At 46.3% G+C, this 525,422-nt stretch overlaps 2 protein-coding genes, 1 long non-coding RNA gene, 3 other non-coding genes and 1 pseudogene across 11 annotated transcripts; 2 read left to right on the top strand and 5 right to left on the bottom strand.

The window, feature by feature from the left end:
- The first annotated feature begins 13,346 nt into the window (after positions 1-13,346).
- On the top strand, positions 13,347-13,505 carry LOC144793184 (U4 spliceosomal RNA; annotated as a pseudogene).
- A 46,164-nt stretch (positions 13,506-59,669) lies between these two features.
- Positions 59,670-59,809, bottom strand: LOC144793560 (U4 spliceosomal RNA). Its single transcript, XR_013603047.1, has one exon. It is a non-coding gene; the product is annotated as a U4 spliceosomal RNA (small nuclear RNA).
- Positions 59,810-68,802: 8,993 nt separating this feature from the next.
- Positions 68,803-68,942, bottom strand: LOC144793575 (U4 spliceosomal RNA). Its single transcript, XR_013603061.1, has one exon. It is a non-coding gene; the product is annotated as a U4 spliceosomal RNA (small nuclear RNA).
- A 29,014-nt stretch (positions 68,943-97,956) lies between these two features.
- LOC144792569 (uncharacterized) lies at positions 97,957-108,516 on the bottom strand. 4 transcript variants are annotated; one of them, XR_013602580.1, is made up of 3 exons: positions 108,428-108,516; positions 105,350-105,551; positions 97,957-102,787 (listed from the first exon to the last, which is right to left on the bottom strand). It is a non-coding gene; the product is annotated as an uncharacterized LOC144792569 (long non-coding RNA). The 4 variants fall into 4 exon arrangements; XR_013602579.1 differs by having other exon boundaries at positions 105,350-105,548; positions 108,428-108,511; XR_013602581.1 differs by having other exon boundaries at positions 108,424-108,508.
- LOC144793112 (U4 spliceosomal RNA) lies at positions 100,155-100,287 on the bottom strand. The gene has a single exon (XR_013602774.1). It is a non-coding gene; the product is annotated as a U4 spliceosomal RNA (small nuclear RNA).
- Positions 108,514-136,705, top strand: SIRT4 (sirtuin 4). 2 transcript variants are annotated; one of them, XM_078667667.1, is made up of 4 exons: positions 108,514-108,648; positions 125,881-126,395; positions 135,895-136,189; positions 136,281-136,594. In XM_078667667.1, exons 2-4 carry the CDS (start codon positions 125,881-125,883, stop codon positions 136,449-136,451), a joined length of 981 nt encoding a protein of 326 aa, XP_078523793.1. In that variant the 5' UTR covers positions 108,514-108,648; the 3' UTR covers positions 136,452-136,594. The 2 variants fall into 2 exon arrangements, with proteins under 2 accessions (XP_078523793.1, XP_078523794.1); XM_078667668.1 differs by having other exon boundaries at positions 108,540-108,644; positions 136,281-136,705.
- Positions 136,706-190,987: 54,282 nt separating this feature from the next.
- On the bottom strand, positions 190,988-474,406 carry LOC144792572 (uncharacterized). Of its 2 annotated transcripts, none has more exons than XM_078667671.1 (8): positions 474,266-474,406; positions 437,758-437,980; positions 426,402-426,525; positions 332,956-334,904; positions 302,808-302,872; positions 225,616-225,738; positions 207,444-207,566; positions 190,988-193,009 (listed from the first exon to the last, which is right to left on the bottom strand). In XM_078667671.1, the coding sequence occupies exons 2-8, from the start codon at positions 437,977-437,979 to the stop codon at positions 192,841-192,843; spliced, it is 2,775 nt and encodes a 924-aa protein (XP_078523797.1). In that variant the 5' UTR covers position 437,980; positions 474,266-474,406; the 3' UTR covers positions 190,988-192,840. The 2 variants fall into 2 exon arrangements, with proteins under 2 accessions (XP_078523797.1, XP_078523796.1); XM_078667670.1 differs by lacking the exon at positions 474,266-474,406 and adding an exon at positions 447,745-447,935.
- Positions 474,407-525,422: the final 51,016 nt, after the last annotated feature.

Here is a 525,422-nt window from a genome sequence, read left to right on the forward strand (position 1 = left end):
TTGAACTACAACATTTACATTTTTAACATTATATAAAGTATATTTTAATGCTCTTCGTGGCACTGAGTAATTGATGTTACCCAGCTGTTTGACAGGGGCGTAGCTTCCGTTGGTGCAGCAGGTGCAGTGGCACCGGCACCCCCAGACCTGAGGTACCCACTGAACCCTGATTATTGCTGTATTTTATATTTCAAACATCAACAAGGGGGCATATTTTCTTCCTTGCACTAAGGCCCATTTTACCACCTGAGAGCCATGAAAGGCCGCGTGGATCCGCCCTGATTTGATTCGCTGACAATGAGGTCACGCAAAGAGCCCTTGCATGTCTGCATCATCCCGACTGGGCTACCAGATCCGGCACATTTGTATGATGTATGCAGATGGAGACACACAACGTACACACAGCCATATACAGGGCATGTATACAAATCTGTATCTAAAGGTAGTTCTTGAGTCCAGAAGAAATACAACCAGTAACGGGTTCAGCACAGAGACCTCCAAATGTACATGGATCAATGCACACTGGCCGACAGCCAGGGGCGGCTTCTGCAATGGGTGAGCTGGGCCCAGGTCCAGGACGCCAGTCATTAGAGGGGCGAAAAGAACTGTCTGCATAAAGGTCCTACAAATAGCGACGCCCCCTACCTTGGCTCCAGTGATTCAGTTTGAAATGCTTTTAATAATTTTTAACATCCTGCAGTCGCTGTTTTTAGTACTCCATGAGCCCCCTACCTTGCCCTCTCATCTACCTCTCACCGCTGCACCACACACCTACACTCCAACCCTCCCCATCAACCAATTTAGGGGCATATTGCCAAGGAATTATCGCAGAGTTATTGGCACTTTATCTCTGCCAAAGTGGTGATAAATGTATCGCCCCATTCACAAGCTGGTGCTAACAGCCGGTATAACCAGTTTTCCTGCGATAGGAGGTGCAAAAACATCGCCACAGATGACACCGGCAACTAATGCTAATGATATGCAGAGTAGGTGTTCCCGTGCAAAAAGCCGCGACAACACCACGTCACAGCATTCTAAACGGCCAGCCAAATCAGCGATAAGATCACAAAACAGGTGATAAGGCGCATTAGAAGCAGGGATTTAACACCTGCTCTTACCTGGACAATAAAAGTGAGCCAAGCCCAGACCCACACCTGAAGAACAACAGATGCCATGGAGCCACTGACCATGCAGCTCGGACACCCGATAGGGCCACAACACCCACCGCCACCACCCCAGGAGCCCCCCCCTCGGGCCCTACCCCGGGCACCCCCCGGACAAAGATATTTCACACCAACTTTTCGAAATCATGAACAAAATAATTCGCCTGATGTCGCACAATTACAACAATTAACATTCATGTGAAGTCAGAAAAAGGAGAATCATCCATTCACCATTGAAATTCCAAACAAAATATCACATTCAAATTTGACTCAAAACAACTAGTCATGGTGGGTCATCCCTGGACAATCTGTAAGTCACAGACTGCAAGACAAAATTCAAGATAAGAAGGTGTGTAATGCGCTCATCAAACGACAGAGAGAGAGAACACCCATGCACCACCCATGGAATGCCTCCCTTGGGGTGAGTAATGCTTCACTTTTGTGACGCAGCTGTGGCGTAAATGTTGCGGCCCATTTACAATGTGACGCATCTAGGGAGATGCGTCACTTTGCAAAGCCCTGTATCACATTATACCTGCATCAGGTATAATGTATGCAGGGTGGGCGTTCCCACGCAAAAAAGCCATGTAGAACTGACACACTGAACAGTGGAAGCTGGTGACATTTGAAAGTTGTGGGCGTAAATTGATTGTCATACTGCACCATAGCGAGCGAGTGAGCCCAAACAACCTCGGGGGGGGGGGGGGGGGGGGGGGAGTTCTCCCCTGAAAAAAGGTTTGAAAAAAGAATGGACAAATGGTGCATTTTCAAGCAAATTTGACAAAGCAGGAAGTTTAATAAAGCAATTGTGAAAGTGCAGTTATTATATTAATAAAGAGATGTCATATTCCATAGGTAGCTGCTTATTCAAGCTTTCTTTCACCCCATAGTCCAGCAGGGTCTTGATACAAGACAGATAAGAGAAAAAGCAGTGTGATCCTCAACCAGGAAGACGCTCATATTTCGTTGGTAAGAAATCAAAAGATTGGTCAAATTAAAAACCTGAAATGCAATACGCAATCCAACAATTTGCAAGTACATCTCCTCTAAGTTCAACAAGCCATGTTTTACCCTTGATTGGCTTTGCTCCCACACAGAGAGTGTGCCTAGAGACAAGCCAAGCTACCAGCAGCGAGCCTGGGCTTCCAACACACCAGAACACGTACAGTAGAGACAGCATCAGTGCAAGCTTCACGTAAACACACAGAGCGATAGTACATGCTTTACTCACAATCACAGAGCAGGAAGATAGGCCTCAGCACTCTGAGCTTCCTAACACACACGCCCGCAACACAAAAGTGCCGCACTGAGACCAGCCAGGCACGTGACACGGATATAGCTATGAGAGCAATAATACAAGCTTCACTCACATCACAAGTGTAAGTCGAGAGCGAAATACAGAAATGGAGAGGATGGAAATGAAGTATGAGATATGCACATGGAGGGACTTCAGAAGGATGTGTGGAGAGAAAAGGCATAAGTGTCTAATGAAGTGAAGGAATATAGGAGCATATTAGCAAGGAATAGCGATATTTATCGCTAAACGTGGTTAGCGAATTTTTTTTAATCGCTGCCTATCGCTGGATATTTTAGCGGAGAAAACATGCTATTAGCAAAGTTTTTCTCCATTGTGCTAAAATATCCAGCGATAGCGGCGCAATGCGAGAATATTGCTGGAAATCCAGCGATATTCTCGCATTAATGCCAATGGGGGCTTAATCTGATAATCCACTCCCCATTGACTATACAGGTAAATCAACTTTTTAGCCGGCATTAGATTATAGCATAATCGCGCTTAGCGCGATTTTTTTTATCGCTTCGCCTGCCTTGCTAAGAGGCGATAGCTGTGTTAGCGACTGTTTTTAGTCGCTAACAGTTTGGGTACGCCCACTTTGCATGTCATTAGCGATAAATATCGCTGACATGCAAAACGGGCCCCAAACCGCTCGTTATCGCCTACAAGCTGTTGCTAACTGCTATTAGCGCAGCTTGCTAATAGGGCGATACAATAATCGCCGCCTTGCGGCCGAAAATGGTTTCCAGCGATATTCTCGCATTTCGCCGCTATCGCTGGATATTTTAGCACAATGGAGAAAAACGTTGCTAATAGCATGTTTTCTCCGCTAACATATCCAGCGATAGGCAGCGATACAAAAATCGTCGCTAAGAATATTTAGCGATAAATATCGCTACTTGTTGGTAATATGCCTCAGAGGGCCATATTATCAAGAAAGGGCGATACATTATCGCCGCTTTTATCGGCAGGAAACTGCAGCTAAAGCGGCGATAATGTGCTTGATAATGTGCCCTTGTGAATTCCCATAGAAGCCCAGGTTCTGGTGTTAACCCGGGCTTCTAAGGGAATTCACAAGGGCATATTATCAAGCTCATTATCGCTGCTTTAGCGGCAGTTTCCTGCCAATAAAAGCGGCGATAATGTATCGCCCTTTCTTGATAATATGGCCCAGAGAGACAGGCCAGTCAACATGAATTGAATAGGTTTGAGCCTGGGACAACAAAGCCATTATTCAGGTAAAACGGACCCTAATAGAAGCTCAAGCTTCAAACAGGAAAAATACCCCCAGGCTACCCATATTGAGGCACAGGCAGTTAGTCAAAGGCTATAATTGTTTTTCACGACGGTTTCTGTCAAACATGTTTGTAGCCTCTTTATTTATTGGCATTGTCTGTTGAAACACCGTATCACTTCCATTGCACATTGCGTTAGGTTTTTACAGCAGTGCAGCTGCATACACATCAATCACCCTTTGCCAAAGCATTCCCAGGAGCATGGCCTTCCTGAGTAAAGCGGCTGCTCATCATTCACAGTGTAGACTTTTAAGCGTGGACTCTGTCATCAGAGGCACCGGTCATTACCCCCTCATGGGTCCTCCCCGTCTCAGTCCTAACAACGTGAGGCAGTCCTGCCTCCACCCAGCCAATCACAGCGCCAGTATTTCTTTAGTACATAAGCCCCGCCCACCTACCGCCATGCCTGTTTTTATTCTGCTCCGACGGCTGTCGGAACGCTGGTGCTCCCGGTTCCGGTCCATGGATCCTGTTTCCTTTGGTGGCGGTTCTGTGAGTTTTTTCTTGTGTATTTCACGGTTGTGTTTCTTGTAAATGCTCGGCTCGGCCGCTCCGGCTTTCCGATCGGCAGAGCTCCTGTTCTGGGGTCAGGTACGCTCCCCGCTCATGTGCTGGGCTGGGGCGGGGAGTTTTGGTGGTGTCCTGGCCTCGGGTCGTTCCGGCGCTGCTGCACTATCGCAGCGTCCGGCCCCCGCGGCCATTCTCTTTTGACCTGTGGCTGTGCGTGGAGACGTCAGGGCTGCCCTCTTTTAATTTCGTTCTTCAAACACACCTTTGCGTGATTGGTTGATTGGGGGCAGTATTTATTGGAGGTTGCTGGGCACTTCCTTTTGTTGTGGTGATTTCCTGTTTGGTTACTACTGGTTTTTTTCACCATGAGTGAGGGGGCTTCTTCTCCTGTGCTGGCTAAGGCTGTTTCCAAACAGCATAATGTTCAGGATCTACAGGAGGACGACGTCTTGCAGATTTCTAGGGCTGATTTACGGGACTTGATTGAGTCTGCGGTCCAGTCTGCGCTGCTGGAGCCTGCGGCTAAGCGGGCTAAGGATGATGAGGAAGAACTGGACAATTCCCCTAAGGGAAAGTACATCCAGGGCAAGATTTTTCGGACATGCTGGTGCATATTCGTGAGGTGCTTGGGTTTGACCCTAAATCCCTGTCTGAAGATGGGTTTTACGCACAGTATAGTTCCTCTGTGGTGGATGACCTCCCCTTCCATGATGTCCTGAAGGATATCCTCACGAAAGAGTGGCTGGAGGTGGATAAGCAGGGTATTCCGCGATTCCTGGGGAAGCGATATCGCCTGGCGGACTTTGATTCCGAGTTTCCTGCAATTCCAAAGGTTAATTCTCTTTTGTCTTCTATGGCTTCCTCCTCTTCCTCTTTATCTTCGGAGGAGGCTTCCCTGTCTGATCCGGTGGAGTGTAAGGTGGAATCTGCTCTCAAGCGTTCTTACGCCGCTTCTCATTTTGGGGTGCGTGCTAGCACTTATGCGGCCTATGCGTCACAGGTCCTGCTCAAGGATTTCGAGAGGCTGTTTGACTGTCTTCAGGATCATGGGGACCCTACTCCTGTGTTGGCTCAAATGGAGGTTTTGGCGCAATTCCTGTCGGATGTCACTTTTAATTCCTTGTGGGCTTTCTCCTCGGCTGCTGGGGCGGCGGTGGCTGGGAGGAGGTCTCTGTGGATGAAGCCATGGCGTCTTGATGCTGCTCAGAAGTCTTTGGTCCATAAACTGCCTTTTGAGGGCCCTCGTCTCTTTGGGGATGCCTTGAATTCGATGGTGCAGCGCTCTGCGGAGGAGAAGAAGTTGTTGAAGCCTTTTCAGCCTGCTCCTAAGAAAAGGTATTTTTTCCAGAAGCAGGGGTTTCAGGGGGTTTTGTCCTCTCAGCCCTTTCGTGGTCGGGCCGTGGTCGGGGGGCCGCGTTCCATTATAAATCCCGGCCTCAGCAGCAACAGCCGCAGCAGCTGCCACAGCCTCCCTCTGGTGCTGGACAAAAGTGACTATGCCGCTGTGGGGGCTCGTCTCCATTTGTTTCTGGACCGTTGGTCAGCTCTGATCTCAGATCAATGGGTCTTGGATATCATAAGGTGGGGTTACCAGATTCCCTTCCGAGGCCCTCCCCCTCTGGATTGTCTTCTGGTTACCCCGTTGTCAAGATACCCCGTGCGGTGGTCTGCCATGTTGTCCGGCGTCACCATGTTGGTCCAGAAAGGGGCGGGGTGCCGGTTCCAGTGGAGGAAGTGGGCCTGGGGTTCTATTCCCGTCTGTTTCTGGTTCCAAAGCCCGATGGTTCCTTCCGCCCCATATTGAATCTCCGTTCCCTGAACAAGTTGGTGCGGTTGGATCATTTTCGGATGGTCATGTTGCAGTCCGTCATTCCCCTCATCCAGGAGGGAGATTTTTTGGCTTCCCTGGACTTGGAGGACGCCTATTTTCACGTTCCGGTCCATCCTGCCAGTCAGCGGTTCCTGATGTTTGTGGTCCAGGGGATGCATTTCCAGTTTCGGGTTCTGCCGTTCGGCCTCTCCACTGCTCCCAGGACTTTTACCAAGGTATTGGCTCCTGCTGTGGGGGTTTTGCAACATCAGGGTTTCTCAGTGTTTCCCTATATTGATGATTGTTTGGTCTCTGCTTCCTCTTTCCCTCAGGCTCTTCTGGCGGTGGAGGCTACGTTGTCCCTGTTCCAGGAGCTGGGGTTCAAGGTGAATTTGGCCAAGTCTCATCTGGATCCTGTTCAGAGACTTCAGTTCATCGGGGGTCTGTTCGACACCTCTCTGGGGCGGTGTTTCTCCCTCCTGTTTGGATCCTTTCCTTACAGACTCTGCTGCCTACTGTTTTGCGTGGTCTGCAGTTGCCCCCTTTTGAGCCTTTGATGAAGGCGGATTTGCTGTGGCTGTCTGCTAAGGTGGCTTTCCTGTTGGCCATTACCTCCGCTCGCAGGTTGGGTGAGTTGGATGCCTTGCTCGTTTCGTTTCCCTATTTGCAGTTCCTCCCGGATCGGGTCGTTTTGCGGCTTGATCCGGCTTTTCTGTCTAAGGTTTCTTCGAGTTTTCATTTGCAGCAGGAGGTGATTCTTCCTGATTTGCCTGCTGAGGGGGATTCCCTTGTTCTCCCTTCTTTGGATGTTCGCAGGGCTCTCCAGATTTACGTCCAACGTTCCCTGGGGTTCCGGAGTTCTCCTGCCCTGTTTGTCTCCTGTGGGGGTGTGGCTAAAGGGAAGAAGGTTTCCACTTCCACGATCAGTCGGTGGGTCCGTTTGGCGGTATGTCAATCTTACAAGTCTTTGGATTTGCCTCCTCCGTCTCATGTACAGGGTCGGTCGACGCGTTCTGTGTCTGCTTCCTGGGCTGAGGCGGCGGGGGTCTCTGTCCAGGAGATTTGTAGGGCGGCCCCTGGCAGTCTCATCACACATTTGTGCGACATTATCGGCTTGATGTTTTACATGCCTCTGCTGACAGTTTTTCTGTTGGCGTCTTGAACGCTGTTGTTCATTGAACTTTTATTGATTAAAGTTTTGTACTCTGCATGGCTCCCTGGTGTCCTGCGTGTTTTCTTTCTTGTTTCTCTGCTTGTGAGTTCCTCACGTTGTTAGGACTGGGACGGGGAGGACCCATGAGGGGGTAATGTCTTATTACTTACCGGTAATCCTCATTACCCCGATTAGGGTCCTCCCCGTCCCAGTCCTCTTCCCTCCCACCCTCCCGCTGTGTTTGTGTCGGAGTCTTGTTGATAACAGGCATGGCGGTAGGTGGGCGGGGCTTATGTACTAAAGAAATACTGGCGTTGTGATTGGCTGGGTGGAGTCAGGACTGCCTCACGTTGTTAGGACTGGGACGGGGAGGACCATAATCAGGGTTATGAGGATTACCGGTAAGTAATAAGACATTTTCTCGTGCTTTCAGTATTAATCGTTTGAGATGAGAAAATGGTTGCTCTGTAATGTATAATCCGCTACGGTAATCAGAGAAAAACCAAAGGGCATATTTACAAGGACTTTATCTCCGTTTCTTTGGCTTAAAAAGCCAAAAAAGCGGAGATAAAACTATCACCCTATTTACAAGAGGGTGCTAGCATGCATAATTGCATGTTAGCACCCTTTTTCCCAACGCCTCCCTTTGCATCTCTAATGAGATGCAAAGTGGGCGTCACTGGGGGTTCCCAGGATGGACAGCCTTGCAAATATCGCTGATGTTCACACACTCGATATTTACAAGGCTGCCCCAACATTTTATCAGATGTTAGTTTTTGGAGAAAACAGTTATTTTCTCCAAAAACTAATTGCTGCTAAAATGCAGACTTACCTATCCCCAACATTGTGGTGGATTATGCTGATACAACCCTGTGGGTCGTATCAGCAAGGTTATCGCGGTTTTGCAAGGAACATTGCTGAAAAACCATCGATGTTCCCTGCAAAACGGTGATAACCTCGCTATCTCTGGAATTTTTATCGCCCTGGAGAAACACGTTGTTAATAACACGCTGCCAGGGTGATAAATTCCAGAGATAGCCAGTGATAATAAAATTATCGCTGAGCACGGCCAGGGATAATTATCGCTGGCCGTTGATAATATGCCCCCAAATATGTGTAACATATAACGTGCTCATGAGTGGGAAAACATTGGGTACAGGGGAGGGCAATTGCATGCCTTTGTATAAGTTATAATTGAAGGCAAACTTAAAGAATAACTGACCGTGCTCATGACGAGCTCAGCTCGTCATGAGCCACGGTGGTCGTGTGCTCATGACTAGCTGAGCTCGTCATGACCAAACCCGTTTCTTTAGAACGCTCGCACAGCAGGGGAATTAGCTCAGCATGCAAGCGTTCTAAAGGTCATGACGAGCTCAGCTCGTCATGAGCACACGAGCACCGTGGCTCATGACGAGCTGAGCTCGTCATGAGACATAAAGGTGTTAAACCAGTATAACTGCTGTCAGTACCAGCGATGCCCATCTGTAAAGATGCCTGGACACCTTACCTATTTTAGTAAATTCCTCAACCTAATTTACTTTCAGTAATGTTCACTGCACGCCCCACCAGAAACAATAATAAACTTTGGGGCATATTAGCAAGGAATATCGATATTTATCGCTAAAAGTGGTTAGCGAATTTGTTTTTTATCGCTGCCTATCGCTGGATATTTTAGTGGAGAAAACATGCTATTAGCAGCGTTTTTCTCCATTGTGCTAAAATATCCAGCAATAGCGTCGAAATTTGAGAATATCGCTGGAAATCTAGCAATATTCTCGCATTAAAGCCAATGGGGTTTAATCTGATAATCCACCACCATTGACTATACAGGTAAATCAACTTTTTAGCAAGCATTAGATTATAGCGATAATCGCGCTTGGCGCGATTTATTTAATCGCTTCGCCTGTCTTGCTAATAGGCGATAGCTGTGTTAGTGACTGTTTTCAGTCGCTAACAGTTTGAGCACGCCCACTTTGCATGTCATTAGCGATAAATATCACTGACATGCAAAGCGGGCCCCAAACCTGTAGCTATCGCCTAAAAGCTGTCGCCAACTGCTGTTAGCGACAGCTTGCTGATAGCGCGATAAAAATATTGCCGCTTTAGCAGCAAAAAGTGCCTCTAATGCGGTGATATGGCCCTTGCTAATATGCCCATTTATTTTCAGTCTCCAAAAATCACATTAGCAGCATGGCACAGACACAAGGCTTTCCTTACAGGCATTCCACCCTCTCGAACAAATGGACTGCCCGAACAATTCATAATGACCATGTACCACCTGATGGTTATAGAGAGATCCAAAATCCCTCTTGTTCTGCATTTCTATCTAATAGGGCCAAGAAGTCACCTGTGAGAGGTCAGGGTCATATTAACGAGCATGGCGATAATGGTCTTGATAATATGCCATAGAGAATTCCCATAGAAGCAGTTTTCTGCCGCTAAAGCAGCGATAATTATAATGCCGTTCCTTGATAATATGTCCCACAATTCGGGATACCTTTAGTCTCCCCATCTTACAGACGGAAAGTAAAACACAAAAAGAAATGACCAATGCAACAGGCTAACTAATACACTGCTATTAGTGCAATACCCGCGACAATAATATATTCGGGTATACCACATGATCTAATAATTTGCCTCAGACCTTCACAACCTTGCGCATTCCATCCAGGATCAGTGACATCAGAATACGTATATATACACAAGCAGAGCACTACTCAGGAGATGATAAAAACATATTCTAAACAATTGCTTGGAGTTCGAAAGCAATCCCCTTGATTGTGGGCATCAGCCCTTTATGTTTTTAAAATGTTGGGACCAGGGTTATGGCACCCTGGTGATTCACAACGATTGCAGTGGAGTAGAGTTTAATAGCAGGCTAGTTTCTTAGTGACACACTTTTCGCAGTCAGGGTGCTAAAAAGTGCTTAAAAATGCAGGAGTCATGAGTTTGGGGGAGATTTTGCACCAGGCTCAATGAAAAAAAAATGTCCATCGTTGCATTTTCATGCACATGCCCCATGACAAGACCAAGGACAGGGACATACATTACAAGACATTATAAACTTTCCGCAAAGAAGCATCGTAAAAGTACTACCTCATGCACTTCTGCATCTAACTCTGGGGCATATTAGCAAGGATTTGCGATATTTATCGCAAAACTCGCTTATCATGTTTTTTTTATCACTGCATATCGCTGGATATGTTAGCGGAGAAAACATGCTATTAGCAAAGTTTTTCTCCATTGTGCTAAAATATCCAGCGATAGAGGCGAAATGCATGAATATCGCTGGAAATCCAGCGATATTCAGGCATTAACGCCAATGGGGGCTTAATTTGACAATCCACCTCCCATTGAATACACAGGTAAGTCATCCTGTTAGCAGGCGTTAGATTCTAGCAATAATCGCGCTTAGCTCAACTTTTTTTATCCCTAAGCCTGCGTTGCTAATAGGCGATAGCTCTGTTAGCGACTGCTTTCAGTCGCTAACAGTTTGGGTACGCCCACTTTGCATGTCATTAGCGATAAATATCGCTGACATGCAAAGCGACACCCAAACCGGTCGCTATCGCCTAAAAACTGATGCTAACTGCTGTTAGCGACAGCTTGCTAATAGGACGATAAAAATATCGCCGCTTTAGTGGGAAAAAGTCCTGCTAAAGCGGCGATATTGCCTTTGCTAATATGCCCTTCTACTTTTTATTATACCTTTGTTGGTCTCGAGGACATGAAATGCAGGGGCAGTAATATCGTCTGGGAGCATGAATCAATGTCATTTTTACGTCCGAATTAACAAGTTTGCCGGTGTGAGAAGTTAGCCTGGCATATGTTGTCCACTATTCTAGTGGGCACCTTGCACCAGTCTAAACGACCCTTAAGATGGTGGTTGTAAAGTCAACCTTATAGATAAGCTATCCTAGTGGTAGCATGGACCAGCAGTTTTAGGCTAAAACTTCAGAGAGCATGTGAAGCCAACTGTTTTACCATATATAATCCCTTGAATACCAAATGAAAGGACACCACACAAGGTATATATCAAACATATATGTATTTATTACTAACACAACCCCTCTGCACTCTTTATGAGGTCAGAGTTTAAGATACGTTACAAGTTAATCATTTAGCATACTATAAGTTGCACAAATACAATTCTGCCCTAGGGGACTCACAAACCATATACTAAGTAAGTGGTATAAGAACCACTTCAGGAATAGTGAGTAGGCCTAGGGCCTAGGGAATCGCTGGGGCTACACTACAGAACCAAAGGTTAGGAAGTAGGAGACCCACTGGAGACGCATGCAGTGTGGGAACACAGTCGCGAGTTACCATAGAGTTATAATGTGAACGTAAAAGTTACAAATTAGTAGATTAAGGACACTTCCAGATGGACTACGGTAAAACCCTGTTAAACTAGGTCACTTCGATAGTCAACACCCACGGGAGCACCGGGAATACTCGAGTTAACTCACCCGGGGAAGCCGGGTGCATAGGTGTCTTTTCGTGTCGGGTTTAGTCGCTGTTTCCTATGGAGAGCTGCAAAGAAGTGCTGCAGGCGACCAGGAGAAAAGTGTCCGGGTGGATCCAAGGGTGGATCGAAGATGAGAAGAACCTGAAAGCAGAGGGGACAGAGTCTGGGTCACTAGCCAGTGACCAGGAAGGAACCAGGAAGGAACCAGGCGATGTCGAGATGCAATCAGGTGAAGAGGTGAAGCTTGTTTCTGTAGCCACGAGGACCAGGAGGCGTCGACGACAACCAGGAGCTGGATTCGAGCTGTCCCATAAAGGTTCTAGATATCTGCGGTGTTGGTATCCCGATTGGACCCAACAAGCCTTGGCAAACACAATCCACGCAAGAAGGGAAAATTGGCTTCAGGTCAGACCAGCAAGGTATGGGGAGCTTCTTCTTCGCAGGGAAGCCGGAGCAAACCCGGATCAACCAGGCAAGCAGTGTAGTTTCACTAAGAAGTCTTCGGAGGGCTCACGGGCCAACGGGCTAGCAACTGGGAAGACGCATTGAACTAAAATGCAGGCGCAGGCCCCACGCAGCACTCGTGGAGTGTGGAGGGCTGAGCTTCAGCGCAAATGCTGTTCGGGTCTGGGGCTTCTCAAACCCCAATGTACAACTTTGAAGGTGCCTCAGAAGCTGTACGGTTAGCAAAGAGCAGGTAGTCCAGGGTGTCCGGTCCCACGTCTCTCGTGTCTGCCATGGGTCTCAGCTGTGCTGTGGATCGGAGTCGGAGAAGTCGGGAAGTCCAGTTCCTGAGTCGCTGAGTCTTCGGGTTCCGGCAGGAGCGTCGACAAAGCAAACCGGCAAGTTACTGGTGGTGCCTGTTTGCACAGGGTGGTCACTCCTTGACCACAAGGGACATGTCTACAGTCTTCTAGTCGATATAGAACGTTGAAGGTCCAGGAGTTCCATTTCAGAGTTTCAGTCCAGGATAATCTAATGTCTCTAGACACAGCTCCTATCTTTATACTAATCTAAGGGGCTGGATTACCTGCTAGGTCCCTCCTATGGGTGGACCCTGGGAAGGGGGTGCTTACACCCCTTTCTCTTTGTTCAGTTTCTCACCAGAGCTGGGGCTGGAGTACCCCAGCAACTGGTTTGAACCGGGCTATGCATGGAGCACCTTGTGTAGTACCATGAAATGGCAGACCGACAGTATGGAATATGGAAAAATTTAGCTATGATTTATTTTCCTTCAAATTATTGCCGTTCCTCCTCTAGTAAACATTTGAAGACAGTGTGCCCTATGAGGATGCTATTATGAATGTGTGCTTCTTATATTTTCCACAACCCATGGCTAGCAGCCTAGATCTCATCTTTGTGTGAAGAGATATCTGCCTGAGCATCAAACCCATATCTCGGGAAGGTGCTGCTTACCTGGACAGCTATTTAGCATACGATTTCTCAGAATTCTCTGCGTGTGGCTAGCGACGGTTTGGACCAGAGAGCTGATGGAAATTAGTAAAACAACGCCAACATATGTCATACTTTGCCTGTCAGATGCAATGGAGTTGTAGTTATGCATAAACAGATAAAATCTTTTTAAAATGGTTCATGTTCTTTGTAACATGAGGTACTAGGGCGAGGGGGCATGAAATTTGCAGTAGATTGTACAGCTTTGCGCAGTGACAATATTGTAGCTAATGAGGGCAGTATCGTAGCTAATGCGGTCTAACCGAGTCGCGATTATTGCTTATAAATCTTTACCCAATACCCCGTCATGGAGACTTGAAATGTAGTTGAAATGGCAATTGTTGACTGTCTCTTCGGAGACTGGAGAATGTTTAATAAAAAAGTAAGATGATTTATTTTGCAATGCGATTTTCTTACATAATTGTTATCTGTGACAAGGATAAAACGATGACTTTATTTTACTTCAGTTTACTCTTTACTGTTCTGTTTTGTTTTCTCAGCTTTTTAAATAAGGCAGTAATTTAGGGATTTTTTCTTCTTGATCAGTTTTCATAATTCTTGTATTTCTTCCTCTTTGTTCCCACCTTCGCTCCCCGGATTTGCTCGGGTCAGTGATGGGCAGAGGACAGGCTTTGTTTCTGCTCTCTGTGGTAACCCGCAGTCCGGTGCAGGGCTGGGCTCTTCCGAGGTCTCGTCTCCCGTTCAAATGTGCACAAACTGCCCAGAAAGTTTATTTCTGGGAGCAAAGGCGTTTGTTAACAGTAGGAAAATGCGGAGAGGGTTCATACAGATTTTATGGAGAGCTTGAACCAGAACAAGAACTGAGAACGCGGTTGTTTTTGACTTTTAACATTATATAAAGTGAATTTCTAAAGCGCTTTGTGGCACTGAGCAACAGATGTTACCCAGCTCAACGACAGGGGCGTAGCTTCGGTTAGTGCAGCAGGTGCAGTGGCACTGGTGTCCACAGACCTGAGGTACCCGCTGAACCCTGATTTTTGCTCTATTTTATATTTCAAACATCAACAAGGGGGCCTATTTCCTTCCTTGCACTAAGGCCCATTTTTTCACCTGAGAGCTATGAAAGGCTGCGTGGATCCGCCCTGATTTGAATCGGTGAAAATGAGGACACGCAAAGAGCTCTTGAATGGCTGCATCAGCATAACTGGGCTACCAGACCCGGCACATTTGTATGCTGCATGCTGCAACGTACACACAGCCATATACAGGGCACGTATAAAAATCTGTATCTAAAGGTAGTTCTTGAGTCCAGAAGAAATAAAACCGGTAACGGGTTCTGCACAGAGTCCTCCAAATGTACATGGGTCAATGCACACTGGACGAGACCCAGGGGTGGTTTTTGCAATGGGCGAGCAGGGCCCAGGTCCAGGGCGCCAGTCATCAGAGGGGCGGAAAGAACTGTCTGCATAAAGTTCCTGCAAATAGCGACGCCCCTACCTTGGCTCCAGTGATTCAGTTTGAAATGCTTTTAATCATTTTTAACATCTTGCAGTCGCTGTTTTTAGTACTCCAGCAGCCTCCTACCTTGCCCTCCCATCTACCTCTCACCACTGCACCACACATCTACACCCCTCCACTCCCCTCCCCAACAAACAATTTAGGGGCACATTTCCAAGAACTTATCGCTGAGTTATAGGCACGTTATCTCAGTCAAAGTGGTGATACATTTATACAGATATAACCAGTTTTCCTGCGATAGCAGGCGCAAAAAACATCGCCACCGATGACACCGCAACTAACGCTAATGATCTGCAGAGTAGGCGTTCCCGTGCAAAAAGCCGCGACAACACCACGTCACAACATTCTCAAAGACCAGCCAGATCTGCGATAAAATCACAAAACAGGCGATAAGGCGCGTTAGCAGCAGGGATTTCACACCTGCTCTTACCTTGTGTCAAGACGGACGACAACCAGCACAATAAAAGTGAGCACAGCCCAGAGCCACACCTGAAGAATAACAGATGCGTTGGAGCCACTGATCATGCAGCTTGGACACCTAAGAGTTCCACAACACCCACCGCCACCTCCCCCAGGACAATTCGCCTGATGTCGCACAATTACAACTATTAACATTCATGTGTGGTCAGAAAAAGGAGAATCATTCATTCACCATTGAAATTCCAAACAAAATATCACATTCAAATATGACTCAAAACAACTATTTGGAAGAGTCATGGAGGGTCATACCTGCCCTGGACAGTCTGTAAGTCACAGACTGCAAGATAAACTTCAAGATAAGAAGGTGTGTCATGCGCTCATCAAAGGACAGAGAGAGAGCGAGAAAGAGAGAGGGAGAGAGAGAAAGAGAGAGGGAGAGCGAGAGAGGGAGAGAAGGAGAAAGAGAAGGAGAAAGAGAAAGAGAGAGAAAGAGAGAGAGGGAGAGAAAGAAAGAGAGAAAGAAAGAGAGAGGGGGAGAGAGAGTGAGAGAGAGGGAGAGAGAGAACGAGAGAGAAAGAGAGGGAGAGAGAGAAAGAGAGAGAGAGATTGTACAAGGAGCGCAAGGCCAATCGGGCTCTTGGCTCATACATTCCAACTGTTGTGTGTGTATCTCTATTGGTGCATCATAAGCCTAAGGCCTGGCCTCAATTGCAGCACGAAGGCTACATCACATTTCAAAAATGCAAGCAGTAGTCAGACTAACATGGATGAAAGCTCCTTTTTCTCAATACATAAGGCGAAAGGACATCTGCACCTCTGACCTTGGTCTTGAATGTGGCTGGCACCCCCTGAGAGAGATACCATAGCAGATGATGACGACTCCCACACCACGAACTGCGCTAATGAAAGACCAACGTATCCACACCCCACACACAGAAGTCCCTGCTTGAGGTACTCCTGCATGGGATGCCCTTGACACTTACATAAACAACCCAAATGTTGCACACACATATGACTCATTGCTCCGACCTGTGGCATATCATCCACATAAGTGCAGCAGGTCAGAAGAGTGCCAGTTCTACGAGACCCACCAACGCAATGGCAGGACATCCCGGGCACATGCACAACCCCTGTCACGTGGAACTGTACCGTGCATGTATGCTGCATTTGGTGGGAGCACTGCCATTGGCAATGTTACGCAACAGTTAACGTCTGAGCTTCCGTCTTGCGTACGTGACCTGTGTCTAGCCCTTGTTCGTGTTGATCATGCACAATCGAGTGGCCCATGGATGGCTGCCTATCCAAAACAACGGTAGCTGAACTGGATTATGACTTGTGTGTGTGCCCCCTGTTGGCCCACGAACAGGAGTGTAACCGTGATACCCGTGCATGGAATGCCTTGATATTTGGTGTATGTGCTGGCAGTTGGGCATGGGAGATTGCACAAGTTCTCATGTGCAGTGACCACATCAAGGCACTCCCCTATTGGGCTGTGTTGCAGATTGGTGAAGCGGTGTGGATGGAGCACATCTGTCCAGACCAGTTAATGGAATGGCTCTCCCTCGTGTTCGTTGAACTAGACAACAACGTACTCCTGGAACTGATTACCCAGGAAGCTGCGCTCGCATTCATGGACGAGTAACTACGTTCCTGCAGCCACAACCGATTGTAACCCAGAGCACAGGTACCAACACCTTGTTGCATCTTGGAGGAATGGTCACATATCCCACCGGGATAGTGGACATGTCTGCATTCGCCTGGACTCAGAATGCATGTGCGTGCACCTACGGGTGTTGACACACACCTGTGCAAGGTGAGGCAGTCCCATGGGCGGAGCTGCAGAGCGTCATTTGGCAACGTTCCTAAATATTACATGCTGATGGAGGGAGAGTACACACATGGCAATGTAGTACTACATGTGACCTTATTGGACCCTTTCACCTGCTCACTGTCAGCAGAGCAGACAGTTTGCACAGTCCGGTGGTACATCACTATGCAGATTCCATGGGCTGCGAGTCGTGTCCCTGCCATGGGGCAATGAGCAGACGCCATACATCACATCCTTAACTATAAAAAAGAATTCTTCAGAAGAGAACTCACTTGAGAACCCCAAGAATAGACCTCGCAAGCTATTTGATTTGGTCAAACACCAATCCAACAAACTAGCAAAAACCTCCAAAGAAACACCTAAACCCCTAATACCATGCGAGGAATTTTGATCCTTCTTCTGCAACAAAATCTCTGCCCTAGGAAACTAACTTAAGTCCGCAACTCACCACCAAAATCTGTTTGCTCTACCTCTTCCCTCCGCGCTGTCCTCCCAAACCTCACCCAAAAACCAAGTGCACTGGTCCAACTTTAAAGTTTATGACGAACACTTTATCTCAAGAATCCTAGCCTCCTTAAACCCGAACAATCACTTCAATGATCCTCTCCCATCTAACTGCCTAGCTGCCACCTCTCAGGCTATCATCCCTTTCTGGACTGCAATAATCAATGTTTCCCTCCTACAGGGTTTGATATCTGATTCTCTTAAGGCTGGCCAAGTCATCCCCATCTTTAAAAAACTTACGTTGGACCTGCGGACCCATATCAAACATTCCACTCCTAGCCAAAGTTCTGGAGAAATGTGGGCAACAGCAGCTGAGCCTACACATCACCAACTTCCACCTTCTAGATGACTTCCAATCTGGGTTCAGACCTGGACACAGCACTGAAACCACCCTCTTCCACATCGTGGATGATGTCCTTCAAGCCCTCAACCAAGGCAAAACATGTCTCCTAATCCTCCTAGACCTATCCTAGGCATTCGATACGGTTAACCACGAAATACTCCTTGAACGCCTCAAACTCAGGATGGGTTTGGATGGCACCGTCCTCGAGTTGTAGTGTAGTTCCTATATTCCCAATAGGCTCTGCGCATTGGAATAGTGTATCCTATAATTTAGATGTAGGACTGAAGTCGACTAGGCCTCTACTGAATATGCCAGACTTAATTGTGTGTGTGCCAGCTAGCTCAGAGGCCACTAGAAACTTTCTCGAATGAACAAGAAGGGATTAGTTTCTGACAACCGTTTAAATCATGACAATTTTGTTTCCCAAGAATAAGAAATATATCTCTAGAGTCGCGGAAACAATAGATAGTTATTTCACTCAGTCAATCATGCATGCTTCGTTTCACCAGAGGTGCAGAGAAATAGAGAGACGGGCGTTTTCAATCAAATATATTTATTGAACAGTCTTCTTTCTTAAGCATAAGAAATGAACTGCTGAATCGTAATACTTGCGGTAAAGTACAAAGCGTACAGTAAGAAGAGTATTATAAAATAATATTGTAAAAGCATGATATGGTTTCTAAGCCATAAAATACCTAAAATGCATAAAATACATACAGTGATAAATAATGACTAAAAGTACTCAACTGGTGCTTCTAAAATACGCCTACCCCGGTGTACCTAACCTAGGTCTAGTACAAGTGAAGATGTTAGTAAGGTGTAGCCTAGTTTTAGTATTCTTTGCCAAGAATCTAATCCAAGAATTCTCCTAGGGTCTAATCAGCTCCGTACCTTGGTTTTTAGAATGTAGGAGGTCTGGTATCTCTCTCTCGACACTCAATTTCCCAGCAGCCCACAAGGGTAGCCTGGAAACACCGGAGCTGGATTTCTCATCTGGAGAAAGTACAGCGCCTCTCAGTGCGTCAGCTGGAGGGTCGGCTTCCTTCGGCACTTGCTGCAGCAGGGCGCGTCGAGCAAGTACATAGTCGAACTGCTCCAAACCACCGTGTGTTTGTTTGGACAAGTGTGGGCATATTTATACCTTGAAGGTGCCGAGTTTGACGTAAGATTGGACATAATTACGACATTAGAGACTTAATTCTCTGAAAACTCCATGAGTTCTTGGATAAATTATTATTCATGCAGGGGAAAGTCCCTGACTGCTGAAGGCGGGTTTTTCCAAGAAATCGTTGTAGATTTTCGGAACTAGTGGAAGAAGCCAAGCCGTATTAGGACTACTTGAGCTATGTCTTAATACGGTTATCATTTCTAAGCCTATATAAGGATACGATATTTTATACCTATATAAGGGCATGAATCGGGAAAATTGCACTAGGGTCCTAAAACGCTATACAACACCCACTCCACGTATTATGTCTAATATTACTAAATCTATAAGCATAAAACATAACTAGAGCATGTGTTCATAATCCCACCCAAAATACATGAAATGCATCAAAACATGGTTTATACACATACATGAGTATTTGTCTTGCACGTATTTTATAAGCAATAGCTGTCATTAAAGAATGCTATCTAAACGATTTATGAAATTACATTTATAAAATGGCTCTAAATTTACAGAAGAAAAAAGTCAGGACAATTCCATAGCATAATATGTAAAATGCCAAATATTGTCTATAGGAAGTATCGAATGAATTTCTTGTTCTTTTACTTTAAGCAGATTACTTTGTGCCAAGTGAAAAAGTTATATTCTGGGATGGAGAGAAAAGATTTCAAATGTAGATTTTTGAAACATAGAGTTCCCAAGTTAGAGGGTTTTGTTTTGAAAAACCGAAGGCCGAATTTCAGAGTTCATGGAACGCTGTGTGCACTTTCAAAAGTTATTCTCTGTGTCGGGAGAAAACATCAAATCATCTAAGCTGGCAAAGAAACCGTTGGTGAAAGTGGAACTACTTCATCAAGTAGATCAAATGTGCATAGATGTGAAGCATCGCCATCAGCGTCATTCGCATTAGCAATGTTCGATGTAGATGGTACCTGTGTGCCTGTTGTTCCACGTACCTCACCAATAGCTGGAATCGCTGGTGAGATCTCAATGAATGCCGTCATCGGGATTGACAGCCGTACTGAAATTGGAGAATCGTCACTGGTATCGTGATGGTGCCATGTACTATCCATTCAACAACAGGTTTCTCAGAAACAATTAATGTAATCTTTCCAGTTTTTCAATGCTCAGCACCGTATAATCTGCTCCTCTTTGTGCCAGAGAGATTTGTTTATCTGTAAGGTTAAAGACAGTAAACAATGACGTGGTATTGATTAGACGCCATGGCACATAGCCTGAACTGAGATTTTGCAACGTCCAGCCCAGTAGCATTATAGAATGCAATTGAGATTGGCCATGTTGTAACATTAGCAAATCCTGTTCTATTATGTCAATGGCAGATGATACATTGCTGTCCAAAGAATACATTCTGGAGGACAGAGTCGTTAACCCATTGTCTACTACAGAGAGTGCTTTCTCTAAATTAATACAATCAATTTCTCGTATTTTTTCTGCAGTTTCCATTTGCATTATTTTCCAAGCTTCATTGTAAGCTGCGTATATACCGGCGTATATGAAACGTTTTTGACGTTGTTTACGAGGCCCAAGTAAGAAGTTTCGTAAGTCAACGCCTTCTTTAAGTAAAGTCAAGTGTTGTTTAGTTTCTGGAAGTGTGGATTTCTGTAGCCAATCAAGGCATAGTTTTCCTACACTCTATGTGGTGACTATCTCTGGATGTTACACTCTAAAGACACGCCTCCAAGAAGCCGGAATCCAAGAGAAGACCCTTGACTGGACCACGTCCTTCCTCTCCAGCAGAACCCAGAGTGTCCGCCTCCCACCCTTCCGATCCGAAGCCACCTACATCATCTGCGGCGTCCCCCAGGGCTCATCCCTCAGCCCGACGCTGATCAACGTCTACATGGCCCCCCTTGCACAAGTGGCCCGCCATCACGACCTCAACATCATCTCCTATGCCGACGACACCCAGTTCATCCTCTCCCTCAACAAGGACCCACACACCGCCAAAACAAACCTCCACGAGGGAATGAAGGCCGTCGCCAACTGGATGAGGAACAGCTGTCTGAAACTGAACTTGGACAAGACGGAGGTCCTCATCCTCGGACCCACCCCCTCAGCCTGGGACGACTCCTGGTGGCCGACCACACTGGGAACAGCACCGACACCCACCGACCATGCGCCAACCTAGGATTCATCCTCGACTCTTCCCTCTCCATGTCTAAGCAGGTCAACGCCGTCTCCTCCTCCTGCTACAATACCCTCTGCATGCTCCACAGGATCTACAAGTGGATCCCGACCGAAACAAGAAGAATGGTGACACAGGCCCTTGTCAGCAGCAGACTGGACTACCGCACCGCACTCTACACAGTAATCCCAGCCAAACACCTACGACGACTACAACGCATCCAAAACGCCTCCGCCTGACTGATCGTCAACATCCCCCGCCGCAGCCACCTCACCCCCTACCTGAAAGACCTACACTGGCTCCCCATCGACAAGAGGATCACCTTCAAGCTCCTCACCCACGCACACAAAGCACTCCAAACTGCCGGACCAGCCTTCCTGAACAGCAGACTCAGCTTCTACACCCCCACCCGCCAGCTCCGCTCCGCCAGCCTCGCCCTTGCCGCTGTCCCCCGCATCCAACGAACGACCTGCGGCGGCAGATCCTTCTCCTACCTCGCCGCAAAGACCTGGAACACCCTCCCTACCCACCTATGGCAGACCCAAGACCTACTCGCCTTCAGAAGACTCCTCAAGACCTGGCTCTTCGAGCAATAGCGGCACCCCCCTCCCCTCAGCGCCTTGAGACCCTCACGGGTGAGTAGCGCGCTTTACAAGTACTCTGATTGATTGATTGATTGATTGATTGATTGGGAGTATCTTGGATCTAGCCTATTTATTTTGAGCCGTTGTGCTCTGTTCATGAATCTATCTTGACAGTTGTTTGTGTCTATGGGCCAGATTAACCATTGTTTCCAACCAGGATTGGTTCTGTTGGGTTTTAAAATCTGTTTCACATCTACCTCCTCATCCGAAGTGTTATTACTGTCAGGCGTGGGATTTGCTATGGACAGTTTGTTTAAATCTTTTCTCTTAGCTAAGCCAAGACAAGATGTTTGTTGTACAGTGTCATTTAAAAACATTATTTGTTCTGGGATAATGCAGGCTCTGAATAAGGCTTCTAAACCTTGCACCTGCCAGTCTTTTGTGCCCCAAACAGTTTTTGTCTCAATGTTGTCTTTCCAAAAGTTAAAACCTAATGTAGACAGCTGAGCATAAAAATTTGCAGAATAAATTTGTTTAGTATTGGTCAGCATGTTTTTCACTCCTTTCTTATTCACATTTCTGAAATAAAAAGTTTCTGGATTTGTGACATTAAACTCTGAGAAGTATGGAAACGTTTCATAAAATGTTTTTGAGCTGCCCTTTGGCGGCGTTGGACAATGTTCCCATTGATTATAAGTAAAAAAAAAAAACTAGGGTTTGCAGATTTGTGCAAATAATGGTGACCATAATGATTAAAACAATACATTTGTTCATAATCTGATGAACCTTCTAAGTATTCATGTTTTGTGAATTTAGCTGACATTTCTAAGTCTGACATCATATTATTAACAGTTTCAAAGTCCCAATCATCAGAAAAAGTGCTTGATGAAACAAAATCACTCAAAGAAACCTTAAACTGGTGTAGAATTTTCAACAATTCCACCGGGCCATAAATGTCATTCTCAGTTGTGTCCCATGCTATACCACCAGGTTTAGGAACAGCTGTTATGTTCACTGATGACAGGTCTCTTCGCTCACGATGAGATGACTTGTAAGGTTGTAGGAGCAAGTTGATGTTCTTACTTGCTGTGTCCATTGTACTGTATTTTCCATCTATCATTTGTCCCAAACTCAAAACAAGAATGAGCCATAGCAGGAAAAAAAGTACACCTAATCCAATCCAAAATTCAACTCATGGCGAAACCAGATATGTTCTCTCAAGTTGGGGTGCCGGCCACAGGGTGCAGGGATGAACTGCACCCCTACCTTCATCAATGCAAGCATGCTTTCCGACCGGAAAGCATGCTTGCATTGTCAGGTATACGAATGCGACCGAACCCTGTTCGGTCGCATCGTACTTGCAGGGCTGTAACCGATGACAGCAGGTCGGTCGGTTACAGCTCTTGCCCGATGTCAGATGGACTTAGGTCCGTCCCACATCGGAATCGGCCCCATAGTAGAATGCAAGTATTTGGCTGTCGTGTTTTGGCAGCTCCTGAGTTAGCGTTTAGCACAGCTACACGGTCTTTTCTGTTAACTTGACCAAAACGAACGGGGGCCATTTTGAATCCTTCTGCCTTCCGTTTCCTATGAACACGCTGCCTCGTGGTCAGTATGCCCTTTTGTCCTTTCTCGATACCCATGGTCACTAGTCTGCTCGGCAACAGGCTATTTTTAGTACTGGTCAAGCGCACATGCGCATTACGCACCAATTGGTCACTCTTCAGGAATGTTCATGCTAACTGACCAGTGCTGTCGAAACTCCTCCCACGTGTTGGCTGTGTTCCAAAAATGACCTTGTATGTACCTAAAATGTGTAAACTTGTAACCGCCTATCTTTTTATTGCTATTAAACTATATAAAAGAGGTCGCACACCGATGTTCGGTGTGCTACTTCTTACATTACCGAAGGGTGCTGTTGGAATGTATCACCACCCCATGGGGTCTTAATAAACTTGTCTTTTACCTTTTCCAGTGTCCGTGCCAACTTCTATACTAAGGTGTTCGAGAGTTTAGCAGAGTATGTAGGCCTGATTTGAACCCAATACCACATGGCGTGCACTTATTCAGGCCACTACCCGGTCAGAATGCAAATAAAACTGAATCAGATATTACCCAGGGCTCCTATGTTGCATTTTTCACACTATTCGCTGCTGGATACAGCATTTAGAGAACAGCTCTCTCAGGAGATAGATCATTACTTTAATAGTATTATTGGTAGCATCCCTAAGATGGCCACTATTTGGGAGGCATTCAAGGTCAATATTCGCTTAGTGGTTATATCCAAACACTAGGGGGTGCTGCGCTCCATTAGGGGTAGATTCCAAAAATTGGAAGCTGAAATAGCCGAATTAGAGAAAGGATTGTATTTTATTGTATTGTAATTGCATTTATATAGCACTTACTACTCCTGACGAGGCGTTGAAGCGCTTTTTCGGCGAGTAGCATGCTACTCTGGGACCCATAGAGGATTAGTGTTGAATTAGTATAGGGAAAAATGCAAGTACATTTTAAGTGGTGGATAGGTTAGTTAGTTATTTGGATTTGGAATGATAGCAGAAGGATAGAGGAGGAAAAAAGGTTTGTATTTACATAGCGCTTGTTACCCCTGATGGGGTATTGAAGCACGCTACACCGGAAGTCCATAAAGGATTAGTGGTGAATTCGTATGGTGAAATATGAAAGTAATCTCAGTGGTGGATATTAGTCAGTTATTTGGAGTGAGAAGGATAGCGGAGGGATAAAAGGGGAAGAAAGGTTTGCATTCATATATCACTTGTTACCCCTGATGGATGTTGAAGCGCTTTTCTGGCGAGTAGCAAGCTACTCCGGAACCCATAAAGGATTAGTGTTGAAAATGAGTATAGTGAAATATGAAGTAATTTGAGTAGTGGATATGTTATTCAGTTATTTGGGTAGAGAAGGGTAGGTGGCGGGATAGAAGAGGGAAAGAGGTTTGTATTTATATAGCGCTTGCTACCCCTGATGAGGTTTTGAAAGCGCAAGTAGCACGCTACTCTGTGACCCATAAGGATTAGTGTTGAATTAGTAAGGTGAAACATGAAAGTAATTTTAGTGGTTGATATGTTAGTCAGTTATTTAGATTGAGAAGGGTTGGGGAGGGGTAGAAAATGGAAAAGGTTTGCATTTATATAGCGCTTGTAACCCTGATGGAGTGTTGAGACACTTTATTGGCGAGTAGCACGCTACTCTGGAACCCATAAAGGATTAGTGGTGAATTAGTATAGTGGAATGTGGAATTTGAGAAGTTAACATATTAGTCTGTTATTTTGATTGAAAAGGATAGTGGAGGGATAAAAGAGTAAAGGATTTTTTGTTTTTTTTTAGGTCATAGCAGTAGGTGGAGGGTTTTGGATGAGTAAAAAGGAATTTTGGAGGGTAGGAGTCAAAGGAAAGAGGTTAGAAAGGTTTGTTTTAGGGGATCGGTATAGTAAAAGAGGCGTCAGATGATGCAATGAGTAGTAGAGTAGGATAGAGTCTAGAAAGGGTTACTTTGGGGATCATAATAGTGCTATGGGGTTTGGGATAAATGAGAGAGTGGATGTAGAGGATATATTGATAGATGTATAGGATGAGAGATAGGGTAGTGCTTTGGAAGGAGTAGTATAAAGAAGTTTGAGATGAGTCAGAAGCTTGGGCTAGAAGATATATTGAGAGAAGTAAAGGCTGAGGAATAGGGTAGTGCATTGGAAATGCTAAATTAAGAAAGTGATAAATATATATATATCTACAAGTACATTTAAAGTATATAGATACATAAAGGAGGTAAGTATATCTATATTAAAGATATTGATAGAGGCACAGGATGAGAAATATGGTAGTGCATTGGATATGCTGTTTCATGAGAAAAGTAGCAGACACACAGATCAAAGTATATGGAAGGTACATAGATGCACAATGGTAGTAATTACATGTAGACCAAAGATGATTTTTATTTATTTATTTTTTCTCAACAACATAATTATTCTACATGTTTATACAAAGCAATACACAAAGATAGGTACATATCTATAGTGAAAACAAATGCTTATATACAGAGGGATATGCTGTAAATTTCTGTTTGCGTATGGTGCTTATGTGGGGAAGAGCCAATTTTGGAGTAGTTTTCTGAAGATAAGGTGGTTGTCGGTGGATCTTATGTTGGGGGTTTAGAGTTCCATAGTTTGGCTGCTTGAACAGAGAAGGAGGTGCCACCTATGGTTCTTTTCTTGTATCTTGGGATTTTGAGCTGAGATGCCCCATTAGAGCGGAGGTTCCTCTGTTGAATGTGTTTGCTAATTTTATTCCTGATGAAGAGCGGTCCCATTCCATATATTGCTTTGTGGGTGATACAAAGCAGCTAGAACATTGATCTTCTGGCAACTGGTAACCAATGGAGGGCTTTCAAGGCAGGGGAGATGTGGTCTTGCGGTTTGATATGCAAGAGTAGTCTGGCAGCCGAGTTCTGAATCCGTTGTAGTCTTTTCATGGTCGTTAAAGGTGATCCGTGGTAGAGGCTATTCGCGTAATCGAGTTTGGACAGAACAAGGGAGGTGGTAGCTTGGACCTTGTGTGGAAATCCCAAAGGAGGGAAAATATGTCACAGTGTTATATAGTGAAAAAGCTTGATCTTGCTAGTTTGTCCACTTGGGCATTCATAGCCAGCTTGAAGTTCATGGTCATTCTTATACTTCCTTTGATACTTTAGGCGGTGATCCCAGTTCATATGGCCCTGCAGCAAGCAGGTTGTAATGTTTCCAATCGCCTGAGATGGCTCCGAGTCATCCACTGATTCACGGCTCTGAGACAGCTGAAAATTGGTGATTTTCCAATGTCTTTGGGGCATTCCAGTTGTAGGAGTATTTGCGTGTCATCTGCATAGTTATAGAATGTGAGGTGAAATTGATTGATCAGTACTGGTAATGGCTTCATGTAGATGTTGAAAAGCATGGGCGAGATGATAGACCGTTGAGGGACCCCTGCTTTTGCGGAGTATGGTTTGGATGAGAAAGGTGGGATATGGATGACATTAGTTCTGTTTCGAAGGTAGGAACCAATCCCGTCTAGAGCAGTTCCCTCTATGTCGGCTTCTTAGAGTCTTTGTGAAAGCCTCCACTCCAGAGGTGCTAGGCCTAATTAGGGAAAAGGTGGATAAATACAATGAAGTAGCACTGTCAGAGATGAATCACTTGGGTAAATAAGCAACTGCTAGGGTATACGGGGAAGGTGAAAGGCCCAGCGCCACCCTAGCTACACTGACTCGGCCGGCAAGAGGCGCAAATGAGGTAACATAAATAAGTGATTGCCATGGAGGGTTGATACATGATGCAACAGAAATAGCTGGCAGATTTTGCTATTATTATTCAGATCTTTATACATCTTGGTCCTCAAGCTCAGTGGAAACAACAGACGAACATTTAGCACATATTAAAATGAGCTGGTTAGCAGATGCTCATATAGAGAGATTACTGGCTCCATTGCGCCCAACTGAAATTATTGCTGTGCTTAAGGATATGCCCAACCAGAAAGCCACTGGCTCGGATGGGCTCATCAATCAATCAATCAATCAATCATTTTTAAAGCGTTCTACAGGCCGCCCTGATGAGGTGGTGGTGGTTGCGGATGGCGACCTTGTGTGCTGCGTGGCTGTCCGGAGTTTGTTCACTGTGCCATTTCTTCTCTAGTTTCCGGCAGGCTTGCTTGGAGGCTAGGAGTTCGGGGGTGAACCAGCTGGCCCTCTTGCTGGTGTCTCTATGGGGGGGGTTTCTTCAGCGGTGCGAGGGTGTTGGCGCAGTCCTCGATCCAGCGTCTGAGGCTGTGGCTGCGTCGCCGGTGTTGGAGGGTTCGGTGAGTGGGCTGAGAGCAAGGTTTGCGTGTAGTTGGTCTTCGGTGATTTTGCCCCAGCAGCGGCGAGGGATCTGTTGGGTGCGGTGGTGTGTGGTGGGTTTCTGGAAGGTGAAGTGGATGCAGCGGTGGTCGGTCCAGAGGAGTTTGATGGTGTGGCTGATGGAGATGTACGGGCTTGAGAAGAAGACGTGGTCGAGCGTGTGGCCGGCGGAGTGGGTGGGCGTTGTGACGAGTTGCTTCAGTCCGAGGTTGGCGAGGTTATCGATCAGGGTTGTGGAGTTGTTGTCGGTGTCGTTCTCAAGGTGAAAGTTCAGTTCTCCGGGGAGGATGTAGTCGGTGGAGGTCAGGGCGTGCGTGCTGATCAAGTCGGCAATGGAGTCGCTGAACTGGGAGCGGGGTCCGGGGGGTCGGTAGACGAGGGTGCCTCTGAGGGTGGAATTAGGGTCTGTGTGGATCTGGAAATGCATGTGTTCGGCGGTGCTGAGCGCGTCGTCGGTGCTGGTCGAGACCCTGATGCTGTTTATGTGGACGATGGCGATTCCTCCTCCGACTCCGTTGGTGCGGTCTCTGTGGGTGATCGTGTAGCTGTCTGGGATGGCTATGGCGATGTCGGGTGCGAAGGAGTCGTTAAACCAGGTCACTGTCAGGAAGGCGACGTCGGGGGATGTTGTGTCGAGCAGGAACCAGAGCTCGACGGCATGCTTGCGTGCGGAGCGGGTGTTCAGTAGTATGCATCGGAGGTGGTTGGGGTCTTTCTTGGCGGGTGGTTTGTCCGCTCTGAGACTGGTGTAGCTACAGTTCTGGCAGGTGAAGGGGCCGTGTGTGCGTTTCGGGGCAGCCTTGAAGCAGGTATGGCTCCATCCGGAGTTGAGTGTGCAGAGTGCTGGCGTCGTAGTGGCGGCAGTTGTCCTGGCGGGTGCGGGGGACAGGGGTTCTGGCGCTAGGCGCGGTCCAGGCGCAGACGGGCTTGCCTTAGGCGCGCCTTTGGCATGCCAGCACCTTGGCCGCGCAGCGGCTGGCATATATGGGGAGGTGGGAGGAAGGTGCAGTTGGGAGGCGGGGGCAGCGAATGGCCGGTGGGCAGTCAGGGGGCGGGGCCGCAGGGGACGCAGCGGTGAGGGCGGTTAGGGACAACGAAGGTAACAGAATGAAAAGAGGCACAAAATCGAGGGAAAAACGAGTGGCACAGAAGGCAAAAGGGCACCAAAAACGAGTGGAACAGAAGGCAAAAGGGACACAGAAATGAGGGAAAAACAAGTGGCACAGAGGGCAGAAGGGCACAAAAAAAACGAGTGGAACGGAGGGCAGAAGGGCACAAAAAACGAGTGGAACAGAAGGCAAAAGGGGCACAAAAACGAGGGAAAAACTATTGGCACAGAAGGCAAAAGGGCACAAAAAAACAAGTAGAACAAAGGGCGGAAGGGCACAAAAAACGAATGGAACAGAAGGCAAAAAGGGCACAAAAACGAGGGAAAAACAAGTGGCACAGAAGGCAAAAAGCGCACAGAAATACCGGAAAAACAAGTGGCACAGAGGCAAAATACAGAATACAGAAATACAGGGGCAGCTAAGAACAGAAGGCAGAACGGGGGGAGAGGCACAAGTTGAGCGAGGGGAACAGAAGGGAAAACCAGGTAGAGACACGGGGGCAGCGAGGGGTACAGAAGCAAAGACCGGGCAGAGAGAGCAAGGGGACAGCGAGGGAAAAAGAGGGATGAAAAAGGGGCACGGACCACATACAGGCAGCGGTGAAGACAGACAACATCAGTCACAGACACAACAATGAAAATACAGGCAATACAATAAAAGCAATAAAGCAGAGGAAGAACAAACCTACCTACGGCCTACCACTGGCCACCAGGGATGAGGCGCAGGTGGTAGCCTGCAGGTGGTGAAGGACCTCGAACTTCCTCAGCAGTGGCAGCTGGGGCAGGGAGGCACAGGTGGTGCCGTGCGGAGGGGGAGCGACCCTTGACCCCACCAGGTAGGTCGCTCCCTCACCGCACATGGATGCCTTCTACAAAGAGTACCAAGACCAACTAATCCCGCATCTGGTAAACCTATTTGAAGACATGGCTAAGGATGATGTCATGCCCCCCACTATGAGAGAAGCAGCAATAATCACATTGCTAAAGCAAGGTGGGCCTGCTGAGCAATGTTCATCGTATATACCATTATCACTACTTAATACGGACACAAAACTGTAAGCAAAAGTGTTAGCAAACAAGCTCACTCCCCTGGTCCCCTTGGTCGTTGCCCCTGAACAATCAGGATTTGTCCTGGGTTGATTGCTTGCTAGCAATTTACGCACAATATTCTGCAGAATTAATCATCTAGACCCATCAGTTAGAGCCGTGGCAGTATTCTTGGATGCCGAAAAGGTTTTTGATTCAGTGAAGTGGGAGTTCCTTTTAGCCATGGTCAGGTGAGTCAGGGCACAGGAAGTGTTCATTCAACTTGTTAAAGTATTATACGCAAAACCTAAGGCACGGATACATGTGAACGGATTGCTCTCTCCCCAATACATATTTCTAAAGGCACCAGACAGGGATGTCCGCTCTCTCCTCTCTTGTGTGCCTTAACAGCAGAGCCACTAGCCTGCACCCTGAGAGAATGCCACGGTCATCGTGGACTGCGGTTTCCCCAATACACATTCATAATATCTGTGTACGCAGACGGTACTTTACTATATGTGCGAAACCCCGAATGCAACCTGACTCCTATATAACAGTAGGTGGAACGATTTGGCCACCATTCAAAACTTAGAATAAATTGGAGTAAGTCGCTAGTGTATCAACTAACTACAAATACCACCCCACACCAGACGGATTACCCCATAACCTGGCCCTCAGATTCCATCCGATACCGGGGAGGGCATATTCATACGGACCTGGAAGTGGTGGTTCGGGAAAATTATGGGTGGGCAATACAGCAACTCACAGATGTGGTTGAGAAATGGATTTGATTGCCATTGTCACTGCTAGGGCACATATCATAGTAGTGGCGTTGCGCAAACACCCCATTGCTTCGTGCCAGTGCCACGCAACTACTTGATAAATAATGCCATACAGCTCTTTTGACTGCTGAGGAGGTATATAGGCCTTTAACACACTATATAAGGGGCTAACATTGGTGTCTTCTTACATCAGTCCATAATTTCCAGAGTTGCCCATTTTACAGATGTTCTCCAGCACATTCTAAAATGTTTTGAAGACTACAAAACCAGTATGCTGTACCTCTTAAAGCTGTAAATGAAATGCAGCAAATGCAACTGTATAGGTCCATGTAAGGCATGCACCTGCAGTAAGTGCTATATTGATATTGGATAAATATGGTGTATTTCTGCCTATTCCTTGCGACGCAGTGTAGCTCAAGGTAACTTGTTGCCCACAGTTCTGGTAAAAATGCCCCTCATTTTGCATTACTATGAAACAACTACGGGTGGGCTCTGATCAGCAAGGCTGAGCCAAATTATCGAAAAACAAAAATAGAATGCCAGTGCTGATATAAGCAATTTAGACAAACAATGTGCTAACCTGAACCTGAACAGAAAATTCAAGGACGGGAATTGCTAGTTAATAGCTTTTTATTTGCAATATTTTTTAGAAAGATAAGTTTATATTTTTTCAAATGATATAAGAAAGGCCTATTTACAAAGAAAGGACAAGTACAATTTAGAAAAAACAAAATATTTGTCATCAATCATTCACTATTACACCCATATCACAGGCATTCAACACACTTTCACACCATTCAGGAGAAAGACTATAGAAGCATACAAGATATTTTTAAAAAATATATATACATTTACAAATTTGCTTCACAAAAGAACAACAGGTTCTTTGTAATGTACAGACGGGATGGAAAAATAAATTAAATAACCAAGCCGTTCTTCGCAGGTATAGTGTGGCCACACTATACCTGCGAAGAACGGCTTGGTTATTTAATTTATTTTTCCATCCCGTCTGTACATTACAAAGAACCTTTAAAAGTTTACTCACATAATCATTTGAGACGAATGTACTCTTGATAAAAAAACGTCTTGTTTATCGATGCAGTATTTTGCCCGCAGGTTGTGGCATTTTGTTCTTTTGTGAAGCAAATTTGTAAATGTATATATATTTTTTAAAAATATCTTGTATGCTTCTATAGTCTTTCTCCTGAATGGTGTGAAAGTGTGTTGAATGCCTGTGATATGGGTGTAATAGTGAATGATTGATGACAAATATTTTGTTTTTTCTAAATTGTACTTGTCCTTTCTTTGTAAATAGGCCTTTCTTATATCATTTGAAAAAATATAAACTTATCTTTCTAAAAAATATTGCAAATAAAAAGCTATTAACTAGCAATTCCCGTCCTTGAACCCTCATTTTGCATGGCACTTTACCTACGTGTCAATTTTCTATATTGTAGATAAAAGAGTGATTTTATATAGCTTTAGTTTCCTCTTTACAGCTCTGTTTTATTCTTGCTTGTTGACTAGGTACGGAAGAAATTTGGGGCTATTTTCTCATTGATCAGTTTTCACAATTCTAGTATTTCTTCCTCTTTGATCTCACCTTCGCTTGCGGGGTTCGCTCTGCTCAGTGATGGGCACAGGACTGGCTTTGTTTTCACTCTCTGAGGTCAGGGAGGGCAGTATTGTGTAGTTTGGGGTTCTTCAGAGTTCTTATTCTCCTGTTCAAATGTGTACAAATTGCTAATTTTTGGTTCCTATGTAGTATTTGAAACAGAACAATAACTGACAAAGGTGTTGATTTTGATTTTTACCAATATATAAAATGTGGGCATTCATCACTGGCGAAACGCTGCTTAGCGTTGCTTCAGAAAAATCTGTGTTGTGTTGTGGCATTTCCCTGTACAGTTGATGGATCTTTAAGGCAGTCATGTGGTCTTGAGTGCCTGATGTCCAGGAGGAGTAGGATCTACTGGAGGAGCAAGTGGCATCCCTCCTTTCAACAGAGCTGGTAGCTGGAGTGTAACGGCAGGATAGTGTTGAAGAAGAGGACCAACAAGAACTACAGGGTGAGTGAAAACTGGTCTAATGGCTAGGGTGGTCGGACTTGAATCTGGGGAAACGCGTTCGAGTCTCGGTAATGACACTGAACATCCTGTGATTCTGGGCAAATCACTTAATTAACTCCTGCCCAACAAAATGATTGTGTCCACATGTAACGCAACTGGTGATATGTAAAGCGCTCTGATACCTGATACCTTTGGATCAAGTTTGCGCTATATAAAACTCTGTAAAAATAAAATAAACATGGGACCATATATTAGTAAACTGTCATGCATGGCAATGCATCAACACACTTTGCTGCTCTGCGTGAACATGGGAATAGGAGGCAGCGTCAGAATCAACGGGTGTTGTGGTGGACCGCCCACAGCAACACCTATTGCCCTCCTCTTTCATGCTAAGCATAGCTTGAAAGGGTGCCTTATTTACAAGGCAGCGTTAACCCTGGACGATACTTCACGCGGCTACCACGCCGGTGTTTGTTGCGGGAGCACCATCACCACAGTATACATTCTTAATACGCCCCAGCCAGGGCCGCCTATATCCCTAATCACTGTTACCCCTTGTTGGCCGACGCTAGTATGTTCTATCAGACCTCATCATCTGATCACCACAGGGCTACTTCCCAGGCATTTCCTCTATTGCTCAGTCCTGATGATGACCCCATAACCTTGTTGGGGTTCGAAACATCGTTGACACTTACATCTTAACTATAAACTGTAATTCATTATATATGTGGAGTACAAGATGTATTTCTGATTGTGATTTCTGCTTATTTACATTTTTCTACCTAAAAGTCACTTGCTTGCTGTAAGGAAATTGGCTGATTTCCCATTACCCTGTCACGTCCAGCTCACTCACCTTTCTTGTATTGTTTTGTCCTCATTAATTGTGAATACATTTCTCAATACTGTCAATTGAGACAAAAACAGAGCCAATCTTTATTGTGATAATTTGGCTACATTAGTTTGACACTACTTCTTCCAGTATACATGCACACGTACAACACACAGGTTGGCACACTACTGCTACTAGCATACATGCACACACACAATGCACAAGATGTCGTGTTTGGGATTCCAGGTTCATCGTGAGCAGTGATGGGGATGGGTCCTGTTGTTTCATGTTTGGGGTATCTGGGAGGGAACGAAATGTGTCTTTCAGTTGCTTGGTAGGAGGGGGAGTTGGGGGGAGGGGGGATTGTTATAGCATGTCACGTTGATCATTCATACTCACGACCTGATGACCCCGCACGCAGAACCTTTGAGATACACGTGCCTCGATGCAGGACAAGCTGACATGTCGTCCTGTAGGGGAGAGTCTGGCCCAAGATGGAATTAAGGGGCATATTACCAAGCAATAGCGATAATTATCGATATTGCTTGGTTAGAGACAAAAATTTACCGCTGAGCTGCGCCGATTTTTATCGCAAATAAACCTTGGTATTACCAAGGTTTATCGCAAATTCGATAAAAATCGGCCGCAATGCATGAATATCGCTGAAAAGTCCGCAATATTCATGCATTACCGAGCTAATGCTCTTAGCCATGTTATCCACCTCCCATTGGATATCATGGCTAAGAACTGCTCAGGGCAGGTGTTAGCTTTGGAGATATTCGCGCTTAGCTCATAAAGTATATTCCCGATTAGATTATATCTTTATGGCCAGACAGGCGTTACATATCAATGACACGGCGGAGTACCAGGCGAGAGGCATATCGGACCACTCACCCCTACTGGCTGTGGTGGGGGGGGCCGCAAGGGGAGGCGCGCGACATGGCGCCTCTCGGCATGGGACCTTCAACACGCGGACATCCTGAGAGGTTTGCGGGCAGATGTGAAGGTGTACGTCGCCGAAAATGAGGGCTCGGTCGCCTCCCGAGTGGTGTTTTGGGAGGCACTCAAAACGGTCCTGCGAGACAGGGTGCAAAATAGGCTGGCAGGGGAAAAGAGGAAAGTGCGAGAGGAGGTCCGATCTCTGGAAGTCCAGATTCTGGCCTTGGAACAGGAGCACCAGATTAATAGGAATCTGGGGACACTCAGAAGACTTGCGGACGTACAGCGCCAATATAGACACTAGGGGCCCAATTCACAGAATGAACTTAAGACTAAATACTAAACTTACTACTATTTGGTATTCACAGAATGCACTTACTACTTTCGGGATTCACAGAGTGAACTTACAACTTTCGGGATTCACAGAATGAATTTACTAATTTTGGTATTCACAGAATAGATTTAAGACTACTAACTTTACGTCCGCACTCGGGCCGGAATTTCTGGCCCAGAGGCGGAGCTTCCGGCTTGGGGGCGGAGCTTGCGGCCCGGAGGTGGAGGTTCCGGGCCAGAGGCAGAGCTTCCGGCCCGGAGGCGGAGCATCCAGCCCAGAGAAGGAGATTTCAGCCATGGCTGAATACCCACCTCTGAGCCGGAAGCTCCGCCTCCAAGCCGCAAGCTCTGCCTCCGGGCCGCAAGCACCGCCCCCAAGCCGCAAGCTCCGCCTCCGGGCCGGAAACTCCGCCTCCGGGCTGGAAATTCCGGCCCGAGTGCGGACGTAAAGTTAGTAGTCTTAAATCTATTCTGTGAATACCGAAAGTAGTAAGTTCATTCTGTGAATCCCGAAAGTAGTAAGTTCACTCTGTGAATCCCGAAAGTAGTAAGTGCATTCTGTGAATACCAAATAGTAGTAAGTTTAGGATTTAGTCTTAAGTTCATTCTGTGAATCGGGCCCTTGGTGACAGGGGAGGCTAAGGCTCAGGCCCTGGCGACCCTACATCGCCTGTACGACGTAGGAGATAAGTCTGGAAGGTTGCTGGCATGGCTCAGTAGGAAAGAGAGAGATGCAAGATGGGTGGAGAAGGTGTGAGATGGTCAGGGGGACTGGGTACAAGCGGACGAGCAGATAGCGGAAACCTTTGCACGGTATTACAGGGCCTTTTATGATGCTAGAGACCTGGGGTCATGGGAGGACGTGCTGTACTACATGGACCATATCGAGCTCCCGGTCCTGGCGGAGGAAGACCAACGAGACCTGGAGGCTGACATTACGATCGACGAAATTAAGGAGGTCCTGGCGAGGCTTCGGGCAGGGAAGTCCCCCGGCCCTAATGGCTTCCCGGCGGAATTTTTTTAAAAGACGGCGGACCTACTGGCCCGTCACTTACTGGGGCTCTTTGTGAATGCAGAGGCAGAGGGAGTGTTGCCGCTGGACCTCCGTCAAGCCACAATCATCCCGATTTACAAGGAGGGTAAGCCGCCCAATGAATGCACGTCCTATCAACCCATTTACCTTTTAAATGTGGAGGTGAAGCTTCTCGCAACGATATTGGCTCTTCGTCTGAGGAGGGTGATATCGGGACTTGTGCACTTTGACCAAACAGGATTCCTCCCTGAGAGGGCGACTAGATACAACCTTAGGAGGACCCATAATTGGTAAATGGATGTGAGCGCTAGAAGTGACCCACATCTGTTCCTATCCCTCGATGCCGAAAAGGCTTTTGACGCAGTCCACTGGCCCTTTCTGGAGGGAGTTCTGGACCAATTTGGCTTCGGGCCCAAATATAGGGAGAAGATACGGCTGCTCTATACCGAAATAAATCAAAAACATAGAAAATAATTACTGACAGTGATATGTTTGCTCGCAGGACCTTTCAAAGTTTAAGGCAACCATCCAGTGCCGCTGACAAAGAGAGACTTTACAAAAAACAGTCTTGAAAAAGATGGCAAGAAAATGAAATAAGCCATCGAAACGCGTCGACGCTATATAACCTGCACAATTGAGTAACCGTGCCAATTCTGAATAGTACAAAAAATATATGTGCCTAAGATTGGTAGTCTGAGATTTAGATACTTGATGTGCTTTATTGCCAATGACAAAACTGTATTGTCTTTATGTGTCTCTCTGTTGTGTTTTAGTATAATCAGACCAGTCATGTGGTACTGTTAATTTGTTTTTTTAAAACTGCCAATTTTTATTGATAAATTTTGTCGTGCTTGATCCTATACTGCAAAGGAAAAAGGTTTCCCCTTTTCCCCCCTTTTTTTATTACTTGTGATATGGTATTGCCATATGTTTTAATATGTGATTTCTCTTTGTTTTTAACAGAACAATAAATTTGAAACTAGTTTTTTATATATTGACTTGTTGGTTTATCTTGTTTGCTGTCGAATGTTCATAATTAACATGTGGGCTTAATTAATGAATTTTGCCAAGGGATAACTCTACTTCACTGCTCTATACCGAACCCAGGGCGAGAGTTAGAGTCAATGGGGTGCTGTCGGAGGATTTCCCTATACGATGGGGTACTAGGCAGGGGTGCCCCCTATCCCCCTTGCTGTTCGCACTCTCAATAGAGGTGATGGCTTGCGCAGTCCGGCAGAATGAGGATATCAGGGGGCTCCGAATAGGACAGGCAGATACAGCGGAGGAGAAAATATCCCTCTATGCGCACGATGTCCTTTTGTACATCACACACCCGGACACTACGATCCCAGCACTGTTCTCGGAATTGGCCCGCTACGGGGCCCGAGCAGGCTAGCAGATAAACTGGCATAAATCGATTCTTTATGACCCTCAGGGAGGGGAGGAGTGGCCTAATTTGCCGGAGAGGTTGCAGACGACAGGGGAGGGTTTTATGTAACTAGGAATATTTGTGACAAACTACAGTACCCTTTCCTATGACAGGAATATTAGGCGAATATTGACTAACTTTACAGAGGATGCGACGCGGTGGAATTAAGTCCCGTTTAAGGCTTATTCAATATAATGTCCTTCATAGGACCTACTTCGATAGAGTGCGACTGCATAGGATAGGTAGGGCTGCTGACCCGTGCTGCCTGCGCTGTGGCCACAAAAAGGTAGACTTCTATCACACCTTCTGGTCCTGCCCGGAAATTCAAATTTTTGGGGGGGAGGTACTGAAAGAGCTGGGAGAGGTGCTAGAGACTACCCTGCAGTTAGACCCCAAACTGGTTCTCCTAGGCATGACGAATGACGTGGATCTGGCCTGCCCACTTCTGATCTTCCTGGTGCTGGCCTTAGTGGCCAAGAGGGATGTGGCCAGGAAATGGGGGCACCTGAGCTGCCGCAACTAGAAGAATGGCGGAGGGGTTTGGACCTATATATGGCAGCCGAAAGAGTCACGTATAAGGCGGGGGGATGCCCCAAGAAATTTGGTAAGGTATGGGGCAAATGGCGCCACTATCACGGTCTGGATGGAGGGGTCTGACCTGGGCGGAGTGCACGAGTTCTTGGGCTCAACTGGACGGGAGTGGGATAGGGAACACAGAACTGTGTTAGTAGGTCTTGGGAGAGAGATGTGATTGTATTAGAGGGAAAAGAAGACTGTGTCCTGGTTTTAGCAGTAAGGGGGCGGGCGGGGGGCTGAGGGGAAGGGTATATTGATCGATAATGACATGCTTGTTATGTGGTTTGACATTGAAAAAGTCAATAAAAAAATATATTTTTTAAAATAAGTATACTTTATATAGAGCTACCACAAGACCATAAACGACAAAAATACACAATACTGTTACTTTCAGATGGTAGATTTAGCTTAGTTCAGTTCAGTTCTTAAGATGCAACACTTTGCGTCAATGTACCTTACGATGCGTTGCGCTTCCACGACAAGCAAAGTCGCAGTGAGGGACATGCAGCAAAGTTCATGTGCAAAGAAATAAAGACGTGAAGATCTTCCAGATGCGGCACGCTTCTCCGGGGATGCGAGAAGTTCTCGGTTCGATGCGTGGACTGCAGTGGCGACACCCTTGTTCAGAAGTGTGACGGCAACAGCTCCAACTGCGACACTCTTCTCCCATGATGCGTGAAGCTTCCGCACAATGCAACAACTACATCGGTGACATCCTTGTTCAGAAATGCGATGGCAGCAGCTCCGACTGCGGCGCGCTTCTCGGGGATGCGAGGCGCTTTCCAAGATGTGGTGCAATGCGACAGTTCCAGCGGTGACACCCTTGTTCAGAAGTGCAACGGAAGGCGACGGCGACACGCTTCTTCCTCGTTGCGAGACTCTTCTCTCGACTGCTGTGCAGTGCGACAACTCCAGCTGCGACACCCTTGTTCAGAAGTGGGAAGGCAGGCAGCAGCAACGGTGACACATTTCCTCTTCATTGCGGCACACTTCTCTCGATGCGGTGCAGTGCGACAACTCCAGCGGCGACACCCTTGTTCAGAAGTGCGACGACGGCGACACACTTCGTTCTTGTTGAGTCGCGCTTCCAGCTCCTTGCGACACGCAGTTTCTCAGAAGGCCCAAAACAGCAGCAGGCACTTCCACAAGAACTCTGGGGAGCTGGGGGTCGAAGTCTGTTGTCCCAGAGACTTCAGCAGGAGGCAAGCTCTTTTCCAAGCCCTTAGAGATCCTTCACATGTTGAAAGCAAAGTACACAGAGTTCCTTTCTCCTTCCTTTGGCAGTAGGCAACCACTGCAGGCCAATCCCCTAAGCAGCACTTCAGCTTAGGAATAGTCTCTCCTCAGTTTCTTCAGGTAGCTCTCCTCAGTAAAGGTTTCTTCTTGTAGTCCAAAAGTGATTTAATTTCATAGGATCAGGGTCCCAATATTTATACCCCAAAATCCTTTGTTGTCTGAGGGAAGAGGGCGCCTTTGCCCAGTCCAAACCTGTTCTGAAGCACTCTGTTTACCAGACTTTTCCTTTCCTTTCACAGTGCAGGGCAGAAACATCAGACGCCCCACAGGAGGTGGAGCCAGCATTGTGGAAGGCAAGTGCAGTCCTGGAGCACTTTGTTGACAGGACTCCTTCTCTTCTTTCAGTGTGCAGGGCAGAGACATCAGCCGTACCCCAGGAGGTGGAGCCAGCATTGTGGAAGGCAGGCACAGTTCTATTCAAGGTTCAGGTGCAACTCCTCGCTCCCATCTAGATGCAGATCTCTCTATTCACCACTGGGCTGACTCATCCTGTCTCTTGGAATCCCCCAGCCCTGTCACTCACAAAACCAGACAAAGGAATGCACAACCTAGCAGAGGCAGGCTTTGGATAGTTAGACAAGAAAATACCTACTTTCTAAAAGTGGTATTTTGAAACACAGAATGTTAAAACCAACTTAACTAAAAGATCTATTTGATCATTCTGAGTCCAGGCATACTAAACTCGAATTTCTACCATGTTCTCGGAGTCAGTTAGGATTATAAAATGTAATAATTCTAACAGCCCATTCTGACCTATGGAGAACATGTAGCCTTGCAATAGTGAAACACTAGAATGGCTGCAATTCACTATTAGGAGGAAGGTCCTTCTCCTACCTGGCCGCCAAGACCTGGAACTCCCTCCCTCCCGACCTGCGCCTGACCCAAGACCACCTCTCCTTCAGGAAGAAGCTGAAGACCTGGCTGTTTGAGCAGTAGCAGCACCCCCCCCCCCCCCCCAAGCGCCTTGAGACCCTCCGGGTAAGTAGTGCGCTCTATAAATGTCCTTGATTGATTGATTGATTGATTGAGGACATGCCACACACACCAGGGCTTGTCCTACCTTATACTTACAATGCACCCTGCCCTTGGGCCTACCATAGGGGTGACTGATATGAAGAAAAGGGAAGGTTTAGGGACTGGCAAGTGGGTGCACTTGCCCAGTCAGCATGACAGTACCAGACTGCACGCAGGCTCTGCAATGGCAGACCTTAGACACATTTTACAAGGCTGCATTTGTGGATGGCACAACCAGTGTTGCAGGCCCACCATCAGCATTTGGATTTACACGCCCTGGGCACACTCAGTGCACTAGACTAGGGTCTGACAAGTAAACCAAATAGCCAAACATGGAACCACTAATCCATACATCAATTTGCAATAGGTAACACTCGCACTGTGGCACTGGACAGCAGTGGCACAGTGCCCAAAGCATCCAACACCAACAAAAATACATGAGACAGCAGCAAAATAATGGAAGGGAGACCCACGCCAATGGTGCCAGGTCTAACAGATATCAATGGCCATTCACTCAGAGGTACTGACAGCCTGCACTTCTTTAAGTTAAAAGGGAGAGTACCTGCACTTATCAGCACAAGTGCAATATGTACAATTGGAGAGTACTGGACTTTCAGCGCAACAGATATTTTACACAGGAAAGTCACCCTTTTTTGAGAACAAAAAAGCACTTTACCCTGCAATATATCAGTTAGGCATTACTGGGGAGTTACTTAAGCAGATCAACGCAGACAACCGTAGATTTTGATGCAAAGTCAGACCTACTAAGATAGCCAGACCAGGGTTTACATTAAAAAAACACCTCCTTGAAAGAGGCATTAACAAGGTGAAATGTGCTAATTTCCACAAAAAAAAACGTGCATTGCATGAGCGCTAGCAGAGGCAGGCTTTGGATAGTTAGACAAGAAAATACCTACTTTCTAAAAGTGGTATTTTGAAACACAGAATGTTAAAACCAACTTAACTAAAAGATCTATTTGATCATTCTGAGTCCAGGCATACTAAACTCGAATTTCTACCATGTTCTCTGAGTCAGTTAGGATTATAAAATGTAATAATTCTAACAGCCCATTCTGACCTATGGAGAACATGTAGCCTTGCAATAGTGAAACACTAAAATGGCTGCAATTCACTATTAGGAGGAAGGTCCTTCTCCTACCTGGCCGCCAAGACCTGGAACTCCCTCCCGACCGACCTGCGCCTGACCCAAGACCACCTCTCCTTCAGGAAGAAGCTGAAGACCTGGCTGTTCGAGCAGTAGCAGCACCCCCCCCCCCCCCCCAAGCGCCTTGAGACCCTCCGGGTAAGTAGTGCGCTCTATAAATGTCCTTGATTGATTGATTGATTGATTGAGGACATGCCACACACACCAGGGCTTGTCCTACCTTATACTTACAATGCACCCTGCCCTTGGGCCTACCATAGGGGTGACTGATATGAAGAAAAGGGAAGGTTTAGGGACTGGCAAGTGGGTGCACTTGCCCAGTCAGCATGACAGTACCAGACTGCACGCAGGCTCTGCAATGGCAGACCTTAGACACATTTTACAAGGCTGCATTTGTGGATGGCACAACCAGTGCTGCAGGCCCACCATCAGCATTTGGATTTACACGCCCTGGGCACACTCAGTGCACTAGACTAGGGTCTGACAAGTAAACCAAATAGCCAAACATGGAACCACTAATCCATACATCAATTTGCAATAGGTAACACTCGCACTGTGGCACTGGACAGCAGTGGCACAGTGCCCAAAGCATCCAACACCAGCAAAAATACATGAGACAGCAGCAAAATAATGGAAGAGAGACCCACGCCAATGGTGCCAGGTCTAACAGATATCAATGGCCATTCACTCAGAGGTACTGACAGCCTGCACTTCTTTAAGTTAAAAGGGAGAGTACCTGCACTTATCAGCACAAGTGCAATATGTACAATTGGAGAGTACTGGACTTTCAGCGCAACAGATATTTTACACAGGAAAGTCACCCTTTTTTGAGAACAAAAAAGCACTTTACCCTGCAATATATCAGTTAGGCATTACTGGGGAGTTACTTAAGCAGATCAACGCAGACAACCGTAGATTTTGATGCAAAGTCAGACCTACTAGGATAGCCAGACCAGGGTTTACATTAAAAAAACACCTCCTTGAAAGAGGCATTAACAAGGTGAAATGTGCTAATTTCCACACAAAAAAACGTGCATTGCATGAGCGCTGAAGTGCACAGCACATATTAAATGTATGGGATCCTTGTCTGATTGGGCATAGGAATTTGTTGCCGGAAGTTAATGCTTCCTGTACAAATCCTATGCTAGACTGCACACTCACCTCTTCTACATGGTGCAAGGCTGTGCATTGCGCAAAGCAGCCTTATTAGAGCACCAGCTCAGACATGAAAGCAGCATTAGGACAATCTTATTAGATGTAGCTCTGCGCTGTTACCCCGCTGAACAGTGTAACACAGCAAATTTGTTTGCTGTGCTGCATTGCATGAAAAAATAATTAATCTGCCCTGAAATGTCTTTCTACCATTAGATAGTTTGCACTGCTTTTTAAAGGTGGGGACTTCTAATGATGTAGGGAACCTAGTCGAGAAAGGACAGGAACTCACAGATGTTTATAGATTACAAGGAGGCTTTATTTATCAAGCTGGTACAAGCAGTAGTACATGTAAGAATGATTTCACCAGATGCAGGATTTACAGAAAGCATGGCCCAGACCTAGCCACTCAGGGAACACTAGCACAGAACCTCCAGAAGGTCACATTCCACGATGTCATGGAGCACAGGGAATGCAAGATACCACACATGCTCCTGCTTCAGAAAAACACCCAAATAAAATAATCAATGAAGGGAAACCCACTAAGAAGTGCTCATACGAACAACCACATAAAACCAAAACACATGGACAAATACCCACTCAAATGCAAAGGAAGGGTGATAAAGTGGATTGCTAGTTTGGGTGGGTGGTAGTCCACCGAATGTAACGATGTCACTTACCTGTTAGGTCCAGTAAAGGTTTTGATAAATTAAACCTGAGCTCTATCCCTGGTAGCTACACCACAGAACAGACATATTTAAATTAAGAAAATGTGTAAATCATTTAGAAGTACCAAAACAGTTTAAAAGTCTAAACCCCAAAACAATAAAAATCCAACTCCAATTGATACAAATAAAGAATATGTTAATTAACAAAGTGAGACAAAGCCGACAAAAATCCAATAAGAGGGGCTGAAGATATGATTTTTATAAAGCTTGAAATAAATGTTACTACCTTCTGATCTATGGCCCAATTTATATGCTGGAAGTAAGCATACTCCATCACAACATCGACGGAATATATGCTTACCGAAAGGGTGGGAGGGATAATGTTAGCCTCCGTGTCTTTAATCAAATCCAGATTCTCTATTTCATTAAAGACACAGAGGCTAACATTATCCCTCCCCCCTTTCCCATGGGAGGTTGATTTTATCATTCAATATACTTTTACACTGTGATATGTTTATTTTTGAATGCATATTTTGCATTTATAATGATTATACTAATTTACAGTATTGTATTTATGCTCTTTTGCATTTTATTTTCTTGGATCATTTATTTCTCCCTCTCTTTTCAGATAATCTCGCGTAACGTCTTGTTACTGACCCATGAACCAGTTTATTCATCTGTCTTCTCACTCTCCTTCGTGATATACTAAGAACTTTTGGAGTTTTACTTGAAGTTTATGGAATCCCGTCATGGAAGTTTATTGGACCTTTCTTTACTCCACATTTAAAAGAGGCTGATTGCCTAGTGCTCATGCTTTTATTTGTTTTATAACGTTCTTATCTGGAACTCTTGCTTTGTGATGTATGCGGCTGCTTGGGTATGCATTAAAAGTTGCATGCATAATGTTTAGCCTCTGTGTCTTTAATGAAATCTAGATTCTCTAGTCATGTTGATAGGAGAATCGCAATTTACACATCTCTGTAAATCTGGGGCAACGTCAAAAAGGGGGAACAATCTTTACAACGCAACTTTTACAACGCACTACCATTACAACGCAGTCATTACAACGCAACATCCCTTACATCGCATGCCATTACAACGCAACCATTATCACGCATGACACTACAACGCATACAATTACAACGCATGCCATTACAACGCAGTCATTAAAACGCATACCATTACAACTCATACCATTACAACGCATAGTACCCTTACACTATCTAACACTTACCCTACTGTTGCACCCCCTTGAGTTAGAATAGTAATTTTTACACCTATACTATCCAACACTTACCCTACTGTTGCACTCACTGGAGTTAGAGTAGTAATTTTTACCCATATACTATCCAACACTTACCCTACTGTTGCACCCCCTGGAGTTAGAATAGTAATTTTACCCCTATACTATCCAACACTTACCCTACTCTTGCACCCCCTGGAGTTAGAATAGTACATTTTACCCCTATACTATCCAATACTTACCATACATGCATTGTAATGGTATGCGTTGTAATGGTATGCGTTGTAATGGTAGTATGCGTTGTAATGAAATGCGTTGTAAAGGTCGTTTTTAGACAATTCGTTGTAATGGGATGCGTTGTAATGGAATGCGTTGTAAAGGATGTTGCGTTGTAAAAAATGTGTTGTAAAGGCATGCGTTGTAAAAGTATGCGTTGTAACGTCATACATCCGTCAGAAAGCAATGGGTTTTGCTGTGGAACACCCACAGCAACACCCATTGCATGCCCCTTTTAGGCAGAGATCTGCACGAAAGGGTACTGTAAGATCCTTAGAATAGATGAGAGGATCACGCAGGAAAAATGTAGAGATGAAGAAATCCAGATTTATTTCTTAGTAGAGGAACCCATACAGTTCTCATCCATCGCTCACATAAATACTAATGTGCTAAAGAGCAGAAACACCCAAAAGTTAATTTGAAAGTCATGAAGGTATTCTTTCACTTCACACGTTCACACGTGACGATATAAATGAAAAGATACCTTAAAATGAAGGAAATGGAGATGACTTTCTTTTGAATGTTAAAAATCCTGGAAGTTGAGATAATTGTTGGGTTCCTCTTTCCTTTTTCTTCCTCTGTCGACTACACCAGTGTAAGATCCTTAGAATAGAAGAAAGGTTCCCAGCAGGAAACATGTAGAGATGAAGAAATCCAGAAGTATTCCTTAGTAGAGGAACCGATCCAGTTCTCATCCATCTCCAACAACAGTCTTCTCCTCAATTGAATGAATACAATTCTATCACCAAGGATACTGGGATGAGGCATGGAATTCCCAGCATCATGGTACAATGACCTCATCGAAAGTTAAGATGCACAGCATACCACAGGTACCATATTTACAAGAAATGTTAAGCCACAAAAAGTGGCTTAACACCACTTTGTAAATATGGAGCAGGGCGTTGTGCCAGTGGAACATCGGTAAAAGTGATGTTTCTGAGGCACAATCCACTTGTAAATGTGCCCCTTCGTTTTTGGAGCGTGGATTACTTCATCTGGGCCAGGCTGTATCCGAACATGACTTAATGGCTTAATGTGTCCCTGTAGTTTAACAGGAGTTCAGCCAACTGACCCTCGGAATCCATTTCTTAGTCCTGTGTACAAGTGGGAACAGGTCTACCATTGGGTGGGTCTCTTCACAGGTGACAACAGCAGGTGCTTTCCTGCTTCTGACTCTCAAAGTTTAAGATGTGTTTTGAAGATGCCACAGGGGGTGCCAGAATAATGCCCCCTGCCAACCGGTGGATGGGTAAACCAATGGGGCATAAGTTCCCAGGGGTGGACCCTACCCACTTTTGCATTTACAGCATTTCCTGTGTCATTAACTTTAAACTACCCTACAGTGCCACTCTTTACCTAAAACCAATATTGCAGAAACTTTCTTACCCTATACAGAGCTCCCTGTGCTAGCCCAGATGTGTGGGTATGATAATGGGAAAACCCTCCCTTGTGGTCACTCAAAACCTGTTCTGGGGTAGGGCCCAATGGGAGTGATGCCTTTGTGGCTGAAGGGAACAGGTTCAGGTGTGAACTACATCTGAATGTGACAAGGTAGGATTACTTTGAAGATAATGAATTTTCTGGGCACAGGCAGGACTAGGATCCTGTCAGGGGAAAAAACATCTCCTCATGCCCAAGCCCTTTGTCCACAGTCTAGCAGCAATAAACATTTCCAAAAATGACTGGTGCTCCATCACGTATGAAGATCAGGCCGCACTGCTATGCAATAATCGCTGAATTTCAACACTCAGTAATCTAAATTCAAACAAGTGATCCATTATTAAACCGTATTTATTTAATTTTGCTCGGAGTCTGTTCTTGCACTATTAAACAGTCAAATTCCCAACTTTTAATTCATGAAAAATTCCCATCCAGGTGTCTTTCTCCGGCACACGGAATGCGCTGTTCATCATACATAATTATACCGCTAACCACCCTATACATTTCGGGCATGAATGGCCTTCGTCAGGGCTAACTAAAACAATGAGAAAGTCCATCAAAAATAGTCTGAAGTGGGAAAAGTTTGAAAGTTACTGTAGCACAGGTTTGGTGCTGGATTGTGACTGTTCCGGTATGAAACTTATGCTAGACTCACGCAGACGTCTTTGCTGCAAAGGTGTGTGCGTAGCTCTCGGCAGCCTGATTAAGCACCAGAACTATAGAGAGAGAGCTGACTAGTGCCATATCTTAGTAGATATGGTGCATTCCTGTGATCATTTTATAAATTTGGGAAAAATTAACATCAGTTGTGCGGTGAGGACACCTAATGCTACTTTATTTTAAGAGAGAGAGCAGAACTTCGCCATATGGACTCTAAAAAATGGTGTAGTTCTGCTCCTTTCCTAGACTGGCAAACTTTTGGCAGCCATGCACCAACACAGGCTCCCTGGTGCCATAGTGCAAGGGTGTCTGTGTTGTGGTCAGCATAGTTTTTGTGAGCGGGAGGGGTAACTTTCTACACAAATATTACACTTTTAAGGCATTTTCTTCTTTGTATGTGTGCTGTGGAATGCAGCATCCATGCAAAGTGGAAAAAGCCAAGGGGAAATGAAAACACTTCTCCTTGTTACGCCTGCCTCAGGGAGGTTCAAAATTTCAGACAAAATCCGTGATTACAATTCTTTGTGGATAGGTTTTTGTGTCAAAATCCAGGGGTGTTTGCAGGGGAAGGCTCATGGACCATCAATGGTACGTCCCGTTGATGCAAACAAGCAGTCGCGTACGGAACAGCTCGTGAGTGGGGCTCATGGGGTTCGCCAGGGGGTTGATTTAATAATTAAAACAAATTCACCGTACCTTCTCGTTGGCCGGGTACAGCGTCTTCTCTGCTCCTGCTCTACTGCTCTCCTGCTGTCCGGCCTCTGGCACAAACAGAAAGCAGGCACCAGGTTCCCTCCCCTAAGCCAATCACAACGTTGTGATTGGTGGGGACGCCACCCAGCCAGGGACTTATGGGTAGGCCATGTTCTCCATGGAGAAGGGCAGAGTGTGCATGACTGGTTTGGGTGGCCCCAGAGCAGATACCCCCACCCACCCCCGCAACCAAACATAGGGACCCATTATGATATTGGGTAGATTGCCACAGCCGGCCTGGCCCGCTAGGCAAATTAGGATGCGCCTGCCACACTGGCGGGCGCATCATCGACATTAACATTGCGGCGGGCGGTGCTGTAAGCAGCACCCATCGCAATGTTAATGCCTATGTTGTGCATTGCCATGCACAACGTGACAGGCACCGCGCGGTGCCTGCCACCTTGTGCATGGCAATAATGGGGGGCACCATGGGTACCCCTCAGTGCAGCCACCCACCCACCCCCTGGGGGCCCGCAATGGGCCCGCGGATATTTACCATATGCCTTTCCATTGCGGTGTCTCCGCCATGGAAAGGCATGCATCCTAATATGGATGGCGGTGCCTGCAATGCGTCACCACCATATTGAGTCCCTTTTCCGCCCGGCCGGCAATCCGACCGGTGAAAAAGCAGCGGACGGTCTTCTCGTCTGCCACGGTGCCCCGCCATACTAATTTGGCGGGGGTGAACCAGGGACATTTGGCGGGCGGATCGCCACTGCTGGGCCGGCGGTGTCCACCGCCCGACCGTCGGTGGTGATCCGCCCGATGGTATGCAGACAAAATATCGAAATTTAAATATCGATATACAATAATATCGATGTTTAAATATCGAAGGGACATAATATAGAAGGTAAGTAATATCGATAGATTTTAATATCGATATTAGTAATATTGATGTTTTAAATATCGATGTTAGTAATATCGATGTTAATAATTTCGATGTTACTAATATCGATTTTTATATTATTTTCTTGTATATTATTATGTGTTTATTACGTTTTTAATTTATTTTTATGTAATTTAATTCATTTTTGTATTTTAGTACTGTAGCGGGTTGTGGGTTTATAGGGGAATAGGGTGGGAAGTAATTTAATTATATTCATTATTAATTATTAATTATTAGGAATTATAAATACATTTTTATTATTTGGTAATTAATTTTAATTAATTGATTAATTGATAATTGTGTTCTGTAGCGGGTTGTGGGTTAATAGGGGAATAGGGTGGGAAGTCATTTAATTATACTAAATTAATTATTCATTAGTAGGAATTATAAATTGATTTTAATTACTTGGTAATTAATTTTAATTAATTGGTAATTCATTTTTATTAATTGATTATTTGATAATTATGTTCTGTAGCGGGTTGTGGGTTTATAGGGGAATAGGGTGGGAAGTAATTTAATTATACTAAATTAATTATTCATTAGTAGGAATTATAAATTGATTTTAATTACTTGGTAATTAATTTTAAATATTTGGTAATTAATTTTTATTAATTGATTAATTGATAAATATGTCCTGTAGTGGGTTGTGGGTTTATAGGAGAATAGGGTGGGAAGTAATTTAAATGTAATTAAGTAATAATGTTTTTTAATTAATTATTTTGTTAATTATTTAATTGTTAATTAATTATTAATTGGTAATTAAATATTATTAAATGATCTTTTTTATTATTATTTTTATTTAATTATTTATTGCTAATCATGTTTTTAATAATTATGTATTGGTATTTGTAAATCGTTTATATTTATTTAATAGTTACGTTTTGTATTATTTAAAAAAAATGTTTTATTTATAAGTATGTTATTTCTACCTCTACGCTATCCAACACTTTCCCTACTGTTGCACTCTCTGGAGTGGAAATAGTAATTTTTACCCCTACGCTATCCAACACTTTCCCTACTGTTGACTCTCTGGAGTTGGAATAGTAATTTTTACCCCTATGCTATCCAACACTTTCCCTACTGTTGCACTCTCTGTAGTGGGAATAGTAATTGTTACCCCTACGCTATTCAACATTTTCCCTACTGTTGCACTCTCTGGAGTGGGAATAGTAATTGTTACCCCTAAGCTATCCAACACTTTCCCTACTGTTGCACTCCCTGGAGTGGGAATAGTAATTGTTACCCCTACGCTATCCAACACTTTCCCTACTGTTGCACTCTCTGGAGTTGGAATATTAATTGTTACCCCTACGCTATCCAACACTTTCCCTACTGTTGCACTCTTTGGAGTGGGAATAGTAATTTTTACCCCTACTCTATCCAACATTTACTTACTTTTTAAAATTTGTTTTACATTTTTATTAATTGTTATTTATATCATTATTTTATGTATATAAATGTAAGTTATTAAAATAATTGTTTAGTTATTATTAATGAAGTATATACTATGTATTATATCATTATTATTATTTGTTTCTATTACATAATTTATTAATTTTAAATGTTATAATATATTTTTAACTATGTGATTACATTTATAAGTATTATTTTATTAATATTACATGTTTTTTAATATTTTTTTAAACAATATTTTTGACATCTATATATTTTTTTCGATATTTTTGTACTTACCTTGTTCGAGATAGGATGTCTATACTGTTGTAATCAATATTTTTGTTGCGATATTTTTGTATGTAAATATTTTTGTATTCGATCTTTTGTCATAGATTCCCGCCCAATATCATAATGGGCCCCATAAATTGGTAATAACTGAAAGTTATTACCGATTTATGTTTCTGCTTCTGGCACTGCGAGTAAGTAATGGGGCGACGCACCTCCGCCCTAGTGGAGGAGCCACCCCTGCAAACAAGATAAAACTTATCTTGTTTGAACTTGTCTTGTTTGTTTGTTTGACAGCACTTGTTTTGTTTTTTTGATTGCAATGTAAATCACAATTTGCATTGCATCGTAAATCCCACCAGCAGACTTTGTGTTGAGTGTGTGCTGAAGAAAAGTAACACAAACATGATGCAAAGTCTTTGCAAATGTGGGTCTTTTTGAGTGGTAATGTGAGGGTTACCAGATGAGATCTGGGTTGCAGCCTTCTGAATAGAAACTTATAAAAAAGATTTGCTTTAAGTGAAGTCTGACTGTGCATTACTAAAATATATATATTTTGGAAGCACTTCTTTTAACAAACGCAAAACATTTTGTACAATTTGCCGCACCCTATCTTATGTTGTGTGTAAACCAATTTTTAAATAATGAGCTGCATATTGATGGTGCTTTCAGTCAAAGGCTGGAACTTCGGGGCATATTAGCAAGAACCCTGTGTAAAATTATCGCAGTTTTATCGGCAGGAGACAGCCGCTAAAGCGGTGATAATGGGCTTGCTAATATGCGTTATAGGATTCCCGTAGAAACCCAGGTTCGATGTGCAGAACCTCTAACCTGGGCTTCTATGGGAATTCACAAGGGCATATTATCAAGCCCATTATCTCCGCTTTAGCGGCAGTTTCCTGCTGTTAAAACGGCGATAATTTTACCTCCTTCCTTGATAATATGCCCCTTCATGTCAAGTAGGATTCGGTTATCTGACTGTCTGGTTAAACACACAGACACCTGCCGTGATCACATTAACAAACTGAGGGGCATATTATCAAGAACGGCGTTAAAATTACCGCCGCTTTAGCGGCAGAAAACTGCCGCTAAAGCGGCGATAATGGGCTTGATAATATGCCCTTGAGAATTCCCATAGATGCACAGGTTCACACCAGAACCTGGGCTTCTATAAGAATTCACAAGGGCATATTATCAAGCCCATTATCGCGTCTTTAATGGGAGTTTCCTGCCGCTAAAGCGCCGCTAATTTTAATGCCATTCTTGATAATATGGCCCTGAGCTTTCATAACGTAATAGAGTGCATTTCTCAATGATTATATTCATAACGTAATAGAATGCATTTCTTAGTGATAACATTACCTTGCATTACATTTGAGGTGTGTGTGTTTTATATGAATTTACCTAAAGGTGAAAGGCCAACAAAACAGTCGTAGAACATTTTGTTATTTTTAGCCGCATCTCTGGCCCTGCCCCACAAACATTGACCCCGACCCCACTGCACTCAGGATCACAGGGGCATATTATCAAGGGGGTTTATCTCCGCTTTTTTGGCTTTAAAAGCCAAGAAAGCGGAGATAAAATTATCTCCCTATTACCTAGCTGTCGCTAACACTAGTTAGCGACAGCTATTAGAAGATAGCGACCATCTTGGGCCCCACTTTGCATGTCAGTGATATTTATCACTAATGACATGCAAAGTGGGCGTGTTAAGATGTTAGCGACTGGAAACAGTCGTTAACATCGCTATCTCCTATTACCAAGTTATGGAGATATTCGCGCTAAGCGCGAATATCTCCAAAAGCTAACACCTGCCCTGAGCAGTTCTTAGCCATGTTATCCAATGGGAAGTGGATAACATGGCTAAGAGCATTAGCTCGGTAATGCATGAATATCGCTGAATTTTCAGTGATATTCATGCATTGCTACATGATTTATATCGCATTTGCGATAAACCTTGGTAATACCAAGGTTTATTTGTGATAAAAATCGCCGCATCTCAGCGGTAAATTTTTGTCTCTAACCAAGCAATAGCGATAATTATCGCTATTGCTTGGTAATATGCCCCACAGTTCTCATACTTAGTTTACACACTTCCATCAGTGCTTCCATACTGTTGGTATAATCACAGGCAAGTACCAGGAATAGAATACAAAATGTAAACAATTTGCCCAAAAATATAGCATTTGCCTTAAATGCAGCGGGCAGTCGGTTGGGTGCTGGTGCACCTTCTGGCCCACTTGTGCTGTTCTGTTTTCTCACTGCACTGGTGCGCTTTAAGTAGCCATGCACGCCAAGCACTAGCATAGACTGCCTTGTCCTATAGTGCAAGGGGTCTGCATTCTAGCTATCATAGTTTTTGTGCAGGAAAGGGTCAAAATCACCGGGTGGTTGCACGGGAAGGCCCATGCACCCATGGGCGTAGGAAGTGTGAGGGACACGGGGGACATATCCCCCCCAGATTTTGTCGTGGGGGAACACAGGGGACACGGGTGGGGGGATGAGGTGATGAAATAATTTCCCCTCTCTCTTCTGTCTGAGGCAGGGCCATTGGTATGTCAAAGCGCTAGCGCTTTGACAGGCTAATGGCCCTGTACTTGACCTGTGACCTTCCCTTTTGTTGTGCTGCAAAAGCTTCAGGAATGTTTTCACACCTCGCTCTCGCCGCCACCTCTGCCTGCAGTCTGCACTTCCAGCACAAAGGAAGAGAGGTAGTTTGTTGATTGCTGACTGCAGGGCTGGCTTTAGAGTGGAGGCTGCCCGTGCGACCATCTCGGTGTGCGCCCGAACACATTTTTTTATTTCAAGTTATGCGGAAAAACAATGCTGGTGCATTGCTTGTTAAGGGGATCAGATGTACGGCGCTCTGAGCGCATGAGATGTAAAATGTGCTATTTTCTGCATTCCTGAAAACAAGAAAGGTATTTCGACTAGAGGCACACAAAGTAAAGGCATAGAAAGAGGTTCCCAGAATGCAATAGGCGCACACTGCTGCAAGGCATTGTGCGGCACACACAGTGACAGGTGCAAGGCTACATGAAGCACAGTTAGTGCACAGTGCTTAAACCAATGAGACTTCTAGAATGAAATGCACAAAAAAAATGACATCTGATGCTCTACAAGACACGCAGACAAAGTATTTGCAGGTTAGGCCCTTGTGTATCAGACCTTCATGAAGAAAAGGACCACAGATGCCCAGAGGTGATATGAATGGAGAGTGGCTACTTGAGTGGGAGGATATGTTCGGTTGCTATGATTACTTAGCAGTAACATTTTGCCTAATGGCCTAACAGTCTGCCTGCTTAGACGACTCTTGACTGGCAGGCCTGGTACTGGTGGCTAGAAAGCCTAGATTGTAGGACAGAGGTCCTGGCTTACGAGGGGAAGTCTGGACACTCAGGCATGTCCCAGGGTGTCCACCCACCATTTTACCCACTTTTTTTGTTTTCATATTGCGCAAACTTGGCCGAAGGGGATGACAGTGCTTCATGTGAACACTAGATTACAGTACACAATGTCAGATTCATGTTTTTTCCAGGTATGGAGAAATTAAGGGGCATATTATCAAGGTGGTTTATCTCCGCTCTCTTGGCTTTAAAAGCCAAGAAAGCGGAGATAAAATTATCTCCCTATTACCTAGCTGTCGCTAACACCAGTTAGCGACAGCTAGTAGGAGATAGCGACCATCTTGGGCCCCGCTTTGCATGTCAGTGAAATTTATCACTAATGACATGCAAAATGGGCGTGCCAAGATGTTAGCGACTGGAAACAGTCGCTAACATCGCTATCTCCTATTACCAACTTTTGGAGATATTCGCGCTAAGCGCCAATATCTCCAAAAGCTAACACCTGCCCTGAGCAGTTCTTAGCCATGTTATCCAATGGTAGGTGGATAACATGGCTAAGAGCATTAGCTCGGTAATGCATGAATATCGCTGACTTTTCAGCGATATTCATGCATTTCGGCCGATTTTTATCGCTTAGGAGATAAACCTTGATAATAGCAAGGTTCCTAAGCGATAAAAATCGCCGCAGCTCGGCGATAAAAATATTGCCGCTAAGCCAACATAGCAATAATTATCGCTAGTTGTTGGTAATATGCCCCTAAATGCTTTGCCCAGAGTCACAGCATTGTGAGCCAACACCGGGGGCCTCATTTATGAAAAGTGACGCATCGCTGCGTGAAAACAGCGATGCGTCACTTTTCACTGAGCTCTCCCTGCGACATGATTGATGCGTCATATTTATACTATGACGCATCATGTCGCAAGGAGTTACAGATACGTCAGTATTTCTGACGTATCTGTAGGCGCAAAAGTGACGCATTGCTGGAGTGTGTCACAAAAGTGACGCAACTCCAGCAATGCTTCCTTTCACATGGGGAAACCCCCATGTGAAAGGGCTTGCGTCAGTCTTACGTCTGCTGTGAGGCAGGCGCAAGATTTTGACGCAACAGAATCCTAAAAGTGACGCAGTGAAATCTCATAGATTTCACTGCGTCACTTTTACGAGGCTTTTTGCGGGTGAACGCTCCCTCTGCATACATTATACCTGACGCAGGTATAATGTAGCGCAGGGGTTTACAAAGTGACGCATCTGCTTAGATGCGTCACTTTGTAAATAGTGTGCATCAGGAGGCATGTTTTACGCCGCCAATGCGTCACAAAAAGTGACGCATCAGAAGCGCAAAACTCAGGCAAGGCCTCATAAATGAGGCCCCGGGACTTTAACCTGAGTGCCCAGTTGCAAAGTCAGAAGCTCTATGCATTAGGCCACATCTGGTATCCTGGCCACTGGAATTCGTCAGATGGCAGACTGTATATGTATAGAAAGCGGCATGAAAAAAAGTCCATACCAGACTGTACACACCATGACAGAAGCGGAAAACTGGTACGGGGCAGACTGTACACACCAGAGCAGCAGTCTAAATGAAGACAAGCCACAGCAGTGCAAAGTGGGTCAAAAAATAGGATGCATATAAGGGATAGCAATTTAGACATACAAGTGAACAACTGAATTTCCAGAAATGCATCACCCTGTACCCCCGATGCACATTATCATATGCGCATAAGCTGTATATCACCCTGTAGCACGTGCTGTACAATCCTGTGTTCGCTCTGATGTCCATCCTCCTGTGGTCACCACCTGTACATCACCCTGTAGCTCGTGCTGCACAATCCTATATTCACTCTGATGTCCATCATCCTATAGTCACCCACTGCACATCACTAATGATCATCACCCGGTGCCCCCTGATGCAAGTTATTGCTCATCGGCTACACATCTCACTGTGCCCCCTGATGCCCGTTATCCTGTGCTTTTAGTGGCACATCACCATGTGCTAGGGTGACCAGGCATCCCGGATTTGCCAGGACGGTCCTCGTTTTCCACCAGCTGTCCGGGCAGATTTCGAGAAATTTAGCTCATGTCTCGGTTTTTGGAGAGGGTCCACTAAAAACGGGGGTAGGTGTTTTTTTTATGTTTTACAAAGCAGGAATAGTTAGCAGTTGTTCCACGAAAGCAATTTAATTCACAGGCAAGCTACTGGGTTTAAAAATTGCATCTTATGGTTGTTCTTACAGCCTGTTTTGTAATTCTCTACTGAGGAGCGCTGTCATTCTGTGCTCTTGCTTGATGTAAAATTATAGGGGCATACTATCAAGGAACGGCGTTAAAATTATCGCCACTTTAGCGGCAGGAAACTGCCGCTAAAGCGGCGATAATGGGCTTGATAATATGCCCTTGTGTATTCCCATAGAAGCCCATGTTCTGGTGTTAACATGGGCTTCTATGGGAATTCTCTACGGCAGTGGTTCCCAAACTTTTGACTCCTGAGGACCCCCATTGAGTCACCACTGGAAGCCGGGGACCCCCAAGCAATTTGTATGAGTTAAATTTCAAATATTAAAACAGTAATTAAAAAAAAAAAACACGTGTTCACACAAAACGAATACTCAAAGTACTAAAGATTTTGGGGCCAGATGTACGACCATTTCATTTAGCGCCTCGCAATTTGCGACACAATGCAAGTGGCAAATTGTGAGTCGCTAAATGAAATGTACAACATTGTGTTTAACACTGTTTGGGATTCCCAATGGGGTCCCAAATTGCGGGGCTCATTAATATTAACGAGCTTCTCGCAATTTGCGAGCCCATTGGAAATGCCCGCCCTCCCAGGGATGGTGGCCTGCTGGCCTCAGCAGGCCACCATGTCTGAGACTGCTTTTAAATAAAGCATTTTTTTTAAAAATGCATCCCGTTTACCATGCATTTACAAAAAAAAAAAAGAAAATGAAACGTTTGTTTCATTTTTTAAGGGCAGGCAGAGGTCCCTGGGACCTCTGCCTGCCTTTAAAAAATAATTTTGCATGCATTTGCAAAGGGGAAGGGGTCCCCTGGGGGGACCTCTTCCCCTTTGCGAATGCATTACCATCTACTTGAAGTAGGTGGTAATTGCAAGTGTTTTGCGACCGAAAAACATTTGTACATGGTTTTGAGACTCGCTATTTGGAAGGGAATGCCCCTTCCAAATAGCAAGTTGCAAAACCTATTTAGCGAGTCGCAAACAAGCTGCGACTCGCGAAATAGGCTATGTACATGGCCCAATAGGTTTTTGCATGCGCAAATGGGTTCACAAACCCATTCGCGCATATAAAAACGGAATGTACATCTGGCCCTTAGTATTTTATATTGAAGGAACAGCCCCTCTGTCACATGTATGTCATTTGTTTTATAGCATCTCTCATACCATTTACATACCATTGTAGGATGTCAGAGCACTTTACATCACACACATATAGAGACATTGAATCATACATGTAAATCAGTGAGTATATAAAATGTTACATAAGGTAAAGGGGACTACAAGGTTCACATGTCAATCATACTGGTAGGCATTTTTAAAGAGTGCTTGGTCTGGAAAAGCACAAACTCAGGATTCAGAACACAACACAGTGGCTAGTAACATTAAAAATGTATTTCCGCCCAATTAAATCTTTTTAGCAGCATCAGGATAATGAATAACTGCGGAAAAACATAAGTTACTAACTGATACCATGCAGTTTGCAAGCAGCTCTTGATGACAGTTTATAGTTCCCTCTGCTAGATTTCGATTGCCACTTATGAAGTGCACAGTAACAAAATAATCTCTGTGACAAAAGCAGTAACCACGAACCTATGCACATAAAATACAGCTTTTCTAAAATGCATGTTACACGTTCTTTGCAGTAGGCACATTCACCCTCTGTGCTACATTAGTTAAGCCAAAGCTGCCACTGAACAAAACTCCCCTTGCTCTCCAGCAGGTACATTAATCACTGCCATTATCTTGACACTTTTATTGTTGCTGTAAAGCTGCTAATTACACAAGAAACTTTTCTGTGCTTTTAAAACTGCTGCCTACGGACCCCCTGGGAATCTGTCACGGACCCCTGGGGGTCCGCGGACCACAGTTTGGGAAACACTGCTCTACGGCATATTATCAAGTCCATTATCGCCGCTAAAGTGGCAATAATTTTAACACCGTCCTTGATAATATGCCCCTTAGTCCTTCTATTTTTGTGAAATGTCCCGGTTTTTCGCTTTAAAATTCTGGTCACCCTACCCTGTGCTCATCAGTTGTACATCAGGGCGCATCCATTCAGCCTTTCACACCTCTCAGGTGAAGAAACGGGCCCTGGTGCAAGGAAGGAAATGCCCCCCACCCTTGTTGCTGTTTGAAATGCAAAATACAGCAATAATCAGGGTTAAGTACCCCCTCCTCGGACCTCTGGGCGCCAGTGCCACTGCACCTGCTGCACCAATGAACTCTACGCCTCTGAGGTTGAACTGGGCAACATCTGTTATTAAGGTCCATTGGGCTTTGGAAATACACTTTATACAATGTTAAAAGTCAGAATCAACAGGTTTGTCAGTTCTTGTTCTTTTTCAAACACTGCATAAAATGTGAACCTACCCACTCCTTGTTTTCCCCTTGATATCATATCCCTTCGCCTCTAAAATCATCTTCCTGGGCGATTTGTACACATGTAAATGGGAGATTGAAAATGCCACCCCTTGGAGGAGACCAGCATGACATGTCACCACAGCGAGCCCTAAGAAAGCCCTTTTTGGGCCCATCACTGAGCAGAACTCACATGCCAATTGACGTAATCCGATTTATCTTTTTTTTTCACGGCAATGTTCACATCTAACATGGGCTTCGATTGGAATTCATAGAGCATATTATCAAGGCCATTATCGCCGCTTTATCGGCAGTTTCCTGCCGATAAAAGCGGCGATAATGTATCGCCTGTCCTTGATAATATGCCCCAATGTTTCTTTATGCTTGTCGATTTCAGTCCCTCTGCAGCACTCCTAGAGACTCGGCAGACTGGCCTCTACTCTGAGTGTACCTGAATAAACAGATATTGGTTTTGTATTCTCTACTGTATGAACGACTCTTTATTTGGTATGGAAGGCTGAGAGGTGGTCATTAGTGACCCGATTCGGTTCATTTCCTTCACCACGAGCTTCAGCTTTCACAAGGCAGCTTCAGATACTAAGATGCTCGGGGAGAATCTCCATACTGCCGGGCAATGCTGCATTTTGCAGCGCTTAAAGGTATACTAAAAGGTGGCAATGCTTCAGCATGTGTTCTGCTCCACTCCTCCCAGCCCATTGCACACACGCTTTAGGCCGCAGTACCTGTGCCGCTGCTGTCCCCTGTAATGCAGACTTGTTCCAGGCACTTCACCTCTGACCTCACCTGGGGGCAGATTTATGAAGGCCTTGTGCCGCCGGTGCGTCACTTTTTCCCATTTTAAAAAAGAGACGCACCGGCGGCGCAATGCCTTCATAAATCTGCCCCCTGGAGCAGGAGAGGGTTGGGGAAGACCCAGGAGTGCTGCGAGAGACGGATATTAACATTATCTGCCTTTAGAAATCTTCAGCTTTCGTGTTGCTTCTCCCTCGGCCTTTCTGTAAGGAAACGGAAGGTCTGCCATAGGTGGTAATAGCATTTGGCACTAAAAATGTAAACATAAAACAGTGGCCACAGCCTGCTGTTCTCCACAGTCATTACTTAGCTAAGAATGCCACAACAGGGTTACTTCAATGATTGAAACCTGGCACTGCACAGTGCTGGTCAAAGGAGGGAAAGGTAAAGCGTGCTCTCTCTGGCAAAAATAAACATTATTTTTCCCTGCAGGCCTTTAACACATGATAAGCCACAAAATATAGTTGGCTTTCTTTTTCTCACAGCTTTTCCACAAAAAGAAATTATTTATTCACACTAACCCAAGTTCCGATGCGGTGCGTTTTGCAACTTTTGTTCACATAAAAATAAGCATATGTTTGTTGTCACCCTGGGAAAAAGGTCAAAGTACTCCGATTTCTCACTTAAAAGTTCCACTGGGGTGCCTTGCTATAACAAGCATTTGCAATGCAATAGATCTCACATTTATACGAGTTTAAGCTATTGGTATTGTAAATGACAATGCCTTTTATTTATGTTTTAAAAACCAAAACATAAATAAAAGGCATTGTCATCTACTATGCCAAATTGCTCAAACTCGCGTAAATGCGAGACCTACCGCATTGCAAACGTTTGTTTCCCATTGACATCAAATCCCTTCACTTCCAGGAATAAACTTTCTGAGAGGTTTGTTTGTACACATGTAAACGGGAGATTGAGAACGCCACCTCTCGGGAGAGCGCATTATTACATGTCTTTATCTGATAGCATGCCCGTTTTAAGATGACGCCTCAGCTGCCCGTAAGCAACATTCCATGTATACTGAGCATCTTTTTTGAACACAGCATTATTCAGTCTCCTTAGAGACTGTCAAAAATTGCAATGGCGATTATATTTCAAATCGCCACAGCGGGGTATTGGGTAAAGTTTTCAATAAGCAATAATCGCGCCTCGGTTAAACCTCATTGGCTACGATACTGCCACTGCGCAAAGCTAACGAAAAATTAGTGAATTACAAGCCCCATCGCCGTAGTACCTCATGTCAAAGAGAGCAAGGAGACTATGTATCAGTGTTGAGAGTGTTGACTTGTGGCAGCCAAAGTAATAAATATGGTAGCGATATATTTCCAATTTCGATCAGCTCTCTGGCCCCAAAGGTTTCCTTGAGACGCGCAGTGAACTCTGGGAAATTGCATGTTAAGTAGCTTGTTTGACGGAGCACTACACTAGTTCCAGAGTTTGCTGTTGGGGCTTGGTGCAGCTGGTGCTTTGTAGAAATGTAAGCAGCAGCATCTGCATAGGCACACTCTGTAACTATATACCGAAGGAGGCGTGGGAATAATTTAACGATTTTATACTGCCATTTTTCGCTTTAGCCCTTATTGTCGGTGTTTAAGTCTCAGTTTAAAAGGTACAATTTTGGCTTCATTGTTTTCAAATCATTACTTCTCCAGATCTAAAATTCAAAGGATCAGTTTTTATTAAAACGGTATATTATTAACTAAGAGAAATAATTGTGGGCTCACATTGAAATTTCTTCTCTCTGGCTGACGGTGGCTGTAATATTTCCCAAGACAAGAGATGCTGCCACAGTTAGGTCTATCAGAAACGTTCCCAGATGCCTGTAATAAGGTCTAGTATAGAGCCACAGAACACAGGGGCATATTACCAACAACTAGCGATAATTATCGCGAAGTTGGCTTAGCGGGAATATTTCTATCGCCGCCCTTCACCTGTTTTTATCGCTGAGATACCTTGCTATTAGCAAGGTTTATCTCAGGAGCGATAAAAAACAGGCGAAATGCGTGAATATCGCTGTCAATACAGCGATATTCAGGCATTACCGTGACAATGCTCTTAGCCATGTTATCCACCTCTCATTGGATAACATGGCTAAGAACTGGTCAAGACAGGCGTTAGCTTTTGGAGATATGTAAATGTAAATGTACATGTATTTATATAGCGCAAATCACCGACACGGTATCTAAGCGCTTGCTTAGGGAACCCGTCCTGGTATTCCCCTGTGAGATACCCCGGCAGGGTATCCACAAGGTGAAAGCCAGGCATCCCGCTGCGAGGGGCCGTAGTGATATTCACGCTTAACGCAAATATTTCCAAAACTACGCCTGTGTTGATCATAGGCGATAGCGATTGCAGCGACTGTTTTCAGTCGCTGACATTTTGGCACGCCCACTTTGCATGTCATTAGCGATAATTATCGCTGACATGCAAAGTGGGCCCCTAAATGCCCGCTATCGCCTACAAGCTGTCGCTACCTGGTGTTAGCGACAGCTTGGTAATAGGGCAATAAAATTATCGCCGCATTAGCGGGAAAAAGTCCTGTTAAAGCGGCGATAATGGCCCTTGGTAATATGCCCACAAATCGCAATGCGCCACATACTAATCATGGTGGCAGTTTCAGAGGGATGCATTGTAATGAACTGTACATCTGAAAATTAGGCTTAAAATCAATGAAGCTCGTTGTGTTGGGTCTCAAGGAGCAATGCACGATTTGCTTGGCCTTTAGTACAGTGGCGGCTCACATAGGGCGTGCTGCGCGGCGGTGAGGCAGGGGAGGGACAGGCAGGGCCGGACTGGGATCCAAAACCGGCCCTGGCAAAGTGCTCAGCCGGCCCCCCTCGGGGGGGGGGGGCGAACGGTTTGCCAGGGCCGCTTTTCGGCCGATTTTGTTACAGGGCCGATTTTGCAGCTATGCTGCAAAAACGGCTCTGTAACAAAAACGGCCCCCAGGGCCCAAAACCGGCCCCCACCCTTGCGGCCGACCGGGGGATTGCCCGGTGCCCGCAATGGCCAGTCCGGGCCTGGGGACAGGGTTGGGGTAGTGAACTCAAACATACGACGGAATGGAGGAACGTAATAATTACTTTCCTCCGTTCTGTCGTATGTCCGTGTTTACTAACCCTCCGCCCGCCCCACCGCCCCACAACATGCCCTATGCGAGCGCCACTGCTTTAGTAGCTCACAAAGAACAATTCCTCCAAAGAAATGTTCAGTATACTTAAGACCCTTAGAACACAGGAATCCAGAGAGGACTTTATTGCCTCTACTAAGAGCTGTAATAAGGTGGCATATTTGTTCGCAAATAAAGTCACTGGTATATATGACACTTTTCCGGCGGAAGCACGATTAGGAACAGGCCTAGCCTGTGACAGCCAGAGCAAGTTTCCAGGACAGACACTGGACGAACTTAAGATTCCGGACATAGAGGAACTTACAGCCATAGCGAAAGGTATCAAATCGGGTTCTCCGCTGGACCCACCTAGCCCAAAAATAATGATGGAGGGTGCTACAGTAATTATACCTTCTGTCTCGGAGCTTATCCTGCGCTCCTTCCGATCCGGCGTCATTCCCATTAAATGGAAACTGGCTATTGTCAAGCCACTCAAAAAAAAAAATCATTGGCTCAAACAGTTCCAGAAAATTTTCGCCCAATCTCTTTACTACCGTTTGTTTCGAAAATAGCAGAAAAGATAACAAACAAACAGCTAGGTGACCATATAAGTAGGAACAATATCCTGCATCCATCTCAATCAGGATTTAGGAGAGCTCATTCCACGGAGTCTGCGTTACTTTTGGCCTCAGAAACCCTAAGAAAGTACGCAGACGGAGGACAAACGGCCACCCTGATCTTATTAGATCTCAGTGCGGCGTTTGATACCGTCTCCCATAAACTGCTCCTTTACAGGCTAGAGATGTGTGCCGTCAAAAAGATGGCACTAAGATGGTTGACCTCTTTCCTTTCAGCACGAAGCTTCCAAGTCACACAACCAAAATGTGTATCTGACAGCATCCCTTTGCCTCAGGGGGTCCCACAGGGCTCCATTCTGAGCCCTACGTTATTCAACATTTATGTGGGTCCATTGGCAGAAAGAGTAGAGAAATATAGGGCCATATTATAGGGCCATATTATCAAGCCTGGGCGATAAAATTATCGCCGCTTTATCGGCAGGAAACTGCCGCCAAAGTGGCGATAATGGGCTTGATAATAGGCTCTATGGAATTCCAATCGAAGCTCATGTTAGATGTCCTTCACATCTAACATGAGCTTCGATTGGTTGAGGTTGAGCGCATGTTGGTCCTGGGGTCAAGAAGAGAAAGCGCGGTTGGTTGATGAAGTCAGTATGAGTGAGTCCAAAGTGTTTATGAGGGGTGATAAATGTATCCCTCCCTGTGCCATCAGGAGGAAAATCATAGCGTTGGGCCATGAAGGTCATCTCGGCCAAACTTTAAAGAAGAAGCGGATCAGAGAAAACTTCTGGTGGCCCGGTATGGATGAAGAGATCAATGAGTGGGTTGTTAAATGTGAGGTATGTGTGCAGAGCGAAAAAAGGCTAAGACTGGTCCCAAGGCAAATGTTGGCCATATGGAAGATCCAGGTTCTGCTTGGGATACTGTTTGTCTGGACTTCATTGGTCCCATGCACGGTGTAACGGAGAACTTAAAAAATGCCTTGGTTATGGTGGATGTGCACTCAAAATGGCTCATAGTGCAGTTCATGTCCGTGATTACAACCAAAAGCACAATAGAGAAACATATGACAATCTTTCAGGAGGAAGGACTTCCTCGTGCCCTTGTCACGGATAATGGGACTCAACTTGTTTCTAAGGAAATGAGAAATTTTCTAGACAAGTGGGGTATCACACACCATCGCACTAGTCTGTACAACCCACAGGCTAATGGTATGGTTGAGAGGGCCAATCTCCTGGTCAAAGGTACTATTTCCATGGCTGTTCAGAACCATAAGGATGTGTGTGGTTTGGTGAACGAAATGGTGTGGGCGCACAGGACAACAGTGCACAGCGTAAATGGGGTCTCTCCTTTTGAGAAAATGAGGGGGCGGAAACCAGGAACCAAGCTCGTACCTGCTTGGCTCATGTCACCCAATTCACCTGTGGAGCGAGAAAAAGGCCTCAATGATCACACTTCGGGTATCTGTGTGGGTGACCTGGTTAAAATCAGACATGGCAGGACCTCACGTGGCCCGTCAAATTTTTGGGGGGCATTCAAGGTAAAGTAAGTTTTTCAGAACTATATTGTCGTCGAAAATGGAAACAAATGGAACAAGCGTAAGGTCGCTTTGTACCGCAAAGGAGGGGAGACAACTCTTAAAGCAGATAGGACTACAAAGAATAAATCTGACACACATTCTAACGAGTTTTGGCTTTTGAGTGATGTGGGTGGTGACACTAATGGAGGGAGCGGAGGGAGTAACAGTGTTTGGGGGCCCATCTCAGGTACAGCGCCCTACGCTATGCAAGGGACCTCTGCACCATCCACAGCACCATCATTTAGGGGGGAGTCCTCTCGCCCATGCCGTGAGCACAGACCTCCTAGCTATTTGTCTAACTATGTACTTACCTGATTACCATGTTTCTCTCCCTCCTCTGTTTTTATTTTTCCCCTTGTTCCGTTCTTTCTTTACCTTCTAGGGTGAAGGGAGGGGGGTGTGTAGTGATGTGACAGGTACCTTTTTGGACTCGCTGCGTCCAGTCCTTTGTGCTCCTTTTGGAATGTTCATTCCTCAGTGTTCCAGAAGCATCAGTTGGTGTCTGGCTGGCGTTACTGCTTGACGCTCGCTCGTTGCTCTGTGGAAACAGTTTGCCTTTGGAATAAACTCTCGGTTTTGTTCACCGCGAGTGTCTGGTGTCATTACTACACATTCGCTGCATTTCATTTACAGCTTTAGGAGGTACAATATTGATTTTGTGGTTTTCAAAACATCTTAGAGTGTGCTGGAAAACATTGATAAAATGAGGAACTTTGGAAATTTTGGACTGATGTAAACAGAAAGGGGGCAGTAGAAAGCCACCAATGTTAGCCCCTAATATAAGTAGTATGTTAATGGCCTCTAGCGCATACTTATCTAGGTATAACACAGCGCGGCAAGTCACCTTGCTGCACTGTGTTACAGGGAAAGGACAGGAATGTGCCGTATTTAACAGAATACAGCGCATTCTTGCCTTTTTCCCGCCACTGCAGGCACCCTTTCACCATATTGCACAGGCTCTAATTATCTTAGTCTAGAAAAAGCCCACTGTAGATCCGTGTGTTTTAAACAATGCAATTTCCACCCAATGTCTTTACTTTCTTTTATAGGGTGAGCCTAGAGGCATGTGCTGCTCTGCGAGGCATGATGTAATCCCTCTGTGGGCTTTGAACAAGCCCACTGCTTTTTGATTGGTTGCTTGGTGTGGCTTTACAAATTGGTTTTGCAACACATATCATACATGCATTCACCACATTGAAGGACTGCATTCTCTGAAAGATATGCACATGCTGTTGAGGTCCTACTGTTTGAGAATACAAGACTGATTTGAAAGGCTGTTTATAGGGCTTTAAGCTCATTGTGCTGTACCAGTTATGGCCTGTGCTCCCCTTACCCATGGTATGGTAGTTGTTAGACGCACTATTTGTGCAGAGTATGTCCTTGAGCGGGTCAGACCATGTTCATATAAGTTCGTGGCAATAGTTAAACTGTTTAACATTTCTCATTTAATGTCGACTTTAAAAAAAGAAGAAAAAAAACATGTATGATTATCCGAAGATGTTGAGTGTGAGCATGCCAGTGGGGGATAATGTGCTGCATGGCTAAATACTTATTGGGTCTCAAAGGCAAAACCTTTTGGCTATGCTAATGCTGGTCTATTAACCTATTGACAAGACCATTAATAAACAACTCATTCACTTCCTTTAATCTCTCTACTAGATTTGAACCAGTTGGGCTTCCACACCTCTGAAAGTACCGAGTATGCATTAGTCTTGGTTCAAGGTGATCTACTGATGCTGGCTGTCCAGGACAGAGCTTCTGCCTTGGTCTTATTGGATTTATCATCTGTATTTGACACTATATCTCACAATCGGCTTCTAGTCTGATTTTCTGAAATGAATTTAGGGCTCTTCCCTAGCTTGGATCACTGATTATGCAGCTAATAGAGCCCAGGCACAATACCTTGTCCCTTTTCGAACTGGATTTAAAACTCTTCCCGCCGGTGTCTCCCAAGTATCTTCCTTCAGTCCCACCCTCTTTAACATGTACACCCTCCAGCTTAATTGCTTCATTCTCAAGGCCTAAAGGTGATTATCTGTGCTGATGATACTCATAGCTTGCTCTCTCTAGCCACCATGGGTCAACTGAATTTCCAGAAATACATGACTGCAGTGGTCAATTGGACGGGCCACAATTTTCCTATAATTGAGCATTGAAAAAACTGAGATTTTGATCATCTCCTGCTTGATGCATTTAGGTTTCACCCGTCTTGCCTCTTTCCTCCTTAACTTGGAAGCCCGTCAGCTCCTGCTACCACTCTACGCAATTTGGAGTTCCTTTTTGACCACATGCTCTCACTTTCTGGCCTGGCTAACAATTTATGTTCAACTTGCTTCCTCTTGTTGAACCCCATATCTCCACATAAGTTACTGCAATTCCCTTCTCCTCACTTCCAGCATATATTGGCCACCGAATGCAACAAAAATGGTGCAGCTCTTCTAGCCTAGCACCTTCCCCATCGATCCTCCGCAAATGCTGCATTATCCAGGCTACACTGGCTGTCAATTACCCAGCATATCTTTTTTAAATCAATGTACTTAACCATCCAGGTCTTTCACAGCCTGAGTCCCATTTACCTGCAAGACAAGTTTCAGCACTGTCATTCGTCCCACGCCCTTTGGTCTTCAGAGGCCCGGCTCCTTGCTTGTCTTAGGTTCTGCCGGTCTAGAGCCATTGGTCAAGCCTTTTCTCTGATGGCAGCTAAGAACTGGAGCTCTGTTCCTCCACAGCTCAGATCTGTCAACCAAACCCTACCTTTTCGCAAAGCTCTAAAATCTTGGGGGCAAATATATGAAAAAGTCATGCAGAGCAGTGCTCAAGTCATCTTCCTGCGCTGCACTGTGCGACAGGGAAAGGACAGGAATGCACCTAAGGCAATACAGCACATTCCTGTCTTTTCCCACTGCACAGGCGCACTTTTGACAGCCTAGCACCAAAATAGGCACCCTTGCACCATGGGGTGCCTGCACTGCATGCAGGATTGTTTTTGTGCAGGAAGGGGCCCCTCCTGCACAAAAACAATCCTGAGAGGCAAATTCCTCTTTCTATGTGTGCTGCAGAATGCAGATTTACAAATCCAGATGTATGGAGCCATTCAGGGCTACACAAAGTGGCCTTACGTGGCTTCATAAACCTAACTTCAGTTTTGTGTCACGCATGTACCATATTACATGCGTGACACAGCGCTATATAAAACTCTTGAATAAATAAATAAATAAATATTGTGTGTGATGCAAACGCAATGCAAACCACTTATAAATAGGCCCCTTGGCTTTTTAATTACCCTTCTTGGGCCTGTTCACTTTTGCCTCTCCCCATTTTCTGTATTTTCTGCATCAATTACTCAGTGCCAGGATACCGTTCATGTAATTGTTGCGCTCTACAAATTATATTACAGTACACTTCGATGACCACTGTTGTATACCACCCTGTGTCCCTTATGCATCTTACACTCATTGGCTTTAATTCACCTTGGGCCCCCTAATGCACATCGGATTTACTTCACCCTTCTCCCTGTGACCCCTGTTGCACATTATCCTATAATCATCGGCTGTACATCACCCTCTACGCCGATGCACTTTATCCTAAAATCAACGGCTGTACATCACCCTGTACGCCGATGCACTTTATCCTAAAATCAACGGCTGTACATCACCGTGTACCCCGATGCAACCTCAATGCAATGTATCATATGGTCTTTAGCTGTCTATTACCCTGTAGCACGTGCTGTACAATCCTATGTTCACTCTGTCAATCCTCCTGTGGCCACCACCTGTACATCGCCCGTTTGTATGTGCTGAACAACCCTGTGTTCACTCTGATGTCCATAATCCTGTGGTCACACATTGTACATAACCGAGCACCCCGCTAATGATCCCTGTGGACCCTGATGCGCATTAACCTATGCTCATCAGCTGTCCACCACCCTCAACCCTCAGATACCCGCTATACTGTGCTCATCGACTGCATGTCACCCTTTACCCCCAACGCATGTTGGGGCATATTACCAAGAATAAGCGATAATTATCGCTAAGCTTGGTTAGAGGCAATAATTGTATCGCCGTGCTTCGCCTATTTTTATCGCTTAGAAACCTTGCAATTATCAAGGTTTATCTCCTAAGCGATAAAAATCGGCCGAAATGCATGAATATCGCTGTAAAGTCAGCGATATTCATGCATTACCGAGCAAATGCTCTTAGCCATGTTATCCACCTACCATTGGATAACATGGCTAAGAACTGCTCTGGGCAGGCGTTAGCTTTTGGAGATAATTGCGCTTAGCGCGATTATTTCCAAAAGTAGGAGATAGCGATGTTAGCGACTGTTTCCAGTCGCTAACATCTTGGCACGCCCACTTTGCATGTCATTAGCGATAAATATCGCTGACATGCAAAGTGGGCCCCAAGATGATCGCTATCTCTTACTAGCTGTTGCTTACTGCTGTTAGCGACAGCTAGGTAATAGGGCGATAAAATTATCGCCGCTTTTGCGGGAAAATTCCCGCTAAAGCGGCGATAAGGCCCTTGGTAATATGCCCCTTTATCCTATGCTCATCAGCGCGGATCCACTCAGCCTTTCATACCTCTGAGGTGAAGAAATGGGCCCCGGGTGCAAGGAAGGAAATGGTCCCCCTTGTTGCTGTTTGAATTATAAAATACAACAATAATCAGGGTTCAGTGGGCCATCCTAAAGACTCTGGGCGCCGGTGCCACTGCACCTGCTGCATCAATGGAAGCTACGCCCTTGTCGCTGAGCTGGGCAACAACTGTTATTCAATGTCACGGTGCGCTTTAGAAATACACTTTATATAATGAGTCCAGCATTACACCTGACTGTAGGTCACCTCAGAGTACGGTAAGAAAGCCCGTAAGCGAACACATTGTCTTCAAACTTCTTCTTATATTCCACAGTAATATTCAGTCTCCTTAGAGACTGTCAAAAATTGCAATGGCGACTATATTTCAAACCGCCACAGCGGGGTATTGGGTAAAGTTTTCAATAAGCAATAATCGCGCCTCGGTTAGACCTCATTGGCTACGATACTGCCACTGCGCAAAGCTAAAGAATCGATCGTGAATTACAAGCCCCCTCGCCATAGTACCTCATGTTAAAGAGAGCGAGGAGACTGTGTATCAGTGTTGAGAGTGTTGAATTGTGGCAGCCAAAGTTTTAAATATGGTAGCGATATATTTCCTATTTCGAGCAGCTCTCGGGCCCCAAAGGTTTCCCTGAGACGCGCAGTGATCTCTGGGAAATTACATGTTAAGTAGCTTGTTTGACGGAGCACTCTGCTAGTTCCGGAGTTTGATGTTGGGGATTGGTGCAGCCGGTGTGGTGTAGAAATGGAAGCAGCAGCATCGTCCTCCGCATCTAGTCTAACTATATACCGAAGGAGGCGTGGAAATAATTTAACGATTTTATACTACCATTTTTCGCTATAGCCCTTATTGCAGGTGTGCAGCATTTAAGTCTCAGTTTAAAAGGTTACATTTTGGCTTTATTGTTTTCAAATCATTTCATCTCCAGGTCTAAAATTGAAGGGATCAGTTTTTATTAAAACGGAATGTGATTTTAAGGAAAGCAAGAAAACTATTTATCAGTTTTGAAGCATTAGTATAGTATTCGTGACTTTCGGCAACCAAACTAATAAATTAGGTAGCGTTATTCCTAATTTCAATCAGCTATCTGGCCCCAAAGGTTTCCCAGAGACGCGCAGAGAACTCTGGGAAATTGCATGGTAAGTAGGTTGTTGGAACGAGCACTACACTAGTTCCGCTGTTTGATGTTGGGGCTTGGTGCTAACCGGTGCTTTGTAGAAATGTAAGCAGCATCATCGTCATAGGCACACTCTCTGCAGTGGCGTCACTAGGGTTGGTGTCACCCAGTGCGGGTAACTCATGGTGTCACCCCCTCATGACTTACATCATGAATCCATGATGCCCCCCAGATACCCTTACACGGCTTTACACAGGGACTAAAATGCACATGGCACCCGCGTGTCATGTGCCGCTACACACATGTCCTGGACAGTACAGGACACACACACTACGCATGGCACCAGTATACCCTTGCCCCAGTTAGACACAGGTTTACTGGCAGCACAAGAACCCTACATGCCCGTTCAGGGCTACACTGTTTCCGGGCATAGCATGTTACGTCTGCACGGACTCAGAAAGATGCGCACAGTAACATATGGAAACATGACACCCACGTGCAACTTATAGTCAGTGGGCAGTACGTTACACTTGCACATAATAGCGCAACTACAGATCAAAGCAGTTTACTGGGTATATCGCACGCTCAGACACAAGGAGCACAGGTTGTAATCGTCAAAGGGCATACTTTCAAACACAGCGAAGGGAAGAATGGGGGTGCCACTTACCAGCTGCAGAGGAAGACAAGCGTGCACCTGGCGCTGCAAAACCCTGGGTCACTTCCATGGGTCGGTTAGCCAGAGTTCAGCCTGCAGGGACTTCTTTTTCCATTGGTTTTCCTGAAATGATTCCTCTTGCCCGCATCGCAATAATCTCAGGGGCGGAATCCATCCTCCCCTTTCTTGGTGTTGGGTCAGGTAAGATTTTTGAGGCCTTGGAGTGTTTAGCACGCCACTTTTCTCTTGTAACACACTGTTTGCTACCTCTCACATTTTGTTTGCTTTAGATACTTGCACAAGTGCCACCATTGCCTACGTAACGTTTGTTCTTGTGCTTGAGTGTCTGCCATATTATGCAGTATTATACCTCTAATTGTACTGTTTTCTCTTGTAACCTGCACATGTCACTTTTTCCTCCTGTATTGCACCGTTTGCTACCAACCTCATGTATTTTGTTTGCTCACAATTGTCACTTTTGCCACAAGTAACTTAATGTTTGCTTTTGTAATTTGTTCACTTGTTATTTTCTAATCATCATGTATCATTAGAGTTCCTATTGTGAAGCGCTCTGACGCCTCTTCGGGTAAAGTCCGCGCTATATAAAAAGCAATAAATAAACTTTTTGGTGCTCGAGGATCGTCTACTGCAGGAAGGGTTGGCGTAGGGGCCCTCTGAATGTCTCCCCCTGGAGCGTTAGGAGAGGCAGGAGAAAGCCATCAATCACTGTGGAGACAGGCATGGGCAGCGCTGCCTCTGCTTCAGCATTCCGCCTCCCAGAATAATATGCTCCTCTGTGCTCCCCTCCGATTGCCAAGGGCAGGAAAGTGAGAGCACGGGCGTTATGTCCCGCAGGGCGGCTGCAGTGTAGAGGGTACGGGAGGATGTGTAGTGAGCTGAGCGCCGAGACAGCACTGTGTGGTGCAGAAACCACGGGGTGATGCCCACTGCATTGTGCGGATGGGAGGCGCGCAATGGGCACACTGGACATAGAGTCAGTACATAGTAAGCGCTCTGATGCCCTGTCAGGGGTAGTAAGCACTATATAAATGCAATTACAATTCCAAAGCCAAAGACCTACGTGCAGTGGGGCCAGCGCTTGATATTGCAGGAGGGTGGCATGCCGTGAGCGCGGAGAACAGAGCCTGGCACCGCCGTGCAAGGGGGCGCTGAAGGAGGGTGTGCAGCAGATGCACCGGTGGGCACGGGGGCATGGGAGGTGTCCTCCTGCAGGGGATGCTGGATAAAGCGTGAGTGACTGTGGTAGTGATATCCAGTGGGGAGGGACGTAAAGTAATGCATTGTGTTTTAATGTTGCCACCCATGTGACCTCTCAGCCACCTCGAAGCCCACTGATGCGCTAGAATTGCACGAGCATAGAAGAAATGCAAGAGTTGAGGGCCAGGGCAAAGGGTGTTCTCCGTGGTACGCACCCTGAAGTGCAGAAGAGGTAAGTTTGAGGCAGGAAAATGAGGGAGTTTCGAGAAGTGAATGGGGTGAGGCAACGAGGAGGCAGGGTGTTGTGCATGACTCGGGATCCAAGGTGAGATGGCGGAGGCACGTGGAGGGCAGGATCAGGAAACAGGAGCCCTCGTTGCCTGGCACGATGAGCCAGGACTCGGCCGGGCTTCTGGAGAGCATTAGCAGCCAGCCCGCGCTGTTACTTGTAAAGAAGCTTTTTAAAACGTCAGGTCTGGGAGCTACGTCACGACGTGAGTGACGTTTCGAACGTCATTGACGTCCGGATGCTGAAAAGTCATAGCCTAATAATCGGGACAATAATTTTGGCCGGCGGCCGGGTAAGGTTCGACAGACAGAAATATTATTTTGCTTTTTGGTGTCACGGACACGGACTCCGTGAAACCAAAATGCAAAATATTATTACTGTCTGTCAAACCTTACCCGGCCGCTGGCCAAGATTATTGTTGACACGGACCATGGTGTCACCCCTTTTGATGGTGACACCCGGTGCGGTCCGCACCCCCAAACCCTCCTAGTGACGCCACTGACTCTCTGTAACTATATACCGAAGGAGGCGTGGAAGTAATTTAACTATTTTATACTGCCATTTTTCGCTATAGCCTTTATTGCGGGTGTGTAATTTCTCGGAGCCATACCGTTGAACTTGCAGCATTTCAGTCTCAGATTTAAGAGGTACAATTTTGGCTTCATTGTTTTCGAATCATTACTCCTACAGATCTAAAATTCAAGTGATTCATTTTATTAAAACGGTATGTTATTAACCACCCAAGAGAAAGAACTGTGGTTTAGACTGCAAGGGGCAAATTTACATGTGATACCACTGGGCTACACAAAATTCCCATCAGCCCACCCATCCGGTGGAGTATCGTCACGTGGGAGATGTATCATAAATCCAAATCTTCAAGCAACTGAGACTGATGCAAAGAAGGATTTTGAGGATTTTGAAAGACCACAGTGATTCACTAGTGATGTCTAATGGGGTGCAGTGCGCGTGAAAAGGTGAAAAGTGTGTAGTAAAATTGACTCAGAAGGACCAAAAATTCACTTTATTCAGTATGGTACTCTGGTCAAGACTAAAACCAGTGCCTCAATAGTTTTAAATAATAACTAGCCCGAGGCATAGTGCATGGTGGTCGACATGTTTCAGCTAGAGGGACAAATGGTCCTAGCTTTCTTCAGGACCTAGTGAAATACTGCGACTGCAAATTTACATATTAAATACAATGTCAAAGGTGTTGAATTTGTACAACAATAATGGATTAATCCTACCAGTTGTTCTGAGCCCAGATGTATACTGGTGGCAATCCAAACATAGCGTCTATCCCAGCATTATGTGGAATGACACCTCACCTCACCCGGTCACCCACTCGGGAAAGGGGAGGCCCCGCTCTGTCCGTCGGTACCTCAGTGTAGACTTCCCTCTCGGAAGTCTACACTCTCGGAAGTCTACACTGAGGTACCGACGGACAGAGCGGGGCCTCCCCTTTCCCGAGTGGGTGACCGGGTGAGGTGAGGTGTCATTCCACATAATGCTGGGATAGACGCTATGTTTGGATTGCCACCAGTATACATCTGGGCTCAGAACAACTGGTAGGATTAATCCATTATTGTTGTACAAATTCAACACCTTTGACATTGTATTTAATATGTAAATTTGCAGTCGCAGTATTTCACTAGGTCCTGAAGAAAGCTAGGACCATTTGTCCATCTAGCTGAAACATGTCGACCACCATGCACTATGCCTCGGGCTAGTTATTATTTAAAACTATTGAGGCACTGGTTTTAGTCTTGACCAGAGTACCATACTGAATAAAGTGAATTTTTGGTCCTTCTGAGTCAATTTTACTACACACTTTTCACCTTTTCACGCGCACTGCACCCCATTAGACATCACTAGTGAATCACTGTGGTCTTTCAAAATCCTCAAAATCCTTCTTTGCATCAGTCTCAGTTGCTTGAATATTTGGATTTATGATACATCTCCCACGTGACGATACTCCACCGGATGGGTGGGCTGATGGGAATTTTGTGTAGCCCAGTGGTATCACTATAGTGTCATTAATGGACTCATGGTCTCAGACTACACATGGCACACTCACAGTGATCTTGACCAGGCTTCTTTTCTTTGTTTTGCTATTGTTAGGGCTCAAGTAGCCTGGGTCATTAAATTATTGCCCTCTTTGACCCTCCCCTACCTCGTTTTTTTCAGCAAATTTACATGTGCCTTTCAACACTTTTGCACCGCCGTTGCGTCCCTTTGTGATGCAGCGGCAGTGTAAACAATGCTCACATTGCAACACATTTGCAAGCCCTGTAAAGCCTGTAAAACCCTGTGCCACATTTCACCTGCGTCAGGTATAATGTATGCAAGGTGGGAGTTCCGATTAAGAAAGCCTCGTAAAAGTGACGCGGTGAAATCTACAAGATTTCACTGCGCCACTTCTACGATGCCACTGCGTCAAAACCTTATGCCTGCTTTATGCAGGGGTAAGGAGTGAAGCAGCACAATAGGTATAGGCCTGGCGGAAAACATGGCGGCCGCCGGCTAGGGCAGGTCGCGTCTCTCCAGCGGAGCTCCCGTATCCCGGAGGAAAACATAGCGGTAATTCGGCAGAATTGGATCACCTCACTGCTTTGATTTTCTTGGATATGCTTTTGGTCTTTCTCCTCTTCTCGTCCGCTTGAACCTCTTGGGCTGTCGAACGCTGCTCGCGGCGCTGTGTTGTGGGGCGGCGCACACCCCCGGACTGTTCTGCCTCGGGCCGCTTGATTCGTTTGTGCTTGGTGGGTCGACGGATTGGTGTGTGGAGCGAACTGCCCGGCGGATGTGCGGCTTCGAGGCCCTACCTTCCACCTCTCTTCCGCGGTGGGCCGAGGCAGCCGTGGAGCTGCGACGGAGCCGCAGGGCGGCGGCTCGCGGAAACCTCGGAGGCAGCAGCAGCTTTCATTTAGTCCAGAAGGGCTCGGCTGCATCGAAGGGTGGCTGCCTCGATCCTCTAAAGTCAACGCGACCGGGGAATGAGCCTCCCCGAGTAGACAAACCAAAGTCACGGACACGTCGCCTTAGACCTAAACCTGAGGTGAGGACTGCAACGGAAGGGGCAGAACGGGCAGTGGGCATCAGCTGTGATTGTGACCCTGACCATCTTTCAAGTAAGGTGACCGGGTGTGGGGGTGCCAAAGGTATTACTGAGGGCGGGCTCGGCGTATCAAGGGTTATAGACACTGTAGATACTTCAGACACCGTTATAGACACTCCTATCGATCGCGAGCCGGGTCTTAGCGCAGGGAGCGTAGTAGAAGCTACTACTAAGGAGGGTACTCCAGGGCGGTCCATTTTTGTTTTCACCAGCAAACATACTGCCATTGTCCCCCGTGTTTCCGACCCTAAGCTTAGGGCCAAAAAAAAAACAGAAACAATTACAATAGCGCTGTGCGACTTACCCCCTCGCTAAGGACATTCTTCAAGGTACTCCCACAGGTCCTAGAAGTCACGTGTAGAGCGGGGGAGAATAGCCCTCAAGATAAGGGGATGAGTGGTTTAGATAAAACCCAAGGGACCGCGTCCCCAATCTTGGCAATCTCGGTCTCGGAATCTGCGGACAATATTTCAGAGGAGCTAGGGCCTCTAAATTCACTTGCCAGTGGGAGTAACGATGCGCCGGTACCCTCAGATTGTGAAACTCGGAAAGAGATATCTCTGGAGATACTCCTACATGAGATTAAGATTGGATTTGCTGAATCTAAACGCAACCAGCACGAGATCAAAGCAGCGTTCGACGCCCTTGACAAGAGGGTAGACCTGCTTGCCGAAAGGACAGATACTCTAGAAAGTGCTGTCGGCGAATTAAAAGCTAAATTGGAACACGCAGAGGAAAAGATACAATGTCTAAGACGCGACGGAGACACAACAAAGGAAAGAGTGGAGTCTTTGGAAAACTACTCACGGAGAAACAATATTAGACTCCTGAAGGTTCCGGAAGGAAAAGAGGGGGGAGAAATGAAAAAATTCATTGCCGCGTTGCTCAAAGAGTCCTTAAATTTGAAGGAATCTGTTGAAGAGTTAGAGAGGGATATTCAGCGAGCCCATAGAGACCCGTTTCGCCTAAACTCGGGGAGATCAAAACCCAGAAAGATTCTAGTGAATTTCCTAACCTACTCTACTAAGGAGAAAATACTAAACTTGGCGCTTAAAGCTTCATCTTTAAAAGCCCCAGATTTCTCATTTGTGGTCAGTTCCGATCTGTCTAAGACAACCCTCGACAGACAGTGGAGAAGTGTGGCTCAGGGGTTAGAGGCAGCAGACCCGGAAGCTGAGATCGGTCCTGGACCAGGGTTCAATTCCCCGCCTCGGCGGGGTCTTGGGCTAAAAATTCCACGGACTCGATAATTCTCGCCCCGGTGCCTCCTCGACTCACGGGTTCACACTCTGGGCAATAGCTTGCTTAATCTCCACAACGGCCCCTCGCGGCGGGATGCCTGACTTTCACCTTGTGGATACCCTGCTATCTCATAGGGGAATACCAGGAAGGGTTCCCTAAGCAAGCGCCGGGAAACCCACTGCGGGTAGCTGTGCGCTATATAAGCTCAACTACATTTACATTTACATTTACAGTGGGAGCTGGGCCAGAGAATGGAGAATTTCAGGGGTTTGGGGGCCACTGTTCAGATGAGGTTTCCTGCCTTCCTGAGGGTCATGTATAATAATAAAATGCATAACATCCGTTCCCCTCTGGAGGCAGACGAACTACTAGCCTCTATAAGAAATCATGAGCAGGGAGCCCGATAGTGACTAACAGACCAAGAGATTAAGAGATCATGGGATTAAGCTCCCTATAACCTCCTTCCCCCTTCCTTCCCCCTTAGTTCATTTGTACTTTATAGTTGCTGCATGCTCGCGTCGATGACAATATCATCGTTTCAGATTACTGAATTCAATTTAGACAACTCTATTTGATAACTCTATTCGGCTGCTTGTATATAGAAGGATAATAAAAAAATAAAAAAACTACGGGAGGGTGTCTCAAAAAAAAAAAAAGGGGAAATATAGCAGAGAAAGAAAAACAAAAACAAAAAAAGGGAGGAAGGAAAGAAGGGGAATAAAAATATATAAAGGATACTTTTCCTATGAAGACTCCTCTAAAAGCATTAACCTTGGTTCTGCCGGATCACACCGCTCACATAAACAACACGTAACATGGTCGGGCGGGGGGGGCTCCCCAGAGAGACAAATCTGGCATCATCGGCCAGGTCAAGCAAGGGAGGGTTTTCCTGGGTGGGGGGGGGGGGGGTTGGGGGGGGTTTGGGGGGTAGGGGTAAAATCGCAAAAAATCTTCATTTGCCAGACAACGTTCTAAATGTACAATCCACACTATACGCAAATCAGTCTCATTCAATTCACTTTGGGAGTAGTATACTCTTTATCGATCTGATGAGTTGGTGGAGGGGGAAAGACATTAGATGTCTAGGATAAAATTGTTGTCCTGGAATGTCAATGGCCTGCGTGTAAGGGGGAGGAGGCTTAGAATTCTGCAGTACTTGAGGGACTCCCCAGCGCAGGTCATTGTCATCCAGGAAACACATCTTCTTCAGCAAGAAGTGAAGGATATGTTGAGGAAGGTTAGATGGGTTGACAGTTTTATATGTACTGACCATAATGCTTATATTCGGGGTATTCTTATCATTTTTAAAAGGCAAGTTAGAGCGCAGATTATAGACCATGAAGAAGATCTCAGCGGTAGGTGGCTCTATGCTAAAGTAAGTTTAGAGGGCAGACCTTACAACTTGGTGGGTTATTATGGCCCCAATCAGGATGACCCCTCATACCTGCATAAAATCCAGAACCACCTATTAACAACCCACGACCCAATAATTTGGATGGGAGAATTTAACTTAGTACTAAATCCTAAACTGGACAAATCCCCCAATTCTAGGGCATTAACTTATGTGAAATCCAGGCAAACGCTTGGGGTGATCATGTCAACGCTTGGATTAGCAGACCCGTGGAGGGAGAGAGAGGGCAATGCACCTGGTATATCTTATCACAACTTCAAATACAACCATAAGTCTAGGATTGATTATGCTCTGTTCAGTTATTCATTAAGAGACTCCCTGGATGAGCTAGTTTACTTGCCCTCACATTTATCAGATCATTCGGCCATCTCCTTTTCTTTAAGATCAGGTCCGCTAACCACACACACGTCCTGGTCATTTGACCGCACTATTCTTTTAGAGGAAGAGGAAACTGACCTCCTTATTCAAGAAACTAAGTTCTTTTTGGACATTAACATAAATTCAGCTAAATTGGATATTGTGTGGGAGGCTTACAAAGCAAATTTACGAGGTTATATTACCAACAGGGCCCCTATCGAGGGAAAGTATACAGGGCAATGATCACCAACATAGAACAGGAAATTGCTCTCTTCGATCAACGTATCGGTTCTGGCACTGGTACTAATGAAGAGAAGAAACAACGGAAGCAATTAAAGGAGAACCTAGAAAATATCCTTCAATAGAGGGTCGCAAAAAGATGGTCAGCAAGTAAACTTTCAAATTTTGAATATGGAGAATCCTCTGGCACAGTCCTAGCCTGGAAAATCAAATCTGACCAGGCCAAAAATCACATCAAACTTATCAGTGTAGGGGGGAGACTAATGGAAGAACTTCCACCATAGACATCGGGGAAGCTTTTCTTGACTTTTTTCAACAAATATATAAAGAGGAGATCTCGGACGACCCGGTGACTAGGATCAGATGGTTAGAGGAGATAATTCTCCCCACTCTTACTCCAGAACAAAGAGACCGGCTCGATAGTCCAATCTCGGAGAAAGAGGTGAGCGAAGCTATTAAAAATGTGAAGCGGGGTAAGGCAGCTGGCCCGACGGTCTCCCTGGTGAGTTATTTCAGTTTTTGGCACCCGAAATTGTCACAACACTTACTAGACTCTTCAATGATATCTTAGTAAAGGGAGCCACACCACCGAAATCTTGGGGGGAGGCAACAATTGTCTTGATTCCAAAACCCGGGAAAGATCCGGCCAAATGTGGCTCTTATAGGCCAATTTCACTTTTGAATAGCGACTACAAGCTCTTTGCGGCGGTGTTGGCGACGCGGCTGGGACACGAAGTTGGCTCAATTATCCACACTGACCAGAAGGGCTTTATTCGAGGTAGACAGCTTTCAGACCTCACCTATGATTTAATCGGGGCAGTGGACATCGCCTCAACTTTCTCCCTTCCCTTGGCCATTATGACTCTTGACGCAACAAAAGCGTTCGATAGAGTAAACTGGTCATATTTAGCTGACGTTATGAGGAAATTCGCAATTGGGCCTAACTTCTGTAGGGCTATAGGTCTTTTGTATACTAATCCTAGTGCGAGTGTTTTGGTGAATGGTACATGTACCCAGTCTTTTCAGATTAGTAGGGGAACGAGACAGGGCTGCCCCCTATCCCCCCTTCTTTTCAATATTTATATTGAACCATTTGCACAATCTCTTAGGGAGGATCCAAGAATCTCCTCATTTGAATATGGAGGTTGGGAAAAAAGAGTAGGGCTCTATGCTGACGACATAGTAATTTACACTAGTGACCCAGCAACTGCCTTTCCCATAGTGGTCGAAATGGCCAAAGAATTTGGACATATATCGGGCTACGATATTAACGCTGAGAAGACAGAGCTCATGACATGGAACATTATTAATCCAAGCGTTGTGGTGACACCCTCAATCCGTTACCTCAGAGTTAAAATCACGCAAGATATAGACACCTTGGCTAAGGCTAACCTAGACCTGGTCTTCCAAGATTGCAGGGCCTTATTGAAATCCTGGGCGGGTTTCAACTGTCAATTTTTGGGAAAGTTAACATTGTGAAAATATCTATCCTTCCGAAACTGACTTTTATTTTTAATTCCATTCCTCTGGCATTTGATTCCAAGCAACTTCATAAATGTCAGCAGGAAATTAATTCCTTCATATGGGGCAATAAGGCTACAAGGTTGGCCTGGAAAAAATTAAGGAGGAGGAGGGAAAAAGGAGGGCTTGCTCTGCCAGACCTACAGTACTATGCGTGGGCATTCCAACTGTCCCACACAAGAATGCTTTTGAAGTCACCAGAAAAATCTTCAAAAGGGAGATTGTTTAAGGCAATGCTGGTGGGGGCAAACCTTCCGTTAGACGGGTTTCTATTTAAGTTTGGGAATCGAAAGTTTTTTAAAAAGGTGAGGCTTAAGACTCTTTTAACAATATTGAAGACCTGGGTGCAAATTAAACTTAGAGTGGGGCTGGCATATTTCTCCAATTATGCTCAGATATGGGATTCTCCTGGGCTCCCACTGTGTTTGCAAGACTGCTTGGCAGCCCCCCTTATCGATGCTGGGCTCTCAAGATGGGGTGAATTGATATTTGGAGGCCTCCTGATAGAGTGGGAGGAGCTTAAGGAGAAAGTAGGGCCAACCTTCTCAAGATTTAAGTACATCCAAATCAGCAGTTGGGCCAGAGAACTAACTAGGAAAAATTCTAATATTGGGAGACCTAGCTCCTTAGAACAGCATTTAGTTGAGAAACAGACAGGAGGCAAGGAGGTTGCTTTTTGGTATTGGTCCATCTTGGAGGAAATAGATGGAGATTTCAACCTGCCAATGGAGCTATGGGGAAGTGAAATCGTGTTATTGGATGAGGATCTGTGGATAAAATCCTTTTCTCTTTTGTATAGTCTTGTCAAACCCGCCTGGCTGAGATGAAACCATTTGTTCACTCTACACCGAGCATACCTCTCCCCTTTACGTCTATCTAAATATCAGTAAGGGAAATGCTGTAACAAATGTCAACTTCCAGCAGCCTCAGATATCCACATGTTTTGGGAATGCCCCCACATTAATGCTTATTGGAAAAAGGTTAAAGTTACCCTAGATTCAATTCTTAAGACCAACATTCCTCTTACGCTATCATTAGTCATATTCGGCTTTGATCAGAACATCACTGGGGTTGCGCGGTCTCTCCTATTCTATGCTATCCTTCTGGCAAGACGGATGATATGCATACACTGGGTAGATACCATTCCTCCCGCACACTCCGCCTGGCTAACGTCTCTCTATGAAACATCCAAGATAGATTTGGCTAGATCCTGCAGTACCCAGTGCCTCACCCTTTGGAAACTCTTGATAGACTGGAAGTGAACCCTTCTTCGGCTCGTTGGGGTTATTTTTTTTTTCCCCCCCCAATGGTCCGATGATTATGCCCATTTACTCCATGGCTCAGTCTAATGGTTTGCCCCGACTCCGATATTTATTTACTGGCCTAACAGGCATGAAGCTGCCTAGAGGAGTATTAACAAGGTGCAACACATCTCCCGCCAATCCGCAATAAGTTCTGCTCAGTCTGTGAAGTGGCTCAATTATCAGGGCCTTGCTCCCGAAGGCAGAAAGGGGTTGGTGTGTTTTCTTTTTCTTTGCATCTATGGAACGTGTGTTGGGCAGATGAGGATTAAAAAAAAAAAAAAATAGGTATAGGCCTTCCTGAGCATTGCTGAAGTTGCGTCGTGCTTGTGACATGACTCCAGCAGTGCGTGACCTTTGCGCCACCAGATGCGTGATGCATCTGTCAATCCTAACGCCATGGTGCGCCTCATTGTAAATGCAACGCATGCATGGTGGCGCAAAGGTTTTTTGCGTGACTCAAGTAAACTGACGCATCTCTGCTATAATGCAGAAATGCAACAGTTTCTTGTAAATCTGCCCTGAAATGTGTTTTTGGCCTGAAATTTATGCTTGATTGAGATACGTAAACTCAGGGATCTCCAATCAGTCGATCACGAGCTACTGCCAGCTTGGTGTCACCCTTTGAGTAGCTTGCAGTCCAACATCTCCCTTTGGGCCCTTTTTAACCCACTTTTATTGTTCGCTTTGCATTGCTTGCCACCCTCGCCCACACCAGCTGCTCCAGATTGGCTGAATCGAGTGTAGCCCGGGACGAAGAGTGGCGAAGCGGGTGATGTCAAAACCAGGCAAGAGCAGCATTAGACTGCCCACCGGAATCCACACTGTCAGGCTTCTGCAGCTCGGCACAGAACTTCCATCCTGCACTACCTGTGTGGCTGGAGCAGCAGAGAGGCGAGGGCAGCTTTGAGCCTGAAGTCTCATTATAAGGCCCAGGACTCTGGTTTGGATACCACAAAAGTGGTGATGCGCTTGGCACAAGAGCACAACCAATGGAAGCACGGGAATACCATAACTTCCAACATGTGAAAAGAACTTCTAGAACGTATAAAAAAAGATCTGCGTAAAACTGAGAAATTTCAAATGGCAGAGGAATTTTATATATTGAAAAAAGTGAAACAGTGATTTGCTTTAATTTATTCACTGTGGGGCATATTATCAAGGACCGGTGTTAAAATTATTTTCGTTTTATCGGCAGGAAACTGCCGATAAAACGGCGATAATGGGCTTGATAATACGCCCTTGTTAATTCCCATAGAAGCCCATGTTAACACCAGAACATGGGCTTCAATGGGAATTAACAAGGGCGTATTATCAAGCCCATTATCGCTATTTTATCTGCAGTTTCCTGCCAATAAAACGGCGATAATTGTAACACCGGTCCTTGATAATATGCCCCGTGACTCCTAGGGTTGAGTCATGAATGCATGGCTTTAAGTAAGCTTAGCTCAGCACCGGCAGTTCTAAAAAGCAGGTGCCGACACGGGTTCCTATCAGGCTCTCCATTTTTGTCCTCACGCACAGGATAAAAAAAATAAATCTTAACTCTGTAGCAGTACCATCCTTCCCTGCCTTTGAGGTAACTTCAAAGAGACTCGTTATAGTTCTTTCACAGTCTCATCATTTCAGAACGGAAGCATTTCAATATACTCTACAACAAAGCCATAGTCGTTGCTTATTTATCTTATGCAACTAACAACCATTACCAAAGCCAATTGTCCTGGCTTGTTGTAGGTTTACTTGGTGTATTATATATCTGGATGCAAGGACAGAAACAGCAAAATACCAGTATGAGGGCACACTTTGGTAAGCACAGATTTTAATTTACATGTTTTTAAGTCATGCTCTTACTGACACAGGCCACACCCATTTGAGAGAATCCCCCACTCCCAGTTATTCCATCCCACTTCCCACTGACTTCCTTGTAAAACAGAAAATTCGGGCGAAATGTACGGAAGCAGGCTCGGTTAGCCGTAAACCGGACTGGAGACATGCCCTTACCCGGCCTGATCTTCTGGAGAAATTGAGAGTTAGTAAACCCGCATTAATAGGTCACACTTTGACAGATAATCAGCATTTCTGTGAGTGGCTGGCAACATTCGGCTCATCTTTGGACCGAACAAAGAATACTAAAAACTCAAGTTGCACTAAAAACAGAAAGAGTGCTCCATGGTTTTTATTAGCTCTAAAAACAGAGTTAGGAGGGGTGAGGTCACTTGAGCGGAGGTGGCGAAGGAATTACGAGGCGGTTGCCCGTGACATATATAAATTGGCACGTAGGAACTACCATGCCGCAATCAAATTGGCAAAAAAAGCATACTACTCGGAGGTCATCTCCTCTTCTGGCAAGGGACAGAAGGAGATTTTTAAGATAGTTAATAGTTTCACCAACCCCACAGCACTTTCCCAGAAAATCCCCCCGTCTCTCCCGCTTTGTAACGCCATAGCTAACTATTTTGAGAAGAAAATCTTAGACATTGTAAGGGATTTCCCTCCTGTGTTACCCTCCCTGACGAATGTAGAAAAAATGAGGATGGGTATTGCGGCAATCAATACCTCCCGTCTTGACGTATTTGCGCCTATTTCTCTGGAGGATTCATATCAGGCCATCTTGGCAATTAAATCTGGATCTCCATTTGATCCCTGTCCACCTATGGTTTTGCGGGCATTGGTGGAGGATGTAAATCCAATCATTAATAGCATCATTAATTCTTCACTAGCTATGGCAGCAATCCCCGATGATTGGAAACGCGCAGCGGTCATGCCACTTCAGAAGAAAGCCCTACCAGATCCAACCACTCTGTCCAACCTGCGTCCTATTTCCCTACTCCCTGCGGTGTTTAAGTTGACGGAGAAATTCATTAATAACCAACTTACGAGTTTTCTCGAGGAGAATGACATCCTCCACGCCAATCAATCAGGGTTTCGATCCAAGCATTCGACTGAATCTGCCCTTTTGTTTACGGCAGAAACTTTACGAATGGCAATGGATCAAGGGAAGAAGGCCGTCTTGATTTTACTCGACCTATCGGCGGCCTTCGATATGGTCTCCCATACAATCTTGGTAGACCGTATGAGTAACGCAGGTATAGGAGGAGTGGTGCTGGCTTGGCTTACAAACTTCCTCACTCAGAGACGTCAGGTTACGGTATTAGGCGACTTCAAATCTGAAGAAAAAGCCATCATCTCAGGGGTCCCACAGGGCTCTAGTTTGAGCCCTGTACTCTTCAATCTCTATATGGTTCCCTTGATTGAGCTGATCGCCTCCTACCAGATTAGTACCATATCGTACGCTGACGACACGCAGCTGATCCTGGTGCTGGACAGAGAGCTGCCTGGTGCAGAGGAAAATCTGGAAAATTGTCTTACGGCTACATTTGAGTGGATGAATAACAATCACCTCAAATGTAACTCAGGGAAGACAGAAATATTACCTTTTGGGTCTCAGAATCTGTTTTCCCCTAAGCAATGGTGGCCTGAGGATGCGGAAGCCCCCCCTAACACTATCTCCTCTGCGCGAAACCTGGGCATTAAGTTTGATGATCAACTATCATATAAGCAGCAAGTGATAGGTGTGGCCAACTCGTGTTTTCATATTATAAAATCACTTAAGAAGTTCTTTGACCTTCTTCCTCTGGCAGCAAGGAAAACAGTGGCTGCAGCACTGATAACATCTAGACTGGACTACTGCAACAGCCTGTATGCAGGTACCAACAAAGCAGTGCTTCACAGGCTGCAGATAGTCCAGCATGCTGCTGCCCGTCTTGTACTTCGCTGGCCAAGAAGATCATCTGCCTCGGCCGCGCTCAAGACCTTACATTGGTTACCCATCCTCAAGCGGGTCCTATTTAAGGTTCTTGTCATCACTTTTAGGGCCTTCCAGTCACAAGGACCGAGATATTTGGTTAATGGCTTCAAGCACTATTTGCCAGCACGCTGCTTGAGGTCTTCTGATCAAAATCTCTTGGTAACCCCCAGATTTAGGCTGGCCACTAAAGGGGGGAAATCTCTTTTTGTACTAGGCTCCAGAGCCTGGAACAAACTGCCACCTCAGCTTCGGCTCATAGCTAAGGAGAGCCTGTTTAGGAAATCCCTGAAGACATGGATCTTCTCCCTTACTGACGCGGCCTGTAGGGCACTGGTGTAAGCCTGCAATATGTTCGAAGTTACCATTTGTCCACCAATTTTTTCCAGCGAGGTTGGGTTTTAAGCGCCAAGATGCTCCCTGGAGTGGTAGTAGCGCTATACAAGTGCGAATTTACATTACATTACATTACACTTACATTATCTGGGGGTGAACTTCTTGTACAACTCAAGAACTAATATAATGCACAGTTTTAGTTGTGCCAGCTGTATATGAATATCGACTCATTGAATTGGCTGACTTGTCTGTGTTTATTAAACATTTTCACACTGGCAGTGTAATTTGATTCGTGTTTATTTCAGTTGTATGTGTTAATGCTTGTCCTGTAACTAGAGAGAGAGGAGTGAGTTTGAAAAGGGGATAAGGCCTTACGGTCGGAGCTACTGAATTCGGAACTGATGAACCGTATTCAAGTCTCAATGTTGGCCCAAATCCTGTGATTCCCGGCCTAAAAAAGAAAGGATTGCCACCTCGTCTAATGTAACTGGTGCTCGTGTAAAGCGTCACAATGCCTTCGGGTCGAGTTCGTGTTATATAAAACTGCAAACAAGTGGTTCAGTTTTTTACTACTGAGATGGAAACATTTTTATTTACTATCTTCAAATGTCCACTTGAAACTTCCTTCATCTTCATTATACATGTTTCAGACTGGGTTCCCGTTACTAGATCAGAGACTGAGCGCCATTTTTACAAGAATACGATGCACCCCTGTGTTTCCCCTAGTACAAATAAAGCTGCCTAGTGCCAGTGCAGGCACTCTGCCACCATGTTGCATGGGTGCCTGCGCTGGAGGGCTGATTGTTTATGTGCAGGAAGGGACACCAGGGTGCCTGGTGGGTATGGGGACGGAGATGCGGCAGTTCAGATATGCTGGTCAAGCGTCGTTGAGGGCTATGTAGGCATGCGTGAGGAGATTGAAAGTGACGCTTTTGTTGACTGGGAGCCAGTGGAGTTCTTGCAGGTGTTCGGTGATGTGTCTGTGGTGAGGTATGTTGATGACCAGTCGAGCTGTAGTGTTTTGAACGTTCTGTGGTTTTCTGAGGAGTTTTAGGAGTAACATCGGTGTAGACTGTGTTGCTGTAGTCGAGTCTGCTGCTAATGAATGCTTGGGTGACCGTCTTTCTGGATTCGATGGGAATCCATCTGAAGGTCTTTCGAAGCAGGAAAAGTGTGTGGAAGCATGATTAAAAGATAGCATTGATCTGGCAGTTCATTGTAAGCGAGGATTCCAGTATGGTGCAGAGGATTTGTAGGTGGTCCGTGGGTCTGGAGGGAGTTCCTACCGTGGCGGGCCACCAGGAGTCCAGGAGGCAATGGCCTTCATCCCATTGTGGAAGTTGTTTCTGGCGGCTGTGGGTTTGTTGGTGAGGGTGAGGATCAACTGGGTGTCATTGGCGTAGGAGGCAATGCTGAGACCAAGGTTCCTGACGATGGCTGGGAGTGGGGCCATGTAGACATTGAAGAGGTTGGGGCACAGGGGTGAACCCTAAGGCACTCCGCAGCTGATCTTAGTAGGTTCTGAGAGGAACAGTGGTTGACTCGCTGTGTTCAACAGTTGAGGAAGGAGTGCATCCTGTCCAGTGCTTTGTCACAGATTCTGGCCTTCTGAGTCTTGTGCTTAGGGTGCAGTGGGGGATGTTGTGGGATGCTGTTTTGACCCGGTCGAGGAGGGGCAGATGTCGTCTGTGGCTGCACGGATGGTGGGCTTGGTGCTGTGGTTGCTTTGGAAGCTGAATTAGGAGATGTCCAGGATGTGGTTGGCTTAAATGAACTTGGAGAGTTGAGCATTGTTGGCCTTCTCAATGACCTTGGCTGGGAAAGGAAGCAGGAAGATGGGTCTGAAGTTCTTGAGGTCTATCGGATCAGCAGATGGCTTTTTCAGCGGGTGATTGATCTCAGCGTGTTTCCAGTCATCGGGGAAGGTGGAGGTCTCGATGGAGCAGTTGATCATGCAGCATAGCTTGGGGGCAATGAAGGTGGCGGCTCTGTGGAAGATGTGGTGCGGGCAGAGTTCCGAGGGGGCTATGGAGTTGATGCTCTTCATGGTCCTGAGCGTGTCGTCGATGGTGAGGGGGTCCAGTTGAGCAGGATCTGTTGGGGGGCGGCTTTGTTGGATGCGGTGGTGGTGGGAGGGTCTTGGGTGTCAAAACTGTCATAGATCTGCCTGATCTTGTGGTGGTAAAAGGTGCAGAGTTTGTTGCAGAGGTCTTGGGATGGTGGGACATCTTTGGTCTTGCTGTTAGGTATGGCAAACTCTTTGACGATGGCAAAGAGTTCTTAGCTGTTGTGTGCGTTGGCGTTGATTCTGACTTGGAGGGCGGCTTTCTTTGTAGTTTTGAGGAGGAGGTGGTTTGCAGTGATGGCGGTTTTGAAGGTTATGTGGGATTCTGGGGTTTTGTTGTTCCTCCATCTCTTCTCGAGCTGTGTACAGGTACAACTGGACTCCTGAAGGGCAGGAGTGAACCAGCTGGCTTTCTTGGAGTGTTGCTTGCCGGGGCCTTTCTTGAGGGGTGCCAGAGTGTCGGAACAGTTGGAGATCCATCGGTATCGGTTACGTGCTAAGGTGTTGTTGTTTGTGGAAGTCAGTGGTGGGGTTGTGCTAAGGGAGGTGGTGAGATGTTCTTTGGTGACCTTGTTCCAGCTTCTGCAGGGAGGCAGTGGGCGTGGTGGTGTACAGTGGGTTTGGTGAAAGCGAAATGGACGCAGTGGTGGTCGGTCCAGAGGAGTTCAGAGGTGTGACTGAAGGTGATGTTTTTGCTGCCGGAGAAGACGGGGTCAAGCGTATGGCCTGCTGAGTGCGTTGGAGAGGTGACTACTGCTTGAGTCCTACACTGGCGAGGTTCTCCAGAAGGGATGCAGTTTTCTGGTTGTTGGGGTTTTCCAGGAGAAAATTGAGGTCGCTGAGTAGAATGTAGTTGGTGGATGCAAGAGCCTGGGGTGCAATGAAGCCAATTATGGTGTTGGTGAAGAGCGGGCAGGGGCCAGGAGGTCTGTGGACGAGGGTGCCATGGAGGGTGGTGTTGGGGTTGGTCTAGATCTGGAAGTGGAGGTGTTCCTTGCTTGTCGTTGGGTAGTCTGAGTGGGTGGTCAGGTGGAGGGTGTTTTTGTGGATGATGGCGATGCTTCCTCCTGGTTGGTTGGTGTGGTCCTTGCGGGTGATCTTGTATCCGTCAGGGATGGCGGTAGCGATGTCCGTGGCTGAGCTGGGGTTCATCCAAGTTTCTGTGAGGAAGGCGATGTTGGGAGAGACGGAGTCGAGGAGGTCCTAGATTTCTGAGGTGTGTTTGTGGAGGGAGCGAGTGTTGAGGGGGATGTAGCAGAGGTGGCCGGTTCCGATGTGGGTTGATTAAGCGGTGGGCAGAGCTGGAGTGTGGAGGTGTGTGAGGGTCCTGCAGCAGTGGCGGCAAGCGAAGGGGCCAGGGATGTTGTTCAGCATCACGAGGTGGCAGGCGGTGTTGTGTCTGGGGTTGAGGGTATGGAGGATACAGGCGTCCAGGGCACTGGGTGCGGTCCAGGCCTGGGCAGGCTCGCCTTTGGCGTGCTTTTTGTGCAAAAGCGCTGCACAGGTCCCCCATTAAGTAGTGTGCGGGGGCTGGACAGCTGTGAGGCGGGAAATGCGGGAAGTGGGAAAGTGGACTGGAGGGGGGCAGGGCTGCAGGGGATCGCAGGGGCAAAGGTGCAAAAAGGACAAAAGAGAAAAGTGCAGAAAAAGTTGAAGAGGTGAAAGGACAGAAAAGATTCAGAGAAAGGCAGAAGAGAGAGACAGAGCGCAGCTCAGCAGCAGAGCAGAGGCGCTCTACAACTAGACCACCAGGGATGAGGCACAGGCAGGAGCCTGTGGGTGGAGAAGGGCCTCAAACCACTGACCAGAGGGTTAAATGGTTAGCAGCAAGGAGCTCGGGGGGAGCAGCTCCCAGGCGGAGCTGTGCAGGTAAGGGAGCAATCCACTGATAAGATCAGCGGCTCAGATAATGAATATATGAGATATAAGGAAAAAGGAGACTACGATGACGTGACGTGATCAGAAAATGCCATTTAAACTTTCTCATGTTGTTAGGCCGAGCCTAGGCAGCGCGTATGCGCTGTCTTGTAGACATGCTGCATCACCTCTGTGGGCATCGAGCACGCCCATCTTTTTTAATTGGCTTTTGTGTGCTGTTCTGAAAACATGGCTTTTCAGTGGTGCATTGACTGTATTTAGGTTTTTGGTTCCCTCCCATGGCTACTAGCCCTATTACATGTGCTCATTCCCTCCTATCTATTTAGGTTCGTTTCGGCGCACTATCTTTTTTTTCTTGGCTTGTGTCCACGAAAGGTGCTCAGCTGACGGCATTCGCCAACCAGAATGTAGCTGTATTTGCGTGTGTAAACAACCTTTAATTCATGATATGCTTTTGGAGCCCACGCTACTGAGCACCATGCTTTAGGTTTCATATTATTGTACTTTTTCTATTAACTGCTCCTTGGATTCAAACTTAAGGTTTCTAGCTTTTTTTAACGCATGGGCAGAGCCGACTCCAAGACTCAAACCCTGCTTCCCAGTTCCAAAGTCAGCAGTTTTGAATGTTATGCAAAAGTTTTGTTAAAGGTTGGATTACTGTTGGGATAAAAGAGGAATAAAGAAGATTAACATATTGTCTGACTTTATTGGGCTGTCTACATTGACGTGCTGTGCACCTTTGATGTGATATTCACGCGCACGGACGGAGCGCGTTCCGGGGTACCATGCCTTACTACATTACCTCCAGCAGCATAAAGAGTTTAATGACATTACATTTAGGGGTGCAGTCTACCGTTTTTGATTGTGATATTCTGCACAGTGCCACGAAGGCCCATGCTCAGTTTTCAGACTCCTGCCCAGGCCAACCTCTTCTCCCCTTCATACTCCCCCCACCCACTACCTTTCACGCCAAAGTACTTGTCATGTCTCAGACTTCTGTGACCTCAGCATAGGAGACACTACCCAAGTGAGGGTGAGTTTACAGAGGTCTGATGGAGACTTTACGATTGAGTGCAAATTGCAAGACACATCTGGGAGGTCAGTCCCATCCTGGGTTTACCGTTTCCCTTCCTTCGTTGTAAATTCTTGTCTGTCAAATTTACAACACTTTATTACGCCCTCCCGGTATATGCAGATATTGGAGCTTCTCTGCACCTGAGTTTACAGCTCAGCTTATTGGCTGGGAAGCCTCCAGAGAAATCTGTGAGAATCTTTAACGACAGAGCTTGCAAAACATCCCCAGAAAGAGGAGTGAAATTGTCGAGATGGGAAGATAAAAGGATCAACTAAACACTTCTTTTCTAAGGCACTTCCATTCTATGTGTTAATGCACCTGTTTGTTTTACACTGTTGAGGCTATTAATAGTTTAAAACTTGATTATAGGTATACACTATGAGTGGGACAATAGACTTTTTTTATCCCTATGTTTCCGCATACAAACCGCTCAACTAAACCTGACTAAATAATCTAGCATTTTATTGCAATGTTAGCAGTTTATTGGAGACAGCTATATTTTTTCTTTAGCCAGAGCAGCTGCGAGAAGCTTGCCAATCACACCCATTTCCTTATCATTTGAAAAATGTGCACCACTTCATTTATTTGCGCATGATTTTGAATGTAATGCCTGTAGCCAATGTTATTGCCTACACTTAATAATTTACCATAAATAAAAAAAATCCCCTGATAGCAAATGTTCTAGAATGTTCTACATTGTTTAAACCGTAGGAGGGAATAAGCATTTTGTTAGATAAGGAATTGGTATGTTTTTCAGGCATGTATTATATTTTTTTGTTTTCCTGCATATTCATATAAGCAAATTTCTGCTACTTGTATGACCTCGTTGAGCTGTCAAAGTGCAGGCGTCATTTCCGTAAAGTTCTCGGCTGTTCCTCCATTAGAGTGCAGCTGCCCCATGACACACCGTGGCTGTGGATGGCGAAGAAAGATCTTGTAGATATCTGGGGCCTCATTTATGAAAAGTGACGCATCGCTGCGTGAAAACAGTGACGCGTCACTTTTCATTGCGTCCTCCTTGCGACATCAATGATGCGTCATATTTACAGTATGACGCATCACTGCACAAGGAGTTACAGATACGTCCGTATTTCTGACGTATCTGTATGGCGCAAAAGTGACACATTGCTGGAGTGTGTCATAAAAGTGACGCAACTCCAGCAATGTGTCCTTCCACATGGGGCAAGCCCCATGTGAAAGGGCCTGCGTCAGTCTTATGCCTGCTGTGTGGCAGGCGTAAGAAATTGACGCATTTGCGTCCTAAGAGTGGCGCAGTGAAATCTTATAGATTTCACTGCGTCACTTCCATGACCCTTACTTGCGTCAAAACGCCCCCTTGCATACATTATACCTGGCGCAGGAATAATGTGGCGCAGGGGTTTACAAAGTGACGCATCTACCTAGATGCGTCACTTTGTAAATATGGCGCAACAAGGCGCATTTTTTTACGCCACTGGTGCGTCACAAAAAGTGACGCACTGGCGACGTAAAAGTGACACACAGCCTCATAAATGAGGCCCTTGGAGTTTTATGTTATTGGACCATGTTTGACATTCGCGAGCCTCTTGGCTCTGGTTTGGAGATGCATATTTATTGCGCTACGAATGTACCATTAAACCAGCAATATACTTTATTCATTTATCAACCAGGGAGATCGCTTTGATTTACAATGATTTCTGACATGACAGAGTTGATTTAGGCTTTCGTCGGTCCCTGTTAAAATGCTTAGAGGAACTGTAACATCTATTATACTTTTTTCACTATATTAAGAAGCTGGAATGCATAACACACTGCACTCAGGTACAGACATCTGCCGCCCTGCTAAGGTAAAGCTCTTCTCGTTTTTCAATGAATGTACTCCAGTACAAATGAAGAAACAAAAATTGCAACTTAAAAAATGAATTGCCATGTTTTGACCTGCAAAAAACAACACCTTTTCTAGTACTTTAATTATGTTGGCTGGCATCTGTGTGCAGCTTTTCTGCTTCTTTCCACAGAAGACTTTTAGAAGCTCCTTAACAAGGGAGTTTTACTGCCTCACTATTCAAAATGGTGTCCCAACCAGTCTTATCTAAAAGGAATGCAAACATTCTCCTGCTCTGTTCAGGGAAAGAAGGCACAGAAACACTTTTATAACAGCATGGGATTCCAAGCTATGCCAGATCAGGACCTCAAGAGCAGTTCAATGGGTGTATGTAAAAATAATTGTGTGGGAAGGCTGAAGGGAATTTGGGTATTTAGACAGTCACCAGTTCATCTGATCTCCTTAGAATGCGCTGTCTTTCCTTTAGTGCTGATTTAGCTCCCGTATACCCCAAACCTTTGCATTATCGACAACTTTCAAAGTGCACTGAAGACGGGGGTATATAGTCATAATTATATTTTCTGTTGTATTTTTTCTCATAGTAATTAATTTAAGATATTACTTTGGGTTACCATAACTATTGTTTACTGCAAGGAGGATGAAGTATATTTTCATAACACATGTTTATTACACAGGATACCTCATTGTCATAAAATAGCATGGAAAGTGGGGGTAGTGGTGCATTCTCCGTTTTTTGTAACATTTATCAAGGAAACAGCTTCAAGATGGCCGTACACAATGTTATAGTGTGGTTGACTTGCATTGAGGCACTTGTCTATGTCTGTGTGTTAAAAAGACTTGAAACGTGTCCATTAAGATTTACTGATGCAAGTTTATATTCCTAAATCTGACTGCATGACCTAATGTGTAGCAACTGTAGGGCTCTTCAATCCCTGGCAGCAGAGCACCCAGGATAATGCGCTGCATGGCTAAACAATTATAAGTAAGGCTCCCTGTTCTCCGTTTTTACTGATTTTTACAGATAATACAGACAGAAAAACATTTATTTTCTTGTCTGTATTTATTTTTGAACGTGGATGAAAACGGAAATTGGATTGCTTTTTGAGTTATTGTAAATACTGTCTGCCATGACTACCAGGCCAATAGCTGTGAAGATTGACAGGTAAGGAGGTTAAATATAAAATAATTTTAGTAAAGAGGCTTAAACAGCAGTAGATATGTGCAAGGTTGATACTGAAAGTGCATTGATTTATCTTTTCTGGGTGTTCATTGCACTGAAACCTGGCAAGCATTGAAACACAAATGATATTTAAATAATTGTGAAAATATACTAATCTCAGTTTAATTTTTTCAGAAAATCCAAAATAAATATGCATAAATACAGATGTAAATGTCAAAAAAATAAATACCCTAAAATTAGGAGCCCTACTTATAAGGTCCCAAAGGTGAGACCTATTGGCTATGCCAATGCTTGTTTTTATTGTGTTTTGGAGTTGCTAACAATTTTGAAAGCCTAAAATATAGTGCTTTCTATTCTCATCCTGTTGGACAACTGGAATCACCATGCTGCTTCTGCTTTCTCTTAGAGATCAGGAAGACTTGTCCGGTACAAAACTGCTTCTCAAGTTGAAATGATAGTTAGTACTGTTTTCTTTCCGAATCCATTTCACTGGGGAACAAATGTAAAAGCAAACAGCTTTAGACAAACCCCTTTCTCAATTCTTTTTCGCTTTCCCAGCAGTAAACCTGAATAAACCCTCTCCACATTATCCTACTGATAGCAAACGCCTTTCCAACCAGAATTAAACTTTCTGGGTATGTTTTGTACACATTTAAACTGGAGAGGAGACCTCGGAAAGACCAAGCCCTGCGCCGGACTGCAGGTCACCTCAGAGAGTGGAAACAAAGCCCGTACTGTGCCCTTCACTCAGCAGAGCGAATCCAGGGAGAGAAGGTGAGAATAAATACTAAGAAATATAAGTAAAATGTAAAATCTTCAGGGGTTTATTTATATTCCCCTTGCGCCGCCGGTGCATCAAGTTGCGTGACGCACTGGCGGCACAACCTGCTGTGTGATCTTTACAAGCACACGTAAAACCACCCTGCGAGGCTGTACGTGTGCTTGTAAATATCACCCCTTTTCACGCAACACTTTGTATGTTAGGGGCTGACATAGGTGTTTCTGCGGGTGTTCCCACGCAACACCCATGTCCACTGATGCATTTCCAGATATGTGAGCAATCGTAAACCTGGAACTGTGCCAGAATGCTACACCATCCATGGGGTGGTGTGGTGAGGCGCACCGAGGAGAAATGTTTTCATGTCCCCTCGTTTTTTTCCTCTTTTAATGCATGCTGCATTTTACAGCACCTATTGGAGGAGGAAATCACCTCAATTGATTGTTTTTGTTTTAGGAAGGTGTCCCTTCCTGCACAAAAACAATCTCCACAAGACGCAGCCCTCCATGCACCATGGTGCAAGGGCGCATGGCAGCAGTTTGTGCTTCAGTGCAGGGAAAAGCCCAAAGATGCGACATATTGTTGTAAATATGTTGCATCCCTGTGCTTCGAAACTAAAGGAGCGGCGCAGCCAAATAACTTGCAGCACCGGGCTGCGTTAGTTTCTCGTTAATAGGGCCCTCAATGAAGAATTACCCTTCTGCCGCACCTAAATGGTCCTGCGAATCAATACAGAATTTTAAGAAATTATTTCAGGCGTTAATTGTTAACCAAAAATGTATTTTACCGCAAGATCAGAACTCAAGTGCTTCTCCTTTTTCACAATAGTATTCAGTCTCCTTGGAGACTGTCAATAATTGACAATGTCGCCTATATATCAAGTCGCCATGTCGGGGTATTGGGTAAAGTTATCCTGTGCTCATTGACTACACTACACACTTTGCTCCCACGCATGTTACCATATGCTCATCAGCTGTACATCAGGGCGGATCTACTCAGCCTTTCTTACCACTCAGGTGAAGAAATGGGCCCTAGTACAAGGAAGGAAATGGCCACGCTTGTTGCTGTTTGAATTATAAAATACAGCAACAGTCAGGGTTCTAGGTCCCCGCCTCTGGTGCCACTGCACTGCTACACCAATGTAAGCCAGGCCCCTGGTGTTGAGCGGGGCAACATCTGTTATTCAGGTCCATGGTGCACTTTATAACTGCGCTTTATATAGTGTTAAAAGGCAAAACCAACACCTTTGAATGAATGAATAAGATATTTATTGAGCGCACTGTGGCCAAGCGGCTTCCTGGCGCTGAGAGCTCTAAACAACAGAGACAGACAGGGCCAAGGGAGTTAACAGGTGTAGGCCTGGGCAAACAAGAAGGTTTTGAGCGCTTTGCGGAAGTGTGAGAAGATGGGAATTGAGCGCATAGATAGAGGGAGGGAGTTCCAGAACCGGGGGGGGCCATCACAGAAAATCTTGTACCACCAGTGCGAGATTTGCGAAAGCGAGGAACAGTGAGGAGGGCGGAAGTAGATGAGCGGAGGGTACGGGCAGGGATATGAGTGGAGATCAAGGTATTGATGAATGCCGGAGCAGAGCGATCAACAGCCCGGAAAACTAGGCACCCTAGTTTAAATAGGGATCTCTGCAAAACTGGTAACCAATGAAGTGATTTAAGGACAGGAGTGATATGGTGGGTTTTGGAAAAATGAAAAATAAGACGGGCAGCCTGATTCTGGATTGCTTGAAGACGGCGAGTTTCGTAGGCGGGGATGCCCACGAACAAGCTATTTCCATAATCAAGGCGGGAGGTGATGAGGGCCGAAATGATGATTTTAAGGGAATCCAGGGGGAAAAAAACGGGAGATCTGGCGGAGGGAGAAGAAACAAGAGGACACTACAGAGCTAACCTGTGCATGCATTGACAGGTCCTGGCTGACCTTGATGCCCAGCGTTTTAACAGAGGAAACCGGGGTAGGAGGGGGGCCAAGGATGGGGGGCCAGAAAGCAGAAGACCATGGACTGGATGAGCCACCAGTCAAGACAAGCTCAGTCTTGTCCGGATTGAGCTTGAGATGATTGGCGCTCATCCAACCAGAAATAAAAACCAGAGTGGAACGAAAAAATGAAAGGGAGTGAGTAGAGGAGGAGAGGTCAAAAACGAGCTGGAGGTCATCTGCGTAATTATACACAGAGACCCCCAGATCAAGAAGATGGCACCGCTTGTTCTGTTTCAAACACTCCAAAAAATCTGAACGAACCCTCTCCTCATTTTTAGGTCGAGCCTAGAGTCAGCACGCATGCGCTGCTCTTGGAGGCATGCAGTATTCTATCTGTGTGATTTGGCCACGCCCACCACTTTTGATTGGTTCCTTTTTGTGCCTTTCCAAGTGCCTTTCTTTTGTATGGTCACTTGGTGTCATTTGTCCTTCCTTTGGGTACATTTCTCACACCCATGGCGACTGGCCCTGTTACACGAGTCAGTTTGCTTCAGGCCATTTCCTACTTGTGGGGCACTCTTTTTTAACATTTGTTTATGCTTGGAACACTAGCGCTTGTGTTCTGAGTCGCTGTGTGCTTGTTTGGTCACCGGTTAAGTAGAGATAGGTTTCTGCGGAGATCTGCCGAGCGCAGGAGGCATCTCAGCCCCATCTCACTAATTGTTGCAGCCCAGCATGCTGAGCTGTATCATGTAATATGAGGAACGTGCATTTATCTTGTTTTCTGTCTAATTATCTTGCTTTAGTTTTACGTTGTGGGATCGTTTAGCTGCGCCAAGCGGATCCAGCTCCTGTTTCTGGCTCTCCAGTGTTAAAATTAAATTGCTTCTGCTTGCACATTACCCTATGTAAGATAGCATTCGCTGCACCATTTTCTGTTAAGACGCCATTTTGAATCATGAGCGAAAGTAATCCATTGCTATTTCTGAGAAAATGCTTCTGCTAAGTTTCACTTCCCAAGGTTGGATTTTGCTTCACTAATGAATAGACTGTTCTTATTAATGCATACCTTTCTCACTAGATACAGGCCTTCTCTCACTTGTCTGGTGACAGACCCGCCTGGAGTAACCTTGGACTTTGTAACCTTGTAAGAAATGAGCTCTGAGATTGGTTCTTTTCTCGTATCTCATTGCTTTGCAGCGCCTGCCAAGAAAATTCCACTATGGGCGTGTTCTAGCCCAGTTACGAAATGTATATAATGTATCTTTATGCTTGTCGATTTCAGTCCCTCTGCAGCACTCATAGAGACTGGGCAGACTGGCCTCCACTCTGAGTGTACCTGAATAAACTGATATTGGTTTTGTATTCTCTACTGTATGAACAACTCTTTATTTGGTATGGAAGGCTGAGAGGTGGTCATTAGTGACCCAGGTAACCCGAATCAGTTAATTTCCTTCACCATGAGCTTCAGCTTTCACGAGGCAGCTTCAGATACTGAGATGCTCAGGAAAATCTCCGTACTGCCGGGCAATGCTGCATTTTGCAGCGCTTAAAGGTATACTAAAAGGCGGCAATGCTTCAACATGTGTTCTGCTCCACTCCTCCCAGCCCATTGCACACACGCTTTAGGCCGCAGTACCTGTGCCGTTGCTGTTCCCTGTAATCCAGACTTGTTCCAGGCACTTCACCTCTGACCTCACCTGGAGCAGGAGAGGGTTGGGGAAGACCGGGAGTGTTGCGAGAGATGGACATTAACATTATCTGTCTTTAGAAATCTTCAGCTTTCGTGTTGCTTCTCCCTCGGCCTGTCTGTAGGGAAACTGAAGGTCTGCCATAGGTGGCGATAGCATTTGGCACTAAAAATGTAAACATATAACAGTGGCCACACCCTGCCGTTCTCCACAGTCATCACTTAGATAAGAATGCCACAACGGGGTTACGTGAATGATTGAAACCTGGCACTGCACAGTGCTGGTCAAATGAGTGAAAGGTAAAGCGTGCTCTCCGGCAAAAATAAACATTACGTTTCCCTGCAGACCTTTAACACATGATAAGCCACAAAATATAGTTGGCTTTCTTTTTCTCACAGCTTTTTCACAAAAATAAATTCTTTATTCACACTAACCCAAGTTCTTTAGTTCAATAAAAGTTTATTGGTCATAATGAAAGGTATAAATACATAATACAGTAAAGGAAGTATGGGGGAAACAAAAAGGGGGAAGGGAAAGGAGAATCTAGGAAGGGAAAGCAAAATACAATGTAAATATGGAAATAACAACAGCAAGCTTGTCAAGAACAGTAAAAGTGAAGGAAAGGGTACATCAAATATAAAATACAAGTAAATGCAAATGAGATTATGCAAGTAAGCATGTTAAAAAAGAAAAAAGGAATGAAAAAAAAGGGCATCAAGGGGGTTTAGAAACTTCCTGCTGGGCAGGTCGTGGGCGATAGGAACGAGTTGTACAATTATCCAAATACATCGTAACAGGGAGCCATAAATCAACACGTTTAGCTGCCAACTGGGCAGGAAAAACAAAAGCTGCATCAAGTCTGTGATTATGACAAACATTGTACCACCATGCTTTGAAAGTAATAGTAGAAGAAGACTTCCAATTAATAGTTATTTGTTGAAATGCAACAGCCAGTAATAAGTCAACAACACGAACATAGAGGTCAGTTTTGTCCCCAACAAGGAGAAAGACTACCCAAAAAAACATGGGTAGGGGAAAAAGGGATACTAGTATGAAAAAGAACATTGATTTGTGCCCAGACCTGCAACCAAAAGGCATGTACATTCTTACAAAGGAACAGCATATAAAAAAAGAGTTGCATTGGGTGAGGAGCAGGACCAGCATATATCGGGTGTGGTAGGGAACCGTTTGTGAAGGGTAAATGGAGTAAGGAGATGTCGATTATATATGAAAAATAGAGATTGAGTCAAGGATGCCGATCTAGAAGTTTTGCGAACCTAAGTCCAAATCTTGTTCCACAAGAATAATGGCCATGATATAGAAAGGTCATTTTCCCAGTGCTCCTCCACCGTGGACTTGGGTCTGGGGAATGTATGTGCATGGAGGTGCTTGTAAATAACAGAGGCTTTAGGAAAAGTTTGCAGAATAGAGTGAAGTTGGATGGAGTGAAGTTGGGGAGTGGGATCAGGTGAAGTAGAGGAGGGGGATGCCAACAAGAGATTCGTATAGGCCTCCATGACCGTTACTTTAAGGAGGAGATACTTGGGAGCAAAGGAGGATGGTAACTGAAAGGCGGAACGCAAAGCGTGGAAAGACATGAAGGTGGAAGGTGAAAAGAGCTGCGATATCCAAATCAGTCCCTTAGACCTCCAAGAACTCCAGTAAATGGGTTTACCTCGAATTAAAAGGTATTTATTGTGCCAGATAGTGGACGAGAGGAAATCGGCAACGTTCGTAGGGGGGGGGGGGGGTTTAGCAGATAAGAGTTTGACAGTGAATTTATGAATAGGAGTAGGGATCGAGAGGGGTTTACGAGAGAAAGAAATATATTCAGCAAAAGAGAAAGGGGAAAGGAAAAGGCGCTCAACCTTGGTCCATAGAGGAGAGGGGGAATCAGGATCCTGCAACCAAAAGGAGGCCTGACGCAACAAAAAAGCCTTATGGTAAGCCGGAAAGTCGGGAAAATTAACACCTCCTTCAGAGGTGGAGCGAATGAGTCTAGCAAGGGACATTCTAGGTTTCGCTTTATGCCACAAAAAGGAGGACAAAACCGAGTTGATTTTCTTAAACTAACCCAAGTTCTGATGCAGTGTGTTTTGCAATTTTTGTTCACATAAAAATAAGCATCTGTTTGTTGTCACCCTGGGAAAAGGTCGAAGTACTCTGGTTTCGGAATGTAGAAATCTGTTTCTCACTTAAGTTTCACTCAGCTGCCTTGCTATAACAAGCATTTGCAATGCAATAGGTGTTGCATTTACACGCGTTTAAGCTATTGGTATTGTAATGACAATGCCTTTTTTATGTTTTAAAAACCAAAACATAAATAAAAGGCATTGTCATTTACAATGCCAAATTGCTGAAACTCGCGAAAACGCGAGACCAAGTGCATTGCTAAACCAAGTGCATTGCTAATGCTTGTTTCCCATTGATATAAAATCCCTCTCAGGAAAAAACTTTGAGAGGTTTGTACACATATAAACGGGAGATTGACAAGGCCACCTCTCGGAAGAGCGCAGTATTACACCTAACTGCCTTTCATACCAGAGAGCATGATGAAAGCCTATTATAAAGCAATTACAGAGCTATTCATACAAGCCATTGGAAGCATGCTATTTATCTTTTTTTTACATAATAATTCAGTCTCCTTAGAGACTGTCAAAAATTGCAATGGCGACTATATTTCAAATCGCCACAGCGGGGTATTGGGTAAAGTTTTCAATAAGCGCGCCTCGGTTAAACCTCATTGGCTACGATACTGCCACTGCGCAAAGCTAGCGAATACATTGTGAACTACAAGGCCGCTTGTCGTATTACCTTATGTTACAGAGAGCAAGTAAACTATGTATCGGTCTTGAGGTATCAGTATAGTACTGTTGACTTTCGGCAGACAAAGTAATAAATGTGGTAGCGTTATATTTCCAATTTCGATCAGCTCTCTGGTCCCAAAGGTTTCCCTGAGATGCGCAGAGGACTCTGGGAAATTGCATGGCAAGTAGCTTGTTGGACCAAGCACTAGACTAGTTCCGGTGTTTGATTTTTTTTTGCTTGTTGCAACTGGTGCGGTGTAGAAATGGAAGCATCAGCATCGTCACGGGCACGCAGTCTGTAACTATTAAAAGGAGGCGTGGAAATAATTTAACGATGATAATGTTGGAATTTTTTCGATATAGCTCTCACTGCAGGTGTGTCGTTTCTCTGAGCTATACTGTTGAATTTGCAGCATTTCAGTCTCAGATTTAAGAGATACAATTTTGGCTTCACTGTTTTCGGATCATTACTCCTCCAGATGTAATATTCAAGAGACTCGTTAAATTAAAACGGTATATATTATTAACCACACTAGAGAAATATCTGTGGTTTTGATTGAGATATGGTAAGTAGCTCGTCAGTTAGCGCAGTACACTAGTTACGGTGCTGGGGCAGATCGGTAAGCCCCCTGGCGCCGCCGGTGCTTCACTTTTAATATGGGGGAAAAGTGACGTACCGGCTACGCAGGAGGCTTGTAAATAAGCCCCATTGTGTTCATCAAGGCACTCAACCGCATCTCGCGCACTACAATCTCCATACAGCAGCGAAGAGGTACAGCTATCAATGTTACATCTTCTTAATATGGCGGCTGTGATGACCCAGAGATACCCTATTCAGTCAGAAAACGGACATCAACACGCGTGCCTTGTTCTGTTTCTCACAAACCCGGCGGCCATCTTGTGGTATCCTACGTGGTACGGTATATGTAGGGTAAATAAACTACAGTTATTCTTGTGTGGTTAATAACGTTCCGTTTTATTATAATTATTATCTTATATATATGTGCTCTGATGTTGGAGTAGTGATCTGAAACCATAACGCTGAAATTATATGCCCTAAACCTGATGCTGAAATGCTGCAAATTCAACTGCCTAGCTCCTTAAAACAGCACATCTGTGGTAAATCCTGTACCGACAACTGTTGCTATTATTTATATTTAGTTAAATTACTGCCTCGTCTCCACTGGTATACAATTAAAGTTAGGGGTGCCCGTGACGACGTAGCTTCTTCTATTTCTACAACACACCGGCGAGCAACCCTGATCACAAGAAGCTCAATGGGGTCTATTTACTGGAGGGGCGCAATGCACCCTGGGAAAGTTTGTGCGTGAGTTGTATAACCCATTTCACACTCAACCGGTTTTATGAGGTACTTACCGTCCCAACTCGTAGAAGACTGCTGTAGAGGTTAGTGACATGCCGGGTTCATAAACGGGCTACTTCTGCTATGCACGGTGGGAATTGTTTCTGCGGGAAAGCAGGTAGTTGCTTGTTAGGGACAAGGGCTCTGCCCTATAGCAGGCATCCCATGTCAAAAAGGAAGATCATCCTGGAGTCATTCTGGACTCATCTGATGATTACAGTCAGGCTATTCCTTCAATTATCTGGGAAAGTCATCCTGAAGTATGCCTGTAGGACAAAAAATGTAAATGTGATGACGAACCTAGACTCATCACAAAAACTACAGTAGGATGGTGTTCTGATGACTTCTACTGGCAGGGAGTGATTACCTTTTATAACTCCACGAATACTAATTGACAACTTCAGGATGAGTGAGAATTACTCCAGGATGGGTTCTAGCTAATTTAAGGATGGCTGTCAATTATTCCAGGATGATCCTATAACCAAGTGGATTACTCTGGAATGATCCCATGACAATTTCTGGATGAGTGTGGCTTATTCCTGGATGATCCTATGACAGCTTCAGGATGGCTATTGATTACATCAGAATGGCCCCATTATATTTTCAAAATGAGTGTTGATTACTCTAAGATGACATGGTGAAAGGGAGGCATCTTTTTGTCCTTGATAGTTGGATTTAAGCGGGGACTCCAAGACAAGTTCATTTTCACGGTCTGATGCGTCATTTTTAGTTGTGGATTTTTGATGAAGGACACTAGCCATCCCTGCTAAAAGGGCCAGGTTTTCAAGTTTCTGCAAACTCATCCACGAACTTGCATCACCAGGGTGAGAAGTTGTGCTTTCAGCATGAGCTTTGTTACCAACTCTTATATAATCCAGTCCACTCTGCTTGGCTTTTTTGTCCTTGCATCTTTTCTCTGCAATTTCTTCCTCTTGTAGTTCGCGTAACCCAAGTCTACCAGCGCTTCCCCGATTGCCACAGTCCATTAACATCTGCTTTTCCTCCAGTGCCCTTTGAAGTAACACCTGTTTTAGACCCTCTGTTGTGCCAGAATAGCTTGCAATTATCTCTTGAAAAATATCCTGAATCATTACGTTTCTTCACTAAAAAAAAGCAAGAGAAAAAAATATATATTTACATATAAACTTCAAAACAGATAACACATTGACCACTTGCAATATATCTTCACGCTCTAGCCAGAATATATAAATAAAGAGGTATTGATAATAAAGGACAAATGTACAATCTATCCATAACCAAGTAAGTAAGTTTTCCTTAATCAGACCCCCCAGGATATAGCGGCATGGATTAGCAAATTTAGCGGCACAAATATGGAAATTTAGCGGCACAAATATGGAAATTTAGCGGCATTTTTGCGGCACTTTATTTTACTCATAATCATTCATTTTCAGCCTCAAATCCTGGAGGGTCTGTACAGTGCATTACACAAGTGGGGGGAGGGGATAGGCAGTGCCTAGGACTGGACTATCAGCGTGTCATCCCCTGTGAGGGTGCTCTTGCAATGTCGCCTTGTGGTACCCGCCAGTGACGCCACCCACAGCATTGTTCAGACGGCCTGTGCTGTCTACCATAGAATTTGTATTCGAACCCCTAACCTGCCAATATATATTTCTATAGCACCAGACTGCCCAAGCTTTTTTTTGGGGGGGGGGGGGATTGGGGGCGGGTTGGGGATTTCACTGCGGTGGGGGCTCATTTTGTGGATGGGGACCTGTATGTACCTCTAAATAAAGTAAGCAAAACAAATGGTTTTAAAGCCTTCTTTAAAACCATTTGGTTTTTCATTGTTTACTTACAAATGCCCGGTAACCAGCCAACCAGGGAGCCCATTGGCACGGTTACCTACCTGCAATCTGACGACGAGGGAGATGGGGCCTCATGTTCGAGCTTCGGTGTCAGCACGATATTTTGTAATTATTTAAAATTAATTATTATCCCCCTTGCCCACACAAATATAATTGAAAGAAAAAAACAGCAATCCTAGCAATTTTGATGGGGTGGTGGGGGGCGCACCTTTGCAAATAGCTCATTTGGTGCATTTTTAGTCTGCAAGCTGTTACTTGTAGTCCCGTTTAACCCTTTATAAATTCACAGCTTCAAGTAGAAAACACCTGTACCAGGTGAGCTATTCAGACATAGACCTGGGAAACTTGACAGCTCTGTAGCAGTCAGAGGACCCACATGTCTGTTTCCTACTGGATAGTTTTGGAACTAATTGAAACAATTACTGGGCTTGGATTTGCTTTTATACATTTTAGGTGAAAATGCTAGGTATTTCTAGAAGCCTGTCTTTACGAGGACAGCCCCCGCAGCAGTTCAGAACATCTTTGCTTTTACACCGTTCACATCTTGCAATTCATTCCTTTATTTGTCAATATAAGGAGATTTAAAAATAGCATCTTTACCGTCAATTGCCAACTTTTTATTGTTACTTCTCTTTAACTATAAGCACGTGTGTCGCCCCAGAGGGTGATTGCTTGTTCCCCCTGGAGCCGGTATTTGAGAGGGTGTTGATGCTTTGTTTGGGGTTCACACGAGCAGCCGTCGAGATGTGTGGATTTATGCGCTGGGCAGGCTCCTATTTCCGGGCACAGGGGGAGGCGCACAGTTGCAAGGCCCTCGCCCCACCGACTGCACCGCTTATTTGCCTTTAAATGAACCACTGTGCACAAACACCCAGCACGGCCCCAAGAGGACACCGCCCGTGGTTTCCTTCTGTTTCTTGCTGCGCCTGAAGCATCTCTGTTTCTGTAGGAGAGGCAAGAAAGGTTTCCCGTTCGACAAGGGTGCGAATCAGAACCAAACCTGGGATGGTGCTGCGGGCGGGCACACCAGAGGAGCGAAGCAGACTTCCAGGCCTGTAAGGCACAGCCCAGCTATCACCAAGATGGTGTAAAACAGTGTATTGTTAATCTATTAGTAGTCTTCGTTTCATCTATCCACGCGTGACCCAAGTTATCAGAAACGCTACACCATGCTCACTATTTGTGCGGAACAGTCACTGTATTCATTCCAAATTTAAATGGCATTTTAAAAGTTGTAAAAGTATATCTTGCACAGTGAAATTCATTCACACAATATAACTACACTAGAATCACTTTACACCAAGTTTTGCAAAGTTTGGCAGCCAGGAAGCAACTCTTTTATGGCTGCACGGCGCCACCTAGTGACGTGTGTGCCACGTGCAACCAATAAGAAGCCTTCTTTATTTCCTTTCTTTAGGGAGACGCTTTTTAGCGGCCAAATCAGCAAATATCGCGGCCATCGCGCTAATCTGCCGATTTCGCGGTTTTTTCGTGAATCGCGAAATCGCGAAATGCTGGAGGGTCTGCTTAATAGACAGTACACACTGTAAGCCTGAACTTGAACCTCCTGAAAAAAAGTTTCCTAAATAAAATAGGTTTATCCAAAAATGGCTGCCTTATAGTAGTGCCACAAGCTAAACGTTTCAGTCCTTTTCATAAGTGTTACATTTGTCTCTGGAGAGCAATCCAAGGCATAAGTGGGGACATGCATGTTCATTTTTACTGTCTATTATTGGATTAATTAATCACAAATGTAGGTTTTTACTGAAACAGGTTGGTAATTCGTACCGTTATCCTGCAGTTGCAAACTTATTATAAAGGTTTACTTATTGTGCTTACCAGATGATTGGAACAGTATCATAGCTTTAAAATCTCTCTCTTCGGTGATCGGCCGACCAGCTTCATCTAGATTTTCGACCAGCCATTTACAAAGAACTTCCCCGGGATTGTCCAAAAGCAGGAAGTCACCATCTTATCAAACACACACAGAATGATCGCAAGTGAAAAACAGGACGTTGAATGAAACCATGATTATGCCCTGCTAGATATAAAAATCAGGAATTAGTTTGTGTGTGGTTTAAGTTTCAGAGGTAAAATACAAAGCATATCAAACTGATTAACAGAATTAATTGGAGAAAAGCACCCCAAAAAGTACACTGACCTGGTGCAATTTCTATCTAATATGCCTAGATTTTGGACTACAAAGCAGTGTTTGGGCATGCACTTAAGGCAATTGAGGAAATTACCTAATAATCAACTTTATTTTTGGAGAGCCAGAGTGTATGCTTAGGTCTTGCTGCTCAGGACAAATAGTAATAGCAAAGTAGAGGCATTATGAGAGAAATAGAAGAACTATCAATAAGTGAACTTTCACACTGGGGTTTGTGACGGGAAATCAAGTTACCTATCCCCACAGATGCATAGAGAGTCAGATGCCTGCTACCCTCTGCCCACCGGCACCCCCAACATGAAAGGACAAGCGTTAAAAATGCAATAGGTTTCACCTTTTATTAACCCCTTCGACGCTCATGACGAGCTGGGCTCGTCATGAGGTAGCCTCCTCGCACGCTCATGACGAGCCCAGCTCGTCATGAATAATGGGTTTTTTTAAAAACGAGCACAGGGGCAGAATTTCGCTAGCGCTCATGTGGTTAAGCAAAAGATATTAGCTTTGCTAGTAGTATTGTACGTTAATTGTGCAATATGTAATATAAATGAAACAAAAAAGGCATTACAATGGCAAATACATAAAGCAAAAGCATTGGCATAGCCAATAGGTCTCCCCTCTGGGACCTCATAAGTGTTTTGTCAGAGGTGTTTGAAAGTTTGGTAAGAGTTGCAATTTAACATAAAGGGATCCCATACCTCGTTGACACATGCAGTACCCGCAGTTCAAACGAGAAGAGGGCATGGGGAAACCTCTTATAATATCTCAATCAATGGCGAAGGCACGCGTTACTGTAACTTGTGCGTGCTTTCACCGCATAAATATTTAACACATGATCCAAGGCAGAGAAGGAGAAAGAGAAAGAGAGCGAAAAAGAGAGAAAGAGAGAAAAACAGAGAGAGAGCGAAAAAGAGAGAGAGAAAAAGAGAGAGAAAAAGAGAGAGAGAGAAAAAGAGAGAGAGAAAAAGAGAGAGAGAAAAAGAGAGAGAGAGAGAAAAAGAGAGAGAGAAAAAGAGAGAGAGAGAGAAAAAGAGAGAGAGAAAAAGAGAGAGAAAGAGAAGAGAGAGAAAGAGAGAGAGAAAAAGAGAAAGAGAGAAAAAGAGAGAAAAACAGAGAGAAAAACGGAGAGAGAGAGAAAAAGAGAGAGAAAAAGCGAGGAAAAACGGAGAGAGAGAGAAAAAGAGAGAGAGAGAAAAAGCGAGAGAGAAAGTGAGAGAGAGAAAGAGAGAGAGAGAAAGAGCAAAAAAGAGAGAGAGAGAGAGAGAGAGAGAAAAAGAGAGAGAAAGAGAGAGAGAAAGAGAGAGAGAAAAAGAGAGAGAAAAAGAGAGAAAAAGAGAGAGAAAAAGAGAGAGAGAGAGAGAAAGAGGCACAGAAAGAGGCACAGAGAGAAAGAGAGAGAAAGGGAGGCACAGAGAGAGAGAGGGAGGCACAGAGAGAAAGAGAGAGAGAGGGAGGCACAGAGAGAAAGAGAGAGAGGGGGAGGCACAGAGAGAAAGAGAGAGAGGGGGAGGCACAGAGAGAGAGGGGGAGGCACAGAGAGAAAGAGAGAGAGGGGGAGGCACAGAGAGAGAGGGGGAGGCACAGAGAGAGAGGGGGAGGCACAGAGAGAGAGAGGGAGGCACAGAGAGAGAGAGGGAGGCACAGAGAGAGAGAGGGAGGCACAGAGAGAGAGAGAGGGAGGCACAGAGAGAGAGAGGGAGGCACAGAGAGAGAGAGGGAGGCACAGAGAGAGAGAGGGGGAGGCACAGAGAGAGAGAGAGAGACACACAAACAGGGAATACGTAATTGGCCTCGTCTCAATAATATATACAAACGAGTTAAAAACATTGCATGCACATGGAACGAAACCAGAATGATAGCCAGTTTTGCAAAAGTAGATATTGCAAGAGGTTGGAATGCGTCGGACTAAGTTTCCTAAATAGGGCGCAAACCTCAATCGCCACAGGCAACCAGCCCTTTCAATTACACAAATAGCCAACAAAATAAGGAACCAGCATTACAACAGCTAAGTTATTTGAAGCATTTATCCTTATGCTTTGAAACGCATCCATGAAAACTGCCAGTGTTTTAGAAGATGTGCAGCTCTGCACACTACACAGCTTGGGGAACGTGACCAGGATTCAACAATAGAGCACACATTCATTTAGTAATGAAAGCTCACTACAAGTTGCAAGGACACAAGTAATGCTCAACAATATACAGTATTCACATAAATAAATGTGTTTAGCCTTCTTTGATTGACCACTTTTCAGTAGATCGAAAAGTGTTCCATTTGGTCGAGAATCTTGAATACACGCAGGTGCTCTTGGAACCAACACGGGACCTACAATACACGGGCAGTCATTTATTTTTCCTTACGCCGAAGAACTTGCTGTAAAACTCATTTTTTAGGCTTTTTGCAATTGTTCACAACTTACACAGGCACGCACTACATCACACATACACAAAAATACACATGCTCAAACACAAAAGGTGCATACTAAACAAGCAGGCAGGCTGATACAGACAAACATTGCACACACATTGCAACGCAGGCGTTCATTAGAACTCGTCCGAAGCACACACATGCAGGGAGCTGCGTCTGAATTTGGCCCCTTAATGAAAACTCGTGCTTTCCGACAAACGGGGCAGCTGGGACCGAGAGCGGAGGATGGATGCTGCTCTTGTTTAAGAAAGGCAGCGCTATGAATGGGGGCTCTGACCCGGGATGGGGGCGTGCAGCTCGCCCCTATGGACTAACATCTACCCACTGGTAGCAGCTGCGCCAATCCATCTGTCCCTTTCATGGCCACTGCACTCACGGCGGCCCTTCGTTCTTGCCGCGGAACAATGACGTCACTTCCGGCGCTCCCGGAAGTGCGCAGGCTTTTGCAAGCGGAATCCTCCGGCTTCAGGTCTATGCGAAGTTGAGAGAACTGCTACTCTCCAGTGAGGGCCTGAGGTTCGAGTCCCGGCCGGCGGTTTACAGTAGGTGATTTTGGCGTTGTGTGCGAGGCAGCTGTGCTTTTTTAAAATGTATTTTAGTGTGGTGATGGAGTGAATTCGGCAGTCACCACGACGACAAAGCTTGTTTTCCTTTGCAAGACCTATTCCTCGGGCCTTGAGCAGGTCTGTCCGCAGTTGTTTCGTGAGTCTAACCATCGGATTCCACTAAACGATGTGTTTATGGAAATACTCCATGAAGGAAGTGCAGCCGGGGGGTACAGAACAGGCGCGCAACACCCGCTGGACTCACCGGGCTTCAGCCCCCCCCCCCCCCCCTCGTGCGCGGCAGCCCGGGATGAACCCGACCGGAAGTTTTTTCTTGACTATTGAAGACGTCGTCCAGACAACTCCTCACAACAAACTTGTCTTAGAGAACGAGTCCTGGAAAAATTTGAACTACTTACTTTAGGACCCTCTTTGGACCGACGAGATATTACCGAGCCCTGACGAAGTTCCAATGGAACGAAACACGTTGGCTGAGGTTTTAAAAGATTGAAAAGAATAAAGGACACTTTTTTGGACAAACTTGGAAGCTATCTTGAATCTTATTATTTGGTGCACCGTCTTTTCTTACATTAACTTTGGCATCTGCTCTGCAGTGGAGCACTTGTGCGGCGAGCTCTGGACGTGTTGTGCACAACCTATGGACTAACAGTTTTACTTTTGAAATTGAGGTGCTCGACCTTGGTCAGCCGCACAGTTTGTTTCAAATAGTACATGCCAGATTACTTGCTTGCTTCTGATAAATTGCAGTACTTTCCAAAAGAATGTATTGCACCTCTGCTGAGAAGTGCAAGTTCTCTCTTTCAAAATGAAGAAGTGCAGGCAATCAGTACCTGACAGTACCCGTCCATTTAAAGCACTGGTCACCGGGGTTAAGATTAGTGGCCTCTGATATCCCACAACCCATCCTCATAGGTGCCAAGTTTTCAGACCGCTTATGTGTGAAATTTCTATTGTTTTCAACTTGTGTGTGAGTGACATTCTGCTGTCAGATGTGTGACACGTCAACACTTTCTTGCAAGTAAATCAAAGCAATGACCAGTGTCTGGGTGCCTTTCAATGAATTTTCTGTTATTGCATTACACAACAGTGAACATACACAAGCCAGACCTAATGGCGTTATCAATGCTTGTTAGCAGTATTAACCAAATGAGCAAAAACAATGTATTTGTTGTGAATAATCTTAATTGAAAATTATTACATCATGAACATATTGGAGTTTGAATGCAATATGACTAGAGTCTGTTAAAGCGGTATCTTCTGAATGTATCTCTCGTTCTCCCCTTCACATCACCCTCTTCTACAGTCACTCACGGTTGGCCACTTATGCCTTTTTTCGCCCCACATCTTTCAGAATCCTCTACCAGGGCTGATTGGCTCAACTGAGTAGGCTTCCCAGGCTCAAGGTGGCAATGCACTCCACTTTCAGACTTTTGTTCTTGTGGTGACAGCTGGGCTGCTTTTAGGTGGTTGTATGGCAGTGCAACACATGCAACTACCATGAATGCCTTTACTACGCCATCAGTACAGCGCATGTATCATTACCACTCATGCATTTACAGCACTCATTTTTACCACGCATATGGTTTTACCACACATATTTCATTGTAATGGCTTGTTTGCTAAACACATATGCATGGTAAAAATTAACACAGTAACAGTTAAACACACTCCACCACGCTGCCGGTACTTACCTTTGTCGTGTTTCAACTTCACTCATCAAAGCGAGGACTGACCAGAAGAGCTCCATGCAAATGGTGACTGTTTCTCAGGCAGCTGGACAGTGGAGAACGGAGCCCCGAGACAAGGCCTGACTGGTTCTCGGAGAGTGGAGGTCGGAGCCTCGAGACTAGGGGTCATAGAGGTGCTTGACACAAAGGCTGGTCTTTCGGACCCTGATGCTTATGATAAGGCAACGCCCTGTAAATACTTTTGAAAATGCCCCCCCCCTGTAAATCCACATCTGGAACAATGAAGTGCGGAGTGGAGCTGGCCAGGGGTAACCCCTTTACAGCCCTCAGAGCTTCTGATTCCTCTTGCCAGACCAGCTGTAATGCTAAAGTAAATAAGAAACAAAGACGACAACCAAAACAACCATTACAACGTGATCATCAACGCATTTTGGGGCATATTATCAACAAACTGCGATAAATATCGCAGAGCGCCCTCCGCGTGTTTTTTTTCTATCGCTGGATTTCATCGCTGAGTTAGCGCAGTATTATCAACACTTATCTCAAAGGCGATTAGCAATCCAGCGACCGCAGGAATAGTGCGGGAAATCCAGCAATATTTTTTGAGCGATAATGAAAACCTAGTTGATACGCCCCTGTGGCCTTAGCCTTCCAAACAACCTCCCATTATTAAGATGGCTAAGTCAACTTTATAGCAGGATTTAAATTCCTGCGATAAAGGGGGCCTAGCGCGATTATTATCATCGCTTCGCTGGTCTGCTGCCGGCTTGATAATATCGCGAAGCCGTGTTAGGAAGTTCTCCCATGCTGTTTTACTCAGGAATGCCTACTTTGCATGTCATTAGGGATGGCATGCAGGGCGATAAAAAAGCGGCAGCAATCGCGCGAAAACATGCGCTAACAAGGGTTAGCGCGAGCTTCCTAATAGTGCAATGAATATCTCACCACTTTTTTTGGCTTTTAAAGCCAAAAAAGCGGTGATATGGCCCTGGATAATATGCTGCTATGTCCTTTACCATGAATCCTTAGAACGAACATGCCTTTACCACGCATATTTGTGTGGTAAAGGCATGTTCGTTGTAAAAGATGTGTGGTAATAGTCATGCGTGGTTATGACCATGTTGTAATGGCTGTTAACCCTTTTAGGTGCTTCACAGTTCAGTGGTGTCATTATAGTCTGATCAGGCGCACTTCCATGTTGTGTCTTGTCCTCTCCTTTCAGTGTCAGGGATGTCGGCAATACACTTCCAGTATGTGGGAAAATAACTTCACTTCTATCTTCTGCACATGAACAGGCCAGTGGCTTTAAAAATGGAACCCACAGGTCTCCTTCACTTTGGTTTACTCGGACACCAACTGTGTGTGAAGAGGCAAACCACACACATACATATAACTACGTATGCACTGGGATGTTAATGCAAGGGGCTGGGTTGGCATGTAGCAGCGGAACTTTGCTCAAGTGGAGGGTAGTCCACAACTCATGCGAACCAGGTAATATGGTCTGGTTACACTATAGGATTAGTAAAACATGGTATGATGCCTCCACTGCTTTACATGCTAGAACCCATGACAGGAACAGTAGTCCATTCCGCTGCCAATACAGAGAGCATGATTGATGCACCTCACCAGGACCATCCTCACATCAAGGGACAGGATGGGCCTAGGCCTTCATGCACATACTAGATCAGCATAATGCTGGTGCCAGAAATCCAGAAACCAGATACCAGGCACTCGCCGTTGCTCACTCAGGGCGATGGACATAGCTGTATCTGTATAACATGCATATTTCCATACCTAAAATCCCATTATGTCTGTTCTGGTACTAGTGAGATGTAGGAATATATTCCAGGACCACTCTTTTGTAGATTTATTTTCATTGTTTGGACTGATTAAGTTACCTAATGGTGACTTTGTTACTCTCAGATTATAAACTCTTTCCCTTTATCAGTTTATCAGGTGGAATCTTAAATACTTGAAAGCTGTTCATTCAGAGCTTTTGCAACCTGATACAGCACACACATGCTTGCTTCATACACTGCTCCCCCTCTTTCATAGGTGAATGCATTTCCTCACTAATTCCTTTTTTGAAAGACGGAACCAATTGTGTGTTGGCCTGTGGCTGAGCTGTCAGTAAGAGGGTGTTGATATTAGGTAAGCCCCTCTATACAAAGAGTAACAGAGCTACCATAAAGACTTCTTTAGTCTACTCTTACACCCTGGTTCTTTTTCGCTTTCTCAACCTTGTGGGTAAATGTCACGGTAAGAGGGGATTAGAAAGCTGCATGACACAGCTTAAATCTGTGGAAAGAGATTGTTGAGAACATTTTGGCCAAACCCAGTGCCGCCCTGTTAGAAAGCTATAGGATCATAGTGGGTGCATTATGTAACTCATGTACCTGCAAGTCTTATATCTCAGTAAGTTAGAAACTTGTAGAGTATCAGCAACACCACCGTAAAACTTTCTGGAGTGTGCTTTGACAATGCATTGCTCCAGGCATAGTGTACCATATGATGTGTGCCATATCAGCCATTCAGCTACTATCATTGCTTCAAGAAATCACAAACAGATTTTCAGTAGATTGCATGTTCCTGGGTTATCAATGTACAAGTGCAAAGTGACCCTGACATCTAAAAGTTGTGCAGTGTCTCTCCAGTTGACAAGGCTTGGAGACATGGAAATAAAGCTGAAAGAATAATCTGCATAGTATAAGACCGCTGTACTCTTGGAACAAAGGTGGAAAAAGTTAGTAGGTTCCTGTTAAATACTTTAAATACTTTCTTGAGTTTAATGGCTTTCAGATCGCTTATGCTTCTGGTCATTGTTACGGCCATCAAAACAGAAGTCTTCCTTCAGGTCACATGAATCCAATTGTTCAAACTACTTCTGTATCAGACTGGCCAGGACCAGGCTAAGGTCCCTAAGCAGTGTAAATTAACCTGGCATATCATTTGTCTTTTGATGGCCTCGATTGCTGTGGAAAACGGCACCTCAGGGCTGTTTCAGTAGGCCCCCATTGCCTGAAAATCAGGAATTTTGGGGGTCTTTGTCTTGTACATCCATAAAGCAGCAGAGCTGCTGCCTGCTTTAAATTAGATGGGTTAGACAAGAGGTTATTTCTGTGTACTACACATAAAATGTTCCACTGAGCATAGTTAGTAAGACAATGTTCTTTGCAAGTGCACAGTGTCAGAATTTCAGTCATCTGCTTCTCTGCTAACAGTTGGTGAATGACTTCCTGGAAACCATCAGCATGTTTAGCTTCTCTAAGAAGCAGCCTAAGTATGAAAAGGTTAAGCCCCCAGGAATTAAGTGCTCATGGTGAGTGATGATGTTGATGAGTGTAGTTCTTCTGCTTCTATGAACTGAAGATCTATTCTTCTGGGTAATGGACGTGGTCTGTCTGAAGTAGATAGTTCAGGTCTTTAAATTAGATTGGGAGAAGTCAAATAGCAGTGGGAACGATAATTTAGCATCTGGTCTGTACCTGACCTTCTAAAGAAATTATAGGGTCAGATTAGGTAGAGAAATGACGCTATCCAGTCCAGTATTAGGGTGTCACTTTGGGACCTAGGCCCTCTGCTTTTCCAGTAGCCAAACTGCTTGCATCTGGTTTTCAGGGGTGTGACCAATACTTTTGTAGTTGGATGTCACCAAGCCGGATGTATGACGTTACAACGCATGCTTTTACCACACATGCTGTTACAACGCGGTTTTTACAACGCAAACCTTTACAACGCATAGCGCTTTAGGGTGCTGGATAGTGAATAGTTTAATTTACTATTCCAACTCCAGTCCCCGTGGACACTAGGGAAGGTGTTGGATAGTAAATTAAATCTATTCCCCATCCTAGAGCGCCCCCCAGCGCAATGCGTTGTAATGGTTTTCGTTGTAAAACCTGCGTTGTAAAATCACTGCGTTGTCAAAGTTTCGTTGTAAAGGATGTTTCCCCACCAAGCCCCCTCCGGGTGGCCACGCCCACTTCTTGCCAAATCATATAAAAGCGCGCTCTGACCACTAGAGCTGCACTTTACCCTAATCTCCTGAGGCGGAAAGCCGGGAGCGACGCTTAGCACTGAAATTGAATTTGTATTTTAAAAAATTGTGTGAAACCTGTGTTTTTAACCCACTTTGCGCCCTTCCCCCTGCACTGAACTGTATCACTTGAAACAGCCGATCTGAACGCTGTGTGACACAGGACCCACTCGCACGCCGCCATCACCGGCCGCGAGGAGACTAGGACACGCCCCCTCCGTGTGGCCACGCCCACTTCTTGCCAAATCATATAAAAGCGCGCTCTGACCACTAGAGCTGCACTCTACCCTAATCTCCTGAGGCGGAAAGCCGGGAGCGACGCTTAGCACTGAAGTTGAATTTGTATTTTAAAAAATTGTGTGAAACCTGTGTTTTTAACCCACTTTGCGCCCTTCCCCCTGCACTGACCTGTATCACTTGAAACAGCCGATCTGAACGCTGTGTGACACAGGACCCACTCGCACGCCGCCATCACCGGCCGCGAGGAGACTAGGACACGCCCCCTCCGAGTGGCCACGCCCACTTCTTGCCAAATCATATAAAAGCGCGCTCTGACCACTAGAGCTGCACTTTACCCTAATCTCCTGAGGCGGAAAGCCGGGAGCGACGCTTAGCACTGAAATTGAATTTGTATTTAAAAAAATTGTGTGAAACCTGTGTTTTTAACCCACTTTGTGCCCTTCCCCCTGCACTGACCTGTATCACTTGAAACAGCCGATCTGAACGCTGTGTGACACAGGACCCACTCGCACGCCGCCATCACCGGCCGCGAGGAGACTAGGACACGCCACCTCCGGGTGGCCACGCCCACTTCTTGCCAACTCCCCTTTTTCGCCCATAAATAATGTGTCAGTTCAGGGAGCGCAGCGGACGGGCGCGCCAAAGGCAAGCCCGTCTGGGCCCAGACGGACCCAGGCCCAGTGACTCTGCCAGATGGCCCTCATGACCGTGTGGTGTATACTGGAGACGCGCTCCGCGCACTCCAACCTAAGAAAGTCCTTGCCTGCTACCACACGCATATTGATGGTAAACCCTTCTCTAATTGTATGCGCTGCAATCCGACTCCCTTGAGCTCGACAAAACCCGGATTGAAGATAGGACTTCTTAACTGCCGCTCCCTTCCTAAACATGCTCTGGAAACCAACCTGTTAATCCAAGATCAGGATTTCGATCTACTGTTTTTAACGGAAACATGGCTATCAGATAGCTCCGACTCGGACATCGTCACGGCCCTTCCCACAGGGTACCTCTGCCAAGCCTTACATAGACCCAAAGGGAGGGGAGGGGGGGTAGCCATAATCTTCAGGGATCAATTTACTTGTAGAACCTCCAACGCCCATATCGAGGATTGCGAAAGCTGTCAATTCTCCATCCAAACCTCCCCAGCTCACTCCCTGTCAGGGCTACTGATCTACCGCCCCCCAGGTGCTCCTGGCAATTTCATTAATGCCGTCATCGAATCAGTGTCACAACTAGCATCTTCTACCTCCAACTTCCTTATGCTAGGTGACCTAAACCTCCACTTCATGGACCCTACGGACCGGATAGCCTCTGACCTCCGGCAAGACCTAATGTCACTCAATATCCGACTGGTCAACAACGAGCCTACCCATGAGTAGGGACACCTACTGGATCCCATCCTCACTAATGTAGCAACTATCACCACCAGACCACCCGTGACCCTCCCATGGACAGACCATTTTCTGGTCCCTATCTCCTGGGAAATATCCACCACGAACCCCCTAACCACTAAAATTCAGGTAACCGACAGACGGTGGCATAAACTCACACCCAGGGAATGGGCCGCCGTCCTTGCAGACTCCATCCCCGAGCTCTCCACCGATCCTGCCACGGCTGACAAGCAGTTTAATGAGTGGATTACCTCTTCTCTAGATACACTTCTCCCCAAAACTGCGACCTTCAAACATCCCAAAAGACTATCCTCTGCTCTATGGTACACCCCAGAGCTTAAAGCCCTGCGCCAAGAGTGCAAGAGAACGGAACGCTCTTGGAGAAAAAACAAATCGGAAACTAACAAAGACATCTATTCTACCTCCCTTTTAATCTATAAAACCGCTATTCGAAAAACTAAAAGCGCTTTTTTCCAGGAGAGAATAGAGAAAGCGGGATGCTCCAGTAAGGAATCCTACGCCATCCTTAAAGAGCTTCTGAAAACCCCAGAACAGGGACCGAGATACCCCACGGATCCTAAAGCTGATCAGGAAAAATGCCAACAATTGGCTAATTTCTTCCATGATAAAATCCAAACAATTCTTGATTCAATCCCCCTCGCGAATCCGTGTGAAGAAAACGATCTCCCGTACTCCTCAACACCTACTTGTCTCTCTTCTTGGGGTCAAGTTACAACTGAAGAAGTAGGAAACACGCTGAAATCCATAAAGAGCGGATCTCCCAGGGACCCCGCCCCACTCCGGATCCTTAAGGAGGTAGCCCCCACGATCATTCCCCCTCTGACATATCTGATCAACGCCTCACTCCAACAGGGAGTTGTACCCCCGAGCTGGAAGACGGCCGTCGTAAAAGCTCTACTAAAGAAACCTTCCCTCGACCCCGAAAATCTGGCTAATTACAGGCCCATCTCCCTACTCCCGGGAGTCAGCAAGATTGCTGAAAAATTGGTTAATAGGAAACTCTCTCAGTTCTTGGAGAGCAACAATAAGCTAAAAAGTTCCCAGGCGGGCTTTCGTCCAGGGCAGGGCACTGACATCGCCCTCCTGGCAGCGGTAGAGGAAGCCAGAGCACTACTGGACGGAGGAGGATCAGTGGCAGTGATCCTCCTCGACCTAAGTGGGGCATTCGATACCGTCAACCACCAACTTCTCATCAAAAGACTTAAGAGAGTTGGTGTGGAAGGCTCGGCCCTTTCCTGGCTCTCATCCTTCTTAGCTCAACGGACCTATCAGATCTGGGAGAAGAACGCCTGCTCCTCCGAAATTCCCCTCCAATGTGGTGTGCCTCAGGGCTCCTCTCTGAGCCCCACACTATTTAATATCTATATGTCCACATTGGAGGAGGTTATCACCCCATTCGGAGTGAGCGTCGTCAGCTATGCTGACGACACACAACTAGTAGTGTCTCTATCTCACCCCAGACAACAATCAGCAGACCTATTTAACTGCCTTACACAGGTCCACTGCTGGATGAACAATTCAGCCCTAAAACTAAACGGGACAAAAACTGAAGTTCTGCTCCTCGGCCCGAAAGGGCTCACACTCTCCCCGAACACCTGGCCAGCTTGTATGGGCCCCCCCCCTGATCCAAAAGAAGAGGTAAAAAGTCTGGGTGTGTGGCTCGACGCTAACCTCTCATTCACTGTGCAGGCAAAGAAAGTAGCCGGGACCTGCTTCGGGCTCCTGAAATCGCTGAGGAAAGTCCTGCCCCGCCTGCCCTTTAACTCCCAAAAATTGCTAATTCAAGGCCTAATACTTTCGAGGCTCGATTATAGCAATGTGATCTATCTAGGCGCCCCTGAAGCGACCTTTAACAAGCTTCAGAGAATCCAGAATACTGCGGCCCGGATTATCACAAATACCCCTGCCAGAACTTCCGCTAAACCTGCTCTAAAACTCCTCCACTGGCTTCCCATAAGGGAGCGGGTCAAATTCAAGGCCTTGTGCCTAGCCCACAAACTACTACAAAATCAAGGCCCCCCTGTTCTCAGTAAACTCATCACACCCTATAAATCCACAAGATCCCTCCGTTCGGACACAGAAAATTTCATCACCACCTCCAGATTCAAGAAAGCCCGCTCGGGAGGAAGACGTTTCTCAGTCCAAACTGCACGCCTTTGGAACTCGCTCCCCCGCGACCTGCGACTCGAACCACAATACCTTCGCTTCAGGAAGCGGCTCAAGACTCATCTTTTTCCCCAATGATTCATGCTTACTCTTAACACAGATCTTCTGTCCCCCCCCCCTTTTTGCTTGCCCTCGGCCCGCTGGACTGAAGAGATAGGGTTCCTAGCGCTGGGATACCTCAGGGTGACTACGCGCTCTACAAAAATTAATAATAATAAAAAAAAAAAGCCTCATCAGGGTTCTGACCAAGTTTAAGGAGGTGTAAATTACTCTAGGTAGAGACAGGTGTAAATCTTTCTCTAACTCAATAGATTATTAGGGTCACTCCATTTACTCCTTTGGTATTAAACCCAAATTATCCCTTTCACAAGCTGTCTCCAAAGTTGCAATTCGTAAAGACAAAGATTTCTTGAAGTCATTTTTGGATATGACAGAGTATTATTCCAGGTTCATTGCGGAGTATGCTCAAGTTATACAACCTTTACGTGCTCTTCTAAAAAATAACTCTTTGTCAAGTTTTGTCTGGACTCAAGATGTACACCATGCTTTTGATCTGGTAAAAAAATTGATTACAGAGGCACTTGCTCTGTCATCTTTTGGCATTGGTAAAAAATGATCAATTTCTGGAGATGCAAGTCAATTCGGTTTAGGAGCTGTACCATGTCAATGGATGGTGGGAAGGAACATACAATACGCTTTGCATCAAGAGCACTATCTCGTTCAGAATCCAAATATAGTACAATAGAAAGAGAAGCTCTTGCACGTACCTGGGCTGGTGAAAAGTTTAAGACATTTATTTGGGGAACACAATTTGACCTATATTCTGACCATAAGCCATTACTTCACTTATTAAATGGAAATAGTACTGGGAAAGCTTCCGCCATATAGGTCCGCATTCTGTCACGATTACACAAATACAATTTTGTAATGAAATACATTCCTGGTGGACGCGATGTCGAAGCCGATTGTCTTTCAAGATTATCTTTGGAAGACAGTCGCTCTGATTCAAAATTTGATGACATTGAATGCGTTGTTGCTTCTATTGAAGACATGTTCAGTTCCCCATCCTTGTTCACTTACAATGACTGGATTCAGGCGTCTAAAGAGGACTCTGTTCTTCAGGATGTAAAGAACATGGTAGTTTCAGGTTGGCCCAAAGAGTGTTCCTTACCTGCTTCACTTAAATCCTTTGCTCAAGTGTGAGATGATCTCTCTGTTGTTATTGACATTCTCATGCAGGGAAATCAATGAGTTCCACCTGTTTCTCTTCTCTCTAAAAAATTTCAGAAGGCCCTTGAGGGTCATTTAGGCATAGGAGCTACTTCCAGAAACTTAAAAGAGCATTTTTGGTGGCCAGCCTTAGATAAAGAAGTCTCACAATGGATAGACCACTGCCATAATTGTCTAGTCTTGGATAAACATTGGAAAACTATCACATTTCCCCTTGTGTTTCTGTTCCTGAGGATGCATGGTCAAAACTAGCCCTTGATTTTGCTGGCCCCTTTGATTTGCTTCCCCCTGACAAATGTTATATTATTGTGCTAATTGACTTTTTCTCAAAATGAGTTGAATTTGAATTCTGTAACACACCCAATACTTTGTCAGTGATTAATTTTTTGAGCAGAGTTTTTAATTCAGAAGGTTTTTCAAAAGAAATAGTCACTGACAAAGTCCCACATTTAACCTCTGTGTTAATGCAAGATTTCTTAAGGTCTCATGATATAAAGCACCTAAAAGTTGCTTTGTATTCCACTTCTTCCAACGGCCTTGTTGAAAGAATGAATCGGTTCATAAAAGAGAGAATACAATCCACTTTGGCCTGCAATTTTCCAGTAGATGACTTTCTTAAAAAGAAAATTTGATCTGATATCATCACTCCTCATTCAACAACAGGGATTTCTCCCTTTAGACTCAAGAAAAGAGATCCAAATGGAAATTTGTGTCCTAACTGGACAAAAGTGTTGAAAAAGAATGATGAGCCATGTTTAGCTTGTCGAGACAAACAAAACATGCAAAAAATGTTTTGACTCAACAACGTATACAAAAAAAGCATTTGACTCCGTATATGGCAACGTTTCACATGATTTTCAAGTTGGTGATTGGGTCATGTTAAAATTATCCAAACAGGATAAAAAAAGGTACCTAAAAATTCTTGCCAATACAAATTCTCAAAACTGCCAAGGGATCACTCTTTTTGGACAAAAGGGGTTGGTGGAACAAGAGGATTGTGGTCAAATTGTCTCTTGAACAGGCATCTAAAATTCTCACTGCTAAGAATACTCGTATTGAGGATAACCTGAACTTATCACATTTCCCTTTAGAAGCCTCTTCTGATGAAGTTTCAAACAGTTCTGTAAACAGTCAAATTGTTCATGATGTTTTTCCTCTTGTCAGCTCACCCACTTACTCACACCCTATTGAATCAACCTCCCAACGATTTGTGTGTCATCAACAAAGGGAAGTGGGTGTAGCTGCCACATTTGCATCTGCTGTATATAGACCGCTTCGCAATTGTTCTGTTTCCTCTAGGTGTAGAGATTTTTATGTGTTAAGTTTTATTTAATTATACCATACTTTTCAGGACATGTTATTTCATTTCCTTTATGGGAGGGAGATGATGGAATGGGCAGCTCCCAAGTACCGCGGAGGGTTGGAGCGGTCCTGCTTGGGGCACGGTGTGGTGTCTGTCTCTTGTGATTGGCGGATTTACTGTCTGCCAAGTGGAGCGATGGAACGTTGGTGCCCTTGTGTGAAAAGGCCGATGCCTAGAGGCCTCTGTGAGGTGGGTCAGGCCATCACCATGTGACCTGGAGGTCATCAAATTCTTAAGCTCATTGACTTTGTGACACATTGTAATGGTGCTGATGTTTACCTCTTTCATTAGTCCTTTCATTATGTTCATGCGTACCTGTCATTTTGTTCCATGTTCTGTATTCCACATTGTCGTGCACTTTCTCTAACATGTGTATGTTTGAAAGTGCATCCCTCGTGCCGCTCTTCATCAACGAAGTACGAGTGCCACCAACAGCCATTGGCAACCTGTGCTTTGTTGAGGATGGACACACTCCAGTGGTCTTGCTGTCTTGAACAATAAACCTACTTTGCTTACTCCATCTGTCTGGCTCATCTGTTCCTGCGCCCGCTTACCGGCACTTTACATACATGCACATTTACATGCAGTAAATAGATACACTGTGCACGCACAGCTAAGCATGCAAGGTGTATCTGTTTACTTTCACTTTCTCCTTTGTCGGCGAACTGGAGCTTTAGAAGACTGGCTGAGCCTCCGGCTGGTAAGTCGTCCTGATCCAGGGCTCTCACCAAAATTTTGCATAAATGACTCTATCTACTAACACCAAACTTACATTACAACACTAGGCCCATATCAACAACAGAGCGACTGAACCATGAGGCGATAAGATCTAAATATGTTGTTTTAACTATCCACAATAATCAAGACCAGCTTGTCATTTAGAAAGTTTATTTAAACACATCTAGAAAACCTCAGGTTTTGGAATTTTATTAAGCAAGCATTAGAAAATGTCATAAAGAGAGGTTTATTCAGAATTAATAAAAAGAGCATAAATTCAAGAATTATTATTCATTAGCAGAAATAAGTAAAATTAAGCATTTCCAAACCCTAACTATCTTTCTGTTTCTATCCTCATCACCTAGAAATAAAGCATATAATAAAGACTCCTTTCCTTACGATTGTAGTCCATCAGCATATCACGTTCCTCAGGAATCTCGAGCGCAAGCCAAATGTCTGCTGTCTGAGCCCATTCTTATACCCTAAAACTATGCTGAGCTAACTATTTTTCACATTCCATCAGACGAATTCTAACTCTCCATTGGCTGAGCCACCTCATGCCACAGTAAATTGTGACATCTCCTTCCACATGTCCGGGCATAATTCACTGGTTCATTGTTCATGTAGAAGTCTTGGCAGCATTTCCCCAGGCTGCTACAATTTGTAGCGTAAAGAGTTCAAGCAATGCAAATCTATCACGTCTCTTCCTTCCAACCTTGAGCCTGTCCGTTCTGAGCTCCCGTGGCACGTTAGAAAATTTCTCCACAGAGTCATCTTTTAGCAGTTCTTTCCAAAACCGTTCAAAATAAAAGCTCATAGGCCTTTCATCCTTTTCAGAATTATTTTCTCTTGTAGTAATTTCATCAATAGGCCTCATTTCAGAAAGCGTCATTTTTCTGCGCCACCTCTCTTGCGTCACTTTTTTTTAAAGTGTACTATTTTTCTGCAGCCATCTCTAAGCTTCATTTGTAAAACTATTATATAAACAAACACAAAAGAGTAATTAATGAAAGAAATACAGTTTGTTCTGTTGCCACCCTCCATTGCTAATGATTAACCCATTAATCTAAATTACCTAGCAGAAGCAAACAAATAAAGCAGCATTTATATCTACCAGTCTTCATTTAATCCAGCAGGATTCTTTATGCACCTGTAAGAATATAGTGACACTACATAGACAAGAAAGCAAAATAAGCACATGCCATTATTTAAAAACAGCTGCTATTAGTTATGACACAACAATAGAACGATTAATTTATTATTTTCCACATACATGAGAATGCAACATAATGCACATTTATGAGCACACATGTTAGTTTCCCGCGTGTTCTGTTGAAAATGCAACTTTTTAAAACTAGGTTGAATTAATACACACAGCACAAATTGTTAGCATAATTAATTAAATTATGGAAATGTGACTTCACGAGTTGAAATAAAATTATTTCTGAATCTCGCTCCATCAGTCCCTCCCTTACTGACTGCCACTATAAACTCTACTACGTCCTGGAGACAATCTGCCTCAGTAGAGGTTAGAGAGCCACTGAGAACTCGAGCCAGAGGCCTGACGCATGCCCAGCTCGTGGTATTCTTGATCCGTCATTGAAAATAAAAAGAACTGCAGACAACTCATTAACCTATGATGTAAAATTGAGAACAGAAAAAGATACCCACTTAGTGACTGAACTACAGAACGTGAAGCCAGAAAGCCTGTAATCAGTTCCAGATGTCCAGCTCTCAAAATGTTTGATCTTAGGCAAATATTTTATTTCACAGAGCCTGTGTGTATATATATATATATATATAAATATATATAACAGCTGACTTGCCTCTTAGATCAGCAATGGCATTGTTGTCCCCGAGAGAGGGTGATGAAATATTTTTTAAGCTTTTGTTTAAAAACTGTCCCTTACAAAAATACCTCTAAATGCGGTGATATAATCTGATGTATTAAGGTGAAACGCTTCAATGTGCTAATTAAATGCTATTTTTTTTTTTTACTTTGAAGACTGTCATATTTTTGAATGACATTTGTCGGGTGATTCACACGTCAAATATTTTAAGAGCTTGGCTTGTATATAGAATACAGACCCTTGGCTCAGCTAATTTGTTTGCTTACCCACCCCTATGCCTTAGCCCTTTTTTTGCCCGGCCCCTGCCATAAGCCGAGCACGCTTTGGTACATGGAATGGTCTGATGGCACACACTTTATTTGGCATGAGTCTTGCCTAGAGCATGCTGTAATGCATCACCAGGGTTTAAGTGGCCTTACATTAAAGTGATAATGAACCAGTCCCCTGATTTCACCACAGTATGTGGAAAAGGTATTCCTTGTGAGCGATGATGTCCCTATTCTAATTTTACTCATTGCATAAAAAGAGAGTATTTGCTTTTTCTAAATGTTGTGCTGCTGTAGGTTTGTTTCATGAAACATGACTCTTGTATGGTGCTTACTGTGAAATTACTTGCCTACTTAGTTTCTGGGTGAGTTCGGGTTGTGGGTAGGTGTTCATGATAGGACACTTGAGAGCTCTAGAATTGAGGCTAAAGGCAGTTTGAGATTCTCACAATGCCTGCCAGTGGGTCCTAAAGGTGTGCAGACTAAATGCTCATCCAGTCCATCGTACGGCCACACAGAAAGATGCTTGTGTACGGGCCAATTGCAATTGCCTTTTTATATGAAAGTGGAAAGGAGTTGTTACGATATTGACATGAGCAAAGGAAAAGAAAATTATTTGACGACAGGAGAATATTTGCATATGTGAAGAGCATGTGAGTGAGTAATGGGTTATGAGTGAAAATAAGCATGAGTTATTGAGAATGAGTGCAGTGAGTGATGGGAAGTGAGTGAGAATACACGTGAAAGAGAATAAGAGCCCAGATTAATTTAGGCTCTCTCGCTTCGTTTTCTGAAATTCAGTGCATGTATTACACCCCACCAGTTTCGAAGATCAACATCTGTCACTGCTGTCATGACCCTTTTTTGTTACTACAGTGGTTGTGGCGGCTTGTTGGGGCCTTACCACATTGACACATGCAGATTGCAGACATGAACTGGATGAATGATCACGAAAAGAGGCCCAGACATTATGCAGATCAGCTGTTGCAAACAGTCATGACAAGAAGTGTGTGGCCTAAAGACTGAGAGTTGTGCAATAAGTAACTCATGCTGGAGGAAGATGATGATGGAGGGGGAAATAGCAAAACATGTAAAAAGATCCAAATGCTCCCTGCTTTAGGAAATTGTTGAACGTGAAAAAAGCTGTATCGTATATATGTCGTTCTTTAGAAATAGGGGAATTGTGCCAAGGAAGGGGAACCTTGCTACACAAGAAGCATGTATACCCATGTGTGTATGTTACCAACAAGCAAGAGCTGTGCAGTAGCAGTTAGCTTTGAGCTTGCGGATCTTGTACTTTGAGGATTCGGTTATAGATTTCTCTGTCGTAAGCATACAACTGTGGAATAATTCCCCTTGTTAGTATGAGAGCAAAGAGGTATTAGTGGAACATCTCTCTCCAGTTTTTCATATAGGTGGATGCAAACCAGGTGTTAGTATTGAGTCAGATCAGTTGACTACTGTTTTAGGGCAATCTGATATAGGTTAGTGGTTGAGCAGATCAAAGGATACCTTTTTGCCGAGTAGTAGGATTATAGAAATGACTTTTTGGATTGGTAATCTCTTATTCTTAGATTTCAAATAAGATTGAATTTTTTGCAGTATCTAGGGCGGAGACCTGAATCAGTTGCAGTCTTTTAACCCTCATTGAATGAGGTGTTTTTGAAGTTGCGCTGTGAGGCGACTTAATTGTGTAGTCTATTAGCTTTGGTAGGGATCCCCAATCTCTTAAATTTCGTGTGAAAAACCTTTCTCTGTTTTAGATAGATCCTTGGACCCACTGTCTACTGTGCATTTGTCCTAACACTGCCCTTCCCACTATATTTAGTGCTTGGGATGTTGTGCTTAATGTGCTAGCCCCTAACATCTGATGTTTCTTGATCACATTTCTCCGCACCCTATGCTGTTCGATAAGTTCTATATCAGATAGTCTAATTTACAATCCTCCCGCACCCCAAGTTAGTGCAGGTGGGTGATATATTAGCTTTGTGATCCTCAATATCACCAGCAAAACCCATTATCAACACCTTTCCATCCTCCTATTTCCAGTTCAACCATTTAAAACTCTTTGTTTACCAGGAAAGTGTTATTTTCCCTAGCTTAACTGGAAGGGGTGAAGCATCCTCACTGTGAATGCGGAAAAGTGATGTTTCTATAGTTTGCATTTTATTTCACACGTATCTGATGTGTTGAATGTTATTGGCTATTTGTTTTCTGTGCCTCATCTCTGCAATTCTGTTTTGCCAGATGTCACCAGATGTTGCTTGGAAAGCAGTGGCAGTCTGCAAAAAATGGAAGATGGCCTCTTACCGATCATGGTCCGGTATGGTAGCTGTGGCAGATAATCTTAATCTAACCTATGTTCCTACCAGCACACCCGTGGATTCTCTGGTGCTAGAGCGGCTGCAAGAGTTCATCCACAATTCCCAGAGGCTGTTTGTCATGACAGGAGCTGGAATCTCCACAGAATCCGGAATTCCCGACTACCGCTCTGAAGGGGTGGGCTTGTATGCCAGGACTACCAGGCGACCTATTCAGCATTCTGAATTTGTCCGTAGTGCTAGTTCAAGACAACGGTACTGGGCTCGCAACTTTGTGGGATGGCCTAAATTTTCTACCCACCAACCAAATGCGGCCCATTTAGCACTATGTAACTGGGAGAAACAGAAAAGACTACACTGGTTGGTGACACAGAACGTAGACGCATTGCATTCGAAGGCAGGCAGCCAACACCTGACGGAGCTCCATGGCTGCATACACAGGTACACAAATATTGTTGGAAATAGTGCACAAAGGCGGCGATTCTCAGGTTTTCGGCCACACAAGACATGATATCTTGTGTTGACCTAGCAACTAGGTTGATGGAGGTGCGTAGATGTCTCCCTTAGTTGCAGCAGGTGGCTCCTTCCACTTTCACCAGGCTCCACCGTACTCTGCGATTCGTGCTTACTGTAGCTGGCACTAAATCATACTCCCTACTCACAGTACAACCACCCTTTTTACTCACTTTTCTGCCAAGGAAGCACCAAAGTGAAGGCAAGGATTGAGCTCCAGTCTCGTGACAGAGGATGCTGCTTAGCAGGCAGCAAAGAAGACCTCTGTCCTCGCAGATGAGCCAGGGAGAGATAAAAAGAGCGGGAGGTTGAGAGAGGAGACTTCCCTCGGGCAGAATACTACATTCATCAAAAAGTAAATTCGTCATATGGCCCCTTATAATTTATGAAAATAATAGAACTTTTATTACCTTTCTGAATTTATGATGGGCACCATCAGGAAAGGAGCTAGTGCTTCCACAAAACTAAACAATTAGAGGCTTTGAGGCATATGTCCTTTTGCTCCTCAACTCTAGACAACACTAAAATGCAATGTACACCCTGTAGTGCCTATTCCTAACTACAGGGTGTATCATGTTTTATTCCTTTACTGCAGCACTTTGCACAGTAAATAAATAGCTTGTCTATGCCAGCATAGAGCAGGAGCATTCATATAAAATCACTCTGACCCCCACCTAAAATGAGCTGTTTTTGTTACCTGCAACACTTTCAGGTTACTTGTCCTTGTACCTAAGATGAGACCAGCATTGTACGTAAAATAAAAGTATAGCAGTTGTGTTTGTTAATAAATATAGTAGCAAGAATTTCTCGACAAGATGCTTTTAGTCCTTATCCAGATAAGTTAATAGCAAGATGGGCTCCAGGGAGGCCAAGTAAATTACGTTTAAAGGTCTAGAATGTCAGAAGTTAGATTCGAATAAACAGCTGCAAGGAGAGGTGATGCCCAAAAAGAAGCAAAATCAGTAACTTGTAAAGTACATTTCGGGCAATACTTGTTTCTCAAAAGTTCGTATGCTTAGTCGACACAGAAGTGACACCCGACATTGTACTTGAAATTAATTCTGTATTGTACCTGAAGTGACTATCAACTATACATTTATGCTCAGAGGTATATAGTAGATACAGGCTTTATTTAAGCAAAACAGGTACTCTGCAAGTTCCTTTGACCCATTCTAACACTGATTAGATGGGCTCTGAATTACTTTAAGTTGAACGTTTTTCTTTCTCTCTCTCTCTTTTCTCTCCCTTTCTCCCCACCCCACCACCCCCCAATGCTTGAGGGGGCATCCCATCAATTACAAACAGCAGCAATACTAATGGAAACCAAAAACAAAAAAAGGGCAATATGCATTCTAATTATATATCACTGATAAAACTAAAGGTTACAGGGTCGTTATAGTTAGGCTGATGTTTTACCCATACAAGACCATATAAATTCAGCATTTATAGTTATACTTATAGTTAGACTTATCTGAAGAAACTATAACTCCAGCCATTAAGTGATTTAAGGCAACAAGTTATAGTTTCTTAACTATAAGTATAACTGCTGAATTTCCATGGTTTTGTGTGGGTAAAATATAATACTGAGAAGAAATAAGAGCATCTGGCAGCATAATCTCTTAGGACGGCTTGTTTTATTCATACATGGAATTGATTCTCCGAGGTGGCCAATGCAATTGGGAAAATGACCAGTAACAAGGCCCCCGGACCGGATGGTGTTCCTTCCGATCTTTTTAAATCAAATATAGCATTCTGGTCCAAGATCTTAACTAATGTTTTTAACAGAATTTCGAGTATTGGCATTCCGGAGACATGGTCTCAGTCAGTGATTGTGCTGATCTATAAGAAGGGCGACAGAGGTGACCCGGGAAATTATCGCCCCATTTCCCTTATTGACTCCGCCGTAAAGGTTCTTGGGAGAGTAGTACTGTGCAAGCTGACTGATTGGTTAGAAGAAACTAATACTCTTTCTTCCCTCCAGTATGGCTTTAGAAAAGGGCGAGGTACCATAGATCAGAGCCTGAACCTGCAACTACTTATAGGGAAGTACACACAAGCCAAGAAAGGTAACCTATATATAGCGTTTATGGACCTATCCTCGGCGTTTGACCGAGTCAATAGGTCCAAGCTCTGGGGCCAACTTCTTAGAATTGGTATAGACGCTAATATTGTATACTTCCTGGCTGACCTCCACAGGGATCTTACTGCCTTCGTGAGGTATGACCGCAAAGGCAATAGCACTGGTAAGATGTTAGACAAGGGTGCATCCTAGCGCCCTTATTATTTACTCTGTACATCAACGACCTGGGGATAACCTTAAACACATCAAGTAGAGATATCCCCATGGTCGGGGATCTCCACTTGCCAGCATTATTATACGCAGATGATGCTGCTTTGCTGGCTCGTACTGCAGTGGGTCTCCAACGCCTATTAAATTCTTTTTATACTTTTATGTCTTCCTTAGATCTTAGTGTGAATCATGGTAAATCACATGTAATGGTTGTGAGCTATAAAAGCAGGCCAGAGAGAAACATGAAGGTTCTACATTGTAATGGGCATGGACTGTCAAGGGTGTCCAGATTTCCCTACCTGGGGGTTGTTTTTGATCAATGTTCAACCTGGATCCCCCAGCTGCATGAGAAGAAAAAAGTCTTCTTACGTTCAATTTTTGCGGTTTTGGGGTTTTCTCGTAAATTAGGGGTTAAACCCTTGGAGGCGGTATTGCAGGTGTACAACGCTAAATGTATTTCCATCGCAATGTACGGGGCAGACCTGTGGGGATATAAACCAGCCAAGACCCTCCAGGTAGTAGAGGACAATTTCCTTAAATCAATCTTGTCCTTACCGAGATCTACTGCTGGTTATATAGTGCACCAGGAATGTGGTATAGATTACCTGGAGGACCGCATTGCTATGGCCCCCTTATTGAAGTGGATTTCTGTATGGTTGAACCCAGAACTGACAGTAAATCATAAAATCCTTAACGACTGCATAGCACTGGACCATTGGGACCATATTCCTTGGTTGAAATATGTCCACCTTTTATCAATCAAGTTGGGTCGCCCAGAGATGTTCACTAATCCATCCGATCTGGTTAAGGGTGATGTTAATTGGGTAAAAAATGCCTTTCTGGAAATGAGAAGAATGGACAGAGAATATTTAGAACTGGTAAAGCCCACAGTTAGAACGCACCAGTTGATTGTGACGTCAGGGTGTCAGCTGGAACTCTACTTAAAAGTGGTAAACATCTCAAACCACAGATTCCTTCCAACTAAATTCCGGCTGAATAAGATTCACCTACTGATCAGTGGCCGCCCTGGCTGGACAAACTCAAATGATCTGGGGCTATGTAGTTGTGATGGGCTTTCCCTTATGGACACTGCCCATTTTGTTATTTTGTAAACACTTCACTGTCCTTAGGAAAAAGTTCATTGTACCTTTATTATAGGGAAAAGGGTTCTACCAAGTGAAACCTGCGTTGTTATTACCAAGTGTCTGGGAAATGTACAATATTGCTAAATTTTTGACAATTGTAACGAGATTGAGCAAAAAAATTTACTGGGCAAAGTAAAATCCTAATGACCGCAGCTTTATGTTTATATTCAGGTGGTATAGATATGATTGCATAGATATGATTGTTATTAAAATTTAATTATGAATCTTTTAATATTTCTTTTTAACTTTATATCACTTTTAACTTGACCCTGTGTATTGTTTATTATCAATCATCGGTCCTTTTTAATTATATAATTTGTTGTTTACTTGGACCAATTTGCATGTCTTTTGTATACTTTTGTGGTTTATGTCTGAAACCGAATAAAGTAATTTTTTGACTTGACTTGACTTGATTCTCAAGCAGTCAACCTGAGATAGAGATATATTTATATATATATATATATCTCCATATCCATCCGCACAGAAAAATGTAGTGTTTTAGATGACTACTTCTAACCCCCCGATTCCTCACCTTAGACTACTACCAATGTGCCAGATTGGATCTGCAAAATTGTCTTCAGCAGTGTTCCCATGCGCCGCTAGGTAGCACCGCGTGGCCCCATATCGCCCTGCAAGTGACGAATCTGAACTGCTTATAAGCACCAACCCTGTATGCTGATGTTAGTTAATTTGTTTTTGCACCTTCTGATGTAGATCTGTAGCTCCACTCCTGATCTCGTCCGTCTTCCGTGACTTCTAAAAGGAATTCCTAGTGTGCTAAGGTGCGAGGGTCCCACCCAAAATGACAAGATTTAAACCAAGCTGCTACTTCAGGAAATAGATGTTGGTCACAGATCTGCATGACGTGTGTGTTTGTTATCAGGGCTTGTGCCACGACTCAGTTATGCGATAAATGTGCCTTAATGCCCCCAAAGGCAATCCGGGACTCGAAGGTGAAGCTATAAGTCACTGAACACAAGTAGAAGATACTGCCTTCTCTAGAGTTCTGCTCCAAGTTGTTAACATGGACTCTGTCCTGCTTGTGAGCTCATTCCTGCGAGCGGTCAACTTTGCGCTCAAAACTCTCCTGTAAGTCAAAATCAAAGTCCTAGAGCAGACATCAAAAAGTGAAACAGGTCTCCACGCCTTCCAACCACTTTGAACCTAACGAGAAGATGCAAGTGCGTCAGAATGTCAGTCATTCACCTTTCAAGTCTCTGGGTCACCCTCAATGCCACAGTAGATTGAAGCTTTCAAGGAGGCCAGGCTGCAGATTTTTGGTGCACTGCTGGGTCCCTCTGCATTCCTTAAGGCCTCAAGGAAGGACAGTGGTTCCCTAGTCAGATTACCGCCAGTAGATCCTTCATGCGCAACGCCTGACTTCTTGGAATCCTCTTAGAGCCTCCTAAGGACACTGGTACAGACTTCCGGTTCCCGGGGCGTATTTGAAGATGAGGAATCTGCAGTTAGGGAATCCACTGAAAAGAGCATTAAGCAGGGTTATTAACTTGTTCGTTACAGTTAATACATTGAAAAAAGAGGGGTTAGGAGGGTTTAACCCCTATTTAAAAAAAGACTACAGAAAATAAAAAAATAGGGGATCAACCCAGCTTTAAAAAAACGAAGGGGCATATTATCAACACGTAGCGATGTTTATCGCTAAAGAAGCATAGCGAAATTTTTTTTATCGCCAAGCAAGGCCGGATTTTATCGCAGAGATAACGTGCTATTAGCAATGTTTATCTCCAATGCGATGAAATATCCGGCGATAGCGGCGAAATGCGTGAATATTGCTGGAAAACCAGCGTCATTCAGGCATTAACGCCAATAGGGTCTTAATCTGAATATCAACCTCCCATTGGATATACAGGTTAAGAACTGGTCTGAGCAGGCGTTAGTTTTTAGCGATATTTGCGCATAGCGCAATTTTTTTTACCGCTACGCCTGCCTTGCTAATAGGCGATAGCGACGTTAGCGACTGCTTTCAGTCGGTAACAGGTTGAGTACCCCCACTTTGCATGTCATTAGCGATAAATATCGCTGACATGCAAAGCGGGCCCCAAACCGCTCGCTATCACCTAAAATCTGTCGCTAACTAATGTTAGCGACAGCTTGCTGATAGGGTGATGAAATTATCGCTGCTTTGCGGCCGAAAACGGACGCAAAAGCGGCTATAATTTCATTTCGCCTGCCTTGATAATATGCCCCGAAGTTAAAAAAAATATGTATGAGCATATATGCAAATAAATATATACACAAATGTAGGTATGCACAAACATTTTTACAAAATAAATATTAAATATGTATTATACTTAGAGGATTAGGAAATAATTATTAAAAATTTTAAACATCTAAAGCAATCTGAAATAATTCTAACGTTATCATGCCAAATATATGCTAATTCTCAATAAAAGTTCCCAAATAATGCTAATCCGAAATTGTGGAGTTTGAAATAGTGACATACAACATATAACCGGGCCAAACATATTGAATCATAATTTGCCCTGTATGTGGTTACAGACCCTCACCCTTGGTAGCCTATCTCATCTCTCAAGCTCTCAGCTCATGAATTTGGCTACTTGTTTCTTCTCTAATGAAGATGGGACCCAGTGCCTTTTCAGTGACCTGTTGCTTAAACCAATGGCAGATATAAACCACACAAGATATACTTACAGTAAGCTCCATAAATCCTTATGGCACAGAGTCTGGCTCATAGACCAACCTAAAAATGAAGGGATGAAATAAAAACCCTGTGTACATCAGATGTGTGCCTTGACTTAGATTGCCAGGAAAACGGGATGAATGTGCAGTAAATGACTGCCAAGATTTTACTGCATTTGCCCGTTTTTTAGAGATGGGGAGCGATATTGCATTACCTAAATGCTGGAACTTGGGAAGGTTAACAAAGCTAAAGGCGAGGAGGAGCCTAGCTCGCGGCCGTAATGGTCGCCCTTTAGCTCGGCTCCCGCAGCCCTCCGTCCTGATTGCCTATCCTGTCTTTTATCCTGTCCGGGGACGACACAATTTTGGGGACCTGGAAACATAACGGCTTGTTCGAACTTACCATCTGACCCCCGGGTGTCGACGTGCGGTGGCTCCGGAGTTGTGTTCTCCGAGAGATCGGGGCCTCTGCGAGACTTGAACCGGGACCTGGCCGGTGGGATCCGACGACTCTCGGCCCCTGCCGAGAGCGAGAACCAGTGTTGGGAGCCGATGTGCGAAGATCCCGACGATCCTGACCCGGGCCTGCCCTGGTGGCCACGCGGCCGATGTGGGTGAGAAGTCCCGGGACCTGATTCTGTGAAGGGATCTCCCCCCGCCGCTGCTTAGTCCGGCGGCCCTGGTCCTCGGGGCCCGGACTCCGCTTGTTCGGGGCACCGGTGCTGGTGCTGGCGGAGACCCGTCTTGGGCGGACATCCTTTTGGCATTGTGGCCGCCCTTGCTGAGACCCCCGGAGCTTGTAAAGTCCTACATTTGAGAACTGTTCTTTCCGGGGGTCTTGGTGGGCGGCGAGTGGGCTGCTTCACGAAATGGCGGCCGGCCCTCTAGAATGGGAGTCACCCGGTGGCGGCGGGCCCGTGTTGCCTCATTGTGCGGGGATCGGATCTGGTGAGCGTGAGCCGACGGTCAGAGATATCCTGGAAGCCCTGAGATCCCTGCACGCATCCCTGGCCCTGGCCGTCTCGGTGGGTCCGCCACGATCCGCCGCCATTTTGGGCAGCCACTTCTTCTTGTCGCCCTCTTGTTTCGAGGACTTCATTGCCTCGCCCCCTTCGATTGACTTGAGTGTCTCCTCCACGGATCGAAGATCGTGTAGTGTGCCGGTGACTTCGAGGCGCCCTGCTTTTCAAGGTCCGGACCCCGGGGACTTGGATGCTGTGCCGCGGCCCTGTTCGACATTGTTACCTGGAACTATTGGTAGACTGCCTCCTGTGCCTGCTTCGATGACTTTGCCTGTGTCTGTAATCGGGACCACCTCGCCCGCTCCAGTGGCGCAACTGAACTCCTGTTCTTCATTGTGCGTGCTGCGATTGTTGATGCATCTATACTTTCCGTTTGGACTTCTGTTCCCTTGCGGATCTCTCTACCCCCCCGCGTAGCTATGCTAGTCACCATTCCACTCGATTATATGCTGATCTCGTATTAACTGTGGTTTTCCATTGCCATGTGGTGGGTAGGGTTTGTCGCTCGAAAGGGTTGGGGGTGAAATGTACGACTTCTGTTTGATTCCCGGTATACGATTCAGTAGCACAATTGTTTCTACTCGTAGAAAGGTGGGTGGTCCCCTTCTCATAATGTTTTGTGGTACGTGATGGGATGTCGTCCTGGTCTGTTTTCGACTATGCTTGTCTGGTTGGGCGGAGGGCTGCGGCCGATTGTTCTGATTATAATTATTCTGCTCCTCCCTCCTGTCTCCCCCCCTTTTTTCTGTTTTTGTTGCCTATTTGTCTCGTTCTTCTTTCTTACTTCTCGCTATATTTCGGGTTCTGGTTTAGGGCGACAGGCACGCTGTTTGAAGGGTGGGCCATAGCCTTCTACAGGGGTGCAGGGTGGGACGGGTGGGTTGGGTTCTACTTTTGTTTGTCTTCTGGTTCTATGGCCCTTTTGTATCTCTTTTTCGTGAGGCCGCGTCTGTCCCGACCTCAAATGGTGTGTCTCGGGTGGGGGGTGTGGTGTCGTTAATCCTCCTGCTATGTTTCGGCTGCCTTTCTCCCCGATCGCCATACCCCCACTTGGGCCGCTACTCCTTTTGTTTCCTGTCTTCCCGCCACGGGGGGCCGGTGTCGGCGTGTCCTCTTTCTTTTGTTTTTCATATTTCCTTAATTTCATTATATGGTTTATTTTGTCTTCCCTCCCTTTTCCTTTCCCTTCCTCTTCCCCTTCCCTACTTCGTCCCCCTCCCTTTTTCCTTCCTGTGTCCCAGAGGTTATTATGATGGGCTGGTTTTGATGCATTGTCTTTCCGATCCCTCTGTTCTGGTTTGGTAGTGTCTTGGGTGGTGGGCATGTTGCGAGGATATTGCTTAGGGGCGGATTGTGTTTCGCATATCCTGATTTCTTGAATGCATTGTATTGTCCCCACTATATTTTGGCCCCATGCCCCTGTATGATTATTGAGGTTGTTTATGGGATATCGGATGCCTCCGTATTGAAGATGAGCCTGTCGTAAGTCTTCTCCCCATACTATAAAATTAAGCCTTATTTACTCCTGTGTTTTAGCCCTTTGGTTCCTGTATTTCTCTCCTTCACGATTGTCCGGCCTCTGCTTTGTATTGATTGAATGTGTAATATTTGCCTTGAGACTCCTGACTGTTTTGCACATTGCGGCCAGCCGGCTTGGTTGTGGGCCCCGACCTGTCTCTCCTTTTGATGTCAATAAAGGTTTTCAAAAAACAAACAAAAAAAAAACAAAGCTAAAGGCCCGCTGAACCGGTGTTAATACCTCCACGCATGAGTGCAGAAAACTAGCAGTAAACATGAGTATACATAGTCGACAGGACGTACATGCCATGTGACATTTAATCATGCCCTTAAAATTAAATCAACTGTAAAAAAAAAACGTACAGCTTTTCATTTTGCTTGTCCAGCTTTGTTTTCTTGGGCATATCATTTCAGTGACCATGAACTTATTGCATCCGGAGGACACTGCATGAAGCACATCACCTGCTGTACAGATACAATAAAGTACAGTCACAGATCTAGAGATAGTTCTTTACCGTGGAACTAGATAATCCAGATCTTTTGACATGTGCAGCACCATGGCTGAACAGCAAAGAGAGGAGAGGTTTGGCAAGAAGGAACTTGATTTACCTAAAATAAAACCACTTTAAGCATTTGCCAGATAGGAATGTGTTGTAGTCAGAATTTTAACATTGGTGTTAAGTGAATAAAGACACATAACTCTTTTATGGAAGAAGAAAAACGCTGTATATTTTGGGCAGTAATGTATATTTGTCTCATATAATTGACTGTATTTTTTTCCAACCATGTAGGGTTATCTGCCTGGGTTGTGGCACCTGCACCCCTCGGTCAGAATTGCAGGAAAGGTTCATAGCTAATAATCCGGCCTGGACGGCAGAGGCTCGTGGCATAGCCCCTGATGGTGATGTCTTCCTCACAGACGAGCAAGTAAAGAATTTCCGAGTCCCTTCTTGTACCACGTGCGGAGGGATCCTAAAGCCAGATGTAACATTCTTTGGCGACAGTGTGAACCGGGACAAAGTCCTTTTCGTGCATGAGCGCCTGGCAGAATCTGACGCAGTTCTGGTTGTTGGATCCACATTGCAGGTAACCCAACTGGAACCCCCACCAAGTGCTCCCTAAATGCGAATCTTCAAACTACTGCGTTTTGCTCACAACCTTTTTTTGTGAATTGCAGGTGTATTCCGGATATAGATTTCTTCTAGCTGCCCATGAGAAGAAGCTTCCAACCGCAATACTCAACATTGGACCAACAAGAGCAGACCATCTGGCATCCATAAAGGCCAGTTCCCGCTGTGGCACACTGCTGCCAATTCTCCTTACAAGAAAAATATCCACAGCACAATGATGGAACTAAGGACTGCGAGAGTGGCCCGGCTGCAAAAAACTGTCATTGTTAACAAATCGGCCTTCTGGGAAGACCTGTGCAACACTGACAACAAAATATTGACACAAGAATATGACAGCAGATAGTACTGCTGCTGAACTTTTTCCATGATCCTTGAAGAGGGACAGTGTGGATGAGATGGTCTAGTTCTGTTGCATAGTATGTAATATAAAATAGAGAATTCTGAATGAATAAACTAAAGGAATTAAACTTGAGTTACCTTTTGGATGCTGCGTTTTGTAGCACTGTATATTTCCTGCACTCTGAATGCATACTGCAAGACCAGAGCCTCACCAGGCGGGAAAAATGTTGTGCACCATCATACCACCCCTAAAGTGGGCAATGTGTGTTTTATTTGCATTTTTTAAAAGAATGTATTTCTGTAGTGTGAAACTTAAACCTTTAGGTATATTAACGCAAGACCGGTTAATTAAATGTTTCTTTTATAACGTTTTCAGCGTTGGATCTCTAATAGAGTCATGTGCTTGAAAAACAGTAACAATTATGATCAAGCACATATAGGAAGATAGGAATGAGGTGCACCTTTTACTGAGAGATTCTGCAACACTGCCTGTCCCACCACTGTTTCTGCCGCTGTCTTTCTCTCAATGCACTATTGTTTGGGAAGAACATGATTTGACTTGTATGTCGCAACATCACATATGTATTTAAGATTGATACAAGCAGCCACCGTAACTGCCATTTCGTCTGTAGAAATATCTCAGACTTTGCCATTGATAGGTGTTCTCCTATTCATTGTCTTATATGCTAGTATACACTTCGAAGCAGTCCATTTTGCAAGCTGTTGTTTCAGTTAGGGTGTTTAAAAATGTATTTAATTAAGAGTTAGAAAGAGTTTTAGTTTTGTTTAATGTCTGGTCTGTTGAGATGACATTTAAAGCATTTGGGGAATGGAATGGCACCTCTGCCATTTTTCTAGGCTATGGAAAAGAAGGATGGTAATACAATCTGTTGTCTCAAATGAAAAGAAAATGGTGCCTTCTGGTTGTATCTGGGGTTCTGGGAAAAACTTTGCCATTGCAAACATGTAAAAACATTACTACCAAAGAGAGCATGAACCTCACCAGCCTAATGTTCTGAAGTAATAGCCACTAAAAAGGCTATCTTCCAGTATAAATGTTGGCTTTGAGGATAGGCTCAAACGGAAGAGTCAATGTAGCAGAACTACATTTAATTCCTATAATGGTGACATTCTACCCACTTGCGGGAAAGATCTAAACAGACCTTTTATGAACTCCTTATCCTCGTGGAGACTAGTGAAGACTGATCTAGTCTTCTTCAATGGGGGGGGGGGGGGGGGGCAGGAATGCTGCTAAATGTCAACAGTTTTGAATGAATCACATGCAGGTGATAAGGTACAAAATTGGTGCTGAGGCATGTTAAGTGAATCTGGATTCTAGGAAAGGGTCCTGTAGTAAAACCTTTTCTTTTTCATTTCATTGGATTTCAGACTGAAAAGTACTCTTGCCACCTCTAGTGTCTCACAACAATCATCGGGAAGAATATGTTACTATGGGTTGATGTTTTTGCTATCCTCAGATGGCTGACCCTCAGAGTATTGCCAAGCAGCAGACAGGATCTGGCTATTTTTTTGGGGCAATACGTATGGCTTGCTGGTAGGTGGAGCCGCATGACTTCACACCGCTCTGGAATTAAGAGTGGAGCTGCATATTAGCACCATCCCTGCACGCTAATTTTCTTACTATTTCTCTTTCTGCACCATCATATGCAGAGAAATTTGAACAAATTACAGGTGACAGCATGCAGAGAACTATCTTGGAATCTTATTATGATGGTCGGGATCTACTTCACAGAATGTGGGGCTTTGGGAGGGCAGTGAGCAATCTACATTTAGATAGTGTATCATCAGAAAGAGAGTTGCCGAATATTAGAAACCTGTTTTTTCCAATGGGCTCTTCTAGCTGTACACACACTTCTTATCTTAGAATAGATACCAAAGTAGTATCTTCCGGAGTTGGAGTGGTCTCCGATAATGGAGTGTGCAGGAATGAGAGTGCAGAATGGCCCTCTAGCTGTACCTGACTTTCAGGACAGTACTGTTTCATGAACATTTATACTGCAGCCCACGTTGCAGCCTCGCAAATGTCCAGAACCAGCACTCCGCTTGCCAGTGTCATCATAGTGGCCATGGCAGAATGAACCCACAGGCCTTTTTCCTTATTTGACAATGCATAGCAGATTTTAATGTAAAGGACCTTTCACCTGAACACAATTCTCTTTAGCACTGCCTTATCTTTCCTAGTCCTAGTGGAACCTATAAATTGCTGATCATCAACTTGATGGTCTCGTACAGTCAAGAGAGAAGCTCAAAATCCCTCCTAGGGTCATGGACCCGCTGTCCCCGTTTGCGGGTGTGGTGGAGCAAATCATGTTGGTAGAGTAATCAATTGACTGACATGGAAGCCAAGTTGCTCCCTTCCTGCCAGTGGATACCACCATCTCATGTAGGAATGGAGCCCATGTCCTCATCAATTTGTCTGGGAAGAAATACACATAGAGAGGATGTAGTTCCCTTACGTGGCACGCAGAAGTATTGTTGACAAAAGACTGCCTTTATCCACAGAAGCCACAACAAGAAACTGTGGCTCAGCTCAGGCTGTGCTCACATGAGGAACATCAGGACAAAATTAAGTCCCACAGAGCCATGATTAATGTCTTTGGAGGAAACGTGCATCAAACCCTTCACTGCATTACAACCACTGACTCAAAGAGAAAGGGGTAATCAGGAAAATATAAAACACTTATAGGGCCAACAAGTAACACTTAACTATGCCCACTGTGAGGTCATGCACCACCATGTCATAAACTTTTCTCTCCCGGCATAGATGGATTTTTAAGCGTTAATCTGGCTGCAAGAATGGTATTTACTCCTTCGGTTGGAGTGTCAAACAGAGTCAAAGTCGCAGCTTAAGCTCCAAGCATGGAAGTGAAGTTTGTGGAGATTTGGGTGAAAGACCCTCCCCGGGTTGTTGAGACAGGAGTTCCTTCCAAAGAGGTAGCTTGATAGAATGTAAATGCTAGGGCACAGGCGCTCAGGGAAGCATATTCTGGTCCAGCGCGACGTGGGCCCAGGTTGTCATGAATTTTCTCAAAACTCGAAGCAGGAGAGATAGTGGCAGGAAGATGTACAAGAGACCCGTGTCCAATCGCAGACAAAGGCAAAGTGAGCAAGGGACCCACGTCTTGTTTCCAGTCCAGAGAGGACCGGAACTGGCAGTTCGGGCTGGACTGTTTCCCAGGGAACACAGGGTCAAGACTGATTTGCTTATGACTGGGTCCAAACTGGAATGGCATGGTGAGCAAAACAACGATGGATTTAGGCCCAGATCTCTGTACTGGGGTGAATGTATGACATTGTTCTGCATTCTGTCCATCAATTGTTCTTTTTGCATTTGTCACCCCGAATGGGACGGGTATGCCCAGACGTTGGTCCCTTGCTCTCCATGCCACGGGAGTTAAAAAAATCCTGGCTTATCAGGGCTGAAAGCCCGAAACCGGTCCTAGGATAATTGTTTCCAATCCAGGAAGGACCTGGCCTGGCAGTTCGGGTTGGACTGTTCCCATTGGGAGCAGGGTCAAGACTGATTTGCATATGGCTGGGTTCAAACTGGAATGGCATGGTGAGCAGAGCAAAGATGGATTTAGGCCCAGATCTCTGTACTGGGGTGAATGTATGACATTGTTCTGCATTCTGGCCATCAATTGTTCTTTTTCCATTTGTCACCCCGAGTGGGACGGGTATGCCCAAACGTGGGTCCCGTGCTCTCCATGCCACTGGAGTCAAGCTATCCTGGCTGATATGGGGTGAAAGCCCGAAACCGGTTCTAGGATGCTTGTTTCCAGTCCAGGAAGGACCTGGCCTGGGAGTTCGGGCTGGACTGTTCCCATTGGGAGCAGGGTCAAGACTGATTTGCATATGGCTGGGTCCAAACTGGAATGGCATGGTGAGAAAATCAATGATGGATTTAGAGCCAGATCTCTGTACTGGGGTGAATGTATGACATTGTTCTGCATTCTGTCCATCAATTGGTCTTTTTGGATGGAGAGTTTGACCATGAACAATAAAGGTGTAGATGGTGGTTAAATTGGTGTATGGATGGATGACCAGGGGGTGGGTGGGTGTAAGTCAAGTCAAGTCAAGTCAGAGAATTTATATAGCGCACTACATACCCAGAGGGTCTCAAGGCGCTTAAGGAGGGGTGGGGGATTACTTGTCAAATATCCACGTTTTAAGTTGCTTTCTCAATGCTAGGTGGTTCTGGGTAAGGCGAAGGTGAGTGGGAAGTGAGTTCCAGGTTTTAGCTGCCAGGTAGGAGAAGGATCTACCTCCCATGGTGGTTTTGTTGATGCGAGGTACAATGGCAAGGGCTTGGTTGGAAGATCGTAGCTGGCGGGAGGGGGTGTAGAAGGACAGTCGTGTATTGAGGCATTCTGGTCCGATTTCGTAGAGTGCTTTGTGTGCGTGGGTTAGGAGCCGGAAAGTGATCCTCTTATTGACGGGGAGCCAGTGGAGGTTTTTCAGGTGACCAGAGATGTGTTCTTTACGCGGGATGTCCAATATGAGCCTGGCTGAGGCGTTTTGGATTCGTTGGAGTTTTTCCTGGAGTTTAGCGGTAGTACCGGCGTAGAGGGTGTTTCCATAGTCCAGTCGGCTCGTGACCAGAGCGTGGGTGACCGTTTTCCTAGTTTCGGTAGGGATCCAACGAAATGTTTTTTTGAGCATGCGAAGAATGTTGAAGCAGGATGAGGAGACGGCGTTGACTTGTCTGTTCATTGAAAGTGAGGAATCCAGGATGACGCCTAGGTTCCGTGCGTGGTCTGTCGGGATGGGTGCTTTTCCAAGGGCTTCTGGCCACCAAGAGTCGTCCCATGCGGAGGGGGAGGTACCTAAGATGAGGACTTCTGTTTTATCTGAGTTCAGTTTCAGACGACTGTGTTTCATCCATTCGGCTACTTCTTTCATTCCTTCGTGTAGGTTAGTTTTGGCGGTGCTAGGCTCATTGGTGAGTGATAGGATCAGTTGAGTGTCATCCGCGTAGGAGATGATGTTGAGGTTGTGTTGGCGGGCGATGGCCGCGAGGGGGCTCATGTATACGTTGAAAAGGGTGGGGCTGAGTGAAGATCCTTGTGGTACGCCGCAGATGACTTCAGTGGCCTCTGACTTGAATGGTGGAAGGCGGACTCTCTGGGTTCTTCCGGTGAGGAACGAGGTGATCCATTCTAGTGCTTTTCCTTGGATTCCGATGTTTCTGAGGCGCTGTAGAAGGGTGCTATGACAGACTGTGTCGAAGGCTGCGGAGAGGTTGAGGAGGATGAGTGCGACTGTTTCTCCATTGTCCAGTAGAGTTCGAATGTCGTCTGTTGCTGCGATGAGGGCGTTCTCAGTGCTGTGTTTTGCTCGGAAGCCGGACTGTGAGGAGTCGAGGGATTTGTTGGCTTCGAGGAAGGCGGCGAGCTGGTTGTTGACAGCTTTTTCTATGACTTTGGCCGGGAATGGAAGGAGCGAGATGGGGCGGTAATTTTTGAGTTCGGTGGGGTCCGCTGTGGGTTTTTTCAGAAGGGCACTGAGTTCAGCGTGTTTCCAGCTTTCCGGGAAGGTGGCGGAGTTGAAGGAGCAGTTGATGACGTCTCGGAGGTGCGGTGCTATGATGGAGTCTGCTTTGTTGAAGATGTGGTGAGGGCATGGGTCTGTGGGGGATCCTGAGTGGATGGAGTTCATCAGGCAGATGGTGTCCTCAGTGGAGATTGGGTTCCAGTCGTTGAGGATGTTCAAGGGGGGTGAAGGTTCAGCAGATGGTTGGGTGGGTTGGACTCCGGGTTGGTTGTCGAAGCTGTTGTGGATGTCTGCAATTTTGTTGTGGAAGAATGAAGCTAGGGAGTCGCAGAGGGCTTGAGAGGGATTGGTAAATTCCTTGACGATGTTGAAAAGTTCCTTGCTGTTGTGGGCGTTGTTATCTAGTCGGTCCTTGAAGGCGGTTTTCTTGGCCTTTCGGATCAGTTGGTGGTGTATGCGGGTGGCGTTTTTGAAGGCGTCCTTGGTGCTGGTGGTTGGGTCTTTTTTCCAGGCCTTCTCAAGGGAGCGGCAGAGTTTCTTGGATTTCTTAAGATCGTCGTTGAACCATGAGGCCTTCTTGCTGCCAAGTTTGCTTTGTCGTTTTTTCAGTGGTGCTAGGATGTCGGCGCTGTTGGATAACCATAGGGTGAGGTTGGTGGCGGCTTGGTCGGGGTTTGAGGAGTGGGCTGGGGGGTTTAGAAGAAGCGATGAGGAGATCTGGTCGATGGTGATTTTGTTCCAGTTTCTTTGCAGAGTTGGTTGGGGGTGGATGTTGGGTTTGGGCTTGTTGTAGGTAAAGTGAACGCAGCTGTGGTCAGTCCAAAGGAGAGCCGTAGTGTGGCTGAAGGAGACATGATTGCTGGAGGTGAAGATAGGGTCGAGAGTGTGACCTGCGATGTGGGTGGGGGAAGTGACCAGTTGTTTAAGTCCGAGGTTGGCGAGGTTGTCCAAAAGGGTGGTGGAGTTGCGGTCGTTGTTCTTTTCAAGGTGAAAATTGAGGTCTCCCAGAAGGATGTAATTTTTGGAGGGGAGCGCGTGTGGAGTGATGAAGTCCGTGATGTCCTCACTAAATTGTGCGCGGGGTCCTGGTGGCCTGTAAAGGAGGGTGCCTCTGAGTGTGGTCTTGGGGTCGATGTGGATCTGGAAGTGAAGGTGTTCAGAGTTGGTGAGATTGACGTCAGAGCTGGTTGAGATGTGGATGGATTTTTTATGGACGATAGCGATTCCTCCTCCTGTGTGGCCGGTACGGTCCTTGCGTATGATCTTATAATCTTCTGGGATGGCAATGGTGATGTCTGGGGCGGAGGAGGCGTTCATCCATGTTTCCGTTAGGAAGGCGACATCCGGAGAGATGGTGTCTAGTAGATTCCATAGGTCAATGGCGTGCCTGTGGACCGATCGGGTGTTGAGCAAGATGCATTGTAGGTGGTTGGGGTCGGGAATCTGAGGTGTGATCGTATCGGAGTTGGTGACGGTGCCGATGAATTTGCAGGAGTGGCATGAGAAAGGTCCATGGGTGTGTCCAGGAGCGGCTTGGACGCAGTTGGGGGATCGGCCGGGGTTAAGGGCTAGGAGGGTGGTGGCATCGTAAGTAATGCGGGAGGGCTGGGCAATGCGAGGGCCAGGGGGTCTGGCGCGGACGGGCGTAGACGGGCTTACCTTTGGCGCACCTTCGGCGCGGCCGTAGCGCGTGGAACCATCTGACTAACAAGTAAGTGGAAGGGGTGAGTGGATGAATCTGGGTGGTTGGATGGATGCACGCATTCATAGATGCATCTTCGTAAACACATGGATGGACAAAAGTGTTCAAACGAATGGGTGTCAGGATCAATACATATGAACCATCCCTTGATGCGCACTGTCCACTTTCTGAACCTTGGAGTAGTAACCTCTCTGTTGAGTGTCAGTATTATATGAGCTGCAGCATGCTGTATTTGCCGGAGGCAGAGGGATTCTGGTTTGGACGTTGATACTGTAAATTCAGTGCATCCATGGCGTCGTTGGAGCATTTGCAGCAGGCGCAAGAAATCTGACACATCGATGCTGATGCATCAGTTCTTGTAAATATGCCCCTTCCCGTGCTCTCTTGGTGCAATCTAAATGAGCATCTGACAAGCCTTGGATCCTGTAAGTGGTAAGGTAATTTTGTACTACCACATCATTTCAATTACATTGACTGTCTTTAAATTGAGACTAATGTCCATTGTTTTGTGGTAGTTGTGCCTATTGTGGTGTTTTGCTCGCTATGTCATTAGCAGGAGTACATTACTCCGTGGGCAATAGTGCACTTTGCTGCAGGTGGTAGTGCACAGTTTTGAGGATGAATGTGCAGTGTGTCTCAGGTAATAGTAGAATATGCTATACGTGGTGCAGCACTGCTCTGTTAGTTGTAGTGCCCTGTGGTACATGTGGTGTAAGCCATTTTGTTAATGGAGATACACTGTGCATTGGCTAATGATGCATGGCAAACAGCATATTATGGTGCACTAGTTGGCATAACTCTGGTATAATGATCGAGGATTGTATGTGTGGGATTTTTCGAATTGTTGCTTGCTCTTTCCTAGCTCTCATTCGTGTTTTTAGGTTTGAGTGTAATTGTTCCTGCATCCTTCTTGGTGCACATATTGTATTCTATGCTTAATCAAATGGGCTTAGTTACATTAATACACACACTATCTCCATCAAATAAGCTGTAACCAGTTACTCTACAATTTTCTCCCTCTCTGGACATACGACCCATGAGGGGGAAATACAGGTTTACCAACAGCAAGGGGGCAGAATCGTGTGGTAACTATCCCTTACGTTGGATGTCAAAGTTTACTTTGTTTTTAATCTGTAAATACATCCAGTTAAATATGATGCTCAATAGTGCTGTGTCTAATACCAACCAAATAACATAAATCAACTTTGATTTGTACTTGTGTCAGCCATCTGGTTACTGCTTGACTTACTCAGAGCCATGTGAGCCCTTGTCCAGGGGAAGGCACAGAGCCACAAGCCATCTTCGAGCCTTTAGTTTAAGTGCCATGAATCTTCACTCTACTAAATACATGTGTCTACTCTGGTGGTAGGGTATATCACCACAGGAGAATCCTCAACAGAAGTTTACCATCAGTGAGTTTCTGAATATAAGAATGCCGCTTCACAGGTCCTTGTCCTTGCCTGATCTTCATTCGTTCAGTACTGCCCTTCCCCAGTAGTTTTTTACTTGTTCCAGTGCGTTATGAACACTAATGGACCCTAATAAAGGCCTAGGTAGCAATACAACCTTTTAACTACATTCGTCCTACCTTGCTCTACAAAACGGTCCTGGCACTCACCTTTTACCTAGTTAGGCGTTGAATAAATGTCGATCAGGTTTCTTCGAAACTGGCCTAATTTATTATGCATGAGGATTCCTAATATCGTTTCTTAATACCCTGCCCAGGACGTACTCCGCAGGATTACCATCTTCTGTATAATAACTCTGCACAACTGCTAATGTCATCCTTGAACGACAGGTCCACTATACATAATGGCAAGCCATTGCATATCTAGGTAGAACACCTGAGGGCATTTTGTGGGTATAAAAGAACCACATCTTCGCTGGGCAACCGAAGGAGAAGCTTTCACGCTGACACTAGACACCAAGGTCCCGCCTGCAAAAGCCCCAGCACGCAGTGGTCTGAATGTCCCTTGCTGGGTGTCTAACTCGAGACCAGGACGTGGTCCATACTCTACCCTCAGGTAATAGGGCTGGCTCTTTCCTGGCGGATTCTTGGCTTTACACCCACATACATGCCAGGTACAGCTAGGGACACTTAGCTAGGCTTTGCATGGTAGGAGTACGCTTGATTATGGCCATGTATCAATATGTCTGCATATATTTCCTGTTTTAGCACCATGGTAGAATTCTACCTTTTATTTACTCTGTCGGTGCCTGTAATCTTGTATATATGTTTCTGTCTAAGGATTGTCGCAGCAAACATGTTTTATACTAGAATGACGCTGGTTCAATAAATGCTTATTTAAAATGTCCCCATCATTTATTCTGTGTATATCTCAGAGACCAAGGGGCATATTCACAAAGAAGTGACTGAGTAGGCTTTAGCCTTCCTGGCTTGACGCTGCACTCCCCCACTTCAGAAACGCAGGGCTGCACCAAATTTACAAGAATATGGTGCAGCCCTGAGTTTCCCCCTGCCCTGGGCTAAACTTAGCAGCCTAGCACCAACACTATGTTTAACTCTAAAAATGTATTGTTTGAAGTTAGTATTTAGGACATGAATATATGAAAATAGTATGAAAATTTAGAAATACACCAATTCCCTTGCAGGCACATTTACTTATTTTAGCACCAATGCAGGCACCCTTGCACCATAGTGCAAGGGTGTCTGCCTTGAGGAGAAGATTGTTTATGTGCAGGAAGGTCCCCCTTCTTTCACATATACAATCTTTAAATGCTGCATTGTAACTTCTATATGTGCTGCCTAAGGCAGCACACATAGAAGTTGCAAAACAGCATTTTTAATAAATGATTGTTTATGTGCAGGAAGGGACACCTTCCTGTACATAAACAATCATTGGCATTTTGCTGTTTCCATGTGTGTTGCACAACGCAGCACACATGAAAACAGCACAAAGAGAAGTTAAACATTTTCCGCGTTTGGGCCAGAGTAAGACCAGGTTATCCCTTGTCTTAATTTTGGCGCTGCCCCATATTTCCACTGCCCTTGTAAATATGGGGCAGTGTCAAAATCAATGGGTGTTGCGGTGGAATGCCCACAGCTACACCCATTGCTCTCCTCTTTTACACTAAGCTTAGCGTGAAAGGGAGCCTTATTTACAAGTGAGCGTTAAGCCATGTTAAGTAGCTTATCGCTGCCTTGTAAATAAGGTGAAGCCCCTATCGCCACCGGAATGTCGTAAAAAGTGACGTTCTCGTGGTGATAGGAGCTTGTAATTATGCCCCCAAGTGAGTAGGAGTGACAGAGCAAAAAGTAGAGTATTGTTTCCATTATCCCCAAAGGATCCTGCGTTGTCATGTTCGAAAGTTGACAGAAATTATTCGCTCCTTGGTAAGTTTGGGGGCTTACGGTGGCATTGTGCGCTAGCTATTCCAAAGGATAACATAACCTTTGGGTAAATTGTTCGCTGCCGTTTACATTAGAACACATGGTACCCCCTCAATAGCGGTTATACCAGAAGTATGGAACCAATATAGAATGAGTCCGGGATAGAACCTGCCCTAGACTTAGGGATGAAATTGATAGGCAATTTTGCCCAGGTATTGACAATTATGTTATTTAATATAAAAGGGGAGGCAGCAACAGAGGCTATATGCCATCCCCTGAGGGAATGCACTCTTGCACAGCAGGAGCGAGAACTGCCTAAAATTATCAAAGATACCTATGCTTTGCTGGGTAGAGATACCTTGGGAGCTAGCCCTGTGAAACTACAATTGACAAGTAATCTGAGAAAGGACAACTCAATGCAAGCACCCAATTCTTCTAAAAAGAAATAGAACAACAAACAAATAACAAATAATAAGCAGAATGCATCACAAGCACAGGGTGGTCTCCTCAACAGGAGTCCTTCGAGAGAAAATATAATCTTAGGAACCGTGATAATATAAAAAAACCTGACAGGTATCTCGTTCTTTTCAGGTTTCATCTAAAAAAAAACTCTGAGAGGGAAGAACGGTCCGAACGCGGATTAGACGAGCAAGCAAAGCCAAGGGACACACATCGCACTTCAGACTACAATATCAAACAATAAGATAAATCCAAAAGCAAACCTCAATTTACAAAGAAGAAAGTAGCTGGCCTTAAAATATGAACTGCCCAGGCTATTGAGGACTCTACTACTGAAAGGGAAATGGGCTCTGACAATACTAGACAGCGCAGCAGAAGTAACAATAGCTCGCAAGAACCTGATGGAATTTCTGGTGACAGCTGCGTTGAATTAACATATCGCAGTGGAAACACCTGATACAAGGGTAAGTGTCCCAAATCAGTTAGCTAAAATAACACTCCAAATTGGGGGGGGGATTTGGGACATACCCAGAAAAGTGAAGGGTCTCTTTTGCGAGAACCTGACTTTTGGATACAATATACTTTTGGCTGAAAGAGATTGGCCACCTGGGTTCGTCATAGATTGCCCAAAAGGGAAGAGGTCATTTTTCTGGCTTCCTCCAACCTCAATCCAGCGTAATTCAAACATACATACGCACAGGAGTGGGCGTTAGCCCTAGCTCCTGCACTTTACAGCAATCATGTAGGGTGGGATGCTGAGTCACCTCACCATGAAATTCCGGTTACAACAACTACTACACTGCAAAGGCAGTATCCAATAAAACATGACGCAAAGAAACAAGTCAGGGAGATCTTACATCAACCAAGGTGTGATTGAAATTGCACTTCCTCCATGAATAATCCTTTGATTCTCGTAATGAAGCCAGACAATTCATACCGTCTTGTTTTAGACCATAGGCATTTGAACACATGCACAAAAACATTTGCAGTACAGAATGCACACAGTACTGCATTAATTAATAACATTGTGCAGAAGAAATATAAAACAACACTAGACATCTCATGAACAACAAAATTGTGGGGATCGCCACCGTGGGCTGGAAATTTAATTTAAAAAAAATCAAAAATTGCTCACCTCAATGTTCTATTTTTGGTATATGAGTTATTGAGTGAAGGGAAACGCCTTGCAGCTACTTTTTGTAAGCTACAACCTCCAAAGACACTGAAAGGCTTACAATATATTAGGATTCCTACATTTTGGCAGAACATACATTTTGGACTAGGCAGAAAAAGTAAAACCTTTTTATGACCTGATCAGACATCATTTTTCAATTCGACATTGGACACAGGAACACACAGAAAATCCAGTTCCATACAAGTTGACATGATAGCTTCCAAACACTTACACACGTGTAAACACCAAAAATTTGGTGATCCGTGTAGTCCTGGGTCTATCAGGGTACACTTACTTAACCTTCAATGAAGGCAAAACGGTACCCATTGCATATAAATCACAATTTTATATAAACGCTGAGATATCCTTTGCTTCCATTGAAAAGATACTAACAGCAGTACAGACTGCTAATGAGAGAAAGAGCACTAGCTCAGGGGAAACGAATAATTTATGTGGCTCCGGTACCAACCTTGGAAGCTGTTACCAAAGCAGGCATTCCAAAAGCGAAAGAATTGCATCCATGATGGATACAGTGGGCTAATTCTCTAACTGCAACAAATGTAGACTACAAGTTTGACTCTACATTACAAACACAACCATTTCTGCAGTACGAACTAGAATATCCTCTCTCGAGTGAAAAAATGCCTCTAGATCAGTCTGAATACATTATTTACACTGATGGTTCTGCCCACCCTCCTGTAGGAAGTAAACAGCAATACAGCACTGCATGTGTGATTGTGAAGGGACGTATGCGGTATGGTTAGTTCTGTCCCAGCAATACATGGACGCAGTCTCCAGGCGATTGCACGGCACAGCTGCCAGAAGCAAAAACCTCGATACTGACACTAAAAATACAGATTGGGAATTCTCAGACTCCCCCAACCTCGCACTAGCCGAAACCCCGCGCATCCACAGAGCTAGGGCAGGAGGAAGATCCTTCTCTCACATTGTGGCAAAAACCTGGAACAAGCTTCCTGCAGACACCTTCAGGAAGACCCTCAAGAACTGGCTCTTCGGCTAACGGATCTGCAGACCACCCGCCCCCTCAGCACCTTAAGACCCTCATGGGTCAAGTGCGCTTACAATTCCCTGATTGATTGATCTTTGTGTGCCATTAGTTTTATTGTCTCTAGTCATACAATACATTTCTTCACTATTGGAGACAGAATGAGTTTTGAGATTCCAAAGATTGCACAATAAAGCACTAGTTGCTTTGGGAACAAGTGGCAGAGCTGAAAAAAGGCTTGCCACAAGCTCAAGTAATTCACACATTGAGTCATCAGCGTGTTGGCATACACGTTGAAGGGAATTCATTGGCTGATGAATCCGCCAAGGCAACAGTGCGAACTGCTGCCGTTGCTGCAATCCGCTTGGCTCCGTCCTGACGTCGTACACAGAAGTGACATCAATGGAGCCATATAAGACCCCCTAGCATGCTGACATCAGTTTTGTACAGTGAAACTTTTCCGCACCACAACGCGGAACCACTGCAAAAACTGTGAGAGTATAGAAACAGTGTGTTGAACATAATCCTTGAAACAATGGTAAGAAATCATAGAGCGAGAAACAACACAATGTTGAAAAAGTACTCAACACTGGAAGGGACTGAAGGTACCCGTCCCAGCAAAAGTCCCATCAAAGCGAAGAACTGAGCCCCTTAAAAGGCAACGGTAGTGAAAACGAATAGCATGACAACCGAAGGATAGTATGCCACCACAGGATGAAACAGTATGAAAAACAACCTGTAATCGCAGTATGTAATTGTAAGGGATCACAAGACTGGAACAACAATGTACAATGTGCACCCCACACCCCCACAGTGACCTACGAACTGTAGCATAGTCAAGTAGAACCGCAGCCCAATCCAGATAAACGAGAGTGGAGGGAGGGTAGAGGAACATGAGAATCTCCACACCGAAAGAAAAACACATTACTAAGCCCCCCAAGAACAAGAATGAGTGGAAAGCTAAAGTGCCAACACAGAATGACACGTCCTGCCCCAAAGGCAGGGACATGAGAGCACCCCTCAGGAAGACCAAGGCAGCCTGTAGGGTTGCAAAGTGGTAAAACCACACCTAGAAAGGTCCTGGCAGAACGGGAGGAGGGGTGGGCGTTAAGGAATCTGCGGCTGGACTGTCTCTACCAGATACATTGTTACCGAAGGTAAGTAACTCGTTCATCTGATAGACATCTAGCCGCAGATTCCTTAACTTTAAATAGATACTGAAGTCATACCTCTTGGGAGGAGGGTCTGCGAGAGAAACCCACCAAGTTCTAAGAGAACTTATCTGCCAAAAAAGTTGACTAAACATGGTGGGAACAGCAATACCAGCGCAGACACTGGACTCAGGAAACTTTGTAAAGGAGCAGGAACAAGGGGTGGCAAAGGCACCATAATCCGTCAGAGGACGGTACGACACCTCCCTCAGCCATACAAGGGCGAAAGGAAACACAGAACCAGAAAGGTCAGTGCAAAATGGAAGAAAATGCAGGAGCTTCTGCAAAAAGGGTGTAGCTAAGCACCGAATCCCACAGATCGCAAGGAACGAAGTCCCAAAAAAGGGACAAGACAGTATGACCACATCAGAGCATACCGCCTGAACATATGCCAGAGTGGATGTTAAAAGTTGAAAAAGCAAACAGAACTTTGACTACCAGGAAAAACAGGTCTGTGCATGACAGGATACACACAAGAAAATAGTGAGAACCACACCACACCACACCGATGCAAAGCCCAAGAATAGGAGCATCCACAGCTCGCTTGCGCCAGCAGGAAAAAGGGGCAGGAGTATCGCCAGGTAGTCCACCAGCCAACCGCACCCAGAGGTACAACGGCAAAGGGAAAATCGGCACAGCCCGGACCACACAGAAGGCTCGATCCCATAGGAGAGAGAGAGAGAGAGAGAGACCCTGGAGTAAAAATCCCTACTACTAGGGCAAGGAAGAACCTAGTTGGCGGGCACTCTCACTTTGTGTATAAGTCACGACACATACACAGAGAGACTAGGAAGTATATATATAGGAATTAATGCAACCCTAGAAAAGGGAGGTCTCACAATCGGTATCATGGCACCTGTGTGCAGCATAGCAGGGCACTACAATGTGAAAACACCCAAAAAGCGACAGCAGCTCCCAGACGGGAAAGGAACCTGGTTTGCCGTGAGACAGGCGGGAACACCGACCATAGCACTCACAAGAAATGAGTGAGAAATGCACAGACCGATGCCTGTGGAAAAAACCTGTACACCTGCGCAGCAAGAAGGAAGGGACTGGAGATCTTGCTAGGGAAGAGCCCACGGAAATAGAGTACTAGGCAACGCACAGCCAAGACAGAGCTGGCGGAAAACTTCACTTGCCCTAGGCAAGAACCCCGACAGGGCCTGAGCCATAAAAGAGGACGTAAGCCCTTCCCCACCCCAGTAAGATAGCTAGAAGAGGACATAGCCAAGATAGGGGTGTAAGGAACACTACTGCCACTCTTTGACAGGCAGCATATCCTGTGTGTACCCATATGCCGAATGCACACAGAACATAGAAGAAACAGTTTTGGAATGGAACAGAGCAACATATCCAGTCAGGCAACGCAGGCCGAAAAGGCACAGCGAAAGCTGCAAGAACACACCTGGAAAGCCAAGTGTGGCCGAATCCCAATGATACTTCGGGGAAGTATGCCACCACAGAGACAGGAGAGAACTACGGACCAACCATAGACAACCAAATCGAACCTCAAGAAAGAACCACACCAACTCCATGGTTCTTACAAAGGGAACGTCCTACAACAGTAGGAAGAGACAAACTAGAACTGGCAAAACTTCCTGGGCAAGAAAGAGCAGCTATACAATAGCCAACAATTACCCCACATAGGGTAAGGCACATCCCTATAAAAACAACGGACCCTCTTGAGACAAACTCATAGGCAGAGGCTCTAAAAGAAAGGGATAAACAGCTGATCCAGCTGTACCAGAGTAAGGGAAAGAAACACGACTAATCAGCCAAACAACCGAAAACGACTGGGACCCAGCTACGGGCACCAGAAGACAGTGACAACACCGTCACAAATTCAAAATCCACCATGAGTATCAAACCCAGGGAAGTCATGGGAACATAGACATGAGGCGCCGGACCGCAGAAGCAGCATGGCCATCATATAGATTGGCTCCATCAAATGGCAGATCCCTGAGTCGCACCTGAACATTCTCTGGAAAAGCGCCATTGCGTAGCCATGCATGGCGATGCAAGGCAACTGACCTGGCCATAGCCAGACTTACAGAGTCAGTGGTGTCCATGGCCAACCGAATGGAAAACGGCACCATGTCGTGGCCATCACGAAGCATCCAGTCCTGACCTGCATGAGGGCTCTCTGGCATGGAGGGTAGGAGTTGCCCGACAGGGCAAAAGTAGCCCGGGCAAACACGCAGGACGTGTTCGGGTAACGGAGTCCCGAGCTGGTGGACACAAACACATCGCGGCCACATGACTCCAACCACCTAAACTCCTGAGTAGGAGGATGCAACAGAGTAGGGGAGGAAGAGAGCTGTCTGGATTACGAGTCCTTGAGCCCCAGCCAGGTGGAGGGACAAACAGGCAGTGTCATCAGGAGCCGGGTGATGGCGATGTGCAATAGCACAAACCACGGGGTCCCCCGAAGAGGGCCTCGCCCAAGTCCCCAGAAGGATGTCATGTAATGACCCTGCAAAAGGCAACAAAGGCTCCACTTCCAAAGTGTCCTGGTGGAGAAGATCCAGCAAGGAATATGAAGGCCTAGAGACAGAGGGCGGTTGCATGTGGAAAATATCCGCAGCCCTGCAAACTGCCCTTGCAAACGTCTCACTAGTTTCCGTGGCCCTGAGGCGGTGCAAGCAAATCATCAGGGGATGGATATAAGCTAATCCGTCCACCAAACGGGCTCAGCAGAATGAGGAGCCGGCCAATGCCCCATACTTGCTCGCTCCGGAGAGCGAGGAAGTGACTCAGGGGGTGGGGAATCCCTGGGCCCACGCCCGCCGCCAATAAAGGTAGAGGCAGGGACGGTCTCGACGTCGATGACCTCCGAAGGAGGATCGCCAGTCCAGTGTTGGACCGGCGTTGCCCAATATCTCCTGTGGCGGAGAGATGGTGCCAACTCGGAGTCGAGCTCTGTGCTGCAGCCGCATCCAGCGACGCCACAGGGAACCCCGCATGGCTATGCGAAGGCGCTATAGGTGGGCTAGACGTCTGGGTGGGATGCCCCTCCAGGCCGCATCCCGACTTCGCAGCGACTCCGGAATCGGAGTCAGGGCACTGTGTCGGCACCGAGGGTAAACCTGAGTCCCTACCCCCTGTGGGCCCGAAAGCACGCCAGGGAGATGGGGTAACCCAAAGATGGCCTGCATGGCCCTGCAGTAGGCCTCCATCTGGGTCCGAGTCACCCCAGCATCAAGAAATGGTGTATATGGGGGGGGGGTCGACTCATGGGACCCCGTGTCCGGTAAAGACTGGGAGCAGCAGCCCCGACGTCATGTCGACGTGAAGCCTATGGCTTCGGGGACTTTCTCCCTGTGCTTACCTGAGGTAGGTGAATGACGGTCACGACTCCGCGACTTGCCCCTAAAAGGAACCTCCTCATGGGAAGACTGGCGCCTCTTGGGCTCCTTTGCTGGAGAGGGAGACTAGCGCCGCGAGTGTTCCGATCGGGACGTCCAGGCAGACAGCAACTTCATTTGTCGTTCCCTCAGGGACTTCAGTCTCAGCCGCTGGCAGGTGTCGCGCTCCACGGAGTTATGGTGCTCGCCCAGCACCTCATACAGAATTTGTGTGGGTCCGTCGCTGTCATATGCCGCGAACAGGACCGGCACAATTTGAAGCCCGCAGGCATCGACACACTGTTCCCAATGTGAAAAAAGCATTGAGAAGTGTTTAAAGAACAAAACAGGCCAGAGGTACCGCTTCTCCCAGATCCGCGTTAGGACGCGGAAAAGAAGAATAAAACTGATGTCAGCATGCCAGGTGAGAGGAGGGTCTTATATGGCTCCATTGACGTCACTTCCGCGGACGATGTCAGGATGGAGCTAGGCGGCGCCTCCCTTGGCATGCAGAGGTACTTCTGGGGGAAAGGTTTTCCAGATCCAGTCTTATGCCTCGGGATATTCTAAGTTAAGGAATCTGTGGCTAGATGTCTCTATCAGATACAGGCATCTAAGTTAACATATCTCGACAGGAGACATCTGCCAATTCTACAAAACCTGCTGAGCTTCTTCATTGATTTTGATACTTTCTCATTGGATCCAAGTGAACCTGAGTTACCATCGTTGCCTATTTCACAGAAACAACGAAATTGTAATTTCTACCTTTGGCTGAAAAAGACATCATGTTTCACCCTGGCTACAGCTCCAGATTTCTATAGGTCTACTGTTCCTAAGCCTCTAGATAGGTGTAGTGAATGTCTTTTCCCTGCTCCTGAATGGACATTACATCCCTGAACACATGTGAACTTTGGTCCTGAAACCACATGCATCATCACACTGTAAACAGAGAGACCTGTCCTTTGTGAACATTACAAGAGTTCCAGATCCTGAAGGAATAGTTTGGGACAGGGTTTTGTATGATGTATATGGTCCAACAGAACTTTTACAAACACTACACTTGTTTAAATTTCATTAAGTGATATCACCTCCAGTACTTTCTCTGATGATTTGGACTTTTAAACTATAAATACTATGCTGCCTGCTTTAAAACAAACAGCTGCATTTTCTAGTGATGAATTGTATGATGATACATCTAATTTTGACACCATGCTTTGTTATCAACACTATGGTCATCACTTCTTCACTACGTTAGTATTCCAGTAGTTCAGCTTCGTTTGCACAAAAGTTTGCTTATTTTTCTGGGTTTAACATATCAGACCCGACCACTTTTTATTATAAGGTTGCACAGAAAAATATGCTCACTAACACAAAACAGATATACTCTGCTTCTTTTCTTTCCCCTCTGTCCATACAGGGGTTTGACTTTTGGGAGGACATAAAATCTTTTTTTGTTGTTGTTTTTTTTGTTTTTTTTTTGTAATCCTCATATACCATTATTGGAAGTCTTGATGGGAAACTGGTAACCTTTGCGCAATTTGGTCGTCCTGATCCGGCCCTTGTTGTTATGTATGACCAAAAGCGGGATAGGTGAACCTACTCCCTCAAGTAGCCACTGCTTTCCCATCCATACTCCATTTCACAGTTTCACTGGTGCCCCGTGCTACTTTGGAGTCAAGGGAACCGGCAAGGCTCCAGATAAATCATTGGAAAACCAATCAACTGTGTTGCCATGCCTCGAGGGCCGCCCAGATTTTAACCAAACTTGTGGAATCGCATGCCAGGTCGGACTTACTGGTAAGGATGATTTGTCGTAGGCAGCATGGGAAGGTGGGGGGGCTATGTCCTTCCAGGCTCTACATATTTCTCGCCTTCTTGCAAGGAGGATGACATAAAAGACAAGTTTTGTAGAGGGATCATTGATGTTATAGCCCATACTTAGCCCCGTCAGGATGGTAGTTGTAGTTATTACCAAGGGGACCCCTAGAACCTCTCCCAGGAAATCGGTGATTTTCTCCCAGTAACCTTTCAATTCGCGACAGTCCGCAAACATATGAACATCGTCAGCTTCCGGATGGCTACATCTCGGACAACAATGCTCTAGCTTGGTGATCTTCACTAATTTCTTAGGAGTTATATAAACCCGATACATAGTATATAGATGATTTCTTTTTAACGTTGCGGGTTTAACTACTGAATGTAGGATAGCAAAGGAGTCAAGCCACCAGTCCCTAATGTTAATAATATCTGTGCTTAACGTATTCATCCAGAGTTTTTTCAGTTCAGGTTCAGTTACATCCTCCTCCTCAAGCATCGATGTATACCAGTATGCAATTTGACTCTTCCACCTTCCTCTTCTAGTTACGGCGTCGAATCTTAGGTTTGGTATTTTGTTGCCCTCCCTTCTGGTTCACCACCAACCAGACAGCTGGTAGTACTTGAACCTTGTGAGTGATCCCTCTGTCAAATTGGAGAGGGCGTCCCATGTCAGGAGCTGGGTTCCTTCCTGTAGGTCCCCCCAGTGTTCCAGTCCCGCTGCCTTCAATGGTCGAGACAGTTGGTCATCAAGACAGGCTGGTGTCCCAGGGGAATCCCATATCGGGGCCTGCGCTGCATAGTAGGGGATGTTAAGCCTCTTCCTGACAAATACCCAGTTTCTAACCGCGGCCCCCAGAATCTTAAGCCTGACCTTCTTAAAGAATTTTGGGTCCCCGAACTTAAACAAGAAAGAGTCCTGTCCTTGGGGGATATCCTGCAATAGTGCTAGAAATAATAAACCCATGGAAGTTTGGTCAGTTTTACCGGCCATAAGTCTAAAGTGTTTGAAGTGAAAGGCATGGCAGTAGATGTGTAGGTCAGGGAAGGCTAATCCTCCAGTTTTTAGGCTTCTCCTGAGCTTTTTCCAAGCTATTCGAGGGGCTTTCGTATTCCAGATAAAGGATCCCAATTTCCCTTGTAGCTTCTTGATTGTTATCAGGGGAAAGGATAAGGGTATTGAATTAAATAGAAAGGTAATCTTAGGGAGGATAATCATTTTGAGTAGGTTCACCCGCCCAAAGATATTTAATGGGAGAGATGACCAGCGATGGAGTAGGGCTGTAGTATCTTTTATAACCCTATCCAGATTGACTTTTGGAATGTCCTCTATTTTTTTGACTAGATGTACTCCCAGATACCTCATCTTTGACCTACAACCTGCCGTGGCTACCCCTGATTCCATTCCATGATCTCAGTTTTATCCTTGTTGATTGAATACCCAGAGACCTCACCAAAACTTTCTGCTAGTTGTATTAGTCTAGGAATGGCAACTCCCGGGTTTGAGGTGTACATCAACAGGTCGTCGGCATAAAGTGCAAATTTTAATTCTAGGTCAGCGATCTTAAATGATTTGATAAGAGCGTCCGATCTAAGTAAGCAGACAAAAGGCTCAATATACAAGTCAAATAAAAGAGGGGATAAGAGACAGCCCTGTCTGGTTCCTCGAGCTATAAATATGTGATCTGTGAGAGAGCCATTGACTAAAATTTTAGCTAGTGGTGCATGGTATAGGGATTTGATCGCGGTTATAAAATTAACGGGAAACCCAAATTTTGCCAGAGCCAGCCATAGATATTCCCACTCTACCTGGTCGAATGCTTTAGCAGCATCAACAGCTACGATGGTCAGGGGCAGCTTTTTCTCAATGGCGACATCTATTGCAGCAATGACTTGGAAGGTTAATTCATTGAGTTGCCGCTCAGGGATAAACCCCCTTTGGTCAAAGTGGACAATGGATTTGATTGCCTTGGCCAGTCCTGTTGCTAATACACCTGCGAAGATCTTATAATCTACATTTAGTAGAGAGATAGGTCTATACGACTCTACCTTGCGGGGATCTTTATTCTGTTTCAGTATTAGAGTGACTGTGGCCTCCGCCCAAGACTTGGGAGCCAGCTCTCCTCGTAGCAGGATTTCGTTGAATAATATTGTTAAGCTTATAACAATTTGGTCTATAACGGTCCTATATAGTTCTACTGGAAGCCCATCGGGACCTGCCGCTTTGCCATTAACCATTTTTAAAATCTGAGCCCTTACCTCTCCTTCCCTTATCTCGGAGCTAAGGAAAGATCTATCAGCCTCTGATAATTCGGGGAGCTGGACTTTACTTAACCAGTTTCCAGCTTGCCGTCCACTCTGGGGCAGAGTAGTACTATACAGGGATTGCATATGGGTTTTGACTTCCTCTCTAATAAGATCATCATCGTATGTGGTTTCCCCTGTACTGGCCTTGGATAAACTGTCTATCTGATTCCTAGTGCGAAACAGACCATTCAGGGAGATGGTTGGTGGCTTCGTTAACAGTAGGACAAACTCCCCTCACTTGTGCAGTATATTATGGGCCTAATCAGGACGTGCCAGGGGCCCTCACGAAACTAAAAAACAGCCTAGTAGAGACTGACGGACCGATAATTATAGGGGGTGATTTTAATCTGATATTTGATAAAGATCTTGATCGCACCTCTAAAGTTAGATTCACTCCTCCCCAAAAGTCCAGACTGGAACTCAAGAACATCATGAGGGATTTCAACCTCATAGATATCTGGAGGCTCAAAAACACAGGGAAAAGGGAATATTCTTTTTATAGCAGAAGACATGGTCATCACTCAAGGATTGATTTCTTTCTACTCGATAAAACCCTTTTTTCGGCAGTAGACACCATATCTTACGCCCCGGCTATCCTGTCCGATCACTCTGCTGTTCAGATAGTAATTCGACTCAAACAGCAGATCCAGCAGAGAAGGTGGACCTTAGACAGAACACTCCTTCTGGAAGAGGCAGTTAAGCAAGATCTGGCAACTCAGTCAGAAGAGTTCTTTAGGATCAATGTTGGGTCAGCAAGCAAACAGATAGTCTGGGAGACTTATAAAGTCTTCATAAGAGGCTGGTTGAGCACTCTGACGATTAGGAGGAATAAGCTTTCAAGAGAAAAGAAGGAAGACCAACTTCTGAGACTTAAATTAAAGGAACAGGAACTCCAGAAGGCATCTTTAGACCAGTTAGAGACTAGACTCACCCTGCAAAAAGAACTCGATATCCTACGGGCGGAATATCAAGCAGAGCTAGACAGAATCTTGAAGCACAGGTGGGATGCGAGTAAACTCCAATCCTTCTCATACGGGGAGAAATGTGGTCGCCTCCTGGCGTGGAAGGCCAGAGTGGATAAAACTGGGAGGACATAAAATCTGTCTGGGGAACTAAAGATTGGCAGGGTCAAGGAACTTAGGCCTTATTTAAAGTATGCCGCATACCACATAAGATAATATTCCTTAATGACATAGTGCAATAGACTTCCTGTCTTGGGTTAGCCAAGATCAAGAACTTGAACACCTCACGGATTCCCTCACTTACACGCTTTGAGGGATGGCAAAATTATACACAACAAAGTAAGGATACATTAGATGACATTCTACATGATGGCTCATACAATTCATCTGACCCCAATTAGAACGGATGGTTGGTCTGGCCTATCAACAAAAATAGGTGACGGTGTCAGTAAAGATTCAGGGGTAACACCGAATGGTTTAGTGCCCATAAGCCTGACCAGCGCTATGTACAAACATAACACTCAGGGTGGTGACATCTTAAGTTTAAGTTTAAGTTTAAAATATTTATTAAGCGCAACATACACCTGGGCGGTTTCTTGGCGCTAAAGTAGAAGGCAACCAACTGAGCGAGAACGGTAACTAAGACGGCAGCTGGAAAAATAGTCAGATTACTAGGGATGAGCCTGAGGAAATAAAAAAGTCTTCAGGGCTTTGCGGAAGACGGAGTAGTCAGTGAGGGACCTAAGATAAAAAGGGAGAGAGTTCCAGAACATGGGGGCAAGAGTGGAAAATTTTGTGCCACCCTGTTTTTTTTTCCGGTAACGGGGCACAGCTAGAAGAAGTTGTGCCGAAGAGCGGAGGTCTCTGCCAGGGACATAGGCCTTGATGGCCGAAGATATTAATAGAGGGGCCAGGCCAGTCATGGCCTGGAACACCATGCAGCCCAGTTTAAATAGGGCACGTTCCCGCACCGGGAGCCAGTGAAGGGTTTTCAGGAGGGGGGAGGTGTGGTGGAATCTAGGAAGACCGAAGGCAAGGCGGGCAGCCTGGTTTTGCACTAATTGCAATTTACGGAGGCTGTACTGAGGGATGCCATTGTACAGAATGTTCCCGTAGTCCAGGCGGGACAGGACCAGTGCGGACAGAATGAGCTTAAGTGCAGGAAAGGAAAAGAAACGGGAAATAGAACGAATGGTGCGGAGAGTAAGAAAGCAAGAAGAAACCACAGAGCCAATCTGGGAGTGCATAGTAAGTTGATTGTTTAACTTAATACCAAGAGTCTTAACAGAGGAAACAGGGATAGGAGAAGAACCAAAAGAGGGGGGCCAGAAAAGAGAGTTCCAGGGACTGGAGCAACCACCCGTCACCACAAGCTCCGTTTTATCGGGATTGAGTTTCAGGTGGTTGAAGTTCATCCAGTCCCTGATGAAAGATAGAGTAGATTGGAAATTAGAGATAGAGTCAGGAGTAGAAGAAAGATTAAAGATGAGCTGGAGGTCATCGGCATAGTTATATACCGAGACCTCCAGTTGCTGTAGAGCAAAGATGAGAGGAGCGATATAAAGATTAAAGAGTAAAGGAGAGAGAGAAGAACCCTGGGGAACACCGCACTGGACCTGGCAGGGGGTAGCTGAAAACTCCCCAAGATGGACACCTGGGTCCGGTCCCTCAGAAAGGACGAGAGCCAGATGAGGGCTGATCCTCCTATGCCCGCCGCCTTGACACGAGAAAGCAAGATGGAATGATCCACCGTGTCAAAAGCGGCGGACAAGTCGAGAAGGACCAGCGCCTGAGATCTGCCGGCGTCCATACCCTCTCTGAGGGTGTCTGATACTGACACCACCACTGACTCTGTCGAGTGCCTAGGCCGAAATCCCGCCTGGCATGGAGCCAACCTCCCATTCTCCTCGGCAAAGGAGCTGAGTGCAGATGTAACGTGCCGCTCCAGCACCTTCGCCAGAAAAGGGAGAAGGGAGATGGGGCGATAGTTAGCCATCACAGAGGGGTCGGCTCCCGGCTTCTTCAGTATAGGGACGATAGAAGCGTCTTTTAGCGATGGAGTGACAACCCCTCGTGCCAGGGAATCATTAAGGAAGCCCAGGGGGGGCGACGGGCAGGCAGTATAAATCTGCCGTAAGATGTGAGCCGGGCATATATCAAGTGGGGAGCCGGACTTGATTTTAGAGAGGAGGGACAAAAAGAGTTCTTCGGAAAGAAGAGGAAAAGAATTAAAAGTAGCTGGGAACAGGTGAGGGAGGGAGTCGACAAAAGAAGGAGAGGAGGGGGGAATATTAGATTTAATTGTCGTGATTTTATCAACAAAATAGAGATTCAGTGAATCGCAGAGTTTCTGGGAGGGAGGGGGCTTGAGTGTGGTCCGGTCCGAGAACGCCAAGTCATGGGTAATGGCGAAGATCTCCTTAGGTTGATTCACGGCAGCTAGAATTTTCGCAGAGAAATATGCTTTCTTGGCCTCCGTAATTTTTTGTTTATAGGTCCCCAGGAGGTGAACGTAGCGGGCCCTGGTATTCGGGGAGTAATCCAGTCTCCATTTGCGTTCAGCCCTTCGCAGCGTAAGCTTCAATTCCTTCAGCTCGGTGTTGAACCACCGATTGGCGTCTTTAGGGCGCCTAATCGAGGTACGCCGAAGAGGAGCTAAACGATCGCTTCCTTCCGTGAGCCATGAGTCGATGGCTTTTGCTTGGGCTGCGGAATCTAGTCCCGATAGAGGGGGAAGAGAGGCCCGGAGTGCGGTCGAGAGATCGGACAGGTTGACCTTACCCCAGTTGCGGGCCCAAGAGTTTTTAGTGTGAATGGGGGTCTTAACCAATGAAAGACTAAGGGAAAACGAAATTATAAAGTGATCAGACCAAGTGCAAGGGACGACAACCAGCGTGGAGAGGGAGCAGTTAAGAGACCAGACCTGGTCAAGGATGTGCCCGTGAATGTGAGTGGGGGAGTGGACAAAGGAAATAAAATTAAGGGAAAGAAGGGTTTCTGAAAATTCCTTAGATGACACACACTCCTTAGGGTCCGAAGGCCAATAATTAAAGTCCCCGAGGACTAAAACCGAGGCATAGTTGACCGCCAGGGTGCCAAGTAAGTCTTGAAAGGCAGGGAGAAAGGAAGGAGTTGGTTGAGGAGGACGATAAACTAGCACTATGGCTAAATGGGAGGAAAGGGAGGAAGAGCGGACCACCAGATAGTCGATTCCGCCCAGGGAGGGAGAAGGGAGGACTTGAAACTGGAGGTCAGAGCGGGCAATAAGAGCAACGCCTCCACCCGCTTTCCCGCCAGGGCGGTCTACGCGGATGGCATAATAAGTCGAGGGAAGGGTAGCAAGTAGGGAAGGGAGGGAAGATTCGGTAAACCACGTTTCCTTCAGCAGTAGAAGGTCGGGTTTGGCAGTGTCTAGGAGAGTGGAAAGTTCATGGTAATGTTTGACGGCAGATCTCGTATTGAGTAGTATGATAGATAGTGGGGGAGGATACGAGTCACAGGTGGTAGGTGGGGCGGGGGACGGCGGTGACAGGTGAGGGGGAGGGCAACCAGATGGGCAGGCATGACAGGGGGAGTTACAGCCCAGCAGTGCGATCCGGTGGGTGGAACGGGGATCGAGGGGCCAATGGCCCCGCAATCGGAGCAAGGCCGCGGAAGTATATTGGATGCAAGAGCCAGGGGTAGTGGCCCCTTGCCCCGGTCAGCCGCGGACGGGCGCAGACGGGCTTAACTCTGGCGCAACTCCGGCGCGCCTACGTCGCGCCCGCTGCGCTGACGCATGAGGAGCGTCTATATAGGCAGTGACGCGGTAGGGGAGGAGTCAGGGGGCGGGGTGGGGTAAAGTTAAAAACAAGTATGCCGTTCGCCGCTCTGAATCAGCGGGACGGTGAAGGGAGCCAGGCGAGCTGCTAGCAATCAGCAGAGAAGTAGTTTTAAAAAGTAGCCAAAGTGTAAATCCAGCGCTCAGCGCGATGCCCTCCGCCCTCTGCCACAGGGCTTGGACCTTACTGTGTTGGGAAGTTATGCCCAGAGTGACTAAGAACCTAAATACTGTCCAAGGTGAAGCCATACTTGTCCTTATTGTCAGATGACATGGATCGCAGGGATTTTTGTTAGGGGCCCCAGAAACTCTTCTTATACACTATTCACAAAAAGGTTTGGAAAATCTCTCAACAGGAAGCTGTTGAGAGACTACGTGAAATTGATAGGGTTAACCTAGAAAAGGCTTTGGCAGTGATTGACAATGGCATTATTCAGTGGGCAACATTGTGTCTTCTGCAATAAATATGATGGAATAAGATTTGTCTATTCTTCAAGATGGACAAATGTGATCCATTCTATTATTAAGCTGGACGCTACAGTCATTGCGCTCTGGTCATGAGCCCTGGCAGTATATCAAATGTATGACTCTGTTTTCTGCATATAATCTAACAGTAAGACAGACAACAATGGAATGAAGAGAATGCAAAGTATACAATGCTGCACATTGAAATATTGAACCAATTACTTTTTACCATGGGTGAGTCGCCTTCCACTGAATGGTTAATCCATGGCCATATTACACTGCTGGTCACAACATACCAATTTCAATACTGTCTACAATATCACCGGGTAGGCAGGTATGAAGCGTTGGGACAGGGATACATACACGATTCTTGGGATTTGCCGTACAGATTTAGATGCAGGAATGGGGACACTGAAGTTTTTCTCAGCGGTTCAGACTGCGAGAGTTCTTTAAGTGGTTCTCTAATTTGTCAGGATCATTTGCTTCACGGAGCCTGTAATGATTCAGTTGGAAACCTGTCATGACATTTGAAAGGATACCCAGCTGCCGTGATTCATCGGGTGTTCAAACTGCCCTTGAACTGGAGATATTTGATGTTGAATGAACAAGGTTGTTGATGGATGGTATCAGGCATCGCAAATCTGGTCACAGTAAGTTCCAGGGTTACTTGTTGTATGAGAGTATTGTTTCCACCGACCCACACAGTTAGGGAGGCAATGCTGTGGCCTTCATTGGATGTTTCCTTTATATGGTTTGATTCTCCGAGCAGACTGAAAGCCATGCTGCTACAGAAGGATGTGTCAGTCAGTCAAGATACTTTTATTCAATTTTGATAAAATCATAAAAAGACAAACATTTCATACACATTAATATACGATGATACCTTTACAGAAATTGCTTCAAATACATTGGTTTTTGTAAAATTGATAAAAATATTTTCGAAAGTATTTACAAGTTCATTCAACAAAACAATTAATGAGGGCGAATTGTGCAAAAAGGCAAAGTGCGGGGCGGAATGTCATTGTGGGCCTCGGGAGGTGAACATTCATTGAATGCTAGCTGATGTATCATGGCTCAATTTGATACGTGAAGCTGCTGCCAAGTAATTTCCCATGCAAAACATGTTACGAATATTAGTCATGGACAGAAGATAAAGAAGTGCCGGACTGACTTGTGTGAAGCCAGCCTCCCTCAGCATTGGTAACAAATATTTATTACGGGGAACTGAAAATAATGAGCAGAACATAACAAAATGCATAGTGTCCTGGGTTGAAAAATTGTCACAGGAACAGGGGGGGGGGCTGACTCTGGTCTTGCCCAGGATTGATAATTACCCAAATGATAATGAATCAAATTAAATCTAAATTTGGTCAAAAGAAATCTGTGGAAGGGTTTAGTGACAATGCTGAGGTAAGGTTCCATAGAAATGGAATTAGTTAAGATGTAATGAGACCTCACCATCGGCTTCTGCAGTTCTTTTTCCTCACGAGCTAGTCTGGCCAGGGTCAGAAACTGCCTCTTAACTAAGGCTACATCCATATTGCGAATGCGTGAGGGAAATTGAAAAAGTTCAAATCTCCCCATTTGCTCAAAGGACTTCCTCAGGTAATCCAGCCAGGGGATCTTTTTATAGTGATCTAAGGACATAACATCCTCCATAATTAAATGATTCAGAGATAACTCCTTGTTGAGCCATGTCCTTAGCCAAAAGATCAACGGGGCCAAGCTAAGCCTGTCTGTGATATAGTCCAAGCCCACCTCCGCATGAATGGAATATGTTGGGGTAGAAGTAGGGACTGTCAGTAGTGAGCGTAAAAACCTGTTTTCTGCCCTCTGTATGGACTCTAGCTGAACATATCCCCAAATTGGAGCACTGTACATAGCAACAGGGATGCATTTAGTGCTATAGACCTTCAGAAGGGCCTCCATTGGCCTGGCCCCAAATCTTTTTGAGAAGGCCATGAGGGCCCCCGCTGACCTGGCCACTGATAGGCTTTTTGCCCTCACCTGGGGGCCCCACGAACCCCTCTCGTCAAAGAGCACCCCCAGGTATGGGAAGGTTGCCGTTCTAGAAACTACTTGCCCCTTACACCTAAATGTTTTTTGCTTCCCTTTACGTCTATGGGCTCCGGTCACCATCGTGTGGGATTTGCCAGCGTTAACCTTCATGTCCAAATCGTCCATGAAGGCGCCAAATGCATGCAACAAATTCTGCAGTCCATTACCAGTGCGGGCAATGAAGACTGCGTCATCCGCGTATAGGAGAGCAGGAATCTTAGCTTCTCCTACACGCGGGACATCCCTCTCTGTCTCCTCAAGGTGGCTCCCCAATCCGTTAATGTATATAGTAAACAGTAAGGGGGCCAGTATGCAGCCCTGCCGTACCCCACACATGGACTTGTACTGGGGACTGCATCTTCCCTCCCTGGTAACCCTGACCATAGCGGAAAGGTCCTGGTGAAGGGAGGCCATGAACCTAACCTTGACCCCATCTATCCCAATCCTCAATAGGGAGGCCCACAGCTTTGACCTGTTCACCAGTTCGAAGGCCGAGGAGAGGTCCATAAACGCTAGGAATAAGGACCCCTACTTGGCCACCGTGTACTTAGCGATCAGGAGGTGCAAGTTTGAGCACTGCTCCATTGTCCCCCTCTTCTCCCTAAACCCATATTGAATGTTAGCCAGCCCACCACATTTCTCCATACTCTCCCTCAGCTTGGTTAACAGGACTCTGCCCAGGATCTTAATGGCAGAGTCCAAGAGGGATATAGGCCTGTAACATCCAGGATCATCGCGGTGGCCTTTCTTAAAGATTGGGACTATGATGGAAGTTGCCCATGAGGTTGGAAGGGAGTTACCGGTAGCTGCATTAAATACATTTGTCAGGACTTCCGCCCATAGGCCTGGGGAGTGTTTATAGAAGTCGGCCGGCACCCCATCAGGGCCTGGTGCTTTATTCTTCGTAGTTTCGTGAATGGCTTTTACCACCTCTCCCTTATTAAAAATCATGGGGGTCGTCTCGCGGGCTGCAGGCAAGCTTAAAGTGCAGTCCGCGGGCCCTCCCTCATATACAGCGCTAAAGTGGGTAATCCATTTTTCATCCGAGATCACACAATCCATGTCTGAATTGGTCGAATCGGAGAAAAAGGGCTGGTTTATTATGGACCAAAACTGGATACTGTCCCTCAGGACATCCATGCTAAGCAAGTTCTCCCAAGCTGTCTTCTTGATCCCCTCTCTACTTGTTTTAAGGGCCAGCTTGTATAGCTTCCTCTGGGAGGCAATGTTCTTTTTGTCCCTCGGTATGTGCTTTAGTGCCAGCATCAAGGATTTGTGTGCTTTGGAACAATTTGAGTCAAACCAACGGCAGTGCTTGGGGGCTCCTGCCCTCGCGCTGGCCGTAAGGTCGTGCGAGATTTGGCTACAAATTGCTTCAAAAGCCCCCGTTATTTCCTGGGCCGGAGCCATGGTGTTTTGACACACCTCTAGGTGTCCTTTAATTTTGGGTAGAATTTCTACATAAAAATTATCGGGCATCACGCTTGACCACTTTAGCCTTCTCCCCTGGTCCACTGGGCGTAATAAGGGCCGGGCCTCTGGTGAACGGGGCTTAGGCCCCATGTACTGCCCCCAAGCCACCTCCAATACTACAGGGTTATGGTTGCTCTGGGCGGAGACCATTGTATAGTACGAAATTACCCTATTCAGAATCCCTGGGGTCGTAAAAATATAATCAATAATGGACCCCGGGACAGGAGCTACGCTAGCAAGCAAGATGGCCGCTTAAGCTCCCGGCTCCTCCGACCTCCGCCAGCAGCTCGTATATCCTGCAAGTTATCCTGATTTCACACCGGACTCCCGTATGTGTGAGGAGTAGCTGACTCTGAAGGCGCAATCCCGTACTTTTTATCGTACCGGGTGACAGAGATATGCCGTGTTTCATTCTTGGCCTACCCCGGAGCTGAAGCCGGGGCCTCGATTTCCAACCCGTCCGGGCTGGAATTGAACAACATCGGCTGGAACCTTGGGCTTTTTCCGGTCTCCCGAACGGAGATATAATCTTCCTGTTTTTTTGACGGCGATTTCGTATCCTGCCTGCAACACACACGCTACGGCGTGTCACGTCATTTGCTGGCCCCGTATCCGATGCCTGGAGACACAGTAAGCTTGCCGTGGGGGTGCGGACGGGAGCCCTGATCAGCGGCGAAGGAGTAACATCGTGAGGTGAGAGCGCCCGTTGTTGGTGTCCGCTCCAGTTTTGCCTGCTACCCCGGAGAAGCCGGCCTCCGGGGGTTTGCATCCTGATCTGTTGCTTGCGAGAGGAGATGGAGGGGACGAAAGACAAGCCATCGCTGCACGCCGTAATGGCGGCCATTAGAGCGTTCCACTCACAGATCATCGTCAACTACCGGGCACTGTCGGTAACGATGGATGGTCTTTGCCGGAGACCGGACAGTGGCTTTTTGCCATCATCGCAGCCAGCGGTGCTACCAACGGAACATCGTATATCCGACTTCGAGGTACCTGTGCAGGAGCCGGATTCCTTTGGCGCTGCGGATTCCTATAATACAGATCGCGAGCCCGTGAACATTGTCAGCGTTCCCTGCTTGAGCCCTATCTCGCCGAACATCACTATGGACAACCTTGACTGCCTCCAGAAGATCACCTGTGACTATTGGAGAGTTTTATCATCCTGTTACGCTTTTCCTCGCTTGCTTTGTGTAGACTGTGAACTTTTATCCTTTAATTGGCCTGTTCGTACTGACTTGAATTTCCATGAAAGCTTTACCGCTCTCACTGCTGCTGTGGCCTGGGTTACAATTGCTCCAGTGAACACTCGTACTGGCCAGGGTTAACTTGTGGGGCTTTTCAGGATACGGGACAATAATGTAATCGGTTGCTGGGATTGTGACCTGTGAACTGCGGGAGTCGGGTGGTATGTTTGGTACTTCCCCGGATTGATTGTGTATTTCGCTGCCCTTTCTTTTGAATTTGTTTCCGGGGGGTCGCATCTGGTGGGGGGAGGGGAGTCCGGGAGTGTGTGTTTTTGTTTCTCCTCCTCCGCTGCTTTCTTCTTTTAGGGATGCTTCTGGGCGACAGGCACGCTGCTAGTGGGTTAGGCCGTAGCCATTGCAGGGGTGCAGGGTGGTGGGGGGGTTTGTTATTTTGCCTTTGTTTTGTTCTATGGCCCCCTTTTTTCTTCTCTTCTCTCTTTCGGGTATTCCTCTGGGCGACAGGCGCGCTGCTAGTGGGGTAGGCCGTAGCCATTGCAGGGCAGCAGGGTGGGGGGAGTGAGGGGGGTTTGTTATTTTGCCTTTGTTGTGTTCTATGGCCCCTTTTCTTTTTCTTTTATCGCAGGGTCCGGTCGCGATAACTTTCGGTTTCATCCTGATGTATATGAGTGGGCGGGGTATGGAGTGGGTGGCTGTGATGATAGATAGGTAGCTTAGTTCTTTACCCTTAGTGAACTTACTGGCGCTTGCGTTTTTACTGTTGGCCTATTTTGATCCACGACTGCTTTTACCACCTACCCACATATTTTATACCTTCGAATGTGTAGCTCCGGCTATCCTGTATCTTCTTCTTCATTTCGTTCCGGGGGGGTTAAATATAAAAGGAAACCTTATTCATATCCTTGATTCGAAATGTTTCCGATACATCGTCTATCCTTTACCGCTGCCGGACCCATGGGTTGTCGGCTGAAGGGCTGTGTTATTGGCATTACTGATCCGTGTTACATGCATGTGGTACCGGCCCCTGCCGCTGCAGGGTTACTTTTGTGTCTTGTGTTGAATGCTATAATAAAGGTTTTAAAAAAATAAAAAAAAATAATGGACCCCGGAAATGATCCTTTATAGGTATGGGATCTGTGTTTCCCTTCAGGGGAGTTAGGTTCGTAAAAGTTATAGAAGGCCAACAGGTCTTCTATCTCTTCTCCAGCCGGGGAATGTTCAAAGTGTGACCCACTAGCTCTGTTTGCCCCTCATTATAACTTATGCCACAAAGATCTTTGCACGCGTGAATATTAAAATCCCCCAATAGGATAAATTCATGATTAAGACGTGTATTTTGACTGACTGAGAATAAAAAGAAGTCCAATGTAGCTATGCTATTATTTACAGAATCCTTGTTCCTTGAATTATAAAAATTAATATAAAAGGTACTCTTAGTAGGGGAGATTGACCGTTCGACTATTAATATGTTTGGGGAGGGGTTTTTAACCAAGTTCAGGGAACCTTTAAGATTTAAGGAGAAAAGGGTTATGAGGCCTCCCATAGCTCTGCCCGCTCTACTTGGGGAAGCAGCTAGGACAAAACTAGTGAAACCATCCAACCAGAATCTGTCTGCAGTGTCCCATGTCTCTTGGAGGGCAATAACTTCATACTTAGAGACCAGACTCACCCAATCCTCATCCTTAACTTTGGTTTTGATCCCTGCCACATTCCAACTAAGGAGTTTACATGCTGTGGCCTCCTCCCGATCAAGGGGTCCAGTGAGTGGGGTCTGATCGTGGGCTAATGGTCAATCAATGCCCTCCATGCCCTCCTCACCTCCTCACATGATAGGAGTGCAAAACGGTTACTAGTGACTAACCCACTACCCACTACTACACCGCCCGCCGCCTGGGTGTGGGTTGGCGATGAGGCGACCTCTGCCCTCTGGACACACGATTGAAGAGGACCCACAATACTGCCCCCCCTCGGTAGTTGGTTCTGTGATGAACCCGTGATGGAATGGCGATGACTGAGGTAAACTCGCTCTGGGGGGGGGGGGTAAAAGAAACCCAAGGGGACAGGTCTCACGTGATCCTTTGCTGTTATAGCTGAGCCATCCCCAAAAAGTTTGTCTGCCACATTAGCCCTGTTGAAATTTATGATCACAGTCCCCCTGAGTAGTCTTTGGTTGTTTTCCGACCCAACCCACCCTCCTTGCAAAGATAAGTGAGCCTGAAATGTTCTTCCCACTGCATGAGTCGGCACACCAAGACTTTGTTTAGATAGTAGGGCGGTGGTAGATTCCCTCTCACCCTCGTTGAGCGGTGGCACACCTATAAACACTGCGACCAGTGGAGCGGCTGCCGGTGGCAAGCTTAAGTTGAACTTGCTCGGTAGTGGTTTCCTGCTGTGTGGCGTGGTAGAATGCAACAAAGGGGGGGGGATGCAGTACTTTCCGGACATAAGGAGGGAGCACCCGACGGGTACTGCCCACCAGGGACTGTGCCCTCGCCCCTCTTCCCAGGGGCTGAAGAGCTTAAACTTGGCCCTTCTGTCTTGCCAAGGCTGTGTGTCACTGGACATGTCTTGGGCATCTCCAGAAGTGACGAATAAGAGTTAATTAATTTGTCCAACAGTGAACATTTCTTGAGAAGACCGGACAAACATGTGTTCAGTGTGTCGACAATGTCCTTTGCTATTCCAGCTAGCATTGGCTCGATTCTGGCCACGAAGAGGGCCTCCAGTTGGTCACCCAGGGGGTCAGGGGGTGCCATAAAATCGCTTACATTATTGTTTTTTTCCCCCCTAGCCCGCTTCGGAGGTTGGGCGGCCGGCTAGGGACGCTGCGCTGGATCGTCAGCAGAATAACTGAGGGTGATCAATGGGGCCGCGGGGGTGGGGTTAGTTAAGATTGTCACCTCGGGTTCCAGGGGTATGGGGGGTGCATCGCATGAAAGACCCTGGGTGCTTGTGCATGTAGCCTCAATGGAGGGAGACTCTACGAAGCAAGGGGCTGAAAGACCCAGTTCTTGTTCAGCATTTTCAATTTCTTTGCTAAGAACCCCCACCGCAGATGATAAATATGACAGTATAGACGAATGTCTAGGCATTTTGGCATTTTTCCCCTCCTCCTCGCAGTTAATTGCTTTCTTGCGCTTACCCATATGTGATGGTTGTTAGAGGGTAAGCCCCGCCCCGCCTCCTTCTGCCTCGGACTGCCAAAGACTGCCCCGCCCTTGTCCCAGGCTTGTCCCGGGCAGCTCCCCCTCGCGACTCGCGGGGCGAGAGGCGTTCCGCTGATTTCACGCGCCTCTGGGCATGTCTGCCGCGTCACAGGCTAGCCGGTGCAGCTGGGAGTTGTGGTTCTCCCTCTGCTGCTGGTGGGTCCGGCGTGCAGTGTGAGCCGTTTCCCTCACGGCGGTCCTGGGAGCAAAGTGATGGCCGTTGCCCTCACGGTGTGCTGGCAGGTGAGTGCCTGTGTGTCCCCCTGAGCGCTTCGGCGCTCCGCTGATTTCAAGCGCCTCCAGGCGCGTCTGCCGCGTCACAGGCTAGCCGGGGCAGCTGGGAGTTGTGGTTCTCCCGCTGCTGCTGGTGGGTCCGGCTTGCAGTGTGAGCCGTTTCCCTCACGGCGGTCCTAGGAGCAAAGTGATGGCTGTTGCCCTCACGGCGTGCTGGCAGGTGAGTGCCTGTGTGTGCTGAACCTCAGCCTGAGAGACTTTTGATCTCCAGATTGCAAGGTCTTTGGCAGAGCTACAGGGGCTAATCCGAACTAATTTCCTGCTCCATTTCGGAGAAATGGTACATCATATCTTTAACATGTCTGATACGAAAAGGGATTATGCACCTATTTAAGATCATAGGTTATGGATTATTAGGCACCTTTCAGAAAATCTTCTGAGTTATTCCAGCATTTATCCACTCTGTATGGGAAACGTTTTTGGAGTGCTTCCGCTGGTCCTACTACTTCTGGGTGCACCTTGGCTTTGAGAGCTAAGCGAACATTGGTTCAGATCGTTCAGATCAGTCTGGGTTGATTGCATCTTGTCTGTGCACCGCAGCCTATTCTGCAGATATGAATGCATGTTAGACATATGTCTAACACTTCTATCAGTTGTGCTACTGGACATGGATACACTACTAGACCCCTTAAAGGCCCGCGTATTACACTGTCCTCAGCGTATATTCCCATGTTGATAACGGCATTCTTAGAGCCTCCACTGGATGCTTCAACTCCTGTCGGACCAGATCCCAGCTCTACAACAAGCACACGGGTACAGAGTATTTAACGGCTGCTGCAGGAACTGAAGATGATCACGTTTGCCCTGTTGACCTGATACAAGAGGTGTTACAGGGACCGTCGTCTGCAAATGCAAGTGGCAGTGATGTTGCGTCTCCCACACAGGACACACAAACATTTCACTCTCCATGTGCTGGGAACAATTTGCCCTTTTTTCAAAACAGGCCAAATTTGAATTCAAAAACATTGTTTGGTTTAATTTTTTTCTCACTCGTCACCAGGCCTTTTGATGAGCTCAGTTGGTCTAACAATATATTGACTATTTTAGTGGACTTCTAGAGCTTTTTAATTTCTATACATAATTTTTACATATCCCACGTTTACACTGATTTTTATGACAATGTTTTCATGCTTTTTAGACAGGCATATTTTCGCATTAGTTGACCTTAACGATGAGGAGTGGGTGTTATGAACCCCCATGTACCTCAATATAGGCCTAGGTAGAAATACGACCTTTTATCTACATTCGTCTTACCTTGCTCTACATAACGGTTCTGGCACTGACCTTTTACCTAGTTAGGTGCCGAATAAATGTCGATCAGTTTCCTCAGAAACTGGCCTAATTTATTATGAATGAGGATTCCTAGTATCATATCTTAATCCCCTGCCCAGGACATACACAGCAGGATTACCATCTTGCCCAGGACATACACAGCAGGATTACCATTGTCTGTATAATAACTCTGTACAAAACTTACTGCTAACATAATCCTTAAACAACAGTTCCCCTATACATAATGGCAACCCATTACATTTCTAGGTAGAACCCCAGAGGGCATTTTGTGGGTATAAAAGAACCACATCTTTGCTGTGGAACCGGAGGAGAAGCTTTCCCGCTGACACTAGATGCAGAAGTCCCGGCCTGCGGTAGCTCCAGTACACAGTGGTCTGACATCCTTGCTGGATGTCTAACTTGAGACCAAGACGTGATCCTTTGTTCTCTTCAATCAAGTAATGGGGTTAGCTCTTTCCAAGGGGATTCTTGGCTTTATACCCACATACATACCAGGTATGCTTGATTACTGCCATGTATAGATATGCCTGCATAGATTTACTGTTTTAGCACCATGGTAGAATTCTACCTCTTATTTACTCTGTTGGTGCCTGTAATCTTATATATCTGTTTCTTTTTAATGATTGTTGCAGCAAACGTGTTATACTAGAATGACGCTGGTTCAAAAAATGCTTATTGAAAATATCCCCATTGTTTATTCTGTGTATATCTCTGAGACGAAGTGAGCATGAGTGACTGAGCAAAAAGTACTGTACTGTTTCCACGATCCCTGAAGGATCCATGGTTGCCATGTTAGATAGTTGTCCGACACCTCCTTGGTAATGTTAGGGGGCACTGCGAGCTAGCTAGTCTAAAGGCTAACATATCCTTTGGGGGTGTCTGGAATCAGTCTAGACACCAAACCCTTAGTTTAAGTTGTCTAAATGTGAAGATCTTTTTTATTTAGTTTCTTTGTTTTTACCCCTTCACCATGGGGCTAATTCCCCCTTGGCGCGGGGTGAGGGGGGCCGCACGCGGCACCGCGTTGCTTGTGACGAGCTTGGCTCGTCATGCAGCACGGTGGCGCTGTGCTCATGACGAGCTGAGCTCGTCATGACTTTGCCCAGAACAATGGAACACCCACCACAGCAGGGGAATTATCCCCGCGTGGGCCGTCAGCAGCAGTCATGACGAGCTCAGTTTGTCATGAGCACAGCGCCACTGTGCCTCAAGATGAGCTGAGCTTTTCATGAGCACCAAAAGAGTTAAGGGAGAGGAAAGGTGCCCCCAAATGCCTCCACTTTTATTTTTATTACCCGCCTGCTGAAATTGCACTCTTTCATTACACATTGAAGAGCAGGCAGGGAGTTATCTAGTAGCATGCTAAACTCACAAAAAAAGCTGTTTACTCTCCTTGGATGAGGAACAGTGGAGGAAGAAGCAACACTAGGTTATTTCCTGGCTGCAGAAAGTTAAGTTAAGTTAAAAACTTTATAGAGAGCGACAGCTGCCCCAGCAAAGGGGCGTCCCGGCGCTGACAAGAAAAGTCTGACAAACAGCAAAGTTAGACAGCAACTAATTTAAGGGGAATAAAAAAGTTTTGATGGCCTTCCTAAATTCAGAATAGTTGTTAAGACCACGAATCTGTACAGGGAGTGTATTCCATAAAGTGCCAGCTTTATAACGAAAAGAGCGGCCACCGGCCCGAACTCTTCGTATCCGTGGAACCACTACCAAATGCTGCCCCTGCGAACGGAGGGGCCGTGAAGGAACATATAGTGAAAGGAGGATGGCCAGAATAGGGGGAGTACCAGATTTCAGAATTTTAAAAGAGGTACATAGGGCCTTACATTCAATACGCCTAGCCAATGGTAGCCAGTGGAGACGGCGGATGGCGCCGGACACAGGGCAGAACTTGCGCAAGCCTAGAAGTGTTCTGGCTGCAGCATTTTGTGTCCTTTGCAATCTCTGGACCTCTGCTTTATTAGACCCTAAATAAAGGGAACAGGCATAATCGAGTCTGGACAAAACCATCGCCTGAATGAAGAGCTGACGTGTGGAGGCATAAAAAAAACCAGCAATGGTCTGAGCCCCCGTAAAAGTCCAAAGCAGACCCCTGCTGTTTTTTTGGTTTAGACTCGATAGTTTAGAGAAGAGTCTAACCAAACCCCTAAATTCTTTACCGCCTGTTTCGGGGAAGGGGGCATGCCCAAACTAGGTGGCCACCAGAGATCACTCCACAGACCATGATCCCTACCCACCAACAATACCTCCGACTTGTTGGAGATCAGTTGGAGGCAGTTAGCAGTCATCCACTCGGCCAGTGCCGCAAGGTTGCCCTGAAACTTAAGGGCGCCCTGCTTGGTGTTATTAGAGAGTGCCACCAGTAGCTGGGTATCGTCAGCATATGACACCATGGTCAAGCCCCTACTCATGGCTACAGCAGCTAAAGGTTAAACATAAATGTTAAATAATAGGGGGCCAAGGGAGGAACCCTGTGGCACCCCTTGTTTGATGTAATATCCACCAGAAACAAACGGAGGGGCAGATACCGAGGATGACCTCTCATGAAGCAATGAGGCAAGCCACTCCCATGCCAGACCCGTAATTCCTATCTCTACAAGTCGACTCAACAAAATCTCATGAGACACCGTGTCAAACGTGGCGCTCAGATCCAGCAGGATCAGCGCCGACGTTTGCCCCTCATCCATGGTCGACCAAAGGTGTTCTGTCACAGCCAGGAGAGCTGACTCCGTGCTGTGACCTGGCCTGAAGCCATTTTGAGAGGGATCCAGTATGTTATTAAGAGTAAGAAAGTCTGACAGGAGGGAATTCACATATGCCTCTGTGATCTTTGCTGCCCAAGGAAGCAGCGAGATGGGACGATAGCTTTCTGGTTTTATTGACTCTAGTGCAGGTTTTTTAAGTAACGGAATTACCTTAGCCTGTTTTCAAGCCCTGGGCACCGTAGCTGCGCTAAGGGAGCAATTGATCACCTGATTCAAAGAGGGTCAAACAGTCGGCAGTACCATCTTAAATTGGTCAGGTTTGAGAGGGTCAGCTGGAGAACCTGACATAATCCTATTACACAGTACTAGCAGCTGATCTTCCGAGATCGGTGGAAAAGTATGGAGGGTATTTGTCAGTTGACAGCATGGTGTCGCTGGCATGTTACTGTGAATAATAGGAAAAGATCTACAAATATCATCCACCTTTTTCACAAAGAAGGTGGCCAGCTCCTCACACTGCTAGTTGGACTTAATGGTAGACCCAGCATTAATTTGATGGGATTGTAAACTAGCAAGTATAGCAAACATACTCTTAGAGGGATTGGTACTTTCGCGGATTTGGTTGGAAAGAAATAGCTGCCTGTGCCTGATATATAGCTTTATGATATCTTTTAATTGCAGCCCGATAAATATATCTTTGGCAACTAAGCTAAAATCTATTCTCCAAATCCTCTCAAGTCTCTTGCATCCCTTACGCATATCCATGAGTTCAGCCTTAAACCAAAGTCTTGTTTTGGTTTTACGGCTGGTTGACTTTTTTATGGGGATTAAATGGTCTAGTGGGTGCTTTATCTATTCTGAGAATAACCTATATGCCTCATTGGTGTCCTCTGGTAAACTTGGCTGGGTAGCCAAGAGACAGACCTCAAATTGACCCCAATCCAATTTATACCAGGGACGTTTCAATAAGGTCAACCGACCCTCAGACTGGATAGGGATAACTCCGTGAAGGACCATAGAGATCAAAAAATGATCAGACCATCCCATCCTAATGGGTGTGCACATTGTGACTTGAGATATTTTAGTAAAGACCGGATCTAAAAATGACCCGCACTGCGTGGGGCCTAGGACCAACTGCAGCAGTTGACATGCTGCAAAGTCAGTGACAAAAACTCACTATATCAGTGTCCTCCGTATTATCAAGATGGAGATTGAGATCACCCAGAACTGTAAAGTTAGCAGTATTGGCTGCCAGTGTGTTGACCGTGTCTACAAGGGCCTCCCTAAAACCTAGAGAAGGCCCTGGGGGTCGGTACACAAGTAGCCTAGATAGAGTAAAATTCGGGCTCAGGGTGACCTTAAAAAGTGCACTCTTACAGCCGATGACCGACTGCTTAATAAAGGAGCATGGATAGCAGGAAACTATAACCGAGTCAGGAAGTAGGTCCATCCTTGAGAAGAGTGGATCCTGGTCTGGACCTGTGTATTTTTTTTTTAAGTCCAGTGAGGCAGAATTCACCGAAACTGGAACTAGGTACATATTTTATGAGGACAGGTACCAAAGCCAAGAGAGGTCTGGATGATGTTCTGTGGTACAACTATCACCAACGTAGAAGTCGTTAGTGTTGGTATTAGTATATTCAGCTTGGCTACACTCCTTACCAGGACGTCACTAAAATAATTAATGCCATCCACTGGAACGACTTGAGCAAGAGGCGAGTCAGCCAGCGTTGGAGAATAATACCTGATGGCGGAATGGGCAGAAGAATGCAGCAATCAGAAAGTAGCTCGTGTGGGCCTCAGATAGCTTCCATGCGACTTAGATCCTCTGTTAGATTGCCAAGACCTGCTTTGAGATCGTGTTCTGGTATGAGGTCCTCTATTCCATTGTGGACTCTTTGACTTTGTCAATTTAAAAGGTGCAGGTGGAGGTTATGGCAACACTAGCAACTTTGTGAGGTGCGGAGATGACTAAAGCACTGGTGACATAGGAGGTGCTGGTGAAAAAAAAAAGTAAGCATGACCTCAGATGGAGCAGAGTAAGTGAAAGGATGGCCACTTGAGTGACCTCTTTGGTTAGAGTATATTGTGTATCAAAGGGCCTAATGACCCTTTTTGGTTTAAAATGGCAGAGCCATTCTGAGGATAATCTAAGCCTTCGGCCACGGCGGGTTCCAGATGATGACTGTCCTCTAGGCTTTGATGCTAAAGGTCACAACACTGCAACATTTAACATGGAAGGCTGTTTTCTTAGTAAACCAAAGTTTTTATTGGGGCGATAGTGTAATCAACGAGTCGGCCACTAGCACCACCGCCCAAGCAATACATACATTTATCACCAAAAACGCTGGGGGGGCTCTCTTGTACCATCAGTTGAAAAAAAATATTCCAGATTGTTTCTGTATCTTATACTCTCCTGTGCCAGCAGGTAATAAGACATTCATATTTGTCTTCTTTCCAGTTTTAATCATAATTAAATAAAAAAAGGAACATTACACCACACTCATACTTGGTGACATTCTTCATCATAGGAGCCTACTTTACCAGCACCTTATTAGTGCAAGTGGGCTATTTGCAAGAACATGGTCCTAGAGGAGTTTGTATAACGAGGGTAAAATCTGATAAAATTGTATTAGGGCAAGGGAATCAAATCAACTTTATTTAACGTGCTGTTGAGATACAGAAAGAATCAGGAATATTGGTCCAAGAGACCTCCCAGTCTCTTTGTTGATATGTTGCTTTCTTAGGAGGCATCACCTACACTCTCAGAAAGAGTACATTTCAGAATTTGTGTTCACAAGAACCTTACGCAGTTTTTAATAAGAACAGATTTTCTCCATGAAGTAATCTCAGACCTACATGCATATCAGTAAATCTCTTTACTGACTGTCTTTCTGAACGCTTTTACTCAAGCAGAAAGAGCTCTTCACACGTCAGTTGTAAAGAGTACTGAAGTTCTGTTTTGCTAGACAGAATTTAAAGCATTCCAATAATTTTTATTTATATACTGTGGGCCTGCTTAAACCGGCTTGCCTAGGACAAGACAATTCATTTCAAGGTGGATAGTTTCTTACATTAAGCAATGTTACCAGTTGGCAAATAAAGCCCCACCTTGTAGACCTAAGGTAAAATCAACCATGGGAAATGCTGCAAATTGAGCTTTTAAGAAATGTCCCTATTTTGGGCGTGGCCATGCCGGAGACCAAGATGGCCGCATATCATTGAAGATCTGGAATTTTATGCCCCAAAATGAAGAGGTTCCACCCTAATCTGCCACATAATGCCGGCATCGGGAATGTAGTAACCTGTGGGATGCCTCCACCATTCCTGGATGGGTGATCTCTTCAGGGACTGCCTTGCAGTGCCAGTGCATCACCAGTCTGTCGCTGCCTGATGGAGCCCCTATTGCCCCGCTGTGACAGGGGCTGCAGATGGGCCTGGGGCAGGGCCACTGCCATTACACCCCCATCATCCAGATGTGTCTTGCTCAACAGTTGTGGTGAGGAGAGCAGAAGACTCGGGGGCTTGTCTGGCGGACTGGCTCCGGGAGCACTGCCATCTGCGCTCAGTGGCTGCCAACGTGGTGACTGGGCCCTACCTGCGGCTGTTGGGCTTTGCGTTGGTGCTCGGGCCATGTGGCGTGCCTGACTTGGTGCCCAGACTCCCCCCTCCTTCATTCCCCCCTTTAAAGCTTTGCTGGCGGCCACCATCCCTCGGGCTTCTGCCTACTGGATGTGGTTCCCTCCCACCTAGCCTCCTCACCAGGGTCCGCCTACTATGGAAATCGGGCGGTCGTGCCTGGGCGGGCCCCATTTGGATCTGTGCTGCGGTCTGCAAGGGTGTCAACTGGCCCTCCATGGACTGCAGATTTATCACTGCCTCTGGGTGGTGGGTCACCCTCTGCCCTGAGACCACTGCTCGCCACCCATCCGGCATCTACTTTATAAACCCTAATCCCAGAGAATGCCCGCATGATTGCATGTGCAGCTCCACGCTTGAACACCCTGCAAAATGAGGTGCAAAAACAACTTCTTTCCTCACGTTCTGCCAGTGGGGGGTGGGGGGCAATGCTGACATCCACCTGCTCCCATTTGCCTCCTGGGGTTTGCCTCTAATCCGAGAATGGTACATTGTACACACTGCTCTCTACCCAAAGTCTTTGTGATATCAAGTCAAGGCCTCGCATTGCTCTTTTCGGCTCCCCTTTACAGCTCGTCACCCAGCTGGTGTGGAGGTGCTCTCACTCAATAGGCCTACACCGCCAACACTCCCTGGCAGCGATATTAATACCTCCTAGACTCTCATTAGCAAAAAGGGGGCATGGGGATCCCAAGCAGAGAAAACTGGCATTTGATTCCGTAAGGGGCCCGAGGCAACATTACTCACTCTCGGATACAGAGGAGCCTCCAACTAGGTCTTTCACTAAACTATCAACCGGTGGCACGACCACCATCATGGCAGGATTACGAGCTGGGTCCTAGGCGATCGATACCCGCTTTGATACATTCAACAGCTGTCTAGACCGCATGAGGGATCATCTGGTTCGCCACACAACATGCCTTGAGGGAGCAGAACGCAGAATCTCTGAAATGGAGGATGATTCCTCCAACAACACAAAGTGTCTAGAAAAATAGGAGGGCCTCTTCAAATCTGCCATGATGAAAAATGAAGACCTTGAAGCTAGGTCACGGCGGAACAATCCTCACATTATTGGAGTTGCTGAAACAAACAATATGTGCCCGGATACCTCTGTTGAGAAAATTACTTACAAAACTTTAGTTGCCAATCTTTCACAGATACTTTCGTAGTGTAAAGAGTCCATGGGTCCTTGTCTGCCTGCTGGGGCCTCCATGCCCAATTTTAGCTCATCTCTGCAATTTCCTGGATAGAGACAATGCACTGCTCCTGGCCAGGGAGAATGGCCCTCTTCAGTATCATGGCTCATTGCTGTCATTGTTCCAGGTGTCACCCCTTGCTATATAAGAGGCCAGTCATAAATTGACTGAAGTGAAAAACACCCTCCGTAAGCAAGGACTTAAGTATAACATGCTATAACTGGCGTGTCTCTGAGTTGAGGTAGATGGATGACACTTGATCTTCAACAACCCTGCAGAGGTGGTCCAGGTCTTTAAACGGCGTGGCAGGGTCAATGCCTCTCTGGAAATGCGACGCCGGAGCAATCACCCACTTCTTCAGTCTCTGCACCTTTGCACGACCCACTTGACTAAAATGTCTGGCGCCACAGCCTCCTGCTACGTTACTGCCTAAGAGTCATCCTGCTTGAGTCTCCTCTGCTGATGCACTTACCGTAGCCAACCTGCCAGCCCTACCAGCATTCCAGCTAAGGTACGCTGACCTGAATGATCGTTGAACCTTGTTGAAGGCATTGCTTTCTTGAGGAATTGTCACCCCTCCAAAAGTGTACACCTGAATGTTCGCTTCCTTGATTTCTTAACTGTTTTACAGGGATTTGTGAGATGTTATTTCTGGTGTGGGTGAGAAGGGCTTCTGTTTATGATTGTTTCAATGTGTTATTTTTGCTGCCCATTACTACACCACATCCCAACGCTCTACAGTCTTTACACCCTCATGTTGAAATTCCATTGCGTTATACGCTGACCAGCGCCCTGCGGCTGCTTGAGATCTAGACTTAACATACCTTACCTGGAACATCCATGGCCTAAATATCCCCAGGAAAGGGAAAAAGGTATTATCCTATCTCAACAGACATCACATAAAATTTGCATTTCTTCAAGAAACCCACCTGTGTCCCCAAGATAGTTGCCAGAACGCTCACACATGGGGCGCTAACTGATACTTCTCCTACTACAGCTCTTACTCCTGTGTGGTCTGTATCCTCATACATAAAACCCTCCCATTCATATACCCTGATTACTTGCAGACAGCAGGTTATGTGCTGGCCTCCGGTACTATGGCTTGCAGGGAAATGCTTCCAGTAAATTTTGTCTGCCTCTAACACTGACACCGCTGATTTCTACCACAATCTCTCTGTAATGATAGGTCACCTGCATATTGACTTGATTCTGCTGGGAGGGTATTTTAATATTACCCATTGCCCTTCTTTGGACTGTACTTGACCACATTCCTGTTCAGCTCACACAGGCTCTTACGCACCCTGGAAATGCACCGAGACAATGGCACTTCCTAGAAAGAACTAGTTACTTACCTGTGCACTATGGTTCTCCAGTATTATCTTTCATAGATTCACATGCTTGTATCTTCCCCGTCGTCATGATGGGAGTCTCCCGGTAAATGATAACCATAGCAGTAGAAGAAAAAACTGCCTGGAAGCCATAGAGCAGTGAAACCACTAGGGAACCTCTCCTTCTCATTATGTGGCCCAAACTACAGCCAATCATCTGCCAGCACCAGCCTACACCATTCCCAGCAGAGCCACCATACCTCAGATTTCCAACAGCCCAAGAGTGAGCTATGCAGGAAACCAGAGATAAAAAGGTGGTCTACCTAATAGAAACGGGGAGGTGGGCGGGCGCATGTGAATCTATGAAAGATAGTACTGGAGAACTATAGTGTACAGGTAAGTAACTAGTTCTTTCTCCAGTATTCAATCTTTCAAAGATTCACATGCTTGTATCAGAGTAGATAGCAGTCCTTGTAGTTAGAGCGTTTCTAGGCTAGACCCCTCTCTTTTCTCGGGGCTGTGTGCCATAAATTCATTTAGAAAAAATAACTCATTACGAATCAAAAGGTACGAACAATCAAACTTTGCTATTACAGTTATTAGCATAAAGAGAAAACCACATTATATAGAAAAAACAGCAGAATAAAATTCATAAACATGTACCTTAGTTAAAGAGATGTCGCAGAACTGCCTGTCCCACTGCCGCATCTGCTTTCCATTCCGTGTCCAGACAGTAATGTTTGGTGAATTTATGAACATTCGACCAGGTTGCTGCTCAGCATATGTCTGGAAGGGGTACTCCTGCTAGAAGACATCGCCATCTTCCGTGTATCATGGGCACGGACTTTCATGTCAAGAGGCCTTCCTGCTTTCTCTTGACAGAAGACAATGGCGGATGCAATCCATCTGGAGATGGAGGAACGTGAAAGGGCCAGACCTTTTCTGGGCCCCGAGTAAGCGACAAACAGTTGGTTTGATTTGCGAAAGTTTTTAGTCTTCTCAATGTAGAACTTTAGGCATCTGCCAATGTCTAAAGTATGTAGAGCTTTTTCAGCTGCTGTAGAAGGATTTTTAAAATATGTAGGCAGGATCACTGGTTCGTTTAAATGAAAAGAAGAGGGTATTTTAGGCACAAATTTTGGATTAGTCCTTAGCATCACCTTATCTGGCCTGAATTGTATGAAGGGATTCTGTATAGAAAAAGCTTGGATCTCGCTGACTCTCCTGGCTGATGTGAGTGCCAGAAGTAACGCTACTTTCCATGACACGAATTGCAGCTCAGATTTGTGGATCGGCTCGAACGGAGCTTTCATAAGTTGTGACAAGACTGTGTTAAGCTGCCATGGAGGTGGAGGACGCTTAACTGGAGGAAACTTTCTGAAAAGCCCTTTTAAGCACTCCTTGATTAATCTGTTAGACCACAGAGATGGGCATCTGGAGATCTTCTGTGTCTGGATATTGGTGCTAGATGGACTTTAATAGATGAGTGCGCAAGACCTGATCTGGCTAAATGCAGTAAATAAGGAAGAATTTGCTCAGGACAAGACGTCAAGGGATGCACTGTATGAGCAAGGCACCAATTACAGAATCGTTTCCATTTTGCAGTATATGTCTTGTTGGTAGACAGCGCTGCATAACTTTGCAATATTTCACGACATTCCAGAGTGATATCTAATAACTGGAATTCGTGCTCAAAAGGTTCCAAGCCGACAATTTTAGAGAGGTCAATTGCGGATGAAGTACCTGGCCTCTGTTCATGGAAATCAAATCCCTGGTTATTGGGAGCTGTATTCTTGGCTCCACCGACAGTTGTAGAAGCTCTGAATACCAAAACTGCCTCGGCCAGGCTGGGGCTATTAGTATTATTTGGCAAGGTTCTGATCTCATTTTCCTCAGTAATCTGGGCATTAGGGGAAAAGGAGGGAAGGCATAGGCAAACATCCCTGTCCATCGGAGGTGAAGAGCATTCCCTCTCGAACCCTGCTGAGGGAACCTGCTGGCATAATGTCTGCACTTTTTGTTGCTCTGAGTTGCAAACAGGTCCAGACTTGGCTTGCCCCACACGTTGAAAATCCGATTCAGCTGGACTTGACATAGTTCCCACTCATGGCAAATGTCGGATGACTTGCTTAACAGATCCGCTTGCAGCGTTATGTTTTGACGCAGTAGCCAGTTCCAGATCCTTTGTGCTTGAATTGACAGGGGTTTTGATCTCGTGCCGCCCTGCTTGTGCAGGTAAAACATTGTTGTAGTGCTGTCTGTTCGCACTAAGACCGATGAACCTTGGATTCTGGGAAGAAAAGCCTGAAGGCCCAGGAAGACGGCTTTCAATTCCAAGAGATTGATGTGAAGTTTTGTCTCTTGAGGAGACCAAGGTCCTTGAATCTCCAGGTCTTGCAGATGTGCTCCCCAACTTCGTAATGAAGCGTCTGATGTCATGAAGTAGCTCGGTAATTGAGGTTCGAATAATAGGCCCTTTGTTAGGTTGCTCCTGATACCCACCATGACATTGCACGTTTGATCTGACAGGTTATGACCAGCTTGTCGTCGAAGGAACCCAGGGCTTGGACCCATTGTTTGTCAAGGGCTTCTTGCAGCGGTCTCATCTGCAAACGGCACTTGGGAATCAATGGGATACAAGAGGACATCATTCCCAATAATGACTTGAATATTCTGATGGAAGTGAACTTTTTTGATGCCAGAGATGCAGTCAGATTCAAGATTTTTGTTACTCGTTCCTCTGATGGGTACGCTTTTACTTCCTTTTACTTCCTGTGTTTTTAAAATTGCTCCTAGGAATTGTAGAGAACAAGTCGGAAGAAAAAATTATTTTTCTCTGTTTATCCGAAGGCCTAATCTTTGGAAGAGATCCGTGCACATCCGTAGAGATCTCTGTGTTGCTTGGAACGATGGACCTTTTATTAACCAGTCGTCCAAGTATGGGAAAACCTGGAGACCTTGCTGCCTTAAATGTGCCGCTATTGGAGCCATGCATTTTGTGAAAACTCTGGGGGCAGACTTCAGGCCGAAAGGCAAAACTTTGAACTGGTAATGGCACCCCGCCACCATGAATCGCAGATACTTCTTGTGTTTTTTGTGTATCGGAATGTGGAAGTATGCATCCAACACGTCTAGAGAGACCATGTAGTCTCCCTTGCGGAGCAGCAGAAGAATTTCCTGTAAGGACAGCATACGGAAAGAAATTTTCTTTATGTATTTGTTCAGATCTCTGAGGTCCAGTACCTGCCTCCATTTTGATGATTGCCTTTTCCTTATAAGGAAGAAGTGTGAATAAAAACCTGTTCCCCGCTGGTCTGATGGGACTTCCTCTATCGCTCCTTTCAGTATGAGGGATAAGATCCCTGCTTTTAGAGCTGGCAGATGCTGGTGAACTCTGCAGAGAGGTGGACGGTCTGGAGGCCTTTGTGAGAATTCCAGGGTGTGACCCTGTGTAATGATGTCTAATACCCATCTGTCCGATGTTATGGACTGCCAATGCGGGAGAAACTGAGAGAGGTAGTGGAACTGGTCGATCTGAAGCGGTATTGGAGGCGCCGGAGAAACATCACTGTCTGCGACCAGAGTCTTGCTTCCCTCTGGCGGCGGACTTTCTTCTTCCTTGTTGTTGGAAAGAAGTGTTCGAGGACCGATATTGCTGGTTGGAGGAGTACTGACGGTATACCTGTTGATTTTAAGGTTGGTACCGATTAGATTGGTAAGAGGAACGTTGCTGTTGAAAGTGTCCTCTGGATCCTCGGCCGCGAAAGGACTGATAACGGCTTTGCTGTAATGATCCCAAGGATCTAGCAGTATCAGTATCTGCTTTTATCCCTTGCAACGCCTCGTCAATCTGCTTACCAAAGAGGCTTTCACCATCAAATGGCATGTCCAAGATTTTAGACTGGACCTCCGGTCGAAAGGATGTAGCTTTGAGCCATCCTTGCCTCCGTAGGGCTACCGCCCCAGCCATCTGGCGGAAAGCTATAGCCGCTATATCCATTGCCACGTCTATGGACTCGACGCTGCTCTGGCTCCATCCTGTAGGATGGTAGTCGCCTCCTCTTTCTTGTCCTCCGGAAGGTGCGACAGAATTGGTGCGATGTCAGACCACATCTGTCTATTAAACCGGCTCAGAAGTGCCATTGCATTGGTTGCTTTGATTGAAGCTGCTGCCATGACTGCAAAGTGTTTACCTATGCCCTCCATCTTCTTGCCCTCCTTATCGGGGGGTGCCATGCATGTAGCCATTGGGTTCTTGGAGCGCTTCTGCGCTGCTTGAGTCACAACCGAGTCCGGTCGAGGATGACCAATAGGACATGCTGGAGCCGTCTCTGTAGCGCGATACTTTTTATCCAGCTTGGGTATAGATGCTGGGACTGAGGCTGGATTCTTCATCAGTTTGAGTCCTTCATCACAGATATGTTGAATAATTGGAATGGCTCTTACCGACTTCCTGGAGGACTTCTTGAAGTCGTAAAGGAAACATTCGCTTTCCTTGACTGGCATAGTAAGCTGGAATCTTTTAGCCGCTTTTTCCATCAAATCGTGAAAACTGGCTATGTCCTCTGGTGGAGAGCTTGATTGAGGCAATGGTGACACCGGGAACGTTGGAACAATATATTGGTCCCATTCATCCCCAACCACCTCATCCTGAGGAATTTCCCCTTCCTCCTCTTGATCGTCCTGATCTGAATCATTTAAGTCATCACGAATTGTAATAACCTTTTGGACCTCCGTCCGAGGAGGAGGAGGTGGCTGAATCAGGGGTGTTTCTTTTGTAGGTTGAGAGACTTTCCCAGTGGTCGCGGAAGGGGTTGGAGCATTATCTTCTGGAAAGCGACGGTAATAGCTGTCAATCATGCTTCTTAGGTCTGATATTAAAGAGGCGGGCACTGACATAGCCTCTTCCCGCACAGGCGTATCAACTTCCTCTTCGTCCTCATAGTGATAAGCCTGGTGAAATGATTCATATCTCATCTGGCCTTTGACCGGCCGATCTGTAAAAGTGAAATGCTCCTGGGCCCCTTGAAGGTCTTCCTCATCGGAATCCTGATGTTTAATATGGAGCTGCGAAGGACTGTAAGCAACACCATAGGGTCCTTCCTCCTCAGATTACTGGCAATCCAGAATAGTAGAGGGCAGTAGAGGTGAAATCTTCGGAATGGAAACCTCTCCTTTTTTGCTCGTCGACGCTCCCGTCGACGGATCAATCCTCTTTATGGAAATATAGGTTGAAGTTATCTTTGTGGGAGATAGCATCGTCGACGATTTTTTCGTCGTCGATGGGGCCGTCGACGGAACAATCATCCGCATCGTCGACGAAGATCTTGCCGTCAACGAAGGTCTGGCACTCACCGTCGACGGAGTCGTCGTCGTCGACAAAGCTGTCGTCGTCAAGATTGTCGTCGTCGTCGACGAGATGGTCGTCGTCGAGGTTGTCGACGATCTGACTGGAATTTCAGTAGATTTCGTTGACGGAAGCGACGACGGAGCCTTCTTTTCTGAGGAAGGAATGAGAGGAGTTGGAGGGAGAGAAGTAGAAGGTTCACCTGCCTTAGATTTTCCACCTTTTTGTTTCCTCACATCTACCTTTTCCTCAGAGGACCCTCTTTTTTGTTTCTTAAAGGTGTGTCCCTTGGCTTCTCCCTCAGACTCCGAGTCTGGAGATTTCCTTTTCTGAAGCCATAATAAGAGGCGCGCCACTCTATCCTTCAGGGTTTTGGCAGAGAAGGTCCGGCAATACTTGCAGTCCTTAGGAATATGCTTAGGGTACAGACAGTACAAGCACTCCTTGTGTGGATCCTCAGAAAATAATCTGGCCTTGCCACAGGACCTGCAAGCTCTGAAAAGACTCTTCTTGGAGCTTTCAGACATTCTGAATGAAATAATGCTTGACAAGAAAAGAACAGTACCTGACTTCCAACTGTGAAGGTCAAAAGTTCAGTGAAGAGAGAAAAAACTGAGCAGAGCTCAGGGAGACTCCTTCTCACACGAAGGTGGTTGGAAATCTGAGGTATGGTGGCTCTGCTGGGAATGGTGTAGGCTGGTGCTGGCAGCTGATTGGCTGTAGTTTGGGCCACATAATGAGGAGGAGAGGTTGCCTAGTGGTTTCACTACTCTATGGCTTCCAGGCAGTTTTTTCTTCTACTGCTATGGTTATCATTTACCGGGAGACTCCCACCATCACGACGGGGAAGATACAAGCATGTGAATCCATGAAAGATTGAATACTGGAGAACACATGCTTCATGATGCAGTCTTCGAATCCCCCAGGGGCCATTAACAAGTATTTTGCCCTGAACTCTTGATCAGTTCCCAAACATGTTACATTATGGGAGGCTTTTAAAGCCTATATCAGAGGGGTCTGTATAACTAAACACTTGGGTCTTGATGAGTAGCCGTGATGACCTAACCCGAGAATAGAGGGAATTGCAGGCCATTGACTCCGCTACCACCGCTGGTGCCCAGACCACTCAATTTCTCAAGCGCTCGACTCTGCTGCAGGAATTTCGATACCTGGCTTACCCAGAGTTAACCTGCCTTGATTAATAGGCCGCACCCTAGCACAGATATTGTGACTCGACTATCGAAACACATACATTACAAGTCTTCTCACAGATTATAGCATGACTTTAACAGATGACACCCAAACACTGCTTGCTTACCACCTATCACTGTATATCACATAATCCGTGGGCAGTTCTGATGAGATTGGCACCTACCGGTCTGAGATAGTCATGGTCTGGCTGACGGACAGGCAGCAACAATTTTTGGCAGGTCCCATCACACGAGAGGAGATTTCGCAGGCCGCTGACGCCACAGAAGGGTCCTAGGCTCCTGGCAAAGGCTGTATTACAGGACACTTCTATAAGGCTTTTAAACGTGTGCTAGTCTCTCACCTCTCCGAGGTCTATGCAGAGGCACTTGAGAACTGCATTTTTCCCCCACCATACGGGAGGCAGTTATTACTCTCCTGCTCAAACTTGACAAGCCCGCCCATCTCTGCACCTCATAAAGGTCCCTGTTACTTCTTAAATATAACAACAAAATACTTGCCAAGGTCGTTGCAACTTGCATGGGCTCCTCATGATACAAAATCTCTCCTTCCCAGTGCTACATCGCTCCACCACTACTAATCTACATACTATATTTTCAGTCTGGATAAAATCTCCCTAACCCTTCCAGCTGCAGTCACTCTCCTCGATGCCGAAAAGGCGTTTGACGCCTTGGAGTGGCCATTCTTAACCTCAAGTTATTATATGCTGACCCCATGGGCCCCCTTCGGGTAAGCGATCAACTCACTGACGCCTTTCCTATCTGTAGAGGCACTCATAAGATCTGTCCCCTCTCTTCTATACTCTTTTTATAACCCTAGACCCCCTAATCCAATGTTTATAAGAGCGACATATTCACAGGGGCCTTACCTTCTGAAGGAATTTGCTCCTGTCGTCTGTATATACCGATGATTTATCTTGTTTGTCCAGGACTCTTGCACATACCCTCCCCCCCCCATTATTAGGGAAATCAGAAGTTACGGGGACCTTTCCAGTCTTTTGATAAACTGGAATAGGTCAAAACTAGTTCCACTCGTAGATGCCACCTTCCCTTATGCCCTAAGTATCCACTGCGCTGGTGTGATGATTGCCCTAAGTACCTTGGTGTTATTCTTTAAAGACAAAGAGATGAGGTGATATGTCATAACTATGGGCCCGCAGTCGACAAACTCACCACCCAAATTTACAGGTGGATTAGGCAACCACTATCTATTTCTGGGCGCATCACTATCATTAAAATGGTGGTGTTTCCACGCTTCTTTGATCTGTTCCCAAACATTCTGATTGCATTAAACAATTCATTTTTTGACACGATACGCAGCCTTCTGACAAGTCTCATATTGGCGGGCTGCCGCCCCAGAATTAGATGGTAGAGCCTGACTCTCCCATATGCTAAGAGTAGTTTAGGAGTGCTAGATCTCCGCTCATACTATTTGGTCTCACAGTGCCACTTCTCTTACTACTGGTATGACCCAGACACCAGACTCCCCTACCCGAAACCTAATCAAGATCAAGCAGAACAATTTCCCCGATCCTCTAATCGCCCTAAAAGGCTACAGCGTGAACCCCTTGCCATTCCCCTTAAAAACAATCCATGGGAATTTCCATATCGCTAAGTGTGTGAATCAAGACAAGGCTAGTCATCTGTTCAAGTTCCACTAATTCTTAATGTCAAGACTTTTAATGAAGTTTCTGTGGGTGTTCCACAATTATGAGAAAAAGACAGGGCTACATAAGGTTACTGCGGCCAAAGATGGTCCAGAGCATTTAGTACTCTGGCAAAAAAGCTAGCAAAATAAGTGGAATCCTTACATTTGTAGCTAAAGACATTAAGTAAAAAGAAAAAGTGCTTAACTGTCACAACAGTTTTACAACAGTAATTGGTTACAAATCCAGATTATTTGCTTATCTTTCCTGTTACCTCTGGAATATATTTACAAAACCACCCTGTGAATAATGGCATACACACATGACCATAACCAGACCTCCTCTGTTGTGGATAAGAACCTCCATTGATTTAAAATCACCTTTTGATTTGTTTTGCGAGATGTAAAAGCAAATAAGGTGAAAGGAGGAGGGTGCAATGACAAAAATGGAGGTACTGGTCCCGCAGCCAACAGTGCTTTCCACGGTCTTCTGGGTCTGGAAGCTGCCATCGTTAGGAGAGCCTCGAAGAATGACTAATTAATTACACCTGGCCATGCTTCCAAAATTTTTATAATCCAAGTTTCAAGTGCTCAGACGCAACTTGGTTGCAGGTAGAATTAATGTAACGTAAGGACCATCAGTCATTCATCCATTCAGAATTTTTAAAAAAGCAATGAGCAAACAGGTCATATAAAAGTATTTATTTTGTACATGTCGTTGGAATGTTGCAAACTTTATATATGTTTTAGGTATAAGACAACATGTATAAGACAACATGTTAAAACATGTAAAAAGACTGAACGAAGCACATGGAAAGTTACATCCTGCTAGCACATCAAACTTTCGAAGCAACCAGTAAGGACATATAAAAACTGAATGTAGAGAACACATCAATACAGAATACATTAAGTGCATTGAGAAATCACAAATGAGAGGAAATGTAACCGTGGAACTGGATGCCCGTTTTTTCCAAGCGTGCTTTGAGAAATCTTGCTCATGATTTCATTGGCTCATTCCACCGGGACTACTGAGCCAGGTAAGGCCCACATCACATTCTGCATATCCTGCGCTAAATGCATATATTATTGAGGAAACTGGTCAGCACTACTTTCCGGCAATGGATTGCCACTTAAACCGGGCATATTGACAGCATACCAAATCTACAGAATCTGCTGTGTGGGTACACTATCCTTCCACAGAATAGATCTTCAAAAATCAAGTCAATGAATTAAGGTTCAAGATGAAAGGGATTGTGAAAGATGCCCATGACTTGCAAGTTTCAGGAATATGCCTGTCTTTGGAGTATCATATAATGCTGATAGAGAAAGTAGAGCTAATGTAATCCTCTGAGTGGTTGAAATTCACATATGAAAAAGATTCATTGGGCTTTACCAGAACAGCTAATACATAAGGTACGAGAAAAGTGCTATTTTGCATTAGGCTACGCATGTTGAATAACAATCATTGAGAAGAACTAAGATGCTATTGCTGAGATTCTGCGCTTGTTCAGATAAACAGCAGGTGACAGAACAACGGCAATTTCTATATTAGGACTGAGCTGATTGTGATAACCTGAATTCATTACCTATGTATTAGGTTATTCTATACATTACCTATTAGTAGTAGAGGGTACTGTTTCATAAGCAATTCCTATGACATACCTTTAGGTAGTAGACTGTGAAAACAAATCGGTCATTAGTATGTTACGAATTTGTACATATGGCCTGAATATTTTTTTTTAAAGAACAAGGGTCCCTTACAAATAATTATCTTAGACCATATTTCAAAGAAGTATGATAACATTTATGTCCTGATGATGGTCCCAATACTCCAATGGGCTCGAAAACATCGTTGACAAACTGTACTATGACCCCTAAAATTGATATAGAAGTAAAAATGCAAACATTGGTACTTATTGCAATATGTGACATGATTTCCTTGTCTTTATTATAGTCATGTGTAAAATGTCTGAGTCCTAAAAGTTGTTCACCCCCTTTTTTGTTGCATCTCCCACTTTATTTATATGTTATACGTTCTAATAAATCATTTGCTATTCCATTTGGACAGTTAACATGGATATTATCATACTTCTATGTAACATTGTTTAAATATTTTATAGTAAGGCCTGAATAAGACACAGCTGCGTCCAGCTGCAGGTGAAGAATATACGGGCATAACCAAATGTGAAAAATGGATAAGAACAGCATTCCAAAACAATAAAAAATATAAAACAGTCTATTTACAAAAAGCCTACACTGTGATTAAGGGATTTAGGTAATACTTCTAGCACTCAATTTTCATAATTTTTCTAGCAAAGTGATGCCTTCAAGAAATGATTCAAAATAGTCTTTTCATTACGTACACCACACCTGTGGGTTGAATCAACAGAGTAGCCACACATCTCAACATGCAACTTTCATTTTATACTACACGTGGCGCATTCGCCATATTAACCCAGCAGTCTCAGTCTTTACTTTTAACACATAACTCGCATCTGTATTTTTTATTGGTTTCTTATAGAGAGCAGAAAAGTGAACTGTTATGGTGTTCCTGTGGGTGTTCCCGATGGTGTTTCGAACCCCGAGTTATCACTGTCTGATGTTTCTGGGCTGTTTACATTCTGAAACTTGGCCAAAAGAGATGTATTGAAGCTGAGCGAGGGAGTGGTTGTCGAACTAGAGTCCACCATAGGAGTGCCTCCTGGAGACCTGCACAGGATCAAAAAAAGAACCACAATTAAGCAAATGTTAGTTACATATAGTAAAGCAAGCCCTTAAGCTTCTTCACATATCCACAATTGAGAAAAGAATTGTGCCAAATGGTAGTTGGCTATTAAACCATAAGACATTTTAAGGACAAAGTGAGGTAGGCGGATTATGCATGCGGGCTATTCCAAGCATCCTGCATCATGTCTTGTGAATCTCAACCTTTGTTTAGAAAGCTATGCTGAGTAGAAGCTAAATTGGAGTAACTACTGGAAAGTTAATATTTCAATACTCTTACTTTCTGGCTCGTCTGTATTATAACTTTATGTGACAGATCACAAAATCATGCAGGTAGGAAGGCACTGCTAGCAAAGATGCAAATGGGTTCAGCCGAACAAGTTGTGAAAAACAGTGTATCGGCACTGGAAATGCGATTTAGAGATTTACAGAACATAATTCTACAGCATGCCACAACATATTATTCGTTGAATTTTTCACAAGGGGGAACTTTGCCTATCACTTGGTTTATTTCATAATTTCTTACCATTATCTAATTTACCAAACAAGTGAACTTTCCCACACCTCAATAGTTCAATTACATTTATGATACCCCCTACCTATCTGATTTTTCAGTCAGTGAAAATATATGGTGAATTGAATGATTACTCCAGATTCCTGTGTAAGAACCTACATGACAGCACTACAGATCTGCTTACGGAAAGTCACAGATCTTCGGCTTGCATCCGTGGAATGGTCCAAGTCAATGTGATGTACACGAGCCAGCGAAATATGGAAGACCAGCTGCCAGGTATGCTCCTTCCATTGACAAAAGCCCCTGAGTCTTCATCAGAAGAATGGCTGATGCCTTGTCTCAGAATCCTTCATACCCAACTGTCAAAGATTTCATTTGGCTTCAAAAATAAAACTGTGTAAGCAGTTTCTGGAATCAAATTAAAGTCTACAACATCCTTAACACTTATGGTGGTTGGGTTTGTGGTTAGCGGCACTTGGTTTCACAGAAGAAACACACAAGCTTCTGAAGTACAAATAGTCTGTACATTACTCAAAAGGCTACTAATAAGGACATTTTTAAATCAATTGAAAACTCAGCTTGATGCTAAGTTACTATGAACATGAATAAAACAACAATCTGATAACACAGATGACAGTGAACCCACATTGCAGGAGGGACGACAGTACAGGCATGCTGTCATTGACAAAATAAATTAGGTTTATGTAAGCTCTCAAAATGGGGAAAAGTGAAAAATTCACAATACGGAGTCTCCCAACACTTTTGATGTAAGTACTTTTATCATGTAGTTACTCTAAAAGAACTTGTGATATCATTGCTGTGAAGTACAAGTCACTTACCTTTGGTAACGCTCTTTCTGGTACAGACTATCTAGTTGCAGACTCTTCACCTTTAGAATATCCCCCAGGCGTTAAACTGGATTCAGAAACTTTTGCATAGAACCCAGGGTGCTGGAAAGTGGCACCAAAAACTTCCGCATGGATGCCGCTCTGCTTCGTGAGTGACATATGGGGCCTATTATAGGTGCCATTCCCACGCGCCTACATGAGTATCTTTCGAGAATGTCTGTGCCTCTAGACAAAGTGCCCCAAATGTGAATTTATAGAGCAGTGTGCAGATTCCTACTCTTGGGATCTTATTAACGGGCAGAGTCCAATCACAGAATGGGTAGGATGTGAGGGTCGGTAAGGAATCTGTGGCTAGATTGAGTGTGTACTTGTAAAGAACTGACACATGAAAACAACTTTTAAAACCATTTCTTAATCAAAGAGGCATTTGCATGCGGAGACAAGCTGTGTTGGCCTCTTTTGCACCTGAGGACCCGAAGCTGAATTGTCACCTGGTGAAGTTCTTGAGGCAGGTGTAGCTTCATCCCCTTTTAAATAGATATCAAAGCAGTACCCAACAGGAGGAGGGCTGTGGATGTGCTCAAACCAAGAAGTCCTGCAAGACCGGGTGGGCAGAGTGCTCTTTCCGGCAGACTTGGCTATTGAGACAACAGTGCTTGGTATGGAGGGACAACCATATAACTGCCTTCAAGATGTCTAGGACAGGGATCCACATACTAACGGAGTGGTGACCACATTGGCCGATGGGCATGCAGTCCTCTGGAGACTGCTCCTTTGCTATTGCTAAGCAGATCTTAATGCAGAGCACGCTCTAGCGTGAGAAGGTACTCTTCTGCACTGCCCTGCTTTTTTCGCTCCAGGGAACCCCACAAAGAGCTGATCGTTCACCCGATGGTCTTTGGTACGATCAATGTAGAAGCGGAGTGCTCTTTTTGGGTCCAAGCAATGGACTGTCTTCTTATTAGAGAAGTGAGGTGGAGCATAGAATACAGGGAGGTCGATGGTTTGCTTGACACGGAACAGCACCACAACTTTTACTAGTAAAGATGCCCTAGTTCGCAGAACCAGCTTATTAGGGAAGAAGGTGGTGTATAGTATAAGAACAAAGAGCCTGAAGCTCGCCACACGCTGTGTTGAGGTGATGGCAATGAGGAACACGGTTTTGATGTGGAGCGGCTCAAGTGTAGTACTCACTAAATAAGTAAGGACAAGACTGAGGTCCCATTGCGGAATCACAAAGAGAGAAGTAGAAAACATGTTGCAACTGTTTCAAGAAGCACATCACAACTGGTGATTTAAACACAAAGCGTTGATTGAGCATCCGTAAGAAGGGATAGAGGGCCAAAAGATTACCGTAAGCTGTGCCCAGAACAAAGCCTTGCCGGACGTGAGGCAAACAAAATAACAAAACATCAGACAGGTTGGCCTGGAGGTAGTAAATCTGTTGAGTGTCGCACCAAACCAGAAATTTGTCCCAACAACAGGTGTATGCAGTTTTTGTCAAGAGACTCCTGGCTGCCAAGATGACATGAACTACCTCCGGAGGAAGGTCTGAGATGTCCCTGCTGAATCTGAATGCATGAAGGTGGAGGATGTGGAGGCTGGGGTGGTGAACCAGACCCTCCTGTTGCAATAGAAGATCCTCCCGTAGGGACAGCCTGATTGGAAGACAGATGCTCTAGCCCAGGAGTTCTTGATATCACACTCTCCTTCGCCCAGTCCAGAGCCACTAGGATGAATTGGGCCTGATCTGTCCTGCTTTTGAGAACACAGGGCTGGAGTGGAGTGGTATCAATGGGAAGGCGTACTAGAGTCCTGAAATCCACCCTAGGCGGAACGTGCCTTCGAGCAAGAGACTCCTTCAAATCTCCAACACACAGAAATACGGACATTTCAAGTTCTAGGCGAACAGAGACTGTGAGCCACTTCTGGGTGTAACTGCCTCTTGAGATGCACCAGGCAAAGTTGTCCGCATTTGTCCACCCTCACGTTCAATAAGCCTTCCAGGTGGTTCATCACCATGGAAGATGACTTGACGGTCTAGCAATTTCCAGAGCCGCAAAGCCTCCTGGAACAGGTTTTGTGACCCCCCCACCTCGCATTATTTATTGTAGTACCACATGGCAATGACAATGTTCACAAGCATCTGTAACAGACCACCCTTGATGAATGCCAGTAAGTGCCAAGCAGATGAGGAGCCAGGACTCTGACAGAGACCAGAGGCCTCTGATCTCCACCTCTCCCAGGTTGAAGCCCCATCAGAAAAGTGACATGATGGTCACTACTATTAGCTCTGAGTGAGTGCTGAGCCAATTGCGGTCCACCACTGCAGATCTTTCACAGTCTCCTCAGAATTCTAGATGTGGCCGAAGAGGCCCCCTTTATGTTGGCCCCACTGGGACTTCAGATACCACTGCAGAGCCCTCATATGCCACTGGCATGCTCAACCAGCAGAATACAGGAGACCATCAGTCCCCAGCAGCCTCAGAACTGACCTCACTGAAATTCAGGACTGAGGCTGAAGAACAAGTTACTTACCTTCGGTAATACCTTATCTGGTAGAAACTATATCCAAGTGTTCTCAACAATAAAACCTGGGCCTTCTAAAACATCACCTGCCTCCTACTGTGTGGAGGTATTTCTAGTCTGCAAAACATTTGCGTAACTAAACAAGGTGTGCGCCTCTATTCTTACTAAAAAGCTTCTGCGTGGCTGTGTCTACATGTATTCCTATCTCCCAAACAATTCTCAGAGTGTAGTGAAAAAATGTGTGTAGGGAAGGAAGGAACCTCACGGAAGCAACCACCAAGGAACTGCGGACTGGTACTCGTCAGTGTGTTCCGCTTATCATCATTGGCTCCTTCCAACCACAAACGAAAATATAGTGAAAAAATGTGTAAGTGATACGTAAGAACTCAAATGTGATCCTAACTGCTTACATCTATAATCGCCCAGCCCCCTGGGTAAGAGTACCGCTATTCAATGCTCCACTCGGCTAAAACTGAGCTAGTTACCACTAGCTAAATGATATACTTTATTTGCTGCTGGGTATCTGCTCATCTTAAAACCAACTCTGTCCTGTTGAGCCTCGTTCTAACCTATATGAAGCCAACATGTTTTGTTGCCTATCTTACATGGTCGGCAACTTCTCAAAGGGCTAGGGGTCAGTGCCACACTTTGCTGCAGTTATCCAGCATTCAAACCTGGTGGTTGCCACTAAATGGCATACCTGCAGCCACCAATTTGACGTTATATTGAGAGACGTAAGACCTTGGCCTTGCCCACGTGGTAATATTTTGTATTGAAGTTTGGTGTGCTTTACATCTTGTGACTTCTCCCTTTATCTAGTATTCGCCTTTACCCCCTCAACTCTCCTGGTTGACTGTACACGCTAGTTTGCATCCACTGGACAGATATTTTGCATGCCTCTGTAGAGGGTATACTTGCCCTAGCTCTCTTCATTTCTCGTGACGCATCTTTACTGTTGTTCTTCTCTTTACTCCTACAGCTCATATTTGTATTCTGAAAAGCAAACGTTCCGCCTAGATTTAACCTACTCTGCCGGGTTGGAATTATCACCGATTTTGGGGTAAGGATATGCGGCATTCCTTTAGTCGCTCCCACTACTTACCTTGACTTTAGTATGTGAATTCGCTTGTTGCTTGATTGGTCAGCTATTATATAATACTCTCCCTATTTCTTGATCTTTTACTTCTCTATCAGATGTTACTGAATTTGGATTCAGCCATAGAGGTACACCCTTTATTCCTGCACTCATTTGATCTTATGACTAAATTAGTACGACACAAGCTATGGCTTTGAATATACAGTGTACACCTACATTCATTCGTCTTGCCTTATTTTATTCGCAATTTCACTGTCATGATTTTTACGCATAGATTGCAATAGTGTTGTTGCTGAGGGGCTATCATTTAATTTTACATTATCTGCTCATATTTGAATATTATCCTCTTGTGTAAAACTGTAATGGTCTCTTTACTGCACCAATTGTTGGGCTTTTTATTACAAAATGTTTTATTTATTGGTTTCCACGCGTGTTGGATGACGTTATACTCTACACAAATGTGGGAAGATGTGCTTTGCAGACATTGTAATTTTTATGCCATGTTCTTAGGTCATCCTTTGTTTAATTCCCAGCCCTGAAGAGTTGGAGAACACTGTTTCTCTGATGAAACACATGTTGGCTAGCTGGCTGTTTTCGGTTTGATGACCGATTAGAGAAATCAAAGACTTCAACTTTGGATTGGTTCCGACATGATGTATTTTTATTCTATAGGAGTGCGCGGGATTGTTGCTATATGTATTTGTGTTTGGTTCTCCTTCACAGATTAAGGGGTTTTAGGGTTCACAGATTAAGGGGGTATAGGGTCTTCCCTTCCCTGTCAGCACCATACCAAACTTTTTCCACGTAAAAACTTAATGTAAATATTGGCTGAGCACCACTACTTCCTGTATACGAAAACCCTGCCTGATTTACCCACGTCATCTGTGATGCATCCCACTACCACGGCAGTCTTGTTGTCTCGCCCCTGCAGTTTTATCCTGCAGATCAGACAGGAGACTGCAAGAGGGGGCCTGTTTGCGCGGCTCATAGAAAGGCGCCTCAGAACAACCTTGTTCAAGTTGGAGTTTGTACCACGGGCCAAGAACCGGTACAGCTTAACCAAGTGCCTTAGGTAGATATCCTGACTTTTGGGATCCTTTCTTTGCACCTTGCGATCTTTGTTGTTGCGGATATCCACTCCCATGATGGCAGCTATAGGTGTCTCTGCTCCTAAAGCAGGAAAGGCAAGATTTGGATGCTTCTAACTAAAATGTACATGCATTTGCTTTTTCGTGAACCAACGTGAGGGGCTGAAAGACATTTTTTTCAAATGATTTAGGTGTGAGTTTTGGTGCCCCTTTGCCTGCAGGACTGTCTCTGGCCACCCTGTTACTTCCATTTACATGCTCACCATTTTGTGATGGGCTGCTCTCTTCCCTCACACTTCCCTTCAGCTCCTGTTCCATGCCAGGGCCCAGGCCTAATTCCAAGTGCTCTGCCTCGTATCATGTTTGTCGAGCCATATCCTTGGGATCACCTCTTGCCAGGACCTCCTCTACTTTCCCAGGTCACAATTGCTGCCTCTTAAGCTGCCATTACTGGATGGGAGATTGTTGCAACCACTAAAGGCAGATGCCATCCAGAGACATTTTAAGGCATGGGCAAAATGGGCTCTGGCACCTTTATGCACAAATTAAAAGGGGCATTGTTTGACTGGACGGGTTTTATGTTTATGCTGCTAAATTGTATTGCTTTATCAGATACCTTGAAATATTTATGCGTTTATGCACAAACAGAAGGGGAATTAGTTTTACTAAATAGGTTTGACTTGGGTATGCTGCTGCTTGCTGTACTTGTTCTTGATTTATAGAGAGGAGTGGCGCCGCGGCCAGGGCAACTGACGCTGGGGATTACCGTTCGATCCCCAGCTCCGGCGGCAGGGGTCTGCCCAGCACCATGTGACTTTGGGCAATAGCCCCCAGCGCCGATCTACCCCTTCGGGGGTGATTCGTGTGCTATAAGTACTGTATTTACATTTTTTTTATTTACCAGTCACTTTGAAATATTTGCACTTTCGTGTACAAACTAAAAGGGCATTTGTTGACCAAAGTGGTTTGATTTTTGTATGCTGCTGTACTTGCTACTGTTTTGCCAGTCACTTTGAAATATTTGAGCCTTCAAAAAGGGAATTGTTAGTCTAAACCAGTTTGATTATTGTATGGCGCTGTAGTTGTTCTTGTTTACCAGTTGCTTTGAAATATATGTGCCTTTATGCACATACCAAATGGAGAATTATTTGACTAACCTGGCTTCAATTTTGCATACTGCTGGACTTACTTTCATCATGCGATTTGAAAGTATTTTCACCTTGGTGCAAGAAAGTTGGCATGTTTGACAAAACATACTTAATTTTTGTATATTGCTGGACTGGTGATTGCTTTATTATGCACTTTTGGAAGTATTTGCACTTTTCTTTTCTTTTGGTTTAACAACTAGTTTGTATAGATTCTGTCATTAGGTACTTGCTGATATGGTTTGATTTTATTCTACATGCGGTGTTATTTATGGTGTTGCTTGCACTTGTCTGTAATACGTGTGTCTCAAATCTTGTATGTAGCATTGTTTATACTACATAAATAATAAATTCAAACAGACAAACATCTGCATCAATGTTCTGAAGCATCCAAACAGTTTTCATCCTCAGCCTCGTTTGCCTGCCTGTTTTGTTCTGCTTACTAATAAAGACATGATGGTATAAATTGAAATTGCTTCCTCAGTTGACGTTATTATCATGGACAGACCTAGACAGTCGCAAGGGTGTGGCATTTTGATAATTTACTAGTGTATTTCTCTTGGAATTTGGAGGATACTGAGTTATATCTTGTGTTCTTCTCATGTATATTGTCAGTCAGTCAAGTCTATGGAATTGCAGGTTTGGGTTTGTCTTTCAAAGTTTCAAGTTATTGTCCATCAATGTCAATTCTAATTCAGATCCTTCATAGTTGTTCTTTGATCTTCAGCAAGAGGCAGTTCCAAAGACAATAGAATATCACTCCTTGGCATTGTTCTGATTGCTACTGTTCCTGGGACAATAGAACCTCTCCTTGGCATTGTTCTGATTACTATCTCAGTTAAATAATCTGCTCTTGACAGTATTGTTACAAATGGCGTAGCTTATAAGTTGCGGGTTTTCCACTTTCTCATTAGAAGTTTGAGTCAAGACAATATAGAAGCATTGTATTAAATGTTGGAGGTTTCAAATCAAAATATACCAGATTTGTGGGTGGTGGTGCAAAGTGGTAGGTGGTGGGCCGGGCTGCCGAGGGGGGCCCTCCATGTGCTTTGCAGGGGGGCCAACTCAAGTTCTCGTTACACCCCTGGAAAACATAAGAAACCTAAGAACAAGTTTGAGGTCCCATTGAGGCATTTTAAAGGGAATTGGTGGACACTTGTTTGTGAACCTCTTTAAGAACCTCATACAATGGGCGATTTAGGCAAGCATAGGAGGCTGAAAAGGCCGAAATGTAGCCCTTAACATTTTCCACTGAGCACTTCTACTGGGCTAGCGAGAGGGCGAAATGTTGACAGGAGAGTCTACTGAGTTTTCTGCAGACCATTTAACAAACTTGTTCCATCTGCCTGAGTAAACCATGTTGGCAGTGTGTGTACAGGAGCACAAGATAACATCCACCCCTTTACGAGGCAAGAAAAATGATCTCCGAGTACCCCGCTGAATCTCCATGCATTAAGGTGAAAGCTCTGGAAGTTGGGTAATTACTTGACCCCAGTCAAGAAGTATTTTTCTCAAAACACGAGGAATCATATGGGTGTTGGAGAAAATGCGTAACGAAGTGGAAAGTTCCACTTCCAAGTAAATGAGTCCCCTAAAGCTCCCTGCACATGATACTGGAGGGTACAGAATTTCGGGCAGAGGACTCTTGTGAGTGGAAACAAGATCCACTGGAGTAGCACCCTAAAGCTTGAAGATGTACAGGACTATCTCTGGCTGTATTAGCCACTCAACATCAGCAAAATGACGCCAAATGAGACTGTCCACTCGTACATGTAGTACTACAGCCAGATTATTTGCTACCAGGCGGATCTAATGGTCCTGAGCCCAGGAATAGAGCATCTGAGAAGGGATGATACAACCCTACTCCCCCCAGCTTTTTGATGTACCACATTGTGGTCGTAATGTCCGTCAAGATCTGGTCAGATTGGCCGCTAAAAAGCCTTGAAAGCCAGATGTACTGTCTGTAATTTCTAAAAATTGCTCTTCTGGAGACCAGAGGCCTCTGATTGCCAATTTCTCCAGATGAGCTCCCTAACTTAGGGAGGAGACATCAGTGATAACTGCTTCCCTTGGGACTGGTTGCCTTCTACACTCCACCATCGTGGTCCGCCGCAGTGTCCCTGGAGATTTTGATACAGCTTTGGAGGCTTCCACAATGTTGGAAACAAATCCTGCAGAGGCAGCCTTAGAGGGCCCTCGTGTGCCAGCGTGCACAGATGACCAACAGAAGGCTAGTAGATGTAAGACAGCCAGGACTAGAACGATCGCTCCATTCTGAAACCTCTGAATCATCACTTGGATGTCCTGAACTCTCTGAAGAGGAGGAAAGGCTTGATTCATTGCGGTGTCCAGTAATGTCCCTATGAACAGGATGCGCTGAGAAGGACCCGGTGAGACTTGAGTTTGTTGGGGGAAAAGCCAGGATCGAACAGTAATCTTTATAGTGCGGACTTTGATGAGTCAGTCATCCAGGTGAGGGAATATTTTTATTGCCATGCGCATAAGACAGGCCCTATCACCATCGTCAACTTCGTGAGACTCGAGGAGCGGTAGCCAGCCAACACAGGAGGACCCCAAACTGGTAGTATTTGGGTCCTACTGTAAAGAAAATATACTTCATGTGTGACCACAGGATAGGAATGTGGAAATAGGCATCCTTCAGTTTGACTGACACCATCCAGTCTCTCAATCCTAGCTCCAGCATATTGTAAGCCAAGTATAGCATTTTCAACTTTTACTGCTTGAGGAACCAGTTCAGAACGCTGAGGTCTAGGACTATCAGAGGAGTATCCCTGATAATCCCATTCCTTCTCTGGAACAAACTCCATTTCACCCTTTTGGAACAAGGCTGGAGGAAATGTGTTGGGACATGGAAGAAGAGGAGGAAGGTTTTGTTGAAAGGGTAGAGCAAGGTCTGAAGTGATGGCCCTCCATACCTGCGGAATGTTGGATATCTGTCCTCCAAAAAGTTGCCTGTCTTCTGACAAGGAGGAACTAGGGCTGCTTTCCTGCTAAGGTTTGGGGGGGAGGAGAAATTGAAGGGCGTGTGTTTGTCCTTTGTCCTGAACTCTGTACTGCCTATAGAAAGGGTTTAACTGTTGCTGCTGTTACCCTGAAAAGAAAAGCCTTGAAGTTTCCAAAATGTACAATAGTCTCTGGTTTGGGTCTGAGGCAGAGTGATCTGACAGGGGCATTGTTGTCCTCAAAGCAATCCAAGGCTGAGTTGGCCTTTGCCCACAAGATGCGGGAGCCATAGAACGGGAGGTCTATTAGAGTCATCTGGTTATCCTGGCAGAATCTAGAATTTCGTAGCCATGCAACACGACGTAGGGAAATAGAGGTCTCCATGACTCTTGCAGCAGAGTCCGATGTATCCTGGACCAGCTGCATGACTTGCTTGGCTGCGGGCTGACTATTCCCCACCAGCCCCAAAAAATTGACTACAGGAGATCTGGCAGGTTTGGGCGTACTGCCTAAGCTGTGTCCGAGAAAGCATGTAGATATTTTCTGAGAAGACAGATGGAACTGAGGGTTGTAAGGGCCATCCTTCCTGCAGACAACACCCTCTTTGCAAACTGTTCCATCTTTTTAGATTCCCTGTCTGAGGGCACGGTGGTGAAAGGCACCTGGTAACAGTTTGAAGGAACAAGGGGCTTGTACTACACCGCTCTACGATGGCTGGTGTGAAGACAGGATACTGGATCACCAGGGGCCCACTGTAGCACCTTGCTAGTGACGTGTGTACTATGGTGAAAGATGATAGCTTTTCCCAAACCATAAGTATGTATAGGCTATATCAAAGCCTCATGAAGGTTGGTAAGGGCTCCGACGATGGGTAGTTGTACTGAGTACCTCAGTGAGGATGTTGTCTTTCATCTCTGTGGATGGTAGCTGAAGTCCAACATCTCTGCTGCTTTCTTGATTACCAAGTGGTAGGATGTGACCTCAGGAGGGAATACAGTTCACACTCCCGAGAGAGGTATCAAGACAACTGAGACAATAAGTCCTACAAAATCGAGGTCCAAGGGAAAGGACTGTCCATACCCATCTTTATCTGGACTAAGGTCTCCATGAGGATCTGAGTCACCAGAAAAGTACTTGCCCTCTTTCATGAGTCGTTGAGCCTCTTTTCTTGAGTGGCGACGTGGGAATTCCATCAGAGGCAACCACAACCGAAGCCACAACCGATAATGTTCCAGTCATCTTCGCCTTCAGCTCCAGACCCCACCATCACTTCACCACTTCAGTTGACTTCACCGGCGCTACAGATGATGCCAGCGATTCTGCCAGAGGAATAGCCTGTATCTCCTGCTCCTTAACAGACTCAAACGGCATCACAATCTTCTTCCCTAGATTCTTTCAATATTACATACTCCTTTTCAAACAGAGTCAAATCCAGTGCTTTCACTAAAGTCTTAGGGGCATATGTAGGTAATTTCCATTTTGCAATTCTCAAATAGCGATTTTTAAGGAATCGCTATTTGAGAATTGCAAAATGGAATGTAGGTAATAATTCGCAATTTTTTTGCGAATCTCTAACATTCCTTAATTGCGATTAGCAAATTGCGAATCGCAATTAAGGAATGAGTGTCCCATTCATTCCTATGGGCCAAGGGGCCCATAGGAATGAATATGAATGGGGATACATTCTCAAATTGCGATTTTCTATGAGAAAATCGCAATTTGAGAATCGCAATTCCAAGGGTGCCAGGGTGTCCAAAGGACACCTGTTGCACCCCTGTAATGTGCCTATAAGTACATGTTGGTGAAACAACGGGCCAGCAAGGGAATTCATTCAACATTCACAGTGTCAGCACAAAGGGACTCAACATAAATAAAGTACCCAATTACCATTGGTTAGTGGCTGAGTGTAAATCGGTTCAAAAACAAATCAACAATGTTACCACACTAACATGATGATGAAAAGAAATACTAAACCAGGTGATTTATTTCAAAGGGTTATTATTTTCTTTGAAGGAATTCAGTTGGAAAAGTAAAAACAGGGTACAAAACGATGCATTTGAGACAAAGAAGGAGAAATTTGGTTGCTCCAAACTAAAGTCACAAAAAGAGTCTAAACTGCTAATCAATAATACTACATTGATTACACTTCAGTCTGAGGAAATCAACGATGACTGATGAGTAGTAAGCAGAATTAGGCTTAGCGGTCGACGTTTCGGTCTTTTGGGAAATGGATTCATAAGACCATCATCAGGACAAAAACTTTCTGCATTGCAGTTGATGACCCTGGGAGAACATCGATGAAGATGACCCAACGTGCACCTCCGCAGTTGGTCTGGGATACTTGAGAAAATTGTGACGAGGCAATAAGAAAACTTTTGCCAATTGGCTGATCAGACGTCAACAACAGCAATATTGCTTATTTGTTTGGTGTCTGCAGCGTAATCAGGTTTAAAATAACTGAAAGTCTTGCTTGATACGTCAGACTCGTAGTTCTTAATCAGTATGCATTTTTCGGCAAACGGGCAGAGCGTAAAAAGTACGTCCTCGGCAGCAGCACTTCTTTAGAAAAACAGCTGTTACTTTAATTCGGTGATCTAAATCTTCACAGTTTAAGTTAAAATGACAAGATTGTCAACACGCTGTCGTGAAAGCCTAGAAATGTTTACGTTACTCAACTCAGCGCGAGCTTTTCTCTAATTGACGAGTCTCGGTGAGCCCGCCCAGCAGAGCCCCAGACAGACAGCGCCTGGTGCGGGTGACCTCTGGCTTCAGGGCACTTTGGCGAAATGAAGTGCTCTGCAGTCTGCACAGTGCATATGAAAACAACACTTCGAAAGAAGGCGCTGGCGAAATATGTAAAAAGGCCGACGTAATTCACTTGCTAGCTGGCGTTTTGCATTACGCTTTTTACACAGAATTCTGTAAAATTACGCGGCGTGGTATCACTGGGGTTGATTCAATTACACCTCAGACAGCGAGAACGCCAAACAAGCATTGGCATTGCCAATAGGTCTCGCTTGGTGCAACAAGGATATTGTGCTGCAAAACTAAATACTTATAAGGTCCCACAAGCGAGACCTATTGGCAATGCCAATGCTTGTTTTGTGTGGTGCCTAACACATTAAAAAGCTGCCTTTTCCATCTCAACCGGAGCATACACTTGAGCAGGAACAGTGATCAACCACAGGGTACGGATGAGAGTCAGGGAGCAGAACAACCGATAGAAGAACCAGACAAAGGCTGTTATATCGGACTGCAGGATACTCATAGGAGTAAGTTGGCACCACTCCCCACGGCATCCGACCTGCACCCAATACTGAGTAAGACTTTGACGCATTAAAAGTGCCTACGGAAGTAGTTGTATTTGACTTCTTGATGCAACATACCAATATACCCATGACAGACAGGCACAAGCATAACCTGCTTCTTAAACAGAAACGTCCGCATAAAACTGATTAAAGTGCAGTGCTGGCAAGTATCAACAGTAGACAATTTTAACGTCAAGTCCATGAGTCGGAATTAGGCATTTACCTCATTCAGCTGCATCACTGGTCAAAACTGGAAATTATATACCTACATCTATGCCATTAATGTGTAAAAACAAAGCTTAAGTGGACAACCCACCCATAATACCCTCAGTAATAAGCTCACTATGATAGCTCATAAGTAGCTCATTGATAAAATGCACACAGCTGAAGGATCTGCAAACACACACTTCTGCAGCACCCAAAGAAAACACTGTTCTGCAGCACCCAAAGAAAACATATTCAGAAGGAACACTGGTGGTGTTCAAATACTTGACAGTATTAGCGTGTCCTCATACTGTAAGGAAAGGAAGAAAAAGGAGCGTCAAGGCACTCATAAGATATTCATAAAAGCCAGGAAAGTGAAAGCAATTCTTTTATTTGTATGCTTTTAGTATAGAAGGAGCCTACTTTAGGGACCTAGATCATCCTGTTCTTGTTAAGATTGTGAAAAGGAAGAGTAGGACTCTGTGTTACCAAGGTTTTTCATCTGCAAATTTGATTTTCAAAGGAAAGAGGTACGCTCTGCTTTCATTTATCCTCTGCATATCTCACAACTTCACTTTAAAGAGAAACTTCACTAGCCACCATTATAAGACTCTTGAACATGTAACACTGAACATGGACAATGACATTGAGCGTGTGGTGTTCTTGCTGATTAAAACACAATTCTTTAGAAAGAGGGCAAACATGTGGGCAGATGAGATGTACCTGACAATGCCTGTGCTCCTCAGTCGATTTGTGTGGTTCCCAGCCTGGAGCTCAGACTGGAGGCTGCTTAGACTGTTTCTGCTGCAGTTGACGAGAGAAGTGTCTGGGCTCTGGTCCAAAAGACTGAAAACAAACCAGGGGATATGTCAAGAAAGAGAGAACACTATTAAATGAGACACTATTGATATGGTCTTCCTGTTCAAACAAATGAATGCAGTAGGACTCAAGGAACTAATCTTATTAAAAAAGTAGCACAAACTTCACGTAACAGAAGGAGAAATTAATAATGGTGTGGAACAATATATTTTTTTAAAGCAGTCCAAAATAGCATAAAAAGCGACGAAAGAGCAGTATACGACGTATATCATAACAATATTTAACTACCTAGGAATTACCATGAAAACCCTTTGGGAGTGCAGAAAAGCAAAGGGCTGATTAACAGAGCATGTCAATATGATTGCATGTAAGAATATTGTATACAAATATCGAGTGATGTAAATGTTGTTTACCAAATATAATTTACAAAAATATTGTCCCTTTGGGTGTAGATATTTTGCTATTAATTCCAATTGGGCGATATTTTTGTTGATACTATTTAGGCCAAAACATTGATGTCAGACAATGTTCTGGTACCAAAACTTACAATGCTAGAGGGATGGCTCAGCATTGTAATTTTCTCCGTCCGCAGTCCTTTTCCAAAGGATGGGTTTGGTCTACCAGTGCACTTTGACGCAAAGCAGGTGGGAGTTAAATCAGAGGTATGTGTCATAAGAGGATGACAGTAGGTCATGGCCAGGAATGGTGTGACCAAGAAGCCTAACCCTCACTTCACCTGCAGTCACAATCAAATTGTGTGTGCTCAACTTGTCCTCATACTGAGACAGAATATAACAGTTACAAAAGCTTTCTGCGGCAGCCCTACCTGCACTTCCAATAGCAAGGACACCTGGACCAAAGCTAACATCATTCCATCAGCCAGAGGGACGGAGAATATACTTTAAATATCCAAGTACGGGCCATGGCCAAGATGGCGGACAAGTAGGACGTCCTGATCCTATCTCTCCATCCCTGTAGCCGACCTGGCCGCCAAATAGCTCATATCCTTCTCAACGGGACTTGTGAAACTATTCAGGATGTACCGGGGACACCAGAAATGGTATCAGAGGAGGAATAAAAACGGACGTCCTAAGCAGACCGGAGAGTGCACACGGTGGGGAAGGAGTGAGGCCCGCAAGCACGGCTGTGACCAAGGCTGAGCCTGAACTAATAGACCCTCCCCCTGCCACCTGATAGAGACCGGTGAGAGGAGGAAATCGAATGAGAGACGGCCTGACGCTGCAGCTAAACACTGGAGGGTTGCAACGCAAAAGCTGCCGGAGCCTACGAGGTGAGGCCTGCCATCGTTGGGCTGAGTTTGCTTTTGAGGCGGAGCCCGGCCCCCTCTGCCGGGCTGAATGTAAAGAAACATGGGGAAGGTGGAGATGCCAGCCTCCCTCACCGACGAGACTTCTTTACCACCGGAGAATAGCACCAGGGTGAAGGAGATGTGGCCAGTGGAGTGGGGCGTACGTTCGCCCGGGACCTGGCACTGTTCCTGAGCCGCAATCGGAGCGAAGCGAGTGGTGAGGTGGGGGGAACAGACGGCCACCAGCCCAATTAACCCAGACACAGCACGCAACAATACATCGCAAACTGGGCAACTGAGGGGCCCGGTGGCAGAGAAACCCGCGAAAGTGCAGATATTGCTGAACCTGCCCCAGAGGAAGAGAGGGGATAGACGAGAAGGCCCAGGACAAGCAGGTCCTTTAGAACGGAATATAACCCCGGGCTCCAGGAGTAGAACCAACCGACAGTTAGGGGAGGCCAGTTGTAAAACACACTAGTGTCGAGCTACTCTTTCTAAGAGATCCGATTCCTCATTCTAAGACGCCATCAGGCAAGTGCTCTTTACCAGCGGTGGCCCACAACATACTAGAGTTGGGGAAATAGCCCAAATTAAACTGAACTGTGGCCCCACAGGATTAGGACCCCTGCACACCACTCCCATCCGCCGGCCCCTGTGAGCAAACTGCTGATGAAGTCAATGGCTGCAACGGTTCGGCCAGAAATCTTGGGATAAGGACACAGCCTCTTAATGTGACGGGAGTTGATCCGAACACAAGGAGTAAGATAGGCAGCCCAGTAGAAACGATCATACCACATTAGGTTCTTCACAGCAAAACGGGCCAGCCCGACTGGCAACAGAGATGACACCCGCCCACTCCAAAACAGATCGCACAATTAGAGGCATGCTCGTAGGGCCCACGGGAGCAGCCACGGGAGACCGGAACTGTTATGATCTTGAGATGAAGCCATACCTGAGGAGCCGGTGACTTGGTCCTTTTTAGAATCTTTGTTCTGCTCCCTCAGGGATGATCTACAGGAGGTTAAAAGGGAACTATTGCAGGACATGGAGAAGTCCGTAGGGATATGGATTCACTAGGGGAACGAGTTGCAACACTGGAGGAACGTGGAGACAGTCACCAGGAAAAAATTAACACCTACAGCAGGAGGTCCTTAGACTTCGGGAGGAGCACCTCGAGCTACAAGCCCACACTGAAGACCTCGAAAACAGGTCAAGGTGCCACAACATACGCATATGGGGAGCGGCTTCTAAAACCGAAGGAGATGATATGTTGGCCTTTGTAGGGGGATCTCTTTCGCCATATTCTAGGGCCACCTCCTGAGACTGTAATAAAAATAGATCTCGCCCACCAAGCCGGGAGAACACGACCTGGAAGGACATCCCCAGCGGACATCTTGGTCTGTTTACATTATTTCCCCATGAAGGAGGAAATACTCCGTAAAGCTTGTGAGAAACACCCCCTCAGCTTCTGAGGCCAGACACCTGTACTATTTCAAGACCTGGCAGCCATTACACTACAAAGACGGCACAAGTTTAGGTTTGTCACACAGCACTTATTGGACAAGGGAGTGGCTTACTCCAGGGGCCACCCTATCAGTATTATCTTTCACCTAGAGGGCAAGCTCCACCAGCTACGTTCCAAGACTGGGATCTGCCAAATCCTCAGTAAAGAACCTGAGCAAAAAGACAGCTGTCAAACTCCTCTCCTGCACACAAGAGAGCTCGCAGAAACCGAGAGAGCAACAAGGAGTGAATATGGGACCAACATGGCCGTACCCAGCCAAGATAGCAGAGGGGCAGCAAGCGGCCCTTAGATCTATATCAAATGTTTTCTATCTTAATCTACACATTGCTCGGGTTTTTGGGATTGGGGACTATTTTCATGTTCACCATGGTCACACGTTGCACCTCATACAACACCTCTATCCCGAGGGTTAGTCCACTTCACGGTAATGCACAGGCTCACAGGAAAGCCACTCGCCTCTTTCTTACAACTACATGCCAGACACGACCCTCAAAATATTAACTCTGAATGTCAAAAGTTTCAAAAGTCCAGTCAAACGCAAGGCTGTTTTGTCCTACCTTGAGAACTCTGGGGCAGATATTTGCCTGCTCCAGGAAACACAACTCCTGTCCAGGGATTATCATAGACTTGGTTCACGGGCATTCCCACATCAAGTCTTCTCCTCCACCCCCTCTAAGGGAGCAGGTGTGGCTATACTGGTGGCGCGCTCCTCCAAGGGGACAATTGGACGTAGGGAGACTGAGTTAAGGGGCAGGCTATTCACATATCAGCTCACATTAGGAAACAGGACTTTCATTGTGGGATCACTGGATACGCCAAATGAAGGCCAAGAAACCTTCGTTTTTAAAACAGACCTAGATAGATCGACAAAACGACACGGACAAACCGGGGCATTATCAAAGAGCTGTTATAAGTGGGTTAGAGACATAGGGCTTCGTGACATATGCATATATTTCCAACCAGAGGTACAGGAATACACCTTCTACTCTTCAGAGCACTAAACATATGCAAGACTAGATCATTTCTTGGGCACAAGAAACATACATGGCTCCACCATAGACATAGAAATTCTCCCAATAGTGCTCTCTAACCAATCAGCGGTAACACTCATTATCTTTGTCTCCAATACAGCCCATCACTGGACATGATGCCTGCGTGAAATTATGCTAAAAGATTCCGCAGTGAAATCCCAAATCCAAACAGCTATCTTAAACTATCTAGCATTCAACAACACGCCTGAGGTATCTATTGCGACACTGTGGGAGGCATTGAAAGCAGTAAGCAGGGGGCACTACTCTACTCCTGCTGCTGATAAAGCACTGCAAAGAAGAAAAAGAGACATTTCCCCTTCGCAGTGAGACAATCTCTCTATTCAGGTTAAGGAATTAGAACACATTCTCCAACGCATTGGTGAGCCAAAGGTGCGGCACCAGTTAACTGCTCTATGTGCTCAACTGGCAGGCCTAAATCTCGATTGAGCCGAGTATGCGGTGCTCTGCCTACGACACTCATATTATGTTGGGGGGACAGGTGTGGCTGAATCCTGGTCAACAAACTGTGCATCAAGCAACAGGAATAGCCGCGCTGCAATCTCAGGAGAAAGGGCTCATTACTGGCAACAGAGATATAGCGGACTCATTTAAGAAGTTCTACACACTTTATATACAAGACAAGACCTAGACCCCCTATATAGCACTATCTATCTCCAAGGAGCAAACACATCCTGTCTCACCCAGGTGCAGCTAGAGACACTAGAGGAGGACATACGACCTGAGGAGGTAATCTCAGCCATTTCTCGCTTAAAACTCTCCAAGTCACCAGGTCCAGAAAGGTACCTTCCTATTTTCTACAACAGATTCTGCAATGTTTTAGCTCCCGTATTAACGCAGCTGTTTTTTTTTTTTTTTTTTTTTAAACCTTTATTGTGCATCATAAGCATAAAGGTACGGGCCCACAACCAGTCTGGCCGGCCTCGAAGTCGATTAATAATACAAAAAGCAAGGTGAAAACATCCCAACAGTCTCAGAGACGAAAAGCAGCAACCGAAACATGACGTATGGAAAAGGGGACCGCTGGGTACAGGATAAATTAGGTTAATTTTTAAAAGTTTTTAGATGAAGAGGATCAGATGCATTCAATCCACCGAAAGCACATAGCGGGCAATGATCACAGCAAATTATCAACAAAACGAAGGGTGGCAATCGAGAAATCGGCATAAAAGGATACGTATCAGGATGATAGCATATATTCACAGTACTTACAGGTCATTGCCCGCCCCATGGACGTGGAACATCCTAACCAATGTTAGTAGTAAAACGAAGAACAGAAACAATAAGCGGCGCTACACCTAGCCACCATACTGACCCAAGAGAAGAAGGAAAAAGTAAAAAGAACCAAGAGAAAGAGAAGAAAAATAAGGCCCATAGAAACGTAAACGAAACAAAAAAACCCACCCCCCACCCCCCCACCCTACACGCATGCTGAGGCTACGGCCTACTCCCCCCCCTAGCAGTGTGCCTATCGCCCGAAAAACCGAAACCCGAAATTTAGAGTCAGAAAAGGGAAAAAGAGAAAAGAAAAAGAGTTAATATAATACCGGAGGAGGGCAAACCCAACAGGCTCCCGGTCTCCCCTGCCATTAGTGTAATCGCCACCCCAGAAGAAACAATCAACTACTACAGTTTCTCAGTACAATAAAAATGGGGGCGAAACATCACGTAGTGCGCCATGAAGCATGTCGTAGGAATTCGCCAATCCGCTTCTCCTCCAGCCCCACAGACATCAAAAACTAGCGGAAAACACTTAGCCCTGGCCTTTTTTTGTAAGTCCCCCGTGCCATGCCCGCAAAGGAGATGCCGTCTCAGCAGACAAAAGAAGACAAAATGTCCACGCCTGGCCGGGGTGCAGCTCGCCAGCACAAAATGGACGCCGCCGGGCACGGACAGAGTCTCCTCCATTGTAGATGGTCACTCCCAGTTCCAAGTCTGAAAAAGCATACCACCGCAAAGATACAGGGCGAGGGAAGAGGCGGCAGTCATAAGAGGCAATAGTAGCTGAACCAGTGTCTGAGTCATCAGCGGAGCTGTAGCGGACGGGGCCACCGTCAAATGCTGGGAAAGGCGTCCTCCATAACAATGGAGACATGTAGGCAATCTGTCCCAGACACCCACACTATCCGGGATCGTCCATTCCCCTCCGCATCCAAGCAAAACCACAGGATCCTCGTCAAACATAGGTGGGGGCAACTCCTCGCGAATCTGGAGGGCATCCGAACGCAGTTGCCCCAGTGTGATCGCAATATCGTCAAGCCGTTCACCAAGCGCCCGGTAGCCATCTCTCCAAGCAGACTGAAAGTCATTCAGAGCGGCAAGGATGTCGCTGCAGGACAGCACAGGCTGGAGCCCCCACATCGAAGAGTCACTCGGTGCCTCACACTCGCCCTCACACATCACTTCAGTGGACAAGGTGTAATACCCCATCTTATGCAGGCACCCGTCGGGCGTATCCAGCTGGACAGGAGAACAAAGGCTGGGCGGGGATAAGACCGGTCCAGGCAGACTGCTGCTGGAGTCTCGAGGGCTTCCAAAGTGTGGACCCAGAAAGCAATCAGTGGCAGTGGCCATCTCCTTTCCGACTCAACCACATGCTTAAGTATGGGAGCGGCCAGTGATAACCGGGCAGAGTAGTAAACAAAGCCGATAGGCTCACCTCTCGAACTCCGCAGTCAGGATCAGTTCCACCGAGCCAACATGCCGAGGACGCACTCCAGCCGCACCATGCGACGGCCGGGGCACCCTCAGAGAGGACCGCTCTGGAATTGCCGCTTCCCGGTGGGCCGACTCCGCCCAGGTCCCGCTGGCTGAGTCAGTGCCCGGCCATGTTTAGCAGTCTAGGGCTAGGCTCAGGGTCGTTTAAGGCCATCGGTGAACTCCACCAATATGTCCGTCTGCGAGGCCGGTAGGGACATCGAAATCGTGCACTCAGCATCTGCGCACATTCACCTTCGCCCCGCTGCCATTTAATACCGAAATCGTGCTCAGGATCGTCTTGCGGGGCTCAAAGGCATACGGAGCCGGGAGCTTACACGTCCGTGTCGATCGCCATCTTGGCTCCTCCCCCAACGCAGCTGTTTAACTCCTTCACACAACCTGGTGCAATCCCTGCATCAATGCTAGCTGCCTCTATTGAGGTAGTGCCCAAACCAGGGAAAGACAAACAGTAGTGTAGTTCTTATCGACCCATTTCTCTACTGAATGTAGATTTTAAACTATTCACTGGCATTTTAGCACACAGAATAGATGCCGAAAAAGCCTTTGATAGGGCACATTGGCCTTACCTAGAGCAGGTTATAGTGCACTTTGGTCTAGGTGACAAATTAAAGACGTGAATTATGAATTGTTACTATCTCCTTATGGCATCAGTGCGGGTGAATGGCCAAAGAGTGAGGGACAACCCCTGGATTATTGGTGCCATCTATGGGGGCAGGAGGGGGGGCTTCACAAACTGAGTATGTATGCAGACAACATTCTGCTCACTTTGGATAATCCTGTCTGCACAATGCCGTTATCTCTATAGGAACTGGAAGCGTTTGGATGGACATCGGGCTTTAAAGTTAATGTCGAGAAATCACAGGCAATAGACCTCTCAATGCCCCAGGAGTAAGTGACACGCTTACAAGCACAATACCCTATCAAATGGCAACCTGCTGCACTCCCATATCTGGGAATTGAACTAGCACCTACCATCCAATAGACCTCTTCAATAAATTATCAAACCCCACTAAGACAGATTAGGAGCGAGGTAACCAATCAGATATTCTGGTTATGCTGTATTGCTGCGGTCAAAATGACCATACTCCCCAAGATCGTCTCTGTATTCCAAACTCTGCCTTTAGCCCCACCCAAAGGAATGCCTAATACATTACAGGCTGAAATCATTCAATGCATCTGGTTCGGAAAGAAACCAAGCATGTGGAGGAAGTTGTGTTACATCCCACCCAAGGATGGAGGCACGGGCATTCCTGATCTCCACCTGTATTACCCGGCGGCGCAGCTACGGTACCTGATGGAATGGCACCAGTCTGAGTCAGGGAAGCATGGGCTTTTCCAAGACAAAGCAGTGGCGGGTACTTCTCTGTACAAGATTCCCTTCCTCAAGAAAACCGATAGACCAAGGAACCGATACCTTCGCCCATCACACAAGTGATAATGGATGCATGGGATCAAACAAACATCAAATGTGGTCTTACCTCATTGCCCTTCCCGCTAACGCCACTATTCGATAATCCCGACTTTACCCAAGGCTTGACCCCGGGGCTTTCATGGAATGGAGATGCTGAGTGTCGTTCAATGGGGCATATGATAGACGAGACGGGGTGATTCCTTTTGGGTAACAGAGTGTGGACTTTACCCTTCCCGAATCTGAAAGATTACACTATCTAGAACTCCGCCACTGGTTAACACACCCTGGTAATAAACACTCCATTCAGAGACCTCTTACAGCATACAAGTATTGGTTGTCTCCCATACTTCAGGTAAATATCTCATCTCTGAGATTTATGAGTTTTTGATCCAGCGCCGCAAGCATACGTACAAAGCCAGTCAACATAGGTGGGAGCAGGAACTGGGGCAACAGCTAAACAAGAAAGAGTGGAGTGATATATACTTTAAGACAAGACACACCGCCACAAATACCTCCCTCACCAAAACCTTTGTCAAAATAACCACATAGAGGTACCTCAATCAATCTATATTGCACAAAATGTTTCCAAATAGCAGTGATGTGTGTTGGAGGGGCTGCGGAGCACCGGAGACCTTGATGCATGTGTTGTGGGACTGCCCCCAACTCCAGCCATAGTGGACTCAAATACTTGATGAGATGGACACTCACTTAGAGACACAAATACCTAGATTCCCCGCTTACACGTTGTTAGGGTTACCAAACCCCTTATCATATCCCTTAAAGTTCAGGAGGGGCAGACAGATAGGTCTGGTGCTGGGGCAGCGATACAGAATGTCCTAACGAACTGAGGCACGTCACAACTATCAACTCACACAGGATGGCTACATAAGCTATGGAATATTCTAGACACGGAAAGAATATCCTTGACACTAACAAACCAAGGCAAGGCCTTCTGGAAATTGTGGCGCCCTTATATATCCCTTCTAACACAAGACTTTAGAGAATTGACATGCCCCAAATATTTACGACTTCTACGGCTCCCAGAATTGAACTCTGACGAATAAGTGGCTATGACTATTTGAGGTGCGGCCTATTCATTCTCAACTCCAAGAGCAAAAGTGAACCTGGGTTTTGTGGGTGGGGGAGGGTGCAGGAAGGGAAAGTTTTCTTTGTTCCGTTTTTGAATAGAAACGTCTTCTCTCTCTCCTTTCTTTTACAATTGCTCTTTTGACCAATACCATATACTCTAGCACTAGTGATTAAAGGTGACACCTGCAATGATACATCATCTTTGTTCTTTGCATCTCTTTCAATAATAAAAAGATTTCAACCATAAATATCTAAGTACCTAAGTAAAGGCTTGCGGTGGAATAAATTTAGCTCCCTTGAAAAATGGGGTAAAACAACACTAAGCTTGTTATCAAACTTTGAGCAGGACAAGTGAAAGTAAAGTAGTGATAGTGGACTTAATATCATGAAGATCACAAATTAAGTGGAAAAACCCAAAAATCAGAGTATTTCCTTTTGTGAAGCTACATTTCAGGTCACTGAAATGTAGAGGAAGAGGTGTGGCGCCGCGGCCAGGGCGACTGACGCTGGAATCTGGGGACCACGGTTCGATCCCCGGCTCCGGCGGCAGGTTAGCCCAGCACCATGTGACTTTGGGCAATAGCTCGCTTAATCTTCCCGACGGCCCCCAGCGCCTAGAGACCCTTACGGGTGATTGTGCGCTTTACAAATGTGGACTTTACTGTCTATAATCTAGTTTGAAACAAGAGGTAGCCTCTCAGAACGGGTGGTAAATTTACTGGGGATGTCAGGCATCTGAAGTGAGTTTTGGGAGTCATCCTGGTAACATTTTTAGCCCATAGGTGTTCAGAGATCCACTTGAGTTTATGAAGACTGAGCTCATTCACAGGTATGCGAAAACATATGCCTTCCTCTGCTTATAAAGAGACCACTAACAGACAGGGCAGAGCATTACAGAGCCTTGTGGGAGTGTGGGGTAGCGGGGAGGGGGGGCAGGGGAGAAGAGGGGGGATGTCGACTGGCGGTCACAGTGTTTTTTGAATTAGGATAAAACATGTGAAGAGCAGTAACACGGGCTATGTTCTGTTAAAGTGACTTTTGAAGCACACTATTACCTGGAGGTGTCCTGGTGCTAGCTCTGCTGAAAAGGATCAGAGAAAAGCTAGTTCTAGAAAAGCTGAGTTTTTAATTCTTTCTTGAAGGATAACAGATTGGGCATGGATCAAATGTGACAGGGTAGGAGGTTCCATGCTTTGGATGTACATATTACAAAGCTTCTTCCTCCCCAGTTGACTCTTTTGAACCTAGGCACTATCAGTTTCTTAGCCCCAGAAGAGCGCAAATTCATGTTTGGTTCATGACACTTGAATTTCTGTTTCAAGTAATCAGGACCAGCATCGTGCAATGCCTTGTAGGCAGTACAAAATGCCTTGAACCGGATTTTTTTCCTGACTGGGAGCCAGTGTAATTAACGACAAGCTTGTGAAACAGATTTAAATTTAGGGGTCCTTGAAAGCAGTTGAGCAAAAGCGTTTTGTAAGGTTTGAAGTTTGTTCAAGTGTTGTTGCTGCATATTTAAATATAGACCATTACAAAAATCTAATTTGATAGAGGGCAAGAGCTGTTACAACCATTTTTTGTGCGTACCGGGAAAGAAGGGGATATTTTTTTTATCATACTATTGTGTGTAGAAAAAGGAGGCGATAATTGCATTTACGTGGTCTACAAAAGCGAGTTGTTATTCATTAGTACTCCTTCGTTTCTTGCTTTACTTACAGGAATAGGGAGAGTTCCTAATTCCTCCGGCTACCAAGATTGGGACAAAAAAGAAGTCTGGTTGCCAAAAAGAATGACCTCTGTCTTCTCAGAATTTAGCTTCAATCAATTCTTGCTCATCCAATTGCTGATAGCAAACAGAGTCATAGAACCTGGAACCGGCGTTATTATCCTTGTCAGAAAGTGACACAATAATTTGCAGGTAATTGGCATAAAGTGTTAGAGCAAAAGAAAGATATAATCAAGGTTGCCAGTGAAATTACATAAACGTTGAACAATGTTGGACTAAGCGAGGACCCCTGAGGGACACCCCACAATGCAAGGAGAAGGGTTCAGGAACAAATTGTTCAAACGCTACTGTTTGCTCTCCCACCAAAAGGATCCTAATGGGTCAAATGCAAGCCTTTTGATCCCGATGTCATGGACATTGTCAATCAGCAGATCATGATGGACTGTATCAAAGGCTGCCGATAGATCGAGTAGGACAAGGGCTGCACTCCCTCCTTTATCTAGGGCGGCACTTATCGCCTCTGTGCGTTTAATCAGGGTAGTTCCAATGCTGTGGCCACTTCTGAATCCGAACTGAGTGGTATCCAGAGGATGGTTATTCTGTATTAACTGTGCCAGCTGTTGATTCATGGCCTTTTCTACAATTTGTGCAGGTAATAGAAGGCGAGAGATTGGGCGGTAGCTGTTGGGATCCGATGGATTCAAACTAGTATTTTTTTTTTATTAGTGGAAGTATTGAATCTGCCTTCCATTGTTTAGGAAAGTAGCACGCCATGAACATTGAATTAAAAATAATTGTGAGAATAGAAGCCATGATCTCTGGAGATAATTTGATCACTGAGGAACGGCCTGGGTCAAGTGGAGAACCAGATTTCCAGGATTGCATTTGAATCATTACCTGGTTAGTAAGAATTGCAGTAAATTCCGTGACCGTAGTTTGTTCAGGACCTGAAGAGAAAAGCTTACTTTCTTGAGGGATGATTTCTATATTAAAGTCTAACTTGTTGTATACCTGTTCCACTTTGTTTAGGACATAATTTGCAAGAGTATGGCAAAAAGATTGTTTACTGCTTGCCAGATTATTACACAGGACAGAGGTAAACTTTTTCACTATCTGGAATATTTATTTTGAGGATTGGTTATAAGATTCAATTTGTTGTTCAAAATAAGCAGACTTTTCTTTAGTCAGTAAGGACTTATAAACAGCTATACAATGTTTATATTTTTCTTTTTCTTCCCTACTGTAATCCTTTCTCCACTTTTGTTGTTCTCTTCTGCAGCCTTCTTTTTGCATTCTAAGAATGGTACGGACACATTATTTCTATGAGAGTAACAGGTCTTAACAGGAGCTAGGAGGGAAGTGGCTGAGTTTAACCAGTTGGAATAATTTAGAGTGGCCTGATCTAGGTCTATTGAATATTCGGGCTGAGAATGTTCCAGCATCTGGTTAAATTGATCAGTATTAATTCTATTCCCGGTACGTGACCTATGAGAACTCTGAGAGGAAATATCGGGCAGCGCTCTGTGAGGTAAGTTCATCTCAAACTTCACAGTATGATGATCTGTCCATGTCTCTGAGCCTTTTTCAGTTAATAGTGTGTTGTTGATGAAAAGCCCATCTAGCAGGTGGCCAGCAAGTTATGTGGGATCGCGCACTACTTGGGAAAAGCCTAAGCTGGCCTTGGTATCAATGAGAGCCTCAGTGCCTTTATCATTTGAAGCTTCTAGATAGAAGTTGAAATCTCCTAGAACCAGGAGATCTTTAGCACATAAACTGGCCTCCAATAAGGAGCCCACCGTCGGGGTAAAGATGTTCCTCAGCCTGGGAGGGCGATAAATATACAATCCATTAAAGGATTGAATGTTACAAAGGTCTATGTTAAAGGAGAGTGCTTTGCATTCTAGCAATAATACAGGGCAGAAAATGGCTGGCACATTGTCAAGGTAGATGGTAGCTAGTCCATCACCCTGTTTAAGGGGTCAATCTAATCAATAGATCGAATAGCCAGGAGAGATTGCTGCCACAAAGTCAGGGCCAGAGGAGGGATCAGCCCAAGTTTCAGAGACAAACTATGTAAGGATGGTGATTAGCTACCTTGTCTTGCGTTGGCTCCCCAGTGCATCCTGTGTGCCCACTTGGAAACTCCGCCCAAAATTACTTGATGATCCGGTGTTTAAGGGAGCATTGAAAGAGCATGTCACGCAATACTTTGCAGATAATGCCGGTACGACCGAGGCGCGAGCGACAGAGTGGGATGCCTTCAAGGTGGTCCTGAGGGGGTTTTGTATAGGAGCGCGAGCAGGGGTGCGTAGGGTCCTTCTGGATGACCTGGATAAAGCAGACAAGGCGCTTCGTGAGGCGGAGCTCTCCAGGCCCGGCCATCCGGAACTACAAGATATTGTCGCCGGGGCCAAAGAACTGGTGGCGGTTGAAACAGAGCGCTTGCGGAGTTACGACTACAAGGCATATACGGCCAGGACGCATGCAGAGGGCGATCGAGCCGGGACTTTACTGGCCTGGCTAGCTAATCCCACAAAAAGGAGCACCCCCATAGTGTTGATCCGTACACCTGACGATAGGGAAGTTTACGCTCAGGCAGAAGTGCTGCAGTGCTTCGAGAACTATTACGCGTCCCTCTATAGAAGCAGGTTGGAGGTGGGGGCCCCGGCAGTGGAAGCCTTTCTGGAGGGACGTTTCCGGAGTCGGGACCAGGCCAAGGCGTTGGGCAGGGATATAACAGCGGAGGAAATTCGGGGCACCATTAAAAGCATGGCGCGCAACAAAACCCCAGGGTTGGCTGGCATACCAATAGAATTCTACAGCCAGCATGTCGACCTCTTGACACCACGGTTACTCGAGGTCTACAAAGAGGCGAAATGCCTGGGACGGCTACCACCTTCCATGCGGGAAGCGTTAATAATACCCCTACTGAAACCGGGTAGGGAGAGCGGGAACACAGCCTCTTACAGGCCGCTTTCAATGCTAACCACTGACTATAAAATACTGAGCAGTATTTTAGCAACTCGCCTATTGAGCCACATGACCACATTGGTGCACACGGACCAAGCTGGGTTTATCCCGTCGCGAAACACGACCTCGAACGTGCGCCGATTGATCCGAATATTGGGGGAGAACCACCCAGAGGCCCGTCACCCAGTGATCTTATCAATAGACATTGAGAAGGCCTTTGACAGTCTCGAGTGGGAATACCTTTACGCAGTGATGGAGTAGCCGAAGACTTTCTGAAATGGACCTCAGTACTCTACACATCGGCGGTAGCCAGGGTTAAAACGGGCGCCCTAATATCACAGCAATGCCCAGTCGACAGGGGCACGAGGCAGGGATGCTCGTTGTCACCGTTACTATTCGCCCTGGCGATAGAGCCGTTGGAGATATCGGTTAGAACAGGAGCTCATTATGCCGGATTGAGGGACAGGACTGGGCACCACTATATTTCACTATACGCGGACGATCTCCTTCTTTTTCTTGAGGACACCGAGCGGGCGCTGGAGGGCGCAGACGGCTTGCTACAGAGGTTTGCCAGAATATCGGGACTCAGAGTAAATTGGGACAAGACATGCTTATTCCCGGTCTGCCACGGCGATCCGCAGACGCTCACGGCCAGACCAGTGCGTTGGGAGCCCACCTGTTTAAAATACCTGGGTGTGCATATATACCACTCACCGGCCGATATATTGGAAGGAAACATAGGACGCGGAATAAGAGCTCTGAAGAGCAGCATGGCCTTTTGGGCCACACTGCCATTATCAGTAGCGGGCCGGGTAGCACTACTGAAAATGGTGGCGCTACCACGCTTCCTGTATTACTTTAGAACACTCCCTGTGTGGATCCCGGCTGCCACCTTTCGACACCTGAGATCCATGATTGGGTCCTTTCTCTGGGGGACGGGCCGGCGAAGAGTGGCGTTGACGACTCTAGTAAGACCCAAACTGGAGGGGGGGATGGCGGCCCCTGACCTGGAATCATATTACTTAGCAGCGCAGCTTCAGATTTACACACAAGAGGTGGCTCGAGAATTCAGAGGCCCAGACCAATCTAGAGGCCGAGGCATCCTTCGACACGTTCTCTCCTTGATAGCGCTACAGCAGAAATTAGTGCTAAACACACTAACCCTTGAGGAACGAAAGATAAGACTGTGCTGGAACCGCACTCAGCGCAAGGCGGGGGTGCTACATCCGTACGCCACTGAGATGCCATTGGGGATGCTGACTGCACTCCCACATGGCGGAGACTGGTCCAGACTACAGATCTGGGAAGAAGCGGGAATACAGATGGTGGGTGACCTATATGAGGAGGGAGCCATGATGCCCTACCCGACGCTACTAGAACGGTACGACATACCCAGGGGGGACTTCTTACTCCATGCTGCATTAACACAAGCGATACAAATGCACTGGAAGGAAGGCCTCATTGAACCAAAAACAACCATGGTTTGTCAATATGCCATGAGTTCTGCTGGAACTTACAAGGCAATCACTTGTCTTTACACCAGAATGGTTAACGAGAATCTACCGCCTTTAGCGACGCTCAAAGAGAAGTGGGAAACAGAGATAGAACGACCTATACCTGAGACAACCGTGGCGCAGATTGTGAGGAGAGCCCAGAAAAGCACACGCAACACTAGATTCCAGCTGGTACACTTTTTTGTCCTTCACCGGGCGTACCTCACGCCGGGAAGGGTCCAAAAATATTTCAATGTAGATGAGGCGGCCTGCCCCAGATGCGCACTAGTCGGAGCGGAACTGGGCCACATGCTATGATCGTGCCTGGCACTAGACCTATATTGGAGAGAGGTGGGAGACACACTGAATTCGGTCACAGACCAGGGTTTATCGTTTAACATAGCAGTAGGTATACTACATTGGTTCCCCCACACTCCTAAAAATAAGGTTACCAGCAAATTTATAGACATGGGACTAGTATTAGCCAAGCGAGAAATTACACGACACTGGAAGGCGGCAATAGGCCCGAATAGCATGAGATGGAGAAACGAGTTTATTAAGTGGGCAAATGGAGAGAGCAAGGTCAGATTCCAAACTGCGCTGCGCCAACGTAACGAGAAGGCATTCGAATCTGCCCAGGCATGGGACGCACTAACGCATGCGTTGTGAGACTATACTAGACAGGGCAATCAGGGAGACCTGCAAACAGGAGATGAGGCTTCCCCGTAACAAACCAGGAACATTGCATCACTTGACACACATTCCAGAGACTCCTGCCCATCCGCACCATTTGAGTTGATGTCTCCTGCACCTAGAGGATGAGGACCCGGGGAGGAGGGAGAGATAAGGGACAACCTGTTAGCCACCTAGGGTAATGCATACCGTAATTAGCATGTGGGGATGCATATAGAAAGGAATGAGTAAGGCTGGATATGATCCACCGCGTTATGATTGCACTGACAATTCGCCACTACCCCTTAGGGATTGTCTCAGCTTTGCGATGGGGATGGGACAGGAGGGAGAACATAAAAAGCAGATGCAAAACTCTTTGCTGTACAGTTGCTACTGCTTGGTACATTTAAGCTTTTAATGTTTTTCTGATTACCGCCGCCCGACCTCCGGGTTGTGGGCTAAATGGCCGTGTAAAGTTTGGATTAGTGACCTGAGCACTGCAACTGTCGGAAGTAGGATTGTTGAACAGAAAGATTATATATCTCATCTATCTGCAATAAAAATATATTAATTTTTTTTTAAAAAGGATGGTGATTAGCTAAAATGTCAGCAAATTCAGTATTCTGTTTTACGAGCGATCTAGCGTTTATAAGGGCGCAGAGGATTTTGCCATTCTGGTAATCTTGCCCAACAATTTGGTTGAAAGCATAGTTTTTGCTAGCACTAACATGTGACTCGAGGTTAACTATATGAACACTGCATTCCTGACAGATCATGTTGGTAACAAGAGGGAGAGAGACAGGGTCCAAATAAACACATCTAGCTGCATTGACCATATTATTAAGTGCACAAAGCTCTTTCCCTGTGTAGCATCTCCTCAGTGGGAGGTTTAAGTGAAAACTGGCCGGGGGACGGGAGCTCGGCACAATCCAGGGACAGACTGGCTTGCCTTTGGCATGCCAGCGGTGCGGATGTGCTATCTGCCAATTTAAATATCCTTCCATGTAAGGGGGGGACCTCAGGCAACCAGCGCTTTGCAGAGCGTGAGTCCAAAACAGGTGGGAGAAAATAAATGAATCAAACCAGGGTCCCGCATCCCCGCAGTTCTCTCACAGGCTCCCTTGTGAGGGAAAGTTAATGGTAAAACAAATTGTTGATAAATAAAAAGTGAAAAACATAACACATAAAATCATTAAAACGGGGAATAAATCATTTCAATATGGTGCACAATTTTGTAGGAGCGAGGCACCTCATAAAACCAGCACAGAACGTGCCTACAAAGAAAGCAAATGTGGGAAGATCCAAATCTGATTAGCATAAGCTGCTTCATAAACAGAAACGTCAGCACACAACTATTTAAAGTGCAGTGCTGGCAAGCATCAACAATAGACATTTTTACGGTGAAGTCTATGAGTCTGAGTAAGGCATTCACATCAAAACACTGCACACCAGTCAACACAGAAAATGACATACCTACATCTAGGCCTTTGGCAGGTAAAAACAAAGCTTCAGTGGACACCCCACCCATAATACCCTCAGTAGTAAGCTCACTATGATAGCTCGTATAGTAGCTCATCGCTAAAATGCACACAGCTGAAGGAAGTGCAACCACACATAATCAGAAGGAACACTGATGGTGATCACATATTTGCCAGTTTTAGAGTGTCCTGAGACTGTAAGGAAAGGAAGAACGAGGAGCGACAAGGCACTAAATGAAGGACAGATATTCGTATACGCCATGAAAGTGAAAGCAGTACTTTTATTTATTATTTTTTTGTAGAAGGGCCTACTTTAGAGACCCAGATCATCCTCTTCTTGTAAAGATTGTTAAAAGGAAGAGTAGGACTCTGTGTAACTAAGGTTTTTCCTTTGCGAGTTGGATCTTCTAAGGAAAGTGGCAAGCTCTGCTTGAAATTATCCTGTGCATATCACACAACACACTACACTTCACTTCACTTCCAAGAGGAACTTCTCCAGCCAGCCTTCAAAGACTCTTGAAAAGTCTGATGCAACACTGAACATGGACAAAGACATTGAGCCTAAGGTGTGTAGCTGATTAGAAATACCATTCTTCAGAAAGAGGGTAAACATGTGGGGCGGGCTAGATGTACCTGACAATGCTTGTGCTCCTCAGTCGATTTATGTGGTTCCCAGCCTGAAGCTCGGCCTGGAGGCTGCTTAGATTGTCGATGCTGCCGTTGAAGAGAGAAGTGTCTGGGCACGGGTCCAAAAGACTGAAAACAAACCAGGGGATATGGCAAGAAAGAGAGAAAAAGTAAATCAGACAATATTTTTTTTAACAAATCTTTTTATTGAATATAAAAGTAGGCAGTGTGCAGTAGAGTAACCAAAGGAAATGGATGACGAAGACATTGTATAATACAGTTCCACTTCACAAACAATTAGTTCCTTGGATCGCAGGACTTTCATCACTAACCGCTCTCACTCAAGAGTTCTTGCACAATCCGGTGAACACCCCTCCCCCCCCCCACCATCCCCCCTCCCACCCAACCCTCCCCACTGCTTTACGGACCCAAATAAGCGACCCGTTGGTGCCACACTTTCTCCCATTTCTTAGGGCAGTCCCTGCCTTTGTACACAACATTTTCTGCTGTGCAACACCAGTCTTAGCTAGTCTTCCATTGACCCATGCTCTGTGACAGGGCAGCCTTCCCCATGCCCGGGGAATATTTAATTTGGCCACCAGTGCAGCCACCATGAGCCAGTGTTTCTGGTATTTCGTCCAGGTCTGCTCCTTCGTTACACACAGTATATGCCATCTGGCGTCTATGGAAATGTTCTTGTCCCAAGACCTCTGACATCACCTGTGTTACGTTCTCCCAGCAGTGGTGTATAAGAGGGCATTCCCATAGGATAAGAAAAAAGGTACCTTTACTGTCACAGAAATGAATACAGGTGTCTGTATGTATGTGTCCTTGTTTGTTAATGAGGGTGCTCGTGGAGTAGGACCTATGGAGGATCCGCAACTGTACTAGTCTGAATCTTGTTCTGATTGCCACCTCCCTCAGGCTTTGTACGGTTTCTACCCAATAATCATCTCCTAGCAACCCAAAGGCAGTTTCCCAGGCCTCCCTCAGCGCCCCCAAGGGATTCGGTGAATTATTAACGATCTTCTTGTATGTTAGGGATCATGCTTTTTCGGAGATAGGATCCAATAGAAGCTGATCTTCCAAGGGGCTGTACTCCGGAATATGTTCTCCCTCACGGATATGTGTACGGAGTGCATGCCCCAGCTGCATATACTTATATCGTTCTGTTTCTGCGAGCTGAAACTCAGGCTGTAAGTTTTCAAACTATATGATCACCGGGCCCTGTCATACATCCCCTAAGTGGACAATGTTCAGTAGTTTCCATTTGCCAAAGCCCTGAAATTTCCTGACCTCCTCTAGCATATCACTTCCCACAGTGGGATTTGTTCCATTAATCTGTTGACCCACCCAAGGAATCTATTATCTCCATTCCACGCATCCAACACTGCTTTTATATGGAGGGGCATGGACTTCCCAGCTCGTTTACGAGACAAGCAGGCAGGATAGCCGCCAGTGCTCATCACTAGATGGTCAACACGATATGCCGGGTCGTTCCTAGCCCCAAAGACCCAGACATTTATCACTAACAGTTGTGATGCCCAATGGGATTTCGTAAGGTCTGACACTGTCAGGTCCCCCTCATATATGCCATGCTGTAGTTTGACTAGTGCTATTCTCGCACCACCCCCTTCCCACAGTAGCTTCCGGAGTTAACCATCGACCTCTTTGAAGAATCTGTCAGGTATCTTATACAGGGTGTTCTGGAGTATGGAGACCATTCGAGGTAGCAACTTTAATTTTAAACAGGACGGCTCTGCCCATCAGGGAGATTGGCAACGTCGCCGGTGCGCCACGTCTCTTTTCAGGCCTTCAAGTTGGGGTAACAAATTACGAGCCATGAATTCTGCCTCGGTCTTGGTTACTACAATGCCCAGATATTTAAAATGGTCATGCACTTGAAGCTGGATCCCCTCGGGGGGAACAGGTTGTGGGCAGCCCAAGAGCATGAATAGAAGGGACTTATCCCAATTCATTTGATAACCGGAGTATCCCACGAATGAGGGAAAGATTTGTAGGACCCTGCTGATTGTAAAGCGGGGTCTGGTCACGTATAGAAGAACATCGGCAGCGTATAGGGAGATTTTCTCTTCCCATTGTCCACCTCCAATAATTCCAGAGGCCACTAGGTCTGCCTACACCCATGCCCAAAGCAACTCCAGATCCAGTGCGAATAGCACAAGGGACAGTGGACATCCCTGCCTCATCCGCCTATGCAAGGCGAAGGAGCGGGAGATGGAGCCAATCACAAGTACTCTGGCGGAAGGGCAGTTATAAAGCCTGATCCAGGATTGATATCAGGGGCCAACCCCAAATCTATCTAAGACGGCGAAAAGGTAGTGCCACTCGATGCTGTCGAACACCATACATGCATCTAAGGACAGGAGTGCAGTGTCCTCTGTCGGCTGGGATTCAGTCAGGTGCATCACGACGTACAAACAACGTAGATTTAATCTGATGCTCCAGTTTGGCATAAAACTAGACTGGTCGGGTGTATTAATGGTGTAATCACTCCTGTAAGGCAACTCATCAAGGCCTTAGCGAGGACCTTGACTTCCATATTCAATTAAGATATGGGCCTGTGGGAGCTGCAGTGGTTTGGCGGCTAACCTGCCTTCGGTATAACCCAGATAGTGGCTGTATGTTGGTCAACTGATAAGCAGCCCGCATCCCTGGCCTCTTCTAACATAGATAGGATATACGACGCCAAAATGCTCGTCATATTTTTGAATAGCTCTGCTGGCAGGCCATTCAGCCATGGGGCCTTCCCGGACTTTTAAGTCTTGGATTGCCCCTTTAATTTCCTCCATCGTAAAATCCATACTTTTCCTATCTTCACTGGACAGCGTAGGCAGAGGGGCGCCAGCCAGCAGTTCTCGGCATTCAGTCTCCGTTCTAATGGGGTCTGAGGTATAAACCTCCTCGTAGTGTTTCGCAAATTCTTTTGCCATCCCCTCACCCACTACTTGTACCATCCCCCACAAGTCACAAATCTCTGCCACCCAATTACGGTCTCTATCTCTACTCTCTAGCCAAGCGATCATTTTGTTGGCTTTATCGCCAAGGTCATATACCCGCCGCTGTGTTGCCAGGGCGGCTGCTCTCACAGAGTGATCTGCGAGGTTTTTCATCTCTTGCCTTTTAAGCTAAATTGATATGGTCTCCCTGCTAAAACAAATTAATGCAGTAGCACTCAAGGAACCACTGTATAAAACGAAGCACAAAAACCACGCAACAAAGGGATGAATGAACAACAGAGACAAATAATATTTTTTTAATAAACAGTCCTAAATAGCATAAAAAAAGAGAAGCGAACAGTACACGAGGTATATCCTAACAATATTCAACTATCTAGGAATTACCTGGAAAGCCCATGAAAAACCTTTCGGACTGCAGAAAAGCAAAGGGCTGAGTAACAGAGCAAGTCAATATGATTGCAGAAGGCATTCTATTGTCCCCCTAAAGTAACCACCTTCCAATCCAAGGCTGGATCAGTGACATAAAGGTCCTAAACTGTTCGCTCACTATATCCCACTCGGCAAAGTCCTTAGGCTTCACCCTGGACAAAAATTTGATACTGAAGGATCATATCAATAACTCAACGGAAGGAGTGCTTAACACACTTAAACACCTCACAAATGTAAACCTTTCATTCCAACGATTTCAAAGGGGTCGTGCAATCTCTAGTCCTCTCGAAACTGGATTACGGGAATGCTATCCTAACGGGGACCCCGAAAACTCACCTTGTCTCCCTCAGATCAGCACTTAACATGGCGGCTCGGCTTATTACAGACTTCAAGTGGTATGACCACATCAGACAGGCCCTCAAGTCCTTAAACTGGCTACCCATCGAAGGAAGATGCATCTACAAGACTGCCTGCATCACCCATAAAGCACTTAATTCTCCTTCCCCCAACTATTTAGACAAAAAAACTCACTAAAGCTGGAAGGTCAAGGCCTTTGAGAAGCTCCACCACTCTTCTTCTCGTGCCACCAAAACTAAAAAGGAAAATTACCCAGACTCGCTCTGTTTCAGGTAATGCTCCCAGCATTTGGAACTCCCTCCCTAGGGACCTTCGTTGCAACCCCTCCTTCCCTCGCTTCAAAAAAGACCTGAAACGCCATCCCCTCAATAAATACTGGAGCTCATGAATCAATCTAAATCTGGTTCAACTAGGTTCAAGTGTTCAGTTCATACCTCTGCTGCTCTGTTTGCTATGTTCATTCTCTGTGTTCACCCTTTTTAGGTCTCGCGACCTATCGATGCGCGCAAGCGCATTGAGGGAGCGAGAATTCAAGTGCTCAAAAAACTCGTGAAACCAAGGGGTTCGTTCGTGTGGTTTTCTATAAGTTCACGTGAATCACGTGAGCAAACAAGCACGCGCATTCACGGCCGCACAGCACATCAAAGGGCTCCGCCCAGCGTGCGCTCTGCGGCTTCTCCTCCCCTAACACGCTATCTCAGCTCTCCTGCCCCCGGCCGCACAGCACATCAAAGGGCTTCGCCCAGCGTGCGCTCTGCGGCTTCTCCTCCCCTAACACGCTATCTCAGCTCTCCTGCCCCCATCCGGCTTCCCTCTGGCCATTTGCCACACTCCTTGATTTTCTGCCTCCGACCCCAGCACTTCTGGGCTCGTCCAGGCAGTGAGGGAATGGAATAAAAAAAACGTCTGAATGCGCATATTGTAAAATCCTGTTGAACTGTAAGCAGGCATGTGCTGGTCGGAGAATTAGGTTACCAGAGGGGATGACTGATTGCAAAACTATGTAAGTAACGTAAATACGACACATATTGCATAACAAATGCTATAGGTGTCACATTTGCAAAAGTTAAAACTATTGGCATGTAAATGACAAAGCTATTAATTTTGCTATTTTCAAAACCAACACATAAATACAAAATTTGTCATTTACAATACCAATAGGTTAAACTTTCCTAATGCGAGACCTATTGGCAATGCCAGTGCTTGTTGCTTATGATGTCCCTCTCCCCTTTGGCCCCAAGTATTTTTAGGTCTCGCGACCTATCAATGCACGCAAGCGCATTGAGGGAGCGAGAATTCAAGTGCTCAAAAAACTCGTGAAACCAAGGGTTTCGTTCGTGCGGTTTTCATTAAGTTCACGTGAATCACGTGAGCAAACAAGCACGCGCATTCACGGCCGCACAGCACATCAAAGGGCTTCGCCCAGCGTGCGCTCTGCGGCTTCTCCTCCCCTAATTAATAGCTTCTCCCATGTCTCTCCGGCTTCCCTCCGGCCATTTGCCACACTCCTTGCCTCTGTCTTGCCTCCCCCTCCATTCTCCTCCCCTCGCTCGCATTCCCGCCCCCCACCAGGCTCTGCTTACAACAGGCAATCCCCCTTGTTTTTAATTGTTTCCTGCTTTCTTTGGCGCTTGTTTTTTTTTTAACCCACGAATTGTAGGAGACTGCTCTCGTCTTGCAGATATAATCCACATCTTGTCACTGTTGTAGGTTATAATATTTACCCAGCTGGGTCAGAGCGTTCTGTCACATTGTAACCTCCACATAGTTGCACCAACAACATCTCAATTGACATTGCAGTAAGTCAGCATAGTCATAGGCATACATCATGGCCATCTTAAGTACTCGCTCATCTCGGAGGTAAAGCGCACTCCTACCAACGACTGATAACACCATAAAGAAGCCAGAAACAAAAAGCATTTGCAATGCAATAGGTCTCGCAATTGCGAGATTTAGATCTATTGGCATTGTAAATGACAAGGTCTTTTATTTACGTTTTAAAAACAAAAACATAAATAAAAAAATTGTCATTTACAATGCCAATAGCTCAAACTCGCGTAAATGCGAGACCTATTGGCAACGCCAGTGCTTGTTTTAATGGATCACATTTTAGTTATTTTCATTCTTAATTGACCTTACATTTGTTTTGATGTCTACTTCATTGTGTGCTCCTCTGTAAAATTCTTCTTCTCTTGTTTTAATATTTTATGTATTTTCTGGTATCTTTGATGTTTACCTTGCTCTTGAGTTTGTAAAGCGCTCTGATACCTCAGGGTCCTAGCGCTATATAAAACGTTTAAAATAAAATAAATAATTAAATTGCATATAGGCATATTGTATACAAATATCACCTGACATAAATGTTGTGTCCCAAATATAATTTACCAAAGTATTGTCACTTTGGGTGTAGATTATTTGCTATTAATTCCAATTGGGGGATAATTTTGCTAATGATATTTAGGCCAAAATATTGATATCATACAATGTTCTGGTACCAAAACTTCCAAGGCTAGAGGGAAGGCTCAGCATTGTATTTTTCTCTGTCTGCAGTCCTGTTCCAAAGGATGGATTTGGTCTACCAGTGCATTTTGGGAAAAACAGGTGGAAGTTAAATCAGTGGTGTCATAGAAGAATGACAGTAGGTTCATGGCCAGGAATGGTGTGACCAAGAAGCCTTGCCCTCCCTTCATCTGCAGTCACAATCACATTTTGTGTGCTCAACATGTCCTGATACTGAGACAGACTATCCTGGAAGAACTGTACCAACAGCTTTCTGTGGCAGCCCTACCTGCACTTTCAACCGTGAAGAGACCTGGACCTAAGCTAAAATCATTCCATCAACCAGAGAGACGGAAAATATACTTTAAATATCAAAGCACCAAATTAAAAGCTAGCAGCTGAGCTAAAGGTAGCTCCCCGGATAAAAGCGAACACTAAGCTTTTTATTAAACTTCGAGAAAGAAAAGTGAAAGCAAAGTAGTGATAGTGGACTTAATATTATGTTGATCACAGTTAAAGTGGCAACCCCAAAAATCAGTGTCCTGCCTTTGGTGAAGCATCATTTGGGTCACTGTCTCTCAGTTAGCCTGAAACAAGAGTTAGCCTATCAGAACAGGTGGTACATTTATTGGGGATGTCAGGCATCTGAAGCGAGTCATCTTGGTAACTTTGTTAGCCCAAAGGTGTTCAGAGATCCACTTGAGCTTATAAGCACTGAATTCATTCGAAGGTATGTGAAAACATATGCCGTCCTCTGCTTAGAAAGAGACCACTAACTGAGTCAAGGCAGAGCATTTCAAAGCCTGGGGGGGGGGGGTGGGGGGGGGGGGTTGTTCAGGGTGCGACTGGAGGTCACAGGGGTTTTGCAGGAGGCAAAAAATTTGAAGATCAGTAGCATGGGCTATGTTGTGTTATGTTAAAGTGACTTTTAAAGCACACAACACAGAGGGGGTGTCCTGGAGCTAGCTCTGCTGAAAAAGGATCGGAGAAATGCTAGTTACAGAAAGGCCACATTTTTTATTCTTTCTGGAAGGATAACAGATTGGGCATAGATCAAATGTGAGAGGGTAGGAGGTTCCATGCTTTGGCAGCACATTTTTCAAAGCTTCTTTCTCCCCAGTTGGAATGTTTGGACCTAGGGACTATCAGTTTCTTAGCCCCAGAAGAGCACAAATTAATGTTTGGTTCTTACCACTTGAATTTCTGTTTTAAGTAATCATGGCCAGCATTGTGCAATGCCTTGTAGGCAGTACACAAGACCTTGAACCCGATTCCCTGCCTAACTGGGAGGGAGTGCAATTTTTGAATGGCTCGAGAAACAGATTACAATTTAGGGGTCCTTGAAAAAAGCTGAGCGGCAGCGTTTTGTATGGTTTGAAGTTTGTTAAAGTGTTGTTGATGCATATTGAAAAACAGACAATAACAATAATCTAATTTTAATAGGGCCAGAGCTGTTACAACAGTTTCTTTGTGCGTCCGAGGGAATGAAGGGGAGAATCTTTATCATCCTCAATGTGTAAAAAAAGGACGAGATAACTGCATTTACGCGGTCTCTAAAAGCGAGTTGTTATTATCAATTAATACTCCTGAGTTTCTTGCCTTCCTTACAGCAATAGGGAGGGTTTCTAATTTCTTCGGCCACAAAGATGGGGAGCAAATAGTAGTCTTGTTGCCAAAAAAAATGACCTCGGACCTCGGTCTTCTCAGAATTTAGTTTCAAGCAATTCTTGCTCATATAGTTGCTGAAAGACAACATACAGTCATGGAATCCGGAACTGGTAATATTATCCTTGTCAGACAGTGACACAATAATTTGCAGGTCATAGGCATAAGATGTTAGAGCAAAAAGAAAGATAATCAAGGTTGCCAGTGATGTTACATAAACATTGAACAATGTTGGACTAAGCGAGGACCCCACAACGCAAGGGGGAGGGTTCAGGAACAGATTCTTCAAGCACCACCGTTTGCTCTTGGCTGGGGAGAAAGGATCTTAGCTGGGCAAATGCAGCCCCCTTGATCCCGATGTCAATCAGCAGATCGTGATCGACCTTATCTCCTATGTGGCTTTGATCAGGGCAGTTCCGGTGCAGTAACCACTCCTGAATCGGAACTGAGTGGTATCCAGAAGATGGTATTTTGTATGAACTGTGCCAGCTTTGAGTCATGGCCTTTTCTATATTTTTTGAAAGGAAAGAGATTGGTCGGTAGCTATTGGGATACGTCGGATTCAAACTAGTTACTTTTTGGGGAAGTATAGAGGCTACCTTCCATTGTTTGGGACAGTAGCCCATACTGAACACTGAATTAAAAATACGTATGAGATTTGGAAGCAATGATCTCTGGTGCTAATTTGATCACTAATGAGCAGCCTGGGTCCAGTGGAGAAGCGGACTTTGAGGAATGAATTTGAATCATTACCTGGTTAGTGGTAATTGAAGGAAATTCCATGAAGGTAGCCTGTTCAGGACATGAAGAGGAGTGCTTAGCTCCTTCAGGGATGATTTATTTAAGTCAAAGTTGCTGTATATCTGTTCCACTTTGGCTAGGAAACAATTTGCAAGAGAATGGCAAAAAAAGGTTCACTACTGCTTGCCAGATTATTACACGGGACAGAGGTCAATTTCGTCACTATCTGGACTATTTTTGTTGAGGATTTCTTTTAGAAGATTCAATTTGTTGTGTAAAATAAGCAGACTTTTCTTTAGTCAGTAAGGACTTATAATCAGTCATACATTGTTTATACTTTTATTTTTCTTCCCTATTGTAATCCTTGCTCCACTTTCGTTCTTGTCTTCTGCAGCATTGTGCCTGCATTCGAAGAATGTTCGTATACCATGGCACAGACACTTTATTTCTATGAGGGCGAGAGGTCTTGACAGGAGCTAGGAGGGAAATTGCTGAGATTAACCAGTTAGAATAATTTAGAGTGGCCTGATCTAGGTCCACTGAATATTCGGCTGAGAATATGCCAACATCTGCTTAAATTGATCAGTATTAATTCTATTCCAGTCATGTGACCGATGAGGACTATGAGAGGAAATATCGGGCAGCGCTCTGTGAGGTAAGTTTATCTCAAACATCACAGTGTGATGATCTGACCATGTCACAGAGCCTTTTTGTCAATGAATAGGGCGTTGTTATTAAAAATCCCGTCCAGCGTGTGGCCAGTAAGTTGTGTGGGATCGTGCACTACTTGGGAAAGGTCTAAGCTGGCCATGGTAACAATTAAAGCCTCAGTATCTTTATCAGTTGAAGCTTTTAGATAGAAGTTGAAATCTTTTAGAACCATGAGATCTTTAGCACATAAACTGGCCTCCAATAAGGAACCCACCGTCGGGTTGAAGATGTTCGTCGGGCCGGGAGGGCGATAAATGAACAATTCATTAAAAGATTGAGTGTTAGAAAGTTCTATGGTAAAGTAGAGCGCTTTGCATTCTAGCAATAATGCATGGCAGAAAATGGCTGGCCTATTGTCCGGGTGGATGGTAGCTAGTCCATCTGCCTGTTTAAGGGGTCTATCTAATTAATAGATAGAATAGCCAGGAGGGATTCCTGCCACCAGGTCAGGGCCAGAGGAGGGATCAGCCCAAGTTTCAGAGACAAACTATGTAAGGATGGTGGGAGGGGGGTGGGCGCACACTACCTCACACTCCAGCACTGTTTGCCCTGATGCATCATAATCAATGCAGTGCATGATAACACTTTCTATGGCGCAGGCTTTAGCTTTTCACCCTTGTTGGTGCAGCCAGTGCTGTGTATCTGTAGACTCGTGTTTCAGGATAATTGTCCTTCTTCAGTAGAGAGCAACACTTTTTTTGGGGGGGGGAGGGGGGTGCTGTAGATGCTGCCCAAGGTCTTCTTAGGTCTCAGCACACTATGATAGCTTTATAGTAGCTCATCGCTAAAATACACACAGCTGAATGAGGTGCAAACACACTCTTCCGCAGCAGCCAAAGAAAACGTAATCAGAAGGAACACTGGTGGTGATCAAATATTTGACAGTATTAGCGTATTTTCATACTGTAAGGAAAGGAAGAACAAGGAGCGTCAAGGCACTATATGATGGACAGATTTTCATATACGCCATTAAAGTGAAAGCAATACTTTTATTTTTACGTTTTTTGCGTGGAAGGGGCCTACTTCATGGACATAGATCATCCGGTTCTTGTAAAGATTGTGAAAATGAAGAGTAGGACTCCATGTAACCAAGGTTTTTCATCTGCAAGTTAGATCTTCAAAGGAAAGTGGCAGGCTCTGCTTTAACTTATCCTCTGCATATTTCAGTCACAACACACTTCACTTCGAAGAGGAACTTCTCCAGCCACCATTCAGACTCTAGAAAAGAACGATGCAACACTGAACATGGACTAAGACATTGAGCGTATGGTGTTCTAGCTGACTAAAAATACCATTCAGAAAGAGGGCAAACATGTGGGGCTGCTGAGATGTACTTCACAATGCCTGTGCTCTTCAGGCGATTCGTGTGGTTCCCAGCCTGGAGCTCGGCCTGGAGGCTGCTTAGACTGTCTTTGCTGCAGTTGACAAGAGAAGTGACTGAGCTCTGGTGCAAAAGACTGAAAACAAACCAGGGGATATGGCAAGAAAGAGAGAACACTATTAAATCAGACAATATTGAGAAGAGACATAACAATATTTAACTATCTAGGAATTATCAGGAAAGAGCATGAAAAACCTTTGGGGGAGCAGAAAAGCAAAGGGCTGATTAACAGAGCATGTCAATATGATTGCATGTAAGAATATTGTATACAAATATCGCCTGACGTACATTGGGTCCCAAATATAATTTACAAAATGATTGTCCCTTTGGGTCTAGTTTTTTTGCTATTAATTCCAATTGGGTGATATTTTTGCAGATGATATTTATGCCCAAATATATATGTCAGACGATGTTCTGCTACCAAAACTTCCAATGCTAGGGGGATGGCTCAGCATAGTCATTTTCTCCATCTGCAGTTCTTTTCCAAAGGATGTGTTTGGTCTACCAGTGCACTTTGGGGCAAAACAGGTGGGGGTAAATCAGAGGTATATGTCATAGAACAATGACAGTAGGTTCATGGCCTGGAGTGGTGTTATCAAGAAGCCTAACCCTCACTTCACCTGTAGTCACAATCAAATTATGTGTGTACAATTTGTCCTGATACTGAGACAGAATATCCTGGAATAACTGTAACAAAAGCTTTCTCTGGTAGCCCTACCTGCACTTTCAACCAAGAAGAGACCTGGATATAATCTAACATAATTCCATCAGACAGAGAGAAGGAGAATATACTTTAAATATCCAAGCACCAAAGTAAAAGCTTGCAGCTGAGCTAAGTTAGCTCCCTGGATAAAAGCCAACACTAAGGGGGTCATTAGGATGGCGGGCGGACTTAGTCCGCCCGCCATCCTATCGGTCTTTGGGACCGCCCGCCATAAGGGCGGGGGTCCCGTGGGGGGCATTAGGGGGCATTAGGATGCGCCCGCCACTGTGGCAGGCGCATCCTGCATGTTTAGCATTGTGGCGGGCGGTGGTGAGAGCCCCGCCCGCCACAATGCTAAACATGCACAAATGCATTTGCATTAACAAAGCGGCAGGCACCGCGCGGCAAATGCAGGGGGATACCACAGGTACCCCCTGTGCACCCCCCACCTCTCCTTCACTCCAGGGGGCCCGCAAAGTGAAGACCGCATGCCTGGAAAGGCATCTATCCTGGGCCATCCAAATATGGCTGGCGGTGTCAAATAGACAAAGCAACCATGTTAGACCTTTTCCGCCCCGCCAGCCTGGCGGGGGCAATCCGCCCGCCATCCTAATGGGCATGTTACTGAATAGGCCCCCAGGGGCCAAAAACTCGTTCGCCGCTCCTCTGGGGAACATGCTGGAAGAAGGCCTTTGTTGTAACACTTATACCATCTTGGGAGATTTTAACTTTTATTTAGAACTCCCGAATTACCCTGACACAGCTATGTTGATGGACATGATGGACAGTGCTGATCTTAAACAACTTGTTAGAGGGCCAACTCATGTAGCAGGACATACCCTGGATGGTATATTTTCAAACCATCCAGGCTTGTCGTGTACAGGCCTACTACCACTTGTGTGGTCCGACCACGCTGCTGTTCAATTTGATCTCAGCGTGGCGGATCAACATAGATCAACATACAAGGAGTATGTATTACAAAGGACTGATAGAGACTAGAGCCTGGAATAGAGTCGACAGGACTGCTTTTCAGGAGCTCCTAACTTGGACAGCAGGTCATTTAACAGACGGGGTAGAGGAGGCTTCTGCCTCCTACACCAATTGGCTTGCACAGGCGTGTGATGAATTAGCTCCACTTAAAACTATCCTCCCAAAAAGACTACATCCCATGGTCCATGGTATACAGAGGAGATAAAAATTCTTAAATGTAATTGTAAATGCCTAGAACGTAATTGGAGGAAAGGCTACATGGACGCAGAGAAGAAATTGTATAAATCTAGCTTTCAAATTTATAAACAAGCCATCTTCTCCGCTCGACAAAAATTTTATTCAACCCAAATCGAACTGGCAAAGAATTCGCCCCAAGAGCTCTTCTGAACGGTCTCCAAATTAGCTTCCCCGAGGTCAGCTTGTTGTATAGCATTTTAGGACCCTAGTGTAATTTTCCCGATTCATGCCCTTATATAGGTATAACTTACCTTGTCCTTATATAGGCATAGAAGTCATAACCATATTTAGACATAGCCCATGCAGTCCAAATACGGCATGGCTACTTCCACTAGTTCCGAAAAGCCACAACGATTTATTGGAAAACTCGGCTTCAGCAGTTAGGGACTTCCCCTTGCTTGAAAATTGATTTGTCCAAGAACTCATGGAGTTTTCAAAGAACTGAGACTCTTTGATGACGTTTTGTCCACCTTTACGTCAAACTCTGCACCTTCAAGGTATAAATATGCCCACACTTACCCAAGCAAACACACTGTGGTTTGGACCAGTTCGTCTATCTACTTGCCCGACGCATCTCGCTACAGCAAGTGCCGAAGGAAGCCGACCCTCCAGCTGACGCACCGAGAGAGACGCTGTCTTTTCTCTTGCAGAGAAATCCAGCTCCAGTGTTTCCAAGCTCCCTTTGCGGGGTGTTGGGAAATCGAGTCCTGAGACAGAGAGATACCAGACCTCCTTCATTCTAAACCAAGGTATGGAGCTGATTAGACCCCAAGAGAAATCTTGGATAGATTCTTGGCAAGAGCATACTAAACTTATGCTACACCACACTTACTTCTTCCCTCGTACTAGACTTAGGTTAGGTACATCAGGGTAGGCGTATTTTAGAAGCACCAGTTGAGTACTTTTAGTCTTTATTTATTTATGTATGTATTTTATGGCTTAGAAACCATACCATGATTTTACAGGATTATTTTATAATACTCTTCCTGCTGTACGCATTATACTTTACAGCCAGTCTTACGATTGTAGCAGTTCATTTCTTCTGCATGAGAAAGAATTCTGTTCAGTAAATACTTTTATTGAAAACGCCTGTCTCTCTATTTCTCTGCACCTCTGGTGAAACGAAGCATGCACGAATGACTGAGTGAAATATCTATCTATTGTTATCTTGGGGAAACAAAGTTGTCATGTTTATGCGGTTGTCAGAAACTAATCCCTTCTTGTTTATTCGAGAAAGTTTCTAGTGACCAATGAGCTAGCTGGAACTCGCAATTAAGTTTAATATATTTGATAGCGACTTAGTAGACATAAGTCCTACGTCACATCAATAGGATATATTATTCCAATGCGCAAAGCCTATTGGGAATATAGGAACTACACTACAAGCTACTGTCCAACTTAGTCTAGACCTATGTGAGGAGATTGCCAAATTCTTCCTTAATAAAGTGGTGAGCATATTTTCAGTCTTCAGTGGATCTAATGATGATGGTTTAAATACGGCGAAGGAGGCCTCCGAATACACAAGGTTCTCCCCCCATGCCTTGGACAAATTTAGACCACTGACTGGGCAAGACACGTTGGAGCTCCTAACAGTAGCCAAATCGGGCTCAACTTTCGACCCTTGTCCAGTAATGATCACAAAATTGCACCCTGGTCCAATTGCCTTATCTCCCGCAGCCATTTTTAATGGTATGTCTGAAACTGGACTGTTTCCTAAGATGTGAAAGGTGGCCTGAATACTCCCCCTTTTAAAGAAGCCACGCCTGGACCCTAATGACCCTAACTATTTTTGCCCAAGCTCTCATCTTCCTCTCCCTATCAAAATGGTTGAGAAAAATATGAATCGTCAACTCAATGCTTTTTTGAAGGAAGTCCAAGCTTTGGATCCCTCCCAATATGGTTTTAGAGAGTCCAGCACAGCGTCGGCTCTCATCAAGGCTACAGAAGAGATCAGAGTAGCAGAGGATCAGGGAGGTAGAGCAGCTCTGATCCTACTAGATCTTTTCGCCGCATTTGATACGGTCCATCATCTGATTCTTATGGACCGTCTCAGGGAATGTGGGGTACGGGGTAAAGCCTGGGATCTGCTCAAGTCCTTTATATCAGACAGAGGTCAGATTATATACCTGGGGTAATTTCAGTCAAATTTCTTTACAGTGCCATGCAGGGTAACGCAGGGGTCATCTTTGAGCCCAACACCCTTTAATGTGTATGTCTCATCTCTGGCTCCTGTTATCAGAGCTAATTGGATTTGGGACCACATCTTATGCGGGTGACAAACACATTGTGGTGTCTCTATTACCATGCCAAGAACTGAGAATAGATAATTGTTTTCAGTCCTGAATGGAAGCAGTAGGAAGATGGATGGCAAACAACTACCTAAAATTGAATTCAGATAAAACTAAAGTGATGTTGTTCGGGAACTACCCTAATTTTTGGACTCCCAACCGGGATCCCTCCCTTCACCCTCTAAACAGGTGAAAAATCTGGGAGTTTACGGGCACATCCAAAGTCTCCCCAATTTCAAAAGAGATACAAAATTTGCACAGGCTCCCGGTGAGGAACCGGGTGCAGTTTAAGTCCCTTTTTTATAGTTTTTAAAGCTTTGCAAGGTTGGGGACCTGATCATTTAAGACGCCGGTTTCAGTGGTATAGACCGACTAGAACTCTGAGATCATCAGAAGGTAAACTGGTCGTAGTCCCACCCATAAAAAAAGCCCAGTGGAGTGGCAGAAGCTTCTCCTTATGTGCAGCCAAGGCCTGGAATGGCCTCCCAGTCCACTTGAGAAACGCCACCAATCTTCTAGCTTTTAGGCAGGGGCTGAAGACCTCGCTTTTTGACAAATAATCCTCCTTTTCCTAGCTCTCCTACATGAGATGTAACCAGCGCCAGGACACCTCCAGGTAATCGCGTGCTTTAGAAATCTCCATTATTGAGAATATAGGATCTAATGTATGGCCTTTCTCGTGTGTTGGGCCGGCGACTAATTGAAGGGCTTGCAGGTCTTTGATCAGAGATAAGACTGATAGGCAGTCTTGAAATTCAAAATGAAGGTTAAGATCCCCTAGTATGATCAGTTTTTTGTGCCTCACAGCTAGTTCTGTGGAAAATTCCGTTAATTTTGAGATAAAATTCGCAGCAGGACCTGGGCACGGTACAGTAGTAGATCTGTAAGATATTGTTGTTTTTTAAAACACATTTTATTGGGTTTTACAATTTGCATAGTATACAAACAGCACGTTATGTAGACGCAATTTCACAAAATAATTAGAGCAATGAGACATATAATAATTGTACATAGTCATCTGTGCAACTTTGGAATCTCTACAATAAAATAAGGGTGTTGCATTATATACCTTTAAGAAGTGGTTTGTCTGTCATTGCTCCCAAATGATTAGATACATATGCAATTTTATTAACACATTTTTAAACCTTTAACTAACCCATCCAGCCCTCCCATCCCTCCCACTGGACTTGCCTACAATTCTACATTTGCTCTTCCCATTGCTCCCAGCAGCCCTATCATGAGCAGTCAACCACATATGCAAGGCAGTGCAATAATACCTCAGTCAGGTTAGCGTATGTCTACAATGCATGGTCTAGGTAAGGTCGACTGTTGTCAGCTATTCTTCCTGAACTATGGGGAAGGGGTCAGGCACAAGCGATTTAAATGCCTTCGTCATTAGCTCCCACTACATTGAGATAGGTCTTTTACGCAGGCCCCAAGCTTCTTCCCTTCGTATGGGCACCCCATCGTGTCATTTCTTGGTGCCAGGTGTATTTAGTTGGGGGTCTGGCGGATTTCCAATGCATCGTTATGCAGCGTTTTGCAATGAGTAGCGCCAAGTCAGAAAAACGTGTTTGTACTTTTTGTGTTTTCGGGCATCGTGACATACCAACTAAACAGCTGCCGGCAGTGTCACTAATAGATTGGCCTGTTGCTGCTCTGATTCTAGTTATTATCTTGTTCGAGAATTCTGTGAGCATGGGGCAGGACCATAGCATATGGAGAAGATCAGCTTCTTCCACCTTACACCTAGGTTGCAGGCGGTGGGGGGTAAGGTAGGCTCTGTGAAGTATCATATATTGAATGCATTTAAATTTTGCATTTAGGGACACCGTTCTCGGGTACTCTAACATTCCAGACCATTCTTTGTCTGTCAGTTCTTTCTCAAAGTCTTCCACCCATTTGTTGCGCACATTAAGAAGAAGGGCCCCAATACGTTCTCGGATACCTCTATATAACCACTTAATAAGGTGGTATCCTGTTCCCATCCGATACATTGCCTGGACCAAAGCGTGCGGTGGTCGTTCCACCCGCTGTGGTGCCCGATGTTTTTTAGTGTAGCTGTGTATAGTAGCATGGGTTAGGTATAGGTTGCCAGGTAATCCATTTTCTCTAGTAAAGTTTTCATGTTCTAATAAGGCTCCATTACTAAACAGTGCTTCCATTGTAGAGACCCCCCCTTCGATCCACGTGTGTATCCTGCGTCTAGTGATGAGACCCGTTGGCGTTGGAATCCCGATTAACAGGATATTTTCTGCATATGGGGAATAGCGATGTGTATATTGTAGTATCCTTCTCCAGTATTTAAGTGCCGTTCGTAATAAAGTCGGAGCATGTTGAGGCATCGGGGCAGCAGTAAAGTGTGCAGCGTACCTTGTTTGATATCCCGCGCTGTATAACCTATTTCATGTAGATTGCGGCCCGCAAGCCAATATGACAGCCATTGAAGTTGACTCGCATAGCAGTATCCACGGAGATCAGGTGCACCCAGCCCTCCGTTATCTAGTTGAAGTTTTGACAGTCCGATCCGTCTACAGCCAGTTCCCCAAATCAAGTCAGATAGTAGCGTGTCCATCAATTTAAAAATGGGGGTGGGAATTACTATTGGTAAATTAGCAAAGAAATATAAGAGTCGAGGGAGGACCACCATTTTAGATATGGCCACTATACCCATCACAGACAGAGGTAATGACGTCCAGAAGGCTGTCTGCAAGCATAACACTCTTAAGGCTTTGGATAAATTGCCATCAAGAATGTCCAGTGGGCACCTGTAAATTTGTATTCCTAGATATTTGAATGTGTGTTGTGCTACGGTCAGGGACAGATATCCAAATCTTATCACATCTGGGCGTGGGCCAGGATGGAAGAAAAAGGCTTGAGACTTCGTTTCATTTATAGCTAGACCCGAAATATGGGCAGATTGTTTCTCCGAAACAGGATAGATAAGGCGGCAAACTCTTGTATGGAGCTCTCCAAATCCTAAAAGAATTTACAACACCTCTCACTCAGTCACTAACCTCTAACTCTTAAGAATGGACTGATTTGCTCTCCAAATTCTTTGATGACAAAGTTATTACCATCCCTAACTCCTTTCCATCTCAAGTTAGTAACAACCACTCAGAAAATACGTCCAGTGTGTCTCCAGCCCCCTTTTATATCTTGGTAGAATTTTCTGAATGCAACATCGAAGGAGTGGAAAAAGCTATGCAGAAAATAAAATCAGGTTCACCTACCGATTCTGTGCCACCAAAATTTTTCCCAACCATCGCACCGGTACTATTGGATAGGCTAACTGATCTATTTAACAGATCATTATCACAGGCTGAGTTCCCGAAATTGTGGAAAGCTGCCAGGGTCAGACCAATTTTAAAAAAACCCTCAGCCGATCCCAAACTCCTCTTGAACTATCGTACCATTTCTTGCTCCGCTATTTTAGGAAGATGTTGGCTTCACTAGTAAACCAACAGCTCGTTACCCATCTTGAGATCCATGGGCTACTGGATCCTTCTCAGTTGGGCTTCATGGCTGCCCACAGCACAGAGACAGTACTGGTCGAGGTAACAGATAATATCAGGCTAGCTCTGGACAGAGGTTAGTCGTCAATCCTGGTCCTGCCTGATTTATCTGCTGCCTTTGACACCCTCTCCCACAGCATTCTAGAACATCGGCTCTGGTAGATTGGTGTCAGGGGGAACGCCCTAAAAGGGCTCAAGAGCTACCTAACAGACCGAACTACAACGGTACAGGTGGGAAACACAGTCTTTTGTAACAGACCAGTAACGATGGGAGTGCCACAGGGCCCCATTCTAAGCCCTACTGTTTTTAATCTTTACGTAACACCGTTGGCCAAGGTGATCAGATCTTACGGCTTTGGTGTTGTATCATACGCTGATGATACACAGATCTTGGTCACTCTTGGCCCAGATCCAGTGGAAACAAAGCTGCGTTTCAAAGAATGCATGTCCCATGTTGATAGGTGGATGAGCACAAATCACCTTCATTTAAACAGAGGCAAGTCCGAGATTGTGCTCTTTGGCAGGGCTCAAGAACACTGGTCTCATGACTGGTGGCCCCCTGACCGGTGTCCCTGTCTAATCCCAAAACAGACGGTTCGGAATCTAGGATTCCACATGGACAACAAACTATCAATGCAAAGTCAGATTAACCAGATAATTGGCTCCTGCTTTGGAATGATGCATAGTCTGCGAAAGGTTTTTAAATTGATCCCTACCGAGGCCAGGAAACCCTTAGTCCAGGGACTAATAATAAACCGCATGGACTATGGCAACACCTTGTTGTATTCAATCAATGAAGGTCTTCTCACAAGGCTTCAGATATTGCAGAATACCAGTCAGGATGGTTCTCAATCTCCCCCCTAGATTCCCTTCGGCCCCCAGGCTAAGATCGCTACACTGGCTTCCAGTCAGAAAGCGGATTCAATTTAAGATACTTTGTTTAGTACACAAAAACATGTACGGAATCGGCCCGGTATATTGGTCCAAAAAACTAAGATGGTACCAGCCTTGTAGGACCCTGAGATCCAGCAGTGAATCATTACTCACACCCCTCAGAATTTGCGCCGCCAGAAGTAGAGGAAGGTCCTTTTCTTACCTTGCCCCCGCTACCTGGAACAAACTACCCATAAATCTTTGTACAATCACTGATCACAATTGCTTTCGCAAGAAGCTAAAATCATGGCTGTTTGACAACTAATAAAGCAATTGTTTCAGAGCTGTCCGCAAGCGCCATGAGACTTCAGAGTGATATGTGCACAGAACAAATGTCCCTGATTTGATTTGAAGTGCGAGAATATCTCCGGAACTGGCTCCAGGGCCTCAATCAGGTCTTCCGCATAAATAATTATGTTGTCTGCACAAGCAGACATCACATGTGTGTCTTTACCTAGCCGAATGCCCATCTGTGCAGCCGAGGATATCAATTTTATGGCCAGGGGTTCCAAAGCCAGTACATATAACAGTGAACGTGTGCCCCTGACAACCGAATAGGCACGTGAAATATGACTACCTTGCTGTGGGGGTGGAGTACAAGAGCTGTACCCACTTCATGTATATTGGGGGTATTCAAGATTTTTCCAAGGCCTTGGTCATATAATCCCAGCTAAGGGTGTCAAACGCTAGTCGCAAATCTGGTGTGATGCAGCCGGCATTGTGATTGTCGAGTAAGTAGACGTCATGACCTGATGGAGTCGTCTAATATTCAGTGATGTACTACGTGCTGGTACAAACCCGCACTGATCTAAATGAATTTGTTTATTTAGGTACGGTAAGAGACGTAGTGCCAGAATTGTACTTAATATTTTGTATTCAGTATTAAGGAGTGAAAGGGGTCTGTACCCTGCAATATCAGTAGCCGTGCGACCCAGCTTTGGGAGGGAGACTACTAGGGCCTGCATTGTAGTGGAGGGTAATGATCCCGTAGCTATTACTGCTTTATATAAAACTGTTCTAGCTGCGGGGTCAGAGCAGAGGAGAAAGTATCAAACAATTATATGGGTAGACCTTCTAGGCCAGGGGCCTTATTTTGCCGCAGGGCCCGTATAGCCTCTTTTATTTCTGTTCTAGTGATGGGGCCAGACAGAATCTCTTGTTCCGCATGGTTCAATCAAGGGAATGTTAGGTCATCAAAAAGTGTAGTGTAGGAGTCTTCTGCTACCTGTTGGGGGGAGTGGTATGGTGTTTCATAATATTCACAAAACGCCTCATTGATTTCCTGCTCTGTGTGTACTGTGGCCCCATTTATCGTTTTTACTCATGTATTTGTACCGACGGTGGTGCGTCGCCTAGTTTGCGTGCAAGGAGCGTGCCTGCCCGCTTTGTCCTACTCAGTATTATTTTGTTGGGTATAAGCTTTATAGTCTATTTGCCTAAGGGTTTCAAGTAACTCTGCATGTTGTATATGGGCCTCCTGCAGCATCGTCTCCTTCGTGGGGTTTCCTATCGCTTCCGGCTCAAGTTTGGACATGTTGTTTTCTACCCCCTTGAGTTTATTATGTATTTCCTGACGGGCTCCAGTCGTGTGGACGCCGTACCCATATTATCAGCGAAGTAGTTTGTGATACCCTCTACCAATGTAGTGCGAAATACGGAGTCTTCCAGCATGTGGGGCCATAGTTTCCAAGTAGGAACTGAGGTGGGGATCCAACCCCAAGATAGTTTGATCTCCAGGGGTTTGTGATCCGAAAAGGTCTTACACAAATATGTGGAGTAAGATGGGTCGAGCAGAGTATCTATCTATTCGGGTATGAAGCTGGTACGTAGGAGAAAAGAATGAGTATTTCCTACTTGTTGGGTGTTTCAGGCATCATGAATCCCCCAGTGTCCAGTGGTCTACTCAATCTCGCAATGATTCTGCCTCTACTATGACCCAGTGCCTTGAAGTGGTGGATGGGATCGGTCTAAGGGTATGTCCATAACAGCGTTGTGATCCCAGCCTAATATCCATGGGTATTCTGCCCCTCTGGCCAACTCCAAATTAAGGCTACCGAGGAATTTATCCTGATCAAAGTTCGGGGAGTATATACTACGCACCAGTGTTTACCTCCCAGATGGGTCCACCTGCTGTTCTATCATTTTAAAAGGGACTCCATTCATGTTCCAGATTGTTGCCACACTGGCAAATGCTGAATATAAAGTAGAAAATATTTGTCCTCTTCACTTTTCCTGCAACTTAGTTATTTCCGCCTCAACAAGGGGGGACTCCTGTAGGACCACCACCTGTGCCTTGCGGTGATTCAATTGCGCATATATTTTATGGCGTTTATGTATTGATCTCAAGCCTCTTACATTCCAAGTAATTATATTATAGGTGCCCTGCATTTGGTCTTGGTGTCGTGTTCGTGGCGCAGTTGCTCTGGGTATGGCAAAGTGGGAGAGGTACAGTGTGGTGTGCAAGGCAGTCCATTGTCCTAAAGCACAAGTTACTTACTTATAATATATCTGTAAGAGACATTAGTTAGTGATAGATTCCTTACCTTAGAATATTCCCAGGCATCAGACTGGATCTGGAAATCTTTCGTCAGCAGTACCCCTGTGCGTCGATAGGCGTTGTTGTAGGGCTCCGCGTGTGTCGTATTCGCAGAGATAACATCACTGGAGCTACTTAGACGCGCTAACAGTTCTGTACACAACTTTCTGCGACATGAACGCAGAGCCACGTAAGAGACGGACCACTGGTGCATATAAACTAGGACCCGAAAGGATGACCTTAACCCTAGAAATCAGTTCGCAGAGCTGGGAAGATGGGTTGGGCGGTAAGGAATCTATCACTAACTAACGTATCGTTACAAAAGTAAGTAACTTGTGCATCTCAAAGAGACACGTTAGTGATAGATTCCTTACCTTAGAAGAGATACCCCAGCAATACCAACCCCGGTGGTGAGTCTGCGAACCAAGATCACACCAGAAAGTCACAGAGAACAGAACGACCAAAGAAGCCGTCTCTACGGACTTGACTGTCAAGGCAATATTGCTTGGTAAAATTGTGCAGCCAGGCCCACGTGGCTGCCTGACAGGTGTCTTGCAGGGGGACACCACGTCCCAATGCAGTAGTAGCTGCTATCGCCTTGATAGAATGGGCACACAGGCCCACCGGAGGTTCCTTTTTAGCCATAGAATAACAGGCCTTGATACACAAGAAGACCCAGTGGGAGATAGTCCTCTTGTGAACAGCCCGGCCTTTCTTGGCGCCTGCGTAGCCAACAAAGAGCTGGTCATCCACCCAGAATGCCTGTGTGCAATTCAGGTAAAAGGAGAGCGCACGTTTTGGGTCCAGATGGTGGAGCCTCTCTTCCTCTCTGGAAGGGTGCAGAGGCAGAAAGAAAGTGGGCAAGGTGATAGTCTGCCCGATATGGAAGGCAGTGGCAACCTTTGGCAAGAAGGAAGGACGAGTGTGAAGCACAACCTTGTCTGGATGAACCGACAGAAAAGGAGGCTTACAAGAAAGAGCCTGAAGCTCACTCACTCTCCTGGCAGAGGTGATAGCCACCAGGAAGGCAGTTTTCAAAGTCAGAAGACGTAAAGGTCAATAGTGAAGCGGCTCAAAGGGAGCACACATGAGATAAGTTAAAACAATATTCAAGTCCCACTGAGGCATTATGAAAGGAACAGGTGGGAACATATGCGTAAGGCCTTTTAAGAATCTCTGTACAACAGGGGACTTGAAAAGAGAAGGCTGATCTGAAAGTCTCAGAAAGGCTGAAATGGCCGAAAGATAGCCCTTGGTAGTGCCCAGAGCAGAGCCTTTCCGGACCAGAGACAGAAGGAACAAAAGGACAGCAGAAAGAGAGACAGAAAGGGGATCCACAGCCTTGGCTGTGCACCATGCCACAAATTTGTTCCACCTATAGGCGTATACCGATTTAGTGGAGGGACGCCTGGCTGCCAGAATGACATCACAGACTTTGGGAGGCAAGTCAAATGGAATCAACGGTCGCCGATCAATCTTCACGCATGTAGGTGGAGGCTGGACAGGTTCGAGAGGAGAACCGTCCCCTGCTGCTGCGACAGAAGATCCTCCTGCAGAGGCAGTCAGATCGGGGGATCCAGGCTCATACTGAATAGCTCGGGATACCAAACTCTTCGAGCCCAGTCCAGAGCCACAAGGATGACTTAGGCCCGGTCGTGCCTGATTTTCTTCAGCACTTTGGGTAGAAGAGGTATAGGTGGAAAGGCGTACAACAGACCGCAGCTCCACTCGCGTCGAAATGCGTCGCCGAGCGAGTGCCGCCTTGGAAATTCCAGAACTACAGACATTGCACGTTCTCTTCTGCGGTGAATAGATCTAACCAAGGCTCTCACCACTGTTAAGAGACCTTGCGTCACTTCCGAGTGAAGACGCCATTCGTGATCCATCAGACACCGAGGCTGAGTTTGTCCGCCCTGGCGTTTAAAGTACCCGCCAGGTGTTGAACGTCAAGGAAATGCCTTGACGTTCCAGCCATGTCCAGAGGCGCAGAGCCTCCTGACATAGGGTCCACGACCCCACCCTGCTCTGTTTGTTGCAATACCACACGGTGGTGGTGGTGTCCGTGAACACCTGCACCACCTTCCCCCTGACAGAGGGAAGGAATGCCTTTAGTGCAAGAAGGATCATCCGAAGCTCCAGAAGGTTGATATAGAGCCGGGACTTCGCCGGAGACCAGATTCCTATGATCACCGACTCTCCCATGTGGACATCCCATCCTAGGATGGACGCATCTATCACCACTGTGTGCTCCGGTTGGAGAAGGGAGAGGGATCTGCAGCTGACCCAATGTTGATTCGTGAGCCACCACTGCAATTGCTGAGTAGTGCCCTCAGAGATCTGGACGTAGTCGGACAGGTTCCCTGGTGCTGCGTCCACTGGAACTTCAGGTCCCACTGCAGAGCCCGCATATGCCACCTGGCATAGTTGGTCAGCAGGATGCAGGATGCCATCAGTCCCAGCAGCCTCAAGGTTGTCCTGACGGAAACCCAGGACAAGGGCTGAATGATAGAATCATAGCCTGAATGTCCTGGACTCGCTGTCTGGGAGGATAAAATTGAAACTGCGCCATGTCTAGAGCCGCTCCGGTAAAGAGGAGCTTCTGGGAGGGGCTCAGGTGCGACTTTAGCACGTTGATGGAGAACCCCTGCAAATGCAGGAGGTCATCCGTAGTCTGGAGGTGGGAGACTAATGTCTGGGGCGAGCCCGCCTTGAACAACCAGTTGTCAAGATAGGGGAAGACTGAAACCCTTGATCTGCGCAGATGAGCTGCGACCACCAGCATCACTTTTGTGAACACCCTTGGGGCGCTTGTAAGGCCAAAGGGGAGCACAGCAAACTGAACATGCTCCTGGCCCACCGTGAATCGCAGGTAACACCGATGGGCCAGCAGGACAGGGATATGAAAATAAGCGTTCTGTAGATCCAGTCCTACCATCCAGTCTTGTGGGTCGAGAGCAGACAAGACCTGAGCCAGAGTGAGCATCTTGAACTTCTCCTTCCGGAGGAAGCGATTTACGTTCCGAAGGTCGAAGATGGGAAGTAGACCCTTGTCCTTCTTCGGAACCAAGAAGTAGTGGGAGTAACAACCACGACCTACTTCTGGCGTCAGAACGCGCTCGATGGCCCCCTTGGCCAAGAGGGCCGTAACGTCCTGCTGGAGAAGTGCCAAATGATCCCCCGACATTCTGTGGAAGGAGTAGTTTCTGTCCTGTAACTCCAGTTCTGTAGTAGGGGTATCTCTGTTATAGTCATAATCTAGTGAAAAGTCCCGCTCACGTGAGCAGACCCCGGAGCAATCAAAAATAATCTCTTAAGTTGTCAAAACATGCAGAACTGCACAGACACTTAAGAGAGAATTGAAAGACAGATAATGCAGCCTATATCCACAGGCTACACTGTCCAGTACTTCAACTAGAAATTCCACCAAAATCCACAAACAGCACAGCCTGTCCAGGGTTTTCTACAGAGAAAACCTTGCCTGTGACAGCAAACCCTCTGGAATGAGAGAGAGGAAGAAGTGGACAGACAAGCCCCATAGGCTGCCATTATGTGGCTCAAAACAGGATACTGTGCCTTTAAGAGAACTTTCCAGAAGCCTCACAGTATCCCAGAATGCACTGCAGATCCCTTTTACTTTCAGTTCTTTTTGAAGGCGTAACACGCCAGACCTGTAGCATTTCTTACATGAATATCTCTCTCCACCGGGGAGGAGAGCGGGCGCTTATGACTATAACAGAGATACCCCTACTACAGAACTGGAGTTACAGGACAGAAACTACTCCTTCTGTAGTAGGGGATCTCTGTGTATAGTCATAATCTAGTGAATAGAATGGCAAGCCCATCCCCACACCAAAGCGGCAGTGGAGAAAAGAGAAATAACACCACTACTGTGCGAACAGATTTCGCAGCGAAGCCTGCTTAACCCGAGCATCTGCCCTGGCATCAGTGTCCAGACAGTAATGCTTAACAAAGGTATGGACCGACTTTCAAGTGGCCGCCTTGCAGATTTCTGCAATTGGAACATTACGGAGCAAAGCAGTCGTGGCAGCTTTGCCCCTGGTGGAATGAGCCTTAGGTTTATCCCCTAAGGTCTTATCAGCCTTTTGGTAACACAATTGTATACAGGACACAATCCACCTCGAGATGGACTGTTTAGAGGTAGCAAGACCGGTCCTGAATGATCCATAATTGATAAACAATTGGTCTGACCTACGAATATCTTCGGTTTTATCCAGATAAAATTTCAACACCTTCCTAACATCCAGGGAATGCAGAGACCTTTCCGCTGGAGATGTAGGATTCTGAAAAAACGTAGGCAAAGTTATAATCTGGTTAACATGGAAATCAGATATAACCTTTGGAAGAAATTTAGAGTGAGTACGCATAACAACCTTAGCAGCATGAAATGCAGTATAAGGTTCTTGGCAACACAACGCCTGAATTTCCTTCACCCTGCGGGCCGATGTAATGGCCACGAGGAACGCCGCCTTCCAGGACAGGTGCTGCAATGAAGCCTTATGAATAGGTTCAAAAGGCTCCTTCACCAATCTGGACAGCACCACGTTCAATTCCCATGAAGGCGAAGGAAGCCGGACAGGAGGGAACACTTTCTTCAAGCCTTCCAAAAAATCTTTGATCACGGGGATCTGAAAGAAGGAAGTCTGTGAAGGAAAATTTCCTGTAGGCAGTCAATGCAGCCAAATGAACCTTAATGGAATGGACATTAAGGCCAGACTGCGCCAGATGTGGAAAGATGACATCTTCCTTACATGTCGTCGGGTCATAGTTCTTGGACTTGCACTAGATGCAAAACCTCTTCCACTTGTAAGCATAAGAAGTCCTACTGGAAGGTCGCTTAGCCTCCTTCAGTATGTCCATGCAATCTTCTGGGAGATTCAGATGGCCATATTGCACTATCTCAGGAGCCATGCCGCCAAACTCAAAGACGAGAGGTTGGGGTGCAACATCTGCCCCCCGAACTTCGTGAGAAGGTCCAGCTTGCACAGCAGCCGCATGTGAGGAAGGAGAGACCGGTGAAGCAGGTCCGTGAACCACCACTGCCTGGGCCATTCCGGGGCAATCAGGATCATCCGCGCCCTGGACTGGGACAGTTTGATGAGCACCGCTGGAATCAGGGGAATGGGTGGAAAAGCGTACAGAAAGCTGTTAGACCAGTTGATCCATAGCGCATTCCCCAGCGTCCCTGGCTGGTAGTACCTGGAGGCGAAGTCTCGGCATTTGCTGTTTTCGGGGTTGGCGAACAGCTCTACGTCTGGAGTCCCCCACCTTGCGAAGACTTCTCCTAGTACTTCGTCGTTTATGACCCATTCGTGGTTTTCCTGAATCAGCCTGCTCAGTGCGTCTGCCTGAACATTCTGCACACCTGGCAGAAGGGTAGCAGTTATCGTCAGTCCTCTGGCCAGAAGCCAGTGCCAGATCGCCTGCGCCTCCTGCGACCGAGTGCGCGATCTCGACCCCCCTTGCTTGTTGAGGTAGTACATCGTGGTCGTATTGTCCGTCTGAACAAGCAGAGAGTTAGTCCGGAAGGACGGATGAAAGGCCTTCAGTGCCAAGGGAACAGCTCTGAGTTACAGGAAATTGATGTGGTACGTGGACTCCGTCGGGGACCACGTCCCTTAAATCTGTAAGTCTCCGGAGTGCGCCCCCCAGCTGTGGAGCGACGCATCCGTCACGATAGTCTGCGTGTGAATGTCCTTGTGGAAGGGAACCCCTCTGAGGAGATTCTCCGCTGAACACCACCACTTCAGAGACTGAAGAGCATGCAGAGACAGTCGTATCTTGTCGTCCAAGATCCTTTCCTCCAAGCACTCCTGCAAAGGTCTCGTGTGCAGCCGTGCGTGTGGCGTGAGGAAGAAATAAGAGGCCATCCACCTCAGTAGAGAAGACACCGTCCTCACTGTTGTAGATGGAGCGGTCATAAGAGTCTAAGTCTTCCTAAGGAGTGATAATCGTCTCTCCTCCGAAGGAGACACGCTTGCTGACAGCGTATTGATGGAGGCTCCCAAGTACTGTATGCACTGGACCGGAATCGGGACAGCCTTGGACATGTTGATGTGCAACCCCAGCTTGTTCAAAAGAACGCACGTCTTCTGGAAGTGTGCTTGAGCTTCCGAGAAAAGGAGGCCTTGATCAACCAATCGTCCAGGTACGGGTAGACAAACACCTCGTTTATCCTCAGGTGTGCAGCTACCACTGCCATGGACTTCGAGAATGTTCTGGGCGCAGACGTCAGCCCGACTGGCAGTACTGTGTACTGATAATGATTGGCGCCGACTTGGAATCGCAGGAACTTCCTGTGTTTGTGTGCAAAGGGCACATGGAAGTACGCATCCTGTAGATCTATGGCACAGAGCCAATCTCCCTGTTGCAGCTGAGGATAAACCTGATGCAACGACAGCATGCAAAATTCCTCTCTCTGCGAATCCACTTGTTTGCTTGTCGCAAATCCAGAACGGGCCTGAACTCGTTCTTGTCCTTCTTGCAAACCAGAAAGAACCGGGAGTACAGACCTCTTCCCCTTTGAGACAGAGGTACGTCTTCTATCGCCCTTTTCCTTAACAGGATATCGGCCTCCGCCTGGAGCTCGCGCAGCTGAAACCGCGAGGTGACCGGAGGAATTGCTGGAGGAGGGCTGATGAACCGAAGACTTACTTAGACCCGGCCGGCCTTTGTTCGCCGAGGAGCATCAAGCTCTCCCGCGTATGCGCACAATATACTTGTGAAGTATTAAAGGCGGCCCGGGACTACAGACAAATCCTGTGAGGAAAAACGCCGCTAGAAAGGGAAGAAGGCCTCAAGCCGTTCTCCACGCCCCAAACCTACAGCCTTCCAAAAGTCTCCGAGTCAGACTTCATGCGGGCCACTCACTACCCTCATGGCAGCCCAAGGGTTGCCCAAAGAACGGGAGAGTAGAAGCACACTGCTGAGCCGCAGGCTGCAAAGACGTCAGACGAATACAAGTATGGCAACGTAGGATAAACCCACAATACCTGGGGGTCGGCAGGAGAGAAAACTCCGCTCCGACACCGATGCTTAGATCTGAAACTATCAGGCCCATAGACTATCTCTTGTAAGGCTTCCCTCCTCTCTCTCGGCAGGGGATCCATAAATCGGTGAAGAAAACAACCCCACACAGGGATCTTACCACAACGGCCCAGCAACAACGGGCCACAGCATGACGTCTACATGCCGCCACCCCTGCGACCAAGTCAGGAGTACGTTCGACGCCAGAACCTCCTGGCAGGTGGTAGTGGACGAAAGTTAAGTACCGCCAACCATTTAAGAGTCGGAGAGAGACTCCCCGTACTAATGGAAGACGCATCCCTGGCATCAAGGCACGGGGATTCGCAGACTATGGGGCCAAAGGCCCCTGGGGTGGTGGGTGGGAGAGGGAACCGAGAGAAATCCGAAACATCCCCGGTGGTCTCACCAGTGGTGACAGAGTAGGAGGTGACCTAGCCGATGAGTAGGTATGCGAATACTCAAAACTAAGCAAAAGGACCAACATCCCTCGCTTACACGTGGTGAGTAGCCACAGACTCCCCATCAGAAGGGTTTCTCAACGCTGATCAACTGCTCGGCGTCGTGAGTGGACGGTGCCGGGAACACAAAGTCCCCTCCTACGAAGAGAGGCTCACCACGGAGCGAGGCCTGGAACAAGACCCAGGCCGCAAGCGCCGGCAAGTATTCCGCGGCTGTAACCCATGACGTCGACCTCACTACGACGTCACCATCACTAAGACAGTGACTGTCTCTACGACAACCAACACTCCGACGTCAAAATGTCACTACGGTGTCAAACACCGAGACGCCGAGCCATCCATAACGGTGACGTCTGGACCCAACGGAAGATAGCGGAGCCCAAGCGACCAACGCTCCAAAAGGAGTATCACTGGTCCATGACGTCGAGCCTCACTGCTCCATGACGTCGAGACTCACCGCTCCATGACGTCGAGCCTCACCGCTCCATGACGTCGAGCCTCACTGCTTCATGACGTCTAGCATCACTGCTCCATGACGTCGAGCATCACTGCTCCATGACGTCGAGCATCACTGCTCCATGACGTCGAGCATCACTGCTCCATGACGTCGAGCATCACTGCTCCATGACGTCGAGCATCACCGCCCCATGACGTCGAGCATCACCGCCCCATGACGTCGAGCATCACCCCCCCATGACGTCGAGCATCACTGCTCCATGACGTCGAGCATCACTGCTCCATGACGTCGAGCATCACTGCTCCATGACGTGGAGGCACTCTATGACGTCGAGGCACTCCATGACGTCGAGGCAATCCATGACGTCCTCGATGCTGACCGGAACCGTGTCATAGCTCAGACGTGCCCTTACTGGGGAGAACCCCAGAGGTCACAGCATGGGACTCGGTAGAGGACCTACCCGCTCCTTACCCAGAGGCTGAAGATGCCTTTAAACTCCTCTGTTCCAAACCTGGGAGCCGAAGCCTCCTAGAAAAGAAGTTACAGAGAAGACAGGTGTCAAAAGACACAGGCAAGCACAGAATACAAACCCTGTGAGCTTCAGCTTTGGTCTTTAGTACAGCTGCAGACAAAGCACTTGTCAGACTAGAAATAGTATAAAGACAAGAAGACTGCAGAAATTCTGCCAAAAAAATACAGCAGAATGTAGATAAAGGCCAAAGACGTCGAGTGAAGCTGCAAAAATCCAAAATTATCATAAAAATTGTATAGAAAAAGCTCAAAAAAGAAGAGCTAATGCTCCAGGGTCCTGCTAGCAGGAGTCGAAAAAAAGAACTGAAAGTAAAAGGGACCTGCAGTGCATTCTGGGATACTGTGAGGCTTCTGGAAAGTTCTCTTGAATGCACAGTATCCTGTTTTGAGCCACATAATGACAGCCTATGGGGCTTGTCTGTCCACTTCTTCCTCTCTATCATTCCAGAGGGTTTTGCTGTCAAAGGCAAGGTTTTCTCTGTAGAAATCCCTGGACAGGCTGTGCTGTTTGTGGATTTTGGTGGACTTTCTAGTTGAAGTACTGGACAGTGTAGCCTGTGGATATAGGCTGAATTATCTGTCTTTAAATTGTCTCTTAAGTGTCTGTGCAGTTCTGCATGTTTTGACAATTTAAGAGATTATTTTTGATTGCTCCGGGGTCCGCGCACATGGGCGGGACAATTCACTAGATTATGACTATACACAGAGATCCCCTACAACTGTGATGGCATGGGGGGGCTGGGGGGGGGGAGGTAGACTCGAAGGGAAGGGGTTAGCCCCTTCGAACAATTTCCAGAACCCACCTGTCTGATGTAATGGTGAGCCAGTGGGGGTGAGGTGATGACAAATCCTGTCACCCACGTCTGGCTTCTGGTGGGTCTGAAACACAGGACTAGGAAGGTGAGGAGGCACTGGCAGCGGGGGTGGTGGTGGACTGACCCGCACGCTGGCCCCGTGACCCGCCTCTGCACGTTTCATGTCCGCGACTGCGCTGGGACTAAAGCTGCACAGGCCTTGTTAGAACCGGGAGTCTCTGGTTGGCAAAGGTAAGTACCGTGGCCCAAGTAGGGACCCCTAGTTCCGGTCAGGGCGACGGAATAACCCTCTGAGATAACCCCTGCTCACCCTCTAGGTAGCATGGCGCGAGCAGTCTAGGCTAAACTCGGAGGCAATGTGGATAACATTTGCACTTAACACAACAGCAATTCCCAATCCACCACAAACTGAGACCACACAGGTAAGTATATATAAAATATAACTTTATCTAGTTTCAGCATGTAAATGAAGCAGTTGCATGATAATCACTTCTTTAGAACAGATAGCATTTCTAACTTACAGGTTGCACGTTAAACACTTCATTTAGAACAAGGTTGCACTTAATTCTTAGTAGGTCTTGTAAATAGGCAGTTCTTAGCATAACAATAAAAATAGTCTCTAGTCTCTCAAATCAGCACTTAAAAGAATATGGCCACTGATTTATACTGTGATGCTCCCAGCATGCGCAAAGAAAACAAGGCCCACGTGTACTTATATCCGTGGGCTTCATGCGCTGTTGCAACTCCCTCGCGAGGCCCAGGGACTCTTTCTCGTCCCCGGGGCAGCCTCGCGTCTTCCTGAGATACAGGCGCACCACTGCGCACCAGCCGTGCAGACTGCACGCGTCCCCGCCCCGGCCGGTCCCCTTTCCTCTCCCGCCCGCTCTCGACAATCCAACGAGCGGCGGGGGAGGCGGTGAAGCTCACCTGATGGAGGGACGGCGGGCCAGGGGTGCGGGACGCTTCCAGGTCCCTCGGCGGGGTCGGAGCTCTTCCCCGGTCCCGGCGGTGATTCTGGGCAATTCTTCGGCACCTCCCGCAGCTTCAGCGGAGGCAGCCAATCCGGTTGCGGCCCTCAGTCGAGCCCCTCTGAGCGCGAGGCCGCCAACCAATGGCAGCGCGGCCTCGCCGATGACGCTCCGCAGGCTCAGCCAATCACGGCACACCACAGCTGATGACGCTGCGCCGCGCGGGCCAATCCCGTCGCGGCGTTAGTGAGGGGGCTCGGCTCCCTCAGCCAATGGGGTCGCGGCGGCTTCGTTCTTCGCCGCGGCCGCTCCTGGTCACGAACAGCAACTTCCAGGGGTGATCCTGGCCCCGGGCTGCGACGGTGATTTGGCGGCAAAGGGTTTTAAAGGGCGCTGGTCAGAACTAGACCCCCCTCTCGACCTTGCCACCACCTGGGAGCAGATTTCACGAGGGGAGGCTCCACAAGCCTCCAACCCTCACGATTAATGTGCCGATGAGCACACCGATCTCCTCCTCACGCTCCGCAGTCCAGCACCACGCGTCCCGGGTCCCAACAGCACGATTTTGCAGCTGTTTCCTGGGATAGCTTTAGGAACCTTTAGCCCTGGGTTCCAAGCAGGAGGCCAGCTCTTCTCAGGCCCTTGGAGATTCAGTTGTAGACACAGCACACAGCAGAGTCTTGGCAGTTTCAAGTAGGCAGGGTCACAGCACACAGCAAAGTCCCTTTCTTCTCCTTAGCTTCCAGGTGGACAGCAGAACAAGTCAGCCCTTAGAGCACACAGCAAGGCAGTCTTCCTTCAGTTCTCTAGCTGTCCTCCTTCCAGCGAGGGTTCCTTCTTGCTTGCAGAATTTCAGAATCTAATTCTCTGCAGACAGGGGTCCTTTCCTTATACCCCCCAATGTCTTTGAAGTTCTTTGTGCAGGGAGGCCCTGGGTCCAGTCTAAACCAGTTCTGGGGGTTGCGGAGCACTGAGGTGTCTCTGGTTTTCTTCTTCCTGTCAGCTTCAGGGCCAGTGGGGTCAGTTGACCACCAGGAGAGAGCTAATGTGGGGGAGGTAGGCAGGCACAGCCCAGCACTTATCTGGCATTCCTTCCTCCCTCCTCCCAGGCAGGCAGATGTGCCCTTTCATCCCCGGGATGGCTCCGACCCTCTCCTCTGGGGCTCTGCAGCCCCTTCCTGTCACATCCAGACCAGGCAGACATCCCACAAACCCAGGCACACAGAAAGGTTTAGACAAGAGAACAGCCACTTTCTAAAAGGGCTATTCTCCAACCCAGGATTTAAAAACACCCTTCACTAAAAGATGTGTCATTAAATTCTGAGTCCAGGGATATCTTTCACTTATGTCCCATCTTGTTCCTATGGGGAGATAGGCTGGTATCACATGGGCCCAGCCCCCCTCCATGTTACTCTATGGAGCAAGATAGCCTTACAGCAGTGAGCACACAACATGGCTGTAGCCCACGACCAGAGCATAGTACCTGCACTAGCACATGCTCTACCTTATCCATACACTGCACCCTGCCCAGGGGGGTACCTTGAGCCTTCCATAGGGGTGACTGATGTGCACAGACAGGGAAGGATTAGGCCTAGCCAGTGGGGACACTGGCCAGGCTGACATGGCAGTCACTGACTGCACACAGGCCCTGCGCTGGCAGGCCTGAGTCACCTTTTAAAAGCTACTCATGTGGGTGGCGCAATCTGCGCTGCAGGCCCACTAGTAGCATTTGTCATCACCAGCCCTGGCACACACAGTGCCCTCTACTAGGGACTTCGTGGTGATACAAATATGCCAATTAGGTATACTCAATCAATATCACAATTTACAGAAGGAGCACTTACACTCTGACACTGATCAGCAGTGGCAGAGTGTCCAAAACATCTAAATCAGCAAAAACGAAATCCAGCACAGCATCAAAACACATGAGTCAGAGGCAAAAAGATGGGGGAAGAACCACGCCAAAAAGGTGTTAGGTCTAACACGTGTCCCCTCCAGCTGAAAGTGGGGAGAACTACCCAACCTCTTGGGAGTCCTCATCACTAAGGCGGAAGAATCTGGACAGACCGTCAGCGTTGGCGTGTTCTGTACCAGGGCGGTGCTCCACCATAAAGTCCATCCCCTGTAGGGAAATGGACCACCTCAACAATTTTGGATTCTCACCCCTCATCTGCATTAACCATCTGAGGGGCCTGTGGTCGGTCTGAACACGGAAGTGAGTCCCAAACAGGTAGGGCCTCAGCTTCTTCAGAGCCCAGACCACAGCGAAAGCTTCTCTTTCAATGGCACTCCATTTTTGTTCCCTGGGGATCAGCCTCCGGCTAATGAAAGCCACAGGTTGGTCTCCTCCCTCATCATTGATCTGTGAGAGCACTGCTCCCACGCCTTGCTCTGAAGCGTCAGTTTGCACAATGAACTCACTTGAAAAGTCAGGTGCCTTAAGCACCGGTGCTGTGCACATGGCAGTTATGAGGGTGTCAAAAGCAGTTTGACAGGCCTCAGTCCAATTCACTTTCCTGGGCTGATTCCTAGATGTCAGCTCTGTCAAAGGGGCCACAATGGTGCCATAGCCTTTGACAAACCGTCTGTAATACCCGGTGAGACCTAGAAAGGCTCTCACCTCAGTCTGGGTCTTGGGGGGTTCCCAAGCCAGAATGGTATCAATTTTTGCCTGTAGGGGCGCCACCTTGCCGCTTCCCACCTGGTGTCCCAAGTACACCACAGATCCCTGCCCTATCTGGCATTTACTGGCCTTGATAGTGAGGCCTGCCTTCTGCAGAGCCTTCAACACTTCAGTGAGGTGTTGCAGGTGTTCCTCCCAAGTGGAGCTGAACACCGCAATGTCATCCAGGTAGGCTGCGCTGAATTGCTCCAGCCCTGCCAGTACCTGGTTGACCAATCTCTGAAATGTGGCGGGGGCATTTTTCAACCCAAAGGGCATGACCCGAAACTGGAAGTGTCCTTCGGGCGTTGAAAATGCTGACCTCTCCTTTGCCCCGTCAGTTAAGGCAATCTGCCAGTACCCTGAAGTCAAATCAAAAGTACTCAGGTACTGGGCAGCTCCCAACCGATCCACCAGCTCATCAGCTCTGGGGATGGGGTGCGCGTCAGTCTTCGTGACCGCATTGAGCCCACAGTAGTCCACGCAGAACCGAAGTTCTGGGGGGCCACCGGGGGTAGCAGCTTTCTTAGGCACTAAGACCACTGGGCTAGCCCAGGGGCTGCTGGAGGGCTCAATAACCCCAAGCGCCAACATCTTGGAAACTTCTTCCTTGATGCTAGCTCTGACCTTGTCAGCCACCCTGTAAAACTTCTGTTTCACAGGCATGCTGTCTCCAGTGTCCACGTCGTGGACGCACCACTTGGTGACACCTGGGGTCAGGGAGAACAGTGGGGCGAACTGACCCAACACTTGGCGACAGTCCTCCCGCTGTTTTGGGGTCAGGGTGGGGGAGAGGACCACACCATCCACTGACCCATCTTGCTCCTTGACTGCCAGGAGGTCAGGGAGAGGATCACTATCCTCCTCCCCTCCAACATCTGTAGCCATGAGCATAGTCACTTCAGTTCTTTCAAAGTGGGGTTTGAGGCGGTTAACATGTAGCACTCTCAGGGGCTGCCTGGGAGTCTTCAGGTTAACCAAATAGGTAACCTCGCTCTTGCGCTCCACCACCTCATATGGGCCAGACCACTTGTCACGGAGCGCACAAGGCTCCACTGGCGCCATCACCCACACCTTCTGACCAGGTTGGAACTCAACCAGAGAAGTGTTCTGGTCATACCACCTCTTCATTTCCTCCTGGCTAGCCTCCAGGTTCTCTTGAGCGAGCTTCCTGAAGCGCTTGGTCTGGTTGCGAATGGCCAGCACATAGCTGAACACATCCTGAGGGGTTTCCCACGGGATTTCTCCCACCCCTCCTTCACCAGAGCCAGAGGCCCTCTGACAGGGTGGCCATACAGCAACTCAAAGGGACTGAACCCTAAGGATTTCTGAGGCACCTCCCTGTAGGCAAACAACAGGCATGGCAACAAGACATCCCATTTCCGCCTCATGGGCTCTTCCAGGCCCATAATCATGTCCTTCAATGTGCGGTTGAATCTCTCAACCAAACCATTTCCTTGAGGGTGGTAAGGAGTGGTGAATTTGTATGTCACCCCACACTCACTCCACAGGGACTTCATATATTTAGAAATGAAGTTTGTCCCGCGGTCCGAAACGACCTCCTTCGGAAATCCCACCCGGGAAAAGATCCCCATCAGGGCACGGCCCACCACTGGGGCGGTGACTGTCCTGAGCGGAAGGGCTTCCAGGTACCGAGTGGCATGGTCCACCAAGACCAGGATAAACCTGTTGCCTAGGGCTGTCTTGGGATCCAGGGGCCCCACGATGTCAATGCCCACCCGCTCAAAAGGGGTGCTCACCACGGGAAAGGGTTGGAGGGGTGCCACGCGCTTCCCTCCACTCTTGCCACTGGCCTGACAAGTCTGACAAGACTTACAAAAGGCAGAGACGTGCGTCTTCATCTGGGGCCAGTAGAAATGGGTGACAAGCCTGTGATAGGTCTTGTCTTGCCCCAGATGTCCTGCGAGAGGCACGTCATGAGCCAGACCCAGTAGGAAGTTCCTGAAGCGCTCCGGTACCACCAGCACACGGGCTGCGCCGGGCTCAGCGAACTTAGGCTCACTATAAAGTAAGTCATCCTCCCAATAGATCAAATGCTCCTTGGACCCCAGGCCTGCGGCCTGGTCGGCAGCCTGCTGCCGCACACCAATGAGAGAAGGGCACTCCTTCTGAGCCTGGCAGAATTCCTCCCTGGAGGGACCACCCTCTTGCTGCCACTGGGACAGCTCAGGCAATTCCCCTAGTTCGGCCACCTGCTCCCCTGTAGGTTCCAGGGCATCCCCTTCCGGGTCTGCCTCCTCCTGGACCGTGGGAACAGTGGGGGCTGGTTTCCCGCGCCCTCTACCCCGTCCTCTCTTGGCAGGTCCCTGGGCCATTGTTCCAGGCTCCAGTTCTGCTAGACCGCCCTCTCTTGCTGTCATTGCACGGGTGGACACACAGATCCACGCAGGCAAACCCAACATCTCCAAGTGAGTCCGGTGCTCCACCTCTTTCCATGGGGAGCTCTCCAGGTCATTACCTAATAGACAATCTACAGGCAAGGCATCACTTACTACAATCTCCAAAATACCGGAGACTCCTCCCCATTCAAATGGAACTTTCGCCAGCCTGCAGTAGCGCACTGAACTGTCAGCTGCCACCACAGGCCGGAGTACCTGGGGAACAATTTGCTCTTCAGACACCCACTGACACCTAACAGATGTCACGCTGGCCCCTGTGTCTCTCAGAGCCTCCACCACCTGTCCATTGATGGTCACCTTCTGCCCGTATTTCTTAGTGTTTTGGGGCAGCAAGGTTTCCTGGGCCATCTCTTGGTCTCCTAGAGAGACAAGGGTCATCAATGCTAACCCCTCCTCCCCACTAGAAATCAAATCCCCTCCCAAAGCTACACTGGCTATCGCCGGAGCTGGAGCTGGAGCACCAGTGGGTGCAGATTTCTTCTTTGGACAGTTTGGAGCAATGTGCCCCACCTCCCTACATGCATAGCAAGTGAGGGTCTTCTTGTCCTGCGGGCCCTTATGGGGCCAGGACTTCTTAGACTTGGGGGGTTGAGACACCTTCTCTTGGGAACTACTTTGGGGCCCTTTAGAAGACTCCTTTTGATTACCCGTGTCCCCCCCACTCTTCTGCTGGGGACCCTGTCCACCTTTGGCTGGGGTACCTACCACCCCCTTGTGGACCCTGGTGCTAGTCCACCGGTCCGCCTCTTTAGCAAGCTCACTGGGATCAGTTAACTTACTATCCAAAAGATGCTGGCGCAGCTCTGGGACACATAAACTACTTAAGTGCTCCCTACTAATTAAGTGACACAACCCCACATAATCAGTAACTTTGCTGCCCTTCATCCAACCTTCCAGTGCACGCGTGTACATACTCACACACTCCACCCAAGTACTTGAATCAAGCTTCTTGAAGTTCCTAAACTTCTGGCGGTACTGTTCAGCAGGGAGCCCATACCTGAGGCACAAAGCCTCCTTCATGGCGGAGTAGGACAAAGCATCCTTTGCTTCCAAGGGTGCCAAAACATCCCTCCCAGAGGCCTCAAAATGCTTCCACAATCCTGCTCCCCAATTCTTCTCAGGCACCTCATTCATCTTTAAGGCAAGTTCATACGCTCTGAACCACGCATAAATATCCTCACCCCTCTGATAATTCTGTACCAGATCCTTTGGTATGTATACCTTACCCGCCTGTACTGGTTGTGCGCTGCCACCATTAGAACTGGACCCCCTCTCTTTATATTTGAAATCCAATTCCTTCATGCTCCTCTCATGAGCCAATTGGAGCTTCTTCTCCTCTAGAGCGAGCGCCTGCCTTCTCTCCTGCGCCGCTCTCTCCTGCGCCTCTTTCTCAACTTCCAGGCGCAGTCTCTTCTCATCGGCTTCCGCTCTGAGCTTCAAAAGCTCAATCTCATGGGCCCTGACTCGCTGATTCTCCTCTATTTCCTCTGGAGACATAACCCTACTGGAGTGGTCGCTGCCGGTCCTAGACCCTGGCTTCGCCACTGGCAATTCACTGGGCAAAAACCCGTTTTCCGGTGTGTCTCCCTCTCCAGTAGCAGCTTCCAGGTCACCATGTTTGGCCTCCCACCAGGCCCTCAGAGCGGTCTGTAGCTCTTCCTTATTTGCGCCGCCCCTTACTGGGCATTCAAGCTGTCTGCAGAATTTTCTCAGTTGCTCCTTGTTATAGGTGAGCAACTCCTGGATTTCAAATTCCACTTCCCCTTCTGCATTCATGCTTTGCGCGTTCTGAGACACGTTACCTCCTACCCTTTTCAACTAAAAAGGTTTCACCAAAAAGAAAAAATCCTGCGCAACCTGTTCCGCTAAACTAGACTAGTGATGTACAAGAAATCACTGCAGGTCAAGTGCAATTATTAGTTCAAAATCCGCACCGCGAGCCACCAATGTTAGAACCGGGAGTCTCTGGTTGGCAAAGGTAAGTACCTTGGCCCAAGTAGGGACCCCTAGTTCCGGTCAGGGCGACGGAATAACCCTCTGAGATAACCCCTGCTCACCCTCTAGGTAGCATGGCGCGAGCAGTCTAGGCTAAACTCGGAGGCAATGTGGATAACATTTGCACTTAACACAACAGCAATTCCCAATCCACCACAAACTGAGACCACACAGGTAAGTATATATAAAATATAACTGTATCTAGTTTCAGCATGTAAATGAAGCAGTTGCATGATAATCACTTCTTTAGAACATATAGCATTTCTAACTTACAGGTTGCACGTTAAACACTTCATTTAGAACAAGGTTGCACTTAATTCTTAGTAGGTCTTGTAAATAGGCAGTTCTTAGCATAACAATAAAAATAGTCTCTAGTCTCTCAAATCAGCACTTAAAAGAATATGGCCACTGATTTATACTGTGATGCTCCCAGCATGCGCAAAGAAAACAAGGCCCACGTGTACTTATATCCGTGGGCTTCATGCGCTGTTGCAACTCCCTCGCGAGGCCCAGGGACTCTTTCTCGTCCCCGGGGCAGCCTCGCGTCTTCCTGAGATACAGGCGCACCACTGCGCACCAGCCGTGCAGACTGCACGCGTCCCCGCCCCGGCCGGTCCCCTTTCCTCTCCCGCCCGCTCTCGACAATCCAACGAGCGGCGGGGGAGGCGGTGAAGCTCACCTGATGGAGGGACGGCGGGCCAGGGGTGCGGGACGCTTCCAGGTCCCTCAGCGGGGTCGGAGCTCTTCCCCGGTCCCGGCGGTGATTCTGGGCAATTCTTCTGCACCTCCCGCAGCTTCAGCGGAGGCAGCCAATCCGGTCGCGGCCCTCAGTCGAGCCCCTCTGAGCGCGAGGCCGCCAACCAATGGCAGCGCGGCCTCGCCGATGACGCTCCGCAGGCTCAGCCAATCACGGCACACCACAGCTGATGACGCTGCGCCGCGCGGGCCAATCCCGTCGCGGCGTTAGTGAGGGGGCTTGGCTCCCTCAGCCAATGGGGTCGCGGCGGCTTCGTTCTTCGCCTCGGCCGCTCCTGGTCACGAACAGCAACTTCCAGGGGTGATCCTGGCCCCGGGCTGCGACGGTGATTTGGCGGCAAAGGGTTTTAAATGGCGCTGGTCAGAACTAGACCCCCCTCTCGACCTTGCCACCACCTGGGAGCAGATTTCACGAGGGGAGGCTCCACAAGCCTCCAACCCTCACGATTAATGTGCCGATGAGCACACCGATCTCCTCCTCACGCTCCGCAGTCCAGCACCACGCGTCCCGGGTCTCAACAGCACGATTTTGCAGCTGTTTCCTGGGATAGCTTTAGGAACCTTTAGCCCTGGGTTCCAAGCAGGAGGCCAGCTCTTCTCAGGCCCTTGGAGATTCAGTTGTAGACACAGCACACAGCAGAGTCTTGGCAGTTTCAAGTAGGCAGGGTCACAGCACACAGCAAAGTCCCTTTCTTCTCCTTAGCTTCCAGGTGGACAGCAGAACAAGTCAGCCCTTAGAGCACACAGCAAGGCAGTCTTCCTTCAGTTCTCTAGCTGTCCTCCTTCCAGCGAGGGTTCCTTCTTGCTTGCAGAATTTCAGAATCTAATTCTCTGCAGACAGGGGTCCTTTCCTTATACCCCCCAATGTCTTTGAAGTTCTTTGTGCAGGGAGGCCCTGGGTCCAGTCTAAACCAGTTCTGGGGGTTGCGGAGCACTGAGGTGTCTCTGGTTTTCTTCTTCCTGTCAGCTTCAGGGCCAGTGGGGTCAGTTGACCACCAGGAGAGAGCTAATGTGGGGGAGGTAGGCAGGCACAGCCCAGCACTTATCTGGCATTCCTTCCTCCCTCCTCCCAGGCAGGCAGATGTGCCCTTTCATCCCCGGGATGGCTCCGACCCTCTCCTCTGGGGCTCTGCAGCCCCTTCCTGTCACATCCAGACCAGGCAGACATTCCACAAACCCAGGCACACAGAAAGGTTTAGACAAGAGAACAGCCACTTTCTAAAAGGGCTATTCTCCAACCCAGGATTTAAAAACACCCTTCACTAAAAGATGTGTCATTAAATTCTGAGTCCAGGGATATCTTTCACTTATGTCCCATCTTGTTCCTATGGGGAGATAGGCTGGTATCACATGGGCCCAGCCCCCCTCCATGTTACTCTATGGAGCAAGATAGCCTTACAGCAGTGAGCACACAACATGGCTGTAGCCCACGACCAGAGCATAGTACCTGCACTAGCACATGCTCTACCTTATCCATACACTGCACCCTGCCCAGGGGGGTACCTTGAGCCTTCCATAGGGGTGACTGATGTGCACAGACAGGGAAGGATTAGGCCTAGCCAGTGGGGACACTGGCCAGGCTGACATGGCAGTCACTGACTGCACACAGGCCCTGCGCTGGCAGGCCTGAGTCACCTTTTAAAAGCTACTCATGTGGGTGGCGCAATCTGCGCTGCAGGCCCACTAGTAGCATTTGTCATCACCAGCCCTGGCACACACAGTGCCCTCTACTAGGGACTTCGTGGTGATACAAATATGCCAATTAGGTATACTCAATCAATATCACAATTTACAGAAGGAGCACTTACACTCTGACACTGATCAGCAGTGGCAGAGTGTCCAAAACATCTAAATCAGCAAAAACGAAATCCAGCACAGCATCAAAACACATGAGTCAGAGGCAAAAAGATGGGGGAAGAACCACGCCAAAAAGGTGTCAGGTCTAACAGGCCTGTTTTGAAACTAACGTGTTTGGACGCCCCTACCGGAGCTACGAAAGGAACGAAAGGTAGAAGCGGAAGGAGTACGTGTGGCCAAAAGGCCTAAGGACTTGGTCGTGGCTCGAGTGTCCTCGATACGCTCCTATGTGGAATACGCCTGATCACCAAAAAGGCGAGTGCCATTGAAAGGCATGTCCATCAAAGTATTTTGGACATCCGCAGAAAAACTAGTCGTCCTCAACCAGGCAGGACGGCGTAGCGCCACAGTTGTGGAAATCGCCTTACCCAGTGAATCAGCGGTATCAGGACCACAACGTATCATGAACTTAGCCGCATTTCTCCCCTCCACAATAGAGCGGGAGATAACTATCTGGGCCCTCTCCGGACACTGAGGCAGCACCTGCGCAACCGCATCCCATACAGAATGGGAATAGCGGCCCAAGAGACAGGCAGTGTTCACAGATCACAGTCTGGAACTTGTGGAAGAATAAATCTTCTTCCCAAAGTGCTCAAGTTTCTTGGATTCCTTGTCTGGCGGAGCAGAAGGAAATGCGCTCGGGGACGTCGAGGTTTGAACCACCAAACTCTCAGGTGTAGGGTGAGGAAGGCGGGGTCGCCCCGGCGATGGCGTCGGCCCACACCCTTGTCCAAAGGGGCCCCTGTGTTGGGCCTGGACCAAGTGCCGAGAAGCATATCAGTGAGTGCATCATTAAACGCCAACAGCGTTTCTGTAGAAGTAGCAGCTGGCCGAAGCACTTCTGTCAGTAGGTTGGCCCTGACAGCCACTGTAGGGAGCTCGAGGTTAAGAGCCTCGGTCGCCCTACGCAGCACCGTTGAAAAGGTACCACTCTCCTAGTAGAAGAAGGAGATGGTGAACCAGGCCCAGTCGGGACAGACTCGCACTGTGCCGCTAGAGGGTCTTCAAACCCTTTCCATCCAGTCCTCACCTTCCTCTACAAGTGGACGAGGATGTGGGTGAATGAAATGGTAAAAATCCCCATCGGCGTCTGGATCGGCATCGGGAGACACTCCTCCGGCACCGTGCCGGCGTCGGAAAAGAAGTTGGCGCCAGCGTCGGTCGCCGCCAGCATCATCATCATCATTGGCGATGTCGGTGGGGGCCGTACGGTGTCCACCAGCAAGAACGGGGAGCCATGGCCGGAGCCATGGAGGCCTTTGGGCGTCGACAACGTCAGGCTGGAGCCGGCGACGTTAAGGAACGCGGAACAGAGGGGCCCGGGGGGCCCCAAGGGGTGCAGATGGGGCGGCACGGGCCGAACATAAGTGCCATAGCAGACACAAACTCTTGCAATTCGATAGGAGTCACCAATGGACCCGGAAAAGGTGGGTAAGCCAACAGTAACTGCTCAGGCTCTGCCGGAGCCGCAGGGGTGGTGACACCTGCCCCCTCAGCCGTGTCCAGAGACCGGCGAGGGGAGGACGAAGAGCGGCGACGCTTCTTCAACTTTTTTGCTTCGCCTTACCCGACTCTGAGTGCGAAGACTTCGAATGATGGTGCTTGCTCCGCGACCGGGTCCTCGACCTCCCATGGGACCTGGAACAACGTGGGGCCGACTCCCGGGCTTCCAGGCACTTTCGGGACCGCTCCTGCAAAGTTTTCGGGCTCATGGCCCAGCAGTGGGAGCACGAATCATTGTCGTGGTCGCGCCCCAGGCAGAAGGGAGACTCACGGTGCGGGTTCGTCAGCGACATAGTGCACGGACAGGCCTCGCACAGCTTGAAACCGGACATCCCTATGCAACAGGGGTACAGTGTACTCACATATTATAACCAAAAAATACTTAGTCAACAAGTGACGGGGTACCGCTCTCTCCGGATCTGCGCTTGCTGGCGCGGAAAAAGAAAGAACTGACATGGGCGCGTCTAAGTAGCTCCAGTGAATACGATGCCAACTACGCACGCGGAGCCATACGACGACGCCTATCGACGAGCAGGGGCACTGCTGACGAAAGCTTTCCGGATCCAGTCTGACGCCTGGGAATATTCTAAGGTACGGAATCTATCACTAACGTGTCTCTTTCAGATTCCCTTAGCATTAACAAACAATACCCGGTCCAGCAGCAAACCTGTGCTGGTCCAAACTAAATACACAGCTTTGTAAACATAAATCAAGACCGTTTGTGCATTGACCGTAGTGGGGGGTGCGTATACCACCACTCTGGCTTTTGAGAGAAATGTCCCAGGGGCTCAGGCCAGCTCAGACCATAGGTGCTTACCAATATGTCCACAGTTCATACTGTCAATCTTAGAGTACCTGATACGACGGTCCGGATATACTTATCGGATCAGTCCATCTAGCGGTGTCTCAGCCCATGAAACCATCAGCCGTCTGTGGTGTGACGGATCGGAATAGTGCCAGGCTACCCTTAGAGTCAGAGTGAACAGTGTTCTAATCCAAGGAGTCCGAGGTTGTAGGACGGTTACAGTCACGAAAGGTGGATGCCGCCGCTATCGCCTCCGTACGTCCATCTTGAGCTTGTTCTGGCGTGGGATTCCCGGTCTGCTGCTTGCTGGGTGACTTGTTACGGCGAGACCTACGATTTCGGGTACTTCTTGGTGTCCGGGAATGCTTTGTGAGGATAATCCAGAATTCGATGGGGGGAAACATTATCTCCAGCCATTCCTCCGCCTCTTCCAGTGTATCAAAAAATTACCTTTTCTGATCATGGATAATCTTCAATCTCGCTGGGAAAAGGAGGGCATATTTAATGTCCAGGGCCCTAAGCTTCTTTTTTATGTCTTGATACAGGGACTGCCTGCGCTGCAGCATCATGGTGTAATCCGGGTACAAAACACTCAGTGATTCTCATAGGAGATTTGAGATTTTTCCCTTGCTGCTTGCAATAGCATGTCTCGGTCCCTGAAGTTCAGTATTCTTGCGATCATGGGGCGCTGCGGAGCTCCAGCCGTGGGCCTGCCTGTGGGGATTCTGTTTGCTCTCGCCACGCAGAAGAGCGCCGATAGGCCCTCCATTGCCACATGGTCTCGGAACCATTGTTCCATACATTTAGTTGCGTCAGGACCTTCAGATCGCGCTGGTAAACCTATGGCAGGGACATTGTTCCTTCGGGCCCTCCATTCCGCATCATCCACTCTGTCTTAAGAGTCCGGACACCTGACTGATGTAATGGTGCGCCAGATTTGTATTGTGTGTTCTTTGTGTTGTGGCACGATCTCTGTGAGGTCAAGCTTGTGGTCCTTGACAGTGTCCGCTAGCTTGGCATGATCCGCCTTTAGAAGAGTGAATCCAGTATTTACGGTGCATATTTGTTGCTCTATAGATTTTCTTCTGTCTCTCACTTTTTGTAGGATTAAGCCCAGTTTATCTGGGGTTCTTCCAGGTTAGTTGGTGGGATACAGTTAGTAAATTAAGTGGGCTTCCACATCGTCCAATAGTTGCGTACTGGAAGTGGCTGCCATCCGCTACTTTCCCTCTTGGACACTCCATCCTACCCTGCCGTCTGATTAAACTTCCGTAGGTTTTTCTCTGAGTTAAGCCAGCGGTGCCAGTACCGGGCGGTGTCCCTCTGGTCCCTCCAACTTCTCAGAACCACACCGGTGAGCCTGCAGGTGCCAGAGCCGCAGCAGAGCAATGGGCGGCCTCAACTACACCCAGCGCCCACGTGCTAATCTTGGCGCAGTAGTGTGACTATTGTAAAGCAACCAGGGTTCATCTACACAACAGAGTCCGCCAGCCGACAGACCAGTGAGAAAGACGGCATAGATGGGGTGATTGGGTCTCCACAATCCAGGCATCCAGTGATATATATCTTTATTACATGAGGAGTGGAGTGTTTTATAGGATCTTCAGGCGTTTCCCCTCGTAGTGATGTATTTTTAGCAGGGTACACAGGTGCTCAGGCACATATATTAACAATAATGGCACCGTAGGCTGCCACCATCTTCTATCAGGCGTATTGTGCACTATCCGCCCCAAGCTGCACCCATCAGACAGTGGCCGAGCTCTTCGTTGCAGCAGTGCGCTCAGGTTAAGGGAGGTATCACAGCCCCGTGACAGTTGCAGGGGCAAGAGTGTCTACTCGCTAAAAATTATTGATTACTGGATATATTAATTGAGAATTGTGCCGCCTCACTATCCAGAGAGTCTATTTTATCAAGGGAGCAGTTCCAGACTGGTTTCAAAATAATTGTGAATCCACCTGATTTTTTGACCCACATGGTCACACATCTCACAATGTTGAAACCCAGAGGTAGAGCCTCCAAAACGTCAGGCTCCGAGCAATCCCCCAGCCATGTTTCCACTAGGAGAAATACAATTATTCAAACTAGGGCCCAGCAACCCTGTAGTCCTCCAGCAGGCTCCCCTGTGAGGAAAAGTTACTGGTAAAACAAATGTAAGCTAAATAAAAAGTGAAAATCATAACACACAAACTCATTAAAACAGGGAACACACCCTTTCAGTATGGCATCTGATTTTGTAGGAGACAGGTACTTTCTAAAACAAGCACGGAACGTGCCTAGAAGGCAAGCAAAAGTGGGCAGATTGAAATCCGATTAGCAGAGCTGCACGAATGCACTACCTGGCGATTCAAATATCCCTCCATGCGAGCAAGATTTGTCAGGCAACTGGCACTTTGCAGCGCATGAGTCCAAAACAGGTGGGAGAAATAAAATTGACCAAACCAGCATCCAGCAACCCCGCACTCTTCTCACAGGGTCCCCTGTGAGGGAAAATTACTGGTAAAACAAATTTAGGCTAAATAAAAAGTGAAAAACATAACACTATGGGCCCGATGTAGGTAATCCCAGATTGCCGATTCTTAAATACCGAATCATACCGATTCGGTATTTAAGAACGGGCAAATGGGATGTAGGTAATTTTTCTTTAAAAATTACCGAATCGGTAAGTTTCGGTAATTACTGAATCGGTATTTACCGATTCAGTAATTGCCATTCATTCCTATGGGCCTGAAGGCCCATAGGAATGAATGGCAATTACCGAATCGGTAAATACCGATTCGGTAATTGGGGAAACATTGAAGGGTGGCAGGGTGTCACTTTGACACACTGTTACACCCCTCAATTGTGTATGGGTGCACATGTTGCAGACATACATGCCCTAAGGGCATGTGTGTCTACAACATGGCACTGTTGGAAAAGCAAAAAAAATGCTTTTTCAAAGGTTTTCATTATTTACCGCCAACTTGTAGTTGATGGTAAAGAACGAATCCTAAAATGGGAAAATCACTCATTTGAGTGCTCCGTACATATCAGGATTCGGTAATTTACAGAATCGGTATTTAAGAATTCGGTAATTTACTGATTCCTTAAATGACCGATCCGGTAAAATACCGAATCCTTAAAAAGTGCCACCTATATCTCAAAAACCCAATACCGGTCGGTAAGGGCCGAAATTACCGAATTTCGGCCGTTACCGACCGGTATTTAGCTACCTACATCGGGCCCTAAATCATTAAAACAAGAAATACACCCTTTCAACATGGCACCCAATTTTGTAGGAGCCATGTACCCCCTAAAACCGGCACGGACCATGCCTACAAAGAAAGCAAAAGTCGGCAGATTCAAACCAGATTAGCAGAGCTGAGAGTGAGTGTCAGTGGTTAAGTGTGTCAGAGGCTACAGAGTGTGAGTGTCAGTGGTTTTCCGGAAGAGCTTTAAGCAAGCAAAGTCCAAAAGCAATTTGCCAAGATGACTGTGCCTGAATCAAAGGCAACCACTACACCATAATAAGTAAGAAGGACTGTATAGCAATGGAACTGGGGGCAGAAAGTATAGGATCAACCACAGCCAGCAAGTCACATCTGCTTAGGGTCAGCCAAGGGAAAAGATTCCAGGAGAGAAGTGATTCCCTCTTCTGTTCCTTCTTGCCCTCCCCAGTCCCCACTCAGCAATATCTCCCCTGCCCTCTTCCTAATACATCTTCTGCACACTCTCCCACTTCCTGCCGATCAGATGGTTACGGCCAGCTGTTCAAATCCTCCTTTCTGGTGAGATATCAATGCTCTGGGAAAGGCCATTCCGTCTGCAAGGTTTCTTCCCTCTACCATGAGCAAGGAGGGACTAAAACTACTCACAATACTCCATTAGATGTTTTGGTGGGTTATCAATGCTTTTGGAAAGGCCATTACATCAGCAGGCTCCTTCCTCATTCTGTCCATTATCCCCCCTTTCCTCTCAAAGCAAGTCTTTTTTCCAATCACATCTGCACCCTTCATTGTTTTGAAGTTACCTTTGTGATGGGATGTGCTATACAGAGTACCAAGATTGAGCATTCCCTTAATCACACCCCCTCCCAAACAGCCCTGTTCATTAAACGGAAGAGAGGACTACTAGATGGCCTGGACCTAGACCGTCAGGAACCGGGAGACACACCCGTAGGGCTTTTTCCTCTGTTTTTACTAGCGCAATGGCTAGACCTACAGAGGCAAGCAGGCCACTCACTACACACACTACAGACTGGCTTAAATAAATTGGTCACTGGTATTCAAGATAGACAATTGTCTAAGAGACCCTCCGGAAACACAATAGAGAACAGCAAACCTCGGGTTCTCCTCTGTGCTCCAAATTAACAGAAGTGTAGCCGGGTCGCACTTTTACTTTATGTCCCTAGTTTGGCTTAAAAACTGAGGCAGAAACATACAGTATTTGACCTCTTCTGCTTTCTTTCATATACCAAAGGAAGGATCTCGGCAATCAATAGCTGACAGCTGTCCCAGGCCTACAGTGTACATCTTCATTGTAAGATATAAGACAACCAAAGCCAAGATGAAAAAAAAAAGCAAAACACACTAACCAGCGACAAATTGCAACCATAAGTTCAACATCCAAGAACCTCTCAATTAACAACAGCAGTGAAAACAGAAAACAGATCCCTTTGTTGTAGCAGAGAGCAAAATGTGCCAACGGACAGCAAAACTGTATAGCTACTCTGCTTTTGGAGAAAAACCACAACTGAAATTAAAAAGATAAACTGAGCAAGCATTCTAATTTTATCAAAAAGGATAAGTAAACAAAACGACCAGCTAAAAGATACACGTAAACAAAATGACCCGCTAAAAGATACACCTTCCACAATGGTGGTTTAAAACAACTGAGTCACACTAGCAACTGGAAGATAAAATACAGGGAGTCAGTGAGGGGGTAGGGTAAGAGTTGGAATACCAGAAGAAATGGACATATATTATTTTAGGAGGGTTTGGGGCAATCTCTAGTTACTTGTGGGGACGCACCTCTGTTTCAGGGAGACAAAAAATACTCTGTATGGCGAAAGGGATCATCCACTTGGAAAGAACATTTCCACCAAATAAGACATTTCAATGTTTTTCACAGGAAATCTGGTTTCTGAGATCACCCTCCACTCAAGAAGCACTACTCATGTTTGATCTTTAACTTTGTTTCACCTTGGAATAATACGTCATCAAGTTGAAGAAGTGTAGAACAGCCTCAACAAGAGGCACAAATAAAGCCTGTATGAGAAGGATTTCTCTAGGAATAAAGCCTCCTTAAGGACTCTGAATGGCAGCACCTCTCATCTGGAGAAAGGCCCAATCACGTTGTACAGCCTCTTCTATAACCACAGTTCCTTTTGCTTAACCACGGAAAAGAAAGGAGGTTGAATTTGAAGGTGGACTGGAGATGGCAGGGTTAAAAGAATCTGCTATATCTTATGGGTTTGGATTCCAGATGTTAATGACAAATAATCTGCTCATTCTTAATGAGATAATGTCACACTTTCCTCTTCCTTTAACAAGCAAAAGAGAATTAAACATCTGTATCGACAGATACCAGCTTAAGACTCTATCACGGTCTCCAAGTGCTTAAAAGATCTTTGTCATCTTCTGCTCTCCTCATCGATTGTTACAGAAGAGAATACAATAGTGGGTACCTCAAAATGCAACCATAAACTTCTTACCAGAACTCATCCTTTCCTGTACGACAGTTCTTGATATAAAACAAGAAAACCTATTACACTAATCATTAGAGGCTTACAATATTTTCAGTTGCAGAACAAATACAATTCAAGACACTAACCCTAACACATAAGGCCTTATACTGCTAGGAACCTCATTATCAGGTGACTAGACAAACCCGACATCCTCCTTAGGACAATACAATTTAGTGCCAAACTACCGATTGAGTCGCCCCCACCTTAGAAAGTTTGTGTGGGTAAATGTGTATACTGTACATGCTGGTTAAGCATGAACACTCAAAGAGCTTGGACACCTGGCTGCGTTTGTGCAATACAGCTGCCTTGGTGATGGGTCATTCCACGCAACTGCTGGTAGGTGAAGGTCTGATTTGTAAATGGCCCTTTAACTCTATTCAAAAATCTTTCAAAGGGGAATACTGGTTGGGGTATCTTGAGTCCCTCAATAAGGCATCTAGCATAATCATCAACTATGCCAAATGACCAGAACGTAATGCATTAGTGGAAATGATTCATGAATAAAAGGCAAACCTCGCAAGGTATGACTCTGCAGACAGTCATCCAACATGCATGATTCATACCGGGTTCAGGAAAACATTCAGGCTCAGCCAAGAAAGGTACGACATGAGAGACTTTTACTTCAATATGGGGCCTTCCTGCTGAAGTAGGCCACCATCCATGTGGCAACTGCTCTGCATGCTATCGAACAAAGACCACAAAAGCTTCAGGGAGATTTCAAGTGGACCTTAAGGAAACATACCAACTGCAATAGCTCACATGTTATCATATATAGAACATGTCCATGAAAACTACTCTATATCAGAATGGCCTGCAGGAAGGTAAACACTTGCATCTGTGAACATAGAATCAACATCAGTTGCAAGAAGGGGACTACTAAAATGAGTAATCATTTTTTCACTGTGGCCATTGCGCAAACAACATGTTCTTGAGGGCTTTAACTATGCCGGCACCAATGCAGAGAGGAATCTTTTTCAAAACGAGCAAAGATGGATTTACCGTCTGGGGACATTCAACAACGGGCTTAAGGACCACATCCCCTGGAACCAAGTAACTAGATAGAGAATAGCTTTATGAAAGGGCCACAAGCCTCCAAAACTGATTGAACTAATCAAAGAAACATCTGGAGATCAGACTGTGGGTCTACCTTAGAGATAATAATCAGAGATATAAGACAGTGACAAGTAGCAAACAAACCAACGGCCAGTTCCGATAAACAATCAGCATGCTTCGAATTTTTGGGATTACCCTGGATCTAGATAAACAAAGACATATGAAGACCTTCAAGGAAAATTGGGAGTACCAGCTGGAAGACAACTGAATGCCCACATGGAATTAATAAGTCAGCGTTGTACAAAAACAAGCTGAAAGTGTAAGGATCTTTCGAACTATGAGAACACCAACTTGTTTTACAGATAAACAAACACAATGATGGGAAATAGCCCACCGACAACGCCATGTATCAACATCGTAGGAACGGCAATAATCGCTATAGTGACAAAGATACTCGTTCTCAAAATATTAATAATGCACAGAAGCTACTAAGATTAATTCCAGCAGAAAAGAGCTCCTACTCACTCCAATGGCATGTCGAAAGAATTATGGAACAGAACACAAACTATTACCACACAGACTCAAAAAATGTTAGATACGAAAAAACAACTTTGTGAATAAATAAAAAATACATGAGACACTTGATGGTCACGTTTATTAACCCATCGGCAAAGAGGAAGTGTCTTTTCACCCCCTTGTCCAAATAAGGCACGCTTATATATGAATAACTCTCTAATGCAAATTTTCCAAATTGATTTGGTATCAAGACTGATGTAAATATCTCTCCAGTGGCTTAAATACTGCATTTTCTGACAATGTATTTTATTACTATGGATGGTTACCTAGAATAAGAAGAAAGACTCACGTCTATCCTAGAGTAGTATCCTTTCTATGCTTATACTGCCGTCCGAGGCCAACCGCTGCAACACTTCTGTTAAGAGGGGATGTCGACGAATGAGCCAAGTAACGTCCAGGACAGGAGGAACAATGTTGAATGGGAGGTGCTGCGCAAAAAGTAAGTGGGGCCACATGAAGACAGTATGCTGGGCCCCCTAATCCCTAGCGGGTGTTGGTCAGTCGGGACAGCTGTGCATCCAAGACCGATCCAACGAGGCACTTAACCGCATGCGTGCTAGCGGTTTTCGCGCTGCGATTTAAAAAATCCCGCGTTACGTGACAAGGTCAGCTCGTCATGCGCGTAGCGCAGGTAACGCTCATGACGAGCTGACCTTGTCATGAGCGTAGAAGGGGTTAATCATTTTACCCTTTTCTCTTTCAAGGAGGGCGGTAGCCACATCTTCCTCCTGTTCCTATGGGGTTCGAATAGAAAATAACGAAGGTATTGGGGAGAGCAGTTGGCCAAAAGGCTAGGGTGGTTGACCTCGAATCTGGGGAACCGGGTTTGAGTCTCGGCAATGACACTGAACATCCTGTGATTCTGGGCAAATCTCTTAATCTCCCCGTGCCTAACAAAAATGAATGTGTCCTCATGTAACGCAACTGGTGCTATGTAAAGCGTTCTGATACCCGATACCTTCGGGTCAAGTTTGCGCTATATAATACTCCGTAAAAAAAAAAAAAATTGGGAAAGGAAATGCTACAGACGGTTAGTTTTGCACCGCACCACCTCCCAGATGAGTTTCCCAGGAGGATAGAAACAGCAACCTATGACAAAGATCGCACTAATGGTCAACCACGGGGATAATGTTCATGATCCGATAGACAACAATTGAGAAACACCACATGCATAGACCAATTACATCTGCCTAGTGATATTCACTTTTGGCTAATGACAAATTCCACACCACCAAACGAATACCTGTAAAAGTATGGGTGTGTACATACGAAACACCACAACAAAGTATTGAAATATCACCCTGATAAAACCAATGTAAAGGATATAGAACCCAGAAACAGCTCTTCTCTTTAGAAGAGAAATTCAGAGAAAGAATGTTTTAATACATACACTATTCGCTCTCAAGCGGTATTGAAAAGAGATTACTAACCTGGCAAGATCAGCAAGTATAGTTACGTATACAAGACACATTTAAGAGACAGCTTTTAACAAGAACCCATGACAAAGCTGGGAAGCGAAGTAGAACATTTCTCGCTATTCCGCATAAGATGTACATGTTACAAATAGTGACAATGATGGAAATCCGTAGATGAACGCACGGTTAAACATATACACTTGCAATTGATTCTGCATTCTTTCACTGGACCAATGTCTGATTTTTCATTCTTTCTTTCTCTTCCATTTCTAGATGGGAACATTGTTCTCTCCATGTAGGAAGCAAATAGCTGTACTATACATAACATAATTTAGGGGACAGTACTCTTCAGTAACTACTCAGGGGACAGTGTTCCACCTGTCCTTATTAAAATTAAGGGATCCTCCGAAAACAATTTTTTGAACAGTCCTGCCGAAAGCTGCCGACCCTCCATGGGCCCAGAGAGGTTGAAACATGTAGACCTGGACCTCACTACAGGATGCGATGTGTACATTACACATCCATTACACACATCCACTCTTTCTTTTATCCTTACACTTATCTAACCTTTATTACATTTTGAACAATAGATAAGAGGTCAATTTACAGCACTTAATTTGTTGTGGATCCACACAAAAAATCTCTTTGATTACAAGAGATCCCCTCTTGGTTGGAGGAAGGAAGACCCAATGATGACACAATCAACTACTAGTACGTTAGTCGTAAAGCATATACCACTGACCAAAAGTAGTTGTTGAGGGTCCCACAGACTTTTTTCATAGGGATCCTCTGAACTATAGATCCTACTCACACTTGATTTTTGGAAACACTCAGCCTCACCAACAACAAATCTGTACTCCACCCCCAGACGGTATGCTGAACACCAGGTGGAATATTTTGTTTAATTTTGCTGTAAGCTCAAGCATAGCCGCCTGCTGTTTTGTGATGCAAGTTTACGGACATTCGACTACTGACTCTTTTTGGTATTTACTTGGCATAATGAAAGTGAAAGGACTTTCCCAATTCAAAGGCACTTGTTAATAGTTCCATTAGTCTACCTGCAGAAATAAAAGTCTCGTAATGCAAAGTGTTTATTGGTAAATCATATAATCATTTACAGTCTCATATCGTTAAAAGACTCTTTCAACCAACCAACCTTTTTTCAACCAATAGTAGACAATGTCAGTACCTGCTTTACGGTTCAAATGTGTTTGCTATTAAAAACTCTACAAAGCTAATAAAAATTGCCATCCTTGTCATTACATACCATTTATAGATGCTGGTAGTGACAAACTCTGCATTGACACGTGCAGCACCAAAGTACATCCACAGCTGCTGCTCAACACATAAAATGACCCACTGGGAAAACAGCAAAGGCCTAGCCACCGTAAAAGCATTCCCATCCACCCTACCGGTTGGCCCCTCCCCAAAGGTCCTGAAACTGGCCTTCTTGGGCAAGTACCCAGGTAGCTGACAGTTTACTCGGAGGTGAAGACATATCATATCACCGGGATGTCACTGGCAACAGGTTGCTTTTGAGTTTCACAATGGTCTGTAGACAAACAAATCCACAGTTGGCACCATATGTTTTGAAGAACAAGTTCCTTACATTCGGTAACGCATTATCTGGTAGACACTATCTAGATGCAGATTCCTTACCTTGAATTTCACAGGCGGCAGGCTGGACCCAGAAACGTTTGCTTGAGCAATACCTCTTGCACGTGCCGTCGGGTGGCTCCATTCGGCCATGCGGGACATTGTTAGAGTCGGTTATGACGTCGCTGTCACCTATATAGGCGCCACCTAGGAGCACGGACGTCAGTACTTTTCGCTTTTACCACACCAGAAGCGCAGAGCTACGAAGTAACTGACGGAAACCTGGCAAACTAGGGATCTGAAAAAAGGAGTAACCCTAGCCCTAACAACGTCAGTCCGCAAAGCGGGGAGGCATAGGTGGGCATGTAAGGAATCTGCAGCTAGACAAAGTCTCTACCAGATAATGTGTTACCAAAGGTAAGTACCTTGTTTATCTGACAGAGACTTCTAGCTGCAGATTCCATACCTTTGAATTAGATACCCAAGCCATACTCTCCGGGTGGTGGGCTGCTGACACAATTCCTCACACTAGGATGTACTGCAGTACCGAACAAGCAAAATACCAGTCTCTGCGGACCTAACTGTCCAGCCAGTAGTGCTTGCAAATGTGTGCAAAGATGCCCACATTGCTGCCTGACAGATGTCCAGGACTGGGACACCCAGAGCCAAGGCCTTAGTTGCAGCCTTTCCCCTGGTGGAATGGGCTCTCAATCCCTCTGGGTGCTGCTTCCTAGCAAGGGCATAGCAGATCTTAATACAGAGAACGGCTTCTGCACTGCCCGACCCTTCTTAGCTTCCACATACCACACAAAAAGTTGGTTGTCCACCTGGAATACTTTTGTGCGGTCAAGGTAGATTGACAATGCTCTTTTTGGGTCCAGTGAGTGGAGACAGTCCTCTTACTTTAGGAATGCGGGGGAGCAAAGAAGGTGGACAGCGTGATAGACTGACCCAGAAGGAATGGGGTCATCACCTCCTGCAAGAATAAAGCACAGTTGCGAAGCACCACTTTATCTGCAAAATACATCATATAGGGAGGCGTAAACCTAGAGCCTTCAACTCACTCATCCTCCAGGCAGATCTTATAGCCACTAGTAAGGCTGTCCTGTTGGTAAGCAGCCGGAGGGGACAACTCTGAAGAGGCTCAAAGGGAGCATACATAAGGAAAGTGAGGACCAAATTACGGTCCCACTATGGCATAATAAAGGGCGTGAGTGTTAACAAGTGAACCAGCTCCTTCAAAACCCTATTCACAATTGGAGACCTAAAGAAAGAGGGTTGGTCTGGCAGCCACAAAAAAGTGAATAGAGCACAAAGATAACCCTAAAGAGTGCCCGAAGCAAAGCCCTGCTGGGCAAGGATTAGAATGAACAGAAGAACAGTGGAAAGAGAAGCAATAAGAGGGTCAATAGACCTTTCTGTAGAGTATAATAAAAAACGTTTGCTAACGGCAGCCATATACCGCCTTAGTTAAGGGGCGCCTGACCGCCAAAATAAAGTTGCATACTTCAGGAAGAAGTTCAAAAGCCATCACCTGCAGCCACTCAATCTCCACGCATAGTGGCGAAGAGTTGACAGGTTCGGCTGTAGGATCCTCCCCTGCTGCTGTGACTGAAGATCCTCCCAAAGGGGCAGCCTGATGGGAGGATCGATACACATTTTCAGAAGCTCTGGATACCAGAATCTTCTCACCCAGTCCGGAGCCACAAGAATTACTTGGGCCCGGTCGTGCATGATCTTCTTCAGGAACCTGGGCAGGAGTGGTATGGGTGGAAAGGCGTACAGCAGGCCTGAGTTCCACTCGTGACGAAAGGTGTCGCCAAGCGATAGTCGCCTTGGGAACTCCAGTTCTCAGTATTGCTGAAACTGCGCGTTCTCTTCTGAAGCAAACAGATCCAACCAAGGATCTCCCTAGTGCTGAAAGAGACCTTGCGCCACCTCCGACTGGAGACGCCATTCGTGATCTACTAGGCATCGAAGGCTGAGTTTGTCCGACTTGCCAGGTGTTGAACCACCAGGGTTATGCCGTGCTGTTACAGCCATGTTCAGAGATGCAGGGCCTTTCGATAAAGGGTCCACGACCCCACCCCACCCTGCTTATTGCCGTGCTACATGGAGGTGGTGTTGTCCATGAACACTTGCCCTAACTTCCTCTTGACCGTGAGAAGAAATGCCTTCAATGCAACCAGTGTCCCCTGATCTCCACCTTTCCCAGATGGCAGCCCCATCCCAGAAGTGACGCATCTGTCACGACTGTGAGATCTGGTAGGAGAAAGGAAAGGGGTATGCCGTTGACCCAATCGCGGTTCGTTAAGCACCACTGCAGATCTCACAGTTCCTTTCAAGATCTGGACCACGTAGGTAAGATTTTCCCAATGATGCACCCACTAAAACGTTAGGTCCCACTGCAGAGCCCGCATACGCCACCTGCCATGCTTTGCCAACAGGATGCAGGAGGCCATGAGGCCGTGAGGCCCAATAGCCTCAGAGTGAGTTTCAACAAAATCCAGGATAGAGGCTGAAACATCAGAATAACCTGAATATCCTGGACTCGCTGCTCAGACGGATAGGCCCGAAACTGTACTGTGTCCAGACCAGCCCCCATGAAAGAGAGAGCCTGAGAAAGAGTTTGGTGTGACTTCGGCACGTCTATAGAGAACCCAAGCAAATGCAGGAGGTTCGCCATAGTCTGGAGGTGAGGGACGACAGCATGGGTCGAGGACGCCTTCAACAGCCAGTCGTCGAGGTATGGGAAGACTGACAACCGTAACCTGCACAGATAAACTGCGATCACTGCCATCACCATGATGAACACCCGAGGGACACTGGTAAGGCAGAAAGGGAGCAAGGTAAACTGAAAGTGCTCATAGTCTACCTTGAACCGTAGGTAACGCCTGTGGCCCGGCAGGATGGGGATGTGAAGTACGAGTTACTTGGGATAATTCTACGTGAAGCAATCTGCGGCTAGAATCGTCTCTACCAGATACATTGTTACCGAAAGTAAGTATCTCGTACATCTGATAGAGACTACCAGCCGCAGATTCCTTCATGTAGAATAGATACCCTAGCAATACACCCTGGGAAGGAGGGTCTGCGAAAGGACCCCACCAGCCAATACAGAACAGAAGCCCCCCCCCAGGGGACCAGATCTGTGGACCAGGAAGAACCTCATCCCTGCCAGGTAAGGGGAACCCCCACAAGCAGAAACCTACCGACCCCAAGGGGATGTAGGAGGAAAAGAAGACTGAAGAGGCTCGTACACTCACAGAGGAGGAACCAAGGACAAGGGCGGAATGGCCGAAGCATCCCATTCTTCCACCAGGCAACATAACATCCATTGAAGACCAAGACAGGAAAGAAGTAGAAGCCTAGAGGGCCCAAGGAAACGAGGGAAGGAAGGTGAACCCACTCCAGAAGGAGAGAAGCCTGCCAGCCAGAACAGCACCGGAAGACAGCCGCCAGAAGGAAGAACAACACCCCAAGGCCCCAGGACATACCCAGACGTGGGTCCCGGGCTCACTACGCCACTGAAGTCAAGCTATCCTGGCTTTAGACGGCTGATAGCCAGCAACCGGTCCCAGGATGCTTGTTTCCGGTCCAGGGAAGACATGGCTTGGCAGTACGGGCTGGACTGTTCCCATGAGGCACAGGGTCAGACTGATTTGCATATGGCCATGTCTGAACTGGGGTGGTGGAGTGAGCTAAAGTATGGTGATGGATTAAACCCAGATCAGTTGACTGGGGGTGAATGTTTGATTTGCTCAAACGCTCCGTCCATCACCCCTTTTGGTATCGCTTTGTTCGCCCTAAGTTGGCAGGGTATGCCCAGACGTGGGTCCCTTGCTCACTCTACCACTGGATTCAAGATATGTTATGTTATGTTAAGTGCTATTTGTAAAGCGCACTGACGCCGAAGCTTCCTGGCGCTGCTAGACAGGTGAAGGAGACAGAAATACACAGAACCTAACACAAGGATGGGAACAGATGGGTCTTTAAGAGTTTCCTGAAGGAGAGAAGAGAGAGGGAGGATTTGATGGACAGGGGGAGGGAATTCCAGAAAGTGGGGGCTAAATAAGAGAAACGGCGGCCACCGAATTTCTTGGTTTTATTTTTTGGGGTGATTAGTAGGTCATTACGGGCAGAACGTAGATTAAGTGTAGGGCGGTAGGGGCGGATGAGGGACTTGAGAAACCCAGGACTAGGGCAGTGAAGACATTTGAAAGTGAGGCAAGCCACCTTAAAGGCGACCCTTTGATTCACAGGGAGCCAGTGAAGGCTATGAAGCAGAGGTTTAGCGGATTGCCAACGAGGTAGTCCATGGATCAGGCGAGCTGCCTGGTTTTGGACGACCTGGAGGCGATTTAGCAGATAAAGTGGAAGGCCGTGATAAATAGAGTTTGAAAAATCAAGACGTGAAAGTACCAGTGAAGTAACAGATTGGGTGAGTGCCGCAGGGGGGAGGAAGTGACGAACTTTGCGGATCCTTCGAAGCTGGAACATGCATGATGAAATTACCGCTCCGACTTGGGCTTTGAGGGTAAGTTCGGTGTCAATAATTACGCCCAGACTTTTTATTGTTTTAGCTGGGGTGGGGGGGGGACCAAGCTCCGACGGCCAGAACTGAGGGCCCCAGTGGATATGGCTGAGGCCGGGAAGGAGAAGCTCAGTTTTTCCTGGGTTGAGTTTTAATTGGTTCTGGTCCATCCAGAGTTGTATGTGAGTCATTACAGCATGGAACGTGTTGATGGCCAGAGGGGAATTGAGTGAAAAAACAAGCTGCAAATCATCAGCATAATTAAAGGTTGTGATGTCCCATTTGAGGAGGGATTGAATCAGTGGCCGGAGATACAAATTAAATAGGAGCGGGGAAAGAGAGGAGCCCTGGGGGACTCCGCAGGCCGTGGGAGATTTTTTTGCCGTAAAAGGACCCAAGCGGACTGCCTGTGTTCTACCAGTGAGAAAGGACCTGACCCAATCAAGTGCCACGCCTCGGATGCCGGCCTGTTCGACACGGTGGAGAAGGATGTTATGATCCACCGTGTCGAACGCAGCAGACAGATCCAAGAGGACAAGGGCTTGGGGGTTCCCGATATCAGCGTTGTGCCTGAGTATATCGAGAACTGCTAAGATAACCGCCTCAGTCGAGTGGGCGGGTCGGAAGCCCGCCTGATTGGGCTCAAGGTACTGGGAGGATTCGACAAAGTTTGATAAGCTGCGGGTGACATGAGCCTCCAGGATTTTAGAGAGGTAGGGAAGGAGGGAAATAGGACGGTAGTTTGATGGCTCAATGGGGTCTGCATCAGGCTTCTTAAGAAGGGGCACCAAGATGGCCTCCTTAAAAGAGGTGGGGACACTGCCACTAGTAAGTGAACTATTGAGCAAGTGTAAAATGTTGTCTGGTAGATTGAGGCAGACACTGCGCAGCACAAAGGGAGGGCAGCAGTCATTGGGAGAGCCTGATTTCACACGGGTGGCAAGTTCCACTAAGGAAGTCGTGTCTATAACAGGAAAGGTAGTGAAAGTCGACGAATTATCAAGGGAGGGATCAAGAGGGGGAAGCTGGGTGGGGGGAGGGATAGAGTTTTTAATTTTGATGACTTTTTCCAGGAAAAAGGAGTTCAGAGTATCACAAGTGTCCTGGGTAGGGGTCTGAGCTGGGAGTGATCTGTCATCCGTGGTTAGCTCGTTTAGAACTCTAAACACTTCCTTGGATTTATTAGTGGCTGACACAATCCTGCTGGAGAAGTGTTCCATTTTTGCTGACCTAATAGCGGATTTGTAATTATTACGAGTGATCAGGTAGACCTGTCTGGCAGGCTCAGAGTAGTCGTGCCTCCAAATACGTTCTGATTGACGTGTTTTTAATTTCAAGGTCTTGAGATCGTCGGAAAACCACCTGTGAGCGTACCGGTGCCTAGTACGAGGGAAGGTAACCAAGGGGGCAAACTGGTCGCTGGCCGACTCCAGCCAGGAGCCGATTTCTTGTTCCAGGTGATCGATATTACTGGACGGAAGAGGGTCGGGGCAGGATGCGGCGAGGGCAGAGAGAAAGCCCTGGGCATCGTAGGTGTTCCATTTCCGTGATTGTCCCCCGGCCATTAAAGGGGTAAAAGTTTGGCCACTAACTGTAATGGTAGTATCCACCAAGTAGTGGTCAGACCAGGTACAAGGAAGAGTGACTGGTGGAGACAGGGCCAGATTACAGGACCAGATCTGGTCTAAAATATGGCCCTTAATGTGGGTGGGGTGAGAGACATGCTGGGTGAGGTTCAGATTCTCAAGAGTCTCGAATAGCTCGATGGCGTGAGGGCCAGCATTGGGGTCGTTAAACCAATAATTTAGGTCGCCGAAAATGGCGAAGTCAGAGTGTGTAGTTAATAGCGCGGAAAGCTGTTCACTCAGGATGGAAGAGAAGTGAGGCATGGAGTGAGGAGGCCGATATAGTAGGAGAAAGGTGAGGGGGCCGGTGTTAGTTTGTACACTGAAGAGTAAATTCTCGACCCCCGATAAAGGAAGGGGGTTAGAGGAAACAGAGGTCAGGCGTTTTGATACAATGGCTGCCACCCCACCCCCGGGCCGGTCGTCAGGGCGGTTGGTATGGAGAATGTAATAGTCAGGGGGGAGGGCGGCCAGAATATCAGGGAGAGACTCGGATGTCAGCCAGGTCTCCGTAAGCAGGAGCAAATCGGGGTTGGAGTTAGAAAGGAGGACAAAAATGTCCTCAGAGTGTTTTACTAACGAGCGAGTGTTTAAATAAAGTACCCTGATCGAAGTGGAACGTTTGCTAGGCGTGCTTGAAGGTAGAGATCTGTCTGAGCAAGACTGTTTATGGCGCGAGATGCCGAGGGCGGTGGTGCGGCGAATGGCGGTGGGAGAAACAGAGAATGCGGGATATTGAAGATCCCTGAGGGCATGGGCTGAGTAGGTAATGGAAGGAACAGAGTGCCATGTCCCATGGCCCGGTCTGGCGCGGACGGGCGCAGACGGGCTTGCCTTAAGCGCGCCTTCGGCGCGCAAACGGCGCTCCCGCTGCGCTCGTCCGCTGCGCTTCCGGTGTGTGCACATTTTTATATTGGATGAAAGAGTTCTATGGGCGTGGCCTAAAAAGGGGCGTGGCCTGTCTCGTGGCCGGGAATGGCGGTTCTGTGAGGCAGCGCGTCAGCGCTACAATCCGCTGAGCGCGTTTCCAATGCTTCACACAGAGTAAGAGGTAAGAACACAACACAGAATAAAGGTGACACTCAAAGTTTAAAATCAGGTGTGTGCAGAAAGCGTCTCCCGGCTTTTCGCCTCAGGAGTGAAATTGTCTAGCAACCACGCTCGTAGTCAGCGGGTGCTTTTAAGCGCGGCGGGTGGGCGTGGCCTAAAAAGGGGCGTGGCCTGTCTCGTGGCCGGGAATGGCGGTTCTGTGAGGCAGCGCGTCAGCGCTACAATCCGCTGAGCGCGTTTCCAATGCTTCACACAGAGTAAGAGGTAAGAACACAACACAGAATAAAGGTGACACTCAAAGTTTAAAATCAGGTGTGTGCAGAAAGCGTCTCCCGGCTTTTCGCCTCAGGAGTGAAATTGTCTAGCAACCACGCTCGTAGTCAGCGGGTGCTTTTAAGCGCGGCGGGTGGGCGTGGCCTAAAAAGGGGCGTGGCCTGTCTCGTGGCCGGGAATGGCGGTTCTGTGAGGCAGCGCGTCAGCGCTACAATCCGCTGAGCGCGTTTCCAATGCTTCACACAGAGTAAGAGGTAAGAACACAACACAGAATAAAGGTGACACTCAAAGTTTAAAATCAGGTGTGTGCAGAAAGCGTCTCCCGGCTTTTCGCCTCAGGAGTGACGACCAGGAGCCGGATACGAGCTGTCCCACGAAGGATGTCGAGTGAAGAGGGGTCGGTGTCCGGCGGGAGCACTAACAAACCTTGGCAGCGGCAACTTAAAAAGAAGGTCTAAGAAGGTTATGGTCTGGTCCAACAAGGACCAGGAGACTCACCACAACAAGGGGAGTCAGGGCAGGCCTGGAGCAACCAGGGGAGCCCAAGAAAAGCAGTGTTGTCCTTCAAGTGGACCCACAGGCTGGATGCACAGGAGTCGCGAGGGGATATCTAGCAGTGTCACAAAGTCAAAGCTTGGAGGGCACAGAGTGCGAGGAGGCCGAAGTACTTTGTACGAAATGTGCGCAGAGGTTGGGGCTAACAATAGACCAATGCACTTAGTTGGGGAACGCCAACAAGCATATGCACTCCTGAGGAGTGAAATTGTCAGATAGCCTGGCTGATGAGGATTATGAATCCGAAACCGGTCCCAGGATGCTTGTTTCCGGTCCAGGGAAGACATGGCATAGCAGTTCAGGCTGGACTGTTCCCATGAGACACAGGGTCAGACTGATTTGCATATGGCCATGTCTGAACTGGGCCGTTGGAGTGAGCTAAAGAATGGTGATGGATTAAACCCAGATCAGTTGACTTGGGGTGAGTGTTTGATTTGCTCAAACACTACGTCCATCATCCCCTTTGGTATCGCTTTGTTCGCCCTAAGTTGGCAGGGTATGCCCAGACGTGGGTCCCTTGCTCACTCTACCACTGGATTCAAGATAGCCTGGCTGATGAGAATTATGAATCCGAAACCGGTCCCAGGATGCTTGTTTACTGTTCAGGGAAGACATGGCTTGGCAGTTCGGGCTGGACTGTTCCCATGAGGCACAGGGTCAGACTGATTTGCATATGGCCATGTCTGAACTAGGGTGGTGGAGTGAGCTAAAGAATGGTGATAGATTAAACCCAGATCAGTTGACTGGGGGTGAGTGTTTGATTTGCTCAAACGCTGCGTCCATCATCCCCTTTGGTATCACGTACAATACAACGGAAGAGTCGCGGTTGCAGTTTTACCGTTTAAGGACCCTTCCCAGTGGATTACGAGGAAACCCGTTAGAACATAGAAGGTTGGAGAGCCAGTCTACCCGTGGATACCAAAGTACCAGAGTTACCTATCCCAGAAACCGCTGTAATTCTCAATGGGAATCTTCAAAGAAATGCCACTGCTGGAAAGAAGAAAAGTGTCAGGTGGAACCCACAGGTGTATTCTTGATGGAAGGAAACTGAAAGCAGAGGGGACAGAGTCTGGGTCACTCAGGAGTGACCAGGGGCTCAGTAGATGAATGCCCTCCGCTGTCGGGTGCTTCAGGTGTGAAGATGGAGACCTTGACTCCACAGCTGCAGGGACCAGGAGAAGTTGAGGACGACCAGGAGCCGGATACGAGCTGTCCCACGAAGGATGTCGAGTGAAGAGGGGTCGGTGTCCGGCGGGAGCACTAACAAACCTTGGCAGCGGCAACTTAAAAAGAAGGTCTAAGAAGGTTATGGTCTGGTCCAACAAGGACCAGGAGACTCACCACAACAAGGGGAGTCAGGGCAGGCCTGGAGCAACCAGGGGAGCCCAAGAAAAGCAGTGTTGTCCTTCAAGTGGACCCACAGGCTGGATGCACAGGAGTCGCGAGGGGATATCTAGCAGTGTCACAAAGTCAAAGCTTGGAGGGCACAGAGTGCGAGGAGGCCGAAGTACTTTGTACGAAATGTGCGCAGAGGTTGGGGCTAACAATAGACCAATGCACTTAGTTGGGGAACGCCAACAAGCATATGCACTTGCAAAAGTACGCCGTGCATAGGGGTTCAGGTTATGCGGTCCCCACGAGGGCTACAGGGCCTCAAACTCTGAGAGGGCAGCTTGACCTCAAGGAACGTAGGAACCCACCTCCTGTGTTGCTGGAGCCTTTGGAGTCCGCAGGAGCTCAGGATCAGGAGACCGGTCAGTTTCGTTAAGGTACCTGCAAATGCAGGAGTGTGACTCCTTCACCCCAAGGGAGATACTTCAGTTGTCCTTGATACTCCACAGGTCCTGCACGGTATGGTGCACGGGCACAGACGATGCTTTGGACGGAGAGGGAGACTAAGTCGGGCCCAGTCGAAGTCCAGCGAAGTCCAGACGGTCGAAGGTCAGAGGTTTCTTGATCAGAATCTTGTCCACGTCGACTCTAGGGTCCTACAGCCAGGTAAGCCCTTTTGTACCCATAGGAGAGGGTTGAACAGATTCAGGCGACCCTCCCAGGAGAGGGTCCGGACAGTGGGGAGGTTACTCCCATATCCTTTGTCCAGTTTCACGCCAGAGCAGGAGCCAATTGCTCCTAGGACTGGTTTAAACTGGACTATTAACAGGGACACCAAATGTGCCCCTCGTGCACTTTGGAAATGCACCCTCCCAGCTCCAATACACTAAATCCTGTCTAGGAGGTGGTCACACATCCCTGTAACAGGATGCCTACTGTGCTGCCTTACTCTGCTCGAGTTTGGCTCAGCAGCAGGAGGGCAGAAATGTGTCTCTGGTCGGCAGCAACCATTTTGTGCTGGCCGTGTCGAGAAGGCTGGTACCGGGAAGAACAGGGACCCCACGAAGCTTGGTTCTGAAGGGTGGAATCATAACTCCCACACCGGTTAGCAGTGTGGAGGTACGATTCCAAGGTGTTTCATACCAAACACAACATGGTTTGTTGCAGCCGTTTTTGAGATAGCATTATATGTATGGCTGCGTAACCAGCAACCCGGGAGAATGGTCTCTGAAGGCTGCCAGAGTGCTTTGCAGGGGCACCCTCTCACGTAAAACCCTGCACCCTGCCTTCAGGATTGTCAAGGCCTGCTCTATGGGTGCCTTACAGGTTTTAAGTGTAGTGACTTATAGATATAGTAAAACTATATCTAAAGTAAGTGGTGCATGCACCATCTTACACAGGCTGCAATGGCAGGTCTGTAGTTCCATTTTGCATGGCCTCTCATGGGTGGCATAATACATGCTTCGGCCCATGGGAGACCTCTGCGGTACCTATGCCATGGGTACCATATACTAGAGACTGACAAGGATACCCCAGTGTCCAATCTGTAGTGTACCTAAGTACATGACCTAACATTTTAGGGAGAAAGAAGATAGATTGGCGCAGGATCCCAGTCAGACTAGTCAAAAATTGTGAAAAAATTGTGAAACATCAAGCAAAAAGTGGGGGTAACCATAAGAAGCAGATCCTACTTTCCTACAAAGCACGGCCCGGGCCTCCTCCTGTTAACTTGTGGCAGCTCTTGCGCAACCGTCTACCATAGGGAGTGGGAGAAACAGCCCAATAAGCATGCAGTCTTCACCGACTATCCCACGAGGTAGCAGACGCCACGCCGTTACGGTTATCACCACGCTGAGTTCTCGACAGGTATCCGACCTGTGTTTCTTACGTTTTTATCAGTTTCACACTCTATTACCATATAAGCCCCTCTGTGCGTTATATCAGCAACTGAAGATACTTGAAGCCCCCGCTTGGCCTATTAAGTTATTTTTCGGCCCCATTCACCCGCACAGCGCAGTGCCTATCCATCGGTAACGAAAGACTACCCGCATAGAGATAAAAAGGCCTGGTGCAGTCACCCCGTTTGGACCCGTTTTTCTACATTGTTCCTTCGTTAAACATCCTAAGAACTTTCTAACTATATGCTACAAGATGGTAGCGTCCTGAGGAAGACACTCTCAACGTGTCGAAACGCGTAGACGAAAACCATCTTTCCTTCATATTATTGGGAATATTTGTACATACAATATTTTGCATATATCGAATCTTAATTGAAAGAATTTTTATTGTTATTTTTAGTTGTCTTTACGTCATTGATTATCCTCATGACACCTTTTATCAAACTTATGACATTAAATTCTCATATGCTAACTTTGTGCCTGATTATCTTTTACTAATTTTTCGTGACTTGAATTTCGCCAGTATTTGTGTTTTGCCTGGGTATTTTATTTTTTCATAAATTCACCGACCATAATGCCAGGCTTGTGGAAGAAAAAAAGGAATATGCTACTTACCAGTATGCATCTGTTCTTGGCATGTAGGGCTGCTGACATTTATATCTGTGCATAGATCGCCGCCTAGTGTTGGGTCCGGATGATTGCACATTGTTGTCCTGGAAGAGTCTTCGAAGTATCACGAGATAGGTGGTTCCTCCCCTGGACTACAGTGCGCATGGGCATCCCCTCCATCCTCAGATTGTTTTTCGCCATTGTGGCAGAGATGGAGTATGATAAAGTAAGTGATGACCATGTCTGAGAATAATTCTGAGTGCTACAGCTGCGACAGGCACCGGGGAGGAGGGCGGGCGATATAAATGTCAGCAGCCCTACATGCCAAGAACAGATGCATACTGGTAAGTAGCATATTCCGTTCGAGGCATGTGGGCTGCTGAATTTATATCTGTGCATAGAATAAATAGCAGTATCCTCATTAGCGGCGGTTGCCCGTGCCAGCTGCAGCAGTCTGAAAAAGAGTTCTGAGAACAGCCTGACCTGCCGCAGCTTGCTGTTTGGAGTGTACATCCACGCAGTAGTGTTTGGTGAATGTGTGTATGGTGGTCCATGTGGCTACTCTACATATAGGAATGGAATGTTACCCAGGAATGCCATGGATGCTCCTAACTTGCGTGTGGAATGCGCTCTTGGGGGAACTGTTAATGTGCGTTTAGCCTTTTGATAACAGATCTGTATGCACTTAACAATCCATCTGGCTATACCTGATTTTGAAATTGGGTTGCCTTTGTGCTGTGGAGAGAAGGCAACAAACAGTTGCTTAATTTTCCTGAAATCTTTAGTTCTGTCTATGTATTACAGGAGAGCCCTCCTAACATCCAGTGTGTGCAGTGCTCTGTCTGCCACCGAATCAGGATTTGGGAAGAATACTGGCAGTGCAATTGTTTGGTTAATGTGGAACTGTGACACCACTTTAGGCATAAATTTAGGGTTGGTATGCAGCACTACTCTATTAGCATAAATCTGAATGAAAGGCTCCTGAATAGTGAGGGCTTGCAGCTCACTAACCCTTCTGAGCGACGTGATCGCTAATAGAAAGGCCACTTTCCATGTTAGAAATTGTATTTCACAAGAATGAAGAGGTTCAAAGGGTGGTCCCATTAGTCTGGTGAGAACTACGTTTAGATTCCAGACAGGCGAATGTGGGTGCCTTGGAGGAATTACCCTTTTGAGTCCTTCCATAAAAGCTTGAATGGCAGGCACTTTGAAAAGCGAAAGGTGCTGTCTGTTCTGAAGATAAGCTGCCATTGCAGCTAAATGTATCCTGATGGAACTATAGGCCAGATTGCATCTGTATAGGTGCAATAAATAACATATGATGTTTTGCGTTGATGCATCTAGTGGATTTACGTTATTGTTGGAACAATAAATGACAAAACGCTTCCATTTTGCCGCATAGCACGCCCTGGTTGTAGGCCGCCTAGCCTCCTTGATGATGTCCATACAGTCAGGGGGCAGGTTCAGGTAGCCAAACTCTATGACCTCAGGAGCCATATTGCAAGGCTCAACTGTTGCGGATCTGGGTGCTGAATGTCTCCATGGCTCTGAGTGAGGAGACTGGGTGTGAGTCGCAGTCGTTGGTGGGGCACCACAGAAAGTTCTAGGAACGTGGTGTACCATGCTTGCCTTGCCCACGTTGGAGCAACTAGGATGAGTGTCATGGAGTGCTGCCGCAGTTTGCGCGCTACCAGCGGTATGAGCGGTGCTGGAGGAAAAGCGTACGCAAATCTGTTTGACCAGTTCATCCATATCGCATTGCCCTGAGACTGCGGGTGTGGGAACCTGGCGGCGAAGGTTTGGCATTTTGCGTTTTCTTGTGTGGCGAATAGGTCTATCTCTGGATGACCTCACTGCTGGAAGTACGGTTGTAGCACTGAGGGATGTATCTCCCACTCGTGCATTTGATGGCTGTGCCTGCTGAGCAGGTCCGCCATCTGGTTGTCCTTGCCTGGGAGGTGTTCCACCATGAGGAACATGTTCCTTTGAATGGCCCACTTCCACATGCTTTGTGCTAGGTGTGACAATTGTGGAGAGTGTGTCCCTCCCTGCTTCTGGATGTAATACATTGCAGTCATGTTGTCCGTTCGGATCTGCACGACTTTGTTGCACAAATGCAATTTGAACGCCTTCATTGCCATGAAGATTGCCATCAGTTCCAGTAGGTTGATGTGCATCTTCTGCTGCTGCGTCGTCCATAGGCCCTGCACTGTGTAATGGAGGACATGCGCTCCCCAGCCCTGGAGAGATGCGTCCGCTGTCAGCACTATCTGTGGCACAGGCTCTTGGAACGGTCGTCCCCTGCAAAGGTTTTGTGTGTTCCACCAATGCAGAGAGTTGTATGCACGACCGGTCACCAACACTAGGTCCTGCAGTTGTCCCTGAGCCTGGTTCCACTGTCGCGCTAAGCACTCCTGAAGCGGACGCATGTGCAGCCTCGCGTGTGGGACTATAAAGATGCAGGAGGCCATCATGCCTATCAGCTGCATAAACACTTGCGCTGGGAGTGAGTGTTGGGGCGTGAATTTTCGAATCAGCACCTGCATGCTGTTGACTCTCGCTGAGTTTGGCTGTGCTGTTGCTGTCAGAGTTTTTATTTGTGCGCCTAAGTACTGTTGTACATGTGCGGGTTGAAGATAAGATTTTTGGTAATTTAGTGAAAATCCTAGACTGTGTAGGAGGTGAATTGTGCGGGACATGTGGCTGGCACATTGCTGGGCCGACTTTGCTTGGATAAGCCAGTCGTCCAGATAAGGATAGACATGGATGTGTTGTCTCCGAAGGTGCGCAGCTACTGTCGCTAAGCACTTGGTAAACACTCTGGGGGCTGTAGTGACCCCGAAAGGCAGGACCTTGAACTGGTAATGCTGGTTGTTTATGGTGAACCTGAGATATTTCCTGTGACTGGGGTGAATGGGAATGTGGAAATATGCATCCTTCAGGTCTAGGGTTGCCAGGAAATCCCCCTGACTGAGCAGTGGTAGGACTTGCTGCAAAGTGAGCATGTGAAAATGTTCTGACAGGATGTATTGGTTCAAGGGTCTGAGGTCTAGAATGGGCCTGAGAGACCCGTCCTTTTTTGGGATTAAGAAGTAGACAGAGTACACCCCGGAACCAGAAGACCACAACTTGATGCTCCTGTATGTTCCAGCCCCTTGACTTTTCTGTGGGCGTACTTTTGCTTCTGTGTTGACAGCGACCGTGACTAGGATCTGTGACCTTGCTTACAACTCTCCAAGCAACAAAAGAAACTCCATGAAAGCCTGACAAAGACGGATGTGAAACTTGATATCAGACAGTTTGTTTCAAGCCCTGAAGAAGTCCGGCAACGGACGAAACGCGTCGGCTATCTGCAACTATCAAAAAAAGAAAATAAAGAATAAAAATTGAATAAAAGAAAGAAAATCCAAGTCACTACTTTTGTGTGTCTTATCTGAATAGTTGGGAAAACTAATAACTCTGTTTATTTATGTTTTTAATAACTGTTCTGCAACAATGTATAACTTTTGAAGGGTGCTGTCCAACTATCATAATCAGAGTACACCCCTGTACCCTGTTGTTCTAAAGGCACGAGTTCTATGGGCCCTTTTTGAAGCATGGAGATGACTTCTTGCTGCAATAAGTGCATGTGCTCTGCGGACATAGGACATTGCCTTGGGGGTATGTTGGGTGGTGTGGAGGTTAGTTCTAGACAATATCCGTATTGTATAAGCTGTCACACCCACCTGTCTGTGGTAATGCCTTCCCAGACTGGCAGGAACTGCTGAAGTCTTCCCCCGACTGGTGTTATATGGTCCGGGGGCAGTGACAAGACGTCACTGTTTATTGGTGGCGGAGGATCTGGCATTATTATTTCCTCGTCCTCTGCCTTTGGTGCTGTTCCCACGGTATCCACCCCTATTGCTTTTGTTATAGGTGGTTTGTGTGCCTCCTTTAGTGTATTGGGCTTGCTGCGATGCTTGGCCCCTAGAAGCTCCCGTTACCGGTGCGACGAAAGGAACTGCCCCTGAACTGTTGTGACTGTAGAGCTCCCATGGACTTTGCAGTTTCCGTGTCTTTTTTATTAATTTTTTCTAGGGTTGTGTCTACATCAGGACCAAATAGAAAGTCAGGGTTAACTGGCTGATTAAGCAGAGTTGTTTGGATTTCTGACTTGAAACCAGATATGCGGAGCCAGGCAGGTCTTCTGAGCATCACACTAGTGTTGATGGCCCTAGCTGCTGTGTCCGCTGCATCCAACGCACACTTAATGGATTTGGTTGAGATTAGCTTCCCCTCCTGTATTAGCATTTCCGCTCCTTCCTTATAAGCATCAGGCAGGTGTTGCAGTAGCTGCTCTAACGTGTCGTAATGAGCCCTATCATATCTGGCTAATAAGGCTTGTGTATTTGAGATTCTCCAAATATTAGCCGCTTCAGCTGCTACCCGTTTGCCAGAAGCTTCCAAGATCTTGGATTCTTTGTCCGGAGGAGGAGCATCACCACTTGTCTGAGAGTTTGCTCTCTTACGAGCATTAGCCACCACCAAGGAGTCTAACGGGAGCTGGCCTTTGATATACGTAGGGTCTACAGGCGCAGGCCGGTACTTCTTTTCAATCCTGGGGTTCACAACCCTTGCCTTTGTTGGTTCTTTGAAAATGTAACCAGCGTGTTTGAGCACACCTTTAAGCATAGGCAACGTCTTCACTGATCTTTCTGAAGTTGAGAAGGTATCAAACAGAAAGTCTTCCTCTACTGGGTCAGCGTGCATATCCACATCATGGTTAAGGGCTGCCCTCTCAATCAATGCGTTAAACGCAGCAGTATCCTCATTAGGTGATGTTTTGACTGCATAGGATAGAGTGTCAGGCGTGGTGTGTGGCTCATCAGGGTCAACAGGGTCAGTCCATGGTTGGGACTCCTCTTGATCCGTGTCCATGGGATAATTAAACTGTTCTTCATTGTACCCTTCCTGTACCTCCTCAGTGGCATGTGTGGGAGAATAGGCACATTCCTGTCCATAGGACTGTAAAGGCTCAAAAAGAGTAGGTGAGGTGGCAGAGTCCCTCTTCTTTTTGAGTGGTATTTTGTAGGACTCCATAGGAGTTTCCGGTCTGATTTTCCTTTTATAAATTGTGAGTCTTCCGGAATCGGAGTCGATGAATAATTTCAACTGATTATCATAGGATGGCGGCTGGAACAGAACGTCCTCCTCCATGGGTCGAGTGTTTGAAGCTACCGACAATGATTTGGATGTGTCGGTGCCCTTTTGGAGCTGGACCGCCTTAGGTCGTGCGGTTGGGGGCAGTCCGTACTTTATCGGCGCCGTAAGCATTGAAGACGGACCGACCTGCTTTGAGGGAGGCGTTGATTTCGATCCGACCGACTTCGACTGTTCAGCATGTTGTTTAGGGCCATGCGTCGACTCGAGCCGTTGTTGCGCAGCAGGTACGCTCCGTTGCTTCGACTTGATATGTTCTTTCGGGTCGAATGTGGTTTTTGACTCGAAGGCCTTGACCGTTAGCGGCTTCCGAATCTTCAGATCGAGGGTCTTTTGAGTCTTGAGTCCTTTGGTAGCGTCGCCATCTTTGGACCCGGACGTCGACGACATGAGCGTGACGTGCTTGACTTTAGAGATGGGCTCACTCGCTCCGATCTTCGGGTCGACACCCCCTTGCGGCCCCGAGGTTTCGATTTAGTGTCTTTAGGTTTCGGTTTCGATTTCTCCACTGATTGTGGTCGATGGACCGATGGCTCTTTCGAAATGTCCTTAGCCAGGCCTGGAAGCGGTGCTATAGAACGTAGATGAAGATCTTGGCTAAGGCCTTCCGGCGATGCCTCGACCTGAGCCTTGGAAGGTACAGAGTCTTTATTGGGCCCCGCTACTGCGGTTGGGCCTTGCTCATCGCTTGAGTCGTCATCGACGGCTCCGATGGCTTGTGCGTCGTCTCCTACCTCGACGATGTCTTCATCATGGATGTAGATTTCCTCTTCATCCTCATCATAGTTCGAGTTCTGTTTCGACGCGGGATCCGACTGTTGATTAGGATCCTCCTCTTCCACACCCTCTTCGTCGTCAGCCCCGAAGATGTTCTCTGGGTCGGGCGCTGACTCTCGTGCCGACTGTCTTGCGGCACGTCGAAGCCGAAGAGTCTTTTTTGACCTGAATCTTGAACAGGCCATACAGCTGGCCTCGTCGTGGTCCGGTGATAGACATTTATTGCACACCGGGTGCACATCAATGTGAGGGTATTTGGAGTTGCAAACGGGGCATCGTTTGAACGGACTCCGTTCCATCGTCGATCGTGGATGGTGCCTTAGGTGTCGAAAAGGCAAGCGGCCTTCAACGTCCGTCTCGAAGAACTGGAACAAGTACGAGGCACCGAACGAAAGACTATACCGACGCCCGAGGCCTTTTGGCCCTGTGCTATTCCGAACGGGAGTAAAGAAAGTACATCCGAACCCAATGGCGGAAAAAAACAATCTGAGGATGGAGGGGATGCCCATGCGCACTGTAGTCCAGGGGAGGAGCCACCTATCTCGTGATACTTCGAAGACTCTTCCAGGACAACAATGTGCAATCATCCGGACCCAACACTAGGCGGAGATCTATGCACAGATATAAATTCAGCAGCCCACATGCCTCGAACATATTCTTCCCAAGTGATTCCAGCCTCTTGGATACCCTATCCAGTGGGTTGGAAGGGAACGCGCCCTGGGAGGTAGAAGCCTGCACCACCAACTCTGGATCGCCGGACGATGGCTGCATGCAATTGTCCTTTTCACAGATGCCACTGTGCTAAGCTTGGAGCACGTGCCTAGAAGGTAAGTGCCTCATTGAAGGGCTAAAGGGGTGCAGAGGTGGAAGCCCCAGGCTGAAGTACTTCAATCAGGAGATTAGTCCTGACCTGCACAGAGGGCAACTCCAGTTCAAGGACCTCGGTTGCTCTCATGACCACCACGGCATAAGATGCTCCCTCATCTGTAGCCCCAGTTGGCGGCCAGAGTATGCCAGTATCTGGGGACGTGTCCAGTTCACTGGCATCCCCAAGTTCGTCATACCAGTCCATCTGCTCTGCAGAAACATCCTTGTGTTCTAAAGGATTCATAGATCCATCCCAATCCTCACCTGTATTTAAAACATAATCAAAATGTTCAGGTGAAAACATCGAAACCCTGGGCTCTATCGACATTGGAATCAGCGTTGAACAATGCCGTTCCGACTGTGTTGTCAGAGAAGGATGGGGCTGGAACTGTCAGTGGGCAGTGACAGCCTCGAAGGCAACAACTTCGGTTTCGATGCTGGAGAAGGTAGGCAACTGCACAACCGGCACCATCCGGGATCAGATCCCTGAGGCCCCACCGGCGCCCTGGCCAAAGCCGACGACGTAGAATCTGATGGGTCACCTTCTAACCCAGCCGAGCCCGAGGGCTCACCAGAGGAGTAGCCCCACTCAAACATGCAGCACATGGTCTCGTAAAAATCTTACATTTGAGCGGGGGTCGCTCTCGCTTCCGGATAGGGAGGGAGGCGCAAAGTTGACTTTAGGTCCGCAGAACTGTGCCTAGAGCGTTGGTGCACCTTACCTCGTTGGTCGACAGACAACAGTCAAGGCGAAGCCCGCTTGGACTTCTTTTTCTTATGCCTCTACCCAGAGTATCCCGATGACCTTGAGTGTCCGAAGAGGACTTGGGGCTTCGGGAGCGGTATTGCAACCTCCTCTTCTTTGAACGAGGCTGGGACCTCTGCGAAGTCTTGCTGGATGGTGTCAACTGCCGGGCAGCAAGGAGCTTTATAGCCCGCTCCCGCAAGGCCTTCTGAGCCATAGCCTGACATTCTGAGCACGACTTAGAGTTGTGTTCGCGCTCGAGACACTAAAGACAGATTAGATGGGGGTCAGTTACCAACATCATGCGGTGACAGGCACTGCATGGTTTAAACCCTGTATTTCCCAGAGGACATCCTTTGCACAAGTAGTAAAAAGTCAAAAAAGGCCTGTCAAAAAGCGATAGAGGGATAGCTCTCCTACAGATCGGCACTTAACTGGCGCAGAAAGAAAAGAACTGACACCGCGCGCCTGGGTGGCACCTACCTAGGTGACGTCATAACCGATGCCAACGACTGTGGCATCATGCGGAGTCGAATGGAGCCACCCGACAACACGCGCAAGGGGTATTGCTCGAGAAAAAGTTTCAGGATCCAGCCTGATGCCTGGGAAATTCAAAGATAAGGAATCTGCAGTTAAAAGTCTCTATTAAAAGGGCAGAAATGCTGGTCATGAAACCACATCAGAGGTCTCACTCAATGCATGTTGGAAAGCTACATCCAACAGGGGATACGGAAACGTCTTTAAAAATGGAGAGACAGGGGAGGAGCTACGATAGCAACTAAGATGGCCGCGTAAGCTCCCGGCTCCGTCGACCTCCGTCGCCGGCGGACCTATCCTGCAATTAATCCTGACCTCCCGCCCGACTCCCGGGTGTCTGAATCGTTGCTGAGCCCAGGGGGGCAATCCCGGAGTTTTTCTCGCTCTGATTGACGAAGTTACACCGTCTTTCATTTTTGGGCCTACTCCAGTGTGTAAGCCGGGGCCTCGAGTACTGACCCAGCCGGGTTTCAGTTGAAAAACATCGGCCGCGGGTACCTGGCGGAGTCCGGTCTCATCGGAGGGAAATTTATTCTTCGATCCTGGTGATGGTTTCTAGTCCCAGCGAATACTAGACAGACGGCGACGAGACGTGTTTGCCGAGGTGGGTGGGGGGGCCAGGTCCCGGGGACCCTGTAGCGTCCCGCTGGGTCCGCGGGTGGGGCCCCTGCTCGCGGCAACAGTGTAAAGAGCGCCAAGCCTACAAGTCGCCAGTCGCTTCCGTCCATCCCGCTCCTGTTTGTTTCCCCGGAGTAGCCGGCCTCCAGGGTTAAGGACCTGCTCTGTTATCGTGCAAGCAGCGATGGATCGGACGATGTGTGGACCATCACTGGGGACCGTAATGGCCGCCATCGGGGCTCTTCACTTGCAAATGGAGGCCATCTTCTACAAATTGGCCGTAAGCATCGAGACTGTGTGTTTGAGACCGGACTTCAGCCCTGTGTCAGACCTGCAACATACGGTGACCCCCGCGATGCTTGATCTAACTCGAGAGGAGAACCCCGAACATAATCGAGGCCTGGTGCCATTTGTCTATGCACGAGTGCAGCGGAACGTTGCCGGAGCCCTTGAACAACCAGCACGATCGGCAGAGTCATCGCCCGCGCAGGACTCATCTTTTCCTTCGCTTCTGGAGGCTTCCTTTCATACTTTTTTGACTGACTTTTGTGTATCTGGGAGACTTCGAGACTTAACATTTTTGGCCCTTTCCGGCAGTATAGGTCTTCTTTTTTTACAACGTTTTGACTGTTTTGCTACTATGTCGGTCCTACCGGATGGGGTTTGTGCGATGGATCGTAAGGGCCAGGGCTGAATTTGACTGTCTGAGTTCGGTACAGTGACTATCTTTTGGCTCTGCTGGGTGGTGTCCGTGAGCGTAGGGGCCAGATGGAAGTCTGATTGTCGGGGTTTGGTACAATGGCTATGTTTGATAAGGGATTTGCTGCCTCTGTTGTGCCGGGGGTTGGGCGGGAAGGTCTTCTCTTTTTCTGTGACTCCCCTATCTGTTTGCTTATTAGTCTGCTTTACTTCGCTTTGTACGATGGTAGGGGCTGTCTGCTTTTGGCGGGGGGCGGGGGGGTGAGTCCGGGAGCTCGTATTGTATTGTTTGACATTTCCTCCTCCATCTTTTCCCTTCCTTGGGGTTTAGTTTAGAGGGCGACAGGCACGCTGCTAGTGGGGTTAGGTCGTAGCCATCTGCAGGGGTGCAGGGCAGGGTGGGGGGCTTTTTTTTTTTTTTTTCCTTTATTATGTTCTATGGCCTTTCTTTTCCCTTCTTCACAAGAGATGTGGCATCTTATCCTGAGCCGCTTAGTTCCCCATATCTGGGTGTCGAATGTTAGAATTTACTATCCTTTCTTCTGGGCGGGCGGGTTCCGATGCGGTTTGCTTAAGGTTATCTGTACTGTATTGCTTAGCCCCAGCTCTAAGCTGGCATTGTTGACTTTCAGATGTCTATAACTGCAGTGTATTTCCTCAAATCATTTGCCCGTTCGCCATCACAATATGTGCCTCCAAATGACACCCGATATGTACATTTCTTCTCTTGTGTTATAACTAATAAAAATAAATATTAAAAAAAAAAAAATTGAGACACTATTAAAAAAGCAAACATTGGGCCCCAAATGAAACCTTCAGAAAGGAGAGTGTAAAACAAAAAGGCACTGTTGTTAAGATACTAATCCTAAAGGATAACTTCTAATGAATAAAGCTGCAAAAGAATTTCCAACATTTCAGATACAAAGAAAACAAAACTTCAATTCACTTAACCACAATTACAATCCAGGACCCATCTGGTAATGATAAAGAGGCAACTGAGTGGCAGTCGTGCAAAGAGCACTGAAGCAGAAAAAAAGAGGACCGGAATCTATTAGCCTACAGTACAGTGCCTGAAGGTCCACCCCTCCCCGCAATTAATTACTCATACACCCCCCCCCTTTCTGTCTTGTACTTATATGGCACATTGCAAGTCTTTAGAGTGCACACAGAACGGTCGTTCAAGTATATAAAACAGGATCCATCTCCAAAGAACCACACCCTAAGCCAACGCAGGCAACAAGCAGCACAAGCCATACCGAAATTAAAAAAGAAAAACAAACCTTTTACTGTTAGGCTTTCCAAGGCCATTTTTTATCAATAGGTCGGGCGTTGCCGGGCCTGGTGTCTGTCAAAAAAACACAAGACAGTTTGTTTTAACAAATATTGTAATCCCCTGAAGCTGGTACAGAATAAATCCTCTACCCAATGACGCCACAGTTTATGTTCCAACACACTGTGACCACGACCTGCCCCCAGTTGTTGCTTGTGCAGTCTGAGGTCCCCCCTCCAACAACCAATGTTTCAAAAACATTGATTGTTCACACATTTAGTGTGTGGAAACAGACAAGCACACATTGTATTTCACATCCCCACTTCAAGCCCTCTAATATGCCTCACTGCCCTCCTACGTTTTCCTCCTTTTGTCCCAATTCAATAGACTTACTCAGTCAGCACCACAATGTTGATCTTCCTCCAAAGCACCCAAACCAGTGGCTCTACAACCACATACACAACAACACAATCTGTTAAACAATAACCCAAACGCCACGGACTTCTTTTGTCTCATTTAAGCCCTGCCTAGACTGGTATTGGAATACTTGGTACTGGCACACATGTCATGTTAGACCTGAAAGACTTCGGGCCAGATGTAGGTAAATACTATTTATCTATTCTTAAATACCGAATCATACCGATTCGGTATTTAAAAATAGGTAAATAGTATGTAGGTAATTTTTCGGTAAATTTGACAGAATCTGTAAAATTCGGTATTTACCACATCGGTATTTACTGATTCGGTAATTGCCATTCACTCCTATGGGCCAGGAGGCCCATAGGAATGAATGTCAATTACCGAATCGGTAAATACCGATTCGGTAAAAGGGGGAAAACATTGAAGTTTGGCAAGGTGTCACTTTGACATCCTGTTGCACCCCTCAATAGTGTATGGGTGCACATGTTGCAGACATACATGCCCTAAGGTCATGTATGTCTGCAACATGGCATTGTTGGAAAAGCAAAAAAAATGCTTTTTAAAGGTTTTTATTATTTACCACCAACTTGTAGTTGGTGGTAAATAACGAATCCTTAACTGAGGAATGCACTAACTTGAGTGCTTCCTACATCCTGGATTCGGTAATTTACCAAATCGGTATGTTAAGAATTCGGTATTTTACCGAATCCTAAAATTAACGATTCGGTAAAATACTGAATCCTACAAAAATGCCACCTACATCTAAAAAGCCCAATACCGGTCGGTAACAGCCGAAATTAGGTAATTTCGGCCATTACCGACCGGTATTGGGCGACCTACATCTGGCACAATGGGTGGTCTCCTCCTCCACCCCCCCCCCCCAACATTTTTGCCTTCCTCCTCCACTTTTGTGACCTTGTTTGTGCTGGAATTAGAACTCTGCTCATTTTACAACTGCTAACCATGCTAAAGTGCTTGTGCTCTCTCACATAAACAAGGTAATATCCGCTCATCCCCAACTGGTATTTTTAAATGACTTATAAGTACCCAGTAAAGTGCACTACATGTTGCTAGGGTCTGTATATTAAATGCTACTAATGGGCCTGCAGCACTGATTGTGCCAGCCACTTAAGTAGCCCTTCTAAGCAAGTCTCAGGCCTGCCACTGCACAGCCTGTGTTTAGTTTACATTGCCTTTTCAACCAGGCAAAAAGAACTAGTTACTTACCTGTACACTATGGTTCTCCAGTATTATTTTTCATAGATTCACATGCTTGTATCTTCCCCGTCGTCATGGTGGGAGTCTCCGGGTATATAATAACCATAGCAGTAGAAGAAAAAACTGCCTGGAAGCCATAGAGTAGTGAAACCACTAGGTAACCTCTCCTCCTCATTATGTGGCCCAAACTACAGCCAATCAGCAGCCAGCACCAGCCTACACCATTCCCAGCAGAGCCACCATACCTCAGATTTCCTACCGCCCAAGAGTGAGCTATGCAGGAAACCAGAGATAAAAAAGGTGGTCTACCTAATGGAAACGGGGAGGCGGGCGGGCGCATGTGAATCTATGAAAGATAATACTGGAGAACCATAGTGTACAGGTAAGTAACTAGTTCTTTCTCCAGTATTCAATCTTTCATAGATTCACATGCTTGTATCAGAGTAGATAGCAGTATTTGTAGTTAGAGCGTTTCTAGGCTAGACCCCTTTCTTTTCTCGGGGCTGCGTGCCATAAATTCCTTTCAGAAAAAGAACTCATTACAAATTAAAAAATACTAACAATAAAACTTTGCTATTTCAGATATTAGCACAGATGGAAAAAACCACATTATATAGAAAAAACATTTGAATAACATTCATAAACATGTACCTTATTTAAAAAGATGTCGTAGAACTGCCTGTCCCACTGCCGCATCTGTTTTCCATTCCGTGTCCAGACAGTAATGTTTCGTGAATGTATGAACATTCGACCAAGTCGCTGCTCTGCATATGTCTGGAAGTGATACTCCTGCTAGCAATGCAGAAGACGTCGCCATCTTCCTTGTATCATGGGCCCGGACTTTCATGTCGAGAGGCCTTCCTGCTTTCTCTTGACAAAAGACAATGGCGGATGCAATCCATCTGGAGATGGAGGAACGTGATAGGGCCAGACCTTTTCTGGGCCCCGAGTAGGAGACAAACAGTTGGTTTGATTTGCGAAAGCTTTTAGTCTTTTCAATGTAGAACTTTAGGCATCTGCCAATGTCTAAAGTATGAAGAGCTTTCTCAGCCGCTGTAGAAGGATTTTTAAAATATGTAGGTAGGATCACTGGTTCGTTTAGATGAAAAGACGGAGGTATTTTAGGTACAAACTTCGGATTAGTCCTTAGCATCACCTTATCTGGCCTGAATTGTATGAAGGGATCCTGTATAGAAAAAGCTTGGATCTCGCTGACCCTTCTGGCTGATGTGAGTGCCAGCAGTAATGCAACTTTCCATGACAGAAATTGCAGTTCAGATTTGTGGATCGGCTCGAACGGAGCTTTCATAAGTTGTGACAAGACTGTGTTAAGTTGCCATGTGGGTGGAGGACGCTTAATTGGAGGGAACCTTCTGAATAGTCCTTTTAAAAACTCCTTGATCAGTCTGTTAGACCACAGAGATGGACATCCTGGAGATCTTCTGTATCTAGATATTGCTGCCAAGTGGACTTTAATAGACGAGTGTGCAAGCCCTGATCTGGCTAAATGCAACAAATAAGGAAGAATTTGCTCTGGAGAAGACGTCAAAGGATGTACTGCATGAGCAAGGCCCCAAATACAGAATCGCTTCCATTTAGCGGAATATGTTTTGTTGGTAGACAGCGCTGCGGAACTTTGCAAGATTTCACTACATTCCGGGGTGATATTTAATGACTGGAACTCGTGCTCAAAAGGTTCCAAGCCGACAATTTTAGAGATGTCAACTGCGGATGAAGTACTTGGCCTCTGTTCATGGAAATCAAATCCCTGGTTGATGGTAGCTGAATTCTTGGCTCCACCGACAACTGGAGAAGCTCTGTATACCAAAACTGCCTCGGCCAGGCTGGGGCTATCAGTATTATTTGGCAAGGTTCTGATCTCATTTTCCTCAATAATAAGGGAATTAGGGGAAAGGGAGGGAAGGCATAAGCAAACATCCCTGTCCATCGGAGGTGAAGAGCATTCCCTCTCGAACCCTGTTGGGGGAACCTGCTGGCATAATGTCTGCACTTCTTGTTGTCTCGAGTTGCAAACAGGTCCAGACTTGGCTTGCCCCACACATTGAAAATCCGATTCAGCTGGACTTGACATAGTTCCCATTCGTGGCAAATGTCGGATGACCTGCTTAACAGATCCGCTTTTGAGTTGTCTACTCCTGGAACATGTTCCACTTGCAGCGATATGTTTTGACACAGTAGCCATTTCCAGATTCTTTGTGCCTGAATCGACAGAGGTTTTCATCTCGTTCCACCTTGCTTGCGCAGGTAAAACATTGTTGTCGTGCTGTCCGTTCGCACTAAGACCGATGAACCTTGGCTCCTGGGAAGGAATGCCTGAAGGCCCAGGAAGACGGCTTTCAATTCCAAGAGATTGATGTGAAGTTTTGTCTCCTGAGGAGACCAAAGGCCTTGAACCTCTAGGTCTTGTAGATGTGCCCCCCAACCTCGTAATGAAGCATCTGATGTCATGACGTAGCTTGGAGATTGAGTTTCGAATACCAGGCCCTTTGTTAGATTGCTCCTGATACCCCACCATGACATTGCACATTTGATCTGATGGGTTATGACCAGCTTGTCGTCGAAGGAACCCAGGGCTTGGACCCATTGTTTGTCCAGGGCTTCTTGCAACGGTCTCATCTGTAAACGGCAATTGGGAATCAATGGGATACAAGAGGACATCATTCCCAGTAATGACTTGAATATTCTGATGGAAGTGAACTTTTTTGTTGCTAGAGATGCAGTCAGATTCAAGATTTTTGTTACCTGTTCTTCTGATGGGTAAGCTTTCATTTCCTGTGTTTTCAAGATTGCTCCTAGGAATTGCAGAGTACAAGTCGGAAGAAAAAATTATTTTTCTTTGTTTATCCGAAGGCCTAATTTGTGGAAGAGATCTGTGCACATCCGAAGGGATCTCTGTGTTGCCTGAAACGATGGTCCTTTTATTAACCAGTCGTCCAGGTATGGAAACACCTGGAGACTTTGTTGCCTTAAATGCGCCGCTATTGGAGCCATGCATTTTGTGAATATTCTGGGGGCAGACTTCAGGCCGAAAGGCAAAACTCTGAACTGGTAAGGGCGCCCCGCCACCATGAATCGCAGATACTTCTTGTGTTTTTGTGTGTATCGGAATGTGGAAGTATGCGTCCAACAGGTCTAGAGAGACCATGTAGTCTCCCTTGCGGAGCAGTAGAAGAATTTTCTGCAAGGACAGCATACGGAAAGAAATTTTCTTTATGTATGTGTTCAGATCTCTGAGATCCAGTACCTGCCTCCATTTTGATGATTGCTTTTTCCTTATAAGGAAGAAGTGTGAATAAAACCCTGTTCCTCGCTGGTCTGATGGGACTTCCTCTATCGCTCCTTTCAGAATGAGTGATGAGATCTCTGCTTTGAGAGCTGCCATATGTTGATGAACTCTGCAGAGAGGAGGACGATCTGGAGGTCTTTGCGAAAATTCCAGGGTGTGACCCTGTGTAATGATGTCTAATACCCATCTGTCCGATGTTATGGACTGCCAATGCGGAAGAAACTGAGAGAGGTAGTGGAACTGGTCGATCTGAAGAGGAATTGGAGGCGCCTGATAAATATCACTGTCTGCGACCAGAGTCTTGTTTCCCTCTGACGGCGGACTTTCTTCTTCCTTGTTGTTGGAAAGAAGTGTTCGAGGACCGGTATTGTTGGTTGGAGGAGTATTGGCGGTATCCCTGTTGGTTGTAAGGTTGGTACCGATTAGATTGGTAAGAGGAACGTTGCTGTTGAAAGCGTCCTCTGGATCCTCGTCCACGAAAGGACTGATAACGACCTTGCTGTAAAGATCCCAAGGATCTAGCAGTATCAGTATCTGCTTTTATCCCCTGTAACGTTTCATCAATCCGTTTACCGAAGAGACTTTCGCCATCGAATGGCATGTCCAATATTTTAGCTGGACCTCCGGCCGAAAGGATGTAGCCTTGAGCCATCCTTGTCTCCGTAGGGTTACCGCCCCCGCCATCTGGCGGAAAGCTATAGACACTATGTCCATTGCCACGTCTATGGACTCCGACGCCGCTCTAGCTCCATCCTGCAGGATGGTAGTCGCCTCCTCTTTCTTGTCCTCCGGAAGGTGCGACAGGAATGGAGCGATGTCAGACCACATCTGTCGGCTCAGAAGGGCCATCGCGTTGGTAGCCTTGATGGAAGCTGCTGCCATGACTGCAAAACGTTTACCTATGCCGTCCATCTTCTTGCCCTCCTTATCGGGGGGCACCAGACATGTTGCCATAGGGTTCTTGGAGCGCTTTTGCGCTGCTTGAGTCACAACTGAGTCCGGTCGAGGATGACCAATAAGAAATGCTGGAGCCGTCTCTATAGCACGATACTTTTTGTCCAGCTTGGGTATGGATGCTGGGACTGATGCAGGATTCTTCATTAGTTTGAGCCCTTCATCCCAGATATGTTCAATAATAGGAATGGCTCTTACCGACTTCCTGGAGGACTCCTTGAAATCATAAAGGAAGCATTCGCTTTCCTTGATTGGCATATCCAGCTTAAATCTCTTTGCCGCTTTTCCCATCAAATCATGAAAGCTTGCTATGTCCTCTGGAGGAGAGCTTGATTGAGGCAAAGGTGAAGCCGGGGACGTTGGAGCAATATATTGATCCCACTCATCTCCAACTTCCTCATCCTGAGGAAGTTCCCCTTCCTCCTCTTTATCGTCCTGATCGGAATCATTTAAGTCATCACGAATTGTAATAACGTTTTGGACCTCCTTCTGAGGAGGAGGAGGCGGCGGCTGAGCCAGTGGTATTTCCTTTGCAGGTTGAGAGATTTTTCCAGCGGCCGCAGGAGCATTATCTTCAGGAAAGCGACGATAATAGCTATCTATCATGCTTCTAAGGTCTGATATTAAAGAAATAGGCACCGACATGGCCTCTTCCCGCACAGGCGTATCCACTTCCTCTTCATCATCATAGTGGTAGGCCTGGTGAAATGACTTGTATCTCATCTGGCCTTTGACCGGCCGATCCGTAAAAGAGAAGTGTTCCTGTGCCTCCTGGTGGTCTTCCTCCTCGGAATCCTGATGTTTAATATGGAGTTGCGAAGGACTGTAAGCAACACCAAAAGAACCTTCCTCCTCTGATTCCTGACAGTCCAGAATGGTAGAGGGCAGCAAGGGTGAAATTTTAGGCGTAGAAAATTCCCCTTTTTTGCTCGTCAAGGCTCCCATCGACGGAGCAATGCTCTTTATAGAAATATATGTTGATGTTATTCTTGTTGGAGATGGCATCGCCAACGATTTTTTCATCGTCGACGCCGTCGACGGGACAATCATTCGCATCGTCGGCGGGATACTCGTCGACGAAGATCTTGCCGTCGACGAAGGTCTGGCACTCACCGTCGACGGAGTCGTCGTCGACGAAGCTGTCGTCGTCGAGATTGTCGTCGTCGTTGTTGACGAGACGGTCGTCGTCGAGGTCGTCGACGGCCTCGTCGACGGTCTGACTGGAATTTCAGTAGATTTCGTCGACGGAAGCGACGACGGATCCTTCTTTTCTGAGGAAGGCTTGAGAGGAGTTGGAGGGAGTGAAGTAGAAGGTTCACCTTCCTTAGATTTTCCTGATTTTTGTTTCTTCACCTCACCATTTTCCTCAGAGGACCCTCTTTTCAATTTCTTAGAGGTGTGTCCCTTGGCTTCTCCCTCAGACTCCGAGTCATGAGTTTTCCTTTTCTGAAGCCATAATAAGAGGCGCGCTTCTCTATCCTTCAGTGTTTTAGCAGAGAAGGTCCGGCAATATTTGCAGTCCTCTAGGAATATGCTTAGGGTACAAACAGTACAAGCATTCCTTGTGAGGATCTTCAGAATACAGTCTGGCCTTGCCACAGGACCTGCAAGCTCTGAAAAGGCTCTTCTTGGAGCTTTCAGACATATTGAATGAAATAATGTTTGATAATAAAGAACAGTACCTGACTTCCAACTGTGAAAGGTCAAAAGTTCAGTGAAGAGAGAATAAACTGAGCAGAGCTCAGGGAGACTCCTTCTCACACGAAGGCGGTTGGAAATCTGAGGTATGGTGGCTCTGCTGGGAATGGTGTAGGCTGGTGCTGGCTGCTGATTGGCTGTAGTTTGGGCCACATAATGAGGAGGAGAGGTTACCTAGTGGTTTCACTACTCTATGGCTTCCAGGCAGTTTTTTCTTCTACTGCTATGGTTATTATATACCGGGAGACTCCCACCATGACGACGGGGAAGATACAAGCATGTGAATCTATGAAAGATTGAATACTGGAGAATAACCCTTTTGCCTGGCCCAAACCTTCCCTTTTTATACATATAAGTCACCCCAAAGGTAGACCGCGGAAAACCCAGAGGGCAGGAAGCAGTGTATTTAAAAGGTAGGACATGCACTTTTAAGTTTTACATGTCCTGGTAGTGAAAACCTCTCAAATTCATTTTCACTGCTATAAGGCCGTTCTCGTCCGTAGGATAACATTGAGATTACCATACTACATTTTAGAAGTGTAATTCCCAATTGGGAAGAGATAAACCCTTCAAGTCTAGGGTCTCTGGAATTACAATTTAAAATCCAAACTTATGGTGAAGTCAGATTTTAAATTGCAATTCTGAAAATACCACTTTTAAAAAGTTGGTATTTTCTTTCTTTAATGAGTAGGCCGAGGGTGCACAGCTGATTGATGTAGATTTTTATCAAAGTTCTCAATGGTTGGGTGCTCTCACAGGTAGCGTCTCCGTCCGGTGGCGCATATATAAAGATAAGTTGTGCACGCATGAATTGCAAATGCATCCCTGTAAAGGAGGCACTCCTTAGGGTTCATAAAAAGACTCCAAAATGGTCCATGAATCTTTTTTTCTTTATTCATGATAGTGTAGAAAGTTTATGATATTCGAAGCATATCAAAAGTAAATGATTTCAGATTCGATTTATAATAAATTCCATCCAATGAAAACTCCGATGCATTTCGGACAAGAACAGTCCTTTATCAAGGAGTTCTGAAACGAAGAAGATATAACACGCTATCAGGCTTATATAAATGAACGTCAAACAAAATGACAAGAGTGTGATGTGCTCATAGTTAAAGAGTCCGAAAAGTGAAACAAGCATTTACAATGCAACGGTTTTGCCTTTGTAAAAGTTAGAGCTATTGGCATTGTAAATGACAAATTTTGTATTTATGTGTTGGTTTTGAAAACAGATAAATAAATGGCAGTCATTTACAATGCCAATAGCTTAATCTCTCACAAATGCGAGAACAATTCGAGTAAATATTGCAGAGGCGAGGGACAGGAGTAAAGGTTGAAGAGCGTGGGGGTTGAAGTAAACACCAGGAAAGTAGAGGTGGTGGTTGTAAAGAACGGGAGGTAAGAGAGGGTGGGAGTAAAGACTGAGAGTAGAGGCAGAGTAGCATTATGAGGCCAGAGGATGGAAGTAAAGAGTAAAAGAGCAGAGGGTCCCGGGGCAGAGACTGGGGGTAAAGTTTAGGGGGTAGAATGAGTGCAAGTCAACATTGGAAGAGCAAAGAGGCCCGAAGAAAGATTGGGAGGACGGAGGGGTTGGGCGTAAAAAAGAAGAAATGTGAGTAGGGAATGGAAGTAAGCATCATGTGAACAGGAGGTGAACATAAATATTGAGAAGCGAAGGGGTGGAATGAAGTCATGATTGGGAGGGTATGGGGTGGAATCAAAGATTGTTAGGGAGCAGCTGGTGGAAGTGAACAGGAAGAGCGGGTGGAATGGAAGTAAAAATTACGAGAGCAGCAGGGGTGGAAGAAAACGACGGGTGTACAAGGCACGATAAAAGAGTCTTGGGGGGCACTGATGGTTAGAAGTGATGAGGTGAGTGCCAGGACAGATGGGACGAGCACAGAGTTGAGCCCCGGGACAGGTTTCTAATCTTAGGAGGGTGTCCTGTCAAACTAGTTTTCATAGATATTGGAATTGTCTTTGCAATGCCCTTCCTAAGCTCCATTGTGATATTGCTTAATAATTTACCTCTGCCGTTGCTAAATAAGAGGGGAGCCATTGCACAGCTGATGTCAGCGCCGAGCGTCTAAACTCTAATAAGTACAGATTCGATCTAGCAGGAACCATTGGGTGTGGCGTTCTGGGCTGCCCGCTGGGTAAAATGCACGTGCCAATGCCTTGGTGGCTTCCTCGCGACAATGGCCTCACATTAGCTCCTGTAAGGGAGGGCGGGGGGAGTCCAGGGCCCACCCTCCAGCACTGTTGACGGGCTGACTGGGTCCCCGGGGGCCGGCCCCTCTAGGTACTTTGCAGGGGGCCCCCTCAGGTTCCGGAGCCACTGCCTCGCGGCGGATACAGGAGCTCGCTTCATGTCCCTCAGATTCTGCTTTTATGAACCCCCATAGCTCCTCTATAAATATACACATGCTGATACTCCCTTGTTCCTGCACCCTCTCACCTTTCAAGGAAGAAAGGGAAACACTTTTCTCAGGTATGAACTACAGGATGACCTGCTGGTCCTTATCCAAGCACTACATACAGAAAATTGGGCACAGATAATATTGGACACGGACGGAGGACTGACTGGGAGAATCCCTATTGGGAACGGCTTAAGGCAGGGGTGCGTCCTAGCCCCCCTGCTGTTCGCCCTGTTCTTAGCTGACCTACCCCAAGTATTAAGAGATGTCAGAGGGGCGAACCCGAAGTTGGGAGGTAAGCACATATCGTGCCTACTTTATGCCGATGACCTAGTCATTATGGACCAAACGGAGATAGGCCTCCAGAGAAAACTAAATAGGTTTAAAGAATACTGTACGAGTTAAAAATTAGTGGTAAATATGGATAAGACCAAAATTGTATGTTTTGGGAGAAGGAAAGCGAAGTTCTCGTGGTATCTTGGCACAGTTTTGCTTGAGAGGGTGACCAATTACAGATACTTGGGAATGTGGTTCTCAGGTAACTTGAAATGGCACACACACCTGCAAGCATTAAAAATAAGGGCATTGGCGTCGGTCAAAGGCCTAAAAAGATTTAATAATACCCATGGTGAAAGGTCAGATAGGCCGGTCTTAAAAGCCTATCAAGCAATGGTCCCCCCACAATTTTTGTATGGAGCCGAGGTTCTTTACCTTAGTGGCAAGACCTCCTGGGATAGAGAGGAGGGAAATATATTAAAATGCCTATTCGCGCTGCCTAAATCATCTATGGTGCAGGCAGCACGATTGGAGTTGGTAATAACCTCCTGGGCTATAACAGCTTGTATGAGCCTCGTACGCTTCTGGCAGCGGTTGGGAGTAGGGGAACTTACTAAAATCTCCCAATGGGCTAAGGAGGAAATTACCATCAGTGAGCTACCCTGGGCAAAAGAGGTGAGAGCTTCAATAAGTAAGACTTATGGGGTATTAGATTTGAAGGTATGCTTGCCGCAAGACCCCATAATATTTGGGAAAAAAGAATTAAAGATTCATGGGGTCAATATGTCCCGTAACTACGATCAGGACTACCTTGTTCAAAAGTCCTCGGTAGCACACATGAAAGTGGCTTGGGAGAGTAGCCAACACTTCCCCTACGTGGATCGGCTACCCAGCCAAAGTCTGAGGCGAGAAGTCTTGAAAATGCGAATTGGCATAAACCCAGGTTATGCGAATAACGGGGTTCGAAACCTAATGATAGGATGTAATGGGAAATGCACTTGCACTTTAGGAACCACCTGTGATATTTTACATATTTTATTAGATTGCACGAGATTTTTAGATTTTCGAAAGGAGTTTTTATGTCCGATTTTTAAAAAATATGAGATTACGCACAGAATGCAAGCTGCTACTCTTTTGGTGGAAATGGAGAATTTAGATATAGCCTCTGCGCTGGGGAAATATACGAATAAAGTTAAGTTGTTCCTCAAATGCGCAGAAGAACACGTATAGTGCAGCCCCTACCGCCGAATAAAGGTAGAGATACTTAGGTATAATAGTAGTAAAAACTGCATTCTGAAGAAGTTATGTATAGGTAAGATTTTAGCGATTTTAACAAATAAATGTTATAATACCAACGTTTTAAAAGGAACAAGAGAAGTTCAATTACACGTATTTTGAGGTGTAATTGGGTTTTAATACTGTCATGTTATGCTGCTGTTCTCTCTTTTGCTGTATATTGTTATGTAATGCTGCTGTTCTTATTCTTTTCGCGGAATGTGGACTTGTACTTTTAAGGTTTTAACAAACCAAATAAAGTTTTGTTTGACTGACTGACTGACTTTTCTCATATGCCTGAATCCAAAAACTAATCTTCTTAACTTCGCTGGAAATGTGTGCCATTGTTTTTTATCTGTGAAGCTAACACTTCTTCCGGCTTCCACTGCTACAAGGAGTTTAAATACCCTGGGGTCAGGAGGGCACTGCTCTACGTCACACATTGCTGAGTCAACACCTGCGGATCATCAGGCTTTCTGTAATTTGCAATCATTTGATCACAGTGTCCTCATAAACTGAAATGATTCCATACTTGTGACTCTGGGAGGGGCTAATCCTGGTCACAAAACTGTCCTTTGGGATTTGTAGTGGTGAGTCTGCCGCTGGTACTTTACCGTGACACTATGAGGGTCCGCACAGCTCTCTGCAGCAGGCACGCAGGCTGCTGAGCTATCTTTCCGTCCAGAGTGCACCACGCTGTGAAACAGAATGTCTTCTTGGTGCACGATCTTACGTGACAAGAGTGTCCGTCCAGGAGTCATCTGCACCCTGACTGTCTGCCTGCAGGAGGCCAGTTCACGCGGACGCACATCCATTCGCCGGCCTCTTGGCAGTGTGGAGGAGACAGGCTTCCCTAGTGGTGTTGTACAGTGTGACAGACGTGGTGCAGCTTACACCGACTGTCCTGGGGCCAGATCATCTGCCTCCTTCCCAGACTGAAAGAATAAAATACAATAAAAGCCTACCTCGAGCTTCTATGGAGTACGGATACCACAGGTGCACCAGCAGTGCAAGCGTCTGTCTCACAAACTCAACACACGCGCAGGCGCACCACCCTGCCTCCTCGCATCGACACGATACTACGTAGGCATCAGTAGTGCAGTGGTTAATTTTAAAATAAAAAGTGCCGGGGCTCTCTTCAAGAGGCAGCGCTAAGAGGAGAAATGTGCTGGTGCAAACTGCCTCCTGACTAGAGCCCCGCACTTATTATTCTGGAGAGGACTTGGCCTAATGGCTAGAGCTGCCCATTTCGGAGCTGGGGAGTGGGTTGGAGTCTCGGCGTGGCTCAACGTCATGTGATTCTGGGGGAAATCATGTGCCATCCAAATGAGTGTGTCCTTAATTGGTGCCATAAGCGCCACTGGTGAGAATTAGGTGCCAGTGCTCAGGACAGAAAGCACTGGCTCAAATTAAGCACTGCAGTAGTGGAGCCACGGGTGTGCATCAGCGGTGCAATCTTTCTCGGACAACAGACGCCTCTTACACAGGAATCCATAGTGCGGCAGCGCAAGCCAGAAGCACGCAGAGAGTTCACCACTTTTGTTTTTTTTAGGGTGCCCGGGCCTATTTTTGACCCCAATCCAACCCTGTGTACACCATCTGCAGTGCAAGCTTCCTTTACACGTGTTGTCTTTTCTCTCAGCCCTCAGTAGCAAATATGGTATCGAAGGGCTAAAGGTGGGTCAATGGGTCAAATGTATAATGTCTTTGGGGATCAAATGGCGCGTGCTGTCAGTTCTGCTACCCCTGGCATTGCGGTGCCTCACATCCGTGGTGGTGGCAGTGCAAGCGTCCCTCGGGCACAGAGTTAGAGTCGAGGCATCAGCAGTGCAGTGGTGGGGGGCACTCCTTGGGGGCGCCGCCTGCCACGCTTAGAGGCGAGCTCTCATAGCGCCCATGGAGGCAGGTGTGGTGTCCTGTAGGGGCAGGAGAGAGGCCAGGCAGGCGAGAGATTCGGGTGTCGGCCTCGGTTGTGGACACGGAAGCACGGCAGGGGTGGGGGTGGGAGGAGGGACATGGGACCTGAAGGCAAAGGAGCAGCGAAAGATGGGGGCTGAAGTTGGCCGGGTGCACTCCAAACGGAGGCAAATGTCGGACTGCGTAACTTCCGATACCGGACCAAGCTCTTAGAAGCGCCTGCAGGCGGACGTTAACAACATTACACAAACTAACTTTACAGCACACGCCGCCACTGACATCTCACTCAGCGAATTCATGCATATTATGGAAACATTTCAAAGCGGCACTAAAGGAGACAACAGAATCACAAAACACATTTATTTTTTAATAATTGCATCAGTAATGCCACAGCAAGCGGAAACCTGAAGATAGGCGCTGTAGTTCTCTGTTGTGATTTCTACAGAGCCGGCCTTCGCTAAGACGGCGGGAGACGGCAGCCAATCACAGCGCGGCCCAGGCAACAAAGGGCGGGACTTAAAAAAAGACACAGAAACGCCCCCGAATCGCGTTCTGACGGGAAAGAGTGATTGACAGCCAATCTCTTCCAATGGCTAGCCTCCATTTATGGAGCTAGCCAATGGAAGAGAAGGCGGGATAAAGCCCCACACTGTAGGATCATAAGATTTCGCCCTGGCGAGCACTGCTACGCAGTGCTACGGCCAGGGCGAAACCTAAAAACAATAGTCCATGCGTAAAGGTTAAACCATAGCGTGGGCGAATCCAGTAGTGTTAGAAAAGTACGGTGGTAGTAGATTAACCGGGTGATGTTAAAGGGCTATTTCACCAAAGACGTGGCTGACCGTGCGATTAAAGGGGACGAAGTGATGGTATCGCTAGTGCGTTACGTTAATCAGAATATTTCTAGGCGGCGCGAATCGTCACCGCGTGTGAAGAACTTACTTGAAAGTGCTCGAGAGTTCAAGCGCCAGATGAATGGGGTAGCGCCGGTATACGAATTTTCTGGGCAGCGTTGCGTGTATTAATGCGATGGGGATTAATGGCGGGTGCCGTCATTAGTGTGTGCCGAGGTGAAGGGAACTCTAGAAATAAAAATAAACGGAGGACTATAGTGGTGGCCATGTTGGGTGAGGGAAGGGGTCGTTTAGCATAAGGGCTAAAAAAGTGAATGATAATTACAATGCATGAGGGCGCACAAAGAGAATGCATTAATAAACAACATTTATAGATAACAGCTAAATTCAGTGCGGTCCAAGTCCATATGGTTTCATGGATTGAAGACAATAAATCCATTCCATTTCACGCTGTAAAAGAAATTTACGATTGTTTCTTCCTTCAATTTTAGAAATGGTTTCCAAAACAATAAACTTCAATTGAGCAATACTGTGTTTGAGTTCGACAAAATGGGTGGCAACGTTAGATTTTTCATTCTTGGTGCGAATGTTCGATTTATGCTCATTAACGCACACTTTAATTTTTCTTTCAGTTTTGCCTACTTAGATTTTCCCGCAGGGACATTTCAATGCATATATTAAGTTTGAGGTATCACAGGTGGCATTAACATTGAATTTAATAGTGTTTCCTTTCATAGGGTGTGTAATGTTGTTGCCTTTTATGACACAGTTACAATTGTTACAGTTCATACATGGGCGAGTCCCTTTGTTTTCTTTGACCGTATCTATTCTTTTGGTTAAAATTTCCTTAATATTGTTGCTACGTGTGTAGGCGAATAAAGGTTGAGTTTTGAAGATGTCTTTGAAATCAGGTTCCATTTGTAAAATGGGCCAGTGTTTAAGTATGATTTTCTTGAAGATGGTGCTAGATGTGGAAAATGTTGATACTATAACCATGCGCTGGTTCTTTACCATGTTTGTTTGTTTCAAGGCATCTTGTCTGTTGATAGATTCAACTCGTTTCGTGGCTTCCTCAAGAATGGTTTCAGGGTATCCTCTTTCTTCAAAGCGGTCGTGCATTTCTTTGATTCTTTGTTTGAATGTAGTTTCATCAGACACAATACGTTTTAAGCGCAACATTTGTGAATATGGGAGATGTTTTTTCAGCGATCCCTGGTGGAAACTAGTGCAATGTAAGGTATTGTTTCGGTGAGTAGGTTTCCGATGTAGATCTGTAATAAATCCTTGTTCATTTCTCGTGATATTAACATCCTAAAAAGAAAGGTTGGTTTCACTCATTTGCCATGTTAGTTGTATCCTTTCATTTTTAGTGTTTAATGAACATAATGTGTTTTGCAAGGACTCTTGAGTATCATTCCAAAGCATAAATAAGTCATCAATATACCTAGCGTATGGTATAATCTTGTCGTTGAAGTACTTATTGCCATAGATGTGCGTTTCTTCAAATTCTTGCATGTAAATGTTGGCGTAGGTCGGAGCCGCACAATTCCCCATCGACATACCCGATAGTTGGAGGAACCAGTTGTTGTCATGTTGGAAGTAACTGTGATATAGTGTGTATATCATGAGTTCCATAAGCAATTCTTGAATTTGAAGAAACGCACATCTATGGCAATAAGTACTTCAACGACAGGATTATACTATACGCTAGGTATATTGATGACTTATTTATGCTTTGGAATGATACTCAAGAGTCCTTGCAAAACACATTATGCTCATTAAACACTAAAAATGAAAGGATACAACTAACATGGCAAATGAGTGAAACCAACCTTTCTTTTTTGGATGTTAATATCACGAGAAATGAACAAGGATTTATTACAGATCTACATCGGAAACCTCCTGACCGAAACAATACCTTACATTTCACTAGTTTCCACCAGGGATCGCTGAAAAAACATCTCCCATATTCACAAATGTTGCGCTTAAAACGTATTGTGTCTGATGAAATTACATTCAAACAAAGAATCAAAGAAATGCACGACCGCTTTGAAGAAAGAGGATACCCTGAAACCATTCTTGAGGAAGCCACGAAACGAGTTGAATCTATCAACAGACAAGATGCCTTGGAACAAACAAACATGGTGAAGAACCAGCGCATGGTTTTGTATCAAATTTTTCAACATCTAGCACCATCTTCAAGAAAATCATACTTAAACACTGGCCCATTTTACAAATGGAACCTGATTTCAAAGACATCTTCAAAACTCAACCTTTATTCGCCTACACACGTAGCAACAATATTAAGGAAATTTTAACCAAAAGAATAGATACGGTCAAAGAAAACAAAGGGACTCGCCCATGTATGAACTGTAACAATTGTAACTGTGTCATAAAAGTTAACAACATTACACACCCTATGAAAGGAAACACTATTAAATTCAATGTTAATGCCACCTGTGATACCTCAAACTTAATATATGCATTGAAATGTCCCTGCGGGAAAATCTACGTAGGCAAAACTGAAAGAAAAATGAAAGTGCGCGTTAATGAGCATAAATCGAACATTCGCACCAAGAATGAAAAATCTAACGTTGCCACCCATTTTGTCGAACTCAAACACAGTATTGCTCAATTGAAGTTTATTGCTTTGGAAACCATTTCTAAAATTGAAGGAAGAAACAATCGTAAATTTCTTTTACAGCGTGAAATGGAATGGATTTATCGTCTTCAATCCATGAAACCATATGGACTCAATGACCGCACTGAATTTAGCTGTTATCTATAAATGTTGTTTATTAATGCATTCTCTTTGTGCGCCCTCATGCATTGTAACCATCATTCACTTTTTTAGCCCTTATGCTAAACGACCCTTTCCGTCACCCAACATGGCCACCACTATAGTCCTCCGTTTATTTTTATTTCTAGAGTTCCCTTCACCTCGGCACAGACTAATGACGTCACCCGCCATTAATCCCCATCGCATTAATACACGCACCGCTGCCCAGAAAATTCGTATACCGGCGCTACCCCATTCATCTGCGCTTGAACTCCCGAGCACTTTCAAGTAAGTTCTTCACACGCGGTGACGATTCGCGCCGCCTAGAAATATTCTGATTAAAGTAATGCACAAGCAATACCATCACTTCGTCCCCTTTAATCGCCTGGTCAGCCACGTCTTTGGTGAAATAGCCCTTTAACATCACCCGGTTAATCTACTACCACCGCACTTTTCTAACACTACTGGATTCGCCCACACTATGGTTTAACCTTTACGCATGGACTATTGTTTTTTCACTTTTCGGACTCTTTAACTATGAGCACATCACACTCTTGTCATTTTGTTTGACGTTCATTTATATAAGCCTGATAGCGTGTTATATCTTCTTCGTTTCAGAACTCCTTGATAAAGGAATGTTCTTGCCCGAAATGCATCGGAGTTTTCATTGGATGGATTTTCTTTCTTTAGCCATTTGATGTCAGCAACCTGTCTCTGATCACATGTCTGGGGTGGGTGACAGCTGGGATTTGTGTATTCCCCTCTGGACAGCAACACACAATGGGAGCTTAAGTGTGACTTGATGGGCCATCCAGGCAGGATGGGAGGGAGGAGCTGAACCCAGCCTCACTAACACCTGAATAGGATGTGTCCTGTCATAACACAAAAGGCTGCATACCCCCCTATAGTGAGACTGGAACCAGTACATGATGGGAAGACCTCTTTGCTCTCCAAAGGCGTGTCTTTAAAGTCTCACTCACTTCAAAGGAACCACTGGGTATAAGTACTAGACATCAGACACCACCAATTCAGTGCACTTCTGGACCTATAGATACTTTACCGAGAAGAACAGCTGTGCTGCTGAAGAACTGCTACTCTGCTGGACTGGTGCTTTGTTGGACGCCTGCTTTTTTGTGCAGACTTACCTGTTGGGCTGCTGCCCTACTGCCTGAATGAGAAGAACTGGACCGGCATCGCTTCACCCGAGAACGACTCTAAACGCTAGCTGGCTGGCCTCCCGATCTGAAGTCTCAAGGACATAAAAGATTTCCAACCCCTGTACCTGGACTCTGCCATCTGTGATCCTACCCTGCCTAGTACTGCCGCCCCAATCCTGGACCCTTGGAAGTGGGCCTAAGGTGCCTGACAGAGGAGCTGCTGCATCTTCTCCGCTGAGTGATGCTTCCCGGAGCAGAACGCTGTATCGCCTTGGCTGAGTGGCGCATCCCCAAACAAATCCGCAGCTGGTACATTGATTGGACCAGTTGCAAAAGACTTGCATCCCCGCAGTCTCCTGCAGCTGAGACTGATGCATCGCCTTTGGAACCGCTGCTGCGTGACGCTTTACACAGCACAAGCTCCTTGCATCCCTCGTAGACAGCAGACTAGACACCGCCACCAGAACTCGGCATCGCAGCTTTTCCGCTCATCGGAAGTGACGCATTGCCTCTGCTGTGCATTGCCTCGCTGTGCCTCGCCTCCTCGACACCAAATTTCTTATTGCAAGCCCAGTCAACAGGATCCTCGACGTCGAAGCATCAGGACCTCACACCACAGCCTCATCGCATCTCATGAGCAACGCTTTTTTGAAGTGGATTAGCAGGTCTAACTGGTTCCCTACATCCGGCCCATGCTCCATCACAGTTGGCCTGTTTGCGAATTTGACCCAGTCCGGCGCAACCAGATTTACCAATAGCTCTTTTTGCGTCTAGGAGCTATTTTACTTAAAATGTGAAATTCAATATCTCTAGTTCTACTCATTGTATTTTTGTTGTTTTGGTCTTCTTTTATGAAATAAATTACGTTCTATTTTTCTAATCTGTTGTGGATTTATTTTGTACCGTGTTTTCACTGTTTTGCTGTTTGATGTGATGCCTGTCTGCTCTGTGCTAAGCTACTAGAGGGTGAGCACAGTTTAATTTAGGGTTTGCCTGCTTCTTACCATAAACAGGACAGTGGTTGCCGCTTGAGTAGGGCTAATCAACAACTTAACTTCTAACACATAGTGTTTGTTATCTAGAATTAAAGCTTGAACACTACCCATGGGTTGCAGCTCATTTCTTGGTTAGTGTGCATTCTACCTTTGATCCTAACAGCAGTTGTCCACTAGTGCCTTCTTCCCCCATCTACTTGTGTATTAACCGGTCATGTCCCCACAACCTGGCACCATAACGGTTTACTTTCAGTTTAAATCGTATTAGAATGGAACCTGGTTCCCTCCCTAAAGCTAGCGCCATGGTACTCCACTTCCAGCCAGAAATGGTGAACCACACAACTTTTGCTGGGCACTATTTGAGAATAATACCACAACTGATCGGGAACATTGCTAAAAAGTCAAGCATTACTGACTTACAGAGATGTTATGTTGCCATCAATGAACCACTTAACATCTTGCATACATTTACATTGGTCTCCTTAGGCTGATCATTTTTGTCTTCTCCATTACTCTAGGCCTGGGATAAACTAGGTCATTAACCTAAAGGAGTCTTATAGAAGAGCACCAAGCGGTTGTGTGCTAATGCTAAACTACCAGGTGGCGTTGGCATTCAGACTACAATGTGACTTGCAAGGCACACTTTACCCGAAATGTGTCTTTTAACTCTTGCTGTACTCTCAAATGAGAGACTTTTGGTAAAGCTAGGCTTTCATCTACTGCCTAGAAAATGAAAGAAATGTTGCTTGTCTAAGTTCTTGATGAAATGAAATACACACGTTAGCCACCTGATAAGTGAATTTTCAACCACCTGTTTTTTTTTAACCAGCTTTTTAACTCTTAGTAATCATGTCTTTGTCTTGTGTTCACTCTTTTTCTTAGAGGTCGGCAAATGCAACACACAATGCAAATAAATCCTACAAAAATGTAGTAACACCCCTCCACACAAAAACGTATGATATTTCTTATTTTGCCTAACACTTTTACATTTATATGTCTCCCTGCTTGCCAAGTTAAGGAAGAGTATGTTGGATATCAAAATGGCTTTTCTTAGCATCTGAATATGTGAAATAATTCCACAAATCACTTTTAAGATTGCATTTTCAACACAACACCTTTTCAACAAGTCATGAAGAACAAGTCCCTTATCTTCGGTAACGCTTTTTCTGGTGGATACAGTATCTGACTGTGGATTGCTCACCTTTTGAATCACCCCATGTGCAGCATTCCACATATACTTTCCTCCATAGTTCTCCCAAGTCGACAAGGACGTCACAATAGAATGGCTCCGCACGCGACGTCATCGGAGTCATAAGAAGACCTCATCAGAGTGCGGACGTCAGTTCCACCCATTTGTTCCATGGCTTCGAGGCGAACGGGTGAACCGACAACATTTTCACAAGTGTACATAGTATACAAAACCAATTAAAGCTGCAAATTCTAAAATTTCGACATTTCCTAGTGTCAAGTATCACACTATTCCAATTATTCCAACAATAAAATACAAAAAATTACATGTCAACCATTTTTCAGTATAAAAAAGCAGGCAGCAGGGAGGCAGTGGGTCAGAGAGAAATTCAAAGACAGATACTGTATCCACCAGAAAAAGCGTTACTGAAGGTAAGTAAATTGTTCTTCTGATGGATACACCTGCCTTTTGAATTGAATCCCCAATCAGTCCCACTCCTGGAGGAGGTGCCTGCCTACCTATGCCAAAAAATCTTTTTGCACAGAGCGTGCACAGATGTCGTCCCTCCTCACCTCCGAGTCTAAGCAATACTGCTTCGCAAAAGTGTGGAGGGAGGCCCAAGTTTCCACCTTGCAGATGTCTACAACAGGGGCATCTTTAGCTAAGGCTGAAGAAGACGACTTAGCTCTGGTGGAATGAGCACGAATACCTTCAGGAGACTCCTTCTAGCCAAGGCTTAGCAGATCCTGATACAGAGGATGATCCACCTGGACAGCGTTCTTTTGTGAACAGCCTTGCCCTTCATCTTGCCCACACATCCAATGAAAAGTTGGTCGTCCAACCCGAAGTCCTTGAAGTTGACCCCCCTATTAGGGTCCAGGCGGTGAAGTCTCTCCTCCTCCTTAGAAGGGTGAGGGGGAGGATAGAATGTAGGTAAAGTGATAGATTGCCCTAGGTGGAATGGAGTGACCACCTTAGGCAGGAAAACAGCTCTGGTCCTAAAAAAATCTTATCCGCAAGAAATGAAATGAATGGAGGCTTGGTGCTAAGAGCCTGCAGCTCACTCACTCTCCTAGCGGAAGTGATTACAATTAGAAATATTGTCTTAAACGCTAAGAATCTCAAGGGACAACTATGCAAGGGTTCAAAGGGAGACCCCATCAAGAAAGTGAGAACCAAATTCAAATCCCACTGAGGCATGATAAAGGGAGTTGGGGGAAACCTATTGGTGAGACCCTTAATGAACCTCATAACTATGGGAGAGTTGACTAGAGAGGATTGGTCTGGTAAACAGAGAAAAGCCGACAATGCAGACAAGTAGCCTTTGACAGTAGCTCCTGCACGAACCTGTTGCGCTAGGGAAAGAGAAACTCAGAATGTAAGACAATGGGGCTCGCAAGGGATCAACCGATCTCTCTCCACACCATTTAAAAAACTTGGCCCAACAACCAGAATAAACAGATTTGACGGAGTGTATTCTGGATGATAAAATAACATCCACCATATCCGGCGGGAGAGAGAAGGAGCTCAGGTTGCCTTGCTCAATCTTCAGACATGAAGGTGCAGGCTCTGGATGTTGGGGTGTAGAACATACCCCTGCGACTGCGAGAGGAGGGCTGCCCTAAGAGGGAGACGGAGAGGAGGGTACGATGAGAAGTAAATGAGGTCGGAGTACCAAACCCTTGTTGACTAATCAGGGGTGATCAATATGATTAGGGCCCGGTCTTGGCAAATCTTCCTCAGAACTCCAGGAATCAAGGGTATGGGAGGAAACACGCAGAGAAGCTGTGAGCCCCAATTTAACAGAAATGCGTCCCCCCAACGCTCCCCACATCGGATCCTGGAGACTGCAGAACAATGGGCAGTGAGTGGCAAACCGGTCCTACCGAGGAAACCCCTACATCCTGAAAGTATGACGGACCACCTTGGGATGAAGACGCCACTCATGATTGGGCGAGTACTGACGACTGAGACTGTCCGCACACACATTCAGCACTCCGGCCAGATAATTGTCAGTCCAGCAAATCTGATGCCCCTGAGCCCAGGACCAGAGTCGCAGAGCCTATTTGCAGAGGCGATACAAGCACACTCCTCCCTGTTTATTGATGTACCACATCGCTGTAGTGTTTTTCAATCAGGAACTGAATCGACTGACCGCGAAGGGCGGAAAGAAAGGCTTTGAGTTAAACATATTGGCTGCAATTCCAGAAGATTGATGTGAAACAATCTTTCCTCTGGAGACCAAAGGCCTTTGACCTCCAGATCCCCCAGATGAGCTCTCCACCCTACATTGGAGGCATCACTTATTACTGTGGACACCAGTGGAGGAGGTTGAAACAGCTTCCCTTGAGACAGGTTGTCCGAGACACTCCACCATAAAAGTGCCGCTGCAGTGTCTCTGGTCTACATTGCAAGGAGATGATGGATGAAGTGCTGGAAAAAACTATGGCTTTAGGCCCAGATCGCTGTACTTGGTTGCATGTATGACATTGTTCTGTATTCTGTCCATCAATTGTTTTTTGCATTTGTCACCCCGAGAGGGACGGGAATGCCCAGACATGGGTCTTGTGCTCTCCATGCCACTGGAGTCAAGCTATCCTGACTGATATGGGGTAAAACCCCAAAACTGGTCCTAGGATTCTTGTTTCCAGTCCAGGGAGGACCTGGCCTGGAAGTTTGGTCTGGACTGTTCAATTTGGGACAGCGTCAAGGCTGATTTGTATATGGCTGGGTTGAAACTGGACTTTGCATGGGGAGCTAAAACAACAATGGGTTTAGGCCCACATCTCTGTACTGGGGTGAATTCATGACATTGTTCTGCATTCTGTCCATCAATTGTTCTTTTTGCATCTGGAAATTCTGATCACCTCCTTGAGATTTCCGTTGTGTTGAAACCACTGCCTGCGGAGGCACCACTGGAAGTCCCTCATGTGCAAGTGTGCATTGCTGAACAACAGTATGCAGGAAGCGAACAGACCGAACAGGTGTAAAACCTTCACGACTGGAACAACTGCTCTATTGTGAAAAAGCAGAATCATAGAATGGATGCCGGACTCCTCTGCGGAGGTGAAAAGGCACGACTCACAGTAGTATCCAGTACTGCCCCTATGAACAGGATGCGCTGAGAGGGCACCAGGTGAGACTTGGGTATGTTTATTGAAAACCCCAAATCGAACAACAAAATGTCTCTTACAAATGATGCAGCACCGTCTCTGTCGACTTTGCTTTGAGCAGCCAGTCGTCCACATAGGGGAAAACAGGAATCCCGGACCTTCTGAGATGTGCTGCTATCACCGCTATCACCTTTGTGAAGACCCGAGGTGCTGAAGTAAGACCGAACAGAAGGACGGCAAACTGGTAGTGTTGGGACCCTACTGTAAAAAGGAGATACTTCCGATGCAACCTCAGGATGGGAATGTGAAAGTATGCTCCTGGAAATTGATCGACACCATCCAGTCTTCCTGCTGCATCGCCAGAAGAACCTGAGTTAGGGTCAACATCTTGAGCTTCCCGGGAGGTGAAAATTCAAGATCCTGAGGCCTAGGAATGCGTCAACCGGCTGTCCTTTTTGGGGATCAGAATGTACCAAGAGTAGCACCCCTGACCCATTTCCTGCTCCGGAACCACCTAGGGTCAACATCTTGAACTTCTCCTGCGGGAGGTGATAATTCAAGATCCTGAGGCCTAGGATTGGCATCAACCGGCTGTCCTTTTTCGAATCAGAAAGTACCAAGAGTAGCATCCCCATTTCCTGCTCCGGAACCACCTCTATTGCACTTTTCTGTAGCAAAGATATAATCTCCTGTTGCACTAGCAACAGGTGCTCCTCTGAGCACCAACCCTAGCAAGTGGGGAAATAAGGGGAAAACTCTCGGAAGAGCATACCCATTTTCCACAAGACCCAAAACCCAGAGATCTGAATTAACAGACCTCCAATTTCGTAGAAAATGGGAAACCTGTTCTCCCACCGGATCAACATGCTCTAGGATTGGGTAGCTGGAGCTGCTTCCTTACTATACAAGTTGCAGTGCTAGGAGAAGAGGAGGAGGAGACTGTGCCTCACAGACGACCTCTACCTTCTCCTCTGTATGACCTATACAGAGTGTTTGACTGTTGCTGCTGTTGCGACTGCTGTTGTTGTTTGGCTCGAAAGGGTTACGTTCTGCCAAAACCACAAAATCTGCACTACCCAAAGCCCCTGGGCTGGGACTGGAGACCCAACGATCTTGCTGTGGCTCTACTATCTTTAAAGCGTTGTAGCCCTAAGTCCGCTTTGGCATCTAAAAAAATGAGAGCCGTCAAAAGGCAAGTCGAATCGGGTAGCCTGTACATCTAGTAAAAATCCAGACCACCATAGGCAGGCGTGTCTCCTAGTTGCAACCGAGGAACCCATTACTCTGGCGACAGAGTCCACAGTATCAGGACCTGATTGAATGACCTGACGGGCCGCAGCTTGGGTATCAGTTAGTAGTTCCGCAAAATGGCCCTGAATGTCCCCTGGAAGCTTAAGGAGCACCTCCGTTGCTGAGTCGATCAGAACATGGATATAGCACCTAGCAGGCATGTGGCATTTGTTGATTTCAGAACCATACTGGCAGAAGAAAACACTTTCTTTGCCGATTGCTCCATCCTTTTAGATACTCTATCTGTAGGAGTGATTGGGAAACAGCCTGCAGACTGCTTAGAGGAGCATGATGCCAGACTACTAAACTGTCAGGAGACTGGTGTATGGAAAGGAAAGCATGATCTCCCGGAGCCACCTTATACTTCCTGGCCACCGATCTGGACTCTGCAGGGGCAGTCATTGGCTTATGCCACACTTCCAAGATTAGCTAAGTCAAAGTCTCATTAAAAGGAAGCAGAGGTTCCAAAACAGAGGACGGGGAATGAAGCACCTCCGTTTAAATGTTAGAGTTAAGCTCTGCGGTAGGCAATGGCAAATCCAGCAGATCAGTTGCCTTCCTTATTACTGAGTCATATGCGGAAACCTCCTGTGTTGGAAGGCCCAGGTCCACTAGCCTCCTGTAGGCCCTCAAACTCTTGGACAAAGTCAACAATCTCACCCTCTTCAGACCCCTTCTGCTGCTCCTGATATTCTTCCTCTTCCAGCAGCCTGTGTGCTTCCCTTCTGGATCTCACCCTTGGGACCAGCCACGGTGATGCCAGATGCGGCCCTGTTGACTTCGGGACCGGCACTGATGGAAGCTCCACAGGAATAGTAGAGGACGCCGGATGAGGCAGAGTTGGCGCCTGACTGGAGTAAGACGGCACCGGAGAAGAACCATCCAACGGCACTCTTCCCTCCAAGGATTGCACTGGTGTCAAGAACCTCGGCGTCGGGAGAGGACAAATCCCTGGAGCCATTGGCATAAAAGACATGAAATTTGCCTGAGAGAAGTGCAGTGGCAAACCTCCAAGGGAGTATGTAAGCAGGGCCAATCGGCGCACCAGCAGGATTAGCCACTCTGTTAAATATGCCAAACATCACATTTAGGAAATGCGATGGATCCATACCTGGAGCCGGAAAGGCTGGATATATTGGATCCGGTACCACTGGTTCTGAGACTGCTCGAGGAGGCAGTCTAATTGGCTCTGGTTTCAGCGCCGGAGACCCTGGAGCAGGGGCGGAGTGGCCGGAGGTGAAGGTGTCATTTCTCATGCCGTTGGTGAGACTTTCAGACCTGGAGACTGATCCGGAGTCACCTGAGGAGAAGGGGAAAGAGACACTTCATCCTTGAAGTAACGTCAGAGAACCAGAGATCCCGACTTCGGTGTTTCATCCTTAGATGACTGACATCTATGCTTCCTCAACGACTTCGAGGTATACGGAGTCGACGACTTGGATCTCAACCTCCTTTGGTCCCTTTTCTGCTTTTTCACCTTGGCCATAAACAGCTTGGCCTCCCTTTCCTTAAGGTCTTTTGGATTACTGCGCCTGCATGACAAACACCCCTGGACGCCGTGGTCTGACGAAAAGCACCATAAACAATCCTCATGAGGGTCAGTAATCGACATATGACCCACACATTCCCTGTATGGCTTAAATCTGGACTTCTAGGTAGCCATGATCACTGCTACAATTACAGGTAGATCCTGCAACAAAGAAACTCCCAGAAATGGAGAGCCCTGGGAAAAACTGTTACACGCCGATGGTGCGGAAAAAAGGGAACGGACATCAGCACACTTGACGAGGTCTTCTTATTGCTCTGTTGATGTCACGCTTGGAGCCGTTCCATTGTGACGTCCTCATCGACGTTGGAGAGTTATGGAGAAAAGTTTCCATGGAATGCTGCACATGGGGGAATTCAAAAGGTGAGAAATTCACAGGCAGATGTAGCCATCAGATTGTCTTCCATAAGAGGCGCTATGATATATTAATAGGGAATTAGAGGTACCCTTGCATTGCATTGTCAGCACTTGATAGGATTAAAACACATGTAAAGATTAAGAAGTTATCATCTAACTAGCATGAATTAGAGGCTCTTTGTACAAACATCACAATGTCGAGATTTGTTTTACTCTCAAATAGTTAAATTTTTTCTCTAAGCGAGTGGTACCATTTCTTTTACGGCTGACCTACCTTTCTGGCTGCCGAAGGTCAACGTGCTCATGTGTAATGAAGGACAGCAAGAGTCATTTAGCCTCTTACAGAGGTAACTTAGTCAGTAAAGAAGGCAAAAATGTCGGGGTCAGGAATGATGCACAAAAAAACCTCTTTGCAATTTACTGTAAGGTTATTGTAAAGTGCCCTCAGAATGTCTTTATTTAGATATAACACAGATATCTTTAAAAGAAGAATACAAAATTCACATTATAATACAAGTATTAAAAAAAGTATAAAGACGCGGTTGATTATTTGACGGTTGTATAAAAAGTGGAAATTATCCACAACTTGATCCTTCTTATTAAATAACATTATAAGCTGAACACAACCAATAGTATCTTATGTATAAAAACAGACCAATACTCTTACAATACATTTTATAATCGTTTCATTTTTACTTCCTTAGAAGTTAATAGATGTTGTACGGTATATTAGTAGTTAAAAAGATCTCGGCAGGGCTCAGTGTGGACTCAATTGGTTAAGATTACGGTATGCTTGCTGTATAAAAATGGCTAGCCTTATATTTAAAACTGTGTTTTCTGGGTTCAAGGCCATAATGATGGCTTGCCTGCAGGTCCGGGCACCCAACCTGTTCCATTCAGCTTTTAGTTTGCACCTACGTTGGGAATTATAAAAAGGGCAAAGGCAGACCACATGCAGCAAAGTTTCCTCCGTTTTGCCACACCCTCTGCAGGTTGTATCTTCCACCGTACGTTGCCGGGAGGGCCGGTCTTGCAAGAAACGCCAGTCACCCATTCTGATAGCTATAAGACTACGTTTAAGATACAGAGAGTATGTACAAGACAGATACGTTGCGGGGGCTAGCCGTCTGTATGAGTTTATAAGTGCCCAGGAGTGGCTACGTTTTGCAAAAAGTGCTTTATCCATGTCTAGCGATCTCATTCTCACACATTTTTTAATAGCCATTTTAAAAGCTGACTGACTGGGGTTCAGGACCCATAGATCACTCACTGACATTTGATCAATGGCGTCCTTAAGGAGGCGACCATACGTTCCGCATGGGTTGGTCTGAGTGATTTCTAGCCAGACTAAGGCTTCTAGTGTGCATGGGTCCGCCTGTCTTAATTTATGGAAGAGCTTTAGGTAAGTGCCCACGTTTAAAGCCTCATAGTTCAAAAGCCCCATCTCTAGTCTTATCTGCGCTGGGGATGCAGACTTTGGCAGTCGGAGAACTCTTTTATAAATTCTGGTTGTGTGCTGGTTTAAGGCAGTGTTCAGTTTCCCCCTGAGTATCTCAATGCCGTAAGAAAGAGTGGGGCCAATTTTAGCTCTCATCACTTCCAAGAGTGGTGCCAGTTTTGGGCCTGATAGGTTTTTGGAGAGCTTACTTAGTGACACTGCCAGGGAGTAAAGTGGAAAGTCACTTAATCATGGAAAAGAGAGGAGCCAGTACCGAGCATTGGCAAAGTCAATAGGTGTCACGTTAGTACCCTTGCCAAATGTTTTTTAGTTACACTGCACAGCCTCCTCAGCGACTGTATACACCTTAGCTAAAGTAAATAAAGAAATTTTAAAAAAGCTTAGCAAACCACCATGGAGACATTCCACCATGTTGGCTGTTCAACTTAAAATGGTCTAAATGTGGCATGGTTTTTAATTATGAGTATGGCCACTACAAACTAAAGACAAGTGCAGCATGCTGTTCCGTAACCCATTTTTAAGTTTAGCAGTGCTTGTGAGGTAGAAGCTCTCCTCTCCTGATGAGGATCCATAGGGAACACATATGTTTAGATGTGCAGCATATGCAGTTAGTATTTCATCACTCCTTGGTGGTCGCTTACAGGAGGCACACCCTTAACACACAGTTTTTACTTAGCTTAACACTTGTGAGAACCAATCTTTACTATAGGACCGGTTTCCATCTTCAAAAATACACATGGGTGGGTTTATAAGTAGGTACGAGACCCTTCCCCAACTAAACAGAAGTAGTGGGGAGTCCCTACAAATTCTGACGTGATGTGTAATGTGCAACAAGGGCTTTTCTGTACATGGTACTGTTGTTGAGTGCAGAGCACCCTTGATGCCTGTTCTTCCCTCTAAGGCTCCTCCTAGATGAATAATTGTATATTTGAGCCCAATCAACAGTTTGTCGGTAAACTTTGCAGTATACAGGGTGTATGTAACCTGTTTCTTTGTGTGTGTCCTCACATTTACTTGGGACAGTCAGAATTCTGTCACCAAGGCGACTGCACATTCTCCTTCATTTACCTGTAAGTCTGCACACAAAGCTATAGTATTCAGTATGCCAAGTGATCAATTTAGAAACCTGTCACGAATAGTTATTTTCTTTTTCTAATGTAGGGACTGATATGAACTGATCTTCGTGTGGTGTCACCCTCTTTAGGTAGTAGTCACTTTTTATAAATCCACTGAGTACCATTCATTCATCTGCATTCGTCTGTAACCCTGTGGAAAAAGTCAGTATTATTTAGTGCCTTTTAATACAACTAAATTTAAAAACTACCCCTAATAGTTTTAAAGGGTCTACAGCATGTTGTTATGGCAAAGAACCATTCATACAAGCAGACACTCTAAATCCCTCTGTCCGAAGCAAACATGATTGTTTTGGGCTTTTTTCATTAGAAAGTGTATTTTTTCTGCTACAACTCAGAACCGGAAACATGCAATAAATCTTATAGAGTGCTGGTAAGCAGTGTGTTCCTAACAACAAAGTTTTCTTGCAAGAAAGTTTGGCTCCTCCACATTACTATTTTCCTGACACTAGTCTTGAATCAATGAAGACTTTACAAATATCCCTGTATGAAAAACATCACCTGCATAGGGAAGGGCAATCCATCCTCGCACCTATCCGTAACCCAAGAGTCTGCTTTAGCGGACTATGCCAATTTCCCTTGGATTCCTTTACCCTCACCTACTGCTGCACATTCCACGTTTTCTATTACATACACATCCTTCAGCCTTCTTATGCCATGCTTTTAATATTGGCTGGTTAGCCCTCTTTTTACCCTTTAACAGTAAGACCGATACCCCGTTCACTAAAACGCCCATTTGAAAGCTGTGCTACTGCGTTGTAATAATTATATAAAAAGTATGCTACATATCACATTGAAACATACCTTGCAGCTGTTGATCTGTTCCCGATGAGGCGTGAAGAATAAATGTGGACGCAGAGGAGGGAGAGGAGGAGCCGGAGGCGGTACACAAACAGGGGAAGGAGGGACTGTGTCTGAACGAGAACTAGGCTGCATCTGATGGACTTGGTTCGAAGGAGAAGGAGGAGGAGGAGGTGGAGAAATAAGTTGCATCTCAGTATCCAGATTAATGGGAGGTGGAGTTGTCGTCACCTGGTCTGGGTGAGAGGAAAGAGATGTAGGGATACTAGAAGGAATCTCCAATGATGTAGAGGACGGACGAGTACACAGAGAAGGCACAGGAATACCAGCTGGCAAGGGGGGAACAAGAGAGGAAGGAATCTCTGAGTTTGGAGAAGGCAGAGATTCATTAACAGTAGGAACCAGGAGGCCTGGATTAGATATGCAAAGAGCCGGAGCCACTGAGGGGGGCACAGGGTTTGTGCGAGTAGAAGGGGCTTGGGAAACAATGGAAGCGGGCACAGGATCAGCACTGGAGCAAGGAAGTGTAGGAACACATGAAAGGACTACAGTATTAGGCTGAGAGGAAGGACATGTAGGACCACAGGGAGGGGTCTTTGGGTTTAGTTGAGATGATTGATTTGTAAAAGCACTGCAAGAAGTAACAAGAACTGAAGAAGGTGCAGGAACACTAGAAGTAATTGGATCTGTGTGAGGGACAGAAGGTGGAGCAATACTAGAAAACGTCTCAGGGTCTGTGTGAGATGAAGAACGTCCACAGATACCAGAAGGATCTGGATGAGGGTGAGAAGGAGCAGAAACACTGGAAGGAGTGGGAGGATTTGGGCAAGAGAACGGAGGTGCACGTGCACTGGAAGGATTCACAGGGTCAGGGTGATCAGGAGGAGGCACAGGAGCAATGGGAGGTGTCATGGTACCTGAATAAGTGGAAGGAGGATGAGGAATACTGGAAGGAATCACAGAATCCAGATGAGAAACCGGAAGTGCACAAATACTAAAATGAGTCCCAAGATCTGTATGAGAGTGAGAGGCTTTAGGTATGCTGGAGAGAGTCACACGATCTGGGCAAGAGGCTGGAGGTGCAGGAACACTGGAAGCAGTTACAGGAACAATGGTTAGGGTAGCAGGAACAATGGATGATGTCAACGAATCTGGATGATTGGACTGAGGTCCAAGGATACTGGGAGGAATCGCAGTATCTGGATGAGAGGGAGGAGATGCAGGAATAATGAAAGAAGACATATGGGATGAATCAAAAGGAGTTACAATTGGAGTAACAAAATTGGCTGAAAGAGATGAAATAAAGAGTGGGCTGCCAGAGGGTGGTTGAGAAGAATGAGTTGTTGTGGAAGGAAAAAGACAAGAAGGAACAGACGATTTCAAAGCAGGTCCAGGAACAGAGGAAGGACTGGCATGAGGCAGCGTAGAAACAAAGTATGAAGTCAGTGGAAGAGAAGAAGGAAACCTAGGATCACATAAAGCATTGACAGGAGGTTGATGGGAGGGCACAACAGTTGGAACAAACATATGATCCTTAAGAGCAGGATGAGATTGTGCAGGAGCTACGGAAGGAATAAGGGAAGAAGATGCAGGAACAGAGCTAGGTGTCACAGCAGATGGTTTTGTGATAGGAGGAACTGGAACTAATGCATCAGGTATGGGTGGAATTGGTACTAATGAATCCGGTATGGGTGGATGAAGAGAGGAAGGGGTCACACAAAGAGTATTGGAGGTAAGATGTGCTGGAAAAGATTGAGGAGTCACAGGAGGTAGGCTAGAGGTAGGTGGTTCAGGAATGCATGGAGGGGTCAAGGGAGATGGAATGCAAGAAAGAAGTGATAGAGGATGGTGAACTAGAGCTGTTGTGGAGCCACATGATTGAGGCATTATTTTTCGAGTGGAGTGTCCACTGTCCAGTCTTTCAGACATGCTGGTTCTCATGCATTTTGCTTCTGCAGGGGGGAACAAAACATAATATGTTGAAACAACTTCTAACTGAATAGTTAATTGACAAGGCATGATGTGTTCAGTACATTCTCGTTACTAACTGCAGAAACCTTTGTAGTGAGTCAACCCTCCCCTCATCTTCCTTCGTATGGATATAGCATATATTCATGGTGCAGACATGGACGCTAGTGTTGTGTCAAAGCCTATGGAAAACCCAGAATATCTATGGGTGACTCCACAAAGACCTATGTCTCCACAACAAATATATGTAGCTACACCTTCAGTGCTTTCTATCCGGCCAACATGTGGATTACGGCAAAAAATTAGGACAGATTTGTTTTTTGAATAACAAGGGGATAGAGCAGATGGAGCAAGAGTACAAGTAACTACGAGATATAACCTGGACATAATCAGTACCTCTCTAACTTGGAGCATGGACATATTCCCAAACATGTAATTCATATAAGTGAGGAATATTACACCGTATTATGAACTCAAGTAGAAAGGAGAAGACCTGTAACATTACCCGACCGAACATGGCATTGAATGGCATTTGCAGCCAATGCCTGAAGCTTGTTGAAAGCATGAAGGGTACCAGACATGGTTGCCGAAATATTTCACTTTGAAACAAATACACATTCCACACACTAATGATGCTACCATGCTCACAACTGAAAGCGTATAGCTTCCCACAAGTCATCATCAAAATCTTTATTCGTCTTTTGCATAAAACAGATCAAAAGAAAATTCACATATAAAATACCTACATATCAGCATTATACCAATAATAAAATATTTGGGGGTAAAATAGAGAGACTCTACAAAATGTATGCTGAATATTATGAGCTCCTCGTAAATATTACACCTAACAATACACATTAACAACAATACATAAGAATAGAGAATCAATATTTGTTACGTGTCTTTAGGTGCTTAAAATATCATTCAAAGCAGCCTGTATGACTTCTGGGGTGCCCAATTCATAAAGGCAGCCCACGGCCTGTTCATGAGAACTTGTACCCAATGTTAACAAGCATTGGCATAGCCAATAGGTCTCGCCTTTGGGACCTTATAAGTGTTTAGCCATGCAACAGTTGATGTTGTTGCACCAAGGATATTGTGTTGCATAACTAAATACTTATAAGGTCCCAAAAGCGAGACCTAATGGCTATGCCAATGCTTGTTTTTCAGGATGCTGGGGCAGAGTCCCTGCTCCCTGTATTGGTGGTGGCAACATTTTTATTGACATTGCAGCCAGCTAATATTCCTAAAGTAATTAAAATGGGAAATTATACTTTAGGACTCCATTCTCACTAGGTTTTGGGCTCTGCTTGATCGATCCATATATTGCCATGCCAAACCCACAGTGGAGAAACGTTTTTTATTGGAATGCGTCATGCAGATTCGAACGGCTCTAAAGGTATTAAGAATATAAGAAATGCCCTTTCAGTGAAAATGCAGACATAGCCATAACTGCACAGGTGCTATTGCTGCTCGAGTAAAAAGCATACATTTTCTACATTACATCACACACACACAAGATAAATGCAGCATTCTCCAAAACAGGGCATACAAGGATAACTGTGATACAGGGTGACCATCCTAAATGTTTGCTTATTCAGAAACTAGTTTGGTTTGCAGAAGCACTTAAGGAAATAGAAATATTTCAAGTAAAATCCTTTCCTTTACTCTGAGAGTTGGGGACATTTTCTTTTGCTCTCTGTAGCGACATGACCACTTTTTTGTTCTCCCTTTTAGATGGGGGAAGTAATCCTTGTGAATGGTCAAAGAAAAGAAGGCCCTACTCCCATGTTTGGAAGTATGGGCTGCCATGTAGGCAGGTAATTTGCAATCCTGCATCCATCCCACTGGCATTGCAAGGTATGAGCAGAGTGACTTTTTATCAGATTCTACTAACATGATTTTGCAAACCTACTCTGCGTTATGCCTCATCTTTTTGCGGTGACTAGGTTTACAACCTGTTTGAAGCAGCTGGTGGAATTTCTGCTAGGTCTGACACGAGGATAATATAATAGGTCTGGTACTTGGAAGCTGCCTAGGTAGGACTGTCTCCTTCTTGGATATTATCATGGATAGACTTCTTAGCTGCATAGATAAGGACTAGGCAGTTCATGGCATTCTTGATGGTCTGCAGCGTCTATTAGATATGCTGGTGGGAAAAGGACTATCTTTAAAAATGAATGTCTAGAATTTCAGCTTCTTTTGGGAGAAAAGAGGTGCTACATAATAACCATTGTTACCAGAGAAGGGTAATCAGTAACCTAGTGAATTAAATATTTGTATTAAAGACTTCCAAAACAGATATTACAGAATCGTCAAGATTACCAATTAGCAACGTGAGACAGGGCAGTACCCCAAAATATAAACCTTCCCCAGTCCCACAGGTAAACTGTTGTTTATGCCGTGAAACGTACCAGTGACACATCAGCAAATTACATTTACCAGCTAGTTAAAGTGTAAAATATTTATAAAACAAAATCGGTTTCTATTGATTGTATCAACTCTAGAAACATAAATAGCAGGGTGTTATCAATGCCTCATAGTGAGATACGAAAGCACATTAGAACAAGAAAAGCAATGGTCGCGCGGCTGCGAAAGTGACACGGCCGCACAGCCGTGAAAGTGAAAGTAATAGCAAGAGATGCGGAGGAAAAGATAAGAAACGCAGATGGCGGCTGCGCGTGTGCACGCAAGCTTGAGGCCAGCAAAAGCTTGTGGGTAGCACTTTGGAAACCCCCTTACTAAAAGTCGAGCACGCAGAGCATCCGCTGCTCTAGGCTCAACCTAAAAACAGGGGGCAAAGGAACTGTCTTCTCTATGCAGTGAAAGAGAACAGAATAGAATAAAGTACTTGGTGCATTGTTGTGCAAATCCATCTCAGGGGCATTGAGTAAGAGAAGAAAACCAAGTGCCCTGATCTGGGAAACTACCAGGAAATGTAAGTCAATGGGGTGGAAGGTGAGACTGGGCACCAAGTAGCATTTGACACCAACGTTTTACAATACTGTGTTTGAGGAACAAGACCATTGTAAGTAAATATCCAAGTGCTTCAAGAGTAAAAATCTCTATTAAAGTAGAGCTTTAGTGACTATCATAAATCAAGTGTAGGGGAAGAATGATTTGGTGGGAAAGCACTAGAATGAAGATGGTGTGGTTAATAAGAAAAGTAAATATTTAAGAGAAAAAAATAATATGCAATCAGCACAAACGTATCCTAGTAAAATCTTTTATAAGGCTACTGAGGCGAATAGCCTAAAGTTTATTTATAGATATACACATGTTGTCATAAGTTCATAGGACTTATGAGGGAGCAAAGTATCAATCCTGCAAATTCCAGTTTGCAGCCAAATCATGACTGTGCAGGCAAAAACAACTTGATGCATAATCTACAGGCAAGAGAGGTGTGGCGCCGCGGCCAGGGCGACTGACGCTGGAATCTGGGGATCAGGGTTCGATCCCCGGCTCCAGCGGCAGGTCAGCCCAGCACCATGTGACTCTGGGCAATAGCTTGCTTAATCTTCCCGACGGCCCCCAGCGCCTAGAGACCCTTACGGGTGATTGTGCGCTTTACAAATGTGGATTATTATTATTATTGTGCGCTGTTTATGCACCTCAGAATGGAGATTGACACATGCTACTAGGGAATTTACACCACTCCAATGTAAATAAATTGGATAAAGGCACAAATTGAACACCTAGTGAATGCAGTACCCTGCAGAATAAGAATGTACTGTTTAAATTGGAATAAGGGCCAAAGACAACAAAAAGTAAGTATGACCGCAGAGGGTGTGTAGGGGTTCTTGCTTTCTAGTTGGGATGGCACTAGTGAAGGAGCTATAGAATGACCATTTAAATCTGAGTAGCTATCATGCTCAGAAATTGTGGGGAGGGGTACCACACGTAAAGTTTGGAGTTATCTTATTGGTTATGTTTTTTGTAAACATTTTAAACTATTGGTCTGTAATTTTGTAAAATTCACTGCAAGTTTCATATTAGTCACTCAAAGCATCCTTATATAAGAGCCCAGTTAATATAAGACATGAAAGAGATTTCAAAACACTGGAAAAGTCTCAAAGCACTTTGTTTAGTTGTTTAACACAAAAGTCTAATACAACATGCTTATTATAGGCACAATCTTTTTTATCCTGTCACTGTTGAAACATTTAAAATTACAAAATGTTACCAGATGAAATGTATTATTAATTAAAGATACATCTTGGCATGGCATTTCCAAGGCAGTGGCTGTTCTACAGGGTGCCACTGGTCATTAGACTGAGCCTTGCAACTTAGGTTCTCCTGTTGCCACCTCCATTGTACTCTATTGTGTATTAAATCATTTTTGCTAAACTATCAGGCGCCTGTCTGAACATTCACACTCAATTGTCCTCCTCCCCTTTTGCTGTGCCCTCCGATTGCTGAATCTCCTCGGAAACCAGGCAACAGAAAGCTATCCAGTCCCTACCTAAATTCTTACACATCCCTTCCTAATTGGGTTATGGTCAAACCTTCCTCTCTTAGACTGAGGGCCTCATTTACAAGGGGCCTGCGCCGCTGGAGCGTCACTTTTAATGACGCTACGGTGATGCCAGGTACGAGGCCATGCAAAGACAACCTGCATAGACTTTTAATGGCTTTGTAAATATGGTGTAAGGCAACACAGCACAAGTCTCTGTGTTGCCTCACCCCGCGTCAGGGGACTTAAAGGCTATGTATTTGGATACATCCTAGATTCCCAACTTAAAACAATCTGGGAATGCGTCAAAACCATGCGCCTCCCCGGGGGTGATGTAATGTGAAGAAATTTATTTTTCCTTGCTTTTTCCTCCTTCCGTGCATGCTGCAGTACACAACGAGAGGAAAAAGCCTACATTGATTGATTGATTTTGTGCAGGAAGGTGTCGCTTCCTGCACAATAATAATAATTTCAACAGCAAGGGTGCCTGCTTTGGCGCAAGGCAGCCATTTGTGCACCAGCGAAGTGAAAGAGGACTGGCAAGCCTATCTCCGAAATACAGCACATTCCTGCCCTTTTCTTCTGAAGCAGGTCAGCACAGCAAAGTAACTTACTATGAAGCCCTGCGTCAAAATCTTGAAAGAGGCCCTGAGTTTACTACTTGCTTCTCTAAATGACTCTTCTTGATGCAAAAGGCTCTACTGATGGTCTCCTCACTCCTCCACACTACGGTAGGCATGTATCAGGCGCTTGTTCGCTGGAGCATCATGGTGCTAAGCAACTGCTTTTGAACCACAAGAACTACCTAGACATCATCAGGTTACATCCAAAGAAATAGAAGTTTTTTACAGTTTCCTGAAACGAAGGGTGTAGGAGGCTGGCTTATTATATGGTGCACACATATTTATGTGAAGCGCCTTGCACTAATCCAGACAACCCTTATGGTGATTTTAGTGGTCTTAAACAACCATAGAACGCTCTCTAAGTGGTAGCTGTGTAAAGAAGCCTTCAGGTTTAGTCCAGAAGGAGTGTAAAGCAGCTTGTTTCACCAGTTCTAATCCTATAGTGTAGGTTAAGTGAAAAAGAACCACACAGTGTAGTTATAAAAATATGTATTTAGTATAAACACTCCGTAGATATAATCACAATACACACAATACTTCGGTAGTAGAACAGGTAAGTAGCACAAATACACAGTGGTCGGCAGTGGCAGTCCAAACGATATACTAATAAATTGGAATGCAAGCTGTGACCGAAGTCGGGCACCCCACGGAGGTCGTGTGCAGAGTGGAAACATGACGGCCGACTCAACACAAGTCAAGGGGTAAGTCGAGGTTGCAGTTTTCAAGAAGAAGGACCCTTCCCAGAGGACCCAGAAGAAACCCCGTGGAAGATGGAAGGTTGGAGAGTCCCCTCACCCATGGATGCCTAAGTAACCAGGATACCTAAACCAGGGAAGCCGGGTGCATAGGTGTGAAGTGACTTTGGAAACCGCCGTAGACCACAATGGAGGACTTCAGTGTAGAAGCCACTGGCGAAGAAGGTGAAAGAGTCTGGTTGAATCCAAGGGTGGATTCTTGAAGAGGAGTACCTGCAAGCAGTGGGGACAGAGTCTATGCCTCTCAGAAGTGACCAGGAGGCACGGAAGATCAATGACCACTGATGAACGAAGATGCAGGAGAGGCGATGGCTGTCGCTTCAGCTGTGAGGACCAGGCGACACTGGGGAAGACCAGGAGCCATTCACGAGATGTCCCACATTGGAAGTCGATAGCCAGGGGGTCGGTGTCCTGCGGGAGCACCGACAAGCTTTGGCAGAAGCGACAGTTGAGGAAAGTAAAGAAGGTGCATTGTCAAGACCAGCAAGGTCCAAGGGACTCACCAAGTGCAGGAGAGTCAGAGCAGGCCCCGAGCAAGCAGGGGATCCCACTGGAGTCAAAGAAGACCCTCAAGAGGAACCACAGGCCGAAGGCACAGGAGTCGCCGGAGGACCTTGAGCAGCTCACCAGAATGCAGAGGATGTCGTGAGACAGAAGACCTTGGTAGCAGGAGATGCTGGAGGTTGGAGCTTCTTGGAGCCCGAAGATCTCTGGAGAAGAGTGTCAACAAGCCTTGGCAACGGCATGTCGGCATGGTGCACAGGGGTACTGCTCCAGCAGTTACTATGAGGGATACTGGTTTCAAACATGCTGAGAAAACAGTGCAGGCCCCAAGTGAGTTGCAGAAGCACCACCTTTGTTGCTTTTCATTTCAGAGTCCGTAGGACATCCGGAGCAGCAGACTGGTCAGCTTAGTTGCGCTGTCTGTGGATGCAGGGGAATGACTTCTTCATTCCAAGGGAGATCCTTCGGGTCTCTTTGATGCCCACAGGCCTGGAAAAGAACCTGGATGGAGCACAGACACAGATGACGAATAAGACAGGCATGATGAAGAAACCAGGAGCAGCAGGAGTCTTCCAGATGCAGTCTTGCTTCCCAAAGAGAAGTCTAACGTGCTCAGACGGTTAAAGATGAGGTGTTTTCGGATCTGAATCTTGTCCCATGATAAATCTGAAGAGCCACCCACGGGTAAGCCCTTAAGTACCCAAAGTAAAGGGTTGGGACGATTCAGGGGTCCCTCCCAGAGGAGGGGCTGGACAGAGGGGAGTAAACTCCCATGTCCTTTGTCCAGATCCACGGCTTCTGATCGCACGCACCAACTAAAGAAGTTTTCGAGCAATGTTTACTAGCGAAGGGGAGGAGTGCACTCACATCTCGACATGATTGGCTTCTGCATATTTATCGCCTCAAAGTGTCTGCACCCCACTGTTGGATTGAAATTTTACGAATGGAATACTTATGAAGGAACTTGTCACCTCGGAGATGGATAAAAACATGGAGAGGAGTTCATGCAATATCGACAAACTCATCTAAAGGACAATTTTCAGTTGATGGATGGAATTAGAATGCTATCTCATGCAGAATTCATGTAAACGTTTAATTTAATTCATGTAATTCATTTAATTTATGACACCGTACACTGCATGTAATTCATTTAATTTTGTGACACTGAACGTTCTTGGTACACTTATTTCATTCAGTTGTTAAACATTGCATTTCGATAATTGTTCACTGACACTGGGAAAATACAGAATCTGCAAGAATGACTTCGGGTATTTGGGTGGGGCATCGAAAGAGCATTGTGGGAGGTGTAGTTGCTGATTAGGGCTAGAGGGCACGAAGAGTTTAGTTAGCGCGGGATTAAGTTTTAGTGGTTTGTTATCGCGAGAATCGGGCACAGGGAAAAGGTGTACTTAAAGGTGCAGAGGGATGGTTTTGAGACATAGGCGGAGCTATGGAATGATGAATAAGAGCAGGAACCGCTTATGGCGGAGCTGATGAGGTATGGGTTGCAACAAAGAGGAAGGGATTTGAAGAGCGAGGGGGGTTTAGGTAGTACACGGGTAGTAACTACGTTAAGGGTGGAACAATATGGGTTGGTTAAGGAATGATTAGGAGTTTGCATACGGGCACTTTTGGAGATTTTGATTACATAGTTTACTTCGATTTGCTGTAGCGGGGGAGGAGGGAGCACCTAATTTACAGAGCAGCGCGTTTGTGGGTTTTTGAATCGGAATCAGCCATATGGGCATTTGTTTTGCACATTTGGGTTAGAATGCTTACATGGATTGGTCAGCTGAGTTGTTTCTTTTATCTATTTTTTAGAGAAACCCCTGACGAAGAGCCTTATGGGCTCGAAATGCATTGGGTCAATTTACATCGTGTTCACTCTATTTGACTTACCTGTATAAAACGTACAGTTGTACAAAGCTCCCAAAGGCATACAGCTGGAAAATGAAAAGTTTAATAAAAGATACAGGCGCAAGTACACCGTCTCCGATGTGATGATTTGAAAAAGGTCAAGTTAACAAAATGAACTGGATAAGTGTAGAGAATCATTATTTAACTGAGGAGTACTGAGATAAATTGGTTACTACGGGGAAGAACCCCATCCATTGCAGTGCGACAGTGATGAGCACGAGATGCGTGCTCTACTTTGTTCTATAGAAGCAAAGGTTGGCCATGTTGATCTGGATAGTTAGGCATAAATCAGCATTACTTTGCCTCCTCCTTGTTGCGTTATCCTCTCAATAAATCCCTGCAACAAAAAAGGCTAAACTGCTTGCACCCACACAGGATCCATTCAAAGCACACATTCTTCCTAAGGGAATGCTAATAACTGACTTCTTCCTAAGTTACTTCCTGATTAATTAATAGAATGTTTTCTTTCCCTGGGTTGCCCAATGACCTGAATCTCTTCCAGTGGTATCATATGGCTTGCTTATTTTCCTCTCTCTCCCCCTTACCTGCCCCATTTTGATTACCTGTCACCCAACCGCGAAGTCTAGACTGCCCACTTCAAGAGGTCCCTTTTTCTAGTGGCTCCTCAACATGTCAGCTGTTTCTGCTGTGTAACGGACTTACTTGCTGGTGACATACTGTTGTGGTCCCTTCCCTCTCCGCTCATTCCTCCAGTACCTTCATCCACCTCTTCTATTCTGTCTCCCACCAAAAGGGACTTCATCTGTAGTCCAACCATATAGGCTCAAACATACTTTTCGACTCCAGACTAACCAAACTATGGTAAGAGCTACTCAAGACTCTCCTAGACTTAATAGACCTACTGCAGTATTTCATGTTTGTGGTAAGGCTATCACCTTGATGGTGGACTCTGGTTCCATGTACACGGTTATTCCTGAATCTCTTTTTTTAGCCACCTGAGAAGGAGTGTCTCTATCGGACACGGATTTTAACCCGGTACGTTATCAGGGCCAGTCAATAGATGTTTTGGGGTACATTTCCGGTCAGATGATTTTCAACTCACGCACTACTCATGGTAAGATTTATGTTGCCAAAGAGGGTCTACCAATCCTGGGTTGGATGCACCAATATGACCTACACATTGTCATCAATCCCAAAGCCAGAAATCAAATCATGGTAGTAGAAGACGAAGTACAGGTTGAAGATATCCTTCAAGATGCTCACAAAGTGTTTGAGGACAGACTTGGTTGTGTCAAAGGTATCCATCTTTGCAAACTTAGAATAGCAACAGATTGAGTAAAAAACTCAAGCAAATAGAGTGACAGACAGACCTGTTTGTGAAACAACAGAGGCCTTTTATTCATGCCCTGCCAGGGGACTCCGCCCACACGGGCACTGGCTGGGTGATTGCCTCAAATTGTAAAGCGCTCGGATATCCTTCGGGATCAAGTTCGCGCTATATAAAACCTTATAAATAAATAAAAAATCTCTATTTCCCCAGACTTGGTACAATACCTGAAAAGAATCCACTAAATCTGGAATAGATTGCAACTTTAAATCTCTTGGCCCTACACTTTCGAGAATGTGCATGCTCTGAATCTGTATTACACTTTGAAAAATAAGACTCCATCAGAGTATTTTATGAGCACTGCATGTGCAGTCCAATGCTGGTATCACTTTCAGAGCAAGACTAGATAAGCGACTGGCCTCTTATCTCACTCTGATGCACTGTTGCTTCAGAATAATCTAAATACTAAGCAGTAACCAAATGAGATGCAATCCAGATGATGTATTGAACGAATTACTTACCTCTGGTAACGCATTAACTAGTAGGGACTCTATCTAGCTGCAGATTACTTACCTTTAAATTTCCCAGATGTTACGCTGGATCGGGAAATTCTGCTGAGCAACACCCTTTGCGTGGGTGGATCTATTCGGCTCTGCGTGACGTCACCGGTTAGGACGTCGCTGTACCTATATAGGCGCCATCCAGTCGAGTAGACGTCAGTTGTTTTCTTTCCGCGCCAGTGGTGCACCGATCTGGGTTGGAATTTTCCCAACTTCGTGTGCGAGGATATTTTCGAGAAAGACAGGGTTCAAGCAATGCGGTGCCTGCCGCTGCATGATATTGGTTATCGACCCCTACCTCATCTGTCTCTGGTGTCTCGAGCGTGACCTCGATTCGAAGTCGCGCTCGGACTGTCGAGCTATGGCTCTGAAGGCCTTGCAGGAGCGGGCTATGAATCTCCATGCCTGCCTGACAGTCAACACCGTCCATTGGGACTCTGCGAAGGGCCCGTTCCTGATCGAAAAAGAGGAGGTCCCTGGACTGCTCCTGGTGGGAAGAGGCACAAGAAGAAATCCAAGCAGACTTCATCTTTGCCTAGACTGACGTCCGTCAAAGAAAGAGGTAAGGAGCACAGACGCTCTAGATATGGTTCTGAGGAGCCGGAGCCAGGTTCGACTAAGAGTCTCTATCACATATTTAAACTGACCCTAGAGTAATTCACCACTGACCACCATCCATCTCTCTCTCTCTCTCTCTATATATATATATATAAGAAAGAGGTGACTCAAACAGATATATTCATCAAAGAACAAAAATATATTTCCACTACAACGTTTCAGCTTCCTCATCTTCAAGTATATATATATATGATCGTTTTTACTTGCAAATTAAGACCCTTGATTTGAATCCCACGGAGTCGGTGCCTGTTTTTCGAAAGGATTGTGAACACAGGATTGGGTGTATATATGTATATATATATATATATATATATATATATATATATATATATATATATATATATATATATATATATATATATATATATATATATCCAAAGCTGCATATCCTGTTGTCAATCTCATTTGCACTCTCCTTAATGTTAATGTTTCTCTTACATTTGTACCCTATCCCTGATGTTAATACACCTTACCTGTATTTTCTGATTGAGTCTATTATTATATTACTCCTTCTTCTATACCAACTTACCTTATTACCTTACCCACCCTAAATCTGTAATCAACCTTACGGCATAATTACTATAATTCAACATGTGCTATATTTGACCAGTGGCCATTATAAACTGAAGTGAGAGTTATTCACAAGTAAATATGTATACTCCATCTCCCTAACCTTTTTCATTTACAATCATTCTACATGTATGTATGAACTGTGTCAAAATTAATTTCAAAGCCACCTGCACACTTCCTGAATTGAACTGCAAATTGTTTTGCCTTCCACCTATGGTTCTATTGGTATTGGAGGCCTCGAAAAATCTACTTGGCTACTTACTATGGTGAGTCAGTTTTTATGAGGATGACAAGAAAAGAACAGGTGTTCTGTTCATTTAGAAAGTGAATGCGCAATTAAGACGCCTTTAAATCTTGTTTTCATCCTGACACATTTGTTGTCTGTTCGAGGACTGAGGTCAATGTCAATTAGTTTTTTCTATATTTATATCTAAAATTAGAGGTTTTTGTCAAGTGATCTAGCTCACAATCATGGTGAAACAAAAGACTGCAAGATTTTTTTTCTAACATATTTAAACGGCTTGAAAGTGACTAGTACAAATAGTTCAAAATATATTAGGAATTACGAAAGCAAATTTTTTCTGTAATTGAGATGTGGGATGCAAAGATTTATATAGGAGCAAACCAAATAGAACACTTTACTTGCTGATGTGCAAATGACAAATATTTGTAGAAACTCCATTTTTAAACATTCTACACTATACAGTTTCATCAGTAAAACCACGTCAGTGGGAAATATGCAGTCCATTTAAATGGAAAATGATTGCAAATGAGAGTGCTACCACTTCATGCGTTAGGTATGTATTTATTTAAAAGTGATCGTTTTTCAAAATGATTTGTATTGTATTGTATTGTATTGGCATTTGTATAGCTCATGGCTACCTGGAGGGAAACATCCTTTACAACGAAACTTTTACAACGCAGTGCTTTTACAACGCAGGTTTTACAACGAAAACCATTACAACGCATTGCACTGGGGGGCGCTCTAGGATAGGGAATATTTTTATTTTACTATCCAACACCTTCCCTACTATCCACGGGGACTGGAGTTGGAATAGTAAATTAAACTATTCACTATCTAGCACCCCAAAGCGCTATGCGTTGTAACAGCATGCGTTGTAAAAACTGCGTTGTAACAGCATGCGTGGTAAAAGCATGCGTTGTAATGTCATACATCCCTACCTGGAAGCATCCCAGCGCTGCAGACGTAACTTAGAGGGCTGATCTCTTTATGGGAAAAGCCAGGTCTTTAATTGTTTTTGGAACTTCAGATGGTTCATCTCGCTCCGTAGATGTAGTGGGAGGGCATTCCAGAGTCTGGAGGCATTGAGTGAAAAAAGCCTTCAGCCACTTCTGGCCTTCTTGATCCTAGGGACCACAGCAAGATGGAGTTAATTTGATCTGAGTTTCCCGTTTGCCCTGTAAGGGCGAATCATAGCATTTGTAATTAAGGGTCCACTTCCATTTAGCGCCTTGTCGGCTATGCAGAGAGCTTTGAAGTTTATTCTCTCCTGTACTGGAAACCAGTGGAGAGAGCGCAGAGCAGGTCTTGCTGAGCAGCGGTTGGGGGTGTCAATGAGCAGCCTCGCCGCACAATTCTGTATGACCTGCAATTATTAAATCACCTCCTTTGGGGCACCTAAATAAAGAGCATTTCCATAGTCCAATCTGGACAGAATTAGGGCCTGGGTCACTAGTCTTTTTGCTAGCAGGGGTAGGAGAGGGAGGATTTTACGAATAATTCTCAGTAGGCCATAGCATGAAGCGCCCGTCAGCCTCGCCTGTGCTTTGAAGGTGAGGTTCTGGTCGAGCCAGATTCCATGGTTTTTAATCTCTGTTTTGGGAGTCGGCAACCGGCCCATGGAGGAAGGCCACAAAGTTTTTTGAAAGGAACTTAGTGATTTGCCAAGGATCATGAGCTCTGTCTTCTCACCGTTGAGTTTCAAGTGGGAGAGACTCATCCATTTTGTGACTTCCCCCAGGCAGAAAAGGAGACCATTATACTGTTGGCTAGGATGGCTCAGGGATATAACCAACTGTGTATCGTCGCAGTATGTCACCATTTGGATCCCACTTCTGCCAATGGGGCCATGTAGGCATTAAAAAGGGTGAGACTCAGTGAGGAGCCCTGTGGGACTCCGCACTTTAAGGGCATGGGCCGTGAGTTGGTATTGCCCTGGAAGAACTGGAAGGATCTCCCCTCTAGGAAGGTCTGAAGCCATAATAAGGCTGTTCCCATCACTCCTACACGCCTGAGGCGGTGAATCAAGACACAGTGGTTTGAGAATCCTTCCAGCGATAATGCTGTTAATGAACTAAGAGGCAAGTCAGCGGTCATGTGCATCCTGTGTGTCTAAATTTGTAATATAAATGGAACAAAAGTTTAGTTTATTAAATTAAACAAAAGTGTTTTCGTACAGCAGACATTCTGAACTTGCACATTTGAAGGTGATCTCATATGTGATAAATAAGAAAACAGCGGCTCAGTAAAATAAATATTTGTCCAGGATAACATAATTTGAAAACAGTTTATGGGTCAACAGCATTAATGAGAAGATTATTTAAGTCACTTGAAATGCATGTCTGGTAACAAGCCTATAATTGTGTGATATATATATATATATATATATATATATATATATAGAGAGAGAGAGAGAGAGAGAGAGAGAATATGAATACATAACAGGTAACAGTGTAATATTATCCAATATCACCGTTGATGGCTTCTGGCAACTCCATAAATCACACGGTCGAAGGCAGTGAGTTATAGGTTTTAAGTGCAGTGACCTTAGATATAAGGAAACGTATATCTGTTGTAAGTTGTGCTAGCACCAGCTCACATATGCTGCAATGGCAGGCTTGTAATCACTATTTGAGTGGTCTCTAATGGGTGGCATAATAAATAATTCAGCCCATGGGAGACCCCTGGTGTACCTACGCCCTGGGTACCTTAGTACCATTTACTAGGGACTTATAAGGGTACAGCAGTACCCAATCTGGAGTCTACTTAAGTACTCACAAGATCCAATTTAGGGAGGAAGCACAGAGAATGGGGTTTTGATTAGCAGGATCTCAGTCAGACTAGTCAGTAAAACATAATGGCACCAGCCAAAGTGGGGGTGACCATGAAAGCAGATCCTAATTTCCTACACCGTGACAATGTGAAGGCGCTGTTGAGTGGTTTTGGGGTTGTTGATGATGCTATGCGTATTTAATAAGCAAAAACAACAGTTGATGGACAGAATGCAGAACAATGTCATACATTCACCCCAGTACAAAGATCTGGGCCTAAATCCATTGTTTTTTTGCTCACCATGCCATTCCAGTTTGAACCCAACCATTTGCAAATCAGTCTTGACCCCGTGCCTCATGGGAACAGTCCAGCCTGAACTGGGTCAGACTGATTTGCATATGGCCATGTCTGAACTGGGGTGGTGGAGTGAGCTAAAGAATGATGATGGATTAAACCCAGATCAGTTGACTGGGGTGAGTGTTTGATTTGCTCAAGCGCTCCGTCCGTTATCCCCCTTTGGTATTGATGCATATTTCATAGGCATACATGAAATATTTTACATATTTCACAGTTTCTTGCGATATATAGGTTTATACCACTGCATTTTGTACAACAAAGCACTAAAACATGTAAAAGAAGAAGTAAGTTCCCTTCGGTAACGCCTTATGTGGTAGAGACAAGATTTAGCTGCAGATTCCGGATCTTGGAATTCTCCCCAGGGACCAGAATGGATCAGAAATTGTTGTACAGCAGTACCACTGCACTTTGGTAGAGGGCATTGAGCAACTCTGTAGTGACCTTGTCCTTTGAATGCGACATCGAAAGAGTCCATATAAACAAACTGCTGTTTGTAACGACTGGTGTCTCTATTAATTGGAGCAATGTTTTCTGCTCAAAGTTTCAACCACACATCTTGAGGTTGTTGTCCTTGTGAATTCAGCTTTCTTTTCCTGTAATTTGTATCTGTATTCTCCATTCTGGTTCCAGGTTGCAAACAGCACAGAGTCATCGACTGTGCTATGCAGTGATATTGTCAAGATACGAAAGCCATCTAGTAGTCACCTTGTTCTTGTACATCAAGTTTTCACGGTTGTCTCCTTTGCTATTTAACATCTTTATAAATACTATAAAATCTTGCAGAAAGCAATTCAACCGATGTGTCAGTGAGAAAGTGGACAACAGTCCTCATTTAGTCCACAAGTCAACGAAGTGGAGTTAGTAGCAAACTGGATAAACCTCAGTCGACTAAAACAGATGTCTTAAAGATGGAGGTATTAGTTTGAAAACCTAACCTTGTTTCCCACCAATCACACTAATTTCACCAATGACATTGCCTTAGCTGTGAAAAGGAAAAAAATCTCATGATGCTTTGTGATCTTAAATAAAACTCCCAAACTGGAGCAGGGGAGTAAGGGGTTTTCTACTGCCTGTGGCAGTTCAGGCCATTGTTGTTGCCATCCATTTCACAGTACCAAAAGATGGTAGCTAGAGGCCTTATCAACGCCAAATTGATTTACTTAAGGAATGTATAGCGCAAACAATGACCTAAACAGGTGTACTTGCTGAAGTACAGAGCAGCAAACCTAACACAGACAGGACCCAACATAAAGGATAAAAAAAGACAACAAAATCAAGCACAAAACAGCCAAGTTTTAACAGCGTTCTAAAAAGCTAGATGTTTGATGGCTCAAAGGGGCTATGGTATGGCATTCCAACGTTTGGCTGCCAGAACTGAGAAAGGTCGGTCCATGGTGCAAGAGTGGGTAAAATGAGGAACAGCAGTCAGATTAAATTAATAGGATCTCCTGGTGTGGACAGGTAGTGAACAAATTTGTGTTGAAGATCAAGAGGGCAGGTGCAGAACTAAGCCTTGTGGACCAGACACAAGAGCTCTAAGATTAAACTTTACGAAACTGGCATCCAGTAAAAAAAAAAAATAATAATAAGTAGGGTGAGATGGGAGAATGAGATAGGAGATTGACGATAAGGCAAGAAGCAGCATTCTGATTGTGCTGGATGCACAGCAGAAGATAAGCAGGAGATGCAATATATAAGAAGAACAATAGTTACTTACCTGTAATCTGTGGTTCTCCAGTATTGGTGTCTTTCATAGATTCACATGCCTGAATCATTCCCTGTCGTCGGAGTGGGAGTCCCACGGTACATAAAAAAGAAATAATATGCTATAATAACATTGGAAAAACCAGTAATTCCCAACCAGGAAGTAAAGTAGCCCAAGCTACAGTAGAAAAAACTTCCACACTCATGACTATCCTAGTCATTTTGTATAGTCCAAACTACAGCCAATCAGGCGACAGCACCCACCAGAAGGTTCTCCCCAGAGGATCAGGCTGTCAGATTTTCTCACAAGGAGTGATGGTAAACCAAAGTAGCCTGAGAGCCTCTGAGGGGAGGTGGGCGGTTGCATGTGAATCTATGAAAGACACCAATACTGGAGAACCACAGATTACAGGTAAGTAACTATTGTTCTTCTCCAGTATTAAGTGTGTCTTTCATAGATTCACATGCCTGAATCAGAGTAGATAGCAGTACATATTCGTGCTTGGCAGACGCTACAGGTAGCTTAAGCTTGTCAACATTAACAGCACATAGAAATGCAATATGTGAATAAACACATCATTAAACACATAATAGAATGCAATTATTTAAGCATGTGCAGCATAGAGACTTAATAAGCATCTAACAGCAGTAATAGGAGGTGGGAAACAGAGGCTCACCTTAGTTGAAAAGATTTCGTAGAACTTCTCGACCCACTGAAGCATCGGCCTCACTGGCTGCATCCAAACAATTGTGTTTGGTGAAAGTATGGCGACTGGCCCAGGTTGCCGCTCTGCAGATGTGCTGAAGAGGGACTCCAGCGAATAGGGCCGTAGAGGAAGACACTGCCCTCGTAGAATGCGCTCTAGGAGCTGCTTGTAATGGTCTTCCTGCTTGTGCGTGGCAAAAGGCAATAGCTGCAGATATCCATCTTGCGATTGTTTGCTTGGAAACTGCCTGTCCTTTACGAATTGCACCATAGGTGATAAACAGTTGATCAGATCTGCACAATGAAGATATTCTTTGCAAATAGAACTTCAGACATCTCTTAATGTCCAGAGTATGCAATGCCCTTTCCGCAGGCGTTTGTGGGTTAGGAAAGAATGTCTTTAAGATCACAGGTTTGTTTAAATGAAAGTCCGAAGGCACCTTGAGAATGAATTTCGGATTACTGCGGAGCACTACAGAGTCATTTGTGCATTGTAAGAAAGGATGCTGAACAGTGAACGCTTGGATATCACTGACTCTCCTAGAAGAGGTCAGGGCCAATAACAGTGACACCTTCCATGTTAGAAATTTCAGATCGGCTCGATGGATAGGTTTGAATGGGTGACGCATGAGTTGCGCCAACACTACGTTGAGATGCCACGCTGGAGGTGGACGACGTACCGGAGGGAAGATTCTAAAAAGGCCTTTAAAGAATTGTTGTATAATTCTCGTAGAATAAAGAGAATTTGTCCCATCTTGCCGGTATCTCGAAATCGCTGCTAGGAATACCTTAAGGGTTGCATGAGACAATCCAGATCTCGTTAGATGGAGGAAAAAAAGGCAGGATTTCTTCTGGTTTAGCTGAAAAAGGATGAATGCCAGCTGAGCGACACCAGACACAAAAGCGTTTCCATTTAAGACTGTACGTCTTTATAGTAGCAGGTGCTCTTGCCTTGGCCAGAATTTCCTTGCAGTCCGCAGGAATGTTCAGATGGGCGAACTCACGGTACTCAGGCGCCAGGCCGCTAATCTCAGTGACGTTGGATCTGGATGGTAAATCGGGCCATCCTGAATGGAGAGCAAGTCCGGAATTGGGTTCAACTGAATCGGTTTGCAATCTGACAGGAGAAGGAGCTCGGTGAACCAGTACTGGCGAGGCCATCTGGGAGCAATGAGAATCAACCGACATGGTTCCTTGTTCATCTTCCGCAGGACTCTGGGAACTAGCGGGATTGGTGGAAAAGCGTACGCATATATCAGAGACCAGTTGATCGAAAACGCATTCCCCTGAGAGTCTTTGTGGGGATGCCAACTTGCAAAGAATCGGTACAAAAGGGGGTGGTGGGGGTGGGGGGTGGTGATGGACGGAGCATCTGAACCAATCAAACACCCATACCCAGTCAAAAGATCTGGGTTTAATCCATCACCGTTCTTTAGCCCACTCTGCCACCCCAGTTCAGACATGGCCATATGCAAATCAGTCTGACCCTGTGCCTCATGGGAACAGTCCAGCCCGAACTGCCAAGCCATGCCTTCCCTGGACCGGAAACAAGCTTCCGAGGACCGGTTTCTGGCATTTCAGCCGTCTTCAGCCTGGCTTGCTTGAATCCAGTGGCAAAGTGAGCAAGGGACTCACGTCTGAGCATACCCTGCCACACTTATGGCGGCCAAAGCGGTACAAAAGGGGGTGGTGATGGACGGAGCATCTGAACCAATCAAACACCCACACCCAGTCAAAAGATCTGGGTTTAATCCATCACCGTTCTTTAGCCCACTCTGCCACCCCAGTTCTGACATGGCCATATGTACCGCTTTGGCCGCCATAAGTGTGGCAGGGTATGCTCAGACGTGAGTCCCTTGCTCACTTTGCCACTGGAACATGAACCGCCTGAAGATTTATCTTGTGTCGTATTGACCATGCCCACAGCTCCAGGGCTTCCTGCGACAAGAGAGCTGATCTTGCCCCTCCTTGTTTGTTGACATAGTGCATGCTTGTAGTGTTGTCTGTGTGCACCAACACATTGGCACCCTGGATGATTGCACGAAATGCTTTGAGTGCAAGGAAGATGGCTCTCAGTTCTAAGAGGTTGATGTGCCAACACCTTTGCTGAGGGCTTCACTTGCCGCTGATTGTCAGGCCCTGAAGATACGCTCCCCAGCCTTCGAGGGATGCGTCCGTGGTGAGTGTAAAGTTCGGCGTATCCTGAAGGAATGCGCAACCCTGTCGTAGATTTTTTCTTTGTGCCCACCAGCGGAGGGAATCCCGCATGCGAGGTGTAATCTGGATGAGATCCTCGAAGGAGCCGGAGACCTGTAGCCATTGTAAGCTGAGCTCCTCCTGAAGAGGCCTCATTCTGAGTCGGCAATTTGGTATTAGCGGAATGCACGACGATACCATCCCCAAAAAAGACTTGAACAGTCGGACTGAAACTGACTTTTTTGAAAGCAGAGACCGGGCCATATTCTGTATCTTGTTTTGCCTTTCGTCCGAGACGAAGGCTTGGAGTAGCTGGGTGTCTAATGTTGCTCCCAGGAAAGCCCGTCTTTGTGATGGCACCAACTGGGATTTGTTGATGTTGATGGATAGACCCAGAGACCGAAAGAGGTTTAGACACTGTTGTAGATGGTTGTCTGTGTCTTCGTAAGAACTAGCCTTGATAAGGCAGTCGTCTAGATATGGGAATATTTGTATCCCCTCCAGCCGGAGGTGAGCCGCTACTGGGGCCAAGACTTTTGTAAACACTCTGGGTGCCGAGCGCAGCCCAAATGGAAGTACTGGTAATCCCTGCCAGCCACTCTGAATCGCAGGAACTTTCTGTGACGAGGTAAGATGGGGATGTGGAAATACGCATCCTGGAGATCCAAGGTGGCCATATAGTCCCCCGGTGCCAAAAGATGCAATATTTCCTGTAGTGATAACATTATGAATGTTAGTTTCTTCAGATATTTGTTTAGGGCACGGAAATCCAGAATTGGACGCCATTCTCCGGATTTCTTCTTTATTAGGAAAAATCTGGAGTAGAATCCTGTTCCCCTCATAGGTTGAGGTACTTTCTCAATTGCTCCCTTCTTTAGCATCAAATTTATCTGGGCAAAGAGCTCTCTTAAGTGAGCTGGAGGCGGGCCCTTTGGGGGAACATTCGGAGGGAATTGTTCGAATTCTAGGGCATGGCCCTTGGCCACAATGTCCAGGACCCACCTGTCCGATGTTATCGATGACCATCTTGAGTATAATTTTGATATTTGTCCTCCAATTTTTTCCTGATAGTGGGGCAGTAGCGGTGGCAGGTGACAAGTCTCATTGACTTTTATCTTTTCCGCGGTAGGCCGGTTTCCCCCTGTTCTGGGAATAATTATTTCTCCGTTGGCCGTAAGATTGATAGCGCTGTGTTTGGAATATCCAATACCCTTGTTTGAATTTCCTGACGGAATGACGTAGATCGTAGCCACCCCTGTCTACGTAAGACAGCAGCACCTGCTAATTGCCTGAAACCAGTGGAGGCAACGTCCACCACCGAATCGATAATCTCAGTCGAGATTTTTTCCCCTTCCTGTAAGATCTTCTGCGCTTCAGATCTAGCGGGCTCCGGAAGCTGGTCTATGTATGGCGCAATATCCGACCACATCTGCTGGTCATATCTGCCCAAGATGGCCAATGAATTAGCAGCCCAGACTGTGGTAGCTGCCATCGTTGAAACACGTTTACCAATGGCGTCAAGGCGCCTGCCATCTCTGTCCGGTGGGGCTGCAATTGGAGATGAGGGGTTCCTAGACCTCTTCTGAGCAGCTTGAACAATAACTGAATACAGTTTTGGTTGCCCTATAAGGCACGCAGGTGACTTTGCCGGTGCCTTATATTTCTTGTCAATCCGTGGCAGGACCGGGGGTATGGAAGCTGGAGTAGACATCACCTTAATACCCTCCTGCCATATAAAGTCTATAATAGGTATAGATTTGACTTGTTTTCTAGGCTGACCCTTAAAATCCAAGAGAAAACATTCCTGCTCCGTATGTTCCATATCCATATGGAATCGCTTAGTAGCCCGTTCCATTAAAAGGTGAAAACCACCTACGTCTACTGGTGGGGAGTCCGAAGCAGCCGGAGGTGACGGAGAAGGAGTCTGCACCTGATATTCATCCCATTTCTAATTGACTTGACTGACGCAGTAAGGATGAAGCGTCAACCAGGATTGTTCCGCAAGAGAATGAATTTAGAGAAACTAGCAAAAGAGCGGTGTGCGAGGCAACTAATTCTATTCATCCCACTCCGACATGTCATCAACCTCTCCTTCTTCTCTTTGTTCTTCCTCGTCAGAAGACTGTTGTCCCTCTGGCTGATTAGACGGTGCTGGTGGAGGAGACCTTGGAGGTCTAAAGTCAGGTAAAGGCGCTTCCACCGCCGGAGTAGGAGGCTGAGAGCCTTTAGATTCAGATGGTGGAAACCGCCTGTAATAATCATCAAGCATGCATTGGAGGTTGGTGAGCAATGCAATTGGCATCTGAGTGGCAGGGACACCTGCTACAGGGGACGTAATTCGTTCAGATGACTGTTGTTCCTCTAGGTCGTCTTCCTGAAGCTTAATATTTAGTTCGGAAGGACTGGTAGCCGTACCAATGGTTTCCCCAAGTACAGAATCCTCCTCACTGTCTTCAAAGTCAAGAAGTTTGTCTGGGAGCTGTAGAGGTACCCTTTGAGGTGAAATATGCAGAGGTGATAACGCCAATGTTGAACTACGCCTCGGAAGAAAAGATGGTTTTTGCGTCTGAAAAACCGTAGTCGGTGACCACACTTGCAAGGTAGTACAAGAGGATAGTTGCGGCATCGACGGTGGGTCCACTGTAGAACTTGTGGCACTGGATTTGGCTTTAGACGAAGACGAACTCGTCGTCGACGGTGCGGTTATCGTCGTCGACAGTGATGGTGCCGTCGACAATGCCGGCTTCGTCGACGGTATGGACTTCGTCGACGGTATGGACTTCGTCGACGGAATTGACTTCGTCAACGGAATTGACTTCCACGACGGAATTGACTTCCACGACGGAATTGACTTCGTCGACGGAATTGACTTCGCCGACGGTGGTATCTTCGTCGACGCCTTCGTCGACGATGGAGCCTTCGTGGTCGACGGAGTGGAACTCGTCGACGAGCCCGTCGACGGTAGCTTCTTCGTCGACGGTAGAGCCAACGTCGACGATGATGTCGCCGACTGAATTTTCTTCAGAGAGGCCATCGACGAGGCGCCGACGATGGCAGAAGATGAAGATTCTGCAGTCGACGAAAGGGGTCTAACAGTGACATAGACCATCGTAGGCGATGAAGACGCCGTCGACATGATCATCTGTGGCTTAGGAGATGAAAAAATTACCGTTGATGTAGATGTAGCGTCGACGGAGATCTTCGACGACGGCGTCGACGACGACAGGGGCTGAATCTGAGGTAAAATCTTCTCAGATGTCTGAGGTAACTTCTTGGTGGATCTTCTCGGGGGCGTAGATGGACCACCTTTATCTTTAACAGGGGGAGTAGCCTTGGAAGAGGAAGGCCTCTCAGACCCCTTAACTGGAAGTTGTTTTTTAGCAACTTTAGCCCCAGGAGAAGTTAACTCCTCAGTAGCAGCTCTCTTCCTAGAGGCTGAAGTAGAACCAGAAGCAATACTGCCTACCTCAAACGCAGGATAATCCGAATCCTTAAAGCTTTTGTAGCCACAAAAGCAGGCGGCCCTATCTGTCTCGGAGGGTCTTCTGAGGGAAGGTTCTACAGATCTTGCAGTCCTATACTTGATGTTCAGGATAAAGGCAATAAATGCACTTCTTGTGGGGATCTTCTTTAAAAAGTCGGAGCTTCCCACAAGATTCACAAGGTCTGAATAAAGATTTCTTTGAAGACATCTTGAAAAAACACTAGATTCCAGAAGGAAAATAGAGAAGAACTGAGCAGAGCTCAGGGAGACTCCCTTCACACGACGTGCGGTAGAAATCTGACAGCCTGAACCTCTGGGGAGAACCTTCTGGTGGGTGCTGTCGCCTGATTGGCTGTAGTTTGGACTATACAAAATGACTAGGATAGTCATGAGTGTGGAAGTTTTTTCTACTGTAGCTTGGGCTACTTTACTTCCTGGTTGGGAATTACTGGTTTTCCAATGTTATTATAGCATATTATTGCTTTTTGATGTACCGTGGGACTCCCACTCCGATGACGGGGAATGATTCAGGCATGTGAATCTATGAAAGACACCCTTAATACTGGAGAAGTTGCAATATTCAACCAGGCTAAGTATCATCACTTCAACTACTAGGCGACAAGAATCAGAAGTAATGGGATGGAAGACTTACAAAGTACGTTTAGGTGGAAGAAACAGGATGAAGATGTCCTATTGACTGATGTGGAAAGAGAGAATTCCTTATCAAAGTAAAGCCAAAGACTGCAGACTGAAGAAGTCAAGAGGGAAGATGTTCTTATTTGGGTGGGTCAAAATCCCGATGCTCTTGATTTATTCAGATTACAAGGAACTCCGATTTGTAAGTATTTAATTTGAGGGGATTTTTTTCTAGGGGTGGGAGGCATTTGCGTAGTCGAGCTACGCAAAGTTCAGCGAAATGGTAAAAAATCTCAGCGAGCGCGCGCAGAGTTCCGCAGACACGCGGAATTGCTTGTTCCGCCCGTTCGTGATGCTTTTTCCTGTTCGCGAACGCTGTTTGTGTGCTCTGGGAGAAATATCTTGTGAACACGCATTTTGAGAATGTGCAAACAAGCAAAGAATTCAGCAAAGACGCGGATTGCAGAATTTTTGGCAATTCCACGTTCTCCGCAGAACACAAAATTACACAAATTCCGCAAGCTGAACAAAACTTATCACCCAGGCTTAATTTTTTCCCATCCATGCAACTACATCGAAAATGCATTTTTTTGAAGTTATTCCGGCCAGCTGTAGATGGAACATCAAGGGTAATCAGAAAATGTGTGTCATCTGCAAAACAAATGAAGCGAAAGTCAGTGCACCAAATAAGTTGAGTCAGGGGTAGGGCTGAATATTGAAAAGGGTGGGACTTAACGAGTAGGTTGGTGGGGCCACCATGTAAAAGTGGTTTGAGCTTGGACCAGTAGAGAGGAAGGTTTACTGTTTGCACCAGGTCAGGCACAGAGAACTTAATCCAAGCCAGATCACTGCCCGAATTCCCGACTCAGAAAAGTGATTGGTAAGATTGTCATGAAGTATATATAGCTAAAGAAGTGGAGCTCTCAAAAGTACCAGGGCATAAAACTGGTCTGGTTAGCCAAAGTAAGTAAGTAAAAGGATTACAAAGCCACGTATGCCGAGGAGTCTTGGCACTGTAGGAAGCAAGAAGGTGCAGCAGTTAGGAGGAGGCGCTTGGTCGCTATTGTGGAGAGAAAAGTCAGGTTTTAACCTGGCTCCTAAACTGGGACCTGGATGATGAAAGGATATTATTGAGAGGACGTTTATTCTTGAGCTTAGATGCATAAAAGAGAGACATCTGCCTCCGGATCTGGTCTTCTTAACTCTAGGGACATGGACCAGAGCTTTATTGGCAGATCATAAGATCCAGCGGGGGGCATGCCACTGGAATATTTTATGGTAGTTAGTGCCCTAAAGTCAGTTCGCTGCTTAACAGGGAGCCAATGTAGATTTCTAATGGCATCAAAAATATGACTGTATTTTGGAATATTTAGCAGGGTACGTGCAGCCACAAGGGGAGGATAGCCAAAGAAAGAAATCAGGGCAAACTCTTACATAGGGGACTACAGTTCAAGACCGACGACACCATTCTTTACGTTCGAAAGCCGCACATCAACCTGTCCCCGCTTATCTGGGAAATCATTTGCTTTGGCCGATATTCAGGGCTTAGCATAAATTGGCACAAATCGATTATACTCCCGCTTACAACAACCACTACCCAATGGGAATGTGAGTTCCCCCTAGAGTGGTGCCAGGATTCGGTAAAGTATCTTGGCATACATGTACATCTGGACACCACTCAGATCATAAGACTTAACTATGGGCAAACTTTTTAAAAGTTGGAGGAACAGGTCGAAAGATGGCTGAGGTTGCCTTTGTCGTTGGCTGGTCGAGTAGCCATTTTAAAAATGGTGGTCCTCCCAAATTTTTATACCTTTTTAATAACAACCCAATCCCCCTGTCTGAAGGATTCTTCCGCACCTTGCAGACACTTCTGACCAGACTGGTGTGGGAGGAGACCGCGCGTTCCTGGCAAATTATGCAAGGTACTTCCCACGGGCTTTCCACGTGACAAACATGACATACAGACTGTGTCCACAACTGCTTGGGTGTGGAATAGGCTAAAACACGGACGGGGCCCTATATCTCTACTCCTCTGCTTTGCCCTCACCCAATGCCAGATGGTTCCTAATTATGGGGAGAGACTAGTGCAGAATACATTGACTACACTAGACATCACAAAGGTGGGAGATCTATTCCCAGGGGGACATGTGTTCTCGTTAGACGAAGACGCTAGGTTAGCTGATTGCAGCTTCATGATGAGTTTTCTACTGAGCCGCATGAAGTCTGCACTGCGCGCTTCCGTTCCCACATACCTGACTGAGCCTGATTTCTTCCCTCCGCTTACACTGGTATTGGAGAATCCCGGCGGTGCACACCTCATTTCTAAAATGTATAGGACCTGTGCCGAATTGTTGCCGCTGGACGGTTCCAGCCTTAGACAGGCTTGGGAAGCAGACACTGGGTGCACTATTACGGACGAACAGTGGGCCAAATGCTGTGAAGCCACCAAGGACATTTCACTTAATAGTCGCCATAAGCAGTTACATTTTAAATTTCTCCGTCGCACTTACTTCACCCCAGCATTGGCACACAGGATAGACGCTGAATGCCCGCCCACTTGCTTGAAATGTGTGGCGGTGTGAGCTGGAATAACTTTTAATGTGTATAAAATAAAGAATTTGAAGAACAACATCGAGTTTTGGTTTCGTACTTTTGCATTTTGCGTTTTGAAAATGAACATTACTCCTATGAAATAATTTTGGCACTATTATCTAAATAACAATGTGTTCCAGTGCTCTCATAACTTGTGAAACATAATGACTAACGCTCGGAAGATGTAAAAGTTTGGAGAGTGCCTGAGAAACCTGTTTCTTCTTAGATAACTTGCTTGAAATGTAACGCACTGCATGCCGAGTTTATACATTTGGCATGCACTTGCCCCCGCTTGAAGCCTTTCTGGTCGGAGGTGCACGTGATCCTGGGTAAGATAATTTTTTTTTCTTTTTTTTTGTAAGACCTTTATTGATACCAAGCAGAGTACACAGCATGAGCCTACAACCCTGAGGCCGGCTCGCCATCTCCATGCAAGTAGTGTGTAGTTATCATGCGTTATCTGAAGCAGGGCGTGTAAACTGTAGGTTCTACTGCCCACAATATCTCATATAGGGCTCATTCTGCCAAGTTACGTGAGTCTTACATTTTAACCTTTTATACGGAAAAAACAACATACCCCAACTTAAGACCTGACAGTATCATTGCATACGACCTGGATGTACATTCAAACAAAGCTCCAGTGCCCACCCTGTGTGCACCTGTATCCAATCTGTACCCGTGCACTAAACAACCCACCCGGGAGGATGAAACAGAAGATGAACTAATCCTCCTCACTGTCCTGCAGTGATGCAAGGTGGTTAGTCAAAAAACACCACATATCCTTCGGTCTGGACCTCGCCGGTAATTGCTCCTCATATGTCTGTAGTCTATCACGGCAGATGGCCATATCATGCAGCCATGATTTCTTCGTCGGTACCTTCCGGCTATGCCAACATTGCGCTACCTGTCTCTTTGCCAACAATAAAGCAAGTGCACAAAACTTGCGCTTCAACGCTCGGAATTGAGGAACTATTCCCAGTAGACAGATCTTGGGTGTGCACTGTACCTCCTCCTCCAACATGCCAGTTAGTGCGGCGGTGACCTCCCCCCAATACCCCGCCACCCTCTCGCAGTCCCAAGCCAGATGTGCGAAATCCGCCCCCTCCCTATTGCACCTCTTGCATCTGTCTTCCTCCTGTAGGCCAAATCTGCGCATCTTGGTCGGCGTGTAGTAGATCTGGTGCATAAATTTAAAATGTATGATTCTTAAGTTGCCGTTAGGCGTCAAAATCTGCGTTAACGCGCAAGTGCTATTCCACTCCTCATCCGTTAACGGATCCTCTAATAGTGCATCCCACCGCCCCTTAGCCTTCTGAGTGTGTCCCCCCAGTTCCGTTTGTGCAGCTGAGTATAATCTGGACACTAGATGGGAAAGATCAGTAGTGGTGATCAGGAGTTGTAGTGGTGTAAGGCAGTCAGGCTCTGTTGGGAATGTAGGGTAATGTTCCCTCAATGCTCTAGTCAACCTATAGTACGTGAAGCGGAACATGGGGGTCTGGTTTTGGATATAATTCAATTGGTCTAGGCCCACGAACGTGCCGGCTTGAAACACATCTCCTAGCTTGTCAATACCAGCTTTGCTCAGCAAGGACATACCGACCTTTTCACCAGTGACTGACCGTGCCTGGTGATGTTGCAAAGGCATGTCTGGTGCATATAGCGGGGTCTTGTGGGCCAGCTGGCCAAGCCTGTGCCACGCTCTTACCGTGGTGTCCACTGTGTTGATGTCCATAGCATGCAGTGGCGGCCTCGAGTGGGATATGATCGCAGAGAGGGGTATGGGATGAGCATCACCCTCTTCGACGGCCGTATGCGCAAGATATGGGACCCTGTGGTACCAATACGCCGCATACTGTGCCTGCGCGCAGAGGTAGTAGAGGAGGAAATCAGGCACACCGAAGCCGCCCCTCGCGAACGGAAGCGTTAGAGTCTGCAGATCAATCCGAGCCTGTTTACCCGCCCAAATTAAAGTCCGCACCATGGATTTTATGCGGCGGAATATCTCACGCGTCGGCGTGATTGGGACATTATTAAACAGGTATAACAGTTTGGGCAATACGTTCATCTTGACGATTGCGATTCTGTCGGCTAGCGAGAGTGGCAAGCGAATCCAACGTTGGACCTTATCCTCAAGCTTAGAGAGGATCACCCCATAGTTTGCTCGCAGGACCTCTTCCGGATTTCTGTGGAACATGACCCCTAGGTATCGAATCGGTTCACGTTGCCAGTCCAATGGGAACTCCACCTCAAAGGGTAAAGTGGTGTCAGTCAGAGGTATTATTGAGGATTTGGACCAATTAATCGCTAGCCCCGAATGTCCGCCGAAGCGGATGTATTCACGGAGCAGCGGGTTTAGATGGATTTCAGGGTCACGGACGTATAATAACATGTCGTCCGCGTAGAGCGATATGTGAAGTGGCCTGGCTGCAAATTGCAATGTCGACTCTCTGTATTTCTGGCGTGCTATGCACGCAAGTGGCTCTAGCGCCAGCGCAAATAACAGAGGGGATAGTGGGCAGCCCTGTCTAGTACCACGCTGAATGTCGAACGGGTCTGAAATATAGCCGTTGATCCGAACCCTAGCGCTTGGTTCTGTGTAGAGTAAGGTGATCCACTGCACAAACCGTTTAGGGAACCCCATTCGGTTCAGGACGAGGAGCATATATCGCCATTCAATGGAATCGAACGCTTTCGCGGCGTCAAGCATGACAGCCGCAGCTTTAACCGAAGGTTGGAGGTAATGGGAAAGAGCAAACAAAGATCTAGTGTTGTGTGAAGTGGATCTAGTGGGTATAAATCCCGATTGATCCGGAAGGACCAGGCGGGTCATCAAGGGGGACAGGCGATTCTAACGGTTTTGCGAGGATTTTTGAGTCAACGTTAATCAATCAATCAATCAATCAGGTCATTTATAGAGCGCACTACTCACCCGTAGGGTCTCAAGGCGCTGGGTGGGGGGGGGGGGGGGGTGCCGTTACTGCTCGAACAGCCAGGTCTTGAGCTTCTTCCTGAAGGAGAGGTGGTCTTGGGTCAGGCGCAGGTCAGTCGGGAGTGAGTTCCAGGTCTTGGCGGCCAGGTAGGAGAAGGACCTTCCTCCTGTTGTCGCTCTTCGGATGCGGGGGACGGCGGCGAGGGCGAGGCTGGTTGATCTGAGGAGGCGCTTGGGAGTGTAGAAGTTGATCCGGTTGTTGAGGTAGCTCGGGCCTTGGTCGTGTAGGGCTTTGTGTGCGTGGGTGAGGAGCCGGAAGGTGATTCTCTTGTTGATCGGGAGCCAGTGCAGATCTCTCAGGTGTCCGGAGATGTGGCTGCGTCGGGGGATGTCGAGGATGAGTCTGGCCGAGGCGTTCTGGATCCGCTGGAGTCTCTTCTGGAGCTTGGCGGTGGTTCCGGCGTAGAGGGCGTTGCCGTAGTCCAGTCGGCTGGTGACGAGGGCCTGGGTGACCGTCTGCCTTGTCTCGGTGGGGATCCACCGGAAGATCTTACGTAGCATGCGCAGGATGTTGAAGCAAGACGAGGAGACGGCGTTTACTTGTCTGGTCATGGAGAGGGAGGAGTCCAGGATGAAGCCCAGGTTGCGTGCGTGGTCCGTCGGTTTGGGTGCGGTGCCCAGGGCGGGGGGCCACCAGGAGTCGTCCCAGGCGGAGGGCGAGGAGCCCAGGATGAGGACCTCCGTCTTGTCCGAGTTCAGTTTCAGGCGGCTGGTCGTCATCCATTCGGCTACATCTCTCATCCCTTCGTGCAGGTTGGCTCTGGCGGTGGCGGGGTCGTTGGTCAGGGAGAGGATCAGCTGGGTGTCGTCGGCGTAGGAGATTATGTTGAGGTTGTGTTGGCGTGCGATGGCCGCGAGGGGGCTCATGTAGACGTTGAAGAGGGTGGGGCTCAGTGAGGATCCTTGAGGGACGCCGCAGATGACTTTGGTGGCGTCTGACTTGTACGGTGGTAGGCGGACTCTCTGTGTTCTTCCGTCGAGGAAGGAGGTGATCCATTCCAGTGCCTTGTCCTGGATTCCGATGTTGCCGAGGCGCTGTACTAGGGTGCGGTGGCAGACAGTGTCGAAGGCCGCGGAGAGGTCCAGGAGGATGAGGGCCGCTGTTTCTCCGTTGTCCATCAGAGTTCGAATGTCATCTGTGGCAGCGATGAGGGCGGTCTCGGTGCTGTGGTTCGCTCGGAAGCCCGACTGTGAGGGGTCGAGGGATCCATTCGTCTCGAGGAAGGCGGCCAGCTGTTTGCTGACGGTCTTCTCGATGACTTTGGCCGGGAACGGGAGGAGCGAGATGGGACGGTAGTTCTTGAGTTCGGTGGGGTCTGCTGTGGGTTTCTTGAGAAGAGCGCTGAGTTCGGCGTGCTTCCAGCTCTCAGGGAAGGTGGCGGTGTCGAAGGAGGTGTTGATGATGTCCCGCAGGTGGGGTGCGATGATAGCGTCGGCCTTGTTGAAGACGTGGTGAGGGCAGAGATAGAGGTCTATAGGAATCACATTCCTCCTGGTCTTTGGATGGCTTTAGAAGAGCAATGATCATGGCTTCTCGCAGAGTGGGGGGGAGCAATGATTTTTCGAAGGCAGCGCCATACATGTCTACTAAATAGGGAGCGAGGATATCCGCAAATTGCTTATAGAATTCAGAGGTGTACCCGTCAGAGCCGGGCGCCTTGCCGTTCGGAAGTGAAGTGATCACTGCTGTTACTTCCTCAACTGTAATGGGCCTAGCCAAGTATTCCCTGTGTGCATCTGATAGCCAGCCAATCGCCACGTCGTGTAAATAATCATACGTGTCCTTCGCTGGGGCTGTGGGCTGTGACTGGTATAGCGTGCCAAAGGTGTCAACAAAACATCTCAGAATATCTTCAGAGTGCGTTTGCGGTACACCCTCCTTAGAGTTTACTCTGAGTATCGCTTTCTGTCCTCGTCCCTCACAAATTTTACGCGCCAGTACACCTCCTGGTCTACCCCCCTTCCCGAAGGCTCTAGCCACTTGTGGGCGATCTAAGTACTTTATCTCGGACTCTAAAAAGTCTGCATGCTCCGTATGCAAAGCACGCAAGCCTGGTAAATGTGTATCGCCCTGTGTTGCCTCATACACCAATTCCAAGTCCCTCATTTGTTCCTCACAACGACGAATTTGGCCCCTTATGTCCCTGAGTATCCCTATAGTGGTGCTTAAGCAGACTCCCCTGATCGTAGCTTTGAACGCCTCCCAGAGGAGGCACGGGTCTTCAGTTGTTTGCGCATTATTAGCAAAGTAGTCTTCGATAGCTTTTTTTAATGTGTCTACATAGACTGTGTCTGAGAGGGCACGGGCATTGAATAGCCACTGGAAGGGGGGGGGGTGTAACGAGGCAGCTCTACCCGCAGCATGACAGGGTTGTGGTCTGATAGTGTGCGGGGCAGCACCTGTATCTTACGAACCCACAGGGCCATGTCCCTAGAACCTAACCAGTAATCCAGCCTGGACCAACTATTGTGAGACGCGGTGATGTGCGTAGCGCCTGCCTGATCAGTGTGTTGCAGCCTCCATAGATCCGCTAAAGCCAAATCCTCCATCATGTGACCCACCATCTGTCGCGATTGCTTGTGCTGTTCTAGTGAATGGGGGGAGCGGTCCAGCCCATCCTGTAATGTGACGTTCCAGTCCCCCCCGCAGAATATGTGCGCGCTAGCATGTGTTTGTAAGTGTCCCCATACTTCCCGGAAAAATTCGGGAGCATCCGTGTTTGGTCCATAGACGTTCAAGAGTGTCACCCGCTGGCCTCTCAGTGTACCTGTCACCAACACGTATCTGCCAGCGGGATCACTCATAACGTGCTTCTCTTCAAAGTTGATCCCTTTCCTGATCAAAATAATCACCCCGCGGGAGTAGGAGGAATAAGATGCCCTATACACTGACTCAGCCCACCTCTCACCCAAATGTGCGTGAGTGTGTGGTGCGAGGTGTGTTTCCTGTATGAAAGCTATATCTACTTTCCACCTGTTAAGACTAGCAAAGACCTGCCTGACCTTCTGAGGTCTAGAGAACCCTCTGATATTCCAAGTAAGAACGTTCAAACATAATCTACCTTCCACCCTAGAACCCATTTACAGCTGTAACTGTGACATGCTCCATCCCTTTATAAACCCATCCTTCATGTGGTGTCCCCCCGCCCTCAGTGCAAGGGGCAAGCACAACAATGACAGCACAGTGCGGTTTAGAACCCACAAAACAATACATATGCAAGGTTGTCGGTCTCTGTAAACTTTCAGTCATCCTCCCACCCCTAATCCCACCCACTCCAGCAACCCCAACCTGCCGAAGCCATATACCCTCAGAGCACAATTCCCCCAAACATTTAACCATCAACACAGTGCCCATATTGAGAACACTTAGTGGGTAATACCCTTACGGAGGTCCGCTAGGAGCACAACTCTACACCCGGTGGTCGGGTTCCGGCGATACTATAACAACTGTAAATATGCATAATACAAGAGATCAACCTCCCGCCCCCCCCTCCACCCCCACAGCATCTCTACAGGATTATCCAAGCAGTAGCAGTGCCGTAAGGGCACCACCGCGACAGCCCGACACCATCAGATTTACGTTGCAATCTGTATTTAGTGCGATGCAGCCAGTGGGCAACACCATTAACATACAAGCAAATGGACTGACCACAGCTGGAGTCCGCACCCCAAGTCGGTGAACCACAGTATGTGAGAGTCATGCACGCACATCGCGGCCTGGTGACTCCGAAATCTAAATAACCATCGCTATCGCCAGGGGTGGGGGCCCGTTAACCGCCTCCGGTATCCGTTACTGCAGCAGTCCGTTTCGGCCTCATGGACCAAGTGCTGAGAGGCAGATAGTGTAGCAAGGGCCAGCCACAGGGAAGAGCAAAAAAAAATCAAGAGAAAAAACAGAGTCGTACTGTAGCCTCTATCGTTGCATTGGACGGCAGCCCCAGTGTCTTACTGCGAGTGTCTGATAGCGACATTGACCCCCCCCAGGAGGACGACCTTGTACGGAGCCATCTAGTACAGTCAACAGTGGTCACGTGGCCACCCAGGGCGAGAAATAGTACAACAAAACTCACCGCTGTAGGACGAGGGATAACAGCAACGGCTTCAGTCCGATTCTCCGTGCTGGTCATTTTGCGAGTTCTCTCTTGACTCACGCTGTGTCCTTTTAACAAAGTCCTGCGCAGCCTTCGGTGTTGCCAGAATGATTGCTTTTCCCTTCCACATCACTCGAAGCCGCGCTGGATATAACATGGAGTAGACAATGTTCAAATCCCGCAACTTGGCCTTCACGGAGGAGTATTCTTTACGTGCCTGTTGGACTGCAACCGTGTGGTCCGGGTAAAACTCAAGGGAGTTGCCTTGATGGGTGATTTTGCCCTTTTCCCGCGCAAGCCGAAGGATCGTGTCCCTGTCTCGGTAGTTGAGAATTCTCGCCACAATAGGCCTAGGTGCGGCGCCAGGTGGTGGCTTGGGAGCTAGCGATCTATGGGCCCGCTCCACTATGAAGACCGATGATAGGGCCTCCGCGCCAAAGAGATCTTTACACAGGTTCTCGACAAATTGCTCCATCCGCCCAGTGTTGGTCGTCTCCGGCAGGCCCGCTATTCTGACGTTATTGCGCCTCGAGCGCGCTTCTAAATCCTCCTCCTTCGCTCTGATCACCTCCAAGAGACGTTCCATTCCTGTGCATTTTGTAGTGGAGGTCCGCGCTTCATCCTCAACGGCGGAAATCCTGGTCTCCGCTTTATCCAGACGTTCGCCATGTTTTTCCTGACGGGCGGTCATACTATCCATCCTGCACGTTAGATTATCAAGCTTACCATTAATGTCTTGTAGATTCGACTGGATCGCCAGCAGGATCTTCTCCATGTTGGTACTGGGTAGTGGTTCGGCCGCACCGCCATCCTCCGCCGTCCCATCCACTGGTCTCGTCGCCTTTTTGGTGTCGAAGGATATCTTAGGCTGTTGTTTATCAGGTTTACCCATGGTGGTGGAGGGGGAAGCCGCCTTCCTGAGTACGGGCCCTGAAGCCCTCGTTGCTCGTACTGCTGCCGCCGTGGTGCCTCAGTATAGATAGTGAGCACGCTCGTGTGACACTGTTCTGGCGTCTGGGCTCACCTCATCAGACTGCGCAGTTCACGAGGGGGAGGACGCGGTCTGTGCTATCTCACCTCAGTCTGGCGTGGCGCAGTCAATAATCGCCTGTATCCCTGTCCGGGACCCCTCTACAGGTAGCAAGATGCGGGGTCGCCCTCCACCACGTGTGACCCACCGTCGCTGGATCGTGTAGCCTGGTCTGCTGTACTTGCACCAAAGCGGCAGTGCGGTCTACGACAGCAATTTGGCCAGGGCAGTTCGCACTGGTGTGTGCACAGTGGTCCGCTGTGTGACGGCGATCTCCTCTGAGCCCCCAGATCAGTGCGGCAGTTACAGCGCGTTTTGGCGCGAAGGCGGCTATCTCGGTGCTCCGGAGTCCTCCGCCGCCATATTGTCAGGCATTTGGGTCTGGGCGCCTATGAAGTCCTCCGGCCATGAACTGGGGGGAAATGACCAAGTCATGCATGCACACAGACCCTGAGCGCAGATTCTCTCCCCGGCTTGCCGAAGTTAGTGCAGGAGGTCGAGGTTAAGACGAGTCGCCTTGCATGTCCGGGGTTCGCGTCCTGACGGCGGCCATATTGTCAGGCAAGCGATCGCGCTCCACAGTAAACACGGTCAAAAGTCATTTTTACCGGAGTGTTAGTTGAATTACACCCCTGCCGCCAACACACCGCATCTTCCCATGTTGATTGCTGTACTCGTAGCGTGGATCAGTGGGGTGAGGGCGGAAATCGACCTCCCAGATAGTGATCGCCCGGCGGAGCTGCGGTTCAGGCAGCCATTCCGCTGTGCGCCCCCTAGCGCCTCCCCTCCTGGGTAAGATAATTGGACATCCAGTGGCTCCTGTTCCTGAGATAGCCCTGTTAGGATACACTGTACAGATTCCAAAGAAAGTCAGGAAGCTTGCATAGTTGGGGCTGTTAGCCAAGCGGGAAGTGGCCTTACACTGGGGTAGGAAATCATCTCCTAAACTGCAGGACTGGTTGGTGCGCCTGACACACTGCAACACCAATGCTGAAATATACGCTGGCCTTATGCCGGCAACGTCACGGCCACGGGACATTTGGGGCGGCAGAGTTCCTCCTTTGAGAAGGCCAGTCAGTCCTCGGACTCATAGGTGGAGGCAGGGGTGGTTCCTGAAGGGGTGGGTTGAGAGGTGGTTGTTTCCCTTCTTTGTGCCAGGGCCTGTCTTTTAGACTCAGTGGGTTCACCTATGCTATGTTTAATTGCTATTTATGGGAGGTGTCATTAGCGGGTATCCTTATTCTGAGACGGTGGTCTACGATATTGCTTTTGACCATGATGTAAGAATACTATAACGATAAATAACTGTGTATATACCTGTCGGATATGACTTGATTGATATACAAGTTTACGGTTTGTAATGCAATCTGACTATATCTTTATAATTTGAAAAAGAAAGTATTAAAAAAAATCAGGGCAAACTCAGTGCTTTAGGATGGAAGGAATCCGGACTGAGCTAGATCGAAAATGCATTCGGCCTCCAGAAATGAGGACAACTGGTTATTGATGACCTTTTAAAATAATTTTCATGGGGTTTGGGACGAGAAATATTGCTCAAACGTTGCTGAATATAGAGAGTTTGGCCAAAAGTATGTTCGACCACAACAACCTATTTCCAGAAAGGTAGGACATAGGATGAAGCAGCATATTTAATGCAGATGAATTGGAAAACAGGGTCAATGGAAAATTTGCCTGGCAGAATAAAACCAGGAGAGCAGGGTTCAAACGGAGAGCTGAACAAGATGGAGGACTAGAGTTTATTGATGGAAGCAGGATAAAGCAAGGAGAGAACTTGTGTAAAATAGGAGGAGACATTGGATCAATGGATACCAGACCAGCTGTGTTCAGGAGAGGGAGAAGAAAACTATTTGCAGATGACCTGGAAAGAAGTCAGAATGTTTATCATATAACAATTGTGAGGATTCACAAAAGGAAGAACAACACACTGGGAGGCAGGTGAGTGAAATAGCTCTTTGGAGGAAATATGTGAATTGGCTATGCCAGTGGCAAAAGATTTTGACTATGTGGGGTAGGCCAGAATCTTATAGGGTTAAAATAATCAAGCAGTATTAAACAAATATCATTGGCTATAAGGGCCATAGGCCAAGTTATTGCTAGCCTATCTATGTCTTTTTTTAAAAAAAGGACCTAATATTGAAACACGGCCAAACAGTGTAGGAGAGTAGGGTCTGCTATCCTATGGTCACCCCAAATTTTTGCTTTTTGCTTCACTGGTTTATGACTTAATGTGGCTGTGGGCCTGCTAATCAGACCCACAGCCTGCTGTTCTCTCTCTAAATTAATACCAATGCACTTTAGGTGCATTACGAAATTGGAACTGGTTCACCTTATTGGCCCCTGTAACAGTGTACCCCAGGTACCCAGGGCATAGGTGCTTTCAAGGCCTACCAGGGGCTGCAGCACGTATTGTGCCACCCCTGGCCTGGCCTCCATATTTGACACAACTGGCTGATCACTCAGCTGGGGTAAGTCGGTGTAATCACCCCTTACTTAGGTATAGTATGCCTATATCTAACCTAAAATGGACACATATGTTCCTATCAGCCACTCCTATGGAAGGCCTCATCAATCCTGGAGGCAGAGTGCTTGGAAATATGTGAGATGGTGCTCTGGCATGAGCTGAGCTTGTCTGCAGCTTTCGGAACCAAGTCCTTTAGCTGTTCCATGATACTGCCATACCATATACTCTTAAGTGCATTATGAACCTCGCGGTTACATGCTATCTTTGGTTTGGTTTTATCAAAACATGTCGAGTAAGGTGTCATACGAATTGGGTTTCCTGCCTTGGGAGGTGCTAGCACCACGCCAGACAGGATTTTGTGTATTGGGTAGGACAGGGCTGAAAAGAATCAGACATGCCTGGGGCACACAAGGTGTCCCTGTGCATATGCCAGTTCAAACCGGTGCTGGGGCTCTCCAGCCCCAGTCTTGGCGCGAAGCTGGACAAAGGAAAGGGGGTGTCACCACCCCCCTTCCTGGTCCCACCCAGAGGAGGGACCTAGCAGGTAATCTGGCCCCTAGATTTCGAATAAGAGTAGGAGCTGTGTCCCAAGACTTCAGATCATCCTGAACTCGACTTAAAACTAAGAAGAAGACTGGACTTCGACATTCTGCTGCACAGAAGACGGAAGAGAATCTCCCTTGTGGCCAAGGAGTGACCACCCTGTGAATACAGGCACCAACCAGCAACTCGACGTCTGCTTTGCTGCCGCCTCCTGCGGAGCCCGAGCCCAGAGCACGACGAGACCCAGACTCCCAGACATCTCAGAGCCCGATCCACAGTCCCTGCAAAGAAGAGACCCGTGGAGGCACCGAGAGACGTGGGACCGGACATCTCGAAAGACCCCCGAGAAGCTGACTGCGCAGCACCCGAGGCACCCTCGACGCTGTGCTTTGGGGTTTGAGAAGCCCCACCACCGAGCAGCATCTGCACCGACGATCAGCCCCCCAGCATCTCCACGATCTGCGTGGGGCCCTTTTGCACTTTGCCACTCGACGCGCCATCCCGGCCACTTGCCACGTGGCTAGCGGCCATCTTGGCGACGAAACCTACAATTTACACCGCTGGTCTGGTTGCTCCAGACTGGCCCTTGCTCCCCTGAGAAGGAGCACCCGCTCTGACCTTGCTGGTCCGAGTAACAAGCTTTTTCCACTTCCTGCGTGGCTTGCATTAGCCAAGGCCTGTTTGCTCCAATTAAGTTGCCGACACCGCCATCAGCTAGAGCCTTCGTGGGACAGCTCGTGATCGACTCCTGGACGTCCTTGACCTCTTCGTGTCCACGTGGCTGCGGAGACAAGCTGCACCTCTTCACCTGTTTGCACCCGACATCGCCTGGTTCCATCCTGGTTCCACGGTAGTCACTGGCTAGTGACTTTGAACATTGTCCCCTCTGCTTTCAGGTCTTCAACTCTTCAGATCCATCCTTGGATCCACCGGAACTCTCCTCGACGACCCGCCTGCAGCATCTTCATCTCCAGGCACCATCGACCTGCGTGACGAAACCAGACACATCTTCGCACCTGTGCACCCGCTTCCTGTGGGTGAGGTAACTCAGCAACGCCGGTGTTCCTACACTGGTACACACCTCTAGTGCCTAGATATAAAGTTTTGTCCTCCTAGGTCAGTCGGAAGGTTCCTAAAACACTAACTTTGTAACTTTTACGCACCATTGACATTGCATTGGTGCATGCGTGTGCTTTAAGCGCTGCACCCGAGTCCCGCGGGCCTTTTCCGACTTCTTCACTGTTAGTCCCGAACAGCTCCAGCGATTCCCCAGGCCCTAGGCCTACTTCCTTTCAGGGTGGTGGTTCTTATACCACTATTTTAATATATGGTTTAGGTGGCCCCTAGGGCTCATCCATATTGTGCAACTTTTGTGTATTTAAACTGTGTTTTGTTTTAACGCATTTGCTTCTGTGCTCATAAAGAGTATAGGGGATTTTGTAGTAAATAAATATATATATATATTCAATATATATCTGTGTGGTGTCCTTTCATTTGGTATTCAAGGCGATTGTGTATGGTAAAACAGCTTGCTTCACATGCCTTTACAGAGTTTAGCCTAAGACTGCTTTGTCCACGCTACTAGGATAGCTGGTCTATCCAGGTTGACTTACAACCAATCATCATAAGGGTTGCTTGGCATGGTACAAGGTGATCACTAGAACTAGTGAGCATCATATACCAGGCCAACTTCTCACATTGGTGAGCAGCGGTTGGGATTTGAGCTTGCTGTTGTTTTGCCATTACAATCTTTGAGAGTATCATTTGAAAGATCATACAGGTACCTGTTAGGTACATATAAAACAAGACTAGTATACTTAAGTTCTACTGAACTTAGTTGTTGTAGAGGATAGGGAGTAGCACACCCTGACTACAACTACTAGATAGGTTTAGTAGGTAAACACCAGTGTAGGTAGATTGCAACATATCCACCCACACTAGAGCAATGTCTGGAGCAGAGGGGTCCACTGGACCTATCCCTGTTGAGAGTGACCCTCCAAAGGCACCATCCAAATTTGCTATGCTTAATTTTAAAGAAATGAGGCAGCTGTGTACCTTAAGAGGTCTCAAGACGGGTCAAGCCCCTACTACAGCACACCTCAGAGAGCTTTTAGACCAGTCTGAAGCTTTAAAGACCTCCCATCCTAACCCCAAAGGGTCTGGAGAAGGAGGCTCTCCCTCTGAAGATGATAACACTGATGCCCCTGTCCCTGTCATCCAGATAGATGAGGAAAACCAGAGCACTGGGGATACTCAGCCTGAGGATGAGTAGGAGGATGAGGAGGAGGAAGAGGAGGAAGAAGAAAGTGATTCTGATGATGGTAGAAATAGCCAGGTGCTAGTCAGCAGGCTTAACCAGGCTAACTTAAGCCTATTTGGGGCTGAAAGTGGGTCCAACCCATTCAGACCCCCAGGTGGACTTAACCAGGAGCAAAGGAGGAGGAGGAATCACTCAGGTGAATCCAATACTTCCCAAGCTTCTAGAGGTTCTCATGGTCACTCCAGAAGGGGGTTGACTACCCCTCAGAGAAGGGAACATGAGGCCAAAATTAGAGAGGCTGAGCTTAGGATCCAGAAGCAAGAACTAGAAGTTGCCCTGGCCAAAGAGAAACTTGCTAGAGCAAGACAGCCTAGAGAGAGTGGATTAGGATCCACTGGTGGCAGCACTATCCCTAAGGATAAAGACAGGTCCTATGACAATAGAAACCTGAGTAAGATTGTGCCCCCCTACAAGACTGGGGATGACATCCACAAATGGATGACTGCACTTGAGAGAGCCTGCAGAGTACAGCAGATCCTTCAGGAGCAGCGGGCAGCAATCTTGTGGCTCTCCTTTGAAGGTAGAGGCCGAGACAGACTCCTCACAGTTAGTGATGGGGATTCTAGAAACTACCTGGTCCTGAAGAGTGCTCTGATTGATGGGTTAGGCTTAACTACTGAACAGTACAGGTTAATGTTCAGAGAAACACAGAAGACACAGACTCAGGACTGGTCTGAATTTGTTGAATGTGCCACTAAGGATCTGGAGGGCTGGTTGCTGGGAAGTAAGGTTACAGACTATGAAGGATTGTACCATTTACTGATGAGAGAACAGATTTTAAATAACTGTCAGAACCAGCAGTTGCATCAACATTTGGTTGACTCAGATCTGACCTCTCCCCAAGAATTGGGAAAGAGGGCAGACAAATGGGTTAGAACCAGAGTTAAGCAAAAGAACCAGAACCAGAACCAGGGTGGTGACCAAAAGAAAACAGACCAGAAGGGTGGGGAGCAGAAAGCTAAAGACCAGAAGTCTTCAACAGGGCCCCAAACTAATACTGAGGGTGGGTCCCAAACTTCCAAGAAGAAGAAGAAAGAAGGTCAAAGAAAACCCTGGTGTAGTACTTGTAAAAACACCTCTCACTGGACCAGTGAGTGTAAAAAGGGTGGAGCCCCCAACACTGCAGCCCCTAAGGCACCTGCACCCAATAGTACAGTCAGCAGTGTTGGTCCACAAACTAAGGGGGTAGTAGGTATCACCTTGGGAACTGAGGGAGAGTCTGGCCTAGACAGAACCCCTACACAGGCTGTTCTGATTTGTGATGTGGAAATTGATTTTTCCACTACTGTCAGTCCCAGTAATCTGGGCAAGAACAGGCAGACGCCTTTGATTAATGAAAAAGTGGCTCAAGCATACAGGGACACATGTGCCAGTGTCACTGTGGTGACACCTAGCTTTGTGGACCCTGGACAATACATACCAGGTGATAATTACCTGGTGACCAATGCCAGCAATGTCACTACTACACATAGTGTGGCAATTGTTAACTTTTCCTGGGGAGGGGTAACTGGCCTAAAAAGAGTTGTGGTTAGTGCTGATCTCCCAGTTGAATGTTTGTTAGGCAATGACCTGGAGAGCTCTCTATGGTCAGAAGTTGAGTACAGGACTCATGCAGAGATGTTAGGGATATGGTCACATGTCCTTGCTGTGACCAGGTCACAGGCCAAAAAGTGCCTCTCTGAACCTCAGGTCTTGGATCCTGGAACAATGGACCAAGCACCTCCCAAGAAGAAGAACAGGAGGGTAAAGGCAGTGCCTTCCCAACTGCCTACAAGTGAGGATCAGCCTTCACAGGAAGATGATCTTGAGACCCCTGAAGGAACTGTCCCTGAAAAGCTCGAACCTGATCAGGTGGAGTTTCTGGGGACGGGGGTACCTTCTAGGGCAAACTTGGGGCAGGCTCAGTTAACCTGTCCTTCTCTTGAACCCCTCAGACAGCAGGCTGCTGCTGAGGCTGCTGGGCATGCGCAAGGTACCCATAAAGTATATTGGGATGATGGTCTCCTTTATTCAGAGGGTAGAGACCCCAAGCCTAGTACAACCAGGAGGTTGGTCTTACCTCTGCAATTTAGGGGATTCCTTCTTACCTTGGCCCATGATATTCCCCTAGCAGGACACCTAGGCCAGAATAAGACTTGGGACAAGCTTGTCTCTCACTTTCACTGGCCTCACACGTCTGAAGATACCAAGGAGTTTCGTCGCTCCTGTGTAACCTGCCAAGCCAGTGGCAAAGCAGGTGGTACCACAAAGGCCCCCCTGATACCACTACCTGTGGTGGGGGTGCCCTTTGAAAGAGTGGGGATTGACATTGTAGGTCCAATGGATCCCCCTACAGCATCTGGGCACAGATTCATACTGGTGGTGGTGGACCATGCCACCAGGTACCCAGAGGCAATTCCACTTAGGACCACAACGGCTCCTGTTGTGGCCAGGGCCTTACTTGGAGTTTTCTCCAAAGTGGGGTTTCCTAAGGAGGTAGTATCTGATAGAGATGCCAACTTCATGTCAGGATACTTAACAGCTATGTGGAAGGAATGTGGTGTCAACTACAAGTTCACCACTCCCTATCATCCACAATGCAATGGGCTTGTTGAAAGATTTAACAAGACCCTAAAGGGTATGATCAAAGGATTACCAGAAAAGCTCCGGCGAAGATGGGACATCCTTCTACCCTGCCTTCTGTTTGCTTACAGAGAGGTTCCACAAAAGGGGGTTGGCTTCAGCCCCTTTGAATTGTTGTTTGGGCACCCTGTAAGAGGACCCCTGTGTTTGGTGAGGGAAGGATGGGAGTTACCTCTCAAAAAGCCCAAACAAGATATAGTGGACTATGTACTTGGTCTCCGTTCCAGGATGGCGGAGTACATGGAGAAGGCGTCAAAAAACCTTGAGGCTAGCCAAGAATTACAGAAAGCTTGGCATGACCAAAAGGCTGTCTTGACTGAGTACCAGCCTGGACATAAAGTATGGGTGTTGGAGCCAGTGGCCCCAGCAGCACTCCAAGACAAATGGTCTGGACCCCATACTATCATTGAAAAGAAGGGAGAGGTTACCTACTTGGTGGACCTAGGAACTCACAGGAGCCCCCACAGGGTGCTCCATGTTAACAGGCTGAAAGCATATGTTGACAGGGAAGACATGGGCTTGCTCATGGCTACAGATGAGGGGCAGGAGGAAGAGAGTGACCCTCTCCAAGACCTGCTGACTCAGAACCCTGAGGATGGCTCAGTTGAAGGTGTGGCCTTAGATGGCAGCCTCACTGAACATCAGCAAAATGACTGTAGACAAGTTTTGCAGTCATATCGACATATGTTCTCCCTGACACCCAGTCAGACTAACTGGTGTACCCATGTGGTGGACACTGGTGACAGTCTTCCTGTGAAAAACAAGATTTACAGGCAACCTGACCATGTCAGAGATTGTATCAAGATGAGGTGCAAAAGATGCTGGAATTAGGTGTTATTGAGCCTTCAGAGAGGCCCTGGGCTAGCCCAGTGGTTCTGGTCCCCAAACCTCACACCAAAGATGGCAAGAGAGAGATGAGGTTCTGTGTGGATTACAGAGGACTCGATGCTGTCACCAGGACAGATGCACACCCTATTCCAAGGGCAGATGAGCTCATAGACAAATTGGCTTCTGCCAAGTATTTGAGCACATTTGACTTGACAGCTGGCTATTGGCAAATCAGGTTAGCTGAGGAGTCTGAAGCCAAAACTGCATTTTCTACCCCAGGTGGGCATTATCAATTTGTGGTGATGCCCTTTGGTTTGAAAAATGCACCTGCCACCTTCCAAAGGTTGGTGAATCAAGTCCTTACTGGGTTGGATGACTTTTGCGCAGCATATCTGGATGATATTGCGGTCTTCAGCTCCACCTGGGAGGATCACCTGGTCCACCTGAAGGAAGTGCTAGAGGCTCTGCAAAAGGCAGGCCTCGCTATCAAGGCAACCAAGTGCCAGATAGGGCAGAGTAAAGTTGTATACTTGGGCCACCTTGTAGGTGGAGGCCAAGTTTAACCACTGGAGAGTAAGATCCAGACCATTAAGGACTGGTCCCCTCCAACTACCCAGACTCAGGTCAGAGCTTTCTTGGGCCTGACTGGGTACTACAGGAAGTTTGTTAAGAACTATGGGTCCATTGTGAATCCTCTTAATGATCTGACATCCAAGAAGATGCCCAAAAAGGTTCAGTGGACAGTAAGCTGTCAAAAGGCATTTGATGACCTGAAGAATGCCATGTGCTCTGCACCTATCCTGAAGAGTCCTGACTACTCAAGAGAGTTCATTGTCCAAACAGATGCTTTTGAGTTGGGAGTGGGAGCTGTGCTTTCACAACTTAATGTAGATGGTCAAGACCAGCCCATTGCTTTTATTAGCAGAAGGCTGACCCCCGGAGAGAAACGTTGGTCAGCCATTGAGAGGGAGGCCTTTGCTGTGGTGTGGGCCCTGAAGAAGTTGAGACCATACTTGTTTGGCACTCACTTCAAGATTCAGACCGACCATAAGCACCTCTTATGGCTTAATCAGATGAAGGGTGAAAACCCCAAACTGCTCAGGTGGTCCATTGCCCTACAGGGGATGGACTTTACAGTGGAGCACCACCCAGGGACTGACCATGGTAATGCAGATGGTCTCTCCAGGTACTTCCACTTAGAACATGAAGACACAACTGGTCAAGGTTAGTCTAATGTCCCTGCGTTTGGGGGGGGGGGTTGTGTAGGAGAGTAGGGTCTGCTATCCTATGGTCACCCCAAATTTTTGCTTTTTGCTTCACTGGTTTATAACTTAATGTGGCTGTGGGCCTGCTAATCAGACCCACAGCCTGCTGTTCTCTTTCTAAATTAATACCAATGCACATTAGGTGCATTACGAAATTGGAACTGGTTCACCTTATTGGCCCCTGTAACAGTGTACCCCAGGTACCCAGGGCATAGGTGCTTCCAAGGCCTACCAGGGGCTGCAGCACGTATTGTGCCACCCCTGGCCTGGCCTCCATATTTGACACAACTGGCAGATCACTCAGCTGGGGTAAGTCGGTGTAATCACCCCTTACTTAGGTATAGTATGCCTATATCTAACCTAAAATGGACACATATGTTCCTATCAGCCACTCCTATGGAAGGCCTCATCAATCCTGGAGGCAGAGTGCTTGGAAATATGTGAGATGGTGCTCTGGCATGAGCTGAGCTTGTCTGCAGCTTTCGGAACCAAGTCCTTTAGCTGTTCCATGATACTGCCATACAATATACTCTTAAGTGCATTATGAACCTCACGGTTAATGCTATCTTTGGTTTGGTTTTATCAAAACATGTCGAGTAAGGTGTCATACGAATTGGAATACTACCCCCTCGCCAGTTCTGGCGACGGGGGTAGCATTCCACCCTTCTAGAGGGACACGACATGTACCTAACCTGAACCCCGGTTAAAGTTAAACGTGAGCCTTAGCATCACAAAATGGATGCTGCCACCACAGACACAAGTCTGACCTCCTGCTGCTGGGAGTCCTTCTAGCGAGGGAGGCTTTGACAAAGGGTTTCCTGCCTTGGGAGGTGCTAGCACAACCCCAGACAGGATTTTGTGTATTGGGTAGGACAGGGCTGAAAATAATCAGACATGCCTGGGGCACACAAGGTGTCCCTGTGCATATGCCAGTTCAAACCGGTGCTGGGGCTCTCCAGGCCCAGTCTTGGCGCGAAGCTGGACAAAGGAAAGGGGGTGTAACCACCCCCCTTCCTGGTCCCACCCAGAGGAGGGACCTAGCAGGTAATCCGGCCCCTAGATTTCGAATAAGAGTAGCAGCTGTGTCCCAAGACTTCAGATCATCCTGAACTCGACTTAAAACTAAGAAGAAGACTGGACTTCGACATTCTGCTGCACAGAAGACGGAAGAGAATCTCCCTTGTGGCCAAGGAGTGAACACCCTGTGAATACAGGCACCAACCAGCAACTCGACGTCTGCTTTGCCGCCGCCTCCTGCCGGAGCCCGAGCCCAGAGCCCGACGAGACCCAGACTCCCAGACATCTCAGAGCCCGATCCACAGTCCCTGCAAAGAAGAGACCCGTGGAGGCACCGAGAGACGTGGGACCGGACATCTCGAAAGACCCCCGAGAAGCTGACTGCGCAGCACCCGAGGCACCCTCGACGCTGTGCTTTGGGGTTTGAGAAGCCCCACCACCGAGCAGCATCTGCACCGAAGATCAGCCACCCAGCATCTCCACGATCTGCGTGGGGCCCTTTTGCACTTTGCCACTTGACGCGCCATCCCGGCCACTTGCCACGTGGCTAGCGGCCATCTTGGCGACGAAACCTACAATTTACACCGCTGGTCTGGTTGCTCCAGACTGGCCCTTGCTCCCCTGAGAAGGAGCACCCGCTCTGACCTTGCTGGTCCGAGTAAGAAGCTTTTTCCACTTCCTGCGTGGCTTGCATTAGCCAAGGCCTGTTTGCTCCAATCAAGTTGCCGACACCGCCATCAGCTAGAGCCTTCGTGGGACAGCTCGTGATCGACTCCTGGACGTCCTTGACCTCTTCGTGTCCACGTGGCTGCGGAGACAAGCTGCACCTCTTCACCTGTTTGCACCCGACATCGCCTGGTTCCATCCTGGTTCCACGGTAGTCACTGGCTAGTGGCTTTGAACATTGTCCCCTCTGCTTTCAGGTCTTCAACTCTTCAGATCCATCCTTGGATCCACCGGAACTCTCCTCGACGACCCGCCTGCAGCATCTTCATCTCCAGGCACCATCGACCTGCGTGACGAAACCCGACACATCTTCGCACCTGTGCACCCGCTTCCTGTGGGTGAGGTAACTCAGCAACGCCAGTGTTCCTACACTGGTACACACCTCTAGTGCCTAGATCTAAAGTTTTGTCCTCCTAGGTCAGTCGGAAGGTTCCTAAAACACTAGGGCCCCGATGTAGGTAAAATAGATTTACCGATTTTTAATTACCGAATTTTACCGATTCGGTAATTTAAAAAATCGGTAAATTTAAGGGGTGGATATGTAGGAACATCCAGATGTTCCTTTTACCGAATCGGTAAATATCTGTATTTACCGATTCGGTAAATACCGACCGGTAATGCCCCATTCATTCCTATGGGCTTTGAAGCCCATACGAAAGAATGGGGCATTACCGGTCGGTATTTACTGAATCGGTAAATACAGATTTTGACAAGGGTGCAGGGGGTGTCACTTTGACACCCTCTAGCACCCCCAAAAAAGATTCGGGGGCCATGTGACAGGCATACCTGCCCTAAGGGCAGGTCTGCCTGTCATATGGCACAGGTGTGCATGCACACATGTGCATGCACACCGGAATCGGTATTTTACCATCAAATATATTTGATGGTAAAATACAGATTCGGTAAGGGTTGTGGGACTCAGAAGAGTCCCACCTACATATCAAAATTACCGATTAGGTATAAATTCCGATTCGGTATTTTACAGAATCGGTAAATTTACCGATCGGAAAATTTACAGATTCTGTAAAATATGCGGCCCTACATACCATTTACTGAATACCGGTCGGTAACGGCTGAAAATACCGATTTTCGGCCGTTACCGACCGACCTACATCGGGCCCTAGCTTTGTAACTTTTGCGCACCATTGACATTGCATTGGTGCATGCGTGTGCTTTAAGCGCTGCACCCGAGTCCCGCGGGCCTTTCCCGACTTCTTCACTGTTAGTCCCGAACAGCTCCAGCGATTCCCCAGGCCTACTTCCTTTCAGGGTGGTGGTTCTCATACCACTATTTTAATATATGGTTTAGGTGGCCCCTAGGGCTCATCCATATTGTGCAACTTTTGTGTATTTAAACTGTGTTTTGTTTTAACGCATTTGCTTCTGTGCTCATAAAGAGTATAGGGGATTTTGTAGTAAATAAATATATATATATTTTCAATATATATCTGTGTGGTGTCCTTTCATTTGGTATTCAAGGGGATTGTGTATGGTAAAACAGCTTGCTTCACATGCCTTTCCAGAGTTTAGCCTAAGACTGCTTTGTCCACGCTACTAGGATAGCTGGTCTATCAAGGTTGACTTACAACCAATCATCATAAGGGTTGCTTGGCATGGTACAAGGTGATCACTAGAACTAGTGAGCATCATATACCAGGCCAACTTCTCACAAACAGCAATCGGCATCTTCCCTCAGATTTTCAAAGCACAAGTGGGAGGTAAGGATCCCATAAAACCAAAGAGAGGAACCCCTACGGGGAGAAGGGTGGGTTGCATGTGAATCCATGAAAGATACCATTAGCGGATAACCTCAGTTACAGGTAAGTTACTTATTTTCTTATGCAGTATTGGGATATCTTTCATGGATTCACCTGCTTGAATCAGAAGAACAAGCAGTATCCTAAAAATTGTACTGTTGGTAGTGGATGGAAGGAGACATGCAAATCATAAATACATCAAGTCAGTGCATTAACACAGTAACATATGTACGTATGCAAATGCCCTTCCAATCCTAGAAACTTTAACACATGTATACAGCAAAACATGAATCATTTTCATATCTGCTATGACCATGAAGCAATGAAATAAGTGTTTTTTCTTATTCGTGGTTTTTCTCGGCTTGTTATTTATTTATTTTTCAGAGCGCTTTGAAATAACATTAGCACAGAATATGAAGCAATGCTATACAATTTCAATTAAGTATAAAAATCCTCTGTACCAGAAAGAGGCCCACCTTAATTGAAGAGATGGTGCAGTACCGCTTGACCCACAGCTGTATCTTTACACTGTGTAGTTTGCAGACAGTAGTGCAGCGTTAGTAGGGGCGCTTTTCCAGTTGCAGCACAGCAAATGCTCTCAAGTGTCACTCCAGCAAAAAGAGATGTCGACGTAGACACTGCCCAGGTGGAATGTGCTTCAGTTTTTCTTGTCAAGGGCGGGTTAGCCTTGTCATGGCAGAATTGCATTCCCAAGAGACTCATCTGGCGACAGTGGCCTTAGTCACTGCTTTTCTTTCCTGGCCCTGTCCGTAAGCCACCAGCAGTTGATCAGTCTTTCTTATGTCTATTGTCTTACGCAGGTACAATTTTAAACATCTTTTTACTTCTAGTGTGTGCAATGCTTGCTCTGATAGAGTGGAGGGATTTGGGAGAAAAGATTGAAGTATTAATGGTTCGTTAAGATGGAACCGCGTTGGGACTTTTGGAATAAAAGTTGGGTTTGTCTGCAGGGCCACATAATGCTCTGTGAAATGCATGAATGGTTCCTTGACTGTAAATGCCGGATTTCGCTAACTCTCCTAGTGGAAGTGAGAGCCAGTAAGAAAGCTACTTTCCTAGTTAGAAACTTTAGTTCAGCTTTGTGAATTAGTTCAAAGGGCTGCCTCATCAGTTGTGCGAGGACCAAGTTGAGCTTTCATTCCGGAAGGGGTGCAAGCACTGGGGGAAAGGCGAGGAAGAGGCTCCTCATAAACTTTTTTACAAGACTAGAAGCACAGAGAGATGGAGTTTGAGGCAAACTTTTTGTGCAAAGTTGGCCTGGCATATGGTGTCCACTATTCTAGTGGGCACCTTGCACCAGTCCAAACGACCCATATTGATGGTAGGTTTAAGACAACCTTTATAGAAAGCTATCCTAGTGGTAGCTGTGGAGAGCAGCCTTCAGGCTAAGTCTTGAAGGAATGAAAAGCAGCTTGTTTTACTAGTCTTTAATCTCATGAATGATCAAATGAAAGGAGAACCACACCAGGTATATATAAAAATAGATGTATTTATTCTAAACACAATCCTCTAGTCTCTTTATGAGGCTAGAGGCAAAAGTACAATACAGGAACTTAATTAGCACACAGTAAATTAGCACAGTATACGTTTTGCCCTAGGGGCCTCACAAACCATATACTAAGAAAGTGGTATAAGTACCACTCAGAGCTTAGAGACAAGGCCTAGGGCCTGTAGAACCGCTGGGGCAACCACCCAAGGTAGGGACGCAGGAGAACCACGTGGGACGCGTGCAGTGTCTAAACACAGACGCGAATCACCATTGACTTCTATGGAGAAAGTTACAGTTAGAAGTGGGCTACGGTAAAACCCCTTCAGTACTGGACACTTCAAGAGTCAAGACCCACGGGAGCACCGAAGTACTCGTGTTACCTCACCCAGGGAAGCCGGGTGCATAGGTGTCTTTTCGTGTCAGGTTTCGTCGTCGTTTCCTATGGAGAGCTGCAAAGAAGTGCTGCAGGCGACCAGGTGAAAAGTGTCCAGATGGATCCACGGGTGGATCGGAGATCTGAAGAATCTGAAAGCAGAGGGGACAGAGTCTGGGTCACTAGCCAGTGACGAGGAAGGCGACAAGAAGATGCCAGCCGATGTCGGGTGATTTCAGGTGACCTAGGTGAAGCTGGACTCTTCAGCCACGAGGACCAGGTGGCGTTGATGACAACCAGGAGTTGGATTTGAGCTGTCTCACGTCGAATGTCGAGTGCTGCAGCGTCGGTACCCGGATAGGACCCAACAAGCCTTGACAACAGCAACCCACGCAAGATGCAAAGATTGGCTTTGGAGCAGACCAACAAGGTCTGAGGGACTCACCCCTTGGAGGGGTGTCAGGGCACGTCTGGAGCAACCAGGAAAGCCCAAGAAACAAAAGAGATTACTTTGTGGGGACCCACCAGTCGACAGACCAGGGATCGCGAAGGGGCCTCGAGCATGAACGTAGGAAACAGGCCCGCGGAACACTCGTGGAGTGCAGGCCCACAAGCTTCGGTGCAAAAGGTGGTCAGGGCTTGGACTTCAAGTAGCCCAATGCTAAACTACGGGAAAGCTCGGGAAGTCGATGCACTAGCAAATGTGCTGAATGTCCAGTGGTTTCGGTCCCACGTCTCACGTGATGGCTACAGGTCTCAGCTTTGCTGGGGACTTGTGTCGGCCTCAGAGATGTCTGGAAGTCCGTGTCCTGTATCGCAGATTCTTCGGGATCCGGCGGGAGCCTCGGAAATGCAGACCGGCAAGATGCTGCTTTGGTGCCTGTTTGAACAGGGGAGTCACTCCTTGACCCCAAGGGAGATTTCTTCCTTCTTTCAGTCGAAATGGAATGTTTAAGGTCCAAGATATATGTTTCAGAGTTTCGTCCAGGGTAATCTAAAGTCCTAGGGACTGGGTTCCTATACTTATACTAAGTTTAGGGGTTGGACTAACTCTAAGGTCCCACCTGGGGAGTTGTCCAGTTTCGCGCCAGAGCTGGGGCTGAGTGCCCCAGCAACCGGTTTGAACTGGGGTATGCACAGGAACACCTTGCGTGCCCCAGGAAGTGTCTGAAAAGCATTCTGTGAATGCACCCACCCTGCCCCAATACACTAAATCCTGTCTGAGGAGGTGCTGGCACCTCCCTGGACAGGAAACCTATTGTCCAGGCCTCCCCTGCCGGAGTTTCGTACAGCAGCAGGAGGTCAGACTCGTGTCTGTGGCAGCAGAATCTATTTAGTGATGCTGGGGCTCTTTAAAACTATTACCCGGTAAGTAAGTGTGTACATGTCTTCTCCCTCTAGGGGGGAATTCTACCCCCACCGCCATAACTGGCGGGGGGTAGGATTCCAAAGTGTTTGATACCAAACAAAACATGTTTTGATGCAGCCATTCTAAAGTTAGCATTTACTGTGAGGTTATAATGCACTTAAGAGTATATGGTATGGCTGTATCATAGAACAGCTATAAGGAACGGATTCCGAAAGCTGCAGAGGGGCTCAGCTCATGCTTGGGCACCCTCTCACACAAAACCAAGCACTCTGCCTTCAGGATTGTCAAGGCCTGCCAGGGGGGGAGGGCAGGGGGGAAGTGTGTGTGTCTGTCTGTCTGTCTGTCTATGTAAGGGGTCCAAGTACCACCTTACCCAGGCTGCAGTAGCAGACCTGGGGTGTCATTTTGGAAGGCTTCCCAGGGGTGGCATAATACATGCTTCCCCATATACTAGGGACTCACAAGGGTAACCCAGTAACCAATTTGGAGTGTACCTAATGTACATGCAATCAGTTTAGAGAGGAAGCAGCTAGGCTGAGGTCCTGGTTAGCAGGGCCCCAGCCAGACTAAAGTCCATAAATCAGTGAAACACAGCAAAAAGTGGGGGTAACCATAGTAAGCAGATCCTACTCTCCTACACAACCCCCCCTCCCCCACCCACCCACCAAAACGCAAGGACATTAAACTAACCTTGACCAGTTGAGTCTTCATGTTCTAAGTGAAAATATATGGAGACTCCATCTGCATTGGCATGGTTACTACCAGGTCTATGTTCCACTGTATAGTCCATCCCCTGTAGGGAAATGGACCACCTTATCTGTTTTAGCCATAAGAGGGGCTTATGGTCTGTCTGAACACTGAAGTGAGTGCCAAACAAGTATGGCCTCAGCTTCTTCAGATCCCAAACCACAGCAAAGGCCTCCCTCCTCAATAGCTGACAAACGTTTCTCTCTAGGGTCAGCCTTCTGCTAATAAAAGCTACTGGCTGGTCCTGACCTTCATTCTTCAATTGTGACAGCACAGCCCGTAACCCCAACTCAGATGCACCTGTTTGGACAATGAATTCTTTGGAGTAGTTAGGACTTTGCAGAATTGGTGAAGTGCACATGGCCTGCTTCAGGTCATCAAATGCCTTTTTTTTTTTAAAACAAAATTTTTTATTGTCAGTCGCAGATTCAGCACAGGGCCCCGACTCCCAGGGGATCCTGTCACAATAAACATCCCAATATCATTAGCATTTGACTTTTCCACTATATGAGCAAACACTACAGAGAAAACATAAATCACCCCCCAACCCACCCAACAGTACCCCCACCCACTCCCCCCTCCCAACCCCCTTCCCTCCCTTGCCCCCCCCCCCCCGCAGTCGCACAGCTTCAAATAGGACCAGGGAAGAATAGCTAGGAAAAGAAAACCACACCGAACATGTATTACGCCAGACATATAATTGTACACATGTAGTCCATGCGTCCCGTCCCCACCATACTCCAGACTCTCTTATACTGCCCCCCTCACCCCTCCTGAGGGAGATCATCCTGCTCCACTGGAGGCTCCAACCACACTCCCCTGAAATCTGCCCAGCGTTTCCAGATTTTAAAATGCTTCCGAGGGCAAACCCTAGCTATAAAGATCGGGCGCTCCAGACCCATATAGAAATCTAGGCCCCTCTTCCAGACCGTCATTCTTAGGGGCACGGGGATCTGATTGGGCGCTCCAGACCCATATAGAAATCTAGGCCCCTCTTCCAGACCGTCATTCTTAGGGGCACGGGGATCTTTCCACCCTTTGGCTATGTCTCTCTTAGCAGTGGTAAGGCCTAGTAACATCAAGTGCCTCTTGTATAGGTTTCCCCCACTCCATCCATGACATGCAATAACACAAACTGTGGCGTGGTCGGGAGCTCCCACCCCAACACCTCCGCTAAACAGGCCAAAACCCCCCTCCAGAAACGCGCTACGCTCTCGCAACTCCATACGGTATGAAGGAATGTCCCCTCCTCACTCCGGCAGCGAAGACAAGCCGGCGAGGCAATCAGGCCCGCCCGAAACAGACGTACTCTTGTATAATAGACCCTATGCAGATATTTGAACTGGACCAAACGGAGGCGCAACGAAATAGCAGCGCCCCTAGGCGAAGCTAGCGCCTCCCTCCAGTCCTCCTCCTCCAACTCCCCCACATCTCCCTCCCAGTGTTCCCTGAGTTTCTGAAGAGTAGGAGAACTATGAATGACCAGTGTTTGGTATATGCGCAAGATTTTTTTTGTTATCAGGTCCCCCATAAATACTTTTGCCTCCAGGGGTTGAAGTCCGGCGACGTCTCCAGACCCACCAAACTGGGGGATAGGGCGTGGCGAAACTGAAGGTAGCGAAAAAATTGGGAGTTGGGCATATCAAATTCATCTCGGAGTTCTTGGAAAGATTTCAGTGTGTTGTCATGCATCACATCCCTTAAGGTCGAGATACCCACCCTGTCCCACCCCGCAAAACCTTGTAGGGAGACTAGAGCTGGGAAACGGTCATTGTGCCATCAAGGCGTCTCCGCTGTCGGGACATTCCACCACCCCACGCGGCGCAGGGCCTGCTTCCAGATGAGAAAAACCGCCCGAGTAACTGTGGGCAGGGCACTGCGCAGGGGCGCAGAGTAAAGGACAGTATGAAGCGTATTGGAGCCCATCAAGAAGCGCTCCATGGCATAAGCCGGATCCGCACGATCACCATACCACCATTCATTCAACACCAATAAATTAGAGGCTTGATAGTAGGAGAGAACGTCCGACGTAGCCAGTCCTCCACTAAGTGGAGAGGAAGCATGTGCGCAGCGCCACTCTAACCGCACCCCCCTCGCATAAGAACTGTCCCAGGTGAGAATTGACCTGACGAAACCAGCTCGGAGGAATCGGATAGGGGTGGTTCTGGAGTTGGTAAAGCACCCGATCCCATACTGGCACTAAGTTCCGTTCCGAAGACACAGCCGGGGGGGGCATCCGACAGGAAGGCCCCCAAATATTGGAGCCCTCCAACTGCTACCTGAAGCGAAGTGGCCCAGCTACCGACCACCGACGTCTGCTCGCCCAAGACCCACAGGGTAGATTTGCGGGGATTCATATATAAGCCCGAGTTCTCGCCAAAGATATGCAGAATTTCTAGAAGACGCGCCCCTGATCTACGGAGATCTGTAAGGAAGAAGAGAACGTCATCCGCGTAAATCGCTATTCTATCGGACGGACCCCCCACCCAGTCAAACCCACTCAGCTGAGCGTCTATCCGCACCCATGCAGCAAGGGGCTCCATGGCCAGGGCAAACAGGTAGGGCGACACCAGACACCACTGTCGGGGGCCGCGCGGAATGTGGAGGACACCGCTCCCGCTACCCGAACCGAAGCGGTCAGGTCGGTATACAAGAGACGTACATAAGAGAGGAAGCGAGGGCCCAAGTTAAGCCGCGGGAGCAATGAAAACAGGTATACCCAACTCAGGGAATCAAATGCTCTGTCCATATCGGCTAGGAGAAGCCCCGCCTGCTGCCCCGTGACCCTAATCGCCTCCATCGCCACGTGGGCCCGTCTAATGTTGTGTCTGGTCGCCCTTCGCGGCATAAAGTCAGCCTGATCGGGATGTACCAGGTTCAATATATGCAGAAGGAGCCTATTGGCCAGAGCCTTGGCCAGCACTTTGGCCTCCACATTAAGAAGCGAGATGGGGCGATAGGCGGAGTGCTGCTCTGGAGGCCGCCCCGTCTTATGGAAGACCACCACCTCCGCGTGTCTCCAGTCTGGGGGAAGCCTACCCTGATCCCTAGCCTCCTCCAGGGCCGCCCGATAGTGAGGAGCCAGTTGGGTATTATGCTGCTTAAAAATTTCACTGGGGAAGCCATTTGGACCGGGGGGCCTTCCCCGAGTTCAGCTCTCCCAGTGCAGTGCCTAGTTCCTCAGCTGACAGGGGAAGATCCAACTTGTCGTGCACTTCATCCGTCACCGCCTTGGGAGGCAGGTCCGCCAGAAACTTATCAATCTGAGCCGGCCGGAGACACTCCCGCGGGGCATAGAGCTCCGCATAATACCGTGCGAAGCTGTCGGCCAGACTACCTGGGTCCGTCAGTGGTTCCCCTGCATCATTCAGTAGCCCTGGCAACTGCTGCGCATAAAAGACCCCTTGACAGAGCCTATGCAACATTTTGCTGGACGTATCTCCCCACTGGCAGATCCTACTATGCGTGGCAAGCCACATCTGACGAGCCTCGTCCATAAGTAACGCAGCATAAGACTGTTGCGCCAGCAGGAGTTGACTCACAGCACCAGCCTCACCCGACTGTCTACTTCCACTCTCCAAGGCCCTAACCTCAGCCTCCGCACGCACCAATGCCTCTCGTTTGTGCTTCCGCGCTTCCACACACCAGGCGATATCCACTCCCCTCAGCGTAGGCTTCAGGGCTTCCCATAACGTAGTGGCCCCCTCACCAGAGCCCACGTTAGAGGTAAGGTAGGCAGACAGCGCCTCCCGCACATGTCGCCTATAGTCCTCCTGCTGAAGATGCCACACCGACATGCGCCACCGAAACGGCTGTCTCCCCCAACCTAGCTGCAGCTCAACAGACACCGGGGAATGATCCGAGAGACCCGGGGATAGATCGTCGCCTACTCCAGGCAGCCCACCCTTGCCCTGGGAATGAAGATGTAGTCAAGCCTCGAGAACGACCCATGCACCGCTGAAAAGTATGTATATTTGCGCGCAGCGCCATGGGTATGCCTCCATGAATCAATCCAGTCCATACTGGTCACCAAGCCCTGCAGTTTTGTGGGGCGGCCCACCAGCACCTCGCCCCCCCGCCGGAACCTGTCCCTAGCAGCATCCATCACATCATTCCAGTCACCACCAATCGCCATCAGCACAACCGGGATATCAGCCCAAACAGTGTATAGCTTCTCTATAAGAGACCATTGCAAAGGCGGCAGGGCATATATAGAACCCAAGACTATGGGAGTCCCGCCCACTACCCCCTGCACCACTACATATCTCCCCCTCGTGCCCTGCCAAAGCTTCGTGTGGGTGTAAGGGACCCTACGATGAACCAGGATAGCAACGCCCCTGGACCCCCGCACAAACCCAGTATGGTACACCTGTTGGTAGCCAAATCTCTGCAGGCACAATACCTTAGTGCCCAACAGGTGTGTTTCCTGGAGCAGAAGGATGTCGGCCCCTAGACGCTTCGCCTGCCGCAGCACAGCCCCACGCTTGATTTTATCCAAAAAAAAACTAACGTTCCAGCTAAGGACACGCAGGGTGCCCGGGGCCACCCTGGGCGTATCAACGCAAGGCATCATCTGGGATTCGCTTCAAGGAATACATGAACATGTGGACAAAAGAACAGAACAAGAATTGAAATTCCGGGCCCCCCAAGCTGTGCGACCCCCCCATCCCCAACCAGACCCCCCCAACTAGAAACTCCCAACCCCCACCCCATACCTCAAAACTGTTGAAGTATCTGTTGCGGCTAGGTGGGTACCCCAGCTCCAATGCTGGTCCCTAGGCCCCCCACGCCAATAGATCCCCTCCCAACAACCCATATCTCCTAGACCTACCCCCTCCCACCACCAGACCCTAAGAAAGGGGGGGGAAAGAGAGCGGCCCACATCAGAAACCCTTCCCCACAGATAACAACTCCAAATCAGAGCCAAACCATGTCAAAAGAATGGCCGAAGCAGAGCAGCACAGAGCATATATAGCAAGCCAAGCCCAAAGTCACTGCTCAATGTTCGGATGCCGGGGGTTCGGAATCAGCCGCCCCACCAGGGCCGGAGCACTGCCGCGATCTGGACCACCAGTTCCCTTCTCGGCGGGAGCTCCGAGCAGTCCCAGATGGAGCTCCCCTAGCTGAAGAGTCAGCATGCAGTCCAGGAGGTGTGTGTGGCCGCAACCGCACAGTTTCGTCAGTCCACTGAAAAACCTCCTCCGGTGTATCATAGAAATGCGTGCGCGATTGGAACACCACTCTCAGTCGGGCCGGGAAGAGGAGAGCATAGGGGAGCTTAAGTTCACGTAGACGGGCCTTAGCTGCCTGGAAGGACTGGCGCCGCTGCTGAACTAGACGTGTGTAGTCCGGGAAGACCATAATGCGAGTGTTCTCAAATAACATCGGTTCCCGAAGCCTAGCCTGCTTCAAAATGACATCTCGGTTATGGTAGTTCAGCAGCTTCGCAATGACCGGTCGTGGGCGGGACCCCTCCGGTGGTTTCTGGATGAGAGCCCGGTGAGCCCGCTCCACAACAAAGCAACGGGACAGAGCATCCGGGGGAAGCCAACCCTCCAACCAGCGGGTCAAGAAGGCTTCTATGTCACCCTTCTCGCAGCCCTCCGGAAAGCCAACAAAACGCAGATTATTGCGCCGCGCGCGCCCTTCGGCATCCTCGACCCGCAGGGCCAGCCCCCTCTAGACCCCCTCCATCTTGGCCACCTGCCGTTTCAGGGCAGCGACATAGTCCTCAACTCCTGTGATTCTCCCCTCCGCGATGCGGGAAACAGCATTGCGCAGGTCTTGCCGCAGGAGCGACACATCAGCCCCCACTACTTCGATCTCCGCCTGAAGCATGTCCCGGGACTGCGTGATCGCCGCCATTAGAGCCGCATTGTCTGGCCCGGGCCCCTGCCGTCCCCCAGGTGCCCCAGCCCCCCCACCAGGCTCAGTGTATTTGTCAATGGGCCCATGGAGCGCCGCGCCACCCTTCCCTCTCGTCATGGCCGCCGGTCTCAGGCCGACCACTCCACTAGGCACTGTCCCAGCCGACACTCACGTGGAGAGGGGGCAACCACTCGACCGCTATCACCACCACCAGTGTCCACGCGGCAGGTGCAACCGAATGCCTAGCCGAGACGGGGAGGGGCCCACCACCGCCAGGCACCAACGCACCACCCGCCAGGGAATGAAAGGCCACCCAGGGACGGCCCCAGGTATCGTCTGGAGAGTCAATGGGCCCCGGCCCGCTGTCCCACGACGCTCCTGGCTTCACTGCAAGTCCACCAAAAGGCCCCCCCGGCGTCATGTTGCGGCGTTTGCCGTTCCTTTGGGGGCCGCTAGACACATGCGGGAGATCGAGATACTCACTTCAGGGTGGAAGTCGAGTCCCGGTCCAGTCTTTTACTGACCTGGCAACACCGAAGCACTTCCGGGGAAAACGCATAAACACCGCGTTTCACGCCGGCTCTACGCTTCGGATTCTTTTCCGAATCCCCGGATACGAGACTTTGGCATCCAGAGCCCAGAGACGTACTCCAGACGTCCTCACTGCGCAGGGGCGCTAGTCCACTTTCCCTTGCCTTCGCCGCACCGGAACACTGCGCCAACACTGTTGTCGGGAACCTTCGCTGCGCAGGAGCGCTGTACTGGGAATAAGTTGTACCGCGCTGGAGCGTTAGTTTGTTTACTTTTGCCTTTCGGCGCAGGAGCGATGTACTGGTCAGGCCTCACCGCGCTGGAGCGCTGTTTGTTTTTCCTTTGCCTTCACCGCGCAGAAGCGCTATTCTGGGTTTTTTCTTTCCCCTGCCTTCAACCCCACTGCGTAGGAACGCTGCCCTAAGGGTTAGGCTCCACAGCACAGGAGTGCTAATCTAGCTTTCACGTTTGCCATACAGGAACGCCACGTTCATTGAGCGCTGCACTTTGTTTTATGCACTATCGCGCAGGAGCGCTGTATTTTGTTTCCTCTTCTTCTTGGAGCATCACTGTATTCTTGGGTACAGAAGTCTGTATGAGCACTGGTGAGTTCGTGGACGTAAACGATCCTTCTGTATGTGTTTAGAGGTCTGCTTTGGAAGTGGGAGGTGTGGTCTTTCCCTGATCAGGTTTTATTTCTCTCCCCAGTTGGCACCAAGACCCTACCCAAGCTCCACTCACGCCAAGCCTCTTTGTTCCTTTTCTGGCTCCCTTCCCTGCTGGGTACTCCAGTCCGCACGGGTCAGGTGGGTACAGGGGCGGTAGCTCTTGTCGTCTCTGCAGAATTGCTTCACAAGCAGAGGTAAGTCTTGTGGGGCGCCCGACAGATCAGATCCGCCACATACCGTGTCCGTGGTCTCCTCAAGGTGGCAGCACTCCCAGCGAGACCGCCGCGGGGGCGAAGATCAGGGTAGGCTGCTCAGACACACCGCTTCACCCGGTGCACCGGTGTCACCATCCACCAAGTGGCCCCAGGGACTCGTCACACCCCGTGTCTGTGGTCTCCGCAAGGCGGCGGCGGCGCTCCCAGCGCGACCGCCGCATGGGCCGATGAACAGGGCAGGCCGCTCCGCAACACCTCACCAGGCGGACAGGTGCCGCAGCTCTCGACTCCCGGGCCTCCACCGGCCCGACCCCCACGCTGCCCACTCCCAACAGGATCAGGGGAGCTGGGGGGGTCCCAACACGCGCCGCTATCGAAGCGGGGGCCTCTGCTCACTGGGCCTCAGCTGCCAGCCACTCCTCTCTAGGCCCAGTCGCCACCGCCGTCCGCGGGGCGTCCAAACTCCTCCGGCCGCCTACACCTCGACGGGGCAGCCTCACCGCTCACCGTCACCGCCAGTCAGCAGCGGCAGAGCCGAGGCCTCCTCTCTCCGCCAGGATAATTCGGGCCCCGGAAGGCGCCCCGAGGCCAGGTCCGCCCTCTCACCAGGCCAGGAAGCCGCAATACTCCAGGCCCCGGCGTCACCAGCCGCGAAAGGCCCCTCCGCACCCGGGTCGCCAGGCTCCAGGAATCAAGTATGGGGCACCGATAAACACCACCGGAGCCCCAGGCCGGAAGACAGCAAGGGTTTGGCAACACGTCGAGCCCCAAATGGCTGTGGGGACCAGGATAATCGGCGGATAGTCGGCGGGCCGGACGGAGCTCGTCTAGAGCACGTCCGCCATGCTGGCTCTCCAAGCCACGCCTCCCCCCCCCCCAGGTCATCAAATGCCTTTTGACAGCTGACTGTCCACTGAACTATTTTAGGCATCCTTTTAGGAGTTAAGTCATTCAGCGGTGTCAAAATGGATTCATACTCCTTGACAAATCTTCTTTAGTACCAAGTCGGGCCCAAGAAAGCTCTGACCTTAGTCTGGGTAGTGGCAGCAACCCAGTCCATGGTTTGGATTTTGCTCTGCAATGGTTGAACCTGGCCCCCACCTAGAAGGTGGCCCAGGTACATAACCTGAATCTGCCCTATCTGGTGCTTAGTAGCCTTGATGATTAGGTCTGCCTTTTGCAGGGCCTCCAAAATATTTTTCAGGTGGATCAGGTGATCTTCCCAGGTGGAGCTAAAGACAGCAATATCATCTAGATAAGTTTCACTGTAGTCTTCGAGGTCTGTTAAGACCTTGTTCACCAACCTTTGAAATGTGGCAGGTGCATTATTCAGACCAAAGGGCATTACCACAAATTGATAATGTCCACTATGGGATGCGAATGCTGTTTTTGGCTTTGCATCATCAGCTAGCCTGATCTGCCAGTAGCCAGCTGTTAGATCAAATGTGCTCAGAAATTTGGCAGAGGCCAACATATCTATGAGCTCATCTGCTCTGGGTATTGGATAGGCATCAGTCCTAGTCACTGCATTGAGACCCCTGTAGTCAACACAAAATCTCATCTTTCTCTTACCACCCTGGGTGTGAGGTTTTGGTACCAAGACTACTGGACTAGCCCAAGGGCTATCTGAGGGTTCAATCACTCCCAAATCCAACATTTTCTGGACTTCAGTCCTGATACAGTCCCTGACATGATCAGGTTGCCTGTAAATCTTATTTTTAACAGGCAGACTGTCTCCAGTGTGCACTTCATGAGTGCACCAGGTAGTCTGACTTGGAGTCAGTGAAAACATATGTCTAAACTGATTTAGAACTTGTCTGCAATCAGTTTGCTGCTGATCAGTGAGGCTGCCTGCCAGGGCTACACCATCAACTGATCCATCATCAAGGTTCTGAGAGAGCAGGTCTGGGAGAGGGTCACTCTCTTCTTAAAGTCCTTCATCAGTAGCCATGAGCAAGCCCATGCCTGCCCTGTCAACATATGGTTTCAATCTGTTGACATGAAGCACCCTATGGGGGCTCCTGGGAGTTCCAAGATCTACCAAATAGGTAACCTCTCCTTTTTGTTCAACAAAAGTGTAGGGTCCACTCCATTTGTCTTGGAGAGCTGCTGAGGCCACAGGCTCCAACACCCAGATTTTCTGTCCTGGCTGGTAAACAGTGAGTACAGTCTTTTGGTCATGCCAGGCTTTCTGTAATTCCTGGCTAGTCTTAAGGTTTTTAGTGGCCTTTTTCCTGTACTCAGCCATCCTGGAGCAGAGACCAAGTACAAAGTCCACAATATCCTGTTTAGGGAGTTTGAGAGGTAACTCCCATCCCTCCTTCATCAGACAAAGTGGTCCACTGACAGGGTGTCCAAACAGAAGTTCAAATGGGCTGTGGCCAACCCCCTTGCGAAGAACCTCCCTGTATGCAAACAAAAGGCAGGGTAGCAGGATATCCCATCTCCGCCTAAGCTTTTCTGGGAGACCCTTAATCATACCCTTTATGGTTTTGTTGAACCTTTCAACTAAACCATTGCACTGTGGATAATAGTGTGTGGTGAATTTATAGTTCACTCCACATTCCTTCCACATTACAGTCAAGTAGCAGGACATAAAGTTTGCACCTCTGTCAGATACTACCTCCTTAGGAAACCCCACTCTTGAGAATACTCCCAAGAGGGCTGTTGCCACAACAGGTGCTGTAGTGGTCCTAAGGGGAATAGCTTCTGGGTACCTAGTGGCATGATCCACCATCACTAGGATAAACGTGTGTCCAGATGCTGTCTGAGGATCCATTGGTCCAACAATGTCACTCCCCACTCTTTCAAAGGGAACCCCCACCACAGGTAGTGGTATCAGGGGTGCCTTTGTAGTGCCATCTGCCTTACCACTGGCTTGACAGGTTACACAAGAGTGACAACATTTCTTTGTGCCTTCAGACATGTGGGGCCAGTGAAAGTGAGGGACAATTCTGTCCCAAGTCTTGTTCTGGCCTAGGTGTCCTGCTAGGGGAATATCATGGGCTAGTGTCAATAGGAATCCCCCGAACTTCAGATGTATAACCAACCTCCTGGCTGCACCAGGCTTGGGGTCTCTACTTTCTGAGTACAAGAGTCCATCATCCCAATAAATCGTATGGGTGCCACTAGCATTCCCAGCAGCCTGCTGTCTGAGGAGTTCAAGAGAAGGGCAGCTCAGCTGCTCCTGACTCAGATCTGCCCTGGAAGGGCCCCCTGTCTCCAAGAACCCAACCTGCTCAGGCTCAAGCTCCTCTGGGACAGTTCCTTCTTCAGGCTCACAATCATATCCCTCAAGAGACTGATCATCACACTGAGTCAGGGGGAAGGCACTGCCTTAACCCTACTGCTTCTTTTCTTGGAAGGCACCTGGTCCATTATTCCAGAATCCAGTGTTAGACTTGTTGACCTGTGACCTAGTCACAGCAAACAGATGGCATGAATTCCTAACATTTCTGCATGGGTCCTCAACTACACTTCAGACCAGGCTGAAGTCTCTAAGTCATTTCCAAGCAAGCATTCTACAGGGAGGTCTGCACTTATCACAACCTTCTTAAGGCCAGTTACCCCTCCCCAGGAGAAATTAACAACTGCCAGGGCATGGGTGGTCCTGCCATTGCTAGCATTGATCACTTGGCAAGTCTCACCAAGTATGGCTTGTCCAGGGTCTACAAAGTCTGGTGTCACCATTGTAACACTTGTCCCTGTGTCCTTGTAGGCCAAAGCCTCTTTCTCATTTATCAAACGTGTTTGTCTGTACTTGCCCAGGTTACTGGGACTCACAGAGGAGGACATATCCATGCCTCTATCACAGACTAAAACAGCTTGAGTTGGAACTCTGACTAGGCCAGAGCTGAACTAGGGGGAACAGTTGCCTTAGGAGCAATGGTGGCTGGAGTTGTCTCCTTCTTGCTGCAGTCACTGGTCCAGTGACTATTATAATTACAGACTTTGCACCACAGTTTTCTTGGGCCTTCTTTCTTTTTTTAAGATTGGGAATTCCCAAAATTAGAAGCTTTTTGGGGACCTTGTGAAGACTTCTGGTCTTTACCCTTCTCCCCACCTTTTTGATCTAGCTTCTTTTGGTCACCACCTTGGTTCTGTACCTTCTGCTTCACCCTGGTTCTGACCCATTTCTCTGCCTTCTTTCCCAATTCTTGGGGAGAGGTCAGATCAGAGTCTACCAGATGCTGATGCAACAGCTGATTTTGACAGTTATTAAGGATCTGCTCCATCATGATCAGATTATACAATCCTGTATAGTCACACACTTTACTGTCCAATAACCAGTCCTCCAAAGCCTTAGTAGCACAATCTACAAAGTCAACCCAGTCTTGAGTCTGTGTCTTCTGGGTGTTTCTGAACTGTATTCTATACTGCTCAGGGGTTAAGCCGAACCCATCTATTAGAGAACTCTTCAGGGCCTTGTAATCATCAGCATCCTCTTCTCTTACAGTGAGGAGCTTATCTCTACCTTTGTATGCAAAGGAGAGCCACAAGATTGCTGCCCACTGCTCCTGGGGTACCTTCTATACTTTGCAGGCCCTCTCCAGTGCAGTTATACATTTGTAGATGTCATCCCCATTCTGATAGGGAGGGACAATCTTGTTAAGGTTTCTTTGGTCATAAGACCTATTACCATTAGGGAAATTGCTGCCACCATGGGGCGCCAGCCCCATCTTTTTTCTTTCTCTTTCAAGCTCTAGGGTCTCCTTTTCTAAGGCTACCTGTTGTCTCCTTATTCTCAGTTGAACTACTCTCATTCTCACCTGATGCTCCCTCTTCTCCTGGAGGTGCCCCTCCTATTAGAAAAAGCAGAGGGCCCTATAGATGTGCCAGAATTATTAGATTCCACTGAAGGTGATCTTGGTCTTCTGGGCACACCACCAACTCTTCCTTGGGGGACAAAGAGAGGGCCACCTTGGTCTTCCTCATCTCCAGTAGGAGCTGGGTTCCCCAGGTCTAGGTCATTGTCACCTGCCTGGTTTTCATCAGAGTCCTGGTGGGGCAACCCACTATGATTCTCTTCCTCAGATGTACCCACCCCATTGCCTACCCTTACAGACTCTGAGGCCTGCCTAAAGTCATCAAGCAATAATGCCTCTATGAGGCATTGGATATTGGGATTCTGTCCAGTCTTTAATTTTCTCATGCAAAAACAACAGTTGATGGACAGAATGCAGAACGTCATACATTCCCCCCAGTACAGAGATCTGGGCCTAAATCCATTGTTTTTTTGCTCACCATGCCATTCCAGTTTGAACCCAGTCATATGCAAATCAGTCTTGACCTGTGCCCCATGGCAACAGTCCAGCCCGAACTGCCAAGCCAGGTCCTCCCTGGACTGGAAACAAGCATCTTAGGACCGGTTTCGGGCTTTCAGCCCTCATCAGCCAGGATAGCTTGATTCCAGTGGCATGGAGAGCACGGGACTCACGTCTGAGCATACCCGTCCCGCTCGGGGTGACAAATGCAAAACAACAGTTGAAGGACATGAATGCAGAACAATGTCATACATCCCCCCCAGTACAGAGATCTGGGCCTAAATCCATCGCTTTTTGCTCACCATGCCATTCCAGTTTGAACCCAGTCATATGCAAATCAGTCTTGACCCTTTGCCCCATGGGAACAGTCCAGCCCGAACTGCCAAGCCAGGTCCTCCCTGGACTGGAAACAAGCATCCTAGGACCGGTTTCGGGCTTTCAGCCCTCATCAGCCAGGATAGCTCACCACACCACCCCAGTGCCATTCCAAGAACTGGGGTGGTGTGGTGAGCAAAAAAACGACGGATTTAGGCCCAGATCTATGTACTGGGGTGAATGTATGACAGTGTTCTGCATTCTGTCCATCAACTGTTGTTTTTGCATTTGTCACCCCGAGTGGGACTGGTATGCTCAGACGTGAGTCCCGTGCTCTCCATGCCACTGAGTCACGCTATCCTGGCTGAAGGCGGCTGATAGCCAGAAACTGGTCCTAGGATGCTTGATTCCGGTCCTGGGAAGACATGGCTTGGCAGTTCGGGCTGGACTATTCCCATGAGGCACAGGGTCAAGGCTGATTTGCATAGGCCATGTCTGAACTGGGGTGGTGTTGTGAGCAAAAAAACAATGGTTTTAGGCCCAGATCTCTATACTGGGGTGAATGTATGACATTGTTCTGCATTCTGCCCATCAACGGTTGTTTTTACATTTAATTTTCTCATGGCACACATAGCCCTTAACTCTTGAAAAGGGAATGTGTCATACTTAGATGTCTGTACTTGACTGACATCTGGCAGAGACCCACTAGGTCCTGCTCTTAAAGACATGACTAGTGAGGTGGGGTGTATGCACTACCTACACTATTTGTTTACCTACTAAACCGCTCTTGAGTTGTAGAAAGGGTGTGCTAATCCCGTGACACACAACTCTAAGTTCAGTAGAATAAACTGTATTATAAGCTTGTATTATATGTATCTATGGTACCTTTAGTGGTTTTTCTAATGATCAACTCTTGAGAATATCTGGTAAAACAATGCACGCTGGAATCCCACACGCTGCACACCAATGTGAGAAGTTGGCCTGGCATATGGTGTCCACTATTCTAGTGGGCACCTTGCACCAGTCCAAACAACCCTTATTGATGGTAGGTTTATGACAACCTTCATAGAAAGTTATAATGTGGTAGCTGTGGAGAGCAGCCTTCAGGCCAAGTCTTGAAGGAATGTAAAGCAGCTTGTTTTACCAGTCTATAACCGCATGAATGATCAAATGAAAGGAGAACCACACCAGGTATATATACAAATAGATATATTCATTCTAAACACAATCCTCTAGTCTCTTTATGAGACTAGAGGCAAAAGTACAATACAGGAACTTAATTAGCACACAGTAAATAAGCACAGTATACGTTTTGCCCTAGGGGCCTCACAAACCATATAATAAGAAAGTGGTACAAGTACCGCTCAGATCATAGAGACAAGGCCTAGGGTCTGTAGAATCGCTGGAGCAACCAGGAACCACCCGAAGTTGGGACGCAGGAGACCCACTGGGGACGTATGCAGTGTCTAAACACAGCCGCGAATCAACATTGACTTCTATCGAGAAAGTTAATTAGGTTTTTAAATTAACAATTTTTATTGTCATTAACATCGAGTATCCAGGAGGCGATACAGGCAATTTGCAGATTTGTTTCACCACGTTGCTAAAGTTGGGTTCTCTGTCGCCCACCATTTCTGTGCTATATCCTTTTTAGCTATCATGAGCCCTAATGTAACCCAAGTTTGTCTGTGTCGTGTGACGTCATTAGGTTCCCACACATTCAGTAGACATCGTCGTGGTTCATTGTTTGTGATATGGTGCGTAGGACCTGACGCCAATAGGCCATTATCTCCCGGCAGTCCCATATTGTGTGAAAAAAGGTGCCCTCTTCGCCGCAGCACCGAAGGCAATATGGGTGTTGCGGCCTCTGTAGTTTAAATAAGGTGGTTCTAGTGTAGTATATACGATGCAGGATTTTAAGCTGCACTAGCCGAAGTTTGGCAGAGCTTCTAGCCATTCTGATTCATCCAGTTCTCCCACTTCTGCCACCCATTTTTCTCGCAACTGAACTGTGGGGTCTGCTAGGTTATTCAGCAGCTTCCTATAGGTGAGTGATGTGGCGCTTTTCTGCATGTGATCAGTGAGTAAACGATCTTCCAGTGGGGCAGCCTCCGGGACCTCAGTGTCTGGTGGAATGACTGTCAGTAATGCGTGTCGTATCTGTATGTATTTGTATAGTTCATTCGGGCCCAGGTCATATTGCTGTTGAAGTTGGGTGAAAGGTATCACTGTTCCTTTGTCCCATAAGTCTTCCAGCCTGGAGATGCCTATATTATCCCATAGCGTAAAGCCCTTACTATGCCGTAATAGCCCTAATTCCGTAGTGTCCCAGAGTGGGGTAAGTTCAGTTATTTTTCCTTTCCACCCCAGTTTTGCCTGTGCCTTGTACCATAACATGGTCGTGAGTTTTGTTGGCCCCCTCAGTGTCGAAAGTAGCCTTCTGTCATAGAGCACTGCTAACATGTTATTCGTTCCCATTTGCACTCTATCCACCCTATATGCTGGGTCATCATGGGGCACGTGGATCCACTGATTAATAACTTTAAGTTGTGTCGCCCAATAATACAATAGTAAATTCGGGAGCGCAATCCCACCCTCGTACCAACGTTTGTATAATTTCACCTGCGCTATACGCGCCGGGCGGTGTCCCTAAAGAAGAGTTGAAACCTGTGCTGCTACTTGTGTGAAATAGCGGGGCGGAACTGGATAGGGTATGTTGTCCAGTATGTAAAGAAACCTAGGCAGGGCCTTCATTTTGTATAAGGCTGCTCTTCCCAAAAGTGTTAGAGGTAGGGACGCCCAATGTGCGACATCGCACTTTAAACGCTCCAAGGGGGGCATCAAGTTTTTGGTTATGAAATCCGACGGGTCCTTAGTGATATGGATTCCCAGATATTTAAAGGAGTCTTTTGCTAATGTTAATGGGCAATTGGCTGGGAGTACCGGTTCAGGTCCCCGCAGAACATAAATAACTGATTTTAACCAGTTAATCATGTAACCCTATGCCTTCCGAGGGTATCACATATATGAAGCAGCGCTGGTATGCTGCGCTCAGGTTCTGTAAGATAAACTAACATGTCGTCAGCATAAAGCGAAAGGCGGTCTTCCCACCCCTCTTTCCAACAGATACCTTTCAGCAGCGGGGTCTTCCTAATTACTGTCGCCAGAGGTTCCAACACCAGTGCAAACAATATGGGCGATAAAGGGCAACCCTGGCGGGTCCCTCTTGCTAAGGATATTTCTTCTGATATGTGGCCATTGGCCGTTACGCGGGCCAACGGGTTAGTGTATAGGAGTCTTATCCATGCTCTGAACTTGGGACCAAATCCCATAAACTTTAGTACTGCAAAGAGGTATTGCAATGATACCATATCAAATGCCATTGTTGCGTCTAGCGACAATATCACCGCTGGCTCTGACAAAGTGGGGGCCATTGCTAGCGCTCCTTGCAGGCGTCAGAGATTTAGGGCCGTGTTTCTGTTGGGCATGAAACCCGATTCATCTGGGTGTATCAATTGCGGGAGGTGGGCCGTCAGTCTAGTCGCTAACAGTTTAGCCAGAATTTTAGCTTCTGCATTGAGCAGCGAATTTGGGCGGTATGACGTGTATTCTGTTGGGGGCTTGCCTGGTTTAGGGATTGCTACTATCGTTGCTATACGTTGGTGTAGTGGAAGTTCTGCCTTTGCTAGACTCTCGTTATACATTGCTAATAGAGGTGCACTTACTGTCTTCAGCCATTTGTTTGTACCATTCTATGGGGATGCCGTTGGGTCCTACCGCTTTCCCTGATTGTATCGAGCGGATTGCTATTTGCACCTCCTCCAGCGTGAGGTCTTGTTCTAATTCCATCGCTGTTTCCGACTCAAGGGTCGGCATCACGATGTGTTTCAGAGACTCCTCTGCCTCGGTCTCTGTCAATTCTGACACCGGAGTGTAGACTTCCCGGAAATGTTCCGCCATCGTATGTTCTATTTCCTCCGGGTGCGTCTGGAGTTGTCCCGCCCGCGTCTGAAGCTGTTGTATGCCCTTGACACCGTCCCCTCGTCTATCTAACCAGGCCAGCATTTTACTAGCTTTGTCCCCTATGTCATAAATTTTGTGCCTGCTCGCTGTGATGTTCTCAACCGTCCGTCTTCGCAAATAATCCCTATACTGCTGTTGTCGGAGGCTTAGTGTGTGTGGAGATGGGTTCGCCTCGTGTGTTGCCTCTGCCGTTTGCAGAGCCGTTTCCAGGTCCGTCAGTTCTTTCTGCTGTGTCCGTTTATGCCCGGTGATGGAGGCAATTGCTTGACCCCTAAGGACCGTCTTATATGCCTCCCATATAATTATCGGGGATTCCACTGCTGCCGTATTTTCCTCAAAATAATGCTTTGTTGCTTTTACTAGATCTTTTTTAATGCCGGGAATCGCGAGGTAGTTTGGGTAAATAGGATATATCCGATGGCGAGACCTTTCCCGTTAAGAGAGGGTAAGTATTATCATGGAGTGATCGGAAATGCCTCTGGGCTTTATCTCCACTTCCTCAACGTTACGTAGTCTATTTTCCACCGTTAGGAAGTAGTCTATGCGGGACAGACTATTATGTACTGTGGAGTGGAACGTGTATTGTCGCGTTGAAAGGTGCGTGTGCCTCCATACAGCTATTAACCCCATAGCCTCTAGAAAGCCGCTGAATCGGGAGGAGTTTGATGATTGCCGACGCGTAGGGAATCTATCCATGGTGGTGTTTACTGTAGAATTTAAATCTCCCCCTATAATGAGTTCTCCCTCAGGGAGGGTTAAAAGGAAGTCACCCAATGCCGGAAGCGCCACCGAGTGGAGTGCTGGTGGTATATAGACTGACACTACGACCAGGAGTCTACCCTCCCACTGTCCCTGTACTGCTGCAAATCGCCCTTGGTCGTCTACCTTAGTTTGCAGAACTATAAAGGGAGATGTTTTTCTTACCAGTATCCCCGTACCTCTTGAGCCTGATGAAAATTCTGAGTGTGTTATCAATTTGTACCCCCATCTGTCCATTGCCTTACATGCTGCTCCTGTGAGGTGTGTTTCTTGTAGGGGCGCTAGTGCCGGACCATTGCGCTTCAAGGCCTGTAGTACCAGACCACTTTTAATCTTATCTCCTAATCCTCGCACATTCCATGACACAATTTTTAAGGGGGCTACTTGGGTCATCCGTAGGGTATCGGCACAATGATTAGGTTGCGAGTCTAGTGCCATGAGTGTGATGTGCTTGTGTGGGGGGTTTTTGCTCCCTGTCCTCCCCACTATGTCTGCCAGTTAGATGGATTCCAGACTTATTAATCCAGTCATGAATCTTGTCGTCAGAGATAAACCTGCTTGTTTTGAGTGGGTGCCCTTTGAGTACCCGTGACGATCTGCCACTTGAATGCTGCGCTGCCATGCCTCCAATACCACCAATAATCACAAATAAACCCAACAAAATAACAACTTCCCCTCCCTGGTTCCCACCCACCCTCCCTGCCTCCCTGCTCAACGGACCTTCAATTGCCCGCCTCCCCAACTCAGCAGAGTGCTTCTTCCCCTCCCAAACCATAGTACTTGCTTATCCGGGGTCGAGGGTCCGCTGGTAGCGCTAACCCTCCTTGCCCTCCAAGGCCCACCTTAGTCCAGTGTCCTTAGCCGGTACAACCTCAGTCTTGTGTTACTGTATGTGCAGCCAGGGTCCATTTAGATGTCTTTGTCGTCTCTAGCCTTCCCCCTCCGTTGCCGGTTCCGTCGAGTGTCCTTGATCGGGACTTCTTGCTGCTTGACTTCCTGGAGCGTCTCTCTCCCCATGCCGGCGGTTATTTCTGCTCCCACGATCAGCGTTGCCCACTGTCCGCCATCCTTCGAGCCAGTCATATGCCGCTTCAGGTGTCTCAAAGAACCATGTCCGGTCCTCAGCTACCACTCCAAGTCTTGCTGGAAAGAGCATGGAGTAAGGCAGTTCCTGTTCCCGGAATGCTTTCTTAACTTCCAGAAAACTGCGTCTATGTCTGGACACTGCTGCTGTGTAGTCCGGGAAGAAGGTGATCGTGGAGTTTTGGACTTTAATTGACGGGGAGGCTCTCTCTGTTTGCAGTATTACGTCCCTGTCTCTGAAGTTGAATAGGCGAGCAATTATTGGTCGCGGGGGTGCCCTGGCTTTGGGACGGCCGCCTGGCACCCTATGAGCTCTCTCCACCGAAAAAAAACTGGAGAGTCCCTTGGGTTGCAGTCTGGTTTTGACTAAATCTTCCACGTATAGGTCCATGGCTTGTGCACCTTCATTCTCCGGAACACCAAAAATGCGTATATTATTTCGTCTTGAGCGTCCTTCCTGGTCATCAAGCTTTTCCGATAGTAGTTTGTTCTCCGTCTCCAGGCGGGATATGGTGGTTTGCAAGTCCGATGTATCTGCCACTAGAGATTTGGTGACGATTTCTACTTCTTTGACCCTGTCCGCCATTTTGTGGAAATCTGCCCGTAGTAGGGAGACATCTGTAGAGATCGTGCCCACTGTGGTTTGGACACTCACCAGCGCCTTCATAATGTCCTCCAGCGTGACCTTCTTCGTTGTACCTTCATTGTCAGCTCCTTTGCCTGAGGAGGTGCGCCCTTCAGTTAGTGGCGGTGAGTTTTTGTCATATGCAAATTTGTCCAACTTTGCCTGCGCGGATTGATGTTTCGGGCCTCTACCCATCATGGCGTTGGGCGGATGTGTCATGTAGGTAATGATGTTTTCTCTCCCAAGTATAAGGCCTCTGTGGTAGTGCACACTGGTCCGCTTTTGCGTCTTAGTTGGGCGTGCAGGTGGCTGTTGGCGTGGATCTCTCCCTATATCCAACTTTTAGAATTGCTACTGGTCCAAGTGTGTGTCCGCTCCTTGTCTCCTGGTGCGGCCGTGTATTCCGGACCCAGCCGGCACGTTCCGGTAGTGTCCTTGTGTTAGGTCTCAATCCACAATGTTATGGCTGCCGGTTTATTCCTTCTCGAGCGGGGGTGGGGGCGGGGGGGTTTCACTTGTCTTCAGTCCCCCGTAGTTTAGCGCCTTCTCGCAGTCAGCGCGGTTGTTGTGTACCAGTGCCTCCGCAATGTTCAATCCCACCGATCGTGTAGGGCTTTACCCAGCAGCTGGAGTTGGTCTTCCAAGCCTCCTCACTGTGTGCGGTGCCTCTCGTCGTTACCCCCACACGGTAAGCTGTCCTCACTTTATTCATTTTTAGTTTGGTTTTATGGTATGTATGGATTGCATGATGCAATTGGGCACAGTGGATATTGTCTTTTTTTTTTAACAATCTTTATTCACAGCTTCATTGATCAGAGTTACAGTACCATTGTTCCTGTGATACATCAGCTGGCATTTTATCTTTTCCACCCCCTCATGAGATCGTCCCTTCACATACGTATGCTGTGTCAGGCAACGACAGGGGTAACGTACCTCGCTTCTCCAAAACGACATCGTGAACATTCGCTGTGTAAAAGAGAAGAACATAACCAAACAAACTGCAACCCCCCCCTCCCTACCACCCCCCTCCCTCATGTGGTCCCCACCCCCCACCCCATGTCTCCAGGTAGGCGAACATTTCCATATGACTACATGTGTCCCTCCTGGCTCCCGTGGGTACCAGTGCGCGGTAAGCTGTCCTCATGTTCCATTCCGCCCTTGCCACTAGCGGGTGTCGACCCTTTCTCTGCGTGCGTCTGGAGGAGGGGGCGGTAAATGTCGCTGCCTACTCACTGCGCCCAAGTTGCTCCCCGTATCTCGTGTTCCACTCCGCCGTCGCCTCTAGCAGGTGTTGGCCCGTTCTCTGCGTGCGCCTGGAGGATGGGGTGTTAAATGTCGCCGCTCACTCACTGCGCCACAAGTTGCTCCCCGTATCTGGCCACCGATTGTGAGGCTCAGCAGGCGGTTGGGGGGGGAAGATTCTGGCACGTAGTCTTTGCCCCGTATTCGATTTCACTCGTCCCCGGTCTCAGCCGCGTAATCTGCCCGGTAGTTCGGCCGTTCGGGTGTCTCAGTGCCGTTGTGTATGACGTATCTGCGGTGACGCTTTCCCCTTGGTCTTTTCCTCCTGGTGCTCAGTTTCACTCTGTCGTAGTCACCGTTGCGACCGCTGCTTGTTCTTTACGGGGTGTCTCGCCCGTTGCTCCTCAGTGTCCTCCCGCTGCCACTTTCCCACCGCATGCCTTTCCCTGCTGCACTTGATTTTTCTTTCCGGGCTGCCACTTACTCGAGGCCCCGGTCTCAGCAGTTGGAGCAGGCCGCTGCCAGTCGCTCGCTGGGTCTACCACTTCCCGGCTTCCTTTTTTTTATCTGAGTTCCTCCGGTCGTCGCCGCTCGGACCCGGACGTCCGTCATAGCCTTTGGAGCGCCGTACTATTATGGATTAGTTATCGGATAGATGGGAAGAGTTGCGTTACCCTTGGAGCCTCACTACTAGGCAGCCATCTTGCTCGGCTGCCAGCCACGCCCTATTCAATTAGGTTTTTAAAGAATAAGGACACTTAGGAGTGTACTACGGTAAAACCCCTTCAGTACTGGACACTTTGAGAGTCAAGACCCACGGGAGCACGAAGTACTCGTGTTACCTCACCCAGTTAGGTCTCTTTTCGTGTCGGGTTTCGTCATCATTAACTATGGAGAGCTGCAAAGAAGTGCTGCAGGCGACCAGGTGAAAAGTGTACGGATGGATCCAAGGGTGGATCGGAGATCTGAAGAACCTGAAAGCCGAGGGGACACAGTCTGGGTCACTAGCCAATGACCAGGAAGGCTACAAGAAGATGTCAGACGATGTTGGGTGATTTCAGGTGATGTAGGTGAAGCTTGACTCTTCAGCCACGAGAACTAAGAGGCGTCAACGACAATCAGGAGCTGGATTCGAGCTGTCCCACGTCGGATGTCGAGTGCTGCAGCGTCGGTATCCGGATTGGACCCAACAAGCTTTGGCAACAGCAACCCACGCAAGATACAAAGATTGGCTTCGGAGAACACCAGCAGGGTCTGAGGGACTCACCCTTTGGAGGGGAGTCAGGGCACGTCTGGAGCAACCAGGAAAGCCCAAGGAACAAATGAGATTCCTTCGTCCTACCAGTCCACGGACCAGGGATCGCGAAGGGGCCTCGAGTAGGAATGCAGGAAGCGGGCCCACGGAACACTTGTGGAGTGTAGGCCCACACGCTTCGGTGCAAAAGGTGCTCAGGGCTTGACTACAAGTACCCCAATGCACAGCTTCAGGAAAGCTTTGGAAGTCAATGCACTAGCAAATGTGCTAGATGTCCAGGAGTTCCGGTCTCACATCTCTCATGATGGCTACAGGTCTCAGGTTTGCTAGGGACTCGTGTCGGCCTCAGAGATTTCTGGAAGTCTGTGTCCTGTGTCGCAGATTCTTCGGGATCCGGCGGGAGCCTCGAAAATGCAGACCGGCAAGATGCTTCTTTGGTGCCTGTTTGAACAAGGGAGTCACTCCTTGACCCCAAGGGAGATTGCTTCAGTCTTCCAGTCGAAATGGGATGTCGGAGGTCCAAGATATATGTTTCAGAGTTTCGTCCAGGGTAATCTAAAGTCCTAGGGACTGGGTTCCTATACTTATACTAAGTTTAGGGGTTGGACTAACTCTAAGATCCCACCTGGGGATGGGGTGGTTACACCCCTTCCCCTTGGTCCAGTTTTGCGCCAGAGCTGGGGCTGAGTGCCCCAGCAACCGGTTTGAACTGGGGTATGCACAGGGACACCTTGTGTGCGCCAGGCAGTTTCTGAAAAGCATTCTGTGAATGCACCCACCCTGCCCCAATACACTAAAGCCGGTCTGGGGAGGTGCTGGCACCTCCCTGGACAGGAAACCTATTGTCCAGCCTCCCCTGCCGGAGTTTCGTCCAGCAGCAGGAGGTCCGACTCGTGTCTGGGACAGCAGCATCCATTTTGTGATGCTGAGGCTCTCTAAAACTATTACCGGGTAAGTAAGTGTGTACATGTCTTTTCCCTCCAGAAGGGTGGAATTTTACCCCCGACGCCAGATGCAGAGGGGTTCAGCTCATGCTTGGGAACCCTCTCACACAAAATCAAGCACTCTGCCTTCAGGATTGTCAAGGCCTGCCTTAGGAGTGACTTTGGAAGGCTTCCCAGGGGGGGCATAATACATACTTCAGCCCCTGGTAGGCTTCTGCGGTACCTATGCCCTTGGTACCTAAGACCTAAGATACCATATACTAGGGACTCACAAGGGTAACCCAGCAACCAATTTGGAGTGCACCTAATGTACATGCAATTAGTTTAGAGAGGAAGCAGCTAGGCTGGGGTCCTGGTTAGCAGGGCCCCAGCCAGACTAAAGTCGATAAATCAGTGAAACACAGCAAAAAGTGAGGGTAACCATAGTGAGCAGATCCTACTCTCCTACACTTTTGTATCGGGAAATCGAGGTGAGGTACACTTTCACTGGAGAGAATGTAAGACATGATGTTGCCAAAGAGGAGCTATGGCAAAATCTGTTTCGAAGGCACTTGAAGCGGGTGTAAGTTGTTCCTTTGGAACCAGCAGCAAAACCTCTTCCACTTTAAGCAGTACGTTTTGTTAGTGATTTCGGTTCTGGATTTTGTAATTATATCTCTGCACTACTGTGATATTCAAGTCTTCAAATTCCAAGAATTCAGGAGCCATGCATGCAAATGAAGAGATTTCGAGTATGGGTGACATACTTGGCCCTTGTTCCTGGTCAGAAGACGGTTGTAGGTGTATGGGTGTCGATTTCGACAACAGGAGACGTTCTGGAAACTAGTGTTACCTGGGCCATCATGGTGCTATGAAAATGAGATGGCACATTCCATTTTCATCTTGGTCAGCACCCTGGGAATGAATGTGATGGGGGAAAGGCGTAAGCATGTATCCCTGACCATCACATTAAAAGGGCATAACCCACAACCCTGGAAGAGGAAACCTGCTGGCATAAGACTGGCATTTTGGCATAGTCTCCTTGTGACAAACAGGTCTAAAGCTGGATTTCACCACATCTGAAACACCTTGTTGAGCTGGCACCTTTCTAATTCCCATTCGTGACAACTGGATTGCGTACAGCTTAGCCTATCCGCCAGCGTGTTAAGCAGCCCTCGGACAAGGTCAGCTCTGAGAAGGATCCCATGTTGTGTCTTCCATTCCCACAGCTCTTGAGTTTCCTGTGAAGCTTGATGGACCTGGTTTCTCCTTGCTTCTTGGCCTAGTACATGCTGGTTGTATTGTCCGCACGAACTAGCACGGAGGAACCTGCTATTCTTGGCAAGAAAGCTTGAAGAAATAGAAAGATGGCCTTGAGCTCCAAGCTGTTGATGGGTTGCAGCTTTTGTACCCTGGACCAATTACCCTGGATTTGTAACTTCTGTAGCTGGTATCCCCAGCCATCCATAGCAGAGTCTGTGGTTAAGATGAAATCTGGTATGGAATGAAGAAAAGTAAGTCCCTTTGAGATATTTGGCTTGTGAAACCACCATTGCAGGGCTTCTTTCAAGTGTAATGTGATCTGTATTGTATCGTCGAAGGATCCAGAAGTCTGCAGCCATTGCTTGTGTAGCTCTTCCTGAATTGGAATCACGCTGGATATGGAATTAAACATGTGTGCCCACATCAACACAATGGCAAGAAATGCCTGCTTCCATCTGAGCTACCTTAGAAAGCTGAACCCTTTATGAAAATATAACTTGAAAAGGGCAGTCAAGGCGCTGTTCATTACTAGAATTGAGTAGGGTTGCTCAACATTCTCTGGTCTTCCTAAGAGTTGAACCGCTCCCCTAAAAGCTTGTCTCAATGCAGCAGCTAGACTTTTAACGGCCTCCAAAAAATTTGACCATATCACCCCTCACCTGAAAGCCTTCAATTGGCTACCGTTTGAGGCAAGAATACAGCTAAAGATTTCATGTATAACACACAGGGCACTACACCACACAACTCCACATTACCTTGCCCAGAAAATCCAATTTTCTGGAGTTAGTAAATCCTCTAGGGGGGCTGGTGATTTTTTATTGAAACCCTCATTCTTCCGGAAGAAGAGAACATAGGGTATAGCGTTCGCTGGAGCTGCACCTTTGGAATTCACTCCCTCCGAATATTACGAGGATTACCTACGCTCCTCGATTCAAGAAGGAGACTAAGTCCTTTCTGATGAGTAAATACCTCACATAACAATTCAGTGGTTATTGGCAATTCCGAAGACTAATGTCTGGTTCCTTGACCAATCCACGATGTTTTCTGGTCTTGTCATACAATACTTCATCTAATGTGGTCTCCACGTAATGTTTAGTAGTTGTTATGGTGGGAAATTAAGTTTGAAGTGAATTGCATTATTAACTGTGTACTATTGCAACTTTTAGAATACGCCACTGGGATAAGTTACCTATCCACTGAAGTATATGTTAAAGAATGAGATATCATATGAACTTGTATGTGGTTAAATTGTAAAGCGCTCTGACACGCAAGTTTTTGAGTCATGTTCGCTCTATAGAAAACACCGATTAAATAAATAAATTAGTAGTGGGTACCAGCTACCGTGAATCTCAGAAATCTCCGATGTTTTGGAAGGATAGGGATATGGAAATATGCATCTTCCATGTCGAGCGAAGTCATGCAGTCTCTTTTGTTGAGGGAACGTAGAATCTCAGAGAGTGTTAATGTTATGAACGTCTGTTTCCTGAGGAAATTGTTGAGACCCCTGAGATTCAGTATTGGTCTCCATTACCCTGATTTCTTTTTCATCAATAAAAAACTGGAATAGAAACCTTTTCCTCTTTGTGACAAAGGGACCTTTTCGAACGCTCTTTTGGAGAGCATGACCTGAGCTTCCTTGCGCAATAAGTGAAGACAAGGGGGTGGGGCTCCTTTGGGAGGAGTATTCAGCAGGCGCTGAGTGAATTTCAGGGTGTGTCCAAACATGATGGGGTCTAACACACACGGAAATGTTTGCACCCACAAGTTGGGAGGGATGGGAAGCTGGTATCCGGACAAGATCATGGTTTCCTGTTGGGAGTCACGACCTTGCAAAGACGGTCTTTTGCAGGCCCCTTGGAGAGAGAAACCAGATGTCGAAGACTAGCGGTAAGCTGGGGGTTTGTAACTCTGCCGATATTGCGTCTGATAAGGCTGGTAATGCAAGTTTCTCAGGTAACCTCCTTTATACGAGGTAAAACCTCATTCTCTAGCCCCACTGAATGGCACTTTATGATATTGCACTGCGTCTAATGATTTCGCTGAGTCCGTATCCGTCTTGATTGCCAAAAGCGCCTTGTCCATATGCTTTCCAAACAAGGAATCCCTGTCGAAAGTCATATCCAAGATTTTGACTGCACCTCTGGCCAAAAGGTGGTCGCCTTCAGCCACACCCTTCTTGTGAGCATGGCGGCATCTGCCAACTGTCAAAAGCCAGTGTTGGCTACGTCAAGGGCGCAGTCGATGATTTCAGACACTGCGCTTTCTCCTTCTAGCAGAATTTTTCTTGCCTCCGGTCTTCTATCCTCTGGTATAGATGCACCAAAGCTCCCATGTCAGACTACATCAGGCGGTCATGGCGGACGATGATTGCTAATGAATTAGCCGCCCTGATAGTAAATTCGGCCTTAGCGGAAAAACGCTTTCCAAGAATGTCCATCCTGCGTCCCTCCTTATTAGGTGGAGTAGTGTTTGGGGTCGCAGGGTACTTCGATCTCCTCTGCGCTGCTTGGGAGATAATCAGATTTGCCTCTGGATGTCCTATAAGGAGAATCCTCCTGAGCTCTGTGCTACTTTTCAATACAAGGAAGAACCGGAGGTATGGTGGCTGGTGTTCTCATTATCTTGATTCCTTCCTGCCATATGTAGTCTATGATGGGTATGAAGAGCACAGACTTCCTGGTATCCTCCTTAAATTCATACAGGATGCAATCAGTCTGTTTAACAGTCATTGGTAAATGAAACCTGGTAGATGCTCTCTCCATCAGATTATGAAATCCTCCAATGTCCTCTGGGGGAGAATCTGATGGTAAGTGTGGAAAAGGGGAGAGTGTAGACCTCCCAAGGGTCTGGTGTTGAAGTAGGATCTGGGAGCTCCCTCTCTTCTCGGTCTTAATTCGAACAAGAAATATCCCCTTCGACAGGGCCTATCGGTAAGAGGCGAGGACAACTCACAGGTGTGACTGGAGGTGGCAACACTGGCATACCTGGCGGATCCGGCAGAGGTATTGGTCTGTCAGTCTCCACTCCTTGCGGCAGGAACCTCTGTCTGTAGTCCGCCTGCAGGTCTTGTATCAGAGAAGGCAGTAGGCGGGCCATGTCTCAGGGACGTGGCTCTGGTTGAAAACCATATTGACGATAATGATGAGGTGGAACCACATAACTCATTCTGATAGTACTGACTTTCGTCATGGTAATCTTCAAATTCCTCTTCCTCGTCTTGATGACATTTTACATACAGCTCTGATGGAAAACGAGCTACACCGAAAACACCATCATTATTGTCTTCAGAGTCCTGTATGTCTAGGAGAAGTGATGGGATCAATGGTGACACTTTACGGTGTTCAGCCATGGTGGGTCATGAAAGGATTTGGCCACTTTTGTTACCCGAGTAACCCTCGTCGACGGTATTGTTGACGGAACAGTTATAGCATGAAGGGCAGATTCCCTCCTCAACAGTGTATTTGGCGGTGTCATCGATGGCGTTGCTGTGACCGCCTCTGACGTAGAGGTCTCCGGCGGGGTGCTAGTCGACCGGACACCCGCTGACGAATCCCTCATTGATGGTATCTTCATTGATGATATCTTTATCGATGGCATCTTGGTGGATAAATTCTTCGTTGACGGCCATCGAGGAAGATACCAATGTCGACGGGCTCTTAGGATGTGAAATTCTTGCCAACGATATAGGAGCCAGTATCGTCACAGTTGCCGTAGTCGATGGTGCCAACATCGCTACACTTATCTCCATTGACGAGTGTGGAAACGTCGTTGACAATGGGTTTTTGTGAAATTTCTGCCTCACAGGGTCGGAGGAGGAGGCTCTTGGGTGTCCCTTGTACTTTCTGGATGGCATGGAGCGCACAGACAATGTAGGTTCTGAGTAGTGCTTTCCTTCTTTCTCCTTAGAGCCTTTGGAGTCATGAGGTCTATGGTGTTTCTTACCTTCTCCAGAGGAACTGTCTCTTGACCTGCCCCTTTTGTGAGATGTGGAGGGTTTCTCACTCTCTTCATCAGACATACGTATCTGGTGCTTAGTGGTTTGGAGCCACAGCAGCAACCTGCCCTCTCTCTCCTTGAGTGTTTTAGGTGGAAAGATGCGGCAGATCTTGCATTCCTTCAACTCATGCTTTGAATGGAGACAATATATGCACTCTTTATATGAATCATCCACATGGACTCTTTTCCTGCCACAGGGTTTACATGGGTGGAAAAGGCCCCTCTTGTCAGACATGGTGTCAAGACTGTACAAAATTCCAGAAGTTGATAAAAAAAAAAAGAGCAACTTTCAGGAAGACTCCCTTCCACATGACGTGCAGTGAAAATCTGAGGGAACCTGCCTCTGCTGGGAGTCTTCTGGAGGGTGCTGATAGCCGATTGCTGCGTTTCAACTTTAGGTCCTTTTTTGGAAAGGACATAGATAGGCTATCAATAAAATGGCCTAGGGACATTATAGCCTATGATATTTGTTAAAAACTGCTTGATTATTTTACCGTGGGACTCCCATCTTGACAACGGGGAATGATTTAAGCATGTGAATCCATGAAAGATATCCCAATACTGGATAATATGTAAGAATTTTAAAAAGCTCTCTCAAAATAACAGCAAGACCAGAGCATTTCTTACCGGGGCTGGGGGGTGCAAGGCTTTAAAATCTGGGAAGCAGGCAAATGGCAGCTAGTCCTGCATAGTTGAATCTTCCGTAATAAATAAGATATCAATCTTGGTATTAAGTAGTAGATCTTGAACTTCGCAAAAATATTTTACAATGAAGAATGCATTAAGAAGAGCACATTGGACAATGGGGAATTGGGAAAAGCAGGAATGGAAGTAGCCAATAACAAATGTGAGTCGATGGAATTAGTGTTTGATGAGCCATGGTTAAGATATATAAGAGTGTCCCATAAATGTGTGATGGGATCAGAATTCACAGTGGTACGGCGGTTCTTGGCAAAAGAATGATGACAGGAGAATGGGTGCTGACGGCATGTCTTTGGAAAGCTTTTGGCGCACCTGTTGTGCTGATCTGCTGTGCATCTGTGTGCACATCAACTTTAAATGGCTGTCTGTCCTCGGCGTCAAGGAAGAAGGTGGTTTACAACAGTAGCTAGGCTACACAACGTGCGTTGGCCGAGCATGGAGAACACCACAATTGGCAAAAAAAATTGAACACTAACTGGTTCCCAGAAAATCCTGGGTCTGGCACATTGCTACCTAGGCACCACAACTACCGATAAAGAAAAGTTCGAAATACATGAAAGTAAAACTCACAAAAGGAATAAAAATGGTCCAGATAATGAGCCAGCCAACTTGAGACTGGGTAGCGCTGCCAAGTGATGTAAAGCGCCTCGTGCACTCACTCTGAACTATTCTAAGGAAAAGTTACTTACATGTAACACAAGTTCACCAGTGAAATATGCTTTCTAGATTCATAACCAAGGAATCTTATCCTGGGGGCATGGAATAATTTTAATGGTCCGAACATGGGGACCAGTGGCAGACAGCCGTTGAAGGCCTCAGTGTGTGTCCTGAGCTCAGTGGGCATGGCGAAAGGCTGTGCTCTTTGGGCAGAGGGGAGGAGCACTGGGCACAGGGCTTGGACAAAGCCAAACCCTGTGGAAAGTGCTTACTGGATATGATTGTAAAGGGCTAATGCATATTATGATAAAATCAAATCTCTTCAATTTAAAAAAATCATTATTAATGGGACTTTATGGTGTGTATATGTAGATTGTTAAATCTCATCAAACCATATAATATTTATGGTATTTATAGATTGTGAAATCATATCAAAGAAAACCTGAGTGAACAGTACATTGTGGGCAGGGTCCAAAATCTGAAAACAATGAAATTCAACAGTTAGATTGATCTAAGCAAACCAATGCCAATATCACACAAGTGATATCACAATTAGCATAATCAACTAAATCACTGGTCACATTTCATCACGGCTGACATAGTCACTACCATTACTGCTACTGCAAATTGTGTTCCCTGGCAGTGGAAGTAGTCTTGTTTTTTTATAGCAGGCAGATTTTGGTAATTACATGAATTTCTGTATTAATTGCAGAGTTGGGTGTTCTTCCGGGAAACTGTGTTTACTACACAGTCATTACATCGCGTTCATTTACAAAGCGGTTGTTACAACAAACGCGTTGTTAGAACGCAATGCCTTTACAACGCAAGTCATTAGATCGACTTGCTGTAGGGGGAGCTCTGAACTAAGGAATAGTATTTTTTACTATTCCAACACCTTCTCTCCTGTTGTGCAGGCTGCAGTTGGAATAGTAAATTATACTATTCCTAAGTCCAGTGCGGCCCCTAAAGCATGTCAATCTAATGAATTGCGTAGTAAAGGTATCGCGTTCTAACAAAGCGTCGTTGTAACGACCGCGTTGTATAGGAACGCAATGTATTTGCATGCAATGTAACATGCTCTATTCATTATGCAATATAAAAAGGTTCGCTCTACTTATGAAATCTGTTAGGTATTTATTGCAATGAATTACAGTTTTACATTTGAAGATGTAAATTTAATAATGGAATTGGTTTAGAAAAAGTGCAGGTCTTAGATACTGTGGCTATCGTGTTAAATTAATATAATTAGCAGGACGCTTGATGAATTTGGGTATTTACTGTTTCATGGATATTATGTATGCTTTTTATTGTTACTTTATAAGTGTCTATTTCTATAAGATGTACTTTTGGAACTAAATTATTACTACTACTCCTACTGCCTTGCATCTATAGATTTGCCTTGCACGGATATCTAAATGTTGAAAGTATTACTACAGGCTTCCGCAAAAAGTAATGTTTAGGAGGATGTGTATAGTTACTGGCTGTAATTGCAGGAGCCTTAAATTGTTTGATAAGCAGTCTGTAGTTGTGATTGTTTCTCTCTTTCCATTAAAAGGTCTTTTTTTCCTTATTATCCTGGTGTTTTTTTCGACAACCTGCTTAAGTTTACAGATGTCAGATTTCTTGTAGACTACTCATAGAGGAAAAATTAAAGCGGGGCAAAAAATAAACGTTTTCCACTTTAGCATCCATCGAATATTTGATCTTTGCCACAGGAGAATTGGTTAAATGGAATTACACCCAATGTGCCATGAAATTGTAATTTTAGATAGAAGGAGGCCTTGTTGTTGTATGGTATGAATCAATAATTTTAGTGGTTTTCAAGATATTTGCATTAAAAACAGTATTGGGTGGAGGGAGGAGCCAAGCGCGGAACCAAGATGGCCGTGTGAGTGCCCAGCTCCGTCAACCCCTTCCTCCAGCAGAAACATCCTGACACTCATCCTGAATTTTGACCCCACCACCTGACGGCTGAGGGAAAGCAGTGCTCCCCGCTGCGACTCCGAGCCGCCTGGGGCCAAAGTTACGCCGTCTGGTAGTGGGCGGCCTGTGCACCTCTGAAGCCGGGAGCTGGTGTAGCGGCGGTGCCCACCACCTACGTCGACGACGACGGGGCCGAAAACCGGAAGTTGCCGGCCCGGCCCCAGAACCTGTTAACTGGCGACCGACGGCTGCGGGGGGCCTTGGTGAAGTGTCAGAGGGTGACCGCATCGCTCCGGTGGGTCCTCCTGCCCCGTGCGGTGCACCTGATCTGCCCAGTACTTGAAAGGAGTGCAAGGGGGGAGCGCTGCTCCATGCCCTGAGTGGTGCGGGCGTGCTACCCTTGGAAGGTGGCGGAGGTGAGGAGCCGGGGAGCAGAGTGGGGGAGAACTATCAGCTGCAGCCTCTGCGAGCCGCGGATCGGCTGTGGCGGCCCTTGAGGCTGGGGAAATAGAGCTGCACTCCCCATACATGCAAAGAGGCCAGTGCTGAAGCAGGCTGAAGCCCATTGACTGGGGACATGGGGGCCCGAAATCCCCAGTGGTGAAACTCGATTAACCGCAACTGGTTGCAGCCGAGGCACCTGGCTCCTGGGAGCAGACCTGCGGTGCGCTTGAGCGACTGGACCCAGTGATGACCCTGATCAAGTGTGCCTGGCCCCTGCAGCGGTGATGAGGCTCAGTGGTGAGGCTTTCTGATAGCAGCGGTAGCGCAGGAGCGTGCACATATTGTCGACACCACGGCGCTGGTGGTACTGCTCCTGGGCCCTCAAATACCGAGCCCCAGATGTGGAGGGCAGGAGGTCGCGCGGAACACTTGAGAGCGTGGCAAATACTGCGGAGCCTCCGGTGAGTGGCCCTGTACAGCTCATTATTTCGCCCACCCGCATTGTAGACTGTAGACAACACTGAGGCACTCCTGAGATTGGCGTTGTGGCCCCTCATGGTGTCGGACCGACTGTCAACGTGTTGAAAGGGACCTGACTTGGCGCTGGGGTCACCGGGGTGCCCGCCTATATCCCTGCTGGCTGATTTAGGGGCGATGAAGCTTACTGGCCTTGGCTATCTAGATCGCAACGAAGCTGCGGAGGGGCGCGGGGCTGCCGGAAGACGTACGGTAAGCCCTGGGGTCCCGGACCCCAGGAGAATAATGAGATCAGTGGCTCGGAGTGGCCAATAGCCGACGTTTGGATGGCGACCAAGCCAGATGCTGATAAGGCCTTGCCCAGATCCTCTAAGGGGTCGAAACATATCCAGTCTAACAAATTGGACAGCTACACAATGCCAAAAGGCACCCCTACGGACCTGAAGAGGGACCAATTGGCGGGGGGAGACCCCTTGGGCTCTCCCGCTGAGCCAACACTCACAGATGTAATGGCGGCCATAAATGGAGTCCAGATATCGCTGAGACAAAAGATGGAAGCTTTGGGCAACAAATTGGACACTGTCACGATTGAGGTCAACTTGCTACGGACAGATATTACGAAGGCAAGTGAAGAAGTAAAATCGCTTGATATTAAGACTGCTAGCCTTATCGATGATGTGGCGTTGCTGCAGCAGGAGGTGCGTGATCTCAAGACCTCACGTGACGTGACGGACCGGAAGCTCGACGAATACAAGGGAAGGGCTAGGAGTAACAACATACGCATCCTTGGGGAGCCCGAAAAATCAGAGGGCCCTGCACAGGACCTATTTGTGGAGGACATAGTCCTTAATCATCTCAAGCCCAAGTGACTGAGCAACCTTTTCACAATCGAGCGCGCCCACAGGGTGCCAGGCCCAGGCCTGGGCTTCCCCTTCGCCCGATAATTGCGAGAGTTTTGAACTTCCGAGACAGAGATGTGATTTTACAGGCGGCACGTGCAGGGACTCCTCTGAGATACCAATATGCAATGCTAGTTGGGGATGGGCAACAGCCATATGCATGGGTGAATGGAGGGGGGACGGGGTTGGGGGCAGGTGGGGATTTTTGAGTCCGGAAACATATTGTGTTCAGAATTGTTTGAAATGTGTTATTTTTTATTCTTTTCTTTTTTCGCATCAGGAGACAAAGCTATGATTGTATCGCATCCATACCGTTTAAATGTCAAGTGTTAGAAGGGGATCGGTGATAACTGTGATTAGTTGGAATGTGAACGGCCTTGGGGACAAAATTAAGAGGGGAATGGTGAACCAGTTAATTAGACGGCACTCCCCAGATGTAGTGCTACTACAGGAGACTCATCTTATTGGTAATCGCTGCATGGCCCTGCACAGAGGGGGTTATAAGTTGGTAGCACATGCTGAGTTTACCGTGTGGTCTAGGGGAGTCGGTATTATGGTGAAAAACTTTTTTCCCCTCAGCATTCAGGCCACATGGTCAGACCAGCGAGGCTGCTACATCGGTATATCAGGACAGTGGTAGAGGAAGACAGTTACTTTTATGTCCATTTATGTCCCGCCCGGCCTTCAATCTGACACTTTTCGAGACCTGGGCACAATTTTCCTGACTTTGCCGTTGGGCCTCCTAGTGATGGGGGTGGGGGGGGACTTTAATGCAGCGGTGGATGGAGAGGTAGACAGACACCCAGCCCGAACACTGAGGACAGCGCAGAGGTGGCTCCCCGACTTCTATGAAACGACAGGGCTTGTCGATGGTTGGAGGATACGTAACCCGATTGGGGTACACTATATGCATGTGTCCGCCGCACATCACAGCCAGTCTAGAATAGATTATGTACAGTTACCGGCGGCTCTAGCTGCGAAGGTTCGGGAGGTGCGACACCTGGGAAGGGGAGTTCCCGACCACTCGCCGATCTGGCTCCAGTTGGAAACCGGCCAACCTGATGTAGGTAGGGTAGCCCCAATTAACGCATGGCACTGGAGGGACCCTGCCACCAAGAAGGAAGTCATTAAGATCTCGGAAAGATATTTCCAAGAAAATAGAGATACAGTGGATTCGGCACAGACCTTGTGGGAGGCATATAAAACTGTTATTTGGGGGGAGGTTTTGTCTCTGGTCACAGGAAAAAGAAGAAATGACAGGCGGAAATGGAGAGGGCGGAGGGGACGAGGCTGGAAGTAGAGGTATCTAGGACAGCAACTCCAGAAGGTGCACACCGGTTAAAGTTGTACCAGGACGAATATTGGGACCTTGCTAGGGATAGGTCTAGAGCACAGAACGATGACACTCAAAGCCGGATTTACAAGCATGGAGATAAAGCTGGCAAACTAATAGCGTGGCTTGAGAAGGGAGAGTGGGCGTCGCGGCTGGTACCAGAGTTACAGGGAGGAAACTCCAGTACGATTAAGGACCCGCAAGCCGTAGCGGATGAATTCCCGGAATATTATGGGGGGGTGGTACACATTTCAGCCAGGATATACTCGGAAGCAGACCACATAGCAATGATCATGGATATCAAGATGCGCGCCCTATCAGATGACAACCGGGAATATTTAGATTCCCCACTTACGAACGACAAGGTGGCACTGGCCATCAGAGAATGTATGACGTTACAACGAATTCCGTTGCAACGCATGCCTTTACCACGCATGCGTTACAACGGAATTCGTTTTCCACGCATAACCTTTACCTCGAATACATGCGTGGTGACGTCATACGTCGTTAAGAGAAAGCGGAAGTTTATTTTCCGATTTCTCTTAAACGACGCTGATTTTCTGCATATCCCGACGTGACTTCAGGTGCGTTGTACTGCATGCGTGGTTAAGGATTTCGTGGAAACGGCTACGTTGTAGTGGCCGTTTCCCGCCATCAGATGAGTACACTCGGGGAAGGCCACGGGCCCGAACGGAATTCCTATAGAAATGTATGAACTGAGTGCTAACAAACTTGCTCCATATATTCGCTCCATGTTTGTAGAGAGAGGAGTCCGCTCCCGAACGACCAGCGGGTGGCAAATACTGTGGTCATCCACAAAGCGGGTAAGCCCAAGACACTCTGCTCATCATATAGACCGATCTCGTTGCTAAATGCTGAACCTAAAGTCCTGGCGAAGCTGCTGGCGACAATACTTGTCAAAGTCATTAATACCTTGATACATCGGACTAATCCGGCTTCATGCCGCACCGAAATACAGCTCTTAACCTGCGCAGGTTACATGGGGTAATGGACAGGACCCAAACGATCCAGGAACCAGTGGTACCGGTGTCCCTAGATGCCACTATGGCATTTGATAGGGTTGAGTGGCCCTACCTATTTGCAGTATTGGGGAAGATGGGCTTTGGACCGGAGTTCATTAACTGGGTGCGCATATCGTATGCTAATCCCCAGAGTGGTGGTAAATAATCGAAAGTCCGCTAACTTTCTCCTTGGCAGGGGCACGAGACAGGGGTGCTCCTTGTCCCCGCTCCTGTTTGCTCTGGCGTTAGAGCCCTTGGCGGCATGGGTTCGGTGGGACCGGTCGATCCGAGGACTGCGGTGGATGTTGGAGTGGGAGAACAAAATCTCACTATACGCTGAAAATATCTTGCTTTACCTTACCAATCCAAGGGGATCCCTGATTGGTTTTCCGGATGTGCTTGCTATATTCGGGAGGTACTCTGGGTTTGCGATCACCTGGTCGAAATCAGTGCTCTTTGTCCTTAGAGGTGATCCGCCGGCGATCCCGGAAACCGGCCCGAAACAAATTGAACTGATAGGGTTTCCATACCTCGGTATCTATGTCACACTCGACCCGAAGTTAAGATATGCTAACAACTTAGGGCCCCCCCTATGGCTCGATTTAAGGGGGACGTGGTGCGATGGGGGGCACTTCGCTCTCCCTTCTGGGTAGAGCAGTGCTTTTCAAGATGATGGCTCTTCCCCGATTCTTATACGCTCTCCAGAACGCAATGGACCCTGTACCGGCGTCCCATTTTAGAGAAATAGAGGCCCTCCAGGGACAGCTTCTTTGGGACGGTAAGCCCCGTATAGCTTTCTCCAAGCTCACTCTTGCCTGGTATTATGGGGGAGAGGATTGCGGGACCTACGGAAATATTATTGGGCCTCCCAGTTGGCGGTGATGAATGATGTCATATACGGGCCCCTCGTGGACCCGGGGGCATGCTAGGGACCGCTGGCAGGTGCCAGGGGGTGACTTCACTAGGGCACTGTATGCTAGACCTGGTCAGTTCCCCTCGCGGGACCTACTGCTCATGCAGTACAGGTGTGGCATGCGGCCAATAGGCATCTCAAGTGGGAGGGGAAGCTCACACTCGCCACCCCATTATGGAGCTAGGAGAGGCTGGGATGTTTATGGAAGTCTAAGGGATTTGACAAGTGGGAACTCATCGGGATCACGCAGATCAAAGATATCTGGGGGAAGGAAGCAGATCAAAGATATCTGGGGAAAGGACACAGTTCAAACATTCAATTCCCTCAAGCAGCAATACCACCTTCATGACAGGGAGCACTACCGTTACCTTCAGATTAGGCATGCTCTGCTTACACACATCCCCAAAGGCACGACTCTCCCTGGCGCTTCCCTCCTTGAAGACCGGGTGTTAGACGGTCACCTCCCAGAGAAGACCATCTCATTAATATATAAAAAACTCATCAATAATATGGAGGACCTCCTGGTACTTATTAGGACACAATGGAGTGCAGATGGGGTGGAGCTAGACGACGAGGCCTGGCAGGAGGCAGTCTCCTCTCCACGGGTGGTGGCTATAGATTAGTGCAGCTAAAGATTCTTCACGGGTCGTATGTCACGGGGCCTCGTCTGGTTCGAATGGGTAGACCGGAGAATGTGGAGTGTCGTGGGGGTGCGGAGAACTTGAAACTTTCATGCATATATTTTGGCACTGTACGGAGGTGCAGGATTATTGGGTAAAGATCCATGAAAGGCTGCGAGATGTCCTGGGGGTGGAGTTACAGCCGGAGGCCCGCAGGTGTCTTTTAAACGTTTGGGAACCCACGGATTTGTTTGTGTATAAGAGACAATGGGTAACGTTAGCATGTATGGTAGCCAAGCGTAATATTGCTCAGCTGTGGGGAGCTAGACAGCCACCCCGGCTTGAAAAGAGGGTGGAAGACATGGATTGGTGCATGTTCAGAGAGAGGTCAGTCTACGTTGCAAGAGGTTGTCCCCAAAAGTGGGGCAATGTCTGGGAGGATTGGAATCGATACCGTGGAGACATCTATACGCCCCCGATATGTCTGGAAGACGCGGAGGCGCATGAGTCCCTGTGATCCCTTTATCAATATCTTCTATGTATTATTTTGAAGTATGGAAATGTATATATGACAAATGTGCGATTGGCTAAAGTCACCTGATGTCTTTCTTTGTTGACTTGTTAATAAAAAGATTCTTTAAAAAAAAAAATTAAAACAGTATTGGGCTGTTGTGGTCTTGACAACGTTCATTTGCCACATTTATTTAATCATTTAGAGTTTTATATAGCGCGAACGTGACCCATGGGTATCAGAGCGCTTCACAGTTACATGAGGTACAGTTTAGAGTAAAGCAGCATTAATATGTATAAGATTCCGGTACATGTCTTCCTTAGTAGTTTCAACAATAACAATTTTAGGAACTGTTTAGTGTACAAGGTGTAACAGTATTCCTATACAAAAGATTCCGATGTGTCTTTTCTGTAAGTTCTACATCAAAACAATTCCCGAGTAGTACTGTACAGTTAAAGAGCAGTTAATCACGATGCTGATGGTGAAGTCTTGCCTAATGCAGGAACTTTCTCATTAGGAAGATCTATGCTTCCCTCTTGAATGGTGCCGTGTTTGGAAATTTTCTAATGTTTGGAGAGAGTGGGTTCCAGATTTTGGGGGCTGCTCCGGAGAAAGCTCTCTCATACGTTTTCTTCTTCCGAAAGATGGGTGGTTTCAGCAACAGCTCTCTGGCACTCCTGGCTGGTCTGCTTCCCCCTGATAGCTCAATTTTCTGGGCTAGGTACCTTGGTGTTTTGTAGTGGAGCGCTTTGTGGCTAATACATGCCAGCTCAAGTTGAATTCTGGCTTCATATGGTAACCAGTTTAATGCTTTCAGGTGTGGAGAGATATGGTCGTATTTTCTAGACCCAGTAATGAGTCTTGCGGCTGCATTGAGACATGCTTTTAGTAGTGCTGTGGAAATTTTTGATAGACCTGCAAGAGTTGTACATCCATATTCAATCCTTGAAATAAATAGGGACTGGGCTGACAATTTGAGGTCCGCTGTAGTAATGAGTGGCTTCACTTTTCTAATATAGTTCAGGTGGAACCGGGCACTTTTTGCCATTGATTTGATGTGGGCTTTCATGTCAAGGTTAGCAAGCGTGATTCCCCCTGATTTAGTTTACTCAACTAGAGTAGGGATGATGTTTAGCGACGTGATCAGTTTGGTCCATTCCTTCACATCTGTGGGGTTCTTTGGTGGCGATAATAGGAATTCCGTTTTTTGTGCATTTAGTTGTGGGGTTCTTTGTGCATCTAGTTTCAAATTATTGCTAGTCAAATGATTTGCGGTCTGTGCCAATCCAACCTAGATGGAGAAAGAAATATCTGAAATTTGTGTTTTTTACTAGAAGGAATGGCCTATTTTTCTTGTAGGCATCGATAATCGAGGTTGTTTTGAAGTTGTCACTTTTTTTAATTAATGGCTAAGTAGTTGTACACTTAATGATATTGTATGGCTTGAGTGGGAGAAAAATTATGGTCTTTGTAACTAATTTGGATTTTCTTTCTCTGTTGAGTTGTGCCAGGGTACCGTATGTTGTTTTGGGAATATGTACAATCCTGTTCTTATGTTGAAATGATGATAAATTGTGAAACTAGCGCTATGGCATAAGTTGTATTCGCTAGTAACTCATAATTGACGAATGTCAGTGGTTTTATGCGACTGGGCCAGAACTATAACTCCCTTGACGCACGCACACACACACCCACACCCACTATATACATATATAGTCATTGAAAAAAGCAACGGTTAACAAGATGTTACAGTTAGGTGAAAATCTCAGTAAAAACATACCATTTTAAAAGAAAAAAACAAATTCCCCAGTTATAATTATCTCAACTAACTATAACTTGTGCCCACCATGCTCAATGTTGTCATCAATGATGTCATTTCAGATATTGCAGTGATGTTATCAATCATGTCATAGAGCATTTAATGAGTGATGTGTAATGTGGGGCAATTAACAATGCAGATTTGAAGTCCGAAAAGGGAATCACTGGTCTGACTTCATGAAGAAAGGACGAAAATGCTAGAAGGCAGCTTTCCTGGATATGGGTTTCTGTAAAGATATATTTAAAACTCCACTTTTTCATTTTACTTCACAATTATATATCATGGAGCTGGGATCCTCAAGTTATGCAGCATGCTCTTCTATCTGTGGGAAGGGCACCAATGGTAGAAGAAGGGAACAGGGTTGTTTCCCAGGAAAGTGGACCGCCACAATAACTACTTTCTCTTTAGCCAGATATGACACCTCAGCAGCTTGGACACACCTGCACCCCCCCCTGGCAAGCTAAGTAGAATGTGTGCATTTACCTCGGGAGTAGCTGCTCACTTTCTGCATCTCCTCCTTCAGTTGCTCCACTCTTCGCTTTAGCTCTGCTGTCCCCATGGCATTACAACGATTCAAGTCTCCTTGCACGGTTGAAAAAAACTTGGCCTGCAACAAGGAAATAGTTACTTAATTCAGAGTAGCAAGGCACCGATTGTCACAGTACAAGGCAGCAAAGACTCTGACAAAGTAAAACAACTGCTGGCATATTTACTTGTGACTGATAGAACTGTGCATTTACACATGTGAAATGGCATAGGAGCCACAACAAATAACAGCATTGTTTAATTGCTTTACTGTATATCGCCCCAAGTGCATCTAGCGCTGCTCGCTTCCTCCATGGTGCTCTCATGAACGTCTCTGGCGCTACAAACATTGCACATGCAACACGGATGCCTGGATCCACAGTGCTTTGTACTGTTGGTTCATAGGTTCTCTAGTAACGCCCAGTCGTACTGGCTGGTGCTATTTTACTTTTGAGCAGTCAGAGCTGTCATCTGCCTCTTCAGTGCTCCCTAGTGTAAGCCAGTGGCTCTGCAATCCTGAATTGCCATTGACATTTCAAGGTTAGGCACTGCTCAAACTATAGGAAACTGCGCTGTTCAGATATCCAGTGGTGATGCCTGGTTCGATAGAGCTCTCCAATAATGGGCTGCTGTACTGCACTTCAGTGCAGTTACACATTTATTTTTTTACTACTAATAAATTGTTAATTTATTATTGCAAAAGGAGTCTTTTTCAATCATGAGAACTAATTTATATTACATTACTTCAATAGTTTATTAGTTCTTCAATGCAATATTTGAACACAATTGGTCTTCTTAACCACAATCAATAGACTGACATCTGAATTGAATTTACTTTTTTGAATAGTTGATACAAAGTCAAAAAATTAAGCCTTGAGTAAGCAGGATGACCTATGAAACACGTTGACTGTCGAAGACTCAGGAGGTGATTCGAGGGCCACCTGTTCTGTGTGCTCACCAGAATTTCTGGAATTCCTCAACACTATGATGAGTGTCCCCAGGCACTGACTTGATAGTTTGACGTCAAGTCCTTCAGCAAATCTCGAGCTCCATGCTCTCACCTCTGCAGGTAAGTAGTCACTCAGTTCTGCTGCTCCTGAATAGGAGGGACTAGACACGCTCAACACCAAAGATTACTGGGTCCAATTTTCTGACCGAGGGGTAACCCTGATGCATTGTCCGCCAGCCTCAGAGATCCTACTACAGTTGTACCAGCAACATCATGGTGCACAAAGCACTTTCTCCCTCCTCCAACACACATTCGAGGACTTTCCATGTTCTCAGGAAGCTGCGCCAAAAAACAGCAAACAGAGGGAGCCGCTATTAGGTGGCCAAAAGAGGAGCTGCTATTATAGATTCCTGTTGACTCCAGCTCTAAACCATAATTTCAATGTTGGTAGGTTCATTTTGGATTGTGGGCTTTAATAGATTAAATTTTTCTGTATCTGACAGATCTTGGCAGGGGTGCAGATGGCTATGCTAAAAATGCATTGCACATTCTTGCACCTAGGTCACTGAGTAACTAGGACAAAGGGTAGGTCTCAAAACATACTAGAGACTGACTGCAGCTTTAGTTACTTTGCTTTGAGAGGAAATCATCAAATGTCATGCCTAACATTTTAAACTTCATTCACATTTTTTTGTGAATGAGTTTTTTATTGATCAATTAATTCAAAAACGTTTACAGTTAAAATCATGATAGCCCCGAAGAATTGGGTACAAATACAATTTGTGCAAAAAGCAAGAACACCAAGTTCTATTAAAAGAAATTGTAAACAGTTGATTACAACGTTTAGAATTAAAATCTGGGCAATTACTCCTGAAAACTAAGTCGATCCTTGTCATTTAACAACATTTTAAAGGATTCCTAGTCATTTTAAAATGCTATTTATGCAAAGAGGTGGCAACACCAAATATTTTTGAGACAAATTATAAACATACATAAAACGATGAAGCGATAATTATAACAACAATATTGGTAATTCCCTGCTAATGACAGTCTTTGAGGTTTTACATATTTTCTACATGATGCTAAAAGTCCCCTGGTTGCAAAAGCTATTTCGCTTGGTCAGGCCTGACTGGGGGTTGTAACGTTGGTAGTTTCTTCTCAGCAGACAACACAATTTTTCATAAATCTTCCACCAAGTACGGCATCTCTCCTTGGAGGAAGGCTATTATTGCATGCTTACAAGTTTGGATACCTTTGCTTAAGAAGGGAATTCTTAGCAACCGTCTTCATTCCTCTACCAATGCTGGGCATATGCATAAAATATTAATTAAATCCTCCCGCATTGTGTTGTACAGCGACATAGTCTTTAAAGAAGGTCTTTTCCAGTGGGGTAATTATGTAGGATGGTGAAGTTGCCCAGTCTGTAGCCCATTAGTTTCAATTTTACTATATATCCATGGGATTACCCCAGATAACCTTGCAGTTTCAAGATCTTGTATGTGCCAATTGTCACCCATGCACAAGATCTTTGTGAAAACAGTGCCTTATTTACCAGCATGGAGGTCTTTTTAATCACAGAGTTCATCACTTTGTTAAATGCTCCCTGGCTGAGAGATGGCAAACCTAACAGTTCAAGTTGTAGCCTTTATATTTCTACGTTTGAATATTCTTTTGCTTGGCTCTTTTCTGCATCAGGTAGGGATTTCCACAGAGTGTTGCTTAGAGTGCCTTTTTGCGCTCTTTTTGGGCCATTTAGGACATTCCTTAGTATACTAAATGCAGCTACCAAGCTGTAGCTCTTTAGGTCTCACTGAACCAACGCGCATGTGTTGTTCTGCAAGAGTATAGTAGGCAAAACAGCTCTTGAAACCAGCGAGGATTGTCCCCAATGCATGTGAGGTACTCAAGCGCGACGCTTCCCCAGCGCGCGCTTGAGCTCACTTCTCAATCACACCCCATATGGTGTTCCCTCCCACTCGCTCGCACATCAAAGGCTGCTGCTCCCCCGCCAATGCGCTACGCCCAGCCCCCCCCCCCCACAGCAATGCCAAGAGCTTTTTTTTTTATTGCCACGCGGCGTCATTTTTACAGCCGCGCGGCGCCAATGCTTGTTTTCTGAGCGCCTTTCTCTCATATAAGTTAAGAGTTCACTTCTGCAGCAACCGGTTACTGGTGTATTTCCCTGCTGCAGCCCAACTCTCTGGTGCCCTTTAGTGTTAGCGTTTTGAAGCCCAGCATAACAAAGAAAGAAACGTGCGCGCCGCACCGATACCGAAAGATGGCATTTTATTTCCCCTTTGTTTGTTATATTTGTCTTGCACAATGCAGCTGCCGTGACTGCGACTGTGAACAGTGTCCCGCTCCCGCACCCTACCGGGAGCTCTGGTCAGAGGCTTCACTTCACTGCGTGCGACGACATCACACCAGCTACCCAGCCTCTCAACCAGAGGACTGCAGCGCGTATTCAAACTCATCCCTACGTAGTTACCTGTATACCAGAAAAGCCAGTACGACGCAGCCGCCACCAGAACCGATGCATTGTTACATTTGTCGTTCTTCGCAATGTTCTGCTATAATGCAACTTGTTACATGTCCTTTTATGTATTAGTACGACAAAATGTATACGCTACTGTTGGGACCGAGGCTTTCATGGTAAAGAGTCGTTAAACAGTTTAAAGCTGTTGTGGCTGTTTGGCTAGAATTGCACCACTCAGCACCACCACAGCACCACCATAGCACCACAGCACCACCACTCAGCACAACCACAGCACCACTCAGCACCACCACAGCACCACCTCCACAGCACCACTAGCTCCACCACAGCACCACTCAGCACCACCACAGCACCACTCAGCACCACCACAGCACCAGCACAGCACCACCACAGCACCACTCAGCACCACCACAGCACCACTCTGCACCACAACTCAGCACCACCACAGCACCACTCAGCACCACCACAGCACCACTCAGCACCACCACAGCACCACCACATTATCACTCAGCAGCACCACCACATTATCACTCAGTACCACCACATTATCACTCAGCACCACCACAGCACCACTCAGCACCACAACTCAGCACCACTCTGCACCACAACTCAGCACCACCTCAGCACCACCACAGCACCACTCAGCACCACCACAGCACCACCACATTATCACTCAGCAGCACCACCACATTATCACTCAGCACCACCACAGCACCACTCAGCACCACCACAGCACCACTCAGCACCACCACAGCATCACTCAGCACCACCACAGCATCACTCAGCACCACCACAGCACCACCACAGCACCACTCAGCACCACCACAGCACCACCACCACAGCACCACTCAGCACCACCACAGCACCACCACATTATCACTCAGCACCACCCCAGCACCACTCAGCACCACCACAGCATCACTCAGCACCACCACAGCATCACTCAGCACCACCACAGCATCACTCAGCACCACCACAGCATCACTCAGCACCACCACAGCACCACCACAGCATCACTCAGCGTCACCACAGCATCACTCAGCGTCACCACAACATCACTCAGCGCCACCACAACATCACTCAGCGCCACCACAACATCACTCAGCGCAACCACAACATCACTCAGCGCAACCACAACATCACTCAGCGCAACCACAACATCACTCAGCGCAACCACAACATCACTCCGCGCCATCACAGCATCAATCTGTGCAACCATTCAACAACAACTGGTTCAAATATGTTCTCTCAATGTTTCAAGCTTTATTACAAATGTCACAAAAAGATGTTAATATTTCACTTCTGTTCTTGGATTTTTATCACAATAAAATACACTGAACATAATCTTCACAAAAGTTATTTACAAAAGTTTAAGCTATTGTAATATAAATTACAATCACTTTTATTTAAGTATTAATTATTTAAAAAAATTAAAAGCCATTGTTATTTGTAATATCAATACATCTAATGTTATAAGAAAAGGGGTGGTCGATTACAAAACAGTTAAACATATCATTACTTAAACATAAAGGTACATCCACCAAGTAAATGTGATTTAAATTGCATTTAATCCAACTATTCGCAGTGATTTTCTGCAGTTACGCATATACTATATTTCATATTCATACAGTACATGGTTAATTACATTATAATTCTTCAAACAGTGCTCGGTGATTGTCAGATAAGAAAAGGGATTTTAAAGGAGGGTAGGGTGTGTTTGGAAAAGAATGAGGGACAAAGAAAAGGAATTGTGTCCTATAAACAATTCTGTCTTAATTCAACAGAACATTTCCAGTCATATTACAGATCACAGTTGTTCCCAAGAGGTACACTATACACAGGAGTTGAGTTTATCAAGTTTTCGGCAGGGCGTGTATGTGTTGGTGGTGATGTCGACGTTTCGACCCCTAGAGTACAGCGTGTAGATAAGTTACACAATCTGCATGACTGCTGCCGATCTGTAATATGACTGGAAATGTTCTGTTCACTGCGAATAGTTGGATTAAATGCAATTTAAATCACATTTACTTGGTGGATGTACCTTTATGTTTAAGTAATGATATGTTTAACTGTTTTGTAATCGACCACCCCTTTTCTTATAACATTGTAGTGACCCAGGTCGATGAGGTAAGGGTTTACCCCATTATTACCTACCAATCAATACATCTAAGTCACGTAAATACAAAACATGTTGATTACAAATGCTATAGGTGTCACATTTGCGAAAGTTATAACTATTGGCATTGTAAATGACAAAGCTATTAATTTAGCTATTTTCAAAACCAACACATAAATAAAAAAATTGTAATTACAAGATCAATAGCTCAAACTTTCATAATGCGAGACCTATTGCATTGCAAATGCTTGTTTTATTATCGACCATTTGTACGCAAAAAGTTTGCCTCTTGCGTCAAATATTACAACCAGGTATTTGTGCTCCGGTACTGATTTCAGTGTGTTGCTATTGAATCTGAATGTGGGCACCATAGACCTCCTTGTGCTGATAGACACCGTTTTAGTTTTAATAAGGTTGACTTACAGGGATTGTTTCTGAATACTCCACGAAGAGTTTATTAACCTCGGTAGACCTACCTTTGTGTGACTGAACAGAACAACGTCATCAGCATATATCCTATTCGAAGCATATAAACCTGCTACCTTTGAAGAATGAGAGTTAACCTTGTTGAGTGTTGTTGTTAATTCTTCCAAGAGCAGATTAAAAAGAAACGGAGTAAAGACACAACCTTGTTTCAGTCCATTGTTGGTAAATATTTTCTGTGAAAGTGACGTTCCGGTCCAAAGCATAAATCTTATTCATGTATTGGAATATAAAAGCTGTATGGTCTTTAAGTGCACTGGTGAAATGCCGCATTGCTGGAGTTTGCGCCAGAATAAATTACGCTGGACCGCATCAAAAGTGGACCGAAAATCCACCAATCATAGGTGCAGGTTCTGACATTAGTTTCTTGTTCCGTTGATTATTAAGGAGAATATTAGAATATTAGTTACTGTTCCCGATTCCCTAATGAAGCCAATTTGATTTGATGGAACTAACAAGTTTTTCACTGCACAGCAGGACACTTAATACATTTAAGACAGCACCAAGGTTCCCAAAGGCACCATGCATTGCCATAATTATTATAACTGCCCTGTATTTCCTAGCTGTACACACAAATTATATACTTAAAGTCCTAGAAGCAGCCTCCATGAGAAAACCTACTCCTTATTTTAATGTCCTTATTCCCATCATTCGTCCTGGCTGTATGTAGAGGCAGAATGCACTTGGGTAACGGGTAAGCATCCCATAAACTTGTAGGCATGTCCTAGGGGTTATTGGGAGTCATAACTAGACACCTCCTATCTCCCTGTCTGTCCTTGTAGGCTGCTCCTTAGATTCACCCTCCTGCTCATTGTGTACTGCCTGGCTTGAATCATCACTGGGATGAAATCAAATCACTTCAAGCGAGTCAGAGTGTGACCTAGCCCAAAGCACCACCAGTGAAATAATTGTAGAATGGAAGTAAAGCCAAGGTGCACATCACTTACACATGGACATGGGTTGTATGCCTATCCCCAACATTCTGAGTGTGTGCTGAAAAGCAGACACTGTCCAAGAGGAATCCACAACATGAGGAGGCACCTGCAGCAGTTGGTCTGAGGGGACTTGACTTACTGCTGAGTAATGCCAACAATACAGCATACTAATGAGGGGTCCCCTGGTGGGGCGTGAGCCCTTGGGTGAGTACCAGCAGCCAAGGGCTTCTACTTATCGACTGCTGCAGCTGTGGCCAGGAAAATGGAGATGGACCAACACTACAGAAGCAATGTTAGAGTATGGCCTGCAGGGCAACGCCCTACTACTAAATGAAGATCAGTCATCAGTATTATTGAGAATGTGTGCTCACTGCCATGCCACCAAAAGAACAGAGATTGAATACAAAGAAAAATAAAAAATGTTTTGAACAAAGTTGCCTTCCCCATTGTCACACCATCAATATAAAAATGATTGCCTAGTGGTGGGAGATGCCTACTTGACTCGGGGAAATACCCTACATGAGGACCCTGAAAGAAATGCAAAGCACTACAAACCACTTTGATTGGAGGTTCTCAGGATAACCTCAATGGAGAGGACACAGGAGGCACTCATGGGCCACATCTCACAAGAGAGACCAGGAAGTGAGACACCTGGATCCGAAGGAGGCAGTTATTTGTGGATTGTGCAATTAACATTAGTGATCTCCTAGAGCTTCAGTTAGAGCACCTGGTAAATGAGATGTGCATTGCAAAGATCAGATATCTATGCATGCCAGTATCATCTAGCAATGAAGCATTGCAGGGATAAATCCAATGGCTTTTACACACAACCATCCTAACAGAATCGGAGCAAGACATTGTCACGGAGGATAAGACAGTATGTCTGTTGACCAGAGGTCCAGCAGAAATGGCATCCACAATAGGTACGGAGTTGTGAAATGCAAACTAATAAGGCTTAAAAGAGATATCTAAAAGCAGGTGATTCCAGGGCCAACATATTCCCAGATTTAAGTCATACAACTTAGTAAATAGGCAAGATTTGCAACCCTGGGAAAAAAAGACTACTTGATCTTCGGCAAGGAGGCATCATTTTGATATCCTGGAGAGCTACTCGTCAAGGATGGAAGAACCTCAGCGCTGCAAGCAAATATCTAAATTCTGTGAAGAGGCTTCATGGTGGTGCGAAAAGCAGAGATGTGCCCTTAAATAAGGGTTTATTAAAATATTGTTGTTGCCCTTTTCAGATATGATTTGATCTGAATACACCTTGTGGTGGAAGAGGTGTGGCGCCGCGGCCAAGGTGCCTGACTCCAGACAACGGGGTTCACGGTTCGATCCCCGACTCCAGGTTAGCCCAGCACAATGTGACTCTGGGCAATAGCTCAATCAACCTTCCTGAGTGCCCCCAGCGCCGGGACACCACTTCGGAGGTAGCTGTGGCTTTACAAATATTGGTATTTCTACTACAAGGAAGAGGGAATGAGGAGCTGAGGGTATAATACTGACCAGTTTGCATTTGAGCTTTGTGCAAAATCTTTGTATCGTTACACAGGAAGCAGAATGTCTTACATTTTTCTGTTCAGGCTTTCATCAATAAAAAGTTGTGAACCATGCTTGGGGAATTCATAAACGTGCTCGGAGTTAACACAGTGTTGAAGAAAGTCACACAATTCATTTCAAGGAAGCAGAAAAGATTTGGGGAAAGATTTTAAACCTCTCCCTTAAGGTGTCAAGTGCAGCAGGTGGTGGTGGTGATGTGAGGGGTAATAGAAGCAGTCGGTTCAAGGTGCATGCTGCAAGAAAATGGAGAAAACTGCAAATTACCAGGCTGCCCACCTAGCGAAATTTACGTTAGCCGAAGCAGATGAATGTCCAAGTCGCCCTTTGAGCAATGAGTTCAAAGGTGGTTCACAACAGAGGGCCCTTCCTGGAGCTTATCAGATAACCAACAGCATCATATTACATAGAATAATTATGCAATAAATAGATATGTGCTGAACCTGGCAGAAGGATTAACAATTACTAGACTGCCTTCCTGTGTCTCAAAGCTGAACAGGCTCACTAGATGGTGATAAGACCGAGGCCATCCTCTACCAACCACACTGCTTTTCCACTGGCCTCATAACTTTGGTCACCAACTACCTCATAAAGCCTTCATCTCATCTTGCAGACCCTTTTATCTCAGTGTCTCGTCTCACAATCACCAAACAGAGAATCCAGAATATCTTTCATATGAGTCCTAACAATCATACCAAACATCGATTTTTAAAGTCTACACTGGCTGCTAGGGCGACTCAAATTGAGGCTTGTGTCAACCACAAAGACCTGCACAGCAAAGGTTAAAACCCCAAGCTTAAATGACAATCAGCTACAACAAAAACACCAAGCGTTCAGATTCTGCCATCCTCTCTATGCCAGGATTCCTCATACATCAAAGTGGTCAAAGCTCAGGGCCCAGTTATGGGAAACTCTCGCCTATCCGCCTTGCTTGAAAAGCATGTATAACTCCACCCATAACATGAAAAGGTTATGTTTTGCCATGCCTTATAAGTCGGCAGCTTTTTCTGCATTCCTTCCTCAATGCAGCACTATTTGCTTTCTAAATCCATCTTCCCCATGTCTACTCTTTCTGTATTTTTTCAATTTCAAAGTCCTCTCAGTTTTCCCTTCCCCTGGCACCCTGCAGCATTCTACCATGAGCACGTTATAAATGTATGACGAGCCAACATAAGGATAGCTGTAAAGGTGAAAGATAATTCATCATTACAAATTGAAATCATCATTATACCTTAATTTTAGTCATAGTAGTGTTTGCACTGTTCTGTTCATTGAGTATTAACACACTTTGAAAATGGAGACAAAATGCATGCAGATGCACATCTACAAAAGACCTAGTGAAGGTGTGCAGCAACTCTACAATGTAAAAGTTGTTACATACCAGTCACCTCTTTTTCACTCCCCATCATACTTTCGCTCGCTTGATCAGTGAGAGAATCTTGCACCCTGCTTTTCAGTAACTGTACTCGTATTCCCACTGGCAATGGCCCTCAGAAATACTCTTTTCCTCCTTCTCCTGCCATTGCAACTTTCCTCACTGAACTTTCCATTACCTTTTCAACTACCTTTGGAAAGGTTCTCGATGCCTTCCCCTTTCTTCTCTTTTATCTGCACAGAGCCGATCTACTGTCCTTTCCTGCCAGTTCCCACTGCTCTAATCACTTTCCTAAAGCTGGTCTCCTTTGCTCTAGCCCTTCTCGTTCTGGACTGTGTCTGGTTTCACACTTACCCGCTAACATCTCTCCTTTCTGCTTCCACCTCAATGTCACTCTTTAAAAGACTCTCAAGGTCATTACGATGGCGGACGGACCGCCACATACAGGCCGTCAGTGGTGGTGGTCCCCCCAACATCCTGGGCATAGGTCCGACCGCTGCTGGGAATAGGTCTGACTGCTGAATTACAATACCGGCGTTCGAAACGCAGAGGTCTGTGGTAGGAACGTCGCATCCAACAGGATCCAAGATCCCGTCGGGGCGGCGGTCGACTCCTATCCCTACAATGGAGGTGGTGGGGATTAGGATGTTTCTTTGTAACTGCCTTTCATGACGGTCCCAGTCTTCAGTGGCCCTGGGGGCACATGCAGTGCCCCCCACATCCATATGCCAGGCACCACATTGTGCCTGGCACAAGGGGCACGGATGTGCACAAAGTACCTTTTTCTACTGTGCAGTGTGCTGCAGCCATTTTCCTAGGCACATTACAACTGTTTGCACGGCGGTCTTATCCTAATAGGGCAGGTGGGACCGCCGACTCATTGTCTGGCGGTCATCTGCCCAATACGATGGCGGTCCGTGGTCTAGCCAACCGCCATTGTAATGAGGACCTCTGTGTCATCATGTGTTTAAAAGCAATACAAGTTATGTATAATACAAGTTATGTATAATGGCACTGAAACAAAAATTTACAATAAGGTTGTACACTTACTTTAACCACATGCGTGCGGGCGGAATTCCGCTCGTACGCTGAGATTTTTCAAAGCGCATGTTACGTGACGAGCTGGGCTCGTCATCAGCGTGCGAGGAGGCTACCCCATGACGAGCCCAGCTCGTCATCAGCGTGGAATGGGTTAAGGATGTTGCACAAATCAGCCACACTAACTATTACGCTGTTGCACAAATCAGCTACACGAACTATAACACTGATAAGACAGTTGCACAAATCAGCTACACTAACTATAACGCTGATACCACAAAATACCTTTCCCACAAATACTTATGAAAGCGCAAGGCTTCAAATACCCATGAAAGAGCAAGGCTTCAAAAGCAAATAGATGGGTTACCTCAATGAACGATGCAATGCTGGCCTTCTCCAGCTCGCGTTGCTTTCTCTTGCGGATCACCCGCTCATACAGCCTCGGGGTCTGATCCATGGATTTATAAAGTTCTCGGAGGGCTTGTTCTGTGTATGCTATAGACTGTTCTTCAAACTCTTCTGTCGATATCAGCTGGCAAAACGTGGCCGTGAGTGGGCATTCCTTATCGAACTCTTCCAGTGTCTCCATCCTACCAGCAGAAACAGTCAACATTTCATCATCATCAAACAAGTGCCTTTTAACTTGACTGAACACCAAGGGCCATCACACTTTGAAATATGGTTTCGAACCTGAAACATATGCACACAACCATTACTGCATTTCAGGCCAGGACTTGCAATTCTTTAATATGATCCATTTTGAATTTTGATTACCAGGATACTATTAACTATGAAAAAAAGGTGTTCCGTAGTTCTCAAATCCACATGTCTGCAATGTGATGCACAATAATATATTGATCAAAGCATTTGTTGGTTCTTGAATTTTGAGCAATGCATTTAGAATGAAACTTTATTTGACCGATAGCCTCCTTGTTAAACTGTTTACATTTTGCATTTACTTTTAATTAAAAAAACATTTAAACAAAAATTAAAAGCGAACTAAAACACAATTACTAAAACAATAAAAAAAATAAACAAAAAGGCATCATAAAATGGGAATGCAGCCATTTAGAAAATGAAAGGGCTGCTCATGCCATGAAAGCCACGAAGACTGTGGGACAACTGATTTTTAAAAAAAAGGGAATAAATACACCTATGTCAGCCTGCCAATATGCCAGCTTATGAAATGCAGAGCACAGACTGGCAGAAACAGTAGAAAATACATAGACTAGCAGTATATCAGGTATTGCAATAGTCCACATCTTGCTCACACTCAGTTCTCAGTTCTTAGACTCTGAAGTCTTCCTTTATTCCCTGCACCACAAGTCACCATTATGTGTTCAAGATATTTTACCTGGCTCCCATGGGAGGGGAGCTCTCTTCCCTTGTCACCACACCAGTCATCTACTTTTGGGGTAGGGTGGGGGTTTGGGGGTTTTATATCTTGTTTTCCTTACTTTACTTATCTTTATTCGCTGTTTTTGCCACATTTGCCTTTTTTTTCCTCTAAAGTGCCTTGCCTCTTTCCTTTTGTCATGTTTCTTGTAGTAACTGTCGCAGTGTTAGCCCTTCATATACAGGTGATACTACTTTGGAAGGTACTACTCTGGAAGGTATGTCCTGTATACAGGAAGCAAATGATGTATCCTCTTATCCAAGTTCCAGGATAAATTATTCAAGTACATGGTGCAACTTTATAGTATATAATGCTACTCTTAATTTTCTATGCAAGCAATTAAAAACGTGGCTGTTCATTCAACAATCTAATTTCAGATCTCTAGTGTTTTTCTGGCCTGCGCTGGGAAACCCTTGGTTGGGTAGCTGTGCACATTAAAAAAAAAAAAAAAAAAAAAACAATGTACCTATTAATCCTGTATGCGATGTGCCGCTACGATTATCCTGTTTGCAGAAAATATAACAAAGAGAACAGCGCTCTGAATGGTAGACCAAGTAACATGTTACATGAAGCGAATCAACTCAGTGCAGCTGTGTCCACTAACTTCACGGCAAGCACAATTGAATAATGTATTCTGTTCCCACATAGTGAGTAAATTTCATACACCGCATAAACCGCACAAACCTTACTCAAGAGTTAAAAATCAATAGCAATCTTTTTATTAGGATTAAGATGTCGCAAAATGTTCCAGTTACTTCAAGCCATAATAGCCTAAAGATAGTCTCACTGAATGTTAAGGGCTTAAACCACCCTATCAAAAGGAGAAAGATCCTAGATTACATCAACAAACAAAAGGGAGACTTTTTCCTACTACAGGAAACGAAGATTGATCCCAAACAGTTTAATCCACCTAGAAATGGGTATTATAGTGACGTTGCTAGCTCGGAGGCAATGGGGAGAAAAAACGGTGTCCTGGCTTTAGTAGATAAAAAATCAAACACTGATATAGTGACAAACACATCCGATACTAAAGAGAGGTGGATCACAACAAAATTGAATTGACCAAGGACAATACAGTACTTTACATTACTAATATTTATGCACCCAACAGAGATGGTTCAGACTTCTGGGAGGACCCAAGTAAAGAAATTGACACAATCCCAGACACTGCTATGCACATACTAGCCAGAGATTTTAACCTGCCCATGGACCCGGCTTTAGATAGGGACTCACATTGTCCTTTTCGCGCCAATTACTCCCACAAAGCCCTTATAAATCTCTGCACCCGCCTCAATTTGATAGACAGATGGAGGCTACAAAACCCCACTGGGAGAGAATATACTTTCTACTCATCCCCACATAACTACTACTCACGCATTGATTACCTACTTATATCAAATAACGCCATAAACAGGATTGAACACACCTTGATCGAACCAAGGGTGATCTCATACCACTCATGCATTAGCCTATCCATTTCTGACCCAAAGCCTTCCATAAAACAAATTCTTTGAGACTCAACAACGAAGTGCTAGAAAACAAATCTCATAGGCAATTAATTGATAGTCCAATACAGAAGTTTCTTAAATTGAACAAAATAGGAGACACGTCGGACCTAACGCGGTGGGAGGCATTGAAGAGCGTCATCAGAGGGGAGATCATTAAAATTAGATCTGCCATGAATAGGGACACCAACAGTAATCTTGAGAAGCTGGAAAAAGAGATTGCTATTTTAGAGGAAAAACATGTAATGTCCAGAGATTCACTAGTCTTGAACAAAATAGTGAGGAAGTAATACGAGTATAATAAAATAGTCAGAGATAGAGCGGGAATTTGGTTCACTAAACAATAGAGCATCAGGTTATGTGAATCCAACAAAGCAGGAAAGAGCTTACCCTCATACTTAAAGTATAAAATGCAAAAGTACACGATTAAAAATCTATTAGGCAAAAATGGTGTGGCTCACTCTGACCCTGACAAAATTGCAGAAACCTTTAAGGCTTTCTATAAAGATCTGTATATTAAGAACCAGGATATAGATAACACAAAAACACAGGAATGATTAGATAAATGTATATTACCTGCCCTCTCTGAAGATGAAAAACCTGAAATAAACAGCCCCATTACTACATCAGAAATTGAAAGCTCAATAAGGACGCTGAAAGTAGGGAAAGCTCCGGGACCTGATGGGTTTGGTGCCAAATTCTACAAGTGCTTCTCCTCTACATTGACTCCTCTACTGTTAAATCTGTTTAACGATTTAGGTAACTCTGGACAGATGAATGGGACACCAGCAGAGGCCATCATAGCCGTAATTCCCTAAGAGGGGAAGGACCCTACGATACCAAAAAACTACAGACCGATTTCACTAATCAACCCAGATTGCAAAATGTACGCTATGATCCTCGCCAAACACCTTCAACATTTTTTACCCAAACTCATTCAAAAGTCACAAGTTGGGTTCCTAAAAAACAGACTATCTAGTGACAATATTCGCATCCTCGCTCATGTCCTAGAGAAAGCCAAACTCACTGACTCACCAACAGTCGCTATTACATTGGCCGCAGAGAAGGCTTTCAACAAAGTTGACTGGGCCTACTTGGAAGCAACACTAGACAAATTTAATTTGGGTGAACATTTTAAACGCATGGTAATGGCACTATATTTTAACCCCTCGGCCAGGGTAAGAGCGGGAGGATGTCTCTCATCCTCCTTCAAACTACATCAGGGCACAAGGCAAGGCTCCCCTCTCTCTCCCTCTCTATTCCTCCTTGCAATTGAACCTTTCCTTTTCCACCTTAGGAACAATCAAGAAATCTCAGGAAAATTGCTTCAACGAATGTACGGTTAAAATTACTGCTTATGCCGATGACGTGTTGGTTGCCTCTAAGAATGCGGAAGCTGCTATCCCCGCACTTATGTCCTCAATCGATGACTTTCCTAGAGTATCTGGGTATAATTGTATAAAGATAAGACGGAGGTGAAACTTCTGAACAACCTTGAAGGAAAAGAAATTATGGGTAACTCTGGTCTCTTATAGCAGCCTAAGTGCTTTAAATACCTAGGCTTGGATTTCACGAAGGACTTGACCACAACCCTTCAGCTCAATGAGAATGCCATCTTCAAAAAAATCTCTTCGTTGTTAGATGGCTGGTCACCTACATTTTTAACATGGTGGGGAAGAGCGGAGACATTAAAAATTATGATTTTTCCTCTTGTCAACTATCTAGCCAGCATGTTACATATGATGTTCTCAAATGATTTCCTATGTAAAATCTATAAGCTTTTTAACACATTCATGTGGCAAGGTAAGAGACCCAGAATATCTATGAAAAAACTTCAATTACCAAAAGGCAAAGGTGGTCTGGGCCTTTCGAACTTCAGGAACTATCGGACCGCGTATCTCTGTAAACAGGGATCTAACTGGCTGCTTCCGCCGACTGATTACACACCAGTCTGGTTGGACATAAAAAGATCAATCATCAACGATATGCCCTTGCCTGCTCTCCTCACCATGGATATATCCTCCCTTCCTAACTCAAAGTATATTTTGCTCAATACTAAAAGAGCCATACTATGACTGGAACACCTCTCCACATAAAAACTAATAAATCAAACCTGTCCTCTCTCTGGCGCAACCCGAGTTTGAAGATCGAAGGAGGGTCCAAAAACAAAAATCTAGTCAAAGACCTATATGAGGGAACCCTTCCCTTATCTTTCTACACACTTCAGTCTCGCCACAGACTACATCCGATAGATTTTGATAAATTTTTAATATTAAAATCGCTCCTCATGGCGCACTCTATCAAACCCTCCGACCGGTAAATACTCTCAAAGATGTCACAGCTGCTAAAGTCAGGACACACAGTTTCTAAATTATATAAACTCCTTAATCTCAGTGAGAGTACCACCTGGTGGAACTTCAACTCTCACGTCGGTATGCTGGCCCATATGCTCTTCAATTGTCCTACACTAAAAGTATACTGGGATAAAATGTATAGGCAGGACTTTCAATGTAACCCCTCCTAGGGAATTTTCCTACGTTATACTAGGTGCTTTGGACCCTAGGATCACAGACGTAAATGACAGTTACTTGTTGGATCTTATGCTCACTTTAGCGTGTACATTTTTTTAAATAAGTGGAAAAACTCCAAAGAAGTCTCATTTAAGATGTGGCAAGAATGGTTATCCTTCCTAAGAGGAGCAGATAACGTTGCTCTTCAAGCCTCTCCATGGCGTAAACCACACAGGAAAATGTGGAAGTCCATTGATGCCTTCTCTTTCCCATATGACACTCTGTGAAAACTTATTTCCACACATCGTAATTCTTAATGTAGACTTTATTCATGATGATACTCCTGTACTGTGTTATACCTATCACTAATACAATTGTACTGAGGTATACTCACATCCCTTCATATGTAATAACAGATGCTTGTCCAACACTGACTCTCTTTTACACTGGGCAATTCTTAATGTTTGCGTTATTTATAATCATATTCCTGTACTATATCGTACTTTCCCCTACTGCAGCCGTACAACCTATACTTGCTTATAATTGTACTGCAAAGTGTTCGTACTACCACTTGTGTGATACCCATGCTTGTTTAACCGCTTGTATATCACTGCGACATCAATGGACACACCATTGCAAGGCACTTGAGGAACCTACCTATTTACTTATTTATTATTATTTTCTTTATAAACTTTGTATTCTTTGTACTCTTTGTAATTCTTTGTAATTGTGCTTATCAATTTGTTAACTTTAATAAAAAGATTTGAGATAAAAAATACACCAATTGAGTTTAGTGGATGAAGATGAAAAACCAATTACATTTTTTAAAGAGCCAGGAAACCTAAAGCCTTTCAGATGGAAACAGCTGAGGGCAAGAGAGTCTTTGTTGAGAACCACATGAAACAGCAGATCCCTGATGAAAAATGTGATTTGATGAATTCTTAATGTCAAACAAATTAAACCAAGTGTATCCGATATGGAAAAGGAGAGCCGGGGCCTTATTAGGATGTCGGACGGACCACCGCCGACAAGCCATCGGTGGCGGTTCATCCGACATCCAAGGCATCGGTCCGACTGCCCGATTACAATGCCGGCGGTCAGAGCAATGTCGCCAAAGGGACCAACCACTGGCTTCGGCAGGATCAAGGATCCGATATGGGCATCCGTCAGAGGCCTAATCCATACAATGGAGACAGTGCCTGCAGAGGCACCACCGTAGGGATTAGGATGTCCCTTTCCATGTCGGCCTTTCTGACATGGAAAGGCCGTTGGAAAGTGACTTTGGGGGGGCCTAGCAGGGCCCCCGTTCCCCTAGGCCACCACTGTGTGGCCTAGGGGCACATGTGGTGCCACCTCCAAACATCTATGCACCGTGTGCCAGGCACCATGTGGTGCCTGGCACGCGGTGCATAGATGTTTAGAAAGATGCCCTTTACCTTTGCAGCTTGTGCTGCGGCCCTTTTCCGGGCCGCAGCACAAGCTGAAATGGTAAAGGCTATGTTTTCGACCATTGTGTTGGAGGCCACATCATAATATCGAGAGTGGAACCGCCCGACTATTTGTCAGGCAGTTCCACTCTCGAAACGATGTCAGTTGGACACTCATCCGACTGGCATCGTAATAAGGCCCTAGGAGTCTGGTTTCAAGTTTAAAAGAAGTTTATCAGACAAATAAATGCCCATATAAACACAACAGTTATAAACACAGATCAACATTAACAATAGTAAATACCTTATTTCCATTAAAAGGTCTAGATGAAAACTAAACACCTGTACAGGTTAGGTCATGGGGAAAATGAAAAGTAATAATATCACCTTATTCCATATTTAAAGATACCGAATACCTGGTTTATTAAACTTTGGTCATATGATAGGTGAAATAAATCAAAAGACATGTTTTCACAAGTACATACCTCAGAGTTTGAGTCATCAAAAGTTTATAAATCATAACGGGAGCAATTAAAGTCGCATCATCAATAGCTATCTAAAATAATCTGGAACTTTAATCAGATAATTGATTCATCTTTCAGGCTGTACTAACTTCAACAACAAGGTCTTTATACTGACACCATGGGCATAGTTTACATACATGCAAGTCTCCGTTACTTGTAATCGTAGATTATCCCACTCAATAAAAGATGGAAAATTAGTTAGAGCACCAGAAATGGAGCACAACTCACCTTTTCCCTGAAGTGCAAGCAAAAAATATATTTTTGGACATTTCCCAAGGATGCTCACTTAAACAAAAATTCTGCAAGGTCATGATGCCAAGGTCAATCAGTGCTTGTTAAGTAAAAGGTTTGCGCAAGAACTGTAACCCCAGCAGCTCCACTACTGAGGTCAGACTGCAAAAGTCTAATTGTATTAAAATAAATATATAAATAAACATTTTCCGTCAAAGTTTTGATAGTTTTCTTGCTAACCATAAATAATTTAAAACATACCACACAAAGTGACAGGAAGAATATTTTGTTTTGATCTTTTAAGCTGCAGCCTTAAACAAAAAACATTACATACCATCAAATCTTCAGCTGACATTCATTGCCACTAGTGCTCTCCCTCTCACAATGTCCCAATAACCATTCCCTGCGAAGTTACGTTTAACTAAAATCCCAAGATACTTATACTGGGACACAGCTTTCAATTTAACCACCTCCAAAATCCATGTAAAGGAATGTTTCTTCCTAATAAAAACATGTGTTTTCATAGTTGTGGTATTGAACAATTTGCTTCATAGTAGTTGGAAAGGTCATTAATTTGACGTGAAACCTACTGCGGCACTATCTAATAAGACAATGTGGTCTACATATTCAAATACGTCTCTGGAACCTCATGTGGAAATGAACAGACACTCAACAAAGCCACAAGAAGATCCGCCCAAAAAAATACCACAAACAAGAGTGGCATTAAAACACAGCCTTGTTTAAGTTCGTAAAAATGTCTATGTCATCAGAACCAGTATCATCCTTACCAAGCATAACTCTTGTTGATCTAAACAGCAGTTTAAATAAACTTAACAAGGTTTGCCTAATTTCCAATTCTAGCAAGCTTGGACCATCGAAAAATATGTTCCACCGTGCTGAATGCTGTCCAGAAATCTACAAAGCATGTATACAATTTACCATCACACGTCAATATTCGAACAATAGGACAGAGGGAAAAAACACAATGAGGAGTATTAAGATCAGGGTGAAAGTCAGGCAGGTCCATCTGTATTAAATTTAATTGATCAACTAACACACAGCATGCAAAAATAACTTTACAAAAAATACCGTAGAACAATTAAGCAACAGTAAAATTAATCTGTACAGAGCAGCATTCTTTCCATCTCCCTTTTTAAAAATGTATTCTTTCCGTCTCCCTTTTTAAAAATGTGTTTAATCAGTGACCTGAGCTAGGTAACTCTTCTGTAAGGGCTAAGTGACGAACGAGAGGTAAGTATAACAAAGCCTAAAGTAAACATATTAAAACATTCAGACCACCACCCAGGGTGGACACTCAACTGATTTTTAGGGATTTTTTACACTGATCTGGTCGGATTCCATACTAATATTATAAAGAGACAGCCCAAACCTTTGAGGCGGGTAATCTCAGTAACCACAGCACCAATCACAACACCTAATACAGCGTTGGGAAGGGCAGTTGCAGCAGAAGGACATAGGCTATGCAGACGGCCACCATATTTATTTATTTATTTTTGCAGAGTTTTATATAGCGCAAACTTGACCCGAACTGAATCAGGTATCAGAGCGCTTTACATAGCACCAGTTACGTTACATGAGGACACACATTAATTTTTGTTAGGCACGGGGAGATTAAGTGATTTGTCCAGAATCACAGGATGTTTGGCGTTGTTACCAAGACTCGAACTCAGATCCCCAGGTCCGAGGTCGAGCCCCTTAGCCTTAGGCCAACTTCTCTATACATTTAAAAGGTAAAAGAACCGTGCCAGCAAAGTAGTCCCTTGTGGGCGTGTCTGCGTTGTGCTGTGGCGTGGGCTGGGGGCGTGTGGTACGACCATCACATCGTGGGCTGTGGGCGTGACAAACGCTGGGGGCGTGACAAACGCTTGGGGGCCTGTGTCCGCCCTTCATGCCATGTGAGTCGTACATACAAGCGCCAATTACGCTGCTGCGCAGCATCAAGGGGCACGCTGGGGGCGTGAGAAACACTGGGGGCGTGTGTCCGGGCTTCATGCCATGTGAACGCAATTGCGCCGCATCAAGGGGCACGCTGAGGCGTGACACGCTGGGGGCGTGAGAAACGCTGGGGGCGTGAGAAACGCTGGGGGCGTGTGTCCGGGCTTCATGCCATGTGAACGCAATTGCGCCGCATCAAGGGGCACGCTGGGGGTGTGAGAAACGCTGGGAACGTGTGCTACGTTCCGCCCTTCATGCCATGTGGATCGTACATTAATCAGAAGATCGTCTGCTGTGGCTGGGGGCGTGGCAAACGCGTTCACCTGGAGGCCTGGTAAGTAACGTTACTGCAGCCTCTCCTGCGCGCTGTTACTGAACTCTCTCATTCAACGAAATTACACGCGCCTGCAACCATCAACCAGGGCTCTAGCCGGGCCCAGGCGGCGGATCAGTACACTAATTACACGCGCCTGATAATATCAACCAGGGCTGCAGCTTGGCCTCAAGCGGGGGAACACGCGCCTGCTAACATCAAACAGTCCTGCATCTGGGCCTCAAGCGGGGGAACACGCAAATGAGCGTGTCTGCGGAGACAATCACTGCAGCCTCTCCCACTCGCTGTCACTCAACTCTCTCATTAAACGGATTTACCCGCGGCTGATAACTCTCTCATTCAACGACATTACACACGCCTGCTAACATCAACCAGGGCTGCAGTTGGGCCTTCTCCGTCCCTATTCTAATGAAACAAAAAATGTTGTCTACCGCGCGATTTTAAACTAAATTGCCCTTGCCAAATACTCACATTACACACAGGAGTTGGCCTAACGGCTAAGGCGGTCGACCTCGGATCTGGGTTCGAGTCTCAGTAACGACGCCAAAAACACCTCCTGCAGGGCTCGACAAATGTACTCGCCCGCTCGCAAATGCGAGTCAATTTCTTTCAGGGCGAGACAGCTTTCAGGCCTACTCGACCGGCCTGGCGAGTGAGCTTTGTCGCTGTGCTAAAGTGCAGTGCCGGTAGAAGTCTTTAGAGGGCAGCTGGGTGAAATGTTCAGGAACTGCCGTGACAAAATGCGGGAAAAGCAAAGGTGTTGATTGGCTGATTGCAACGCGGGCTCGGTCGGCTGAGGCCTAGTTGCATCAGCCAATCAGATGGTTGCTAATCTCCGCACAGTAAAGTTTACAGACTTCTCGTTGGCTGATTACAGCCGCAGCAGGATAAGCGTATAAACTGCTTTTGCCAACCTCTGTTCCCAATACACTTGACCGGAGGAAGGCTATGAACAACACTAGTGCCCTAGCGAAGCAGAAGTTCTCCTCCTGCACCTTGGATGTTTTATCATGAGCCTGGGAGCCCTGCGAGTGGAGCTTGGCCTGTGATGTAAGCCTGCGCCTGCCGAGGACGGCTCGATCTCTCTGCGGGGAACCCTAAGGTATGAGTGCTTGGATGGGAACACCGCCGCGGGTCAGGGGCTCTTGCTCCGATTGTTGGGGAGGGTGGCTTTGAAGGGGATTGATGCCCAGCGGGAGCTATTGTTACGCTTTTTATTGTTTCAGACGTCAAGTCTTCTGGAAAAGCACAAACTTACCGGCATCGTAAATAAACCGAGGTGACTAGAAATTAGCATTAGACATAATTATAATTAACGTGTGCATTAACATTAGCACTGCTAACTGCCTGTGATCAGAAGGTTGATAGTGCTGAGAGAAACACAGCTACATGAGGCACATGAGAAAGGTTTGAGATTTTGAAACTGCGAAGCATTCATGATATCTAATTAAAGGCGGCACAGGCAGCCAGAGGGCACTTTCTGCACGTGCCTCGTCCAATGGTAGCACACGAGATGCCAACAAGCTGCCTGTGTTGCCCATTAAGGTGCCAGATGCAGGAAAGTTTGTGTTTTCTCACAGCTTAGAAGTTGGTTTACTCAGCTCTACAAGGCGGGAGCAGTCAGGGGTGCACCAGCGGGATGCAGAGGGTAAACGGCGCCCCTCGATTCCCTCCGTTCTTTTAATTACAAAAATATTTAGCTGCATAATACGATCTATGGTAAGGTACACCCAATCACGTTAAACGCATCTCTTTTATTTCCCTGGGTATTTGTAATTAACTGTATATGAAGCATGGCCGTTTACAAGGAGGACCTGGCTGGCGCCGACTTCATTAAGTTGAAAGGCCAGGCCGTGAAGCACACCAGGAAGTAAAACCTATGTAAAGGGCAAATTGTACAATCTATGGTGTGTAATCGCACTGAAAGGCTTCACCGTCGCTTGACAGACAGGTCCCCATGTCAGCGACCTGGAAAGGAGAGTGATGGAAAATGACAATATCATGTCATGAGCAAGCACGGCAGTATTGTTTATGTGGCCTGGGATGTGAAGACACAGCATGCCTGGTCGGATCGCTGGGACATAAAATACAATGCAAGACTCCGTAAAAACGTTCCAGTCATACAGTTACTTCTGTCCCAAGCCATGGCGCGATCTGCCCTTTCCTAGGCTGTGCTCTGGTATGTTTAAGGTACAGTAGTGTACCGAGTACTGGGAAGAGTGTTTATCCGGGGCTGTACTACTCTAATATGTTTAAGGTACATCGGTGAACCCAAGTATTGCTAAGAGGTTTTTTTTTGCAGATTCATATAGCGCTTACTCGACCTGAAGGTATTAGAGTGCTTTACATGAGCACCAGTTACGTTACAGGACACACTCATTTTTGTTATGCACGGGGAGATTAAGTGATTTGCCCAGAATCACAGGATGCTTAGCCACTGGAGCCAAACTCTAGTATGTTTCAGGTTCAGCGGTGAACCTGAGTTCTGCAAAGAGTATTCATTATGTACCACCCTCCCCCATTATTCAATACAGTTGACATTAGAAACTCTCTTTACCCTCACCCCTTGGGCAGCAGCGCAGGTCCAATCCTCTCCCCTGAATGAAAAGTTAGAACTGTCCGTTGCCAGCCCATTCCCCAACAAACCCATAACCTGTACAACATCAGTATCCAGTACACCATACTCTTCATTTTGTTGTGTTTGTTTTGTAGCTTAGGTTGGTCCATAGTATCCCATACTCCCTTGTTTAATGCCATGCAAGTGGTCGAGCAGACAGAAGAGTACGAGGCTAAGGCCTCCAGCTCTCTTCCTGTGTCTCTGCCTCTTAGGAGGGAAGAGCGAGGCCTCCCACAGACAGGGAATTGTTTAACACCGTAGTTCCCACTCTACCCCCATCAGTAGTTTGTATACTGCGGGCCACGCTCTAGTGTGTGTTATGTACAGTAGTGTACCCGAGTACTGCTAAGAGTGTTTATCTGAGGCCGTGCTCTAGTATGTTTAAGGTTCAGTGGTGTACCAGAGTACTGCTGAGAGTGTTTATCCAAGGCTGTGCTCGTAACTTTCAAAACATTGCAGTGAGAATAGTAATGAGGCAAAAAAAATCGATCAAGTCTTACTGGTCATAGACCAACTGCGCTGCAAATGTTTTGAAGAAAATGTGAATACAACCAATTTGTGGGTCAAGTGCATTGATGTTGGGTCGAGTAGAAAATTCTAGTCACTAGACCTGCAGGTCAAGTGCGATTTTTAAGATTTGTCGAGCCCTGTCCTGTGATCCTGGGCAAATCACTTAATCTCCCCGTGCCTAAAATGAATGTGTGTCCTCATGTAACGTAACTGGTGCTATGTAAAGCGCTCTAATACCTGATTCAGTTCGGGTCTAGTTCCCGCTATATAAAACTCTGCAAAAAAAATAAAAAATTCTATTTCATACCCAGACAACGTCGGGACGGGCTGCTAGTCTGTTATATTATTGATAAAAACTCATTATAAAAAAGTTGATTATTCTGCAGAGCGGTAAGGTCTTCCAAGAAAGATGAGAATACTTGCTGAGATATGCTCAAATTCATTCCTGCCTGACGTGGCTGAGATCCACTGCATCCAGGGGCCAAAAGGTCTGTCAAACATCATGTGCAGTAGCTGATTTCAGAAATTAGAAGTTCCTAATCTTTTAGTTTTATTATGTGACTTCTACAGCTTTAACTGCACCTTACATTTTTTCCAGGTTTCTGAAGTTGTTCAATCCTAGAAAATCCCTAAGTTCTTTCAGTAATTTACTTTGTGCTATCCAATTGATTATTATAACTATTAATGGGGGGGGTTTATTTCCAAAGGTGGCACTTAATAATCAACCCAAAAAATACTAGGTCTCAGTAAGCTTCCATGTTGCATTTGATTTTAGTTTTCTAGTGAACTGTAAGTGCCTGCTCATTTAATGAAGTAGATTAAGCTGTGTACCAAACTTAACAATTTAGAACACCTATAGGAAAATGGTCACTGGCAGTCCAAGGTAATACCTGAAAGGTTTGACATTAAACTCACAGAGCTCAATTTGGGAAAATTCTGAAATTAACAGTATTAGTACTATTACCAATAGTGCTATTTGTATAACAACTAGTGCCAACATGGTGCTCCTACTCCTGAAAGTAGTGCACCATGTCCAATTACCAGAACTAGTATTTTACCAGCTCCTATGGCTATTTCTACTTTTGCGATTGCTCCTGGCACTGCTACAACCAATAAAAGTGCCTTTAATGCTGTAACTAGACCTCAAACTACATCAACTGTTTCTAGTGTATGTATGTATGTATATGGTAGTTCAATATTGCAAACATAACCAAGAGGCTGCAAAGTGCTGTACATGGCTGAAGACGAGCATAAAGTTAACAAGTAATAGGAGAGGAAAATATGTCGTGGACAGTTAATGCATTCTGATATAGTGTTCTTTAAAGAGGAGAGTCTTCAACTCTTTGCCAAATCGAAACAGCTTTCGGGAAGTCCTGGTGGATAAGGGGATGATGTTTGAGATCCTGGATGCATAGACAGAAGTGTAAAGAAAGATAAAAATAAGACTGCACCTCTTTTCTTAGTCTGGTGTGCTTAGAACCACCAAAAATGGTAACCTTGTCTGTAAGTGTTATTTCTCATGCTAAAATAACAACTGTTACAAATACCTCTACTTCTGGAATCAGCTAACACATTATCCCTCCTCCTTGTTTTTACAATTATCTTAAATCTAACTTATTTTACACCCTAGTTCTTTGAAACAGTAACTATGAATAATTAAATCGATGTTCAGTTTAACCTATAAACCTGACTCAAAGTAATGTGAGCTTTTACTTGAGGAGTACACCAAATACGTCACCAACTGGATAAGCAAGACCAGCTCTTGATCACAGAGGAATACCACACTTGACTAGCAGTCCCAAGAGTTATATAGGATCTACTATCATCTTATGAGGCTCCCGCAATTCACTATGTCACGCGTTCCTTAACAGAAGATGTGCCGAACCAAATTTCAAAGACAAAACATGCATCTTACGCTTCAACATACTAATCATTGACCCCTACAAAGCAAGAACTACAAAAGTCATAGTCCATCAAACCACTACATTTCAGACAATCATAGTGGCAAATACCTCATTGGCTTTCACTATAAAGGGAGTTTGCTCCTGATCTAGATGAAGAAGAGACCACCATCCTATTCACTTCAAGCTCTAATGAAATAAGCACCGCTAATGCTGCTGACTAGGTCCTAGTAATCCTTGTAACATCCATCACCTTTTTTAGAATTGCTTTACTTGCCTTGGGAACAGTGTGATGCTGTTGAAACATGATAACATCACACCCATGATGAAGAAACCAAAATGGAGATCAGTACACACAAATCAATTCAGACTCATTTCTGATCTTCACTACACACCTATGGTCCTTGTCAAGTAATGGCGATCCTTCATATGAACGCAGTTTTAAAAAACAATTTTTAAGGGATAAAGGTCAGGACTCTGCACTGATACTACTAGGCCTTTCTGCAGGCTTCAACACAATTAGCCACAACATATTCCTCAAAGATCTTCCTGAACAAGTTGAGGTGGGTCGAACCATTCACATCATTCCTGGAGAACAGGGCCCATAGGTCATGATCAGCTTCTCCATCTACAAAATATCCACCACCACCTGCAAATTATTGTTATCCCTCAGCTTCTTTAACTTATTATCTCCACCTTGGTACAATGCATGTTCAGGAACAAATGCACCAGAAAACACTGGTCCTCATAGCAAAATTTACAGAAAACATCATTCGGTTGAATTGGTGCGCCAAGTTGCTCATGAGTCTGGCATTTGACAGTTTATTTCCCCATGCATATTTTACCAGGAAAAACATTGATAATTGTGCATGGGGAATTGACCTGGAATGAGAGAAAATTTGCAGAAATTGTGTGTGTAAACACAGATTACCACTGCCGTACCTTTCTTAATAATGGTTACTTTGCCTCAACACAACAGCGACGGAGATTCTACCTCTTTGTCTTCCGGCCCTCATTGTTTTCAAATTAAGCAAGCCACCATCACTTGGTCTTCACCTTAATCAATCAGCCCAAAAAGTACAAAACCTCTTTGTACTCTTCAACTCTGAACCGACTCATCTCTCAAGTCAAAACTTTCACTAGAAACACCATCACTATATGGGACTTTCCCTTGTAACCTACTTGCATGCTAACACACCGGTCCTTGCAGATGTAATGTCAGTCTAGACTACTTCAAAGGCATTTATACGGATCTCCCAGGTAGGACGACCTGCAGACTCCAATGCTGTGCTGTCCTCATCACCTGCAGACATCATCCAAACAACTTTGCACTGACTATCACGCAAGGAACTATCCCACTGTAAGACACCGGACTTGAATCTAATGCACTTCTTGGAAGGGTACCAAACTACCTCAATGCAGTTCGTCTGCACTCACCAGCCAGCGACTGAAGACTGGCATCCATGAACTCATGGCCATCTGTTCTGCTGAGGTAAAGATGAGCAAAACAAATAAATAATAATAAATCCCTCTCATTATTAGAAAGGTGAATGTAACAGGTTCTAATTTTTCAAATTTTGCTGAATTACTAATGTTTGTTGAAAACTAAATGCAGCCCCCTCACTCCCTTGCATGATGTATGCAACCCGAAGCTTAGCAACTTCTGCTTTATCCTGACCATCTTCCTCGATCGTCCTCCCTTACTAGGCCATCCTATAAAACATTCAGAGGCAAATAGTATGACAAATGTACCCAACAGTGTTTGTTTCCTCTAAGACCGCCATCTTAGTGTTATGGAATCTCAGGAAGTAATCATTTTTCATAAATGATTCCTCAGAGTTATAACTTTTCCGGTAGTGTCAGTTCCTAAAAAAAGTGCTTTTTAACCAGGATAGCATGACAGGAATGTGAGGTTTCTCATCAATGCATTCTCAGTGCTGCAGGACTTCAGTAGTTGTAGATACAAAAAGCCTGGCACGGTTAGTAATAGCCCTATATTTAAATTCATTGACAGGAGTCCAAAGGTATCTATAACAGGCAGGGAAATTAAGGTTCATCATATACTTTCAGATTGGGACCAGCCTCAAGCCACATGCAAAACAGTGTGTTAAAAGGAAAAAAAAGACAATGTGGCATGGACTGATTGAAGGGCTGCTGGTTAATTTCCAACACAGTTCCATAGAAGTACTACACAGCCCCATTAGTAGGATTTTCCTTCAGCATTGCCTCACCAGTCGAGCAGTTAACACACAAAAAGGTGATGGAGGGATGTTTGCAATAAGCCTAACCGCTGGCAATCGCTTGGGGTAACATTTCAACTGATCGTTCTTTTACCCACCATGCCTCCTAAGATTTGACCCAACCATATGCAAATCAGTCTTGACCCTGTTACAACACAACAACACAACAGTCCAGTCCTCTCTGAACTGTAACACATGCAACCCAAGACCAGTTTTGCCTCGATTGGGGCTCTTCAGTCGGGTGTGGTTTGGTTCCTGTGGCACTGTGAGGAGGGGACCCACATCTGGAAATACACTTGGCCACTTATGGCGTTACAACAAACACACAAAAGTTAATGGGAGGATGCTTGTATTAAGTCTAACCACTGGAAATTGCTTGGGGTAGCATTGCAACCCATTGTTCTTTTTCCTACAATGCCACCTCAGATTGGACCCTGCAATATGCACATCAGTGTTGCCCCTGCTCCAATATGAACAGTTTAGCTGCATTGTCAAGCCAGGACCTCCCTGAACTGGAATCCAAGCAACTCAAGAGCGGTTTCTGAATGCAGCCCTGAAGTAGGACAGACAGATTAACTAAGCTCTGAAGCGCGCTGCTTGGGACGAGAATTTAGAATCCCCACTTACGCACACTTAAAGGAGGAAGACACGGTCACAGGTACCTGAGGTGGCTAGTAATGCTAGTTTTTTTTTTATATATTTCTTTTTATTGAACAGTTTGACCAAAGCACATCAATTGATTACAAGCAGGCAACTTCACCTTTTTACTGCAACATTGTATACTATACAAAATACGTTACAGTCATCATAATGATTAGATCAAGGGGTATCAAGAGTGTCAGTGTCGATCTGCTGACCAGGCTGGAGACAGATGTAGCCTCTGTATCGGTTCCAGGCTCCCCACACCTTAATCAATTTTCCCGGGCATCCTCTAGCTATTAAGACTGACTTTCCCTATACATGCACCAGTCTAGGTTCCAGGCTCCCCACACCTTAATCAATTTCCCCGGGCATCCTCTAGCTATGAAGACTGACTTTTCCCTATACATGCACCAGTCTAGATCTTCCTTCCACTTCCTCAATTGGGGCGGCTGACTAGCACCCCACTGCTGTGCGAGGTTTCATTTTGCTATCATATATGCTAACGTTGCCCATTGCGTAGTGTATGTGTTAAGACCTGTGGGCTCCCAAACATTTAGTATGCACCTCCGAGCTTCTGGCTGAATGTCAACCCCCAATACTGACCGCAGTGTGTGGTTGATGTCTCTCCAATACAGTTGCATCTGTTAACAATTCCACAGTATGTGGATGAATGTTCCCAATTCCCCGCATCCCCTCCTGCACTCTCAGTTTTCCGCCCGTCTCATTCGAACCAGGCCGGGTCCCGTTACATAGGTTCTATGCAATATTTTGAGATGCACTAGTCTCAGCCTGGCCTTGATTGCAACTACTCGTGGGGAGGAAATCACCTCTTGCCAGTCTTCATCATCATCAAGTTCTAAACCATCCCCGCTCCACTTCCGTTTGAGGGAGGGTAAGCAATGGATCTTCCATTTTGTTAATCAATTTCCTGTATATTAGGGATATGCCTTCTCTGGGAGGTGTCCGTCCAGTACTCTATCCTCCATGGGGGAGGCTTTCGAAGTGTCGTGCCACAGGGGATTTGAGTAAGTAATGCATGGCGGAGTTGGAGGTAACGGTAATGCTCAGTGTCTGTCACGCTGTATTGAGTTTTAAGTGACGCAAATTGTTGAACCGTTCCTTCCCCCAGATGTCTTTGATTCGTGAGATCCCTATAAGGTCCCATTTATCGAATCCCTTGGATTTCCAGAGGTTTCACAGTTTCTCCGAGCTCCACACTGGTGTGGCTAGCGTGAATTTGTTCTCCCATTTCAGGTGTTTAGTGACTGTGTGCCATACCTGGACGGCGTGTGCTGTAGGTCCAGTTAGTGGGAATCTACGAGGTTTGGCGGATAACGCTCTAGTATAGTCTCCTACTGGGAGCAGCCAACTGTCCATGGAATAGCCGGGATCATCTGGGTGTCCATAGTTCCCGTGGTTGATAGCTGCCAGTTGAGACGCCCAATAGTATTTCTTTAAGTCTGGAAGACTAACTCCCTCATCATACCAGTTACGAGTCAATTTGGAAAAGGATATGCAGGGCCTGCCAGCCCATAAAAGTTGCCTCTGGAGAACGAGGCAGAGCCATCATTTTAAAAAGGATTGCTCTGCCCAGCATGAACAGGGGAAGGGACCTCCAATGTGCAACATCATTATAAAGTCTCTGCATGGGTGGGTCTAGATTACGGGCATAGCGGAGTTTTGAATTCAGCATCACATAGATCCCAAGGTATCGGAAAAATTCAGATGCAATCTGGATCGGGCAATTTAGTGGTATTACAGGAGGGTCACCCTGAAGGACGTAAACCACTGATTTGGACCAATTTACAGTGAATCTAGAGTATCTTCCGAATATTGCCAGTACATCTAGGAGGCAGATTAATGATGCTCTTGGATTTGTGAAGTAAAGAAGGATGTCATCTGCATATAGGGATATCTTGTCCTCCCAATCCAGTGACCATCTCATGCCGCGGATGGATCGGTCCTGCCTGATCCAGGCCACCAGTGGTTCTAACGCCAGCGCAAAGAGGAGCGGAGACAGAGTGCCTCTGCTCAGCTGGAAGTTTGGGGACTTATGGTTATTTACCACCACTCGGGCTATCGGACCAGAGTATAGGAGGCGAATCCAGCCTATAAATTCCTGGCCGAATCCCCATTTGCCTAGATCCGCAAACCGTGAGGGCCACTCAAACATATCAAACGCCATGGTGGTGTCTAATGATACTAGCGCGGACGGCTCCAGTATGGTAGACGTTCTACTCAGTACTCCATGTTGCCGACGTAGGTTAAGGGAAGTATTGCGATGCGGTTTAAAGCCCGACTGATCCGGGTGGACCAGAGTGGTATTAACTTTAATCAGACGTGTCACAAGTAGTTTTGCAAGGACTTTGGGTTCCACATTTAGAAGTGATATCGACCGATAAGAAACGCAGCTGGTTTTGGGTTTGCCTTCCTTGTATATGACCACTATGTCAGCCACTCGTTGGTCATAGGGGAGCATTCCCTTCTCTCTACTCTCCGTTAACATAGAGCGGATATATGGGGCAATTGTATTAGATCTCAGTTTATACAATTCAATGGGTATACCATTGGGCCCAGTAGCTTTACCGGAATTCACACCCCTTATTGCCTGTGCCACCTCATCATCCGTCAGCGGGGAATCCAGGTAGACCCTGTTTTCATCTGAAAGGGTGGGAAGTCTTATATCCCTTATCATTTCCGGCTTCAGAGAACCTGCTGGTTGTACTATATAAAGTACGATAACAGTCCGCAAACGTGTCTGCTATTGCCTGCGGGTCTGTTATAGGACTGGAGTCTTTTCCCTGTACCTCGGGCACCAGTCGCGACGCCCACTCACGTCTGTCGAGCCACGCTATCAGCTTTCCTGCTTTGTCTCTAAGCTCATAAACTCTGCCCTGGACCTCTCTACTCTGCGCCCTTGCTCTATCTCTAGCAACGCTGTGAAACTCATCTTGCCGCAGCCTCAGGAGGTGAAGGCCTTCAGGGAATACCGTCCGGGTTAGTTCCTCTTCTGACTTCAACACGTCTTCTTCTGCTCTTCCAAGATCAGCCTGCCTCTCCCTCTTTTTCCCCGCTATCAGGGAGAGCGCTTCTCCTCAGATGACAGTTTTGTATGCCTCCCATAGGGTCTGTGAGTAGTCGACCGTATCCTTGTTGTCCTGAAAGTAGTTATCTGTGGCTTTGACAATGCTTTTCCGAGTATTCGAATCCTTCAAATACCATGGATTAATGGGGGCTACTCTACCTGCGCTTACGTAGTCCCACTCCATTCTCAGCCACACAGGGGAGTGATCTGAAATGCCCCATCCCAGATGACGGACTTCAAGAAAAGCATGGGTCTGTGCTGCCGGGACAAAGACATAGTCTATACGTGACAAACTGGGGCGTGCCCCTGACATGTGCGTGAATTGTGTTCTGTCTGGGTTGTGTGTTCTCTAGCCATCCACCAGTCCTACTGTGTCCACGAACTCAGGCAGCCACCTCTGAACGGGTCTGATTGCACGAGGGGGATAACGGTCTAGGTCCCCGGCCATCACTGCATTGAAGTCACCTCCCAATATCAGGACTCCCAGTGGATGTGTCGAGAAAATCAAACCCAGGTCTGTAAACGTTTCCGCCTGTAGGCTGGGTGGGACATATATTGAGACGAATGTAGCCGTCTTCCCTTCCCATTGGCCCGAAACCCCTATGTATCTACCCCGTTTTTCTGTCCATGTGGCCTGTATTGTGAAAGGGAATGAATTTTTGATTAGTAAGCCTACCCCTCGTGACCCTGAGGTAAATACTGCGTGTGTTACCAGCTTATACCCTCCCCTGTTGCAAGGCCATGCATTTGTTTCCGATCAGGTGAATTTCCTGTAAAAGGACCACCTCTGCGGCATGTATTCTGAAAAATTGGATGACCACGCCCAGCTTTATTTTATCCCCCAATCCGTTCACATCCCAACTGAGCACTCTGACCCCTGACCCCTGTCTATGGCTCTGTGGAAGTCGCTCTAGCACTGCTTTCCTCTTTGATGGTGTCAAAGAACTCAAGGTTACAAATGATTCAAATTCAAAGTTAAGAAACAATTCACACCCCTCCCAACTCCCCCTCCCTCCCTGCACCCCTGCTCGCGGCGTTTTCCCATCCCAAACTGGCAGAGTGCCTGTCGCCCTACACACTAAAACTAATATATAACTAAAGGTAGTAAAGAGGAGGAAGACCCGCATTCCGTCCCTCCCACACCAAACCCATGTCAACACAAATAAATTGTCCCTTGAAGATCACAATATAAATCTCAGAACTGCATTAGTGTGGAGAGAGTCTTATGTCCAACTGTGGGGTCTTTTACCCTTGTACCTGATAATGTTCATTTAGTCTGTGAACACATTCGCCGGATCTCAATCTTGTTCCTGTGCCGCCTGATCTCCACCTCGGTCTCGTGTCCCATAGCCTCCGGGGGACGACTGTCCAGCCAGTCAGACGCCACTTCAGGATTGTCGAAAAACCACGCTCTTCCTTCAACCTCTACCCGCAGATGTGCCGGGAACATTATAGCGTACTTAATTCCTTTGTCCCTAAGTTTTTTCTTGACTGCGAGGAGGTTTCTGCGTTGTCTCTGTACCAACCGAGTGAAATCGGGAAAGAAAGAGAGGGTGGCATTCTCATAGAGCACGGGGGTTCCTGTTTGGGCAGCCTGTAGGATAGCGTCTGTCCCTAAAGTTTAGGACCCGTGCAATCATCTGCCGCGGGGGCGCCCCAGGCTTTGGTCGCCCACCTGCGCCCCTGTGTGCACGTTGGAGGGTGAAGAATTTACCCAGTCCCTTGGGCTTAAGGTGTGCTAGAATAAGTTCCTCTATGAACAGATCAGGGGCTTACGATTCATAGAAAGACTTGAGATCGCGTACTTCCTGCTGGAGCTGCGACACATCGTCCGGCAGACTGGCCGTCTTTATGTCTAGGGAATTGACTTTTTCCTTGACCTTGGTAAGATCCGCTCGAATGAGGTTCAATTCTATGGATACCGTGACTAGTTTATGCTCCAGTAATTCAATTTTTTGCCCAAGGGATGACTTGACCCAGTCTATGAACGCCAGAACATCGTGCAAGGTCAGGTCCGAAGCGGGGCACGTGGAATCCCCCCCCCCACCATAAGGGCGTGTCGTGGATCTGTCGGTGAGCCTTTGGGGAGGGTAAATCGATCTAATTTGTTGGTCTGCACTTGCCTCATTCCTTTGGTCGTCCTGGGCTGGTGTTTTTCAGCGTCTGGTTTGGTTGCCATTTTTCCGCCGGTTAACAAGGTACTTCAGTGGTGCCTTCCCCCGGGACCCTGTTGCATAGGTAAGATGCCGGCGAGAACACTGGGGGCAGTCTGCGTGATCGCAGTCCAGCGGAAGTAGTCAGTCCAGTAATCCTCGGGGAGCACTAAGCAAGCTGCAGTACTGGCGCGGGGCAGGGGTGCCCCCAACCTCTCCAGTCCGCCCTTCAGCGCCAGGAGCTAAAGCTCATGTTAATCCGACAACAGCCCTCAAAGTATTGTCCCCACTTCAGCGGAGACCTATTGGGCGGGAGAGGGGGTTGTTCTTCCCGAACCAAGAAAGGCACCCTCCAGCAGAAAATTCCAGGTCCACTTCTCTGCCTCCGGCCAGGAACCGCTGCCTCTCGGCCTATGTGATGCTATTTCTGCCCTTCGTGTCAAAAAACGGCCTCAAGGGGTCACCTCCACCTCAAGGCGCCATTGCCGGTTCACAGCTCCGAGTAGGCCTGTTCAATGGCCACCAGACGCCCGGTTTGGTGCTGTGGAAAACGGCAGCCTCCGGTGTCGGCCTCAGCTGCACCTTCTCTGTTCCGTAGTCTAGGGAGGGGGGGGAAGCCGAGAGCCACTCACCCCAACTCCCTATGCGGATCCGCCGAGCTCCGGTCCTCGCCAAAGCGTCAGAGCAAGCACCGGTGCTGCTGCGCCACCAGATTTTTTACAAACAGTGGTCCTTAGACAAAAAAGGGGGGATTTCAGGAAAATGAATAGACCAAATGGAACTATATTTTTATAAGAAATGTCCAGCCGGACAATTTATTATCTTAATAGAAACAATCATGAGACAATAAAACACAGAGTGTGATAGAAGCAGGACACCAGCCGATGTCAGACTAACACACTGGGGGAACACAAACAAGGGGAAAAAATAGTAGGCAATAACAGGTCATCTGAAAATCGTAAATCATAAAACAGATAATCCACAATATACACATATGCATGTAAGATTAGTGTCAGCTATGCATTTAGTGCATCTCAAGTCGACGACGTTTCGAACATTAAACAATATCGGTTCATCCTCAGGACACAGAATAATTGCCTAAAGAATTAACAATCAGAATTCCCCCACAGTGGAGGAAGGCTGAAGGAAGTTTCAGCACCGGCCACAATTAGGGGCTGTCAATTAGATGAGTCCAAGTCTACATACTATTCGATCGGTCGGGACGATGCCCTCGTTTAGATTTCGAAGAGTAGAAGAGGCAGGACCGCAATGGGGGTCCTTGCAGGCGTGCACGATCAACACGACCACCTATTTCCTCGCCCGGTCTCTGAGAGGAGCGGTCGCAAGGAGGGGGCGGGTCCGAGGACTGCCTATGCACCGCCACGGGGGCCAAATGTATTAATGCGCAGCGATTCCAGCTCGACCGGCGACTTTCAGTCTGGGACGCCGATATCCTCTCTCCCTGAGGCGGCTACAAATCCAATTCAGTCCATGGCTCTACAGCTATGGAAAGGCCTCAAATCACGGAGTATGTAGCTCCGGTTTCCGATGTCGTCGGAAAGCCGGGTTTTCAGCCAGCGACACCGCTCTTTCTTCTCTCTCAGTTGCTGAGCTTGAAGGGCAGGGTAATTGGCATGATGCTGGGCTTAGGGGACAGCAGAGGCGGAGCCGAGGTTTCACACGACCATCTTGGTCCGGCGCTTGGCTCCTCCCCTCCGTAATGCAGGTTTAAGCGGATTATATATCTATCTTACCTGACACAGCAATGCCTGCACACGGTCTACCCTGAGAGGCCTGCAGGATGAATTAGCTATAATGTAATTGTTACTAATTTTGGACATGTCATATGGACCTGTCCTTGATTCGCCATATTTGGGATGCGGTGCTGTGTGAAATGCACACACATGTGAATGCAGACCTTATGATCCGTCACTGCCTGTTGGGGTTGTTGTCTCTCCCTAAGAAGGGAAACAAAATACAGTACAAATTTGCCGACTTGGGTTTCGTATTAGCCCGGAGGCATATGGTAAGTAAGTAAGTACGTAAATTTATGTGCATAGTTGATAAAAACCATTGCAATACAAAAACTTAAAGGTTTAAAAGCAATTCATAGTGTGCATCTTTTTTTTTTATCATTTCTAAAAATTAATAATTTTAAAAGTACATAAATAGAAATGCTGTTGTATTAGGATGCTATCTTATAACAAATTTTGAATCTGGTGTTGGCATTTTCTTTTCCACCACCCTCATGAACTTCACCAGGCTGCAGTTCAGCTGTGGGTCATTAGTGGCAAAGCAGGCAAGAACTGCTTGTCTTTGTGAGCGTAACCCAGGCCGATTAAAATGGTGTTTTAACAAACGCTTTCGTTCTTCCAAGAGTTAATTACAGGAACATAACAGATGCAGCAGATCCTCTGGCGCTGAGCGGCATAGACGGCAGGAGGAGCCCACCTTATCCTTTAGCCAATGCGGAAAATGCTGAATGTAGGATAACAAGCCCAGTCTGTCCTTCAGAAACTTCAGTTTAGTAGTGTTATGTATCGATTTAGATTCCGTATGAATTTCCTGATTCATGCCCTTGTATAGGTACAATTCACATTGCCCTTATATAGGCATAGAAATCCAGCCCTTATTTAGGCATTGTCCATGCTAACCAAATACAGGCATGGCTACTTGTATCCGTTCATCTACGTCACAACGAGTTCTTGGAAAACCAGACTCTTAAGCCTTTAAGACTTCCCCTTGCTTGGATATTGATTTGTCCAAGAACTCATCTGTTATGCATGAACATCTTTTCCTTAGGGGTTCATTCATGACATTCTTATGCCTGACTTTTACGTCAATACTGGCATTCTTAAACACCTTCAAGGTATAAATATACCTTCACTTGATATGGCAGGCCACGGTGCGGTTCAACTACCTACTTGCACGACACGGCTCGCCACAGCAAGTCCTGAAGGAAGTCAACTGACGCACTGACCAGACGCTGCCATCCTCCTCGCCGAGAATCCAGCTCCAGTGTTTCTGATTCTCCTTGTGGGGCGTTAGATATTGAGTCCCGGGAAAGAGATACCAACCTCTCTCATTCTAAAGGTATGGAGCGGATTAGAACCTAGAGAAACTTTTGCCAATTCTTGGCACAACTAAACTACACAAGACTATAGCTAAAACAGCACCTACTTCTTCCCTCGTTCTAGACTTAGGTTAGGTACACTGGGGTAGGATTATTTTAGAAGCACCAGTTGCTTTAGCCAGTGTTATACAAGTATGTATTTTTATATATATATAGCTACAGACCATGCTATCACAATATTATTTTATATTAGTGTTAACGCTGTACGCATTATACTTCGCATCCGGTCTTACAATTGTAGCAGTTCATATCTCTTGCATGAGGAAGAAGACTGTTCAAAAAAACCCTTTTTATAGAAACGCACGTCTCTCTATTTCTGTGCAAACTCTGTAGAAACAAAGCATGCACGATTGACTGAGTGAAACTGTAATCTATTGTTTTCACGACTCTGAAGATGTTGTTACGACTCTAAGGGAAACAAAGTTGTCATGTTTATGTGGTTGTCAGAAACGAATCCCGTCTTGTTCATTCGAGAAAGCTTCTAGTGACCTCTGAGTTAGGTGGCACACACACAATTAAGTTTAATGTACTCGATAGAGACTTACTGACCTCAGTCCTGTCAAATCTATAGTGTATATTATTCCAAAGCGCAGAGCCTATCAGGGATATAGGAACTACACTACAGTCGTTTTAGCATACCCCAAATCAAGGTAGTTCGGTGGTGCTGGTTCTGTGGTGCTGGTATGGAGTACATGTTCAGGGTCATCCAGCCATGTGAACTTTTCGAGAGGGATGCCTTGTCCTCGACCCACGAAAGTTGTTTAACTGTCTTCCTGACCAGTTTTTTAAGCGTTGAGTGGTTTGTAGGAGTATCGCAAAGGTGGTTTAGGCCGGTATTCGCCAGACTGTTGTTGAGGTATTTGGCAGCTGGTGAGGCAGAGTGTTGCTCTAACTTCTTCCACAGATATTCGTTTAGAGTTCCTTGGTTGGATTTCTGCACTTTGTCTCAGGTAGTTATGTATGCCCCCTGACTTGCCAAGAGCTGTTTCTGAACACCAAACTCTAGCCTGATTTGTGCTGGTGAAGTTTGTTTGGGCAAACCAAGAATAATCCTGTATGCAGCTATGACTGTGTTGTCAAGAGTTTTTGCATCTTTTCCTCTCTGTACTTCTCTACCATAAGCAATTGTTGGCAGATGTTTGGCTCGTATCACTTGAGCCAGAGGCAGGAGCGACAGACTGCTTTTCTGAACAGTGAAGTGGCGGCCTTTATCGATTTTTACTCCTAGATATTTATATACTGATGTATCCTCAATACGAGTACTTCCCCAAAACCAGGTAGCTGATTATGTCCTATTTTTGCTGATCGTCATTGTCCTCGCTTTCTCAAGGTTTATGGTCAGTTCATTTGCTTAAGAATAGCCCTGTGTAGCGTTCACAGATGTTGCAAGCCTACCTGTGTATGGCTGATTAGGACTATATCATCCGTATAGAAGAGACACAGTAGTGATAACCCACCTAACCTGGGAGCATGAGAATTACAGTTATTTAATATCGGGACGAGGTCCACTAAAAACAAGTTGAATAATGTGGGGGCTAAGACACAACCCTGTTTGAGCCCTTTAACATACAGTACAAATTTTCCCAGTTGGGTTTCATATTAGCCTCAGAGGCGCATAGCTACACATTGGGCGAGCCCAACTCCACCGATATGGACTAACTGGCTGTCTGATCTCCTGGAGTAAACAGTGGCTGTGTAACGTAGACTCCGGAGAGTCCGTACAGACAACGATGTAGAACAGGGCCTTGACATCTGGAATAGTATGATTACTAAACTACACAGTCATGATATTTAAGGGGAAGATGATTCTGATGACAGTTTATTGGAGGAAAGATCTACTGATCTGCCCTTGCTGGCTGCTGGCCAACTGCCCCCTGACCAGTTCACGAGAATCACTGGCACATCCTCACCCCAAGGTCACCTGCGATCTGAGGGACCAAGTGGAAGGTGCCAGAGTCTGCAGCCCATGAGCTGAGACACTTCTGCAAAGATTGTACATTCAGCATTTGAATGGTTTGGTGTCACCCCCCCCCCCTTTCCCGTGGTCGCGCCTTTCTCTTTATTATTCTTCCCGCCTCCTACCCCACATATAGGAAATGCAATGGCCTTTATTATTGCTGGAGATGTATTGTTTCTTCTTCTATTTTTCTATTTCTTCATTTAAGTTATGGTCTTGGACTGATTGTGGCAGGTTAGCCCCTCATGGAGTTTCTGCTCCTGTGTATTGCATCCTTGTATACCAGTAAACTATATGACCTGTGTTATTCTGAAAAATTTAATAAAAACATTAAACAAACTTTACTATAATAATAAACTGTGTTATTTAATGTGCAAAAAGTTGGATAATATGAGAAACGGTATAAGAGTAGTCTGATTGAGGTAACAAAGTCAGTATACAGGAAACATCTGGTTCCTAGATTCTTCTTAGATGCCAGCGTTGCGTATTATTCTTTACAATTCTACTCCACATAAATCTATTAACTAACTTCACCATTCCCTCGTGAGTAGGGGACTGCTCTCTAACCATAGAGTTGCAGTATGTAATCTTGCCAGGACAGCAACAACAAAAATAATACTCATATATTTAGAGGGAATTGCTGGAGATAAGCAAAGTAATATCAATTTAGAAGAGGTACAAAAACACAGTAGTTTGATAATCTCCTGATATATAGTCCAGCAAGTCTAGATCTTAGTACAGTTAATAAATAGAAAAATGGGTTGTGTCATCGGCTGAAGTAAAGCAGCGATAACAGAGAGCCATTGAGACACACCCAGGCATTAACCTGTTTAGGCCTATAATATAGGTAATAATGTGGAATCAGCACCCATCAAAAAGTATCTTGCATAATGTCTGTTGTTCCTCAATCAAGAATAAAGTTGTTTCCAAATGAACTTGAGTGTGGTTTATTTTCAGTTATTTATTTTAATGTTCAACAATAGATAAAAACGTTCCAATATTACAGCCAGTTTGCTTCTTTTTTTAGCCAACGCGTTTCGTCTCATGAAAGAGACTTCTTCAGGGCTCATAGAAGTATTTTAAAGAAATGTGGTATAAATGGAAGATCCCTCAGTTCAGATACAATTCTAGAGAATCTGTCAATTCAGATTTTTCTCCTGAAGAGACAATAAGGCATGGTAGCCTAAGAGTATGTGGTCATATTGGAACGTTTTTATCTATTGTTGAACATTAAAATAAAGAACTGAAAATAAACCACACTCAAGTACGGACCTGTTCATTTGGAAACAACTTTATTCTTGATTGAGGAACAACAGACATTATGCAAGATACTTTTTGATGGGTGCTGATTCCACATTATGTCTTTGGATTCTGGGCTGTGCCTTGAAAGGAACAGACAGGGTTGTGTTCCTTGGTTTCTGCTGCACCATCACAATACTTAAAAGTCACAGACTGTAACAGGTGCAGGTCTATTGCCTCAACCCTTGTATGTATAAGTGTATCCCTATAATATAGGTCATGAAATGCTTTTAAATGGTGAACCCTAAGTTGTGAGACGTTAAGAATTTCATGACTTAAAATTATACACCTACATATTTCAGCTCTTGCAACCAATTCACCAAGTTTATTGATCCACCTGCGAGCTATATGCTGCAGATTGTCCATCTGTCACTCCTGTAATAAGTGATATACCCAGCCTATAGTATCTTTACGGTTTGAAGTGGCAAATAAATCAATAAAGGTGAATGGACCCAAATTCAAGCTCCTGTTCAGATACTTACAGAACCCTGTATTAGAAACGAGACCAGAGATAAAACAGAATGAAGGACAGAACCTTCATACAACGGTCTTAAAATGTTTTAGCAAAGGGTTGGCCCACTATATAATTTTAATTCTACAGCACTACTGACTTAATCTTGAATTAAATATTTCAATAAATGTAAATATGTTACATTAAAATTATTTTTACCCAGTTTCATTTAAAACAAAATAGATTACCAACTTAAGGCATCAGCTGACTTGGACCGGTCTGTTGGGGAATGCCAACAATGTCCTGTCAGCAAAACTGTGCAAGTCAGTACTCATGAGGATAGATCCCAATTTGGCATAACTGGTAGAGGTGGAAGCTGCCCCATAGCCAATGGTCCTTTGTTTGTGGATCCTTTCGTGAAGGACCTCGGCAAATTCGTAAATACCTTCACCACAGTTGGCAAGGCTCGAAGCGCCATGAAAGACGTTTTTCAACATGACCTTTCACAAGGGCAGAGCAATCTACAGAACAAATGTGCGGCCAGTCCTTATACCAAGGTCCTCCAAGAGCATTTGCCAATAAGAGAAAGGGAATTGGAATGACAATGGCAGAGGCACCTTCTTCCCTGACTGTTCACCCTATGGCTGAGCCAGATACAGCAAATGTGGCTTCAGATGTGGGAGCAAGTTCCGAGCAGGTTGAAATATTACAGGTAAAGCTTATTCAGGTTTCAGAAGTTATTCTGGGGGAGCCACATTCAGTACTTTCTGCACAACTGGGGTTGAATTACACAGGATGTGTGGGTGTTGGAAACCATTCAAGGTTTCAATTTTTATGGGTCCTCATGCAACAAACCCCTCCAAGCCAGTTACTATTTTCCATCATAAAATTCTACACACAGAAATTCAGGCTTTACTAAACAAGTCGGCGAAATATCCAACAACACCTCATGACAGTGTTTTAAGCAGTACTCTTTTTTTTATTGGTAAACTAAACTTAAAGGGAAATCAGTAGTTGGGTCCTTTACAGACATTTCAAGATGGAGAGAATCCATCTTCTAAGACATCTTCTGCATGAGAACGATTGGATGTTTTGTTTAGATTTCAAAGATGCCTATTGAACCATTCCAATCTTCGCCCCTCACACAAGATTTCTACAGTTTCAGTGGTGAAACCTCTGGTAAGAGTCTACCAGGAGAGAGCAATGTGGTGGAATTGGAACTACAGATACTTGCGAAACAGCAATGATTTTAAGTTACAGCTGTGTGTGTTTCGCTATTTTCACAACCTATGGGTGTCAGTGTAAGATCAACCTCTTTGCGTTCCGCCTCGTCCGTCTAAACAGTTAACTGGAGAAGTTTTTAAGCTGGAGGCCAAACCCACTGGCTCTAACAACTTTTACTTTTCTTTAGGCCTGGAGTGAAGCTCTTCAGTATACCTCCATTCATGATGATTCCAAGGAGTAGCTGCTCAAGTGAGGAGGCCGAATGTGGATCCAGTATTAGCGGTTCTGTTACAGAAAATGCAGCCTTTAAGACCAACTCTTCTGGAGATGCTGTGCAAGCCTTTGGTGTGCATTCTTTGGTTTCCGGAAATGTTATCTGATCCAATGGAAGGCTTACAGCCTTTAGTTCCAGCAGGGAATCCACACCTTCTGGCCCAGAGACTTTCAGGAGTCGTTGGCCAATGCCTAGCATTTCAAAGCAAGCAGAATTCTTTGTCCAGCATTCTTGTTCAGACGGAACCCATCAGCATTAAACTTCAGCCTGGAGGAGATGGGTAGATTGGTATGACGAACACCAGGTGGATCCTGTAGGGGCAGATTTACAGTTTGTGAAGAACTTTTTATCATCATTTGCTTCTGAGGGTTTTGCTGATAGGTTTGTGAATAATTTCGAATCTGTCATATCAGCTTGTTATTTACTGATTGAAGGTAAACCAGTAGTGGAACATTCCCTGGTAAGGAAGCTTATGAAGGGGTATTCAGTTGTCTAATCAATCCAAACCACAATATTTTGTTTAATGAATGTTTCCTCTTAAAAGATGTATGGTCGTATACAAAGTTCAGTCGGAGGCAAAAGGTTATGTTTGGAGGTGCAATGGAATCGGCTAATGATGCTTTTAAGGAGTGTTTCAGGACCAAAGAGGCTCTGGATTGTTGGAATAGTATGGCATAGTATGAAGTGCAACGACTTTGGATTTATTTGTCGTTTTAAGCTATGAATAGATTTTGATAACTCATTACTTGCATTCATCATTTGTCAAACCTGGCAACGAAAGAGAATGGATCATGGTGTCTCCAGCAGATATATTGCAAATTGTGTGCTGATTGGTTGGAAGGTTTCAAGGGAAGCATAGTTTATTTTAACTGTTTTCAATGGCTGCTGTAAATTTGTCAGAAAAAAATTTATGAGCATAATACCTGCCTCTGTGCCCTTAATAGGATTGAAGATTCTTGACAAAATAGCTAGAAACTTTTTTCACTACTGCAAAGGCCTGAACTGTGCCACAACTGATAAGGGAATCAAGATATTTAAAGTCTCTAGCAGCCGCTGCCTCTGCAGGTAAGTGCGGTGGGGGGAAGTTGGGCCGGGTGGAGGGATTTTGACAGACGATGACTAGGGAAAATTTATTATTAAATTTTCCCTTGTCATCATACGTCGAAATCCCACCCCCAACCAGCCCCACTGCTCTCACATGAACGGGTCGCGGCTGGTCTCTTGGTTATTCTCAAGGAAATAGAAGCGCTACTCGACACAATCCTATCACTGTGCATTTCTGTCAAAAAAAAGTCAAAGGGTCACAGCCAAAAGACAGCATGCAACTGCATGCACTGACAACGCCACAGACCTCAAGAGAATCAATTTACTCCAGTGAAACAGCCCACCGCATTGCATCATCATCCAAGCTGTGTAATGGCACAACAGCACAGACCAACAGAGCAAGGAAATGGACCAAAATCAGACAAAGTGTCAGTAAGTGATTAAGAATGCAGCTTTCAATACAATATTCTCCATATTGGGACCCACTGAGGCAATATTATTCACAGTCAAAGTGCTGCCAAGCAGATATGTTTAATGGACTTTGGAATGGTATGCACCTACTTTGGCGAGCATAGTACTGCAGACGGTAATGGCCAGTTCCCTTAGGCTGGGTGCGGAGAGGCTGATCCGGATGTTCAATGCCAACGACCCTCCTCCCTCAGGCTGTGGCATAGTCTTCAACCCCTGCCTCCAGCATCTGGAGCTTAATAGGAGGCTGTCTGGCAGTCACCCCAGAAGGATGCTGGCCCGCAGGTCATTCACCATGCATGCCACCAGGACACAGCACTCAGAGTTCTCTTGATCCCTCTCACTTAACATGCAGATCATTCACCTTATCAGAATGGCATGGTCTCTGCTGGCCACCTCCTAGAACGGTCTCATTCTCGGTCTACCAATCTATACATCACCATATTAGCGCTGATCTTTGACTTCATGAAGGCCAGAATCAGTGGAGCTCCTAACCTCCCCTCAGCCCAGATTCACCTTGTAGGCTTTCCTCATGAGGCAAGCCAATTTCAACAATCCTCTGGGTCGGTTTTAGGCGCAGTGGGTGGACCTTTGTCTAGAGTGACACAGTAGGCAAAAAACTATAGGTTGGAATGCTACCCAGAGCATTTGACACTGGTTAGACTATTTGCAAGCCTTCATCCCATCACCTTTTGGGGTCTGATTGCCAGTAGTATGCCTGGAAGCTTGAGACTGGCACAGCTTTCCAAGCCTACTACTGCCAATGATTGTGAATTCCAAAAAGTAGTAACTTTGCTCCCATTCAATGTGATCTACTATGGGTCCAGATTTACTACATTGTTGGTAAGCTGGTCACTATATATATATTTAAAATCCTAATACAAAAAATGAACAAGTTAAAGGCTCATAGTGAAATGAGAACAATGAGAATAACTAACAAAGACTTAGCAGACCCAACTACCAAACCAAGAATACATTTGAGCAGGGTCATGCCCCAAATAATCCTGCTTAAGCTATACCCCTTTCCATCACACCTGAGCCGGGTAGTTCTCCTTGGGAACTCCTGACAAAGGTCTCGTAGAGCACATAGGCCTGGAGTCCCTGTCCATGGATAACCTATTTTTGTATGTATTCTAACTGCATGCACTTTTCTCCATCTCTGTTACAAGAGGCCTTGGTTGTAGAGTTGTCAAATCAGTGAATGAGGATAGAGTTCCATGTTTCTAGTCCTTGCTTTTTACAAATCATCTTATCGAGTGACTGACGGCCCTATATACTAAGTCCGGATTGCAGCTAGAGAAGGGCGTGCAGGCAAAATAATACAGTGAGCCGAGCCATGGGTTTGGTTTCAGTCTAAGAGTCAGTGCATAAGCTGAGCCCTGAAAACTTTTGCCAGGTATATCATGCAACAAACATTAGTGTAAAAATATGAAACAATTTGTTCAAAATTCAGAAAAGTATTACTTGCACATGCAGTAGTTTCACCACAGATAGCCAGAAACCGGTCCTTGGATGCTTGATTCCGGTCTGGGAAAGACATGGCTTGGTAGTTCGGACTGGACTGTTCCCATGAGGCACAGGGTCAGAGCTGATTTGCATATAGCCAGTGTCTAACCCAGGGTGGTGTGGAGTGCAAAAAAAACGATGGATTTAGGCCCAGATCCTTGTACTGGGGTGAATGTATGACATTGTTCTACATTCTGTCCATCAACTGTGTTTTTTGCAAGTTTCACCACAGTACAACAGGATATATCACCGTAGAGCCAGACTTTTAATAAAATGTGCAGTTTTTAGAAACATTCATGGCTCGCTCACCAACAAAAATTCCTTTAGTGAACTAAGAGGTAAGTCAGTAGTCATAAAAATCCTAAATGCGGCTTAGATTCTAGGCTATCTGGTTTTACATTTTGAAATTCAGCCGTCAGATGGGTATCTGTACCTCTCCCGTTTGCATTAAAAGTCACAGAAAAAGTCCAACTCAGATAGCTAACCCGGCTCGAGGCCCCAGACCCAAATAACCAGATGATGCATTTAGTTGTGGGGTGTCACACCCCAAACACCTCCAATTAAGCTACGCCCCGGGGGAGAGGTTAAAGAATTGTGAAGTAAATGCTCTCTATTGCACATGGGACAAGTACACGACTATCACAAGTACCACTTCAGACTTCCTTTAACATAAGAAAAGTATATATATATATGATTTTTAGGATATGACATTCTTGTGAACGCTTCTCACTTAACTATTTTTCAAAATGGAAATAAATACATATTTTTTCGGTCAAGTTTTTGGCTTAAAAACACTGGTTTACAACTAATTGTATTTACAAGTTATGTTTTAATTCACATATATTTTATTGTAGTTTCCGTCCTTAGGGAGAAAAGTGTTGTATTCATTTAGGGGTATATTACCAAGCAATAGCGATAATTATCCCTATTGCTTGGTTAGAGACAAACTTTTACCGCTGAGCTGCGGCGATTTTTATCACAGATAAACCTTGGTATTACCAAGGTTTATCGCAAATGCGATAAAAAACGGCCGCAATGCATGAATATCGCTGAAAAGTCAGCGATATTCATGCATTACCGAGCTAATGCTCTTAGCCATGTTATCCACCTACCATTGGATAACATGGCTAAGAACTGCTCAGGGGCAGGTGTTAGCTTTTGGAGATATTCGCACTTAGCGCGAATATCTCCAAAAGTTGGTAATAGGAGATAGCGATGTTAGCAACTGTTTCCAGTCGCTAACATCTTGGCACGCCCACTTTGCATGTCATTAGTGATAAATGCAAACAAAGTGACATGCAAAGTGGGGCCCAAGATGGTCGCTATCTTCTACTAGCTGTCGCTAATTGGTGTTAGCGACAGCTAGGTAATAGGGAGATAATTTTATCTCCGCTTTCTTGGCTTTTAAAGCCAAAAAAGCGGAGATAAACCCCCTTGATAATATGCCCCTTAATCCGTCTCCTGAGAGATTAAGGGGCATATTACCAACGATTAGCGATATTTAACGCTAACGAGGCTTAGCAACGAATTTTTTAACGCTAAGCATCGCTGGAAATTATCGCAGAGATAACTTGCTATTAGCAAGGTTTATCTCAGAGGTGATAAAAATCCTCGCGCTAACTGCCAAATGAGAGATTATCACTGGAAAACCAACGATAATCTCTCGAAGTTTGGCGTTAGCTTGATGATAGGGGCTCACAACTTAGCCATGATATCCACCTTCCATAGGATATCATGGCTAAGTCAGGAAAATAGCAGGTGTAAAAAAAGCAGTGCTAACCGCGGTTAGCACTGCTTTTTTTATCACTAAACGGGTTGGCGAAATCCTTGATAATAGGAGAAATGTCGCTTAACAACATTTCTCCTATTATTTTTCTCTGGAACGCCCCCTTTGCATCTCATTAGAGATGCAAGGGGAAGCGTAGAGAAAAAGGGTGCTAACATGCGAATTTGCGTGTTAGCACCCTGTTGCTGATAGGGAGATAATTTTATCTCCGCTTTCTTGGCTTTTAAAGCCAAAAAAGCGGAGATAAATCCCTTGATAATATGCCCCTGAGTTATCCTAGTGGTGTTAAGCACGCCTAAAAGTAAGACAGCAGAGCACGTCTAAGAGAAAGACAGCAGAGCAATCAATGAGGTTTGCAAAAGCCCCCAGTCTCTGTGCAAGACGCTCATGCAAAAACTTCAACGAGCCAATTAAAGAACACTTCCGGGGGTCTACCTGAGAGGCGCAATTTAAGCTATGCATGTCAGTCTTCAACTGCCTATCTAACTTTTGCTCTTCGACTGTCTATCTCACTTTTGAAACGTCAAAAGAGGGTTAACAGAGAGAGAACGCGCATATTTCGCCTCTGAGAACTTAACTTCAGCTACCCCTATCGAGCCCAAAGTGGGTGGGGTCAAGCACCTTTACCCAGTGTATCCCTCACGTGGTTCCCACGGACCTTGATATCATTGGCCTGTAGTCCCCGGTTCCCACTGCCCTCACCTGTAAACTGGAGTGGCTCTCCTCTCGGCCCGCGCCGGCTCGCGCTGCCGGGATTACTGGATTCAATAGTACACGGTTCCCAACTCAAATTTTTTGACAATTCCAGAATGTAGCCAATCATCGCACAGGAGGAAGGCGACGCAACAATCATTGGCCCCGCGTAAACCAATCAAAGTGCAGTCTTTCAACAAACACCGACGCCACGTGACAATGGATAGGCAGATCACTAGACTACTACTATCACGGGATGAGCGTTCTGTTTTGCAAAACGACGACGGCATAAAAGAAGGACTAAAGCATAAAATCAGCTGTCCCCTCTAACAAATGAAGCGGCCCTTTTGGAGTGTTATGTGTGTGGCCGATAGTGACATACAGACTATAACTGAACAAACACGTGATGAACGAGTTTCATGTATTTGGTAGATATATGTAGCGCGAACACCAGGTGAAGGTTTTGGAGCGATTTACTCGAGCACCAGTTACACTACACAAGAGCAAGTTCTCCTGTGTTTTTAGGCGCCATATATGTGGCAGTAAAGTGATTCGCCCAGAAAGTTGAGCTGACTCCCCAATTCCAAAGACAGCAGATTTGGCCATAATGCGACATTCCCTGAACAACCCAGCCATGGGTCAGCTCTGACACCGAGCCATGGGTCATCTCTGTCACAAAGGGGCAGATTTACAAGCCTCTTGCGCCTATTTTACGCCGTTGTTGCGTCACTTTTGTGACTCAGCGACAACGCAAAAGATGTGCCATGGTGCGGGGTATTTACAACGTGATGCATCTGGGAGATGCGTCACGTTGTAAAGCCCTGCGCCAGAAGGAGGCGTTCCTGCGTAGGGGGGGCGTTCTGGCGCAGGAATGCCTCCTAAAAGTGGCTGAGTGAAATCTACAAGATTTCACTCAGTCACTCTGGGGCCCATGCTGCGTCAAAACACTGCGCCTGCTTGAAGCAGGCGTAAGGATTGACGCAGCATTAACAAGATAGGGCGCTTCAGAGCACTCCTGGAGCTGCGTCGCACTTGCGACGCAACTCCAGCAATGCGCCACTTTTACGGCACAAATGCGTGACGCATCTGTGCCGTTTTTGCCCCATGGTGCGCCGCATTCTAAATGCGGCGCATCCATGGTGGCGGAGGCATGGCGCACAATAAGTGGCGCATCCCTGCTGATATGCAGGGATGCACCACTTATTGTAAATATGCCCCTAAGAGCCCATATGCACTACCCGAACCTTGAACATTTTTGGCATCTAAATCCTGTAACAAACTTGTTAGAATATGATCTTTATTGAGAGATAAACAAGGACCCCCTGGGTATCACAAATACACAGATTCCTAGGGCAGGGTAAAAACCAATGTGAATACAAAATCCTAGGACATCCACAGAATAAGTGACCATACACGCTGGAACCAATAGAGAAAAAGAATTGTCGGGAGATAATGTGTATATTAAAAAGTATATATATTTAATTAAACATAAAGTAAAAATCATATAGAGACTAGAGTAATAAGTCAAACTATATGATGCAATAAGACATTAACATATTAAAATCTTAAACACAATACATCAAATACATTCATTGAAAAGCAAATACATCATAATAAAAGCGTAAATCCTGGCTAATTTAAACAATTATATACAAGAGGAAGTGTTTACTGAAACAACAATTGCATCTATTACAAATTAATTCAATAGACTCGACGCGCGTTTCGGCAGTAGGAGAACTGCCTTCTTCAGGAGTCGTTGATTAAACTCTGCAAAAAATATTATAGGGAACAATGTTATACATAACCGTACGTATATCTTTTTACAATTTTATTACATTTATCTACTCACATACCTAGTAGTTCATCACAAAATGAAGACTTTTTAACAATTCTATATCTCACCTAGAGGTCCAGACATTTTGATTGGTCACTTAACGTCATATAATAGACTGATATATGTACAACAGTAGTGCAAACCTCAGCTCGACATAAAGAAACGTGTTATAGGTACACTTAATTGTCACAAGCACCATTCCTAGATGATTTCATGATTAGAGACTCAAATATTAGGCTGTTCATACATGATGCATTGTGATCTCACTCCTGGATACATACATATTAAATCACTTACATGTATTCGTGATTTTTGGCATTCCGTTCTAATTTACCAAGGAAGTTATCATCGATTCTTGTGCCATGTAAGTGATTTAATATGTATGTATCCAGGAGTGAGATCACAATGCATCATGTATGAACAGCCTAATATTTGAGTCTCTAATCATGAAATCATCTAGGAATGGTGCTTGTGACAATTAAGTGTACCTATAACACGTTTCTTTATGTCGAGCTGAGGTTTGCACTACTGTTGTACATATATCAGTCTATTATATGACGTTAAGTGACCAATCAAAATGTCTGGACCTCTAGGTGAGATATAGAATTGTTAAAAAGTCTTCATTTTGTGATGAACTACTAGGTATGTGAGTAGATAAATGTAATAAAATTGTAAAAAGATATACGTACGGTTATGTATAACATTGTTCCCTATAATATTTTTTGCAGAGTTTAATCAACGACTCCTGAAGAAGGCAGTTCTCCTACTGCCGAAACGCGCGTCGAGTCTATTGAATTAATTTGTAATAGATGCAATTGTTGTTTCAGTAAACACTTCCTCTTGTATATAATTGTTTAAATTAGCCAGGATTTACGCTTTTATTATGATGTATTTGCTTTTCAATGAATGTATTTGATGTATTGTGTTTAAGATTTTAATATGTTAATGTCTTATTGCATCATATAGTTTGACTTATTACTCTAGTCTCTATATGATTTTTACTTTATGTTTAATTAAATATATATACTTTTTAATATACACATTATCTCCCGACAATTCTTTTTCTCTATTGGTTCCAGCGTGTATGGTCACTTATTCTGTGGATGTCCTAGGATTTTGTATTCACATTAGAATATGATCTTTATACATGACAACATTTTAGAACAGGAAGATGGGAGATTTCGAAAATAAAATCTAGCTCACCTCTCCCCCCAATAATGAGTGCAACCAACCACTATTACTTTAGTCCACCATAAACAAACATTTGCAACTAAATAGGTCTCGCATTTGCGAGAGTTTACGGTATTGGCATTGTAAATGACAAGTCTTTTATTTATCTGTTTTGATAATCAACACATAAATAAAAGGCATTGTCATTTACAATGCCTATAGCTGGAACTCTTGTAAATGCGAGGTCTATTTAATTTCAAAGAAGCGGCTGCTTGACAGTGAAAGCGAGCATGGCACGCTGAATGTTACAGGAAAGCATGTTGTGTCTGCAGTAGGAGAAGCTCATTACAGAAAATAGTGCTTACAGAGTAAAGAAGACATACTGCGTAACAACAGAAGTAAAAGGGCCTGTCCTCATGGGAAGACAAGGCAGTACTAAGGAGGGACTAACAAGCCAATTAACAAATCTGAAGCCAGCATTTACAAAGAACAATGACACAAGCCAATGAAAAATATAGGCGGAGAGTGGGCGGAGCTTCAGCTCCATTATCGAATACAGCATGCCTCGCAGAGCAGCGCATGCTCTGCCAAGGCTCAACCTAATAACTGAAATGACTGCATGGAATGGTTTACTTTGAGCACACAAAACTAACTCCAATAACAAACAGTAATAAATAACACTGAACTAAACATTGACCTTGAGCTGCCCAGCATACATTGCTTTAACACCTCGTCAGGGATAGTAGGCGCTATATAAATATAATTACAATACAATATTTCCCCCATTGACTTCTACTGGAGCAGAGGCGATTTCAGGCATGAGACAGATAAAATAACTCAATTTCTGGCTTTAAAAATCAGCAGTCTCCCTCCTGAATCGGTTCCGTAGGAATGCACTGATCAAATTTCACCTCAATACTTTATATTATATCATTGTGTTGAGAGTATTTATTAAAAGTGAGAGTTTTTAAACATAAACTGAGACACATTCCTGCCTCCCCTTATTGACAACACTATTACTGAACATCAGTTGTCATGTGTACCCTACGTTTGGCCTAGATTCTTATTAGATAAAGCAGCATTTTAAGCTATTAAATAGAAGAGAGGTTTATGTAAGAGCACACATTTAAAACTCATATGCTATAATGAACAAAAAGGAGATTTCGTGACATAAGTACATGCGGCTCACACAATTTGGTCAAGCAGGAAAGCCAATATTGGTCCCAGATTTTCCAGTTTCCCACTATGCGATTCAGCCACTAAATGGGTATTTGTTTTTGACATCAAAAGTTAACGCTTTGTTATTCTCGGATGATGACATAAGATCCTGAGTGATCACAAAAAACACAGTTTATTTTTGGCAGCTTTACATAGAGTAAATCTTGCCCAAAGACATAAGAGCCCTTCATAGCAGATACAGACTATATCAGGGGCTATTTTTCCAGCACAAGGAAATTTGCCAGGACTCACAGGATGCTAAGCCAGGACCAGCATTTGAACCTGTTTCACTTATATTACAGGTGTCAGCAGTTGTAGATACTAGAAGGACATATCAGCTCTGTGAATGCTTGGCTTGTTTTGGCCCTGTGAGGGTGTTTTTAACAATTAGAAAATATTGGTTAATTTAGATGTGTTTAAGTTAGCATGACCAGGCTCCAACCACCTTGCTTTGACATCATTTCATATTTGCAGGAAGTGCACTTCTTTAAAAATGTGAATGAGCACTCTCCACCTGCATGTATTTCTCAGTGGGCTTTTCCATTTCAGAAATTCAGCAAAACAGAAGCTTGGTTTGTAGTGTTGTTTACTGTATTGATAAATTGTATTAATGTGACTTTCACACAAGGAAGCCATGTCCAGGATTTTCCTCTATTTTGCAATTTTCAAGGCCCTTTTTACCTAGGCTTGAGCTAAAGAGCATGCAAACGTCGACAAACTTACCATTTCTTCCTGAATCAAATTGGACCGAATTAAGCTCAGACAGTCTCTAGAGACCTTATGTTCTCGACCTTAGCGTGGTGTTCTCGTGGACTATGTTGCTTTGATAATGCTTTTATATATAAAATAATTGTGAACTCTGGTTTGAATTGTTCCTATTTATTGTTCTCATTTATAGTTTACACATCACCATGGCACTGCACGAGCACTATTGCACTTACCCTGGAGCACCTCATTGTAAATAAAATTGGTGCTGCTGTCCACAAGTAAAACTTAAGTTACAGTCCCTGGGTACACTGTGTCCCATATAGGAAGGACTTATCGGTAAATATGCCAATTAGGGTAATACCAATTTCTCCATGATGAAAGGGGGAGCACAGTCGGTTTATCACAGGTTAGCAGGGGTAAAAATGCACAGAGCTCTATTGCCAGAATAAATATAGGGTCCTGTAAAAGAAAGAAAATCCAGGGTGACCCTGCAGAAAGTGCACATTCCCAACACAGAGACTCCAGTTGGTGCACCTGTCCATGAAATACTGGTGGACCACGTGTTTGTCGCTTAAAGAATGGCATAAAATTACTGCAAATGATAAAAAGTTGCAAAATCCTATGAATGGTACAAATGATGTGAGAAAGATTGAGAGTTTAAGGCTTGTCATGTTTGAGCTCAAGCCACAGCTAACACCTGCACAGTTCGAAGCACTGAATGAGGGGGAGTATGTGGCGAATGAAAAAAAGACATAAGAAAATGCTGAAGGTTCAGATTGAAAAAGTTGTTAACCATTGGTTGGATGTGAGATTGAGTTTGCAGAAGTAGGTGCGGAGAGAGAATGTGGTGGAGTCTGAGGGGTGTTTATCACAATTGCCAGTGATTTAGGCAAAAAGAAAACAAAAGACAATAGCAAATAAAAATAAAGATGACAAAAAGAATGTAAAGAAAGAGAATGATAGTGATTTTGAGAGAGACAATGAGCCCATCAATTGTCTTATTCTGCCCCTCTTTGGAAAATAAGTCCAAGTTGTAGGCATATCAAATAAACAAGTGACTAAAAAACTTGTCAGCAACCGTCCCAGTTAAAACTGGTTCAACTGTTAGTAATTGTGAGTTAATAATTAGCAAGATAAGTACATTTAATTTGTTGGAATGTGATTTTGTGCAATTTAAATTGCGTTATTTACTGCACAAGGGATGGTGTTGGTATTCAAATAAAGGACAATGACATGGACTTTAAAATAAAACCACAAGAGACAAAGGTTGGATAGTTTCCAGTTCTCACAACAGAAGATTTATCTCCAGATTTAGGACGCACAGTGAAAAAAAAAGGCTTGACATTTTACAGGAAAAAAAATCGGTTGATCAAAGGTGCAGAGCCAGTACAAATTACTAAAACTGAATGCAGTCTGTCCCTTCACTCCAATGTAGGCTTACTTCTGATGCTGAGGAATGGGATTGCGCCTGTCATTGATAAAGTGAGCAGTGCATTCTGTTTTTGGAATATTTATGCGTTTTATAATTTCTATGGCAACAAGATAATAAACAGACATAATACAACAGCCACAATTCCTTGGTTCTGTAATATTAGATACGGTTACCGCTGGATCTCCCTTTGCTCCGGATTCTCCATTCAGTTCACCAGTGTCCATCATCATTGTTCCATTTTCTCACTTCTGAAGTTAATTCCCTTCCCATCCTCCCAATATTTTCTCCAGTTTTTTCATACACCCTCGCCCTTTATATATTTCCTTTTCCATCACTTTACAGAATTAAATTCCGGTTTCCCAATTATGGTAAGTTGGGGGGTCCCAGAACACCACCCCTGCACTTGTTTTGCAACCGTGCATTTCATAAATATCAGTTGTTTTTGGTATCGTGAGTGGTCAGTTGGGCCCCACACCCCCAAGAGTGCCAGCTTTGGCATCAATTCCAATGGTAACCCTGTTGCTTCATCCAGTGATGTTACTATTGCCCCGCAGTTTGTTTGAATGCGGGGGCAGCTCTAGATTGTGTGTAAGAAGGTGCCCTCTAGACCACTTCCTCTAAGGCAATCACCTTTATCTGCTCTTCCTATCTTGTGCAGCAGGGTGTATGTATAATACACCCTGTGTAGAATCTTTATCTGAATCAAACTAAAACGTGCCTTTATTGCTACTTGTGCAGGGATTTCCTGCGCCTCCCGCCTGTCTTCCTCATCTAGGTCTCCAAGATCCTGTTCCGATTTATCTTGAAATGCCATTAGGGTTGGCTGGGTGTTTTTCATTATTGTACCTTATGTCAGTCAAATCAATTTCTTATCGACTAGCTCATCTATGAGTTTAGCGCACAAGGGGGAGTCCTCTTGTGTTTCCTCTTCTATTGACACACATTCCTTTAGAGCATGTCATAATTGAGCATAATTTAACCACTGTTTCTTTGACATTTGGTATCTTGCCTTAAGTGAGAGAATGGGACCACCCCATTTGGGTCCCACACATCCGCCAAATTAGATCAAACAATGGTATCCCAGCCATAAAACTCCTGCAGTTCTGCCACTGAACGAAGTCTGGAGCCTTCCCATAGTGGTGTTTTGGGAGTTCGTTGGGGCTGTCAGCCATTTCCTTAGTAACATTTTTCCTTGTGTCTACTACCATTCTTGTCGCCGGGCACATTTTTGGTGATAGGTTACCTCTGTACACTGCGTTTAAGTAACTTTCCCCTCCCATTTCCTCCCTTTCACATTTAAATGCCGGGGCTTCCCAATCGATGTATGCCCAGTCATACACTACACTAATATTTCCAAACATTTGGCAGGGCGATACCCCCTTCCTATTTTGAAGAACTCTCAGGGCTATCCAAGGCTGTCCTCCCGCCCAGCGCAGAGACCGGACTAGTGTATCTAGCTTGGTAAAACATTTCTCCTGGATCTTGTATGGCTATTTTGGGGAATATATAGAAACCTTGGGAGTACCACCATCTTGAACATTACTACAGCCAATGCTTCACGTCCTGTTCTAATCTTTTTAGTTGGGGTTTGAGTTTGGCCACTAGAATGTATTTGGTTTCTGTGTTATGCAGAGCCCCAGGTATTTGAATTGTGATGTTTCCACCCTTAATGGTATGGGAAGCATGCCCTCCCACCAGTGCCCACCAGTGGTAACAACAGTGACTTGTCCTAATTGATGGCGAAACCTGAGTGTTCCTCAAATATGCAAAATAAATCTCCCAATCTGATCAGCGTTTGGTTGGCTTTAGTCAGATATAGTAAAATATCATTGGCGTACAGTGAGATGACTTCATCCTCACTGCCTCCTCCTGGCCATCCCCATACCTGCGTATCCACATGCACCGTCACCGCTATGACCTTTATAGCTAACTCAAACAGCATTGGCTAGAGCAGGCAACCCTGCCTTGTACCACTGTGTATGGTGAATTCCCTTGACATGTGGCCTCTAACCCTCACTCGTGCCTTAGGGCGATCATATAGGAGTGATAGAGCGCGCGGGGTCACCCGACCAATAATTTCGCCACTTCTGGCTTCGGGCCCATATATTTCAAATCACCATATACATTGATCAGATGACCTCGCGGGCTGCTATCAGATATGTGTGAGTTCCTTTCGTTATTCCTCAGAGTACCCGACTTACCATCCACCGACACGGGTACCTATGACCACAATGGATCAGAGAGCTAGCTGTAAAAGGAAAGGCAGCAAAATACAAACCCAAAATGACATTCAATACTTTTGTAAAATGACCACGGACAACTGGAAGTTTTAAAGTCTTTATCTAATTTAGTAAAATTCAGAAAACATCAAATTCACAGTAAGTAAGCAATCGATAATCAGAATAACATAAAGTACGTAGCTAAATAGCAAATAAGTCAGAGCAACCATTTATAATCTAAAGGAATCAGGACACATTTCAAATGAAGGATCAGGAATTTAGAACGTTTAAGATGAATCACTAGAGATGGGACAGGCTTCGATTAGGACTGGTATTCTAGAATTATCTCAGAACAATGAGACAGGAGTTTGGGACATTTGTATAACTAGAGGAGAGTCTATGAAGAGAGACACGCTATGCTTTAAGGTAAAAGTTCTTTAGACAATTTAAGTAAGGAGGATCTAGACCATATCAGGAAATGACAAACTGCAATGCAAAATATGATTTCTACCAGGTAGGGTAACATAGGAACACGTTATGAATATATGCAATAGACTTTATGATTCAATGGTTGCGGCAAAAGCATGGAAAATTAACATGTGCAAAGGTATGTCTTTATTAAAGCAAAAGACAGAAAAATAGAAAGGTGCAAGATTTCAAGAGATTCGGAGTGATATTTACCTAGACTGGTGTGGAAACCAAACCCTGGCCACGGGTCAGTTAAGAACAGGAAACCCTCAAGGAAGGATACCCCTCAATGGACAGCAGGTGCAGAATGGACACCCAGGACAGGACAGGAAACCAGATTAGGATCAGGATAGGACCCTCAGGACAGGAACCCCTCAGGACAGGACCGCTCAGGACAGGACCGCACCCGCAGTTTGGAAGCAACGCCTGCGCTCCACCCTCTCTGCAGCTATCGCTCACGACCCCGATTGGGTCAGCGAACTCCCAGCAAAGTGCTCCGCCAGCACTTTAAGGTTTAGTAAAACCTTAGTCTATGGTCAATTTCGGACAGAGTACTCCGCAGTGCTCTGTATCTTCAGTCACCTATTGAGTGCGTTGGGTCAGTGACAGGTCAGCTAAACCAGACAAGTCAGACAAATTCCCTAGGTGAACCCAGGGTAGTTATACTGTTTTGGGACGGTGTACCACCCCCCAATGTTGCAAAGTGTCAGAATCCCTCAATTTGGATTGGTCCTAAGGTAGGCTTTGGGTAACACACCAATCAGAATAGACTATTTGGAGGCCTAATTTACATCTCTGGGTACCGCCTAGCGAGATTGGGGTTCCCATGAGAAACTGCACGGCAAACAGTAGCGCAACACACATTGTATCATATAAGGAGCAACTTTCTCCGTTCTCGTAGGGCAGAGGTGGCTTTCCCATGAGCATCTTGACGGTGGCTGCCAGCTGGCTGAGTTCCACTGTCCAATGTTGCCACCTTTCAGGGCACCACGAGTCTGCGCAGAAGGGACCTTCAATATGGCTCCCAACCGGTTCGGACCCCCATTTCCCGCAGTACATGAAAAGTAAGCGAGAACAAATTAAAACATAGAAATAAACGTACGTAAACACATCATTGGGTTTGTACTTTCAACTTATCATTATAAAAATATACTATGCAATTGAAATGTTAGCAACACATACACGTTCACAAGAGCATTACCACGTTATTCACGCAAGCTGTGTATTACGCATGCGCACCCTTTCCCTCCAAACTTATAACTACGTCAGGACACGTGAGTGTGACTGACGCATGCGCAGAAGCCATTTACTAAGCGGCGGCCATTTTAGAGACATGGATTAATCGTATTAGAAAACACATAGACAAGCTTCATCTACCTCGTTCAAATATAAAAATAAAGATTAGTAAGACGTACAAATTATTAATCGATTACACACGGGCGAGGTTCATGACTCGAGCAAGTCGCGATGCGATGCTTGCTCTATCAATCCCCTCTTTGGTGATATTTACTATCATCACGAAAATATAATGGAACCAGATGCCAACTTCTCACACCTTATACAACTCTATCTCTTCCAACAAGCGATTCAGCTTTTCCTTTTCATTTTTGGTAGGGTGAGAATTCTTCACCCTTTTGTATATCTGATTATTCATTTCCTCTAATTCGAGCTCATCCACACTTCGTTTCACTCCTCTGGCATTCACTTGATGCTTTCTGGTGTGCTTACGACATTTGCAACAGACAAATATGAAAAATAGGATAAGACCTATAATTCCAATTGGCATCAGTACCTTGAACAATAAGCTTTTACCTAAACTAGCAAGCCAATGACCTACATTTGAGAGACCATCTACCAGTCTCTTCCAGGCACTGTCAACCTCGAGTGGTTTGAGTTCCTTTTCCAAATTAGTAATGTTTTTCACGTATCTTTTGAGCTGTACACTTTTGTCCGGAATATAAGTGCAACAATGTTGCGCCTTCAACATCCGGCAGACTCCGCCCTCTTTTGCTAATAAGGTGTCAAGAGCAAGTCTGTTCTGCAAAACCATTGATCTGATCGCAACCATTTCGGTATTGACCAGCAGAAATCCATGAGCTGTGTCAGTAGACAACACATCCACTATAGTGGACAATTTGCAAATTCTGTGAGTGTTCAGAACCACTCCCACTCCAGGTATCAGTGCACTGAAAATACTACCCATTATTTCACCTACGCTTTTTCTTTTACTACGCACTAAGCCATTAGTATTTTCACTGCTTCCAGCAACTTTGTTCACATGGTATATTTTCGGGAAGACAATGCCAAAGTAGCAGCTTCCATACCAGTGATCCGGCAATTTGAAATAAGCCTTGTCCCCACAAATATAATAAATTCCAGGAAACACAGGCTCTGACCCATTTTTGAAACCCCATCCTCCAATTACCTTGTAATTATGTTCACATTCACTGGAACCAAAGAAAATGTTATTATAATAGCTAGTCTTCTCGCGGTGAAGACATAGCTTGCCTTTCTTTTCAAAATCCAGCAACAGAGCAGGACCCGCCCCACCATTTGAGGTGCCTTCCATGTTCTCAGCCCATTTTGGCGTTTTCTGTCTCTCGTCATCTGCCTTTCTTTGTATTTTTATTCTCCTTTTCTCTGCCATGTTCAGGAACATCTTTTCCTGCTCACGCAAAGAACAAGTCAAATTATCTCTGTGTGCATCACCTATGTCGATATTACCTATAGTCAGAAAGTATTCGCCCATGTAGCGAGTAACTTCACTTTTGGTATGTACAGGATTCAAGTTCCCACGTATAGGAAGTTCAGAAAAGATCACGTCATTATTAGAGTAATAGTACTGTAACGGTCCTCTTTTGTAAAATAAGCTTGCTAAAATGCTACAGGAGATTCCATATGTCAGGGGCAGGTGATGATATGTCACGCCTTCAGCTACAGAGGTAGGTAGCTTCATGCAGACATAGCAATCTTCAATTTCCATAGTCTCTACATAGTGTATTAACAAGTTTGCGAAAACATTTAAATGTGTCTTATTCTTAACTCCATGATAATGTAGTCCTCCCTCATCTGATGCTTCTAAGTCTCGTTTTGTTTGTCTAAGTGCTCTCTCATGTCTTGCTACACTCTGTGTTGTCAGCTCCTCACTGTCAGTATTTACAATTTCAGTAGGGTCAACGTTAGTATTTTTGCTCACCGCAAAGGGAATGAACACTGTTAGTCCTATCCAAACTAATATCACTATAATTATACTACATACACATACCTTGCAGCATGTTTTACAACAACTGCGACTAGGCCTACCACTCACGCTTGAATCAGACATTTTGGCTCAGAAGAAGTTTCTCGACCCCTCTTTGTGACTTTACACGAGTAGCTTACTTTGTGCAAATTCACGGTGGCTCGTCTTCTTCTTCGGCAGAGTACTCAGGGACGGGTTCTCCGTCGCTTTCGTCAGTTATATCAAGATCTTCAAATTCTTCCAAAACGAGCGTCCATTCAGGAGACTTGTACTTTTTGTTTTGTCTTTTAATTCGATCGCTCCTTCTTCTGGAAGTGTCTTCTGGTTGCTCTGCTATGCGAGCACTTCTCCTTTCTTCTGCACGTTTTTCTTCCACTGTTTTTATCCTCAGCCTCAATTTCTTTATGAATCCAGGCTCAATGTGCTTTCTCTTCTTAAGTCTTTTAGTTGGCACTGAGACTTTGTTCTCTTCCCTTGCCCTTTTCTTTTCATTAGTTTGTGGCAATTCTGCTCCTTCTTCCCTTCCTATCTCACTAGTCCCAGGACTTGCATCTATTTCTTCTGCCTGGTTACTAACCTGGCCTGGTTCAGGAGAATTTTGTTTTTGCTTTTCAAATGTCTCTGTTTCTGTTTCCTGAACACTTTCTCCTAACCCTGTCTGATCCTGTTCGAGCACTTCGATCTCTTGACTTTCTTCCGCTCGAATCTCTTTACTAGGTCTAATCTGTTGTTTTCCCCCTTCTGGCGTTTGGGGAGGTGTATCAATTATTTGCTCAGTCCCTGTCTGACCTTCTCCTTCCTCAGTTTTGACGTGAATCTCAAGAGTCTGAGGTTCTTCGCCTGTGCCTTGCTTTTCCTCTCTATTCCACTCTCTACCTTTCCAAATTCGTTCGCTTGTTCTGATGGGGTCTTCGGTGAGGTCAATCAAGGGTATCCACTCATCTGGCTATATGCTTGTCAGCTCGTCATCAGCTACTTCTGGACCAACTTTTGGGAACCCTTCAGCAGGCTGGACTCTGGGTAGCTCGTTATCAACCACTCCTGGACCAATGTCTGCAGACCCCACAGCTCGACTGGTACTGGGCTGTGCGTCGTCAGTTACTTCTGGTCTTGCTTCTGCAGGCCCCTCTGCTGGACCGTCTTCTTCTCCAGGCTCTTTGTCGGGTTGTACCTTCTGGGTGTGGCTGGCGTGGATCCAACGTGGAACACCTGCACACTTCACTGCTGTGGTCGTTACCAGGATCACTTGGCGCTTCTCTCCCCACCTCGGTTCCAGGCAGCTCGACCGAGTATGCTTCTTTATTTTGACCCAGTCCCCAGGAACCAGTTTGTGGAGAGGAGTCGTAGGATTGGCGACGGCGTCTTCTCCGATCTGGCGAGAGATATAACGCACTTGGTCACCTAATCTCTTGCAGTATTCAAGCACCAAATCATCAGTAATACTCAACAGTTTGCTTCCTGGTACCCATGCTTGTCTCATCACTCTTCCCATCAGGATTTCATGGGGGCTCAGGCCTGTCTTCCGGTCTGGAATACTTCGGAGTCCCATCAGAACCAGAGGCAGGGCCTTTACCCAGGTCATGCCAGATGCATCACACAATTTCGCTAGTCTTGTTTTGATAGTCCCGTTTATTTGTTCCACCACTCCAGAAGCCTCTGGATGATATGCACAGTGGAGTTTTTGCGAGATCCCAAATGCCTTACAGAGTTGGTCGATCACATCATTCTGAAAATGTCGGCCTCTATCTGATTCAATAGTGACTGGAACCCCGAATCTAGGTATCAGTTCTTTCAGTAAACACTTTGCTACTGTCAGTGCGTCACTTTGGGGAGTAGGGTAAGCTTCCACCCACTTGGAAAATAGGCAGACAATGACAAGGACATAACGCTTCCCTTCACAACGTGGCATGGTGATGAAATCAACCTGTATTCTCACAAAGGGACCCGCTGACCTCCCAATTTTCCCTAGTTCCACCATTGTTCTCTTGCCTGGATTCATCTGTTGACATGACAGGCACCTCTGGCAGAGGGACTCTGCTACTTTCCTGAACTTTCTACTGTACCAAGTCTGTTGGAATACCAGAATCATGGCGTCCCTACCAATGTGTGATCCTTCATGTATCAATCTTGCCATTGTGCCAAGTAAGTGTCTGGGTAACACAGGCATACCATTTGGGCCCAAGATGACACCATCCTCACGTCTTGGTCTACACCCTTCTTCCTTCCACTTCTCTCTCTCTTGCCACGGTGCCGCCTGCTGCCATTCTCTCACTTCATCCCATGTAGGCACTTCTTCAAACACTCGAAGTTGGCAGCTGGTTCCGGGCCCTCCCCGTTTTGGATTTATGATATATCGATCCCTGGCGCTTAATTGTGCCACTCGATCAGCAAAATCATTTCCCAATGATACAGCGTCAATGTCTCTCTTATGGGCAGTACACTTGACCACTGCCAATTCCTTTGGTAATTGGATTGCCTCTAAAAGGTCTTGAACAACTTTTCCATTTCGAATAGGGGTACCTGATGAAGTCAGGAACTCCCTTTGTAGCCATAATTGGCCAAAGTCATGCACAACCCCAAAACAGTACTGACTATCAGTATACACTGTTAGGCGTACGTTTTTCCCAATTTTGCAAGCTTTTATCATAGCGATCAATTCGGCTACTTGTGCAGACTTTACTTCAAATAAATGACCTGCTTCTACAATTTTGGTTAAGGAGACCACCGCATAGGCAGCACTCAGGCCTCCTTGTTCATGTCTTAGGCATGAACCATCCACAAACAATTCCATGTCATGTTTAGGCAAAGGTGTTTCTTTAATGTCTGGGCGTGGTTTTGTGCAAAATTCTGTTAAGTCAATGCAGTTATGCTCCTCTTCCTCCCCACCTTCCATATCCATTGAGTCGGGAAGCAGAGTGGCGGGGTTCAGAATGTTGCACCTGACAATGTTTACATTCGCAGCACCCACGAGAATCCTCTCGTATTTAGTCAGCCGACTAGGGGTGAGATACTGAGTTTTCGTTCTTGTTAACAAAATTACCACTCCATGTGGAACATACACAGTTACAGGATGTCCCATGACAATGGATTCACTCTGTTCCAAACTTGTGCAAGTAGCAGCTACTGCTTTCAGGCATCCTGGCAATCCAGCAGCCACTGGATCCAGGGTGGCAGAGAAATATGCCACTGGCCTTCTGGTTGTGCCATGTTCTTGAGTTAGGACTGACAACGCGCAATTATCGCGAGTGTCACAGAATAGGGCAAATTCCTTGGAATAGTCTGGCATTCCCAATGCAGGGGCTGTACACAGACAATCTCGCAGTTTGGTGAAGGCTGTTAGGCTTCCATCATCCCATTCTACAATATCTGGTGCTCCTCTTTTGGTCATTTTTATCAAGGGTCTAGCTAGGACTGCAAATCCCACAATCCATTGCCTGCAGTATCCTATCACTCCAAGGAACATTCTGATTTCTTTCTGAGTACGGGGTAACTGCATCTTTTGAATTATTCTCACCCTCTCTGACGTTACTTTCCTGATGCCTTTCTCTATCTGGTGCCCCAGATATTTCACTGATTTTGTACAGAACTGTAATTTCTCAGGGGCCACTTTATGGCCCTTCTCACCCAGGTGATTCAGTAGGGCAATAGTGTCAATCACACAGTCCCTATGACTTTTGGACGCCACCAAGAGGTCGTCAATGTATTGCACCAAGACAGAATTTCGAGGTAAGACCAAAGTTTCCAAACATTTTTTCAAGATCTGATTAAAGATAGAGGGGCTCTCTGTGTACCCCTGGGGGACCCTGTTCCAGACATACACGTGACTGTTGAAGGCAAATGAGAAAAGAAATTTGCTGTCTGGATGCAAGGGAATGGAAAAGAATGCATGACATAGGTCTATCACAGTGAACCACTCAGCATCCCAGGGAATCTGGTACAGAATCACTGCTGGGTTCGGGACAATAGGGCAGCAAGGAACCACTATTTTGTTTACCTTTCTTAGGTCCTGCACTACTCTGTACTTGCCACTAGGCTTTTTGATGCCCATAATCGGTGAGTTGCATGGGCTACTCATTACTTCCTGTATGATGTTTCCTTCTAGCAATTTCTGTATTTCCAGGGCAACACCTGCTCTCACCTCTGCATTCATCCTGTAGGGTTTAGTATTAGGATACACTGCATTGTCCTTGATGGCTATCTGTATAGGATCTACATTTTTCATTAATCCTACATCTTTTCCGGTAAAGTCCCATACCTCTGGCTTCACTGTTTCTTGGAGTTCTTTAGGCAAATCCTGCATAGTCATTCGTTTAATTTCTGAGTCAGGTCTGATTAACATTAATTTATAGATGCCATCTTCATCTGGGGTCTGTATTTCAACACCCTTTGGTGTGCAAAAGATGGTACAGTTCATTTTGCACAGCAAATCACGTCCCAGTAAGTTCACTGGACTGGTGTCACAAACGACAAATCTATGCATTTGTTTAAAGTTTCCAATTGAGATCTCCATGGGCTCGGTAACAGGAGTACTAATCAGTTGATTAGATACACCCACTACTTGGATGGCTTCTCCCGAGAGGGGCAGGTTTGGAACGTCCACTGTTCTTACAGTAGAACGGGTAGCGCCAGTGTCCAACAGAAAAGTGACATCATTTCCGTCAACCTTTCCTTCAATGTATGGTCCGGACTGGTCTACCGGCAAGGAGGCGCCAAGTACGCACTCCTCGTCCTCCCCTCTCAGGCCCCGTCAGTACTGGTCATCACAAAGGAAGGTATCATTTAGTAAATACTGCGAAGTTGCTGTATTTCTGTTCTCATCGCATCCCCAGACTTCTACGTCATCACCCTGTGGTGATTTTCCCTTAAATACTTGCTTTGGTGCTCTGGGCAACTGAATCGTTTTTACCTGTTGTTGTGTCTTTCTTGCGGAACGGGTACCTGCCCTATGGATTTGGACCGAAAGGCCTAGGAGAGGTCCAATGTATTAATATAGAGACACCTAAGCCCAGGCAAATTACACCACAAAGACAGATTTATTCGTTTTATATCAAAATTTATTTTTCATGAGTAAATTTATTTTAGAGACTGCCTCTTATTGCAGATACATAAATATGATTCGTGGGTTAACCTACACCATAATAAATAGACACAATAATAAAAATAAGTATAAATGGTGGTTCAGGTCAAGGAGAGCTTTAAACGGGCCAGATACTACAACCGTGATTCCATGTTCGAACCCAGGAACCCCACCCCTAAGGAATCGATTGTTTGTATCACGCGACACTCTACGGCCAACAACCAACTCAGACAGGCCATTAACTCCAGCTGGTTCCTTTTGAATTTAAATCAGGACCAAAATGCTCTACCCAAACCCATTTTTGCATTTAAGCGCAACAAAAATCTCAGAAACCATCTAGTAAGAGGCAAAATGCGTGATTCGAAACCATTGATCCAAAGGTCCATTGTTGGTCCTGACCCTATCACTGGCAACCACAAATGTGGCAGATGCCAAGCATGTCCGAACGCCATAGGAGGAAATGTGATCCCCACGCCCACCCGCAGTATAAATCTTTCCACAATGACCAACTGTCGGACGACCAATTGTGTTTACATTATCTTATGCCCGTGTGAAATTCCATACGTTGGCGAAACGGGCAGGGAGATAAGATTCCGCATCGGGGAGCATAAATCCAATATACGTATCGGCAAAAGGGGAGCTCCCCTTGTCGAACACTGGATGTCCCTTGAACATTCTGAAACAGACCTTAGGTGGTCTATATTGGAAAAGATGCAAGCACCGGCGGGCACAGACCCCACACTGTGGAGAAAAAAACGAGAGGTCTTTTGGATCTTTTTTCTTAATAGCATGGAAAAGGGTCTTAACGAGGAATGCCCGTGGGCTAATGCATTACTGTAAACTATAACTTTGTTCCTTTCTGTGTAGTATATTGCAGACAAGGGCCTTTTGGAATCTGAGTCCCCCATTATGGCCTATTAATATGATGCAGGAATAAGGTATTGAATAGCACTCGCTGAGGGCACCCTGCCCACTGACAGATACTATTCATAATTTCTCTCTAATGACATTGCACGTGATCTACTTGGAAGCATTTTTGGCTCCAATTCTCTCTTTGTTCTTACATCATACTTCTCGAATATCCCTTTTCCTTAGTAATTTTCACCCCCCCGATTATTTGTAGCACCCTAGCACCTTTCTGCGCCCCCCATCATGCTATATGAGGGCTTCCGATCTCGGAACTCGGCCCCTCTCGCCACTCCAAGATGGCCACCACAGTTCCCTTTCATTACGGGGCCATTTCAAACCGTCATTTATTTCACTGCCCCCTCCGGGGTTGCGCGCCATCTCAGCTGACCGCTATTACAGCTCCTAGCCCACTATATAGAGGCGTCCATAGTAGCGTGACCATGCTCCTTGACCAGCCTTTCCAACACCTGTGGAGACCGCCGACCGGAACACTCGACTTGATGCGACCTCAAGTAAGTTGACATCCCCTAGTCTGCGATGCCCTCTTGTGCTCGTCCGCGAGAACTGCAGACCCTATTACAAAGGATCTCACTCGAAAATCACACGGTGACCCTTATCTTTTATTTTATTTTGCCAGTGTCGCTGCTGATCCCCGTAGCCATGAGAATGCCAGGACGGACTTTAATTGCCTAACAGCAGAGGGGTCACATTACCCTCTCTGACACCATTTGGGTAAGATTTCAAGCCCGCGCCCCCCAGCTCACGCAGTTCCACTCAAGGCGCTAGCGAATACATGCTGTAGAATCCAATCCTTAAACCAGCCGCCTCTTTTGTGTATATATTCTCTGTATAGGTACCTATTTAACCCTGTACTGGTCGGCGGCGCGCTCCCCCTTCACTGAGAATCCACCGAGGAGAGCATCCCCTGCCATCACTGGTAATTGTGCCCGTTTTTATTTTTTTTATTTTGCGTGATTGTTTAAATCAAGCGCTCCATGCTCTTATCAACCAGCACTGTGCACTTTTATGAGCATGCACTGTTTTTTAACAGGGTCTCCGTGCCTTGAACCTGCCCTAGGACCCTATCAGCCTTGCCTTTTCCGAGCATATTCCCGGGGGCAGACACTTTGCCCTGTCCATCAGGTATGCCAAAACCGCAAAATTCATTTGATGTTCTCTCCAGACCATTAACTACTGAGAGACTTTAAAAATGTTTAGAAGTAATCAGGCTCTCTATGAGATGTTAACAATTTAAATTCCCGCAGAAACTTCCCGGTGAATTTCGACATATCCCTATTACAAGCTGATAACTACAGTGCCTCTTCAAGTTAGACGGCACCCCCCGTGATAAACCAGGTAAATACCTCTAAACCATTACATCCCTATTTTTAGCACTTCAATTAAATTAATGTGCAGCCCTCCGTCAGACCCCCCATTGTGATTTTCTTGCCTACCAGCAGTCCCAGTAGAGTATAGCCAGTATTAGCCTTTAAACTCTTCCTTCACTGTTCCCCTTCTCTGTAAATAAATACCTCTATGACGCTATGAATGTGTTTTGCAAGCCTAGTCCCGACCGCTCACAAACTGGATGTCCGTAGTCTGATCACAGATGTCAGCCTATCTAGTTTACACCTAAACCCTCGCAAAAATGTATATACACCTAACCATTGTTTTTAATGTTTATTTCACAGAAACCTTACCTGTTTGTGGTTCCCCTTCCGCCCTCCCACTGTGCCCTGATGAAGGTGTAGTCCCGGACGGGGCTATACACCGAAACGCGCGTAGGCGCTTGTTCCCATCTAGGAACCCTCAGAACCTACCCGGACCTCGAACCATCGGTCCCTCTGTTATCCACAACCATCATCGCTTGGTGTTGTATGATTTGAGAATGAATGTTGTATGAATGTTGATGATATGTTAGAGCGGAATCTGAACCACCATTTATACTTATTTTTATTATTGTGTCTATTTATTATGGTGTAGGTTAACCCACGAATCATATTTATGTATCTGCAATAAAAGGCAGTCTCTAAAATAAATTTACTCATGAAAAATAAATTTTGATATAAAACGAATAAATCTGTCTTTGTGGTGTAATTTGCCTGGGCTTAGGTGTCTCTATATTAATACATTGGACCTCTCCTAGGCCTTTCGGTCCAAATCCATAGGGCAGGTACCCGTTCCGCATTTGATGTTTCTTTCCCCGTCTACCTGCCTTAGATTGATGTGGGGTCCCCCTCTGAATTGAAGTTTCTTCGCAGCCCGGTGCTGCGGGGGTTAGTGCTCTTTATTCTTTCCTCTGGACTCCAGTATTGTACTTGGTCCCCGACTAGACTTGTCTGAACTGCTGAATCTTCTGGTTGATTGTTGCATTTTTTCGCTATCCCCTCCTGACGCATAGTCTCCTCCTCCCCCCTTCTCCTTTCCCCTGAGCCTCCTCTCGGAGCTGATTATCCCCCCTTTGAGATCATCGCATGGAGAGCATTAAAACCTTCGGCTTCTCTGATGATGACTACGCCAAGATGGTTGGCGCTACATCTAGTGACAATTCCGCCTTTCTTCCTCCTAAAGGATTACAGGGCGAATGGTCCAAACTTCTTAATCTGCGCAAAAAATCAAAGCGCACAGAATCACATGCCAAGTTTATTCTCGATTACCTGAAGGCGGGCACCATACCTATAGGCCTTAGAGTTAGAAACATCCCGGGCCTCTTCATAGAGATTAGACAGTTCCTGGAGAAATGGGCCCTCATCTCCAATAGATGCTCCAGGGACTGGATGATGCTCATAATCGAGACGGCCCGTGAGATCCTAGATATTCTCGCTAAAGAAATCGAGACACTTGAAGAAAAATTAAAATCAGAAGATGCCTTAGACCTTGCTAAAAAGAAACTCGATGAGATTGAGGCGGAATTAGACTCTTTCTCCGAGTACTTACTTAAGAGGAAAACGGAAAAGTTCCGCAAGGATATCCGCCTCTTCACGCAAGAGAAGGCATATCCTTACCTTGCAAGTAACTTTTACAGTGCCTCCAACAGTGTGGACCAACAGAGTGGCCACCAAAATTGGGGCAATCAACGCATAACCACTTTTTCAGACACCACAGACTCCGGCGGCGAAGAGAACCACAATCCAAATTATGATACCCATTATGACAGTAATTATCCCCCTCCGGGTAGACCGGATAACACTGACAGACCCCTTCGATCCAATCGTTTTTTAGGGAACCGCCGGGGGAATTACAAACCAAGGAACCGGAACCCGCACAGAGGCAACTACCATCAGGGTCCTCCCCAACCATATGTCCAGACTCGACATCAACAGTATTGGACAAGGTAAGACCAATTCCGGTCTTAAACCTGTCCACCAATGACATGACCCCGGACACGGTGGGGCTTTTATCGAGGGGTCTATCCTTTGTGCCCACCACACGGTTCAATAAATTTGAGTTTCTGAGTGATCTTCATGCATTTTTCAGAAAAATACGCCTTAAGAAATTTTTCCTAACTCATCCCTCCCCGGAGGAAAATGAAAACAAGTCCGGCCTCAAACCTCCGTCTAATTTTACTCCCAACTTGGAGGACATAGGCCATGAGGTCGGGACCTTTGAAAAAACAGTCATCCTTAAAATCAATAGGATGTTTAAATCTATACCCAAGGGATCCCGTAACCTCACGAATACTGAGGAAGAAACTCTCAAGTCCCTGAAAACTAATGACACTCTCACTATAAAACCCTGTGACAAGGGTGGGGGTATCGTCATTTTCGACACCCCCACATACATTGAAAAAATGAACACTCTCTTGTCCGCCACTGAATACTACAAAAAAATAACTAGGAACCCGGAACCTGCCCTCAAGCGCCGTATCTTACAGATAATCGAGAGAGGAGTCTACAATGGTCACATTTGTGATAAGGAAGCTGAATTCCTCACCCCCACATTTACCAGAATGCCGATCATTTATGGGGTCCCGAAGACCCATAAGAATCTACATGACCCCCCTCTCAGGCCTATCGTGTCTATGATTGGATCTGCCTTAGAGCCATTATCCAAATACATTGACCGATTCCTCCAACCCCTAGTGGGAACCTTGGAATCCTACATCAAGGACACAGGCCACTTTATTTCCAAGGTGGAAGGAATAACTTACCATTACAACCGGCAACTCCTGGTCACCCTGGATGTGGAGTCTCTTTACTCCAACATCCCCCAGATAGGAGCTCTGTCCGTTGTACAGAAGATCCTAACATCTAACCCCCAAATTGAGAATGCCAGCTTCATCATGGAATGCCTAAAAACAGTTTTAATGGAAAACTATTTTGAGTTCAATAACAATTTTTACCACCAAACAGGTGGAGTCAGCATGGGAGCTGCGTGTGCACCCAGCATTGCCTGCCTGTACATGGGAGAATTTGAACGAACTCATATATACAACGAGATGGCCCCATTCTTCGAGAATGTGCGCGCCTGGTCTCGTTTCATTGACGACGTGTTTTTCATCTGGGAGGGGGATGACACCACCCTGATTGAATTTATTGCTTGGCTCAATCTAGCTGACCCTAATCTTAGGTTCACCAGCCATTTCAGCCAAGACAAAATTGAATTCCTGGACCTATGGGTCGAACATCATAATCAGGTCATTACGGTATCCCTTTTCACCAAACCCACTGCCCGTAACACCATCCTTCAATATGGCAGTTACCATCCCCGCTGTCAACGCGATAATATCCCGTTCAGTCAATTTCTCCGAATTAGGAGGAATTGCACAGACATAAGGGACTTCTTAACTGAAGGGGACATGCTTAAGGAGAAGTTATTACAACGGGGCTACCCTTACCGGCTGGTCAAGGAGAGCTTTAAACGGGCCAGATACTACAACCGTGATTCCATGTTCGAACCCAGGAACCCCACCCCTAAGGAATCGATTGTTTGTATCACGCGACACTCTACGGCCAACAACCAACTCAGACAGGCCATTAACTCCAGCTGGTTCCTTTTGAATTTAAATCAGGACCAAAATGCTCTACCCAAACCCATTTTTGCATTTAAGCGCAACAAAAATCTCAGAAACCATCTAGTAAGAGGCAAAATGCGTGATTCGAAACCATTGATCCAAAGGTCCATTGTTGGTCCTGACCCTATCACTGGCAACCACAAATGTGGCAGATGCCAAGCATGTCCGAACGCCATAGGAGGAAATGTGATCCCCACGCCCACCCGCAGTATAAATCTTTCCACAATGACCAACTGTCGGACGACCAATTGTGTTTACATTATCTTATGCCCGTGTGAAATTCCATACGTTGGCGAAACGGGCAGGGAGATAAGATTCCGCATCGGGGAGCATAAATCCAATATACGTATCGGCAAAAGGGGAGCTCCCCTTGTCGAACACTGGATGTCCCTTGAACATTCTGAAACAGACCTTAGGTGGTCTATATTGGAAAAGATGCAAGCACCGGCGGGCACAGACCCCACACTGTGGAGAAAAAAACGAGAGGTCTTTTGGATCTTTTTTCTTAATAGCATGGAAAAGGGTCTTAACGAGGAATGCCCGTGGGCTAATGCATTACTGTAAACTATAACTTTGTTCCTTTCTGTGTAGTATATTGCAGACAAGGGCCTTTTGGAATCTGAGTCCCCCATTATGGCCTATTAATATGATGCAGGAATAAGGTATTGAATAGCACTCGCTGAGGGCACCCTGCCCACTGACAGATACTATTCATAATTTCTCTCTAATGACATTGCACGTGATCTACTTGGAAGCATTTTTGGCTCCAATTCTCTCTTTGTTCTTACATCATACTTCTCGAATATCCCTTTTCCTTAGTAATTTTCACCCCCCCGATTATTTGTAGCACCCTAGCACCTTTCTGCGCCCCCCATCATGCTATATGAGGGCTTCCGATCTCGGAACTCGGCCCCTCTCGCCACTCCAAGATGGCCACCACAGTTCCCTTTCATTACGGGGCCATTTCAAACCGTCATTTATTTCACTGCCCCCTCCGGGGTTGCGCGCCATCTCAGCTGACCGCTATTACAGCTCCTAGCCCACTGTATAGAGGCGTCCATAGTAGCGTGACCCTGCTCCTTGACCAGCCTTTCCAACACCTGTGGAGACCGCCGACCGGAACACTCGACTTGATGCGACCTCAAGTAAGTTGACATCCCCTAGTCTGCGATGCCCTCTCGTGCTCGTCCGCGAGAACTGCAGACCCTATTACAAAGGATTTCACTCGAAAATCACACGGTGACCCTTATCTTTTATTTTATTTTGCCAGTGTCGCTGCTGATCCCCGTAGCCATGAGAATGCCAGGACGGACTTTAATTGCCTAACAGCAGAGGGGTCACATTACCCTCTCTGACACCATTTGGGTAAGATTTCAAGCCCGCGCCCCCCAGCTCACGCAGTTCCACTCAAGGCGCTAGCGAATACATGCTGTAGAATCCAATCCTTAAACCAGCCGCCTCTTTTGTGTATATATTCTCTGTATAGGTACCTATTATTTAACCCTGTACTGGTCGGCGGCGTGCTCCCCCTTCACTGAGAATCCACCGAGGAGAGCATCCCCTGCCATCACTGGTAATTGTGCCCGTTTTTTTGTTTTTTTATTTTGCGTGATTGTTTAAATCAAGCGCTCCATGCTCTTATCAACCAGCACTGTGCACTTTTATGAGCATGCACTGTTTTTTAACAGGGTCTCCGTGCCTTGAACCTGCCCTAGGACCCTATCAGCCTTGCCTTTTCCGAGCATATTCCCGGGGGCAGACACTTTGCCCTGTCCATCAGGTATGCCAAAACCGCAAAATTCATTTGATGTTCTCTCCAGACCATTAACTACTGAGAGACTTTAAAAATGTTTAGAAGTAATCAGGCTCTCTATGAGATGTTAACAATTTAAATTCCCGCAGAAACTTCCCGGTGAATTTCGACATATCCCTATTACAAGCTGATAACTACAGTGCCTCTTCAAGTTAGACGGCACCCCCCGTGATAAACCAGGTAAATACCTCTAAACCATTACATCCCTATTTTTAGCACTTCAATTAAATTAATGTGCAGCCCTCCGTCAGACCCCCCATTGTGATTTTCTTGCCTACCAGCAGTCCCAGTAGAGTATAGCCAGTATTAGCCTTTAAACTCTTCCTTCACTGTTCCCCTTCTCTGTAAATAAATACCTCTATGACGCTATGAATGTGTTTTGCAAGCCTAGTCCCGACCGCTCACAAACTGGATGTCCGTAGTCTGATCACAGATGTCAGCCTATCTAGTTTACACCTAAACCCTCGCAAAAATGTATATACACCTAACCATTGTTTTTAATGTTTATTTCACAGAAACCTTACCTGTTTGTGGTTCCCCTTCCGCCCTCCCACTGTGCCCTGATGAAGGTGTAGTCCCGGACGGGGCTATACACCGAAACGCGCGTAGGCGCTTGTTCCCATCTAGGAACCCTCAGAACCTACCCGGACCTCGAACCATCGGTCCCTCTGTTATCCACAACCATCATCGCTTGGTGTTGTATGATTTGAGAATGAATGTTGTATGAATGTTGATGATATGTTAGAGCGGAATCTGAACCACCATTAATACTTATTTTTATTATTGTGTCTATTTATTATGGTGTAGGTTAACCCACGAATCATATTTATGTATCTGCAATAAAAGGCAGTCTCTAAAATAAATTTACTCATGAAAAATAAATTTTGATATAAAACGAATAAATCTGTCTTTGTGGTGTAATTTGCCTGGGCTTAGGTGTCTCTATATTAATACATTGGACCTCTCCTAGGCCTTTCGGTCCAAATCCATAGGGCAGGTACCCGTTCCGCATTTGATGTTTCTTTCCCCGTCTACCTGCCTTAGATTGATGTGGGGTCCCCCTCTGAATTGAAGTTGTGTCTTTCTTGGTCTTTCTTTCTGCGTCTGTGGAATTAAATCAGGTGTTTGGGAGTTATCATCCTGCAAATAGGGACACTCGTCTCGCCAGTGTCCAATTTCTCCGCACTGATGGTAGGGAAATTTCTTTTTAGCCTCCTCCCTGCTCATTTTGGGCCGGGGCTTGCCTCCACTCCCTCCCCCAGGGCCTTTGTTCTCGTTAGATTTAACCATTTTATTCAACTGTTTTTCCTGCTGTTCTGCGAGCTTTACTTGAGCCCACATAACCTTCTTCTTGAGAGCCTTTTTCTTTTCTGCCATCTCGTCCTCGCAGTACTTTGCGTACCGCAGGACCTCATCCATCTTTTTAGTATGCCAACATATTTTGTTATCTTTTATCCACTGACAAATTTCGGGTCTTAAACTATTTACAAACCTGTAAATAAAATGTGTCATATCCTTCATCTCGATGTTGTCTATACCGCTGTACGTTTTGAACACCTGCAACAGCCTTTCATGAAAGGAATGCACTGTCTCGTCTCTTTCCTGCGTGGTTCTATCTATCTTGGTCCAATCAGTTTCCTTTGCTGGCACTTTTTGTTTCAGATGCTGAATTACTTGCTCATATTTTTTCATCACCTCTATCGATGGTTCCCCTGTGTTGCCATCTCTCGGGTATTCCTCACTCGGCCAAGCTATGGCTATTTTACACTCAGTCCGTAGATCTACCGGGACCACAATGTCGAAAAACCCATCCAGGTCTTTCCACAGGCATTTTTGCACCTTTACGAACCTTTCCACCTGCCGGTACCAGTCCACTGGCTTTTCGCGCAATTTGGGGAAATCGTTAGTAAAGGACACAATATCCTGTCTGGACCATGGAACGTGCACATACCTTCCACCTGGTACTTCGCGCATGGGGCATAACTGTTCGGGTTTTTCAGCTTCTTTTAGTAAGAATTCGGGAGTTGCCTGCATAGCCCTGGCCTCATCCTTTTTCTTGGACCATCTGGCTTTCCACCTGTCCACATCTCCCCATTTCTCCAATACTGTCAGTAGTTCTTTGACCTGCGCTTTCTTCCCCGACATATTCAAGTTTTCCAAATCTTTGTCTGAGAAATCTGCCCTGTATGGTTTTCGCAGCGGTTTTGATCTAGAAATATCTATTCCCATGCTGGCAGCTGTGTCTGTCAATTTTTCATGAAGTACTCTGGTATTTCGAGTGAGACTTTTGCAGATGAACAGCATTTCGTCTTCAGAGTAGGTATTTAATCTGTCTAACCCTACGTTTCCTGCCATCAATTCCTCTATTTCTACTCTCAGCTTGTAGAGATCTAAAGGCTTCGTTGGGGACGCTTGTTTTTCCAATTCTTGACTCCATCTTTCGATTTCTTCAGGAGTCACCAATGTGACACTCCTAGTACCTGAGGTCGATTCCATCTGAATTTCCCTCGCATTAAGAGTATTTTGTCCTTTCGGTATTCTCTTCCCAGTCTTTCTAATGGGCAGATCTAGCAGCGAGACCTCCGACTCGCACTCACTGGTCTGGTCGTCTATAATTAAGGGCTCTGGTCTGGTCGGTGCAATGACAGGAGTAAATACAGGAGGTTTCGGACTTCCTTGACGGTCCCCATACAACGGAACCACCGGTCCGATTGTTACTGGGATCGTTAAGGCTTCGGGACTTGCATTTAGCTGTGACATTTTCTGTATTATCTCAGTTCTCTGATTGCCTAATGCTTCACGTTCCTTTTCTTCCAACAACCTGTCCAGTGTGTTTCCATGTAACACCTGCGGGGTCAGAATGGGAGCATAACTCGGGGCAGTGGGATGAGTCTCACTCGGCCCTCCACCATAATTAGGTTTCTGAAACAAACTTCCTGTGCCTAGAATTCTCTGATCTTCCTCATCCCGGGACTGTAATCGTGGCATTCCTGAACTCAAGGACCTCTCCTCTCCTCCATAAGGGGGACGAGGGAAAAAATCTCCTTCACGTGAATAACCCGTTTCCCCACCCACGGGTCTCCTGGGATAAATACTTCAGGTTTCTACGGGTCCCAGATTCTCAGTATAAGGAGGAATTAGATAATCCCCTCCCACACTTACGGACCTCACCTCCTCCCTCTGTAGGGGTCTCCGGGGAATATCTCCTGCACTCGAAGGTCGGTGTCCCTCATTATAAGGAGGCGGACTTCTCATGCACATGTCATCTAACAATTCGTCATCTGATTCTCCCAGGGGCCCCCAATGTTTGGTCTTTTCTGTTCTTTCCCCCCCCCCCGGGAGGATCTTCTGCTGGCATCATGGGAAACAGTCCCTCAACAATCATGCTCTGTCTCCATTGCTTCATTTTTTTATCTCGGGATTCCTGTCTTAGTTTTGGGTAATACTTTGTCAGCCCTTTATCCATTCGCGGCTTTTCTCGTTGGAAAGCCTCAATCTCCCATTCCTCTAATGCCTCATACTGCGTTAGTCTCGGTCTGGGATGTAATTCGTTCATTCGGGTTCTTAAGTTAAATAAGATCCTACCATTAAAGGTACCTTCTAACGGAAAGGCCATTATTCCGTCCTCTTTTGTGTATTTCACCCAATTTTCTAACCACACACAAGTATTGTACCGTCTGTCAAACATCATGAAAGAGGCGGGAGTATTAGGTGATGGAATAACAATGCCCTCTCTAGTTTTAATCGGCTTGTCCTTTTTGAAGTAATTCTTCATCTTATTTACAAGAGACATTTTTCTCTTGGTTCCGTACATAATATCGTATCTATTGGCTTTCCACTGATCCCTTTCAAACCCTTGGTTTCTTGGATCGGGTCTAGTCTCTGGACAATACGAGTGCCACATACGATTTCTACGCTTAACTTTGTTTACAGATTACCTCCAATCAGAATGCGTCTTGCAATTCCGTGCGACCAATGGGGTGCACGCGTTCAAATATTTTTGACCAATGGGTGCGCGGCCTTTTCGCGAGACAGTTCTCACGCTTCGGCGCTCACCCCTCCTTCACAATTCCAGCCCCGCTACCCGCCCGCTGTTTCTACCAATCCCAGCGCGGCACAGAGTGACGTCAGAGACGCTTCGCGACCGACTCCCTCCTTCACAAGGTAACGGAAACTTTCTTTCTTTCTAAAGTGCTAGTGCTTGGTTATTTTACAACGAATACACATTCGCCACAGTGCTCAAGTGTCTAGACAGAAAAAGATATGTCTTACTGCAAGTAAACTACTTCCGTTTACTTTTCACGCGCTGCGGGTAGATCTCTTCCGCCTACCCTTCACTCTAGCATCAGTGAACCTGTTACTTCCCTAGACCCATCCACTCTTTCCGGGATATATCCGAGTCTAAGGTTTCCCAGCGGACCCCTTTGCTTTCACTCAAGCTCCGATGAACCTGCTACTCTTCCGATGTGACCCGTACTAGGTTACGCCACTATTGGAATTTTGCCAATGAACCTCGTTACTGACATTTATTCACACACGTATTTAGGAAAAACCCTAGTTAGTGCTTCCTGGTTGTACCTAACCTGCACCTAACTTTCCTTGAGCCTGCGACCTCAAGGCAATGGATTCTATTCACCACTTGCCTATTCAATTCCCCGGGGAGTTCTGACAACACTGAACAGTACGTTTTACATATGCTTGGATTAATACATATAACAATATAACAACAAGAATAACAATTGTAAAACAATTCATAAATTTCAAAAGCAACACATTTCAAGAGAGTGATCAGTTCCTCGAAACGGCCGCTCTTATAGCAGCATCAATGTACTAGCAGCTACCGACTTGACTTAGCTTTAACTAGTCCTACCTAACCTTTAACTAGTCCCTAACCATAGCTCTGCTACCAGAATTACTGATAGAGCGCGCGGGGTCACCCGACCAATAATTTCGCCACTTCTGGCTTCGGGCCCATATATTTCAAATCACCATATACATTGATCAGATGACCTCGCGGGCTGCTATCAGATATGTGTGAGTTCCTTTCGTTATTCCTCAGAGTACCCGACTTACCATCCACCGACACGGGTACCTATGACCACAATGGATCAGAGAGCTAGCTGTAAAAGGAAAGGCAGCAAAATACAAACCCAAAATGACATTCAATACTTTTGTAAAATGACCACGGACAACTGGAAGTTTTAAAGTCTTTATCTAATTTAGTAAAATTCAGAAAACATCAAATTCACAGTAAGTAAGCAATCGATAATCAGAATAACATAAAGTACGTAGCTAAATAGCAAATAAGTCAGAGCAACCATTTATAATCTAAAGGAATCAGGACACATTTCAAATGAAGGATCAGGAATTTAGAACGTTTAAGATGAATCACTAGAGATGGGACAGGCTTCGATTAGGACTGGTATTCTAGAATTATCTCAGAACAATGAGACAGGAGTTTGGGACATTTGTATAACTAGAGGAGAGTCTATGAAGAGAGACACGCTATGCTTTAAGGTAAAAGTTCTTTAGACAATTTAAGTAAGGAGGATCTAGACCATATCAGGAAATGACAAACTGCAATGCAAAATATGATTTCTACCACGTAGGGTAACATAGGAACACGTTATGAATATATGCAATAGACTTTATGATTCAATGGTTGCGGCAAAAGCATGGAAAATTAACATGTGCAAAGGTATGTCTTTATTAAAGCAAAAGACAGAAAAATAGAAAGGTGCAAGATTTCAAGAGATTCGGAGTGATATTTACCTAGACTGGTGTGGAAACCAAACCCTGGCCACGGGTCAGTTAAGAACAGGAAACCCTCAAGGAAGGATACCCCTCAATGGACAGCAGGTGCAGAATGGACACCCAGGACAGGACAGGAAACCAGATTAGGATCAGGATAGGACCCTCAGGACAGGAACCCCTCAGGACAGGACCGCTCAGGACAGGACCGCACCCGCAGTTTGGAAGCAACGCCTGCGCTCCACCCTCTCTGCAGCTATCGATCACGACCCCGATTGGGTCAGCAAACTCCCAGCAAAGTGCTCCGCCAGCACTTTAAGGTTTAGTAAAACCTTAGTCTATGGTCAATTTCGGACAGAGTACTCCGCAGTGCTCTGTATCTTCAGTCACCTATTGAGTGCGTTGGGTCAGTGACAGGTCAGCTAAACCAGACAAGTCGGACAAATTCCCTAGGTGAACCCAGGGTAGTTATACTGTTTTGGGACGGTGTACCACCCCCCAATGTTGCAAAGTGTCAGAATCCCTCAATTTGGATTGGTCCCAAGGTAGGCTTTGGGTAACACACCAATCAGAATAGACTATTTGGAGGCCTAATTTACATCTCTGGGTACCGCCTAGCGAGATTGGGGTTCCCATGAGAAACTGCACGGCAAACAGTAGCGCAACACACATTGTATCATATAAGGAGCAACTTTCTCCGTTCTCGTAGGGCAGAGGTGGCTTTCCCATGAGCATCTTGACGGTGGCTGCCAGCTGGCTGAGTTCCACTGTCCAATGTTGCCACCTTTCAGGGCACCACGAGTCTGCGCAGAAGGGACCTTCAATATGGCTCCCAACCGGTTCGGACCCCCATTTCCCGCAGTACATGAAAAGTAAGCGAGAACAAATTAAAACATAGAAATAAACGTACGTAAACACATCATTGGGTTTGTACTTTCAACTTATCATTATAAAAATATACTATGCAATTGAAATGTTAGCAACACATACACGTTCACAAGAGCATTACCACGTTATTCACGCAAGCTGTGTATTACGCATGCGCACCCTTTCCCTCCAAACTTATAACTACGTCAGGACACGTGAGTGTGACTGACGCATGCGCAGAAGCCATTTACTAAGCGGCGGCCATTTTAGAGACATGGATTAATCGTATTAGAAAACACATAGACAAGCTTCATCTACCTCTTTCAAATATAAAAATAAAGATTAGTAAGACGTACAAATTATTAATCGATTACACACGGGCGAGGTTCATGACTCGAGCAAGTCGCGATGCGATGCTTGCTCTATCAGGAGTGTAACCCATCTAATAAAATCTAGGGCCAAATTCCATTTTTGCCATAATCCCAAAGAGGTAGGTCTATTCAGCTGAAATGAATGCCTTATTAGCATTCAGGTAAGTAATCACTTTCCCTACCGGTGAGCTATGGGCAACCTCCTTAAATTTAACTTGGTTGAGAAGCCCGGTATAAACCAGTTTTGATCTGGGTGTACCAAATCCTGCATTACTCCCCTCAGTCTATTCGCTAAAAGTTTTGCCAGTATCCATCACAATGATATGGACCTATATGAGTTATGCCTTTCCTCAGGTTTACCTGCCATCTGAATCAATATAGCTACTGCGGCACGCATACCATCCTGTAGTTTCCTGTCATAAAATGCCCTCTTAAATGCTGTGTGTAGTAGGGCCACCATTCCCCTCCTTAGTTTCTTAAACATCTCCATAGGAAAACCATTCTGTCCTAGAGCCTTTCCGGATTGCATTTGCCTCAGCGCAGTGGAGACTTCATCAACGTAATATCCTTCTCTAGGTCTGCCTCCCGGTACTGTCCCAGGTGTCTCATAGGACAATCTTTTACGAAGTCCAGCATCTCCTGTTGAGAGGCACGCCAGTGGGAGGCATTAAAAAGTCTCCAAATACTTGGCGAGCTCCTCTTCAATTTTATCACTACCGCACACTAAGACTCCAGAGTCTGTCTTCACTCCTCTGACTGCCATATTCTCCCTGCTCCCAAGCCATGCTAAAAGTTTACCTACTTTGTTCCCCCCTTCGTATTTGCGTTTTTGTTTTGCTAAATAGGATGTTCTTGCCTCGTGCTTAACTACTTCCTGGTATTCCGCCCTTTTGAGTTCAATCGCTACTTTACCTGAAGGGATCAGATTGTCTGCGTATTCCCTCTCTACCTTGTTCAGTTCTCCTTCTACGGGGGTTAACCTAATACATCTCTCCCTTCTATCTCCCCAGCAATGATGATACCTCTAATCGTGGCCTTATATGCTTCCCACACTAACACTGGGCTCTTCACTGAGGTTGTGTTTTCCTTGAAGTAACATTTAGTTGCTTTATCAAGTCGTTTACCTTCCTGTCTGTTGGCAAGGTGCCAGGTTTCCGTTTTCCAGGATCTCTTAGGTTTCGATTCTTTAATGGTGAGCGTTGCCAATAAGGGGGAGTGATCACTTAGACCCCTAACTAGGTATGTCACATTTCTAAACCTATTGTGTGAATCCCCTGAGGTGAAAAGGTATTCTATCCATGAGTGCATGTTGTGTGCCTGGGAGTAAAAGGAATATTCTCTCTTCAAGGGGTGTAGAGCTCTCCATACAAGCCCAGCGCCTGTGTGAAGCCCGCCAGCTTCCCTCTGGTTGCTTCTCCTTCCACCTTTACACTCATCCTGCCCAGAGTTGGTCCAACACCAGGTTGAAATCTCCATCAAGCAGAGCCATCTCCTACATCAGTATATTACTCACCTTCCGCAATTCATCAATCTGAAGACCCGGAGGGGCATATACATTAGCCAATAGGATGTCTTCACTCTCGTATTTGCCCTGGACTACTATGTAGCATCCGTGTGTGTCTGCCCAGGTTTTTGTTGTGTGGAATGGGATTGTTTTCCTTATCAATATAAGCATCCCTTGAGATCCTGAAGTGTGTTGAGTGTATTCCTTCAGCCTGTACCTCCCTTGCCCCATACTATGGTGTTGCATGTCGATCAGGTGCGTCTCTTGCAGGCACATAACAACTGGTTTGATTCAATTGAGGACCCTTTTCACTAAACTTATTTTAGCTTTATCACCCAGGCCATTAACATTCCAAGACAGTAACATCAAAGAGTGTGTGTGGATCATAGTGGAAACATACGACCCTCCCGCGATGTGGTTTTACTTCCTTATGTAGCATGGTGACTGATCCCTTTGACCATGGGTGTATTTGCAGTTGTAAATTCCTTTGAACTAATCCTCCACCCTACCTCACCATGCAGTAATTTTAAAACTAAAGTCCCTCCACTTCATGGAATGTGTGGATTCCAGACCAAAATATTAACAATTATCTTTTGAAATTTTCGCTGGGGCTCAGCTGTCCTCCTTTTGTGTGAAGCAGTTCTCACAACTTTGTTCCACAGTGGGTAGTCCCTTGTGTAAGAGCCATGTACCAACTTCACCCCCGGCTCCTCGTGCCAAATGCTTTGTTCTTCCTTGCCAGACTGCCGTTGATCCTTATCCGCATTACCCCAGTTGGTCTGATGTCATGGGTATCACCTGCAGCATCTGTTCTTCCTCAGTATCATGTTCTGTTTCAGTTTGCTCCGGGCTGATTTCTCCCCCTTCCGGGGCGAGGGCTTCCCAACTGTTAGGGTTGAGAACGTCTGTGTATTGTTTCAACTCCTTGATTGTTTTTTCCTGCACTGCCTTCATCAATGCCTTTGTGGGGGGGGGGGGAGGGGGGGGGAAGGGGGGAGGGGGGGGATGTTGTGCTTCTGCCCCTCCTTTTTGCTCCTCCTTTTCTTTGACACGTGAGTCCGAGCAGAGCCTTCTTAAAGAAGTCCTAGATAGTCCATGTAATTCACCAATAATGGCCTTGAAGAAACCTAGTGGCAAATGGAGAATAGTACAGGATTTGCTAAATAAAATGATATAGTTATTCCATGTTGTCCTGTGGTACCGAATCCAGCAGTGATTTTGATTAAGATTCCAGCTAATGTAGAATGATTTACAGTAACACATTTGTGTCAAGCTATTTTCTCTATCCCTCTCTATTAGGATAGTCAGTATCTTTTTGCATTCTGATTCTGAAGTAGAATTTGCATTTAGTGTAGAATCCGACAAAGGTACACAGATTCCCTCAATCTTTTTCCAAATACTCAAGAAAGATTTGGAAAGTTAACATTTACCTTGTGACTCAATGCTGGTGCAGTTTATTGATGATTTGATGATTGCAGCCGAAACAAAAAAGGTTTGCAAGCAGTGGTGGCTGGCAAATATGGCAGTGGAGGGGTGCGTAAAATAAATAGTTAAGAAAAATTAAATATAAATAAGAAGTCACTTACATGCTTGCGCAGACAGATCCTCCTCTCTTCGGTCCTCTTCTTTTCCTTATGTCACATCCAGGGCCACAACTACCCTACTTAACCAATCATGGTGTTGCTCTCATGCTTTTAACCAACATGAGAGAAGAGGCAGGATTGGAAGGAGTGGCCTTTCTCAGCGCTCCCGAGGACACTGTAGCCTTCTGCAGGCTCTTAACCCAGCTGTCTAAGACAGCTAGGTTGAGAGGTTTGTAGTGTGCATGTCATGCTTGCCATCATAAGATGGCTAGCCAAAGTGACATGCGCACTATAAACTAATGCACAGGCAGCCCACCACTTTTGCCACTCAGCATGCCCCGCTTAGTCCTGACACTCGGTTCAGGATGGGTTGACGAAAAATAAAATGATAATGAATTACTTCATTACCATTTTCATTTCTGGTGGTATTTTAGTGGGACTACGCTCCTCTGAACAAATGGGGGAGCACTCCTGCTTATATGTAGGCTACAATTGCTTTATTAAATTTTGTGAAAATGGACATAAAGTGTCCCTTGTTAAAATGCATTACTGCCAGAAGGAAGTCTTTTATTTTGGACACCAAACTGAAAAGGGAGTGAGGAAGGTGTCCAAGGAATGCATTTCTGTGACTGTGATAATGAACTCATAAATACACAGATAGAAGTGAGAAAGTTTCTAGGAATGGTGTTTCTCGGAATGGTTGGCTACTGTGGTCAGTGAATTAAAGACTTTCCCTGGTTGTGAAGCACCTACAGAGGCTGATACACAATGATGCTGGTGATCCTTTGATGTGGGATGATGAATGTATGAACGCCTTCCTGGAGTCCAGACACAGTTTGTGCATCACACTTGCTCTAGAAATGCCCAACTATGAGATAGCTTAATTTACTTTGTCATGGAAAGGAAGTGTGAACATTTTCTGTTCTTATTCATAAGCGTGGCTCGGGGAAAAAACTTATTGCATACTTTTCTGTAACACCAGATCCAGTAGCTGCTGCTCTGTCTGGCTGTTTAAAGAACAGTGCAGCTGCTGCTTTCACAATAGTACAGAGTGGGAAAATTGTAATGGGGCATACAATTATTGTGTTGGTTCCACATTCACTTGCGACATTGCTAAATCATACGTGCACTCAGCATCTCGCTAGCATCTTCTTGACTAAGTATGAACAGATTACTTTGGAGGTAGAGAACATTTAAATTCAATGATGCAATATCCTGAATCCTGCCATACTGTTGCTGCAAGGCTACAGGTGGATTTAATAGAAAAACCTGTTTGTAATGAACTAGCAAAATCTTAGTGGTGATTTGTTTGTTCAGTGGATAAATTGAATCATGTATCATAATGTGTTATAACATACTCACTGTTGCCAAGCTGTTACTGAGGGAATCGATCCCTAGATTTGGCTTTCCAACTTCACTAGATTCAGATAGGGGAACTCATTAAAAAAATTAGGTTATGAGGGTGCTATGCATTTCACTGAAAATGCACCAAAAGTTCCATTGTAGTTACTACCCCCAAGCAGCAGGTGTATGGAGAGTGCAAATAGTACAATGTGCTCCTCAACATCATTTCCTCTAGTTCAACATGGTACGAGAAGCACCCCAAATAAAGGTACAGGACTAACACCTCATGAGGTGTCAATGGGGAGAGCCATGAGAATTCCTTGTATTCCTTTAGTTACTAGATTACTGCAAAAGTTTGGAAGATTTGTTATGCTTTTTCTCTCACCTCCAGCAAGCGACGAATCCCGTTATGACATAGAACCTGGAGAATGGGTATGTTGAAGAAACATGTTAAAAAAACATGCCTGAAGCCTCGGTGGAAGGAGTCTTATCAAGTCATATTGGTGATAAACACTGCTGTGAAGTGTGGATGTTTGTTGAATAGGCTCCACGCATCTGGACTGAAGATGAAGAGTCAGGATACAAATTGTTGATTAACAGAGTCAAGCTTGAGTTCGTTACGTGTATCTTGAGGGGGGAGAACAAAGTGTTAAATAAGAAAAAGAACGAAAAGAAAATGTGTTATTTAAAAATCAAAATGCAAGTATTGACACCATCATTCAAACCTCTGCCCCCAACAAAATGTGTCAATTAGAAGAAAATCGAATCACCAGTGTAATTCAGTTATCTAGTTGCAAGTTGGGCAAATCAAAGATAAAATCTTAATACAAGCTGAATGGTCTGAGGGTGTGAGAGAAAGAAAGAGATCATTGTAAAGGTTGAACATCCTAGAGAGACATGAGGAGAAAACATCTGAAGCAGTGATAGATCTACAGGACAAAGAACCTAAAACATTTGAAGTAAGAAAATGAACAAGAGTGGGAGTGCCAAACATTAAGAACACAGCTCCTGAATAGATATATCTCACAAAGATTGAACCAGAAGTAAGGGACATTGACCTGAGTGGTTTTAGATTTTTGTTTAAAGAGCCTCTTTAAATTGACTTGTGAACTGAAAATGAACTGAAAATGAAGATGATCAACATTGACTATTTTTCTGATGAAGTAATGGAACTTATTTTTTTTGTAGAACATTTCGGGATTTTTTATGTTCTTTAAGAGTATCTGCATAATTCTCTAAGGTAAGTTTTTTTTTTTGCCCACATTTTAAGAGTGAGCTTTCATCTTAAAAAAAAATAACTTTGTACCTACTTAGATTTCCAGCTCAAGATAGTTTTGAGTTTGTAGAGCTTTTTGTACACAATTAAAATGAGCGTTATTTCTTGCCCGCATAGTTTTTATGAAGCTTTTAACTTAATTTCATGCTACAATAAACTGTTTCCCATGCCCTTATGATTTTTGGGAATATCTGAGTTGATAAATTATATGCCTGCATTTATTTTATGTTATGCTCACATCAACATTTCTGAAGGACTATTTTACTGAGGCCCACAAGATTTCCCAGTATACTTTGTTATAAGGATTGCTGACCACTTGGTTTTGGGAGCCAAGCTCCTGGTGTTAGGCTCAGGGCAAAGGGGGATCCGGTTTAGCACACAAAGTGCACCCACAGCGGCACAGGGGCTGCTGGGTGCCGGGTGCTTTTTTGGCATTGGGAGCCCTGTTGTTTTCAAAGGGGATTTTCGTTTTTGTTTTTTTTGCTGCAGGCTCAGTCCAGGCATAATCCCAGGAGGAACCAACAGCTGGGCAGGTACGTTGGAGGGTTGGGGGACGTAGGTGCACCACAGGTTTTTTTCTCCAGGGCGCGGGGCGGCAGGATGCAGGGGTGTCTTTTGAGGTTGGATTTCACCTTAGCTGGCCACTCAGGGTTGGGGGGATCTCCTTGAGGAGGCTGTAGGCGACATCAGGGAGTCCTGGAGGGGTCATCCCATGGTGGACTCGGACCCTGGGGCACCTCACTGCGACCGGTGGGCCACTCGAACTCGGGTGTAGGCGACAGATGCAGAGGTAGTTCCAGGCATCAGGTTTCTTTGTCCTCAGCAGGCTCAGTCGGTTTTCGGAGTTTCTTTTGAACAGGGCTGCTGGTCACAGGAGATCCAATCTTTGTTGAAGGCAGTCAGTCTCCCAAGGATCCTGAAGGTCGATAGCTGCAGGACAAGACGATTTTGTGGCGCAGGATCCCTGGAAACTGCAGACGGGCCGGTAGGACTGAGGCCAAGTCAGTTGGTCACTGCTGTCTCCTCTGCTGGGCATCTTCTTTCATCCTTTCTCTTCTTAGATTGCGGGAATCTCCCTTTTTGGTTCAGGGCTGCCTCCTAAATACTGTATTTAGGGGGAGTTTTAGGGGTCTTGAGGTCAGTAGCCAATGGGCTACTGGCCTTAGGGTGACTACACCCTTGATGTGCTCACACCACATGGGGGAGTGAGCACAAATCCTAATCCAGATTGGGCAGTGCCTGCTTTCAAGATGGCCGGCACTGAAGAGTGGGCTCCACCTCGCCAACCCCACCAAAGGGGTGGAGTTGGCTGCTCTAAATTTTCCCACCGAAAAGGAGGGGAGACAGGAAGGGGCCTGCTCCTGATAGCAGGAGAGGCTAGGGGTCGCATTACAAAGGCTGCAAGGCCTTTGAAGATGCCCTGCCACAGATGGCTCTTCCTGACCTGGGGGAGTTGTGAACACCTCCTCCCAGGAAAGGCTTTGTTTCTGGGCTCAGGGAGCGAAGGCTCCCGCCACAGGGGTCCAGAAACATGTCTCGTGGTGGCAGTCTGGTGTGTACTAGTGAGGGACCCCACCAGAGGATGGTCGTTTTTCAAGGGGCATCTTTCAGATTCCCTCTGAGTGCATTTTTTATTAAACCCCATGCTGGCATCAGTATGGGTTTAATGTGCTGAGAAGTTTGATACCAAACTTCTGAGTTTTCAGTGTAGCCATTATGGTGCTGTGGAGTTCGTAATGACAAACTCCCAGTACCATATACTCTTAATAGACTGCACTTACAGTGTCTAAGAAGGGGTTTAGACACTGTAGGGGTACAAGGCGCATGTACCTGTACCCTCACCACTGGTATAGTGCACCCAGCTTGAGGGGTGGCTGATCTATGCCAGGACAGTGGGTTGTAGGCATGGCACACAGGGGTGTATGCCATGTCGACTCTTCACTTTGTTCTGCACCAAAACACGCAGCCTGCAAAGGCAGTGTGTGAATGTTAAGGTACAGGACCTCTAAGAGTGGCACAATAAGTGCTGCATCCCTTAGAGGCCTTCCCTGGTCACAGTGCCCTGGGTACCTGGGGTAACATTTACCAGGGGCTGACCTGTGGCCAGAGAATGCCAATTGGGTTTGGTACACTTTTGGGGAAAGAACACAAGCCCTGAGAGCCTGAATGGCAGGGACCCAGGGCACATCACGTCAAAGTGCATCAGGAGTTCTGGCACAAAGTGGGGGGGTTACTGCAACAGAAACCCAGTTTCTCACTCTCCCCCAATGGAGGGTCACGTGTAGTGTAAAGTTCGGTATTAAAAGACAAGAATGCCGAAGTGATCTCCTCCTCCTCATCAGCATTGTTTCATCATCCAAATTTAGTTGTGTTATATACATTGATTGGTGTTGGTGGTGAAGTAATCTGGCGAACGTCCTTCTGGGCCGTTCACCTTCACAGTATGCCCGTGCTCTTGATTGTTGGCCCAGATAGTGTACCTCGCATGCCGCCAATTTGTGGAATTCAGTTAGGAGTGTCGCTCCGTAATGAAGTGAAGTGGGGGGTCGGCTGTCTGCACATCTATATCCATGTTCCGGAGTCTCCCCTCCACTCTTTTGAGCTCCCTCCGTATGGTCCGCAGCACTCCCACCCCTCTAATATAGGCATTAAACACTTCCTATAGTGTGGACTGTCGTTCCACTGTACCTGTGTTTAACTGAAAGTATTCATGAATAGCCTCCCCAACCTTGCTATGATAGACCACATCTAACAGCGCCTCAGCATGAAATCTCCAGGATGAATAGGGATGTGCTACACTGGGCACCTCCAGTGTCAGGAGGACAGGTGAGTGATCTGACAGTGTTCGCAGCAGATAGTCGATTGAGAGGACCGCTAGCAGGAGTCCGGGCGTGAGATACCAGTGATCTATTCTCGACCACAAGCCATGTGGGGCCGAATAAAATTAGTAATCTCACACCGTGGGGTGCTGAGCCCTCCATGGATCCTTATGAAGAGAAGATTGTAACAGTGTGGTGAGCGCTTGCACAGCATGCGGTTTGTTGATATGCCCTGTACCCGTTGTGTCGATTGCGGGATCTAGGGTAAGGTTAAAGTCTCTCCCCATTAGTATGTTATTGATATCAAAATGTGCAATATGTGTGGGTACTCTGGGAAAGAACTCAGTAGAGTTCACATTTGGGGCGTATATATTAATCAATAGAAATGGGTCATTTCCCATCACACCCGCCACTAGGAGATACCTACCCTCCTGATCTTCCACAACTTCCCAAACTCGGAAAGGGAGCGTATTGTGAACCAGAATGCATTCGCCCCATGAATATGTGCTATAGTTGGCAAATAATTGATTGGCATCCCAGTCTGTTGCAAATTGGTGTGAGGGGAGCTCTGCATAGTGTGTCTCTTGCAAGAGAGCCACCTGTATGGCATGTCTGGTCATATATGCAAACACTTGGTATCCTTTGAGGAAGTTAGAGAGCCCTCTAACATTCCATGACAGGCATTTTAGTCGCAATCCCTCTTGTTTCACGCCTAACGGGGACATATAAATGGCATAGTGTACCATGCATTGCTACACGAATGTGTGATATGCTTATGATCATTTACCCATATAACATTGCTCTGCATTCTAACATATGATAACATAACATTTTTGAAGAACTAGAACCCCCTCCCCACCTCCCACATCAGATATAAATAAGCCAGCACCCAGAGAATCCCTTTATGTTCCCACAAAATGGAAACTTCTAGTCAAACAAAACAGGAAAATACTTTCTAGGGGGAAGGCATCACTCCCAGGAGCCCACCTATTTAGAATTCAAATTAACAAAAGTGTTCTTTACCGCCTTGTACAGGTAGTGTCTGCAGGTAGCAGGTTCTGCTGCCACTCAATACTATTGTTCCTTTTAGGTCATGGATGCCCATCAGTGTCCACCCGGCCCGATCTCTCCAGTCCGGCTTGGCCCTGGCAAATTCACAGAGCGAAAAAAACGGGAAACAAACGATCAATCTGCCGATCACGATTGTGATCCCATTTCCTCCTCTTCTTCTACCTGCGCTCGAGACTTCTTCCTGTTTTGGTGATGTTTCCAGAACTTTGTGCCCTCTTCTGGTGACTCGAAAATGTGCACGTTTCCATTCATTTGAATGCGTAATCGTGCCAGATAAAGCATGGAATAGTGCATGTTTGCCTTTTGCAATGTTCGTTTAATGTCCTCATACGTTCGGTGTGCCTCTTGCACCCCCGGTGTAAAGCTGGAAATAGCACCAGTTCAGAGCCTCGATATGTGATTGATCACTGTTCTCAGGCGAATCGAAGCGCCATGTTTCGATCCTGGTAGTAGAGAGTCTCGCTATTGTTAATGCTCTCTCCACTGCAAACGTTCCGGAATAAGTTTCTCTGCCAAATACGTCCGTCGACATATCCGGCCATGGGGCCAGTGTTTGTGGACTCGGCCACGCCAGCAACACGTATGTTGTTGCGCCGCAAGCGTTCCTCCAAATCTTCAGCTTTTGGAGGCCACTGTTTTAAGTAAGTACTCAGCTCTCTCCAATTGCTTTTTGGTAGAAGGTTGCGAATCCTCCAGGTTCGATACCCGTTGTTCCATGTCATCAATGCGAGTTCTGTGTTGCTCAAGTCGCCCAAGTACGTCACCTAGTCGGGTTGTTAGTGCATCTAAGCGCGTGTCAATGGCTTTAAATCCAGCGTGCAGTTCTGCCACGATGGCGGCCGTGCCGTCCAGTGCAGGGGCTTGAGCTTCCGGAGGGCCCTCCGTTTCTTCTCGCCTGGGGGTCTTCATGGTATAAAGGACAGCTGGCCCTTTTTTGGGTCCGTACGTCCCATCATTAAGTTAAGCCCAGGGAATATACAGTATATTCCAGTAATATAGTTCCAGCGGCCTCAAAGCAGGGGGCAGTGCAGCTCAAGTGGGCAGCGAAGTCCACCCAATTCTATCTATATGGAGCCAACCTTCGCTGTAAATATAGCAGCCACAGGGAGTGGAATGCAGCCAACAACACAATTGTCCATGAAGCTCTGTGCTCGATAGTTTACCCCTTTACGCCGAGCCAACAGGGGGTGGGGGGGGGGGGGGTCAAAGTGTAGGTTACTGCACTTTATTTGAGCCATATAGGAGATCCATGCACCATTCCATCTTCCAGCGTATTACGGTAGTGGCCCCTCTTGCCTTGCATTCTGACTTTCAATTGCCACTCAAGCCGAGCCTCCCGACGATGGTGGGGGGGGGTCTCAGTGCAGTTTGTCGCATGTAGTTTAGGCACAGCAGCAGCTCTGTAGGCCAGTCCATTTCCCAGAGCTTAGTCTCCGGCGATCACCCCTGCCCCATGTTCTCACAGGAAATCACTACTGCAGCCCTTTGTCGAGTCTGCCATGGTGGTCTGTGGCATCACTGGTGGCTCCGTTACCAGCAGCAACGATCCCCGCAGGTCCCAGCAGTTCGCGGGCCCTCCGGATCTGGGGGCCGTGCTTGCTGTAGCTCCGTGCACCTGAGGCCCCGCCCTCAGCCTCACCCGAGACCCCTGTCGTCCCGGGGCCTCCAAGGGCCACATCAGGCCTCAGAACATGTGCCACAGTGCTGTCGTCCAAGGGCCGATCGGGTCTGTTAGCAGTACCAATTTTGCCCCAGTTTATGTGGCATCTACTCCTCACCCCGTGGCCTTTCAAGAAAGGAGACAACGCAGCGGGCGCCCGATAATGCAGTAGGCGGCTTCGGAGCTTCAGAGTCAGACGGCCATCTTGGTCGCCGGCTCGGCCATCCCCCATCATATTTATATTATTGACAGAAATTTTATGTTGGCTGAATACTCTAAACTTACAGCCATGTATCACATCTTTGGTATAAACAGCTTATTTAACATTCCAAGTACCGGGTAGGTCCTTGTTATTTAGCATTATTTTCCCTTAAAATCTATCTTGTAAATAAGTTGAATGAAATGAGTGAAGTAAGTTACAAATCAGTGAACGTGGGTTTGGCAAGTGCTTATGTATGTGTTTGGTGTATTGGTTCCTCTTATTGGTGTGGCTTTGAATGATGTGAAAATTAGAAAGTTGTCTAGTGTAGTGGAGTGTTTGACTAATAATTCTTGAGGTGCATTCATTAAATTAAGGAAGAGATGCTTGCCATTAATGCAATGGTTATCAAAAACAGATTCGCTTTAGATATGCTTTTGACTAAAGAAGGTGGTTTGTGTTTTGTGATTAAGGTTCAACATTGTAATAAGTTTTTGCCTGATAACTGATAGTATGGCTATTAATAAATGTATTGATAATATAATTAACATTGGGAAAGAGGTTCATTCTTTGAGAGAAACTGGTATTTGGGAATCTGTTGGTGGAGGGATTAGTAAAATTGGTGAGGGACATGGTGAATGGTTTGAAAGTATTGTTGGTGATTTCCCGCAGAAATTACTAACAGTAATAATAATAATAAGAAGAAGAATAACTTTTATCATAATGAGCCTGGCACTTATATTGAATTTGTTGGAAAGTATTTGTTATAAGGGAGGTTTGAAATGTTGTTGTGAAAAGAAGAAGAACATGACCAGATGAAGGAAGAAGGAGGAAATCAAACTTGATGGCTTCAAAGGAGAAAGGTTTGATTAATCGAATGCCTTGAGAAATATGAAATTGAAGGAGCTGCAAATGATTACTGTAGCAGTGTAATGTAGTGTAGTATGATGATGTCAAAAAATCATCAGCGGGGCGAGTTGTGAGAAAATAATGTTTAATTTAAATGTGTTTTTAGTTACCCTGACTAGGCCTCCAACAGCTTGCACTGACATCGTTCACATTTGCTGAAGTCTTTTAAAAGAGCGTGACCTAATAAGCATAACTACTAAAGTATACAAAAAGTCATGGATGGATTGCATGAATTCATCTCAGCGACTGGTAATTACTCGGGTCCTTACCTCAAAACATCATTATTTTGCACACCATGCAACCTGACTTTGGACCAGATATATGCAAATTAGTCTTGACCCTCCTCTGGTGGGAACTGTTTAGCCCTAATTGCCAAGCCAGGTCGTCCCTATATCCTTGTTATAGGCTCATCTGCCGAGTATAGCTTGGTTCCAGTGGCACAGTGTGCACGGGATCCACATCTGGGCATACCAGTCCCACTTAGGACGACATACTACAGTATATAAAAAGTGATGGATGGAATACTTGCCACTGGAACCAAGCTACACCTGGCTGAAGAGCCCTTATAAGAGTGAAACCGGTCCTGGGTTGCTTGTTTTGCAGTTCAGGGAGCACATGACCTGGCAGTTTGGGCTTGACTGTTCCCATGAAGAGCAGTGTCAAGACTGATTTGCATATGATTGGTTCTAAACTAAGGTGGCATGGTGGGCAGAAAATGATGAATTGGGATGAGGCCTGAGCGAATGCTAGTGGCTGAGATTAATTCAAGCTTTCCATCCATCACCTCGCTTTTGCATTTGATACCCAGACGTGGGTCTCGGGATTACTGTGTCACTGGAACCAAGCTATACCTGGCAGAAGAGCCCAAATAAGTGTGAAACGGGTCCTGGGTTGTTTGTGTTCCAGTTATGGAGGACCTGGCCTGACAGTTCAGGCTGGACTGTTCCCATGAGGAGCAGGGTAAAGACTGATTTGCATAGGGTTAAGTCCAAACTTAGGTGGCATGATGGGTGAAAAACAATGGATTGGGATGTGGTCCAAGTGAATGCCAGTGACTGAGATTAATTCAAGCATTCCGTCCATCATCTTGTTTTTGCAGAGTAAGCGTTACCAAGCATAACTAACACTAATTTTCATGGGGCATAGCCTATGTAATTAAGGACACAGCTTAATATATATATTCTCTAGAAGTGAACATTTCTTTATTATTTGTGAACAAGATCTATTAAGGTCAAGAAGGTGAGGATTAATATGCAGATGATGTCCTTTTCTTTCTCACAGCCATGGATAGAACAGGACTGCTGCATATCATGCAGATTTTTGGGGAGGCATCCGGGTTATATATGAATCCCTCTAAGTCTACGTTATGGATTCTTGGAGATCGGACGACTGCGGGCACGTGGACCTCTTCTGTACAATTGGCGGTAGGGGGCCTGAAATTCCTAGGCGTATTTCTGTCAGATGTCCCGGCGATCTCCTGGAAGCGCAACTTGGTTCCGGTGTAGGAACGCATACGGGAGGATATCAGGTCCCGGTCTCGAATGCCCCTGTCCATATATGACAGATTGGCCATTTTTAAGATGGTGGCACTTCCCCGGCTTCTTTATTAGTTACAGAACCACCCTTATCAGATCCCTCCCCGATGGTTTAGACAGGTAAATGCAGGGCATGGGCAGTTCCTATGGGAAGGGGAAAGGGTACGGGTAGCTTTGCGTACTTGCTTCCGGTCCACCTACTGTGGGGGGCTGACATCCTCTCAATCAATCAATCAAACAACATTTGTAGAGCGCACTACATACCCGTGAGGGTCTCAAGGCGCTGGGGGGGTCACTACTGATTGAACAGCCAGGTCTTGAGTAGCCTCCTGAAGGTCATCAGGTCTTGGGTCTGTCGTAGGTTCAGTGGGAGGGTGTTCCAGGTCTTGGCAGCAAGGTGGGAGAAGGACCTCCCACCAGTGGTTGTTCTTCGAATGCGCGGGACGGTGACGAGTGCGAGGTCGGCAGAGCGGAGCTGGCGGTTGGGGGTGTAGAAGGAAAATCGTTTGTTGAGGTAGGCTGGGCCGGTCTTGTGTAGTGCCTTGTGTGCGTGGATGAGGAGCTTGAAGGATATCCTCTTGTTGACGGGCAGCCAGTGCAGGTTTCCAAGTGGTGGGTGATGTGGCCATGGCGTGGTATGTCGAGGATCAGTCGTGCCGAGGCATTTTGGATGCGTTACAGTCGTTTGATGAGCTTGGTCGGGGCTCCCGCGTAGAGAGCGTTTCCGTAGTTGAGTCTGCTGCTGATGAGGGCCTAAGTGACTGTTCTTCTTGTATCTGTCGGGATCCACCTGTAGATCTTGCGGAGCATGCGGAGGGTGTTGAATCAGGAGGAAGAGATGGCGTTGACTTGCGTGGTCATGGAGAGCATTGAGTCAAGGATGATTCCCAGGTTGCGTGCTTGGTCGGTGGGTGTCTGTGCTGCCCCCAGTGCCGTCGGCCACCAGGAGTTGTCCCAGGCTGAAGGGTTGGAGCCGAGGATGAGGACCTCTGTTTTGTCTGTGTTCAGCTTCAATCGGCTGGTCTTCAACCAGTCGGCGAGGCCTTCATTCCTTCGTGGAGGTTGGCTTACGCGGTGATGGGGTCCTTGGTGAAGGAGAGGATCAGTTGAGTGTCGTCGGCGTAGGAGATTATATTGAGGTCGTGCTGTCGGTCAACGTGTGCGAGCGGGGCCATGTAAATGTTGAACAGCGTTGGGCTGAGGAAGGAACCCTGGGATACGCCGCAGATGATCTCAAAGGCTTTGAATCGGAATGAGGGAGGCGGACGCTTTGGGTTCTGCCGAAGAGCAAGGAAGTGGTCCATTCCAGGGCTTTGTCTCGGATCCCTACGGTGTGGAGGCATGCGCGTAGTGTGCATGGCAAACGGTGTTGAAGGCGGCGGAGAGGTCCAGGAGGATGAGGGCTGCGGTCTCACCGTTGTCCGGCAGTATCCTGACGTCCTCGATGGCGGCGATGAGGGCGGTCTCGGTGATGTGGTTGCTGCGGAACCCTGACTGGAAAGGGTCCAGGATTCTGTTTTCTTCGAGGCATGTCGATGACCTTGTCCGGGAACGGGAGCAGAGAAATGAGCCGGAAGTTCTTGAGGTCTCTAGGGTCAGCCTTGGGTTTTTTGAGTAGGGCCTTGATCTCAGCGTGTTTCCAGCTCTCTGGGAAGGTCGCAGTCTCGAGGGAGAGATTGATGACATTACGCAGGTGGGGTGCGATGTTGAAGATGTGTTGAGGGAATGGGTCTGACGGGGAACCGGAGTGGATTGTGCTCATGGTCTTGATGGTGTCATCGATGCTCACGCTAGTCCAGTCTAGCAGGGGTCGTGGTCGATGGTGTGTGAAGAGACTGTTGTGTTGCTATCTGTTGGGGCTGTCTGGGGGTTGAAGCTGTCGTGGATGTCTGCTATCTTGCGGTGGAAGAAAGTGGCGAGGAAGTCGCACAGGGCTTGCGACCGCGGGATGTCGTTGGTGTTGGAGCTGGGGTTGGAGAGTTCCTTCACGATGTTGAAGAGCTCCTTGCTATTGTGTGTGTTGTTGTCGAGGCAGTCTTCGAAGGAGGTCCTCTTGGCAGTCCTGATGAGGTGATGGTGGTTGCGGGTGGCGTTCTTGTGGGTTGTGGGTCTGTTCGCTGTGCCATTTCTTCTCTAGCTTCCGGCAGGCTCGCTTGGAGGCTAGGAGTTCTGGGGTGAACCAGCTGGTGTTTCTGTGGGGGGTTTCTTCTGCGGGTCGAGGGTGTTGGCGCAATCATCGATCCAGCGTCTGAGGTTACGGCCAGCGTCGGCGGTGTTGGAGGGTTCGGTGGGTGGGCTGAGAGCGAGGTTTGCGTGTAGTTGGTCTTCGGTGATTTTTCTCCAGCAGCGGCGAGGGATCTGTTGGTTGCGGTGGTGTATGGTGGGTTTCTGGAAGGAGAAGTGGACGCAGTGGTGGTCGGTCCAGATTAGTTCGGTGGTGTGGATGAAGGCGACGTGGGGGCTTGTGGAGAAGATGGGGTCAAGCGTGTGGCCTGCGGAGTGGGTAGGCTTTGTGACGAGTTGCCGCAGTCCGAGGGTGGCAAGGTTATCGGTCAGGGTTGTCGAGTTGCTGTAGTTGTTTTCCAGGTAAAAGTTCAGGTTCTCTGAGGAGGATGTAGTCGGTGGAGGTCAGGGAGTGCGTACTGATGAAGTCGGCTATGGAGTCGCTGAACTGGGGTCGGGGTCCAGGGGGTCTGTAGATGAGGGTGCCACTGAGTGTGGAGTTGGGGTCTGTGTGGATATGGAAATGCATGTGTTCGGCGGTGCTGAGCGTGTTGTCGGTGCTGGTCGAGACCCTGATGCTGTTCTTGTGGATGATGGCGATTCCTTCTCCAACTCCGTTGGTGCGGTCTCTGCGGGTGATCTTGTAGCCATCTGGGATGGCTATGGCGATGTCCGGTGCGGAGGAGTCATTCATCCAGGTCTCTGTTAGGAAGGGGATGATGTGTCGAGCAGGTCCCAGAGCTCGACGGCGTGTTTGCGTGAGGAGCGGGTGCTCAGTAGGATGCATTGGAGGTGGTTGAGGTCTTACTTGGCGGGTTGTTCGGTAGAACGGCAACTTATGGACACTTCCTCGCTGCATACACTCCTTTACTCTGCGCCATTGTGAAGCTCGCTTCCACCGGTTACACGGGTGGTGTTCCAGATCTGAAGGCAGGCGTTGCGACAAATGGGGTGGTAGGGCACGTTGACCAGGGAGATTCCCCTCTGGAATAATGGGCGCTTACCACAGCTGGTGGCCCTACAAGATTTCTGGGGATTGGACAATATAGGTATTTCAGCCCTAGGGGACGTGATGAGGGGGCCGACACTCAAATCTTTTCAGGATCTACAGAAGGAATTCCTTATGCCACAGTCCCAGTTCTATTGTTACCTACAATTCAGGCATGCCCTGTCCCCTTACTTGGAGGGCGTGGAGTCCCTGCCAGAATTCAGCCCACTGGAGGCTAAGGTATTTATGGGGGACCTCAAGGACCACTAAATCTCCCAGATTTATCAGTCCCTGGTTACCCACTGCTCTTCCTCGCTTCAGAAACTCCGGGGGGACTGGGAGGGGGATGTGGGTCCTCTGGAGGTGGAGGATTGGACAGAGGCCTTGGCTGCTCCACGTGGGGCGGTCATAGCCAGTCGACTCCACCTCATCCAATTCAAGTACCTCCACAGGGTATACTTTACACGAGCACGTTTGTGGAGGGCGGGCTGATAGCCTCTCCAGAGTGTCTTAGATGCCCGTCGGGAGGAGGGCACCTCTATACACACTGTTTGGCACTGTTCTTTCCTTGATCGTTTTTGGATGGGTGTGTTCATCTGCCTCTCGGAGGTCTTGGGGTGGGAGCTCCCCACACATCGCGGTTGGCTCTGCTTCATGTTATGGAAGAGATAGGGGGCAATATCTATAAGAGGCACCTGATACAGTTAGGCTTCATTCTAGCAAAAAGAGACATTGCCAGGGCATAGAAGGCGCCAAGGGCACCCTCAGTGGCCGCGTGGAAGAATGTCTTGGATTTTTGCATGGGGCTGGAACAACCCATCTTTGTTGCTAGGGGGTGCCCGTACAAACACTACAGGATCTGGAACCGATGGGGTGATTACCGGGGCTTGTTGCTGGATCCACCACCTGCGAAGGATGCTCATCCGTCGGGCTGATTTATTTGAGCAACTGGGAGTGCGGAGATGCTGTGGGGGGACCCGTAGGGGGCAGGACTTCCTGCTGTATCTATAAGCTTTATTCAGGAATGTATGAACTAAGTGCGATCAGGGGGGAGGGAGTTGACGTTAATCGCTATGTTGTTATTCATGTTTCTTTTGCATTTATGTGAAAACTGTCAATGCCAAGATTTTTGTACAGTCGGATTGTGCAGTTGTCTCTGGAGTGCAGAGTCCTGCAGTATACGTGAACCACGACAAATAAAAAAAAATAAAAAAATAAAAAGAAGGTGAGCTTTCCGACACTGGGCCGGGGTCCCTGACTTTAAGGCGCGAGGGCAGCATTCCCTGGCCTGCACCGCAAGACTTGGTGAGCGCCCATAGCTAGGGGGACATCTGAAGCCTCCGCACCTGCTGCTGCTCGGCTCTGGCCCCGTCGGTGAACGGGAGGAAGCTGTGGCGATATCAGCAGAAGGAAGAGCCAACTGGTGATAAACAGGAGCCTGGGCTTAGGGGTCCGGCGGGGGCCCTTACACGTCAGGGGAGATCAGACTGCACACTGCCCCCTGCCCAACGGCGTTACAGTACTGCATACCTAAAGGAGTGGGGGAGCTTTCTCGATCAGCGCCATTTTGTTGATACGAAGGTCCTCTGAAGCGGCCCCTCACGTGCTGACGGCCTGGAGTCATGGCAAACAGAGGTCCCATGAGCGCAGCAGCACAGGCGAAGCTGGAAAAATATGCCTTCGAAAAAAATGCCGCAAATCTCTCGGAGGGTCGCCCCTCTGGTGGCAAGAGTCCGGAAGGTGAGGGCACCAAAAAAGTGACATTGGAGGATCTGATGAAGATGCTTACGAGTGTGCAGGCGACAGTGGGAGCAATCTCTACTGATGTTGGGCTGCTGAGGGCGGATTTCCACAAAATAACGGAGCGGGTGGCCCAGGTGGAAGTGGTCACTAAATCATTGGTGGAGGACACCTCTGAACTGCAGCTGGCCACTGAGAGATTGGAAGCGATTGCCAAGAAGCT

This window comes from Lissotriton helveticus, chromosome 11 (assembly GCF_964261635.1).
Source record: "Lissotriton helveticus chromosome 11, aLisHel1.1, whole genome shotgun sequence".
Lineage (NCBI taxonomy): Eukaryota > Metazoa > Chordata > Amphibia > Caudata > Salamandridae > Lissotriton > Lissotriton helveticus.

Bases quoted from the DNA above. Each gene is read 5' to 3' on its own strand.
- SIRT4 (XM_078667667.1), top strand. From the start codon at position 125,881: ATGTCACCAGATGTTGCTTGGAAAGCAGTGGCAGTCTGCAAAAAATGG. The intron at 126,396-135,894 runs GTACACAAATAT...CCAACCATGTAG, and splicing joins CTCCATGGCTGCATACACAG to GGTTATCTGCCTGGGTTGTG. The intron at 136,190-136,280 runs GTAACCCAACTG...TGTGAATTGCAG, and splicing joins TTGTTGGATCCACATTGCAG to GTGTATTCCGGATATAGATT.
- LOC144792572 (XM_078667670.1), bottom strand. The intron at 225,739-302,807 runs GTTTGTTTTTCT...GTTTGTTTTCAG, and splicing joins GGAAAGCCTAACAGTAAAAG to TCTTTTGGACCCGTGCCCAG. The intron at 193,010-207,443 runs GTACATCTCATC...GATCCTGTGCAG, and splicing joins AGGAGCACAGGCATTGTCAG to GTCTCCAGGAGGCACTCCTA.